The following is a 433,706-nucleotide window of genomic DNA, read 5'->3' on the forward strand; positions in this document are numbered from 1 at the left end:
TCTATGCCCACCCTCCATGTCCTTCCATCTTAGGAAGGGGACAGCTCAGATAGCACCCCTTCCAGGGAGGAGCCTCTGACCCCTGTGGCCCTTGCTGGGCTAAAAGCACTAGCTCTATATTGCACACATCACATTAGGCCCAATGGTACATGATTATCTGTGTGTCCACCCCATTTCTCTTGACCTGATCCCCCACCCTTGAGAGAAGAAACCGTGTCTGTCTTCTGTGTGTGCCCAGCACTTACTTCAGTGCCTGGCACATGGTGGGCACTTAACAAATGGAAGCTGGTGTTCATTGTAGTATTTTACCCCAAACCATTACCACAGGTAGGAGGTGGGGGCAGGCATGGAGTTTAAAATGGGAGTGGGTGGGCATAACCAGACTTCACCCCAAACTGGCCCTGCTGTGAGTCTCCTAATGCCTTGCCCTGCTAAATTTTATCATTCAAACACTCGGTGTTTTGTTTTGTTTTGTTTTGTTACATTTATTTATTTTCGAGAGAGAGTGAGACAAAGTGAGAGCGGGGGAGGGGCAGAGAGAGAGGGAGACACAGGATCGGAAGCAGGCTCCAGGCTCTGAGCTGTCAGCACAGAGCCCGATGTGGGGCTTGAACCCACAGACCGTGAGATCATGACCTGAGCCGAAGTTGGACGCTCAACCGACTGAGCTACCCAGGCACTCCTCAAACAAGTGTTTATTGAGCACCTATTATGTGTTGGCACTTTTCTAAGTACTTGGTCACATTAGTGAACAGAACTAACAGAAACCATGGAGTTCACATTTTGGCGGGCAGAGAGGTGGTGTGCAAGTAGTAAAGAGTACATCCTGATAAATGATATAGGATGCTAGAATGGTACATGTCTATTAAGATGTTAACTTGTGGAAAGAAAGGAGCTGGGGAAAATAGGGCAGGACCACTCAACATTTAAACAGGTACTTTCCGGGTAAGTAGAACTTAGGCAGGATAAAAGGGACAAGGGGACAGATAAGGGCTCCTTTGGTAATAGCAACAACTCAAACTGGCTGAAGCAAAGGGGGATTTGTTATTTCAAGTAACTGGGAAGCCCTGATAGCCTTGGGCACACAGGATCTAGGGGCTCAAACAATGGTGTCAGGGCTCTCAACTGCTTGGTTCTGCTCTCCTCTGTTGACTCCGTTCTCTGAGAAGCCCAGCTCAAGGATCATAAAATCACTAGCACCCCTCCAAACTCATCTCCTACTCTCTGAGCAACATCAGCGGAAAAAAAGAGAGCTCTTTCCTTTCCTTTGCTCTGGCCCAAGTCCGGGCTGAGCTCTGACTGGCACTCCTCAGGTCACATGACCATCTCTGAACCAACTGCTGTGATGAGAGGGACATGCTAGGCTGTGATTGGCAGGTCCTGGATTCTGTGTTCATCTCTGGAACCAGAGTCAGAATCAGCTCCACCTGCATCCTGTGCTTAAGCATGGCAGAGGAATAGTTCCCCGGGGGGAAATCGAGCTGTCATTACCAGCACAGAGGAAATGGGTACCGGGCTAGAGAATATCAATTGTCCGGTCTACAGAGAGATGGCAAGTCAGAGGCTGGGACCCAGAGAGGTCAGCTGATGAGTCCCGGGTCATAAACCTGGTTAGGGCAAGGCTGGCCCTCCAGCTGTTGGCCCATGCTGGTTTCAGAGTGCCTTCGGAAAGAAGCCAGTGGGGGCTCACCTTTCCTAGCCTCCTGCTCAACAAGTGACATTTCTCCACTCCTGCAGATAGTGATTTTATTTTCTCAATGACCCTGGTAATAGCAGCACATAGCCCAGTGATTTTAAAAGTTCTTATTTCAAAAATGCCATTTCTGCTTCAATTCCTGACCTGAATTTTATTATGATTCTACTTGTTCTGAGAAGTCGATATATATGTGTGTGTGTGTGTGTGTGTGTGTGTGTATTTTTTTTTTTCTTTTTTAATGTTCCAGAGGCTCAGCTGTGTGGTCCAAGCAGGATCCCAAACAGACAGCACTTTAAGGGAGGAGGGCATCGCCAGCAAACATCTAGGGGAAAGATGAGAACAGGCCTAGCTCTACTTCTCAGACATTAGTAACTGGTGCTCAGGGTGTGGGCCCCGGGGGCGGGGGGGGGGGGGCGGGGCGTGGCTGTCCACCCCTTCTGCTGATTGTGTAAATTGGGCACACCAAATTTCTCCTGACATATTTCCAAAATGCCCTGGGGGGAAAAAGTCACAGCTGAGTCAGGCACAAACACTGACCTAGAAATACAGACTACTAGGAGAGGGTCTGCTTCATGAGGCGTAATCCCTCCCTTTATAAACTACTATAATACTGGTCACAGACCAAGAGAAGTCTGAAGACTTCTAGATGCTTCCCTTTGCTTGAAGGACACCAGGCACCCTGCCATACCTCGATTTTGGAGTGATAATCCCTGTAATCCAAGGGCTGGGGTTTTGAGAACCCTCAGCAGATGTTGGCAGGTGCGTGGATCAGGGGCCAAGACCACATTAGCGCAAAGAGGAGGTCTCTGCTGTGTCTCATTTTTTTTTCACCCTCATAATGCTCTGCTATTATTATAGTAGAAATTGTGAGGAGAGGTTATTCAGTTCACTCAAAGGCATTGTATGCTATCTAGCACAGTGCTTGGCACATAGTAGGTGCTTGATAAATATTTATTGAATGAATGAGGAGTTTTTCAGGGTCGAGTTGCCATTTAAATGACCTTGGCTGAGGAAATGCTTAATGGAACAACATGCTCTGAGCTCCCCCGTGTTGAGGATCCCTCAGTCCATCTGGAAACCCAAGCAGGGTCACAGAGAAGGCACGCTGGCCTCAGCACACCGCCATCCCACGCCTCTGGTAATGTGCCACACCAGATCGGCTGGGAAGGTAATCCTTTGCAATGGGGAGACTTAAGCTGTTATCTAACTGACCGCTGATGGATTAGCAGGGCTTTCAGATAAAACCCTAAAGGGGTTAGGGTTTCACTTTCCCCTTCACGCTCAGGGAGTGAGTGAGGAGTGGCCACTTCCCTGGGCTGTGGCTTAGGCCAGAAAATCAATGAGAAGAGAGACAGGGATGGGCAGTGGGCAGTGAGGCTCAACCGTAAGGCTGGATTCGGGCCCCGGCTCCGCCATGATGTCCCCAGGAAATTCCGGGCGACACATCAAGTCTCTGAGTTTCTCTTTCCTTGGCCTCAAATGGAAAGTAATGATGGCTACTCGAGAGGGGTGTTGTTCACATGAACTGAGTGCAAGGCATGCAAGCCCTTTGAAGAAGTTAAAAGTACTTCCCTGTGGGAGGCTGCTATCATGCCACAAAAGACAGACTGCAGGCTGAGGGCACTGCCCAAAACCCCAGGATAGTCTGGATGGGACCTTGAGTGAGGTTTTGGCCTAGGTTTGCTCAGCACCAGTGTAGAGGGGACCGTCCTATTCCACATCCTATAGCTACTGTGAGGGAGAATTGTGGTAGCGGTCACATTCTGAGGAGCAGGGGACCCAGGGGCCTGGGAGCCAGAATGGTAATGCCTTCACTGAGAAGGAAGCCACTGTCACTCTAGTGACTCATCCACGTGCTTTTGAAGACTGGGCCAAGCACAAAGTTAAGGCATGCCGTCCTTAGAGTAAGGTTGATGAACACCTTTTGCACATACCTGTCATGTGTGTCCATGAAGCTTTTCACAGAAGAAATCTTCCAGGTCCTCCAACTAGACTTTATTCATTTTTTTAAATGTTTCATTAATTTTTGAGAGAGTGAGAGTGAGAGCGAGAATGAGAGAGCATGAGCAGAGGAGGGACAGAGAGAGAGGGAGACACAGAATCCGAAGTGGGCTCCAGGCTCTGAGCTCTCAGCACAGAGACCGACGTGGGGCTCGAACCCACGAACTATGAGATCGTGACCTGAGCTGAAGTCAGATGCTTAACCGACTGAGCCACCCAGGCGCCCCTAGACTTTAAATTCTAGTTCTAGAGGGAAAAACACAAAGACACAGAAAATAATTTCACAGGAATGAAGTTCAGGAAAACCTTGGATTGGGAGTAACTTGTTCTGCGAGTGTTCTACAAGATGAGCAAACATTTCTAATGAATTTTAACTTGATAAACGAGCGATGTCTTACAAGTAGTATGTGACCCTGAGCTTCACATGATCACAACTGAGCCAATGGTTCTTGAAATCTGCTTTGGTGTACAAGTACTTTGGATTTCAAGCGTGTTTCCAGAACAAATTGCACTTGCAAAGCGAGGTTTTCCTGTATTTAAAAGTGTAGCACAGCCATGAAAGACTGAGAGAAAGGCTAGCCTCGTGGGCTGGAGAGGGCATCATGTGGAGTAGGGGGGTTGCCTGCCTGGGGAACCTTGTGCAGATCATGGACCAGCTGCTTGACCCCTAAGTGTTCTCATCTGTAAAAGGAGAGTCATAAGAGTACTCATCTCATTAGGCAGGACACGAAACCTAGTGAGTACTTAACAAAAAGTACCTGCCAGTTTTATCATGTTGGGGCTTTGAGGACGGGTAGGGTTTAAAAACAGGGAAGGAGAAGGTGTTTTAAATGAGGGTCGGCAGGAGCAAGAGGATAGAAATGAGCAGGATGTACACAGACAAATATTGGGGAGCTGGCCTAAGAGGACAGAGCACGTTGTGGGGAACCACCATTCAAGTGTGCCCCTGGCTTCATGAGGTGATGAGCCCCACTGAGAACAACAAGATCAGCCAGAATATGACTCCCAAACCAGGCTGACTTAAGGCTCAGCGAGATCACACTGAATGGGCCCTGGGTGATTTTATCAATATTATTTATAGGAACAATTAATTTGGGGGGTAATAATAGATATGCTTGTTTTAAATTATACCTAGGGCACCTGGGTGGCTCAGTTGGTTAAGCGTCCAACTTTGGCTAAGGTCATGGTCTTGCAGTTCATGAGTTTGAGCCCCGTGTCAGGATCTGCGCTGACATCTCGGAGCCTGGAGTCGGCTTCGGATCTGTGTCTCCCTCTCTCTGCCCCTCCTCCACTTGCACTGTGTCTCTCTCTCAAAAATAAATAAACAGTAAAAAAAAAATACACCTAAAACTTATGAATCATAGCTCTTACTTACATGCAGTGTTAGGAGTGCGTGTAAATCCTACAGTAGTTCAAGCAAGAGAAGATGAGTGCTTTATGAGCAAAACTTTAGAAAATTTAGAAAGTGCTAAAAAAAAAAAAGCACTGTGTTCTTGCCATCCCCACTCACATACGCACACTCCCTCACACCCCACACACAAACACACACCCCAGCAGAGGAGTTTGCCCTTGATCCTGTAGGCAGTTGTGCGAAGGTGCCTGAGAGGGGTACATCACAATGAAAGTGGTGTTTAAGAGGATTATTTGGGCTGCAGTGTGCAGGAGGCTCAGAGGACAAAGCAGGGACAAGGGAACAAGCATGCCTGTCTTTCTGACCCCTGTTCCCCCAGAAATTGAGGATGCATTGCTGGGTTACCATTGCTGCGTAGCTCAGTCCCTCAGGCTCTCCCTTGCCTGCCTCTACCCCCACCTTGACTCCCTCCACCCATCCTCACCAGCCTGGCCCTCCACTTCTGCAGGCCGGCCACTCCACACCCTGGGGAATGGTCCTCTATCTTCCTCCTTTGGGGAGAGTCACATACCAGCACTTCTGACCCTGATAAGAATCCTCATACTTAACTCTGCAAAAGAGCACTTAGGGATGGCCAGGCCCGGGGTGCCTATGGAAGCAACCGATTCAGTATAAGGGTCACACGGTGGCTACTATTTCCTGTGGGCTTACTGTGTGCCCAGCCCAATGCCGAGAGCCTTCCGGAAATTGTCTCATTGAATCCTTACTTCACAACCACCTGCACCTTCTATGAACAAGGCATTTGAGGGGCTCAGTGACGCACTGGGCCGTGAGCCCAGGCATCTAGACATCCAGACCCCAAATGGGCACTCTGGCCCCTGTGCAGAACTGCTTCCCCACATCTCCTGTGAGACCCTGCCCTTCTCTGCACCCTTGGCTCAGAGGTTCTCATGCGTAGAGGACAACTCAGCCTCCTGGAGTCTTGATTTCCTTATTTGTAAATGATGGACTGTGGATGGACACTTTTGAGCAGTGAATTATATTTAGCTGGTGAAATCAGATGAATTCCAATTAAGCAGACACTGGACTAGATGGTCCCTGAGTTATTCTCAGCTTGAACATTCTGGAAACCTTTGTCCTCATCACCCATTCAGTATTTGTCATGATCTTGAGTGCCTTTGATCCGGCCTAAGTCCCCACTGCATGTGAAGTAACCCATTTGTATGTGGAAGCTCGTGTCTCCGCAGCAGAGGCAGTGTGCGTGTGTGCGTGTGCGTGGTGGACGTGGGGCTCGAGGGGCGGGTGAGGGATCTAAATGAGCAGATGGAGCGGCTGAAGAAGAAAAGCACAAATGGGGAGACAGACGTGTGGCAGAGCCGCGATGCTCTGGCTGAGCTGATCGGGCACATCTGGCAGGCAGCCACCCTCACACGGGTCAGCAGCTCCTCTCAACCCACCAGCGGCCAGAGCCCAGCCCAGAACCAGGCTGACCTGAGGCTGGGGTGGCTGGGAGCAGACGGGCAGTCACTGCGGTTGCTGCTCTGCTGGGACCCAAGGGCTCCTTCATACCCCTGCCAGGGCTGACACAGAACAGCCAGAGAAATCCAATCCTGGCTCAAGGGCAAAATCAGACCGAGGGCAGAATGCGTTCCAGGAGAGCCCTTTCTTCATTTTGCCATTAAAACAAAACAAAACAAAACAAAACCAAAAGCCATATTAAAGTTTATTTATTTTTGAGAAACAGCATGAGCAGGGGAGGGGGAAAGGGAGAGAGGGAGAGAGAGAATCCCAAGTGTTCCCATTTTGCCATTTTAAAAGTGAGATCAAATTAGAAGTCTCATTTATTATTAAATTTTTAAAAAATTTATTATTATTTTTTAATATGAAATTTATTGTCAGATTGGTTTCCAAACAACACCCAGTGCTCATCCCAACAGGTGCCCTCCTCAATGCCCATCACCCACTTTCCCCTACCTCCCACCCTCCATCAACTCTCAGTTTATTCTGTTTTTAAGAGCCTCTTATGGTTTGCCTCCCTCCCTCTCTAACTCTTTTTTTTTCCCCTTCCCCTTCCCCATGGTCTTCTGTTAAGTTTCTCAGGATCCACATAAGAGTGAAAACATATGGTATCTGTCTTTCTCTGTATGGCTTATTTCACTTAGCATAACACTCTCCAGTTCCATCCACGTTGCTACAAAAGGCCAGATTTCATTCTTTCTCATTGCCAAGTAGTATTCTATTGTGTATATAAACCACAATGTCTTTATCCATTCATCAGTTGATGGACATTTAGGCTCTTTCCATAACTTGGCTATTGTTGAAAGTGCTGCTATAAACATTGAGGTACAAGTGCCCCTATGCATCGGCACTTCTGTATCCCTTCGGTAAATTCTTAGCAATGCTATTGCTGGGTCATAGGGTAGATCTATTTTTAATTTTTTGAGGCACCTCCACACTGTTTTCCAGAGCGGCTGCACCAGTTTGCATTCCCACCAACAGTGCAAGAGGGTTCCCATTTCTCCACATCCTCACCAGCATCTATAGTTTCCTGATTTGTTCATTTTAGCCACTCTGACAGGTGTCAGGTTGTATCTGAGTGTGGTTTTGATTTGTATTTACCTGATGAGGAGTGACATTGAGCATCTTTTCAGGTGTCTGTTGGCCATCTGGATGTCTAATCTTTGGAAAAGTGTCTATTCATGTCTTCTGCCCATTTCTTCACTGGATTATTTGTTTTTTGGGTGTGGAGTTTGGTGAGTTCTTTATAGATTTTGGATACTAGCCCTTTGTCTGATATGTCATTTTCTTCTTGAAGCTAGAACAAGCAATCCTAAAATATGTATGGAACCACAAAAGGCCCCAAATAGCCAAAGTAATTTTGAAGAAGACCAAAGCAGGAGGCATCACAATCCCAGACTTTAGCCTCCACTACAAAGCTGTCATCATCAAGACAGCATGGTATTGGCACAAAAACAGATACACAGACCAATGGAATAGAATAGAGACTCCAGAATTGGACCCACAAAAGTATGGCCAACTAATCTTTGACAAAGCAGGAAAAAATATCCAGTGGAAAAAAGACAGTCTCTTTAACAAATGGTGCTGGGAGAACTGGACAGCAACATGCAGAAGGATGAAACTAGACCACTTTCTTACACCATTCACAAAAATAAAATGGATAAAGGACCTGAATATGAGACAGGAAACCATCCAAACCCTATAGGAGAAAGCAGGAAAAAACCTCTCTGATCTCAGCCACAGTAATTTCTTACTTGACACATCTCCAAAGGCAAGGGAATTAAAAGCAAAAATGAACTATTGGGACCTCTAGATAAAAAGTTTCTGCACTGCAAAGGAAACAATCAACAAAACTAAAAGGCAAGGGAAGGAATGGGAAAAGATATTTGTAAATATAAGTCTCATTTAAATAATAATAAAAAAAGTCATCCGGCAGGCTTCAGATCACAGGTGCCAGGCCACAGCAGGACCCCTGGAAGCTCCTTGTTGGAGGCAATTGTCAGCTGTTACTCCCTTTCCTGGGCACTCACTGAAGGTGGCGGGGGTGGGGGGGTCTGTAGTCTCTGGCAGTATCTTGATGAATGAGCACCATCAATTTTTTTTAATCTTTATTTATTTTTGAGGGAGGGAGAGAGACAGAGTGTGAGCAGGGGAGGAGCAGAGAGAGAGACACAGAATCTGAAGGAGGCTCCAGGCCCCGAGCTGTCAGCACAGAACCCATCTCGGGGCTTGAACTCACCAACCGTGAAATCATGACCTGAGCCAAAGTCAGACAACAGACTGAGCCACCCAGGTGCCCCCAGGCTCTCTTGATTCTAAAGTGAGGACAAATACAGGGAGCATCTGTAAGTCATGGGGGCTTTGAAGCCCTTCCCGTTTCAGGGCTCCCAGCCCACTGCTCATGGGGTGCTGCTGGCGTAAATGCAGCCTGTCCCCCCTCACCTCCACAGGCAATAAGCACTGTCACACCACCAGTGAGCCCTGTTCATGGCCCCACCCCACCCAGGCCACCAGACCTTGATGCCTTGGAGGTATTAGAAGGCAGGTCCACAGCTGGGTCTTGGGGACCCTCATGTTTGCCAGTGGGCACAGGAGAGAGGGAAAGGCAAACACACCTTGCCTGCGTTGAGATGGGCTGCCTAGGAGATGAGTGTATTTTGGTGAGGGTGGGAGGAGGCAGGTAATGAGCTCCTGGTAATTTCTAGCCTAAAAATAGTCACCTGAATAGTCACCATTAAGTACAAGCCTTCTATTTTCCAGTCACCTGTGCCAGGCACTTCAAGGTTGTTAAATTCAAACCCAGGAATGCTGTAAGTAGGGACTGCTGCTCCCATTTTACAGAGCGGAAACTGAGGCTCAGAGAAACTAGAAGCCTTTCACCCCAAGCTATGTTCAGTAAGTGGAGGCATGTTTGCATCTGGAAGGAGTGAAGACCCAGGCTGGAGTGAAATTCTGACTCCCCTACTTACCAGCCATGTGGTTCTCGATAAGAAGTACTTACTGTCTTCATGTCTTAGTTTCTCTACCCATCACATGGAGATGATACCTGCCTCACAGCGTCTCTGTGAGGCTTTGATGGGGCAAGATATTTAGGCACCTATTACAGTGCCTCGCATAGAGCAAATGCTCAGTGCATGGGCGTGATTCATTCTCTCTGTAGGCCTGCAGGTCAATGGCCCGTGAGGACCAAGAGTCCCTCCTCTGGCAAGGCACCTGGGTGGCTCAAGTTGGTTAAGCGTCTGACTTTGGCTCAAGTCATGATCAAATGGTTTGTGAGCTCGAGCCCTGCATTGGGCTCTGTGCCGACAGCTCAGAGCCCAGAGCCTGCTTCGGATTCTGTGTCTCCCTCTCTCTCTGCCCCTCCCTCATTTGCACTGTCTCTCTGCCTCTCAAAAAATAAATAAAACAAAATAAAGAGAGAGTCTCTCATATGGGGGAGGAGAGTAAATGTTTTCTTCACCTCCAATGACTCTCTCCTCTTACGGGGCCTTCTGAAGAGCCCCTACTCTAAAGGCATTTAGAAAACAGGCTCTCCAAGCCAGGAAGTTCTTGTTAACAGATCCTCAGGAAAGTGCCTGCAGAGGCATGTCCTGCCCCTTCCCGCTATTTCCTCCCAACATTTAACCTTAGTCCTGCCTTGCTGACCTCTAGGACCATGGCCGTCACATTGTCTAGGACAGCTGTTTGCCATCTGTTACCTGACATCCCTGTTGTGGCCTCAGGGTGGTCATTCTCTTCCATATTGGTCATGGCCACATTCTCTTTAGGATGGATAATCTCAACCCCTTTGCCCATGGAACCAGAGGTTGGCTTTCCCTGAATAAGCCGTGGCCCAGAGAGTGGGAAGGATGGTGGGAGCCGTATTTTCCATGCCTCCTGGGAGCCCGGCATGGTGACGCATGCTGGGGATGACAAGGTTAGGGAGGGCTGGCTTGCACTGGAGATGAACACCGGCATGGAAAACATCTCTCTCCATCCTCAAGAGGGGAGAGCTCTTCGGGGGCAGCCAGACCTTCCTCCAAAGCGGGGAACATTACTGCTCTGGCAGGCACTCTGAGGCAAAGAGAATAATATAATCTGATATTTTCCACTCTTTGGGGAAGAGATTACACATATAGTAGCCATTTTCAAGAGCCACAGAGGAGTGCAGCCAGAGGGGGAGGAGGGGCCTGAACTTGGAATCCAAGGAGAGGAGCCTGCTGGTTGTGCAGGCAGGCAGTCTTTTCCATTTTTAAAGCTCCACTGGATTCCCTCTGAAAACAGCACATTTGGCGGCCTCTGACTTTCTTCTCTGGGCTCTGCTTAGTTAGCATCACACCGACTCCCTTTGCAATCCAGTAGCCTCTTGAAGTGTGTTTGTTTGCCTGATGGGACTGAGTGGACAGGTCCTGGCCTCTCTGCTGCAGCCTGTCCCATGCCCCTGGGGATGGTGCTGTGGCCCCATCACAGTGCTCTAGCGAGCTCACTCCAGCCCCAGGCGGTGCTCCGATCCCAGCTCTAGGGTCTCAGGGCTATTGATTTCCTTTTGGCCCCTCAAAATGCCAATTCTCTATCATGGTTTCAGGAGCAGAGTTCTTAATTCATGCCAAGGGCTACCTCACTTGTGGAGAATCGTTTCTTGGGTGTGTTGAATAAATACTCTGAGGAGGGGGAGGATTTCCTTTCCTATATGGCCTGGAAAATGTCCAGCTCTGATTCCTTAAGGGACATGGGCTTTACCCTGGCTTGGGGCCCTCACATTTAATCTAGCTGATGCCACAGTCAGTCCCCTCAACCTCAAGGTCCACCCTGGTAATCTATTTGTGTAGCACTTTGTAATTCCCAAAGTGCCCTTAGCTCCCAAACTTCATTTAGGCTTGACGGCAACATGGGTGATAGGTTGGACAGCTATTAGTCTGGCTTTTCCAGAAGCTGCAAAGCTCAGACAGGTTAAGCGACTTGTCCAGAGTCATGCACCTGCCAGGAAGCGGGGTAGGACCGTAAGTTTTGGGAACTCCAGTCTGAGACTCTCGGCGTTCACTATATCATGAGGGGCCTGCTCTCTACCCTGAGATGGTCATGTGACTGTGCTGAGATGCCAAAGAGTCGTGTCACTCACTAGACTCTTCACTTAGGGACTTGGGGTCCAGAGGTGGCCGCTGTAAGGATGCAGTGCATTTTGGGGATGGGGCGAGAGTGCAGAGTGGGCTCAGGGAACAAATATGTTGATGTTTATGCAAGTTCAGGGCAGAAACAGATGCCCCTGCTTTGGCACTTGAAGCAGAAAACCATCTGACACAAGGAACAGGGTGCTGAGAACACCCTTAGATGGGCCGGACTAAGACACCAGGCAGCGCCTCCAGGAACGATTCCCTGGATCACAGAGAACTCCCTGCCTCGGGAGCTTACCCCTACTACTCAACCCCCTGAATTCAAGAGTACATGGCACAGTGGCAGGCCAGGCCCAAAGAAGCTGCCACTGCCGCTGCCACTGTCCCTGGGCACTCTGGAGCTGGAGTTCGGACACTGAGATCCCGCTGTCGAAAAACTTGATGTTTCTTGGATGTTACCAGCAGAAACAGCCAAAGGGGCGGGAAGAGTCTGGTTCCTGTCTAGAAACATTGCTTACAAGGGGATCTGGGAAATGTGGCTTTTTGTTTGCTGGCGTCCAGGCCCTGCAGGGCAGGAAGGGACAGGAGGAGGAAAGTGTGATGGATGCTGAGTGGTTTCCAACACCGCGGCCGGCCTGACGCCCACTCTGCCATTACCAGTGAGAACCAGAAGCCAAACGTCTGAAAACAATGCCCAGCTCTGGAGTGGCCATTCAGACAGTCTTTATTAGCACAGGAACCACCCCTAGCACACAGTCCCGTGATGCTGAAAATGTGCACAGACGCCACATATCTTAAGAATCAGCCACGTACTTCATGGTGGAGTTGAGAATCTCTATCCCGTGCAGCTCTCTCAGCTGAGCGACAAATCTGCCATAATCAGAACACCAAGTTCAGGACATCAATGCCATGGTGCCTGGAGCCACCCCCTCTCAGGTAGAAGCTGGCTGGTGAGGCAGAAAGGGGAAGTAGCTGTTGCCCTGGGAGCCCTGGCAATCAAAGCATGTAAGGTGCTCAGGGAGGTACAAAAAGCACAGTAAATACTGTCATGAGTGGCAGATGGACAGGCTGATCCGACGGGGCCTTGCTCTCGGGGACTCCCCAGTAGGTTGCCACTTTGAGCTCAACCTAGCTAACGTGCCTTGCTTTCTGTAGAAGAAAGATTTTATCTGTGCCTTCCGTCTAAAAATCAGACAGAACTTGAAGGGGCCTCAGATGTGATCCCAGTCAACCCTTTCACTCTCTGGGGAGGAATCAGAGGGCTTAGTCTGGAAGAGAAGGAGCCAGCTCTGCTCCCTGTCCATGGAAGGCACCCCCCTCCTATGCCGGGACTCCATCCCTCAGACATGCATGATAACTAGGGGTTTCAGCACATCAGAACCCAGCCAGAGCAAAACATAAGCCTGAGCTAAAAGGGAAGCAATGCACACAGTGAGAGCAGAGATCTCTTGCCCTGGCTTGTCTTAAACATGCTATTCTTGCTTCAGTTTCCTCCAGCACGGGAATGTGGCCCTCACTGGGCATTCTCCCACATGCTCAGGCAACGGGCAAAAAAGTGAAGGAGGAGGGATGCGTGGACAGATGGGCAAGAAGCTAGAAGAGAAGGAGAGAATGGAATGGAGGGAAGATGATGGCAGTGAGTGGACAGGACAGATGTCTGTCAGAGAAGCATCTTCCCCCTCTCTCACTGGAGCCTGAGAGCCCAGGTCTCTCAGGGATGTAGCTACTGGGCCTAACTCCTGTGTGCACAGGAAGCACCAGGACTCCCGGGGCTCTCCACGGAGTTCTGGGTGGCACGGAGGCCCAGTCACCACATGGCCACCGCATGGTACCTCTGCTGGCCCTGCGTCTTCCAGGATGTAACTGACGCGGGCCATCCCGGCTTGGAGCGGGTGCATACCTGGGCTCGGCCGTGCACAGCTTCCCCAGGGCGATCCCTGAGTTCAGCTGCACGGCTGTCTTCTGGGCATCGCCACCTGCGTGCCTTAGCAGCACCTGCACAATGTCCGTCTTCAGCAGGGAAGACGCGGCACGGGGCACCTCCATGCAGTTCCCCAGGCAGAGGGCAGCGTTGGCCACCACAATCTCATCCTCTGAGCTGAGCAGCCTCAGCAGAATGCCAAACTCTAGAGGGAGGGGAGAGAACCAGCATCTGTCCCTCTGAACCTCAAACAGCAAGGGACAGGAGGAGCACCTGGAGTGTCAGTGACACTGAGCCTCCCCAAAGCTCTGACATGTCACTTGGTCACTCGGCAAGTATTTGCTGAGTACTATGGACCTCCTCGGCTCCTGGATGCGTCTCTGATGTTTCTCGGGTGCCCAGGGCAGTGCCCAGCGTGGCATAGTCGTTGTGTGGCTGAATGTTATGTGTCACACAGGTCTGTCTTCCCTAAAGTCCCCGTTCTAAGCCCCTGCACTCCACCTGAGGGCCCCGAGTAGGGGGCCCCGGGCCTGCTCCCTGTGGCTACAGGGCAAGGAGCAGGATGCAAAAGAAGGGCTCCTTCTTCCACGCCAGAGAACGTGTGAAGAACATTCGCAGGCTGCCTTGCTGGGAACACCCGCTGTACATGACCGCAGCCATGTTTAGTTACTAGACTAAGGCTGCCTCCAACTCTGCTACCTTCCCTGCTCACTAAAGGTCCGTGAAGGGAGAGAATTCGCGTTAGATCAGCCGAAGCAGATGCTCTGCATGAGCCCACTCATGCTCTCTCTCTCTTAAAAATAAATAAATGTTAAAAAAATTAATAAAAAAACCCAAAGAAACCATTCCAGTTTACTAGGAGAGAGGCAGTGGCTCCTGGCCTCGACCCTGTCATCTTTGAGTTGCTTCACAGCAGGGTCTCCAGCATGGGTGTGCTACCTGTGTGCAGCTGAAGGCTAATTAAATGCTTCCAGAACAGGGTGAAACAGATAATCTTAGTAAACAGTGCAGAAGTCTAGAGAGAGGTTAACAGGGCTCTGCAATGCCTCTCCCCACGCCTTGCCCCTGCTCCCTGGGCAGCTGTGAGGCAGGATTAACCTCTGGGATGTAGGCTCTTGCCTAGGGAAACTATCACTTACTTTGATCCAGTCTTATCACTTCTTCTCGTGCTTCATGTTGGCTATTAGTGCAGATAGCTAGTATCTTCACGGCATATCGTGATGCGGTCTGGCCTCCCGTCTGGGTTTCAGAATGAAATTGGAAAAATAAAGTCACTCCTCTGATTGTTCGTGGCCACAAACCAGCGAGCAGCTGTGCCTGTGTGAGCGGCTTCCTAAACTTCTAAAACAGAGTTCCCCCGAGAATGGCGGGTGCTTCCCGGTGAGCAGGACTGGGCCCTGCCAGGCTGGTGTCATTCCCGTCCCCAGCAGCACAGCCCACAGCCCGACAGGAATGCGGGCCTGTCATTTGCACCTGGGTAATTGCCTGGAGAAGGTTTTATGAGTGAGTGGCTGAGGAAGGCATGGTGCTGTTGACTGGCAGATGTACCAATGAGGGAGGAAGGCCCCCCCCCCCCGCCGCCGCCTTTCACCGTGTCACCTCACCACTGGAGAATGGGGAATGACTTGCTAAGGCTGTCAGGCTGACAGGCCTGCATGGAGAACATCACAAATCTAGATCATTTTAAGAGGTGACAACTGTCAACTCATAATCCTCAAAATCACCCAATGCAGGATCTTCAAGAGGCACACGTGCATATATACATGCACAGTGCACACGTGTGTGCACGTGATCAGCAGTTTCCGGCGGGGTGCAAGACTTGCATGGGGTGAATGATGGTCATTGTCCATGTGGCAGCTTAATAACGCTGACCCAACCTTCTACCCCTCAATGTTGCCCCTGCCTCAGCAGCAGCCCCCCGACAGAGCATGCCTCCTGGCCCTGCTCAGCCTGGGGTTTTATGAGAAGGCCTCCCGTGGGGTCCTTATTCACCTGGTCCTTCTGGTGGGTCTACTTCAGCTGCTGCGCTGACTCAGATCACGGAAGCACCATTTTGTCCCAGAGCAACGCTGCCCCCTCCCTCCCTCATAAGCGGAGATACAGCCAACATTCTCCAGACAGCCGGAGAAAGCATGGCCAGCAGAACACGAGCCAAACAAGGGGCCCGTGGGACCTTGTGGAAAGCCACACCAACCATCTTTTTTGGGGACAGAGCCTGTATATTTTAAGTGAGGCTCGAGTGGCCACCAATTGTTATGGATGCTTCTAATGAACAATTTACGGATTTGTTCAGCAATCTTACGGTGACGTTCAGAGCACTGTCTTGGGTGACAGGTGGAAGGAATCCTCATTCAAGAAGTTTCACAGAGGGCAGGGGTGAAATGGCAGCCCCTGAATGGAACAAAACCCTCCTTAATTCTTTCCCTCAGATAACCTGTGCCACTCCTGGAAATGCAAGTGGTTGTAACCCAGTAAGTTGCTCTACCTTTAGGAACTTAATCATCTTCTTCACCACTCCTGCTCTGAGGGCCTCCTCAATAATCTTCCGAGAGGAAGACAGGGTGCGGCTGAGGATGCCAGCGGCTCTCTGGGTGAAGCGGAAAGTGAAGATCATTAATCGTTCTGTTCATAAATTCTGATGACCTTTAAAAGTCAGCAAGTAGTTTAGTGAGGCGAAAACAATCATTAGTGTGGGGAGCAAAACATGCACCTCGGTTTTACAAATATGTAGTGGCCAAGGAATAGGCAGGAAGCAGTGTTCATTATACAGGTACAGGACAGGTGACTCAAGGGCTGGAAACAGGGCCCCTGGCATGCAGGGGCCCCGTTCATTTCAGCTCTACATGGAACCGAGCAGGTCAGCTCTGGCACAGAAAGTCCTGCCCCGACACCCTGCAGTGCTCCGGGAGTAGCAGGGTCTTTACTAGACGGCAGACTTCTTGGATTGATCCTCAGGGTCTCTCTCTTAGCTTGTCCTTCATCTTGTCTGAATCTCTGTCTGCCTGTTCTGCTTTCTGGCGGACGCCATTTATGATTTTCTAGTTCCACTTTGCTTTTTATCAAAGAGCTAGCTGTTGTTTTTATAAAAGAGCTAGCTAGGTGTTATAGATATGTTATCTTGAATCTTTCGGAGGACACAAACGATCGTCACTTTTTCTTTTGTTTCCTATATCATCTCTATTTCTTCTGGTTTCATGTTTTTCTGTTTCACTTGGTTTTTCTATTTCTGTGTGTGGCTTCCCTGAAATGTCCCGTGGCCCTTAGCTGCCCATTTATGGGCACACTTATGAAAGAGCAATAAAACTATATTCCGGTGTGCTGTGTTTATTGGGAGTCTGTCGACTGACACGTGCAGAGGTAGCACTCCCAGACACTAGAAAGCAAAACATTTTTCTCTGGTCTGTCAATTCCCTTAGAGAAAAAAAGCTCTGATTTTCCACCAGAGGTATAGACACCTGACTGCCACACGTGGTCCCCCATCTCTTACTCTTACTTACCAGGTAGCACCTGGTGTTCTGGAGTCTCGAGCCTCTCCAGGGTCCTACAAGGCAAATCTGTGTCCTCTGTATCTGTTTTCTGCACTGAGGTTCCTTCAGCCCTGACTCACTAGCTATGACGTTTGTAGGTGCTCTTTATCTTCCAGAAACGGGTTAAAATTATTTAAAAACTGACTGATGATCTCTTGCCTGTTCATTTTGTCAGTGTGGATTTCTAGGTTTTTTTCCTTCCCTAATGTTTTCAGTCTGATTTTAATGAGGTTTCCCTACAGAGAAGGGATAAATATGGGTATTACCATATGATCAGTCTTATTTCCCTCATCTGCTCCCTACAGGTGCCAGAATGTTGCCACAGCTGACACTACAGATCTCTTGTTAGGCCCAAGACAGAGGGGAGAGCCCACTACCAACGGACCAGATGGCCCTGGTGACACTGCTGCTCTGTCCAACAAGCCGGTCGGTCAGCACCTGACTGAGGCACAGGCAGAGAGTCCTAGAAACATCTGGCCAGGAGAGTCCTTAAAAGGTTAGCTCACTAGCTCTGGTCAAAACCATTCTGGAAAACCCAAGCACCTGACAATAGTGATGCTTGCCACTTTTGGGGTGATGGGTCTTTATTTTGAGGATCTGATGAAAGGCATGATGCCTTTGCCATGAAAATGCATGTGCCCCCCAAAACCGTCTATACAATTTCAGGGGGTTCCAGGGACCCTGAAGACCTGCCATGCACTCCAGGAGTCCACATGAAAACCCTCCACCCTGTCCTGTCTGAATTGACTTTGGGGAAGTTGCAGGCACACTAGTCCCACACAGGGTTTGTTGCATCTGTTCAGAACCTTTATTGTGATCCTGGACCCAGTCTCCAGTATGTGCTCCCTTGGAGGACTGGTTTCCCACACCTGCTGGATGTGCCCCAGGTGTTTCTCTGAGCACTAGTGCCCTGACCTAATAGGTGGAGAAGTTGGGGTGATTACTTCTGTGAGTAAACAACACATCCTTGGATGACAGCAAATGGTCTGTGGATCATACTGATGTCCCCCCGATGCTCTGTGTTGACCACAGGTCTTTCTCAGCTTTCTTGTCCAAATGTCAGAAGCACAAATAAGAAAGCCACCCCAGCATGCATGTCCAAGGGGGCTAAAACCATTGTGCATAAACAGCCTCTGGGATCATGGGCTTCAAAATACAGGCCTGGCTTTCTTGACTACGGAAAAAGATTGTAAATGAAATCTCATCACCTGTACAATTTGCACCAGGATATCTTGGAATAGGACAAATCCGATAATTAAACTGTGGAAGTTGTTAAGTTGCAAACCATACAGAAAAGAGATTCCTGACTTGGGTCCATGGACTCTTGGGGGTCCACAGATGGGCACTGGGTTGGAGGGTCACCGACTCCCCTGGAACAACAAAGGAAGCTGTTTCTGGATCTCCCGGGGAGACACTTACTGTCAGGATCCCTCCATCCTGGCTGTTGAGTAGAAACATGCACCTTCTGCTCACCTCCACAGCCCAAACCTGCCACGACAGGAGAGAGGAGGAGGTCTGAATGGCCTGTTAATCTGAATCCTCCAGGGAGCTCCTTCTGAGCCAACAGCACTGGCCTCTCCCTCTTCAGCATGGCCACACTCTGTCTGTATTTCCCTCACGACCCCTTCTTCCATCGCTCTTGCTTCTTCCCACAACTGTCTCATCTCCCTAACTACAGGGCAATGCCTTGAGGGCGGGGAGCACATTTTACTTGACTTTGGAAAGGCAGAACCTAGCACTGTGCTCAGCACATCCTGGACACTCAGTCCACTTTCTGGAGCAGAGTGACACAGCGTCCGTCCTGCTCTCCCCATTCCCGCCACCAGGGTGTGAGTCCCCCGCTTCTACTCTCTCTCTGAAAGCCAGAGCAGTTCTATCAATGCACAGGCTTGGGCTTGGGTTGTGCCGGGGCTCCCCGCAGGGAGGAAAGACTGCCGTACCTCACAGATGAAGGGGGACTGAAGACACAAGTTCATCACAAGTCCCAGGAGCGTGTACAGGACGTCTCTGAACAGGTCCACAGCCTCTTCACACCTGGCCTTGGGAAACAAGGCAAAGGGATCAGTGACCTTTCTGCCCTGCAGCTTTTCACGGCCACCTCATCCCTTTGGCAGTGATCTTAGTTACTCATGCGCCCTGAACTGTCAGTGTTGTGACCCTAGGAGATGGTGGAAGATCAGAGACCAGTTCCGTGAATTAGTGTTAGTGGAGAAGACTTGCAAGGAATCTCTGGTGCCTGAACCATGAGACTGTGGCTTGGCCCGGTCCTATGTTTAAACTGGGGAGTGGGCAGTCAAGCCAACTCCACCGGAAAGTCCTCCAAACTCTCCAGGGTGGATGGAGGGCTCTTTAAGGCCGGCCACCCATAAAATCTATGGTTGTGGAAGGGGTAAGCCACTGGCTCCAGCACCCTCAAAAAGAATTTTTGGAAAAGCCGGCTAATCAAGAAGAAGCCACTGCTCCCAAAGCAGGTAAAGGACTACATTCTGAACGGAAGAGTCACAGTACCATGAGGCCCAGACAGGCATCCCCGAACTCTTCAGAGGCACACATCTGTCTTCGGACGGCAGCCTCAGCACTAAGGTTTCCCACGAGGGCAATACACTGGCAAAGAGCTGACGTGTTGGTTATTGTAGGTTCTCTCCTCTAAGAACGAGCCAAGAGAAGGAAAGTCTGCAGAGAGCAGGCAAACGATGCCAGAGCAATCTGTAGGGGCATCCCTCACTCAGCAAAACGCCTGGGAAGCAGACTGCAGAGTGTCACCCAGGGGCACCAATGGGGCCACCTGGCACCAGCATGGAGGGAGGCACACAGGCAGTGGACCCAAAAGCACCCTAGCCTGGGATGGGGAGGCCTGGGGCTTCATCTCAGTGACTCCACCAACCCGCTGGGAGGGCTTGGGCGAGTCTTGTCCCTTCTCAGAGCTTCCATTTCCATGTGCGTGGAATACGGGCATGTGGGCAAGTTCTCAGGTCCCCTGAGACTTTGATGACTCCCATGGCACAGGGTCCAGTCATAGCATGCTGTCCTAGGAGGACCCCACCTTGCTATGTCCTGCTTCATCAGCTCAAATCACTACTTGCCTTCCCGCTGGGGATGACCACCACTCAAGGACACGGCTGCCCGTGGTACTTATGACGAGCCTTGGGGTCAGAAGGGGACTGACCGACCGGAGCTGACACCCTCTCTCTGCCTCCACCTAAGACACAGTCCACACCCATCCTCTTTTCCCCGGCACTCGAGCCCCATCCATAGGCCCTCCCCACCTGTCCCAACTGCACTTGTTGTAATAACAGAATTGTGTCAATTCCAGCTGTGAAGAAATGATTAATCAACCCGAGAGACAACAGGAGTTCTGGAGCGTAAACTGTGTTTAAACGGCTCTGCTCACGCGTCTGCGAATGTCTGTCACAGGTGCGAAAAATGCGGGCTTGCTCACCAGAACACCTGTGAGTGCCGGGAGCACACCTGGAAGGTTGGCCTGGAACCAGACTTGGAATCTGTGGAGAAAACATCCCCACGATTTAGTTCTACACTGCACAAACTATAACAGAAATACGGTGTCTTGGGTAAGGGAGCAGAGTATCACAGGTTCAGGAACCGTGTGATGTGCAGTGTGCATGGATGATTTATTCTGAACAACAACAAAAAAAATGTCACTGGGTATGTAATGTGGCTTTAATTTTTCTAAGTCTGGAGAATTGCCTTTGACGTTAAACAGCAGACCTCACGTGGTAACTCTTTTAGTGCGGAAGTTGCTGGAATCCCTCGATTTCTGCCAAGCTCACTCACCACCAGCCCGGCCCTCCCCTGGTTCTGTGTGCCATGCAAACAGGAAACACAGAGCAAGCATGTTTATTGCACAGCGGTGAGGAGGGCCCAGATACACACACATCTGCTCCTACTAGAGCGGCTTTGACACATTCCCAGCCCATGCCATGGCCTGTCTGCGGGCACAGACAGCTCTTTCTCATCATAGGACCATGCTAAGCAAGGCACCCTTAAGTTTGTGAGATTTAAAAACAGACCAAAGATGCACTTAAACCCCCAAGAATTATGAAAATTGAAGACCTCTGCTGTCTTCCCCAGCAGCTAAGTGGAGGGAAGGGGGGATTACCCATAATGCCACTGAGAACCCAAGGGCAGGTTGCTTTCTATTCTCAGATTCAGTCAACACACATTTGCTGGGCAGTTCTGAGTGGGCACTGATGAAGGGAAGGAAGCTTCTCCAACTGACAGTAGCTTTGTAAACTGTGAGAGGCACCGTTTTTTAAGTCTGTTACTGCTTCCAGACCCATCAAGGACGGGGGTCCCCCTGCAGGCAGGGGGGACTGGAAGGGCCAGCCACAGCCCCCTGCTTGGAAGGCAGCGGCCCTTCTACTCAGTGAATCTTATGATGCTCAGTTGGCCAAACCTGCCTGCATACTGCATATTTTTAAAGATCAGACAGTTTTACAAATGTTGAAAAGGAAATGTCAGTTTCTGGAAATAAAAATTACCTTTCTTCCAGAGCCAAGTCTGTGAGCAGTCCCATAGCAGAGTTGGCCTTCTTATCTGAGAAATCAAGAAAGGACACCAGGGCTTCCAACAATCTGCAAAAATCCAGAACAACCTCAGAGCGGGCTGTCCTCCAGCTGACAGCATCCCCAACAAGGAGACCTCACAAAAAGGCCAGAAAGGAGTCTGCGTCTGGGTCACATAAGCTGAAAGGTGGCCTCACTACGTCCTCCTGAGCAGCCCAGCTCCCTGCCCACCCCAAAGAGACAGACACTTTCCTATGGGGATGACTCTGCCACTTAAACTCCCAGAGGGTTGAACAGTTTTAACCAAAGTTCACTGACTATCAGATGCCAACTGGGACGGAATCTCTGGCACCTCTGCCAAGTTCAATCACCATAAGTGACATCTAGGTGGCATGCTTCCTAATCTGCTGCCGACTCAAGTGGGAGGGAGGGCCCCCTAACGAGGTGGGGGATGGAGTAAGGTTTCAACAAGATTTTGACGGGCTGCTGAATATGTCGGATGATATTGAATAGGGTTAAATTCAAGGCCCTCCCTTTAGAGCTGCAAATTCTGTATGAGCAATAGACCTGGGAGACCTGGTTCAGACCTGGCTCATATGAAAGATTCAAGGGCATTTAGCCGATCGCAAACCCAGGATGAACAAACAGTGTGCTACAGCTGCCAAAAAAAAGCTAATGCAATCTGTGGCTGTCCTAACGGCCTGGCTGCCACCGCTAGGAGTCATCTGTCCAGCCAACCGGCACTAACCACCTACTGTGTGCTCGGTGCTGGGCTCAGTGCAGGCATACAGTGCTGGGCGCCTGGTCCCCTACAGTGACACACGTGTTAGGTGGTATGTTAGAGACAGATGCATGTAAAGTGGGCACAGTGTCTACCTGGCGTGTGGTGTGGGAGGACGGAGATAAAGGCTTCAGAGAGCAGAGGGCATGTCGGCTGTCCCCCGAAAGTACAGTGTTCACTTGTGTTTGTTCGTTCAAGCGACATCACTTACTGATGACAAAGTGCCAGGCGGTGTGGTGGGTTCTGGGGCCGCAGCAAGGAAATAAGACAACGTCTCAGCTCCGTGTCAGGCACACGGGGGCAGGGGCAGAGCATCACAAGCAGAGCACACGGCATTCACAAGGACGGTGAGGCACAAAACGGCAGGGGCACACGTGGGGACGCCAGCAGTTCCTCATAGCTGCTGCTTACGGCACGAGGACAGGACAGCGAGCGGCAAGGTGGGGTGCTGCGCCTTCTGTGGCCTGCTGGCAATTTGTGCTTCACCCGCGGGCCTAGGTTTTGCCCAGTGTGCTGGTGTATGGTGGGGGAGGCAGCTTCGTGGGCCTCTCGGTCTTTGGCGGAGGCTGCGTCTTAGTGAAGTGTGCAGGGAGTTCCCGAGCACTGTGTTTCGCGGTGTTGGACAATTAATGCTATAGGCCGTAGAGAGTCATTCTGGAGTTTTAAGTAGGCACATAACAGAACAGATGTGCATAGGAGGCAAATCCCTTTGGTGGAACGGCGGAGGCCGGACTGGAGCCCACCGTACAGGAGACAGGGGATCCAACGGGGGAGAACTGGAATGGTCCAGACAGTAAAGATGGGGGGATTCGCTGAGGCAGGGGCAGGGCGAGACACACAGTTGGGAAGAGAGAGGCCCTCGTGAAGGCCTAGAAGGGGTGCTCACAGATGCCAGAAGAGAGCCCTAAGGAAGGATCCCGGGATGCGGAAGAGGGAGAAGTGACAATATACCATCTTCCCACCCAGAGGGGCCCTCAGGAGTCTGGCTTAAGCGACTGGGTGGATGGAAGTGCCACCTATGAAGATAGGAAATTCAGGCAGAGGGTCTGCTTTGAAGAACCACTTGTGATTTAACCTAGTGATGCCTGTGGTGTTGACATGGAAGATGTCCGGCAGCAGAGGAGGGTCTTCTGGCACTCAAGAGAGGGACTTGTATGTGATAATTGAGGCCACGAATGAGAAGAGGGCCAAGAGTAGGATCCCTGATTTGCAAGGGTGACCGCATAAGGGGAGCTTGCCAAGGAAACCAGGAAGGAAGAGCCTGGGGGCAGAAGGAGGGCCACGACGGGTGGCCAGCCACGTGCTGGAGTTTCACGAAGAGTGCAGCAATCCACAGGACCCAGTGCCACGGGGCAGCCAACAATAGAGGCAGAAAAGGGACCATCAGGTTGGGGATTGGGGTTTAGGAGTGGACTCCAGCCACCCACATCTATGCCACTGGATTGTTCAGCAGCTCGTTCCAGGAGGGGTCTGGAAGTCAAATAATCTGAAGAATGGTCAAGGAAACCAGGATGCTTAACCTGGAAAAGATCGGTGTCTTCAGATGCCGCAAACACTGGAAAGTGGGAGAGTTGAAGCGGTCCGGAGGCCTCCAACAGACTGGACCAAGGCCTCCCTGTAAGGAGTGTGGAATGGGGCAGGCAGTTTGTGTCCAGTGCAAGGAGATAGCTTTCCATCAGTCAGAACTAGCCCGGAACAGGATGGGCTGCCCTGGGAGGTGAGATCTGCATCCTCTAATTGGCTGGGGCAAGTTTCCCAGTCTACTAGCTGCTCTAGCGCCCGTCCTAATCACATGGAGAAGAATACAATGACAATGCTGGAGTCTTCCCTGGAGGGCATCACACACAGACCATAGTGGGGTACCGCAAAGGGGACAGCGGCACTGGGTGGGGCTGGACTGGACTGTTTCTGTGGTCCCAGGTAACTCCAAGCTTCTGCAAATCCCCAACTTCCTTAGAACAGTGTTCTAGTGTTCCTGCTGTCAGAAATTATGGATTTTACAGTTAGTTCAGAGTCTTCACTCATCAGTTTAACTCTGTTTTCCTCAGTCTTGAGGGTGGACAAAATGACGCTGAAATGCATAGAAGTGGAGCCGGCAGTCTTGGCTCACCTTGGTGTTTGTCTCGAGAGCCATGAACAACGAGACTTCCTCTCCATGTGACAAGACACACATCCTAACTGGAGTCATTATCCAGTAAGGACATAGCGGTCCTTTCTCCTCCCTCCTGTCTCCTTTTTGGATGGCAGATTTTCTGCTCTGCTGACAGACAGTTGTCCCTATAGTGGACCCCAGGTCAGAAAATGCTCTGGTGAACCAACAAATGCATGTTCACCTCAGTTTAGGACCCTGAGCAAATAGACCCTGAAGAGAGAAAATGAAAATGCTTTTAAAAGTTATTGAGTCCACACCATGTGTCAGGTATGACTCCAGTTCCTTCCTTCCTTCCTTCCTTCCTTCCTTCCTTCCTTCCTTCCTTCCTTCCCTCCCTCTTCCTTCCTTCCTTCCTTCCTTCCTTCCTTCCTTCCTTCCTTCCTTCCCTCCCTCTTTCTTTCTTTCTTTCTTTCTTTCTTTCTTTCTTTCTTTCTTTCTTTCTTTCTTCATGTTTATTTTTGAGACAGAGTTCGAGCAGGGGAGGGGTAGAGAGAGAGAGGGAGACACAGAATCCAAAGCAGGCTCCAGGCTCTGAGCTGTCAGCACAGAGCCTGACCTGGGGCTCAAACCCACGAACCGCAAGATGATGACCTGAGCTGAAGCTGGACGCTTAACCAACTGAGCCACCCAGGCACCCCACCAGTTCCTTTCTTTACTGTGGCAGATGCCGTTTGGTGGCTAATCCCACAGATACGCTGCTCTCCCCTTCTATCCTACCTGAGTCTCCTGGAACCACTTTCCCCACAGGAGTGGCATGGGACACAATCCTGATCCAACAGAAATAAGGAGTAGCTTCTCTTGATAAATGAGACAGATCCTAGCTGCTGTTAACCTGTCTCAACAAGGGATGTGATACTTGGAGCTGCAGCACCCTCGTGGGACCATGAGGGAAAGGTCAAGAGAAGGACAGAGACCTTGACCCGGATATCTTTAAGTCATTGAACTGGTGTTGCCATCTTTAGTCTTTTTTCTTACGTGAGGTAAACGAGACCAGCGTCTCCTGGCCAAGTGCTGTGTAAAATGCTGCAGAGAAAACTGTAACTGGCATACGTGTATCACTTCTGTTGAGCTTCATCGTTAGCCTGTGATACAGATTGAGACACCGGAGTGCGGGAAGGCTAAGCGGCTTTCCTGGGCCACATGAATAGGAGACGAGCAGAGGCTCTGGGGTCATGACTGCTGAACTGAAAACCCCAGTGCTTTCCACAAAGTGATACTAGCCCTCGCTCGGTTCCTGTCAGAGCACATTTGTCGCTCCAACTTCTCATTTGGGGAAAAGCACGTGGAGAGGAATGTGGTATGTGTGCCCAGGAGGGTCATGGGACCTGGGTGCCTCCTTGTCCTGCGCCGAACCATCTCCCTTCATTTCAGAGAACACATTCCATCTCTTTCTGGTTTAATAGTGGGCAGAAGGTAAGAAGCTGAGGTGTCTTCGACAGCCTGGGGACTAGGCCGTACTGTGTGAGATGCTCATAAACGCCACTCTCCAAAACAATGGAAAAATTCAAATTACAATTCAAGCAATTCAGAGACAGCTGGGAGGGGGTGGCTTATGACAACTCAGCTACATTTACTCAGACCAAAACCAAATGAAAAACCATGAGGAAGGTACTGGGGAAATGACTGCAGTCATGTGAAATGTGAAACGTGCTTTTGAGGACTTAACTCGAATGATCCATCTGCTTGTGTGGGCTGAGCTTCAGGGGGGTTGCCTTTGCCTGTGAGCCATGGGGGCTGCCCCTGGGCTGAGACGGGGAGGGGCTCAATAACCACCCGGTCCTGAGCACAGAGGACGTCCTCCCCACACGGGGTGGGGCCCCGGAGGCCTCAGCTTGGTCGGGGATCGGAGAGAGGGCGGGCCTGCAGAGACGTGGCGGGGTGAGATTCCCTGCTTCTCTGAGGCAGCGCCCCTGACCCATTTGTGAAATGGTGTCATAACACTGATCTCGCCAACCTCCCAGGCTGAGAAGAGAGAAGGTGAGGTAATGATAGTGAGAAGAATCGGAAGCCAACTCATTTTTAGACGGTGTGTGAAACACGAATAGAGCAAGCTGTCGTCACGGCTCCTGCTTCTACTGGGTTGAACGACACGAAATTGCCAACGTGCAACTCTTTTCATGGAGAAAATGAGAATTTTGCATGGAAAAACTAATATTTCGACTGAAAAGCACCGGACAGAATCACTGGGGTTCAGTTGTTTCTTTTATCAGGTGTAGTAAGGGAGAGGCACATGCTGTTTCTACAGCCGGACGCCTTGGACAGACCTACGTGCAAGAGTATTCGAGACGTGTCTGATTTCTTTATGCTCTACCTTGCTCCAGAAGGGCTTGAAGAACATGCAAAATCAGTTACCACAAAGAGGAATGGAAGAAGTACAGGCAAAAAGAGGGTAGAAGGAGCACTGAGGCCGAGGGGGCAGGAGCCCACGGCCTGTCCTAGGGCTGGACGCCCAGTCCGGATGGGGGGCCACCATCTCCGCCATCTCTAGAATCTGTGAGACAGAGGCGGGTCAGAGGGGTGCCACTGCCCACGGGTGCTAAGTTCAGACGGGAGGTCGTCCCGTGTCGGATGGCGTGGGAAGGGGGACGGGCAAGCCTTAACGTGGCAGGTGACCGTGTGAGAAGCCGCAGAGAAGACCCTGCCAGCAGAGCCCTACCGGGTCAGGTCAAGGTGGCCGACGACAAGGCTCCGTCCGTGGTCCGTCCTGGCGAGCTGCAGCAGCAGGGCCAGGCTCTGCTTCCGGAGGCTCAGAACCCGGGAGGTCAGCAGGGAGGGCAGCAGGCCGCCCATCTCGGGGCGCAGCAGCAGCAGGTGCTGGTTCTCCTCTGCAAGACAGGGGACGGGCATCTCAGGCACGCGACAGCGGTCAAACCAGTCATTTGCCACCATCCCAACGGGCAAACCAGCTCTTCTGCCCTCATTTGAGAGGCAGAGTAATAAAGTGTTAGAGCCTGAGCTCTAGAGCCAGGCCGCCGGGTCCCGATGGCCAGGGAAACGATTGAGGCTGAGTCATCAACTCCCGCGCTCCTCAGTTTCCTCATCAGAGAGATGGGGAAGACAGCCAACATGGCCGAGGTGTTAGGAGGGTTCAGTGAGTGAGTCCGTGATGGCACTCGGAACAGGGCCTGGCACGCACGTTCGGTCACAGGCTCCTTGGTGTGCGGGATTTGGGATGTGAGGAAAGGGACAAGAATCAGCTTACCTGTGGCTAACTTTAGAGAGTCAATTTTCATATGGTGGCCAGAGGAACCACCGGTTCTTTCTAGAAAACTGGGGTATCATGTGAGGACATTGATTAATAGAGATGTAAGTGACTTCCAGAGTGCTGGCACGGATCTGCCCCCTTTCACCTGGTTCATTTTCTAGCCAGGTGCATGAATTTGAGAGGAAGCAGAGGGACAGGTTGGAGTGGAGACTTCACCAAGAAAGAGAGCAGAGTTTGTGCAGTTTATATATTTTTTCTCATACCGGAAAAGCAGCTCACTGCAAACAATCCAAAAGCTGAAAATGTGGGTTCCCTCATCTTGGGACCCCTCCAGGTGACCTCACTCCTTAAAGGAGCTGTGAATAACATAAGAGAATGACCCATCCTATCCTGTAATTGGCTTCTGTCTCCCACTCAACAGTCTATCACAGACATGTGTCTCTGTCCTTAACTTTGTAAGCACCCCCTTGTCCTTTCTAAAGTCTTCTTTGTATTTACTGAGTTGGGTACACCAAGATTTCACAGCTCTGATAGAGCGTTTATATCACAGGCAGTGTCTGACAATATTTCTTCTGATGTCAAAGAAAAATGTGACCCCCAAGGTTCACAGAAACCCAAGTAGGTGCGTGCTGAGGAAATCAGGGCTGCAGGGAGGGAGGGCTATCTCTGGTTTTCCCTGAGTAAACGCACGGCCACCAAGCCCTGCCTCTCTCACCCTCCTGTGGTGGGGGAATGTGAGATCGCCCCCCACCCCCCAGGCAAGTGCAGGATCCTAAGGAGCGGCAAGGCACCTTGATAATGGTATTAGTCTGAGCATAATTCCCTTCAGGAAAGAGTCCCCCGGATTCTCTAGTCTTCTGCAACTTCCGATGATTCCCTGGCTCTACTAAATCAATGGAAAAAATCCTATTTTCCCATATTCAGCGTGTCATGGTCTGCAAATTGCACCCACAAACTCTTCTGCTGGCTTCCCACAGAAGCCTTGCAAAAAGGAGACCCAGGCATCACTATTCCCATTTTCAGTGTTTTCTGTCCAAGGTTGGACCTTTCCCTATGGAAACACCACTTTTTTAACATGAGGGAAATACTTAAAAAATTTTTTTTACATTCACTACATTACAAAGGGGTAAGAGAGATTGTGCAGAAACTTCATGAACCCCAGAAGATGCTGATATGTAAAAAAGTAAATAAATGTTAATATGGTAAATAAAAGCCCTGCAGCATTTTACTGTCTCATTATCACACGAATCAGTGTCACAAGATGCTAGCAGGGACAACCGAAAATCTCAGGATGCTGAAATGGGTACCATGGTCAGCCAAAAGGAACCGTAGTTTTAGGTGGACAGGAAAGGAACATCTCCGTCCCCACCCGAGGCACAAAGCCCAAGGGGTGCCTGTGGAGCAGGAGCTGAGGTCATGAGTCTGCAAAGAGCAGAGGGGTAAGACCTCTCAGTATGCTGACAGTGACTGTGTCCACCGTCAAGGCAGTAGTAAGGGTGGCAGAGACATGACTCTAACACAGGCCTCGCCTCTGATCGATATGCTCTTTCTGGGGGAAGGTCTGGACATCAGCTCCCTCGGGACCGGCCAGGATCACGCCCGAGCGCGGTGCTCCCGCATCAACAGTACGCTAACAGTGATGAGCAGTGACCACCCTGGCTTACCATTCCCAGCGCACACTGCCTGCCAGAGTCTGAGGACGGACACACAGACCGTCTCTTCCACTGCATCTTTCCCTGCCGTGGAGAAGCACCTAGAACAGACAAAGGATGGCAATATTAAAACTGGAAAGCAGTACTGATCTTCTTTGTAGTTGGTTTTATTTCACCTCCAGACTTCTCCAATGTGGGTTTAAGAAAGTCATGTTATAGCCCAGAGCCACAGGTCACCAGGACTGGAGGGCAGAGAGCTCCAGGACAGTCATGCAGGCCGAGGAGTCGGGGTTGCACAGAGGGAGGCTGGTGAGCCGCGGCCATGGGCAATGGCTGCACGGTGACCGGTGAACTGTAGTGGGCCAGCAGGCCACTGAGGGTCCATGGGCTTCCTCACACATGCAAACGTGTGCCAGTGAGTCCAGCCCATAGCAGTGTCCTCCTTAGCCTGGGGGGCTGCACCCAAACCATCAAAATAGGAAATAAAATAAAAATAAAATAACATTTAGCAATCCACTTCCTTCCATATGGATCTCTTTTCAGATAAAAATTAGAAATGGGATCAGCCAGGACCCAGCTGGTCTCACTTCTTGAGGCAATCAGCAAATTCCAAAAGAGAACAAATAGCAATCTTGCAAACATTGGTGGGAAACCAGGAAAAGATGGTCACTTCTCGGGCTCTGCAGTGCCTGGAGGGACCCGGGAAGTTTTGCGGACCCCTTCTCTCTCTGCGGTCGTTGCTTGTGGTGTAACTCAAACCACCCGAGGCACAAGGCCCAAGGGGTGCCCATGGAGCAGCACCGCTCTCTCCCAGGGGCCCCCAACACTGACTAAATGGTCAGGCCACCCGGTGAAGCCACTGCCTGTGCGGGCAGGGGTTTTGGGGGAAACTGGTTGTCCTTCCTCGCTCTACTGCTGGCTGACTTTACAAACACCCCTACCTTCTTATGACCTCATTCTCGCTGATGACACTGAATCCGTTGTGTGTTCTGAATAAAGTCTGTTCTGGGCCTGGAACAAATTCATAAAAAACCCGGTCAGACTCCTGAACTGTCTGGCTGAGGTCTAGCGGACAGTGAGAAACCCAACATGGAATGTCAAGCTCACCAAATTAACGGTTTGGGCGGAAACAAATACCTTTCCTTTCTGAAACCTATGGCTGTCATCAGCCACTTGTTGCCCCAGTAGAAGGGACATCCTGTTCAGAGAAGGGGAGCCGAGCCTGCGTGGCCTCGTGGGTTATCTGACAACTCGTCATTTTATAATCTTTAGAGAGTCTCCAGGAGCTGCTTAACCTCTGGGACGAACTAGCATATTCACCTCTCTTGAATATTTATTTTGAAGCTCTGTCTAGGCTCTAGAGAACCTAAAACCTCCAAGAAACTACTGCAGGGAGTATTTGAGTGTCTTCCATCATATGCTAAAGGGAGGTCAGAGATCCTGCCTCGTTGTGCAAACGGCATCCTGTCACTGAGTGAAAAAGTGGCGTAAGCCCCGATGGCAAGAACTGGTGAAGGAGAACAGCACGGCTCTCGTTAGCAGGAGAGCTCATGTTTGCTCTGAAACTACGTGTCCCAGGCAGCCATTAAACATAACGGGATGAACCTTAGAGTTTATCCTACAGAATCGGGTCTTCCATTCCTCGACGTTTGGGAGATTTGTGAGGGCAGTATACGGTGTTCGGGGTGTACGTGGGGTACGCGTGGGATATGCAGCAGGTGTGCAGGTATGTGTATGATGTGTGGAGGGGGGAGTATGTGTGGCGTGTGTGTATGTGATGTAAACAGATGCGGTGCGTGTGTGTGTTCTGTGCTTTATTGCGTGGAGGGTGTTTACTGCATATGTGCTGAGCACATGCAGGCTCTGGGGGAGGATGGAGCTGGGGCGGGGGTACATTTCCTGCACCCCCTGTTTAGTCCCCACATCACAGTACGTCTTGAGTATCTGTGGAAGGAAGGGACACAGAGATTCTTTGCCTCATCAGGGCTGACCTCTCAACTGCCCCTTTACACCAACTATAGCCACGAGGCCATATGCGTCTCCGGCTTACAATCCTTTATCATTTCAGTCAGGATTTCAATCCCTCCTGCATAGAACAAGGGGGTCTGATCAGGCTTGCAGAGAGTCTGCAGGACATTCTTGACTGTCACTGCCGTGTTCTTTCCCGAATCCAGCAATTCGTGGGCTTCCTTCTCTTGAAGATCTGCTTTCTCCCGGAGATTTACTTGATTGAGGTATTCTAGCAAAACAAGAAGGAAAACAAAAGGAAAGAAACCAAATAAAACTCTAACCATCAACATCACCACGCAAAGAGCAGCGTTTTTGAGGACGGGAGGTTGAGATGATGAAGCATTAAAATCATTCTTACCTGGTTTCAGGAAGGAAAATTTTAGGAAGGGTGGACAGTCTATACCCAGAATCTTAAACCATCTTGGGGATTCAAGGACAACATTACTGCCTTGTCTAGAAGGTTTCTAAGGGGCAATGGTTGTAGAAAGGAGGAAGGCAAAGGTCTGAGTGGGAGAACAGAGGAAAGAGAAAGGGGTAGCCTGCTAACAGTGAGGGTTTGATGTGGCTTTGAGGCCAAGAGCAGAGAAGGAGTGGAAGGCACCTTAGGGCCAGAGCACAAAGCAAAAGTGGAATTCAAACTAAGGACACCAGCAGGAACATTCTCACCTTTTACTTGGGTCTGCAGCTGGGGGTTTATTTCTAAGATCTTCTGATAACACTCTCTAGACTGGAAAAAAAGAAACACGACCTTGAAGAGTGGTCAGGGGTAAAGGTGATTATTAAGAAAGACACTGGGTACCACAAGGCTTGGCTTCATTATTTCTTCCCAGCCTCCTCTTGCTCCCAGCGTAGGAGGTAGGCATGGGGAACACAGCATGCGTGTGACATTTTGTTTAGGCTTCTCTGGTTCTGTGAGACAAGAGGTATTATTTCAGAGTTTATTTTTAAAAAGTAGTATTGTCAGATACAGCCTGTGATGGAAAAATAGCTAGTCCTAAATTCTCATGGATTATGTCTGGTTGGAATAGGATTAATCATAAGGTAATTGCAAAATTTAGATATGATATTTGCACTGAGAGAGAACGGGAGGCTACTTGTCAGATATGCCCACAAGGAAGGAAATAAATGAAGCTAGACACTGTTGACAGAAACTTTTGGGAATAGGAAAAGAGAAGTACCTATTTATTTATTTATTTATTTATTTATTTAACGTTTATTTATTTTTGAGACAGAGAGAGACAGAGCATGAACGGGGGAGGGGCAGAGAGAGAGGGAGACACAGAATCGGAAGCAGGCTCCAGGCTCTGAGCTGTCAGCCCAGAGCCCGATGCGGGGCTCGAACTCACGGACCGCAAGATTGTGACCCAGGCCGAAGTCGGATGCTTAACCTACTGAGCCACCCAGGAGCCCCGAGAAGTACCTATTCAAATTAACAGGGCTGCAAAGACAGCCAGGAAGGGGTCCACTCACTGGCCATATAAGGGTCGCAAGAAAACTTGAGTGATGGGCTCTCAATGAAGAAATTTCTAGGAAGTTTCTGGAGAAAAGACAGATTGTAGTTCGTGGGGCATGTTACTGGGTTTAGAGCAGTACTGTCCTCAGGGTTATCAAGAACGGCCTAGTCATTGAGAAAAAAGCTAAAAAAAAAATGGTTCTGAGACATCTTGAAAGCTCAAGGCTCATCTAGAAGATTAGGATGAAGAAAGGAACTGAAGAAAAAAACATCACATTAAAACAGAGAATAGTGTTGCAGGACAGAAGTATACACATCAAACATGGTAACTGCTATAGACTGAGTGCTTGTGTCTCCCCAAAATTCATATGTTGAAACTGAACCCCCAATGTGATACACTTGGAGGTGAGGCCTTGGCAGGTGATTAGGTCATCGGGGTGGAGCCCTCATGAATGACATTTGTGCCCTTATCAAAAGACCCCAGAGCACTCTCTTAACCCTTCTGGCTGTCTGTCAACTAGGAAGCAGGCCTCACCAGACACCAAATCTACTGGTATCTTGATTTAGACACTCCAGTCTTCAGAACTGTGAGAAATGAATGCTTGTTGTTTAAGCCTCCTGGTCCCTGGTAGTTTCTATATGGCAGCCCAAAAGGACTAGGACAGTGAACCTGTGTCCAACTTCTTTTTAACCCTAGATCTAGGCTACCAGCAATGGCTCTTGGCTTCACTGTTGGTATATATCCAGATTCCCATCATTTCTTACCACCTCCCTCAACACCAACCTGATACAAGCCATCATTACATCTCACTTGGAAAGTCTGTTGCATTAGCCTTCTAACTAGTTCTCTGTTCTTTTCTGACTGGGCCAAGATCTATTCTCGATGCAGCAGAGCGATCCTTTAAAGCATGAGTCGCATCATTTCACTCCTTCCCTCAAAACCCTCCAATGGCTCCCACCTCACTCACAGTAAAAGCCAAAATCCTTCCAAAAGCCTGGAAGGCATAGGGAATTAGTCCCCTACCATACCCCCCTCACCTGCCTGACCTCATCTCCTATCACTCTTCTCTAGCTATTCTGCTAACTGGACCACTACTCTATTATGTATCCACATGGCTTGCTCACTTCACTCCCTCCCTTCCTTCAGAGAGGCCTTCTCTGACCACTCCATATAAAACCAATCTCACCTTCATTGCTTCCTGATTTTGTTTGCCCAATAACACTTATCACCATCCAATATACTACACATCTATTTATTTGGTTCCTGTCTCCCGGCCCCACCTATCCCAAGAATGTAAGTTCCATTTAGTCAAGGAGTTTGTCTTGTTCACTACTATATTCCTATTGTCTAGGACAGTACCAGAGACACAGAAAGCATGTATACATGTTGGCTAAGTGAATTAATTAACTCAATGAACGAGTGAATAGAATTTGGTGGAGAAGGGAGGATTAACATTTTGTTCTTCCACTTTTTTATTATTTGACCTTACTAGAATAAGCCTGTATTACTTTTAGGATTAAAATCCAACAAAGCAAAGAATTCTTAAAATGTACAATAGAAGTCAATTTCTTTTTTAAAAACATAATATCTTCTAAGTGGAAAGACATCCCACGTTCATGGATCATAAAACTTAATATTGTTAAGATAGCAATACTCCCCAAATTGATCTACAGATTCAATGTAATCTCCATCAAAATTCCATCTGGCTTCTTTGCAGAAATTGATAAGCTGATCCTAAAATTTGTATGGTAATTCAAGGGACCTAGAATAACTAAACAAGCTTGAAAAGGCAGAGCAAAGTTAGAAGACTCAAACTTCCCAATTTCAAATTCTACTAAAGCTATAGGAATTAGGACAATATGGCATAGAGATAAGAACAGACATAGATCAATGAAATAAAATGGAGAGTTCAGAAATAAATCCATTCATTTATGATCAATTGATTTTTGACAAGGGTGCCAAAATCATTCAGTAGGAGACAGAAGAGTCATTTTAACAAATGGGGCTGGGATAACTGGATATCCACATGCAAAAGAATAAAATTAGGTCCCTTCCTCACACCATATCTAAAAATTAACTCAAAATCAGAGCTAAAGTCATAAAACAGAAGAAAACATGGAAGTAAATCTTGGATTAGGCAATGATTTCTTATATATGACACCAAAAGTATAAGCAATCAAAGGAAAAAATAATTTAGACTCCCATCAAAATTAAAAATTTTTTTGTGCTACAAAGGACACAATCAAGAAAGTTAAAGGACAACACAAAGAATGAAAGAAAATATCTGAAAAATCATTTATCTGATAAGGAACTTGTATCCACAATATATAAGGTACTGTTTATTTAATATAAAAATACAAATAACCTAATAAAACATGGGCAAAGAATCTGGAGACATTTCTCCAAAGGAGATATACAAATGGCCAACAAGCATGTGAAAAGAGACGTAACATCATTAGCTGTCAAGGAAATGCAGATCAAAACAACAACGGGTTATGTTTTACACCCACTGGGATGACTATAATCAAAAAGAGATAATGAGAAGTATTGCGCAGGATGTAGAGAAATGGAAACCATGTCCTGCCAGTGGGCATGTAAGACGGTGCAGCCACTTTGGAAAACACTTTGGCAGTTCCTCCAGGGGTTAAACATAGAGTTATGTAACTGAGCAGTTCCACTCCTGGATAGAATGTACTCAACAGGACCATACACACATGCCCACACAAAAGCTTGTACGTGGATGTTCATATAATGGTCCTAAGGGAAAATAACCCAAATGTTCATCAACTGATGAATGGATACATAAAATGTAGCCTATTGATACAATGGAATGTTATTCAGCACTAAAAGGAACGAAGTCCTGATAGGTGCTACAACATGGGTGAACCTTGAAAACATCATGTTAAGTGAAAGAGGCCAGTCACAAAAGACTATCTCTTGCATAATTCTATTTATATGAAAAGCCTAGGCAAACGTATACAGACAGAAGTAGATTAGTGACTGCCGTGGGTTGAGGTTAGGGTGGGGGGAAGGAGAGTGCTACTAATGGCTAGAGTGCTTTTGGGGAGGTGACAAAAATGTTCTAAAGTTGAGTGTGGTGATGGTTGCACATCTCTGTGAATACATGAAAACCCACTGAATTGTATACCGTCCACAGATGAACTGTCTGGTATGTGAATTATATCTCAATAAAGCTGCTATTCACAACATATTATATCTTAGTCTGCCTATATATCCGCATGGTTACTTTTGAGTGAAGAGATTACAAGTGAGTTTTCTTTTCATTTGTTGGCTTATATTTTTCTCTCCAGAGATGCTCCTCCTGGGGCTGACGGAACACTGGTAAAAGATACTGCAGAAGGGATTCCCAGAGAAGGTGGGGATGCCACTCAACGTCCTTCCCAACTCAACATATGGTAAGATGTTCCTTGGAAAATACTGTAAAAGGCAGATTAATATCTAATCGGCTTGGAGGAACGTAGTCCTTCTCTGAGACAATCTGGAGCATTGCTCTGGGATCAAACAAGCCACTTCTACTCCTCTAAGAACTTACCACATTGTAGTTCTTCAGGGCCAGATGGGCCTTTCCCATATGGAAATATGCTTTTGTGCATTTTTCATCGCACTGTATAAAAGAGAATGACTGATCAGATGTTTGAAGTCATTAGCCACTCCCCTCATCGCCTGGCTAATAGAGTTAAGGCAGTACTTCGGTTCTCAGCACAGCTACCACGGTTGACAATTAAAACTTTTCTGTGCATTTGTGACTAAACATGGTGCATGCTGCATGTACAAGTAAGCTCTCCATCAAATTAATTAATGATACTTGCCAGTTTTCATTTCCACGTAATGAGACTCAATCAGGAGACAAACCAGAAACCCTTAGTTTAGGAGAGCTCTCAACCTTGCCTAAACATTAGAATCGCCTGGGATGCTAATCAAAATCTGGAAGGCCAGGCTGATGCCCATACCAATTAAATTATACTCCAGGGTAGGGCTCGGGCATCGACAGTTTTTTTAAGCTCTCTAGGTGCTGTAAACATGCAGCCAAGCTTAAGGACCACTGGTTTAACAGAAGAGAGAGACACCAACCCCGGGTCAACAGCTGAGGTTATGGTTACATCTTAGCGGGTCTGGCAATAAATCACACCACACATCCTGGGAACTTCTATTCTTATCACTTAAGATCAGGAGGGATGCCTCCTTCAAAAGGCACGATCAGGATCGAAACTTACGGGAGACCACGGCATCTGCACAGGGGCCCTACACCTGCCTGCCCCTAATGATTACAACTTCAGAGGGACTGATTGGGCACAAAGACGTCAACTGTAACTTCTAGCATCCAGTTAATCAAACCCTTTTCCATGCGAGGCATTGTGCCAGGGATGCCCTCCAAGGGTCTAGATTTAAAGAGGTGATGCGTGCCAGCTCAGGAGTCTAAAAAGTCCTGGGTGAACGCCTGGCCCGCCTCTCAGCAGAAGCGGGGTGTTGGCCAGGCCACCTAACTTCTGTGATGCTCATTCTCCTCATGTGGAAAGTGCAGACAGTGACAGTGTCTCGCTCGCAGGTTGTCACGGGGAGGAGACGCACGTGGCACTCAGTGCAGCACCAGGTGGTACGGCATCAGCAGCTGTTGCCACAACTGTTACCACAGCAGCTGCTGTCCATTTCAGGGCAGAAGGGACGTTTGAAGAAAAGCTAAGTGGTCATAGAAGAGGTGACACGGTCATACTTGGAGAGGGCTTTATAGCTGATTTTCATGAACATCATTTGCTGACGCGCTGAGTGAATGGCAGCGGTAAGTAATAGTGCATTATTGTTCAGTCCTAACCGTGCGGCTCATAGGACTTGTCTCGTATAATCCTTGTAACAAGTCTACGAAGTTGATGCAGTTACTATCCCCATTTTACAGAGGAGGAAACTAGGGGGTGGAGAGGTTCAAGGTCACATAGATACTAAGTGGATGAGCTGGGATTTAAAATCTGGCCATCTGACTCTGCCCCAAAGGCTTCAAAGGACACCAAATCACCTTGAGAAAAGTGCCCCAGCAGGTGAGGAGAGGGAAACCCACTCCAAAGAGGCCTGGTCTAACAAAGAGTGTGCGAAGGAGGGATCTGAGGTGGGTCTCAAAGGATGTGGAGAGGTGGAGAGAAGGAGGGAGGGAGAATGGGCTGAGCAAGGTCGGGAGGTGGGAGGGGGCAGGGAGCTTCCATCCAGGACAAAGGGCAGGGGCAGGGCAGGGAGGGTGTGGCTGGAAGGGGTGAGTGAGCAGCCGGGGCATACAGGATAGTCTAGAGGTGGCGCACAGAACTGACCAGAGGCGGGAAAGGCAGGGGTCAAGTGAGGAAACCAAGACAGTCATGCAGAATGAGGGGCCGCATCTGCCCTGGTGGAGCAGCAGAGAGAGTGCAGACGCCAGAGCTCTGTCACAGACAGATGACAAAGAAGAGGAGGATGTCAAGTAACGAGTTTGGGGTTCAGATGTCTGGAAGGCAGCACACGCCATTAACAGAAGGGGAAGTCGGGGCTGGTAGTGAGGAAGGCTGGAGGAAGATGATGAGTTTGTTCCTAGACGCATCATCTTTCCAGTGATGCGAAGACAATCACGGAGACCTGTGCCCTGCGGTCCTCGGAGGTGGAGATGCGGAACAAGGTCTCCGGGCCGGGTGGACCCAGGAGAGACAAGAGCTTTGAGGGGGAAGCTGCAGAGGGAGGGCAGGGAGCCCAGGAGTGAAGCCTGGAGAATCCACAAAGGAAGAGGTTGAGGGGGCAGGAAAGGAATGGTGAGGGGGAAAGAAAGTGCCAGTGCTGCAGCCCATGAAAGCCAAATGTTCACTGTCCCTTGGCTGCAGGGTTACAGCAGGGGGCAAAATAAACCCGGAGCCTCAGAGCCCTGTCCTTGCCACCCTGTGTGTCTCTGTGTGTCCCAGAGATGGGGCGTGGTCATGACTCTGCCCGCCCTGGCTGCTAACAGAAGTCCTCTCTGATGGGTCCTTCTCCTCTGATCATGTGTCAACATTCACCAGGGTTTTTTCAGGTGAGTCCCAGATCCCCTTAAAAGGAGTCCTGTTTTGGGACACGTGGGTGGTTCAGCCAGTTAAGCGTCCGACTTGGGCTCACGTCATGATCTCACGGTCCGTGGGTTCGAGCCCCCATATCGGGCTCTGCTGACAGCTCAGAGCCTGGAACGTGCTTTGGATTCTGTGTCTCCCTCTCTCTCTGCCCCTCTCCTGTTCACACACTCCCTCTCTCTGTCAAAAATAAACATTAAAAAAGATTTTTTAAAAAAGGAGTCCAGTTTTCAGAGGATGATGGATTTTATCATGCAGAAAGTATTCCACCAAGAAAGAAATGACTCTGACTGGAACCAGCTTCACTGCCTCATCTTCCCTGATGAGGAACAGGAGTCTTGAAATATCCTCATGTGAGCTTGTCTCTACCAATTCAAAAGTGTCAACAATCTTAAATGAGCATGAAAGTTACTAACACCATTAATAATGGGACGGCAATGACATGCGTTATTGATATACTACTTTTAAAGAGAGAAACTTTTAATTCACCACTTTGACACAGAACTGACACTGTTAGTTTTTAGAGCTCCTCATACATTTCCCCCCAGCCCTCCAAGCGTTTACACAGCCTCTTCAACTGGGAGCCTCGCTGGGCATTTCACAAGACTGGCTGCTGAATGTCAGAGTTTTTTAATGTCAGCTTTGCTGGGCCCGCTTTGCCTTGGTTTCACCATTAATTACACTGTGCTTCATTTAACATTTGGGAACCGGCCAGCATGTTACCCTGAATCAGCATGCTGATGGTGTCACTACCTCTTTGGTCCTTTTCAGATCAGAACAGATACTCCTGGGAGCCCCACGGGGAGATCTTGCTTCTCCCACGGAAGGGAGCAAGATCCACACCCAGGGACTGTAGGGTTTCTCAGGTCCAGTAGAGAAGCTGTACAAAGTACAGGATTCAGACACTGGCTTACAGCGAGACTAACATTAGCTATGCAGTTCGGCACAGGTTACTTCATTCACCTTCAAGGCTTGGTTTCCTGCCAGAAAAATAAGGATGACGGTGGTATTGAACAGAAGAGAAGAGAAGGTTGTGAGGCTCATGGCCAGCACGCCGCAAACGGGGGCTTTAACACTTGATCTTAGCCAAAAGGCCGAGAAGCAATAAACGGGGGCTTTTGCTGTGATTATTGGAATAATTGAGGAAAACATCCTTGCCTCTCTCTTCTCTTATGGAATGGGGGCAGAAAAGAAATTATGGTCACATAAAGTGACAAGACAGGTTGGGGACCTAGGCTGGTCCTAAGCTGTGAAGAACCTGAGGTCATCAGCTCTGGGCAGCTCTTGTAACCTCAAGACCATAACGGTGCAATGGGACAGGATTTGCCAATACGCCGGATCTTCTAAGGGAAAGGGGAATCATGCACCCCACCTGTCAGTTCCGGAGGAGCCCTCGTACTTTATAAACCATCATTCGTCAAGGTGAGTTTCTAACTCTCCCCAGTTTCCCTTGCTTACCTTGTCAATAAAAAATAAGGAAGGAGGTGTGGCCAATATGCTGCTGTCAAAACATGCTCTAGCTTTGGGCCACGCTCACTGCCCTGGGGTTCAGTGGGCTGAACTGGAGGAATCTGGGCCAGAAGATAAACCTGGCATGTTCTCCTGGCACTTCAGTTTTACGTGATTGTAAGTTACCGAAGATACTATGGGGATATTAAGACAAAGAGATAAATTTCATGGAATGCCACGCCAAATTTGCAAGATTTTTATGATAAAACATGTATCTAACAAGAAAAGTCCTGCTCTCCGCCTCTAGACCCTGTGGTGGGGTGGGGGGGGGGGGTGGTGGTGCTCATGTTCCTCTGTCAGCAGCCCCTCCGTGAAGAGAGAAACGCTCATTTTGGTTCTTCAGTTAAAGCCCCTACAACACAGCGACTCAGCTGAACGGGATGAAGACTTATTTAAATATTTAGTCATCTGAAATAATGTCCCTAAGAAGTGATCATGACATTTCTCTTTTAAAAACTCTTGTACTATTTCCACCGACAGTCCTTCCCTCTCCTCACCTTAAATGAGCTATTTTGGCAGATTTGGGAGGAAGTATCCTGCACAGAAGTATGTGATCTGCCTGAGCCCTGACTAGTATCCAGGCTGAACAGCAGGAATTCTATGTGCTGATCATTCCTCTGCAAATATGCCAAATTACTGGAGCTAGAGGAAAAGCACAGACTGATGAGGAAGAACAACACTGCACAAACGAGTTCCCGTGGTTGGTTCTAGAAACAGAAAGAGGCGTTACCACTGCCACATGAAGCAGAGCTGCTGATAATACAGCAGAAAAGAATGAGCCCTTGCAAAATAAACCTTGAAAAGCCAGCTTTAACAGCAGCCTCTCTGGAGTACTTACTACGAGCTGGGTGCTCCATATGCATTACCGTGACCCTTACAACAATTCTGTTTATCCCATTTTATAGATGAGAAAACTGAGGCTCTGACTGCAGAGCTCATGGCCCGCCATGAAACTCTGGCCGCTCCCCTCCATTCCCTTCAGGACCGAGATGCCCTGCCTGGCAGGCCAGGCTCCATCATGTGGAAAAGGACCCATCTTCTTACCTTCAGAGCCCACTCACAATCCACTACTGCTTTCTGGAAGTCCCCGAGTTTTATATAAGCCTGTAATGACACAAACAGCTGCTGTTGATACATAATTCTTCAGCAAGCGGTCTTCAGTTGACACAGAAAGAGCAGTCCAACAACAGAAGGGTGATGACAGGGAACCAGCCCCTCCCCATGTCAGCCAGGGCTCCAGCAGAAAACGGAGGGCACACACACGAGGTGACTTTAACAGAAGGACTACTTACAAGCTGAGGGCAAGGCTCAGGGAAACCAACAGGAACGTTACAGAACCCCAAGTCTAGCAACAATGGACAGCCGTTACCGCTGCTAGGGTGAGGGGGCAGAAGGACGAGCCATGGACAGATGGGAGAGGACAGCTTTGTGGACGGCACTGCCTGGTGGGAGCTGAGGCCTTTAGTAGGGCTACAGGTGGGAGAATAAATACCCCACTCTCATTTCCTCCTTCCTTCTGATCTCACTGGCTGAACCCATGCAAGCTAGAAAGCTGGGAAGTCAGGGGGCCAGTCCACAGAGGTCAGTCCCCCCAGGGTACAGAAGGCAGGGAGGAAGAGGATCTGGAAAGGCAAAAGAAAGTACGTAGCACACTAAACACATCTACGAAGTAAGAGCTGACTTCTAGAGTCTACCCTACTGTGGATGCTCCAGAAGGAAACCAAATGGTAGAGCGAATCAAAGAGGTAATAATAAGTGTTGGTGAGAATGCAGAAAAATCAGAACCCTCACACACTGCTGGTGGGAATGTAAAGTGGGGTAGCCACTTTGGTAGACAGTCAGGCAGTTAGTTCTTCAAAGGGTTAAACACAGAATTACCATATGATCCAGCCACTCCTGGGTGTATGTATACCCAAAGGGACTGTAAACACAGGCACATAAAAACTTGTGCACAGATGTTCACAGCAGCATTGTTGATAATACCCAAAAAGCAGAAACAACTCAAATGTCCATCAACTGATGAATGGATAACTAAAACGTGGTCCATCCATACAGTGGAATATTATTTGGCAATAAAAAGGAATGAAGCATCAGTACATATTACAACATGGATGAGCTTTGAAAACATGTTATAGGAGAGAAGCCAGACACAAAAGGAAAAAATATGCATGACTCTATTAGAATGAAATGTACAGAGGAGGCAGATGTATGGAGACAGAAAGTCGACTCGTGGTTGCCTAGGGCTGTGGGTAGAGGTGCACGGGAGGGCTGGGGCTGGGGGCAGGGGTGCATGGAAGCAGTGAGGGTGCAGGGGAGCACTGAGGTGGGGGTAGGGGTGCATGGGAGCACTGGGGCTGGGGGCAGGGGTGCATGGGAGCGGTGGGGGTGCAGGGGAACACTGGGGCGGGGGGTAAGGGTGCACGGGAGTGCTGGGGCTGGGTGCATGGGAGCACTGAGGCAGGGGTAGGGGTGCACGGGAGCATGGAGGGCTACTTAAAGGGTATGGGGTTTCTTTTTGCGATCATGACAATGTTCTAAGATTGCTTACAGTGATGGTTGCACAACTCTGTGAATACACTAAAAACCACTGATTCGTGTACTTTAAATGGGTGAATTGCATGTTACGCCAATTATATCTCAATAAAGCTGGTACTACAAAAAAGACGAAGAAAAATTTCTCCTTCTTTCCTCATAAGCACAGCAAGAAGGAAGGGATCTAGAAAATGGGCTGACATTTAAGAGTCAGACCATCACTACAATCCACCAGTGCCAAATGCCCTGGGAGCCTCTTCTGGGATTCCCTCCTACCCCCTCCCCCCACCCCAGACTCAGAATTGGGGACAATCTTGAAAATCAAGAATTGACTCAGAATCCTGGGATCCACTCAATCGAAACTGAATTCAGTTCATTTATAGTTTCAGAGAACCAGTGACATATAAACTAACAAAGCGCTGCTCAACAGCAAGTGTGATGGCTACCATACCTTCTGAATTAATTCTGGACACAATAGGTACTCAATAAATTCTTATTAAGTTGAACTAAACAGACTTTAAGCACTCTTCTCTTGGAAAGCTCCCAGGAAGCAGCAATGATCACTCTGGTGTGAAAAAGGAAAACCAGGCACTTGGAGAATAAGGGGTTCCCCAGGGTCCCATAAGTCACCCAAGCTAGAGCCCATACATGTATACTTCTGCCCCTGATCAAAACTGTACTGGGCACCGTGACATTGTTATTGATAACTCTGAGCAGATATTTACATGGTCAAGCCAATTATGGGGCCAGTGTTATAACTCATCCCAAGCAAGGAGGGAGCAGGCAAGAGCTGGCTAATGAAGTTCAGCAGTGCAGCGATTTGCTCCCATAGAAAGGAAGCTGCTGAGCAGTGCTTTCATTAACTCAGGCTCTGGACTAATTGAAGATGATGACTCTTTGAACTGTCTGTTCCACAGAGCACCATTCTTTCCCCCAGGGTTTGGGGTTTCATTTGAAAGTCAGATGATGTGAGGAGGAAACTAGCATCCTTTTAGACAAAGGTAGTCACAAATCCGTGACATTGTTAGTCAGGAGACATACAGACTCTGAAAATGCATACACCGGCTTCAACAATTTCTCTACACAGACTTTTCCTTTTCCTTTTCTTTTTTTTTTTAAGGCTTGGATTCAACACCCTATAAATTCCCTCTTCTCTTTTGCTTTTCCACTTCTTAAAAAGAACTACTTTCCCAAATGGCAATTAAGCTCCTGATTGATCTAAATTATGCCAGCAACCTATTGATCATAACATTAGCTCCAGGAGAAACACAGAGCAATGAAAGGGTATGTTTTCTCTCTAGCAAACATCAACACTCAATTCACAGGGTCTTATTAAGTGTTTCTAACACTGCATGCAAACGGGAGGCATTTTAAAAATAGCCAATGGTGATTTGGTGATTCTTTTTTTTTTTCACAGTTCTTATTTTACTTTTTAATTTACATCCAAGTTAGTTAGCACATGGTGCAACAATGATTTCAGGAGTAGATTCCTTAATGTCCCTTACCAATTTAGCCCAACCCCCGCCCACAGCCCCTCCAGTAACCCTCTGTTTGTTCTCCATAGTTAAGAGTCTCTTATGTTTTGGCCCCCTCCCTGTTTTTATATTATTTTTGCTTCCCTTCCTTTAGGTTCACCTGTTCTGTGTCTAAAAGTCCTCATATGAGTGAAGTCATATGATATTTGTCTTTGGCCAATTTTGCTTAGCATAATACCCTCTGGTTCCATCCATGTAGTTGCAAATGGCAAGATTTCATTCTTTTTGATTGCTGAGTAATACTCCACTGTGTGTGTGTGTGTGTGTGTGTGTGTGTGTGTGTGTGTATGTGTGTGTGTGTGTATATATATATATATATATATATATATATATATATATATAGCATCTTTTTTATCCATTCATCCATTGATGGACATTTGGGCTCTTTCCATACTTTGTCTATTGTTGATAGTGCTGCTATAAACATTGGGGTGCACGTGCCCCTTCAAAACAGCATACCTGTATCCCTTGGATAAATATCTAGTAGTGCAATTGCTGGGTCATAGGGTAGTTCTATTTTCAATTTTTTGAGAAACCTCCATACTGTTTTCGAGAGTGGCTGCACCAGTTTGCATTCCCACCAGCAGTGCCAAAGAAATCCTCTTTCTCTGCATCCTGGCCAACATCTGTTGTTGCCTGAATTGTTAATGTTAGCCATTCTGACAGGTGTGAGGGGGTATCTCCTTGTGGTTTTGATTTATATTTCCCTGATGATGAGTGATGTTGAGCATGTTTTCATGTGTCACTTGGCCATCTGGATGGCTTCCTTGGAGAAGTGTCTATTCATGTCTTTTGCCCATTTCTTCACTGGATTATCTGTTTTTTTGGTGTTGAGTTTTATAAGTTCTTTATAGATTTTGGATACCAACCCTTTATCTGATATGTTGTTTGCAAATATCTTCTCCTATTCCATCGGTTGCCTTTTAGTTTTGCTGATTGTTTCCTTCACTGTACAGAAGCTTTTTATTTTGATGAGACCCCAATAGTTCATTTTTGCTTTTGTTTCCCTTGCCTCTGGAAACATGTTGAGTAAGAAGTTGCTGTGGCCAAGGTCAAAGAGGTTGTTGCCTGCTTTCTCCTCTAGGATTTTGATGGCTTCCTGTCTTACATTTAGGTCTTTCATCCATTTTGAGTTTATTTTTGTGTATGGTGTAAGAAAGTGGTCCATGTTCATTCTTCTGCATGTCGCTGTCCCATTTTCCCAGCACCACGTGCTGAAGAGACTATCTTTATTCCATTGGATATTCTTTCCTGCTTTGTCCAAGATTAGTTGGCCATACGTTTATGGGTCCATTTCTGGTTCTCTATTCTGTTCTATTGATCTGAGTGTCTGTTTTTGTGCCAGTACCATACTATCTTGATGATTACAGCTTTGTAATATAGCTTGAAGTCTGGGATTGTGAGGCCTCCTGCTTTGGTTTTCTTTTTCAAGATTGCTTTGGCTATTTGAGGTCTTTTCTGATTCCATACAAAATTTAGGATTGTTTGTTCTAGCTCTATGAAGAATGCTGGTGTTATTTTGATAGGGTTTGCATTGAATATGTAGATTGCTTTGGATAGTATTGACATTTTAACAATATTTGTTCTTCCTATCCAGGAACTTGGAATATTTTTCCATTTTTTTTGTCTTCCTCAATTTCTTTCATAAGCTTTTCATAGTTTTCAGTGTGTAGATTTTTCACCTCTTTGGTTAGATTTATTCCTAGGTATTTTATGGGTTTTGGTGCAATTGTAAGTGGGATCAATTCCTTGATTTCTCTTTCTGTTGTTTCATTGTTGGTGTATAGGAATGCAACCGATTTCTGTGCATTGATTTTTTATCCTGCCACTTTGCTGAATTCATGGATCAGTTCTAGCAGTTTTTTGGTGGAATATTTTCAGTTTTCCATATAGAGTATCATGTCATCTGCAAAGAGTGAAAATTTCACCTCCTCCTGGCTGATTTGGATGTCTTTTATTTCTTTGTGTTGTCTGATTGCTGAGGCTAAGACTTCCAATACTATGTTAAATGACACTGGTGAGAGTGGACATCCCTATCTTGTTCCTGACCTTAGGGGGAAAGCTCTCAGTTTTTCCCCATTGAGGATGATATTAGTGTTGGGTCTTTCATATACAGCTTTTATGATCTTGAGGTATGATCCTTCTATCCCTACTTTCTTGTGGGTTTTTATCAAGACAGGATGTTGTATTTTGTCAAATGCATTCTCTGCATCTATTGAGAGAATCATGTGGTTCTTGTCCTTTCTTTTATTGATGTGATGAATCACATTGATTGTTTTGTGGTATTGAACCAGCCCTGCATCCCAGGTATAAATCTCACTTGGTCGTGGTGAATAATTTTTTTAATGTACTGTTGGATTCAGTTGGCTAATATCTTGTTGAGGATTTTTGCATCTATGTTCATCAGGGAAAGTAGTCTATAGTTCTCCTGTTTAGTGGGGTCTTTGGTTTTGGAATCAAGGTAATGCTGGCTTCGTAGAAAGAGTTTGGAAGTTTTCTTTCCATTTCTATTTTTTTGGGAACAGCTTCAAGAGAATAGATGTTAACTCTTCCTTAAGTGTTTAGTTGAATTCCCCTGGAAAGCCATCTGGCCCTGGACTCTTGTTTTTGGGGAGATTTTTTTTTTTATTACTAATTCAATTTCTTTACTGGTTATGGATCTGTTCAAAGTTTCTATTTCTTCCTGTTTCAGTTTTGGTAGTGTATATGTTTCTAGGAATCCGTCCCTTTCTTCCAGATTGCTCATTTTATTGACATATAATTGCTCAAAATATTCTCTTATTGTTTTTATTTCTGCTCTGTTGGTTGTGATCTCTCCTCTTTCATTTTTGATTTTATTTGGCTCCTTTCCTTTTTCTTTTTGGTCAAACTGGCTAGTGGTTTATCAATTTTGTTAATTCTTTCAAAGAAACAGCTTCTGGTTTCATTGATCTGTTCTGTTTTTTGTTGTTGTTGTTGTTGTTGTTGTTGTTGTTGTTGTTGTTTTCGATAGCATTAATTTCTGCCCTGATCTTTATTATTTCCTGGCTTCTGGTGGTTTTGTGTTTTAGTTGCTGTTCTTTTTCCAGCTCTTTAAGGTATAAGGTAAGGTTGTGTATGTGAGACCTTTCTTCCTTCTTTAGGAATGCCTGGAATGCTATATACTTTTCTCTTATAAGCGCCTTTGCTTCATCCCACAGGTTTTGGGCTGTGGTGTTATCATTTTCATTGCCTTCCATGTACTCTTAAATTTCCTCTTTAATTTCTTGGTTAGCCCATTCATTCTTTAGTAGGATGCTCTTTAGTCTCCAAGTATTTGTTACCTTTCCAATTTTTTCTTGTGGTTGATTCGAGTTTCATAGCATTGTGGTCTGAAAATATGCACGGTATGATGTCGATCTTTTAGTACTTGTTGAGGGCTGATTTGTGTCCCAGTATGTGGTCTATTCTGGAGACCATTCCATGTGCACTGGAGAAGAATGTATATTCTGTTGCTTTAGGATGAAAGGTTCTGAATACATGTGTTAAGTCCATCTGGTCCAGTGTGTCATTCAAAGCCATTGTTTCCTTGTTGATTTTCCAATTAGATGATCTGTGCATTGTTGTAAGTGGGGTGTTGAAGTCCCCTAATCTTATGGTATTATTATCAATGAGTTTATGTTTGTGATTAATTGATTTTTATATTTGGGTGCTTTCACATTTGGAGCATAAATGTTTACAATTGTTAAGTCTTCTTGGAGGATAGACCCCTTAATTATGATATAATGCCCTTTTTCATCTCTTGTTAAACAGTGTAACGAGTCTTTAAAGTTTAGATTGTCAGATTTAAGTATGGCTACTCCGGCTTTCTTTTGTCAACCATTAGCATGATAGATGGTTCTCCATCCCCTTACTATTATGTGAAGGTGTCTTTATGTCTAAAGTGGGTCTCTTGTAAACAGTATATTAGATGGATCTTGTTTTCTTATCCATTCTGTTACCTTATATCTTTTGATTGGAACATTTAGTGCACTGACGTTTAGAATGAGGACTGAAAGATATGAGTTTATTGCCATTATGTTTCTTGTAGAGTTGGAGTTTCTGGTGGTGTTCTCTGGTCCTTTTGAGAGTTTCTTGCTTTTGATATTTATTCATCTTTTCTCCGCTCAGAGAGTCCCCCTTAAAATTTCTTGCAGGGCTGGTTTAGTGGTCACGAACTCCTTTAATTTTTGTTTGTCTGGGAAACTTTTAATCTCTCCTTCTATTTTGAATCACAGCCTTGCTGGATAACGAATTCATGCTGCACATTTTTCTAATTCAGCACATTGAATATATCCTGCCACTCCTTTCTGGCCTGCCAAGTTTCTGTGCATAGGTCTGCTGTCAACCTGATCTGTCTTCCCTTGTAGCTTAAGGACTCTTCTTCCCTTGCTGCTTTCATGATTCTTTCCTTGCCTGAGTATTTTGGTAATTTGACTACGATATGCCTTGTTGATGGTCAGTGTTTGTTGAATCTTATGGGAGTCCTCTGTGCTTCCTGGATTTTGACGTCTGTGTCTTTCCCCAGGTTAGGAAAGTTTTCTGCTATGATTTGCTCACATAACCCTTCTACTCTTTTTTCTCTCTCTTCATCTTCTGGGACCTCTATGATTCTGATGTTGTTCCTTTTTAATAAATCAATGATTTCTCTAATTCTTAAATTGTGCTCTTTTGCCTTAGTCTCCCTCTTTTTTTCTGCTTCATTATTCTCCATAAGTTTGTCCTCTATATTGCTTTGTCTCTGCTCTGCCTTATTCATCCTTGCTGTTGTGGAATCCATTTGGGATTGCAGCTCAGTTATAGCTTTTTTATTTCATCCTGACTAGGTGTTACTTCTTTTATCCTTGCAGAAAGGGATTCTAATCTATTTTTGACTCAGGGTAGTATTCTTATTATCATGATTCTAAATTCTGGTTGGACATCTTGCTTGTTATCTGTGTTGGTTAAGTCCCTGGCTGTTGTTTCTTCCTGCTCTTTCTTTTGGGGTGAATTTCTTCATTTTGTCATTTTGAAGGGATAAAGGGAATTAATGAGGTAAAAAAATTAAAATTAAAAAAAATATTAAAAGTAAAAAATTAAAAACAATACACACACACACATATCATATAAATGATGCTATATCCGAGGAGTGTTTTGGTCTGGGTGTTGAAAGGCGCTTGATAGATTAGAGCAAAAAAGAAGGAAAAAAAAAGGAAATAGTTTGAAAATTTGAAAAAAATGAATACATTGAAATAGAACACAATGAAATGATGGAAGTTAAACAGAATTTGAAAAAATTTACACAACAGTAAAAAACACAGTTGAAAAAAATTAAGAAAAATATATTTAATAAAAATTGAAACTAAAAATAAATATTTTATCTTTCTGTATTCAAGAAAAAGAAAAGAAATGAAAAAGAGAAAAAAAAAAGAAAACTGAATAGATGGACCAGGGAACAGACTGAAGTACGAATGAAATTACTTCGCTTTCCCCTAGAAGTCAAAGTATGAAGTGTTTTATACTCCATAAACTAAGCAGGTGGAGAGACTTGTGTTCCCAAAGAGCGAGGTTGGCCCAGCTGGGCAGGGTTTAGTGTAATCGCTCCGTTCTCCACTAGATGGCGCTGCTTAGCTTACTGGGGTGGATTGTTATGGAGCTTGTAAGTGTGTACGTGCATGCGCGGGACCGATGAAAATGGAGTCACCCAGCCACCCAGTCCCTAGAATGGGAACTCTGCCCGGTCAGCAATTGCGCACCCGTCCTTTGTTTCCGGCTTCCTTTCACTCCCTGCTTTTACACTGTCCGTGACCGTCAGGTTGCCAGGTGGCACCTCCCTCCTGAGTCTTGTCTCAAAGGCAGCTGTTTTTCCTGACCTCTCACCTCTGAAGGACTGCGGCTTTGACCCGTTCTGCCCCTCTGCTGAAGGGTCTCACCGAGCAATGGCCAGGTGCCGGCCACACCCAGAAACATTCGCAGGACCATGCTGCTGCCAGTGCCCAGAGACTGCTGCCGGGTGCCAGCCCCCCCCCAGAAAAAGTTCCCGAGATCGTGTAGCAGCAGCGTTTCCGGGATTACGGAAAACCACAACACACACCTGGCACCAGGCTTCACCCTTAATGACCTCGTTCCAGCACCAGCGAATGTGGTGGTTCTCCCGGGCCGGCTGGGACCTCTGTCTGTGGGGAGTCCTTCCAGCAGGGGAGCCGCCTCTCCCCATGTGTCCCAAAGACCCCCGGACTTCACTCTGCGCCTGTGGATTCGCCCTTCCCACCAGAGCACCACCAGGTATGGAGCTGCAGAGTTTCAGACTTGAAACTGCGCTCCTTGTTTATAGAGTCTTAACGGAATTTAAACCCTCTCCTTTCTCCTTTCTCCTTTCTCCCTTTTTAGTTCAATCCCTGCGGCTGTTTCCACTTTTCCGCTTTCTCTCCAGCTGCTTTTGGGGAGGGTGCTTTTCCTACACTCTCTCCCCTGTCTCCGTCCTCTCTCCACACACAAAAACAGCTCCCTGCCCTCCGTGGCTTCTGTCTCCCCCAGCTCACCTCTTTGCGCCGCATACCTGCTGAATTGTGTGGTTCAGGTTGTGCAGATTGTCGTGTTAATCCTCAGATCAGTTTTCTAGGTGTGCAGGATGGTTTAGTGTTGGTCTGGCTGTATTTCATGGACGTGATACACAAGAAACCTTCCGTGCTATTCCACCACCTTTGTTCCTCCCCCCCCCCACCGAGATTCAGTGATTCGGTGATTGTTAAAACCAAGCAGCGCACTCTGCATTTCTTCATCTCTGAATAAGTTTTCTCTTTGGGAAAGATGGGAGGAATTACTTCCCCAAAGCTTTTCATTACATTTATTTATTTTTATCCACATTCATTCTTAATGTGATTCTTCAGAACTAATCAATGTGCTGCTTAGACTTGAGTACAGTAAAAACGTAACTAATTTAGGTGGATTGGGGTACAGACCATCTGAATTAAAGTCTGAATTACATAACATTTTAAAAGCAATTCAATTTTACTGCTTTCAAATAACTTCAAAGTAACAAGACTGCAAAAGCATCAGTAGGTAAATGTTTTGGAGACCAAATCTGGTGATAAGTAAAAAGGAATTGTAATTATTACATTAATTGCTTGCATTTGAATCCTTCTTCCAAAGCGTCAACAGAAACGTAATTCCGTTAAATAGACTTATTGTGCTTCCAGTGTTATGTAACTTAGCAAGGGTTTATTAAACATCTATTATAAGAAAAGCACTGGGTGGGGGCGGGGAGGTTGATGGAAAAGTTTATAATCTTGTTAGGGTGGTAGAATGCACACCGGTAAATCAGTCTCTGGCCGTTCTCTTTACCAGTTCACTCCCTTATATCAATTTTTTTCCCAGATGGGGCTAGGTAAGTTACACCTCAACCCTCAAACCGCTGAGCTACTGAGGGGACGGTGTGCCTGGGTGCTTGGATTTATTTCTCAGGAAATCACCATCACTTCCCAGACTTTTTGGCCTCCAAACGTCCTGTTTCTTGCTTTCACTGTTCCTCTCAACCTACCACAGCAGGACACTCCTGATCCTGAGTTACAGAAATTGGAGCTGATGAGGGCTCTGCCGCGTCCTGTTCCTCTTGTCAATGACACGGTGGCTAGTGCACCTCACACCGGTCCTGCTGACATCTCCTGACCAGTGGGTCATCGTGCCCACAAGTCCGCCGCCTTTTCAGGCCTAACACAGAGCTCTGCCTCACACAAGCTCAAGTGCCTTGCAAAGATAGGCCACAGGGGACATTTCTGTTTGAGACCTATCAACCTTGTCCCTTTACTCGGTAGTAGGTAGTAAACGTCTGGGTGATGCCTTTTACCTGGTGTACCACAAAACTGAGCTCATATGATACAAAACTGAGGTTTTAGGGAGTTCAGAAACTCAAAATTTTTGCAAAACTGGGTCTAGGCCCATCAGCTAGCTATGCAGTTGATCCCAGTCATAGAATAATCTTAATCAAACGGGAGCTGACGGAGTAAGGAAGGGAGCCTGAGGAGTTCAGGCTACCAGCCAGAGGGGGCTGGACAAACCCAGTGACGCCAGAATCCAATGCTCATAGGCCGTTTCATTCACCCGTTTTACCATCGGTGATGTGTGCAAAGCTGGGTGTAGCTCTTCCCAAGTCACCCTTCCACCCCTTCAAGACGGCAGCTGGAAGGTGGACCACGGTGAGAGCACAGACACCGGGGAAGGTGGCAAATGCTCCATGCAAAGCGGTTGCCCCCACACCCCAACCAGAGCCAGCTGGTGAGCGCTGACAGTGCACCGCTGGTGACATCTGGTCTCATGTTCGGTTTCACAAACTCGGTGGCCACCGTCCCCTGAGAAGGCACCACTGACACACTGCTGGCTCACTGACCTGGGCTCGGTTGGTATACAGCACCTTCATATCCCTCAGCTTCTGCAAACCCTCACTGTAGCACAGGATGGCCGCTTCATAGTCACCTCTGGCAAACGCTTCGTTCCCCTTCTGTTTTAGGGCTGGAGAATAAAAGTCATACAGGTGAGCTCTCCCACACACGGGATAATTCTCTCAGACTTTATTCCCCTGGCTTTGGAACCCAGCTTTGAAGGTCATAGCTTCCATCAACCCAGAGGACATCTGCTGCCTGTTTCTCTACAGATGTTTTGGGATCGGCCTCTTTAAGGATTTTTTTTCCCCTCCAAACCTATCCCCAAGTCTCCTCAGTAGCTTCTCCGAAAAATAAATGTTTCTGGGGCATGTGGATGGCTCGGTCGGTTAAACGTCCGACTCAATTCCAGCTCATGTCATGATCTCACGGTTTGTGAGTTCGAGCCCTGCGTCAGGATCTACGCTGGCAGCAGAGAGCCAGCTGCTCTCTCCCCCTCTCTCTTTCTCTGCCCCTCCCCTGCTCTCGCTCTCTCTCTCAAGATAAACTGAAAAAAAAAGTGTTTAAGAAAAAAAATGTTTCTGCCTCAAAACTCAGAACCTCTCCAAGTTTGCCACAAAGGCCAAGTCTGACATTCAGTGTCTCACAAAGAGGGCCAAATAAGTCATTTTCCAGCAGACGTGGAGCACAGCACATGCCGCTGGGAGACACAAAAGGGCCAAATGCGTGTGTCCCTCCAACACACGCACAACCCCATCTCTCTCTCCATTTCTCCTCTCCCTTCTCACATCTACATTTTACTGTCTGATTCTTCTTTTTCACTCTCCCTCTGTGCCTCAGGCCAGCCTGCGCACGTCACTTCCACCCTCCCTACTGACTGCTGAGTGCTGGTCTGCCAGGTCCGTCCCTGTGCTTTAGAAAGAGGTCTGGCTGTGGAGCCTGATGGAGGGCTCTGCCCTCTTCCCTGTCTGCTGCAGCAGGCACAGGGAGCAGACAGCGCTGGCTTCTGCCTGGCCAGGCTCCACTGCCTCGAGACCATTATGAACCCCCAGCCGGGAATCTCGCTGAACTCAAGTATCAGCAGACAGACTCATGATCTTTCGGGCACAAATCATCCCAGCTCTTGGGAAGTGAAGATAGACAGTTACCATCTGCTAAGACTTTGTTCTCCCTTCTTCTCCTGGCACGTTCCTTTGCATCCAACTCCACGGATGCCAAGAAGGCTTCTGACAGCAGAGTAATTTCAAATATTAGAGAGAAAAATCCAGATATCATAATCAGTTCTTTAGCTCAAATTCAGAAGAAAGCTTCTTTAAAAGCTTTAGAGACACACACCTCATGCATATATATGTAGGCACACACTCCTGTGCACGCACGCACACGAGCGCACACACACAGATTCTGAGGCAACTAAAATGACATTTTCTTAATTTGACATTAAATGGTAATCTGTGTGGTATATTATTATACATGATGGCTATGTCTGTGCTTCAAATTTGAATTATGCCTTTGAAAAGAGTTTTTCTTTAAAGGTAGACTTTTTGTTCCATTTAGCATAATGAGTTTCTGAGCTGAGCAACAGAGAAGCTACCTGGATCCCTTCAGCAGCTCACAAAAAATTGGCTGATACAGAATAACTGAATTCAGTTTATAAAAGACTGTCCAGGAGAAATTACAGAAAAACCTGTGAGCACTGTTTCCTCTGACCACTAGTAAGAGAAGTGGCTGATCAGTAGGTTTTTGTTCATGGGTTGTTTGTAAGCCCAGAGGCTATAATTTAAGGGTCTGGAAGCTACAGTTGATAAACACTGATCCTAAACAAATAGGAAGAGAGATGCTGTCCTTACCTGAGTTTATTTCATCTGTATTCTGCAGGCACGGGTTATCATAAAAACAAAGAAACAAATTTCAAAAACTACTCTCTGATTTATGTGAATATACACCAAGAATGCAGATCCGTCACAAGTGGGGTGGTAGGGTTATTTCCTTTAACCGCCAATACTGAAGGGCCCCGAATTCTGAAGGCTTGCTTTAAATCAGTTCTGATTATGCATATGGTTGTTACAGGGTGAGCAGGTCAAGGGACCCCGGCTGTGGCTGTGTGAGTTGGAAATATGAGACAGGATATATTACCTTAACAGTACAGGTTAGATATGGTCTCAAGCTCAGGAGGTAGAGAGACCAAATTTTCATTAAAATAAACCCATTATTTTAAAGATAACTCAGAACGACAAAGAAAAAAAAATCAGAGTTTGTATTTCCTTGTGGAAAATAAATCTAGTGAATCTAAAAAGCAAAAGACCACTTTAGCCTCACTAGGCAGTTTGAGATTAAACTACCACTTTTCTGCTTCAGTGCAGACCTCTTCTCTGTATCTGCTTATCTAACTCCAAAATAGAAAAAGAAACCTCAGGAGAAGCTTGTGGAGGACTGATCATGGTCTTGTTCAGCGTGGTCCGGCATCCATCCTCCTCTTGGACTTCCTCTGTAAACAGCAGTCTCTTTTCTGTCTCTAGGACAGCTCTCTGTTGTACAACCGGGTCATCAGAATTCATCTCCTGAATTAAACTGGCTGCAGGAGAAATCAGATGTGAATCATTCAAATGAGGTCTTCAAAAGAAAAGACTCCATTCACTAGGAAGGATGGGGTAGCAGTCATGGGGAAGAACTTTTGTTTCTCCAGCTTTATTGGCATATTATTGACGTACAACACTGTGTAAGTTTAAGGTTCACAGTGTGATGATTTGATCCACGTTGTGAAGTGATCCCACAATAAGGTTAACACAGCCATCTCCTTATGCAATTACAATTTTCACGTGCGCTGGGAACATTTAAGATCAACTCTCTTAGCGACTCTCAAGTATAAAATGCAGTGACTAACTATAGTTACCATGTTGTACATTAGAACCCTGCACCTACTCATTTTATAACTGGAAGTTTGTACCCTTTGACCAACATCTCCCCATTTCTTTGTTTTCCCTCCAGTTTTATTGAGAAGTAATGGACATACATCACTGTATAAGTTTTAGGCGTACTGCATGATGGCTGGATTTATTATATTGTTAAATGATTAGAATTGGTTCCATTAATATCCATCTTTTCTTATAGATGGGATAAAAAAAAAAAAAAAGGAAAAAATTCTCTCCTTGTGATGAGAACTCTTAGGATTTGCTCTCTTGCTAACTTTCCCGTCTATCCTACAGTGGTGTTAGCTATAGTCATTTTGTTGTACATCACACGCCTGACACCTACTGATCTTATATCTGGACGTTTGTGCTTTTGACCCCCTTCCTCCAACTCCCCCTCCCCCACCCTCAATCTCTGGTTAGCCACAAGTCTGATCTCTGTGAGTTTTTTCTTTTCTTCTTGTTCTTTTTTTTTTTTTTTTTTTTTTTTTTTAGATTCCACATATAAGTGAGATCACAGAGTACTTGTCTTCTCTGACTTATTTCACTTAGCACTATGCTTTCAAGGTCCACCCATGTTGTCATGAATGCTAGAATTTCCTCATTTTTTATGGCTGAATATCATTCCCTTGTTTATACATAGCACAACTTCATTATCCATTCATTCACAGATGGACACTTAGGCTGTTTCCATGTAAGTGATGCTGCTTTGAACATGGGGGTGCAGATATCCTTTTCCAGTTAGTGTTTTCATTTCCCTCAGATATATTCCCCAGAGTGGAGTTACTGGATCATATGGTATTTCTGGTTTTAATTTTTTGAGGAACCTCCATACTGTTTTCCACAGTGGCTATGCCAGTTTACATTCCTACCAACTCTGCAAGGGCTCCCTTTTCTCCACAACCTTGCCAGCATCTGTTGTCTCTTGTCTTTTTGATAATGGTGACTCTGAAGGGCATGTGGTGGTATCTCAGTGTGGTTTTAATTTGCATGTCCCTAGTGACTAGTGATGTTGAACATCTTTTCATGTGCCTGTTGGCTTTTCAAATATTTCTTTGGAGAAACGTCTATTTGGGTCCTTTGCCCATTTTTTAATTGGGTAAGCTGGTATGTTTTGGTTTTTGCTATTGACTTGTTTGAGTTCTTTATATATTTTCGATATCAACCCCTTATCAAATACATGGTTTGCAAATAGCTTTTCCCATTCCTTAGATTATCTCTTCCCATTTCTTTTTTAAATTTTTTTTTTAATTTTAAGGTTTATTTATTTTTCAGAGACAGAGAGAGACAGAGCATGAGGAGAGAAGGGGCAGAGAAAAAGGGGGACACAGAATCTGAAGCAGGCTCTAGGCTCTGAACTGTCAACACAAAGCCCAATGCGGGGCTTGAACTGAGACCGTGAGATCATGACCTGAGCTGAAGTCGGACTCCCAACTGAATGAGCCACACAGGCACCCCACTTAAAAAAATTTTTTTTAATGTTTATTTATTTTTGAGAGAGAGACAGAGCATGAGAGGGGGAGGGGCAGAGAGAGAGGGAGACACAGAATCTGAAGCAGGCTCCAGGCTCGGAGCTGTCAGCTCCAACACAGGGCCCAACACAGGGCTCGAACTCACAAGCTGCGAGATCATGACCTGAGCCGAAGTGAGATGCTTAAACTCCTGAGACACCCAGGCGCCTCTCTCTTCCCATTTCTTAAAGAAGGTTCTGAATGGAAAGCAAAAATTAGAGCCATTAGAACCATTGAGAAAAAATTAAGATCAGGATTTGTTTTGCCTGGAAGAAGCTGCAGGAGAATTTTACCGTGGCCTTCAAATTACAGTTTTAAGGTCCTTATTTAATTCAGTGACAATTTATGGAGAGCTTATTATGAGTCAGATATTATGCAGAATGCCCTCGATAATGATGAATAAAAAAGATGTTAACTTTTGAAGTTTCCCATCTTGTGTGGGAGACAAACAGGTAAATTTAGAAAGCACTGAGATGACAAAACAGCCCTTAAAGCCATCCTTCCTGGTCTTCACTTTACCGCCCACTCAGCTTAGAGCCCGTGGTCCATCACTAGGCCACCATCCTGCCCACATGCTGACGTCCCTTGCCCTTCCACCACACCTGCCAGACAAAACTCCCAACTCCAAATCCAGCTCCCCACTTCTCTGGGCCTTTGTTACGGATGCAGAGTATTGACAGAGAAAGCGATGGACACCAGGGAGAACTGGTCCTAACTCAACTGCCCTGTCAGTGGTGCTTGGAAATCCTACTGCTGGCCTAGTAGGATTCTGACCCCAATTCCAACGTGTGCTTTTCCCCACACCACCATGCAATTCTGACACCGGCTGGGTGTCCCTACAATTCAGCTTAATTCTAACATTGCCTACCTGGGATAGTGTCAGATCCCACAGCTTAGGGGTCCGGTCCTATAAGACTGCCCCCTCCCCACCTCCCAGATGGTCACCTGTGCTTCTGCCCGAACATCTATAGATCAGAGGGTCCCACGACCTCTTCTTCCTCTGGTTTGATTAATTGGCTAGAGTGGCTCACAGAACTTAGAGAAACATTTTATTTACTAGATTACCAGTCTGTCATAAAAGGATGTCACTCAGAAGAGCCAGACGGAAGGGATTCATAGGCCATGGTGTGTGGGAAGGGGGTGTAGAAGACTCTCTGAGCGCACCCCTCTCCCAACACGTCCATGTGTTCATCAACCTGGAAGCTCCCTGGAAGCTCAAAAGGTCCTTTTGAGTTTTTATGGAGGCATCATTACATAGGCCTGATCAATTAAAAATCATTGGCCACCGCCAGCCCCTCTCCCCTTCTGAGAGGGTTGAAACTTTAGCACCAGGTTGGTTCCCCTGGCAACCAGCTGCCATCCTTAGGTTCCAAAAGTCACTCATTAACATAAACTCAGGTGTGACTGAAAAGGGTTTGTCATGCATATGAGGATGTCTTTGTCTGTCTTATCACTTAGGAGTGCCAAGGGTTTTAGGAGTCCTGTGCCCAGCACAGGGACAATGAACAAACATGTATTTCTTATTATAAGTCACAGTATCAGGGCGCCTGTGTGGCTCAGTTGGTTAAGAGGCCAACGTTGGCTCCGGATATGATCTCGCAGTTCATGAGTGTGAGCCTTGCATTGGGCTCTGTGCTGACAACTCAGAGCCTGGAGCCTACTTCATATTCTGTGTCTCCCTCTCTCTCTGCCCCTCCCCAACTAATGCTCTGTCTCTCTGTCTCTCTCTCTCTCTCAAAAAATGAATAAACATTAAAAAAATAAATAAAAAAATAAATCACACTATCACATCCAGCCAAGTCATCCTGTCCTCCTCTCATGGACTTTAAAAAACTGCCTCCCATCAAGGGAACCCTTGTGCACTGTTGATGGGAAAGCAAACTCGTGTAGCCATGGTGGAAAACAGTTTGGAGGTTCTTCAAAAAATTAACAGCAGTGGGACACCTGGGTGGCTCAGTCAGTTAAGCCTCCGACTTTGACTCAAGTCATGATTTCACCGTTTGTGGGTTCAAGCCCTGCATCAGGCTCTGTGCTGACAGGAGCCTGCTTGGGATTTTGTGTCTCTCTCTCTCTCTGCCCCTCCCCTGCTCGCACGTGTGCGCGCGCTCTCTCTCTCTCTCTCTCGAAAATAAACATTAAAAAAATTAATAGCAATAATTGCCATATGATCCAGTAATTTCACTACTAGCTACTTACCTAAAGAAAACAGAAACGCTACTTTGAAAAGCTACATGCAGTCCTGTGTTTATTACAGCATTATTTACAACAGCCAGGTATGGAATATCACAGCCATAAAAAAGAATGAAACCTTGCCGTTTACAATGTCACGGGTGGAGCTGGAGAGTGTGATGCCAAATGAAATAAGTCAGTCAAGAGACAGACAAACACCACATGATTTCACTCACGTGGAATTTCAGAAACAAAACGAATGTACAAACAAAGAAAAAACAGAGACAAAAAAACCAGACTCTCAAGTGCAGAGAACAGAATGGTCGTTGCCTTCCTACCTGTTTGGCCATCGCTGTTCAGTCTCCCTTGCTTGCTCCTGCTCTCCCTGTCCTACCTGCCTTGGAAACTGTGATCATCCTCAAGGCTCCGCCTGAGCCTTCTTCTCTTTTTCTCTAGCCTGTCCCGAGGTATTCCTGTTCTCTCCCACGGTTATAAGTAACATTAATGCCAAGTGCCCCCTAAACTGACGTCCCCAGCTCTGTTCTCTCCTAGGCTGACACTCGCACAGCCAACTGCCCTCTGAACATCTTCGCTGTCGTGTCTCACCGATCTTGGGCTGCCCATCCTCATTCCCCTGAGGCTCTTCTTCCTCCAAATGCCCTCTATCTTAGCAGATGGCTGAACCACCCACTGGGCATTCAACCCAAAACTTTCGGGCCCCATTTTTTTTTAATGTATTTTGACAGAGAGAGAGAGAGAGACAGACAGACAGTGAGTGCACGAGGGAGGGGCAGAGACTGAGAGACAGAGAATCCCATGGGAGCGCACAGCCTGATGCAGGGCTTGATGCAACGAATTGTGAGATCGTGGCCTGAGCAGAAATCAGGAGTCGGATGCTCAACTGACTGAGGGCTCACTCTTGAGTCTTCATTCTCCCTCTGCCTCACAGCCATCAAACTCTAAAGGTCATCGAGTAAATCCTAAATCCTAAATACATCTCAAATCCATCTGCTTGTGCCCAGTCCTGCTGCTCCAGCTCTACACCCAACCTGACTCCCTTCCCTGGCGCCGTGACACCCTCCTGATTGGTCTCCCAGCATCCATTCTTCTGTCCCCTCGTGTCCTCATGTCCACATCCAAGCTGTGGCCAGAGCGACTTCTCTACGGTGCAAATCTGATCACGTTCCTGAGTCAGCCCTCCAAAGGATTCCCACTGCTCTCGGGGTAGACGCGAATTCCATATTGTGGCTTCCAAGGTCTTCCCTGATCCGGCCTTTCTTGACTCACATGGGAGCCTTGTCTCCGTGATCTCTCCAGCCACATGCAGCTGTTTATGCCTTTAGTTTCTTAGGAGCACCTTGTTCTTTCTTAACTCCCAGCTTTTCTACTTATGTTCTCCCCATTGAGAATATTCCCTCACCTTCTCCCCAGTGCCCGAGTCCTGAAGTCACACTTCAGATTTCTGCTTAAATCCCATGCTTTAGGGAAGCCTTATAAAACTCCTGTATGGAAGTGTGGCCCCCACCCCATTCCTATGCTGATGCCCTCCCCTCCCCCTCCCCCCCACCATGTGACTGTACTGGCAGAGAGCCTTTAAAGGTGGAATTAAGGTTGAATGAGGGGGCGCTTGGGTGGCTCAGTCGGTTAAACATCCGACTCTTGGTTTCAGCTCAGGTCATGATCTCGTGGCTTCATGGGTTCGAGCCCTGTGGCAGGTGGGCTCTGTGCTGGCAGTGTGGAACCTGCTTGGGATCCTCTCTCTCTGTCTCTCTCTGCCCCTTCCCCACTCGCTCTGTCTCTGTCTCGCTCAAAATAAATAAATAAACTTTTAAAAAAAGGTTAAATGAGGTCATGAGGATGGAGCACTGAACAACAGGACTGGCGCCCTCATAAGAAGAGGAAGAGACATCAGGGACGCACACACACACACACACAGAAAAATGACCATGTGAGGATGTGGCGAGGAGGCCATCTCCAAGCCAGAGAGAGACGCCTCAGGAAAAACCAAAACTGACGACACCTTAGTCTTGGACTTCCAGCCTCCAGAACTGTGGGAAGTAAATTTCTACTGCTTAAGCCATTCAGTCGGTGTTTTGTTACAGCAGCCCAACCAGACTGATACAATTTGTAAACTGAGTTACAGTCTCTTGTACTTTGCAAATCTCAAATCTCCCTTTGTATCACACATCACATTCCAGATGGCTTGTGTAGTATCTGTTCTCCCCACTGGACTCTAGATATCCCGAAGGAAGGGAAGTCTTATTTATTATTACCGGTCTCTCTGGTGCCTAGCAAAGCTCAGTACATAGCAAGAGCCCAGGAAATGAATGCATAGAATCTACACAGGTGGCTCTACAAATGTAAAGTAACTACAAATGAAATAAAATTGGAAATTCAGTTACCGGATAGCACTAACCACATTTCACATGCTCGACAACTGCATGCAGTTACTGGCTACCATAGTGGACAGTGCGGATTAGAGGACATTTCCATCACCACCGAAAGTTCCGTCGGCTAGTACTGGTATAAATGGTACCTGCAAGAACTCTGAGCGTGAATGAAAGCGAGCCGGTAAAGACAGATGGGGAGGGAGGCAGAGGGAATGTCAAAGGCAACATGCAGAGCATGAACCACCAGGGTGTGTGCGGAGGAACTAGAAGTGTGAGGTAAGGAGAGGCAAGCAGTAAGGACAAGGTCACGGGAGGGCTTAAGTCCCCGATGAGAGCTTGAAGTTTATTGTGGCTGCGGAGAGAATCCAAGCAGAGAAGTGTCTGGGTCAGATTTGCATTTTTAGATACATTACTCTGTGGGGAGCGTAAGCCTGGAGGCAGGAACAACAATCAGGGGGTTGTTGAAACAGTCTGGGTCAGAGAACCAGGACAAAGCAGGGGGTGGGGAGGAAGGAGTTGGAGAAGAAAGCTAAACTTGATGGCTGATCGAATGGAGGGTGAGATGGCAGGAGTCCAATGTGACTGGTAAACTTCTGGATGGTTGTGCCAACGGAGACTAGAATGAAGGGGAAGGGAGGAGAAGCGGTATTATTTGGGAGGAGGGTAGAAGGGTAGGGCAACAAGCAACTGCACTTTGGACGCATTAAGTCTGCCGTGTTCGTGGGGTACTGTGGCCGTGACGAGTGGCACAGAGCCCGAGCCTCGGCAAAGAAGGCCGGGTGGCAATGGAGATGTGGGGGTCGTGAGTAAACGGGTTGTTGGGAAAACCCTGTGCTTGGACCAGACCCCCTGAAGAGCAAAGTGAGCAGCAAGTGGGCCGAGGCCAGAAATCAGCAGAACAGCATTTAGGGATGGGCAGAGGAGAGGCCCAGGGATGTTATCTTTTATCAAGTGACCCAGACTATTTTTAAAACTGTTTTAATGGTTTTGGACCCATACAGGCTGCTAGAAGGAGCCTGCTTTGGACCCATACAGGCTGCTAGAAGGAGCAATTTCAACCTATTTCTGTTTGATATGCAAGATTTGTTGGGTTGTTGGTTTGCTTGTTTCCATCATCAAACAAGCTCCCTGAAGCTTGAAGAATAGGAACAAACTACTTTGGAATCTAGTGAATGTGCTTTGTGGGATCAGAGTCTGTCCTTTGAGATCCCACCTATCTGAGCTGGGGAAGGGGTCTTCTGTCTTCTTGCCTAGAGGCAGAGAGATGGGGATAGGACAACCAAAAGCCATTCATGTAATCAGATGGACCCAGGGGGAGAGCCACTTGATTTTGCTTCTGCAGCTCAAAATCAGAAATGGCTCTGCCCTAAAGCAAGAGGAGACTGATCACTGAGGTTCCTGAGCGATCTCGAAGGGAACAGCTAGGGCTCCTTTGACGTGAAGCCTACGTGGAAGGGGACAGAATATGGAGGAGACTTGTCCCCCTCAGTTCCCATCAGAATGTTAATGGCTTCTCTGATACCAATGAACAGCCTCAAAATACTACCCCAGGCTCTAATATTACTTGCTTCTTAATACCTTTTCTGTTTAATTCCAATTATATTTTCTCTTAGAGTCATAAACCTATCAGGCAACCCAGGAACTAACTTCGGGTGGTCACTTCTCTTCAGTCACCCCACCTTGCTAACGCAGAATTTAATTTGTTTATGATTTACTGGTACTTACTGATTTCATCCACATTTTTAAGAAATTTCTGCAAGTCTTTCTCGTGATCGTCCGCCATCGTCAACCAGAATCCCTGAGGGAGGCAGTGGAAGTGACGAGAATTAATAGTAATAAAACGCTAAACAGGATTTTTCAGGCTTATTAGCCTTCTAAAACTAAGAGCCAAGTGGTTATTTTTAAGATGGGTCTGTGTTCATAAATAACGTCATGAATAACGGCAGGTGATCTATTTCACTCTGATTGCTGGGAAGGCCAAGCAAGGGATACTCATTATTTGTGGTGATGCTTCTGGAAAGCTGTCAGCCCTCCCTCCTCTGGGAAAACTGCTCTGCAAAATGTTCCTCCAAGCCCGACATCCACTGCTGTGATTCAGGGACTGGGTATAAAGGAGACCAGGAGGGGAGGGGCTGCCAGGAATGGAGGAAAGTAACACTGGACTTTGGTCGTGACAGGCCCGCCCAGCCAGAAGCTTGGACCCAGCTGTGTGACTGGTAACCAGGAACGGGAGAATGTGCATTTAAATGTCCAAACTTGCTTAAAATATAAGCCTCTAGGGGGAGCCTGGGTGGCTCAGTGGGTTAAGCGGCTGACTTCGGCTCAGCTCAACTCACGGTTCCTGAGTTCGAGCCTGGCATGGGACTCTGTGCTGATAGTTCAGAGCCTGGAGCCTGCTTGGGATTCTTTGTCTCCCTCTCTCTCCGCCCCTCCCCCACTCATACTCTGTCTCTCTCTTCAAAAACAAAACATTAAAAAGAAATTAAAACAGGGGCGCTGGGGTGGCTCAGTCGGTTAAGCGGCTAACTTCGGCTCAGGTCATGATCTCAGGGTTCCTGAGCTCCAGCCTGGTGTGGGGCTCTGTGCTGACAGCTCAGAGCCTGGAGCCTGATTCGGATTCCGTGTCTCCCTCTCTCTCTGCCCCTCCCCAACTCACACTCTGTCTCTCTCTAAAAATAAATAAATAAATAAACATTAAAAAGAAATTAAAACAGGGGTGCCTGGGTGGTTCAGTGGGTTAAGCTTCCGACTTCGGCTCAGGTCATGATCTCATGGTTTGTGAGTTCGAGCCCCGCATAGGGCTCTGTGCTGACAGCTGGGAGTCTGGAGCCTGCCTCGGTTTCTGCGCCTCCCTCTCTCTCTCTGCCCCTCCCCCGCTTGTGCTCTGTCTTTCTCTCTCAAAAATGAATAAATGTAAAAAAAAAAAAAATTAAAAAAGAAAAGAAATTAAAACAATAAAATATAAGCCTCTGTCTTGTTTCCTAGGTGTGAAGAGAAGCTAAAAATTGGCCGAAGGGATGAGAACTCGATGGCACTGTGCATGCACCAGCATCTCTGTTCCTGTCCAGGTACTTTGGATTTATTACTTCTCTCTCAGTCGTTTGTGAGTAAAAAGGCCTCACGGTGTAGCCAGTGGTTCCCAAAGCTCACCCAAAGGCCATAAAAGTCGTCCAAAAAATGTGTTAAGTATACACAGTCCTCAGCCTTGGCGCCAGAGTCAGTAACCTTGCCTGGGCGCCGGGGAATGGATACTTTTAAACACTCGCCGAGAGATTCTGACTTACGATTAGGTTTAGCAGTAGTGCAGACCTGTAACGCTCCAGTTACTGCAAATTTGAACTCTGATACACAAACAAGCTGGGAGTGATTTGACCTCCTGAGACCCCACAGGTTATAAGCTGTGTGACCTCAGCTAAATTCACCAACCTCTCTGAGCCTAACTCATTCTATGGAAACGGTAATAGGAACCGAGAGGGCTACCCTGGGGGTTCACTGAAAGCGCCAGGCACACGATGAGTGGTAAATGCTGGTAAATGCGAGGCGCCCTTATCTATAAAACGGGGGAGGTGGGACATGTGGCTTAACTAGGCGAGCGCTAGGGTTCCTTCCAGTTCCTTCCAGAACTGAGGCCTAGTGAAGCGAGTTAACTTGCCCAGGGTTGCCGGGTTAGAAGGAAGGCTCAGCACTTCTCGGGGCAGGCGCAACCAGGGTCGGACGCGAACTCTCGGGGGCCGGTGGCCGGGGGAGGGCACGCACGCGGGACCCCAGCGACGAGCCGGGGCGGGGCCGGAGGGGCGGGGCCGACGGCACCGTTGCCGGGCAACCGCTCCACAGCGTCCACCGGCCCCAGTTCCCAAAGCCGAAGTCCCAGCCCGCGGGGGGTCACCGTCCCATCTGCTGAGGCCCACACCAGTGTCCTCTGCTCGGCGCTGACGGCCAGATCAGGACCACATCCCAAGAAAGACCCCGAGACACCCCACCGCACTGACCTGACACGCCCAGGGGCCGGACAGGAAATGGCGGCTGTTGGCGGGCGGTGACTGACCAGGGACGGGGGGCGTGGCCAGTGTCGGGGGCGTGCCCAGCGGCCGGGGGCGTGCCTAGAGTCTGGGTGCGGGCGAGGCCTCAGCGCTCTGGTTCCGGAGCCAGCGCGCTGCCAGTTCGTGGCCGGGCTGGGGGCCCTGGGTCCAGGATGTGTACCCGGTCAGGGGCTGGAAGCAGGTCTCTGAATCAGGGCCAGGTGTTCGTCCCTTTTTCTTCTAAGGAAGGGGCATCTCTCTGATCATCTTACTATCCCTGTCCCAAAAAGGGGACAATCTCCAGTGTACTTGGGAGAGGCAAACTTGGGTGAAATCTGGGCTTATTGCTAGATGTGAGACCTTCAGAGAGCTCTGTAATCTTCTGATCTTTTCTCGTCTATAAACTGGAGAAATGGCACGTTCTCCCAAGGTTTATGGTTAAAGTGCCAGGCATCTAGTCAGTAGGAATACGTGTTAGTTATTATCCAGGGAATCCTAGGATTTGGAGCTGAATGAGACACATTCACGTTTTGAATAAATGCACACAGTTTTAAAGAGATTCCAGTCTGTTTTTTGAAACAAAACTTCAGTATTATGGTGCTGGGTTAAAGGGGCAAGGGGAGAAAAGCCAGTTTTGGGGAAAGTTCCATTTTGAGTTTAAGCTCAGAAACCCTTGGGATGCCTTGGCAAATTTGTGGGTGCATTTCAGAAACCTGTTTGCTGGCTGAGGAGCCCCTGGGGATAGAATTTACCAGAAGGGGAGGGGGTCCAGTCATGGCCAGTTAGATCCAACATTGGCTGAGCACAGTCTGCTGAGTCCTGTGTTCTCCATGGGGCTGTTTGACTGAAATCTGCACAAGGTGTTGGTACACATCAGTCCTGCTTGAGAATCCCTTGTAATGGAGTAGAGCACACAGGGGCTGGGGCATTGACCTCTTCGCTGCAGCCTGGGGGCCGCTTTAGCAGAGTCCTTAGTACATCAGCTGCAGCAGGAGGCCGTGGGACCTGGGGGACCCAGCAGTATAGTCACAGCAGCTGTCCCCAGGGACTGAGCTGCCTCATGAGAGGTAGCACAGCAGAGGTGTCTGGGAGAGTGGGGCTGCTGTGAGGCCACACCCTGGACATTCTCAGAAAGACCTGGGTTACTTTACAGTGACCTTGGAGCGTGTGCAAATTTGTGGAGACAGGAACCCGTGACAGGTCATCACTGTTAGCGTTGTCCCATTTTCCCCTCAGGCTTGTGAGTTCTTGAGTACACACAGGCATAGTCTCCAACCTCAGGCTCCTTCTTGTCGCTTTGAGGCTGACAGTTTTAACTCCAAATCGCTTACTTCTCATTCTACTACTGTTCACCAAACTCCTGTCCTGGACTCCAAGAGGGGCCTTCCCACAACCCAGTGTACCACACTACCATTCGTTCACACATTCCTGTGTCGATTGTGGGTGGTCTGCAGTGTGCCAGGTTCTGGGGAGAGAGAGCCCCCCTGGTGCACTTCATAGCTATTTATCATGCGCTGTGTGCTCAGGGGTTCTAGAACCCGTCAGCCCGGGTCCAGATCTCAGCTCTCCACTTTGCAGCATTTATTAAAATATTAAGCCCTTCCTGTGCACCTTTAGTGAGCTAGGTACTGGAAATCTTTTTCTCTTCTTACCGTTACTAGTTGTGTGACCTTGACAAGTTACTTCATCTCTTAGTTTCCTCCTCTGTAAAAACGAGGATGTTAAATAGTATTGATCTTACAGGATTGCTGTGAGAGGTACACGAGTTAATACAGGTAGAGTGTCTAGACAAAACATGGAGCATTATCAAGACTCAGTAAATGTTATTAATTCTTATTACTACTCTTGTGATTAGTATGCATTAGACCAGTGCTTCAGAACCTGGACTATGCCTAAGAATTACCTGGGGATTTTGCCAAGTTGCAGATTCAGATTTGGCAGGACTGGGGCGTGAGATTCTTCAGTGATGCCTCTTTGTGAAGTGTAGGCCACACTGAGTAGTGCATGAATGATGTTTTCTTTATGCTCGAAGTTATTTATAGTTTTTATAGTTACAAGTTATTTTTTTCCCCTTGAAGTCATATTTCCATTTTACACCCCTCCATACACGCATACTCACTCAGAATACTATCCTAATACAGTGTACGTTTTTAAAAAATATAATTTATTGTCAAGTTAGCTAAAATACAGCGTATACAGTGTGCTCTTGGCTTCAGGGTTAGATTCCCGTGATTCACCGCTTACATGCAACACCCAGTGCTCATCCCAGCAAATGCCCCCCTCAATGCTCATCACCCATTTTCCCCTCTCCCCTGCCCCCCCCAATCAACCCTCAGTTTGTTCTCTGCATTCAAGAGTCTCTTAAGGTTTGCCTCCCTCCCTCTCTGTTTGTAACTGTTTTTCCCCTTCCCTTCCCCCCAGTCTTCTGTTAAGTTTCTCAAGATCCACATGAGTGAAAACATATGGTGTCTGTCTTTCTCTGACTTATTTCACCTAGCACAATACCCTCCAGTTCCATCCATGTTGTTGCAAATGGCAGGATTTCATTCTTTCTCATTGCCAAGTAGTATTCCATTGCTAATACAGGATACTTTTATGCTTGAATGTCTTTTACTGATCATCCCATCCTAATTCTCTGCCACAGAAATATCAACAAACATTGCTGGGATGTTTGCTTTAACCAGACACCATACTGTAAGTCAGGGACACAGCCCCTGCCCTCAATGAATTCACAGTCCAGTGAGGAAGATAGATACACAAACAGATTATTACCAGGCAGTGTGGTAGAGGCGGTGAAGGACTAGTGCTTACGGAAGGAGGAAGGAGGAAGGAGAGGAAATGGAGGCAGGGCCCCACAGGAATAGGGGTTTACATAGTTATGTGGAAGCTGAGCATGTGTACAGTGCTCCAGGCAGAGCCGACAGGACGAACAAACATTCAGAGGCAGGAAGCATTGCGCCACGGGTGAGAAAACAGAAAAGTTTAAGGCAAGAGTGGTGAGAAATGAGCCAGAGGAATGCGTTATGGCACAGAGTGTCAAGGAGGGAAGCCGTAGGAAGAATGGGAGGAAAGGAAGAGAGCAGACAAGAGTGGGACAAGATACCTGGGCAGGAGGGACGCCAAGGGGAGGGCAGATGTGTTTGCTCCTAGGTCAGGATAGGTGTAAGGATACTCAGCAGCCACGCACACTTGTGGCATCTTTAGAAGTCATTTCCATCTTGATGGCTCCTACCTGGGTCTCTCTCCAGCCGAGACCTCGCTCTATGCCCTGGCCCTCTGATTCAACAGAGTGACTAGACTGTGAATCTCTTGGGGGTAGGAATTTTGTTTTAGTTTGTCTTAGTATTCCCAGTGCCTGGTCCTTAGATGGAGCTAAATTTAGATCTGCTGAGTGAGTTGATTTCTTGCCCTGCATGGAGGAAGGCTCCAGTCTAAGTCATTCTACATGGGAAAGGAATATGGATGTTTACAGTTTCTCTGCGTCAGGCTTCTCAGGAAGGTCCATCCTGGAGGACAAACGTTGTTATAGTCACAAAATATGTTTTAGGGTAAATCTACTTGACAGATTGATCACTTTAAAATGTTAGAGGTCCTCGGGGGCGGTTGAGCATCCAATCTTGATTTCGGCTCAGGTCATGATCCCAGGGTTGTGGGATCCAGCCCCACATCAGGCTTCGCCTTGAGCTTGGCACCTTCTTAAGATTCCCTCTCTCTCTGGGGCGCCTGGGTGGCTCAGTCGGTTAAACGTCCGACTTCCATCAGGTCATGATCTCACAGTTTGTGAGTTCGAGCCCCACATTGGGTTCTGTGCTGTCGGTTCAGAGCCTGGAGCCTGCTTCTGATTCTGTGTCTCCTTCTCTCTCCACCTGTCCCCTGCTCATGCTCCGTCTCTCTCTGCCTCTCAAAAAATGAATAAACATTAGAAAATAAAAAAAATTTAAAAAGATTCCCTCTCTCTCTGTCTCTGTCTCTCCCTCTGCCCCTTCTCCTCTGTTCATGCTCTCCCTTCCCCCCTAAAATAAAATAAATTAAAAAAAAATAAAATAAAATGTCAGAGGTCCTAGTAAGCCTTGGGTAGTCACTGGACTGTCTGCAAAGATTCCAATATTCCTCCTCCCAGGCATATAGTAGAATCTCACTTCTCTGCGACCAGGTGATTTGCGTGTTCAGTGCCATGTGGGAAGAAGTGAAGAGGGCAGAAGCCTTTAAGAGCCAGTGTGTGACTCACCATACAGAGCCAGCCTGTCCTCTGCCCCAGCAACCAGGTAGTGAAGGCTGTATCTGCTTGAGTCCCTGAGTGAGGGGACATGGACCAGAGATGCCCTTCTACCTTTGATGGACACGTAGCAATAGACCTTCCTTGCTTTAATCCACAAGGATTTTGGACTTGTTTGTTAGGCAACATAACACAGCCTTTCATGTCTAATACGACAACTCAGACTGCTTGCTGTCGGGCATTTGCTACAGTGACAAAATCTAGGGACCATGCCCATGAGTGCACATAGATTATGATCATTGTGACTTACGTTTTAAGTATCAATGTTTGCATGTTCGTACATGTTCAAATACACAGAGGAAAACAGACGTTTAAAACGTGTGTGCCTGGTATCTCAAATTTATTCCTCTTAGGGAAACTTTATGAATCATACAACTGCCACTTCCACTCAACCTAACCCCCCTGTGTGGTATATACAAATTTCACTTTTTCTTTATGTCCTCATAAAAGTTGGAGAACATTTGGCCACCTTCCACTGTGCAGTATATTGGAGACTTGGAGATTATTATAAGCTGTCTCTTCTCTCTGCTTTCCCTTTTGTGTAAATGATTCCAGCTCTTTGCGTTTTCTCACCAATCATACTTTATACACTTAGGAGAGATTTAAAAAAATGGTTTTCACCCGAGGACAGCCGCATGCAGAATACAGGGATCCTGCCTTTTCCTGCTGAAAGTGAAGAGTGCTGACAACATGAGCCAGGAGCCACACTGTGAAGATGTCCCATTGGTCAAAACCCTTCATGTAGATGCCGGGCCCACAATTCTTTTGGAAACTTTCGCTTTAGGATTTCTCAGGGAAGGAAGCTAAAAGAATTCAGCCCTGTGTCTTCCCTCCCTAAGGGAAATTCATGAGTCACATTTGCTATTTCCCCCCAAACATATGTCCTTTCATTAAAAAGAAAAGAGAAGCTAAACCATTGGCGTCTTGGATGCACCCTTTTCTCTTTCAGTTCCTGCCTGGTTATAGATGAAGAAATGATTTCAAGATCTAGTCACAGATTTAGTCTGGATGTCCACAGAGGAAAAGAGTCTTCCTTGGGATGTCCACGTGTAAATAATGACACCACAGTTACTGACAGCAGCAATAACGAAAACCACGGTGATGACAGTAACTGGCCTCGCTGACTCACTTGGGGCCAGGAGTCGCACTCAATCCTTTACAGGCATTAGCGGACTTAAAACTCTCAGCAGCCTTATGAGCTCAGCAGCCTTATTCCTATTCCACAGGTAAAATGCAGTCAGGGAGGTTACAGGACTTGCCAGAGCAGAAGCCAGGATGGGTACCCTGGTCTGAGTGTTCCTCCAGCTCATCCTACCCATGTCGCCACCCTGCCTCCAAAGTGGCGCCCTTCCTGGAGAGCTCTGTCTTCAGCTTCCTCCTGGGAGTCCGGAGCCCTAAGTCTGCCTCCTGGGCATATCCACCTCCCTACAGGGTGCTCTGTCTGCTTTACAGGCTGGTCCAACCCTCTGAAGGTGAGGGGTGCATCTCTCCTACAGCCAGAGGACCATGTCGCCTCCTCCATTAAGGACAGGGTGACTCCAACAGTGTCCTCCCTTAAAGCCTTTCTGTGGGTCTCAGATGCCTCTGCCTGAACGTGGAAGGAGACTCAGGCATTGAGCAGCAGGTGGAAACCGGATCCTCTTGTCTCTGCCTGATGTGGAGCAGCACTGCCACCATGTGGGCAAACTGGCTGTGCGGGGACAACCATGGAGCCCAGGAAAAGTCAGGAAAGCAGCCACAGAAGCCCGCATTCGTTCATTTATTTAAAGTTTGTGGAGCACCTACTACGTGTCATGGGCTTGGCTAGGCTCCTTCTATTGATGCGGCTGCTGCCTAGGTAGTGAATTAAATTATGGCAACGATCTGGGCTCTAGTGAATGTCCAGCATTTCTTCATCATTTACTTGGGGGCACTTTCGTCTAGGGCTGATTTGCAACACCCGGAAATTATAAAGATACATCAGCTTTGTGCACCAGGGTTTCCTTTGCCTCCAAGGTTTTGGGGACAAGCGGACAACAGAGAAATACAGGACTCGAGTTACTTACCGTCCTGATACGGGCTCCATCTCGATGGTTATGAAAGGGCAGGATTATGTATTTCTAGTACATGCCTTTGCTTCTTTTTGTATTAACTTGGAAATACTGAGGCGCCTGAGTGGTTCAGTCAGTTAAGCGTCTGACTTTTGGTTTCAGCTTAGATCATGATCTCATCGTTGGTGAGACTGAGCCCTGCATTGGGCTCTGTGCTGACAGTGCAGAGCCTGCTTGAGATATTCATTCATTCATTCTCTTTCTCTCTCTCTCTCCCTCTCTCTCTCAAAATAAATAAACATAAAAAAACAGGTAAATAGTACATTAAAAGCTCATCCTAGAAACTTAGAAAGTAGAGAAAAACAGAAAATTATACCTGACCTCTTTACCCTGACACTATCACTGTTAACATTTTTTGTAATTTATTTTTTCTAATTTTATTTTTTCAATTTACATCCAAATTAGTTAGCATATAGTGCAACAATGATTTCAGGAGTAGATTCCTTAGTGCCCCTTACCCATTTAGCACATCCCCCCTCCCACAACCCCTCTGGTAACCCTCTGTTTGTTCTCCATATTTAAGAGTCTCTTATGTTTTGTCCCCCTCCCTGTTTTTATATTATTTTTGCTTCCCTTCCCTTGTGTTCATCTGTTCTGTCTTAAAGTCCTCATATGAGTGAAGTCATGATAATTGTCTTTCTCTGACTAATTTCGCTTAGCAGAATACCCTCTCGTTCCATCCACATAGTTGCAAATGGCAAGATTTCATTCTTTTTGATTGCCGAGTAATACTCCATTGTATATATACACCACATCTTCTTTATCCATTCATCCATCGATGGACATTTGGGCTCTTTCCATACTTTGGCTATTGTTGATACTGCTGCTATAAACATTGGGGTGCATGTGCCCCTTTGAAACAGAACATCTATATCCCTTGGATAAATACTTAGTAGTGCAATTGCTGGGTCGTAGGGTAGTTCTATTTTCAATTTTTTACATTTTTTTAAATGTTTATTTTATTTATTTTTGAAGGAGATAGAGACAGAGTATGAGTGGGGTGGGGCAGAGAGAGAGGGAGACACAGAATCCAAAGCAGGCTCCAGGCTCTGACCTGTCAGCACAGAGACTGACGCGGGGCTCGAACTCACAAGCCGCGAGATCGTGACCTGAGCCGAAGTCAGACGCTTGACCGACTGAGCCACCCAGGCACCCCTATTTTTAATTTTTTGAGGAACTTCCATACCGTTCTCCAGAGTGGCTGCACCAGTTTGCATTCCCACCAGCAGTGCCAAAGAGATCCTCTTTCTCCTCATCCTCGCCAACATCTGTTGTTGCCTGAGATGTTAGTGTTAGCCATTCTGACAGGTGTGAGGGGGTATCTCCTTGTGGTTTTGATTTATATTTCTCTGATGATGAGTGATGTTGAGCATGTTTTCATGTGTCACTTGGCCATCTGGATGGCTTCCTTGAAGAAGTGTCTATTCATGTCTTTTGCCCATTTCTTCACTGGATTATTTGGTTTTTGGGTGTTGAGTTTGATAAGTTCTTTATAGATTTTGGATACCAACCCTTTATCTGATATGTTGTTTGCAAATATCTTCTCCTATTCCATCGGTTGCCTTTTAGTTTTGCTGATTGTTTCCTTCACTGTACAGAAGCTTTTTATTTTGATGAGATCCCAATAGTTCATTTTTGCTTTTGTTTCCCTTGCCTCTGGAGACATGTTGAATAAGAAGTTGCTGTGGCCAAGGTCAAAGAGGTTGTTGCCTGCTTTCTCCTCTAGGATTTTGATGGCTTCCTGTCTTACATTTAGGTCTTTCATCCATTTTGAGTTTATTTTTGTGTCTGGTGTAAGAAAGTGGTCCAAGTTCATTCTTCTGCATGTCACTGTCCCGTTTTCCCAGCACCACTTGTTGAAGAGACTATCTTTATTCCATTGGATATTCTTTCTTGCTTTGTCAAAGATGAGTTGGCCATACATTTGTGGGTCCATTTCTGGGTTTCCTATTTTGTTCCATTGATCTGAGTGTCTGTTTTTGTGCCATATCACTGTTAACATTTTGATGTATTTCCTCTCTGCTTTTTTTTCCTGCATTTTTTTTTGCAATGAAGTAACTGTGCTTATATATGATTTTACATTTTACTTTATTGTGTAGCACATTGTCATCATAACGATAATAGATGATACATTCTGAGCAGCCATGATGTCCCAGGCCCTTTGCTAGAGGCTTTAAATGTCATGCCATGAAGCCAAAGAACACTCTTAGGAGATGGTATTATTATCCCTCTTTTTCTTTTTTTTTTTTTTTTTTTTTTTTTTTTTTTTTTTTTGAGAGAGAGAGAGGAAGAGAAAGAGAAAGCGAGAGAGAAGATCCCAAGCAGGCTCTGCACTATCAGCACAGCCCAACGTGGGACTTGAGCCCACAAACCATGAGATCATGACCTGATCTGAAATCAAGAGTTGTATGCTTAACCGACTGAGCACTCAGGTTCTCCAATTATTCCTCTTTTAATAAACAAGACAACTGAGGCTCAGAGAGGATCCAAACATCCACACATCTCTTGCCTCTCATAAGTCTGAGCCATGTCGCTGCACTGTTTCAGTAACGCTCATTTAATATCTGCATTGCTTCCCACGGGTCCCTGCCCTGTGCTGCACTCGCCTGCTTGCCCTATTTTAGACCTTTAGTTGCTGCTAATCTCATTTAGCTGATGTAAATATTGCTGCCAGAAGCCTCTCTAAATGTAACTTTTTACAAATCCAGGATTAATTTCTTAAGGTGGCTTTTCAGAAGTGGGTTTCCCAGTCAAGAGTTTGGACTTTTTATGGCTGTTAGTATTTTTGAATTGCTTCTCAGTGGGTTGCACAAATTTGTACACATTAGCCCTGCAACCAGAGATGCATGGCAATGCCAGTTTCACAGCATCCTCACCAGCACTGAGGGTTGATTTCTTTTTCAGTCTAAATGATGATAGGGGCACCTGGCCGGCTCAGTGGGTAGAGCATGAGACTCTTGATCTCAGGGTCATAAGTTTGAGCCCCATGTTGGGTGTAGAGCTTACTTTAAAAAAAATAGAACATGATAAATGGCCTGATAAGAAAATCTGTGATAAGTGGGTTGTTTTGTGGGTCTCTCATCATTAGAGAGGGTGAAATGTCTTTTACTTCTCACCACTGTGCTGGCACTTTCTGCCTCCTTGGCCTCCCCAGAACATCTCTACTGTCATGGTTCCTTGTCATCCTAGGGTCCAGGGACTCTCCCAGGGGGTCTGTAGATAGAATTCAGGGGGTTTTGGAACTTGTTTAGGAAAAAAAATACCTTTGTTTTTATAAAACTGTCACTGAAGAAGCACCCCTTCCATCCCATCATGAGTGCAGGCAACAAACCACAGTAGAGTTACCAGGAGCTGTGATAGCATTTATGCTCAGCAACACTTGGAAATTACGGTAGTTACTAGTCATGCTGCTAGAACTTGTGTTTGGATGTGTTAATAAACAAACACATTTATTACCACATCACATATTTGTTTATAAAGTATTTCGCTAATTGTATTTTAATATCGTTTTCCTTTGTAATCCTAGGTTTTCTTTAAATAAATACATTAAATTTTATTTTATTTTATTTTTGAAATGATCATGTTTTTTCAGTGTGTTTTTAAATAAATGTTTTTTAATGTTTATCCATTTTTTAGAGAGAGAGAGAGAGCATGCAAGCTGTAGAGGGGCAGAGGGAGAGGGAGACAGAGGATCCAAAGCTGACAGCACAGAGCCAGCTTTGGGGACTTGAACTCACAAAGTTGGATGCTTCACCAACTGAGCCACCCAGGCACCCATATTTTAATTTTTAAGTTTATGTATTTATTTTGAGAAAGACAGAGACAGTACAAGTAGGGGAGAGGCAGGGAGAGAGAGAGGGAGAGAGAGAGAATCCCATCCAGGCTGCCAGCCCATAGCCTGATGTAGGACTCAAAACTCATGAACCTCAAGATCATGACCTGAGCAGAAACCGAGAGTGGGATGCTCAACTGAATGAGCCACCCAGGTGCCCCAAATAAGTAAATTAAATTTTAAAGTGCTATTCTGAGAAGAGATCCATAGGCTTCACTTGACTACTTTCTGGTGGGGTCATAGCAAAAATAAAGTTTAAAACTCCTGTCCTACAAATCTTCATTATAGAATAATTCCAAATAAATTCATGGTACCACTCCAGGGAGAAGTCAATTTCTCTCCCCTTGAGTGTTCATTGGACTTAGTGATTTACTTCTAAGAGCCTCCACGGTTGAGAAATCTGCAGACACCTCCTTAACCCAGTGACCAAGGTCAACCTGACCAGTGAGAAGTCATGTTGATGTCGTGAATCTGTGATAAGAAGGGCTCTCCACCTCTGTGCCATTCTTCCCCGTCAAATCCATACCCCAGATCTAGCCACAAGCAAACATCAGACAACCCAGGTTCAGGGACATTCTCCAAAATATCTGATCAGTCCTCTTCAAGTGTCAAGGTCATGGGAACAATGAAAGACTGAAGAACAGCCACATACTAAAAAGTGTAAGGAGACAGACTAAATGCAACACACCCTTCTCAGCTGCTTCCACTGCTGAGGTGGAGAAGGTACAAGATGTTTCTGGAATGTCTCATGCCAACAAGCAATGAGGTCCTCAGAAACCTTGGGGTCATGTACAAAAGATACAGAACCCAGCTTGGATGGGTTTTCACTGAGTATGGGGACAAGGGACAATTTGAGCGTGAAGATAAATAATGAGAGTAACAATCCACTGGAAAAAAAATAGCAAACCGTTAGTTTACATTGATATAAATAAAGAATGACACAATTGAAAGTTCGTTTCACGTGGGATGTTTACAAATTTAAATACCTCCCCACATACTAAGCCCTCAATTAATGATATTTACTACAACAATGGACAAATGCTGATTAACTACAAAGGGGAAAAGAGGAACTTTACAGTGGAGAGGCTTGGCAGACATCACCTTAATTAAAGGATCAGAGTGGACATTGTCAGATGCGGGGAGTGGGGAGAGGAGGGGGTTGGAAATGAAGTGCTACCTTCCAGGATGCAGTGAGAAAAACCCATTACCACCTCTGTGATATCCCTATCAAAGAGGCATTGTCTGACGTTAATTGTGAGAAAATTTCAAACAAACCAAAATCAGGGGACATCTTACAAAAGAAATGGCCTGTGCCCTTTGAAAATATGAGGGTCGTGATAGACAATAAAGGATAGGTCTTCCGGATTGAAAAAGATCAGGGTCACAAAACTAAATGAGATGTGTACACACAAACATGGTTTTTCTTTTCCTTAAAGATAATCAGTGAAACCACTGGGGAAATTTGAATGAGGGCCTCAGATTAAATAATAGTGTTGTAGGGGCGCCTGGGTGGCTCAGTGGGTTGAGCGTCCAACTTCGGCTCAGGTCACGATCTCGTGGTCCGTGGGTTCAAGCCCCACAACGGGCTCTGTGCTGACAGCTCAGAGCCTGGAGCCTGTTACGGATTCTGTGTCTCCCTCTCTCTGACCCTCCCCCATTCATGCTCTGTCTCTCTCTCTGTCTCAAAAATAAATAAACGTTAAAAAAAAAATTAAAAAAAATAAGTAATAGTGTTGTATCAATGTTAATTTCTTGGTTTTGCCTGCGATTGTGCTTAGGTAGGGGAGGATATGACCTTGATGGTACAAGATGGTAAAATACTTGCAGATATTGGGACATCAGGTCAGAAACCAATATTTCAGTAAAAACAAAGTTCTTTGCACCTGTACTCACAACTTTTATGTAAGTTCATGATCATGACCGGGAGGAGTTGAGGCTACCTTTTTGTGGCCATTTTTTTTTTCAATCCAATAGAGTATTATGGCTGTATTTTTTTTTTTTTTAGTCTACCACAATGTCCAGAATAGAACTCTTGTTTTCCAACCCTAAATATACTTCTTCCTCTCTCCGAAAATGATACCAAACACCCACCTTCTTGCTTAAGGCAAAAGCTCTCTTTATTTCAAACCCTGTATCTCATCCACCAGGACGTCTTACCAAGTCCAGCTCCAAAGCGGGTCTTGAATCTGTTCATTTTCCATTGCTGGTCCTGCCCCCCCTCACTGAGCCACCCCTTCTGGGCAGCCGTGAAGGAGATGTTCATGGGGAGGTCTGTGGGAGCCCATCGCCTCTGCGTATTCCCCAGCCAGGTGGTGGTGGGTCTGAGGCTGGGGTTGGAAGGATGCTAATGGGCAGCTGAACTTGAGTGGAGAAGAGAGAAGATGTACTGGAACTCAGCGAGGCCCTTGGCATCTGGCCATCAGTGCCCATGACAGCACGACGTCCTTCAGAGAGTAATGGCATCACTTCTGCCTTCAAACGTCGCAAGAGCCTCTTCTTTGGGCCAAGTCTAGTTGGAACCATACAAAGAAGGGAGTTCTGGGAAACGCAGTCCCCAGTGTAACCAAGTTGACAGTGCACATTTCCACCATGCAATTCCCGTACTGCTCAGTCTGAAGTGGCCACTGTCGTACTCTATCACATCACAGAGCTGTTTTAATTCTCTGCTTTAGCTATCAGTCTCATCTGTTTCCTGGGGCCTTCCCTGCCACAGAGTTATCTCAGCACAGCTTGGATCTTGTCTGTCCTCAGCACATAGAACAGGGAGTGGCACATGGTGTGGAATAAATGTCCCCTCCCCATCACCTTGACTTTGACAATTCCTATTTTTGGATCCATTATTTATAATACCCTGCTTCCACGTGCTAATTTATTTTATTAAATAAGAATTAAAACATTCTTTTGAGTTTGAGTAAAGAAAAAAAAACCCTCCCCCCACCCCCACCCCCAACAAATAGACTTCAGTAAAGGGAAATGTATCGGGTCATGGAATGGACAAGTCCAAAGACTCTTTCAGGCACAGCTGAATCCAGGAGGCTCCAATACTGCTGAGATTTGTTCTGCTTCTTGTGTGCTGGTTTCGGGCTCAGGCAGTCTTTCCCCTCAGGGTGGCACCTGAAGATTTCCCTTGTCATGGTTCAGTGAGAATAGAACTGCTTTTTTACTGGTAGTTTCAATAACAGTCCTGTCCTGGGAGTAGAAGGGGAATCCCCCTCCCAAAATATTGAGGTGCCATTGAGAGCAGAGAGGAAGATTTGTTTGTTCACTGAAGCATTGTTGTGAGGATTAAGAGTGGAGGTTTTGAAGTTTCTGGCACATAGTAAGCCCTCGATTAATGACAGTTGCTACAACGATAATTAATATTGTCGTATAATTATCATTACTGCATGAAAGCATTTTCTACACTGCAGGGTACCAAACGAACGTTAGATATCATTATCTCTCTCGGAGCCGGGCAGTTCAGACAACCCAATTCAGGAGCGGAGGGGAGGAGGAGCTTTCCTTTCTCAGACCCCACGGAGACCTCAGCTTTCTGTCTGGGGGCAGCTGGGTCGGAGGGAAGGTGTGGTCCTCCTGTGGTTCTCAGGATGGCCACTTGGTGGCAGCTTTAGCCCATTTTGTGCTCTTCTCAGCCAGGTCCTCACTGGGCTAGCCTGCACACGTGGGCTTCCCCAGGAGCCTCAGGGTCCACACTCCTCCTCACACCTTCTGCCTGAGATGCTTCCTTGTGCTGGAGATGATGGTGGGGGGCGAGTCACATGTGGATAGATGCATACAGAGGATTTCAGTGGGGTTTCAGGGCTGTGGGATGGGGGCAGGGAGGCTTGGGTGAGTCTGGAGCGTGTCCACCAGAAGTCTGCAAAACTGGCAAGAGGCTGGGTGTGTATTGGGTGAACAGCCTGGGTGCGGGGCTCCAGGAGACGTGTGTCACGTTCTGGATGCCCATCATCTGTGGACCATCTTTGCTCTGTTGGAGGAAGTTCCAGCCTTCTGAGTCATGTGGAAGCCTGAGAACGGTATTCCCCAGGTTTCTTTGCAGCTACCTACGGGACACAGGTGAGACCCAGGCCCCTCCGACTAGACTCACAGAGGTGAGACTTCACTCTGGAGATGAGAGCAACCTGAGGAGAGAGGTTCTGCCCAGAAGCCCCTCCCTCCCTTTTTCTTTCTGGCAAAGATAATGACAGAGGTATTGGCTTTCTTTTGGAGATGAGGGTGAGGTGGGAAGGTGGTAGCAGTGAGAAGGTCAAGTGTCTGACCCATACATACGTGGGCACTGCTGGGGGAAAGTGGGCAGTGCTGGCTTTCTCCTCAGACCCGTTCACAGGACTGTTACAGGCTTTGCTTTTGGAAGCCTGGTCTAAATCCTTGTTCTCCAGGCGTCCTAAGACTGTGTTAAACCACCCAATATCTTTTTAGTAAAATCTTGTTCTGGTTTAATCCATCAGAATCGTAATCTGTTGCCTGCAGCAAAGAACCTTGACAAACGTAAGGACTAACCCTGTGTTTATCCCATGCCGAGTACGAGACCTCTTTTAAATTTCAAACAATTCCATGAGGTAGGAATTCTCATTTTATAGATGAGGCGAGCATACTTAGAGAGGTTAAGTACTTTGCCCATGGTCACACAGCTTGTATGTACCAGTGCCTCGAGTCCAGTGAAAGATATGTTGCTCTCTGGAGTTCGTGATCTTTCCAGTGTGCCCCAATAGGGACATTATCTGTACCCGCCCCCAACCTAACTCAGTGAAAGAAGCTTATTTGGTGCCCAATAAAGATTCAGCCTTAATAAATACCGAACAAGTGAGTAAATGAAAATGCCACAGTCTTTTGTTCTTGGATGGTGCTTGAGCTTGGATTGTCTCCTGGGGTGTGGGGGGCAGGCTCAGGTAAAATGGCAGGTGAAATTCATCTTATGAAGTCTCACCTCTCCCTTTAGAGCCCTTCCCCTCCTTGTGCCCCACGTCCCTGTTTGCTGCCCCTGCTCCAGCTTCTTGGTTCCATCTGGAACATAGTTAAATGCTTGTCTGTCCCCAGAAGGTGAATTCCAAAGATGACGATGGTCACATTCACAATTTGCTCCCTCTGTGGTCAGTGCTCCAGCCCCCGGTGGGTGCTCAGAGTCGTTGCTATTAAAGCATCTAGAATCTGAACAAAATCACCCATGCATTGATGCATCAGTGTCCCTGTCCCCATGCTGGAGGGGTGGCTGTCCACCTCTACTTAAAGACTCCACTGTCCACTTTTAGTGGCCCTAATGAGACAATAGTCTTCCTCATGTGTGTGTCCAGCCAGTTTCTCTGTAACACTGGGTCTAGTCAGGACCTCTGGAGCAATTCTTGGTAAGCCCACTCCCGTCCTTAGTTGACAACCCCTCAGACATGTGAAGGCAGCCGCTGGAAGTCTCCTGCATTCTGCCCCACGGTGCCCTCCCACTCTGTTCCCAGGGTTTTGTTCCCAAGTGAAGCACATCCCCCCCCCCCCCCCCCCCCCCCCCCCCCCATGCTTCTCTGCAGAAGTGGCTGCCAGTTCCTTCCCCCTCCAGCCCTGGACACGCCCCACTGGCCAGTGTTTCTTCTTGTGTGTGACCAGGGGTCTGAAACCTAAACTAGCCAGGGCAGGGCCGAGTGTCAGCTCACATGTCCCTCGCTGTGGATCCCTTATGACCAGGTTCAAATTCTGGCTCTGTTTTTTAATGGCTGAGTGACTTTGGGCAAGTTATGAAACCTCTCTGTGCTTTAGTCTTTTCATGTGTAAAATAGATGAAAATCTACCTCATAGATTATAAGGATAACAGAGGAAGTATTTGTTAAGTGCTTAGAATGGTGTCTGTCATAGTGCTATAAACTTGTTTTAAAAATAAATACAACTATTAATGTCAACATCAGAAGTATTTTTTAAGTAGAAAAAAGTAGTTTTATTTTATTTTATTTTTAAAATTTACATCCAAGTTAGTTAGCATATAGTACAACAATGATTCCAGGAGTAGATTCCTTAACGCCCCTTACTCATTTAGCCCATCCCCCCTCCTACAACCCTTCCAGTAACCCTCTGTTCTCCATAGTTAAGAGTCTCTTATGCTTTGTCTCCCTCCCTGTTTTATATTATTTTTGCTTCCCTTCCCTTGTGTTCATCTGTTCTGTCTTAAAGTCCTCATATGAGTGAAGTCATATGATAATTGTCTTTCTCTGACTGACAAATTTCGCTTCGCATAATACCCTCTAGTTCCATCCACGTAGTTGCAAACGGCAGGATCTCATTCTTTTTGATTGTCGAGTAATACTCCACTGCATATATATACCACATCTTCTTTTTTTTTTTTAGTCTTTACTCCAGAAACATGGCAAATGTCTGCATTTATTCAGATATTATTTTATTCTTTAATAAACATTTGTTTTTAGCATAGCCCTGTCAGTCTTTGAACATTTTCTTATTTTCTAGAACAGCAAGATATTCCAGCTCACTCTCCTGTTTCCCTGCCAAAGATCTATAATCAAGCATTTCATTAAGGACTCTAGTTCATTTCAGTGGGGAATAGTACTTAGACACAACTATCTGAGCACTAGGTGCCCTCTCATTGGAATTACTGTGGCTTTCCTGGTTGAAGGGAAGAAAGCTAATGGTAGAGGCATAGATCACCCAGGCTACATGTTCCTGGTTAGACCTACTTCCCTCTCAGACTGAATCTGTGCATGTTAATTTAATCCTCCTTAAACTGAATGTTAACTATCATTTCAAGGATTTTCAAAAGTTGCTCAACTTTACCTCCCCCCCCCCAAATCTGGTTATGTATATCAGTCAAAAGTTTTTCCAAAATCCCCAGAGGACTTCATTTTTGTGTTAGTGCTGGAACAGTTACATATTAAACATGTCCTAATAAATCAGTGCTAGTAAATATTTCCAGAGTGCTAATAATTTGAAAGTGGCATCTTTCAAATCTTTTAGGCAAAGATATCACTTTCTTTTAGACTCAAGAGCATTTTTATACCTTTATCAAATAAAGACACCCACTTATCCTCTACTTTTTATGTCCTTATACATCACATGTTTTGGAATTCCTTTTGATGTCCTTAAATTCTTGTTTTGTCTAATTTCTAATATATAAGTGACTTGCCACACTTAAGAATTCAGGTACATTCATTCCTCATGAGTCTTCGTATTATACTGTGATTGCCTCTACTTTGATGTAATATTTTTCCCTGAATATTTTAATATATTTTTTAATATGAAATTTATTGTCAACTTGGTTTCCATACAACACCCAGTGCTCATCCCAACAGGTACCCTCCTCAATGCCCATCACCCACCCCCCATCAACCTTCAGTTTATTCTCAGTTTTTAAGAGTCTCTTATGGTTTGCCTCCCTCGCTCTCTAACTTTTTTTTTCTTTCCTCTCCCCTATGGCCTTCTGTTAAGTTTCTCAGGATCCACATAAGAGTGAAAACATATGGTATCTGTCTTTCTCTGTAGGACTTATTTCACTTAGCATAACACTCTCCACTTCCACCCATGTTGCTACAAAGGGCCATATTTCATTCTTTCTCATTGCCAAGTAGTATTCCATCGTGTATATAAACCAAAATTTCTTTATCTATTCATCAGTTGATGGACATTTAGGGTCTTCCCATAACTTGGCTATTGTTGAAACTGCTGCTATAAACATTGGGGTATAAGTGCCCCTATGCATCGGCACTCCTGTATCCCTTGGGTAAATTCCTAGCAGTGCTACTGCTGGGTCATAGGGGAGATCGATTTTTAATTTTTTGAGGAACCTCCACACTGTTTTCCAGAGCAGCTGCACCAGTTTGCATTCCCACCAACAGTGCAAGAGGGTTCCCGTTTCTCCACATCCTCGCCAGCATCTATAGTCTCCTGATGTGTTCATTGTGGCCACTCTGACTGGCGTGAGGTGATATCTGAGTGTGGTTTTGATTTGCATTTCCCTGATGAGCAGCGATGTTGAGCATCTTTTCATGCGCCTGTTGGCCATCTGGATGTCTTCTTTTTTTTTTTTTTAATTTTTTTTAACGTTTATTTATTTTGAGACAGAGAGAGAGACAGAGCATGAACGGGGGAGGGTCAGAGAGAGGGAGACACAGAATCTGAAACAGGCTCCAGGCTCTGAGCTGTCAGCACAGAGCCCGACGTGGGGCTCGAACTCACGGACCGCGAAATCATGACCTGAGCCGAAGTAGGCCGCTTAACTGACTGAGCCACCCAGGCGCCCCCTGGATGTCTTCTTTAGAGAAGTGTCTATTCATGTCTTCTGCCCATTTCTTCACTGGGTTATTTGTTTTTCGGGTGTGGAGTTTGGTGAGCTCTTTATAGATTTTGGATACTACCCCTTTGTCTGATATGTCATTTGCAAATATCTTTTCCCATTCTGTCGGTTGCCTTTTAGTTTTGTTGATTGTTTCCTTTGCTGTGCAGAAGCTTTTTATCTTCATGAGGTCCCAATAGTTCATTTTTGCTTTTAATTCCCTTGCCTTTGGAGATGTGTCAAGTAACAAACTGCTGAGGCTGAGGTCAGGGAGGGTTTTTTCCTGCTTTCTCCTCCAGTGTTTTGATGGTTTCCTGTCTCACATTGAGGTCCTTCATCCATTTTGAGTTTATTTTTGTGAATGGTGTAAGAAAGCGATCTAGTTTCATTCTTCTGCATGTTGCTGTCCAGTTCTCCCAGCACCATTTGTTAAAGAGACTCTTTTTTCCATTGGATATTCTTCTTGCTTTGTCAAAGATTAGTTGGCCATACTTTTGTGGGTCCAATTCTGGAGCCTCTATTCTATTCCATTGGTCTATGTGTCTGTTTTTGTGCCAATACCATGCTGTCTTGATGATGACAGCTTTGTAGTAGAGGCTAAAGTCTGGGAATGTGATGCCTCCAGCTTTGGTCTTCTTCTTCAAAATTACTCTGGCTATTCGGGGCCTTTTGTGGTTCCATACAAATTTTAGGATTGCTTGTTCTAGCTTCAAGAAGAATGCTAGTGCAATTTTGATTGGGATTGCATTGAATGTGTAGATTGCTTTGGGTAGTATTGACATTTTGACAATATTTATTCTTCCAATCCATGAGCAGGGAATGTCTTTCCATTTCTTTATATCTTCTTCAATTACCTTCATAAGCTTTCTATAGTTTTCAGCATACAGATCTTTTACATCTTTGGTTAGATTTATTCCTAGGTATTTTATGCTTCTTGGTGCAGTTGTGAATGGGATCAGTTTCTTCGTCTTTCTGTTGCTTCGTTATTAGTGTATAAGAATGCAACTGATTTCTGTACATTGATTTTGTATCCTGCAACTTTGTTGAATTCATGTATCAGTTCTAGCAGACTTTTGGTGGAGTCTATTGGGTTTCCATACATGGGAGTCCATGTATATCGTGTTATCTGCCAAAAGTGAAAGCTTGACTTCATCTTTGCCAATTTTGATGCCTTTGATTTTCTTTTGTTGTCTGATTGCTGATGCTAGAACTTCCAATATTATGTTAAACAACAGTGGTGAGAGTGGACATCCCTGTCGTGTTCCTGATCTCAGGGGGAAAGTTCTCAGTTTTTCCCCATTGACTATGATATTAGCTGTGGGCTTTACATAAATGGATTTTATGATGTTTAAGTATGTTCCTTCTATCCCGACTTTCTTGAGGGTTTTTATTAAGAAAGAATGCTGAATTTTGTCAAATGCTTTTTCTGCATCGATTGACAGGATCATATGGTTCTTATCTCTTCTTTTATTAATGTGATGTATCACATTGATTGATTTGCAAATGTTGAACCAGCCCTGCAGCCCAGGAATGAATCCCACTTGATCATGGTGAATAATTCTTTTTATATGCTGTTAAATTCGATTTGCTAGTATCTTATTGAGAATTTTTGCATCCATATTCATTAGGGATTTTGGCCTGTAGTTCTCTTTTTTGCTGGGTCTCTGTCTGGTTTAGGAGTCAAAGTAATGCTGGCTTCATAGAATGAGTCTGGAAGTTTTCCTTCCCTCTCTATTTTTTGGAACAGCTTGAGAAGGATAGGTATTATCTCTCCTTTAAATGTCTGGTAGAATTCCCCAGAGAAGCCATCTGGTCCTGGACTCTTATTTGTTGGGAGGTTTTTGATAACTGATTCAATTTCTTCTCTGGTTATGGGTCTGTTCAAGTTTTCTATTTCTTCCTGTTTGATTTTTGGAAGTGTGCCAGCGCTTAGGAATTTGTCCATTTATTCCAGGTTGTCCAGTTTGTTGGCATATAATTTTTCATAGAATTCTCTGAAAATTGCTTGTATTTCTGAAGGATTGATTGGTTGTAATAATTCCATTTTCATTCATGATTTTATCTATTAGGGTCATCTCCCTTTTCTTTTTGAGAAGCCTGGCTAGAGGTTTATCAATTTTGTTTATGTTTTCAAAAAACCAACTCTTGGTTTCATTGATCTGCTCTACAGTTTTTTTAGGTTCTATATTGTTTATTCCTGCTCTGATCTTTATTATTTCTCTTCTTCTGCTAGGTTTGGGGTGTCTTTGCTGTTTGACTTCTATTTCCTTTAGGTGTGCTGTTAGATTTTATATATGGGATTTTTCTTATTTCTTGAGATAGGCCTGGATTGCAATGTATTTTCCTCTCAGGACTGCCTTCGCTGCATCCCAAAGCGTTTGGATTGTTGTATTTTCATTTTCATTTGTTTCTGTATATTTTTTAATTTCTTCTCTAATTGCCTGGTTGACGCATTCATTCTTTTGTAGGGTGTTCTTTAACCCCATGTGTTTGGAGGTTTTCCAGAGTTTTTCCTGTGGTTGATTTCAAGTTTTATAGCATTATGGTCTGACAGTGTGCATGGTATGATCTCAATTCTTTTATACTTGTGAAGTGCTGTTTTGTGACCCAGTATGTGATCTATCTTGGAGAATGTTCTGTGTGACTCAAGAAGAAATGTTGCTTTGGGATGCAGAGTTCTAAATATATCTGTCAAGTCCATTTGATCCAATGTATCATTCAGGGCCCTTGTTTCTTTATTGATCCTGTGTCTAGATGATCTATTCATTGTTGTAAGTGGAGTGCTAAAGTCCCCTGCAACTACCACATTCTTATCAATAAGGTTGCTTATGTTTGTGATTGTTTTATATATTTGGGGGCTCCCGTATTCAGCGCATAGACATTTATAATTGTTAGCTCTTCCTGATGGATAGACCCTGTAATTATTATATAATGCCCTTCTTCATCTCTTGTTACAGCCTTTAATTTAAAGTCTAGTTTGTCTGATACAAGTATGGCTACTCCAGCTTTCTTTTGACTTCCAGTAGCATGATAGATAGTTCTCCATCCCCTTACTTTCAATATGAAGGTTTCCTCAGGTCTAAAATGAGTCTCTTGTAGACAGCAAATAGGTGGGTCTTTTTTTTAAATCCATTCTGATACCCTATGTCTTTTGGTTGGAGCATTTAGTCCATTTACATTCAGTGTTATTCCTGAAAGATATGGGTTTAGAGTTATTGTGATATCTGTAGGTTTCATGCTTGTAGTGATGTCTCTGGTACTTTGTGGTCCTTGTAACATTTCACTTACAGAATCCCCCTTAGGATCTCTTGTAGGGCTGGTTTAGTGGTGATGAATTCCTTCAGTTTTTGTTTGTTTGGGAAGACCTTGATCTCTCCTTTTATTCTGAATGACAGACTTTTTGGATAAAGGATTCTCAGCTGCATATTTTTTCTGTTCATCACTCTGAAGATTTCCTTCCATTCCTTTCTGGCCTGCCAAGTTTCAGTAGATAGGTCTGCCACTAGTATTATGGGTTTCCCTTTATATGTTAGAGCCTGTTTATCCCTAACTGCTTTCAGAATTTTCCCTTTATCCTTGTATTTTGCCAGTTTCACTCTGATATGTTGTGCAGAAGATCGATTCAAGTTACATCTGAAGGGAGTTCTCTGTGCCTCTTGGATTTCAATGCCTTTTTCCTTCCCCAGATCAGGGGAGTTCTCAGCTATGATTTGTTCAAGTACACTTTCAGCCCCTTTCTCTTTCTTTTCTTCTGGAATTCCTATGATATGGATATTGTTCCATTTGATTGTATCACTTTGTTCTCTAATTCTCCCCTCATACTCCCGGATTTTTTTAATCTCTGTTTTTCTCAGCTTCCTCTTTTTCCATAGTTTTTACTTCTAATTCACCTATTCTCTCCTCTGCCTCTTCAATCCGTGCTATGGCCACCTCCATTTTATTTCGCACCTCATTTATAGCATATTTTAGCTCCTTATGACTGTTTCTTAGTCCCTTGATCTCTGCAGCAATAGATTCTCTGCTGTCCTCTGTGCTATTTTCAAGCCCAAGATTAATTTTATGACTATTATTCTAAATTTTTGTTCTGTTATATTGCTTAAATCATTTTTGATCAGTTCGTTAGCTGTCGCTACTTCCTGGAGTTTCTTTTGAGGAGAATTCTTCCATTTTGTCATTTTGGGTAGTCCCTGTGGTGGCTCCAAACTGCAGGGCACTTCCCCTCTGCTGTCGGGAGTAATTTGTCCTGGTGGGTGGGGTCGTAGTCAGACCTGATGTCTGACTCCAGCCCACCGCTGGGGCCACAGTCAGACTGGTGTGTACCTTATCTTTCCCTCTCCCAGGGGCAGGACTCACTGTGGAGTGGTGTGGCCCCTGTCTGGGCTACTTGCACACTGCCAGACTTGTGGTGTTGCTTGGATGGGATCTGGCATATTAGCTGGGGTGGATCTGCAAGGTGCACAGGGGCGGGAAGGGCAGGCTTAGCTCACTTTGCTGTCGGTGGTCCCCTGTAGGAGGGGCCCTGCAGCACCAGGAGGGAGGCAGACCCGTCAGAGGGATGGATCCACAGAAGCACAGCATTGGGTGTTTGCGCAGTGCAGGCAAGTTTGCTGATGGGAACTGGTTCCCTTTGGAATTTCGGCTGGGGGATGGAAGAGGGAAATGACACTTGCCAGCACCTTTGTTCCCTGGCCGAGCTGAGCTCTGTCTTCCTGGGCTCAACAACTCTGCTTCCCAGTGTCCTCTCTCCCTTCCTGCTCTCCAAGAGCAGAGCTGTTGACTTTTAACATTCCAGATGTTAAGTCCTGCTGGCTGTCAGAACTCATGGAGTTTGGCCCCTCCACTTTTGCAAGCCAGACTTTGGGGGCTCTGCCTTGCCCAGCGGGCTGCCCCTCCACTGCCTGGCTCCCTCCTGCCAGTCCGTGTAGCATGCACTGCCTCTCCACCCTTCCTACCCTCTTGCATAGGCCTCTTGTCTATGCTTGGCTCTGGAGAGTCCATTCTGCTAGTCTTCTGGTGGTTTTCTGGGTTATTTAGGCAGATGTGGTGGAATCTAAGTGATCAGCCGGACAAGGTGAGCCCAGCATCCTCCTACGCCTCCATCTTACCCTCTGAGTCCATACCACATGTTCTTTATCCATTCATCCATTGATGGACATTTGGGCTTTTTCCATACTTTGGCTGTTGTTGATAGTGCTGTTATAAACATTGGGGTGCATGTGCCCCTTCGAAACAGCACATCTATATCCCTTGGATAAACACCTAGTAGTGAAATTGCTGGGTCGTAGGGTAGTTCTATTTTCAATTTTCTGAGGAACCTCCATACTGTTTTCCAGAGTGGCTGCACCAGCTTGCATTGCCACCAGCAGTGCCGAAGAGATCCAGCTGCTGGTGGGAATGCAAGCTGGTGCAGCCACCTTGGGAAACAGTATGGAGGTTCCTCAAGAAGCTAAAAATAGAACTACCCTGCCATCCAGAAATTGCACTACTAGGCATTTATCCAAGGGATACAGGTGTGCTGTTTCAAAGGGACATATACATCCCAATGTTTAGAGCAGCACTATCAATAATAGCCAAAGTATGGAAAGAGCCCAAATGTCCGTTGATGGATGAATGAATAAAGAAAATGTGGTATATATAGATGATGGAGTATTACTTAGCAATTAAAAAGAATGAAACCTTGCCATTTGCAACTACATGGATGGAACTAGAGGGTATTATGCTAAGTGAAATCAGTCACAGAAAGACAAAAATCATATGGCTTCATTCATATGAGGACTTTAAGAGACAAAACAGGTGAACATAAGGGAAGGGAAACAAAAATAATGTAAAAACAGGGAGGGGGACAAAACAGAAGAGACTCATAAATATGGAGAATTAACTGAGGGTTACTGGAGGGGTTGTGGGAGGGGGGATGGGCTAAATGGGTAAGGGGCACTAAGGAATCTACTCCTGAAATCATTGTTGCAATCTACGCTAACTAATTTGGATGTAAATTACAAAAAAAAAAAAAAAAAAGAGAGAGAGATCCTCTTTCTCCACATCCTTGCCAACATCTCTTATTGCCTGAGTTGTTCATGTTAGCCATTCTGACAGGTGTCAGGTGGTATCTCATTGTGGTTTTGATTTGTATTTCCCTGATGATGAGTGATGTTGAGCATTTTTTCATGTGTCACTTGGCCATCTGGATGTCTTCTTTGCAGAAGTGTCTATTCATGTCTTTTGCCCACTTCTTCACTGGATTATTTGGTTTTTGGGTGTTGAGTTGGATAAATTCTTTATAGATTTTGTATACAAACCCTTTATTTGATATGTTGTTTGCAAATATCTTCTCCCATTCCGTTGGTTGCCTTTTAGTTTGGCTGATTGTTTCCTTTGCAGTGTAGAAGATTTTTATTTTGATGAGTTCCCAGTAGTTCATTTTTGCTTTTGTTTTCCTTGCCTCCAGAGACATGCTGAATAGGAAGTTGCTGTGGCCAAGGTCAAAGAGGTTGTAGCCTGCTTTCTCCTCTAGGATTTTGATGGCTTCCTGTCTTACATTTAGGTCTTTCATCCATTTTGAGTTTGTTTTTGTGTATGGTGTAAGAAAGTGGTCCAGGTTCATTCTTCTGCATGTTGCTGTCCCCTTTTCCCAGCACCACTTGCTGAAAAGACTGTCTTTATTCTATTGGATATTCCTTCCTGCTTTGTCAAAGATGAGTTGGCCATACATTTGTGGGCCCATTTCTGGGTTTCCTATTTTGTTCCATTGATCTGAGTGTCTGTTTTTGTGCCAGTACCATACTATCTTGATGATTACAGCTTTGTATTATGTCTCGAAGTCTGGGAGTGTGATGCCTCCAGCTTCAGTTTTCTTTTTCAAGATAGCTTTGGCTATTCAGGGCCTTTTCTGGTTTCATACAAGTTGTAGGATTGTTTGTTCTAGCTCTGTGAAGAATGCTGGTGTTATTTTGATAAGGACTGCATTGAATATGTAGATTTCTTTGGATAGTATTGACATTTTAACAATATTTCTTCTTCCTACCCAGGAGAATGGAATATTTTTCCTTTTTTTGTGTGTCTTCCTCAATTTCTTTCATAAGCTTTCCAAGTGTATAGATTTTTCACCTCTTTGTTAGATTTATTCCTAGGTATTTTATGGTTTTTGGTGCAGTTGTAAATGGGATTGACGTCTTGATATCTTTTTCTGTTGCTTCATTGTTGGTGTATAGGAATGAAACCGATTTCTGTGCATTGATTTTATATCCTGTCACTCTGCTGAATTCATGGATCAGTTCTAGCTGTGTTTTGGTGGAATCTTTTTGGTTCTCCATATAGAGTATCATGTTATCTGCGAAGAGTGAAAGTTTGACCTCCTCCTGGCCAATTTGGATGCCTTTTATTTCTTTGTGTTGTCAGATTGCTGAGACTCAGACTTCCAATACTATGTTGAATAACAGTGGTGGGGGTGGACATCCCTGTCTTATTCCTGACTTTAGAGGGAAGCTCTCAGTTTTTCCCCATTGAGGATGATATTAGTGTTGGGTCTTTCATATATGGCTTTTAATAATCTCAAGGTATGATCCTTCTTTCCCTACTTTATTAAGGGTTTTTATCAAGAAAGGGTGTTGTATTTTGTCAAACGCATTCTCTGCATCTGTTGAGAGAATCATGTGGTTCTTGTCCTTTCTTTAATTGATGTGATGAATCACATTGATTGTTTTGTGGATATTGAACCAGCCCTGCATCCCAGGTATGAATCCCACTTGGTCGTGGTGAATAATTTTTTTAATATATTGTTGGATCCAGTTGGCTAATACCTTGTTGAGGATTTTTGCATCCATGTTCCTCAGGGAAAGTGGGCCTATAGTTCCTTTTTAGTGGGGTCTTTGTCTGGTTTTGGAATCAAGGTAATGCTGGCTTCATTCAAAGAGTTTGGAAGTTTTCCTTTCCCTTTCTAATTTTTGGGACAGCTTCAAGAGAATAGGTGTTAACTCTTTCTTAAATGTTTGGTAGAATTCCGCTGGAAAGCCATCTGGCCCTGGACTCTTGTTTTTTGGGAGATTTTTTATTACTAATTCAATTTCTTTACTGGTTATGGGTCTGTTCAAATTTTCTATTTCTTTCTGTTTCAGTTTGGTAGTGTAGTGTATATGTTTCTAGGAATTCATCCATTTCTTCCAGGTTGCCCATTTTGTTGGCATATAATTGCCCATAATATTCTCTTATTGTTTTTATTTCTTCTGTGTTGGTTGTGATGTCTCCTCTTTCATTCTTCATTTTATTTATTTGGATCCTTTCCTTTTTCTTTTTGATCAAACTGGCTAGTGTTTTATCAATTTTGTTAATTCTTTCAAAGAACCAGCTTCTGGTTTCATTGATGTGTTCTACTGTTTTTGTTTTTTAGTTATGATAACATTTGATTTCTGCTCTAATCTTTATTATTTCCTGTCTAGTGCTGGTTTTGTGTTTTAGTTGCTGTTCTTTATCCAGCTCTCTAAGGTGTAAGGTTAGGTTGTGTATCGGAGACCTCTCTTCCTTCTATAGGAAGGCCTGGATTGCTATGTACTTCCCTCTTGTGACCACCTTTGCTGCGTCCCAGAGGTTTTGGGCTGTCATATTATCAATTTCATTGGCTTCCCTGTACTTTTAAATTTCCTCTTTAATTTCTTGGTTAGCCCATTCATTCTTTAGTAGGATGCTCTTTAGTCTCCAAGTATTTGTTACCTTTCCAAATTTTTTCTTGTGGTTGATTCGAGTTTCATAGCATTGTGGTCTGAAAATATGCATGGTATGATCTCAATCTTTTTGTGCTTGTTGAGGGCTGATTTGTGTCTCAGTATGTGATAAATTCTGGAGAATGTTTCATGTGCACTGGAGAAGAATGTATATTCCGTTGCTTTAGCATGAAAGGTTCTGAATACATGTGTTAAGTCCATCTGGTCCGGTGTGTCATTCAAAGCCATTGTTTCTTTGTTGATTTTATGATTAGATGATCTATGCATTGCTGTGAGTGGAGTGTTGAAGTCCCCTAATCATATGGTATTATTATCAATGAGTTTCTTTATGTTTGTGATTAATTGATTTTTACATTTGGGTGCTTTCACATTTGAAGCATAAAAGTTTATAATTGTTAGGTCTTCTCGGTGGATAGACCCCTTAATTATGATATAATGCCCTTCTTCATCTCATGTTACAGTCTTTATTTTAAAGTCTAGATTGTCTGGGATGCAGGGCTGGTTCAACATTCGCAAATCAATCAACGTGATACATCACATTAATAAAAGAAAAGATAAGAACCATATGATCCTGTCAATCGATGCAGAAAAGGCCTTTGACAAAATTCAGCACCTTTCTTAATAAAAACCCTTGAGAAAGTCGGGATAGAAGGAACATACTTAAACATCATAAAAGCCATTTATGAAAAGCCCACAGCTAACATCATCCTCAATGGGGAAAAACTGAGAGCTTTTTCCCTGAGATCAGGAACACGACAGGGATGCCCACTCTCACCGCTGTTGTTTAACATAGTGTTGGAAGTTCTAGCATCAGCAATCAGACAACAAAAGGAAATCAAAGGCATCAAAATTGGCAAAGATGAAGTCAAGCTTTCGCTTTTTGCAGATGACATGATATTATACATGGAAAATCCTATAGACTCCACCAAAAGTCTGCTAGAACTGATACACGAATTCAGCAAAGTTGCAGGATACAAAATCAATGTACAGAAATCAGTTGCATTCTTATACACTAACAATGAAGCAACAGAAAGACAAATAAAGAAACTGATCCCATTCACAATTGCACCAAGAAGCATAAAATACCTAGAAATAAATCTAACCAAAGAAGTAAAAGATCTGTATGCTGAAAACTATAGAAAGCTTATGAAGGTAATTGAAGAAGATATAAAGAAATGGAAAGACATTCCCTGCTCATGGATTGGAAGAATAAATATTGTCAAAATATCAATACTACCCAAAGCTATCTACACATTCAATGCAATCCCAATCAAAATTGCACCAGCATTCTTCTCGAAACTAGAACAAGCAATCCTAAAATTTGTATGGAACCACAAAAGGCCCTCAATAGCCAAAGTAATTTTGAAGAAGAAGACCAAAGCAGGAGGCATCACATTCCCAGACTTTAGCCTCTACTACAAAGCTGTCATCATCAAGACAGCATGGTATTGGCACAAAAACAGACACATAGACCAATGGAATAGAATAGAGGCTCCAGAATTGGACCCACAAAAGTATGGCCAACTAATCTTTGACAAAGCAGGAAAGAACATCCAATGGAAAAAAGATAGTCTCTTTAACAAATGGTGCTGGGAGAACTGGACAGCAACATGCAGAAGGTTGAAACTAGACCACTTTCTCACACCATTCACAAAATAAACTCAAAATGGATAAAGGACCTCAATGTGAGACAGGAAACCATCAAAACCCTAGAGGAGAAAGCAGGAAAAGACCTCTCTGACCTCAGCCATAGCAATCTCTTACTCGACACATCCCCAAAGGCAAGGGAATTAAAAGCAAAAATGAATTACTGGGACCTTATGAAGATAAAAAGCTTCTGCACAGCAAAGGAAACAACCAACAAAACTAAAAGGCAACCGAACGGAATGGGAAAACATATTTGCAAATGACATATCGGACAAAGGGCTAGTATCCAAAATCTATAAAGAGCTCACCAAACTCCACACCTGAAAAACAAATAACCGAGTGAAGAAATGGGCAGAAGACATGAATAGACACTTCTCTAAAGAAGACATCCGGATGGCCAACAGGCACATGAAAAGATGCTCAATGTCGCTTCTCATCAGGGAAATACAAATCAAAACCACACTCAGATATCACCTCACACCAGTCAGAGTGGCCAAAATGAACAAATCAGGAGACTATAGATGCTGGAGAGGATGTGGAGAAACGGGAACCCTCTTGCACTGTTGGTGGGAATGCAAATTGGTGCAGCCACTCTGGAAAACAGTGTGGAGGTTCCTCAAAAAATTAAAAATAGACCTACCCTATGACCCAGCAATAGCACTGCTAGGAATTTACCCAAGAGATACAGGAGTACTGATGCACAGGGGCACTTTTACCCCAATGTTTATAGCAGCACTCTCAACAATAGCCGAATTATGGAAAGAGCCTAAATGTCCATCAACTGATGAATGCATAAAGAAATTTTGGTTTATATACACAATGGAATACTACGTGGCAATGAGAAAGAATGAAATATGGCCCTTTGTAGCAACATGGATGGAACTGGAGAGTGTTATGCTAAGTGAAATAAGTCCTACAGAGAAAGACAGATACCATATGTTTTCACTCTTAGGTGGATCCTGAGAAACTTAACAGAAACCCATGGGGGAGAGGAAGGAAAAAAAAAAAGAGGTTAGAGTGGAAGGGAGCCAAAGCATAAGAGACTCTTAAAAACTGAGAACAAACAGGGTTGGTGGGGGGTGGGAGGGAGGGGGGGGTGATGGGTATTGAGGAGGGCACCTTTTGGGATGAGCACTGGGTGTTGAATGGAAACCAATTTGACAATAAATTTCATATATTGAAAAAAAAATAAAACGATTTATGTAGTGGAAAATAAAATAAAATAAAATAAAATTGATAACATCAATAAAAAAATAAAGTCTAGATTGTCTGATATAAGTATGGCTCCTCTGGCTTTCTTTTGGTGACCATTAGCATGATAGATGGTTCTCCATCCCCTTTCTTTCAATCTGAAGGTGTCTTTAGGTCTCAAGTGGGTCTCTTGTAAACAACATATTAGATGGATCTTGTTTTCTTACCCATTCTGTTACCCTATGTGTTTTGATTGGAGCATTTAGTCCATTGATGTTTAGAGTGAGTACTGAAAGATAAGAGTTTATTGCTATTATGTTGCTCGTAGAGTTGGAGTTTCTGGTGGTGTTCACTGGTCCTTTCTAGTCTTTGTAGCTTTTATTTATTTTTTATTTTTTTGTCTTATTTCCTCTCAGAGAGTCCTCCTTAAAATTTGTTGCAGGGCTGGTTTAGTGGTCATGAACTCCTTTAATTTTTGTTTTCCTGGGAAACTTTTAATCTCTCCTTCTCTTTTAAATGACAGCCTTGCTGGATAACGAATTCTTGGTTGCAGATTTTTCTGACTCAGGACATTGAATATATCCTGCCACTCCTTTCTGGCCTGCCAAGTTTCTGTGGATAGGTCTGCTGCAAACGTGATCTGTCTTCCCTTGTAGGTTAAGGACTTTTTTTTCCCTTGCTGCTTTCACGATTTTTTCTTTGCCTGAATATTTTGTGAATTTGACTATGATATGCCTTGTTGATGGTCAGTGTTTGTTGAATCTTATGGAAGTCCTCTGTGCTTCCTGGATTTTGATGTCTGTGTCTTTCCCCAGGTTAGGAAAGTTTTCTGCTATGATTTGCTCACATAACTCTTCTACCTCTTTTTCTCTCTCTTCATCTTCTAGGACCCCTATGATTCTGAAGTTCTTCCTTTTTAATGAGTCACTGGTTTCTCTTAAATCATGCCCTTTTGCCTCAGTCTCCCTTTTTTTCTGCTTCATTATTCTCCATAAGTTTGTCCTCTATATTGCTTTGTCTCTGCTCTGCCTCATCCATCCTGGCCACTGTGGCATCCATTTGAGATTGAAGCTCAGTTATAGCTTTTTTAATTTCATCCTGACTAGCTTTTACTTCTTTTATCTCCTCAGAGGAGGACTCTAATCCATTTTTGACCCCAGCTAGTATTCTTATAATTGTGATTCTGAATTCTGGTTCAGACATCTTGTTTGTATCAGTGTTGATTAAGTCTCTGGCTGTCGTTTCTTCCTGCTCTTTGTTTTGGGGTGAATTTCTTTGTTTCATCATTTTGAAGGAAGAAAAGGAATTAGTAATGTAAAAAGAAATTTTTAAGTAAAAAATTAAAAAGAACACACACACACACACACACACACACACACAATCAAATAAATGATGCTAGATCCTAGGTGTGTTTTGGTCTGGTTATTGAAAGGAGCTTGACAGAGTGGAGAAAAAAGGGAAGAAAAAAAAAAGGAAAAAAAATAAAAATGAGGGAAAAAAGGAAAACGTTTGAAAATATGCTAAAATGAATACAATGAAATAGAATAAAATTAAATGATGGAAATAAAATAGAATTTGAAAAATCTAAGATAAAGTATTAGTAGAAAAGTATATATATTAAAATTTTTTTAACGTTTATTCATTTTTGAGAGACACAGAGAGACAGAGCATGAGCGGGGAAGGGGCAGAGAGAGGGAGACACAGAATCTGAAACAGGTTCCAGGCTCTGAGCTGTCAGCACAGAGCCCGACGTGGGGCTCGAACTCACAAACTGCGAGATCCTGACCTGAGCCGAAGTCAGATGCTCAACCAACTGAGCCACCCAGGCGCCCCTAAAGAAAAAATGTTTTTAATAAAAATTGAAAAAAAATACATTTTTTCTTCCTGTATTCAAGAAAAAGAAAAGAAATAAAAAAAATTTTTGAACAGATGGACCGGAGAACAGACTGAAATATAGTTGAAATTATATTGTTTTCCCATAGAAGTCAAACTATGAAGCACTTTATAGTCCGTCAACTAAGCAGGCAGAGAGATTTGTGTTCCTGAAGAGCAAGATTGGCCCAGGAAGCTGGGGCAGGGGGGCGGGCGGTGGGAGTTGGTTGAGCTTAGTGTAATGTCTCTGCCCTCCACTAGATGGCGCTACTTAGTGTACTGGGGTTGATTGGTGTGGCGCTTGGAGATGTGTATGCGCATGCGCGGCGCGGTGAAACTGGTGTCAGCTGCTGCTCAGTCTCTATCCTCCGAACTCCATGCTCTCCTCCAGCAGATATCGCGCACCAGTCCTTTGTCTTCAATCCGTCCACTCCCCGCTTTTACACGGTCTGTGTCCAAGCTGTCAGGTAGCCAGACGGCACCTCCCTCCTGAGTTTTATCTCAGATGCAGCTGTGTTTCCCGACCGCTCACGTGTGCGGGACTGTGGCTTTGACCCGTTCTGCCCCTCTGCTGGAGGGTCTCACGGAGCCATGGTCGGGTGCCGGCCGCACCCAGGAACTTTCGCGGGACCATGCTGCTGCCAGTGCCCAGAGATTGCGGCTGGGTGCCAGCCCACCCCAGAAAAAGTTCCCGAGATCGTGTAGCAGCAGCGTTTCCGGGATTACGGAAAACCACAACACACACCTGGCACCAGGCTTCACCCTTAACGACCTCGTTCCAGCACCAGCGAATGTGGTGTTTCTCCCGGGTCCACTGGGACCTCTGCCTGTGGGGAGTCCTTCCAGCAGGGGAGCCGCCTCTCCCCATGTGTCCCAAAGACCCCCGGACTTCACTCTGCGCCTGTGGATTCGCCCTTCTCACCAGAGCACCACCAGGTATGGAGCTTCCGAGGTTCAGACTCTGTGCTCCTTGTTTATAGCATCTTAATGGAATTTAAATCTTCTCCTTTCTCCCTTTTTGGTTCAGTCCCTGCGGCTGTTTCCACTTTTTCACTTTCTCTCCAGCTGCTTTCGGGGGAAGGTGCTTTTCTCATACTATCTCAGCAAGGAAAAGTGGCTCCCTGCCCTCCGTGGCTTCTGTCTCCCCCAGTTCACCTCTCCGCGCCACGTACCTGCTGGGTTCTGCTGTTTAGGTTGTGCACATTGTTGTGTCAGTCCTCAAGTCAGTTTTCTAGGTGTGCAGGATGGTTTAGTGTTGGTCTGGCCGTATTTTATGGACGCGAGATGCAAAAAAACTTCCATGCTGTTCCACCATCTTCAACATCACAAGTATTTTTTAATGTCTATACTCACACTGAATTTATAGCCAATTTATAACTTGTAGCCTTTTTTTTCTTTTCATTTCCTTTTTTTTTTTAAATGCTCTCCTCTCAGCCTCCCACCTGTCAGTGTGCGCTCCAGTAACTGGTTTTCAGAGAGCATAGTTTACATCTGTCCCTCTTGTGGGGCATGATCTGGCCGCTCATCACCTCCGACGGCAGGGCTCGTTGGGATGCTCATTGGCCTTGGGTGTGTGCGGTGAAGTGTGCTGAGCCTCGGGAAGTGCCTTGTTGACATCCAGACACTCCGTGCGTCTGCAGTGCTTCCTGTCTGTGTGGTCCCGCAGAGCCTCCTGGGGGATCCAGGCTGGCTGGGTCCTGCCTGCGTGTCTCCAGGTGTGGGCTAAGGACCACCTACAGTGGAGCCCCGAGTCCCAGACCTACGGCCTCAGGATCCACAGGCTGGGTTCCAGAAGGTTCCATCCACAGAGTGTCCCTAGAGATGCAGAGGCCTGCAGTCAGGGGGCGACAGAAGAGCTTGGCCAAGCAGGACTGCTGCTCACTTCCCGGCCCAGGGTGCAGGGTGGGCTGGCGGCTGCCCGGAGAGGCCTTCTCCTGGGCTGCAGACCCGCTGTCTTTCTTCCCTCAGCAGGAGTGTGGCAGGACTTGCAGGCTGGGTCCTGGGCTCCAAATACGTGTTCCCTGGCAGAGTTTCATCCTGTCAGAGAGATCTTTGCGCTTTTGTTCCTCATGCTGACCGCCACATTTCCAGCAGGCTGTTGATGGCCATCGCGGTGGAAAGCACCCTAAACGGACAGTCTCTTGTGGGTCATCTTGTTCTGAGCTGGACTTCATAGCCGAGTGCCTGGGCTTGCCTGCTCAGGAAGACACAGCATAGTACTGTCCCCTGGAAAGGCAAACTCCTGCCAGCGAGACCTGGGGACCAGCAGATCCTTTACAGATCACACTGCCCTGTTCTCCTGCCTCTTGTCTGCTCTTCCCTGCCTCCCAACCCATAGATTTGCCCCCTTAGAGAAAACTCCGAGGAAGGAGTTTCCCTGGTTTTGCTGGGTCAGCCTTGTCCATCAGAAAACTGAGAGTTTTGAGTAATAGACACAGGGTAGTATGTCTCTGCCTTTCAGGGTCCCCTAACCCACGTCGTCCCTGCCTGACTCCATCACGCAGGTGCTACTCACTCGCCAGACACAGTCACCAGCCTGGAGGGAGGAGAGGGGCATGGTGACCCATGATTATGGGGTATGGCAGGCAGCAGCTCAGGGTCCCGAGCAGGTAGACCCTCTCCAGCCACATGTAAACCCTGCAACTAAATTGTGTTTGTGAAACTCTGTTCAAGCCACCATAAGCTGTGTGTTCACTTCCAAAGAGTAGGTAAAAAGTGTTGAACAATTTCAGGCACTGCGGGGAAATGAAATATGGTTTGTGTAAGTTCTGGGGCGTAGGGGAGGAGACACATGTCTTTAGTAATAGTGGATTAGGGCTGGAGCAGAGGAGGATTTGGAGGCGTGCTAACAATGAGGCTGGAACAGTAAGCAAGGGGTGGGGCAGTGGCCAAGACGGGTGTTGTTAGGACTTTGTGTTTTATCCTCAGGGTGGTTGGGAGCTCGTAAAGATCTTTTGGGGAAGGTGGGAGAAAGAAGTGGTTGGTATGATGAAATTCGCTGTCCGCACAACTCATTCTGTGCCGAGTGAGGCCAATGGGTTGGAGGCTACCAGGTAAAATCCGACGAGACCTCCTTCATGATCTAGCTGCTGCCACCCAAGCTCAGCCTATGTGATGGGAGTTACTGGGGTGATTTCTGTAAGAGATTTATAAGGCCATGTTGGGAGCGACTCTCATCGCCCAGAGGCAACCTACCCTGCCTGCCCTAAGCACCGGGGCTGAGGCTGGGGCTCTCATTGCACGAGGCAGTCCTCATGGGTGACCTTGCTGTGGAGGGTTTCTGAAAGCCACGTGGGAGGCAGTGGCCATGGAGGACTTTCACCGGAATGGCAGCGAGCATACAAACACCAGGGTGGCAAGGGGTCCTGGTCATCTTTTTGGTAGCTACAAGTCAACATCTATTCTCTAGACTCCTGAGCAGGAACCCTGTGTGCCAGCCAGTGGGACAGGTGGAGGCGAATTCTGTTAGGGGAATAAGAAGACAAGGCTCATGTAGAAAGAACATGGAGTGTCACTGTCTGTCTCCCTCTTTTCCCCTGAGGTGAGGCTGCAAATGGCACAGTGGGATTTTCCCATGATTCTCCTTGACAGGGAGCTGCCTGTGAATTTTCTTTTCGGGTTCCTTGCTTGGTTCTTTCCTCTTCTTAATCCATGTTCATTTCCTTGGTGATTTCCCCAAGTGCCAGAGATTTGAATACGAGTTCCATGCTGACAGCTCCTAAATGTGTCTGCAGACCAGACCCCCCTTGAACTTTGGCCCGCGCATCATCTCCACTAGGGCGTTCACAGGCATTTCAGACTCCAAGTGTTCAGAACCAAACTCTGCATCCTCCAGATCTGCTTCTCCTTCACTCTTTTTGGAAGGTGAATGACAGCTCCATCCTTCTAATTGTTTAGCCCCCAAATCTGGAAGCTGCCTTTGATGCCTTCTTCAAACCCCACCTCTGATCCATTACCCAATCTTGCTAGCTTCACCTTTGGGAGATAACTGGAATTGGGCTATTCACTCTCCACTGGAACCAACTTGGTCCCAAGCACACTGTCTTGTCCCATCTAGATTATTGCCTCCTAATTGGTATCCTCACCTCCTCTCTTGCCCTCCTGTGATGTCTCCACCCAGCAGCCAGAATGATCTTGTCAAAAATCAAGTCACGTCAGGCTTCTGCTCAAAACATCCCTCTGGCTTTCTATGTCGCTTGAAGAAAAAAGCTACAATTCTAACAGTCATCTACAGACCCCTATGTGATCTGTCCAGCTCATGGGTGCCGATGTCCCACCCCATCCCTTGCTCTCTGCTTCAGCCACAATGGCCTTCTTGCTCTTCCCCAAACACACTGAGCAGCCCCCACCCCAGGATCTTTGCACTTGCTACCCCCTCTGCCTGAGGTATCTTTGTTCAGATATTCACGTGGTTTAGTTTCTCACTTCTTCCAGGTCACTGCTCAAATGTCACCTTTTCAGAGAGCACTCTGACCTCCTCCTCACCTGGATTTATTGTTATCTGTGGCACTCACCACTCAGTGTTGAGCCACGATAGCCTAAATCATGCTGTGGTAACAGATCTGAAGGTTAAGTGGCTGACAGCACAAAGAGCTGTCCAGCGGTATGTTGGAGCCAGCCTTTACTGCTTTGAGAGAATCGTTCTATTTTCAGGAAATTTATGAGCCAGTTGTTAGTAAAAGTTAAATTGCATAAACCTACAATCAGCAAAATTATCTTTAAAATGAAGGCAATATATACTCAAAATGTACCGCTTCTCAATTATTTTACTACCTTTTTACTATTATGAATGTATGTTGATAGTTTATTGTTATTACTACGTATTATTATTTTCTCTGTGCTTGTGCTTATTTTTTGGTAGAGATAAGCTGTATGATGCTGTGCTACCGTGCTTTACTACTAACTCCTCGTTCAGTGCTGACATGTTGAAATCAGCCATGTAGGGAATATTTACATACCAGTAGAAACAGTAAATGCTACAAATAGGGTTTGCTTGAGTTTTGGTGTTTGTCTAGACTTGAGAGCGATGGGGCAAATATTTATGATGTGGATTCAACTTACTGTGCTGTGTCTGGGGGCGCCTGGGTGGCTCAGTCAGTTAAGCATCCGACTTCGGCTCAGGTCATCATCTCCAGGTCTGTGAGTTCGAGCCCCGCGCACATGTGCTGACAGCTCAGAGCCTGGAGCCTGCTTCAGATTCTGTGTCTCCCTCTCTCCCTGCCCCTCCCCAGTTCATGCTCTGTCTCTCTCTGTCTCAAAGATAAATAAACATTAAAAAAAATTAAAAACAAAAACAAATGTGCCGTGTCTGCAGCCGTTCCACTGGGGCTGGCATGAAACATGGAGGCCATATCCTGGTATTCAAAACTTCTGCCCAGTTCGGCAGTGGTCCCTCACACCACTGATGAGCAAGCGAAGTTCCCACACACTGATCTTCATTGCTTCGCTTCCATCTTATCTGTTAACACAAGCGAATCAGCCAGTGTTCTTGTTGGAACGACACTCACTCACTCACTAATCGTAATCATAGGTTGATTCTAGAAAAGAGTTCAGCAAAAATGTACCAAAGCATTCCGCACCATATGGATACATGGAATTTCAGTATAGAGTGTGGTATATGATTTGTAAATTGCATTCTTTGTCTCAGTAAAGTGTGTAACAAGCACACACAACATGTGTATACCTCCCTCCTCCTCCCTCTTGGAGGGCTGGTTATTAAACGTGCAGCAGATAACCACTGGGGTTTTCCCTCATGCATGCTCCATGAGTTCACATCCCTCATCTTGGGCCTAGGTGAAGGCACTTGTACCACCTGCAGCGTGGCTGGCCGTGGCGGCCGTAGTAAGATGCACACCCGCTATCAAGGCTCTGCCTAGAAGTCATAGTCCGTTGACCGAAGCAAGTACATGGCCGTGCCCACTTCATGAGACCAGAGGCATACCATCCTGTCCTATCATGGACCTGGAAGGAGGGAGAGGAGAGCTGGAGTATTGGTGACGAGCCCTAATGACCCTACCACGTGTCAGGCACTTTTGTGCTTATTGTCTGACCCACCTCACACGTAAACTAACATTCTGCAAGAATGTTTTGTTCACTGCTGTATCTGGAGTATCTTGGAGACATTCAGTGAATACTGAGTGAATCTGGGAGGAGGCTAGCCTGAAGGAGGGGAGAAGGCGGTGAAAGCAAGCCCTCATGGACCATTAGAGAGAAGGTCATCATTTCATGAGGTCAGTTTTTATCACTCCTTACCTTACCATATGCCGCTGGCAGTTGGTGGCACAGGAAATCACATGAATTACGTGGTTCTGGGTCATTAGAATGAGCTCTAGGGCCAGTGAAGGGACAATGCCTGGGAACGGATGCAGACACCGCCCCAGAGCAAGACACCTCCCCAGGCTAGGGCTAGGGAGGGGCACGTAGGACACAAACGAAGGAGGCGCCTCAGACCCATGCAGGTGCAGGAATGGCCTTGAGAGAGGGCCTCTTTATATCTTGCTCCCTAGAAGACTCACTCACCTGCCTCCCCCTGGGGCCTGCTCCTCTCCAGGAACTTGCAGTTCCACAGTTTAATAGGTAATTCCAACTCTTGGCTCTTCCCAACACCGCTGGACAGCAGCATATACAAGAGAATTCTGAGTCTGGTGAAGTTTGCTTTACTCTGTCTAGCTCAGAGACTTTAATAAATTCCAAGGGCTGAGAGGTATGGCAAAGCGAGGCTCTAAGTGCTGAGAAGTATGGTAAACTAAGAAGGCGAAGCATCGTGTATTCTGGAATAAGCCTCAGGCGCCGACCTCCATGTTGAAACCTTGGAGCTCAGGTATAGATGGTTATTCCAGTTGGGTTTGATGCTATCCCACATCTGGGATGCCACCAGCACTATCCCCATTTGTTGAGTACCTACTATGTGCCAAGACAGTCCTACACTCTGTTTTCATATACACGGCTTCACTCATTAGCCAGGACCTCAGCTCAGTTAGCTTGGTATCTCCTGTTTGTCAAAAGAAGAAACTGAGTCTTGAGGAGATTAAGGAATTATTCCAAGGTCAACAAGGAAGTGGCAGAACCAGGATTTGAATGAAATCTGTCCGAATCTGATGGCTGGCCATTCTCATAACTGGGATTCCTCTATCAAACTGAGAGAAAACATTGTAAACCATCATCCGGGCAACGTGAACTCAAGCCACTGAGTTTAACTGACCTTGAACTCAACTGAATGTGAACTCAAGACACTGAGCTGACTGACCTTGTTCACAAGGTCAAAAGAAATACCCCTGGCATTTCCCCATATGATTCACCTGATAGACTCTCACTGAATCGAAATAAATCCCAGTTTGACCACGAACAGCTTTTTTTTTTTCTTTCAATTTTTATTGAACACAAGTATTCTGACAGAATGCAAAGTCAAAATTCTCAGTTAGTACTCAGTATTTACACCAGTGAGAATGGAAACAAAGGTGGTATTGATGTTTTCACTTGGTAAAAAGTTTATAACAAGAGAGAAGGCCCCCGAAGTAGGGAATGCTGGGTAGGGATGTTAATGGAGGTCTGAAAACCACCATCCAGACAGACAGCCTCGAGTGAAAACCTGGGACTTGGAAGGGCTCCATAGAAAAGTGTGAAAATACAGTCCCACTTCAGAAGCTGCACTATGTACACTACGGCCCTCCAGGATTCAGAGACCCTGTGCGTGGCACGTGGAAACCCCTCCAGAAGAACTTGGCCATGCCGCTATTTATGTGAATACATATGTATGGCACATACACATATAGACACATAGACATTGGAAACTGGTAGAGTTGATCCCGCCTTCAAAAAATTAAAAAAGGAAAACTATAAGCTTTTATCTCTTAACATAAAAGATAGAACATCTTGAAAATAAAGTGACTCCCTCTTTGATTTTAGAGAAAGCATTGCTCTGGGTTTTTTTTTGTTTGTTTGTTTGTCTGTTTTTGCTTTTTTTAAAATTTTTAGAATTTTTTTTTTTTTTAAAGAAAAAGGAAAGCTCATGCATGCAGAGAGAAATCTATGTATAATGAAAGAGAGGCAGACCAAAAGGTGGGCAGTCTTGGGTGCCAGCTGACGGCGGAGCCAGGGTTCTGGGTGGGTGAGGGGTGTCAGCTGCCCCCGGGCCAGGTTACTTGAGGGTCGACTATACCTCTTTCTCTTCCTAACCATCAGAACCAAAGTCAGTGTGCCTGATCACAACCACTTGGCGTGAAATGCACAGTCTCGGTGAGGTATAGCACGGGCTTGGCCTAGGTGGTCAACGCCAGGAACATCAGAAGATGAGCCACTGATTCCATGGACAGCCCGGCGGTGGGATTCCTAGCCTGCTGCTCCTTGCTGGGCCCTCCCCGTCTTGGGCACCCAGGAGCCCCCATTCTGCTATGTGCTCAGAGAACTGTCTGCACGTTACTCATGCCTGAGGGCCCGTGCATTTGAACCACAGACTTGTGCAAGCCCTACAATCAAAGGGGCCGGGGCTGGGTGCATGGGGTCCTCCGTTTCCATCCCCAGGAGCTGAGAAAATGCAAAATAACCCCACATTTAGCAAATGACAAGACCATTATTTTTTCACAGTTTGAAATTATAATCTTCGCATATCGTCACTGATCAGACCGCAGAAGTGTCAGGACACTGGGGAGTGTGGCCCGGAGAACAGACTCAGGAGAGGTCTCGCCACCCTAACCTCTTGCGGTTTTGTACCGTGGGACAGGAGCGCATGCCGGGGCGCCGATTTCCGCGTATTCGCGCCCTCTTCATCATCAAAATCACGCTTACTTCATTTTCTTTGTTTAAAGGCTTCAATTCCTTTTAAGAGTTATTCTTGTTTCCTGAATATTTTTTTCTGAACTATCTGCTATACCTTCCACAACCAAACTATGTTGAAGTTTTATTTCAATACTATGACAAAAACACGTTTCACACTAAAATAGTCACGCATCCACAGTGCACAAGCTTGCAGTTCTAAAGTAGAATGAGGAAAAAAAAAAAAAGCAAAATTTCTATACAAAGGGCTGGCTTTTCCCTTCTCCCCCCTCCCATCCCCCTTAAAGTTTCTGTATTTTTTTTTCCCCACTTGGTTTCCGATCCAGGAAAGTTGTGTTATGACTCCAGACAGCAGTTGGCTTTTTTTTTTTCTTTTGTTTCTATAAATGCTGCCTAAGTGAACAGAAGGCCGATGTTACTTTACTTCAACAGATTTCCAAAAAAAGACACTAATTCCCTGAAGCACACATGCTCTTCCGCTCAAATCTAGATTCTGGGCTCAAAAGGAAATTGTATGTATATATTTTATTTGGCTTTCTACAAAAAGGGGATGTTTGGGGTAAAAATGTGTGTTCACCAAGACCAGCCCCAACTATACAATCTTCTCTGCTTCATTCAACAAAGCCTAAGGAGTCCTTCAAAAGGAAGGGGATGCAGATGCCTAGGGGGGGCAGACTCTTTTTCACAGATACAGGCAGGTGGTGGCTAATCAGAAAGTGGTCTAACCCCCAAGGAAATACAAAAAGAATTGAAGGGCCAAAAAAAAAAAAATAGCAAAACCACTCCAGAACAAGATGGATTTTCACCTGAGTTGCACACAGGCAAAAATTTCAAATCAGAATGGGGGGGGTGGGGGTGGGGGTGGGGGAGGAGAGCCACTGTAAACAATCATAGTTTGTAAAGTTGTCCTGTGCGAAAACAAGCCTGTGATGACTCTACCCGCCTCTAGGCAGTATTTGTAACTTAAAAAAAAAAAAAAAAAAAAAAAAAAAAAAGGCAGCTATTTTACATGGACATTTAAACACAACCAAAGTCAAACAGTTGTCAACTTGTAAACACTGGAAAACAAAGATGGCAGAAAGAAAAAAAAAAGAGAGAGAGAAAAGGAAGGAGAAAGAAATTCGAATATTGCAAACTGAGATCTGCCCCCAGAAGCTGCAATTTGGCCTTCTTCCTACAAAACGAGAGTCTACGTGGGGATTGAATTCAGCTAGAAAGGGTGACACACTTTGCATACTGAACAAATACAAAGTGAACAGAAATTATAACTTATTTATGGGGTTTTACAGAGTTCAAACTCGACTCAAAGTATAAAAATAAACTTGGACTTTGTTCATTCGTTAGTCTTAGTGCCTGGAAGCACTTCTCTGAAACTGGTCTGTGCCAATTGGGCAACACGAAGTGCGGTCTTCCTGAACCTAGATTTTTTTTTTCTTTCTGAGCTTCCTAGATTCTTAATTTGGGGTCCTTTTGTTTGGTTTTTAAATGGTTTCAGGGAACGGAGTGTCCTAGTTTGGCTGTGGGTTTAACCTTTTTGTCTCATTTTCTTACAAGTGAGTGCGCAGCAAAGGAACCCTTTCTATAAACCTACAAAAAGGAGATCCCCTGTTTATCTGTTTACTTTTTTTTTTTTAAAGGCAAAAGACACTAGAGGAATGAGGTGTGTGTGTGTGTGTGTGTGTGCGTGTGTGTGTCTGTGTGTGATATTGGAAATGCTCTGGTGAAACTATGGTGTCACTTTTTACTTTGATCTGCTCATTTCTTGTCACCCATCATGCTTTGCTCTCGTTCTCCTTTGTCTGTGTGGCGTCATTGGGGACCGTCTTGACTTCGGCTGGCGCTGGTTTCGTTTCTGTCTCCTGGCTCTCCGACTTTGCTTCTGCGGGGCCCTTCCTGCAGAGAATTGGGAAAACAGCAGTGAGAACACAATCTACAGTAACTCACCCTTCAGCCAGTCCCTCGGGAGGGGCTCCCGCTTAGAGCAATGGTCTCCATCCTTGGCTGCACGCTGGAATCACCTGGGAGCTCTAAAAATCACTGGTGCCTGGGCTCTACCCCCAGAAATCCTGATTTAATTGGTCTGGGCATGATGACTTTTAAAAGCACCCAAGTGACTCTAAAACGAAGCCAAAGTTGAGAGCCACTGAATCTGAGGAATGAGACCTTTTCTGTTCCAGCCCTAATCCAATGCCAGGGGCCCAGGGTCCTTACCTGGGGTGGTGGAAGGGGGCAGCAGATGTGGCCTTTTCCTCACCCTGATCGGTATAATTGGTATAATTAGTCAGACTGGTATAAGTGGGGCATGCTGGGCTGGTTCCCCAGTACTGACTCCAGGGGCCCCTCTGCAAACTGCCTTGCTCTTGCCTGTCTTTGCTCCCACCACACCCTGTGCTCTGTGTTTCCTGGTGATGCCTCAGTGCCTAACCCTCAGTGCCTAACCCTCAGTGCCTGGCCAGGGTGAGAAAATTTTGTGACCGAGGCAGCTTTTTGTGGCATGAAAGGCTAGACTGGGATGTCACGCTACACATGGGGACAAGGGGAGTAGGGGGGTTAGCGGGTGCTGAGTGGGCGGGATAGAGGAGTCCTACTTCCTGGGGTTCAGGGCTCCTGGGTGCAGTCCTATTTCAGCTCTTGGTGGCAGCATACTGCTCATGTGGGGGCAGCCACAGGAGCCTCTGTAAAAACCTAGGTCTCGCTCTGCCTTATTCAGTCTCAGGAGTGAAAGTCTGATCTAAGGATGCACTGGGGCAAGCAGGCTTAGACCCCAGTTCCAACTGCATTTTGGCATCATATTTAAGAAAGCTGCTAAGTTTAAGGACTTGCCCTTGAACTTGGAGACCCAACAGTCATTCGGTGCTTGTGAGCTCTCACTGTTCCCAGACATTCCAGGTCAGAAGAAGCAAGAGTAGGTGGTGGGGGTAGGAGGTGAGGGGGTGGGGTATCTGGGGCCGGAGTGGGACAGGGCCCTCTGGACCACATCCTCTCCCCGCATGGGCCTTGGGGTCTGCCTCTTTTCTTCCTGCGTAACAGTGCTGTTCTGGTGGGGACTCAGCCTGGACCCTGGATAACACACTGTCTGTGGGCCCCAGGGTGGCCAATAAGGGCACCTTGGCCTCCTTAGCTTGCTTCCCAAGCTACGCTCATCAGGGGCCCGACTGTGAGGCTCCCCCCTGCCCCCCCCCCCCCCAGGGAAAACAGAAGTGGCTGCTAGGATGATAAGGAGAAGACGTAATTAACATGGCCTAATTAGTGAGCAGGCGGCTGCCTGCCCCCCTTCTGTCCCCTCCTCATCCCAGCCCCCTGGTTGACAGTCGCCTCAGAGAAGCCCTGGAACAGGCTGAAGACACATCTAACAAAGAGGACACAGCACAGCACAGACAGACGCACACCACCACGGGACATAACCCGACGACAGCAGACAAAGAGAGGCCGTACTCGGTCTTTGCTGGTGCAGGCGAAACAGAGCTGTCTGCAGTGGAAGGGGCAAGCTCAGGGGCTTGTCCACTGGCCCCAGCGGTGGGAGCAGGAGAGCCCAGGGCTGCAAAAACATCCTTTGCAAGGTCAATATCTGGGGTCTTGAAGTTCCCTTCGTCCATTTTAAAGTCCTCGCCCTGGGCAGGGTTTGTGGCGCTGACGGAGGCAGCCTCGCTCTTCGGGCTAGTGAGGCCCGTGGCTGCTGCCTCGGTCGGGCTCTTCACGGCGCCGGGCTGGGTGGGCTCGGGGTCCGGGCCTTTGGTGCTGGGAGCCTCCTGCTTGGCCTGCGGGGCTGCCGTGGCAGGGGCGGCCGCTGCTGCCGCTAGGGGACTGGTTGCCCCGGCCGCGGTGGGGCTCGGCTTGCTCGCGGGAGGGGCCTTGGAGGCCTCCCCCGCGCTGGCAGGGGCGCTGGGGCTGAGCACAGCCCCCTGGTGAGCCAGGACACTAGAAGACAAACTGCCGGCAGCAGGGGCTGAGGCCGGGGTGTCGCTCAGGTCAACGAGGGGGGCAACCTTGGGGGCCGAAGCTGGGGGAGGGGAGGAGGCAGTGGCGCCGGGCCCCTTGGAAGGGGTGGCCTGGCCAGTGGGCACAGAGTTTGAGTCAGGCGTGGCCGTGGCCGGGGGGGCAATACTGGAGGTCAGGGTGGTGGTCTCACTGGTGGGGCTGTTCTGAGCAGTGGCAAAGGTTTCGGTGATAGTGTCAGAGTTAGCGGTGACGGTGGTGACAGAAGGCAGCATGTCCTCGACAGTGGCTGTGGTGTCGGCCGGCAGCCTGTGGGGAGGACAGGAAGTAGAAGAGAATAGACAATGAAGCTGGGACGAGACAGAGAAGCGGGCGTGGGGAAGGGGGGACGCAGCCAAGGAGGGGGTCGTGGGCAGGGCATGCAGTGACGCACAGGCACGGACACAGGCCCACAGAGAAACGAGGACAGCAAGAGGAAGCACACGCCCAGGCGGGCAGAAGAGGAGACAGGAGACACAGACCTGCTGGCCCTTCCTCCCTGCTGACGCCCCTCCAGCTCTCTACGCTGCGCTGCCTCTCCCTGCAGCCCTGTCTGACCCCTGCCTGCACCCCAACTCCAGGAGAGGCGAGCCTCAGTTCGCCGTCCGCCACTGCTGGCGTCAAGGACCCCGAGGAATGGGCCCTGCTGTCCTAGGGGCTCCACGGGAACTGATGGGGAAGGTCGGGAATATGGCAGACAAAGAGTGCTCCCAAGGCCCCTAGCAGTCGCGGGTTGTCCAGCCAGAGATTTAAATTAAATCCTCGCTAAACTCCACTCCCTTCAAAGCCCCAGCACTCACGACAGCCAGCCTTCATGACCGCCTCGGCCAGACGCGGTTTCTGACTGAGGGTCCCCCAGGCTTCTGAGAACAGAAGGGTCAGGGAGCTCTACGCGCCCCCACCTCCTCTCATCCTTCCAGGAAGAACGCAGAAAACCCTAGAGCTCTTGAAAATCCTACACAGAATCTGCTGAGCCTTTCAAAGCTCAGAGCCTCTCTCAGTGCGGTTGTGTCCCCTTCGGCCACTTCCGGAATGTGCGTGTGACTCGGGCATAGGGTCTAGAGATCCCGCTCACCCCTGGAACCCTCTCAGAGCATCTGCAGGCTCTTCACAGAACCAGGAATGCCTTCTCTCTAGGGAGAGAGTGGGCTCAGGCATTTCTGGCCAAGGGCTCCAGAATCTGGGCTGCATTGTTGGGCTGGGAGTGGTGGGTGGGAGGCATGGGAGGCGAGGCATGGGTGAGGCGATGAGGTGAGTGTGGGGCTCTGCGGCCGAAGTGCCGCCCCTCCCCACCCACGTACTCGGGCTCCGTCAGCGGGGTGGTCTCGTTGGGCTCCGTGTGTTTCCCTCCATCGTGGTTTGGGGTCCGCTCCTCCTCGGTCCGCACTTCCACGATGGGTTCCTTGGACTCATCTTTCCTGTGGAGAGAGTTTTGCTGGTTCGATCCTGGCCTGCTGGGGCAGGAAGGGGGCTCCCGGGGAAGCTGGCTACAGCTCAGGGCTCCTGGGTTTGGGCCAAAGTTGATGTGGGGGCGTGGGCATCTCAAGCCCAAGGGCCCGAGCCTCAGCTCCCACTCGTGCTAGCTGTGTGACCGTGAACATTGGATTCGCTCGCTTTGGCTTCCGTCCCCTCATCTGTAAAATGGGGCAGGCAACAGTCTCGACCTTGCCTGGCTGTTGGAAACATTAACTGAGACAACGGATGTCAAGTGCTTAGCACAGTGCCTGGCACAGAGAAGTGCTCAGATAATCTGTATTTCCATACAGTGCCTGCCCTGTGGTGACACTCACAGCTTACTCCCTGCTCTGCCTCTTCTCACCTCACTCCAGCTCAGGTCCACCCGGTGAGTCTGTGGAGCCTCTTGCTCATTGGCTCAGGACCCGTTTTTCCAGAGATGCTGGAGGGGACAGCATCTGGATGGTCAGCTCCAAAGGGACAGGAAGTTTTACCTGTTCTGTTCGCAGGTGTAACCTAGTGTCTGGGAACAGAGCCTGGCCCTGTTTTAGCTGCTCAGTAAATATCTGTTGAGTGATATATGAATGAATGAATGAAGACATGAACGAATGGCAGCAAGGCAAGTGTGTGTCTCAAATGCTACGGCAGGTCCCCTCCAAGTTTATTTAGCTCTGAAAATTCCCCTCAGTTTGGCCTATGCAGGGATTTTCAACCTTCTCTGAAATTCTAATATGTTAGATGTGGGGTTGGGCCCAAGTGTTAGCTTTTCAAACAGGATTCCCCAAAGACTGTGTTTTAGGAAACGTTTCTCCCGTGCTTTTTTTTCCACCTTTGGGGTTTCCAAATGGGGAAACTGAGATGGTTCTGATGCTAAGCCCCCCGGCCCAGGGCAGAGCCTAGACCCTAGCAGTGGCAGTTAGGTCTGCACTCACGAGAAGGCGGCTTTGCCCTCCTCCATGTCCTTGCCCTTGGCTCCAGGCCCAGCCTTTCCGCACAGGTTGACGGCAATGCACATGAGCAGCCCGCACTTGTTCAGGAAGTAGCAGGTGATGTCCACCACCACCAGTAGCAGGACAAAGATGACGATGAGGATGCCCACAATGGCCCCAGTGCTCAGGCCTGATGTAGGGCTGCCGTTGGCTTGAGTGGGAGGGAGGGAGGGAGAGAGAGAGAGAGAGAGATGGCTGGTGGTTAATACACTGACGTGCAGACTGCTGGACCCTGCAGAGCAACAGCCCCTGGGGGTGGGGTAGCACCTATAGGACAAAGTCGTGGCATTTGTGTCAAGAGTGGCACCTTCCGTGGGGCCTTTCTACACCCCGGTGTGGAGACAACAGAGTCTCTCTGTATCTTCAAGAGGGCGGGATGGCAGCCTTACCTCACAGACCAGGGGGTAGGGGCATGAGGCTCCCACAAGTCGGGAGGAGTGGGCACCAGGAGCTGTATTTCCACCCCTGCGCTCAGTCTCCGAGCCTCCCCCAGCCCCATACTTAGCTGATCTCCTCTTGAGCTCAGGGAAGCAGGCAGGCAGGTGGTGGTCACCGGGTTCAGGCTAGACCATGGCTCTTGGGAGTACTCAGGGACAGGGTCCCAAGTGGGGTGGCACAGGGTTCCCAAGGCTTCCTTTGGGCTTGTGCTGGCACGAGGCACAACAGTATGCCCAGTACACGACCCCACCTCCTCTCCTCCTCTTTAAGGACGGCTCTAGATGATCCTGACCTTGGACAGTGTACATTGGCTTCATGGCTTATCCTTCTTCACTGCACCCAGGGAGACAGACGAAGACCATTTACTCTGGAGACATGGAGGTCTGCCCAGGGTGAAAGGTTTGGGAATACTCACCATCTGGGAGCTCAGGCACACTTGGATCAGACTTCAGGAAAACCAGCAGACTCACCCAGAGATGCACACCCACACGGACAGGCACACTCACACTCAGGGCAAAGGTCCTCTGTGCCCACTACAGACAGACACGTTCTCCCACTTGAGCAGCCCACAGCATGCCCGTTCTGGCTGGGCTCACTTTGAATGACTCAACTTGTGTCGCACTCCCCAGGGCCCCAGGGGTGTTGATGGTATCACAGAAGGACCCCAGCTCCCCAGGCCCCCTTGTGTCAATGTTAGCTGCCTGAGGTGGCCCCCTGTTTGGTTCCCCCCCACCCCACCCCAGTGTCTGGGAGATAAGAGGTCATGCTGTGGGCAGCGAGCTCTGCCCATAAGCCAATGTGGAGACAATGACATCACACTGAAACACGAGCATGTCTGCTTCGTTTTTCTTCTTCTGGAAGGATAGAGTTCAAGAACTGGCTGCTCCACCCCACCACCAGACCTTGTCTGAAGCTTCCTGTGCTGCCAGGACCCACTGGGATCCCCCAGGTCTGCCGACTAGAGGCGGGAACTGTGGCCAACACGGTCTGGGTCTCGCTGTGCCTTTGCTGAGCCCCAGGCCAGGCCCAGTGGCCTGTTAGCCACACAGCACACCAGATAATGGAGGAACGTGTAGTCCAAGGTGACATGTGCTACAGACAGGCCCCAATCTTTTTCTTCCATGCAGTCTGTGTTCCTGGGGGCACTCTTCTGTCTGCCCAGGGGTCCCTGGTCAGGTATCACGGAGCCTCTTCGGCGGTGGTCCCACCCCACTGGCCTCTGTTTCAAAGTTTAATTCAGGGTACAGACCACCAGGCCAGCAGGCCACAGACGACTGCTCATAGCTTCATTTCTCGCACCCAGGGTGCATTTGGGCCTTATAGTTGGAGAAGACTCTCAAATTCTTGAGTATTTTTGGCTTCTCTGGGACCTTGGTCTTGCTTCCCAGTGTTTCCTCCTCAGGCTTGCTGGCTGGTCCCATCCAACCTGCACTGAAAACCTTAGCCTATCCCCCAGGAAGGTCCTAATACTGGCAAAGGCCTCTATGCTCAGAGGACCCAGCTCCAGCCACGCTGTCTCTGGTTCGGCAGCAGGGAACTGATGGCTGGCCCCCGTGATCTGCTAGAGCAGGTCTTTTCCCTAGCAGCTCACAAAAGCAGAAGAGAGCATTCGTTCTTCTCTTCCGGCTCCTCATACGTTCCACCCAAAGAAGCAGAGAGGCACACAAGCCTTCCTGATGTTCAGAATCCCAAAGCTGGTTCCCCGAACAGGGAGGAATTACCAGCCTTGGGCTTTCTATCCCTGACAGTGGCTTCCAGCCACTGCCGCCTCCTGACGTCGGTGCCCAATAGGTGTTGAGTGCCTACTTCCCGAGGAAGGAGCCTAAAGCATGTGGGGGAGGGGAGAATGTTTGTATTTTTGGACTCAGTGGCATAAACTCGACATTCCGAGGTTTACACATAAGCGTGGTTTTAGGGGACCAGTCATATCTCTGAAGAGGACAAATGGTCCACGGAAAGGGGGCTCTGTGCATGTGAGAGGCAGCCACTGTCCACCTTGTGTTCTGGGCTCGTTAGACCTGGCTGGAGGGCTGCCTGGGTTCTGCAGGCACACTCAGGGGAAGGGCCAGAGGATACAAAGACCCCGGTGACGTGAGACAGAAAGAAGGGCAGCGGTCTTCCCTTCTCCTGGCCTAAAGGCCTTACACATGTCGTGCACTCTCCCACACCTCTGCTGTAACTCATGGCACTGCTCCCCGCACCCCCTCCCCCCAACCCATCCCTGTGCTCCAGGCCAGGGCCTTCATCCTACCTGCTGAATACACCCAGCCCATTCCTGCCTTAGGTCCTTGCTGACTCCTTTCTGGGAACCCTCCAGCCCCGTAACCTCCTGGCTGGCTCTTTGCTGTCCTACAGGCCTCAGCTCAAATGTCACCTTGCTGGAGAGCCCTCTCCCTCCGTCCCCTGATCTCTCACTCTGCCCAGTATCTACCACAGAGTAGATAGAGTAGTAGAGTATCTGTTCTCTTCTTACTTCTATCTGCCACTTTCTGTTCACTTGCATGCTTTTTATCTGGCTGTCTTCTCCAGAATGTTCTATAGGGTACTCTTAGTTCTCCCCAGCATCTAGCACAACCCGACTCATAGGAAATGTTCAAAGAATATTTGTCAAAAAGACGAGTGGGTGTTTAGTCTGGAGATGAGAACACCTTCTCCAGATGTTTACAGATGTGTCGTGAAATGGAAGCGGTCTTACTTGGTATCACTGCTGGATGGAAACTGTAGGGGTCGGGGGTAGTTCAGCTTCCCTCGAGAGAGAGCTAACAGTGTGAGCTGCCTCGGCAGGCAAGCACCCTGTGCCTGGACACCCTTGGCAGGGATGCCTAGTGCTCTGGAAGAGGCTCCTGTGTTCGGCAGGGCCTGGGACAGAAGGTGTCTCCACACCCTCTTCAACCATGGGAGCCTGCCGTCCCATGTCGCGGTCTAGCACCCTGCACGCGGTACAGGTCCTCTGCACTGACGACTTTTCCCTTGGAAGACTAGAACACTCAGTGGGTCCCATTTTTATTCACTGGTCCTCGGGATTTTATTTTTATGTGAAAAATAAACACACCTTTTAGCATAATGTTTGTCACCTGCAGCAGAATTTCTAGGGTGCTTTAGACTCTGGGGCTCCCCAGTTCTAGTGAATCAGGATCTCTGTGGGTGATGCTCAGGAATCTGGATGTGGCCGAGCGGCCCTGGTGATCCTTATATATAGCAGAGTTTGAGGAGCGCTGTCTCCAGGCCATCTTGTGCCTGGGTCACAGTGAATAATAGTGGCTTCTATGACTCCTGGCCCACGGATGAGCTGTGGAGTCTCGCCTCGTGGCCCTGACCACTGAGGTGGTCATACTGACGTAACTGACGTACTGAATGTATGGAGAGAGGGAGCAGAGACTGTCCCTGAAGGAAAAAGGACCAGCCAGTTCACCACTGAGAGTACAGACTTCCAGAGGAAGTAAGAGGCTCCTTAAGCTAGAGAAAGGGTGTGTGCAACTTTTACAAAAAGAAGCTGTACGTAAGGGAAACACCGGGAAATAGATGAGAGGGTATGAAAGTCAGCATTCATTACCTCTAGGGGGATGTTACAGAACTGTGTAGCTCAGGAGAGCGAGGAGGACATAGGTTATCTCCTACACCTTACGTAACATTGTATAAAAAAGGAAAAATTAAAACCTTCCAGGGATCTGTCTTTGCATGACCTTATGCTGGCCTCCTGTGACTGACTCACCCCACATCTGCACGCACAGACTTTCTTGGGAGCAGTTCCTCCATAACCTCCAGGGTCACAGCCCCCCGAATGGTGATGCTGCGAAAGTGAGGCTGTCCATCTTCTGTGGTTCCTGGCATGGGAGAGGCTGGCACTGACCGGGGAACTGGCTGCCCCATGACAGGGACCTACATACATCTCTCTTAAATGCCTCAAAATGGGAAGATGGGTCTCACATTTTACAGACGCCAGATGGGTCTGAGTCATTATGTCGCGGGACCTCAGTGCAGCCAGGTGCCCTTCCCACTGAGCGGGAGTTCAGGTTCACTTGCAAACCCCTCACACGTCTGCTTCCTCCCTCCCAGTATCTGCTGTGAAACAGACAGCTGGTCTTAACTTTGGAAAGAGTCCTACTAAGTGTGACTACAAACAGAATAGGATTTGCCAATGAGAACCTTCTCTCGCATTCTGTTGATCACAAGATCACTCTGTGCAGCCTCTGCTATGGGGTTTTAATGGGGACAGTGACATCAGGAGCCCTGGCTACAGAGACTGTATGTCTGATGGCCCACAATGCATTCCTGACCCCAAAGTGACCAGCTCCTGGTTCTGCAAAGGCACTTTCCCCTCATCCCCCTGTCCGCTGGGGACTGGGAAAGTTCAAGGAGGCGATGACCCACAAGAGCTCTCAGGATAGCTGAGCCAAATGCATAGCCCCTCATTGGGAAAGGAAAGCCTCTCCTCTGCTAAAACTCCATGCAGCAGGCTGCAAGTTTGGGGTACAATTTGGGGTAATCAGAGTTATTCAGGTACATGTGAGGTGGAGGAGGGAAAGGACTTGGGACACTTGGTAGGACACACAGCTATTAAATAAAATCAAAGCACGCCGGTAAGTTCACGTGGACTGTTATTTCCTTTAATAATGCAAAGGTGTAAACTTCATAAAGGCCTCGCTGATTATCTACACAACAGTGTTAGCATTCTTATTAGTAACATACATGATCCAAACCTGCCATATAAATATTCCAGAAAGGAGCAGAGAAACCCCGCGGCATGGGGGGCACGGGCAGCACTGAGCAGGGCGCAGCGGCTGGGAGAGCCCGGCGAGGCGGCAAGTGCTTACTCCTGTGGGGGCTCGAAGGGCCGCTGTCTTGGGGATTCCCGGTGGGGCTGGGGGCCACAGCCATCACTGAGGACGGTGTCCAGTGCGAGTGGATGTGCCCTAACACTGTCTCTTGAAAGGCATCCCATTATAAGCCATGGGTCTGCAGTGGCCTCAAAGTGCCTTTGGCTGAGGCACGCCTCGCCCGGGGTTGTGCTGAGGGGACAGGGCTCTGTCAGGCCTCCCTATGCTTGGGACTAGATCTCTGAGGAGTCCCTTCAGAAACACTGACACTGTCCCTTCCCTAGGGGCGGGACTGGGGCCAGGCCGGGGGCCCCCCCTAGGGGAACATGTGACTTCTGCCTAAGATGATATCAAGAGCATGCCAGAGGCCAGGAGGACAGTGACGGGCCACTTGGGTGACGATGGATCTCTCCTTCCTTCGTCCTCCCTGCAGCTCTAACTGACCTGGGGTTTTTACACCAGGCCCAGAGGCCCCGGGTGCCTCTCCTCAATGCTCTGCCTTGAGCCTCAGAACCATGCCTGCTTCTCTTGTGCTGGTGTGAATGCAGGTCAGGGACCCCAGGCAGAGAGGTTCTAGATGGGGCTGGGGGTGCACAGGGCCGGGGCAAGAGGCACTACCTGCCTGAGCTGCTGGAAGAGTGTGTGTGCGTGAGCCTCTAAATTGTGAGCGCTGGGGACGCGGGCCTGTGCCGACCAACACCACCAGCCATGCCCTGCAGACCACGGGGTCCCTTGGATTCCCAAAGGGAAAGACTAGTCTTCAAACATTAGAAAAAACCAAATGGAACTAAAAAATAAACCAAAAAGAACAAAAATCAAACTTCTGTGGGATGTTTAGAGATGAGATGTATAGGATGATACGTGACCACAATGGACGGAGGTTTTCTTTAGCAGAGGGTCCATCCCCAAGCGTGTACAGGATGGTACTGAGCAGGACCCGCCTGGGTCTCCATGTGAGACTTTAGCAAACACACTGCTCTTTCTCTCCTGGGCACGTGGAGAGGACACCCCCTCAAGAGCAGAGAGGACTAGCTGGCTTTCACCAGAATTTTCTAAATGTCACTAGAGTCACTGACCAATATGGGCGGGGGTCAGGGCATTCAGGAAGTACGACAGGCTGAGTGATTCGCAGTGTGGACACTCTGGGAGGGGCCTGTTCCCCACCCATCTGCTCTGGTGAGTATGTGCGGGGTCGCGGAGTGCGTGACCCATGCTGGGCTTGCAGTGGATACTTCTAACCTGGGGGCTGATGTTTATGCGACACGGTGGGTCACTGTGGGACCACAACCCCCAAGACAGGCTCTGTGCTAATCTGCTGGGCAGTCCCATTATCACTCCAACTGGGAGACGTGCATCTTTCAAAGCTGACTGGTATTGGGCATATCACAGGCTGGTCCTGTTCGCAGAGCCAGCATAAGGGGCTGGTTGTAATACCAGGACCACCGTGCCCCCCAGAACATCTGTTCAGCCCCGGAAAATGCCTAACGAATCCATTTTCTTCCACTGTATGGGCAACAGGGTGACTTACTTGGCCCATCATGTCAGCAAAATGCCCGGATGCATCAGAGCGGTTTGGCCCCCTGACCACGGGCACGTCAAGGCAAGCAGTGCCCATTACTCTTGAAGGGCAGAGGGGGAGCACGGGGTTGGAATGGGGTAGGGAAAACATGGTGATGTGGACACTCTGATGCAAGCTTTAGGAGGTACTTAGACACTTTTCTCTGCCACATCATGTTCAGGTAAGAAAAAAAATGCAACAAGTAGCAGAGATGTGCAGAAACTTCTCTGTAAAACTAGCATGATGCTCTTCTAAAAACCGCATTTAAAGAAAAGTGCTCCCACATATTTTTGTACTGCCATTAAAAAAGGGGGCAAACTCCTCGTGAAGCAGCATGGAAGTATCCGCGAATGGTAAAATGTCTGGAGGTCCAGCTTTTTCCAATCACCAAACCTTCCTCTTCCACACAGAGCACTTGGTGGCGTGGCCGTGGCGGTCCTGACAGGTTCTTCCAAAGGGGGCAACTGATCATTCTCATGGGAACTGGGCATTTAAGCAAATTTAATTTGTGTGTGTTTGTGTTCAAATTCCTAACAGAGCAAAAGAAGAGTCACTGCAGAGAGAAGCAATGAGACAAAGGTGTAGGACGCACAGCAGCCTCCCAAGGTCGCTGAAGGTCCCAAGCAATGGGAGCCCAGAGAGAATGTGGTTGTTTAAAAACAAATGTGGCAGTGGGGATGTCCCAGTGACGCACGTCCAACGTGACATGTGTGACGACAGACGCAGGAAGGGGAGGAGGGGGGAGAAGGAAAGAGAAGGTAGAGACAGAAACAGAGGGAAAAAAAAATAGATAAAAAGAAAAAAAAATTAGGTCAAATACAGAAAACGCAAGAATCAAAGGTTAATTCAACTTAGTAAATTAGACTGACAAAGGTTAGGGAAGGGTTCAGTACAGTATTATTCCCATAAGGCCAGTTCCAAAGCTCAGCAAGGCCAGAAGCAGCACAGCAGGGTGAATTCGGGGGTTAGGGGTCAGCGAGCAAATGAAATTACAGTGAGAGAACAGAGCCTCCACAGTAAAGTACAAGAGTTTGATTAGGAGAGTGTTACCTTCGACTAAGGCAAGGCCTCTGAGGGGCAGTCAACGAGCTTACCCACAGCCTCCTGGCCTCTAGAGCTTTCTACGCGTAGCGGGAGAGATGCGCTGTGTGCAGCAAACTGTGCTTTTTCAGCGATAGATGGGACTCGTCTTCCCACTGCGCCATGGCCCCCACCCAGTTGCTCTTCAAGACGATCTCGCCTGCACCCCTCACCTTCTGCTACCGCACCGACCACAGAATCCCACCAAGAGCGCACATCTTGTAGTTCAGAGGTTTTATACGCAGATCCCAACGCCACGGCCAGGAAAGTCCAACTAAGCACAGAGACACCTCCTCCTAATACGCGTGCGGTAGGTGAGCAGTCCCTCCGACCCTCTCCAGGTTAGTGGGGTGCCTTAACGCCTCTGACATCTCCACTGGGCAGGGCCCTGGAGGACAACATCTCCTCCTGTTTCTGTATCTGATTCACAGTGTCCCCACCTGCTGCAACCCCACGAGCTGATGCTGTGGGCACTACCCAACACGTGGACACAGCACGTCCGAGCAACCTGCCTGTGTCACTTAGCCCAGGCAACAAGTGCCACCAGAAGTCTGCCTTGCTGAAAAGGGGTTGCTCGAGCTTCTCCCCACCCTAACCCCCCAGCTCCTAAGTGTCCCATAAAGGCTGGGAAGATCTGGATACATTCCAGACCGTTGATTTCAATGAAAAGCTGACCAAAGAGCACAAAGAAAGAGAGGGCACAGGATGGCAGGGCCACCCCCGAGTGGACATCATATTAAGCAGTCGTGAGAGCGTTTCTTGCAGCCACACCCAAATCCCTTGCCTTTACCACTGACCATCTGCACTAAGGAGCCTCCCTGAGAATGCAGAGGGTAGGTCCAATCGACGTGTCTCATCTGTGGTTTAAGACCCACCTGTCAACTCCCTGGAGGCCCCAACAGGTCTATCGGACACACACACTCACGCACACACAACAGTCGGCCACCACACACTGGTGCCTTTGTTGCTGCGCTGACTCACGCACATGCACGCCTGTGTCCCAGGCAGCCGTACCCTTTCTGTTCTCCCTCCTGCTGGGAGGTGCTGTTGTGATAACTGAATAGAGCACCCAGGCAAGCACTGGAGAGAGGACAGGCATGATGGGGCCAGACCAAGGCCACTGGGAGACCGAAACATCTTCCCCGCCATGCCTGAACACAGCAGAGGGTTTATGGGGCCCTTTTTCAACAGGCTGCAGCTGTATGGTCTATGCCCACCTCTCCTGCCTGAGGCCGGCCTTTGGCTGATCTGGGAAAGCAGAGAGGGGCTGAAGATCTCTCTCTGCTCTGCGGGTTTTGTCAGTGAGGGGACTAACCATCAACAGCAAGGTGGGTGGGCCAGCAAGCAGAACTCCCACGTTATTCCCACACTTGGGTTGGTCCCGGGTCCCTAGAAACAGTTCTACATCTCCTAGGAGAACCACTGGCATCACGGTTTCCAGCAGACTGCCTTTCACAGATGGGGTTTCCAAGCATCTACTTTCCTCATTTGCTCTGTTTCAAGTAATTCAATTTAATCTTTGTTTCAGTTGAGAGGCCCTTGGAAGATAGGCTTTTTAACTAATTGGGCACCGTCTCTTCCTTCTCTTGGGGTCCCCACAGAGAAGAGATCTGGAACATGACTGTGCAGTAAGCAAGCATCAAATAGCGCTTCAACAATTGGGTGGTCCTTGTAGGAAATGGCAGAGGGTAGATAAGGTCTCAAAACAAGATCCTTACTCAACCAGCCTCCAAGGCTTGGCTGGAGGTGGGGCTTTTCCCATCTCAGGGGTCCCGTGGACTGGCTCAGCATCAGTCCTTCAAGGCTGAATGACACAGGACCATTGCCCCAGGAGGCTTGGCCAAGCCTTGCTGGGGGTCCAGTACATCTCAACCCACTGCACAGATAGGTACAAAGCAAAACTAAGCTTTGCATGGGCGACCGATCATGAGGATGGCTGGAAGCAAGCAAGTTGTCAGGGGCTGTTCAGGCGCATTAGGAGGTGCAGCTTTGGTGCATTAATTCAAAGCGGGAGACTCACAGAGAGCAGAGGCGGTCATACCTGGGATGGCCGTGGGCTGGGCCGAGGTCCTGAACACAAAATGAGCCGCCTTGGACTTTCCCTGCTGGTTCTCAGCCACCACGTAGACTTCATATTCAGCATTCCAGTCCAGGGACTTGAGCATGACGTGGTCACTGCCGGATGGGAGCCGGATCTCCGGTTTCCACTCCGAGGAGAGCTTCTGGGAGAAACCGGCAGGAAGGACACAAGACACCAGGAAAGTTGAGATACAAATGTTGGTGAGGCCAGCTAACTGGAAGAACTCAAGGGAGTCACTAACTATTGGTGCAAACTAATAAAAAGAAAAACCACTGATAGGACATGGCGTGCATTCTTTACTAGCCTGAAAAACCCTAAGGATTGCACAGGTCAGGAGGTCACCCTTGCGCGTCTGCAAACACACAGACCTCGGCAGATAGCAGTGTGGCGCAGGGACCATCTGCCAAGCTGTGCTCCGCGTACGCGCACAGATACCCTGGAAGAGTAATGAAATAAAGAAGCTTCTTGTCTGATTCAGGATGTTGCTCATGCTCAGTCAGGTACGTGTGACTCGCCCTTCTGGACACAGAAACACTGCATCGATTTGTTTTATTAAAAAGAAAAAGGATCAGGGGCGCCCGTGTGGCAAGGTTGGTGGAGTGTCTGATCTCTGCTCAGGTCATGATCTCACAGTTTGTGGGTCTGAGCCCCACGTCAGGGTCTGTGCTGACAGCTCAGAGCCTGGAGCCAGCTTCCGATTCTGTGTCTCCCTCTGTCTCTGCCCCTCCCCAGCTGGCACTCTGTCTGTCTGTCTGTCTCTCTTTCTCAAAAATAAACAAAACATTAAGAAAAATAAAAAATAAAAAGTACGATTTATTGAGCACTTGCTATCTGCCTGGCACTGTACTAAAGGTTTTCCACAATTTTCTCACTGGATCCCTACCAAGAGCCTGTGAAGTGTTTTGCCAGGCTGCACATTCACGTGGCCATAGATCGCCATGTGGCCCATGTTTTTGTTTAAAACAAATTCAGCTGTCTGTATTCTCATTCTCTGAAAGGATCCTTTCCTTGGCAAACTCTATAATAAAGAGGCAACCAGAATACAAAGCAAATATTGTGTTATATAAAAATATTAATAACATGTTAATGATATCTAGCAAACACTGAGTGTTTAAAGTGCAAGACAGACGAACACAGGGCAGGTAAGGCTGTCATATCTTGGTGTTCCGTCCCTGCTATATTTTGTGTGTGTGTGTGTGTGGGGGGGGGGGGGGAGAGAACAGATGAGTGGGGCGGGGCAGAGGGTGAGGGCAAGGGAGGATCTTAAGCAGACTCCATGCTCAGTGCTGAGCCCGACTCGGGGCTAGATCTCAGCACCATGAGATCATGACTTGAGCCGAAATCAAGAGTCAGACGCTCAACTGACTGAGCCCCCAGGGGCCACTCCCCATTGTCTTTTTAATACAGACCTGCCTGACACAGCCACAGTGGCTCTTCTGGAAAACTGACATCTCAGGTGGCCTCATACGGGAGGTGTCTCCAGACCCAGCCGGCATCTTCAGGGTAATTATTGTTACCATGTACGGGGGGTTGCCAAGTGTTAGGTACATTTCAGGCTCTTTGTTTATATTATTCCTGATCTGTACAATAATGTAAGAAACTATTTTATCCCCATTTTCCAGATGGAGAAATGGAGGTTTTGGAAGACTGGGCATGCTGGTAAGTGGTAAAGCTGAAACCAGAACCCATCTGTCTGGGCCACATGAGGATAACAAGGGCCAGACACGCACTGTCCACTTCCTGCGGGCTGTGCTGGGCCACCACTCAATCCTGGCATCCTATTCCACAACGAGGTAGCCACAGTGGTCACTCTTACAGGGGTGTCTCGAGGCTGGGCCTTAGAGACGTTAGAGGAGGCTCTTCATCTGATGTCAGGCTCATGCCTGACTTCACAATTAAGTGGGGGAAGGGCTGAGTGGAATGACAGGTCTGCCCAGAAGCTGGCAGGGGGGTGGGCGTGTGCCTGGTAGGGCTCTGTGCTGTAATGACTCTCCATTAGGCCCAACCAGGTAAGAGCTCACACATCATTTCAGTGGGGGCTGATCAAAAGAGAGGGAGTAAGTCAACTTCCTTGAAAAATCCTTTCTTGGGGGCTATTGGAAGAAAGAAAACTGCTCTCTGGTTCGTTATCTCTTACTGGTAAGAAATCCTAGCAAGAGACTCTTCCCAGTGTTCAGATTCTGCCTCTAAATCTCTCAGCAATTGACTCTGGTTGGCAGTGGCCAAGTATCATTCTAAAACCAGAGAAACAGAGTGATTCTCATTTTGGGGGATGGAGATGACAGGCGGCATGACAGAAATCTTAGATGGTGAGCAAACCAGGAAGAAAGGGTTCAGGGCCAAGCTCACTGTTAGCAGGATTAGAACAGCTCAGGTAGCTGTGAGGGGCAGGTGGGAATACCACGGTTTGGGATGGTAGGGCAGCCTAGGGCAGGGGCTAACAGCCCAGGGTCTGCACACAGACCTGAACTCAAACTCTGCCCACCCAGGCATGAGAGATCAGGCCGTCACTGAATGGATATAGTACTTCCTCTGTAAAGGGCAGATGATCATAAGAACAGCTTCATCAGGTTCTCGTGGGGAGAAAATCACAGTGCCTGGCCCATAATACACAGTTTACCAAATGTCCTGATTATGAGATACCAGTATATTATATGCAGAAGCTACCGGGTAATTGCAAAATCGCTTCGTAGAAATGTTCAAGAAGCAGAAAAATCAATCAGGGTATGAGTTTGTCGCCACGTTCATTTCAGAGGTTTTGAAATGATCCCCGTGTAGACACGGCCTGATGGCTGTAGGTCAATCTTGGGATTTAAAACCCTGAGCAGGGCCCCTGAGCCCTGCAAGACACAGAAGGACTCTGTCCTGCCCTACTTCCCCCTTTCCCCCCCGGGATGTGCATGCTGTTGCCCCAACAAGGTGGGTGTGACAGCTGCAGAAGCAGGTGAAAAGGGGGACAGGAGCTACTCACCGCTCGATACTTGACCAGGTAGTGCCTGATGGGGGAGCCGCCGTCATCCTGTTTGATCAGATTCACCTTAATAGAGTTTCCATCCTCTCCCATCTGCCCTTCGAGTTTAGGTGCACTGGGTTCCCCTGAAACAGCCAGTTAATTCATGTGACATATTCGCCCACACGAAGAAAATCCAATCCAGAATGGGATGGAGTGATGGGGTGGGGCTGGGCTCTTTCTTGCTTTCTCAGAAATTCAAATGGTTGAAAAGCAGTAAATATAAAACTTCAGATTCCAGTGAGATACCTCAGACTTAGCCCCAAACTGGGAGTGACTTTTGGGAATGTTCTGGGAAACCCTATTAGCACAGTCCTTTTACTGTTTTAGAAACAGGATTTTTTAAAAACTGTTTCTCACTGGTGCTTGCATTTCCTTTTTGCTGTTCTTACAACTGCAGATTTAACTTTGATGAGCCTGATGCATTCTGAGGAACAGCCTGAAATACAGGCAAATGTGCATAAGCGTTTAAAGGAGAAAACCTACACCCATAAAATAATTCTTCACAGCAGCCAGTTTCTTCCCTGGATACATGATTCATCTCAGGGGGCTAGGGGACCCATCCCTAATGGGGACGGAATGACACTGCATTCTTGTGACCAGCTTTCCATGAATTAAATTGCATCACTTAGACTCATTCATATAAAAACATGACAAGTTTCCAGGTGTGATTAAAGAAAGCACAATTTGCCACGGGCAAGTCTCCTGTAAGCATCCTGCATTTACGGCTCAACTGCCTGAGTGATAATCCTTGGTACCTCGTTTAAAGTAACAATCATGAAAGTCTTTCTGTTTGTGAGCAGAGAAATGTTTCAGCATTTCTCAACAGAAAAAAAAGTCGATGTCTCTACCTGTGGTATACACTCAGCTCGTGAACCCAAGACAGAGGAGGAAGGTGAGCTCGGTACGGACGAATTACCAGAGGTGGGATGCTTCTTCAGTAAATAAGACGCCGACTTTCTTTAAGAGAAACTGTTTCACTAGTGAGTACTGGGAGTAATGAGGTAAGAGAATGTCTGGTATGAAAAGTTAAAATGAAGATTTAACGCATTCGGGAATTCTGCACTTCCTTCAAAGACACACATCTCTGTGTCTATTTCGTGTCCTCAGACAGAAAATTGGGAGAGCCTACAAGAAGTCACCTTCTGGGAGGGTTGTCCTGGCTCGTTCACTGGAAGACAGAATCATAGACATGTGACCAAAGAACCCAGAAAGGTTTGTCGCCAGGCTTTGGACCTCATCACCCCAAGGTATACCTCTGGCCATTTGTGGCAAGGCTGCTGGCAAAGCCGTTCAGCCCCCCTTCCTCATTCAGCTACTCTGGGAACCTCACAGTGGCCTTGTGTCCGGCTCCCGACTTTGAGACAAGGAGGAACCAGACAGGGAAAGCTACTGGCCAGCCCTTGCTGCTCAGCCTGGGCCTGTAGCACGAAGCCCACATGGCAGCTCCTTAGAAATGCAGATTCCGTTTCAACAAGATCCCAAGGTGATCCTTGTGCACCTTTAGGTGATGGGGACACACAGAAGCTGACAGGGAAGGTGCATCCCCTTAATGTCAGGGGTGATTTAGGAAGTCACGCTTGTAATTGGTGTTCCTCCATCAGCAATTAAAAAAAAAAACCAGGAAAAAAAGGACAAGGTTTTAGGCAAGGTTTTAGGCAAAGACTTGTCCTGTTTTCATGTCGCTATCCAGCTGCTGGTCCCAACTATTCTTTGGAAAATTCTTAGCAATTTGGTTTCGATAATGTCAAGGCAGGTATGCTTTTCAGATTCTTTTGAAGTTTTATATTTACTGCTTTTAAGATTCTCCAACCATCTTTCAGATGGTCTTTTGGACCATCCTAAGCCTTAGACAACAGTTGTGTCTTATATCATTGTAAATATCCAGGGCTAGAAAGGAACTCAAACAAAGTGGAGGATATTTCAGAACCGGGCAGGTCTGCACAGTCACAGATGGCAGGAGTAGGCACAGTTGAACTGGATAGCTCTGTTCTCTGAATGCAGGGGACAGACTGGTTCTGGCTGGCCTGGGACTTCCAGGTGTGAACCTCACAAGTCCTGCACTCAGGCTGACCGGGAGAGCTCACGGCCCCAGACTGAATGGGGATGGACATTAACGAGGACTTTTGTATTCAGAATTGCAACACTGACTCTTGTGATGGTCGATTTGCCTTAAGGAGGGAAGGCAGTGGCATCAGTGGCCCTTCCAACACAGTCATGGGGCAAGGACCCGGTCCTTCCCCCAAAGCTTCCTTGGAAGGTAAACGGAGATTAATCTGCTGGGGCTGCTCTGGCTGTACTTTCCTTATGATTTCCTTCCAGATTTGAGCAGCGTGGGTTTCAAGGCTGAATCAAGACCACAAAACACTGGACCCTGCTTTAGGAGTGGGTGGGGGGGTTGTATCTACTTAGAAGAGGTACTCTCTTTCATGTTTGTGGGGATCCCTGTAAAACTGAATGCTTGGACAGGCCACTGCCTCAGTATCCATGTTTGCAGAATCCATGCCCCGAACGAGGTGTTCTCTAGGGCCCCCCTCTGGCTCTGACAGCACTCTGACCCAATGACAGTCACTGTGTTAGGACAAACTATCAAGAACACCTTGGCTATTTTCAAAACACTGTGAAAGACAGACGCAAAATAAGGATGGTCCTACCAATTTCAGGGCAATGTATCCCCAGATCAGCAATTCCACATCTCTAAGGCACGGGGTTGTCCATTTTTCTTTACAGTTTTAAAAGTTATCCTCCCCAAAGTCCTATCTTTGCAAAGAGACCCCAACTGTCTTCAGAGACATGGGAACAAATGTCTTGCCAAGGATTCCCTGCAGAAACTAACAGCCCCGATGAAAGCAGTCAAATCTTATCTTTGGATGTGTTTCAGAAAAAATATGATTGGAACCACAGAGAAACCACTAAAAACTATACCACAGTTAGACCACAGTTCTAACATTTACCAAAGTTGGAACACTATCGTTGCTATTTTATTGGAGCGACTACCATGTTATTCTGATATATGTGTATTTCTTTCTTACAGAATGTAGAGCATGGCATATAATATTTACATGTCTCATTTAAAGAGCTTTAACTATGATTTACTCAACAAACGTTTACAGAGTACCTACCTCCCAGGTACCAGATAATCTCTTAGGCATTGGAGTTTCAAAGGTAAACAAGACCTTTGTAAAGTAAAAAAGTTCGGTTTGTCAAAAGAAAAAAAGAAACCTAGTTATGGTCAACTCTTTTTAAAAATGGCGGGGCCCTTGTATGGAAAGGTAACCCTTCCTGTGACGGTGTTTCTAGAGGAAGATGACCTTCAACTAACATCAGAGGGATTCTGACCAACTCTACACAACGTGTAGTCACATAAAGGTGGAGAAAGCAATATTTAAACAGTTGTCTTCTCCATCTTCAAATGCACACTCTCTGTCCATTTTTCTCAAGATTACGAATAGGCTAAAGGAATTGCTTCCTGAGCTGTTGGCGAAAAGGAGACTCTAGCCATACCTGATGAGGGATGGGCTGACCCTGAAGAAATGGGGCCTTGGCATTTGGGTGGCTCACTGCTTTGCTGAACACATTAGGAGAGGAAATTATTTAGAGGGTCCCAATGTGCACTCTGTTCTGAAATGGCTGCCCTGATTGAAATCATTATGGGTAATTTCAGCAAAACCAATATTGTAATTATTTGTAAATGTTGGTTTGCGATTCAGCAGCAATTGGCAGGTTGCTCCAAGAAAACCCCTGCGGTCAATTACACCTTCTGAATTTAGCTTCAGCCATGAGTCAACTTTTGCCCCCAAATATTTCACGTAAAGACTCAAAACAACATCACCTTAAAAATAAGCCTTGCCGATAGCAAACATAAAATATTAGGCAACTCTGGTATTTTCTAGAAGAGTGTAAATCACGGATGCAAGAAAAGAAGAATGTACCATCGAGACCACATACAGTCAGAAATGTGGTAGGCTCGTCCTATAAATTCCTCCCAGAAATCGTAATTGAAGTGTGTATTTCTGTCCTTGCAGATTGTAGGTTCTTTGTAATTTGTGTGCTATTGTGCCCTAAAATCTGAGTCAGCTTCAATTCCTTCCCCTCGTCAGCACAAGTCTGGAGGTCCGAAAACTACTGCTGGGTACCTGAATTCCACAACAGAAATTATAGCAGGCTTAGGGGGTCTGGACAGCATCTGTGAATTTTAGAAGGAAAACAATCTTCTACTTCTTACTCAAAAACGCCCAGGTACCAAGAAGTATACCTTCTGACTGAAATGCCGAGGTGCCCCATGGCATCCCTGACAGAGGCCTGACCTGCATTCTTTTTTCCTGACCTTTGCTCTCTCTCCCATAGGGACCTGCACAGACTTCGGGGCCTCTGAGTATAAACCAGTGATGGATACAGGGCTTGCATTAGAATCTATCACATTTTCCATCAAATAGGATTGTCTGGCATCAAAAATACCGTTACTTTTGTTTATCTTAACTCCTGTTCCCCTTTGGTCCATTACATCCTGCAAGCAATGTGAAATTTACGTATGCCTTTTCTATTATTTGTTTAGAAGAGTACAAAATGTATGACTTGGCTGTTCAAGTATGAAGCCCATTTGATTTTTCCCAACTCAGGCACATTCGAAATTACATCAAGAGGTTAGACGTTTGATCGGCCTTAGGATCTGTAGTTATAAGGCTGCTGATTGTCCTTCCTAAGACCAGGCTCTTTGCCGAACAAATGAATCTAGTGGGATCTGTGCTTTCATCCTTGGAGCCTCAAACGCTCTGGGACGCCCCCTGTGACAACCCGCCTGGCTGAGGGGGCTTTCTGACAGTCCCGGCCAGCGGCTGTCAGTCCGAACATACCCAACCCTGGACGGGGTTCATTCTGGCCTAAGCATTGCTCCTCCAGATCGGGCCTGGGGAATAAATGCTCCTTTTCTCCTGAGCTCTTTCCTCCTTGTTGTCAAGAATATGCTTGTGCCAGCGCCAGCTGACTCACTGCCACCCTGGTTTCCGGCTCCAAGGAACGCCAAGGGATGCAGGGAGTGGGTATAAGCCATGGCCAATTCCCTGGCTCTCCACAGAAAGGACGCGTAGCCCTGTGGCCACGCTCACGGGGGCATCCGGCCTACACATTCCTCTCAAATCGGGCTCCTCAGGAACTACGAACGTGAGCGTGTGAGCTGGGGGTGGGTGGGGAGGCCAGTGGCAGGAAGGGATATGAACTGAACAGCAAAAGATGAACTCTGACAGACTGAACCACAGAGATACCAATTCCCTTCTCGTGGGTGTCATGAAAACACCACCAGATTAGCTGATCAATTATCTCTGTTTCATCATCATCCTAAAAATGAAAATAGGACCACGAACGTATGGCTTGTGGTTATGGGGCTGATCCAGGCTGAGGAAGTTAGGACCCAAATAACCTCCAACAATTAACTCGGCTCCCGCCTGCGAGGCCGCCAAGGGGAGTCTGTGCACATCTTCAACACGATTTCACGGACATTAGGTTACTTATAAAGAAGTACAAAGCTCCTGGGAAGCCCTAGGGAAACGGGCCCTTTGCAGAGCCCCCGGCCTCTGCCCCCAGGATTCGGGCCGACACGCGTCACTGCCTCCCCTCTGCAGACCCTTCACGCTAGCTCTCTACCCTGTAACCGCCAGTGCGGGGAATCCTTAAGAATAAAGGCAATTAGAGCAGAGCCCTGGTGAAAAGTCTATGTCGACCTGCCAGAGACCGTGGCAATCCAGACACACAGCTGTAAAAAAAATAAATAAATAAATAAAGGAAGGAGTGGAAGGGGTGGTTAGTGATGTTTTCAATCTAAGAAGGAAGAGTGGGTGTTAAGGAGCTTAGTTCACCAGAATCAGCATGTCCTAGTACGAGAGGCAGTGTCAGTAGCTAAAGAAAAGAAGATCATTATGAATGGGGGGGGGGGGGTGGTGATCCATGCTAAAACATGCAGCACACTGACAGAGGGGCGCAGGGGGCTTCTCATCACACACATGCTGGCGGTGGGGAGGGTGGGGAGGCCCGTTTACTTACACAGAGTCCTCATAGGTGACAGAGTCACTGGAGGAAGGAGGCCCGGCCACGACGAGGTGCCATGATATTAAAAATCAACTTGGCACGGGAGCATCTTAGCTCACCACAGCAAGCCCACTCCTGGGATCCTGGGACAGGTGCCTAAGTTTCCCCATCATGAACCCCTATTTGCAAAGCTCTACAGGTTCAGGACTAAGGGAGCCAAGGGCATGGCGTCCAATGCCTGTTTTCACCTCCCTTCTGACCCCGTGCTGCTGAACCCAGTCAACACTGTGGACGGGAACCTGAGATTTACACAACATGCAGCATGTGTCAAGGGCATCCTAGGCAATGTGTGTGTGTGTGTGTGTGTGGGTGCGTGTGTGGAGGGGGCAGTGGTGGAACAGGAACTGGATTTCATCAACTGTCGGGTGTACACCCCTCTGCTGGGAGATGCACCTGCTCACTTACCCATCCTCAGGCCCCACTCACCTGAAAGCCTTGCTAGTGTTCAGAGAAAGGAGGCAAGCACTGTTTTTCACTAAGCTTCATTTCTCTCCCCCGTGAATTTTACTCGCTACCACCCTCTCCAGTCCCTTAAATTGTATTATTAAGGGCCATTTCTGGCTGCTTGCTGCCCATCTGAATAATGAGTCCTCCGCCTGTCCCTTTGCAAATGGTAAGAGAGGGTCTGTCACAGAAGGGAATGTGGTTTGACAAGGGGGTAATCATACTTTCGAATTCTACAGGCACTTTAACTGATTTTTTTTTTTTTTTTTTAGCACTGGCCACATTTTTACTGACACCCAAGACCATTGCTACAGTGCATTTCTGGGGCAACCGCAGGAAACATCTTCAAACATTTCTTGCCTTGCTTAAAATGTCTGGAAGAGACCTCTGTCCAGAGGAGTGGATCTGTTTCAACCTTGCTCATGTGCTCTGCTTCATCCTGAATTCTAGCACTGCACAGAAATAACCAAACTTGTTTTTAAGAAAGAAACGAATGGGTTTCAACCCAACACCTCACCCTTCAGATCTCAGGGAGAAAATCCGGGTTTTCCCTTGGAACAGTCACCTCAAGTCTTTAGAAGAACACAGTCCCCCTCAGAGAAATAATGAAACCACAGGATGTGGAGACTCGGGAGTTTAGAAAATCTTAGGCTCCCAGTATCCCCTACCCTAAGGTTCACAGATTAGGTTGCCTTTTGAAGGTAGGTCAAAGTCATTAGCACGTCAGATGTTCCCCTGCTTTGGGGACACACCCACTTAGTTTCAGACAGCGTAACTACCACACATCTTTTTGGAAGTGACAGACGGCTCCAACCCAAGACCTCGTCCAGGAGTCTGGTTGTAAACGGGACTCAACATGGGCACAGTGACCACACCCAGAAAGCTGACGTCCTCAGAGGTGGTCAGTGTGCAGGATGAGCAAGAGGGAGCATCCACAGGGCTCACACGCACAGGGGCACAAAATGAGAGGACAGACCAGGAACGGAGAACATGCATGCAACAGCTATGGACGGTTTTGTCTGTGTGAATGTCGCCCAGTCAGTTCCTTGGAGACGTGAGGCCAGACGGGGACCCCTTGCATGCACAGGCACACTGGGCGGTTATTCGTGTTAGTCTGGCTTTCGTGATCAGTGCAGCCTATGTGTCTCAGGTTGTGATGTGACGTAACAATTTTCAGTTAGAAGAGAACAGAATGCATGTGACTCCCAGGGCAGGTTTTGAATAGGTGTTTGATTTTACAGTGGGGAAGTTGCAAGCAGAGGCTTCCTTTTCTCTTTATGGTAAACGAGAAATGTTTTCACAAGGTTGTGACAGTCACAATATTAACTAATTATTTTGTCACGGCTATGCGCTTAATTAGGCTATAATTTTATTTCCTTTGCTGCAAGGGTCAATCATGTGCTTCTTGATCACAAAGAGATCTCCAGTCATGGTTAACTGCCAACTTTTGCTTTGATTTCTAACCCCCACTGTCCAGGGGGGAGGGTCACTCTTAAAAAGTGACACATCAACAATGCAAACTGCTTTCATTCCAAATTCTTAAATCTCTCCCTTCAGAAAGTCCTCAATTTGCATGAATTTTATGAAGCACTCTCATTGGTTTTGAGCAAATAGAACCTTTGCAATTGATAACATTTCTCTCTGTAGCATTTCAGTGTCGTAAACAGATACATTTCACATTTTCACAGAAATGACTCATTTTAGAGCAGCTGTGGTTTTCAGAACTACTGGATAAAGTTAAACAACAATGTCATAAAGGTCACTGAAAAAAACCGCTTTCTGGGAAGTAATTTTTATGAACTCTCTGGTAAAAATTCAAGTTTGCAAACTGCGTGGTGGTAAATGTGGTTTTGCTGTGGATGGCAGTTTGTAGGGCCAAGTTTCTTGGAGCGAAATGTTAAACCAAAGCCTGCCACGGTATCAGATTGTCATGTCAAGGCTGCAAAGAATTGATGGATTCTAGAGGTGAACTGAGAACAAGAGGAAATCTCTCAAATGGCTTCGCTTGGGAAATCTGAGACGGGAAGAAATGAGTGGGCCCTAGGTGCCAGGCTGTGGTCCCAGGTTTATTTCCCTAATCAGAACAAAGAGTTTTACCTTCTGTTCACCAGCGTGGACGACATCATCAGCACCATGCAAGCCACATGACAAAGTCACATGATACGCACGCACATGATTGGTTGAAAGGAAAGTGGAGGAGGTCACATGGAAAATACAAAAAAATTAAAAACTGATGTAAACAATGGGCAGGGAGAAAAATCAACAACAAAATCACAGACTAAATAAAAGGAGAAATCAAATTAAATTAGCAGCATATATAGGAAACATTGGGAGGACAGTAAAACTGCCCAGAAATAGAAGGATAATAAATTGTAAAGAGCATTTGGTTAACGACACCAATAAGCATTAGATACAGCTGCAACACTGCATATTAATACCACATCAAGGAGTATGTAAACTTGTTTGGAAATAGGGAGGTGTTTCTGCCGGGACCCAGATGTCAAAGTCAATCCAGAAGACTGCTGAAGGAAAAAAAAAAAAAAAAGCAAGTTATTATTCACAGATTCCAGAAATCTCTCGGCATCCTTGGAAAACGAGGGCAATCAAGGAGAATATGGGTCGTGCAGGAGAAGTCTCCAGACTGTGTGTCCTGTAAGAACAAAATATTACGTTACACTGAGAAAAGCCATTGCCTGTTTCCTTTGGTGCATGAGGAGAGGGGGAGTGGGTGCAGGCCAGAGGAGGCAGCCCTGGGGATTCCCTCCTCGCTCTCCAATTCATCTACCCGCGTTATCCCGGAGCTCCCAGTGACAGCCCCGTTGAGACACCTGTGAAGGCAGAGGCTAGTCAGTGCACAAAGGGACAAGGTTTTCTTCTGGTGGTCAAGACGGTGGCTCCATCAACACTGAGGAGCGAAACTGAACGGACCCCCTGGCCCCACGAGCTAAGACTCTGACCCTGACCAAGTGCTTGGGCATTGGTGGACACAGTTCTCTGTCCAGACTTGTGGCTGCACTTGATAAGATATGGATTTGGTTGTGATCATTAAAAAAAATGTTTGGATTTGTCCACGTTCCTTTTTGTCATCTGTTGTATTTATACTCTAATTTGTTACTGAATGACCTGCCTTGTCCAAAGGCAGTTTGGGTTTCCTGCCTTCACTTGCACAGGCCAGGGGAAGATCAGCGAAATGCCAGTTGAAGCTAAGAGAAGGGCAAAGAGGGGAGGCGGAGAGATCTTTCTGTCCAGAGCACGACCACTGCTTAAAAATAATGCAAGAGAAATATGCTTCAGCCCAGTTACATATTCTTGACGCTCTGAGCGGATGGAGGCTGTGCTTCCTACTGTCTGAAACTGTACAGGCTCTGGCACATTCCAACCAAGGGTATCCTGCGGGGATTACATTCACCTGATCAGTTTCTCTTTTGATTTTATCTAGGACACCTTCGTTCACTCAGAAGTATAAATGGATCACCGCACACACACACACACACACACACACACACACACACACGCACTCCATAGCAAAAACAGGAGACATTATTTATTTTCATCCCTATTGATTGGCTGACGATTGATGGGTTGTTGTACGCATCTAGCTACTCTGCTCTTAGCTCCACTGTATTCACACATGCTACCTTTTGCCTTATTGTTGAGGAATGTGCTCATGCCAAATACAGGCTGCTGCCCAAGTGTGACGGTCTTTCCTTCATCCCAGTATCCACTGGGACTTAAATTTAGGTCAGTAGTCCAATGGTGCGCGCACGCACACACGCACACACACACACACACACACACACACACACACACACATACACACAAGACACTTTCTTCTCTTTTAATGTCACTTTCTAGGCATTTTTTCTGTGGACAGAAACGTCTGATGTTTAAAAAGTAAACATCTGTCAGGGGAGAACACCTAATTCCTCTTTAAGGATAAATCTGGATTCAAGGTTCCAGGAAGGACCAATCTACAGTGAGACACCTTAAGTATGACCGAGCTGTGCAAATGCATTACATAGCCTACAATGCCAGGTCCACACACCACACCAAGCTGGGAAGACCAGGAACACGGCTGTTAGAAGAAGAAAGGGTGCTATTAATTGCATTCTTTTTCCCAAATGCAAAAAACAAACGAACAAAAAACAACCCACCCCCAAAACAACCTATCATCTGAGTGAAGCCCGCACAAGCACAGTTCCATGTCCCCTGCTCTGCTCTGCCGACAAAGTGAAACCTGAAAAGCATCAGGAATTAAAATTCATTGCAGCACACACACACAGAGAACACCAAGAAAGCAGACCCTCAGCTATGTTCTGCAGCAGAGAAAAGAACCATTTCATGCAACACACACAACCAGGAAACTCTTTTCTTCTCTGTTCAATTATGTATCAGAAACCCTGGCCCCGGGAGCGGGAGCGAGTGGGAGCTATATTTTGCATACATGCTTTCTGCCTTCTCTGGCTACTGCTCAATGGATGCATGTCATTTCTTCCTGTGCACTCAGAAATATAGGATCTAAACCCCCACTTGGCCATGGACATTGCTGTAAACACACACACACACACACACACACACACACACACACACACACACACGGGATCCTGTTGACTTGGGACTTAAGGCCTAACACACAAGCTCACCTCATTAGAGCATTATAAAGGCAAGCTTGGAACACGTCACAGTTGTGATGAAGTGTAATGTTTTCCACAAGTCTGGCCCCAACTCTACCCTCAGCAGATGAATTCCAGAGCTCTGATCTGGACTCTGGGTAACAAACTTGAGGGGGCTTGGCTATGCTTTCCGGGGCCACCATTTTCCTAGCTCTGAGGAGGAGGGCTGTGAGGAGGCCTCTGCCCCCCTGTGCCCTGTGCATTCCTCATGACCCCTTGCCTTGCCTCAAGGTGCCACGAAGCAGGGCATGCTGTCAGGAAGGAGCGGCTCCTGCCCTCTCTGCTGCCTCCGCCACCTCCCACCTGTCTATTTTTCTCTATTCCTTCCCTTGTTCTCAGTCTTGGCAACGTGCGTGCGTGCACGCGCGCGCGTGTGTGTGTGTGTGTGTGTGTGTGTGTGTGTGTACGCATGTGTGCCACGCTTCAGAGGGGAGGGACAACTAAAGCGGGGAAGAGATGCTGCTCTTTTGTCTCCTTGGTGTTTCTCTAATCCTATTCTGTTGTTTCACACAAAGGGAAATTTGGAAAACTCTCTTCATGCAGAATGTTCTTCACATAATCACCCCAGCTCTTCCTGGACTCCTGGCCACGCAGACAGCATGCGTAGGAAACCACACCAGGCGGAGAGCCTCCATGCATTCACAACTGTTACTGTTAATACAAGGGACAATGTCAGGCAGCACCGTGACCCAGAAGTCAGCTCGGCAACAAGCAGCAATCTGGCCAAGAGCCGCCATAACTCTATACTCACTAGACGGTTCTGTGGTTGGGAGGGCAGGAAGAGGCCAGGTTGCTATGGAAACACGAAGGGCAGACAGGGCACAGAAAGGTGAAGGAGAGAATGGAGATATAAATTATATTCATAAGTAAACATATGAATGTGTTTATATACATATATAGACATTATTATAAAGAAAAGCAGGGGATATTCTCTCATTTCCTCCTTCCCTGATTTATCAGTGTAAATATAGAGATTTAAAAAAAAATTATCAGAGATCTTGCTGACAAATCACTCTCCTGTGGCAAGAAAAAACATATTTACTCATTTACCCTCATTTACTCTGACCACAAATACCAGCTACTATGGGCTGGGTACTGTTGTCTTGGGTTTTTCATACTTAGCCTTGAATTTTCACAGATACCTATGAGACAGGTAGAATCTATCATTTGAGAGATACGAACTCTGGCGTTCAGGAGGCTGAGTGACTCATTCAGGGTCATGGAGCTGTGCAAAGAGGGAGCAGACATGGGATTTGAACCCAAGGCTGTTTCTGGTTCTCAAGCCCGAATGCCTGCTGTTCCAGCCACTGCCTGGACATCACCACCTGGTGTGGCGGGGCTGTTTCTAAGCCAAACAGGTGCAACAGGCGGCTTCTGAGTGAGGGCCTGAGATGCCTCCTGAGGCTGTGCCCAACGTGCAGCAGCTTCTGATACTCCAGGGAGGATACAGCCAGGTGGGCGGTGCCTGCCCCCTGCCTGCCCGCGACGGCTGCTCTGGGCACCTGCCGGCATGACAACTTGGGCCTCATGCAGCTGCTGTCTCCCTTTGCTCTCCACGCACCAACCCCCAACACACACCAAAAGCTGGGTTCAAAACTCCGAGTCAGAGGCACAGAGCTCTCTCCTGAGCCCCCAAGGGAACAGAAGGACAGGGGAGCCAAATGAAACAAGATCATAAATGAGCGAGGCTCAGTCAGGAATGACGAAGCCTGACGCCAACCAGGTTTGGCATTCCTGCTTCTGGGTGGGCAAACACAGCTTGGTGAGCGCTACAATGTTTTTTTTTGGGGGGGTGGTGCGGGAGGAGGGCCATTTACTCATCCTATTTTATGGAAGAGAAAAACAAGGCTCACTTGTGAAGGGTTAAGTAACTTGCCTGAGCGCCTGCGGCCAGGCACATCTGTGAGCAGACACTGTTTATTTTCCCACAAATATTTACGAGACAAGTATGCATTTATGGAGAAAGCGAAAGCTACAGGCCTCGCTATCTAATTTCAGTGTCTGAATCCAACTGTGCCAATTAAAATGAAGGGTGAAAACACAACACCCCAAAGCATTTCTTATGACCCTGCCGAACAGATATTTTCCTTGGCAAATTCCTTTGGTTTCTCCGAATGTCAGCTTGAGTCCAGCCTGGGAAGAATCCTGAGGACAGGGCCCGGCTGGGCTGCACCGGCCCCGGGGAAGCCTGGCTGCACGATTTTCAGTCCAGAGCAATGCCTGTCACTTGCCTACTCTCCATCTGGGGGTGTGGGCGGGGGCGGGTGAATGTGGCACGCTCTGTGCCTTCCTCTCTTCTCATTTGCTTCTCTAAAACCTAGCGCTGCTTTCTGCCAACAGAGTTGAATTATCACCTGGTGAAGGAGATAACATTACGCAGACCCACCGTGGCGGAAAAGCAGCCTGCGGAGAGATGGATGAAGAAAATGATACTCACTATTGGGATGAGACAATGGAGCGGGGGTGGAGGAGCTAGTAGGAGCCGCTGAGGAAAGAAACATGAAGGTAAAGAAAAAAAAAGAAAAAAGAGAAGAAAAAAAAGCTCATTGAGGCACAGATACTGAATGAAAAAAAAAAAATGGAAGAGGGACCCCAGGGTGTCAGTGGCAGGAGCTGAAGCGGGTTAAAGCAAGGAGCAAAAACACCATGCATGAGGGCAGGTGGCCTGCGGGCCAGCGGAGAGCAGGGCTCTCTGACTTCGGACCGCAAGCCTGTGTCTCTGCCAAGCCCCAGGGTTCAGGTGAGGGACGGGGCCAGGAGCAGCAGCAGAGGCCTGCGGCCCTGCCTGAAACAAACAGCCGGTTCAGCAGGACCAGCCGTCTCCATGCGATCACATGTCAGGAGGAGAGGGAACCTGGAGCCCGGCTTAAGGCGAACGTGGATAAAAGGAGGCTTTGGCTTTTCACGTGCTAGATGTCCATATGCGCTCCTGTACAGGCCGATGTCTCCACTCCAGGCGTGTGCGTGGAGCAAAGCCTGTAAGCCTCATTCTCTAATCTCAATGTCCCAATGACACAGAAATAACCTTCCTACTGAAAGTTTACTACCGGGTGAGGTCCAGGATTGTTTGGCATCTGGATGATACTCCAACCACCACTGTCCTCCAAAACCCTATACGGGTTCTCCAGATGCTGCTGTGAGCGTTACTCTCGCTCTCTCTTGGACAAAGGGGATGCTAAAGAGACTGGAACTAGATAAGTAACGCTCACCCCACTTTCGGCTTGGAGGACCGTCAGCGAGGGCTCATCTGAGGCATCCTGGACACTGAACAGATGTCCAGTTTTCTGCTGGCAAATATTCTGAGGTTGTCCCATCAACAATCACAAAACAAAGTCCCCTCTGGGAGCTAGATGAAAATCTGAAAAAACATCACCGTATCTCCAACACTGCCTGGGCACTCGTGGTTTGGTCTTCCTTTTCCCTCCCAGATGAGGCACCTCATTAAACCACGTGAGTACAAGGTCACCAGAGTCAGAGCAAGAGGGCCTACTAACTCATGGTGACTTGATGGTCTGGTTAATTCATGTGAAAGTGCATCTCTTTTACTTTTTTGGCTTCAAATGTTTGCATACCTGTCCATATTATTCTGGAAAAGGGGTGGAGTTTTATCTGTTTTAAACACAATATATTAGAATACGTTTAATTTATACTTGCAATGTGCCATCTAGGGGGCAAAATTTTGTGAAAACAAACATCTCAGGATGCCTCTTTTACAAAGGAGAGATTCATAATCTGTACACCCTGAAAGAAAGGGTCTATTTTGCTTCACAGTTCAGAAGCAAATTAAGAGGTAACATTCAGGCAATGAAATTCTGAAGGCGTGTGGCTCAGTCACAGAGAACAGGATGCACGCTCAAATGTCACATCATCGGGTTAGGGCCTCGGCAGCTTTGATAGGGAAGCAGCTCCTCCCGAGGCAAACGGAGCTTGTGAGCTTTCCACCATGACAACACGCAGACATCTGGCCTAAAAAGACATGAAGCAGGGACATCTTTCCAGGCTGCAGTCCTATTTGCTTGTTTGGAGTCACAGCTGCCTCGTTACCTTCACACACATGTACGAACGGGACCCAAAGGAATCTTCAAACAGGTGAACCACGCTTTCTAATATGGCAGCTCAGAAGCAGGAGCTCTCTGAGGTTACCTGTGGCTTTGGCATGTTCATGCCCCCGAAGGTGGGTAAGTCTACTGGGGAGCCAGGAGAGCAACCCCATTATTGGCACATCTCAAGGAACTTCAAGAGATAAACTAATGTAAAATGCACTGGCTTTCACCTACTGCCTCCTAACCAGGGGGTGGGGGGTGGGGGGTGGAGGATGGGGTAGGGTGTCTGGCAGCAATGACTCTCTCTGTTCAGCATGACAGCGTGTTGACCCTGGGTACCTTCTCTCCCTTGGGGTGAGCGTGCACCTAGGGCCTAACTCCAGCATCACGGTCTCAGGCTGTCCACGTGCACCCCAACATGACAGGAGGGGAAAGCACTGCCGATAGGCGAGACGAGCCGGTGTCAGGAACCAATCCTGCTGGTTCTTGGGCTTGGTGTAAGCATGCAGCTCAATTTTTGGCTGATGTCACACAAGCTTTGTGCCTTCTGAGGGAGGGAGAACTCGGAGAAGTCCTTCCTGGAACGTGCCCTCACTTGCCAGTAGCAGTCAGTCAGTGGGTTTTGCCATGGGCATGCTAGAGGCTGGAGTCGCCCTTCCAACCGTATTCTTCTTCAGGATGGGTCTGGGTACCCCTGGGGCCAGGCCCTCCCTTCAGCCCCTCTAGGAGGGTCATGAGGGTACAGGAAATACCACAGTAACCAACTGTAGTGAGCGTATGATGTTCTCACACGTACGCGGCCTCTTATCCAGTTCAAGTTCTTGACAAAGGCACTCAACGCTAAGGCTGGGCCACGACTCTTCTTATCTAAGAGGAGTTTGATTTTTTTTGTAATTCTTTAGGCCATAACTTATTAGATAATTGAGAAAACGGACTTTGCATGCCTCTAGCAATGCCTGCTGCCGGATCGTTCATGACCTACTTGGAATGGACAGCTGACCACACCATTTTCCAAAGGGCCTCTTGGAATCTGGGTTAATTACCCACTTTCCTACCAGCAGATAACAAACAATGAGGTCTAGAGGTCTCTCTCTTTTTTTAAATTAAACACCGACTTTTAAAACATAGCATCTGTTTAAGAAATTCTTTACCTTTACAAGGGCTGAGCTGGCAATGAATGAAAATCACTTACAGGCTTTGAACTCTAAGACCCAGTTACTCTGATTCGGTACTCAAACCCCAAGTACTAGTAAGCAACTCAAAAGGAGGCCTCATCCCAGCCTTCCTGTCAATGATGTACCCAAGCCACATTCATTTACTGGTCAAAATTCGGAAGAGTAGAAGCCCAAACTGAGAGTAAAGATCCAGGAGCAAGTGCTCTCACCTTCAGAGCTGCCCCTTCTGAGTTTCCTCGGGGGCTGGGTGCCAACGGGAGCTGACAGCTGTCACTCTTAACCTGACCACTCCAATCCCCAATCCTGACTCTTTCCAGAACCGGTTCATTCAGGAACCAAGTCTGCTGAGATCATGGATTCAGCACTTGCTGAAAATCTCCGAACGCCTACACTGAGCTACTTAGTTTCTGCTGTGGCTGCAATATTTCTGAATAAATTTTAAAAAGATAAGCTTCCCTGAGTGCCTTTCAGGAGCTAGGAGCTTTTTATGAAAAGAGTGTGCAGTTTTCCGAATACCTTTTCTTGTGAGTCTCTCTGGGTAACACTGAACTCAGCCTAGGAAGCAAGGGGCAAGCGTCAGCGGGAGTGAGGCTTCGGGGGCATCTTATAGCCCAAGATCAGACCCCTGCCCCCGCCCTCGCCCCCGCCACCGTGGAGGGGGCGGGCTTCTGTAGCCCTTGCTCCTTATGTTCACTATTTACAGCTTACGTGTCCTTCCCACGGAGAACTCCCCTCCCTATTAGCTTGGCAGTGAAGACACTAAGGAGCTGGTCAGTCTTTTCCAAACGTGGAAATGTGGAAATGCACACTGCAAATAACCTCCCTCTAAAGAACACAACTGACTGCAAGTGGGGATTTAACCCCAGCAGCTGCCTGCAGCACCTACCTGCGACTTGGGGGCCAAAGCTCATGTTACCCTTTACAGCTGCGGCTGCTGCTTGGGCCTCCTAGAGCCCCCCAGCTGCCACAGACAGAAAGGGGAGGCACTACGAGCTCAAGTCTTTTATCTCCTCAAAGCAAAAGCGCAAGTCCTTTCAGCTGCTTTTCCCTGTGAAGGGATTCTGAATCCCTGGTGTGGCTGCGGTCACTTCTCTGGCATCCTGGCAGGAGGTGAGGCGGTGCTCTCGCGTGTTACTCAGAGACCGCCTGCAGACCCACCTTGCTTAGCTTGGTGCGCAGCGGCATTGCCACGGGGAGTCATCACACACAGAAATTAATCAATCAACACAATTTCGAAGGACACAGAAATTGCATGCTCTACAACAGGACGAGTGTTAGCCTCTTGGAGGAACCTACAGACATTAACAGGAGCACAACTAGACCAAGGTCAGTGTGGTTAGGGCCCGGACAGCATCATCTACTTCAGCCTAGGGGACGAAAAAGGGACCAGAACTAAATTAAGAACTAGGACTAGCAGATGTTAACACTATGGGAACAGATAATGAGGTATGAAGAGGCACTTACGTGGAAGAGGGCTGTCTGCATTTCCCATGGATGGAACACAGACGATAAGAAAAGACAAGAGACAGACCCAAGGGGGAAAAAAAAAAGATGTAAAAGAAATGAATAGACTCAGGACAGCACACGGAATTGGAAATTCAAATTATCATGTTATTTCAAATCCAGAAAGAAGCAGTTCCTGCAGAAAGAAGATGAGACAGGCCTGCTTCTGGAAAAGGTAGGGGGACTTCTTGCCGGCCTCTGGCTTCAAAGAGAAGGAAGCAAGGGATTGCCCTGCGTGGCTTTTCATCCCAGGAATGAGAGAGGACCCAGGGATCCCTGTGACCGCTCAAGGAGTCGGGCTGTGCTGCACCTGCTATAGCTGGGAGGATGCACGGTCCTCCCAGAGGTTTGGGGCTATGGAGGGACATCAGCAGAGCCTGGCCTTCTGTGGGACAGCAGGGAAAGCGAGGCAGGCAGAGGTGAGGGAAAAGGGAATGATGGAGGAAAGCGGTGCCATCCTGAATGGATCAGGAAGAAGCGCCTCTCTGGAAAGAGGCCCCAAGGGAGGGAGACCCTGATGCGCGCTCCTGGCGGGAGGGAGGAGGAGCAGAAGAGTCAGGGGCCTCAGCCACCCTTTTCCCTCGTGCACTGCTGGGCTCTTGCTCCTGCACATACATCGCACAGCAGCCCTTGCATTTCCGTAACGTCATCTCTCTGCTGTGGCAAAAATCCCACGCCTAATTACACGAACCATCATTGCCTTTACCCTCTTCCTTCAAGTCACGGGGTGCTTTAGGGCCTTTGTGACCTGTGTCCAAAAGCAGTGTCTCCCAAATCCCTCCACAACATGCCTCTGCGTCTCTGCCCGCTCCCTTTACAACGTGTCAGGGGCTTCCTCCCTGGCTGTTATTCTAACAGGAGGGACCCGCTACTGTGACAGTGTCACCAGGCACTTTGGGGAAGAGAACAGAAGGGGCTGGGCATCAGCCATCACTGAGGGCCAAGGAACTAGGAGGTGGGACCTCCTGGAGCAGAGGAAGCTGAAAGACAAAAGCTGTCATCCAAACCATGGATGGGGCAGCTCAGGGTCCCCTCTGCCCCTGAGGAGAAGAGGGTGGGGATGGGGAAGAGGCAGGGCAGCTGCTTTTACTTACGGACTGGCTGCGTCTTGAACTCAGAGGCTGTGCTGATCTCCCCCAGCCCCTTGCCGTTGAGGGCCGCCAGCCGCACCGCGTACGTCGTCTCCGGCTTCAGGCCCACGATGGTGACAATGCCCTCCATGTTGGCTGTTGCGAGAATATGAGAAGGATCACAAAGGGTGGAAAGCCCATTAGTAAAATGGCGCAGCCGCTGTGGAACGCAGCATGGCAGGTCCTCAAGAAATTAAACATAGCATTTCCATGTGATCTACGTCTGGGTATATCACGAAAGAATTGAAAGCAGGAAGTGGAACAGATACTTGCCCACCCATGTTCAGAGTAGCGCTGTTCACAATTGCCAAAGAGAGGAAACAACCCAAGTGTCCATCAGTGGACGAGTGGACGCACACGGTGTGGTACTGATACAGTGGAGTTTCAGGCAGCTTTAACACGGAATGAAACTCACTCGGACACGTGCTACAATGTAGGTGGACCTTGATGACATCAGGCTAAGTAAGCCGGACACAGAAGGACACGTTCCATTCATCTGTAGTAGTTAGAATAGTCAACTACACAGAGACAGGAAGTAGAATGGTGGTTGCTGGGGCTGGAGGGAGGTGGGAATGGGGAGCTAGTGTTTAACGGGCACTGAGTTTAGGATTATGAAAAAGTTCTGGAGACGGACGGTGGGGATGGTTGCACAATAACGTGATGGTACCTAATGCCACTGAACTTCACACTTAAACATGGCTAATATGGTAAATTTCACATTCCACATATTTCACCACAACAAAAATAGAATCGGAATGTTGATTATATTTGAATTAAATATATATATATATACACGTATATATATATATATATACGCGTATATATATATATATATACGTGTATATATATACGTATATATATATAGCAGGGGAGGGTGGAATCCAGCTTGTAGCAATGACCAAAAAAAGAAAACAAAGCCAGTTGGACTTTCACATGGGGTCGACTTGCCATAGAGCTGGTGTGAGGTTTCAGAGGGAAGTTAGCGAGGTAAAGAGATCGTTTTCTTCTGGCTCCAAATGGACAGCCCAGAAACTCCTCAGGTTCCCCACCCCCCAAAAGCTGAAGGAGTGATGGAGGCTACCTGGTGAAATAAATTCTCAGTAAAAAGGGCCGGGAGGCAGCCACCCTTGTTACCACATACCGGACCGGGGTTAAAACTTTCTATGGAAACAAAAAGTATTTCACTGGCGTAGAAACCCCGCAGGGAGAGTTACACACGGTTGTATACTCGGTCTTCAGGGCAAAATAGTCCAGGCTCAAAATCTTCAAACTGTAGGCATCCAAGGGTCATTTTTAAAATTTTAGTTTGGAAATCTATCACAGGATGAATTGAAGAGCAGACTTGTCTCTCTGGCAATTTGTTGTGTGGTTAATACCATCATTACAGGGCAGCCCCTGAGTACACCAAGCAAGATGGATGGGTGACGGCAGAGAACCCCCAGCCCGGATCACCCACAGGTGCAGGGCAGGGGCGGTCTGGACTCATCCAGTTGTGCTTAGCACCTAAGTAGGGCTTCTGCTTGGAGCGTGCTTGAGATGGCCTCGTCTTAGCGCGTCCTGAGAAGCAGGTTCTGACGTACCAGGGGACAGAAGGCCAACACTTCCAGAGGAGATGTGACCGTGCCCGAATTCCAGAGGGACAGGGATGGTGCTGCAGCAAAGGAACACGGACGGATGGCAGGCTGTGGCATCTGGCTTCCTCAGCAGGTGAGAGCGATGTGCCATTCTACCCGGGTGTGCAGTCAGGGGCCCGGCACCAGGGGTGAGCGTCTGCCCAGCACCGAGAAACCCATCGTTCGAAAGGAAACGCCGACTCTTCCCACTTACCCTCCTTGGCATCGTACCACTTGAAATGCCACACTTCTTCGCCCACTGCTCTCCACTCGGCCTTGTATTTGAGGATGGGCACACCACCTGTGGCCTCTGGTTCATCAAACTGCACCTGTGCTGTGCTAGAGTACGGCTCCACCTGGTCGATGGACGGTGAAGATGGGGTGTCTGTGGGGAGGGCACATATGGAGACCCAGGTGAGCCCAATTAGGTCCAGGACGTGACTCCCGGTCACAAAGCATGTCTCTCGTTTGTACTCATTCTTGGGAATCTTGTCACCCGTCTCCCGTTCCCCAGCCCATCATTCCCTCCCAACATGCGCCGTGCCCACACCCTTGAACCTCCATAGGCTCCTTGCTTCCTGACCCTCTGTCTTTGGCTACCCTGGCCCTCTCTTCTTTTGCTCTCTTAGCGTCACCGAAGGGCATGGACTAGGCCAGCAAAGACAAGGCTGGTACAGCCATCAGGGGTGCTCACCTGCTTGGACAAGGATGAATTCCAAAGACTCCTGTCCAATGCGGTTCACTGCAGTACAGTTGTAATTTCCGAAGTCATTTTCAGAGTCTGGGGTCACCTTTGGAAAGGAGGAACTTGTGGGTTACAAGTGTCCCACAGAATGGTCACTGATTCAGATCTTTGTTTACTGAATTAATTTGTAAGGAACAGAACAAGTAAAGCATGAACCATTAGCTCCAGCCCAGCCTTAAATCAGAGAGAATCGCCAAGGGGCTAGTGAGAGGCACGTTCGGCCTCCCAGGCTGTGACCTAGTCCCAGGGAGAGAGAGGGGAGCAGGGCTGAGACTCAGTTTCTTCTGTAGCCGATGGCTCCCCTGGTCAGGACACGTGGGAGAAGCAAGAGAGAAGATTTTAGCTGCAGAGGGCAGCCTATCTATCCATAGTCAGATTGTGCCTTCTCCACCCTCCCCTGTCCCCGCCCCGACTCACCTCCAGGTAGCTGGCCGAGGGGGTGTTGTAGATCTTGATATTGCTGTAATTGGAGCTTGGCAGCAGCTGGCCATCCCGGAACCATGAAATTGTGGCGCTGGGGTAGGCAAATACCTCGCACGTGATGTTCACCTGGTTCCCCTCCCACGTGTAGACAGCCACAGGGCCCTGCAGCTTCGGGGCATCTGCAAGGAACGGCAACGCCCATCAGGAAGACCACCACCACCAAGGAGCCCCGTGCACCCTGTCTCCGGGCCCTGGCAGGGTGTGTGTGCCCTGAAGCAGACCCAGTGCCAGGACACGGTCAAGCCCAGGCTGGTGTAGCAGTCCTGGGAGCTGCGTGGGAAGACGGAAGCGCCTGTGGGCTTGTAAGAAGCCTGGGGCGGTGGGAGGGACAACGTGGGGACAGAGGTCTGGAAGGGCCCAGGGCAGGGTGCAGCTCAGGTCCTGGCTGCTGTCCTCCCCTTTCACCCTGACCCCACACGGCCCCCTCCCCTCATTTTTCCAGTCACTGCTCACATTGCACTTCGAGGTACATGGACTGGGAGTCCTGGCCGATGGTGTTGCTGGCAGTGCAGATGTATTCTCCGGCGTCTGTGTACTGGATGCTCTTCAGGGTCAGAGACGACACGCGGGCATGGCTGCGCACCACCATGTGCCCATCCAGAGTCTGCCAGGAGGGAAGGGAGAGCGTCAGAATCTGAGGCAGGGCGGGGGGCGGGGCAGGAGACCGGGCCACCCCTCGTCTGGGACCAGTCTCACATCCTCTCCCCAAATCGTGCCAATGCCTAACTTTCACTTTAGGTACCTGGTAGTGTGGGAGGCTCTGGAGAGCACCACGGGAACCTGAGTGTATCCAAAATAGAAAATGGGACTCAAGTTTATGTCAAGCAGTCTGGACTCTGTGCCAAGGTTGATTTGGGGCAAGGACAACCAAGGTTCCCTGCCGCCACCACCCGCCCCCCCCAAGACAACCCTGTGTGGCATGTCTTAAATGGAAGTGAAAGTCCTGGCTAGCAGATACTCCAGCAGCAGCAGCCTTGCTCCATGGGATTCTGGGAAACCTGCACCCCTATGCTTTCCTCCCAGGAGTCTGCCCGTCTGCCAGTTCCACAGTGCAGGCACACATAATGGGAAATCCGAATGTGCCAACTGCAAGAAATTATGCAAGAAACCTATATTTCTACAGATGCCTCACTTTCCTGAATGCTTAAAAGTAAAATAATTTCATTCGAGAGAAAGTCCGACAACTCAATGATCAGGAGCTGGTGAGTGGAAGTGAGGGGTAGCTGGGTCTTCTCTCCAGGGACAGTGGCACAGAGTCTCAGGCAGATCTGGGATCCATGACACCACACTCACCACCATTTTCTAGCCCCTAAGACCACAGTTGGCTTCCTGAGTCTCTGGAATTACAGTGGCTGGTCAAAAAGGGAATAAGCATATGACCCCTAGGCAATGGGTACTGTAATATTTCCAAGGGGCCTTTGCCTTGACACTCTAAAATGGTTGCTGGCCTAGTCTGGGCATGTTGCCCAAGTTCAAATCCTCAAGAAAGTTGGTCATCTGAAGAAGGAGTCTTGCTCTTCATAGGCTGGGCTACACTCTTATCTCCAGCATATGCTATTCTGTGGACATGGACAGGTGAGTGTCCTGCATATGGCATCTGTCATCCATGGGGTTGAGCCTTTAGGGAATCGAACACCTGCTTCAGATCCTTTTGACATGCTGGTTTGGAAGCCTGGGACTCAGAACTGCAATGTCATACAGCAGCCAGTTTAGGCAGCTCAAAAGGAAGGTCCCATTGGCCTTGTGTGTGGGGCAGTCTCCACAGATCTGCCCATCACTAATGGACCTAATCCTTCTCAGGCATTTAAGCCCCACTGAGGTTCTCATATCTGGAAGTTGGAATACCACTGCCGGCAAGGAGGCAGAGTGCTGAACAAAATCATCACCGCCTACCTCTGCGAGGGCCACCCCACTCTCAGAGGAATGCCCAGATGCCCATAGCTCTCAACTCCACCTGAACCATAAGTCTGCCAGGCTAAGTGGTTGAGGAGATGCCACACATTAGTGAAGATGACAACAGACAGACGTGGAGCACTTGGCTAGTAAGCCTTGAGCCATCCGGTTTGCTGAAGATACTGGGTCCTCGGACCCCCCTATCTTGTGGGCTGACAGGGTTGTCCCAATATTCCCGAGTGGTGACTCCCATGAGCCATATAAATTTTAACCCAGCAGATCTAGTGTCATCGAAAGCATGAAGCCACACCAGTAAGTATCTCTAAAGAGCTGACCTGATCTGCTTGTCACTTCTGTCTGTCCCCAACAGAGCAGGACAAAGGCAGAAAGGATTTGAGGTCCACCCCGCCCTGCCCCGCCCCACCCTATTGGTTATATCAGTGAGAACACAGGTTCAGCTGCTAGTGATACCAGCCAGTGGCTGAGCAATGACTGTTTGTCATAGAGGCACAGCTTGTCCTGGGCCCAGCACCCACAAACATGGAAAACTGACCGGATCTTTGGGAAGTCAAGAGAATATTTCCACAATAGAAGAAATATTGCAGCAAAAGATGAAAAGAGAGTCGCGGAACTAAGAGTAGGACAGTAACAAATCACAATGAAACAGGGCATGAGCAGTCTTTACTCAGAATATTCTAGAAAAAGGTTGAAGAGAAGCTTGGGAAGTGGTTTCACTGACAGCTATACTCTTCCCCCCTTCTATGTGTTCTAAATTTCTCTGGAAAAATTTTCTCATTTAGTGTTGTCAACAGACCAGTAGACAGCCCTCTACAGAGAATTCTTATTTTGCAGTGGCTCGCGACAGGATTGATGATGGGAATTTGCCAGATGCCCAGTTCTCCCTCCAAGGGGAAGCAGATAGACTCCAGTGCAATTAGACTTTCCCTCTGAAATGTTTGACTCTCACACAGGGACAAAGTCAGGGACTGCTACCCACAAGCCATCCAGACCAGGAGTCATGCTGATAAAGTCCAGGCTTGCAGAGGAAGCAGATGATCTCTGGGCAAGAAGGGAAAAACACCTGTGACAAGAAAACCCTGTTTTGCAAAAACAGCATGAAGGGCCATCACAACTATTCTTCTCATCAGAACATTTTTGTGTCCCTTCTTCTAGGTAAAAGTGCTAATTCTCAGAGCTTACAGAACGAAACTGGCCATAACCCAGTAACCTTCTTTGGAGCTCATCTGGACTTATGGTCTTCATCTCTGAATGAGACAAACAGGAGGAAATTCTGAGCCCCAGGGATGGCACTCACTTGAAAGCCAATTATGTCCAAAGTGAGATACTCAAGATAAGGATACTTCTGGAAAACGGAAGTGAGTTGTCTGCTTTCCAGGGAGTAAACCTAGGATTTCCACTTATAATAATAATTCTCTTAACCTCCCTTAACGCTCCCTGATAAATCTCACGTCCCCCTCCAGCCAGGTCTAAATCAGGATGACAGGGGAAGATGCAGAAGGTCAAATAGAATGAGATCTGTAGTTACTGAGGAGTGGCTGATAATTAACCCCTCTTCTCTCCTGTCCCCAATCCCAATGGGTCTGTGACTTTGGGGCAATAAAACAGCCAGGCTGGGACAGCACTAAGTGATCCCTGTGCCACAGGAGGGAGGCATTTCAGCGAGACGAGCACCTGACTATGGTCCCCCATGACATGGAAGAAGGTAGGAAACAAAGACAGCTTATTGTACACTGGATTTGATCACGGCAGTGTGTTCATGTGTAGAAACTAGGATCAGTGCCCGGGGATGGGCAGTCAACTCTTCAATACTAAACAGCATTAAATATTTACAGCCACGATCTGAACACATGAGTTATGTGTTCCGAATAATTATCATTTCTGAAAACTAAGAGGAAAGAGTTACCTAATTAAAACACAGTGTACAGGATTGCCATATTCGACATTTGTAGTATTAAAATATCAAAGTTTCCTCTGGAGAAGAGACAAAAGCTATTTTTTAAAAAATATTTATGGATTCGACCCTTGAACCTCATCTAAAGTATACTAGTTTTTATCTTGCTATCTTTCACTTACACGAATCACTGAAAGAAAGACAGGCCTGATTGTAACTAGGGTCTTGAGTGTGTAACATTAAAATCTAAAGATTAATATTTAGCTTTAGTTTTCAAACAAGGTCCCACATTACCCAAGTGGAAGGAAGCAGTCAGAGAAATCTCAAAGGCTAAACGCTAATGACTTCTAAAACCATTTGTGCCAAACCATGCAAACCTCATAAATTTAATTCTCTATGAAAGTAACATAGGTATGCTTAGCAATTTGGGGAAACCAAGGAGAGATGTCATCTGCATTGCTGTGACATGAAATGGGATGTGATCATTTACCAGGACCGATCATTCTAGAATAAAGCGAGCAACAAGATGAGTTGAGCTGGAAAGGGCTGAGTGGGTTTTTAGACACTAACTCTGTGACTTTATGACCCAAAGCCACATCAACCAGGTGAGAGGCAAAAAAAAAAAAAAAAAAAAAAAAAAAAAAATCTCATCATTTCAAAATGCCTGGCCTGGGAATTGGAGCGATTTATTTCTGTAAGTATAATTACCTGGAGGTGATTTTACCAGCACCAGCAAGAGAATAAGATCCAATTTTAAGAAGTAATAAGGATTTGTTCATCCACTCCCAACACAGCTTGCTTGCTCATCCTAAGACACTATTGCCAAGTAACGTCTACCACTATTGACCTATTCTTTAATCTAACTAGATGACTAATTAGTTTAGCATGTCTGGTTATTAAACTGTAATGGCGAGTTAAACTGCGATGCTTTCGAAACTAAAGACTGGCTAGTGGTCAGGTAAGCTATACCTCCTGCTTCTCCGGTCGAGTCCACGAAGCCTGGAGAGAACAAGATATAAAACACAACAAGAAAGCAGTAAAATTTTACAACATGTTGCTTCAGAGAATTGATGTATCACACTGCATTCCGTGCACATGCAGCTTCTTTTCAACTCAGAACTTTTTCCAAGGCTCACTTTCAATGGTGTGTTTATTACCCAACTGAATTTAGGGTTTAGCTTATGGTAAGCTTTCCCCACCCCCTTATGCACATTAAGATGTATAATTCAAAGGAGAAGGCTTTCCTAATCTTTGGTAGACATACACAGGGGTACCAGCAGACACAGCAGACTGCTCCTGTTCCAGAACATCTTGAATATTTCTCGTAGTTATTTCATGTCGCTATTAGTTCTGACTATAAAGTCTAGAGATACTCATAGAGTATGTTTCCTCCTTTGGATTCTATTAGACAGCTTATCACAAAAATACGAATGCCATTTTGTGCTCATGCATTTTATAATTCATTGCATGCATCCTATTAAAAATCACGTTTATATTTTCTAAAAAGGAACTAAAAAAGGAGCAGAGAGGTACATTAGGAGTGGTTAAGTATGAAGTGCTTAAAGTTGTTGATCAGGAAACTTCCAGGACACCAAATTCTGAGTGCTGAGGCAGGCTCCAGTCAGTTCTCAGGGGCAGAGGAACGCCCGGATGGCATGCAGGCTCAAGCGTGCACCATCGACATCAAACAGAGGAGGGAGTCAGCTCAGAAGCATAGAGGTTTGGGTGTCTTCCTACCCACGTCTGCATATTTTATATCTGGCACTCGGGGAACTCCTACACTTAGAGTTTTTCCGTTTTCATACTGGGTTTCAAAAACATCCTACCTGCAGTTGTTCTTTTTATTAAATGGCATGACTGCCTGGTTGTCCCTGATGTTCAGATGGAAAAAGGAGAGAACAGATACCAGAGACAAGGCAATGCAATCCAGGAGATGCAAATGGTTAGCAAACATTTAGTAGGAGTCCACTAAATGCAGAGAGCTTTTGTGAGAAATGAGGATGGAGAGGTTGGATTATGTCACGTGATGCTGGAATGAAGAAAAAAGTGAGGACAGAGGACCATGCACCATGTGTCGGTGTGCCAGCATGTCAAATGTGGCCGCCAATGAGAAGCTTGTCTGTCACATGCCAGGGCTGCATGAATCAAGACTTTTTTAAAGGGCTATCTCATATGGAGTTACTTGTTTTTCAAATCTGATCCTTCTTGTACCTCTCCCAAATCACTAGGGTTTTGTGTCGTTGAGAAGTAGTTGCTAGTAACACAACGCCTCCACTAGCCTGACGACATGCCTGTGTGCCCGATGGGAGTGGTAGGATATGCCTTGGCCCTGATAATTTGGTGATGGTGTGTAGTTCACTTTAAGACAATCTGATGTGCAAATATACACACATAAGACAAATTAGGATGTGATTAGCCATGCTCCAGAAATTTTAAGTTCCAGGTCCTTTTAATATTCACGTTTTATTACCTCACATACGAGTCTGCAGGAATATGTACAGTGAAGCATCCCTACACTTAGCCTAAAGTAGACCCTGCTATACCTCTGCCCACACCCTGAATATGCCAGACTCTAACTGCTTATCATAGGCACCTTTTCCAGTGTTTATACGTGGGCACCTGGTTTGCATTAATGAGGAATTCTCCCCGGTGACAGAAAGATCCAGTTTTCAGTGAATCCAGAATTTCAAAGGTCTCTCTTATTTGTGGGATTTGTGGGATACTCTGTCAGCTAAAGACTCGAGGTTCAGGAAGTTCCATTTTTTTCTACCTGTTCTGAACTCAACTCTTTGCCCCTCTTCTTTTCCTTAAACATTAAGGCTTCGTATACATTTCTTTACCAGTCATTTCAAAGGCATGTTCAAATAAGAGGTTCAAATACGCACACAGAGAACGTGTTCTGATAGTGACCGATTGTGCAAATCATCACCCAGAGGTCTCGCTCAGTATGTAAATGGTACCTGGAAGTTAGCCCCACTCACTCACATACGTGGCAATATTTAAAATGAGTCTTGGTAGTATGAGCAATGAAATGATGTGGATGTGCAAACTTTCTTTGTACCTGCATTATCACAATGTCCTCCAGACACAATGATCAAACTGACCCATTATGATGTTCAAATATGGTTTCAAGGGTTTTTTTTTTTGTTTGTTTGTATTTGTTTGTTTTGGGCCAACATAATGGAGATTAAGAAATGGATTAACTTTCAGACAGGTGATCTACCCTAACGATCTTAATGACCCAAATGTAGCCTACCTGTTATCAGTTGTTGAGCAAAACCAACTCAACTAGCTGAAGCTTAGCAGACTGATAGTAATCGGTCTTGAAGGAGTGATTGGACTGAACCCAGAGATGCGATCAGATAGATTTTGACAATCAGGCTCAGTGTACTGGCTTTTGCTTGTTTCCCCCACCCCTTCTTTCTCTTCTTCTTCTTTTTTTAATGAAGAGGAACATCAGTTTTCCATTAGAAAGTTACTAACTCTGTGCCTATGGTTGAAAGCCTTTTCTCTCCTCTTAAGAAGGGTAATACTCGGGGCGCCTGGGTGGCGCAGTCGGTTAAGCGTCCGACTTCAGCCAGGTCATGATCTCGCGGTCAGTGAGTTCGAGCCCCGCGTCAGGCTCTGGGCTGATGGCTCGGAGCCTGGAGCCTGTTTCCGATTCTGTGTCTCCCTCTCTCTCTGCCCCTCCCCCGTTCATGCTCTGTCTCTCTCTGTCCCAAAAATAAAAAAAATAAAAATAAAAAAAAAAAACGTTGAAAAAAAAAAAAGAAGGGTAATACTAGACAAACACTAGACTTAACTGGCAATGAATCAAAAGACCAAGTTGCTGTAATTAGCTTATATTGTAACCAGTTTTATTAAAGAAATCATTGAGGGGCACCTGGGTGGCTCAGTTGGTTAAGCATCCAACTTCAGCTCAGGTCATGATCTCACAGTTTTTGAGTTCAAGCCCCATTGTGAGTCCCAGCCCCACGTCAGGCTCTGTGCTGACAGCTTGTTCAGAGCCTGGGGCCTGCTTTGGGTTCTATCTCCCTTTCTCTCTGCCCCTGCCCCACTCACACTCTGTCTCTGCCTCTCTCAAAAATAAATAAACATTCAAAAAAATAAAAAAAAAAAAGGAAATCATTGAACCTTCCACAAAAGTCCTCAAAATCATGAGGAGCACCATGATATTGGATGCTCTGCCTTCCAAGCCAGTGACCCAGAGGAAGGCCCTGGTAGCACTCTAAGGACTTTGCACGTGACCTTGTCCGAGTCAACATTTTTATCAGAGACTTAGACCAAGATATTTCAAGTAAGTGTTCAAACAAGGTTGGAGCCAATAGCTAATACAGATATTGGATGACAGCTGCATGGGGAAGGCTACTGAACTGCTTGCCTTTGGGCCTTGTGAAGGAAGTGGGGTCACCACTGAGTGTTAGACCTCATTACTTTAAAAATACGTGAATAGAACAGGGGGGCCCCTGAGGCTCGAAATGCCCTAGACCTACAGACCTTTAAGGACAGTTCTGATAAAAGCCAGACTTGCCTGGTTAGAAGGATGGACTGAAATGGTTCTCAAGCCAGAAAGAGTTTGTATGGGTGGCATTTTAGGTAATCGAGGTGATTAGAGGTGGCTACTGGCATCTAGAAGGAAGGGAGCTATTGGTACTGAGTTTCTGGCCATGCACAGGACCATCCCAGTGAAGGAAGTGCCTTCCCAAAGTGCCACTGATACCACTGAGAAACATGGGGTTGCAATAAACAAAACACAACTTTTAGCAGAAATAAATATAATATTCTGCATTTTAGGTGAAGCAACCAATTGCATAAGAGCAGGATAAGGGGCTATGTGGCTTAAATGCTGTTCAGATAAAAAAGAGCTGAGAATTTTAGTTGACCCCAAGCTCCACATGAGGCAACACAATGAGGAAACCGCTGCAGGGGCCAATGCAACTTTAACTGCATGGTGGTGTCCAGATCAAGGGAGTCAGAGCTGCACGGAAGACTGCATTAGTTACACTAGGCACCATAAAACTTCAGGGGAGTGTCACTGGACTGGGACCATTGGGACTACTAGAAAGCACAAGGCAGGGAACCCATGACCCCAGAAACGGGGAAGACCACTGAATGTGTTTAAGGGAAGAAGAGTGGAGAATCCAAGAGCCCTCACACAGGGCACTGAGTGGCAGAGGTGGGAAGACGGAGCGGAAGGGGCAAGGAAGCAGACCTTCCCGATCACCAGTGCTGGCCAGCTGTCTTGCAGAGAACGGTCGCCATCACCCTTCAGGGAGTGGCCATGGGGCTTTCTGGCAGATATGCTGGCAAGGGAGTGCCAGGTGAGACTAGACAACCTGGAATAGGGCCTCCCTTCCTGCCTTCTATGATTCCAGCATTTTGCACGGTCTAATTCTCAGGAGACTTCCTGGCCTCCGCGGTTAGACACAAGTGGCTATTTTTATCTGCTTAGTGTATCAGCCTGATTGTAAAAAGCCAACTGTTTTCTCTCACTTCTATGCTGCAGTGACTCTAATCATCTTGGTACCTGATTATATACGACGCACCTTCAGGTGGAGGAGAACATGACGGGCTGCTGCCAGGTAAAAGTGAAATTTATTACCTGGAGTCCAACCGGCACCTGTAATAGGCCATCTTCGCTCTATTCATTACAAGCTATCCTCAGTGTAGGACAGAGAGCAAGCCTCTTTGATGTCAATATATAACTGATAGAAATGGCAACTTTTATATGCAGGGGTTCATTTAGGCAAGTGTGTTAATCTGGTGTCATCTCACTGGCTGGTCTGGAGGACTTGTTCTAATATCGATTCACTCATGCTCCAGTAATGTCACGTCAAGTAGACTTGAAGACAGTCTGTATGTAGTAAAAGGAACCACAATGCAATATATGTGGCTGGCCTTCCATAATTATCTCAGGTTGAGACCAGTGATCTACACTGATAACTGAATTATACAGTACCTACTTGGCCTGAGATGGTCTCTGTTGGATACCTTTGGTTTCACTACTTAGTAAGTATGAGTGTGTATTAGTGCCTGGTTATTTGTTCTCTTTCTGTAAAAATGAATTCACAGATAGAAGGCAGAAGTGACCACCTATTAAAGAACTTAGGGTAGGCACAAATCTTAACGGCCCTTCTGGTATAGCTTAGATGTTGAGCTATTCCTAGAAAAGACATTGAATTTAAAAGCATCATTCATCTGGGATAGATCTTACTTCTGTCCTTTACTGTAGGTCAACGATATACACTGGTTCATTCTGGACAAATCTACTCACAAGCCTGATAGAGAAAAATCTGGTGAGCAGCAGCCCTGTGGTTTAAGCCCTGAAATGTACATTCAATCCATGTAACACACACGATGGGAGCTGAAATCTGAGCTTAGGGTTTAATTCCAATGTTGATAAAGAAAGTATCCAAGTAAACACCACATTTCCTAATCCGGTTGGTTTTCACAATATCGAACAGCATATGTGAGTCTCAAAAATACTTAGCAGTTCCTTGAGTTTTTGTTAAGTGGAATTCAACTGTGGAGGTAAAACTTGCAAAAAAAATAATGGGCTTTTTGGAACAGCAATTTCTATTCCTTTTGATTTAGTTTGCTTTCTATTAACAGGGCAGAAATCAGATCCTCAAATGCAAATCCCAAACGTGGCTCTGGCATTTCACACTATCTCTTTTTGACTTTATTTTAGTTTACCCTCTCTAGGGATTTCCTTTAGGCAGGCAGAAGAGTGAAGATCTATCATTTTTGACATTCAGGTCAATAAGCAATCCATTATAAATGTTCTTTAAGGCTAAGGCCATTATTCCTGAATAGGTGACAAAATTTTGGCCAACTAAAATGAAGCCCATTACTAGAGGGTATATGAGAGGAGACTGGAGATGTGCCATAAGAGGCTTTAAGTTGCTCTGAAACCAAGCTGTTTCTTCCTCCTGCTTTTGGCCCACTCAGCAGCAAAGAGCTGCAATGACGTAAGGTTATCTAAATTTTTATATATTGTCAATAATAAAGATAGCTTTCCGGGGGCCTATAAATCTACATGCTTTAAAGCTAAATTTTCCCAGTCATTTCAATTTACCAAGAAGGTCGCTGCCATGTGCTTAAACTCTCAGTGAATGTACTGTAGAACCCAGTGGAATAATCATCATGTAGAAACTGCTAATTATTTTTGCCTTCAGAACAAAATGATATCCAAATGTGACCGAAAATACAGGCAGACACAAAGGCAACCAAGCTTTTGTGCGTATAGTGCATGTACAGCATGAGTCTACAAAACACAAGGAAAAGAATTAATAGGGCTCATTCTGATCCCCGCTATTTCTGGGCGACACTTCCCTGGGTGCCCCCTGTGATGATGGTAGGAACAGCTGGGGCACCAGGATCTTGGCTTTTCCTCGCACCTCATAGCTCCATAATCCAAAATCACTACCCCCTTCCTCCCCAGAACGTCTAACTTGACCATGCCCACTAATATCACAACCCTGCAAATCTTTGCAAGAAACTGTGGTCCTTCCACTGTAAAGGGACACTGGTGAGGCCACAGCCAGGCAGGCTGGAGGACGGAGGCCACAGGACCTGGCATGGCCTCTGGTGTCTGCATCCTATCTTTGGGCTCATCGAAGAGAACGGGGCATGGGCAGACACAATCTGCTTGGAGCCTGCATCCCATGGCCCTGAAACTCTTGGGGGACATCATACCTTTTCTTCGCTGCTGATGTTTCGGGTAGAAGTCCTCCAGGTGATAGAGGGAATGGGGTCTCCTGAGGCTTCACAGGTAAGAGTGACTTGTTCCTCTAGTTCCATGGCAGTCTGGTTCTCTACATAAGTGATTTTGGGTTTTGCTGAAAAGACAAGACTTGTTAATGAGTCTATCTGATCTTTGAGCTTTCTGGGTTTAAGTTACAACATGCACCCATTCAACGAAGGTTATGTGCTTACTAGGTGTTAAGAACCTATTCCAGGTGTTGTAGGAGATAAAGAATGGAATCCTCAAGGAGTGTGCAAATGGGCATACAACAACATTGATGTGATAGCCAGAGAAATAAGATCCCATAGAGTAAGAGTGCTAAGGGCAGTGGGTGGAGAAGGTGCGGGGCAGAGGAAGATCGCTCCTCTGGCTGGAACCTTCATGAGGGGAAAGTGTCCGGCTGGGCCATGAGACTTTCAACACATGGAACTTTGGGATAGAGACAGTCATTCCAAGTGTAGAAACCTGCTTGACTGAAAGCAAAGAAGTGAGAACATGGGAAGAGGGCAGTGTGGCAGGAGCTGGTGTTTGTACATCACGGCAGGGGGAAGCGATGCTGGTCCCAGGCACAGGGATCATGACTGCCTGGCTAAAACACTTGCTTTGAATGATCTTGGGTGGCTGATGGAGGCCCACTGGTGGTGTTTGATCAGAGGAATGAAATGGCCATTTGTACTTCAAGAAGGTTAATCTAGAAAAACTCAAGATGATTTAGAATGGAGGAAACCTTGAGGTGGGAAAACCAATTTGGAAGCTCTGGCCGTGCCCCAGATGTGGCTTAATACAGTCCCGAACTGGGTGGTCTGGGGTGGGGGACAGATGGGGAAGGTCAGCTTTGAGAGAGGTACTTAGAGCAGGTTTCACAGGAAGTGCCAAGGGAACAGAGGGCAAAGGAGGCATGGCAAGACACAAAAGAGGGGATGAGAAGGTGCTGACATGACTCTGAGCGTCTTGCTGGAGGGGGGAGTTGGGTTCGCATTGACTCCAGGAAGGAAATATGGCGAGTGATGGGTTAGGGGCTGTGGGGTGGGCTGGGATGGGAAGGAGATGAGATGGGTTCATTTTCCAAATGTTTTGGGTAATGCAAGAAAACACAAGGATTCGAAAGCTGAGTTAAATGTTAAAACATTAGAGAAAATTGACTTTTCCTGATTTAAAACAATTATACTCTGAAATTGCTAAACCTTCCATGGAAGAGAAAAGATAACACTACACAAACGTAACTTATTTCACTAATGGAGGAGAAAGACCAGGCTATATATACAAACAAAAGAGAAATAAATCAAATTTACGGATAATTTTGGAAAGAACTGCATTTCCTTTACATTCACATTCATACGGTACCCCCAAGTAGGTTAATGAACTACTGCCTATATACATCCTACAAGTTGAGGTGCTCGATTTTGCTTTAATAAAGAGAAAGCATTGGCAAGGCTGTGCATTTTCTGTAGCAAATATCTGCTTCTATATAAAACTACCCCTATAGATCAAATATTCTGCCACAGTTAATCTGTACTAACCAGCCTGCTCGGCAAATCCTTTTTTGATGGCAAGCACATAGGCACATCTCAATCCAATGTGGCCAAATGATCACAAATTGGAATTGATGGAGTCCAGTTGAGTGAGGTTTTCCCCTTGGAAGGTTTTGTGTCTATCTTGATAAATAGGATTTTCCAGGTGGTCACAACTCATATTGAATGGACCAAGTGTTAAGTGTAGCTGGACAGGAGGTTTTACAAAGATAAAAGCTGAATTTCTACCCTGTTAAAATCACAGATTGAAGCGTGTTAAAAAATAAATAAAATTCAGCCTAATGACTGAATTCACTGAACTGGACAGTTGTTTTGAAGTCTGGAGGCAGTATAGGAAGGCTGAATTTTGGCTTCTTGAAAGCTCGATGGATGTTGTGACCGAGACGGTGTTTGCTGGCCTTTTTCTGACCCCCTGAACTTGGTCCTGGCAGCAAAACGTTAACAGAAGACAGACAAGGTATAGTTAACATCTATTAATGTTTGGTTTGGTGGGTTACAAAAGGTCCACTGTACACATCTTTAGAAAAAAGGAAAATGTATTCTTACTAAAAATATTATTAACAATAGCTAATTTCAGATGGTCTACAGAGGGCTGTTGGGAAGGAAGGCAAGCTTTTCACTGATGACTTAACCTCTCTGCACTACAGAAGCAAGGCTCTTGTGAGAAGTAATTGAAGGCTTAGAATATTGCCTTGGAGATAGGATACCAATATAATTTCCTGTCCAAATCAGGACACCCTTGAGTGGGAGAAGGGATTCTCTACATAACTACCTTGGGACAGTGGGCATCATCAGGCCAACAGGGACAGATGCAGGGTCATTTCCCTCTGCAACCCAGGATCTACAGGAATAGCTCCAGGTTTTATCTTCAGATGGTACTTGTACCATTTTAATTAATGTCTGTTGTGGGCCCTTGACTGTGGATCCCCATTTTATATTCCACCTGCTGCTATGGGAGTTAATGCCTCAGACTGTCCCATTGTACATCTCCCCATGGACCTCCCTGTGAGAACACCTGTCCTTGGGAGTTTTCCAAGCACACTGGCTCTCCTCTTCCAGCATGCCCATGGCTCTGCACCCCACCACTAAGGAGTGGTCTTGTCTATTCCCACTCCAATCCAGACTCCTACATCCCCAGCCCAAGGAGGGTTCTGGGGCCCTGCTTGTCTGAACAGAGAGGCTGGGCATGACCAGGCACACCTTCCTTCAGGCTTTATACTGTGTGGTAACTCACAAGGGCTGTTTTGGTCCTAAGGGGTCAGTGAAGCGAACCCACTGGTGAACTGGCCTCAGCCCACGGCAGCATGAGGCCTCAAGAGCATTCATGCGAGCATAATAGGAATATGAGGAGACAAAAATACTTTTTTAGAAGGGCCCATGGGGAGACAAGCAATGGAAATTCACTGCCAAATTTAAAGACAGGTAGGATGTAACTACTTAGTAAAAAGAGCTTCTGGCTGATAACTAGGGCAAGGCATGCTAGAACGTGCCCCTTTCTTAGGAAAAAATGATGTCAGTAAGGTACAATTACGGCAGTGACTAATTTAGATATGCTCCATACATACTAATTGCCTTCCCTTCTGGAATCAGGGGAGTTCTGCGTGCTTCTCTACTGTCTAAGCTGTTGGTTTCTTTGCTCTTCTGCCCCACTGCTGCCGACTCTGCTGCCAATGGGGAGCCTGTTCCCTCATTTCTCTCCTTAGTGCTGGTCCCATGGCAAACCAAGGGGAAGGAGAGGGATGGAGGAAAGAAGGATGGAGCCCTAACTAGCCACCTCCCCACCTTGGCCTTACTACCAATCCCCTAAACCAAGGGAGGCCAAAGGAGGCAGAAGAGGAGGTTAAGAATGTGAAATGGAGAGGGGAAGGGGTGTGTGCACGAGGCACCAGGTTACTCCAAAGAGGCAATGCAAACCCTCCCCTGGATATCATAGAGGAGGACTCCCATTTCGGATGGGGTCCCTAGGAGCCGGTGATTTGCTTACCTGTCTCTGCAGTCTGGCCACTTCTCGTCTATTTACTCTTCTGGACTAACATATGTTCTCCCAGTGCGATCTCGGGGAAGAAACTGTGTGTGTGTGTGTGTGTGTGTGTGTGTGTGTGTGTGTGTGTGGCACAGAACGAGAGATGCGTGGTGGGAGAGGCGGGCAGAATGACAAATGGTGCCTCGCCTCAGTTCCTGCATCCTACATTCCCTGCCTGGTTACCTCCTTCCCCAGACCTCCAGCTCTTTCCTCTACATTGGCCCCACGAGGCTCCTGACTTACTACCCACGCCTCCTTCCCAGGGCAGCTCCCGGCAGCAGAGAGGCCTGGAAGAGAAGCCAAGCTCTGTTCCTGACCAGCCAAGTTAGAAGGGAGTGTACTTCTACAGAGAAACAATGTTGCCCATGGTGAGCAAGGCAGAGCGCCCACTAACTTCAGCATTCCGAGTCATTCCATCTGCAATTCAGAGGCAGTATGTGTTGAGTTGAGTTTCACAGAGTAGTAACTCCCAAAGTAGTAACTTTGAGTAGTAGGGACCTCAAAGCCAACTGCCTGGGTTTGAATCCTGGCTCCTTGGGTAGGTCACTCAATTCTCTGTGCTCAGTTTCCTCATTGGTAAAGTAAGGACAATAATGAGATCTACCTCACAGGGTTGTGCTGAGGAGTAAGAGTCAGTTTATAGACACAACTTCACACAGTGCTTGACATACTACAAGCACTTGCTTCGTGTTGGGTGTTATTACTACCTCCTGGGGCTAATATCTAAGAATTTCCCAAGACAAGTGATGGGTACACATTCCTGGACTCCTCCCCCTGCCATATACAATGTGCTTCATTCACATAAACTGCTATTCCTTCATTTATGCAAATTCTGGCACCTGAGATCTGCTAGGCACTGTCCTGGCAGCTGGGGGTTCACAGTCCCCATCTACAAGGAGCTCACATTCAACGTAACACGAGTCCTTCCTGCCTCTGTGCCTGTGTGTGTGTGGCCTGAGGTCCTTGCCCATGCTCGCTCCCTGCTTCACCCTGGAAGCCCTTGCTTGTGAAATAGCACACCATTTGTGAAAATCTCTCTGACTTCTGTCCCACAGGACCACACATCCTCTTTTTCTATGAAACACCATGCACATCACCATTATGAAGTCCTTACAATGGACTGTCATTAAAAATACCAGTGTTGGGAATATCCAATGGAAAAAAGTCTCTTTAACAAATGGTGCTGGGAGAGCTGGACAGCAACACGCAGAAGAATGAAACTAGACCACTTTCTTACACCATTCACAAAAATAAACTCAAAATGGATAAAGGACCTGAATGTGAGACAGGAAACCATCAAAACACTAGAGGAGAAAGCAGGAAAAAACCTCTCTGACCTCAGCCGCAGCAATTTCTTACTTGACACATCCCCAAAGGCAAGGGAATTAAAAGCAAAAATGAACTATTGGGAACCTCATGAAGATAAAAAGCTTCTGCACTGCAAAGGAAACAATCAACAAAACTAAAAGGCAACCGATGGAATGGGAAAAGATATTTGCAAATGACATATCGGACAAAGGGCTAGTATCCAAAATCTATAAAGAGCTCATCAAACTCCACACCCGAAAAACAAATAATCCAGTGAAATGCGTAGAAGACATGAATGGACACTTCTCTAAAGAAGACACCCAGATGGCCAACAGGCACATGAAAAGATGCTTAACGTCGCTCCTCATCAGGGAAATACAAATCAAAACCACACTCAGGTATCACCTCACGCCAGTCAGAGTGGCCAAAATGAACAAATCAGGAGACTATAGATGCTGGAGAGGATGTGGAGAAACGGGAACCCTCTTGCAATGTTGGTGGGAACGCAAACTGGCGCAGCCGCTCTGGAAAACAGTGTGGAGGTGCCTCAAAAAATTAAAAATAGACCTACCCTATGACCCAGCAATAGCACTGCTAGGAATTTACCCAAGAGATACAGGAGTACTGATGCATAGGGGCACTTGTACCCCAATGTTTATAGCAGCACTCTCAACAATAGCCAAATTGTGGAAAGAGCCTAAATGTCCATCAACTGATGAATGCATAAAGAAATTGTGGTTTATATACACAATGGAGTACTACGTGGCAATGAGAAAGAATGAAATCTGGCCTTTTGTTTTTTTTTTTTTTTTATTTATTTTTGGGACAGAGAGAGACAGAGCATGAACGTGGGAAGGGCAGAGAGAGAGGGAGACACAGAATTGGAAACAGGCTCCAGGCTCCGAGCCATCAGCCCAGAGCCTGACGCGGGGCTCGAACTCACGGACCGCGAGATCGTGACCTGGCTGAAGTCGGACGCTTAACCGACTGCGCCACCCAGGCGCCCCTGAAATCTGGCCTTTTGTAGCAACGTGGATGGAACTGGAGAGTGTGATGCTAAGTGAAATAAGTCATACAGAGAAAGACAGATACCGTATGTTTTCACTCTTAGGTGGATCCTGAGAAACTTAACAGAAACCCATGGGGGAGGGGAAGGAAAAAAAAAAATGAGGTTAGAGTGGGAGAGAGCCAAAGCATAAGAGACTCTTAAAAACTGAGAACAAACTGAGGGTTGATGGGGGGGTGGGAGGGAGGGAAGGGTAGGTGATGGGCATTGAAGAGGGCATCTTTTGGGATGAGCACTGAGTGTTGTATGGAAACCAATTTGACAATAAATTTCATATATTAAAAAAATAAAATAAAATAAAATTCAAAAAAAAAGAAAAAAAAATCAGTGTTGGTCATCAGTGTGAGTCCATGAGCCCATTGATAAAGACACAGAGCACGTTATTCATCCTCATAACCTTGGCAATGGCTAGGCCAATAGCAGACGCTCAAATGTTGTTGGCTGGCACTATTATAGTTTATATGCTTATGTGTTCCTCTCCCTCCTCGTGTCTCTCAGAGGGACATCAGACTTGTCTCTGTTGCCCCTCTATCCAGCAGCACTGACGTTCAGTAAATATTTGTTAAACGAAGGAATACATCAACAAAGGCATCTGTCTTTATACCATGGAAAGACTTGAAATGAGAATAATTGGGGAAGAGAATTAGAGAAAAAAACTATCAAGAATATTTTCCAAGACCATTATTAGCTTTCACTCTCCAGTATATCCGGTTGATATGAACCAAACTGATCACCTATTTCTAAACCCAATTGTCATTAATAGATAGGATTCACCTGTGATTAGCAGGTCTGATTGCAGACAAGCACTTGATGTTTCAAAGCTCTTTGTTTACAAACATGGATTGGTTCTCTCAATCAGGCTAAACAAGTGGGTCTCAGGCAGGTTCCCTGGGCCCACACAGTAGTGACCTGCGAGACGCCATGAACCAGAGCTGCCTATCTGGCATCTAGCAGCACCATCTACGGTGGACCAAAAACATGAGCAGTGTTGACAGCCACTGGGCTAAGCATTTCTCTGCCACAAATTCTTTTTCCAAGGTCAGGTCAAAACACATTTCAGCTCTAAATGAATGGAAGCTAACTGAGTTTATGAAGACAGAGAGAGGAGAGATGTAGGGATGCTTCTCATGACTTTGATGGCACTGTTTCACACAGGCCAGGGAAAGAAACAAGGAGACACAGGCAGTCAGCCTGGGGATCACTGATATCACCAAGGGCCTTCACGAGCCCGGCACTGCTTGCAGTGGCAGAGATAGAGCAGGAGAGGAAAAGAAGAGCTGGCACTCTACCACCTTGGAGGTTACATCCCCAGTGGAGGTACGACTCAGCCTCCAAAGCAAAGACGTAAATGAGACCAGTTCAGGTTTGATAAGTGTGGTGAAGAAGGTACAGTAAGATCAACAGAAGGGCTCGATGGAGGTGGGTGGGGTGTTAGTGGTGTGTCAGCCAAGGCAGTGCAGGAAGGATTCATCGAGAAGGTGGGTTGAGCTGAGATCTGAATGGTGCAGGAGAAGGCGGCTCAGAGTAGATCTGGGGAAAGGACACTCCAAGCGGAAGGAATATTGAGGGCAATGGCCCTAAGACAAGGAACAGGCTTGGTGTGTCTGAGCCGCAGAAGGAGGGCCTGAGGGGTTGGAGAGTGAGGAGCAAAGTGCAGGAAAGGTGAGGCTGCCCCGGAAGGCAGGGGCCGGCTCAGGTTTGGTCTGGATTTCATTCTGGTTGTAACAGGAAGCCATGGGAGAATCTTAAAGGAAGGATTAGCGCTTGAGGCCGTTCTGGCTGCTGTGGGGAGGGGCTGAAAGGGAGCACTGGTGGGGTGTGGGAGACCAGCTGGGAGCCTGTCTCACTGACCAGGGGAGGAGGCGGATGGCATGGAGTCGGGCTCAGGAGGGGCAGCTGGCAGACGCGGTTGCACTTGGAACAGATTCCGAGGCAGAGTGGACAGGGCCTTGCGGGTGGACTGAGCGTGCAGGGTCAGAGGAAGTGTGGCAGGGCAATGACCTTGACCCCAACTGTCCTTACCAAAGACTTTGAGGTGGATGGATGCATCCTGCTCTCCAGCCTTGTTCTCGGCGATGCACACGTACTCGGCCTCGTCGTTCTTATCCACCTTCCTGATGGTCAGCTCAGAACTGTCATCGCTGAAGACGTATTTGTCATCTTCTTCATTCTCTATCTGTTCCCCGTCCCTAATTGGTACAGAAATGCAAAGTACCATGATTTTGACCACAGAGGTATGATGTTTATTTTTAATCAGTTTCCATAAAATGCAGATCGAGCCCATGGGGAAGACTCGGTCTTCACATACAGTCAACACACCAAACTGTACTTCGACATTTGCCTTAGATTCCTCCACCCCAAACCTCTGTTTCTGTCCAAGGGCTTACAAACTGCACCTACAAACATTCCAAAGAGGGCCTCCAAGGCCATGCCCTCTGGTTCTGTCCCACAAACGGAAAATGAAGGGATCTGACACACAAGGCAAGAGAAGCTTGCAGAAAAGGATCCATCCTACACTGGAGCTGATATTCCCAAGCAGCCCATACCCGTTCCACTGAAATGCCAGCACGGAGCAGGCTCTGTGGCATTGCCTTCTCCACTAGTCCCTAATAAAAGGCACGAGCCGGTCTCTTACTTTGTCCAGCTCATGGTGGGCTCTGGGAAGCCTTCAGCATCGCATATCAGGGTGACGGACTGGCCGAGGTTGGCGGTGGCATTCACTATGCTCTGCCTGGCCTGGACGGTGGGTGGCACTGAAGGAAAGAAGAACTGTCAGGGGTGGCTGTGAAAACCCGGAGGGACCCAGTGGCCTAGAGAAGAGGCACATCCGGGGGACCTCAGGTCGGAGGGTCACAGCCTAGAGGTCAAGAGTCCCGGGCAGCTGCAGGGCTAGTGTGAGGGATCTAAATTCAGACGTGTACAAAATAATTACTCTAAACGGAATAAAAAAGGCACCCACAAACATGCGTCAGTGTTTTTCAACAATACATAATGTCATTGTATGTATAGCAACGTATAATACTGTTTTCCAACAATACAGCTTTAGAAGCTACATTAGTATGTTTTATTCATTTAAAAAATAGTATTAGACTTAAGAAATAGTATTCAACTTATACTAGCTATTTATCATTATATATTTTCTTAGTCAATGCGTATTAAACTTACAACTACCATGGTAAGTGGAACTTGATGTCCAAAAGGAGGCTCTTGATACTGGAAAAAGTTGGAAAAGCCTGTTCTCAGTGGCTAAATGGTTAATATACCAATTCAAAATGCATCAGCTTACCGAGTGACATTTCTCTGGGATTGTCATAAACAACCGTGTGCACAAACTGTTTCTACCAAAAGGACTGGGAGGGGGAGAATTTGGCAAAAAATATGTATCAACAGCCAAAACAATTCGACCACGATTTACTTATTTTCTTAGTACTGACATTATAATTTCCTGTAAACATCTTGTAAATGTCAGATCGATTCCACGGGTGTCTTTATGTGACACTGCAAATTAAAATTGATAAGCCCGTGGCCCAGGATTCTGACTATTCTGAGGACTGAATTGATTATAATATTTTCTTTGAACTTTGAGCCAGAGGACTAACCTCATGATTACAGTAGCATCAAGGACAATGAGGGATGAGTAAGAATTTATCGGTAAGCATGGGGAAAGTTTCCAGTTCCGTAAAACAATGAAGGACATTCAAGAGTTGCACTAGAAGTCTTCGGAGTTGAGGGAGACCCAAAAGGCAAGTGTATTAAGGAAAAAACAAAACAAACCAGAGGCTGTGTAAGGAGGAGGGATTCAGCTGAGATGGATATGTGAGTCAGGACAGGATTTATTTAATAGACCAAAGAGGAAATTACAGAGGATGATTTGCAGTAATGGAGAGAGCAGGAAGAACAGATCTCCTCACCATTCACAATGACCTGAATGTCCTTGAAGTTGATCTCCCCCCGTGCCAGGATCCTGCCCTCGCAGCGATAAGTGCCCTCATCTGTTTTCTTGATGCCCCGGATCTGCAGGTAGTTGTTGGACAGGACTATGAATCGGACTAGAAGAGACAAGAGGCGGGTTCATCCAAGGATCAGTCAGAGATCTCAGGTATCTGCAGGCAGGTCACAGAGCCTTTCCTCTTTCCTAGCTGCAATCTTACAGGTGGGGCTTTAAGCTGAAATATAGGAATATGTTCTTGGCTCTGACATACAGCCAAGAGCAAAAGTCTACTGAAAATTTGTCTTTCTCTTTAGAGAGAAAGTCAAGTGCCTGAATGGACAAGCTACAGACATACACCCATTCAGGACCTGGAAAGTGCATGTGGTTGGGGGACACTGGCATCTGAGTCTGGGCTGTAATGCTTCAGAGGCTGGCTGAGGTGGAAACCCTAGGGGACTTGGGGAGCTTGGGGGGAAAGGCAGCTGCCAGGGAATTCAGGCCTCACCGTCTTTTTTCAGGATGACATCCCGGCCTTTGTGTTTCCAGATGATGGTTGGGGGGAGGGAGCTGACCACATCACACACGATCACGGCATCTTCCCCCTCCCTGAACTCCTGTGGGGTTGGTGCATTCTTGAACATGAGCTTCTCTGGAAAATGAGCGAGAGAAGAGTGAGGGGAAACAGCTCGTCCTCCCATGCAGACCGCTTTACGCTAGAGCCATACTGCTTGGGTTGAGCCGTGGGCAACTCTCAATCCATATACCCAGTTGCACAGGACAGGGTCCCACCCCATACGTAGCCAAGACGCCAGGCAAAGCAGCTGGTATAATCAGGGGAATATGGCATCAATGTTTGGCAATCAATGCCTGTTCACTGAGTGCTGAATTTATCATACTTTGTGTAGAAAAGGGTCTGTGGAGGGAAACAAGAGTCTTTCCCAAGTGTTCCTTGCCATGTGGGGTAGTGCCAATGAAACACAAAGCACAGGTGGAATGAACTGGTAAGACACCTAGTCTACAATGATTGGTCATTAGTCCTTTCTCTGTCTCCCACTCTGACACCCCAAACTCAGCCTTCCTAGAGCAGTGAGGATTCTGAAGAACTGAAGAAAGGCAGGCTTAATGGCAGTAAATACTCCGGCAATCAATACTTTCCATTAGCTGTCACCCACCATTATACTGGCCAACGAGTATATGCATGATAACAAGGTAATGAGATGCCACCTCCAGACCTGGTTTCAATGACAATGGGAACTGCCAGCTCCGAGCGGCCCAGAGTGTTCAGATAATGATCCCCCACACCCCACCGAGCCTCCGGACTCCATTAGCAGCAGGGAGAGTGAAATAAGAGGGAAAACCTGAATTGTACAACAGTCAGTCAACACTTGGGGAAGGGATGGGGAACTCTTAACAGCCCTCTGGGAACTGTGTAATTTGAAATTAGAGAACACAGGCCAGAGGGAGGTACCTGGGATCAGCATGAACCGGGGTCGTGAGTTCTGAGTTGGCCAAGGATCATTTAAGAACTCCTCAAATGGAGTCGGAGCTCCTATTAGGTCAGCTCAGAAAAGACTTAAGGAGTGGAAAGGAAGAAGCCCTCAGCCGGCCCTCTGCTGCCATCCCACTCTGCCTGCTGCCCACGTGTCTTTTGGCCAAAGGAGAGGACAGGGAAGATGGAGGGAGACAGAGGAAGCTCTTACGGAAGATCTTCACGTTGACCGTGGCCTCCGACTCGCTGCCATCCTCGCCAGTGACCACGCACTTGTAGATGCCGGCATCGTCAATGTTGGCATTGTAGATGGTGAGTGTGGAGGAAGAGTCGTCATTCCACACCACGGAGATCCGCTGCTGGTTTGGGGTGAGCTTTTCTCCATTGGGGGAGAACCAGGAGATGTCTTTATCTTTGGCATCTCCTGCCACTAGAGACGAAGAGATTATTTTCAAACCACTTAAGTTGGAAAGACAAAGTCCCCTCCAGGGTGACAGCAGGTTCTCAGTAAGAGCTACTGAACAAGAGATCATTGGGCTTGATGATCAGGGAGGGAGACCATGTACATGAGGACACAACACAGCCTAACTCTGGGCTTGATCGTTATGTACACAACACCACTTATAGTAATTGGAAAGAACTCAACCACCACGCGCGCCAGTATTTTTCGGAATACCCCGTGAGGGAAGAGAAGAGGCATTTGTTGAGGACCTACTGTGTGCCGGGCTCTAAATGAGGAGCTACAGCCCCACAAAATAGGGAGCAAAGGGAGTTAGTGTCTAGGATCGGAGCTCAACGGCGTAGCCAGTCTGAACCAACTGAGCAGCTGATTTTTGAGGGCTTAGATTATGGCCTCCAGAGAGGAGGATGAGACACCAGCTAGTCTAGGTGTGTGGATTCCAACCAGTTTTATTCTAGCATCTGCCAGCACACATTGGCCTGTCATTTCAGCACCCCACCTCAGACAGACAAATTATTCTCCTTAAATGCTGCAAAGAAGGCAGCCAGAACCACTCATGCGCCCTTTCCCTGGGCCCCCTGGGAGGGGGAGATGCCACTGCTTAGTGGTCTCCAACTCCGATCCGGAACAAGGGCTCTGGGCACCGCCTCTCTGCGCGGCGCCCTTCCGCAGGCCACACCGCCTGGCTCTGCACAGATGCTTAGTATGGAAATGAGGCAGCCTTCCTTTCAGGGCCCATCATGGTTTCAATAAATATCGCTATTTGCAAGATGTGCAGTGGGTTCCATGGCTGCATCTCCAGATCATTTAAATCGCTGCAATGAAGGCAAAGCCAGAGTGAACACATCCGGCGGCCACGAGGCACCTCAGCCGGCGCAAATTGCGATTGCACTGAAAGGCCCCTCCCTGTCCAAAGCCGCTTGCTAGATGTCAGTCTACGCCTAGCTGAGCTCAACGTCCCCGGTTCTTCCATGATCCGAATCCCGGTCATGTCACAAGCAGAGAACCCAAAGCCTAATCACAAAGCTTTCACTCCACGTTTCCTGATGACTATCTGAGCTGTGGAAACGGGGCATGTTTTCTCAAGAAAAAACAAGGACACCAGCTTCCACAAACCCAGAGCTCTGGGGGGAGCAATGGGACAGGATACAGGTGTTCACGACCGATCTGGAAAACCCAGGACCCACAGCCTCACAGCAAAAGAGACACCGGGGCTCCATTTCCTTTCAGGCAAGTTTCAGACCTTCTTGGATTTTCCTGTTCTGGCAGATTCTAAGAAATAAGCCTTACACTGACCCACTGAAGCATTATTTCTGAGGCAGCACTATTCTCCGTCATCATTTACAGAACTCCGGGTCGATATGGAGCAGGGGATCTGCGGTGATTTGCTATTCTGGGAATTTGTGCCCAGACTTTCCTTGGAAAATCCCTAGACCTCCTCCATCACCCTGTGGAAGTCCAGATGACGCATCTCACTGTGTCGGGGCGGCCCTTTGAGAAGGGAAGGAAAAGGGCCTGAGGGCTTCCCTGGCTCTCCGCTCACACGACTGGACCGGCAGCAAGGTGGTTCCAGGCACGACCAGTTCAGCACACACAGGCCACGGGCTTCTGCTCTGCTGGCCACCTTTCCTCAAACGCAGTGGGGACACAGGGCACTTGCCTTGGCATAAGAAGAATTTGGATTCTCCAACGCTGATCTCCCCTTGGCTGGGGACAATATCCACCTGCAGAGAAACTGACAAAGACAAAGTCCAGTTGAAACACACATTAGGATTTTTGAGAACAATACCCAGAGCTTTCATTCAAAAATAGGGTCTCCCACCTCGCATTAAGAAAGAGTGAAGGCCAGGGCACCTGGGTGGCTTAGTCATTTGAGTGGCGGACTTCGGCTCAGGTCATGATCTCACTGTTCGTGAGTTTGAGTTCCGTGTCGGGCTCTGGGCTGACAGCTCGGAGCCTGGTGCCTGCTTTGAATTCTATGTCTCCCTCTTTCTCTCTGTCCCTCCCCCACTCACACTCTGTCTCTGTCTCTCTCAAAAATAAATAAACATTAACATTTTTTTTAATTAAAAAAAAAAAAGAAAAAAAAAAGAAAGAATGAAGGGAGGATGCTGTCTGGGTGGAGAGCTTGTCACCACCCAAAGAATCCCCAGTTCCTATGCCAAAGCCAGGAGTGGTCATGGTCCGGACCATTTCCTGTGGAATTTCTTTCCACTTAGACGGTATGAGGTCCCTGGGGAATTTGGGCTGACCCTCGCTCTACATGTTTCTGACCTCTTGAGAAGGCTACGCTCCTGCTCCAAAGAGAAGCACTTCTGGGATTCACAGAAATAAAAGATGAGCTCCTTTTGGATGTCAACCTGAAGCATTCCCAAGGCTGTGTGACGAGGGAAGCCTGTCACTCCACACCTCTGCACAGGGGTCTCCTGCCAGCTCCCCTTGTCACCACGCTTGATGACTACGGAAAAGGGTTCATTGTGATGATCCGGATGGATTTTGAAGCACAAGATGCCCAAACGCTCACCCTGCCTCATGACGAGGGGACCCACACCCCTCTTTCTGTAAGAGGAGACAGCACACAACACCATTGCTACAGTCAGTCAGGCACTCCTCTGCAATGCTGCCGTTGCTGCCCTGCGGGACCCCGTCACTCCTAGTGACTCGTACAGAATTCTGATTTGAATATGCACACACTCGGTCATTCTCCTCCACCGATAAGACAAAATACGCTGCCCCTGGATGCCACAGATTGCTCTATCCATTCAGTTCCTCATTCACCTGCTCGGAGCAGATACCTGCTCCTCGTGAAAACAGAGTTTTAGGATAGGGAAAAAATGCTTTTATCCATTTGGATTCAAACTCCTTCTGCCTCCCTTCCAAATCTGAAAGCTAAAAGCTAACGGACATTGGGTTCAATGCATGTAGCTTCTTAGAGCTGATGTGGAGGAGGGGCCTGGACTATACAGGCTGGGTAATAGAGACTCAGGGAGCCCTTCCTTAGAACAGCCATTTTCTCTGCACAGCAGACCGGGAGGGAATGCTGGTTGCCATGGAGACTGACTCCAGGCTGAGCTGCTGTCTGTGCTCCTGTGATGAAAGGACCATGGTGCTCAGCAGAGCCGAGGGATCAAAGGGCCTGCGTGGGGCTGGGAAGGGGAGCCTGGGGACATCCAGCTACTGGGGGAGGGTGGGGCCTTGCTAACCATCCACAACAGACAAAGCAGACCACGGAGAACCAGCAGAGGCTTCAGAAGGAGCCAGGGCACGAGTGAGGAATCAGGCACAGAGTTCAGGCCGGGGGAGGATGCTGAAGGCTCCACCGTGAGGGCAGGAGGGGCTACTCAGACTTCTCTGGTGCTGGTTGGGAAGAAATGGAGCAGTAATCCGGGGGCAGCCAGTCTCTCTCAGGCAACTTCACTGGGTTGACTGGTGATGACTCATCTGGGGCCTAGATGGAATATCACTGGGAGCAATGAAAAGGCTCCCCTACCTTTCCTGAATTGCCACATAGCACACAGAGCTGCAAAGGAACCTAACACTCTGCAAGTGTCACTAGCTGTGGCTGCTACTGTCACTCTGGACAGAGCTAGGTGTGCTCAGTTCTTTTTTTTAATAAAAATTTGTTTTACATGTTTATTTTTGAGAGAGAGAGAGAGCGAGAGAGCGAGCGAGCAGGGGATGGGCAGAGAGAGAGGGAGACAGACTCTGAAGCAGGCTCCAGGCTCTGAGCTGTCAGCACAGAGCTCGACGTGGGGCTCGAACCCATGAACCGTGAGATCATGACCTGGGCCGAAGTTGGATGCTTAACCAACTGAGCCACCCAGGCACCCCCAGGTGCACTCAGTTCTACATGGAGGGAGCCAGAAGGAGTCTCAACCAGCACCAAGTTCCACCTCCTCATTTTCTGGATGAGAGAGAGAGGTAAAGTGACTTCACTAAGGTCACCTCTATTTAGGGCCAGCCAGGGTGGTGGTGGTGGCAGCTGCAGAGCCCAGGCCACTCGGCTCCCAGGTAAATGTCCTTTCCATCATGCAGTGTTTCCTCTGTGAGTAGAGGATAAAACGTTTTCATTCATTCCGTTTAAGGAACAATCTGGAGACCCTGAAGAACAACCCTCAGATTCACCATCCCCTAACAGAACAGAGCAAGCCCAGAGCTGGTAAGGCCTTTAGTATTTGGGGGGCACAGGGCCTGACAGAGGGGGCCACAGGCCAGCGCCCTCCATCGTGAGGCCAGCCAAGACCTTTCCATCCATGTCTATGGCTCACTTTCCACGGAACAACGGGTCCATGAAAGCCCAGGAGCTGCGCCTCTATGATCTGTCACGTAAGTAATGGTCCTTGCTGGAGTTTACTGGGGCATTCTTTAGAGAATCAGAGGCATATTTCTGCCCGAAAGGTTCACTGGCCCATATGCTGAGCATCAGCAGCCAGCTTCAACATATGGATCCCGTTATTCTCACCGAGCCCTTATTGCTTTGAGAAGGATATTCTTATCCCAACTGAAAAAACAGCCTTCATTTTTTCGGTTCTTTTCAAACAGAACATGACTCTCCAGGGGCCAGAGAACATGGCGAGGCTCAAGAGTTTCATACCCAAATGTGGCCAGTATCCTTCTCTGGGCCGTGGAGAGCAATCAGAAACAAGAATTTCAAAGGAATTCCCAGCTTAGCCCGATCCCACGCACACATTTATCATCACAGAGGTTTTTGAAAGAAGACATATCCATTTAGACTCCTGGCACATAGGGAAAAGATAGTATGATTCCTCCTTCAAAACACCAGAATCAAAGCTGGGCCAGAGGAACCCCAGCCTCTCTGAAAGTCAATGCTTGGATGCTTTCCACTGAAGCACAATGGCTGATTCTTCTTCCCCAAATTCTGAACCTTGAATTATTAGGTTTAATAGCGGTACGTGGAAACCCTGCTCTAGTCTCCAAACTCTTTCCATGCACTTCGCGGTGCCCCCCGTCCTTTCTTACTCCATTAGGCCTTTCGTTGTTTGCAATAAAAATTCCTACCTCAACTTTTGCTTTTCTCCAGTTGCACATATAAGTGAAATTTCCTAACCAGGCATAACTCATACCTTTAAAGAGACCTAGGAAAACATTTCTCCCAGAAAAAGTATCTCAATTCTTGCTTTGCAACAAATGCTCTGCCATAACACCATGTGTTATCCTACTTCATCATAGACGCTTCCAAAGATACACGCTTTCACAGATGGGTGTCTGGACCTGAAGGGACCCAGGTGCTTCCAGCACCTTCCAATGAGTATTCGTGCCCCATGGCCCCCTACAGCCAGATCACTAGTTCTGGTTCACAAAACATAGTTTATTACTTCATCTGATGTTCACAATAGTTCCGAGACATAAGAAGGCTGACCTTATGGTCTCCGTTCTACACAAGAGAATATTAACGCTCAGAGAAGTAAAATAACTAGCCCAGGGGAATTCAGCTAATGAGCAGTCAATAATCAAAGTCATCTGATTCTAAGGCTCCAGCTCTTCCTCCTACACTCCACAACTACCACTAATGTTTGTTTGCTTTCCTCGTGGACTCATTATGACCTACTGGTTACCATTTGCTCTCTTTCAAAATCATGGGCTGGAAACAGCAGAGTGTATGAACATCTTATAGTCAAGCTGCTGCCTTCATTTCTACCCTGGTTAATTCTAACTGGCATCTTTGCCCACAGATTATCATAGCATTATAACTCCTATTTCACAGGTGGGAAAGTGGAGGCTCAAAGCCATAGGAAATAATAATGGTGGAGTCCAGATTCCAAGCCAGGATGGTTAAGTCCCAGATATCTCTCCCATATTCTTTCCATCCCTTGTGATCAGACAGAGAAAGGGTTCTCTTCAGAACAGAATGATTACCCCCTCTCCTCATCTCATTTAAAAAGTAAAATAACCCTGGGGGAGATCTGTAGGTTTTCAAATGAATTTTCTGTTTAAATGTTTTTTTTTTAATTGATGCTATGTTAGAAAAGATGCAAACTTGTATAGCAAACAGCTTCAGATGTAGACAGGACTTTTGTAACTCAACTTCTGGCAGAAGTAAGACAATTTCCTTCAGTTGCTAAAGAAAAGTGAATTCAAAATTTCAGTTCATAAAACATGCTAAGGCATTTATCAGAAGAAGTAGAACTCTTACTAAGGCAAAGTAACAGAGAAAAATTATCCTGATTTCCAAAAGGAGATCATGGATTTCACTGGAGTCTACAACTTGTTGATTCTCTTTTTTTTAAAAAAATTGTCAAATGTTTTGATTTTTGAGAGAAAGAGAAAGAGAGAGAGAGAGAGAGAGAGAGAGAGAGACAGACAGACAGACACAGAGAATGAGTGTGAGCAAGGGAGGGGGAGAGAGAGGGAGACACAGAATCCGAAGAAGGCTCCAGGCTCTGAGTTGTCACAGCACAGAGCCCGATGCAGGGCTTGACCTCATGAACCACAAGATCATGACCTAAGCCGAAGTTGGATGCTTAACCGACTGAGCCACCCAGGTACCCCGATGCTCTTTGGTTTTACTGGTTTTCTTTTCAGATTCTAATGTGCTTGAGGAGGTAGGAGCTGAGAAGAATGTAAACCCAGGTCTCTCCCAGGGCTAACTGAAAATATTTTCTTGTTGAATGGTGATAAAAACATTGACTGCTGAGGAAGATGGATTAGAGATGTGCAGTGGGCCCAGAACCAAGGTAAGAATTGGTCACCAATTCAAGAGAAGGGTGAACAACAGAATGTTACTCTGATAAGTGACAATTTACCACATAAGGGATTTTCTAGAACATATTTGATAACAGCTAAGAATTTTTTTAAATTTTTTAAAATGTTCATTTATTTTTGAGAGAGAGAGAGAGAGAGAGAGAGAGAGAGAGAGAGAGACACAGAATGCGAGCAGGGGAGGGGCATAGAGATAGGGAGACACAGAAACCGAAGCAGGCTCCAGGCTCTGAGCTGTCAGCGTAGAGCCTGATGCAGCTCTCGAACTCACAAACCCTGAGATCATGACCTGAGCCAAAGTCAGTCATTTAACTGACTGAGCCAGCCAGGCATCCTGTTAACAGCTAAGAATTTTTGAACAAGGAATCAAAGTGTCAGTATATAGTATTTTGTTAGTTATTGTTCCAGAAATGAACCTTGAACATCACCATACTTAACCACTTCCATGGAGAGTTGCTTTTTATTTTTCAAAATCTAACTGAATGCTAAAATCTCTTTCATGTGACTATACCTATGGGAAATCCAGATATCTGACCCAGGGGCGTAATAACAGAGGCGCCTCCACTCTTCAGTCGCAGTTTGCTCCATTAGCAAAGTACTCGAGGGAAAACATAGGGTAACTTTACTACTAAACCAACCAAACTCGATGAAGGCAAAACCAAAACCAACATGGCAGTATTGGAGCATGCATGACGCCCAGGACTCTGGACCAGACTGTTGAGTATTAATCTCAGATTTGCCACTTACTAACTGTGTAATCTTACCCATGGTATTTAACCTCTCAGTGCCTCTGCTTTCTCATCTGTAAAATGGGAACAAACAGAACCCTCTTCATGGGGCTGTTGGAAAGACAATATGAATTACTACATGTGAAGCACTTAGAATAACAGAATAATGTCTGACACATAATAAATATTTTATGCTTAAATCTATGCTAACAATCCTTCCCAAAGAAATTATTTTGATCACAATTTTTGAGGGAAGCAATGTTTCTCTCCATGGTTTAAGATAAACTTCCTGAACGATCCCATTGGTCAGGTAGCCCAATTCCATTCTACACTAATTTAGATATTTTTTGTTGTTGTTGTTATTGAGAGACAGAGACAGAACATGAGAAGGGGAGGGGCAGAGAGAGAGGGAGACGCAGAATCCGAAGCAGCTCCAGGCTCTGAGTTGTCAGCACAGAGCCCGACGCGGGGCTTGAACTCACAAACCGCGACATCATGACCTGAGCCGAGGTCGGTTGCTTAACTGACTGAGCCACTCAGGCATTCCTTTAGATATTTTTAATTGCCAGTCATGACTTTATTGGTATAAAAGATGAGTGAATTCAATCAGAGGCAAAAAAAACCCCCTAAAACTCAAAACAATAATGGAGGCTCTCTAGACAAGCCACTTCACCTTGGCCTCAGTTTTCTCATCTGTAAAATGGGGATGATGGTAAGACTGAATTCATGTGGCTGGACTGTCGGGATAATTAGATGTCCAGAGAGAGACATTGTTAAGTAGTCAGGGACTGGAGCCAGAAAGACCTGGGCCCAAACCCTAGCTTGGACGCCAAGTAACTCTGAGTTCTCGGGACAATCTCAGAGCCTATTTGCCACATGTATAAATGAAAATAACATCCCTATTGATGTCACAGGGATGTTGACATGATTTAGAAAGGTAACGTATGTAAAGTACCAAACACCAGACTGAGTTGGTTGTTTTTTACATGGCGATACATATGTGATAGTATTTTGAACTCTCTCTCTCTCTCTCTCTCACACACACACACACACACACACACACACAGACACACACACACCCCATACAAACAAAATCTCTAATAATGCTTGTAGTGAGAAAAAGATAATGGAACCTCTTATAGACTACTGGATTCAACCTGCCCCAAATCTCTTAAGGGTTATTTGAGTGTGTGTTTGTATCTATGTGTATATACAGTACATCTGCTGTGAGCCTAGATACATGTGTAAAATAATGCAACATGGCAGATTGCTATTTGTTGCAAATAGCAGCTGGACATAGGTAAGATTATCTCATTTGGGGAGAGAAAAACAAATAAACTATTAGTTGCCCATACTTGACACATGGGCCCTAGAATTCTGGCTTGAGCTACTGTTGATAGCAGCCGGGAAGAGGAAGAAAATGAGATAGACTGTTTCACTTTCAAATATTAACCCAAAAGTTAAATGTCATTTTAAGCGAACTGTAAAGTACGTGTTCTCAGAGATTTGGGCTTCAGGTTCTGTATGCTATGATCATGATGGCAGACCATATTCTAATTGCCAGTGGAAGCATCCTCATTGCTCACAGCTGGCTCACAGCAGTAACGGAAATCATCCCGAAGCCATCCTTAGGGCTGCTTGGTTAGGGCCCCATCTACGTAAGTGCTGAGAGTTCTAATTCCCATCGTAACCTAAACACCCAGAAATGATCTACATTGGGTATCCAGGCCAACTAAGTTTACAACCAAACCCTTGGGAAACCTGTGTGAAACCCCCAAAGGCCTCAAACCCCTGGCTTCCCACAATATGTCAGCCATCCCAGTAAGGTGAAGGAAGCCGTTTGAGAAAGCTGTGGTCTTTCCCAGTTGAGAACACCAGTGCACATCAGATGTGGAAGAGAATTCACCCCTGGAACGGGAAGCAAGGAGGAGTCTTGGGGATGGTGGAGGGTCCATTCTTTATCCATTAGAGTGGAGAAACCAAAGCTCCCCGTGTGAAAATAAAGCCATATGCAAAAGTTGCAGACGTATGCAGGCATTTCTAAACCAAATTTACTTCAGGAGATGCTGGGCACATACAACAGACAGGTTTCCAAAGTCTTCCATTTTAATAAAGCCACCCAAACTGGGCAATGTTTACTTGCAAAAGCCATGTAATAGGTAATCCTGGTGAAAATTCTCTTCAGTGTCCTCAAATCTCATGACTCTTCCAGAGTGATGGGGGGAAGGGTGCAGAAGGTAGATGTGGCTTCAGAATTCTTCAGCTTTCCATGCCATGTGATACTATTATAGATACTGTGATAAGATAGCAAGGAAGAAAAACACCTGGGCATCACTGCACGACCGAAGCCTACATGACTGATCTGATATCCCTGCGCCCAGAACATTCTATCCTATGGGATTCTGGTAGCCAAACAACAGAAAACCCCTTGCCGGAGGCAGGAGGCTCTCTTTCTTAGTGTTATACATTACATGAGCTGCTGGGGATCAGGAATAATTGGGTACCGGCTCTGTTTCACAGGACTGGCTTCAAGTCAGAACACAGAGCCAAGGCATATAACAGCTTCAGTTTTCCTGGCCTCCCCAGTTCCCTGGGTCAAATCACCATTTCATTAGGTCTGATCAAACGGTTTGCTTTTATAGAAAGAAAGAAGTCAGTGGTTTTAAGCCATCATTGTCTCCACAAACTGCCTAAAAGCTAGAAAACTTCACTAAGGTCACAACACAGTGTCCCGTGCTTCCGGTTATAGGGCAAGAAGATCTATACGTTGGTTTAATCTGTTCAGAAGTAATAGGCTGATGCTGGTGGCCAGGCCCTGACTCCCACCTCTAATCCCCATCCCCAGGAAAACACACTCCGGAGCACTCTGGAGCATCTTTAATGGGTAGTTGGAAGAAATGACACAATGGGCTACTAAGGAGGCCAAAATTGACCCAAAGAATTTCCACACGACACCAGCAGATCAGGCACAGGAGAGAAGCCAGCCTGAGTCTGATGAAAAGAAGCTTGTTTACTGTTTGTTTGCTTGTTTTAGTAGCGGGTCATAAAGGAAGGGGATGATTGAAGAATTTAAATGTATTTTTTTTGCCCCAAAGCAGCAAAAAGTCAGAAGTTTACTCAGAGAGTCTCAAAAGGGCCAGATTCCAGACGAGGAGTGAAACCCTTTCCGAGGGGGCCTTAGCCCGGTCTCACTCATACAGTCCACAGGGATGAAGACAGGAATGTTCCACGGCCCCTCGCACTAAGGAGCGCACAGCTAAAGGCATGCGTGTGTGCCAAGAGGTGGCAAATGTGGTCTAGTTGCACTGTGACTTCTCAGTCTTCTACTGCACTGGATTCATGGCTGGGATTGTAGAGCTATTTAGCGACAAGGAAGGGTGAGCCAGAAAGGACCGGATGGGTAATCTGCAGCCCCTTCCTTTCACAGATGGGAAACTCCAGGGGCAGAAGAGGGTCCCCACTGCAAAATCCGGGACCTACAGTGTTGGCTCCATGTGCTGACCTCTGCCCTGAGGCCTCTTCTTACCTTTCTTGCAAGGCCTCTTCTTGCACGGGTTTCTCTCACCTGCTTTACCCTAGTCTCACCTCTGCCCCAGAAAAGCAGGCATCGTCAAGTAAAAGAACCGCTCCAGTAAGCGCTGTTAAGAAAGCTGGACAAACGGCAGGTGCCCTGCTAAGTCCCAGCCCAAGCCAATGACAAGGTCCACTATTTCCAACACTGCCGTCACTTTTTAATGGAAGCTCAGCTTCCCGGCTTCCTTTTCCACCTGCCTTTCCCACTGTGTGCCTTTTCCAGGCCAGTGCTTTGCATGAAGCTGACATACTGAAATGCAGGGCCAGGATACAAATGGACAAATGGAACTCAGCTAAGGTTCTCCAGATAAAAAACATAAAATCTGTCAATCGGCCTCAAGAACCCTGGCCTTCTGAGTAAATTGCTGCATGCTGTCTGAGGGCGTCCAGGATGCCCACGACCATGTTTTCTCAGGTCTGCTCTCGTGAAAACACTGCCTTGACAAAATGACTTGCTTAACTTCTTTTCTTCCAGCTGTAAAAAGGTACTCATAAAAGGCGTATTGTTCCTCTCCCGCCCAGCAGCTTTTGCCAACATGGCAAGAAGTTGGAATTATATCTTCTAATCTTTGTCCAGCTGTTGTTTGCAGATGTTGTATTCTTTACACCCAGAAAATAGAAATACAGAGAATGCTAGCACACAACTTCATCCTGAGAATTTCAGATCCTGCCCGTGTCTTTCAAAAATGTCCTTATGTGTTCGTAGCTTTAAGCACATCTGGGCTATTGAAGACACAAAGGCTTATAATCCCTCAAACAACCAGTGCAAAGAGTTGTTAAATTTGGTTTCTGTCAAGCGAAAAATTCATATTCTCAAACAAAGATATATATAAGTATGTGGTAATTGTTATGTGCCAGTCACCCTACCAAGCACTTTATTGAATTCTTGTAATCCTCGTAACAATCCTACAAGATAGGTGCTTGTTATTATCCAAAGTGGAGAAAGAAGAAACTGAGGAACTGAGATGTTAAGTAACTGGCCCAAGGTCACAGAGCCAGTAAGCAGTAGAGCCATGATCTGAACCCATGTAGATCCGGCTTCATAATCCTTGATCTTATGTAGATATTACTTACAGTCTCCTTTAAAGTCAACTGGCATGAAAAAGGGGTTGGTTCTGTGTTAGATGAGCTAAGCGCCTATGTAGAGAAAACCCCTACCTACTCAAGGATATACTCTGCTCAGACCCCAGGATATAGTGTTTCTGAAGAGGGGCCGGAAACAGGTTCCTTGAATCCTGAGCCCAGCAGGCCACACGCTTCTCCCCAGTGTAGCCCTGCCTTGTCTCCAAACTGAATCCTCTCTGCACTCCCCACCCCACCTGCTCCCATGGGCCTGGCCTTCATGCACACCTGCAGTCCTCCTCCGCTGCCACTAAGTGCTCAGCACTGGTGGCATCCACCAACAGGAATCAGGCCAGAGGCTGTGAGTGGCTTTTCCAATCTACAGGCGATTCCTGACCCCCCAATTTGGTTTCTGGGTAAGCCATATAATCCCTTATTAAAAAGTTAATATTATAATTGTTATTTGGTAATAGTTAAGTCTTGGCTAATTCTTTGTTCCTCTGTATGGTGTGCATTTGAAATGGATGACTCATGGAGCTGGTCACCTGGCACCCTCTCCAAGAGTTTATTCTCCTTAAGGAGCGATCTGTAGAGCATTCGTGGTAAAGGGATTCCTAGTAGAGGTCAGAATCTTTTCTACTGAGTGGAGAGTCCGGTCCCCATTCCCTCAGCCACCATCACCCCCAATCAGAAGGTGCCTGACCTGGTAGATAATACACAGAGCCACATTACACAGTATTTTGAAGGGAACAGAAGAGAAGGAAACTGAGACATTTAAGTAATAACTTAACAAATAAAAGATCCATAACCTGGAAAATAATCATCATGTTTCCCTGAGTTAAGAATGAATAAGAAGGCTGTCACTGGCACCACTCATCAGGGTAAGAACTGAAATGCCGTATCTAGCACTATGGCTTATCAGGGACCCAGAGCTGAGACCAGTCACAGACTGGGTGGGGAGGTGGAGAGGGAAGAGGAGGGGGGGCTGCAGTAGGTGGTGGCTGTGTGACGGTCCCAGCACATCCAAGGTACGTCTTTATTCTGAGACTCTGGTGTTACATCTGCCAACCTTATGATCCATCCATCCACAGAATTGCCCATAACATTACTTTCTGATTCTCAGTTAAAAGTCCTTTGGCTACACTTACACGGCCTTCTTGTTTTTGCACAGGGTGATTTCAGGGACCCAGAAGAGTCTGGGAAGTGTTCCTCCAGCCCCAGGCTGCTTATTGACATTCCTTCATTCTTCTTACTTCTGCCTTATGATTTGTATACTTAATAACAGCAAGGGTCTCTGGCTATACTCTAGGTTGCTATCAGCTGTGTCCAGTTATAATGAATCAAAGATTTGGGTACAGTTTGCTAGGAGGGCCGGGGAGGCTGAGACAAAAACCACTCAATGCTCAATGTCCCCACCTATTTTGATAGCTGGGACCTCCTCCATGTGCTAATTACGGTCTTTTTTTTTTTTTTTGCCCAGAATACTACTGCAACCCCAAAGAACTGCTAACAAGTCATGAAGTTAAACATGGAATGAGACCCTTATGATAGTCTTTATGGTTTTTTGTTTGAGTTCTGTTTTTGTAACAAGTTTTTATTTAAGCAACCACTATGAAGTTGTTTCATTATTCACGGAGACTCCTTCCCTCCCCCACTCCAAACTCAACTGTCCTTGACACACTCACTCTGCTTTATCCAATAGGCAGGAGAACCTTTGAATCCAAGAGTCTGTGAAATCAAAGCCAGAAACATTAAAGACAATCCCCCCATGGCACCATGTCGTAACGGGCTTTGATGTTCAAGAGCCAAAATGAGTGGGATCCCAAGGAGCCAATTGAAAGGTCAGGGGCAGATACGAGGCTCACTCATGAGGAACAAACACAAACCAAACTCATCTGATGGTGGCAGAATCTTCTTTTAGGAAGGATTTCACAGAGGCAATGCTTCTTAACTTCTCCTTCAAGGTGACAAATTCTGGTTATGAGCAACTTTAAAACCAAGTAACTGAACTTTCTTATACCTAGACCCTTATCTCAGAAAGAAGGAAAACCTGCCAAGAGACAAATTCTCTCTTTAGGGGAGATTTGCAGAAACCTTGGTCTCTACTTTAGAAGACCAGACCCCCTTTCTTGGCAACGGGAGTTCACGGTGACCACTGTGATGTTGCCTGATGGTTCTAACACCAAGTCTACATAAGAGACTTGGGTGGGACACAGGGGAGGAAACACACACACACACACACACACACACACACACACACACACTTTCCTTCACCCTTTCTCCCTGGACAGTGAATTCCCCTCTGGGAACTAACTTTTGAACTTTCAAAATGGTGTCTGGTCACAGTGACCGAGCCTTTAGCTCATGGGCCAATGGATGTCCCTTCTTTAAAAACAGAAACCCATAGGAGCACATGTAACCCAATGTTTATAGCAGTGCTTTCAACAATAGCCAAATTATGGAAAGAAAATAAATGTCCAGCAACTGATGAATGGATAAAGAAGATGTGATTTATATATACACTGGAATACTATTTGGCAATGAGAAAGAGTGAAATCCTGCCATTTGCAGTAACGTGGATAGAACTGGAAGGTATTAAGCTGAGTGAAATAAGTCAGAGAAGGTCAGATATCATGTTTTCACTCATACGTGAATCTTGAGAAGCTTAACAGAAAACCATGGGGGAGGGGAAAGGAAAAAAAAAAGTTACAGAGGGAGAGCCAAACCATAAGAGACTCTTAAATATGGAGAAAAAACTGCAGGTGGATGGGGGGGGGGATGGGGGAGAGTGGAAAATGGGTGATAGGCATTGAGGAGGGCACTTGTTGAGATGACCACTGGGTGTTGCATGTAAACGATGAACCATGGAAATCTCCAAAAAACAAGAGCACATTTTACACACTATATGTTAGCCAATTTGACAATAAATTATATTTAAAAAAACAAACAAACAATAACAACAGCAACAAAACAATCAGCCTCAACAGCAGCTAAACTTGGGAGTACATAACTAGTTTCTATTCCAACCCGGACTGCCAGCTACAAAACCGAGAAGTCCTAAGACTACAGGCAACCTGGTCATCTTTAAATGAGTAGAACTCACACGTGGTAAGGTTTTTTTATGTTAACTTTCAGGTCCCTTCTACCCCCATAAGAAACTCCTCCCAAAATCTCCACTGCACGGCCATGACAGCCATCACAATGCAGCCAGCCAGTGCCTCAGGTGCAGTGGTGACTAATGCATCTGTCTGCTATCAGGCTTGCTGTGTTGTCCTGGGGGTACTCAGCAGGACTCTTTGAAGTGTGAATCATGACAGGATGGGCCAGTTGCTTCACTTGGGCTGGGCTGTGATCTCCCCCAAAGACCTATCTGTTACCTAATAGAGACCCTGCCATATTCCCCTTTGGTCACCTCCCTCTCCACCTGACCCACCACAATCTCAGGGTCCGCCTTCTACATACTTCCTCAAGACAGACACAGTCCTACCCTCCCAACAAAAATAGCAACACACTTTGCTCAAGAAGAAAAAGCACAGATACACATGAATATATACCCTCTGGTCAGGCATTAGACCTTATTTTGTAATGAGGCAAGCTGCCTTTATTTCTATAAACAAGTCACAGCTGTCAGCATCACTAGCTGGCCTTTAAAGATGGCAGGATCTTATAGAAAGCTATTAAATAGTGACAGCCTGACAGCCAAGTTTACTAACAGGCTGGAATTGGCTAAGTAAATGCCTAGAGAGGAAAGAGCACATGACCCCAGCAGCGGTCCTTCACTCCCTCAGGGGCAGCGGATCTGTCTCCAAATTCCATCCTGCTCTCTGAGGGTATAAGCGGCGACTCTCTTTTCCACTTTTTTGTTATGGGGTCTACACACAGATTTCCATTTCATGGTGCATTTCTTATGGAGTCCATTCAAGCAAGATGACACCTTGTGAATTGCCTACACAGATATTTCCAACACACACGCACAAAGACCACCCGCACCCCCCTGCCAAGTCTGAAGAATGGCCACCTCAAACATCACTGGACTGTGAGTTATGTGCCTGCTTCCTAGGAAAGGGGAGGTGATGATGAAACCCAAGCTTTCCCCCCAAAACTTCTCTGCAGGTTATAAAGCTGAATGATGATGATGATGATGATGATGATGACGACAACAAACAACCACATCAAAGACTTCTTGACCTCCACGAGCTGTCCTTTTCCCTGACCCCTGGGGCAATGCTATTAAGTGACCAAAAATGAGCTCTAGTCTTAGACTGGTCCTTGTCTTGCACCAAGATCCTTTTGTAATGTCACAAGAGAAGACGACCCTGACACCGACACCTCAGTTTAGAAGTAAAGCACATCAGGATAAAGGAAAGCGATGGTGCTAACTGGATCTCACACTCGTGCAGTGTGATGGCCTCTAACAGGCCTCTGTAAGAAGCTCCCTATATGCTAATTCTGTGGCTTCTCACAGTCTTCAAGAAACAACCAACTGTGACATCAGCTTCACACCCAAACTATGTGTGAACAGCCTCTTCTCTCCCGTTGGGTGCTGTAGACTGAGGCTATTGCTGGAACCTTCCACGAGACCTCGACTATCTGTGCACAAAGTTGGCCCAGACTAGACTGGACTGAGTGCCAGCTTTCAAAAGTGACACTTCTAGATTCTTCTTCCATGGAAAAATCAACCAGGACCACCGGATGACTGATCTGAGGCTATTTCCTGGCTTTCATTCTCAAGGTTTGGCCCCAGGATCCTCTATGGCCTTTATGGCTTCCATGCCATACAGGAAGGGAATTGGAGGTGAAGAGGTAGGAAGGCCAGTCCCTGCTCCATGACTCCACAGCAACTAGCTGTCCTCTTCCATCACAGCACCTGGGTGTTGCAACGTAATGTATGAACACCTGTTTGTTAAATGACTGAACTTTGTAGAGACGACCACGTGCATCCTCGGTGCTCAGCACATAGTAACCCCAAAAAGATCTGTCCCAAATTAGCTGGGAAGATCCTGCTTTGACTCTTCTTTTCTGAGGTTCACAACTGCGTGGGATGCAGGGGTTCAAATTCTGGAACGGCATCGGCCAATCTGCTTCAGAATTACCTGGAGAGCCTAGGAAAACAGACGTCCTTGCTGCATCTCTGGAGACTCTGATTCAGGACCCCTGCAACCGGGGGCCTGTGATTCTAGTTGTGAAATGCTCCTCGGATGGTTCTGATACACAGCCAAGCCAGGGCTCACTGGCCTCGCTGCGTTCACTGATGAACTGCAAACGATATTGAACTCACTGAAACTCTTTGAGTCCTTGCCCGAAGGTTTTTATTTTGATCATCGTTCTTATGTTGCCCTGGTACTTTGCCATTTACCGCATGCAGCAATGTGGCTCAGCTCTACATAATAAACTCCTGTTTCACGCACTGGTGTTCAAGTCCGTCACATGAGTACTGCAGGAAGTCTTACCCAAACACACGTAAACATCATGTTCTTCTGAAAGCAGGTATGCCCCGCATTCAGAATGGATAAATAATAACGGACAGAAAGTTACAGTGAAGGCACCACTGCCCTCAACACACCTTCTGACATCCCTGGTCCACCCAGCCCAGGGTAACTTGTGCCCTGCCAAATGGAAGGTCTCAATAATCGGTCGTCGGTCAGCTCAGCAATCTTTCTCTTGCTTTGCCAAGTGGGTCAGCCTGAGATGTTCCCTGTATAAGCCTCGTTTAAAGCTTCCACAGATAAATGTGCTGGTCACTAAGCGGCTATGGTGTGAGAAATCTATTCTGGATGCTCAGAGCAGATCCTCGTTAACCATAAGAGAAAAGAAAGGGGAGGTGTTGCAGGAGGCATCACACACTCCCTTCCTAACAGGAGACTTTGAGGCTCTGAAAGAAAAAGGCTCCCGAAATACAAAATTAGCTATAAATCATAAAATACGACCAATTACCGCTATACGTAGTATCTTCAAGATGGCAGGTAAAAAGGATACTGAACACCAAATGGTTCTCAGCCCAGAAAGCTTTCTGATACATGGTGCAAGGAACTACCCACCTCTCACCTTTGCTTTGTTATACTGATTAATTTCAAACCTCCGCATTAAGCATGACTCTCAATCCCCTGCTGAACCTGATAAAAAGACTTCCATTTGTTGCAAGTAACTCCTAGTTGAATTCATCTTGCTTTGGAAGCTGCAGAATCCCAAGGACAAACGTTCCTCTCATATGTAAACATTATGATTTATTCTGAATATTTCAGTGCTTGCTCAGTGATTTCCCCCCTCTCTACAACACAAGCCTCACTTTAATTTTTTTAATGTTTATTTATTTTACACACGCACACACGTGCGTGCAGTGTGAATGGAAGAGGGGCATAGAGGGAGGAAGACAGAATCTGAAACAGGCTCCAGGCTCTGAGCTGTCAGCACAGAGCCGGACGCGGGGCTCAAACTCACAGACCATGAGATCATGACCTAAGCCAAAGTTGGACGCCTAACTGACTGAGCCACCCAGGTGCCCTGCCACAAGACTCACTTTAAAGGGAAAAAAAAAAAAAAAAAAAAAAAAAATTTGGTGATTCATTAGCTCTTTCCTGAATGTAGGAATTCATAACCACTACACACACACGGGTGCCTTTCCACCTAAATTATAGATCTTTCTGACCATTCAGTGTGGATCTCTACATCTTACATACGCCCTTCAAATTGCCTACATGTAACAAATAGATAAGAAAGTGTAGAAATACGTTTTCCTATAAACTCTTTGGTGTTCTCTATTTTTTTTTTTTTTTCAACGTTTATTTATTTTTGGAACAGAGAGAGAGCATGAACGGGGGAAGGGCAGAGAGAGGGAGGGTGTTCTCTATTTTAAACTATCAAGATAAATACAACTCACCCTAACGTCTCTGTCGCCACAGCTCACTCTCCTGTGGGCACCATTCCACAGGACCCCAAAGATCACCCTATGCACCGTGTGGGGGCCTCACTTGCTTTTCAAGTAGCCAGTGGACACGAGAACCAAGGCTCACCTTCTGGCCGGTTCAGTAATTTGTAGCTGTAAGCTTCTTGCTCTTACATTTAGAAATTGGTAACACTATTTAAGAGCAGAGTCGCATAATAAACTGGAGGAAAAGATGGAATAGGAGAATCACACCAAGCAGCTAGGCGTAAGCTACCAAGAGCGAGGTCAGGTATCTCCTGTCATTTCAAAGCGTCTCAGACTTGGCTTTATACGCAGCAGGTTCCAATAAATGCTCTCTGCTGCCTGACAGCAACCTTCCTTTCATGTATGTTTTATCTCCCGGTAAACTACTTGGTTAAAAAAATGTATTTTAGAATTGTTTTCAGTGGAAATGCGTGGGTCCATCCCTAAGAGTGGGGTCGTGAGGTGCAGCGGAAAGAGAATCCCGCACCCACATGGCAGGAGACCCGGATTCTGGTGCTAATTGCCTCATTTGCGCTGTGGCACTGGAGCCCCAGCTGTAGAATTAGGATAAAAGGAGAGGCAGAGGGTGGCAAAGTGGGAAAAGCAGATGAAAAGGAACTAGAAAACCGGGGGTTTTGTTCTGGCCTTCCTCCTAGAACACCCACAGGATCTGAGGCGAGTCATTTTACCTTGCCAGGGCTCACACTATTCATTCAGAAAGGAAGGGGTTGGACGAGTTTGAAGGTCCATTCCACCTCTATAGTCACACGATGGGGGTCAGCTTGGCAATTCGTTAAAAGGATTTCCAAACTTCCCATCTTCCTGCCAAGGCTGGCTTGTCCCAGTCTTGCTGGGGGCCGACCTGTAGGCAAAGTCCCACTTAGTTCCAACTGATCCTCGCTGACCCTGGCAGCTCGTCACAAGTCCCAGCCCCACCTGGGCAGGGGTCTAAGGTGTTCCCATAGAAAGCCTGGGGTCCTGGTCCCTAGACTCAGCTAGTGGCTGAAGTTCTGGTCCAAATCAGATGGACTGCCTAATGCACAATGCTGCCACCCAGTGGGTGGGCAAGACGCTCCTGTGGCTGCTGTTCCCCAGCCACTCCTACTCCCTCTCTTTGGTGACACAGAGATGGCAATATTATCTGCACCACAGAGTGGTGTTGAAGAACAAGGGAAGGGCGAGTGAAGTGCCTAATCCATAGTAGGCAGTCTACAAATGATAATCAGCACTGCTACTCATTACCATAATCCAAGGCAGAAAGAAACAAGTGCTTGATAGCTGTTAATTAACCGCATGGGAGCCCAGAAAAGGAGTGTGAGAGCCAGCCTGACAGGTGATGGGTGAAGCGAACCTCTTCCTGCGCCACTTGCCTGGTGGACGTGGGGAGCTCTGGAGACAGGGCCTGGTGCGCTTCTCCAGGGCATCTCCAGTCGTCCCTGGATGTACTGCCATGCGGTAGGAGAGGGAGTGAGAGAAACAGAACAAGACGTACTACTCTATCAAGGCTTTTACTCCCCTTGGGGTGCAGTCAAAAAGCTTGATGTTTCTTCAAGTGCTAAGCAATCCCTACGGACTTAAGAGAAGAGGTATGAATAACTCCGAGGACAGTAAGCTGTGTTTTGCCAAATAACATCATTACAACAGGGCTATAAGGAAACCAGGGAGCTAGAAAGAAAGAAACGGCTGGCTCCATTTGTCTTTGTTTCTTCCTGGGTTTATGCAGTTGCAAGCTACTTAGACATGTGTGTTCCGGATGTACTCCTGGGACCTATTTCAGAGAATATTTTTTGAAGCTAAAGTGGCTAAGTGGTCTCATTCAAAGAACTTTTAAACTCTGGAGGCTCGTTTGTCAAAAATGGAGGGGGCTCCTTCTTCTGATCCCAGGTGGCCACCTGTCACTGCAACAAAGGGAGACAGTCACAGAGGCTGGACCAGCCAAGCACTGCCAGGACCCCTGTTGCCTCTGAGGCCCAGTCCCACTTCTGGCAAACAGAGGGAAGGCCATCTGATTAAAATCACATGGTAAACCCTTTCCTAAGGAAAATCTGGCCTATCACCGTAGGCCTACTCACACCTGGGCCTCTGAACCTGGGCGTGCCACTGCCAACCAGTCTAAATCCCACCAAACAGAGCCTGTGTGGGATGTCACGCGGACGTAGGCAGTGGGTGAGTGGGCGGCTTGGGACCGTGAGGCTCGTGGTGCCCAGGAGGCCGCCCAGGGCTCTCTCACACTACACATACTCACAGCACATCTCACAAAGCCCTCCAAGCTGATTCTCCTGGCCCGGGCAGTAGGCATTCCTCTCTGCCCAGGAATTCATGAAACTGGGAGAATGGCAAAGAAGTCCCAGCAGAAGAATCAGCATGGCTACCCCAGACCTGGGATATTTTTATCCTTGTGTGAAACTACACCAAGTAGTAAAGAGAAAATGCACCATTAAGGAGGCCCCCATTCTAGACAACAGTCACATCGGCATCCAGGTGTTTAACTCCGGGCCGGATGCTTTACAAACTTAGTACCACACCTACATGCTCACTGACTGAGTGACGGACCCTCACAACCACCCTCCATATGAACCTACTGTTCTCCATTTTACAGATGAGGATGCTGAGGTTGAGAGGGGTTAACTGAGCGCCCCAACATTACCAGCTGACAGGTGGGGAGCTCGGATTTGAGAACTCAGGGCGGTTCTGTTCCCAAGTCCATTCTTTTCCACCACGATGCTTCCAATGACCCAGTGGGTCCTCAAATGGGAGACGGGGTTCCTTTACTTTTTCTACTCGAAGTACGGGTCCTTGCTGTTTATTCTTAGGGTAGAGAGATGAAAGCAAACTGAAAAGTCTACAGGAATTCTATCCCTTGGAATGTGCATTCACACATCATGCCCACACTTCCCAAAGATCCAGCGTTTTCCATAACCATCCTCTGCCCAAAGCTAGGCGCCCAGACATTAGGCTCTTTGAAAGATCATTCCGGAGAGCACATTGTGAGTCTTTTGGTACCAGATGTCATGCTAAGAAAAACGCTACCCTATAGTGTTTACCTCTAAAGATTTATTTTCTTCCTTTAGCTAATGTTTCCCAGGAAAGGAATCTTAGGGATGGACAAATGCCTTAGCCGAGTATGCTTTCTCCTGCCTTTCAACCCGAAGTGCTTCGTGCACCCTTTTTATTGGGAGAGTTCTTATCTGCAGGATGAGACTGTAAGCTGCTGCTGCTGCTTATTCTCTCCATCCTCTGAGCGCTCGGTCACGCCTGTGCCCAGGAGATGTTGAGTGCATGTCAGATGAGGTGCAAAGCATGCAGAATGTTCAGCGTGGCCCCTGTCACAGCCAGTGGTCCGCACACAGTGACAGAGCGGAGAGGAGCGGCTGTGGTGGCAGATGTTGTTGCTCTGTGCTGACTGGGAATTTGGGGTCCCGTTCTGCGTGCTGACCTCCAGGAAGTCACGCACCTTCCGGGTCCCCGGTTTCTTCATTTATAAGATCATAGAGATTGAGTGTGAGCATCCTTCCATTCTAGAACATTAAGGACTTGGATTCCTCCCTATCTACCTTCTCCTCTTTTCCAAGACACACGGTCACAAAAGCCATGTGCCTCCATGTTTTAAGAGACACAAATGAAAAGTAAAAGGAATCTTGGCATTTCATGCTTAGAAGGTTTCAGACATCCACACGTTTCTAGAGATTTCCATGTGGTTTGTTGGAAGTTCTTTCCAGAATCTTACTGGTGCCTGTCTATACTCCATATCCTCTGAGGGATGGAAGAGAAGAAATGGCCCCAGCAGTGATAGAAAAGCCACACAGAGACTGGCAGTGTTCTTATTAAGCAAAGTAGACAGAGCAAAAGATGGCTAAATCATAGGCCTGCCTCTCCCTCACCACCATGCTGCCGAGCACCACACAATAGGCCTTTGGAAGCAGCCGGCTTGTCAGCATCATTCCCTTGCACAGTGGGTGAGCCGAGGCAAAGATAATTTTCCAGGCTGTTTGGCTATCAACAGACACCAAATTGCTTAGCTGAGCAGACATGATCTCCTTATACTTGTTGCAAAATTCTTAAACAAACCTTGAAAATGGAAATGTGCTCTCATTTTACTTCCTAGCTAAAGGATGCTGAATTCTTACGAATCGGGTTGAGGGGATACACACATAAACATATGCCCTCATGGAAAACAAGACCAGGCTTTCAGAGCATTAAAAATCTGTAATTATGTATCATCAAAAAATATCTGATCACACGTGCCTCCTGCCCAGGGGCATGCTGGTAAACGTTCACCGGATGGCCCTTGGTGGTAGGACAGTCGTCATTTGGAGCACCTGCTGATTCCTGTGGTGTAAACACTCTCACCACGAACTTTCAAGCTACCATCGCGAGGATGCTTCTGAATCTGAGCTTGGAAGAGATGCACACAGTCACTCTGGAAAGCTGGCGGAACAGCTTCAGCACTCTGCTGTCCTGCCTGACCCTCTAATCCCTATCCCAGGCACGAGAGTGGGTCGCTGATAGCTGCTTCCTCCAACCCCAGCGGCAGCAGGTCAGTGCACTCGGGCTCTTCGGGGTCAGCCATCCTGGAGCGCCGAGAGCTCACTGGCATCTTCCATGCGCTCATCACACGCTGGGCTCTTCCCCCAGCATCTTCCCTCTTCAGAAATCCAAAAAGCACCTTCCATCCTGAGAACAACCAGAGAGCTCCAAATCTATTGCTTAGCAAGGAATGAGCCTTCTTTCGTTTTTTACTGAGCTCTTGCTCCTGATTCCGGTAGGCAGGCTTGCTCTGGTTATCCTGCAGCCTGCCAAGCCCCAGGCCGTTTGTCAGCAACTTGCAGAGAAGCAGATAGATTAACAAGTTTGCTACTTGGCCCCCAGAATGACGGGGCTTCATCAGAGCCCCACGGATGTGAGGCAGGACTGGCCTGGATGTAGGGCTACATATCCAGCCAGCGCATTTACTGCCGCGGTTTCATCGTCCTGATAGTGAAATACACATTGGAGCTCCAAATCCTTTCTAAGGGCAGGAAGTGAGGCCGGGTGCTGGGAGGTAAGCCCTGCAGCCCTATTTAAGTCAATACACTGGTTTACTAGCTATGTGGTGGACCCGAGGGTGGCCCTGTCCTAGTTACTTTACTCCTCTTCTGCCTTTCTGTGCATCTGGCTCCCTTTTTTCTGTTTCCCTGGCTGTGCTGTGTTCCCAGGTTCCTCTCACTCCTCCTTCTCTTCTAAGGCGGAGGCTTGGAGAGAAGAGGACGGAGAAGCAAGAAGAGAATTCATGATGCAAGGACTGTGTTTGCATTTAGTTCATCTGTACTGTCTATCTCATGCTTGTTGCTTGGTTTTTAAATCCCACACAGTCTTTAAGGAACTTCTTTTCAGAGCCCAACTCTCTATTTATATAGTCAGTTTTCTAAAATAGCAGTCCCCTCCCTTCCCCTCCAGTGGGTTCTTCTGTCACTGCTGCTCAAGGCATCTCTTTTGAGGGCATCAGGGGAGGACCCATGGGAGACAGAATATGAAGGTTAACAAGCAAGAGAGATGGAAATAAAAGAGAAAAATTGGAAATGGAGAGATGGGTGGGCAGTCCCACGTCACTGCCCTGAGCTCCTTCTAAATCTGAGCTTGCCCACGGTGGGCCAGCATTTCCCTGGGCAGCCTGGATCCACCTACTGACACTGGCCCTTTCATCCCTCACCCCAGGGTCTGACTTGCCCTCTGCCTGCTCTCCTCAGGCTTGTGTCCCATGACAAACGCTAAGAAAAATGTGAGGCTCTTTCCTCCATATGACTTTTACCTGTGCCTATATGTATCCTGCCTTACTGCCTGGGGCAACTCCAGGCCACATAAAGTGGCTCCAGGTAAGACGGGGGCCTGAAGAGTCGATGCCCTTCCAGCCACCCCACCCATGTGAGCAGAAGCTTCTACCAGGGCCTACTCCACCCGCTAGTGTCATAAACACCAGCGCCACAAACATTCCAACTGGGGGTGTTTAAAGAAACAATCTGTGAATCTGCACCAGCCAGGAACATACATCCTGGGATAAGCTTGAGATAACCTTTTGTGATCTTGCCAATGTCCTCCTACCACATCATCGGATTAGAATGTCTCTCGAGAAGTTTGAAGAAGAGGAAACAGGACCATAAACTACAACCTCCTCAAAGCACGTTTACCATTCCTGGTGAATTCAATGCAGCATATCATTTTCATGCCCTCCTGTACGTCAGTTTTTCTTTCTTTTAAAAAAAAATTTTTTTTTAAACATCTTTATTTGTTTTTGAGAGACAGAGATGGAGTGCGAGTGGAGGAGGAGCAGAGAGAGAGGGAGACACGGAATCCGAAGCAGGTTCCAGGCTCTGAGCTGTCAGCACAGACACTGATGCACAGGGCTCAAACCCATCAACTATGAGATCATGACCTGAGCCCAAGTCAGACGCTTAACTGACTGAGCCACCCAGGCACCCATGTACGTCAGTTTTTCATCAAGGACACGCCCTCATAAGGAGTTGGTGGACAAGCTTTCCTCAACAGGCTGGAAAGTAAATACTGTATTTTTTTAATGGTACGATGGAAACATTTGGAAGGCATTTGTTGTATCTGCCTTCAGGAATTTGTTAACTTAAATCTGGCTCCATCCCAATGACCACAGAGAAAAACCACATAAATTAAACATACAAAAAACAAACAATGGGATGATTTACAGATGTCTCATATCTTAAGATGTAACTCAGAAGGAAAATTAATCCTTGCAAATGCCCATAACACCTCCCTTGCAAACCATGAAGGGTTGTGTGTTTATCTTTCCCGGACCAGTGGGTGTTCTTGGAGGTAGGGTGGGGACTTGACCTCAGGATACACCAGATGGTTTTCCAAGATGTCAGAGAATTGGACGGTGGTCAAATGGGGCTTCGCCCACTCCCCTGTAAAGTTGAACAATTCAGCCCCTTGGGGATGAAATAGCCCTGATGAGTTGTAGGACATCTACCACTCTTTCTGACCTTGGACCACTTCCTTGTACTAACTCTCTAGCACAATCAAAGCAGAATCCAACTTAGAGAAACATTAGCAATGGTCACAACACACCTTTGGTTTTAAAAGGCTACCAAGCACCCTTCCTAAACCTAAGCCTCTCAAGGGATAGTCCTGTCTCGCTTCCCTGTGTTTTAGGATTAGTCCCAGCCCCATTCCTGGCACAGAGCTGGGACGGCACATAGTTGGTGAAGGGACTTGAATGAACCCACCATGATCTCTGGTTCCCCAGCTCTGTGTTTTTGCCATGAGAGTCCCTGATGATCAGATCCTATTCTACTAAGAAGCTGTATTTTATCAAAAACACCAGCATCCGGTGGGTGGTTGACCACCCACCCACGTGCTCATCCTCTTGTCTTTATCCCCCCCGTCATTTCCTCTTCCTACCCACTCCCCGACTACTGCACCGCCTTCAGCTTTCTTCAATAGGATTCTCCATTCCCTTATTCCTGCCTTTTTCTTCCCCTCTCGTGTTTGCATATACACATGTTTATGTGCATGCATAAATGTGTTGGGTTTTAAATACAGGGACATAAATATGTGTACAGATACGTAAAGAGTACGATTTTTTTTTTCCACCATGGTGAATGGCATGGAAAACATAAAAACAAAGATATTCTAGTATTTCTCCACATAAGGACACAGAGAAAAGCTCAAGCATTCATCTCTTTCAGTGTCATAAATGCCTCACTAGCGAGACCCTAGCCCTAGACCCTGGGAGTATTTAGGCTACTTTCTATAGACTTGGGCCTGGCCTAGGTCTAAAACCAAGTTACACACGTGGCATATTGAAATATACATCCATTCTGGAGGAATGGGGCTGATGTGCAAAATTCCTCAATTAAAAGAGCTTTCTACAAGGTGAATAATTGGTAAATAAATGAATGACATACATGTGACCAGTGGGGCAAAGTTTCCCAACTAGGGTGGATGGACACAATTTAAGTGCTTTCCAAATTCTTACAAAATGCACCACGTGTGTTCTCCTCCTTGCCACTTTGGTTCAAACAGCACACACAGCCTCCATCTCTTGGGCCCGGGGCTATTGTGGTGCTGCTATTCACAAACCAGCACAACTGGTCAGCTCTATTAAGCTCCCATCAACTCATCTTGTTGCATTTCAGATCTCCGTCAACCTTTTGACAACAACCGGAAAATGTCTCCAGATGATTAACACAGCACATCAGAGTTAGTATTCAGAGGCTTCAATCTGAGAAACACAGATCTCCCACAAAAGCATGACATCACCCCACAACCTCAGTTGCCAAGGCACCTCTGGAGACTTTTGTTTTATAGGGGCTGCAAGGAGGAAGACTTTGGGCTCCCAACTGATGAGCAAACACACACACAGACACACACAGAGACACACACACGCACAAGCTTCTCCAGCAGATGCGAATTCTACTCCCTGAGGATGGAGACATAGTTGATGGTGGGCTTGGAGGGAGCGTAGATGTGAGCACAGGGCTTGTGCTTCAGGGGAGGCATTCCTCTGGGCTCTCCCCACAGAATTCACCTTCCATGCTGCCCCCTTCTCTTCTCTGCCATTACTTTATTTCTATTTCTTTACCTCAGGGGAAATGTGAGCGGTGCTTGGTTTCTCCATGCCACACGCAAGTGAAAAAAAATACTAAGCTGAAGGACAAATATTTTGCATTCCCAAATTTGCAAGGTCTTTAAAATCTGTGCCAGCCAAAGGTGGTCAGGAACAGCCGGGTGGGGACGACAATTCCATGTCTCTGGGCTCAGCAGGACCACTGGCTGCAGCATGAGCTGGGGACCAAGTATAAGATGGATTTTAAATACAGGGCGCACAAGACCTCCATTCAGGGAGTCAAAGCCCTACCTGTTGACAATATTTTGTAGAACAAATTACCACTGCAGATGTGTTTTTCTCTTCTACTTTCTCTAAATCCCTACACGTTTATTTTCAGATGCAAATCACGTTTCTGCCTGACCTGTGTTCCTCTGCATAAACATTACTAAATGAAATTAAGGTTGCTTAGAAATACCTGGTGTTTGATGGGGGAAATGGGGTCTGAGCCGAGAGAGAGAGAGAGAGAGAGAGAGAGAGAGAGAGAGAGGAAGGGAAGGAGGGAGAGAGATCTCAGTAAGTGGGAAACATAGTAATCAGTCCAGGAGTAGTGGCGGGGGGTGGGGGGTGAGCTTAGAGACCCGCTACAGGGAAACCAAATCCCCGCTAGGGTCTTCTTGGTTTGTTCTCGCTATGTTAAAAAAGGACAGGATTGTCAGGAAGTCTTAAGAAGGGGAGATATGTATGATTTTCCATTTCTCGTGTCCTACATCAAAGCAGATCATACTAAGAACTCCATTGTCTAGTTAAAGGCATTATTCTGCTGCACAGGGCACAGAGCATCTACATTAAACACATACTGACATACTGACAAAGGTAATGTGCCACAGTAATTGTTTTTTTAACATTGAGCACATTCACTGGGGATAAGGAATACTCGGGCAAAGTGGCGTTTGGTACGGAGCTAGCCAGAGGCTCTACTCACGAGCCAAAGAAGCCCACTGCCAAGGGCAATGCCACAGCGCTGCCCCCAGGGCTGGCGGGTTCCTTTCACCAGCCCCGAAGCACACCCTGTCTTCTCCCATGCTAGAGATAAAGGGGCTGAGGTTCAACCCTGGAACACAAGCCTCAAAGTAGAAAAGAATGCATCTAGATGGTGATCTCCTTCAGCGTTTCTGGCGAATCATGCTGCCCCTAGAATTTGTGTTGCAAGTAACGTGCTAATATCAGGCATGCATTTTCCACCCCTGTAACTAAGTGCTCACAAGCCTGACAAATGCATCTGGACGAGCCGCTGTGGAGGCCACGCACGTAACAGCTTCCTCTCGCAGCCACCACGTGAGCAATGTGTACCACCAGGCACTCCCTTCTTATTGTACTGCTAGGGCTGAGGTCCAGAGAGGCAATTCAGACTAGACCTCAGGTTTATGGAGATTCTTAACACAGTTATAAATATTCAAATCAGGGCTGGATCTTGGCAGAATTTTTCTAATTAAAATTTCATTCAAATTACATCGGCCACATTTTGACAGACACAGGAGACAAAAAGCTTTGTGGTTTTGTGACGGCTTCCCTCCCCTCCCCCCCAACTAATCAAAAACATGGCTAATGTAATAAGAGTGGGGAAAGGACTCTGTCCATGCTGGTGGTGGTTTTGCAGGAGCAATGAGGTCGCAACCAGAAGCCACTGTTCTCCCAAGTTAACATCATTTTAGAATTGCCTATTACTTAAAAATCTAAAAGTCAATAGACTCTCCATGGAGGCTGGAGCTGCCACAGGCAGTATTTTTAAAAAGTAAAACCTGATACCATCAAGAGAAAACTATTCGACATCATTTGCATCTGAGTTCGATCCCAGATTAAGCCTTCAAAACACAGCTGCCAGCCTCAAATTTGCAAATACAGATACAAATTTCCTTTTTATAACAGTCAGACTTGTAAAAGGCAAACAAAATAGACAATGCAGCACTTAGACCATTTCCAGCTAAGAAGGAAAAAAAAAAAATCCATTCCAAGATCCAAGGCAAAATACCTACTTTTCATGGTAAAACAGCTTTATTCATTTCCACTTCCTTCACCAAACACAATTTAAACTCCACATAATTTTTGCTATCAACCCCTCTCCTACAGACTGTAACAGCTAAAATGCCAGTCTGTCTCCAACATAATTAAACAAAATGTGCAATCTTCTAAAATCTGTGAATAAACAATATAAGGCAAAATAAAAAGACCCAGACAAAAAAGCATACTGTGATCAGTCCTCAAGCTATAATATCCTGACATCTCTCCACCGAGTACTTACAAAATCCACTGTGGCATGAAAAATAATAATTCCAGAACACAATGAGGAGGAAGTTGTTGGAAACAGCACAGGTGAGGACACTTACTGGGAATGCAGAGGGGATGGGCTTTGTGTGAAACACAAGACAAGACGGCTCCGAAGGCGGCTCCTAGAATCCACCATCAGTCTGTGAAGGCAGCTTAGGGGAAGTTCCCACAGCCCACCCAGCCTGTACCGATGGGGATGGGGCTCAGGACCAAATGGAAGTAAGGGATGAGATGTACTCTAGGAGTTCGCTCATGCTGCCAGAACAAGGTACCACAAAAGGAGTGGCTTAAAGAAACAATTCTTTGTCTCACGGGTCTGGAGGCCAGACGGCCAAGATCATGGTGCTGACAAGGCCACACTTCCTCCACAGGCGCCAGGTCTCTCTGCTACCGTCTCTTACTTCTTTGGCTTCTTGGCAACACCACTCCCGTCTTCACATGGCATTCTTCCCGTGTGTATGTCCATCTCCAAATTTCCCCTTCATGCAAGGACGCCTGTCATGTTGGGTCAGGGGCCCAGCATACTCCACTATGATCTCATTTTAACTCACTACATCTGCAGCAACCCTATTTCCAAGTGAGGTCAATTCAGAGGTATTGGGGATTAGGACTCCAACAAGTGAACTGTGGGAGAGACACAATCCAAACTGTAACACGTGTGAGGGATATGGTTACCTAACTGGACAGTTAGTGATCGGTAATTCCAACTTAACTATCAGCTCCGGGAGGGCAAGGAGTTATCCCTTTTCATGATGCATCCCAAGTCATGTGCCTTTCAGAACTCCCCTTTGGGAAAAGAGTGGTGGTGGTGGCGGGTGGGGGGGGGGGGAGGAGATTTGCATGCACTGAGCATATAGTCTTTGCAGCTAGTGACACCTGGGCTCCAATTCTCATTCTGTCATTTAAGAGCTGTGTGCTTTGGGACACACTGTTTAACCTCTCTGAACATCTGTCTCCTCCTCTGTAAAAGGGAGAATACAACATCAACCTGACAGGTTTGTAGTGGGGATTATAGGAGATAACATAAAGAGAGCAAGCGTCCTATTTTATGGCTCGTGGGGCAACCAACATTCATTAATTCACCTTCCCCATTCCTCTCCTGCTTCTCTCTTGAACCTTGAAAACAAGGCATCTCAAAATCAAGTCACTGTATTTTACTTTTAATTATACTATGCAGCTTTTCTAAGCACAAACACAATACAGCACCACCATCAGCTCAGATTACCTGGCCCTTATTTACAGCATCAATAATTGTTTTAATGCAATTAGCTTTTAGCAGTGCTGGAAGACAAGCTTACTGATTTTTTTCCACCCAAGGGAGCTCTGATTCATGACTTCTAATGTCTATTCAATGTAGTATGAAAGAAAAATGACTTCTTTTTGCCCTTAGCTTTCTTACTCCCTCTTTTTTTATAAGCAAACAGGCCAGGGAGGCATAAAAATAAAACCCAAAGATGCACCCAAAAGATGAAAAGGTAAAACAAAGCAAAATAAAACAAAATAAACAGCAAGAACCAAAAAAAAAAAAAAAAATCACCCGATCCTTCCTGCACAGTGCTGCCCCTCCCCCAACAAAACTAAATCTTCAAAATGATTATTCACATTTATTTTGGTCCTTGGATATTTTTTCAAAAGTGAGAACATAAAGGTTGCGTATTTATACCCTTTTAACATCTGTACAGTGCACTTCTTTTATTTTACCCTTTAAGGTTAAATAAGTACTAAACATTTGGTTCAAAAACACTTGCAGAAATACTTTTGGTGGAACAAACATGCATTACAATTTGTGGTTGAGAAGTATCCTAAATGGGGGTGCCTGGGTGGCTCGGTCAGTTAAGCATCCAACTCTTGGCTTTGGCTCAGGTCATGATCTCGTGGTTCTTGGGTTCAAGCCCTGCATAGGGCTCCACGCTGACAGCTCAGAACCTGCATGAGATTCTCTATCTCCCTCTCTCTGCCCCGCCCCTGCGTGCGTGCGTGCGCGCTCTCTCCTACATGTAAAGTAAGAAGGACATAATCTGTGCTGTCTCCCTACCAATTTTCCTGTAGGTTTTATTTATTTATTTATTGCTCACTCATTGTGACAAATACAGTCACAGAGAGAATGGGCACTACTTTCATAGAGAATGGGCATAGCCAAAGGACAGCAATCCTGTTTTGAGAGTGGGTAGAATTTTAATAGCTTGGAAAAGTTTTTTGGCAAAAACAAACCCAAGAGCAAATTTCTATGAGCTTCAGTGGGAAAAGGCTGGGGTTTGGGGGCTGTGGAACTGGTGTGAGGTCTGGTACCCTCTTTCCCAGTTGGCCATGAAGCACTGAGCACACCTTTCTGACCTCAGCCTCCTCTTCCACAAGGACAGCACTAGCAGATAATGCCCTCCCTAGTTCCAGGCTGCTATTAGTTCCCAGTGAAATGGGAAATGTTCAAATCCTTTGAAAAACACCACAAAAATATAAAAAATCATTTTCTAGAAAAAAACAGCTTTTGATCTACAAAAGAGGTGAAGGAATGAAGACACTTGGACACCAGAGAAAGGTTCTTAGACAATGGTTCTTATTTCATGCCTCTTGGGTAAAAAAAAGAAAAAAACCCTAAAAGTCAATCAAACAAACATGCTAATGAAACAAGTTTGTGAGAAACATTTCCCAACCTACTCTGAAACAGCAGTGTAAAATAAGCAAACCAATGTCTTCATAGAAATGGCAGTCATCTTACTTACACCCAAGAGCCTAAAGAAAGATCAGGGAACTTATGACGAGTTGAAAAATACATATCATCTGTTCTCCTATGGGAGGTAAAACTCGGAACAATTTATTTTTGAGGAGCTGCCTTGAGAGCTGGAGAAGGCAAGTTCCAGCTTTTTCCAAGCTACCAGCTTTTCTGCGTTATTAATGTGGAGCCAATCTGCACTACTGATTTTGCACCAGGGACAGCACAAGCCTAATTATTCTACCAATAAAGGCAAGTTGAAATGATCTGCTACCATCATCACATCGGTAACCAGGTCCATCTCACTGGCCATTAAACCACATAAACAATTGTCCCCAGTTTCTGTTTTGGTATATGATTGGTATCAACTAGGTCAGTCTTGTCCTGGGCTCCCCAAGCTGGTTGTTATTTCTGCAAAGCAATTTGGAGATGAGAAAAAGACAAAAAAAAAAAAAAAGATAGAGGTAATCTTTGCTCTCCTCTTTAATAGGCACACAAGCACATTTACGTTGTTTCCAAGTTCGCACAATAAAGGCCTCTTTAGTATCCTGTAATAATGCCATTAAAAAGCTTATGTTTAATCACACAGTTAACATTTTCACGTGGAACTGGTTCCCTGGCCTCCCCCCCAATCCCTCCCACCACCCTGCATCTGGATTTCCAGCTTCCCACCTCACACAGCTAAACATTTCCCATTGATTAAAAAATGCTGTTAGTGCAACTTTACTATCATCAGTGGTTAAATATAATTAACTCAGCGTTTCAACAAAAGAAACCAGATCAAATTGCTCTGCAATTTTTGGTAAAAAACAGGATTTCTTCCCACTGTGTTCACACTAAACCAGGAGCAGCAGGACAGATCTGAGAAGTTAATAACACATCTCAAACAGAAGTACAAGGAAGTACATTAATTACTAGGTAATGGATATCAACACGCCAACTAACTACAATTACACATGCTTAAGTGACCTGGTGTGTAAACCGATCTTGGAGAACACACGCCATCCCCCCCCCCCTTTTTTTTTATAAGGTATGTTACATGGGTCTGCACTGGACCCAGAGATAATGGGCCAGTCGTGATGGCCGCTGGTGGGGAGGAGGAGACGTCCAGGGTCTCTCTCAGAATAACAGCTGTGAGCAGAAATTCCAAACCTGTGTTTACAAAAGCAACAGAACTGAACTGGGCAAAGGAACAAGAGACCAAATACAAACAGGACCCAGACCACTAAAGATTTGGGTTCTGAAAATGCAGAGTGATGCACAGGGCATACAGCATCTCTGTACAAAGCAACCTTTTCCAGAGAAAGTCCTCCAGGTGAATTTGAATTAACCTGTTTATCCAGCCCAACCTAGGAGAAGCCTTACTTGCCCGATTCAATTTTAAACATAGTTCTGAATTCAATTCCATTTCCTTTTAGATATGGAAAAATGTGTTCTGTGAAACTCTGGCTTCATAGTCCCACCATAATCTAGCATTATCTGTATGGTTTCTAAGGAAGTTATATAACTGGTGCCTAAAGATGTGGTTCGACTTTTCAAAGAGTGAAGAAAAACCCAAGCTGTTGCATAAAAACAACACACACACACACACACACACACACACACACACACACACACACACACACCCTAGCTATCACACTATTATTATGAAACCATAGGAAACTGATCATACCAGATCAGTTCTAGAAAAGCCTTCTCATAAACCTGGTGGAATGTCAAGAATTGAGTCCCACTTGGGGTTGCCTGGGTGGCTAAGTCAGTTAAATGTCCAACTTTGGCTCAGGTCGTGATCTCACAGTTCGTGAGTTTGAGCCCTGAGTTGGACACTGTGCTGACAGCTCAGAGCCTGGAGCCTGCTTCGGATTCTGTGTCTCCCCCTCTCTCTCTGCTCCTCCCCCATTCATGCTCTGTCTCTGTTTCCCAAAAATAAATAAATGTTAAAAAAAAAAAAAGAATGGAGTCCTACTCACAGTTTGAGTTGTGTGAACCCTGGGCAGAGGCTGAGCCCCCACATGGTAAAAATACAGGGAACATTGCTCCAGGCTGGAGAGGGACCCAGCCTTCCTGCTAGGAGCCGCCTGCAGGCTCCTATACCCCACTAGCTTAGCTCCCACACCCCCAGGGGCCTGGTTCCAGTGGCGAAGTTTGGAATTCAGGAACTGCTGAATGTTGACTATTCAAAACATTAAAAAAAACCTTACAAAATCATTTTACCATTTTGAAAAAGTGGGTGATAGCCACCATGGCAAAGTGGCACCCACCCTTGTGAGGAGGCCTGTGGGGAAGGGGCCTGAGCCACTGTCTGACCAAAGGCAACCCCATATCAGGGGACCCTGGAGAGCAGACCCTGGAAGGTGGTTCCCCTCATGGCACCCCAGACTGTGGAACTCTCTAATGCTGCTGCTCATAAACCATTGAGAAACACAGCATTTATTTTTTCTCCAAGAATGGAAGTGAAGATGCTTAGAAAGATGTATGTGCATACAAAAGACTTTTCCAGAAGTGAGGCAAATCTGAGGCTAGTGGTTAACAGGCAGTGTTTAGGGTTCTGGTTTCTGTACCCTGATAGGTGTGTGTTCCTTGATGGCTCCTTTGATTACAGAAGGATCAAGGCTGTGTACTTAGCATGTCCTATACATTCCACGATGTAGTTATCCATACTGCAGCCCTCTTTAAATGCAAGTCAAAATCCAGTACATTAAATTCCTGAGAGCCAGAAATCAAATTTGTGTTGACAGAATGACCAGTAAATGAATGAGTGAATACTATGAGAAGCCATTCTGAAATCTGATCTAATCCAGCAGAATTTAAAGTACTTACTTACTTAAAAAGTACTTAAAATGATTATATATTTGTGGGGCTTTTTTAAAATGCAAGTTCATATAAAGTAAACTGGAATCTACTTTTTTTTTTGTTGGCTGACTTGCTACAGGTAGAGCTCCAGATTCCCTTCTATGAAAGTTATGGGTCATGAATCTGAGGATCTGGAAGTGTCCTTCATTATCTAACAAGGTCACTTTTTGTTACCTTCAGTTGGCAAACTATAGATATAATAACAGGTTCGACCAATGCACTTGCTGTATAGGTGAAGGGAAGTTAAGAAAGGTCAAAATGACCACCCAAGGTCATACAGCCATTCCACGGGATTTACAATTGGACAGCAGCCCTTCATGCTGACTCCGTGACGTGGAGATATTCGGGACCTACTGGTGCACTCTTTATTCTATTCCTGTGTTTCCTTACGGCGTTTCAGGGTCCTGCATCTGCAAATTCCTTTCACATAACTTGCCTTAGCAACTGAGCTGCAAGGCGCTGGAAGCTTAGGACCATGGCTGTGATCCAGGCTCTGTGTTCCGACTCCGTCCTCCTGCTGCTGCCCTTTTTGCAATTTTTCTGATCATTATCACCTCTCCCAGGGAGAAGGTTGGGAATATGAAAAGGCGTGGAAATCCATCAGTCAATTTTGCTACTTAGGAGCAAGAGGAGCAGGGAGCAGGCAAGAAGCCAGTGCAGCTAATGGCGGACTTCTCCACACCGGAGCCGAGTGAGCGCTATGGAAGAATTCAGGGAGCTGGGGCATCTCTCAAGTGGGGCGAAACCAGAGGCTATCTGTGATTCGCTCAGTGGTGGATGACAGGCTCCTCCAGATCTGGGAAAACGTTCCACACAGACAACGGTCCAGGCGGCAAGAGACGAAGGCTACACAGATCCCAGGTCCGACCAGATGCCTCAGAGGTTCAAACTTCATTCTCTAAAAAGCGGTTTCTAAAATTAACTGCGAGTCTCAAAGTGGTGATTCTCAGTATTTCCCAGTCTCCACTGTTTGCGAGACAGGTAGGGAGCCTGTGGCTGAATCAGAACAGAGCAAATGAGTCTGCTCTGAGCCCAGAGACCACAGGTGAGATTCGGATCTCAGCTCTAAAAGGACCCTTAGACATCAACTTTCCAAACCAAGGCTTCTGAGAGCCACTGGCCATATAAGTGGACAGTGGTGGTTTTGTTTAATTTTCCTCTTCTTTCTCTTTTAAACAAGGTGAGAGTATAAATTGCTGTTTATCGTTCTAATTTTAGTATCTAATTCTGGTTATGTTTTTCAGGCTATTGACTCAGGCATTCTCTTCTCTTTCGTAACGTTTGTCCTCATCCCATGATGCTAAAATTTAAAACCAGCTTCTCTGTTTATACTTAGAGGAAATACATAATCAGTTTATTGACACTTGCTTTGTGAAAGACCAGATGTATAAATTTTAGGAATTATAAATCCTAGGTAGAGACTATTTTAATTGCTGTCCAGCTGGCCTTCCTGTCTCAGGTTTCTTCTCACTTCACTCTGTGCTACAAACGCCGGTGGCATTGACCTCTATGGGAAACCATGCTGGTCTTCTCTCCGGCAGTTATCTGTTATGCTCCATGGTCTTCAGGAAATAAACACGCAAACAAATAAATAAAAATACAACAAAGCAGGCACCTGGGTGGCTCAGTCAGTTAAGTCTGACTCTAGGTTTCAGCTGAGATCATCTTGTGGTTTTGTGAGTTCAAGTCCCACATCAGACTATGTGCTGATGGTGCAGAGCCTGCTTGGGATTCTTCTTGTTTTTTTCTTTTCTTTTTTCTCTTCGCCTCTTCTCTTTTCCTCCTCTCCCCTCCCCTCCCTCCCTCTCTCTCCCCCACAACCCCATCCTTCTCCCTCTCTACCCCTCCCTTTGTCATGCTGTCTCTGTCTCTCTCAAAATAAATAAACTTTATAAAATATAAAATAAAACAAAGCAATAGAAGACCTGCAAATTCCCAGACCTTTTCCAATCTGGCTATATTTACTTTTTCTGACTTGGTTTTCCTACATAAATCCTACAAGTCCAAACTCACCAGGCCTCTAAATGTCTCTGCATTCCCAGTGATGAGTTTGTGTGTATGCAATTATTTCCATATATGGCTCTGTCGACCTGACCCTCTTGTTTCTATGTTGAGAAGGAAGGTCCCCGGGGTGCTAAGGTGGGCTGGTAGGGGTTATTTCACAGCTGACTTTCTTGAGCTTCTGTCCTCTCCTCAGACTGACACGCTTGACCTTTGTTGTTCATGAGTAAGCAGGTTCCCTTTACCACCGTTAGTTCAAAAGTAGGTGCTAACTGCAGCCCGCGAACATGACACGCAACGGTCCAATGCAATGGGATCTCCACACGAGGAGTGAGTAGTGCTGCATGTGACCTCAGGAGATCACCACATTCACGCCGCTACCTGGATACTGAGGTCTACTGTAGGTCATGTCAGGCCCATGATGGCGCCAGGGTGCAGTGGGGCACTCTCTGACCCTATCCAGCAGCCACATGGCAACATACCAATGCGGGGGTCCTACAGGGGTTTCCTCCTGAAGCACCTTGCACTTCCCTTTGGAAAAACCTCTCAATTTTTTCCCCTTACTACTAGTCCTCTCTGACTGTACACTCTGGGATGCCACGGTCAGGAAACTCTTGCACACCTCTGTATCCTTAGTAATTGGCACAGTGCCTGTCATCTTAGTGAAACTTTCGACTTTAAGGCCAGTGAACCCTAACATTTTCTTCCTTAAAACTTAGCCAGATCTGAGCAAAACGTTTCCTTACGTCTATTCTACATTTTCACTGCTCATCCAGCCATTGGTCCACAACAGGCAGAATGCTCAAAATATGGCCTTCCTTCCTGGCAAGCAAGGGGCACGCGGCTGACCGACTGGGCTTTCTGGGCCAGGACTAGACACATTGTTCCTTACAGAACCTCTCCTGTGAGATGTACATCATCTCTGACAAGTTACTTTCCATAATGCTCTCAACAGGTGCCGAGCACAGAACCCCAGACCCGTCGCTGAACCTTCTGGCTCTGAGGACCAGTTCAGTAGAGAAACCCACAGAGGTCAAAAGCGCAACATCCTATCTTCCTGGGGGGTGTCAGAAAAAGGTCCTAGAGAAAACAAAAGCAGTACGTCTGCATGGCTGACCAGGCTGCTGAGCCAACACCCATGCAAAAACAGCAGAATGAGGGATTTTTTTTCCAGAGTGTTCCAAGACTTCTGTGGTATTTATTTTACAGAGAGAGAAAGATACATGCCACCACAGACTCAGAAAATTACATCCCTGACTCCGATCCCCCAGAGTCCCCCTTGGCTTGTTTTCTGAAAGGCAAGAAAACTTCTCTCCAGCAGAAGAGTGCGGGCAGCCTTAGGTGAGGCTGCACACAAGTTCTTCCCAAATGGGGGTGCTCTACCCTCGCTGCATATGAAACCACATGGGGAGCGGGACCCCTGGCCACGAGAATCCCAGTGTGCGGGCATGGGGGAGAGGGGCCTTAGAAATTGTTCCTGTTCCAGGTGATTGTCACATGCAGCCTGGCTTGAGAGCGTCTTTCCCAGGGAGCCAAGGCAATGAACCGAATGCCCATTTCAGATCTCCCTGTGGACGGTGTGCTCCAGTGGCCACTAGGGTGTCATGTTGAATCATTAGTAAGATGGTTCCCCTGCTGCCTAGGCCTCGTGTGCTGCCTGCCTGCAGAGAATATGTCCTGTCACTGTAACAACAAACGGAGAACAAACAGGGCAGAATCCAGTAAGATTTCTGGTGGAGACAAACATTTGGACAGCCCCAGATTCATTTTTTTTCTTTCCACGTCACATTATGGCTCTCTCTATGCAGAGACTCATCTCTATTTTCAAAAGCCATTAAAACAATTTTTTTTCTCAGTGTGTTTTGTTCAAGGAAGAGTGACGCCAGGGGCTCCCTTTCTCTGTAACTTAGAAAAGGAAAAAATGGAGTCTTCTGCTTTCAGCCTCAGTAGTGGTTACTCGGCCAGGACGAGGCACCGGGAAAACCATGTCCGCAGAGGCTGGAGAGAGCCTTAGTGTCCCTCCTCCCATGTCAGCAGGTAGCAAGGGCCACTTATACATGCGCCTCTGCTCCTATCTGTGGCTCAGGGGAGTCAAGCCTGAGCTGGGATTTTGTTTTTCAACTAACAAATGACAAAACAAGGGCTATGCTTTGAACGACTGGAAACCAAGCAGACAGAGCGGTTGCTATAATATCATGTTTTGGTATTTTTAGCTCTGTTTGCGAAGGCTAAATTACAGTAGGGATCTGGACCCGTTTCCTTTAGCAATTGCCTCGTAACACGCCACAACCATCAGGCTGCTCCTCTTCCCCAAGGAATGGCCACCCCAAATCACAGATCGCACGGAAATAAAACCCCACAAGTGCCTGTTTGTTTGTTTTACTTAGACGATCCTGACTTCCTCGCATAACAACCTTGATTTCTGAAAATATCTTCAACAGTAGTTCACCAGGCACACGTGCAGACTACACGTCGTTTGCAGGAAGCCACCCAAGCCAAGGTTTCAGGGAAAGGATCAGTTCAGGGGAAGGCTGATGAGAGCAGCTGCTCACTGGCACTAAAAGCTGCAGAAGCCTGGGCTACTATAGGGAGCCCAGCCACGGGCTTGTCTCTCCACCCTCCCCCCCATCGATTCTGCTACAGGCCACCTAAAATCAAGAGACTCCAGTTTCTGCTGAAGGATGGGCAAGAGAGAAGGGGAAAAAGCCAAACAAATAAGGGTTTCTTTTACTACATCCTTATGCTTAGCGGGGAAGCATGGTGACCTCCTTTACTAGTCAGACATACTAACCGCACTTAGTAGGTAGATAGATCTTATGCATGTTTATTGATAAATGCACTTTTTTTAAAAGAGCTTTTAACTGATTACAAGATTGCGCAGCCTCAGAAATGAGCTGTCCAGGGATGATAATGGAGTTACGATAAGGAAGCCCAAATATTTTTGATAACTCAGCAACCACACACTTGGCAGTAGTAATGCACTCCAGCATAGGGTTTAGTAGTCACAGCAAGAAAAACAAGGGATTCTAACTCTAAGGCATGATGTCCCCCAACTTTAAAATGCCAGATAGGGGGGCGCCTGGGTGGCTCGGTCGGTTAAGCGTCCGACTTCGGCTCAGGTCATGATCTCACGGTCTGTGAGTTCGAGCCCCGCGTCAGGCTCTGTGCTGACAGCTCAGAGCCTGGAGCCTGTTTCTGATTCTGTGTCTCCCTCTCTCTCTCTCTGACCCTCCCCCATTCATGCTCTGTCTCTCTCTGTCTCAAAAATAAACGTTAAAAAATAAAATAAAAAATAAAATAAAATAAAATAAAATAAAATAAAATAAAATAAAATAAAATAAAATGCCAGATAGGGATAAGGGGAAGGCATAAAACATTCCAAAGCAAGAAATAAAACATTCTGAATGAAGATTTTAAAAAGTGACAAAGAAAGCCACTAGAGTATGCAATTTTCATTTTATAAGATACAAGTAATTGTGGATTTGGGGGCTATTTTAATTCCTTGCCTCTTTCCTTATTGGTGGTATAGATTTTTATTTCCTAACACAGACTATGTGCGTGGATCAAGGTCACGTGTAATTTAAGCATCTTATTCCTCAGCTGTTTTGTCTGTGGGATGAACGTAAATGCAGAACATACCTGCCAGACTCCCCGTGTGTCCCAGCGATGAAGCTTCCACAGATACATACGTCAGACCTGGGAGTTGGGGATCTCAATGGCTAAGAACGTTTGGTTTAACCCGAACTCTCAAAAAAAAGCCTTTGGAGGAACTGTCTGGGAAGCAGAAAATGCCCAGACAGAATTTATGGCTGATTTAACCTTGTAAAAATTCCCTGGGTCAGCAAAGTCCAGTGTACCTCATGGTACAATCCATAGTGCATTCCTTCCAGAAACCGCACTATATAAGCAGAACCCTCCATGACCCTTTTTGTTTGGAGCTGGTACAGCCATCTGCAACTGCTAAAGCAATAATTTTAAGTGCTCATGATGAACACCTAGGCCAACCTCTGGCACAATAACACAAGCAGTTTCCAACACAAAAAATTCCGAATGCCAAGTGGGGTTGAGGCTTTGCATTGGCTGCTGTTGGCAGAAAATAAAACCAGCTGAGGGGATGAAACGTCTGGAGTTTCTCTTCATCGAAAAACAGTAACACTGGTTGTGGCTGATTCTTTCATAACCCCTGCGACACTCTACAGTTCCCAGCGCACTCTCACCGTGCAAGATTTGGGAATTGGGATACCGTACCAGGGCCAGAAGACAGCCACATAAAAGGGGCCTGAGACTGCATGTCTTGCAATGGGAAGAGTCCCATGGAAACTGAGGCACCTGGTAACCCGAGTGCAAGACAGCTAAAGAGGAGGTACAATCTCATTCTCTGAAACACAGTGTACCTCCGTGATCACATCCACACTGTCAGCTCCAATGTGGTAGGAGATTGTCCAAGGCTGAGCTCCTAAGCTGGGTGTTCCAAGGCTGCCCAAGGGAGCTCAGCAGTGTCTGTCCCCACGAGTGAGCCCCCATGTGGGCTGATCGAAATAACATCAGCTGCAAACCAGAGCCTTCTTGCTGACCACAGTCCCTGCAGGCATTGGGCACTCAGGGCTCTGTCTCCACGGTCTTAGCAGCTACAAGTGGAGGATGTTTCAGGCATGTGCGAAGGAGGAAGCTACACGCAGTAATGACCAGCAACTGACTACTGTTAGGGGGCATTTAAAATATTTTAAAAGTTAGATTGTTAAAAGCTTCAACTGGATTTTCTCTCCAGAATAGACGTGTTGATAGACACAGAAACGTACAGACATGTTTATAGATGCAGAAACTATTAACTGGAAAGGTCACACTGCAGGCTTTTCTGTTTTATTCATGGCATCAGGTACATTTTGCCCAGATGTGTGGTAGATGATCAGGGGTATGGTACTGAAAACAGACTCTACGTTTCCACACTTGGATATTTTCTAATCATTAGGCATTATTTTCCTTCTAATTGATGCCTTACAACCTAAGAAATTAACTCTTACATAAACATTTAAGAAACATATCAAATTTAAATATATGAAACATAGTTTAAAACTTCTAACTATAAACTGCAATATTCCTGACCACAAATTTGAGAAAACAGACTAAAGCAGGTTTTTAAAAGTTGTCTTGTTACATTTTACAAATAAGCTGCAACAAGCCATTGATTATATGAAAGCCTTAATCTCCCACAGGCATCTATACGTAATTTGGAAAGATTAAATAAATCACTGCAATAGAAGCCCATACTCTATCTAAAACATCCCACTGCACATTAGAAGAGATGGGGGCAAGTTTTAGTTTTCAGTTGGTGGCATAGGTCTCCAGAGGCAACTATCGTTAGAAACAGGGTGTTGCTATTTATTACTGAAGAAACACACTCCAGATACAAACTTGCTCTTTTCCATGAATAAAGCCATTAAGACACTTACGATTTCGGGTGACGGTGCTTCTAATAATTCAACCCAGCAGAAATATGCCACGAATGACCATAATTAACCCAATGAACAGGAGAGGCCCTCATCACTTTTCATTCACCCCACGTCCACACAACTACTAAGTCCCGTCCATCTAACACATCTGGTCACAGGATACTAACAAGTACTGAGAAGGAATCAGAAGTCTGACTTATAGCTTTGGAGGACTCCATAATTTGGCCAGTAGAACCATAACTTGAAGAGATCGTTTTAAAAAGCGACCAAGATAGGGGCACTTGGGTGGCGCAGTTGGTTAAGCGTCCAACTTCAGCTCAGGTCATGATCTCGAGGTTTGTGAGTTTGTACCCCGTGCTGGGCTCTGTGCTGACAGCTCAGAGCCTGGAGCCTGCTTCAGATTCTGTGTCTCCCTCTCTCTCTCTTCCCCTCCCCCACTTGCACTCTGTCTCCCTCTCAAAAATAAATAAACACTTAAAAAATTTTTAAAAAGGCAACCAACATAGTGTAATGTACACAAGGACGGTCTTATTACAGTAGGGTAGAGACAGGGGTGAGGGAAAGAAGAACGAAACAGCACTATACATCTGAATATTCTGTGTACAAAATGGGAAGAGGTGTAACATACCCCTGCTGGGTACTGAAGTATGATGAATGGTTACTTGAGGAAGAACTTTACACGACAGACTTGTGAGCTCAACTAGCCCCATTTTCATGGGTCATCATTTTCACTCAAAACTATTACTGACAAACTAAGGTTATTCGGACTTGGGTATTTGGAAGACTTTTCTCAAGAATAAATAAAGTGAGCCTGTCATTTTACGAAAAATACCCAGCAGTCCGTGTGGCCAATGATAAAATTCAAGCTTTTAAGTGAAAATTAGGATTTTAGGGGGCACCCGGGTGGCTCAGTCGGTTAGGTGTCTGTCTTCGGCTCAGGTCACAATCTCGCGGTTCGTGAGTTCAAGCCCAGTGTTGGGCTCTGTGCTGAGAGCTCAGAGCCTGGAGCCTGCTTCCAATTCTGTGTCCCCCTCTCTCTCTGCTCCTGCCCTGCTTTGCACTCTGTCACTCTCTCAAAAATAAACATTAAAAAAGAAAGCATTTTAGAAAACCTGTATCTACCAACAACAGGTGACAACTTTCCAATCCTAGCGCCTCCTTGGATGAAATCCTGGCAATATCATCATATATACTTTAAAATAAAAATATTATATAATAAAATGTGTCAGTATTTGGAAGGTCTTCATAACTCAGTGAACCAGTATCTTCTAAATGCCCAAATATTACAAAATCATGCATGAGCACATGATACACTCAGAGTGCCAGACAAACCAATGGGTTTTAATGAAATAGGGTGCAAAAAACTCATGTCATAGAGTTTTCACATCCCACATGGCAACTAACTAAAAGAAGCTGCCACTTGTCGGGGCACCTGGGTGGCTCAGTCCCACGTCTGACCTTGGCTCAGGTCACGATCTTGCGGTTGATGAACTTAAGCCCGGTGTTGGGCTCTGTGTTGACAGCTCAGAGCCTGGAGCCTGTTTCAGATTCTGTGTCTCCCTCTCTTTCTGCCCCTCCCCTGGTCATGCTCTGTCTCTATCTCAAAAATAAATAGAAACATTAAAAAAAAAAAAAAAAGAAGTTGCCACTTGTCAAGTTTTGAAATATCCACAATAATCCCAGAAGTCAATTAACACACTCCTCTACATATCTGTGTGAGGCTAGATTTTCTTCACACACTTCAACAAGAACAATAGATGACAACAGATGAATGGGGAAGCAGCTAGGAGAATCCAGCTGTCTTTCATTAAGGCAGATCTTAAAGAGAATTGCAAAAATGTAAAACAATGCTGCTTTCCTCAAGTTTAAAAAAAAGTTCAGTTATTTTTCATAAAATAGATGACTTATGGTAACACATAAATACACTACTGCTACTTTTAAATGAGTTAAATAAATAATTTTTTAATCTAAGCTTTATTACCATAAATATTGATTCATATAGCCAATATACATAAAAGAGCTTTGTGGAGTATACTAATTTTCAGAAGTGTCAAGGAGCTGGATCCCCCAAAAATTAAGAGTTGATGATCTAGACAGTGGTTTTTATTTCATTTCTTAAAAAGTTTTTATTTAAATTCCACTTAGTTAACAGACGGTGTCATATTAGTTTCAGGTGTACAATGACAGTGTGTTTTTTTATTTCTTTTTAATTTTTTTAATGTTTTTTTTTAAATTTATTTTTGAGAGAGAGAGAGATAGCATGGGAGGGGCAGAGAGTGATGGAGACACAGAATTTAAAGCAGGTTCCAGGCTCTGAGCTGTCAGCACAGAGCCTGATGCAGGGCTTGAACCCATGAACCGCGAGATCGTGACCTGAGCCGAAGTTGGATACTCAACTGAGCCATCCAGGCACCCCAATTTATTTTTAGTTTTTTAAAGTTTATTTATTTTGAGAGAGACAGAGACAGTGTGAGTGGTGGAGGGGCAGAGAGAGGGAGAGAGAGAGAATCCCAAGCAGAGCCCTATGTGGGGCTTAAACTCATGAAGCCGCGAGATCATGACCTGAACCGAAACCAAGAGTCAGATGCTCACTCAATGGAGCCACCCAAGCACCTCTGTTTGTTTTCTTTTTAAAGGCAGACTTCCAAACAAAGCAATGGCACTACATGTCTGACTAGCAGGAGTATTACGCACCAACAAAGCAGGGATGAAGGGGACGGAAGAATGTGCTGGCGACTGCTCTAAATGAAATCAATATGAACACAGTGTTGCCATTTATTTAGGCTGCTTGATGTGAAACTAAAACTTGGAGCATTTTCAGTTTGGTTGTGGGCATCTGCTCAGCCATCAAGTTTTGGTTAGCAGTGCTTCAGATGCCCGCCCTATTGCTCAATGGGATCCCACAGCACAGATTCCAGGACTGCATGCTTCAGGTTTTTAAGCAGAATGTGCAAGTGGGGCATAGTTGGGTTGTTTTCCTGATTAGGGGATCCTCTTTTGTTTTTAAGTCTTTGCTGCTTTGCTCTGGGTTGATGTTCCAGGGTATCCTCTAACCTGGACTGACTACAAGTGAAAAGGGGTTCAATGAAGATAATTATGCCTGAACACCAGGCACAAATCACAACAGTCCTGGACAAACAAGGACGATGGTCCCACTCTTCTGAGGACGTCACCGCCACAACTGACTGACACCTCTCCCCACTCCCCAGGGCATCTACTCCAAGTCTTCCATCTACTCTCTGGAGAGGTTTCTTCTCTCCTACTGAAGACCACCGCACTGTCATGCTTCTCTACCTCAACATCTCCCCCTTCTCCATGTTTAAGGACACCTTCCCACCCTTAAACACAGGTGTCCTGAGGTTCTCGGCATGGCCCTCCTCTTCTCCTGCTTGCTCCCCGTTGACTTTCATCCCAAGTTCTGAAATACCTTCCACGTCTGTTTCTTCTCCCTTTTCCCACCACTGCATCTCTATTTCAGGCCCGCGTGTCACAAGCACCTGTGAGGGAGGGACTCTGATGGTGAAGGTGGATAGTCCAGGGGAGTCTTGAGAGAACGGGTCGACCAGAAGGCTGGAAGCTGAAGGGGAAAAGCTAGGAGAGGGATGAGGGGGGAAGGAGAGTGAGGAATACACACGCCCAACGCCCACCTCAAACAGAGCACAAGGAAGGTGCTGGTCAGCAGCAAGGAACGCTAAGAGGAGTCAAGGATTTGGAGAATGGAGAAGAGGACATTTAACTTGGCAATAAAGACCACAGTGCCCTTGAAGGAAGAACTTTCAGTTCATTAGTGTTGGTGGAGGGCCAGCCTCCGTGTTCTTGACTTCCTCTGACCATCACCTCCATTCTCCTTCAGCAACTCCTTATCTAGGTCACATGTTAAGCCTGCTTTTCTTTTGAAGATTGTGATTCCAATACATAGCTGTGTAATGGCCATTTCCTATTCTTCTAGTTCCTTTTCACCCTCCACACCTACTGCACTCACCCTTAGACCTTATGGAGCCATCTGGTGTTACCCATCTTGGTTCCAGCAGGCTCCACTTTCCTCTTTGGTCCAACCCTGTTGCCCAACACCTCACTTCCTGTCCTGTTGGCACCTTTAGCTCTCTCACTGCTTTTTGTTACACTACAGCCACACAGCCAACCCCAAAGGTTGATGTAAGCCAAGAAAGAGGTAAACGGGGTTTGCTGGAGGAAATGTCCCAGCTCTAATTGTGTAGAACACATGACCTCCAATGTTCAGTGAACCCTCTCCAGGTCAACCTTTTTCTTCCTTTCATTCCTCTAGTGGCCAGTTTAAACCATTACATTTTTCCTCGTGAGCTACAGTTCTGCCCCATCTCTCAGCAGATACCTCACCTCCTTCTCTGCAAAGAGAAGTGAGGTCACCAGATATGAACATCAGCTTCCCTCCTTCAATCCCCACCATTAAAGCTTTTAACTGCGTGCACGGGGGGATAGGCATATATACATGTGTGCATGTGTACACATCCTCACAGCCACACTCAACACAATGTTTGAAATACCTGCCATGTGCTGACACTGTGCCAAGCATTTTGTAATGCATTATCTCATTTAATCCTGTTACCATGCTTCTCTTGCTGGCTCAGCAAAGGCTCACTTCTTTCCCTCTCTCTTTCTCCTGAGAGACCTCTGTCCATGTGTCCTATAACTTCTTCTCTACCAGGTCCTTCCCCTCAGCATGTCAACATGGTTGTGTTTTCCATGTTGAAAATCCCAAACCTTTCTTCAGCCACTAATTTTCTCTGTACATAGCCTGCTAAATCATAACTTCTCTTAACAAACTTTTGAGATAATAATCTTTGTTCATTATTGCCAATTTCTCACCTCCCTTGTTTCCCTTCCAGACTCATTGGAAACTGGAGTCTATTCACATCATTCTGTGAAAAGTGTAATGTGTATAATTACTCCTGCTGGTACCGTTGAGGACCTGCTCTGTTACACCCTCGTGCCAGACATCTTAAATCCATTACCTCATGCAATTCTTCTCAGCATTTGCCCTAATAATAATTATTCAGGCAAGTGTTCATTTAATGTCTGCACCCCCTATGAAAGAAAGGCTTCTGAAGGTTAACTCGGTGCACACACCATGTGTATATTCTCCACATTTATATCCCCAGGTCAAAGCACATAGGAGGAACTCAATAAATATTTGTTGAATTATTCATTAATGGTTATCCCCATTTAATGTATGAGAAAAGTAAAGCTCACTGTGGCTGGACAACTTTCCCAACGTCACATGCTAGCACAGAGTCAGCACTCAACCCCAGATCTGGTGAAAGACCTGTGTTCTTTGCACTCTCTCCTGTGATCACCACCCTCCTCTATTCTCCCCTGCTACCTGCACACTCAAGACTCACCCCCAAGTTCACATCCCAATCCCAGGCCTTTCTTCTTGGTCCCAGGTTCATACATACCACTGTTCACTTTCAATTTCCACCTGAAAGTCTACCTCTAACCAAACTCAACTCATTATCTTTCTCAAACCTGCTCTTTCACTCATATGCTTAATGGTGCCACCATCTACTCTGATGTCCCAGCCAGAATCCTGAGAGCCCTCTTCTCCATCACACACACACACCAGCAACTATATCCTGTCACTACTCTTTAAACACCTCTTCCATCTATCCTTTCCTCCAAATTGCCATACTGCTGGAGTTCAGGTTCTTGCAGAGCTCACCAGGAAGACGAGTAATGGAATCTATCTGCTTTCCTTGCTTCTGGTGCGACCCTCTACAAATCATTCTCACTCCTATCAGAGTCATCTTTATAAAGCACAAACCTGACAGCATCCCTTCCTTTAACATGTTGCAATGGCTTACTATCCCAGCTAATGCGATAATCAAGCTGAAGCTGCTCATATGGGCTATAAAGACCTTGATGGGTTCATCCCGCCTCTGTCCCCAGTCACTCCTCATGCGTGAGCCCTGCCCTGGGCACACTGCGTTGCTTACAGCTCCCTCCCACCCAATGTGCCGCTTCAGATCACTCTTGCCTCTGCACGCGCTTTCTGCCCTGGAAGGGACACTTTTCTTCATTGTAGTCTTCCTCATGAACTCCCAGATATGCTCCAAAATGCACTCTCCACAACCAATTTCTCCCAGATCCATAAAACCCTCTTTCCAGCTTTTACTGAGCATGATGGTTTCCATATAGGATATGTCACACTATATGTCAATTATTTATTTGCCGGTCTCCTTGCTGTATATGAAGTTCCTTAAGGGCGTGACCAACAGGTTTTATCTTTTATGTTCAGAACCTAGTAGCAATGGGTGTTCAATACAGTTTTTTTGGTGGAATGAATAAACAGCAGTTGCAAATGCTCTTTGCCCCTATAATTGAGCGCTGTGTCATAGAGAACATGCACAAAAGCAAATCAACTTGGCTTCAGATGGGCCCGGTGCATGAAGAGCAAAAACCTGTAAAGGTAGTGCTTGCTGGTCGAGACAAAGTGCTCCGAAGGAGAGTATGTGCAAATATGCATGTCTGAGTGTTACATGCATATTTTTAGAACATATTACGCTGACTTGTTTCATATGTTAGCTTGGAGAGGAGAAGACGCCAAAGGGATGTGTGGCAGTTATAGGTTCCCATTTGTTAAAAACAGAAAGAGAAGGCATCATGCCAAAAGAAAAATGCATAAATACAAGTGTGGTGGCAATGCAGCCGATCCACGGCAAGATTTCTGCAGCCACTGTACTCGGATTCTGTGTGCCAAGGCAGGGCCTGCCTGTCACCCCACACATGAGGTTCGTCAAGGCAGATCTCAGACCCAAGCTCTGACCCCAAAACGCAGAGAGCAACTTTGCTGTTTCCAGTCAGTAGTGAGGGATGCTTTCATACAGCTCATTAAAAAAACTCTGAAAATTTTGGCTGATTCCAACCATGTCTTTCTCTGCAACCCACTCCAAATCTGCATTTAGGCGATCTACTTTTAGTGTGTATACCTCCACCGGAAGGCAGCATGTTGCAGGAGTGTTTTGCCCAGAGCTGGGGGACGACCCAATACCCAATCCCTCTCCTCTGTCCCCCTTATGACCCACTCCTTGAGCCTGTGGCCCTGCTGAGGATCCTTATGCATTATGGCTGCGTTTCAACATCCATTTTCCATCCTTCGCAAGTCAGCTGCTGAGCTAGGTAAGGCTCCGGGCTGGTGGGCTCATGGGATCTAGCTGCACACTCAATGCTCCCTGGGGGGATAAGACTAGATCACAGTGACCAACAAGAATGACAGAGCTAAGTACAAGTGAAGGCCAAGAGCTGCTGGTGTGGGCTTGGGTCTTCCAGTAAAACCTTGGCCCTGCATGAAGAGCTTGCCATGAACAAGTAAAAGACAAGGATATAGGTTCCCTTTTTTTCCATTATTTCAACTTTATTCAAGAGTAGGCTGAGTGTGGGGGTCTCCAAAAGTGTGCCCCAGTCAGGTAATTCTATGACTTTTTCTACCTGATGCCAAGCTGGCTTCAAAGTGAAAAATTCACGGAATTTGCCAAGCAGTGCAATGCCTCCTAACTGTATCCAATTGACAAGTCACTTTAAGCCTCCCCAGCAGAGAGAACATCTTCACTTAGAATCATGAAGATGGTCAATTCAATTTGGCTATGTTTTCTCTCTCTGGAACTCCCACATGCACTGCTTGATGGGGCCATGGCTTTTGCAAATTGACAACAAATCCTCAGCTTTTTCCAACCATGTTTCAATTGGTATTTTCAGGCTAAGTCCATTCCCCCTTGTACACTTAAGATTTGGGTCTTTGACTTAAGAGCCAGCTAGAGGCATGTCAAAGTCATGACTCCTGAGCTGGTCATCTCAGAACGTCCATGTGGTGGACGATGTCTCAACGATAAGCACCAGCACCCCACCTGGCTTTGTTCCTGCTTCTAAAATTCTGTGCTCAGATTGTCGTATGGGTCATATCCTGCTTGTATTATTCATTAGATCAAGACCAGATCCCTTAACCAGGCATGGAAGGCCTTCAAAACCTTCTCCTACCTCAACCAGCTAGGCTTACTCCCCTGTAACGCCTGATGTGGACGCTCCACCTATAGACCTCATTCAACCTCAAGTCTGAATCTTTGATCTTCTTTCCTCCCCCCACAAAACCTCTGTCCCTATATTCCTAGTCTGATGACACCCTATCCTGAATCCATTCACACTCATCCCAGATCTCCCTTTCTTCACAGTCTCCCCACACTGCTTCAGTTCACAGAGATCGCTCTCTTTCCTGGTATCTCCACAGAAAAAAACTGCCTGACAGTTTGGGAACAGAACCCACTCTCTCCCTTATGTTCTCCAACTGACTTACGTGTGTTAGTCTTGTTCCCCAAACTGAATGACAAATTCCTTAATGTCTGTGAAAGAGTCGTATGCTTCTTATCCTTCCCAGAACCTAGAATAGGGCTGGCATATGAAAGATGTTTCAATAAACACCTGTTGAGTTGACTCCGACGTAGCGGCTTGGGTCCTAAATGATACGCTCAACAGGAAATAGCAAGTGAGCAGGTAGGTGTCGTGAGCTCCCCAGTGACTCATTCAGTCTCCATACAGACAGGAGGACACATGCCACCATTCATTTGCTGCAGCCAAATCGATGGATTTTAAATCAATTTAAACGACTATGTGCAACTCAGTCCATTCCCCACCCCCCACCCCCCGCCAAAAGCACATTGACATTGCTTGAGATCTTAATTCATATTTTCACAATGTGAGATATAGTCATTCAGATTGGTCCTTTCTGAAATAGTGATTTGCTTTCACATTTTTTTTCAATTAATTTTTACCATAGCAAAGTTGATTCAGCTTTCCATTTTTTATTTTAAATGAAACAGACTTTGTATTTATTGTCTTTCGGTACTAAACTATCTGACCAAATGGTGTACATGGCTGCCTCGATCCTTCTTCCTGCCTACTTTCAATCACGGCCATCCTTTTAAATTCCAACTTTTATGCAAACGAACCCCAAAGACATACTTCTCAGCCTCACCTTTCTTCTGACAGTCAGCCCCCCATCTACTACCAGAATATCTCCTTTTCAAATAAAAGGCAATAAGAGAAGCCTGCAACTCTGTCTGTATTCCAAAATTCTATTTGCAAGGCTGTTTGAAATTTATAATTCGTTTTCCATAGAAACTGCATTATAAATAGTAATTCAGTTAGTTCTCTGGCTGGGAAACAAAGCTTAGCTAATCCATCTGCAATGAAAAGTAGCAGAAAGCAATATGGTAACAATATGAGTAATTAAATGAAGCACTATAAAGTGAACAAAAAAAATAAGTTTATCTCAGTTGTTAATATTCGAAGTAGAGCACTTTTACTTAGAGTAAGGCGGGGCAGAGGCTGGAGCGATCCAGAGGACTTCTTTGAGTTACAGACACGCAATTCCAAACCCCTGCAGGCTTCACATCTATCTCCTCAGTCTCGTTAGCACTCCTGATTCCTTCTTCAACTCAGCTCTTCCATGGATCCATTTTCCTCCACTCCCTCTGCCCCTGTCCTCAACCAGACATTAGCCTCCCTCACCTTGACTGTTTTAATGGTTTCCTACTTGATTTCTCTGAGTCTGATATCCTTCCTAAAGTCCATTTTGCATACGGCATTCAGATTCATCCTTTCTGAACACTGATATCTCATTATGTCATTTTTCTGCTCACCAGGATACCATGTACCCCCCCTGAGTTAGAAGGGGCATACATGCATGTGGCTAAACTCTCTCTCTCTTGTGGGGATCTGCACCCCTGGTCTTACAGGAGAGCTCCCACGCTGGCAGACCCCATGCAGAGTCGAGTGGAGATACTGTCTCGCCTCCAAAGTAATCCAAACACCCAAAATGACTTCTAGGATTCTTGGTCAGGAGACAGTCCAGGCTCTTTCCTTTAGAATCCAGTCTCTGAGTGGTTGATCTGCTCTTGAGGATCAGAAAGTGAAGCACCAATTTGGTTGTTACATGATTCTTTTATGTATTAAAATTTTTTTAAATGTTTATTTTTGAGAGAGTGGGACGAGGGGCAGAGAGAGAGGGAGACACAGAATCGAAAGCAGGCTCTAGGCTCTGAACTGTCAGCACAGAGTCTGATGCAGGGTTCAAACCCACGAACTGTGAGACAGGACCCTGAGCCAAAGTTGGACGCTCAACTGAATGAGCCACCCAGGTGCCCCTGTATGATTCTTTCAGAAAGGGGCTACAATGCTGAGGCTCTCAGCTCAAAGTGAGATGACGGAGAGGTGAGACAGTCATTCACTGGCTTCTATTTGATCTCGGTTACCACTGATTCCTCTGAACAGAGGGAACAGACCCATTAGTACGACCACACAGAGAGGGAGCACAGCAGGGAAAGAGCACTTTGCACCGGAGCAAAAGCTCCTTTTCAGAGATTCTGCAGCGTCTTCATTTTGTACACAGGCAAAATGGTGCCCTCCACCCACAGCTGCTGTAAGGATTGACGGAGCATGCTCGAAAGGACCTACAACGGTGCCAGATAAATACGGAGAGCCAGATACGCCTTAATTAAATCGGAAATCGGGAGACGCAGATTTGGTCAGAGCCTTCAACTCCTGACCAACCTCTGGGAAATATTTTTATTGTGACAAATGCCCACTTCATTATCTTTAGGCTGGAATTCAAGCTGAATCTTGCTTGGTGTTCTATCCTCTATCCTGTCTCACTAAGAAGAAATATCAGGGGAAAGGGAAACTGCTGGTTTGCAATTCAGATCCAAGAAATATTCAGGAATTAGGACAATGGCAAATCCAAATGAGACATGCAATCAGGTCTGGCTAATTAAAACAAAGCAAAACAAAACGAGAAAACCCCGAAAACAAAAGCCAAACCAAACCAACAAAAAACAAACAGGCCAGTGCTGGCCCAGGCTCTAGATCTGGCCAGGAGCAGAGCGGCTGCCTGTTGTCATGGCAACGCGGACAGAGCGAGCCAGGGCCCCGATGCCACGAAAGCCGTGGAGACGCACACCCAGGGTTCTGTGGTCCCCACCTCAGGCTGCTCCTCTCAGATTCCAGCAATTTCTTGCATTCTCTGTATGGTGGTCACAGAGATAAATATTTAGGACTCATTGTTAGGAGGCATTACACGTGTAGAAGATTTATTCATTTTCAAAGCATTTCCACGGACAAAATTCTCACAGTGGTACAAGTATGAATGGTGTTCTTCCCATTTGGTAGATGTTGGAGCCTAGCGTGGTGGCCACAGGTCACTTCAACCCTCTGAACCGTGGCTCTTCCACTGGCATAGTGTGGATAAGGTGACGCAGTAAGTAAATGACAGAGCTTTAAATGTCTCTATGTAAATTCCTGGCCGGTGCCATTCCCATTCGCCCCCATCTCTGCTCCTGAGAAAAGATAGAGCCCCGAACAGTGAAAGGCACTTAGATGATACTAGATAAAGAACGCATCCTATCTAGCTGCTCTGTAGAGTTGCTGTCCCCATTTCTACCTCCTTGGGCTGTTTGGAAACTAAGGGAGCTATCTGGAAACAAAGACTGTAATTGCAATCCGCGTTTCTGAATCTCCCATTAGCAGAGTCATCCCACCTACTGTGCTGAGAGGTGACCTCATTAGAGAGGAGGGACCATCAGTGGAAAACTCAAAGGCTCTGGAACCCTCTGGCAGTTGGGCCCGTGCTTGGGAGAGGCGTCCTGCAGCTGCTGCTGACAATGGGCTTCTGTACCCCTTTCCGCAAAGGCTTTTCTCTGCAGGCCTTTGCTCCTCCCATGAGCTGGCTGGTTTTGTTTTGTTTTATCCTCAAGCAAGATGGCTGCTGATTGCAATGAGCTCAGAATAGCAGAAAGTAATTAAAAATTCATTTTAAAATCTATTGCACGGTTTAACATCTACATTAAGCACACTGCTGGGGTAAATAAGCTGGCATCATCTTTAGTAAAGCAAGAAAAAAGAAGCCAGGCAGGGTGTTGCACACGGTTTGGGAACAGTAGATAAAAGGAACTGTATTACAGCTGGCCTTTGTACAAGTTTTGTAGGCCTCTTCCTGAAAATACATGTGGTCATAGGAGGAACCGGCATTTTCTAAGAGATACTGGTAGAATGTGTTGGCCCAATGAGGGAAGCTGTTGACGGAGATATGTCTTCAGGAAAACGGATCTCGTGTTTTCAGAGAGCAGTTCTTAATAGGCAGCTGTGATGCGGACCCATCGTTTATCATACTGTATCAGGAGCCCTGCTTCACGGATTACTGGAGATTTAACCAGGCCTTAGCTGCCAAGGTAGGAACAGCAGTGCCTTTGGACCCTGGGCTTTCCTCTGTCCCACCAAGCTCTCACTGCACCACTTCCAGTCCCAGACCTGCCTGTGCCCAGCAAACACTGCCATCAACCCCATCACTGCCCCATCCCCAAACCCCAATATCATTACCAACTAGAAGCAAAGTCTATTGGAAAATGGACAGATAATTCTCTGCAAGGAAGTCCACATTTCAAAGACATTTTTCTGGGAGTTGTTTTTTTAATACTCCAGCAGCAAAAAGTGATACCAACAGCATATTAATGACATTTCCTGTTAACTTTCCTTAAGTGATCTGTATTTTCACCAATGAGCTGTGTTTGCTGGGTCCAGACATCACTTTCTATCAATTTTGAAGGGTATCTAGGTGACAATAGGAATCTGGTGACGAATATAATAAAATGGGTTCATTTAGCAATCGAATTACATTATTATCATGACCACATTACCCATTTTATTCTAAAATTTATGTTCATTTTCAGAACCAACAACCCATTCTGCTCACTGCATTCAAAGGCAGTGCACATATTTTATGTTGAAAGTAACTTGTACTCTAACCCAGGAAATAAATACCAAATCAATTTACTTTCTCCTTCTTCCCCCAACACTGAAAGCAAATGTCAAATGTTATAAAGCTCCCCAATGATGTCAATAACTTTATTAAAAATTGAGATTTAATACCTCTTCTCATATTCTTGATAGAGGCATTGAAGTAGGTAGGGCTATAAAACTAATAACCTATTTTTCACAGCAAATATTTTCATTCACCTGGGGCAGAGTAAACCAAGGCCTTTATGGCATCATTAAACCAGATTATGAGTGATTTTGATTAAAACCAAAGACACTGACATTTTCCAACCAAAAAAGGAATGTCACCAGAATCAGTGTCTTTGCCCATGCTTGTGTCCAAGGGAATCCTAAAGCCGGTGAAGGAGAACCTACCTCCAGAAGGTTGTGGGCCTCTGCGTTTCCTCTTAGGTATGTCTAAATTATCCACAAACCCTTACCATGTCTAGCCCGGATTCCAAGGGGGCAGAGGTGGGTGTGGTGGGGATGGGATGAGGGAGTGGGACTCTATGCTCCTAGAGGGTAACACCCTCTGACCTCACTTAACATATTCATGAAACCCAAGTAGAGACCTTTCTTTGTATGAACCTGAGAAATATTAAAGTCTAACCTTTCCCATCTGTAAAGCAGCAAAGAAGACAATGGCCAGACAGATCTTTAAAAAGAAGGGGAGGGGACCAACAAGACAGAGTAATGATGTCTACACTTCTACCAGTGTCAGTGTTGGAACGGTCTTCAAGAAGATAGTTGAGGATATTTTCAAGAGGAAAAACTGAGTTGAAGATTCCAAGTTTTCTTTTTCTCACAAAATGTTACAGAAACAAATGCTCACTCACTTACCATCTCTTGTAAAAATCATAAGTGATTGTATTGTAATGTTAGTGTTGGGCACGATCCCTGAATTTTATCAGGTTTTTGCCATTTGTAATATTTATAGTTGGGCAAATACACTTTGAGGCGGCCAAAGTTCAAATACAAAGAATAAGCATCACATTTTATAACTTAGGTCTGTTTTGTGGGTTCTTTGTTCATCATAATTGTATGTTAACAACTGAAGCTAAGGCAGGTACTACTGGTATTCCTGGGCCCAATAAAATAAAGAGTTGACAAATGGGTGTCAATCTTAGGCCGAATATTCATGGAGCTTATTCATATTTTTGATAATAAAAGAGATATCTACCTTTCTAGGGTTATGAGTTAGACATTGAAGTGTTGCAAAGTTGATCCGATGTTGTGAAACAAAGATGATGGACATCAAGTCATAAGTCTCGTTCTTCACAAGCACATGGGTCGGAGGACCCTCTACTTGGGAGGAAATTGCTAAGGATTCAGTGATACTACAACGTCTCTGATCACTAACATGTATCAGTACCTGTTATGCACGCACTTTACCCATGTGATTTCTATCTTTAATACTCCTTGATATAAGCACTTTCTATTTTATTTACATTTTATGGAAGAAGAAACATAAAAATCCTAAGAAATTTATTAAAGCCTCTGTAGGACATGTTCTGCTCACCTGGAAAATACAAACACTGAACCAATCTTTAAAATGCAACACAACAGGAGCACTTGGCTAGCTCAATCAGAAGGGGACAGGACTCCTGGTCTGGGAGTCATGAGTTCAAGCCTCATGTTGGGTGTAGAGATTACCTAAATAAATAAATGGAAAAAAATGCAATACAACATCACCTCGGACGATGAATGGGGTCAGTTCTTTTTCTCCAAGGTTGCTGAACTAGTGTGAATTAAGGATTTTGAAGCAGAACTGTAATGTATGAGTGGCTCTACCATTTTTTAACATGTAAACATTTTTCTAATTATAATAAAATTTATCTTATTCTACATGGACCCAGAACGGACTATTCTGATTAATTAAACATTGTAGCTAATTAAGTGTTAGGGGAAGACTACCAATCTTTAAGAAGTGAAACAAAATCATGTGCATTTAATATAAACTAAGGATGCCCTTGGACAATTCAGAAAACATGCAGGAGACTGCAGTGTTCTAGGGCCATCATAACAAAGGCCACTTATAATTACACAAGGGAAGCAGGATGCACTACTTAATAGAGGTCTCTAGCTGTTAGACTCTTAGATGTGAAGAGCTGGAAGGCACCTCAGGGATCTCTGTCCAGGCCTTTTATTTACACATGAGCCATTGGAGACACAGACAAATGGCAGGCTAAGTGAATGGCCTAAGGCCACCCAGGAGTCCAGTGGCAGCCACACAGTGACCAGGACACATGGTAAGCAGTTCTATATGCTAATCTAATTCATCAAAGCCATACTGACCCTACTCATGTCACCATCATTTAGAAGGGCAACAGAAAAGAAGAGCTGCTGTCATCTGCCTTCTGAATCTGTTCATTCCCACACAACCACTGATCTCCTTTTTAATATGTTCTAGGACAGCTATTTCCTGGGTCCTCATTTTCTCACCATGGCTCCCATAGCTCAACGAACACACATAGTGTCATGTTGGAAACAAGACACAGGAAGGGCCATGCCATTTCTCTGGACAGTTTCTGACTTTTCTGTCTTCTTTGATACAAGTTTCATTAGGTTTGAAAGGTGGGAGAGGAGCTTGTACGGTATTCAATTCCAGGCTTGCAGTTTAACCTGCCAGATTTAACTGGGGGATGATTAATCAATTATTTACTTAGCTGGCACCATTTTCCTGTCATGTAAATCATATTTAATTTCAATCTATTATAATCCATTATCAGTGCTGAGCCAAAACCCTTGGTGCACTGTTTGCTTATGAGATGGTTTCACACATAGAGCATCAAAGTACTAAGTGACCCGTGTGCATTTACAGATGACGGACTGCCTGTGTTAAGATGTGGTTCATGTCAACACTTTAGAGATTTCTATATTTTACAACTTTAACATATCCGGTGCCATTTTCTACCAAGTGAAAAACCACAGGAACAACCGAGATCAATAGTCTATTTCATCTGAAAAGTCATCGTTCATGTAAAATGGGACTGAAAATATTAAAAAAAAAAATCATCCAGATCCTTCATTCCCACCTCTTTCACAACAAAATGTCTAAATTCTAATACTATTCGAGAAATAATGGTGATGCATGAAACTTAATTGAATCCTAGTTTGGGGAAAGAAACGTAGAATACATTTTAGAGGGATAATTGCACTAGGTATTACAATGATATGAGAGAATTAGTGTTAATTTTCTTATCTATGAAAATGGCACAGCAGTTATGATAGAGAATGACCTTATTTTAGGGATAAAATCCTGATTTTTTTAGGAGATGCAATAATGAAGTATTTGGGAATAGGGTGTCCAGACAACTCTTTGCAAAAAATTCACAAAAAATATATTGATGGAACAAATATGGCAAAATATTAGTTGGAAATCAAGTGGTTGGTAGCCACTGAACTGTATTTTCTTTTTCTTTTTTTTTGGTTTGTTTGAAAATTTATAATTAAAGTTGAAAACTACTAAAATATCACTTCAGGGACACCTGCAAGTCTCAGTATATTAAGCGCCTGACTTTGGCTCAGGTCATGACCTCATGGTTCATGGGTTCAAGCCCCATATCAGGCTCTGTGCTGACAGCTCTGAGCCTGGAGCCTGCTTTGGATTCTGTGCCTCCCTCTCTCTCTATCCCTCCCCTGCTTGTGCTCTGTCTCTTTATATCTCTTAAAAATAAATAAACATTAAAAAATATTTTTTTAAGTAGAGAAAGGGTAAAGATGAGTTCTTGGAACACTTAAAACCTCTAGGTTGACAATGATCCATTCGTCAATCCTCGTGAGGTACTGTTTTTAAACTAGACGGGAATAAGCCTAATTGTTTACAGCATGCCCCTGAGTTTTCCATTCTGGCTGGAAGATTATCAAGACACTGTCAAGTGCTTTGATTGTAGTTACCCACATGGTACCACTTACTGGGACCCTTCGTGGTGACAGGCTCAGTACCAGGCTCTTTACAAATCTTATTTCATTTGATTCTCATGGGAAACCTATGAAATGGGCTTTTTATTCCTATCTTACAAAGTGGGAAGCTGAGACACAGAAGGGTTAAAGTTGAGGACAGCTCTAAGCAGGCAATGGGTAGGCTTGTCAACATCACTGTCATTTGGAAACTGTACTTGGGTATGTCCCCTACATACGTGTGCAGAGTGAACAACAAGATGGCTTCAAAGCAGCAGAAGCTTGGGTTTAATAACACTATGTTCTCTTGAATATGTGACACTTTACCCCCTTTGGAAAACTGGAACATCGGTGCATCTGCAGTGGCCTAGTGCCTCCCTCTTCCCTTTGCCCAGTGCCCGAGAGCTGGACACCAGCATGTACACAGCTGCACGCTCATGCTCCTGGAACAACCACGTGGAAGGTGCCAGAACCTCATGTAATTTTGTTTTAAATATTTATTTGTTTTTGAGAGATGAAGAGAGAGCACGAGCAGGGGAGGGGCAGAGAGACAGGGAGACACAGAATCTGAAGCAGGCTCTGGGCTCTGAGCTGTCAGCACAGAGCCCGACCCGGGGCTCGAACCCACAAACCACGAGGTCATGACCTGAGCCAGAGTCGGACGCTCAACTGACTGAGCCACCCAGGTACCCCAATGTTTATTTTTGAGAGAAAGAGAGAGACAGAGCATGAGCAGGGGAGGGGCAGAGAGAGAAGGAGACACAGAATCCGAAGCAGGCTCCAGGCTCTGAGTTATCAGCAAACAGCCCGACATGGGGATCGAACCCATGAACCATGAGATCATGACCTGAGCCGAAGTCAGATGCTTAACTGACTGAACCACCTGGGTGGCCCCCTTTATCTACCTCTATGTAAGATGGGGATGACAACTTACAGGCGAGATATCAAAAGTATGCATGATGAAAATTTAAGAGAGACAACTGATAGGCCAGAGAGAAGTTCACTAAAGTAGGGTGAGTATAGCCCAAGAAGCATGTGAGATGGTATACCAGGGTGGGAAGACAGTATCAGGGCTATTTCTGTCTGTTTTTAAACTAAAAAAAAAAAGAGCTAAGCCTCACTAATATTTCAAATGCAATGAATGACAATGATATTGTCATGGCTTGTATTGAGAGGGCAGCTTGTCAGGTCACGTATACGAGAAGTCTGAGGGCTTCTGTAACCAGAGACAACTGAGGAAGGGGTCTTTCTGTCTTTCTCTTTTTCACTGTAGTAACACAGCTGTTTTAGTCGAGCGCTGTTCAGTGGATTTATGGATTACATTCTCTAGCTCTAACTAAACCAATCTTACCAAAATGGACAGCTGGTTTAAGAAAAAAAAAGAAGTTTCCCACAAAGGAATTGTGTACTGAAGACAATAACAACAAAGAAAACACAGGTGAGGGGCACCTGGGTGGCTCAGTTGGTTGAGCGTCTGACTTTGGCTCAGGTCATGACCTCGCGATACGTGGGTTCGCGCCCTGCGTCAGGCTCTGTGCTGATAGCTCGGAGCCTGGAGCCTGCTTCAGATTCTGTGTCTTCCTCTCTCTCTCTGCCCCTCCCTGACTCGCACTCTGTCTCAGAAGATAAATAAACATTAAAAAAAAAAAAAAAAAAAGAAAGCACAGGTGAACAAGAACATTGTAGAACAGATGACTCTACTATTCCTGGGGTGAGCACTATACCGGCCAAAGGAGAGAGAAACAACGATCTAATGAGATCTGCTTAGAATTCAATAAAAAATTTGAAATCATCAAAATGATTTGAAATATGGATGTGCTTTACTAGTCGAACCTTGCTTTAAGTATATATTATGGCTTGAGATATTGGGATAACATTTCTTTCATTTATAAAATAAGAAATAATACATTTATTGAAAGTGAATACTCAAGGGGTACCTGGGTGGCCCAGTCAGTTAAGTGTCTGATTTCAGCTCAGGTGATGATGTCACAGATCGTGAGTTCAAGCTCCGCGTCGGGCTCTGTGCTGACAGCTCACAGCCTGGAGCCTGCTTCAGGTTCTGTGTCTCCCTCCCACCCTGCCCCTCCCTGACTGATGCTCTGTCTCTGTTGCTCAAAAGTAAATAAAAACATTACAAAAAAAAAAAAAAAAAGAAAGTGAATACTCAAAATTCTTTACAGGTAAAGTGATCAATCACAAGTGTTTAGAGAAAATAATCGGGACTCATTTCAAAATAAGCTGCAACATGGCACAATTTTAACTGTAATGAAATACAAAGGGGATGAAGGCAACAAAGTCCTATATTTTGGGCCAAAAAATCTAATATACAAATACAGGATCTGGGAGACTTGGTCCCAAGCAGTTCCTGTTAAAGAAGCCTAAGGTTTGCAGGTGACCATGCCTTCATGCCAGGTAACAATGTGCTGCGGCTAACCAAAGCCAGCACCAAATCTCTGACTGCCTCCCTTGGGGCATAGCAATGGGGAGACAAGAGCGTCCCAGTGCGGAAGACTGTCCAATTTTACCAGAAACATACAGGTTCCACAGAGAGGCTTTAGGTGCTGTTAGCAGGCTGGACTAGAAACCCTTGAGGGTAATCCTAACTCTGAATTGAATCTCGAAAGACACAGAAGCAGGGTGTGGAGAACACGAGGAACAGAATTTAAACAGTTTAGCTTTGCTATACCTGATAGCCCCATAGTCCACTCAAATGTAACTCCACAACAACAGAAACTGTTTCTCTGTCTCCAGCCTGTTCAGCATTTCTTCCCCACACCTGAGATAGTGCCTGGTGTCTACTTTGTGGCCAGTTAATACTTGCTATCATGGTAGGGAACGTCTCATTAATTGAGGTATTCGTGAAGAGGCTGCATGGGTTTTTATCTCCCAAGAACTGTCAACTGTAAGATGCTACAATTTTATATTTGCATACTACAACTGTCTCGCGGATGGATTAAATATCACTAGCATAGATCTCAGAGCCTTTTCACAAGCTTTTAATTGAACACTCCACATTTCTACGGGTGATTCTCTATTCGAATCAACTTGGATTTTTTCCAAATAATTTGGGATTTTGTATTTAATCTTTTTTCTTTCCTTTCTGACCATCTCTTTTTCTACTGAAAATGTACACAGAGATTACTGAAGGCAAATCTTCCAGGAATTTGTAAACAATAATACTTTGTCTCTCTCCACTCAAAAGACTGCAAATAAATATGAAGACAAATGTGGTGTAACAAGCCTCAAAATATTTTAGCTAAGGTTTAAGGAGAAAAAATAATTAGGTGCCATGAAAATATGTGTGCAAAGAGAGACAATAGACCTGGCCATATATCTAACTGCTAACAGAAGAGACTTAATATTTGATGTTTCCCGTAACTTGAAAGGACAATAAAGAATAATATCTTAAACCATTTCAGCTTATTAGGAATTAGATTCTTAAAAAGAAAAAAAAAACTTCAAGTGGAAACAAATGGTAGAGGAAACCATAGGCCAAATTATGAATATAAAAAGATACATGAGCTAGACAGGTCAGTGTTAGCACCCCGAAGTAACAGTGAACATAGTGCCTTGTGCTTTAGCTAACCTTAAAACATCTCTTTCAAAATAAATATCAAACAAAGATCCGATTTCCTGCCTGCCAGCAATAATCAGTCAGTGTTTTCTGTACAACATTTTAAAATGACACCAGGAATTGTGATTTCATTTTGAAAATAAGATCTGTCCAAGCAAGCCCCTAAGAAAGATGGAGGTCTGACTGATCTTTCAAAGAAAGCCTTGGAGAAACAGCAACCCTTTCTATTATCCGAGAACGGCAGGCTAGCGTTTCTGTGCAGCGCCCCAAGTGGACGAGTGCTGTCAGAGGGAGGCACCTGCCGTTTGCTCGGATATCACAGGAAAGCTCATCAACTCCAAGACAGAAGCTGGGTGGTCATGAGTGATGGGGGAGGCAGAGAGTGGGTTCGTTCTACACTATAAGAATCGAGAGGATCACCTCTACAGGTGATGCCTAACTCTGAAACTCAATGATGTTATTAGTAAATGCTGAAAATGTGGGTCTGCTGGATGATTAAATTCTGCGGAGATTTCCAGAGGGTGCCGAAAACACATTGTTCCTTCAAGACTTAATCTAAAGGGCAAGAAAGCAGGTCATTTTTTTATCTCCGGGTATCATCACCAAGATTAAAATACAAAGAAAAGCACACTTGAAGTGTAAGAGTTTTATTATCAAGTAAGGAGGTATTGTAAAGGAGCCCAGATAATATCCAAACTCAAGATGGAGAGGAAGAGAAGCACCAACATGCGTTACGAAAACAATATCCTGCTCACCTCTGTCAGTCCCTGCTAACAGTGACAGGACTGTCGTTCCTGCTCTTTGCTATTCCATCCAGGGCGCTGAGCTGTCAGGAGACACAGGCCACACTGTGGCTCCCCAGGCTTGGGAGGACAGAAGCCCGTGAGTCCTACTCAATGACAGATGCTGGACTGTGATAGCCAGAGAGAATAGGAAATGCATGAAACGGCAGCTGGGCCAGACAAATTCAACTTCCCACCTGCTGTTGATTTACACATTCATCTCTCAAACTCCGGCCCCGTCCATGTAGAAATCTGCCAGCACGTCGAGAAATTAATCAATTTGGGGAAAGGGAGGGAGTTATCCATGGTCGATTTTATATTCTTTCTGTAAACACATTTGTGTGGCACAGAGGCAGCTGAGCTGAACAGCAGTGGCTCTTTCTGCTCTCCTCTGTAATCACCCATACACCTGGGACTCACACCGCTCCCACTGCTGTTTTCTTAGATGAGAATTTTTTTTCCCCTAGGATAAAGCTGGCTTTGGAAACTAATTATATACGTCTGTGTTTTTTGTTGGGCTTCCGAGGACACCGCGGACATCTGATTTGCATTTCTGTCTTGTCTCTCCTTTGTTGCTATCCCTTTTGTCTGTATGGAGAACAAGACCAGTTTCCAAACACGGCTGGTCAAACATGCTACTCTTTACAGTGTGTGTCTATATACGTATGTAAAATTCAAGTACCTCATTTGCTGCAAAACAACCTTTATTCTGAAGAACATTTCAGCTCAAGGAAATGCTCTTTAAAATGTCTAATTCCCTACTGTGATTTCCTTTAAAGTTCTAATTAGTTGTGCACAGTAATGAATTCTGTAAATTGCAGTGTTTCGTTTAAAGCATTTAAGGTACAGAAGGCCCTAATAATGAGTTTTGCCACCATCGGTCTTTGAAGAAAGTAATTTTGAAATTCAGGTTTCATATTTTTGGAGATGTCATACATCTTAGAAACAATCACAATGTTGAGTCTCAAATTAATATTTGCTGCTTAATGCCATCAAAATGTCAGATTAATGAGTAATTAACGATGTGTGTACATAATGTTATTTCCCTCTCTCCGCAGAGGCCAAATGCATAATGGAGAATTCAAGACAGGAAACATCGTTCAACAAATATATTTTCAGAGTTTCCATTTTAAATAACTTAATACCAGGCCTGTAACCGTCTGTCTTTAATGGTCAGCAAACAGCTGGGTTTCTAGATAACACGGCGAACATAAAATATTCATGTTATTTAAGCTGTTTCTACATTTTACTAATATTCTTTCATTCGCTGGTTTCGAAGGGGAAAGGAACCATCGCCACTGCTATGAGCCCCTGACACACACATCCACACAGACTTTTTTTCTTTCTTGTGTGTTTGTGTATTCTTTTTATTTTGAGAGAGAGAGGGTGCAAGTGAACCAAGGGAGAGAGAGAATGCCACGAGGGGCAGAGAGAGAGAGGCAGGGCTCACCCCAAGTAGGGCTTGGGCTTACCCAATGTGGGACTCGAACTCATGAACCGTGAGATCATGACCTGAGCTGAAGTCAGATGCTTAACCGAATGAGCTACCTAGGTGCCAAGATTTTTTTTTTTTTTAAGAAAGATTTATTTGCACCAACAATCTCTTTCAGTTACACTCTGTTTTAGAACAATTAAGCTACTTTTTATCCCGTATCTGCTTTTCAATCTTTCCTTTTCTCCTTGGACTTAATTGAAACTTGACCCTCTCTGAGTACTTTTCCCACTTTCTCAGGCTCCCGGGGACAGGCAGGGAGCTGTCGTCTCCTGCCTGGTCAGTGTCAGCTCTTCTCTTGGCATCCTCTCTCTGTGACCCTCCATGATGGACTCATGTTCCCAGGCAGACCGCTCCTCCTGAGCCCTCTGGCCATTCAACTTCATGGAGTCTGTTACCCCTCTGTCATCTACACTGACCTCTTTCTTTCTTCTGAGACTCAGGGTTGATGATTTGGAAGCCACACTCTCCCATGGCCCAGCCTCCCCCACTGCCCTGACATCTTCCTAAACCCCTTCAGTGAATCCCTAGTCCTGGACCATCCCCACCATGCCTTGTGCCCATTCCTGCACCCGAGTTACAAATCCTTGTACACCTGAGTTAGTACAGATTCAAACAGGGCCAACTTGAGAAGTATGGATGCTGCACGGGACCCCAGGAACGATTCCAGCCTATATCCCCGGCTGCAGAGGCTCTCAGCTTGTCCTGAGTCACCAAGTGGCCTCAGTGGAGACCCTCACTGCCGCCAGGCTGCAGAGAAGGCCAACTCCTCTGGTGGGTGCACCACCCATGTCTCCCCATCCTTCACTAATGCGAGAAGATCCTCTCTCCATGAGTTCCAGTCACACCCAGGACATTGTTAACAATCTCTCTCCCTCCTGAGCAGCTTTGCTGACACTTTACCATCTTTTAAAACAAAACCAAAACCCTTTATTTGACCCTGCTCTTATTCCTCTTAATCTTCAATCAAACCTTCCATTTCCTGCCAAAGCCCGTGACTGTGTGCTCCCCACGTGCGAGCCCTCGGTGTTCATTCACCCCTTGCTTCACCTTCCACAGTCTGGCCTCCTTCAAGCTCCATGATGCTACTGCAAACAACCCTGAAGGTTCACCATACACTTGCCTCTTGACAAATTCATTAGCATTTCTCTTTCCTCCCCTCTTGATCAGTGACTCTCAACACTGCCTGGGCACAAGGATCATGTATGAAGGTTTTAAAAAATATCATGTCCAGACTGGGCCCCACCTTGAGAAATTCCAATGTAATCACCTTGGAGTGGGGCTCAGACACTGGCATATTTTAAAAAGCACCCTGGGTCATTCCAGCATGTACCAGGGCTGAGCCCTATCGCCAACATGACCACAGGGTACACAGGGAAATCTCTGGCTATGCTCCAGGCATGGTGTCTCTTCTCTGCTCGTCCTGACCTCCTTCCATGGTCTCTTCTGCTCCCTGTTCTTTAGCTGAACGCTGTGCATGTTCTCCAAACGATATCCCCCACCCCACCTGCTGCTCCCTCTCTCTCCTCTCACAGGCCATTAATATTTCCTAATATAAATAATGTCCACATCTTGTCTCTCACTAAAACCCAAAACTGTCCCCAGTATGAACCACCGTGCATTTCCACCTGTGTAGTCTGCATAGTACTACTCTGTAGTTTTTATTTCTATTTAAACTGCAGTAAACTAAAAATCCTGAAAAATGTCCACTGTCGAACCTTGCTTACCTCCAAATTAACATGAAAGCAAATGAAACGACAAGGGAGAGTCATTGTATTTTATCAACTATATTAGTTTTTGGATTAAAAAAAAAGTAGTCTCTAAAACCATATAACACGCCAAGAAAACCTGCTTTCAGAGCTCCTCATTACTGATCATGAAGACAGGGTTGGCCCTGGGATTCCTATCAAATGCGCTGATTGTTAAATTCAATTGATGGGAGCGTTGTGTAGCCTTGTCTCCAAGGCATCACCGCGGGCTCCGAGGGACTCTGCATAATCCCACACGCCCTGATTTCCCCCACAGAGCACTGAGAAATACACGCCAAGTGTGGGGTAAGAAAAATAGTTCCTAAACTGCCCTCAAAGGCTCCAAGTGCCGATGACATACAACATCCTGGACCAGGGGCCCCAAGGGGCAGGATCACACCTGCTGGTGCATTTTAAGACACCATGTGGAGCTGCAGGAGTTCAACTCCACAGTTCTCTCACCATCTCTCTGCAGGCCCTGTTGCCCAGGTTTGTTTTCTGTCTCGAGAAATGAGTCTAGAATGCACTCCCAAGACCATTACTACTATTATACCCATTCGCTTATCTTCTCAAGCAACGAAAAGGGTTTCACCAGTCATGAAAATCAGATTAAAAATATCACTTGAAGCATAATCTTGATGTTTTCTTACAGACATAGTATGTTTTTAACAAACCAGAAAATGGTCATTGTTTTCTCAACTTGCCCATCCAAAGGTAGGTCATGACTCTATTGAGGGTACTCATATAGCTGATCTGGATTGTAGTTAGGCCTAAATTCCCCTCCTTAGCCCCCACACTTTCCAATGCCCTTATAACTTAGGAGCACTCAGGCGGAACTTTCAGAAAATAGTCCTTTTTTAGCCAGCAGAAATTTGGGTCCATAAAGGGCCAGGTTTGTGCTCATAGCCCTATAGAAAACGATCTCAGGGGACATTCTCCACAGTCTGATCCAGTGTGCTCCCGTAGGGAAGTGGTAGGAAAAGCAGACCATCTGCGCCTTAAGACCCACTCGGTACCCTCCTCTCTTCCTAAGGGCTATTTCAACAGAGTATCTTCCACATCATGAGGCAATAAGGTCTGATTTCATGATTGATCCTCAGCTCACATCGTATTGTGTACATGAGACGGTATATGTAACCAGGAAGACACCCGCAACTGTACGTTACAAAGGGCACCCATGTCAGTGCAAGGGTCATGGGGTCTGGGGGTGAACATGTGCTTCCACAGCCTTCTACCCTAAATTTGTAGGAAAAGGAAGTTGCGGAGAAAAGTCAGTGCTGAATTACAGGGCAGGAGACAGGTATCAGCCAGGAACTAAGCCTCAAATGAATGTTCAGCCTGTGAAGCCACTAATGCTAGAAGGCTCGGCTATGCTGCAAATGTAATACTATACGAGACAGTAAGAATTCACTTTGGGACTGGGTATTAGCAGAACTCATCCAATCAAAAGACAGGTGTGACACATGCACACCCAGGTTCACAGCAGTGCTATTCACAGAATGAAGACGTGAAAAAAAAAATCCAAGGTCCATCAACAGATGAATGGATAATCAAAATGTGGGATATGGAGACAGATATACTACAGGATATTATTCAGTCTTCAAAAGAGAAGTCCTGCCCCATGCCACGATGTGGCCGAACCTTGAGGACATTAGGCTTAGTGAAACAAGCCAGTCACGAAGAGGCAAAGTACTGTGTGGTTCCACCTAGAGGATGAATCTAAAGTAGTCAGATTCATAGAAACAGAAGGCAGAACGGTATTTACCAGGGGCTAGGGAGGGAGTGGGAAAAGGGAAGTTATTGTTTCATGGGTAAAGAAGTTTTCATTCTGCAAGATGAGAAAGTCCATAGATACATACATACATACATACATACATACATACATGGGGTTTTGCTGCTACAAAACTGTAAGTTTTCTCATTGGCAGAGAACCCAGATGGTCTCTCCCCTACCATTCAAGTTTAATAAAACCCCAAACTGAACTCATTATTGGTTGGATTAATTTTGCTTCGAAGTGTGAAGACATAGCAATATTAACACTCCTCTTACCTCCTTTTCACTTAGTATTTCAGCCTTTATATAGATTAACTATGACTGCCTAAAAATCGCTTCCCTATTTGTGAGCCGCAAACAAAAACTCACGAAGATGCACCTCCCCGACACACGCACCTGTGCCTTGCTCAACACCAGAAAAGATGAACTCAAGCAGCCAAACACGGATTCTAGAAGGGAGAGCCTCACAATCAATCACTTCTTCTTTCAAAATTAAAAAATTCTCAAAATTTCAAAATCCAAATTAAAATTCTGATCAAAATATAGGTTGGTGCTGCTTCAGCAAATTAGTACCATTTGCAATTCCTTACCTTTTCGTGTTGATGTGAAAGAGGCGAAGGAATTTCATCGCAAGGGGACACAGCAGCAGATCACCAGGTTGGAAAGCAAGGCAATAAAGCAAAGAGAAAACCGTTAGTTTACGTCCTTGGAAAGAAGGACAAAGTACACTCGTTCTATTGCATGAAGAACACGGCAATAACAACACAGAGATATTTTGAAACATAGTGACACGCTCTGTAACAGCTACCTCTCCTGCCATCCTAATTAGAAACCCATCGCTTCTGGCACAAAGAACAAAGAGAAGACTCTTCAGCAGCTTCCCAAGGACCTTATCCCTGAGCTTGGCTTTTCTTCGCGGTTGCTTCTGTCACTAAAATCACAAGGGCCATAACCACTCCCTCAATGATGCAGAACCTCAGGGATATCTGGGCACAGACTTCTCTCACTGCAACACTTTCTCTTGCACCCAAGAAAAGAACCCCACTCCCTGAACCTATAGCTAACACACTAGTGCCGACACTTCTGTATTCCCCAAGATTTTTGAGCAGTGACCTGTAGGACACACAGCACACGTGGCCCCTGGATAAGAGGTCTCAGGCGCGGAAAGGCGGACCCTGTTTTCCAGTAGGTGAAGGGTGGCCCTCTAAAGGGTGGGTCAGGCCGATGTCTCCATCGCCCCTCTGACAGCTGTGCGCTGAGCAGAGGAGATGGACAGTGGTGTTCACTCTCTCGCAGGGCCAAAACACACCCCTACACACGTGATGCACATACACATTTCCTAACACACCTGATCCCAAACTCTGCTGCACCCTCCACCTGTGTGGCTAAGCTTAGCAGCAGGCATCACTGCTCCTGGGAGAGCTGTCTGCTATCCTGGGGAGAACACACTGTAGAAACGAAGGAAGGAGAGGCGGTGAAGGTCCCTTCCCCTCTGGGATTAAGAAATACACATTATAGTTCTGAGACAGAACTGAACCAATGTGATTCAGGAAAAATATCTTTTTCTTGTTAAAAAAAAAAAAAAAAGGTAACTTCTCACAGCCTGGCTCAAAATTTAGGTCACAGTCTTCTGGGAACACTGTCTTTTTTTTTTTTTTTAACATATTTTACAGACATTATTTCCATGCCTATTGTTAGCTATCTGAGGTGAGCCCTGCATAGAGTGTGCTTACAACCTGGCTGACCTTTTACCCCGGGCAAAGGGCAAGGGGACAATGACGGGCCTCGCCGAATACGAGCCTGACGCCTGTTCTAGCCAGTTGTCCCAGTGTCCACCCAGCAGATGACTAGACTCGTGAGAGGATGTAAAGGATTTGCATTTCCTGTCTCATAAAAGAAGCACCTTTGGCCCCTTCCTATCAGAGCGATTTCTAACACAGAAGGACACATAGGTCTCTGTCGAAGCCAAGGACATGGTTAACCTGGTTCGGATCTGGAAGTGCTGGTTGTGTCGGGAGATTATTAACTGTCCTCCAAGCCTGCCTCCCTGTCCTCCTGGGCATATGACTGGGCTATGTTTCCCAGTCTCTCTCGAAGGAAGCTGAGGCTATTTGTCTGGGTTCTGGCCAACAGACTGTGGTTGGAAGTGACCTATGCCACCTCCAAGAAGGACCCATCAAACCACCTGCTCAGCCTTCCCCTCTCTCTCCCATCTGCTGGACACCCATGTCCAGAATGATGATGGCAGAGCGTCGTCATCCTGGGGCCCGAATAACTATATGGAGCACAGCTTACCCTGCCCAGCGACCGAAGCTTCTGAGCACAAGAAATCAATTTCTGTGCTAAGCTGCTGGGGTCTGAGGTTTGTCACAGAGGTCTATCCACCCTTAACAAATAGACCAGTTCTAGTCCCTTGTGATGGACTGGACACCAGACCTTAACTTCTGTTAGATGCCTCTGTATGCTTCCGACAAATCCCTCCTTTTCCCCTGAAGTTATTCTGAGGGCAAGTTCCTCACAACCGATGGACCTCTTGGTACAACACAGGCTGGAAGCCCAGCAAGAGCACAGCTGAGCTCTGGGGCGGGGGGAGCAGGTGGCTTTGTGTCCTCCTGTGTGCAGCCCAGGAGGGCTGAGAGCGCCAAAAACAGGGCCACCGACAGGCAATGACAAGGCTCGTCCCCATAACCTCAACTAGGTTATTGGTTTCTACTACAGCCTACCTCAGAAAAGACTAATGGGCTTAAACTAATTTAGAATGTATATGAAAAAGAATTTCCTGCCAGAAAACCTTGGATCAGACCACAAGTTCTGAAGCTCTTCAGAGATGAGTATGAATAGAGGGACAACTGCTCCTAATTGGGTTTAGGTCAAGCTTTTAGTGACTGTCCCTCTTGTGGCTTTTATAGTAAAGAAGCATACTTGTCCAGAGGAGGGAAAAAAGAAAAATACTCTAGAGTGTTCTGCATCATCTGTGCTATGCTGCAAGGAGACAGGGACTAGGAACTGTTCAACAAAGGGGTGAGGCGACACTACCTACCACCTTAGGAAAAGACATGCACGCCCCTCTCCAGAACACACTCCACATGGGCTGAACCAGCCATGCCCAAGGTCACTCCTGTCTCTTGCTGATGGAGATGTATACATTCATTTAATAGATATGGAGTGTCTATAATGTGTATGACACAGGAATCAATGCTGGAGGGGAAGCCAGGACTGATGATTTATATAGTTCCTGTCTTCAAATTGCTTATAAACTACTAATAGAAGCACGGCACAAGCATCGGAGGTTAAACAAAAAAAAAAAAACAACAAAAAACCCAAGATGATGGTATATTGACGTCACAAAGATACCTACAGCTCAAACATCGGGCAGAATTCAGCCCGATTCTGTTTGTATCCAATTGGTTTTTCAAACCCATGTGCTAATTTGCCAACACCACTGTTTTCTGGAACTCCCCATTCTGATTGCCCTGTTTGGTTTATTTCCCTATAACAGATACCACTTTGTAACATGCAATGTAATTGACTTAATGTATTTGCTAAGCTTCATGAAGGCAGGGGTTTCCGGTTTTGCTTACTCTTGTACCCCAGTGCCTCACACAGTAGATGAATAAATATTTGTCAGATGAATGAAAAATACTCCCAGTTTCTAAATAGTAAAACTAACCACGAGCAATCACTGTGTTCTTAAAAACATTCTTCAGCCCCACAGGAACATCTCAGTTTCTTCAGACTCTCTGACGACAGTAACTAGAGCCCCCAAGCCTGCTCACCAATGAAATGTTCCAGAACAAGACTACAAACTGATGGGTTTTAAGTGTCAAATACAAGATGCTGGTATTCAGAAGATGATACGGGCAGAACCTAGGTTTCATGTGGCTATCTTATTGTTTGAATTAGTAATGGCATAACCAGGAAGGTGACCCTTAGTCACCTACATGTCCAGAGGGCTAGCAGACCTATTAGTGCCATTAAACACATGGCAATAACATAAAAAAAGGCAAGAATGTATGCCCTGCAATAAATACATGTACTAATACAACAAAACCAGGAGCTACGAGAGCATTAGGCTAAATCCCTGGCCTGTTTACTTAGCTAGCAAGGGGCTGAAAAGAACCGCAGGGGCAGAATAAACTTCGGCTGTTCACCCCTGCTACTTAACACATCTGCTTTATTCCAGAATCCTACAATATGGTGCAGGCTCATAAGGAATCTTGAAACTCAGATTCTTGTCTCTCTCCAGCAATCTTGGTGCCAGGTATTTATTTTACATTCTGTACTCTTATGGCATGCATGGGGGGAAAGACTGATTTTAAGCAGGCCCTCTGGACTCACGCTGTATTTGGTCACAATGAAATGAACAGGAGTGGCCTTGCTGACTCCTGGGTTCACCTCACAGCTGTGACTGAGCGGGCATTTTCGAGAGCCAATGAGCAATGTTCCCACATCTCACTCACTGTCACTGGCATAAAAAATACAGATCCTTGTCTATAGAGAGCCCAGGAAACAAACCAAAAAAGAATCTCATTATAGTGAAGGCAAAGCCAACAGATATGTGCGGTGCCAGTCCCCACATGCACAAAGAATTACGCAGAAACCAATCTGCCAGGGCAACAGTTTAATTTTCAAACGCAAAACCTTGGCCCTAAGATACTAAGCTAAGAATAGATTTTTATTGAAAATATCTTCGTTGGTCAGACAAAAGGGGTCCTCTTTGGGAAGTGAGAGGCCCTGACATCCAGCAGAACTCGAGGTAGAGTCCTGCTCTGAGATTTAGTCTAATGAGAAGATAAAAGGTCTCCCTCAAATGGCAGGGCTCCCAGACAGAGGATTGGTTTAATGATTCTGCCCTCCTTTTTGCTGTCCATAATCTCCCTGGAGGTTTAATTTTTAATAAATTGTGTGTGTGTGGGGGGGGGTACTGGAGCACACGTGTGAGCATGCACGTACATGCACAGACATATTTAGGGAATGCAGGACCTTATTAACTCTCTAATTGCTGGGTGCATGGAGTCAACAGTCACAGATTACCCCCAATTACAAGCACTGCACTTACAAACCCCACATCTTCCACTCACTCTTTCCTCTTTGGAGCCCAAAACCGTCCCAGTGAGAGAGAGACCATACTTCAGTGCCAGTTGGGTGGCATGCCACAGGGGGTCCACGGGAAAGACGAGGGCTCAGCCATGCCCAGTCACCCCACCAAAATCACCACTGCCCAGCCCTTCTGGATACAGGCACCTGGCACAAAGTTGCAGCTACTTCGAATCTAAGGGCAAAGGTGTTGTAAGTTCTAAACAATCAACAAAGAAGTGACCTGCTGAAGTGCAGCCCGCCATTAAACTGAAAACACCCACATCTTTCTCTCCTCTCATATGATGGGACGCTGCTGATCATCTGCTTGGTTTTTGTGACTCGGAACTCATCACTTTGCTTGTTATTATTATGATTGGTTTTCTTTGGGTGGAGACTAAATTATAACACTTCGATGTCTTGCAACCCTGACTATTGATATTTTTTTCTATCCTCCTGTCCTACTTAACCATTATCAATTTTGCTAAGAGCAATGAGATCTTTAAAACGCTACCTTTGTAAGACAGTTCCTGACTAAAAAGATGTTGCATTTTATGCTTCCATCACAATCGCCAGTCCCTTCTTTTTATGTGAGCAATTAGAACAGCAGCGATACAGGCTTTGTTTCAAATGGCTCCTGGAGGAAAAGAGATGACGCGCTTCTCTGCACACGTGCCTTGCAGCGCCCGATGGCAAACACAGGTGGACACAGAGGTTTTGTTACAGCCCCGGTTACGTCCCATTTTTGCAAATTCTATTTATTATTCTAAGGCAGCAGAGTTAGATTTGGGTAATAACAGAACTACCTGGAGAGCTTTTGTAAAAATGATTCCTAAAACCCATCCCTGGAGATTCTGGGGTGAAGTCCTGGAATGTGTATTTAACGAATACTCAGGCGAGTCTAGGAGGGAATTGGGCTTGGGAATCACAGTTCTAACTAATACGCAAGAGGTAATGGAATAGAAATGATGTGTAGTTCACAAAACCTTCAAAAAATCACCACCTCCTTTGAGTTTAACACTGGTAGAAATGTATTTAGCTGGCATCTAGCATGCATCAGGATGCCACTATGGGAGGCAGCAGGGGAGACACGGGAGGAAGGCTTTCTCCTGTAGAGGAGACTAAGCCTGCCCTTGTCACTTGCACCAAGATCCGTGTGACTGGTACGGAGGAAGCTGCATCTGCGAGGAAATGCGGTGGACATCCCGGGATACGCGATACTACTGCGGGTGTGAGCTGCAGAGCAGATGAGTTTCTCCCCCCTGGGTCTGTTTATTCCCTGTGCTGTGGGGGCGAGTCTGCACTGCGTTTGCAGTGGGGCTTGAGCAGATTCTCAGTGGAAAATAACAATGATGCCTTTTATGAGAGGACTTTCAATCTAAAATGCATTTCAGAACTACGTAAGAATGTCTGAGACACAGGAGAAGCTTGGTAATTGGTCAGTCGCATTGGCTGAGAATACGACCATGAGAAAAATGAACTGCAATGTTACAGTAGATCTTTTTGTGTTACTTAAAAACTAAGCCGTAAGAGAGTAGGGGGATAATTGTAAGGAGAAAATGGCTATCATCGTATCGGAATTAGCTTCGTGACCACGTGAGGGTCCGCTCACCACAACTTCAGCCCCACCTTGGGATGTAGGCAGCAGAAAGGTCTCTGTGCCTTAGAATCAAGATAGACGTGGGTTCAAATCCTGGCCCCACCGCTTGGATGAGCTGTCTGACCTTGACTGAACCTTGAATAAGCTCACCTCACATAAGTTCTCTGGTAAGGGCGGTGGAAAGAGCAGAGTTAATATTGGAGAGCACACAGCACAGGCCCCATCCCATAGTGGGCACTGAATAAATGGAAGCAATTTACTGTGATTATGACTTGCTGTTGGTAACAGTAGTTTATGAAAGGGGAGACTAAGAAAGATCTAGGATCAACCTTTGCATTAGAGGACAAAATGCACCCAGCGTCACAGAGGATGTCGATGCATATTTTAATTTTGAAAGAAGGGTTGGACCACTTGAAGCTCTTCTCCCATGTCCAGCCTCGTGACCTGCTGTCGTGCAATCTCCCAAGTGACTCTGAGCAGGCTGTCCACCTCTGCCTGACTCAGACAGCAGTTTCTAGACCAGAGCGGTGGCAACAATTCTCTCTGCTCAAACCCAGTGGCAAAGGGCCATGACCACCACCCCAAGGTCAAAGTCCCTGGTGCATTTTGATATAATCAGGAAGTAAGGAAAAAGAACACGTACTCCAATTTAATCCTTTCCATTAATAAAGATAATTGAGACTTTTCTCGATTTGTTCACAACAGTTTGTCCACTTTCGTATCAAGGGAATATGATGCCATTTTTCAGCATGAAACAGCAATGGGGATCAGAATTTCTAACATGCTACAGTAATCGTTACTGATGAAATGTGGCCCATTAGATAATAGATGTAAGAGTGAAAACCAACCTTGCCTGGAATCTTCTGTGGACTTAGAGAGAAAGCTTGCTTTACCAGATTTCTCAGTCAACTAAGCACTTAGGGAACAAAGTCATCTATTCGGTAAAACATTACCCAAAAGTTATTACCCAATTAAGTGCTTCAGACATATGAGGGTTGTGTTCTATTTTGCTCTAATCATATTACTTAAAATTTTATAAGTTGTCTGATTAGAAGGCTGATTTAATTAGAGCACTAATAGAAATGACAAACATTACATATGCTTATCTAGAACCTTTTTTTCAATTCTATTTGAGATACCACAAATTTGATGGCTAAGGCTGGGCATCTAGGCCTTTAACAACAGAAGGGCTCGAGCAGTCTGTACATACTTCTACGACACATGGTAATATACATTCAGAGCACTGCTGAGGAATGTCACAGAAGTGTCAAGTCGGGCTCTTTGGCCATATCCCAAGTAATCCAGCTATCAGCAAATGTACCTTATGCCGGACTTTCGTGCTATAGTGAAAGCCAGATGTACCCTCGAAGGAATAATGAGATTTTTAAAAAAATTTCGAAGTATTACAAAACCTTATCACTCTGGTGTCTTCAGGTAAGTTACTCTCCAAGGAAAGTTCTTCAAAAATAAATTAACATCAGAAGCTATGCTGAAGAAATGGAATAAACCACTATTTCTCATATGTAACAAGCTTTAAGAGAGTAAAACTAAAAATGAATAGAGGGTTTTGAAATATCTTGTAATTCTACAGTTTGCAATCTGAAGAACACACGGTAGTTGCTTTATTGCACAGCCAGAGACCTCACCTGGTGTGTGTGTGTGTGTGTGTGTGTGTGCGCGTGGGGGGTGACAGGAGACTCAAAACACAGAGATGGGGGCTATTTACTGAGCAGCAGAATGCTGAGCAGGGTTCATGTGGCTGACCCAACCTGGTAACCAAGGAAGAAAAAACAAGGTCAGAAATGGACCAGTGCTCTCCATTTTAAAGAATACAAATGGCTAGGAAAAGACTCCTCCCTGTGAGGCTTCGGGAGGTGCAGAATTATCCAGCTAATCTCACTCCCCACTTGCCCCATCCTTCTCCTTCTGCAGTCTAGAGAAGACAGAAGGAAAGAAAGAAGGGGGAGTCATCAGTTCTGGGCCTTCTGCCTACCTAGTAAGCAGCTATGGCTTTTCCTTCTCTTCCTGTTGAATCACCATCCTCTCTCTCTCCCTCAAAGACAGGAGAGGTGACAACCCAAGAGAATTCCTTTGGAGTGGCCTGTGTGAAAGGGCACCTGGCCTCTTGGTCCCCAGCAAGGTGACTGCTAGATCAGCAGACTTGCTGAGCTGCTCTGAGCCTCCCTGAGCAGATGAAAAGAGAACTGGAAGGAAACAGCAGAACAAAGAGGGGCGATGGGTACTTGGGGGAGGCAAGGACATGCCAGCTCCCATGGGTCAAGTGGGCCTGAGCCTCCTTGCTGGGACCCTTTCAAGATGGTGGTCTTCAGGGAAAGGGACCTCTGGAAGAAAAGACTGTGGGTTATACCACCAGGTGGCTGGATGGAACAGAGCTGACACTGGATGTCCACACCTGGGAACCATGAGTGGCGAGTCCCCTCGAGGGGTTCTGAAGAACACTCCCTTGGCTAGAACAAGAAGGCCAGAATTTGGACGTCTGCTACCAGGCAGACACCTACCATCAGCCAGGAGTACCAGAACCACATCTATAGAAAGAGGATGGCAGCCATGGCCAGTGATGTGAGGGACACCTGTCTCTCCTCCTCACCCTAAAATAAGGGAAGCGATGGAGGATCAAATAGGGGAGGAAGAGGAAGATGGAGAGAGCAGCCTCGCCCCTCACCCACTCCAGGTCCCTGAAGCCTCCAGCAAGTGCTGGAGGGGACTGGGAAAAGGTGGGATTTACGAAGGATGTGGGACCAGTGCTTTAAACCGGATGATCCTGAGTTTACTCTCATGTAACAGAAACAACTGGAATATTCCACCACGGATGTGCAGTTTAGTAAATCTTGTCTGAGGTTCCACTCTGTGCCAGGCACTACTTTAGGCACTTGGGTGACAATGACACCAAGGAACACATGGGACGAGATCCCTGCCCTTCCTGCTGCTGGTAAGGGAAGGAGATTTAACACGGCACACTTGACCACGGTGAGCGAGGAAAAGTAAAACCGGTGAACCTCTACCAAGTGTGGGCCAGTCAATAAACCAGTTTCTACAGCTTTCAAAGACGAAGCAATTTCTTTCAGAAAGTTTTGCTTTCAGCAAAAGCCCGGCCTTCTGCAAAAGTGTCCAGAGAGTCAAGAGTTCCCGAAAGGCAGGCAAGGAGGTCTGAAGGGAGGAGCGAGGAGTATGCGTGGAGGGAAAGGAAATGCGTTCTGTGTTCTCAGGGAAGGCGACTGTGAGGCCTCATGGGCTGAGGCAGTGGCTGTAATGATGATGGACCTCGGGGGCCATGGCTTCTGTGAAGCCTCCCCCGTGGGATGGGGTCAGACGGCAAGCTGGTGACAGCCAAGAAACTAGGGCTTTACAGAGATGTTTGAGGGCACTCGGGATCAGAAATAGACTAGCAGGACCCAGATGAGAGTGGAAAATCTGCTTTCAATTACACGAAGGCAGGCATGGCCGTGTGTGCCCAAGAGTTCCTCTTAGCACGTCGCTATTTCCGCAGTCAGTCCGCATGTATGAGCAGCTCAATATTCTTTGAAAAGGCACCCGAAGCTTCCTCTTTCCCTTCTCTTCCCTTTCTTTTCTGTTCCTTCCTCGTTTCTGAGTTGATTCTACCTTCCCCGGGGACAGATTCTGCTCCCCCAGAAACCAGAGGGTCGAGTCTGAGAGATCTGGCAGGTGTGAGACTCGTGAAGCCTGATGGAGACAAGGAGCCTCCGAGGGGCTACCGGGGACAACTTAGAATCCCACGCTGAATTCTACTTCCCCTCCTCCTTCCTGAAGCAGGTCAAACACCGCTTTCTGGGGCAGAGTGTCTCTTCATCTTGTAAGATTAGTGTTTACTTCCTTGGCTGATTCCAGCCAGAGGAAGCTCTGACTGGGCCAAGCTTTATGTCCTCAGGATAATAACATCAGCCCAAGAAGCGAGTCGGGACAAAGCCTGACTATAGCAATGTCGCAGGAGGCCTGTGGTGTTTCTAATGAGCATGGGTTATGGTTTTATTTAATGGCAGAATATTACCCCGGAACGAAGCTAAAGGTTTGTCCCTGAAGGCCTCAGTTCTTGGCTGCTTATAAGGTGGGGTGGTGCAGATGACGGTAGTTACTTGTAAATGGTTGAGTACTAAAGAAGATAAGGATGTTTCTACCCTGAAACCTTCCAACTTTCCAAAACGAGTTCACTCTTAACACTGCCTGTGGATAATGTCAGCCCACAGGGTGCTAATGGCCTGGCGAAACTCCTCAGGGCAAACACAGGATTAACACCACGAATTCTTCACCAGGGAAACCAAAGTGCCAGCATAGCTCAAAAGCCTCTAATGTGGTTTCTGTAAAATGCCTTTTCTTAATAAACCAGTAAATTTTCCAACCTGGCACAGTCAAGCCTGGCTAATTCTTTTAAGACAACTCAGAGAACACTCTAGATTGAATTCTTTTAGGAAACTGAGGGGCCTAATTAAGCCCAGCAGCCAGAGTGCTCAATGCAAATCCTGGCCCTCCAGCCATTTAGTTTAGACAGCAAACCTACTTTCCTTCTCCCTGTGTTCTAACTAAGTATTTTGTCATCACGAATTGAGAAGGGTAATAAGATGATCCCGGTAAATGGGACTCCAGACAGGGTACTGGGTTGTGGGCAGATCTATGGTGCTGACATTAATAAAATTCTGTTTATCTCTAATACATTAAAATAGCATTTTATAGGAAATTTTCAATGTGTAGCACAGAGAGGAGACATGCTGAACCCATTGACATTTAGCTAACAGAATTTTTAATAGAATTGAGCTGGCCTAGGAAGGAAGAAAAATAGGAAAGAAATGCCAACCAGATGACTCCCCAGAGAATAATTCATTTTGGTTTTATGTGACATTAAATATCACTTCCTCCACCAAGGTTAGAACCTGTGTTAGTCTTACCAAAGCAAATTTCGCCCATCCCAAAACTGCATCACGACGGCCCCCTGGATCAATCCCAGGGTCTAGGCTGCTGTGACCAGCCATTCTAACAAAAACAAGACCGTTCACTGTGAGTGGTGCCATTTTCCACTTCACTGTGCAGATGATGGGAAAGGACACAAGCACCCGTGGCTTAGAAAACAATGTTTGGAGCTTCTGTCCTTTTGGCCGAGTCCGACTGCTGGCCGGGTTTCACCTGGTACATGGCTATCATCAGCTATTGCTCTGGACAGAGGCTCTCTGCTCGGAAAGCAGGCTCTGTCCTATGGGGCAGGTCTAGAGCCCTGAGCTGTGGTCACTCAGCAGAGGACTATGTCACAGGCCAGGGAGAACTCTCTCCGACCCCACCAGTGACTGGAGTCTTCAGAGTGTCTTTCTTTCCCTTCCACTCTCAGTGGGACTGCATTTCCCTGTTACCATCCTTCCCAACCCCCTCTTTCCCATTTACCTTCCAACTCTGCTTCTTCCTCTCATTTCCCTTCTTTTAAAACTGGCCATAAAGAGATATCTTAGCATTTGTCCAATGTTTTAACATTCTTCTCTTAATTATTAAATTTTTTTTTAAATAAAAAAACATTAATGTTTATTTATTTTTGAAAGAGAGACAGAGTGTGAGGGAGGAGGGGCAGAGAGAGAGGGAGACACAGCATCTGAAGCAGGCTCCAGGCTCTGAGCTGTCAGCACAAGAGCCCCACACAGGGCTCAAACTCACGGACCATGAGATCATGACCTGAGCCAAAGTCAGATGCTTAATCGACTGAGCCCATTTTTCTCTTAATTTTAAGAAGATCTGAATATATTTGTTTCTAAAAGCATTTTAGAGGAACTAAGCTAACTTGATTTTAAGTTGTCTGTACTCTGTAATCATGAGATTTTTTTGATAGGTTTGGCTCACTTTAAATATAAAAATCTTTTTTCTTTTTGTTTATTTCTTTTCTTTTTTTTTTTTTTAACAGCCCATTTACATTCTGTGTGCTTCAAAGAACACTAGGATTCAGTAGGCAAGTCTCCAGATTTTTTTCTTGGCGATTCCTTTTACTTTCATAGATTTGCCAGGTCAGTGCTTCAGTTCTGGACTCAAATTCCCATTCACCAAAACTTTTTTATTGAGCACCTACATAAGCCAGGAATAGGGCCAGGCATTGGGGATTCATTGCTCAACAGGACAGTCAGTTCACATTCCAGAAGGGGAGAAAGACAGCAAGTTAAGAATAAATACATAAAATGATCAGATGATAGGTGTTACAAGGAAAAAGGTTTCCATGCTACGAGAGATTAAGCAGGAGAACTGAGAAAGGTAGTCAGAGAAAGCCTCTCCAAAGAGCTAGTTTTCAAGGGAGCCAGCTGTGCAAAGAGCTGGGAGAAAGGACTTCAGGGAAGGGAACATCAAGCAAAGAAGCCCTGAGGTAGGAAGAAATGTGGGTTTTCTAGGAACTTGGGAAGAAGATATAGTGCGACTAGGGACCGGGAAAAGGGGAGGTGACACAGGACGAGGTTGTAAAGCCAGCAGGGACCACAGATTGTAAGGTGCTTCTGAAGAACTTGGATTATATTATCAAGGGTACTAGGAAGTCAGGGAAAAGTTTTAAGCATGGGAATGGCATGACCTAACTTTTAAGATACTTCTCTTTTTACATCGCTCTAGGAGGATTTGAACTCCTGCCTTTTGACTGTTGGTCCAAAGCAGTTTCCAGCACATTTCCAAGACCAAATTACTAGTTATATCCTCAAAACACACCAACATGCTGAATTTACCCCCAAAGTGAATACCACTCAAAAGAGAACAGGACGCTGTGTGCCTTTACAAACTCAAAGAGTTTTGATGGCACATAATCAACACAATTGTGAAATGACAGATCCCCCTCACTTCTGAAACAGGATTCACAGCTTCCTGCCTGTTTGTTTTTTTATTTTTTCTACGTGGTCTCCTTAGAAATTACTAATGACAATTTTAAACTAATGAAATATGTACAACAGTTTCTGGAAATATTTCACTGACACAATAAAGCAGCTTTAAAAAAAAAGAAACACATCATAAGAATGAGAAGCACGTGCAACACAAGCAGTATCGAATGACCGCATACGTAAGATCAGTGTATCTATTAAATTTCGGCTGATAACTAGGGAGGAAATGAAAAGAAAGCGAATCTGCCTTGGGAGACCATCAGTAAAGTAAACCTCCGCTCCCTTGCCTTTCATCTGATCCAATCAATCACATCTGTAGGACGTGCCTATTCACACGTGTTAGGATTCACGCCACCCACCCCTGACATGGATGTTTCCCACCACTTTTCTGTGTCTTGATGCTATTGCTGCCCCTCTACCTGGCTGTCTGTCTGTCTGTCTGCCTGCCTCATCTCTTTCAAGCCCCACCTTCCCTACAGCCCTTGACTCAGAGCCCAGCATCTATGAGAAAGGCTCTGGAATGGAGCAAGCCCAGTTGTTTTGAAAGCAATGAAGGCTGAAAATGAGGCTCTGTCAGGACACAGAACAGATCTGGCCCAGCAAAATCTTCCTACGCCAAGAAAATGTGTCCCAGCAAATTTCTGCGACATTTAATAGGCGTATTTGTTAATTACATGAGAATCATTTGGGCTCATTTAGGTTTTCCATGTACCCATCAGGGCTAAACTAACAGCTGGACAAAAAGCAGGTCTCCTTTCCAACACAGATACAGCTGAAGAACAAACGCTTGAGAAAGAAGAGAAATGTCCTCTGAGAGCACAAAGAGAGAGAAAAGATTAAGCAACTTATTTTTAGATTCTAAGTACCTAGATACGAATGATAAGAAGAATGCTCAAAGAAAGAAAGACTCAATTGGACAGATATGACAGTCTTATTTGCAGTGTGTTATTTAAAGAATAACACTAAGTATCATTGTAACCTCATGATACCAAAATTGAAAATAACAGATGATAATGCACTTTAAAAAATATCTTCTTACGATCGTTGCTATTAATCACTCTTGGTCTAAATAGCCAGGATCTGTGGATGTGGAACCAGCAATTGTCTGAGATGCCTATTTATAATATTTGTGTATTTAAAGCCCTGTGATCTTTCCCACCCCCACCAAAACAAAAAAATTTTTTAGACAATGTCAAGGAGTTCACTGCAATGATAATAAGAAGCATAATTACTTGACTTTCATAGGTCAGTTTATTCATATTCCATTCTGACTATAAAAGCTAAGAAGTCTCACACATTTATAACTGGTGTGAAACTTACCAGGATTTAGGTTGTTTTTATCAATTTAAATTCTTTTTTTTTTTTTAACATTTATTTATTTTTGAGACAGAGAGAGACAGAGCATGAACAGGGGAGGGGCAGAGAGAGAGGGAGACACAGAATCCGAAACAAGCTCCAGGCTCTGAGCTGTCAGCACAGAGCCCGACACGGGGCTCGAACTCACGGACCATGAGATCATGACCTGAGCCGAAGTCGGACGCCCAACCGACCAAGCCACCCAGGCGCCCCTATCAATTTAAATTCTTATACACAATTTGGTTTTCCCTCAATACAGCTAACAAAATTTCTGAGGAAATCAATACGTTTCATTATCCCTGAAGACGAAAATCCATAGAGGGCAATTTCTAAAGGGTCACCAAAATTCCTGCAGTCATTCTGGTTGGTTCTGAAGCAGAAACACCAGTAAGACCACTGACATGAAAAGCAGATAGTCCAGGCTGGGGGACTGAGGGAGGAGGGGGGCTGGCAGGTTGAAACTATAGGTGCTGTGTGTGCCTTAAGCAGAATGCCAAGGGTAGAAAACGGTTTTGTCATCAGTAATGATGTAACTTATCTGAAGGCAGGACATCACATCTGTAAATCAGGTTCCTAAAACAGTGAAGATCCCTTGTAGGGGAAAGGACTCTGAATTGGTAACTATCTATTCATTTTCTTTATTTTTTAGAGGAGGGGAGGAGGAAGGGCAGAGACAGAGAGAGAAACACACACATAGAATCTGAAGCAGTCCCCAGGCTCCGAGCTGTCAGCACAGAGCCCGATGGGGGGCCTGAACTCATGAACCACAAGATCACGAACACCTGAGCTGAAGCCGGACGCTTAACTGAATGAACCACTCAGGCGCCCTACGAATTGGTTAACAATTTAGATATGAACACTGAATACATCTTGGGTTTTGTCTCAAGCATATCAGCTTACCCCCTCAGTTTTTGCTTGGCCACCAAGTGGCTTATGAGATGACACCAAATACAAGAAACTGTGTTGAGAGAGCATTAGGAAAAAGATACACTATAGTACTGTCCTAATTTTATAACATTTTCTTGGCATATGAAATACTGAAAGGCAATCTGCAAAGAGAAACATGTAATTTATGTATTCTCCACTCGTTCTCATAAGGATTTAGGGCAGAAAATATAAAATTCATTTTACAGGGAGTGCCCACTTGAACTCACTAAATACAGACAATGTAATCTATATTCAGAAAGACACATATTTTTATAAACACTTCTCTACGAAATCTCATATTGTTAAAAAGGTTCCAGTCAAAATATTAGATTTTAATCTACTTTTTGGCCCCTTACCCAAAACACAGTGGTACCTTTTCGAAAAGGCCAGGAAACACATAACAAGACCCTAAATGGAGAATTTCAGCACATGTTGCCCCATGTGTGGAGAACATAAGTGCCACACACTTCGCCAGCCTCATCCGGGGTCAGCCTCCCCAGCATCTTCTGGGATAATATCTTTATCGATTGGTCGGGCTCTTTGAAATGAACAGACTAACATCTGACAGGCTGAACCCTGGAGGGAAAACCTGCCATTCTCTCCCTGAGTCGATAAGTTTAAATAACTCTAAGCTAAAATGATCACAATCATCTGATGCAGACAGAAGCTTTGCTTTGGACTCACTGGAAAATACGTGCCAGCTGCCCTGGCCTGGCTCTGGTTTAAGGTCCATCATATACGCTGGGCTGCCACTTCTGCATTCGTTGGCTTTGCAGGGCTGTGAGAGGTTCCTGGGGGAGGGGCTGCAGCCTGGGGCCTCGCTGCAGTCCGTCACCTACCTGGCTTTACCCCTTCCGTCAGAGAGGCACAAAAGGGCACAGTTCCTGGGAAGTTGCACTGAGTGGACAAAAGATTACTTACAAAAAAAAAAAAAAGTAATGAGCAACCAACACTTTTTAAGCATCTCTGAGTAAGTTGCTATGCTAAGTGCTACACAGGAAGTGACTTCCTGGAGAAAAACTCAACTCCTAGTAGGGGAAGCAGGTGACCAGATATAAACTACATACAAGAAGATATTTCTTACGTCTGTGAATGTTTATAGAAGCTATCGATTTCCAGTGCGTCACTAGGTTTTTGTACCTGCGCCAGAACTCCTGTCTTCCCGGGAATTAGAGAGGTCGGTTTAAAATGAGAAGGGGTGGGGGCGCCTGGATGGCTCAGTCGGTTGGGCGGCCGACTTCAGCTCAGGTCTTGATCTCACTGTCCGTGAGTTCGAGCCCCGCGTCGGGCTCTGTGCTGACTGCGCAGAGCCTGGAGCCTGTTTCGGATTCTGTGTCTCCCTCTCTCTCTGACCCTCCCCAGTTCATGCTCTGTCTCTCTCTCTCTCAAAAATGAATAAACGTTAAAAAAAAAAAAAATTTTAAATGAGAAGGGGTGAAGACACTTTTTATTATCTTAGCAGTATCATAGTATCATTCCTCTTTCAAAGAAATCCCTATGCTAAGCTGTACACTTAAAAATGGTGAAGATGGTCAATTTTGTGATGTGTATTTTATCACAATTAAAAAGAGAGAGACAGATAGATGAGAGGTTCCTCTCCTCGGGGCTAACATCTCCTCAGGCTATTTTCTCACTTCCCAGTTCCCTCCATTCTTACTCATCATCCAAAGGGTAGCCAGGCAGAGCCTCTGAGTCTAAGCTTGGCTGGCCATGCTTTTGTTATTATTTGTTGTTGTCATTATGTATGTATGAAGGTAGGTAGGTAGGTGGGTAGGTAGGTAGGTATTAATTCCTAGCTTTATTGAGGGATGACTGACAAATAGAATTTGTATATATTTAGGTCATATAACGTGATTTGTAAAAGGTGTACAACACAGTGATTTAATAGATGCACGTATGCATTGTGAAACGATTACCACAATCAAGCTAATTTACATATCCATCACCTCACATAGTTCTAGCAAATTAAAATAAGCTTGTGCTCAGCAAAGGACGCCATCAACAAAATGAAAAGGCAAACTACGGAGTAGGAGAAAATACTTGCCAATCACCGGCCTGCTGAGAGGCTAATAACCAACATCTACAAGAGATTCATACAACTCAATAGCACACACATGCACAGACACACACACACATACACATACGCACATATGACTGAGAAACGGGCAAAGGATCTGAATAAATATTTTTCTTTTTTTTTTTTTTCTTTTTTTTAAAATTTTTTTATTTTTTAATATATGAAATTTACTGTCAAATTGGTTTCCATACAACACCCAGTGCTCATTGAATAAATATTTTTCTAAAGAAAATATATAAATGGTCAGTAGGCACATGAAAAGATATGTGACATCACCAATCATCAGGGAAGTGCAAATCAAAACCACCATGAAATATCACCTCAGAATGGTGATTTTTATTTATTTTTATTTTTAATAATATTTTTAGTTTTACTTAGAGAGAGAGCATGAGCAGGGGACGGGCAGAGACAGAGAGAGAGAAAGAGAGAGGGAGACAAAGAATCTGAAGCAGGCTCCAGGCTCTGAGCTCTCAGCACAGAGCCTGCCAGGGGGCTCAAACCCATGAATTGGGAGATCATGACCTGAACAGAAATCAGATACTTAACTGACTGAGCCACCCAGGGACCCCCAGAATGGCTACTTTTAAAAGAACAACAGATAGGTACTGGTGAGGGTCTAGAGAAAAGGAACCATCATGCACTGTTGGTGGGAGTATTGTTTTGTTTTGTTTTATTTTATTTTAGAGAGAGACAGAGAGCAAGCGGGGGAGGGGTACAGAAAGAGGGAGAGACAGAGAATCTCAAGTAGGCTCCATGCTGTGAACGCAGAGCCTGATGTGGGGCTCGATCCTAGGAACCTTGAGTTCAGGACTCCAACAGAAAACAAGAGCTGGATGCTTAACCAACCGAGCCACCCAGGTGCCCCTAGTGGGAGTTTAAACTGGTGCAACCACTACAGAAAACAGTATGAAGTTTCCTTGAAAAATTAAAAATAGAACCACCATAGTTATTTGTGTTAAGTAAAAGCTGTTTCTCAACTAGTATATGCAAAGTATATGTATATGTATATGCAAAGTATAAGTTTCCTTCAGAGCATGTATCCCCAAAAGTGTGTATGTAACAGGGATCTCACTGTTGTAGCTTCTCTGTTCTTCTGCTCTCCTAGAAAAATCTGGAAGCTCATTTTGTTAGCTGACTAGCGAGCTAATGGTAGAATCCATTCGTCCTGACCTTCTAGCCACTGTGTCCCTTACAGAATCTAAGTAAGACCTTCCTGACATCTTAGGAGTGAGGCGAGGGGTTATTTTCTTCCTTGATTTTCTGTGTGATGCTCAGGGACTATAAAACCTAAAGCCTGACAGTAGGCCTTTTGTTAATGTAGACTTGGGAGTAAGCTAACACTTGCTTTCATATTGTGACCCTTTCCCAGGAAAGTGCAGGCAAAACATGTTGGCCCAACTTTTGGCTTTCTGTTGATAATTTAATAATAATAATAAAGCTTTATTTGCAGAGTGCTTATTTCCAAGCTGTTTCATATGTTTTACGATGGACATCTGGATTATAGTAACTTGTGCTTCCACTTGCTCTGAATATATTTCAATCAGGTGGTGGGGGCAACTTGAGAAAATGGCAACTCGGAAACCCAGAAAACACACAGGGTGGACCTCTGGCAGCTCTGTCCCAACCATTTCTCTCCCAGGATGACACTGGCTATGGGTGCTGACCGCACTGGGACCTCCTCTCAATGTATCCATTTATCATGACTCTTGGAAAATGACCCTAAGTGTATAAGCACCTGAATGGTCTGAATATTTGTACCACCTCAAAATTTGTATGATGAAATCCTAAGCCGTGAGGTGATGACACTGGGAGGTGGAGACTTTAGGGGTGATTAGGTCATGAGTGTAGAACTCTCATTATTAGGATTAGTGCCCTTACCAAAAAAAAGATCCCAGAGAGCTCCCTTCTGATGCGTGAGGTTACAGTAAGAAAATGGCTGCTGAGGAGGAAGCAGGCCCTCACTAGACACATACTTATTAGACCTTGGACTTCTCAGCTTTCAGAACTGTCCAGAAATAAATGTTGTTTAGAAGTCACCCAGTGTATGGTATTTGGTTATAACAGCCTGAACGGACTGAGCAGCTTTTTTTTCCCCCTAAATGTCTGATTTCTCTAACACAAAAAGAGAACACTAATAGGTTAGGTCCACCAAATTAAGACTTTTTTTTTTTTTAATATTAATGAGGACAAGGAAGCTTGTCTTTATTTATATGTTTCTTGGTACTTGCTCTACAGATTCAAAATTTTAATGCACTACTAAAATAGGAGCTTTATGAGGCAGGGACTTGGCATAGTTCCCTGTTGATTCTGCAGCCTTGATCAGTCAGGAAATACCTGTTGCTGACTGACTGAATGGTAGGACTTCCAAGTTGAAAGCTGAGTAATCTGAGTACCCTTCCTTCCCAAGATCTTTTGGGCCACAGAAGTGAGTAATCTGAGTACCCTTCCTTCCCAAGATCTTTTGGGCCACAGAAGTGAGGTACTCTCTGAGCACTGTGGACCAGGTCTCCCACCAGAGGGAGCAGGGAGGTGCCATGGTGCAGAAGCCATCTGGTGGGAGACCATGGAGGCACCTAAAGAGGACAATGAGGAAGTCCCCAAGCACAGCAAGAAGGAATTTAAATCCAAGCCAAAGTGAAGAAGAATAAATCTTGGGGTCTGTGTACAGAAATGCAACGACTAGATAAAGCCCAGACAGCCCTTCCTTTTCCTGCTGCTTCACTGTCTGGGGCTTGCTGGTGAGGGAGGCCTCCTCTGCTCTAGCACCTATGTCTTCTACAGCTGCCTGTGTCCCGGTTACGAATGTGGAGCAGGCTTTGGCCCGATGCACCTCATCCTAAAAGCAGAAAAGAGCATGACCACAGCCAAACCGCACTGCAATTCCACCAACTGCAAAGCTCTGAAACTGTTCTATTTGTGGCTCTGACTCTGGGGAAAAGAGCAGTTATATGGCTTGTTGTTGGCCCGGCACACACTGGCTATGATGACTTCATTCCCAACTCTGGGCTGTGATTCGACCTATGAACCAATAATTCTCTGCAAAACCGCCTTTGAATCACATAAACAGCAACAGAAGTTTAATATTCAAGGTCTCCTCTCTCTTCTCCAGACACACTGAAACCTAGAAAGGGCAACAATTTGAAGCACTGGACATCAAAATGCACATCTGAGTTAAAAGCAGACCGCTAGCCCTATCTAAACCCTGCAGCACAGAAGAGAAGGTGACGTGTTAGGGAATTCAAAAGGACCGACATGGGTGACCAATTTAGCTCATGGATCACTGTCCATATTTCTCAGAGACCGTAAGGTCGCCTTCTGAGCCCTCTAACATATGAAAGGAAGGCCAAGCCAAGAGGGGATCTAAGTCCCATTGCGATTTCAAGACAAGAAAAAGACTCCCATCCAACTAAAGCAGTGAGACTTTGTTTCAATTAGTTAATGAAGCTTTGGAGAGTAAACTATTCTTCCATGGCTGCTGAAACAACCACCACAAAAGACACTCTCCACCTCCTGAGTGGTTCTGCCCTATCAAGCCCTAGGCGGAAGCCGCCAGGCCACACATACCCAGGGCAGGATGTTCCTGGGTGCCTTGCTGATGGAAAGTCCCTGCTGTATAATCATAACACAGGACATTCTGGAGAGGGATCGTGATACTGTTTTAGGTTTCTTAAAGGAAAACATATAAAAAGCTTATAGAAAATTATATATAATTCAAGAGAGAAACAAGTCAACAATTTCAAATGAACAATGACAAGTTTCTACAGGGCAAGATACTAGTATATTTCCTGAACTACCCAGTCCTTATCAAGTGGTCAACAGGGCATTTACTGATTATCTACATTTTTTTTCAAAAAAATCTATGGGCTCGGGATGCCTGGGTGGCTCAGTTAGTTAAGCATCCAACTTCAGCTCAGGTCTTGATCTCTCAGTCTGTGGGTTTGAGCCCCACGTCAGGCTCTGTGCTGACAGCTCAGAGCCTGGAGCCTGCTTCGGATTCTCTGTCTCCCTGTCTCTTGGCCCCTCGTCTGTCTCTCTCTCTCTTTCTGTCAAAATAAACAAACATTAAAAAAAATTTTTTTTTAATCTATGGGCTTATCTAAAAAGAAACCAGAAGCCCAGACATCTTCCACAAAGCTCTCCTGAATCAGAGGATGGCAATTTTAGATACGGAAGGATTGCAAACAGCTAATCAAACCCTTTCAAAGTCTAAAATGCCTTCCAAAAGTCAGGGGATCCTGCATATAGAGAAAGTGGCTTCTGTTCTAATTCTACGTCTCTAAGCAGAAAGGCTTTCCTGAAACTAACATGTATTTTAAAACCTCCACCACAAGGGAGGGGAAGAGGAGAGAGTATGCTAACTTTTAGGGGAAACCAAGAAAGCTGGCCACAGCCAGCACGACCCATGAAGCAGCTCCCACAATGTCTGTGGAGAGATCTTTCTCTACATAATGGTAAATAATGAGTCTTGTCAGATTTTTCTTATTTTTCATTATAAGAAACGTTAAGTGTCACAATACTTCAAGCGCGCTGTGTGAATGGAAAACAGGATGGTGCAGTGACTTCACGCCAATGGTAAATCAAGTGTTCTGTCTGGCAGCAAAAGTGTCATTAGCCTGCGAAGTGATCTAGCTGATGTCATTTTTGAAACAGAAGTAATAGGTCTATTTGAATTTATGAGGAAAACAATCGATTTTATTTTCAGCCATTTACTTTTAGAGGTCAGAAGGAAAATATTTATTGTGCCTTTTAAAAGAAATAGCATTCATTATACTCCCAAAAAAGTAAGTTCCACAAAGAGTGAATATTTCCACTGGCAAAACATGGAAAGCGGAATTTCATTCTTTAAAAGTTGGGTTATGAAAGACGAACATCAGCCCCAAATGGAGCATTAAAGTAAAAATAGCTTATCATTTCTGCTCACTCACACAGGTTGGTGCTGTCTTGGCTGTACCTCCAAGGTTAAGAAAAATGTGCTGAAAAGTAGAGTCTTCAACAACCTAATAAGTAGCAGCCTAACTACAGACAGAATGTCCCCAAAGAGGTTATCTATGCAATTTACCTGTCTTGCTACTTTTCAGTCAAATCAATTGTGTTCAGGAAAAAAGAGTATATTTTTTCCATAGTAAACATTAACAGTAAAGTGTAGAAACGGGACCTGCTATAAGGAAATTTGGAAGAAAACCAATTTAAATAATCAAAGGTTTTTTTTTTCAAATAATCATGCTCATTTTAATAAGTTAGTACTGATTATAAAGGATGCTTTTGATGTGCTTTTGAAAAATACGTTCTAAGACATGTAGAGTATAATGTTTTAAAAACATACTTTTATAATGAGGATGCATGGAAATGAGTGCAAGATTACATACAAGGTGTTAGTACTGGCTTGAATGTTCAGTCATGTTTACTAAGGAAAAATTGACATACAGTGAAATTCACTATTTTTGTATTTAGTTCTATGAGTTCTGACAAAGGCAAAAAATCATATAACCATCATCCCAATCAGGATATACAATATTACCATCTTTATGAAGGAGGACACTTGTTATGATGAGCACTGGGCATTGTAGGTAAGGTGATAGATCACTGAATTCTTCTGAAATCAGTAGTGCACTATGTGTTAACCAACTAGAATTTAGATAAAAATTTGAAAAGAGGAAAAAAAAGAAAGAACATTTGCATCTTTCCAGAAAGTTCTTGCATGTCTTTCTGTAGTCCATTCCTCTCCCATCCCAGCCCTGGTCATCAATAATCTGCTTTCTTTCCCTTATCACAATGCTTATTCTAGAACATCATACAAATGGAATCCTATAGTACATAGTCTTTTGAATCGTGTTGGGTTTTTTTTTCCCTAGAATATGAGATTACAGGTGATGATTTATTTTTGTTCTTTTGCTTTTCTTGATCTTCTAATTTTTCATTAAAAGCAGTTATTTTTCTAGTTTATAAAAATGAAAATTAAAGGCAATAAAATGTGATAGGCTTTATGGTAAGTAGATAAAGCCATGGGGGCACATGTGAGGACAAATGTGGCAGATGATGTCAAAACTGTGGAATCCCTTCACCTTCAGAAAGTTAACTTTGAGAGGCAACAGAGAACCAGCCAGCGCATGGCAAAAATCCTACCTACTAGTTGTGTGACTTTGGGCAGGTTACTTATCACTTTTAGCTTCAGTGTCCTCCCTTTTAAAGAAGGGATTCAAACAGTGCCTCCCTCATGAAGGTGTTAGAAAGACTCTAGGAGACTGTGCATGTAGGCCACCGGTACTTGGTAACCTTTAGTACTAAAATTGCATTTATGATTTTTTTTCTTTGTTTCTTCTTTTTTTAAGTTTGTTTGGGAGAGACAGAGACAGTGTGAACGGGGAAGCGGCGAAGAGACAGAGGGAGAGAATCCCAACCAGGCTCTGTGCTGCCAGCACAGAGTCCGACATGGGGCTCAAACTCACTAACCTGTGAGATCATGACCTGAGCCGAAACCAGGAGTTGGACGCTTAACCAAGTGAGCCACCCAGGCAACCTCATTTATGATTTATTTGGCTATTTTTATCACTATTACTACCATTATAGAGACTTTGGGAATGTTCCACTATGAAAGGACATTCTACGCCCAGGAGAAGAGCCACAGGATACAGAATGACAAGGAGGGGCAGGAGGAAGAGGGGCGAGGTCACAGGTTCAACATTTTAAATCTTGAAATCAAATTCTAGACATTTCACTTCAGAAAATTTAAAACTTCTGATTTTTCTATACAAAGCTATTCTCATTTTATTATGACATCTGAATGAATTCATATACCTGTGATCTTCTATTCTTGAAATTTTACAAGTGAAGTCTCATTATTCAAGGTGCCTTGGAAAATATAATATATTCATAGTGAAGACCAGCCACCCTTAGAACTTTAATCCATATTTCCTTACTATGTAGGCCCCAGGGATACTTCGGTGAACACATACACTGTATTTGTCTGATTCTCCTTCTATCCCATAGGAATAGCCCAAACTCTCTGGGCCTCCTCCATCCCCTGCAGGACATCAACTTTGGGGAGATAAACGTGACTAATAAAGTTGGTCTCAACAGGAACATGACATCTCCTATCAGTGCACAATGAGACCAAGCAATTGTATACTTCAGTTCTGTAAGGTTTTTGGTTGTCAGAAGCTCTGGGGTGAGAATGAGTTCATCAAAAACAAGTATGATCCACCTTTAACTTCCCAAGACTGTAACGCATGCCAGGAAGTGAGTAAGTCTGTCTCTATTGGGAAGCTCCCAAATGTTTTGATTGAAATAGAACATCTCATTTAATTCTGATCCTTGGGATGAATTCCTAATTCATGAACTGATCCAAGCTTTTCATAATAGATGGCAATTGAATTAAAAACATGTCTGCTGTCTCTAGCCAAATGTACACATATATTAAAAGCAGAACTATTGGCTTCAAACATTTTGGCCAAAAAGCAATTATAATTGCATTACAGCTAAATTCATAGACATCCGTTCCTCTGTGTATGTCTATATGTATGCATGTATGTGTGTGTCCATATGTAAGATGTTCATGGAACATGCATTATGGAAAAATCTCACAGGACAAGGAATGACCTTCCAAGCTCCAGGCCCATGCTATCAGATGCCTGTTTGAGATGGTTCTTTTGACTAGGAAACTTACCATCCCCACATCCTACCTGTCACTCGAGACACAGCTCAAGTGTCACTTCTCCATCAAGCCCTTCCCAGTTTCCCTACACCAGAAACAATAACTGTCTCCTTTCGACTTTGGATTCGTTATTTATATACGTATCTTCTTGCCACAACAAAACAAGAGGCTCCTTGAGCACAGAGCTCATGGATAATTTGTACTCTCCCCTTCCCACTGGTGCCTAGCATAGCACTTTATACAAAAATAAACGAATAAATGAATAAATGATATTTTATTCCATTTTGACACAATAATCAATGTTTGCTCTCAAAAGTAGTAACAGCTGAACAGTCCAGAAAATATGACTTGTGAATATGGCTTTTGGTAATACTATACTTTCTATTCCCGACAATTCCTGGCTCCTCTTGAAACCTCGTTAATATTTCAGCAGACACATCAGATAGTCCATCCATGGATCTCGGGGCCCAGCCAGTAACACAAAAATAATATGAGTGTCAAGGGTTTAGGAAGAAACTTTTTTGGAGGGCAACAGAGTACTTAGATTGGGATTTATGTGGACATTAAGAAATGATCTGTCTTGGGGCGCCTGGGTGGCTCAGTAGGTTGAGCATCTGACTTTGACTCAGGTCATGAACTCGCGGTCTGTGAGTTTGAGCCCCGTGTCGGGCTCTGCGCTGACAGCTCAGAGCCTGGAGCCTGCTTCGGATTCTGTGTCTCCCTCTCTCTCTGCCCCTTCTCCACTCATGCTCGCATGTGCTCTCTCTCTCTCTGTGATAAATAAACATTAAAAATTTTTTTTAAAAAACAAATGATCTGTCTTCCATATGCATTTAGGTTATCAAAGAAATTTTCATCCAGATACCTATAAACTAATCACAGGTAGCTTCTATGCTTTAATCAATTAAATGACCTGCATGAAAGATGAGCTGAGAAAAAGAGAGAAGGCATGTCTACCCTCTTACCAAATCACATAGGATGCTGGAGGGATAACTTCCTCCCCAAAATCTGATAAAACAATTACCCAGAAAGTCAGAGAGCTTGGAACAATATTTATCCCAATGTGGCATCTATCTATTCTTTTTCAAAGTGTCAAAAATTTTTAAGTGAGGGGAATAAGTGTATGGCATCTTTCATCACCCTGCTCAGAGACAAGTAACATTCACTGACCACCTGATGCATGGTTTTGCCTGCCCAGTCCTCACTACTAGGAAAACTCCCATTCAGTCCATTTTACAGGTGACAATATTGAGGCTTATGTTATTAAAAATTACGTATACACGGGGCGCCTGGGGAGCTCAGTCGGTTAAGCGTCCAACTTTGGCTCAGGTCATGATCTCACTTGTTTGTGAGTCTGAGCCCCACGTCGGACTCCGTGCTGATGCCTCGGAGCCTGGAGCCTGCTTTGGATTCTGTGTCTCCCTCTCTCTCTGTTGCTCCCCTGCTTGCGCTCTGTCTCCCTCTCTTTCAAAAAAACATAAAGATTAAAAAAATTATGCATACAGTAGAGTCCACAGAGCACAAAACATTCAAATCAGAGCTCACTTCCCATTAGGTTAATCTTTACAGTCTGATATTAAAATCTGGAGACTTACAGACCACATTGGTCAATTCATTTTCAGTTGACTCAGATGAACACAACCTGTCTTCTAACCGCTAAAGAGTCTGGGGGAGCTTATCTCCAAAGGATCCTAGAATTTCCAGAAAATTGTGAATTTCACTAGGAGTTAATGGTCTCTGAGCAAAGGACAACAAAGGTTTAAGAGTACAAAAATTGCGGGCGCCTGGATGGCTCAGTCGGTTAAGCGTCTGACTTTGGCTCAGGTGATGATCTCACGGTTTGTGAGTTTGAGCCCCGCAGAGCGATCTGTGCTGACAGTTCAGAGCCTGGAGCCTGCTTCAGATTCTGTCTCCCTCTCTCTCTGCCCCTCCCCCACATGCTCCTGCGCTCTCTTTCTCTCAAAAAATGAATAAACATTGGAAAAAAAAAAAAAAGAACACAAAATTCCAGCTCATTTGTAGACTCCTACTGGGTTATGTTCCCAGGACTGCCCCATAGGCCTCCACTCCCTGGCATCCTAGACATATGCCATGTGAACATAACAGGTACAACAGCTCTAGGAGTGTTCTTTTCTTTCTCAAAGTTAAGCCTCAAAAACATTTATCGAGTGCTTATCAAAGATGTTGGAGCTTTGCATATTTTATTCCAGTTAATTCTCACCACCTGATTAAATTAGTATTTTAAACCCCTTGAGGACCCTCAATGTCCTACAGAGAGGTGAAGTTGCTGGGCTATGAGCACACAGCTCTTGAGAGGTGGGCCGGAAAGGGAACTCAGATATTTCTAACTTTAAAGTATACCATGGAAACCACATTCCCCGCCACTCCCAAGGATTTCTGCCTTCCACACGTCGGAGCTCAAAACCTCACACCCGTCCAGTTGCTTTTCAGAAATCAATCGTTTTTGTAACGTTCATCTTCATCATCAAATAATTCACCAAACGGAACTGAAAGCTGTGAATACTTTAAAAAATCACTGAGTGAGACAGACAGAATTCTGGATCCAACACAGTTACTTAGAGAAGGGGGGGGGAAACCACAAGTGACTGTTGCCTGGGCATCCTAGTCCACACCACACGACTGCCTCTGCTCTGACTCCCATTTTTACATTTTTCTCGAGACTGTTTTAGGAACAGATGGGCTAGTGACTGGAGTATTATCAGCTCCAATCTATGCAGCTGGAGCATCCCAGAATTGCAGAAATAGCAACCTTCTGAATAATTTTTCCTGCCACAAACAAGTGCTGTGTCTGCTATAATAATCCCCTTAGTGGGCCTGGGGGGCCTTCTTCCCAGCCCAGAGCCATGGTTCAGTTTATTTTAAACCACAATGGCCTTTGGCATGTCAGCTAGGAGATACTTCAAACATGTGGACCACCTGATCTTTGTTTTGTCTTCTGTAAGGCAGATATACCAGATAATAAAATTTGGGTTCAAGGGTATTTTATCTTCAGCTGTCATAAAAAAAAAAAAAAAAAAAAAAGAAAAAGAAAGCCAAGATTGGAGGCAACTTAACTGTTTTGTTTTATTTTCCTCTTACTCATCTAGTCCAGAAGCCTTCCTGTGCAGGGTACCATATTGAAACTGCCCAAATTAGGACCCCAATACTTACACTCCCAAGAGGCCAAATCTGTACAAACCATAAACCTTATTGACCACATTTTGACCATGGATGCATATGCACTCAGAAGCCTTCAGTTAGAGGTTTTTTATGAGGTGAAAATCTACACCTCTGACTCAGTATTTTCTTTTTAGATTTGAGGGATTTTCAACCACAAACTATGCATCTGAATGAATGGGACCTGATACTATTTACAAATAATGGAAATCAATATAGAATCACAAACTTGATTAGTCATCCATGGGACAAGATTTGGTTTCTCAGGTAATCGTTCTCCCCCAGTGGCAAAGACAGTGCAAATTGGTCAAATACATACATTAATACATAACTATTACAACTATTAGATGCTTATTAAACTTATACAAACTATAGGACTCTGAAGAATCTCATTAGTTTTCCATGATGACAAAACTACAAAAACACATCATTTCTCTATTTTTGAGTGATTGTTTTTATAGCAGTTTCACTGAGATATAATCACATACGAAATAAGTCAGCCTTTTAAAGTGTAGTGGTTTTCTCAGTATGTTTCTAGAATTGTGCGGCTATCACCACTATCTAATTTAAAAATTTTTTAAATGTTTATTTATTTTTGAGAGAGACAGAGAGGTACACAATGTGAGCAAGGAAGGGGCAGAGCCAGAGAAGACACAGAATCCGAAGCAGGCTCTAGGCTCTGAGCTGACAGCACAGAACCTGACGTGGGGCTCAAACTCACAAACTGCGAGATCATGACTTGAGCCAAAGTTGAACAGTTAACCGACTAAGCCACCCAGGTGTCCCTCCACTAATTTTAGAACATTTTCATCATCCCCAAATGTACCCATCATCAGTCATTCCCCCTTCTGTCTCCCTAGCCCCTACAGTCACTAATCGACTTCCTGCCTGTATGGATTTGCCTACTCTGGGCATTTCATACAAATGGAATCATAGGACATGTGGTCTTTTGTGTTTGGCTTTTAGGACTACACATCATGTTTTCAAGGTTTACCAAGCTGTAGCACATAGGAGTACTTTATTCTTTCTAATAGCCAAATAATATTTCACTATATGAATGGACAACTTTTTATTCATCCATTAATAAGGTGGTGGGTATTTGGCCTGTTTCTACTCTGGCTATTGTGAGGAATGCTGCTCTGAATATTATTACCATGGATATATGTCAAGCATCTCATTTTTAATGAAAACCACCATCTTTGGCAAAGAAAGAAGTATAAGTCATTTTATGCCAATGAATGGAAAGGTTTTCATGGGAAGAAGTGGGAGAGAACAGGGTAAGTCAGAGCAATCTGAGGAAGCCCCATGTGGTAATGCACTGTGAGGCCCATCCCCATGGGTCCTGTCCTGGGTCTCCTGGACTTCCCCAACATGCTACTGAGATCATGGCCCTCCAGCCTCAAATGCACTTAGCTGAGGGTGACAGTGTTGGCCCACCCCACCCACGACCTCCAAATCCATCATCATTTCCCAGATTGGGAAACGGAGAGAAAGGTCTGAGCCACACCCTGACGGCATTCCTCTACCACAGATGCTGAACGGGGCGGCAGTGACCTAAAAAGGTTTTCTCACTAATGACCAAAGAGGTCAATGGGCGAATCATATTTTTATTAACAGTTCCCTTCTGTTGTGATACACTGTCTCATCCAAATGAAAGGAGCTCATTCGAATAGACAGGTAAATTAATAAAAGGATAATTTAACCTGTTTTGTGAACATATTCCCACACAGTTCAAATCTCCTTTGTTTCTATGTTGATTACGTATCAAAGGCATTTTCCCAGTGTCTGAGGTACTAACCAAAGAGTGTGTACATTAACTTCTTCACCCTGAAGTAAAATAATATTACAGGACTCAAGTGCCTAAGACTCAATTTATTCCACAACCAGAGGTTCAAAGGATCAGTAATTACGAAGCTATGTAGGACAAGGAAATTTTTTGCATCCTCCAAATTATCAGGGGTAGTTTGCTAACTAGCGCCTGTGGACAATGAGCGATGACCCCCAATTCAGCTTTGTTCTCATTAGAAAGGACTTCAACCAAGCTGAAAGGCAGCCGAAACTCAATAATACCTCAGTCAGCTCCTGTTGTCTTTTCACAATTGGATCTGCATTTTTTTAAAAGGAATAAAACCAAAAAATCACAAATAGACCAGTCTCAAATGCAGTATAGTCATTCACAGGGTGGTCCTTTCCCTCAACAAAATTATAGCATCTGAATTTCTCGTAAAAAAAAAAAAAAAAAAAAAGCCACAGAAGCAGCAACAAATTCTATGTGCCTAAACTACCAAGCCTAAATTTTAATGAGGCAGTATAAGTCACTGTTGCTGTTCTCCCCACTCCTACAAACAAAAGAGGTTCACCCACCCCTCTTCCCATCCACCACAAGAAACAAAACAAAACAAAAACCTAGTGGGGCCTTTACACAGTCACAGTACCTGAAAGATACTGGAGGCAGCAACTGGGGTTTGCATTTAGAAAGCTGAAAAGAAAAGAGATTTGAAGGGGAAATGGACACACACAGGATAAAAGAAGGGTCCAACCCAAAGGTTAGCAAACTATGGTTCCCTGGCCAAATCTTGCTCACTGCCTCTTTTGGGAAGGCCTCTGAGCTACAGATAAATTATATTATTGTAAAAAGTATGTTTGAATTATTGAAATAAAGTAAAAAAATAGAATAGTATTTTATACATACGAAAATTAAATAATAAAAACTTAGTTTCAGTGTCCATAAATAGTTTTATTGGAACATATCCTGCTCATTCATTTTGTGTAAGGTTATTTTCGGGCCACAACTGCTGAGTTGAGTAGCCATGGCAGAGACTAGATGGCCTACAAAGGCCATAACAAATTATCATCAAGCTCTTTATAGAAAAAATTTGCAGACTCTGTGCGTAACTTAGCCAAAGGGTACATTTCATCCCAAATCTCTAAAACAGATCTCAAGAAACAAAACAGGTTCTAAACCACCCATTGTCACCGGATGGGGAGCGGAGCCGTATATTTGTAGAGGGAGGCAGCTTAGATGGGATTCTTGCTCCAAAGAAGCAAAGAAAATGATCAGACACACCAACTTTACTGGGTTGAGAGTTTGTGCCGACCAACAACTTGTCTCTTTTTATAAATTTGTTTCAAGGAACACAGCTTATCAGTGAACACGAGAACACATTAGCTGCCCACAAATTAGCATCCAGTACAATTATCTACAAAAGGGACAAGGAATCCATTTACATTTCAAATCTTCTTCACTCCATTTAGCCTGAAACTTTTTTCAAGTAACGAACAGTCAGGAACACTAGATAACTACTTCTTATCAATGTGGACGCCATTTTAATCCACCCTTAATAATGCTGCCGTTGTGTGAAGGTGGAGGAGTGAAGCAACTAGGGAAACAGAATAACTAATGAATAGAAATTGGAAGCCTTGCAAGCTCACTGACAATAGCCAGTGTTGTGATGTCAAAGTTTCATTAATTGGATGTGTTAATGAGCCACTCCCTCTGTGCTCCGGTTCCCTTAACTCTGTCCTATGCTTATCAACGAACGCAGGGCTCTGTGTCTTTGGCCTAGTTCAAAAATAACACGCAGAAACATGTCTGGGACCAAATTCCATAATGTGAACACCACCACCCTTCATGTTGTGTCTAATAATCAAGCAGATATGTTTCTGTCCTCGTGTGGGAATAAAGAAATAGCCAAAAGGCAAGATTCTAAATGCTTTCAAGTCCTGGAATGGGAATTCAAAGATTTTTAATGGTTGATCTGGTCTTCAAGATTTTGCTCCAAAAATCTCAGCTGGACTCGTCACCATCCCCCCATGAAACTGCTGATGTGTGTGGTGTTCTTTCGCGGCTCGTTTACGTGCAAGAGTAGCACGGCGGCCTAATTTTTAATCAAAATTTGTTCACGTTGAAACTCTTCGGTTCTTTTAAACATTTTTTAGTCATTCAAAGTAAATAAGTAAATAGCAAGTTGCAGTGTGGCACAGATGGCTGTGAAATCTACGGGAAGCCCAGATGGTGTATCAACAGGCCCACGAGCCAGTCACCCCATTTGTGGCTTCCAATCTGATAGTGGCTGGGATTAATATCACCTCCACAGGCTCCATGCCAGCTGAGGGGCACACAAGACTGGTGTCTGAGCCAGAAAAGATCTGACTGAAGACATCCACGTCTTACCTCACTTGTCTGCAGCAAATCTCAAGTTTCATAGGCACTGAAATGGCCCACCCTCCTTCGTAGCTACTATAGGTCAACCATGCTTCTAACACCACATGCAAGCTTGTGTGTGGGAACATGTGGGCCCAGGCGGTCCTCCCGTGGATTATAACCCCCACCTTTTATTTAAGACAATCCCTATCACATTCATAATGTATGTTTCAGACAAAAAATCCTCTTAAAAAATTAAATACAGAGGGAATAATATTCCCTAAGGAACATTCCCTAAGTCCCTAAGGACCTTTTACACATGAGTAAAAAATTGCCATTATTGTTCCTGACATTATACAAGAGTAGACTTTATTACAGTCTTCTGAACAAATACCGAGTTTGCAGAATTAGGAAATAGCATTTCCCTTCATTTTTATCAGGTGAAAATCTATACTTTGGGGAAAATAAAAACAAACATACCAGTGTTCTTAATCAATTTGTGGAAACGACTAACACAACACCATGTAAATAGCCTAATGTGTGCAAACAAAAGAGAAATGCTCAGTGTTTGAAAATCAGCTTCTTTGTGTTATAAAATAATACAAATTATTTAGGAGGCCTATGCTGGGAAACAGCAAATCCAAATTTATGAAGTTATATAACCCCTGGGCCTCAGTTTCCCAACAAGGAAAATGATGTCCAAGAGTAGATTATGGTAACTAAATGAGTGAATACACTAAAGCGCCTGGCACATGTAAGCACTTGAAGGTGTTAACTATTATTACTTAATTACTGAAATTATTTCTCAATAATTTCTGAAACACATTTTCTTCCAGAGAATCTTATTATTTTTTTGATACACAGGAGATAAAATAAGTGGCCATTCAATGAGCATAATAAATGCAGGCAAAAAAAAAAAATGGGGAAATTCAATAATCAGAAAGAAAGTGGGGAGGAAACAGGAGAAAGTGTAACACTAGGATTTATAATTAAGGGGCCATACACCATGCCACCAGAATTTAGTACAGTTCATAGAGAAGCAAAGTTAAATATGGAAATAAGTTGAATATGAAAGTAACCAAGGAAAATAACGATGCCGTTAAAAACAAGGTCACACCTTTAGTGGTGCTAACAGCCAACGTGGGAATTCGAGCCATTATGGAAGAATCTGCAGGCTCTTTCATATTTCATTTTAAAGCTTTTAATAATTATTCAAACTTTGTGGCACTGCCACGCAGTGGAGACCAGAGGAACTCTGGGAGGGTCACCGAGGGATACCCTAGAAGTAGGTAAGTGCATCAAGGCAGAGCGACAGCAATTATATTAAGCCATTTCCAGGTCAAAGGCAAACCTGGTAAATCTTTCCTTAAATCTCCCAAGACAGTGTAGGTTCACTCCTCCAGGTACAAATAAACTGGATCCTACTAATTTGAATACAATCATGTTCCTTCTTAGGACAAAGGGAGCAAGACCCAAAAAGAGTAAATGATCTCTTTCAACCTGGAAGCAGTGTCAAAGACCAGGATGGGTCAACCAGGAACATTCTAGGAAAGCTGGATTGTGGTTGCCATGGCAACCCTCCAGGATGAGTCTAGAGATTGAAATGTTAGGAGAGGCATTGCTAGGTGGATTCCACCAGGCACAATGGGTGAAATTTAGACTGGCAGGCTCTGATGAGAAGGTGGGATTCTTTCATGGACAGGACTTCAAATAGCTTGTCTGTTCTGTAAAAATTAAAATCACTTCAAGCAAGCATCCTGTAACCACTCATCAACTAGTGCTGTCACTCTCTGCTGATGTGGGTTTGGTGGCCATTTGCTTCTTCCGTTGCTCATCTTTTTCAACTCCTTTTGTCCTTCCTGGTTTGTTTGTTTGCTCTTTCACATTGCTGTTAGTCAGTTGACGAAGTTATTTTAAACAGAATTAATGTATTCTAGCCACTGGTCCAGGAAAGCATATGGTGAATGCGACGGGACAATAGTTATCTGCAACCATGCAATGGACTCAAGATACACCGATCAGATGGGGGTGCCCCACTCACTTCGCAGCAGATGATGAATTTATCACTTTACTCAACACCTTCCCATCTTCAGGATGCTCTCTCATACTCTCCTCCAGATTTCTTCAAGGCCTTCTTTATCCCCTCTTGATGCACAGTCCATGAGGCAGCATAATATCACAGTCAAGATCATGGACTCCAAAACGAAGCTACTCAGGTTTGCCTCTAAGCTTCACTAAGTTAGAGTGATTTGGGGAAAATTAATGTCTCTGGGCTTTGGGTTTCTTCTCTGCAAAATGGAAGGGAAATAATAGTGCCTACCTTCTAAAGTTGTTTTGGGGATTGAATGAGTTTGTGTCCATAATGGGTTTGCAAGTATTCCTCACAGCCATTCATCACTGCCGGGGGATATGTCAGGGAAGGGGTGCAACTTCTATAATGGTGCTTCTAAGCAATGGTACTGATAAGTGGTTTTAATGATCTCCATACCTGAGGACTGTTCAATCTTTATCTCCTATGTTGTCATTCTCTCACGCTCTTGATTCCCAGGCCCAACTGCTTGCCCAACCTACATTCTCGAAATTCTCATGAGCTCTTTGAACGCAACCAACTAACTCAGATGGGAACCCATTATGTTGCCTCTCATGTCAGCCCCTTTGTTCTCCTCTAGTTGTTCAAATGGCTGTCATTACTCTGGTTGGTCTCAGATCCAAAGTCACCTCCTCAAGAAGGGCTTACCTGAGCACCCCATGTATAAGGGTCTTTCTCAACCCTTCCAACTGTTCCTTATCTCAGTATCCTGTTGTAGTTTATTCACAGCCCTGACCACTGTATCTGAGATCTTTCTCATTTGTTTGTTTACTTATTGATGCGCATGCCCTCCACTGCAATAAAGCCCGATGAGACCGGCATCTTGTACTGCTCACTGCTGCATCCCTGGAAGCTAGAACAATAGCTTGCACTTAGTACATGCCCAGTGTTTACTAAATGGAATTTGTTGAATAAATTCCGTATCAGAAATTTCATGACACTACATAAATTTCAGAAATGTTCTCTCTCATGTATTTGCTTAAGAAATACTTTCCTCAATTATGTCTAAGATAAAAAGCCCTGGCACTTCGTAGGATAAGCTTCAGCCATCTGAGATATTTAGATATGTAGAAAGCCCCATTGTCCCTGACGCAGGAAATAAATGCAGTCTCTCTATGGTTTTTGTTCTTGTACACTTAACACAGAAGCTTACATAGCTTCAATTTAAATGCATCTTGGGGTGCCTAGGTGGCTCAGTCGGTTGAGTGTCTGACTCTTGGTTGTGGCTCAGGTCATGGTCTCACGGTTCATGAGTTCGAGCCCCACATTGGTCTCTGCACAGATAGTGCAGAGCCTGCTTGGGATTCCCTCTCTCTCTCTCTCTCTCTCTCTCTCTCTCTCTCTCTCTCTCTGCCCCTCCCCGGCTGGCACTATCTCTGTCTCTTTAAAAAATAAATAAATGCATCTTGATGATAATCATGATCCTACTGTGATTTTAGGTATTTATGTCAAAACAAATGTCCATAAATAACAAGTAAATTTATTTTGACGTAAGTGCCTCCTGTTCTTTAACAAATGACTCAATTGTTTTCACTGACAGCTATTCTAAAATGTGTTCCCAAAAAAAACCCAGCTACTAGCCTTAGGACAAAGAGTGAAAACAAGCCCAATTCATCCCTTAGCCAGTTTCAATAAATTACAAGTCAATATGCTAACAGATCCCAATGAAACTGGCATTCATCTGAGAGGGTACCCAAATCATTCAGTGAACAGGAGAAAGTATTTGTTGACTCTTGATTTGATTATCCCTCTTTATATTAGCCAGGTCACTCTATTCATTTTGTTTGAACTTAACAAACGTTTACTAAATTTCTACCTTGTGTCCCATCTCTCAGTTAAGTCCTGGACAGAATGCAACTGGTAAGACACAGAAACTGCCCTCAGATGAGTTAATATTTGTTCAGGTGCCTCGGACATAGCAGACACTCAATAAAAGTATGCCAAATGCATTAAAGCAGAAAACAACATTAGATAACAGCATTAGAAAGATTTACAACATGCCCCGGGGCTTGCAGTACGGAGGGGGAGAAGGAACCCGAGATGCAGACTCACACACCATGCTGGAATCCCAACCCTGAGGCTTCCTAGCTGTGTGACCTCTAGCAAACTTCTTAATGCATTAGGCTAAATTCGATCCCATGGAAAATGGGAATAAGAAGTCCTACACCTTGCTGGATTTACTCTTGGGGCATTAGATAACGATATTTGGAAAGCACTGGGTTTGGCACAGGGCAGGGGCTCAATAAATGGCAATGGGATTCGGCTTGGAAGGGCAATTGTGGGGAGTGGGCAGTGCTTTGAACCAAACCTGTGGTAGGAGAGACAGGGGCAGGCCTTCCAGGGAGAGGATGTCTTGTCAACAAAGCCTGGAAGAGAACCACGTGGGGCTGATCTATCCAGAGGTAGGCAATCACTCAGTCAGCCACCCTGGAATGGTCCCAGAAACAAGACAGAAGAATGGAAGGTAAAACACAGGTGTGGGCTGAGGGCTTTGAACCCCAAGCCCAGGAGTCTGTAAATCTGTGCGGTCAGTTAAACTGAGATCCACTGAGAATCTGCGGCAGGGAGTATACAAGCTGCTAGAAAAATCAAATGACATGTTTGGAAATGCAGGACAAGCATAGAGCTGCACTGGGCTGATATGGCCGAGGGGCCACGATTCTAGAGATCAGAAAATGTGCTCTGAATCCTAGACAAGCTGGTACCAGTGTCCACACTGGAATCCAAGCCTCCTCACGGTCAACCTAGCACTTTCCCCCCAATGCCACCAAAATATGGGACATATGTACACCAAAATACTGCATTTTATATACGTGTGTGTAACATATCATGCATATGTGAAAACATCCTCCAGTGTAGACACTGCGGTGACAGGGAATGACTTTCTCTGGGATGGAGAACTGGCGGCCACAGAAAGCTCTCCCCAGACATCACCTCTCTCTCCAGAACTGCTACAACCTCTCTCTATCCTGGTTCCCACTCAGACCTACTCAGCCCCACCGCCCCACCAACCCCAGATCTTACAAGCATTAGTCAAAATTAAATAACACTCTAAGAAGTCACGAGACAAATCTAGAAAGTGAGGTTTCCTATAGGACAGGTGTGAAAACCTCAGCCCATCAATGGCATGAAAAATAAAAAGCAGGGCTCTGCTTTTCAGCCAAAGAGAGTATGAGACATACCAACCAAATGCAATTATGTGAGGCTTGCTGGGATCTTGATTTAAAAAAACCAACCAAACAAACAAACAAAACCAAAAAAAATGTAACAGGAGCTATAAAAGATAGTTCCGAGAAAGAGTAAAGAGAACAAGGAGCGAAGAGGAGAGGAGACACAGGAACATGGTTAATGTGTGACATGACAGTGGCATGTTAGCTATGAAGGGAAATAACCAGCCTTTTTTGAGATGCCTACACAGTGACGTAGAGGCGAAAATACAAGTTGTCTGAGATTTGCTTAAAGTATGTCAGGTGAATAATGACGGCAGACAGAGCAGGGCAGAATCCTGATAACTGTTGAATCCGGGTAATGGGTATATGGTGGTTTGTTGTGTTATTCCACTTTGAGTATGTTTTTTCTTGATAAAAAGTGGAGTTTTGTGCCCCCCCCCCCAATCAAACCAACCAAACAAAACTCGCTGAACTACACCCTCCCCTTGGAAAGCTGCCCCAGTGTCCTATTCCACTGCCTGCCATGCTGGTCCCCCCTACTGCACCTGAACATTGGGATCCTTCCTGGGCCCTCCTCACCCTCCGTTTCTCTGGGTCTGCTCACCTGCACCCGTGTCTTCAGTAAGCACCCAAAAGAGTGCCCGGAGCCCTGGCCCCGACTCCTGAGCTGAGCTGCAGCTGGCAATGCTGTTTACCCCACCTGCACATGCACTGTGTACATACTCACCGGACGGAATGCAGAGGCCCTTCTCTCGCACGGGTTCCTGCTGCTCTATTCGGCATCCCAGGTAAGGGCGCTGCAAGCGTTCCCCTGGCCCTGCCCTGTTGTCAGTTCCTCACTGTTTGCACTCCCCACCTCTGACTGGTGACGCGGTTGGTCAGTTCTATTTCGGAAAGGGACCTCACATTTGTCCCTGCCTTGTGCTCCCACTGCCTGAGACTCCGCTTGAGCCCGGAATCCTATGGTGAGTGCTCTCTTCTCTCCCAGCCACCAGCCACCCTAAGGCAGGCCATCTTCTGCTCTGCTACCCCAGTGCCCTTGCTGAACTGCTTCCAGACCTCCTGTAACCTCCCGCTCGTGCAGAGCCCAACCGGTCTGCGTCTAAATTCCTCCAGGTCTAAGAGCAATAATTAATATAATAAAAATATTGAATATTTACCCCATGTCAGGCATTATGCTAGGTACTTCATTACTTATCATTTGATTTAAGCCTTACAACAGGTTTTAAAAAAAACATTACCTATTTTACAGATAAACTGAGGCACAGACAGATTACAGTCATTGGCTCAGAGTCACCCAGTAAGTGTCAAGGCACATACACACTGCGAACCTAGACGGTCTAGTTCTAAAGCATGGGGACCCACCCAGAAAGCTAGCCTAATTGATTCCCCAACGTGAAGTTAACCTCCCTGGGACTCAAGTTTTCTTCATCTGTAAAAGGTGATTAATAACACCTGCCTCGTTAAGACTGTCGTAGGGATTCAGTGAAGTAAGAATTCAAAAAACCACTAGCTGCTGCCATGAACTGGCCTACTTCCAGTTTTCTGAGAAAGTTTTGGAGATTTTCAGCCCAGCGTGGCTCCCCACATAGTTTCCCTGGTGTGTGGCAGGCATTCCCAGAAAGAGCTGGGGACTTTTCATGGAGTCAGCCTGGGTTGATGGGCTCCCTCCCTGGGTTAACAGAACCATGCCCAGACAATTATTTCACTGCACAGCCATTCCTCTGCTCAGTACCGACTGGGTTACCTCCACCATGTAAAGTAGGTAAGATCCCTTACCTTAGATACTCAGTCTGCGGGTAAGATGAACACACCAACAAAAAAATCGTATCATAGCCTGGTAAGTGCTCAATCGGGCCCTAAGAGAAAAGCAGAGGCGTTCGCTTTGCCGGGGGGGTGGGGGGAAGTCAATGACACGGCACAAATCCATCACGAGCACTTAGCAAATACTAATTTATGGTGGATCAGCTATACTGCTCCACAGTCACATTCCCTTTACAAAATGACTGGGTTCAGCTAAATATCAGAGTTAAGTCTCCTTCTGTGCTCAAGGTCATCAGGAAATCTTCACTGCGCAGCCTCAAAGGTCTCATTAACTGCAGGTGACCTCGCAGCTCCAAGAAGAGAATACAAAATGTTATTTCATTTTTTAAAAAAAGGCTTAGGTTATTTAATAATTCAAAACCAGATACTATTTTCCTTTCATATAAAAGCACTCGATAAGAACACAGCTACGGCTTTTTGCATATAAAGATAATTTAATATTAAAAATTTCCCTCCATGTGTCTCTTTATTGTAAAACCACAATAGAGGGTCTTGTCCACACAGGACTTAGAAAAGACTACACCACGGCCAGCTGGGTTGTTTGAGAGCCAACAAAAAATATCTGCTGTCCCTTTATTCCAGTTCAAATGGCCCAGACATCCTTGCTGACCCGCTTGTGACCAGCCCATCGGGCCTGGGCACGGTGGAGTCATTAAGGCTGAAAGGAGCCAGCCGGTGAATCACAGGCCCTAATTGCTCATGAAACACAGGAATGTCACCCAACTGTGGGCCTCCAAGAGCCTGTTGCCATGGAAGGAACGGGATGGGCACAAATGGGGTGCAGGGCAGTGTGAAAGCCCCGTCTGTCCTGTGTGCATTAAGATCACAAAAGCACAGCCAACGAAAACTTCTCCCTGCTATCTATGACAACAAGGAAGACCGAGGGAACTATTTACCCAGGCTCCGAAGATGAAATGGCCCAGTCTCTACAATGATCATAGCAAACCTATCAGTCTGACATCCATCTCTGGTCAAAATGGCACCAAATGGTAGGACTTCTCTCCCTACTCTGACATCCAAGTCCATTTAGCCTTTTGTCCCCCCTCGATGTTATCCTTGTTCAAGTTACCCAAGTGGTCCACCACTAGCTACCAGCCAAATGGTCAGCAGCTGTAGCATTGGTCTCTTCTGTAACTGCTGTTTGAACTGCCTAAGAAGGGCTCTGTTTTCCTCTCTGTGTCTGAAGCAGCATGATAGCACTTATCTGCCATTGATTGCTTTATCTGTTCTTAAGGTAGCAGCAACTGTAGCAGCTTGCAGGTGTGTTTGTGGGGGGGGGGAGAGGAAGGGGTGGTCCCCTGCAGAGCCGCACAGCAGGAGGCAGTGTTTCCCATTGGGCAGGAAGACTGTAGAGCGAGGGGATCATTGGGAGAATGGAAGGATTTCATGGCCCATTGAGGTAGAGAGGCCATTCCCAGAGTCCACCCACCTGCAGGAAGTCCTTTACAATCGTCTATTTGCTCCAATCCATCGGCCTATTTGCTTTTTAAGTAAAAGGATGTGAAACATTCCCTCCCGTCAGAAATGGAATGGCTCTGTGGACCTGTGTTGGGGAGAGGCTGAGCAAGTGTGCCTCACTTCCATAAAAGTCTGCTGCTAGTGTTCCTACCTAGAGAAAAGAGATGGGGCGTTTTTCAACTTTCAAAGGAAGTCTTCCAAAGGCTTAAGAATAAATCTGTCTCCAGCTGTGCTCCACAAGACCATAAATCTTAGGCTGCAGAACCTTCAGCACAGAGCTGCACGCATTCCAGTTATAGGGTGGTGGAGAGGGAGGAAGACCAGGACATAAACTCAGTTGGAGAATAAAACAAGAAATATTTTCTCCCATTCCACTTGGTGCGATCAAACAGCTAAGAAGCGCACTGACCATTTTTCTGTTTTTCCCTGAAGCAAGCTTTCCCTTAGTGGGCCTTTTCTGGGCTAAATTAGACACCAGAAAGAAAAGCCAAGTGGGAAACATGTGATTGGTTTTCCATCCTGCTCCATGCCTGCAGCTCAAACGAAGGGGCCTCTGTTTGGAGGTCAGGGAGCTCCTTGAGGAACACCAAATAATGGTGATCTGTGTTACGAATTCAAGAGAAAAACTGCATTCCTGGAGTCTACAAAAACATAACAGAGGTGGTTCAGGTACTTTCCAAGTATTTTGTGTTTGTTACTATTTATGTTGTCACTTGGTAAGGAGCCAGGCTCCAAAGGCGCAGGAACAATTAAAAAAATATTTTTAATGTTTACTTATTTTAGAGAGAGAGAGAGAGAGAGAGACAGAGCATGGGCAAGGGTGGGGGGAGAGGGAGGGAGAGAGGGAGACACAGAATCCAAAGCAGGCTCCAGGCTCTGAGCTGTCAGCACAGAGCCTGATGCAGGGCTTGAACCCATGAACTGTGAGACTGTGACCTGAGCCAAAGTCAGCCGCTTAACCAACTGAGCCACCCAGGCATCCCAGGAAGAATTTATAATAAAGAAACATTTTTTTTTAAGTTTATTTATTTGGTGGCAGAGAGGCAGAGAGAGAGGGAGAGAGAGAATCCCAAGCAAGGCTCTGTGTTGTTAGCATAGAACCCAATGTGGGGCTCGATCTCATGAACTTTGAGATCATGAGCTGAGCCAACACCAAAAGCAGATGCTTAACTGAATAAGGCACCCCTTATAAAGGTATCTCTATAATTTTTTTATTTTAATTTTTAATTTTGAGAGAGAGAGAGAGAGAGCATAAGTGGGGGAGAGGGGCAGAGAGAGAAAGATCTCAAACAGGCTCTACACTCAATGCAGAGATCATAACCTAAGCTGAAATCAAGTCAGACACTCAACCGAGTGAGTCACCTAGGTGCCCCAATAAAGAAACATTTAATCGAGAAGATACTATCCATATGGCCATTTTCTATAAAGGAAGGTTGCTGTTGTTTGCTTTAAGCATTCAACATTTTAGCACTGGTATTCTGTGGGAGTCCAGTTTGAGAGTCAATGCTGTGAGGTAGAGGTTCCTGCCAGTTTCTGCTGAACAAAGAGGGGGTTCCCTAGTGACGGTCACAAGACCTGTTACATAATCTCCCTCCTTTCTTCCAGGAGCCAAGCCTAATGACTTCTTTGTCTAAGATGAAGAGCATTTTTCCACCTAGACCATACTATTTTCATTTTATGCCTTCCCACCAATAGGCAGACCGGGAGGGAGACAGTCAGACTTTCCTGACCCTTCAAGTCCCTCCAACAGGTAATTTGTTTAGAACTTAAAGGCCATGGACAGACTTTTATATAATTGCCATTTTATTTGAAAACTGAGTCGATTCTGCCTGGATCTGAATCCAGATTCCACTACTTGGTAGCAGTGTGCCATTGGGCATATTAGTATAACCTCCCTGTGCCTCAGTTGCCTCACCTGCAGGGTGAAACCATAATAATAACAATAGTACTCGTCTCACAGGCTGGTTGTGATGACTCGGTGCCTGGAAAAGCACTGGGCACTTCTTTTTTTTTTTTTTTTTATGTCAGTCACTCGTCTTTCATTTGAGAGGGAGTGTAACATTTGGTTAAAAACTTACTTCTCTCCCTGATCAACATAGATGCAAAAATCCTCAACAAGATATTAGCCAACTGGATCCAACAATATGTTAAAACAAATTATTCACCATGACCAAGTGGGATTTATACCTGGGATGCAGGGCTGGTTCAATATCTGCAAATCAATCAATGTGATTCATCACATCAACAAAAGAAAGGACAAGAACCACATGATCCTCTCAAGAGATGCAGAGAAAGCATTTGACAAAATACAGCATCCTTTCTTGATTAAAAACCCTCAAGAAAGTAGGGACAGAAAGATCATACCTCGAGATCATTAAAAGCCATTTATGAAAGACCCAACGCTAATATCATCCTCAATGGGGAAAAACTGAGAGCTTCCCCCTAAGGTCAAGAACAAGACAGGGATGTCCACTCCTGCCACTGTTATTCAGCATAGTATTGGATGTCTGAGCCTCAGCAATCAGACAACACAAAGAAACAAAAGGCATCCAAATCAGCCAGGAGGAGGTCAAACTTTCACTCTTCGCAGATGACATGATACTCTATATGGAAAACCCAAAAGATTCCACCAAAAAACTGCTAGAACTGATTCATGAGTTCAGCAAACTGGCAGGATATAAAATCAATGCACAGAAATCAGTTGCATTCCTATACACCAACAATGAAGCAACAGAAAGAGAAATGAAGAAATAGATCCCACTTACAATTGCACCAAAAACCATAAAATACCTAGGAATAAATCTAACTAAAGAGGTGAAAAATCTATACACTGAAAACTATGGAAAGCTTATGAAAGAAATTGAGGAAGACACAAAAAAATGGAAAAAGATTCCATGCTCCTGGATAGGAAGAACAAATATTGTTAAAATGACGATACTACCCAAAGCAATTTACATATTCAATGCAATCCCTATCAAAATAACACCAGCATTCTTCACAGAGCTAGAACAAACAATCCTAAATTTTGTATGGAACCAGAAAAGACCCTGAATAGCCAAAGCAATCTTGAAAAAGAAAACCAAAGCAGGAGGCCTCACAATCCCAGACTTCAAGCTATATTACAAAGCTGTAATCATCAAGATAGTATGGTACTGGCACAAAAACAGACACTCAGATCAATAGAACAGAATAGAGAACACACAAATGGACCCACAAATGTATGGCCAACTAATCTTTGACAAAGCAGGAAGGAATATCCAATGGAATAAAGACAGTCTCTTCAGCAAGTGGTGCTAGGAAACAGGACAGAGACATGCAGAAAAATGAATGTGGACCACTTTCTTACACTATACACAAAATAAACTAAATGTAAAAAAAAAAAAAAAAAAAGACCGACATGTAAGACAGGACTCCATCAAAATCCCGGAGGAGAAAGCAAGCAAAAACCTCTTTGATCTTGGCTGCAGCAACTTCTTACTCAACACATCTCCAGAGGCAAGGGAAACAAAAGCAAAAATGAACTTCTGGGACCTCATCAAAATAAAAAGCTTCTGCACAATGAAGGAAACAATCAGCAAAACTAAAAGGCAACTGACGGAATGGGACAAGATATGTGCAAACGACATATCAGATAAAGGGTTAGTATCCAAAATCTGTAAAGAACTTATCAAACTCAACACCCAAAAAACAAATAATCCAGTGAAGAAATGGGCAAAAGACATGAATAGACGCTTCTCCAAAGAAGACATCCAGATGGCCAAGTGACACATGAAAATATGCTCCACATCACTCATCATCAGGGAAATACAAATCAAAACCACAATGAGATACCACCTTATACCTGTCTGAATGGCTAACATTGACAACTCAGGCAACAACAGATGTTGGCGAGGATGCAGAGAGAGAAGATCTCTTTTGCACTGCTTGTAGGAATGCAAACTGGTACAGCCACTCTCGAAAACAGGATGGAGGTTCCTCAAAAAATTTAAAATAGCACTACCATGTGACCTAGCAATTGCACTACTAGGTATTTATCCAAGGGATACAGGTGTGCTCTTTCAAAGGGACACATGCACCCCAATGTTTATAGCAGCACTATCAACAATAGCGAAAGTATGGAAAGAGTCCAATGTCCATCAATAGATGAATGGATAAAGAAGATGTGGTACATATATACAATGGAGTATTACTCAGCAGTCAACAAGAATGAAATCTTGCCATTTGCAACTACATGGATGGAACGAGAGGGTATTATGCTAAGATAAATTAGTCAGAGAAAGACAAATATCATAGGGCTTCACTCATATGAGGACTTTAAGACAGAGAACAGATGAACACAAGGGAAGGGAAGCAAAAATAATATTAAAACAGGGAGGAGGACAAAACATATGAGACTCTTAACTATGCAGAACAAACAGAGGGTTACTGGAGGGCTTGTGGGAGGGGGGACGGGCTAAATGGGTAAGGGGCATTAAGGAATCTACCCCTGAAATCACTGTTGCACTATATGCTAACTAATTTGGATGTAAATTAAAATAAAATCGAAAAAACAAAAAACAAAATACTTCTCTTCCACTTAATTGTAATTATCTTGGGAAAGCCCATTTCTCTTTGCCTCCATTTTTTCATCTTTAAAATGTAGAAAATCACAGACCCTACCTCACAGCCGTGCTATTAAATTTACACAAATTAATGTAAGGCATTTAGAACAGCATCTGGCCAATAACACGTGCTTAATAAAAGTTAGCTATTGGTGTCCACAAGCTGCAGCTATAAAAGTACTGTCAAAGACAACCTGAGAATTTCAAGTTCGTTCCCCGCTAGGGGAAGATTGTTCCAGAAGGTTATTAGGGGTAGAAATAAATTGTGCTATATCACTATCAATATTTCTTTAATCAGAACTCAATTTGTATTCAAGCAAGAATCGCTGTGTTGTTTTTTTTTTTTCTTTCTCGCTTCTATTTCTTTCACTTTTACCTTTCTTTTTCCATCAAGTACTGGAAAGGAGGCTCTATAGCCAGACTGCTTGGGTGTGAATCCTTCCTCCACCTTCTGCAATGGTTAGCAAGGCAAGCTGCTTAAAGTTTTAAAATATTAGTTTACTTTTCTGTGAATGTATCCACTTTATCAGACTCGAGGACCTAATGAGTGGGAAAGAACCAGAGGCACTAATTATCCATATTACTTTGTATCTTTGTGATTCATGACTTATTTGCTGTCCTCCGTCCCAGGACTGGACACAATCTTTTTTGCTAAGTGATTATCTCACGCAGTCAGTCCTCAGATACAGCTATGCCTTCTCACCTGCTTGCTTCACCTTAACATTAGCATTTCAGCCTGCTTATCCTCTCAGGCATGTCTAATTTCCAGTTATTGTGAGATGCTCTTCCTGAGGATGTAACCACAGCAATGAACCGTGTTCTGGCACAGGAACCTTGAGTGGCCTAGAGAAAGCATGAGGCCAAGAAAACATCCGCAGCACACCGTCCTGAAACCAGTCGTTTGGGCCAAAGATATGCCTGACAGAAAGCAACCAAAATGGGAGCAGTGAGGCCCCAGAGGTGAGGGGCTGTTGGGTGTGATAGGGTACACGGGTCTACCTCACCAGTTTGATCTGGGGCAACTGCTTCACCTTTATTGAGGAGCAGTTAGCTTCCATGTTAAAACAGAATTATTCTACATGGGGGGCTCCCTTAGATGGACTGGATTTTCGAGGACATCACATTTGTGACAACCACCCCACACTGCTCATCCCCCACACGTTCTCCAAATTGCTCTTACCTGTACTATGCTCTCTCTCCACTGTCTTTACCATTTTCTAATGTGCTGTGTAATTCTGTTGGTTCGTTATGTACTGGCTATTGTCTGCTTCAACCTCCACTAGAACGTGAGCTCAAGAGAAGGGATCTCGGCTGTTCCTTTTGCTGATGTATCCCAGGTGCCCAGAACAATACCTGACACACGGCAGGTGCTCCGTGAACATTCGCCGAGTGAATGGATGAATCGTGGTCTAAATAGAACATCAGACAAAACAGGCCTAGAAGTGTTAACTTTTTGGGAGTCATGTGTTGGGTATAATTTGAGTTTCTATGCAAGTTCTCATTATTTCTTTCAATGCTCTTTCAAAATGATTTTATCACTCCCTTTTCCCCAGTCCGTCTAGTCCAAGGGAGCTGCAGAGTTTAGGCTTTGTGGACAGAACCCCCAAGTCAGATCTGCACACTTGACTTTCCCTGATATTGTCCCAGCTGGGGTAGCTGTGTGACAACACTGTGCATGCAAAGGGGCACGGCACTGGCGTCAGAAGAAGGGGAGCCAAACAGCCGGGCCATCATCCCCTACCCACTGCTTCCTTGGCCTTCGTGTTTGACATGTTCCCTACGAGTTCAAGAGTTCAGTCATTGCATTTCACTACAAATTATGTTGCAGAAAGAGAAGTGATGTGCTGTGTGGTTCTAAATCTTCTTTTCCACAAACTATGCTGTCTTGCTTTATTGTTCAGTGATGCAAAACTTCTCCTTTACGGAAGATGTATTAGTCTCGATCCCATTAATATGGGTCAGTAATACTCTAAGTAATAATCCATGCAAGGCAAAGTCATCATGAACGTTAACTAAAACATGCAAGCAACAATGTTTTTTCCTGTCAGGGTCTTTGAATTTATCAAGTGATAGTCCATAGTGTAATGTAATATAAATGAGCTCGGAGAGAATAGCTAAAAATTACTTTCTCATGACTAGTTATTGAGATTACAAACAAAAACAATTGGAAATAACACAACTAACAGATAGTTAGAAAAGCTCCAATTATTCAAGGCCCACATACATTTCAAAGACGTTCTGTTTCATCAATCTGCATAATATTAAGTTAGATGTACTGAAAAATTCATTTCTTTTTCCAATACGTGATAAGAAAGCCATATAGACAAGAACCCTGTGAGCTACTTTGGGGAGGAAAAATGCACCGGAATCCTTGGTTAGGCTTTTTTGGCTCAATTAATCAAAACAGCAAACATTATCATCTTCCTTTGGAAAAACACATCTTTTTCATGTTATGATTATCACTATTATGTATCTTCATACCCCTCCCTTCAGAAACGCTGCCCCCATTGCTTTTTTGTAAAATAGTATGTTTTCTCTCCCCAACACACAGGTACCTTTACTTTTCTAACTCTACCCACAGGCCGGTTGTGCAGCCTGCTGAATTATATGGCACTCTAAAATCAGGCAGGAGAGGAGAGAGGCATCAATCACTGCCTGTAGTGATAGGTAGGCTTGAACCATGGTTGCTCATTTAGTGAACTTAAACCCAATTAATAGCCTTTATGCACTAAATTAAAAAAAAAAAACTGAATCAACTCTATTTTTTAAATTTTCAAGGGAAGAATGAAAACCTGATGGGTTTTTAAGCCAAATGTGTGGTTTTAACGAAATACATAGATATGGCACATCCTGATTTCTCAAATGCTTTATTAATCATACGTGTGTGATATGCACTAGTCCCAATTACAGCCGCCTCAGTCCAAAGCAAGGCAAGTTAACAATATCCACCAACTTCCCCAAAGATGATAAAATTTGATCAGTTCACTCTCCCTGTCCTTCCAGTGCTCATCTTTTAACCCATGTCCCTGGCAGGAGAAATATCATTCCCTTGAGATTTACCATTTTTCTACTTTTTTTTTAATGTTCATTTATTTATTTTGGGGACACAGAGAGCACAAGCAGGGGAGGGGCAGAGAAAGAAAGACAGAGAGAGGGAGACACAGAATCCGAAGCAGGTTCCAGGCTCCATGACATCAGCACAGAGCCTGACGCGGGACTTGAACTCACAAACTGCGAGATCATGACCTGAGCTGAAGTTGGACGCTCAACCGACTGAGCCACCCAGGCACCCCTGGACTTCATTCTTCTTACTGATTGTGTTTAATGCCTGTGCTGCTTCTCCACTCAGGCCTATGTGTTCACTTCCAATGAAGCAAGTTCCAACAAGCACAGTCAAGACTGATACTAACCCCTGATTCTTCAGCATACAGAGCTCTTCTAGAACCGTTTATTTGGTTAAAACAATTGGTTGCCACATGGGAATGAAGCCACCATTTGTTAAAATGGTGAAAGGTAAGTTTTCTTCTCAAACGGTGTAGAAGGTAGTTGCTATGACACCTGAAAAGCAGGCTGGACGAAGTACCCCCCAGGCTGGCTGTAGTCACGATGAGGATACACCACTATGTCAGCAGCTAAGAAAAGACCTTGAACTTTGACCTCCACGATGCCCATGTCAGTGGCAGGTGCAGAGACTGAGTGCCTTAAAATAGGAGTAAGTCTCCTTTCTGCTGAAAGGTCAAAAGAGCCGTGCACAGACATTTTCATACAAATCCATTTTACAATGATAATAAATCATATATGCCAGGAAGCCCTGTAAGTGATCAACAAGAACACAATGAGAGCTGTTCGCGCCTCATGCGCACTCTACCCTGGCTGCCAAGTTCAATAGCTCCCGTGAACAGGGAGTCTGCACCCTTGAGTTAGCTGCCTCGCCCCTGGCAGGGCATTTCTGGGGTCACGGATATGTGGGCGACATCAGAAAGGGTCAGACAAAATGGGACCGAGTCACACAGCTGCCAAGATCTGTACCAATGCTGACTCAGAGCAGACAGAGCATTGGGGATGTAAAACCTCACTTTAAACTAAAACAGCAGAAAAACCAAAGTCAGCCAAGGTCACCTGTGGAGTGTAATTTAGACTTTCGAACCTTTTGGTCTCTCTGCTGCTAGCTCGGAACATGAGTGCTGGGAACACAGGGAAGGAAAGAGAGAGACCAGGAAACGGGAGATGCGTCCATGACCTGCCCAGCTCCGGCTGCAGAAGATTTTACAAAAAGAAGTCCTCAGGCCTCCAAAAAACGAGTTTCTCAGTGTCTCTTAAGAACAACCATCTCAAGAAAGAATAACTGGAATATAACTGTGTGCTTGCTTTTTTTTTAATGTTCATCTATTTATTTTGAGAGAGAGAGAGAGAGAGAGAAAGCATGGACAGGGGAAGGGCAGAAAGAGAGGGAGAGAGAGAATCCCAAGCAGGCTCCACAACAATGTGGAGCCCTACATGGGGCTTGATCTCACGACCCGAGCCAAAATCAAGAGTCAGATGTTTAACCAACTGGGCCACCCAGGCACCCCCGTGTGCTTTCTTTCTGGTTAAAATTTTACTTGCTCAAGTCTTAGAAAAAGAGATGCTTTCCAAGGTCTCAGTTAAAAAAAATATATGGTTGTGGGCTTGGGCTACTCTGCAAGGTTTTATATATACATATATATGTGTATATATATATATATGTATATATACATATATATACATACACACACACATGTATATATATTTTTTTAATGTTTACTTATATTTGAGAGACACAGAGAGACAGTGTGAGCAGAGGAGGGACAGAGAGAGAGGGAGACACAGAATCCAAAGCAGGCCCCAGGCTCCAAGGCGTCAGCACAAAGCCCAACGCGGGGCTCATACCCACAAACTGTGAGACCATGACCTGAGCCGAAGTCAGACACTCAACTGACTGAGCCACCCACGCATCCCTGCAAGGTTGTTGTTTTAATGACTTATACACCCTGTATTGCTACCAAGTGGACTTAAGTATAGTCCACTTATAATTACCCCTGGGAATTGAAGGGAAGCTATTCATATATTCTAAATTTAAAAACCTTATTTTTCCTCCATCATATTGGGATTATGATTGCTATTCTAAAAATTTAATTCTTCAAACTTTATTGTTTCCAGTTACCTAACAAAGACTGTACTGGAAGCTGGAAGTCTGTCCAGCTCTCCCCATCTACAACTCTGTGTACACCTTTTCACAACTTTCCAAGAGAGAAATAGGCCCTTTCACCCTGAGTTGACGGACGTATCTGTCTGAATGGGTACATAGAGCTCACACTGTCTGATGGGAAAGAGATTAAGAAAAAGTAAAAGGTCTTGGGGACAAAGGAGCTATTAACACTATCTTCCTTAAGGATGTTAATAAGAACTCGGAAGGAGGATACATTCTTGAGAATCTGAACAGTGATATTTTCTCAAAGAGAAATAGGTGTGCAGTCTTAATTACCAGATGACTCCACCCTTCACAACATATGTCAACTGTTCAATGGGATGGAATGTGTATTTAAGGAGCCCCAATGAGTCGCAAACTTAGTAAATGTTACCTGAAGATTCGCGGGAATTCAGAGGTGCCTTTTAGAGCGTTGGTCACAAAATGTTCACCAAAAGTGCTCCCTACTTTGTCAATTCTGAAAAACGAAAAGTCAGGTCATGTGATCTGTTAGACTGGCAAGGGTCAAGGGCTCCTGTAACCCCGCTGCTGATGGAAAAGATTTCCTCATGGTAGTGGGTGTCAGTGCAACGTGAGGTATGTTATGCGGAACCTGGCATCAGAAAACAAATCTGTCTGAATGCCTCTACTATCATTTACCGAGATATACCATCATTCCTGTTACTGCTCTGTAATGTAGCTTACAGGAGTTACATACAATTTCCTAAACTGCGAGAGAAGAGCTTCCCTAGCATTTAGAAGGCTGCCAACTAGGGAGGCTGGCATGACCTCAGATGAGCTATTCTCTATCCACATGGTGTATGTGAACTGCGTGAAAGAAATCTATCCCGTCTCTATTCAGAAAACCCCAGAAGCAGCCACTCAGTACGTTTCTCCTAAGAACTCTAAGTGTGATGCCAGGTGGTGCAGGACGACAAACAAGAGAAAGCCAAGATCCTTTCTCCAAGGGCCCTCATGACCCAACAGGAGACAAAGCAGACACATAAACCAACACACTGCAGCCTGGAGTAAACATTACAGGATGACTACAGAGCGCTCTGGGAGTTGGGTGGAAGAAAGTGTTGCCTGCTGGGTGAGGAGGAGAGGTTTGTGAAAGACCTAACCCACTTGCCCAATTCACAGAGACATGATGAACAGAAGAGGAAAAAGGAAGGAGGGGGCGTCTTAAGAAGAAGTGTGAAGAACAGGGATGTCCACATCCTTTCCATTCAAGATGACTGGGCCGGGCAGTCATGGGACAGAACAAACAGGAGGGCTAAGTGAAGAGCTGGCAGAGCGGGAAGGAAAGAAGGAAAGCACCAGGTAAGCGCACCTCACCGGATCTCCTGACAGACTCGGCCCAGCCACAACCCCCTGGCTGTGCCAGATTAGTACCAACAGACTAATTTCCTGTTAGGGTTTGACCTAACGGGAAATCACAGAACTGTTGCAGATTTCACCTGCACCCACTCTGCAGACAGGCCCACTTCTCAGTCAAGACAAATAAATGTCTGCCAATGTACACTTAAAAAACTTTTTTTTAATGTTTATTTATTTTTGAGAGAGAGTGTGTGAGAGAGGGACAGACCGTGAATGGGGGAGGGGCAGAGAGAGAGGGAGACAGAATCCGAAGCAGGCTCCAGGCTCTGAGCTGTCAGCACAGCGCCTGATGCTGGGCTCACAACTCACATGCTGCAAGATCATGACCTGAGCCGAAGTCAGACGCTTAACCGACTGAGCCACACACGCGCCCTTGTCAATGTACGCTTTTAATAACATTTATGGATGGGAATTCTATGGTTTCCCTTGGTAATGAGCCTAAGTACCGAATCACACTGATACGCAGGAGCCTGTCTGTGGTTCCCGCAGACTCTCGCTACAGTTAAGTTCATGCAGTGTGCTCAGAGGCATACCTGTGCACACATTGCCATGGTTCCAGGGTGACTCAGCGAGACCAACATCAAAAGCCACAGAATGCTTACTGAGCACTTACTGTGTGCCACAACTGTTCCAACTGGTTTGAATGGATTAATTCACTTCATTCTCACAAGGGTGCTCTCAGGCTGTAAACGCTTTCATTGTCCTGTTACAAAGCAGTAAGTTGAATGGACAGAAGTATATATAGTTGGCATATGGTAGAATAGTCTGGTTCTAGAGCCCATGCTCTTAACTACTATGCAAAGCTGCCTCCAAGAGCATCAGGGGCTATGGGGACATCAGGATAGAAAAATCACATAAACATCAGAATGCCCACATCAGAAGGTACTTAACAGAAGATCCCTGAATATATGGAGGCAGGAGACTGGCCTCTGCTACTGTATTTCATGGTATATAAGAACTCATCAATTGTAAGATACACCGTTATTATTTATGATGCCACTAAAAAAGAAAAAAAACTGTCAATCAAACTATGGCACAGGGATCAAAAGTCACCAATTATGTAAGTCAATCCTGATTCCACAGGTATTAAAATGCAGTGGGGAGGAGCGTCTGGGTGGCTCAGTCAGTTAAGCATCTGACTTCGGCTCAGGTCATGATCTCACAGTTCATGGGTTCAAGCCCCATGACAGATTTTGCGCTGACAGCTCAGATCCTGGAGCCTACTTCAGATTCTGTGTCCCCCTCTCTTCTGTCCCTCCGCTGTTCATACTCTCTTTCTCCTTCAAAAATAAATATTAAAAAATGTTTTAACAAATGGGGGGGAAATGTACATTTTAGAATTGATAAAATACTGTCACATTATTTTTTTTTAAAAATATTTTTAACATTTGTTCATTTTTGAGAGAGAAGAGAGAGGGACAGAGAGACAGAGCAGGGCTCTCAGCAAAGATGCAGGCCTTGAACCCACGAATTCTGAGATCCCAACCCGAGCCGAAGTTGGACACTTAACCAACTGAACTACCCAGGTGCCCCAATAAAGTACTATTACACTGTTAATTATGATGAACAAATCATGTAAACTGGGGCTCAGTTTCTGTATCTGTAAAATAGGAGGCTGGTGATTAATAAGGTCCCTTCCAACCTGGCTACTCCAGGTACCACCTATATAGAGAACACAGCTAACATTAGGGTGAGGAGACTGTTAGAGCCCCACATTTAAGGAGGCACTCAACCTCAGGGTGGTGCAAGTCTAGGGTGGGTACCTGAGAGTGAGTGTTCCATTAAATCATGCTCCCTGGCACCCTGGCTTGACTCATTCTAATGGGGCTCCGATGGAGCTAGCCATGGAGATTCAGACACTTTGTCTTCTGGGTTTTCCAATCAAGATCTTTTTATAACGATCTATGCACACTTAAGAGCAACTTTTTCCAATTATGTTCATCTTTCCGATAGAGATGTATTTCCTCATCTTGGGGCATTTCTTTGTGTTTTCATTCCCTCTTCAACTTCTTACCTTTTCTATTAAAATGTCTGATTCTAAGGTCATTCAGCTGGCTCTGCACTGATTTAATGAAACCAAGGACAGATGTGTGAGCTCTTCTGGGCTGGTGACTTGGCTGTATCCCCAATTTACGGGAATACATGGGAAACCCATTGCTGATCTCAAGGAATAGATAGACTAGGCCCTTGTCATTCAGACCACCAGGGCCACATTGCCTGGAAGCGTCTAACACATGCAGAACCTCACATCCCACTTCCGGCTTGCGGAATCAGCATTGTAACAAGATTCCTGGGGTACTCACAGGCAAAGTGTGAGAAGCATGGAACACGGCATCCTCATAACAAACACAAAGAAAAACACCTCAGACGGTAACAACTACTATTTCCGTGTCAAATCCTCTCCAGATAGCATCTCCACTATGTGTAACAAAGGTAGCCTAGTAGATGATGGGTCATCTGAATTCAATAATCCAAGTGCCAAGTTCTTCCAAGTGCAAGTATAGTATACTAATCACTGCAGCCCAACAGAGCAACATTTTATGAACTTTTTTTTCTGCAAGTAAGATCATACTCCCCTGCATTCTCTCCCTAAAACTGGAAAGACCAAAGCCCAGAACTTTTGCTTGTCATAGCCGGATACTGTGTGCACCTACGCCAGATGTGAAATTCTCTGAAATTCCATCTCTTCATCAATAAAATAGGAGAAGACAGAATAGAAGTACATTTAGAGTGTTGCCAGTAGCAAACGTTGGTTTGGCTAAACAAGTACAAATCACTGGCCTAACAATTTGATCTGTGCTTCAACTTCCTCAAAAAAAAAAAAAAAAATACGCTCACTGTGTTTTGGGATCACCCATCTACCTACACAGCTCCTAGGTGATTACAGGAAAAGATATCATTGTCTCTTTGAAAAACCTCTCTACTGAGTAGAGATATCTGATGTAATTTTAATTGTGCCTGAAAAATCCGGCAGCCAAAAATGCCCTCCTCGCATGACTATAGATGTGCATAATCCGATAGCATAAGAGGCACCTTGCCCGTTTGATGAACTCCACAGAGGTAAAGGGCTGCTTTTGACAGAGTTGTTAAGCAAATAAGGATACTCATCATTGCTGAATAAATTAAGCTATTCTTATTTGACCTTGCCAAACTAGGTTTGAGTGACCGACACGATCCAGTATTGTCTCTTGTTCATTTGTATGATGTGTTCAGCATGATCACCGTGTCCAGACCCTTCTTGCCTTTGTTGCTTTTATAAAAGATTTCATTGAATTGCTTATTAACACTGCTGTATATAAAACTACTCCTTTGAAAGATTTCTCTGGCTTGGCTCCAGCTCAATTAGCAGACTACTTCCAGCTGATGAAAAGTAACAGTCAATATCAGATTATAGTTAGCAACTATTCACAAGAGTAATCAAATTAGATTTTGGTATCTATGGTGACACAACAAAAATTTCCACTAAGCCCTGTGGTTTTACAATAAGACTACCATGGCTTTATATTAAATTATTGTTCAAAATTTTTTCTCAAAATCCAATCTGCATCTCAGGAGATACACATTCAAGTCTGTGAGCATATCAAAAAAATGTATAACCAGGGCTTTTCCAATTTAAATACTAAGTAGCCTTAAGAGTATATGGGAACAGAGAACAAACTGAAGGTTGTGGGAGGGGAGATGAGTGGGGAGGGTGGGCTAAATGGGTGATGGGCATTAAGGAGGGCACTTGTTAGGATGGGCACTGGGTATTACATGTAGGGGATGGATCACCGGGTTCTAGTGATTCTGAAACCAATACTACACTATATGTTAACTATATTGAATTTAAATAATTTCTTTTAAAAAGAGTATATGGGGACAATGCACATAGATCTTGCTCTGTCTTCTCTTCCAACGCCTTCTTGATTCTCCATTATGACTGGCCTTTGTGACGGCGAAGTACCAACTGGTCTTTTAATAAAATTTACCAAGCCTCTAGTTGTCCAGGACTGGACCAATTAAGACAATAATAGAAAGGGGCGCCTGGGTGGCTTGGTCGGTTAAGCGTCCGACTTCGGCTCAGGTCATGATCTCACGTTCCGTGAGTTCGAGCCCCGCGTCGGGCTCTGTACTGACCGCTCAGAGCCTGGAGCCTGTTTCGGATTCTGTGTCTCCCTCTCTCTCTGCCCCTCCCCTGTTCATGCTCTGTCTCTCTCTGTCTCAAAAATAAATAAACGTTAAAAAAAAAAAATTAAAAAAAAAAAGACAATAATAGAAAAAAGAAAAAACAATTACAGTTTTTGATGTGCTTGTAATATAAACAGGATACTAAACACACAAATTAAAAGATAATACAGATTTCAATTCACATGTATACAGAGCAAAAAAATATACATATACACATGTATGTGGATGTATATGTATATGACATACAAATTCTGTACACATTTAGTATCACTGCAAGCAGGCAGAGTAAAGCCTCTATGGAGTTCACTGTTTTGAGTCCATTCAAAATAAAACAACAGGGGTTCCTGGGTGGCTCAGATGGTTAGGTGTCTGACTTCGGCTCAGGTCATGATCTCACAGGTCATGAGTTCAAGACGCCCATAGGGCTCTGTGCTGACAGCTCAGAGCCTGGAGCCTGCTTTGGATTCTGTGTCTCCCTCTCTCTCTGCCCCTCACCCACTCATGCTCTGTCTCTCTCTTTCACCTTCAAAAATAAACATTAAAAAAAACTTTAAAAAAACATTAAAAAAACAAAAACACAATACTACCAAAAAATCCTTGGATAAGATTTTCTTTCAGTAAAAGAAAAGAAAAAGAAAAAGAAAAAAAAGAAAGAAAGACAATGCCTTGTGAGATGGGGCGAACCCCTAGCCAGAGACATCACACAGCATTCTTGGGAAGCCTCTTTGCCCACCATCCTACCAACATCCAGCAAGACTGTAGCTCCCATTATCTATGGTTCATGTCCAACTCCTGGGCCTGCAAACATAGGTGGGATCCATTCCCCATATTTCTTGGGAACTGAGACCTCATGATGGAGGCTGGGAAGCTGTCTTAAACCTCTTTCCCCACAAACACTGGACAACCCCCACCATATCTCCACATGTCTCTTTCCTCTGCCCTGGCAATACTAGAGATAGGGGGTACACACTCTGGCTAAGCAGTCATCCAATTGGGTGAAAAAGTGACAGTGTACCCTTTTATAGGCATCCCCAATCTTCCCAGGATATCCTCCAACCCCTGACTGGCTCTGGAGGAGAAAGCACCACCTTTTAGTGTTGGGAGCATTAAATGAAATGGCACATGTGACATGTGAAATAGCCTATTTATAAAATGTAAAAGCTAAATAAGTGTAAGAAATTATTATTGCAAGACAGTAACTGATTTTTTTTTTCTTTTTAAAGCTCGTCTACACTTCACCCAAATGCCAGTCGTGTTGTTCTGGATCCAAGCAATACACAAAACAAAGTGGAAAACAGCACAGCAGAAGCCACTCCACTCTGTTCCCTTAATGACTTACATTCACCTTGGCAACTAAATACACAATGACTCGGCACTTAGGGACCCTCCAAGCACTAAGGAAACAAAGCCAGGGCTAATACAACTCCATTTATGATTCCATCTATACGACCCAATGTTTTGGCAATTTACAGGCACAGCCATGTCTGTTTCCCCCTTGTCACTATAAAAATACCGTTATAGGATCTAGAGCTTTAGAAATTGTATCAGTTATAGCCTCCATTCAAACAATTAACTTAATAATCCATGATTACCAATTAGATGCTCAATTGGACAGATGCTTATCTTATATACAAAAGCGGTCCTGCATATGAATACCACCCCCATCAAACTTGACTGACAGGTCTTCCCCCCCCCCCCAGGTTAAAAAAAAATAGTCTTTCAGAGCAGTTAATTTGTAGGGATTTACGTGTCTGATTTGACAACCTGTATGTGATTGAGATGGAATACGTTGTATTTTTACTTGGCAAACCTACATTTTCATCACAAAACAGTGTTTCTTTAAGGACATTTCAGGCTTTGGGGAAACATACATGCTTACCTGAGAGACCTCTTTTAAATTATCAGGTAAAGCACATTTCTGTAGTGGGCACTTGAAAATCACACCAGATATTACCAACTCAATAGGGCGTATCTGCTTCTGCCAGCCTCTTTTCATTGTTTCATAAACGGATGATACAATGATAGCCTACAATCCCACACACCCTCTTCAACCCCAAATCTCTTCTGTTTCAAAAACACAATCAGAAATCTGAGCCTGTTCTCTGTAGAATTTCATAGTCTGAATCTCTACTGTTATCCTGAAGTCTTGGTACCTAAATTATGATACACTGTGATATTAGGAGGATTTTACACCTTTAAAGATGCCTGTGTGCAGTCTTCCAAAGGATGAAGACCATTCCTTCCAAAGAAAAAAAAGTAAGCTGAAGCAGGAGTTCATTTCTCGAACGTATCAATCTGGAAAGAGCTTTGTCATAATACAAGGGGCCACGTCTTCTGAGGGAAGGAAGATGGCTGGAGAAAGAGTCAAAGCCAGTGTTCTTAGCCCCCGTGAGACGGACTGATGGCCTGGACTGCCGGCCTGGACTGCCTGATTCAGCTGAAGGTGCTAGGGTATCGTGGCCCGACATTCATCGAGCATAGGTTTGTTTAATTTTTTAAAAATAGTCACTGATTTTATTATGAGGCAGATAAACACATACCAAAAATACCACAGAAACTAGGCAGTTCGATGCTTTATCACATACAACCTTAATTTTCACATTAATTAAAGAATAAAGCAAGACGCTTGGCAGAGAAGTTAAAATTTATTCAGCTAACCGATTTGGCATCTGTCTCTGGGACATAAGAAACATATATACGATATACTCCATTCTCTCGGGAAGAATAAAAAGGAGGAAACAGGATGGAGACAGGCACTAAGGGAGAGAGATGGTGGCATCAGTGAGGAGCCCCTGCCTCTGGGCTGGTCTCTGGACTGTGATGCCTTGTTCTACCACGTACCAGGTGACAGACTTCATGCAAGTCACTTAATCTCTGTTGCCTCAGCCTCTGCAGCTATGAAATAAGGAGTGGTCACTACATGTACATGAGTGGTCTTGAACATGTACATGTTACTAGGTATCTTTTTTATGGAATTTCAGGATTAAGAAGCACCAATCACAGCCTCCTGCAAGCCGGAAAGTGTTGGGATCAGAGGGTGGTCTTTCTCAGAGGCCATGGGTCCAGGCTTTGTTACGGCACCTCTGCTTTTCTTGTCACGTGACTGGGTCGGCTCTCCCTGCTGACTGGCCTTCTCCCAGCCCCAGCCGACACATGGGGCAGGGGCCAGCTCAGCTGCGCGGACTTTCCAGATGCATGGTGTGCTGACCCCTAACTCAGTCTCTTGAGTCTCAATACTCATACTGCAGTGAGAGAAATGTTAAGTATAGATGCCTCAACTTGCCTAAACTGGACAGCCTAGGAGCTGGTTACCTTCCAACCCAGCTCAAGTCAGCTGTGGTCAGGAGAGAGCTACTGTGGTCTACGGTACGCTGTATGGGTCCGAGGGGCTGTGGTGGCCTTCACGACTCAGTGAAATGGTCTTGAAAAAGACCCTCCCTCAAAATGCAGTGGATAAGAGGGAATGAAATAGAAGGAGACATCTTTTAAAAATCTCTCACCACTACCCTCCTCTCCCATCCCGACCTTACAGTGAAAATAGTTATCTGACCAAAGCTTTCTATAACTGTGATGCCCTCCTCAGTCCTGGACCCTGGAAAGAACCCTATGGTGGGTGGAACGGTGACTCCCCACAAGATACGTGCATGTTCTAACCCCCAATGCCTGTGAGTAAGGCCTTATTTGGGAAAGGAGTCTTGCAGATGAAATTAAGGATCTTGAGATGAGAATATCCTAAACTTAGGGTGGGCCCTAAATCTAATAACAAGTGTCCCTATAAAATAAGAGAGGACAGGGGCACCTGGGTGGCTTGGTCAGTTAAGCTTCCAACTTCAGCTCAGTTCATCATTTTGTGGTTCGTGGGTTTGAGCCCTGTGTTGGGCTCTGTGCTGACAGCTCAGAGCCTGGAGCCTGCTTTGGATTCTGTGTCTCCCTCTCTCTCTGCCCCTCTCCTGCTAGCGCTCTCGCTCTCTCTCTCGCTCTCTCTCAAAAATAACTAAAACATTAAAAAGAAATTTTTTAAAAAAAGAGAGAGGACAATCTAAGATACAGACAGAGGCCATATGGAGACAGGCAGAGACTGGAGTTATGTGGGCCCTAATCCAAAGAACACCCGGAGCCTCCAGAAGCTGGAAGAGGCAAGGAAGGACTCTCCCCAGAGCCTTCAGAGGGACTGAAGCCCCTGCTGGCAGCTTGATTTCGGACTTTTGGCTTCCAGAACTGTGATCAAATAAATTTCTCTTGTTTCAAGCCACTTAGTTTGTGGTAATTACTATGATGGTCTTAGGAAGCCAATACAGTTTCTCAAATAGGAAGTTCAAAAAGCACTTCCTAAGCACCTACTAACTGCAAACTTCTGCCATAGGCAGGACCCTATGAAGATGTTGGGTAGGATAAAGAAAAGGTGGATTCTGTAAATGAATTCTGTATACAGGCTGGCATGGCATCCAATGTCACGGCAGTGTGTGGTCAGAATACAAGAGAAAACTGGTTCCATAACTGGCTCCAAGAAAACAGCAGGTGGATACTGGGAGGGGGCGATCTCTGGGAGCAGGTGTGTTACATCCAGACAGTAAGTGCACACAGTTAAGTTAAATAATGCTTACAGCATGCCTAGGAGAAGCAAAGTGCTTGCCTAAGCCCTATTTAGAGAAAACCCTTTGGGACTGCTCTTCCTCCCTTCTTGGCTCACCTAAAGTCTTTGCATCAAAATCAAATACCAGTTCCCACATGAAAGTTTTGCAGGCCGAGTCCTAGAAATACCAGCAATTTCTGCCTGTGTACCACCACAACCGTCTCTTCAATCCTTTATTACAGGGCCAATCATGCTGGGTTGTCAATGTTGACTTCTAACTGTGCCTCGTCCACCAAACTGTAGGGTCTCAGAAAGAAGGGACTACATCTGATATATTCTGGGGTCCCTAGTACCTGGCACAAGAGCTCCTCAATGTATTTCTTGAATAAATGAGTCAGAGCTATTTATCAGTGAGTCAGGATCCTGTGTTGAAACATGCATAATAATTAAATGTTAAAATATTTTGAGGTCAGATACTTAAGTGCAATCATATTCACAGCCAGAATGAATCATATTTTTTGTATCAAAATAGAAACCTTTTCTATTCTTTTCTTCTCAAGTGGCCAACCTCTCGGCCTCCTTTGGTACATAATCAAGAGTACAAGCACAAAAATGTAAACAAAGTAGCATGAACACAATGAAGCAAAAGGTAATGAAATCATTTATCAGTTTCAATCCAGCTGAACAGAATTCCTGGAAATGCTAGAAAACAAATCTGCCATCTCCTTCTATGGAAGGAAAACATAGATATAACTGTTTCACTTTACTTTGCACGTGCTTGGAGGGGATATTTTAGATCAGGCAGCAGCGTTAGCAGGAAGAAATGATTTGGGACTGAGGATTCAAAGGAAAGAAAATTTCACTTAACCATTTTGTTCTTAATGTTTACATCCAGGAAACACCCGTTTACCTGCACAGAGAAGGACAGCCCATGCCCTCTGTCCCTGCACATCTTACTTTTTTCCTTCAAAGGGCAAGTAATTGAGTGTGTTACCACAGGCCTACAGGGACCATGGCTATGTTCTTAAGAAAACCGGCCAGAGAATAAATGGGCAATTTTCACAACTTGCAGAATAAAAACTGGAACCCAAGGAACAGGTGGGTAAATGTCTTTTTACATGGCTTGCCACTGCGAGCCAGGAGGGAAGCTAATTCTGAAAACTGCAGACTGCAGATGGCCCCTCCTTCTCCCTCAAGGCCAGGAGTCCCTCATGGTGGCTTTCTGCCGAGAGACACTTAGTTTGGTGACGCTATCCATGCAGGGGCCCCAGTCCTACTAGGTGCAAATCAGTTCAAAAGAGGACTGGGAACCTTTGCCCACTGGACATCAGGGCTTTTTCTTCGAGTCAACACTAAGATCTGAATTATCCTGGATGTGCCCTTTCGTATGTTAGATCTTTTTTTTTTTTTTTTTCATTTTAGCTTCCTTTTTACTTGAAGAAGAGTCAGAGGGGATGGACACACACACACACACACACACACACACACACACACACAAAGTTATAAGTATGTTCTATTGTCCAATAAGGACGATAAGCATTTAAACAGCATTTTGCAATTTCCATCATTTCATTTGTTATTCCTAACAACCACAGGAGCAGACAGACCGGTTATTATTCCTCCCATTTTATGTAGAAGAAACTAGCTTTCTGAAGAGATTAAATGTTTTACCCAAAGTCATCTGGCTAAAGCGTATATTTGACGTCAGATGAAGTTTTTCTTATCAGTACCCCATGACATTTCCTTCAATCCATGCTGACTTGACAGAGACCCACTGAGGACCTTATAAAGTTTCCCCAATTTGGCCCTATTCAATCTCTTGTAGAGATGGCCAAGACTAGCCAAGAACCTTACTCTAAAGACCCCTAGCTAGTGGCTCAAAAACTCCCTCTCTCAACCTCGCCTTCTCCCCTGGACCAAGGAAATCACCACTGAGCTCTGAAGACGGCTCAGGAATGTGACTGTAGAGGAGGGAGCTGAGTGATGAAGCCACAACTTCCAGCATGGAGACAAGGAACTTTCCTCATGCCGACTGTTATCATGTCTAGAAACACGTGAGGGGACACCCTAAGCAAGAGGGCTGCCAGTCACAGATGAAGCAGGACCGGAGCAATAAAGGAGTTAGAAATTCAAGAGGCTGCTTTCTTCTTAGAGGAGTGCGATCCAGTACAGCAGCCATTAGCCACAGTGGCTATGTCATTTCAGTTTGAATTAATTAAATTAAAAGCCCAGTTCCTCAGTCATACTACCCATATTTCCAGTGCTCAGCAGCCACACGTGACAAGTAGTGTCCATACTGGACAGCATATAGAACATTTCCCTTGTTGTACAAAGTTCTACTGGACCAGGCTGTCCTAGACTACTTTCCTTTTCCCAGTGAGACCCGTGATTTTTATTTTAGGCGTAACTCAGAGAGATCGCAATTTACCTTAGGTCGATGCTACTGCGGAGAGCAACCTGAAGAAAGGATTGTGTTCCCAGGGGCACTTGGATACCACACCCAGGACGACCACGTTATACAAATGCAGGGATACTGTTCACATCACAGAGTAGATGAGTCATGTTTCCTAGGGTCCTTCAGGGCTTGTCCAGTATTTGGCAACCCTGATAACCCCAAATCTATGATTTCTTCTTCAAGTGTTTCATGTTCTGCCCTCAGTATTCAGGAAAAATAGGGACCTTATACAGCCAAGCTCAAGAAAAGAAAAAAAAAAGAAAAGAGAAAAACCTGCAGAAAAGGAGCCAGCAGCATCATCAAAAAGGATTTTTAAAATAACTTACCTGAGTCAAGGTGCTTTCTTGCAAAATACTATTATTACTTCTGCACTGGCATGTTTCTCCTTCCAAATCTCATTACAAACGCTTCTCGAACACTTACTATTTACTCAACAGCAGAAATCAACTCCCACTCAGAAAACAGCTAGGCATTGCCACTTAAAGACTCATAAATATCAGATGCAGATACTTTATAAGAACATTTTCAAAATTCAAATTATAGGTGAGCGTTTCAGATTTCCTTCTGTAGCTTCCTTTCCATGGGTATTGCAAATTAAGTGATCAGGAGATTAAAGAGTGACAGGTGCGTTCCTCGCTCCTGACACACCCACACTCCCACCACCACATCCAGCTCAGGGGTTTTGAAATGTGCTGTGTATATTTAAATGTTTTGTTGAAAGGTTCTTTTCTCATTAGCTTAAACTGGAATCAGATGCTTCCATATGGCCCCAGGACATTAAAAAAGCTTGCAAAACTTTTAAAATAACGAAATTAACATAAAAAAAGTTTACAATCAAAACACTGAGGAACACCTTCCAGTACATCTAATGCCATGCTAAAAATATAGTCAAGCACGCCAGGTGGAGTGACTGCCAGAGAGCTGTAAAGAAAGTCACATCTTGACAGAGGCATTCCTGTGATTTGGGAGAAGTGAAAAGGTTTTCTCAGCTAAATTTTTAGAGATAACTTTTCTACACACAGCTCTCTCTTTCTTACCCCTTTTAGTTTGGTGAATACATGTTTTCACTTGGACCCAGTATAAGAGAGATGTGTTTTTTGAAAAAAAAAAAAAAAAAAAAAAAAAAAAGAGGCCCTTTTGCTTTCTACAGAGATGTATTTATACTCAGCTGGAGGAAAAAATAACAGCTTAAAAACAAGGCAAGAAGCAATGTAAAACACACAGAAGTCATGATTATTGGTCTAAAACCTGTGGAAGAAAGTTTACTTCGGCAAGACCATGAAGAAAAGAGGACTCCAGCTACACAGCAACCACTTGGGAACCGTCTAAAGTATGCACACTGCGTCAGCACACTTGTAAATCAAGACACAAATTATATTTAAAGTAGCATGATAAATGTGCAGTAAATGAGACTGGTCTCAAAATGTTATCTCCCTATATTGCATGAGAAATCTATGTGATTAATCAAACATGCTAACTCAACAAAACAAGTCCAGATTAGGCTTTTTTTTCCTTCTTTTTTAGCTTCACTCATCCCAACAACCATTACAAAGTGTCTAAGAGTTACTCTGTCTTCACTGTCCAAGATGTTGACATTGCAAAATGAATGGACAGGCAATGAAAAATACTCGTTGAATTCCACTATAATACACTTACCTAACACTAATATTTCATTGGCTAATTTTGTAATTTTAAATATGGCAATGCCCTTTGCCTTCCCCAAAAGGAATACCCCTAATTCACTCTTCAACATTAGTTGATAAGTTTAATCAAAATGAATGCAACCATTGGTCATCATAACAAAATCCAACAAAGCTACGAGCGACAAGTTCAGGAAAAAGTTAATTGTCAGCTATCAGGGATCATTTGTATTTAAATCATGTTTTTAAGTTTATTTATTTCAAGAGTGTGAGAGAGCATGTGCACAAGCAGGGGAGGGGCAGCAAGAGGGAGAGAGAGAATCCCAAGCAGGCTCTGCACTGTCAGCACAGAGTCTGACGCGGAGCTTGATCTCACAAACCATGAGATCATGACCTGAGCCGAAACCAAGAGTCGGATGCTTAACCAACTAAGCCACCTAGGCGCCCTATCAGTGATCATTTTTAACGACGGTTATCAATTACCATTGAAAACCCACCAACAAAAAAAACCTGGCAAACTTCAATTTTTTTTTTTGTAAATTAATAAGTGTTACCGATAAAAACTGAGTCCTGCAGTTTGCTTACCACCAGCAAGGTACTGTAACTCGATCAGTCACAAGAAGAGCCAGGTTCTCAGTACAGTTCCTACCAGCAGTGACAAATCCCAAAGTCATACTTGGAGAGGCTGCTCAAAGGCAAAGTCCCAGAGAATATCATGTTATTCATTCAACAAACAAAACCATTCCCATGGCTACATGTTGGGTTTTGTTATCAGTGGGAGCTGTTCCACATCTGTGATCTTAAATTCATACACTCTGATGTCCAACCACAACTCATGACTCGTTCCTCTTTTCCTGTTCCAGCCATCCCACTCTTGTCCCCTGTTGAGACTGCATCCCTTTTCCTGTCCGTTTGTTCCAATCAAACAGCCTCTTTGACTTCACTAACCCCCAAGATAGGGGGAATGCTTCTTCAAGGAGGATGCTTCCTCATTCTCCCACTTAATTCATCACGCCCTCCTCCTTGGACCACACGCAGCCTGCACATCCCCAGAACAAGTCGAATCCACCCATTTACTGGTGCTTCTCCAGCTCAGGGTTTGCCAAGTGACTGCCGTGGAAACAAGAATGATGCAGAATGGACCAGGGACTGACTTGCAGTTTCTGGTTTCAGCACACCCCAAAAGTATTCATGTGAGAGAGGCATCTGGTCAGCCACCTTCCCTGGTTAGGTTATCTGAATTTTTACCACTTTCTCAGCTCCTCCCCGTCTGCCCCGTTTCTCAGCAAATGCCCTCATGTCTTCCTTCATGGTAAAAACAGAGGACACTGAGCCATAGATTTTACCGGCATACAGGGCCTCTTCCCAACTACCTCCAAACCTATTTGTCTTCCTCTCACTCCTTCCCACAGTCCCTCTGGATATGAAGAAGAAGGCATAGCCTGTATTTAATGCTTCCTTCTCCCACTTGGGTGCTTAGTCTCCTTCTGGCCCCCTCTGGGGTCTCACAACCCACCATCCTCTCTCCCCTTCTCTGACTTCTCCCTGTCTGCTTCCCTGCTCCCCTCAGCCCACTAAGATGCTCAAGTCTTCTCTAAATGAAATAGCATCTCTCCTGTGACTCCAGGCCCTCCCCCAGCTTACCTGTGCCACTTTCTCCTTCCAGGCATGCTTCTTCAAGGAGGATGCTTCCTCATCTTCCATTTAATCCCAAAGGCACTGCAAAAAGGCCTTTTCCTCTACTACTCAGCTGGTATGGTAAACCTTTCTTCTCTGGGTTCATTTCTCTCCACAAATGCTGACTGTCCTCAGGTTCCATCAAGCACAGCATAGCAGCTGCCATCTAACCCAGGATGCTTGGTGACAGGCGGTACGCCGACACCTTGCTCACCCTGCCTATGACCCTCTCACCTGCTGGCTCACAGCTGCCCATTGCCACCTTCCCTTCTTGCGTGCCTCCCCGCCCCCCAAACAGGCTGAAACACTGGCACCCACTTCTCCAACCCAGAGCCTTTGGGGGTGCCAGGGCTATATTTACACTCTCCTCCTGAATATCTCACAGACACTCCAGGCACAACAGACGCCCACCAAACACACCGTTTTTCTCTCTGGCCACTGTATGCACGGTCTTGGTCAATGGCAACACTGCTCTTCCAAAAAAACCTTACAGTCATTCTGGATGTCCCTTCCTCCTCCTTCCCACGCCAACATAAACTGCCACCACTTTCTGTCAATTCTATGTCTTAAGAATCTCTTAAATGTCTTCTCATATCCCTATCTCCAAGGCCACTGCCTTGTGAATCCTTCTTCACCAGCTCAGGACAATGATCCTTGACATTTGTTAAAGTTACCCATGCCCCTTTTTCTGAAACAGGAACACACCTCATCCTGCACCCAGCCCAGTCCCGAAGGACTCATCTTTAACTGGTCTCCCCAAGTTCACTTTGGTTCCTTCTGGGTCCTTCTCCATTCTGCTCCCAGATTAAAAGAAATCTAAACATCGTGGCGCAACCTCCACTCCTTGCCTGTCACAGACTTCATCGTGGCCTTCTCTGGCATACACTTCCAGGGGCACACCTGCCACTCCGAACTTACCCTTCCCCACTGTCCACGCCCACCTGAATTATACCAAACAACTTTAAGGTCCCAAAGCTCTTCTCCCTTATTATCTGAATGCCAACTTTCTACTCTACCTTGAAGACTTTTCTGCTTGGGTTTGAATGCCACCTTCTCCCTAAAGACCACTCTGTCCTTCCTCAGGACACCTGTTTCCCCTGTACTATTTACACTTAGGAAAGCCTCCACAGTCACAAAGTGACTGTTGGGCTCTCGGGCTCTGGAGATGAGGACCATTCATTACTCATACCCAAAACATAGGAGGCAATTATTAAATATTTGAGAATCAATAAATGAATTAATGAATACAAATGAAGTACCATGTGCCAGGACATCTGCTAAGGCAGTACAAATATTAGTCACATATAAATGAAGTGTAACTGTTAAGTGAAGCTGGATACCCCCTTATGTCCCTTGATGAGCCATAGATTATGCTTTCTTGACAGAACAGGACTGCATAGCACCAGGAGAATTTCCTGGTACTAGAAAATATTTGATAGCCATAACAATACAATTGAATAGCCAAACTACTACTTCTAGGTCCACATCATCAAAACCCCAGAGCTTCTGGCCCTAAGGTCCTGAAAATAGTCACAAGGCCAGGAATACAAATTTGGTAGAATGTCTGTATCACTCACTTACTGTGAGCAAGACGGAAGACCTGGAATTTAACCGAGGGTCAGAAGACCGTATCCTATCAGACCTATTATATTATGGAGAAAACCAGAGGAATTTATTCCTGGCCTCATCTGTAAAACTAGATGAATTGCAAGACCAGTATGATTAGAGATCCTCATTTCCAGAACGGTGTTTTGCAGAACTCTGGATCTCTATTCCTCCAAAAAATATTAACCATATCACCATCAGCCACAATCTACTGATACGGACACCCATGTACCAGGCACGGTGCCAAGTGTTTTATACACAATTATTTCATTTAATTTCCATAATAACCTCCATTATGAGTATATCCATCTCTAGGGAAGTTAAAACTTAAATACAGAACTTCCCAAACTTCCATGCTCCAGAGGACTAGGACTCTACAGCCGGAGCTGTTAACTATTGCCGCCAAGCTAATGAGCCTACATCCAAGCAACTTTTGGATACTGGGTGCACAGATGCCCTTCCTGGAGGTTATAGTCTGTGTTAACATTATAACGTAAGGGCTCTCAGAGGTCTCGCAGTATCAAGCCTTTTAACTTTACTTAACACGCATTCGTTAAGCTTATTTGACTCCAGGAGCCTTTTTTAATGGAACCATTTATAACATATCAGGGGGCACATGTTTTGTAGAATACAATTTGGCTTTAGATGATAACCAAAGGGCTTCTGAACTCACTGAGGCCAAAAGGAGAAAGGAGCTAATTGCAGTATTTGTTACAAGCGATGGAGCGGGTGAGGCATTTGTGTCACAACCTCAAATGCCAGGTGACATAATGACAATGACAATATTCGTGAGTCGAACGAAAACTATTTCTCCATTCATGGAATTAGACACCAGTGCCCTGTGATTTAATCCCAGGAATCACAAAACCAATTCAAGAAGCCAATGTGCCACAGGGCCAGTGGTGGTAAAGGCTGCTCGATGGGCGCCATGGTTTGCAAATTCTGAGGTGACAAAAGTGCCTGTTTGTGCTATTTTCCAGTCCTGCCACACCTCCTTCCTTCTTAGGACACTCACATCCTTAGAGGAAAGCCCGTGCTTCCCATTACATAGATTCTTCGGAAGACCTAACAGTAAGAAGGCTGGAGAACAAGTATGTGCCTTTGTTACAAGGAACTCAACTTGGCCAATACCACTGTCCTGAGCTCCGTTACTTATCCAAGTCCCATCTGCTGGCCACCTACTACATGTCAAACTCTACACGAGACGGCGAGACAAGGAGCTCATGGCCTGGTGGGAAGAAAGCAGCATAGGGAGACAGGGCGGTGGACCACACAAAGTGCTTTTGTCGAACGTGTGCAAGACACTATGTGACTCTCACAGCCTAATTCTTGCTGAAAGGAAAGAGGAGCACGAAGGGCTTTCCCTTCCTCATCTTCACATTAGGACCTACCCTCCAAAATCCTAAAAGAAAACAGGGGTCAGAGCTCACACAGCAAAGCTGATGAAAGGAATGTGCCATTTGAAAGTCAGCCAACAGGTTCAGGGTGTGAAAAGCACAGAAATAAGAATCGAGATGCCTGTGGTCTGGTTTTGATCCTGAGTGACTTTAGCAGAACAGCTGGCCTTTGCCTGTTTTCCTCTGTCCTACATGGACATGATGGAGATAAATTAATACAATGGGATGGGCAAAGCGTCATGCAATTAGTGAAGCAAAAGAGGACGAAAAGCAAATTTCAGATCCATTAGCACAACTATTAGAAGAAAACACATCTATTTCTGTATATAAATAATCTTAATAACTTTATGTGGACTTTTACAAGATTGAAATTAAATTACAGAACCACTTCTTGCCTATAGATTTTTTTTTTCCCCACTGAACTGTTCATCTTCTAAAGTTGGATGGGTTCAGAGGAATCTTTATAGGACCTCCTTTTACGAAAATTCCTCATCTGACAATTCCCAGTCAGGGAAGTTCATACCTACATTCTACACTCAGAGGATACATGAGGTACGTTTTGAAAAGGGGGGCCAAGAACCAACCAAACAATCTTCTCTCGTGAATCACAGTGAAATTCTCATGTGTTCTGTTTATTATTATTGTCAGTAGATGTTATATTTTTAAAATTTTTATTTCGTTGTATTTAATTTTAATTCAAGAGAGAGCGAGCGAGCTCATATGGGAGCAGGAGAGAGGGTCTGAGGGATAGAGAGAGAGAGAATCTTAAGCAGGCTGCACATTCAGCATGGAGCCCGATGTGGGGCTCGATCCCATGAACCATGAGATCATGACCTGAGCCAAAATCAAGAGTCGGACACTCCACTGACGGAGCCGGCAGGGCACCCCAGTAGACGTTATATTGTAAAGCGTTTTAGACTGCGAACATAGATGAGCTCCCATACACGCCATCAACCTGCACAAAGTTTCCTCATTAACATTTACATTAGCATGGGGTACATTTGTTATAATTAATGAACCACGTTAACAAGGCATCATTATGTGAAGTCTGTCTTCTATTCAGATTTCCTTAGTTTTTACCTAATGTCCTTTGTCTGTTCCAGAATCCCTTCTGGGACCCACATTACGCTTAGTTTTCTATCTCCTTAGGCTTGTCATAGCTGACAGCTTTGAGAGGACTGGCCAAGTACATTGTGGGACGCTCCCTCTACTGGAATGTGATGCTTGTCTCATGATTAGACCCAAGGTTGTAGGTTTGGGGGAGGAAGACCATGGAGGTAAAGTGCCGTTTTCATCCATCATCTCAAGACCTGGCTGGGTGGTGTTGATGAGGTTTCTTCCCTGTCTTCCCTTCCGTGCTGTAGGAAGGAAGTCACTACATGTAGCCAAGTCAGGAGGAGAGGGGAGGTGGGCTCTCTGTCCTTCAGGTGAAGTATCTACAGGATTTATTTGGAATACTCCATGTGACATTTGTCTCTTCTCCTGCATATGTTAATCTCCTCAATCATCTACTTGCATCAGTACGGTCTCATGGATGTTTATTTTGTGCTTGGGGCTGTAACTCAACACCACTTCATTTATTTTGTTGTTCGAATCGTTGGCTCCTGGGAGCTCCTGCAGGGTCTTCTATGTGTCTTCCTGTGGCAAACCCCCTTCGATGTGGCTATTTTTTTTCCCCTCTTTCCTTCTTTTTGAGCCCTTCCTTACTTTCCAGCACAAGAGCCTCCAGCCTCATCTTGTATTTCCTGCCCCAGCCCTAGAATCAGCCATTTCTCCGAAGAGCCCTGGTTCCCATCACTGCAGAATGGGATCAGAAACCATGATCTGGGCACTAAGTGTGCTTGTTGCTAAGAGAAGTGTCATTTCTTTTATGCCATCTCAGCTGACAGCAAAGAGAGGTCCCTGTGTTGACTAGCCTGTGCATATATACATATCTACAAATATTTCTATAGGGAACCACCCTCCTATATATTAAGTTAAACATTATGTATTCCTTAATTCTCCAGAAAATTTCAACCCCTTTAAGTTTTCTATTTCAAGTGCCTCGGAAGAAAACTGTCACTTACATTTGTAAGTTTCCCATGGCATCTACCACTGAGTTGTCAGTAAGATCTGCTGATCTGAAATTCAGAGCTCAAGAATGGGTTCAGATATGTCTGCTGTCAGTTGGAGATAGGAGTCACAGCCACTACAAAGGACTACTGGAGAATTAAATAAGATGATGCACGCAAATGTTTAGAACAGAATCTGGCACATGTTAAGCATGTAATAAATGATAAATACATTATTTGTAGTTTATGGGAAAATATTTTCAAGAGCAAAAGATCTAATGGTATAATTTTTTGCTTATATTTCTTTGTGTTTGGTTGTATTTGTTTTTACCAACTGACTGAAAAGTAAGCATCAATTTAGGCATAAACTTTTACTCCAAATATGCTCTTTGGAAAGATTAAGCCAGCCATGTTACCAGTCATGTTACCGCTGCCTGAAGGCACTAAGAAGTGGATTTCCTAATGTGCACTATCACAACCTGTTGCAATGGATTAGAAACAGGGGTCACCCTGAGGAAGAGAGAGCAATGAGACACAGGGTTACAATTTCTACTTTAGAATGTCCGCCATTCAACCCCAGCCATGCCATTAATAGAAGGCAGTCAGGGTTCCCATAGAAAATAGTCTCAACTCCTACCGTCGATAAGAATTGTCTCAACACTTGGAAGACCTGTCCATATAAGTCTACAGTAACATGATCATTAATTCTCTTCAATCTCTTATGAGAACCTCTCTGACTATACGTGGCAAAGAAGCCATGATAATTTCTACCTGAGGCCAAATGACATACTAGTCACAAATAGTACAGACTACATTTTCTGAGGACTGGTTTCAAGTTAATGCTGGTGCTCTGAAAGATCACTTAACTGTTCACTTAAACCAAATCTGATTTTGTATTTCTTCTACAGGGTCAGAATGGACGAAAGAATCATGCTTGCTTAGCACAGACCATATGAGTAGTCTGAAGTTCTAGTAAAGCAAGCTTATGATATGTAAGATGGTAAGTGGGTCCTGGGAACTGGACAGAATGCGTGGACCTGCCATCCAGATCATGTCAATCATGCAGGCCCCCTGGATGCCTGTGCAACACCATCTTATAATGACGCAGTGCTTCTGAAGAGCTCAGCATAACCAGTCGAGATTAGTAACATTGAGTGGTCTCCAGAGGAGGCAGAGCAAGGCCCTGAGGTGGCCAGTGGGCCCAATGAGTATTCAGAATGTCAAGTTCAGACCTCATGCTCCAGATGGAGACTTCAGAGCATAACGCTCGTCAGTGACTGCAGGGCCTGGCTAGCCACAGGCACAGAACAGAATCTAAAACAGAAAATCTGAAAAGCTGCCTCAGAGTTAACAACAGAAAGCCCACAGTTGTGGATACTTCAGGGTAGGGCTGTCTGGCGCCCAGAGCAGCCTCTGCCTGGCTCCACTCGCACTCCACACAGCACCAGGTAAGTGAGCTCAAGGTCCTTCTCTGCTTAAAATGCTTCCCCGGCATCCCAGTACCTCCAGAGTAAAATCCAGAGCCCCATCTACCTCTCTAGTCCCCTCTGGAGTCCTGGCCACATTAACCTTCTTTCAGAGGTTGCAGGATTCTTTGCCATCACTGGGCCTTTGCACGTGCTACTCCTGGTCTCTGAAATTTCCTTCCTCCCATTCTTCAAAGGCCTGGTTCCTTCTAAACTTTTCATTTTCCACTGAGATGTCATCTCCTGGGAGGGGTCTCCCCTGACCTTTCTCTTAAGTAGCAACCCCTTCCCTTCCTCTTTCATCATTCTTTAGCCCAGCACCCTGCTTGTTTTCTGTATGGCACTTAGCATGGCTCAAGGTCATTTTATTTATTTACTTACTTACATGGTTTTTGGTCTGATTCTACCATTCCAGCATGAGATTCCTGAAGGCAGGAACCTGCTGGTTTTGTCTGTCACTGTAGAACCGGTGCCTAGCACATGGCAGGCATTCAGTAAAAATCGCTCATGTTGAAAACACTATGATTAGTGAAAGAAGCCACATGTAACACCACACATCGTATGACTCCACTTCTAGGAAATGTCCAGAACAGACACGCCGTGGAGACAGATCCCAGTTAGGCCCTGGGGAGGAAGGGACAATGAGGGGTGACTGCTTAATGGGTATGGTGCTTTCTTTGGGGTCATAAAATGTTCTGGACCTAGAAAGAGGCGATGCCTGCACAACATTGTCAATGTAATCAATGTCACTAACAGAAAATGTTATTTTATGTGTATTTTACCACAATAAAAAAAAAAACAAAAAACAAAACAGTAATATGAAGAAATGCATACATTGTACCTTCATGGTGTCCCACCTTCCAGCAGGTGACAACTAGGAGGCAGGCAGCTTCTCCTTGGGCTGATGCCAGCCTACATACCTACCTGATACACCTGCAACAGACTAGGTGCAAACTGAACCACCAAGATGGGCTCTCTGCTGTCACCAAGTGAATTCATACAATGAAGACCAAATCCCCATTTGGGCTGCACATATACAGAGTCAAACACAGAGCCCTGGTTTCAGTTTCTGGGTGTAAGTGGTCAGACCAGGGGACAGCACAGCCGGCCCCTTCATTCCAGTCAATGATCAGTACTAACCACCATGGACAAATTAAATTTAAGACGTGCTGCACCGATTGCTTGAAAGTGGAAAATGAATACATTACCCTTCGAGCATTGATTTATTTCATGCATGCAGAGAGCAGGATGTGAGTTCCATGTACTTGTCCCGTAAACAAGTGAACCAAGCTGGCCCAGCGGGGGAATGAGAAGTGGGAAATATCAAAGCAGAAAGATCTCTTCTGTTCCCTTCCCGCTTCTGAGAACATCAGGCCCATTGCCAGCGGTCATAACCAGAGAGGTTTGCCTTCTTAATCTAAGGCTTCCTTTGTATTTGGAATATTTACTTCCATAGTTCGCCTACTTCTGAGACTATAGGTAAAACAGGTGGGAGGGGAGGGCAAGGAAGTGGAAATACAATCCACTCACACTATAAGATTATAAGTACCCTCTGGTGAAGTATGTACGTTCCTGCTAAAATGGTTCTGTCACTTAACCACCATTTCCTTATGTATACCTTCATTTACTTTCAACACCTGGATCAAAACTTTATGAACTCTTCCATAGCTCCAGAAATAAATGGAGTGACTAATGACAACAATTAAAACTACACGTCCAGGGAAAATACTGGGTGACACTGAGGAAATGAAACGCAAAAGATACAGAACCATTATCACTCCAAATATTGAAATTTACATACCGGAATCTTAAAAATAAGATTTGTGGCTCAAAACGTGAGATTCACTTTTTGGACAGGGAGCTAGGGAAGCCTTCTGAATCTCCCATGGTGTGTACTCCACATAAAACACAGTCTTTGTAGTATGATGAATAATTTAAACTATATTTATGAGTTCACAGAAGAGAGAATTTTTCTAAAGCAACTTCTAAAACTAAAATTCTTAATAAGCCGAACCTTACAAAGACATAGAAAATTTAAAGGAAATATACGTTCTTTCATTGAATTAGGTCTTTAACTTGAAAATGGCTGCAGTGTATACAAGTGAATAGGAGTATCTAAATTTAGTACACAATGCTGTAAAAAAATTGCTGATTCTCAATTATCCCCTGGAATCATCACCATGGTTTCATAAAACATGCTGTCGTAACTAGAAAGAGTATGCATCATGATCATATTAAATATCTTATCTAAAAGTATTTCTGAATTGTCAATTTTTAAGTGAAGCAACCAAAATCTACAAAAACTTAGAGACAACTATTTAGAAGTCATGAAAAAACTAGTCTTAAAAATATTAAAGCCTTCTAGTTCAATCAGACTAGTTTGAGAATCTCCAGTTCAGTATTCATCCATCTATAATGTGTCCTTCTTCATCTACTCTAACTCTAAAGTAAAAGACCCCACTCCCCAGAGAAACCTAGTAAGGAAAAGAGGTTCTGGCTACAATCATTTCTGCCTGCCCTGTTTCCACCAGATTAGCAATAACGTATCATTCATTATGCACTTACTGTTAGCCCAAGGGCTTTATATATATTATCCCTCAAACCATACTTTTCCTCCATTTAATGGGAAGGAATCACTGGGTGTGGCAGAGCGTACTTTGCAAGATGGCAGCAACAATATCTCCCAGCCCCTATGCTCTTATGCCATGTGACTTTGTAGTCCAGAGGGGGGCGTTGTGGTGCCCTGACCAACAGAAAATGGCGGAAGTGAATCTGTGCTGGGCACTATAGGTGAGACCTTTAGCTGGCCTGGCAGCTTCCACATTCTGCCTCTTGGAAACCAGCTGCCACATAAGAAGAAAGCACCATGAGATTGCCATGCTGTGACAAGCTCAGGTTGCAAGAAGAGGCCCTGGAGGGTGAGTGGGCATGTATGTAGCAAGAGAATCCAAGGACTACTGACGCACCAGAGGTGCAAGTGAAGAAGCCATCTTGGAAGAAGATCCTCCAGGGCCAGCCACCAAAACCAATGTCCAGCCAAATCCTTCCTCACTTCCTGACCTACAAAATCATGTGCAAAATAAAAAAGGCTGTGGTAAGCCACCTAGACCTTGGCATTGTTTGTTGCACAGCAACAGATAACCGTAACACTGTCCCATGAAACCCTCACCTCTGGAAGGGTCTTAGATCTGAAGAATAAAGATTTCGTAGTTGAGCTCTATCTAAGGTTGCCAGAGTATAAAGACAGAAACTGAGGCCCAGAAATTTTAAGCGGTCGTCTAAGAGAGTGGAGTTTACCAATCATGTTGTCTCGGGCAACTAGAGGAAGAAGCCTACAGCTCTTCTTTTCTCATTGCTGTTTACCCATTCTCCTACTTATTTTTTTCAAGCTGCTGGACCAGAGCATAAATGTAACAAGAAAATAAATGAAGAACAAGGCTCCGCAACTAGAAAAAGTAAATGACCAAAAACAGATATGGCATATTTCAGTTTCTCAAAGCCACAATTCTAATCTATTTGAACTTCTAGAAGTGAATAACTACTTTCCCCAAATTAGGGTGTCTTCATTGGCCAGGAGAATCCACTCTGCTCTCAGCGGTATCCGGGGAAGGGCTGTGGAGCATCCTTGGACTCAGAGGCTACAGAGGCCGCTGCAGTTAAGCTGATGGAGTCAGTGTAAGAGGCATGAAGAAGCAGAAACAGGCAGGTGACCAGACTCTATTCTTTTTTTTTTTTTTTTTTAACTTTTATTTAGTATTTAGAGACAGAGGGAGACAGAGCATGAGCATGGGAGGGGCAGAGAGAGGGGGAGACACGGAATCCGAAGCAGGCTCCAGACTCTGAGCTGTTAGCACAGAGCCCGACGCGGGGCTTGAACCCACAAACCGTGAGATCATGACCTGAGCCAAAGTCAGACGCTTAACTGACTGAGCCACCCAGGTGCCCCAGACCAGACTCTGTTCTTAACAGTTCCTTCAAAGGTCAACAAAAGGCAGGCTGCACAATCTCCTCAGAACAACTACAGAGGTAGTAGTAGCTCACGATTCTGAATTTAAAAGTAGCACATTTTAAATGCTCCCATTCAATAAGCTGGACTTGCACTCCCATAAACACAGGAGCACAGGGAGAGGCCAGTGCCTCATGGAATGAATTCTGCACAGAGGAAGGGTACGTTGCACCTCAGTCAAAAGTCCCTCAATCCCTATGCTCTCAGTGCCCCTTCTAACACAACCTTCTCCACCAGGCTCTCTGGAAATCCTTCTCACTGGAAACATACCACCCTCACCTGCTCCATTTCGTAGGACATGCCATTTCAAGCTTTTAATTGCAACCAGGCTCTTCTCTGAGGACGATGCTTCCCCTACAGTGTCATCCAGGAAAATCCACATGTCCTCCCACATCCTCTGTGTCTTCACCATGGATATCCCACAGGCTCAAATTCAACATGTTCCTAGCTGGATTTATCCAACTCCCCCCTCCCCTCCCCATGCCACACCTGTTATTTTATATCTTTGTTTCAACTGAGTCTCCCCATTCATACTAGAAATGAAGGAGTTGTCTTTGCCTTCTTTCTGCCCCTCACTCCTAATCTATAATCAGTGACAAATTACTAGATTTCCTCTCACATAGATTTTTAAAGGTTTGCTGCTTCTCCATTGTACCACGCTTCCAGTTTAGACATTCAACAGTAGCCTAACTGGCTTGATTCCAGCCCAGTCCCCTCAAAGTCAGACTCTCAGGTAGCCAGAGATCTCCCTCAGAGATACACTGTGTCTTCATCATTCTGTTTAAATTCTTCAATGACCATTCTGCCCGGAGGGTGAAGCCCAAGCTCCCTAACACTGTGAACACGACCCTCTATTATCAAATTCCATTTCTTTAGTACAGGATTCTACCTCTTACTTCCTTACTCTGTTGGTTGTAGCTCCCAGAATGCTCCACGTGGTTTCATGCCTTTGCTAATGCCATCCCCTCCTGTCTGGGGGCTCACCTCCTCTCTATACTCTCACACCCCTCTCTCGCTTACCTCCCAGTCACTGTTCAGAGAGTCCGGCCATCCTTGCTGCTAGAAAGCCATTCTAGAGGTTGCCCTTCATCTTTCACCACCCACAGATTAGATTCTCTGCCTCTGTTCCTGTGAGAGACCTGGAGCACTGCCATCACTGTGTTTCTAGCTCCTTACACAATACTCATTACTAATGTAGTTTAAAGGAACCATGATTTACTCATTCTTTGTCTCTCAAGCACCAAAAATGAAGTCAGGCATCACATTAGATGCTTAAGAAATTTTTAATGAATGGATTGTTAAATTATTATATGGACTTAAGTCTCAGGGGATAAGTCTATACCAAAATGTATCAGTGACCTGTTGTTGTGTAATAACATTTCAACCAATGGCTTAAAACAATATACACATTTGTCATCTCACAGTTTCTTTGGGTCAGGAATTCAAGCACAGCTTGGCTGGGTCCTCTGCCCCAGGGTTTCTCATGGAAGCCATTAAGATGTTGGCCAGGGCTGTGGTCTCATCTGAGGCTTGACTGGAACAGGATCTGCTTTCAAGCTCATGTGGTTGTTGGAAGCATTTATGTCCTTTGTACTGTAGGACCGAGAGCCTCATTAGGCTGACAGCTGGGGATCAGTCTCAGGGTTTTTTTGCCACATGGGCCTTTCCAACATGGCCAGAAAGGGAGAGAGTCTCTCAGGAAGACACACATCACCACCTTCTGTAATGTAATTATAGAAGTCATATCCCATCATCTTTGCTCTGTTACATTGGTTAGAAACAATGCACAGGCCCCACCTGCACAAGGGCATGAAAACCAGAGGTGGGAATCCCAGGGGCCATTTTGGAGTCTGTCTGCCACCCAAATATACAGTTTTGAGAGCACTCACTAGAAAGGCTGTATAGCTAAAACATCCAGGAAAGGACTGGGAACAGCAAGCATAGGTTAAATATATTAAAAAGGGGTATGCTTTATGTGTGAAACCTACTGCGCAATCTTAAATACATTTTTCTTTTTATGAAAATTACTTTTATGTTACTAGAGAATTCTACAATTAATAAAAAAATTCTGCAAAGCATAGCAGAATTTGGGTTTGGGGGCAAATGTGAAATTTAAAACAGTGACCATTTTTTACTTGTACATTACTTTCAGCATCATTATTTTTGTAACTGGCTCTTTAGATCAGCAAGAATCTTCTTAAATCATTTATTTTTCATCCACTTTACAGGGTGTTTGAGGCTCAGGAGGCAGGGCTTTATTTAATACACCTCAATAATTTATAGCCAACAATACACTAAGGGAAATGTCAACCTCGTAAAGACTGAAATCTGATAAGTGAGAAATGTTCAAATTTTCCTCAGAGAAAGAGAAATTTATGAAAATAAGGCAAGTCAAGGAAGTATATTAAAACATTTCAAAACATAAAGAATGTGCCTAATGCATCAGCAATTTTTTGACGTGTCCCTATGGACTACGCCACGTCTGTAACAAACATGGCAGCCTCTGACTAAGTTACGACCGGGCCCGTTTTTCTCCAGATAAATCAGCACTGAATGTGGCCAGTGACACTGCGGTCACTTTAGGGCAGAACTTTGTCCCAAGGCCTTCCTATACTCCCCCTTTAAAGGGCTTCAATCCTTTTTTATAAATGTTCTGTTTCCCCGCAGAGTGGCTCCTACTTGCTCTGACTCAGAGTTAATCACAACAGCTTGGAGAAGGCCCCAAATGCCGCTCAAGCAACATGACAAATGAGGGGAAAAGAAAAAAGCAGCTTCTGACCTTCCACCGAAACATAAAGCTATTAGCCATCATCTGCCAAGACTTGGGGAGTAGGCCAACCTGGCCCCCGAAAAGCCAAAGAGGTCAAGTTCTCCACAGTGAACGGACCTCAGACTTCTGCTTAGTTCCATGTTAAGGGAATAAGGAGAGAATTTTCCAGCAAACTTTTAAGTGTCTATGTAATTTCTGAGATGTAGCCATTTTCTGCAGTTAGATTTTCAGGGTATACCCAATGAAACCCAATAGCAGTCTGAGGATTTAATTGGAAAATTACCCTTCCTCAAGGGCGGGACCAGGTTGGAAAGGGTACAGCTAACGCCTCAGGTAAGGGTTTAAAATGGTGAAGAGGGGACTTTTATATGAAGGCCACAAACCCACCAGCACTGGCACCAGATGGACCGATGCTGAGCTCTAGCTCAGTATCAGGAATTTTAAAAAGAGCATGGGACAAGGATTTTAGGATCAGGACCATCATCACTTCCTAGCAGTGTTTAAAAGTTTGAACATTTTTTTATAAATACAAGTGACACAAAATTTTCTTCGGAGCAAACCAGGAGAAAGGGAAGATATGCCGTCCAGTTACTGTGCAGCAAGAAACTGCTTCTATCACCAGGCCAAACTAAAATGTACTATTTAAAGTTTCTTTTAATGTTTATTTGTTTTTGAGAGACAGAGCGCAAGCAGGGGAGGGGCAGAGAGAGAGGGAGACACCAAATCCAAAGCAGGCTCCAGGCTCTGAGCTGTTAGCACAGAGCCCGACGTGGGGCTCGAATCCACAAACCACGAGATCACAACCTGAGCCAAAGTCAGATGCTTAACCAACTGTGCCGCCAAGGCGCCCCTAAAATGTGCTCTTTAAATTTCCTTTTGGTGACACGTTGTGGTTCTTACTGGCTTATCTATTCAGGGCTTCCTCATTCACCCAGGACCCATGTGAGCCCTGCCTCTCCGGGGGGAGGGCAGTGGACGGCTGCAAGGCTGCTGTTCAGATTAGGCACAAGATGGAAATTCAGGTCACACTTCATAAAAGAGGGCTTCTGAGAAATAGCAAACCTGCTTCCCACAGCTCACGGGTCCTTCAAACTCCATTTTAATTACCAGTGTTTCCAAGGAAAAGCCCTTTGTCTACTTGTCTCTCAAACAGGGAGTTCAGGTTTTCTTCCATTTGAAATTGCTTTATTGACTCGACTTGCAGCAATTCCCTTAGGTAGGGATCACCCGCAGATGCAATTCAGCTAAGGACTGGATTCGATTACTGCCAGGCAAACAACTTACTACCCACACAGATTCCGTCCCGGATGAAATCCCCATGTTATTGAATTGAATACTTCTCTACAAAGGGACACTGAAAAGACCCTCTCACCAAAAGGTGCACCTTGAGGCTGTGCGGTAGGAAGTATGGTTCACTGAGCCGTATGGACCGTGCATCGGAAAGCCGTGAGGCAAACGGCAGCGGGCAAGCTCAGCACTCCTTGGCACTCCATTAGAACTGTCCTCCTGAGGGTTGATGGGGGGTGGGAGGGAGGGCAGGGTGGGTGATGGGTATTGAGGAGGGCACCTTTTGGGATGAGCACTGGGTGTTGTATGGAAACCAATTTGACAGTAAATTTCATATATTAAAAAAAAAAAAAAAAAAAAAAAAAAAAGAACTGTCCTCCTGAAAGGTGGATAATTTGTAATACGTACCGCTATGTAATAGGTCTTAAAAATAGTTGTACCTTCAGACCTATTTCATTTGTAGGAATTTGTACTGAGAACGTATAGTGACTGCAGAAAGCTCACTGATGTTCAAGGCAATATTGGTGACAGGTGGATAAAACAGAAGTAAACCAGTGTCCCATGGTAGGAACTGTTAAATGAATTAGGCAATCAAATAATCCACCGGTATCTTCAGGCATTCACAAAACACGGTAGAAAGTATATAATAACATGGTGGAATGATGTTGTAATGGGCAAAGTAAGTTATAAAATAGTTTGTGCCATAACAGAAAAACTTCAGGGTATAAAACATACGTGTTTGCACACAGAAACAAGATCCAAAGGGTGGATACCGAAGTGTTAATAGTATGTACTTAGGTGATTAAAGGGTAACTTTCATTCTCCTCTTCTGATTTCTGAGTGTGTAAATTTTCAACAATAAACATTAATTACTTTTTCAATGATAAAAAATATCTGGTTAAAGTGAGGGTCGGAAAAGAACAGGAGATAATCTGCCCCCCTCCTTCATGTCATGGACAGGGAGGCTGTGGCTTAGGAAGCTGTCCTGGGAAAAAGGAGACTCTACCATAAAGAAGGGAGAAGAATTTCCTAAACCGCTATTCACATTAATGGTATCTCTAAATTAAATTCGTAATTAAATGAATTACGAACTGATCAAAATCACTTCCGAGTTATTATGAAATGAGAGCCCATCCAGAGGAGTAGTTCTTCAGGGTTTCTGGGTCACTGAGACGACACTGGAAATACCTGACGAAGCCCCCCATGCTGTTCACAGAAAAATGCACCTGAGCTCTAATAAACAGAAACTGTGCACATTGGTGCAGGGATTTGCAGAGACCCAAAAGCTGGTCCATGGATCGCTCACAACAATGTGTTTTACTCTGTGCATTGTGACATGAAATCACATGACATGACAGAAAAAGAGAGAACAGGGGCACCTGGGTAGCTCAGTCGGTTGAGCAACTGACTCTTAGTTTCGGCTCAGGTCATGATCTCATGCTTCGTGAGTTCAAGCCCCACATGAGGCTCTGTGCTGACAGTGCAGAGCCTGCTTGGGATTCTCTCTCTCTCTCTGACCCTCTCCTGTTTGTGAGTGTATGCGCGTGCTCTCTCTGTCTCAAATACTTAAAAAAAAAAAGAAAATGAGAGAATAAAAAAGAATAAAATAAAGAACAAAGAAGAATAATATAAAACAACAACATATATTTTGCATATATATGATGGGTCAGTAATATTTTATGAAATTTTTCTCTTACAAAATTATTGTTAATATCTGTATAAATCTAAAGAATACTTAGTTATATAAATTACTCATGTGGTATCATTCTCGATAGTGATATAAAATACAATTATCACCATGCGTTGGGGCTAAACAGCATGAAAATGATATCCTGGAAGCCTATCACCTATTATCCCAGGACAAAAAAAAAAAAAAAATCCTACTCTAGAAAGGAAAATAGCATCAGGGTGATTTAACCAAGCATCTAACCACATTTTTTGGAAAAAATAAGGGAAAGAGTATAGTTTCTTAGATCTTTTTTTTTTTTTTTAAACATGATCTATTACTGTTTAGGAAAAACAGGAGCTAAAAATTTGGGTCAGGGTCTGAGCAAGCAGTTTTGGACTGTAATGTGGTCTACATTCCATGAATACTTAAATGCTTTGTTTTAAATTAGGATTGATTTACTACATTCACCTCTTTACTACTTTGATTCTGTAAAAGCAAATCATATCCAACCACACATAAACTCCTTTTTTTCCTTTCGGGCATTCATTCATTCTGTCTCATTCATTCTCACCACCACCCCCCCCATTCCCCCACCTCACTCTGCCCCGCGTCTCTCTCAGAACAAAACAATGGACAGAAATGGAAAAATTCCACAGACTTGACTGAATCTGAGACACCCACACCAGCCACAAGGAGACAGATGTCTGCTTCGGACTGTCTCCAGCTCATGTCAAATGCCTGAATCAAATGGATCTTCCATCAGAATGGTGATTTATGTCCCATTAAGACAACTAAGCCAATCAGCTTTTCTTTGACACCTGTTTCAGCGGAGCCAGTGAATGGCCTTTAAATGCCCCTTGCCAATAGGACAGACACATAGCTCTTTAGTTTTATGTTAAGTGATTGTAACTCTTTTAGCTCTGGCTCAGAGGACTACAGAGAAAGGAGGAAATTGGTGCCAGGTGGGGGCCTCTGTTAGATCCCCTGCTTTTTTCCATTCTGTCTTGACTTCGGAGCTTCAGTGCCCGGGCCTCCGCCATCTGTGACGGGACGGCCCACGGAAACCAAAGCTGGGGCCAAGCTCACCTTCGGTGCTTTCAGCCCTTCTGTTCCCTTCCCTGGGAGGCCTCCAAAGAGTATTTGGGAGAGGGAACATCACCCTGAATGATATAAGTAAAGGAGGACTTGAAGCATCACTAGGAGACACAGTTCATTATTATCAGCTCGTCGTGTATAAAAAGCACTCTGCAACGTACCTAAAGTCACATTATGTAGGCTACCATCTGGCTCCAGCCTGGGAGTTTCAAAGCCATTTCCAAACAAAAGAAAGGAATTTTCAGGGAAGAAATTGTCTAAGGTCAGTAAGAATGAGGCCCCAAATCAAATACAACTTGAGGCGATGGACCAAGGAGCTGATCCTGCGATCTTTTGTTTTTTTAATCGAGGCAAAATTCATGTAATACAAAATAAGCCATTTTAAAGCGTATAATTCCATGGCATTTAGTACAATGTTGTGCAATCACTGGCAACATCAAGTTCCAAAGTATCTGCATCTCCCCAAAAGAAAACCCTAGTCACTCCCTGTCACGGGATCAAAAGCAGATCTGACACTGTAAGGTCTGTCCACAAAAGGTCTAACTAAGCTGAGTGCAAAGATGTCAGGGCAGGGACTCCACCATGCTTCCCCATCATCACTGTATCCTCAGCCCCAGGACACCTCACTCCCAGGAGAGTTTCAGAAAATATTTGCTGAAGGAATGTTGAATGACTGGGAACCAAAATGAGTGGCAGATAACATGATTTCCTTTGAAACCAGTGAACCACTCATCCTCTCCTGCCCACCCCTGACACTGAAGCAGGCCATCAGTTCTGGAACCCAGAGATCTGGAGGGGGCTGACCCTCAGGTAAGTGTTAACAAAAACCAGATTTGAGAATGAGGTTAACTGAGCACTTCCTAAGTGACAGAAGCTTTACATTATCCCACTAACCCCTGATGTGGACACCGTGAAGTTTAAGGAGGCAACTTGTATGAGGTCATCAGCTGATAAGTGACAGAATCTCGGCTGGGACCTGAGCAGGACAGCCCAAAGCCATTGTCTTTCTTTTTTTTTTTTAAGTTTATTTATTTACATTGAGAGAAAGAGAGAGAGAGAGAGAGAGAGAGAGAGAGAGAGAGGCAGGCAGATCCTGCAGGAGTGCACAAGCAGGGGAGGGGCAGAGAGAGAGGGTGGAGCCGTCAGTGTGGAGCCCAATGCAGGACTCGAACTCATGAACTGTGAGATGATGACCTGAGCCAAAATCAAAAGTCAGACACTTAACCAACTAAGCCACCCGGGGCCCCCTATTAGCATCTGATTATTTAGTCTTATCAAGCACCTTCTGAAGTAGATGTAGCTACATGAAACACACTTTCAGACACATGAGGATTAGAAGAAAGAGGAAATGGACTTCTAGGGATGCCAAGAACAATCTGGAATCGTTTTCACTACCACAGAGCAAGTGTGACAGGAAATAGCTCTGTGACTACACTTCAAACTGAATTTTCACCTCCAGTCTGGCATGGCCTGGGCAGCAGAGATTCCACGGCATGCTGAGGAAAGGCCAAGGTTATAATACTGGACATCCTCTTCTTGGTTTATAATCTCCAATTATTTGAGAAGATTTTAAGCATCAGTTTGCTTTTTTTTTTTTTAGTTTAAGCATAGTACTACTCTTCATAATGATTTTTAACTACACACAGGATGAGAAATTCCTCAAGTAAAAAAAAAAATCAATTCAATAAATAACAGAATCTAATGGAAAAAATGGGATTTGCTTTGCTTGTCTGTTATGATTCAAGAAAAAAGAAAAAAAAATGTAGCATTGTAAAAAAAAAAAAAAAAAAAAAAAATCTGCTCCTGTACTATGAGCCTTGCAGGAATCCATGTGTTCCAGTGAAAGCACCAGGGAGCATAAAGTCACACATCTCTCAAGTGCCCAGGCTGCTGTCTACCTCAGGTACATGAAATCCTAATGAAGAGAAAAGTTAAAAGATGAACTTTAACAGCCAGTAGCTGTCCAGGTCTATGAACTGTTCTCCGTCCATCTATTTTTCTGTATGTCCATTCATCCAACTATCCATCCATCCATCATCTGCTATGTTGCTAACATAAAACATTCAAGACTGTGGGCCAAACAACTGCCCAGCCAGGTATCTTTGGCCCTCCTGTTGAAGACTGAACTTCTGTCATCTATCGGAATAAAACCAAAGTTGACCGCCATGTGTCAATATGAAGCAGAAGTTATAGGCTCGGTGTGCCCTGGGCCAGCGGTGCTTTGGCCATGCAAGCCTGGGATGAGAAGCCAACACAACAGAACAGTTTAGAGTGTGGGTTCTGGGGTTTGTTCAAAGCCCAGCCTCCTCTCTTACCAGCTTTGTGCTCCTAAGTGAGTTACCTGACCTCTCTGCTCCTCCCATTGTTCTGCTGTGAAACAAGGTGACATTAGTATCAACCCGACCCCAGAACAGGATTAACTAAATCAAATGTGTAAGGTGTTTAAATAGTACCTGGCACCTTCTGAGCACTTAGTAGTGTTACTACTCTGCCTCCTGCAGATCATTTCTAGCTGGTTCTTTAGTAGCAGTTAAATTAGTGTGGACTAATGAGTGCTATTCTAATAAATAATAATCACACGGTGCTATCTCCTCCACATTATTTTCCCCAAGTGCCATTAGAAGGGATGGAGTAAGTCTTTAGAAACATACCACAATTCATCTTTTTTTCATAATTCACCTATAGCTTTGTAGTTCTCTGTTCATCTCACCGCAGGGCTTTAAATGACAGAACTTCTAACGTTCCCCAAACTGATCGGCAGATAATGTGATGCAGTTAAAAAGCCAGTTTAAAAAGAGAAAGTCTTTTATTCAAAGAAAAAATTTCCTTGAGTTGAACCACTTCACTCACCTCAAAGAGAAAAGCATATTTTTATAACATGCCGGCCTATTTTAGCAGACAGGATGAAATAAAATAAAGGAATTTATCCAGTCTGAATCTATCATCAGGGGGAAAAGAAGAAATATTATCTCTCTCATTTAAATTCATTTGTGATATATTTTTGTAGCAAGAGGTATAAATAATGCATGATGGCATTTCGGAATCTCAGATTAATGCTCCAGTGTGCTCTATTACCTTCCACTCTGTAGGCACAATGCGTGTGACCCTGCGGTGAGCACAGTGAGTGTGGCTGGGGTGGGGGGATGGTGGGAGGAGCTGTTTTCCAGGGGGAAAGGGGAAGGGAACGGCCTCCCCCAGGGCCTGCCTGCATCTGAGTGTACTTCCTTCCTCCCTACCTACGACTTTCGCAGGAGGGGCTCCCTCAGTGAGCTGCTGATAACTGGTTGTGATCCCCCTGTGCCTTCCCTGGGAGAGGATGGCTTGGCCCACCCCCTGAAAGTGGCCATCTTGCCCACTGCCCAGGAAAGGGAGAACAGAAGAGGGAGTGGCCCAAGGCTGGCTTGCCTACTGGAAAGGGGAAATGATCTTCCTCCCCAGCTCCTTTTTCCTGGAAAAGACTTACACAGTGCACAAATTGTGATCTTGCTCTCATGTTAACATGTGCTCCCTTATTTCACATATATTTAAAGAAACACGAAAGCTGGAGACATTTTCCCTCAAAATCATACCACCCTGCTAGTCCCTAGAAATAAAAAGAGGAAAACGCTTAGAAATGCGTTTTGTTGCTAAGCACTACCAGTCATGTTTTACAGCCCACGTGTGTGTGTGTGTGTGTGTGTCCGTGTGTGTCTGTGTGGTGAAAACTAGCAAAGTATGGCACAGAGAAACAACTAAAAACAAATTATTTTCTTATCTTCCCTCAAAAGTTAAATAAAGGTTAACAGGTCCATCTTGGTGTATGACCATGACCTAAAGAAGCATCCAGTCCAAAGTTGTTCAGATAATAGTCTCCTATGGAAGAGCGTGAAAAATTGCAGATAGAAAGAAAGGAATCAGAGAAAGTATTCTCCTTGTCTGGGATTTGGAGGAAAAAACAATTCAGACTTGGTGGATCTCTACTTGATCCAGCAAAGCCTTGATTCATTTAGTTAAACAGGTTTTATTGACCTTGGCTAAATAGTGTGATGAAAATATCACTAAAAATAGTGCAGTAAAGTATTAAAACATGACAAATGCTCAAAAATGTCTAGAGAACATTTAAATTTATACAACCGCTTGCTGGTCACCTGCGAGGTGCTGGACACAACACTATATACACTGTGGGGGGGGTTAATACTAGGCACTGTGGTGGGGGGGTAGGGTGGGGGTCGGGTTGCAGGCTGCATCCTGCAAGTGGGGAAGGAGACTTGCCTTGAATGCAAGGCACACACTGTGAGACACAAAGCTGAAAGTGTCCATGTAGATATGTGGACTCGAAATGTTTCTAGCCTGAGAGATCACAAAAGCTTTCTTTAAAAAGGTGGCATTCCAAATCCACCCTCCATTAAAAGTAGGGTTTCAATCGGCCCAGACAGGGGAAGGGATGGCATGAATTACAAGAGTGAATGGTCTTGATTGCCTCTGTTTAAGACCCTGCATGGCACCCAGGGGATGAATTCAAAAGCCTGAGTCAGGCCTCCGTTTTAAACGATCTTCCACCCCTCATCTCCTACTGTTCCCCATTTCCCACCTGGGGAGACAGGACCCACAGTTCCCCAGGTGCCTGCTCTCCATTTCCCTTCCTTAGGCTTCTGTGTACACACCACTCCTCCTCTCGCCCTGGCTGCTCCAGGCCCAGTCGTCCTTTAACGCTGACACTCACTTTCTTCAGGGCTAGCGTGCTCAGATCCCAATAGAGCTGGCTCTACACTCCTGGGGCCACATCTCCTGGTTTACAGAGCAGCCTCGACTTTGTCGAGGCAGAAAATGAAACGGGATTCTGTTTTCCAATCGCTGCCTTCAAATCCCCCTTCCCGTGCCCTAGCCACATGTGCTATAGATTCCAGAACTTTCCAGGCACTTCCAGTAATTAGTCAGTCCATTCACATAAAACTCTATTTTCAAAGCTCTTCACTTTCCCTCCTTCAGGAAAAGATGGAATGGGGGCATTGTCCTAGGACTGTGGTCACTGGGGTGGAGGGTTGGCAGAGGATGGAAAGTGAGAGGACCGCACCAAGGAACCTCTTTTCCTTTCCTCTCTGATGCCAGGGTGAGGAAAGGGAAAACCAAAATACAGAGGGCTTTGGAAAACCAAAACACAGAAGCAGGCATGGTCATAACTGACTATCACTGGTAGTGAGTAGGTAGGTGGTTCTGATCAGGTTCTCTCGGTCTCTACCTGCTGGTGACTTCCAACTACGTGATGATTCCTGGAATGGGGTTTAGCTTCTCCCACAGTCCCTGTAACTGAGAACCCCTTGAAAAAGAGGCAGCCTTATCTCTACAGTCATACCCTCTCTTGACCTACACTCATACCCCTCCAGCATCTTCTCAAGCCACATATCCACACTTCCTGTGCTTGTTCTGCTCCATCTTCCTTTATATAGAGTCCAAGGAGCCAGGAAGACTGCTCCTGCACCCTCCCAAGACTGAGGGAACCAAGGAGGAGATTCCAACCTTCATTTGCTTTCCAGTCACTTAATGGACAACGCTTCCCCGCCCTGCCAGGGCAGGGATCTCTAAAAGCTTCCCACATTCAATAATCTCCAGGAGAGCAGTAGCACTGGTAATGCTGTTCAGGTGGGCTCCCACATTTAGGAGCCACAGGTCACACTGTGCAAAAACCCCTGATGGTCTTCCATTCCACCATGGTCCACTATGCTCCACTGGCCACACCAGGGAGGGCTCACATGTCCAGAAGCTCAGCACACATCTACTCAGGCACAGAACCCCATTCTCCCCTTTTGCAAGCAGAAAACCAATTCTCCCACAGCCCTCACCATGCTGCACTTGGCCTGGGGCAGAGGGGAACAGCACCAGAAACTCTGCATTCCCAAGGTCAACAGCACCAAGAACCCTACATTCCTCCCTGGAGCGTTGCTGACCTATCACAGCGGGGCTGTTAGTAAGCTTTGGGGAAGAGCTCTGGTCCCAACTGTTAGTACCTCCACTTTGGAAGGTGGGGTCCTCACCTTTGTTCCTTAGCCATAATTCCAGGAAAACAGTAAGAACATTAAAAATTAAAAAGGGCCACTCAGCTCCCTGTTACACCCTATTACAGAATCTATCATAGTGTGTCTCACTTTCTTGCTTCCGCATCTGTGGTCCCTCCTGGACTGAATTCCCTGAGGGCAGGACCGTGTAATATCATGTCAGCTCAGTCCTTGCAATCAATAACGTAATCAATACGTGATGAGCTGGAAATCAACAGCTGGAAAATAAAGTAGAAAAGAAGGTTGTCCCAGATCAGAGAAGGCTTTAAATGTCTAAATAACAAATTGAGAATGCAGATGAGGAAGAAGAGGGTGGAAATAACTGGCATTTACTGAGCACTTAACTATGGGTCAAGCATGGTTCTAAGTGCCTTACACATGGTGTAAATCAATGGCGAAGGGTCCAGGAAGATTCTAGAGCAAGAAAGGAGTCCGGTTAGAATTATGTTTAGTGAAGACTGTCGGAAGGCAGACACATGCTTCCCAGACCAGCCGGGAGGCAGGCCTCCCAAGGGCACAGAGCAATCCAGGCAGAGCCTGAGAAGGGACTGCCAGAGTTCAGAGACTGGAGGACATGCCCGGGGAGTCTGGGCGCCATTTTAGCAGAGAGGCCATGGAAGCGGAAGGAGGTGCTGCTGTCCTGAGACGCGTGGGGAAGAAAGGAAGGAGGAGGAACAGAATGGAGGGCAGTCTTCTCTGCTCTCCTCAGGCCTAAGCAAACCTCACGATGTGTAAGGGCTCGAGTAAAAGGTCTGGAGGAAAGCAGATTGAAAGCGCCAGAGGCAGAGGCTTCACTGATGAAACAGGGCCCCGGAGGACGCTACAGGAGGTGGGAACAAGTACAAGTGCAAGATGCTGCTTCTAAGAGATAATTTCTTTTTCCTTGAAATTAGAAAGAAGAGGAAAGTGGATTAAGAGTAAAGGGGACATTTGGGGGTGGCGAGGGAAGAGCTGAGGGTGCATTTCTTTCTCGGTTGTGAGGAAAAGGGACAGAGGTATGAGCCACGCATTATCAGGAGACGGCGGGGCCTCAGTCTGTCACCAGCTGACCGGCTCCAGAGGGGTGACGTTGCTGTTACTGTCATTTTAAGTGGGAGAGAACAAACCTTAAAATGTTTTTTCCCCACAAGACACAACAAAATGGCATTAACAAGAAGAGACTCTAAGATGTTTATACCTGTCTCTTTACTTTTTCCCATTTCATCCTGATGAGCAGGTCTACAACTGGCTCATTTAAAGTAGTCACAAAAGATCTGGAGTGGCTTTGTCCACTACCCAACCCAATGGGAAACTCACTGCACAGCCACTACTCCCACCTTCCCAGAAGGTACCAGCACAGGCCCTGACACTGAGACACAGAGAGAAACATCTCCTTCCACCACTCCTGAGGGGAGAGGAATTTCTGAGAAACTCTTTGCACATAATCACCGTAACACACATAAAGGCACACCCAGGCTAATGACACACTCGCATCGAACTTGGGGATGAAAAAATAAGACAGTATAATCCTGCATCCCTCTCTTTTTTTCGTGACGCATTAAGCCATGTTTTATAAAAGATTTTAAGGGAACATCCCATGGGCGACTGAAATCTATCTCACCGTATATTTTGTACCAGTGTTATTTCCTTGCAGCTGAAAACAGTTTAATTTAAAGCAAATCTATGGAAACTATTTCGTGCCATTTCCTTAAACATTTAAATTAAAGTCACAAGTTTCTATATTGATTTTTGTGACATTAGGCAAAATCATAATTCAAAAAGAAAGAAAAGGGTCTTACCTGTTGCAACACAATAATGCAAGTAGGAATGCCACAGCCAACCGGTCCAGAAATGTTATTCCAGCCAGATGGGAGTGGGGGAGGGGGAGAGAGAAAAGCTGTGATCAATAGCAATATAAACACATTGCATTTTCTAAACAAACAAATCCTAACAAAGTAAGCATCACTAGTTTTGTAAAAAGATGCAGTAAATGGCAGAACCCATCATTTTGCTGTGTTTGTGAGTTTCTCAATACAGATGGGATTACCTATCCAACATAGAAACAATGATTCCAAACAGAAATTATTTTTATTTCCATGGAAGAGCAATTTGTTTTAAACTTTAGAACTGGAACGGACAAACTACAGTCCACAAGCCAAACTGGCCCACCACTTGTTTTTTATACATAAAGTTTTATTGGGACATGGCCACACCCATTTGTTTATGTAGGATCTGTGGATGCTTTGGTGCTACAATGGTAGAGCTGAATAGTTGCTACAGCGTATGTATGACCCTCAAGGCCTAAATGTTCACTATCTGGCCCATTACAGAAAAAGTTTGCTGACTCCTGGTGAAGAGTAACGATAAAATTATTCCTTTACCTTTTTGCTTCTCAGACAATCCCATCCCAATCAATCTAGACATGTACTAATATGGTAGCCACTTGCCATGTGTGACTACCACATACTTCTAACGCAGCTAGTCAGAACTGCTGTGTAAAAATACACACCAGATTTCAAAGGCTCAGTAACAACAACAAAAGCAAAAAATGTCATTAATAATTTTTAGAATACTGATCACGTATTGCAATAATAGTACTTGTGATATACTGGGTTAAATAAAATATATCATTCAAATTACTTTCTGCCATTCTTTTCATCTTTTTAATGTGGCTACTAGAAAAATTTTAAAGAGCATACACTTTATTTCTATTGGGCAATAGTGGCTTAGAGTCTAGGCCCTAAACAAATAATCTTCTGGGAATTAGGTCTTTCTAGGATTTGACCCTAAAAGAACAAATTCAACGTACAGCAGTGGCTAAGCTATACTCTCCTAGGACCTAGTAGCAAATGATAGATAATTTGTCTGCTTTTCGGTTTGCGTAGTAACTGAATTGTACAACTTGCCGGGATAATCTGGTCCTTAAGACAGTGAAGAAATGAGTGAAAATGTTCAATTATTGGCTACATACTGACACAGTGCATGTTGCTGGGATCAAACTGTCTGGGCACAGTATATTTTGGTGAAGGTCAATTACTTGTTTCACCTTCTCTAATTACATAGATAAGAACAATGCAAGCTCTCACTTCCAGCTAATTCACTGCAGCATATAAATAAACAAGTTAAGTGGAGGTGAGAGGGAAGAGCAGAAAAAACTTGGTAAAAAAAAAGTCAAGTTCACATTAGCCCATATGTGCCAAATGCAGAGAAAATTTGAACAATGCAAACTACCTCACAGAATTCATTAACAATCATGGCAACTTCACATGTATTCTGCTCAACAGGTACCTCATTTAACACCCAAAGGCTCATAGATATGGAATATACATATATATTTTTTTAATCAGCGAGTTTGCCCTTTGGTTAGGCATATTATTTCTATGTAAGTCTTTGTAGTATAATTAGACAATCTGATGAACATTTACATAGCCAATTTAGATGCTTGCAGCCCTGGGGATGATTGGTCACCTCCTCACATCTTCAGTATTTGTGAAATGTAACACCACTTCCCAAGACGTACACACCCATTTCTCCCAAGGCCACACAGAGCCCACCACCTAAGGTGTGACTGTGAAGGCAACAGGCTTATTTTCACCCCTTGGGGAAGCAGTACCATAAGGCAAGCACTGAGCAAACACCATGGCACAAGAAAAGGTGGGAAGCAAATCATTTACCACCACCAGCCCCACTGGCACCTCTATGACATTATTAAAAATTGAGCCAACATATAAGAGACTCTTGAAAACTGAGAACAAACTGAGGATTGATGAGGGGTAGGAGGGACGGAGAGTGGGTGATGGGTATTGAGGAGGGCACCTGTTGGGACGAGCACTGGGTGTTGTATGGAAACCAATTTGACAATAAATTTCATACTTAAAAAAAATTAAGCTATTTTTGGGGCCTGTGTGGCTCAGAGGGTTGAGCAGCTGACTTCGGCTCAGGTCATGATCTCAGGATTTCTGAGTTCAAGCCCTACACTGGGCTCACAGCTGTCAGTGCCCAGCCCACTTCTGATCGCCTGTCCCTCTCTCTCTGTTCCTCACCTGCTCGTGCTCTCTCTCTCAAATAAATGAACATAAAAAATAATTAAGCTACTTTCAACTCAATGGAGACCAAATCCCAACGTTCTTCAGAAGACGAACTGATGTCCAGTGCTCCGATACGCTGACCTGACCTTTCCCTGACACTGTCTGTCACCTTTCAACTATCCAATCACCAAACTGCAACCCACCCCATGCCAGGCCCGTCCACTTTGCTGATGGTGAAGGATCCGGGGTGAACAAGACGCAGTTCTCCCTTGCTCTAGAGATGCTTAGAATGAGAAGGGAGATAAGACAAGGACAAAGAGAAGTCCGATGCAGGGTGGAGCAGAGAAGCAAAGTGCTAGCAGCGGTCACAGATGGGAAAGTCCCTGCCTTTTCAACTGGAGAAGAAGCCGGCAACTTTTCATGGAAAGGATGGAGTGAGATAAAAGGTGATCAAAGGATTCCCCGTAGAGGGAATCACCTAAAAAGGCAAGGAGGCGAGACAGCAGTGGGCGTGCTGAAAGAATGGTAAGCAGCACGTGTTGGCTGGAACATCGATTCCGGGGTTAGTGACAGATAATTCAAATAGCATGTTGGAACTGGGTCATGGAGAGTGTGTCAACGCTGCACAGAGAGGCCTGGACTTCATCAGGCAGGCTGAGGAGAATCACTGGAGAGAAGATACAGAATGACAAGAGTCAAGAGCCTGGACTGGGTGGCAGGAAGCCCAGGGATGTGGGGGAGGGGGTGAATCTCGTTTCCTGGGGCCATGTTGTGATTCCTTTTTTTTTCCTTGGAGGCAGGCAGGACCAGACAATGTCTCAAATTCCCACATGCTCTAAGAAGAAGTCTGTGTCCAGGAGGACAGTTATTTTTTAGGAAGACCAATCTGGCATCAGTAGAGCCTCAGGCTGGAGCCTGGGGACCAGGGAGGAGGCTACAGTGACACTACAAGTGGTATGTGCAGTGAGAAAGTCAGTGCATGTGTTTGAGGCTGAAAGACAGGGCCGCACCGAAAGATTTGAAGCACTGAGGAAAGAAAATTCTAGAGGACTTATTTAATGTATTGGTAGAACAGAAGGGAAGGAATCAGAGATGATTTTAAGGTTTGCGGTCTGGGTAATCGAGAGAACAGACACTCGTTAACGAGCCCCTTGTATGTGGGCACTGTGCCAGGCAAGAGTCTCAGGGATGAGTAAGACAGGGTCCCTGTACCAGGACGTCCCGCACCTGTACCGGTGTGAGGCTGCTGCTGCTTTGCATTTTGATTTTGTCGTCATATTACCATTTGTGGGGAGCGCTGGGGGAGACGGTGACGATTTCAGCCCTGGACTGGTACCTCAGAGTCCAGCAGTAAAAGGACAAAGAGATCTGAGCTCACAAACCCAGCTGGCTTGTTTTCTCCACGTGCCATGCCGAGCAACTTCTAGAGCCTTCCTGAGCTTCAACTACCTCATCTGCAAGAGGATAACCTCCCTAAATTAGGAAGAGGGTCAAATAAATTTATATACAGAGTGCTCTGCGAATCTGGAAATGCTTTACAGGTATTATTTGATGGGGTTATTCATTCTGAGGTGCTGATGTGGCTACCAGGTGCCCGATAAACTACAGATATGTAGACTGGAAGAGGCATCCAGATGAATGGAAGTTTGGAAATCAGATCAATTAAGACTGTAGTTAAAGTCGTGAGGACAGATGTAAGGGTTGAGGGGATGGGGTAGGCAAGAAGCTGATGGAATAACCTCCGTGAGTGCCCACATCTGCCAAATGGGGCAAGAAACGAGTCAAGAGCAAACGGGACGTGTGCTAATGTGGGCATTAGAAAAGACATGAGGCTTGGAAACCCAGCTATGAGTCCAGACTCTCTTACTTATAATTACCTGGCTTTGGGCAAATTATGTAAGCCTATAGTTTTTTTAAACTTAGATGCAGGTACCCCAGGGACATGAGAGGCATGCAGAAAGGTACAGAAATCTTAGCCTACCTGTATAGTGTCAAGCCCCTCCAGAGATCTGAGGCAGGGAGTAGGGAAAGGGGGTTAGCAAGGTAAGATGAGAACAAGCATGGTGAGGATTGTAATAAAATGTAGGGCGCCCTCAGGAATGTGGGGCTTCCAGAAGGAAAAGTTGATCAGAAGTTCCAAATCATGTGGGCCATGTAGGACGACAACAGCTGGAGGACTGAGGGATTCAGAAGTCACAGGTGACTTTGGAGAGGTGAGGTCTACAAAGTAGGGGGGCAGAGGCGGGTGGCAACGGACGGAGAGAGCACGGTGGGGAGCGCAGAGGTATCCGAGGAAGGGGTGGAAGACGGCAGAATGAAGCAGAAGAGCTGACATCGCTTCAGGACACAGAATGGGGTGGGGTGGGAGGCGGAAATTCAGGGTTTCTGGAGCCGAGGGATGGGGCCAGAAAAGCAAGAGAGAAGGAAAAGCTGATCAGTTACTGAGGAGTAACTGCAGAGTTTAGTTGCAAAAAGGAAGAGGGTGATTCTTCTGTTGTGACTGGGGGCAGCAGGGTTAAGGACATGAGAAGCGTGAAGTAGGAAAATTAAAATCAAGTAGCAGTTCATGTAAGACGGATTAAAACTTCCTCACGAGTGGTGAGGTCCTTTGCTAAGAACACTGGGGCTGGGGTGCAGGGCTGGGAGCCTGGGTGTGTGCAAATGGTCTGGAAGAGCCCCAGCCAGTGGGGACCCAGACAGGGAGCCAAGGAGGTATGGGTGCCAAGGACTCCCTGAGAACTGGCTTCAAATCGGGGGCTCGGCCCAGGCAGAGAGGTGACTGGGTCACACTGAGAAGCGGATGACAAAGCTGGCTCTGAAAGGCACCTGGACTTTTCAGGTACTGGAGTTGTGTTCTAAAGGACAGGTGATGTATACTCAGGGCTCCCAGGTCACAGCTTGCTCCAGAGGGAGGAGGAGACACTCTTCACTCCTTCTTGCTACTCCTCTGGCTTGGAAATATGATGGGGGAAATAAAACTAAGGACGAGATCACAGTAATCATTAAAAAAAAAAAACAAAAAACAGTGGGATACAAATTATTTAGTATTACTAATTATTTAGACCAAATGTACTTTATAAATGCAAATATAGGGGACAGGAGCAACTGTTAAATCCAGATGAAGAAAATACACCAATGCACTTCTCATCCAGCTCCCATACATGAATTTACCAAGTAATTAGGCTCTTTCCTCTTAGAATATCAGGGCCTTCAAAAAAATTTTTTTAACATCATGTTCTTAAAATAGAGCAATACATTTCCTTACTGGGCTGAGCGTAATTTAATCTCTTCTTGGTGTCTTGGGGTCATCATTAAAGAATCTGTCACTAGCTGGATTGTATAATATGATAATGCCTTTAGGGGTGCTGAGGTATGCAGAGTACTTGTCCATTCAATAAAGACCCTAGACCTTGGTGTTGTTATAGTTAGTGATTCTGCAGTCTCCTTCTCAATGGCCTCTTCTCAGGGTGAGAGATGTCTTACAATGTATTATCTCCCTCAAAGTGAAAGAACAAGGAGTTCTAGGGAAAAACATATAATCAAATTGATTAAGCCAGGAACTGCTGTTTTCACAGAATTACAGCAAAGCAGACTCTCATTGAAAGGTCTAGGGTATTTCCATACATTCCCTACAAAGCAAAGTACATGGCTTTTGTCACCATTGTTTTACTCAGTGTTTAGATATTCCACTGGGTCCATTTTCTTGTCTATACACATTGAGAAAAGGAGGTGTTAAAAGTCTGACCCTCAGGTAAATGTAAGTATTCACTGTAGTGCCTTCTCCATATAAATATTCTGGAGAGTCTTGGTTCAGGCTTATTTAACAGGGTCTTCTTAACATAGACTCAAGAGCATTTTATTATAACACTAGGATATTTCCCATGTGTTCCTAAATGTCTAAGGGCATGGAAACCATTTTTTCAGCCCTGGGTTTCTCATCATAAATGGTACCACAACAACCAACATCTTTAGGCTTCTGGGTTTGGCAAATCACGCTGACACTTTCCAATAATGAATCCCTTATTTAATATTTATGAACGACAAGCTATTTGTGTATCCCTAAAGCTGCTGATGACTAGGGAGGGGTGATATTAAAACAATGTTTCATCTTCATCTTCTGTCCCATCCTACACCATGAAATATTAACAGACTGGAGCTGTCACTCAAACACACATCTTCTGGGTCTACAGAAACCAGGGCCATTAAAAAGAAGAAAAGCAAGAAGAGGAAGAAAAGAAATAACCACAAACCTCACAGCCAATTCATACGTACAAATAAACAGTCTTACTTTTGGAATGGGACTGGATATTTACACATTGATAAGATAAAAAAGTAGCTTCCTTTCTTAATAAAGGAACGAGTCATGGGAAGTATCAAGGCTCACCTCAACTCATCCATTAGTGTGTTTATGTCCTGAACATCTAGGCTACAACCGAGGTCTTTAGAGTTTCCTTTGAAATCTATCACCCATACCCACAGCCCCTCCAAGGGTAGGTGAAAGTGAAGGGGGAAAAAAAATGTCCATTCTGTTTCTAGGAAAAACCCCTGACAGACAGGAGTTCCTCTGCCCAGACACTAATAAACCACCTAAGCGTTACTGGACAGACAGCAAAAGAAAATGACCCCCAGGACATGTGGGTGAATTAAGGTAGAGCCTAATTACCATGACTGGATTTGAGGTTAATTTCCTTTTTCTGTCAATAGCACCATATAAAAGACATCTCATCAATCACATGAATTAGCATAGCCCTGAGGCCCAAGCCTCAAAGAAACTAGGCCAAATCTAAAAGAGATCAGAATTAACTGCAAGTCAGAACTTGAACAAAAGCAAATTATTACGCACGCCAATTTTTTCCTCTCTTATCCATGCTCAGTGGTATCAAGATGAGTATGTTCAGAACAAGAGTCAAACCAGGACCAAAGTGGGAATGTGTTAGGGGCAAGGTAGGCAAGAACAGTCAAATGTCTCAGTCACTTCTTCAGTACCTACCAGGAGCGCTTTATAATGCTGTGAACACAGTGGATATTCAACAGACACGAACTATTAAGGACAAGGAGGGGCAAGAAAGTGCTTTTTATAATGGTGAAACCCCAAATTAACAATAATGAAAATAAGAATCCACAGTGTGTTCCTAATTATATTTTAGGGGCAAGCTGAACACAAGCCCATTTCTCCATCCCCTCCATCAGCGGTCTGAGGATCAGAAGGTGTGGTGGGAGATGTTAAAGAATATAGGTATTCATGGTGGAAGACAGGAAACTATAAATATCAGATAGATAACGTTACTTTAACATCGTGACGCACGTCTGGGTAAGGACATATGGCATCTTACGTAGTTAACATCTTATACATTTAAAAACTAAAATTTCAAAACGTTAATATGCACAAGCCAAAGTGGGGGGGGGGCACTCTCAGAGCGCACACATCCCCAAGATGGGTAAGGGAGCTGGGAAAACACATCTCTCCATAAAGACAGTTCCTGAGGGAAGAAGCCATCCACAGCTGTCTGGCTGTTTGCCTTATAATTCATGGGAGCTTGTGGTTCTTAGAGAATAACCAGTGTTCTCTTTGCGGAGTAGAGGGGGAAAAAATCTGTTTCCCCTTCTGCTGAAGGGAAAATTAAACGAAGCCGGTACCTAAATTAGGAATGAAAGCAAAAGGCAGAAACATCTGAATGTGCATCCGTATTCTCTAGCCTGCCTCATTCTGCCTCCACACTTGCGCATCACCGCAGTGAGGGCCCTCCCGATCTCACCCCCATCTGGACATTTCCTGCTCTATTTCCAAAACAACTACTACTCCTTCTACTACCACTACCACGCAGAGTAAGGTAGGAATCTGCTCGACTCTCCTCCCAAAGCAGGTCTGATAATATTACCGATCACACAGGAAACAGGTTACTTCAGATCGGCATTTCATCCCAAAGCTGCAATTACAGGTCCTCATTCTGAAGCCAGAAGCAGCGATGTGTCTGAATTCCAGGGAGATGATTGAATGGAAATGTTCACATCTGATCACCTCTCACATACAAATTACTGTGTATGCCAATCTGGCAATTACCTCAAAAGTAATAGTAAAAGCCATGCAATCAAATTCGTTATTATGGTTGCCTTCAATTATGGGAGGCAAGAACCTGAGCGCAGAAAATTTACTGAGGGGGAAAAATGAGTCTCTGTATCTATTTTAATTTTAAATCAAGTCATTTCATTTGGAAAACTCTTTTAATTTTGGAAAAGACTGTTGAAATGCCCGGCTGAGTAGAAGAAAATAATCAGCTCATTTTCCCTGGCATTACAAGGAAACTTTTACTGCACAGAAAACAAAACCTCAACTTCCACGCTTCTTCAATTGAATTCCAACAGAGAGAGGCTCTGAGTCCTAATGCCTCTTAGAGGGACACAGAAAAATGGCGTAAAGACTTATAAGAATGGCATAAAAATATGGTTATATCCTCCCATACAATGTATGACAGAGAAAATGCCATCTGCTCACTAAACCCTACTGTTTTCTGCCTGGCATGTAAGAATATGGTTGGCTCTTGAACAACATGGGTTTGAACTGCATAAATCCATTTATATGTGGATTTTTTTGATAAATAGTGCAGAGTACCATAAATACATTTTGTCTTCCTTATGATTTTCTTAACACTTCCTTTTCTCTCGCTTACTCTATTGTGAGAATACAGGATATGATATACACAACATTCAAAATACGTGTTAATGGGGCGCCTCGATGTCTCAGTCGATTGAGCGTCTGACTTTGGCTCAGGTCATGATCTCAATGTTTGTGTGTTTGAGCCCCGCATAAGACTCTGTACTGACAGCTTGGAGCCTGGAGCCTGCCTCGGATTCTGTGCCTCCCTCCTTCTCTCTTTGCCCCTCCCCCATTTGTTCTCTCTTTGTCTCTCTCTCTCTCTCTCTCAAAAGTAAACATTAAAAAAATTAAAAACAAAAAAACCCAAAATGCATGTTAATGGACTGTTTACATTGTCGGTAAGGCTTTCTTCCGGTCAACAGTAGACTATTAGTAACTTAAGTTTTGGAGGAGCCTAAAGTTATACTTGGATTTGTGACTGCATGGGGGGTTGGCGCCCCTCACCCCCGTCTTGTTCAAGGTACAACTGTATTTCCCAGCATCCCCTGTGGTTCAATGGGGCCAGTGTAATGTGGATGAAAGTGAGGCCTTGTCCCCAAAACTTCCCAAATGGTCCTCTACGCTCCCCCTCCGTCCTGTAGGTCATTTGACAGGATGCAAGGGGTTCTGGGAAGAGCCAGAGGACAAAGGAGCTTGAATCCTTGAAGGACTGTAAGGAACAGAGTCCATCCCACCCCTCACCCCCCGCTGACCTGTATTGAGTCCCTATGATCTCCTTGTGTGGAAGAGGTTGTTACCATAGATGGCATATCCCAACTGAGCAAGCGCAAAATACACAGGAATCAGTTCTACCATCTGTCTCTTGGGTGGAAGTCAGGCAATTCACTCAGTGTAAGCTTCGATTGTTAACATATGAAGAAAAGACAGATAAGGTCAGTCCTTATTATTCACACATTCCAAATTCACCAATTTGCCTACTCGGTAAGATTCATCTGTAACTCCAAATCAATGCTTGTGGCACCTTCGCAGTCAATCAAGGACATGTGCAGGGCGTCAAAGGAAACACACGTTCCCAGCTGATGTCAAACAAGGCCATGCTGGGCCTTCTTGTTTCAGCTCTCCCTACTGTAAACAAGTGTCCTTTACATGGTCTGTTTGGTGCTATGGTTTGCTTCATGTTTTTGTTCTTTTTGGTGGTGGTTCTGCTGCCGAAAATGGCCCCCGAGACAGTGCTGTGGTGCTGGCTAGTGTTCCTAAGCATGAGAAGGCCCTAATGGGCCTGAAAGAGAAAATACACGTGTTAGATAAGCGTCCCTCAGTCATGAATTAGTCATGCTGCTGGCTGTGAGTTCAATGTGAATGAATCGACACTATGCATAAAATAATGTCTTTAAACAGAAACACACATAAAACAAGGTTACGTCTTAATCAGTTGGAAAAAATATTGTGACCAGAGGGGCACCGGGGTGGCTCAGTTGGTTAGGCCTCCAACTCTAGATTTTGGCTCAGTTCATTATGATCTCACGATTCATGAGATCAAGCCCCACATCGGGCTCTGCAATGACAGCACAGAGCCTGCTTGGGATTCTCTCTTCCTCTCTCTCTGCCCCTCCCCTGCTCATGCTCTCTCTCTCAAAATAAATAAATAAACATTAAAAAAAATATTGTGACCAGAGGCTCAGAGGAACCAAACCCATTATTTCCTCCTAGGAAGAATGATTCCATGGTTGCTAGTTCAGTGTTCCTGGTGACTTTGTGGAACCTAACCACTGTCAATAAGAAAAACTGACTCTATTAGTGTCCTTGAGAGTTGTTGTGAACATTATACAAGATAATGTATGTTAAGTACTTCATACATAAGGGGGTATAAAAATGTTAGCCATTACTTCTTTTAAAACTTCAGGTGCACTCTAGGCCAATGAAATCACTTTATTTGCTCTCCACCCTACCTCAAATCCCTAGTGGAACAAAATTTTTCTCTTTTGCAATAGCAAGTAGAAAATACATGGCAAGAGTTCAAGTGCTACTTTGTATAACAAAGGATAAGGGGATTTCTCCGATAACAAGATCTGGAAACCAAGTGATATGTTTCATGTACAACTGATTGTAGTACTTTCCTTTCCAAATATCTATAGACCCTTCTTGCTTTCCAAAGAGACTGATAATCCCATCAACGACTAGAATAAAGTAAAAGAATAAAATGTGTCATATTGATTTGGTATTATTCAATATAATTAACTGTCACCGAATGGGAACACCTTAATTCTAGAGGGGACTATGTTTGGGATGGTGTCTACACACGCTGTGTTCTTCCATAATTTTTCTCACAGTGCTGAATCCTACCTCATAGACTTGAGAGAACATGCAGTGCATACTCCTAGAGCATACTCCAGTACTGTACAGATAAGAAGTCTGGAATTGTTTTTATCTTTTAGGGACAAGAGGAACTCAAATACCCAATGCACTGTGTGGCTAAAACCACATGGTTTAATGACAACAGGGAGGACTTGCTGAGTGTCTGTAACGCAGGCAGTGTGCAAGTATCCCTCATTTGCACAACCACCCCACTAGACAGGCTCTGTTCCTACCAGTGTAAGAACATGAGGTGCAGAAAGCTCAAACAACTTGCCTAACGTTACACACCTGCTGAGACTGTGACTCACCAAGTGTCAGGTAAAGACAACACCAACCCCTTAGGTACACAGTAGGTGTACATGTAAGGGCAGCACTGCCATCATCCACAGACACACAGCCACTAAGAGGCAGAAGGTGGACGCAACACCAGACTTTTCAGGTTCCAAGTCTACACTTTTTTACCACACCTCCATTATTCTGAGAAAACAGTGGTGCCCAGGCCAACACCAAACATCCTTAATAAGATTAGCAAAGTTTTCTTCCACCAGCCTCATGATCTCAGTCCACCCAACACTTTAAAAATTGAAGCGTACTTTTTAATGAAATATTATGTTAAATTAATACATGCAATTTCTTTAAAAAAGTCAAATCCTGTATCAAATAGCAGAAAATCCTATATGAAAAAAGCAGTGTGGTGGGTTGCGGGGGAGGGGGGGGGCAGGTGCCTGCGTGGCTCAGTCGGTTAAGCATCCAACTCTTGATCTCAGCTCAGGTCTTGATCTCAGGGTCATGGGTTCAAGCCCCAAGTTGGGCTCCACACTGGGCATGAAGCCTGATTAAAAAAAGAAAAACAAAAAAAGCAGTGGGTCCCTTGTCCCAGTCCCCACCCCCCCAACCCATCACCACTCCTTTGAAGCAAACTCGGAGTCTTCAGAGAACTTTCTTCTAGGATTATCTCCCTATCTCCAAACGGTCTCTCTAAACAGACAGTTATTGATGTATCAATTTCAGGTATCTTTAACTTCTTGCCACAACAGATGAAGATTTGCTTTCTTACACTACACCCATCTCCTCAATATAATTGTATTCGTGGTTTTTTTTTTTTTTTAATGTTTTAGAGAGATCAAGCATGAGCAGGGAGGTGCAGAGAGAGAGAGAGAGAGAGAGAGAGAGAGAGAGAGAGATTGAGGGCTAACTACAGAGAGCCTGATGTGAGGCTCGAACTCATGAACTATGACACCATGACCCGCGCCAAAGTTGGCCACTCAACCAACTGAGCCACCCAGTTGCCCCTGTATTCTTAATTTTGTTTAAAGCGTAAGCAAAGTTCACATTACAACGAGTATATAATAAGACTTGTACTGTTCAGAGTAAAGCAAAGTATTGTGTTAAAATTAATTTCCTTTCTTACGTAGTTTTGTTTGTTTTACATAGCTTCCAGAAGTCTCTAATTGCATTTTTTTCTCCTCCCTTGCTTTACTTGTCTTTATCTTACTTGAATTTTCTTCCAGCTCTTTAAACATATCTGGTATTCTAGACTAGAGATGTCCTCTTCCCAGAGCCCACTTGCTCTGATCTCAACCAGCTTCTCTGAAACTCTGCCGTTACCTGGGACTTCCTGTCACTGCCCTCCAGAGACAGATTTTTCCTGAATTCTCATCTTCTCCTTTCTTGGTTTTCTCCTTCATTCTGCTGAAGCACATCCTCCCAAATTTCTTCCAAAAAACACCTGAAGTTGTTAATTCTCAACCAGTCTTACAATGATTATCACCTGTGATGTCGTCCCCCACTGGCAGCCTCATACCTCAATCATCACCTCATCAGCTTGATGCTGTGCCCAGGAAACACGGACTCTGTGTAGGCACAGAAAAAATTCTGCTCCTAATCTCAATGCAAAAGGAGCAGGACTGGCCAGTTAACTCTCAGCTCTGCTCTGGATACAGCCTGCTAGGATCTTAGATCATCCCCTAACACTGAAGAAATGTGTTTCCAAATTAGATTTAAGAGGTATCACTTTCCAAACTCTAGCTATATTAGTAGATGATAGTTAAAGCAACCACATCACATATTGCTGAGAACAAAAACAAACATAAACCTGGAAGTAAAGTAATCTGAGCAGTTGTTACACTACTTTAGATTATGCTTATATTTACACAGAAAAAAAAATGGCCAGTTGATATAATGGCCAAAAATCTTAGAAGAATTTACACTACCATACAATGATAATTAATTGCTTAAAATGTATGTATACACTAGTTTGATATATTAAGTAACCTTATAATATTATAGTAGAAAGCAATGAAGAAATGCAAACATGATTCAACAAATAAATTCAAGTTATTATATAGATACCTTTTGTCTCCCCAAAGATCACTTTTCAGCAATCATTGGATCATTGATTCAGTCTGGTATGAATCAAATGCACATCTCCAAGCAATTTAGGAATGAACAGCACATTCCTCCTCCATGAAAGAATGCCTTTTACACTGGTGTGATTCTTTTCCTCTGATCCAATACTTGAAGGGCCTTCCCATCCAATTCTATATTGAATGTAAACCCTGACAGGTAATCAGCTTCTATTAAGTTAAGTTAGCACCAAAAACAGGAATGTAGAAATTATGGTTTAATTGACGGTAAGTTGAAACAAACCCTTATTAAAAGAAACTCAAATCATTCATAGGAAAAAATTATCTCCCTCAAGTCCCATGATTCAGGGATTTGGTTGTTGCTCATCTAATGATTTCCTAGACTGGACAAGTTGGGCTAAGACAGTTCTACACACTCAAGTAAAAACTCACTGCAATCATTATTAAATGTCAAAAGAAGTTGCCTGAGATCCATTTTCATGCTAATGGCTTACCTACACCAACAATATCTCATTCAGCAGGTTCTTGCTGGTCAAGATTCTGGGAACTGAAACCCAGGAGACCATCTTTAAAGGTCTAGGTGAAGCACAAAATTAAGAGTGAGCAGCGGCTTTCACACCATATGGAACACAGCATGTCAGACCGCAGCTTCACATCGTTGTGTGATATTGACATCCATTGGTTAAGTGCGAATGCTTTAAATTCTTACTTCTAGGGGCGCCTGGGTGGCGCAGTCGGTTAAGCGTCCGACTTCAGCCAGGTCACGATCTTGCGGTCCGTGAGTCCGTGAGTTCGAGCCCCGCGTCAGGCTCTGGGCTGATGGCTCAGAGCCTGGAGCCTGTTTCCGATTCTGTGTCTCCCTCTCTCTCTGCCCCTCCCCCGCTCATGCTGTGTCTCTGTCCCAAAAATAAATAAAAAACGTTGAAAAAAAAAATGTAAAAAAAAAAAATTCTTACTTCTATTCATTTACCTGTCGTCATTGCCACCTACATGTTGCTCAGTAGGTTTTCGGTCATCTTTAACATCCCAAATTTCTGTTTTTCATGAGGGGAACAAATAAACACACATTTCTACTTTGTTTTTTGAGGTAACATGAAAGAGGCTGTCAGGTGTAAAATTTAGTTGTTCAGAAAATTAGGTTTCGTCATGCTGCATTGTTCCTTTGTTCACGCAGATCTCAAAGCGATGACGGGGTCCTTGGGTGTGGGAGGAAGAACCAGTCACAGGGCACACTTCACCTTTGTGCACCTCCCCCCACCCCACCCCCATGGGATCTTGCTTCCTATAAGAGCCTTCCTGTGCAAAAAAGGCGAGCCCAAGAAATGTTTTCTGTTAGAGCAAAGCTAGAAGGGAGCAAGCTCATGAGGACCATCGCCCACAAGAAAAATAGGAGAACAATACAGTCCAAAATATAAATTGGAGGAAAAAAATCAGTTTTCAGCCAGCGAATGTTAGGAGACATGGCTTGTTGCTCCCAAATAGCTTATATTCTACCTGAAGCTTTTTCTTTCGATATCTTCAGTGATAGCGCAGATTCATAACTTAAAGGTAACATTAACATTTGGGAACAGTCCAAGGCATCTGGAGCTGGGTCTGAGGGGTAAGAGTCTCCTGGGGGTGCGGTCAATAACCTTGAAGGTTGGAGAGTGCCCCGCCGGTGACTGCCACCACCGTCCCTTTGCTCCAGATACTAGGATCCACCCCTTGAAAGTGCAGGTTTGACTCAGGAACCAAGCTTCTCCTGTGTGCCCATCATGCGGTCACACAGCTGGGTGCACACTGACAATAAATCGTGGCCAGTAAATATCTGAAGGGGAGCCTGGGTGGCTCAGTTGGCTGAACATCCAACTCTTGGTTTTGGCTCAGGTCATGATCTTGTAGTTTTTGAGTTCAAGCCCCATGTCGGGCTCCATGCTGTGAGTATAGAATCTACTTGGGATTCTCTCTCTCTCTGCTCCTTCCCCTTTGTGCAAGCACACACATTGTGTCTCATCTCTCAAATGAATACACTTTTAAAAACATGGGGCACCTGGGTGGCTCAGTCAGTTAAGCATCCGACTTGGGCTCAGGTCATGATCTCGCAGTTTGTGACTTCGAGCCCCACACTGGACTCTGTGCTGACAGCTCAGAGCCTGGAAACTGCTTTGGATTCTGTGTCTCCCTCTCTCTCTGCCCCTCCCTCATTCATGTTCTGTCTCTCTCTCTCAAAAATAAATAAAATAAAGAAGCAAGAAAATAAATAAATATCTGCCGAAGCACTGTCCTGGTAAAAATGACTGACAATGGCCCCGCATCTCTCTCCTTTTGCATCTCATGTAACCTCTCTAGAACAGCACGATTTCTGCATGGAAAATCTGCCCGTTTGATCTAATCAAGGCATGGTCACAGTCTGACTACATGCAACGAATGTCTGGCTTTTGCAACAGTTTTATGGGTGTTTTATGGGGTGCTACTAAAAGCTCTCACTCTTGACAACTCACCCTACCTCATCATCATTATTTTCACCAGCAAAGCTCAGCAACGACTGCACCCACCCTTTCTCCAGCCTGCTTAGCAGCATTTTGCATTTACTCTTGATAATCTTCCTAATAAGTCCTCAAGAAAAACTGTGGGAAGGGCAGACAACCACAGAGGCCCAGGGAGCCAGATGTGAGTCCAGCTCCGTCATGGACTAACTATGTGACATGGGATAAGTCGCCCAATGATGCCGAGCCTGGTTTTCCAGCAATAAAATAGAGGTTAAAAACCTCCAACCTGGCATGGCTCTCAGGTATGTCAAATGCTGTGCTTATTGGCAGGACCTTGATAAATAACAGCTATCATCAGTATTCTTATGATCTTTTTTTTTTTAATTTTTTAAATGTTTGTTTATTTTTGAGAGAGAGAGACAAAGACAGAGTGTGAGTGACAGGGAGGGGCAGAGAGAGAGAGGGGGAGACACAGAATCCCAAGCAGGCTCCAGGCCCTGAGCTGTCAGCACAGAGTCCGACGGGGGGCTTGAACTCACCAACCCTGAGATCATGACCCAAGCCGAAGTGGGACGCTTAACCGACTGAGCCACCCAGGTGCCCCATTTTTCTTATGATCTTAAATATGAGTAAACTCAGGCTCCGAGATGTGAAGTCTTTCATGCACTCATCTGTATGGCTGGCTCCAGAGCCCATGCCAAATATTTAACCAGAGACGGACATTCCGGAGCGTCCAGCATCTTCTGTTACCACCTTTTAAACTTTACACGATATCTGTTTGCCTCTAATTTTTCCAAAATAATATACTGATTATTCCCCATCTGCATCCTTAAAGGTGCCACTACCCCAACAGGAAGGCTGCAGTAACATGCCCCTTTCTGTGAAGTCTCCTCTTACATTTCCCTAGGGCACTAGAGAAGATAGGCCCCTTTCCACATATAATAGGTACGTGCCGTTCCCACAAAACCTCCCAAATCCTGGGGAAGCAAATTAGCCAATAAGAATCTTAACTACTAAGTTACTTTCTTTTAGGTCCACTATGATTTCATGTAAATCCTAGACCTGAGTCCCTGCCTATCTCTATGATCTTACTAGTTGGGTAATGAGAAAGAAAATTATCACCCATCTGGTTTAATCTTTTGGCTTTATATGCTAGATCTGGAATGTACAGGGCTTCTCTAAGGTGGCCCTAGAGTTTTTCAAATTAATCTGTAATTCCTTTGAAATATCTCCTTTAAACCACAGAATCCTATCTTTTGAAAATCCTTGTAACTCATAATTCAGTGCTATGCACTTAATAAGTGTTCTTGAGCTCAGCAGGCTCTCCATAAATATTTGCTGACAGTTCAATAAGCATTAGCTGATGATGGTAACCCGCTTTGAAAATATATGCAAACTCTATCGAGATGCATAGTGTGGGCACAGCCACATAATAACTCAAAAAAGGTTTCCCTCAAGCAGCCAACCCAGGCTGATGGCTGATGTTTCTCTTACACTGTGCTTAGATATTTGCAATTCTCCCTCTGTCTCTATTTCTCATAGCTGGCTCCTTTACATCATTCAGGTCTCATTTCCAATGTCAGAAGGAACTTTCTTTGACTCCCTCCTCTCTGTCCACTGACTCTCTTTGGCAATGTTCCATGTTCTGTTCTCCACTGAACTTCTTAGTATCTGAAATATCTTATTCATCCATTCACTCACTCATTTACCCTTTTACCATCTGTCTCCTCCAATCTCATAGCTCTGTGAGAGCAGGCTCTTCAATTACAGGTCACCACTGGCCCCCAGCAACTATAAGGATGCATGGCACATAGTGGGGTGCTGCCCAAACAATATGTGAATGAAGAAAGGGATGAATAAATACAGCTGTTTTTATAACTGTCCTCCAGTTCCATCTCATAACTTAACCAAACTATAACCCAACACATGGGCAAGAGCTTGTCTCCATTTATTTTACGCCCCTTAAAGTCTTTAGAATAATTTATATACACTTTGGGTACTTAACTAATCTCTGATGAAGACTGATTTGGGAAATATCTCAATGTCTCTGTTAGTTAAGAATATTATTTAATGCCAGTGGTTCATATACTAGATGGCCAAACGTTTGAATGACAAAACCATTATTATCTGACTATTCCATGTCCTGAAACCACTGGTGAGACAATCTGCAAGATGAAGGTCATTTGTCTCCAATGCGATTCTCCATTACTTCGACTGTGGTTCATTTTTTCCCTAATTGTTCATATCTGGCAAATGGACACACGTCCAGTATTTGAAGCAGTTACTGTAGGTTTCTGAAAGCACCTGCTGCTTGCAGTTCACTTACTTTTTTTTTAAAGCACTTAGGGGCACCTGGGGGGCTCAGTCTGTTGAGCATCTGACTTCAGCTCAAGTCACGATCTCAGGGTTCGTGGGTTCGAGCTCCATGTTGGGCTCTGTGCTGACAGCTCAGAGCCTGGAGCCTGCTTTGGATTCTGTGTCTCCCCCTCTCTCTGCTCCTTCCCCACTCATGCTCTCTCTCAAAAATAAAAATAAAACATTAAAAAAAATGAAAAAAATAAAACACCTAGTGAAGACACCCAAGACAACCATCATAATGCAGCACACTTTTAGGCTAAAAAAAAACAAAAAACAAAAAACAAAAAAAGGCAGGAAGGATAGTAATTTCAAATTCTCTCTAATAGACAACTAAACACACATTGTAAATTACCTTTGGCCTCTACTGGTTAATTTTTTTCACCCTAAGTCAGAAATTTCATAATTCCCATTTTCCCACTTCCCTGCTGCAAATATAAACTTTATAATGAGGTAAAAAAATATATTCTTTTTATTACTTGTGCAAATGATTTGTTAGCATATTTTGGGATCTAGAAAACCTTCTACCGGCACTTATTAGATGTAAAGGCTTTCAACACAATGGCTGATACTAACCTCTTTTTCTAGATTACCCTAGATTTCTAGAAAAGCAGAGGTAAACAAAAGACCCCAACAATTACAGAATGAGACAATCAAGCAGAAACTACAAAAATGGGTAAAATAGTAACCACAAGGCAAAAAATATTGAAGGCATAAAACTGATTCCATGTAAACTGGACAAAAATGGGAATTTCCCTGTCAGCTCCAAATTTCAGCTAAATATGAGTAGAGGAAAGGTTATTCTCACCTTAAAGAAATACCACCTCAAACTCGATTAAGATGGACCGAAACTGGTTTTTGGACCATCCAGGCCCATCACTTCCCTCCCACCTAACAGACTAGAGGTTACTGGGGAGGACATTCTCCAAGGTAAAGGCCATCCATCCCTTGGGGGGTGCTCACACCTTGTCCTGATTAAGGGATATGCCCTTAGGCAACCCCTTGAAGTGATAAAGTGTACTTTCAGTGAGGGGAAACTGGTCCTGACTCCTTAAACACCTGAGAGCAACTTGAAAACTAGGTCTATCCAAGAGATGTTAGTATTTGCTGTTTACAAAATGTTTTGTTAGTTTTGTTTTTTGGGGTTTTGTTTTTGTTTTTCAGAAGATCAAACCAAAATTTTGCCCAAGCACTCAATTGAGTTTACTGACCCTTGGTTGGGGGAAACATGTAGTTTATTGAATGCTACATCAAATGCCTTTTGATGTTTTGGGCAAGGCTCTTTTATTTTGACATAATTTTTTTATTTTTTTATTTATTTTTGAGAGAGAGCATGAGAGGGGGAGAGACAGAGGGAGGAGGACAGGGAATCTGAAGCAGAGCTCCAATTCAGGAACTGTGAGACCATGACCTGAGCCAAAGTCAGACACTCAACCGACTGAACCACCCAGGTGGCCCTGGGCAAGGCTCTTTAAAAGAATCTCCTCCTTATTTTCTGTTTTCATTCAACATCATTAAAACAAGAAAAGGGACAAAGTCCCTAATTCTCTAAAATTAATAACTTGATCTTGAACAGGTATGTTATATGCTTGTATTGGTTTAGATGCACAAAGGCAAGTGCATGCGTGCACAAACACACACACACACACCCACACCCACACACACACACACACACACCCACACACACACACACACAGGCAACAGAGCCCTAAAATTCCCAAACATAGGTGGTTTTAAGTTATTTCTTTTTTCTTTTCTTTTAAAGGAAAACTCCTCTGTTCATACTCCACAAGCCCTTCAATGGGTTTTCTTCTCACAGAACGTTTTTTTCCTGGAGATGGTCATTGAAATGAATGAAAAATGGACAGGCTCAGCCAAGTGAATTCTTGGCTGTTAACGTCCTTGGGAAGTGCTTTGTGGGTAGGCAGCTGAATGAGCTGCTATAAAAGTCACGGAGTTGGCATCTAATCACTTCCGTTTCTCTGTGCCTGGGCCACATCTCTCCTTTTTGCTTGCATAAGAAAAGTCAGGCTACTAACAGGGAATCAATGTTTGAATGTCCAATTTCCATTAAATACTGAATATGTGTTTTCTAATATGAGTTTCTTTAACAACTTTTCTCCACAGTAGGAAAGATAACTCACATCCACGGTGCCACCTTTTATTTATTAAAGTTCTTCCAGCTCTGATTTTTGCATAAACAGTAGAGTATCTAGCAGTTGTACCAGAGTCTGCTACTCCTCTCACTATTTTCTCTTGTCTCTTCTGTAGTAATAAGAACTGCACATTTAGTGAGGTACACAGCCACTCAGCTATAAGCCTACATTCTCTAGCATCCCCTGCACCGAGTGTGATCCGGTGACCAAGTTTCAGCCAAAGACATACACAAACTCCAGGAAGCCTCCTTGTGGGGATGGAGGATTGCCCTCTTTGTCTCTCCCTCTCTTCAACTGGCTAGAATGCAGACCTGATGTGATGGCTGGAGCTCTAGCAGCCACCTTGGACCATGAGGTAGAAACCTAGTAATCAGAATTGAGAGCAGAGAAATAGAATCTTGGGTCCTGGTAGCATGGTGAAGACATCATACCAACCTTGGACTACCTACCTTTGGATTTCTTTTATCTAAAAAAGAAACAGACTATCTCGTTGAAGCTACTATTTTTTTAGGCTTTTGTTCACATGTGGCCAAACCTCATCCTAACTGATACAAGCACACTCCTTGGGCTTTTTTGCCAATCTTTCTAACAAATTCTATTCTCAAACTCATTTATACTCCGTTCTAAAAACAAAGGGTCTCTAAATTCCATCAGGCAGATTTTTATGAAGTCATAAGCTAAATTCCTTCATTCCACAAATCTAAACAGTAAGCCTAGCATTATCTTAGAGTGATCCTGGTGCAACCCCAGAAGAATTTATCCTGTCCAGAATGGAAACAAGGTGAAGACTCTGATGGTGGTGTTCCAAAATGTTCCATCCACTTCACTAGCCTCATAAACCAGCAAAATACTTTCTTCTGAGAACTACACATGTCAGGGTCGCTAAACTATGAACCAGAGAATTAGACTCACTGTCTGAAGATGGTGTGTTTGCTTCCAAAGCATTATTTTCAGGTAAATAAGTCAGTCAGTGGCTGGTTGGCTTAAACCAGCTCCTTCCAAAATGTGCTTAGTCTCAACGCAGTTTCTAACCTCAGGTTTCAGGTTGGTGGGCAGACAGCAGACTTACATGTTATAAGTTTCTGTTAATTTTGTTGTATTGATTACACAATTCCTACTGCAAAACAAGTTTGCAGATTACTCTCAGCACTTCACACGTAAGCTAATTCTGCTTCAACACATTACCAGGCTACCTATTTCTCCCTATTGCCCAGAAACAACCGGGCACTGCTATAGCTGTGGCTTGGTTCAATTGCCTACCTTTGCTATTTGGGAGATTTAGGACAGTCTAGGAGATGGCATTATTATCCTGCCAGTTAGCCAAGCAGAGCCACACGGTATACAAGCAGGTTTTTAGAAGCCACAAAGATTTCTTGTAATACTAAAACCATGAAAAATGATAATTTGCTAACCTGCGTAAGCCGCCAACTTATTTAGTGACATGACAATTATCAAAGCACCATGACACGATTAGCTGCATTTTGTAGAAAAGAGAATAGTCTTTAGGGATTTAATTGATATAATGTATAAACAGAAGATATTTTCCCTTACATCCTTAGGCATGGAAAAAAACTCCCAGAAATTCCTAAAGTCGACTGTCTCTGAGGTTTAGGAAAGCTGAAAGCATCCTCCAATTGGTCTCTTACGACCACTCTCCTAAGCCAACTACTATAGGACTTAAACCCTAATGAATAGTCAAAGAGTATTAACATAGTTTCTTTCTGTTTTTTATTAGAATAAGGCTTCCAAACATGTCCCCAGACACATTTATGTAATGTCTTCTCTATTCATGGTTAACCTCCTGGAGTCCTGACCAGACATTTCCATATGGCCATCCTAACAACTGATGCCATTCACTGTGTATTCCATCCTAACAGTGCTCTGTGCGTTTGGATGGGCAGGGAAAGGCCCACATCACACTAACTCATGCCCTTTTGGAGCGATGGTGTGACCCGCTCAATCAATTCACACACTCAAACATGAGGCAAACACTCAGCCTAGTGCCTAGCATGTGGGAGGCTCGGCATTACTATTATCGTCACTATTAGCACTGATTTCTTCTTCTGTAAGAGCCATCAACTAAGAAAATAAGAAATAGCAGTATACCATCAACTACCTAATATTAAATAATCAATCTAAGAAAATGATGGATATGAAAATGCTTTTAAAATCCGAAGGGTGGTTTTATCAATAGAGATATGTCCTCCTACCTCCATCTAGGAGCGATCTAAAGTTGCACTTTGCTTTGTGTAACTGTTTCCATAGATCTTCGTGTCCTCTGCTATTAAAAAGTCTTTACAGGGGCACCTGGGTGGCTCAGTTGGTTAAACGTCTGACTCTTGATTTTCACTGAGGTCATGATCTCCTGGTTCGTGAGACTGAGCCCTGTGCTGGGCTCTGTGCTGTTACGACAGAGTCTGCTTGGGACTCTCTCCCTCTCGCTCTCTCACTCTCTCAAAATAAATAAATAAATAAATAAATAAGTAGGTAGGTAGGTAGGTAGGTAGATAGATAAATAAACAAACATAAAAAAATCCTTTACAGTCCCTGAAATAAAACAAAACAATTAAATTAAAAAGTCTAAAGGGCAGTACAAACGTAAGGTGCAAGGGAAAAGGGACCCCTGTCATCTCAACATCCAAGTCCCCACAGTTAGGAGGGTGGGTGGGAGGGCACAGGCAGGCTGAACACCACATTCACGGATGAAGTGAGCAAGGACAGGAGACCCTCCGAATGAAACGCCCTGCCTAGTGCTCGTGTCTCCTCCCAACCTACCAGCTCAGCGTCATAGCCCATCTCTTCCTGACTATCAGATGAAGCGGGGACCCAAAGGTACAGTGCAAATGCGCTGAAAATCATCACAGACCTTCTAAAGCTGCACTATTTAGTAAAGGCCGTGAGAGTCGTGCCGCACACCTGCTTGGATCAAAGCAAAGCTGTTGACGAGGGTGAAGCTCGGTAACAACTGACAGGGTTAAAACTGAGGCAGACGGTGGCAGGAATCTTGCTTCCAGAGAGGATGATCCAACTCTTGAGGGGCCCTTGGGACACTGGTGGCACCCCTGAAGACTGTTGCAGAAACGACCCCCTTTGGAACCAGACAGTTCAGGGGCAGCTGGGTGGTTCAGTCGAGTAAGTGTCTGACTCTTGGTTTTGGCTCAGGTCACAATCTCATGGTTCATGAGTTTGAGCCCCAAGTCAGGCTCCACACTGACAGTAAGGAACCTGCTTGAGATTCTGTCTCCCCCTCTCCCTGCCCCTCCCCTGCTTGCTTAGTGTCTCTCAAAATAAATGAAAATAAACTTAAAAAAAAAAAAAAAAAAACAGAACCAGGCACTGCAAAGTGAAAAGTGAATCAAAGGATGACATATCATGTTATTACCTAATTCCAGAAATATTAGGAGGAACGTCGACACTGTGACTGCTGGGGCCACCAAAGCATAACACCACAGGCTGTGGGGCTCACACAACAGAAGCTTATATGCTCACAGTTCTGTAGACCAGGCATCCAAAGCAAAGTGTTGGCAGCTCTGGGTTCTCCTGAGGCCACCCACCTTTCACTGTATCTTCACATGGTGCTCTCATGTCTCTCTTCTTATAAGGACATCAGTCCTATTGGATTAGGGCACGACCTTATGACTTCACTTAACATTAATACCCCCTAAAGGCCATACATGATCACACTGGGGACTAGGGCTTCAACATATGAATGGGGGTGGGGTGGGTGGGCACAATTCAGTCCATAACAGTCACCAAAACTAGGGAATAAGAGAGTTAAAATCCTGTCCTCACAGAGATCAAGACAATAGACAAGAACTCAGCGTATTACACTTTTGCTCAGAAGGAGGAGAGAAGAAAAGCACAGGAAAGAATTCTGTATTCAATTTATGAAATTGTTACAAATACATAAATTGTATACACACACACACACACATACACACTTATTGTTACACTTAAGAGGTAGTTGAATATATGGGGCCTAGAACCCAGGTAAGGTTATACGCCCAAATGTAGGTAGGTAGATAGATAACTAAACAGACAGACAGACAGACAAGATGGATGTCATGGGTGGGTGGACAGAGAGAGAGAGAGAGACAGACAGACAAGATGGATGGATGGATGGATGGATAGAGAGACAGATAGATAAATTTAGAAGTTATTAGGGATATTTGACACCACGGGAGGGGAAGAGATGGCCCAAGGAGAGTATAAAAGAAGAGGTGGTCAAGATAAACCCACATTCATTCAAGGGACAGAGAGCAATAATCAGGAGAGGAAACCAAGAAATAACAAGAAAAATAGGAACTATTCAGGAGACAGCGTCTGGTTAACAAGGAAAAAAGTGGAAATGGACAAGTCTTCAAAAAGGAGATGACGTCTGCACAGAGTTGATTCCCAGCTACTGGAATCAGGCAAATGTCAGAACTAAGAACTCCTCGGGTGGCTTTTGAAGATAGGGTGAAACCCTGATACATCTGTGTGCTTTATTTACAAAACCGGGCCAGGGTTTGTTTTTGGTAGGTTGGTTGGGGGTTAACAAACCACGGGTGTGCTCACAGCCAGCTCTCAGTTTAATGACACATCAGGAGTCCCCTCTTTCCCGGCATGACTAAGTACCATGCTTCTTTCTGGAGCATTCCAAATGAAGGGTCCCTCTCTCACCTTATGGACACAGCACAGAGAGGTGTAAAATAATCTCCCAATGCTCCCCAAAATCAGAAATGTATTCTCTCACGCTTGTTTATTATATAAATCTGTAGAAGCACTTTCCTCTATTCCTATGAAGAGTTCAATATGGAAAAAGAGTAAGTTTTGTAGTGACAATCCTCTCACAGAAATAACAGTGCAATAAAACCAGACCATTTAACAATTTTATAATGACCCTATTATAATAGGTAATTTGCAGAGAGCAGCTACACTTTGGGTGAGTGTACCATCACATACAGACTTGTGGACCCACTATGTTGTACATCTGACATTAATGTAACACTGTGTGTCAGCTATACTTCAATTAACAACAACAACAACAACAACAACAACAACAACAACAACAGGTCTTTTGGAATAAAATATTTAAAGCTGTGAGTGTTATAAATGACTTTAAGAGAGGTAAAAACTAAGCATAACCAAAACAGTATTTTAGAGGGTTGACTGAATCTGAGCCCACTATCTATATGATCAATCATTAACGAAGCTAACTATTTCAAGTTGATCAATGCAGTGGCTGATATGGGCACATTAAATGGATGTGGATGAGGTCTACATGGCTAAAATTAGGTGAACCATGTGGCCATTCTAAGTCGCCCCATCCAAGACTCCTAGCTTGGGAATCATCAGACGTAGAAGCACTGATGCCCACTATGAGCACAGCACAAGTGGGCAATATACACATCGCGTCCCAAGGGAAGAGTCGCCTAATAGGTTCATCTGCATAGCCCAACTGGTTATACAGTTGAGGAAAAAGCTCTCTTCAACATGTAAGTTCCTTCCAAAAAAAATCCCTCACTTTTTCCTGGCCACACACATGTACACACACAGAAATAACAATGATGATGATGATGATGATGATGATGATGATGATGATGGAAAAGCAAGAGAATGGCATGGCTCTTGCACGATACTGTGAATATACCAGCCACTTAGAATGATTAAAATGGAAAAGTTTATGTTATGTGAACTTTTACTATAATTTTTTTTCTTTTTGAGAGAAAGAGAGCGTGCACATAGGGAAGGGCAGAGAGAGGGGGAGAGGGAGAATCTTAAGCAGGCAATACACCTAATGCTGAACCTGATGCGAGGCTCGATCTCACAACGATGAGATCGTGACCTGAGCCAAAATCAAGACTCAGATGCTTAACTGGCTGAGCCACCCAGGCACCCTATTTTTACTACATTTTTAAAAAGTTTTTAATAAAGTGCAAGAAAAAGGAGACAGGATGAGAAAGCCATGGACTTTTACCCTATCCATAAGCTCAGCTAAATTACAGACTAATGGGAGAGCATAAGAGATTTAAGACCCAAATCTCCAGAATATTTCAATTGATACCTTTATCCAGTGGAAATTAATTATAAACATAATTAGAATGTGCATGTGCAACAGAGGATTTGGGGGGTTTGTCTGACTTCTCTTTTTAGACTTCCATACTATATATTTATTTGATGGAAGGGATCAGAAGAATCCTGTTAATTGGGTTTTTTTTAAGTGTATTGATTTATTCTGAGAGAGACAAAGACAGAATGATGGGGGGGGGGGGCAGAGAGAAAGAATTTCAAGCAGGCAGCACACTGGCAGCACAGAGCCTGATGCAGACCTCGATCTCATGAAACTGTGAGATCATGACTTGAGCTGAAACCAAGAGTCGCACGCTTAACCGACTGAGCCACCCAGATGCCCCCAGAGGAATCTTGTTTAACTTAACTTCATCCTTACCACTTGTATTTGAAATGCCAAGGCCACTGAGGGTGCCTGGGTGGCTCAGTCAGTTGGGCGTCTGGCTTCGGCTCGGGTCATGATCTCACAGCACGTGAGTTTGAGCCCTGCATCGGGCTCTGTGCGGACAGCTCAGAGCCTAGAGCCTGCTTCAGACTCTGTGTCTCCCTCTCTCTCTCTGCCCTTCCCCTGCTCACGCTCTGTCTTTCTCTGTCTTTTAATAATAAATAAACATAACTGAAATGCCAAGGCCACTGTTTCTTCAAATTGTGTGATACGGGGAAATTTTCATTTATTGAGTAAATGGGGATGGTGGCACAATATGGTAAAAAGATCTGACATCCATACAACGTATACAGTATATCATTAATATAAATCCAAAGTAGGGGAAAACCCTTGTATTTGCTTTGTGTATATTCCTTTTCTTCAGGTCTAAACCTCCTGCTTAGAGTTCATTACCATCTCAAGGTGTCTTCAAGTTCTGGACACACACATACACTACTATCTAAAAAAAGGCCAAACAATCATCTTTTATGTTTTAGACACAAGTGAAGGGTGTTTTTGTTTTGGGCATCAGATCCACTGGTGAAGTCACCGCAGCCCTGGGAATTACTCACTAGCTAAATAAGCTTGCTGTGACACCAGGGGAATATTAACCATTGTTTTTTCCAGGGCTTACAGTAAACAGACACTATTTCTACTTGTTCTTACTTAAAGTAAGAGAAGGGGCATCTTGGGAAATAAATTCTACAGATTTAAAAAGCATTGACAACTGTATGTCTACTTAGAAGCACTTTGTACATATTTAAACACGATTAAATTTCTCTTCCAGATCATTACATAGCATGATAACTGCTTCTCTTCCTCAGTCTGCTCATTCACCTCTTCCAGCTCTGAGGCATCTAACAACAAACCTGCTCCCACAAGAGTAAGAGAAGAAGCTCTCTCAAGCCCTCTGAGAGAAGGTGGGGTGACTTCCTCTGCCTCCTCGCCAAGTTGCTTGAGACACAAGAAAGGAAACAAATGGTCCTCCAGACCCAGGATCATTGAAACAGAGCTGGGACATCTTGAGTTAAGAAAAGACCGATGCTCCAAACTGTGATGTCACTGCGTTAGGTCTGCACCTAGCCCTAACTGACCGCTTGAACACACAGGTACTTTGGAAGCATCCTCTCCCCACAAACACGCACCCCTGAAAAATAAGCAACAAGATGCAGAGTCATCAGTTGGGGGCCAAGTGTTTGCCTGGTGGGCACCTAAATAATCTGTCATTTAGAAATGCATGCTTTCACACGTGTCGCGGTCTTCCTTCTGACCTATGGCACATCTTTTATTCTTCCAAGTTTGAGGGTTAGCCTGCCCCTTCTCTCAGGGCACACCAGCATACACCCTGCAGAACAGTTACAAAGAAGATAATGGTCTCATGCCCATCGTCCCCCTGTTCTAGCTGGGTACTGTTGGTTACCTGCAGGGCCCTCGGCAAAGGCTCTCAGGAGATAGTCCTGCAACAAGCAATTAGCACACTGTATACAGCTCTGGCGTCTGCCCCCCCAGTGTCTCTCTCTCCTGCTGGATGCTCTCCCATTTGCATGCCCAAGTCTGTATATTCCTGCTTTAAACCACTGTATAAAACCCTGAGGGCCAGAGGACGAATCATCACCTCACTACTGAATAAAAATTGCTTGGCCTGGGGGGAGATGGCAGTGAGGGCAGCACTAGAAGGTCCCAGGGTCCAGAAACAGAGACCCCATTCCAATTTCCAGCTGGATGAGTACCTTTGTGACCCAGGGAAAGTCACTTAACCCCTCTAAGCCCTAATTTGGTCAGCTGTAAAATAGAGACTCTAAGTACAGCTGTCCCCCAAGGCTGTCCTGAGGATTACAGAGGACAGCATATGAAAGTTCTTGACTCAGTGCCTGACTGATCACGGTAAAGGCCCAATACTTATCATTATTGTTTCCATGAATTCAACCTCCTAAAGAAACCCATGGATGGGCTTCATAAATTGAACCATTTATGGACATTTCCTTGAGTTCCTCAATTAAAGCTGTTATTGGTTTCTCATCAATTTAAATCAAATGGTTAGAACTTGGCACAGCACCATCCCCCTGGCATGGCTCTTCTCCTAGCGAGGCCTTTTGACATCTGATAACCTCAGGCTGCTGAATCAAAGTTCTCACTTATTCCTACCTTCATCTCAAAGAAAGACGTTCTTCTCTACCTCCTCTTTTTTAAAAAAATTTTTTAATGTTTGTTTATTTTTGAGGGAGAGAGACAGAATGTGCGTGGGGGAAGGGCAGAGAGAGAGAAGGAGAGAGAGAGAGAGAGAGAGAGAGAGAGAGAGAGAGAGAGAGAATGAGAATGAAGGAGAATGAATCCGAAGCAGGCTCCAGGTTCTGAGCTGTCAGCACAGAGACCGATATGGGGTTCAAACCCATGAACTTTGAGATCATGATCTGAGCTAAAGTCGGACACTTAACGGACTAAGCCACCCAGGCGCCCCTCTACCTCTTCTTTTAATGATAAACATCCTAAGACACAGGGGGCCAACTCCAACGTCAAGAGTTGAAGTGTAATCCTTGCTCCCGGTTACCTGCCTAGATATATTAAATAGTGACCTACGCCATCTATGTTAAAGTACCCAGCATGCCAAAGGGCCATAAAGAAAATATTTCTTAATTTCTGGAATGGCTTCAGTTGCATCTGTCACCGTGCCTTCCATGCACACAGCTCTTGCGGAAGAAAGCCGCCTTACGTGACCATGTTCTGCTCCACCTGCCGGCTGGCTGTTGCTCCGTGGCGAGGGGTGGGCAGTGCAATGACATGGCCTGGGTCACGGGGCTGTAAGCCAGTCTCTTTCGAATCCGAACAAGAAAACACTGAAAGAGCAGGAAAGGGAAGGGCAAGAATAAGAGCGCTAAAGATCAGAGAGAGGGAGAGACCGAGAGGCAGGGCAGAGGGGCCCCAGTAAACCACAGATGCGTGGAGAACGTGGAGAGGAACGAGAACCAAGGAGGTAGGGAGCATGCGCGGTGGAAGCGGAGAGAAAGGCAGGAAGCCAGCTGGCAGCGCTCACCCAGGCAGAGGGTTGCTGGGTTACATTCCCCCGAAGCCTTCCAGTGAAGATCCAGAAACACCTGCTGCTGCGGGCCCCAGACCAGCAGCTCTGGATTCAGAACAACCCCCGAAGCTCCCAACTTCCCGAGGCCCAGCTCCGAGGCTCCCTCTCTCAGATTTCCAGGGGCTCATGTTTCACTCAACGCCTGGTGTGCGTGCTTACCTGGATGTGTTTCTGTCCCGACAGCCAAGAGTCCCACAGACAGCCTGCGGGTGTTACCAATGCTATGGAGACACAGCCTTTAATTGCTATCACTTGGTCCTCAAAACACCTGATGGTAAGGGAGATATTAGAAAATGTACCCCAAACTACTTCTATTACGTGCTTTTATGACATATAGTTTTGTATTTCATTACAACATTCTTTCTGCACCACATCACACTGCTCGATAAAAGTCCTTCTTTACAACAGCTTTCATTCATCTTACAGAAATGAAGGTGCCGCATGCCTGTTCTGCTCCATGTCAGGGGTGACGCTGGGCAGCCGGGAATGAGCTCCATGGGAATAACTTTACAAGCTGGCTCTCCTGCCATTAGGCGGAGGCTCTGCGTGCAAACAAGTCCCCCGGTCCTCTGCAGGACGTGGTGGAGGCAGAGCCATCTGCTTGGAAAGCATGCTATTTCCACCTAATGGCCTGCCCTGAGCTAGGATGTCTCTGGATCCAAAGGGCTGTGTCATATTATATTTTGCACAGCTCTGTTTTACTTATTTCAGGAAATGTCAAGTACGTTGCATTTTATAGTCTAAAAAGTATTATCAACCAAAAAACAAAACCTACTTTAAATATGCTCCCCAGGCCCATAGAGAATACCATTTATGTGCAATTGTATAAACATACAAAGATTCAAATATTAGAAATGTGCAAAACACACACACACACACACATTCCTGCTGAGTGTTTTCCTTCAGGAACAAAAAGGCATGAGGGAAAATCCAGACTTCTATTTGTCTTCACGAAATGTAGTTTAATCTGGGACATTCAAAGGGACAATTAGGTCAGCTATTATGTACAACAATCTTGGGCAAAATGCCAAGCAAGCATTTAATTTGAAAAACAGCCTGGGAATTCTTACAATTTTTTTAACTTTTATAAATCTTTAGATTTGCAGCGGTATCGATTAAGCAGTTTCAGACGACATTCCAAACGTGACAGGGTCTAAAGGAAAAACGTGTATGGTCTTTTTTGTGTGGCTTTTTCTTTCACTTTTAGGAAATTTTTTGTACTGAAAAATGTCAACGCTGTGTATAATTTCTGATACATGAATTTAGCAAAGTCACAGGATACAAAATCAATGTACAGAAATCAGTTACATTCTTATACACTGATGATGAAGCAACAGAAAAACAAATAAACTGATCCCATTCACAATTGCACAAGCATAAAATACCTAGGAATAAACCTAACCAAAGATGTAAAAGATCTGTATGATGAAAACTATAGAAAGCTTATGAAGGAAATTGAAGAAGATATAAAGAAATGGAAAGACATTCCCTGCTCATGGATTGGAAGAATAAATATTGTCAAAATGTCAATACTACCCAAAGCTATCTACACATTCAATGCAATCCCAATCAAAATTGCACCAGCATTCTTCTCGAAACTAGAACAAGCAATCCTAAAATTCATATGGAACCACAAAAGGCCCCGAATAGCCAAAGTAATTTTGAAGAAGAAGACCAAAGCAGGAGGCATCACAATCCCAGACTTTAGCCTCTACTACAAAGCTGTGATCATCAAGACATCAGGGTATTGGCACAAAAACAGACACATAGACCAATGGAATAGAATAGAGCCTCCAGAATTGGACCCACAAAAGTATGGCCAACTAATCTTTGACAAAGCAGGAAAGAAAATCCAATGGAAAAAAGACAGTCTCTTTAATAAATGGTGCTGGGAGAACTGGACAGCAACATGCAGAAGGATGAAACTAGACCAATTTCTTACACCATTCACAAAAATAAACTCAAAATGGATAAAGGACCTGAATGTGAGACAGGAAACCATCAAAACCCTAGAGGAGAAAGCAGGACAAAACCTCTCTGACCTCAGCCACAGCAATTTCTTACTTGACCCATCCTCAAAGGCAAGGGAATTTAAAGCAGAAATGAACTAAATTAGAAACTCTGAAAAAAAAAAAAAAAGAAATGAACTATTGGGACCTCATCAAGATAAAAAGCTTCTGCAGTGCAAAGGAAACAATCAACAAAACTAAAAGGCAACCAACGGAATGGGAAAAGATATTTGCAAATGGCATATCGGACAAAGGGCTAGTATCCAAAATCTATAAAGAACTCACCAAACTCCACACTCGAAAAACAAATAATCCAGTGAAGAAATGGGCAGAAGACATGAATAGACACTTCTCTAAAGAAGACATCCAGATGGCCAACAGGCACATGAAAAGATGCTCAACGTCGCTCCTCATCAGGGAAATACAAATGAAAACCACACTGAGACACCACCTCACGCCAGTCAGAGTGGCTAACATTAACAACTCAGGCAACAACAGGTGTTGGTGAGGATGCGGAGAAACAGGAACTCTTTTGCACTGCTGGTGGGAATTCAAACTGGTGCAGCCACTCTGGAAAACAGTGTGGAGGTTCCTCAAAAAATTAAAAATAGAACTACCCTACGACCCAGAAATAGCACTGCTAGGAATTAACCCAAGGGATACAGGAGTGCTGATGTGTAGGGGCACTTGTACCCCAATGTTTATAGCAGCACTTTCAACAATAGCCAAATTATAGAAAGAGCCTAAATGTCCATCAACTGATGAATGGATAAAGACATTTTATATACACAATGGAATACTACTTGGCAATGAGAAAGAATGAAATATGGCCTTTTGTAGCAACGTGGATGGAACTGGAGAGTGTGATGCTAAGTGAAATAAGTCATACAGAGAAAGACAGATACCATATGTTTTCACTCTTGTGTGGATCCTGAGAAACTTAACAGAAGACCATGGGGGAGGGGGAGGGAGGAAAAAAAAAGGTTAGACAGGGAGGGAGCCAAAACATAAGAGACTCTTAAAAACTGAGAATAAACTGAGGGTTGATGGGGGGTGGGAAGGTGGGAGGGGTGGTTGATGGGTATTGAGGAGGGCACCTGTTGGGATGAGCACTGGGTGTTGTATGGAAACCAATTTGACAATAAATTTCATATTTAAAAAAAATGACACAGGCCATGTATCCTTTAATTTACCAACTGTTAACATTACTTCTGCATGGCTTTATCTCCCTCTCCATAAATATATCATTATTATTACTGCTGGCCCATTTTGGGTGCACGTTGCCGACGTCACGATCTTTTATGCCTAAATGTTTCACTGCTGATCTCCTAAAAACTGGGATGTTCTTTAATATAATACACACTGGCTTGAATAGTGTCTTCCCCCAAAAATCATGTTCACCTGGAAACTCAGAATGTGACCTTATTTGGAAACAGGATCTCTGCAGATGCAGTTAGTTAAGATGAGGCCATACTGGATTGGGGTGGGGCCCAACCCCAATGACTGGTGTCCTTACAAGGCTGTGTGAAGACACAGACACCCAGGGAAAATGCCATGTGATGGAAGAGACAGAGTGTGTGGCAATGGAACTGAAGGCAAGGAAAGGCAGGGATTGCCAGCAACCCCTAGAAGCTGGAAGAAGCAAGGGAAGGCTCTTCCCTAGAGCCTCCAAGGCGAACATGGCCTCCTGACACCTTGCTTTCAGACTTCTAGCCTCCAGAACTGTGAGAGAGTAGATTTCTGTTGTTTGAAGCTGCCTAGTTGGGGGTACTTTGTTAAAGCGGCCTTAAGGAACTAACACAATCCCAATCCACTGACAAAGTTCAGGAAATTTAACAATGATAGAATGCTAATATCTAATAGATAGCCTGTATTCAAATTTCATAAGTTTTCCCAATAATGTCCTTTATAAAATGTTTTGCCGCAAACAAGGCCTCAAACTAGGATCACACACGCATTTGGTAATGTCAAGCGCCCGTAGACTCCTTCAATCTGAATCAGTTCTTCATTTCACTGTCTTTCAACCTATTGATAGTATGGGTTAAGTACACATCTGCTGTTTGTAAACCAAAGTGCACAGTGTAAGGTCTCGTCATACACAGCATTTTCTTATATTGCCACTTTGCTATGCATGGTACCACTACTAACAACCTGTTTTTCCACGCATCTCTTTACTCCTTTAAAAGTCCTACCCCTAATTGGGGCGGCTGGGAGGCTCAGTGGGTTGAGTGTCCGACTTTGGCTCAGGTCATGACCTCACAGTTCTTAAGTTCCAGCCCCGCATTGGGCTCTGTGCTGACAGCTTAGAGCCTAGAGCCTGCTTCAGGTTCTGTGTCTCCCTGTCTCTCTGCCCCTCCCCTGCTCACACTTTGTCTCTCTCTCTCTCTCTCAAAAATAAATAAACATTAAAAAAAAATTCTACCCCTAAATAAAAACTGGAACTAAGGCCTACTCCCATCATGAATTCTTTACATGCTTCTCGTCATGTCATTGTCCCAGCTTCTGGAAACCTATCATAGTTACTGTCTCAAGAGTTCATTTGACAACTAATGACTTTAGTGTCATACATGTGTCCTTTCTTACCAAAATCCTCCTTACAGCTAGCACTCTGTCCTCAACACATCCATCACTTGAATTTAATTAACATTTTCAGTAACTTACTGAACAATTAAGCACTTGGTTCTATCAGTCACTGAATTTTCCTGCTTGACTTGGATAGAATGTGGAAGAAAGTAATAAAAAGAGGATATTTCCATCTCAGAAAAGTCAGTAATTATAAATCAGTAATTATTTCCATAAGAACAATTATTCTTTCAGGTATACAGCTGACGTTTGCTCATTAGGAAAATGCACTCCAGAGAATAGAATATGACTCATAAATAATAGCTAAGGTGGTTTTATTATCAGCTACTGTATTGAAAAGTGATATGATCCTATGCTTCATCAGAACAAGGAAAATGAAGCAATTAGCATCAAGTCTCAGTAATTCGTATTTACATTACTGAAAACCCATTTGACCAAAATAGAGAAAAATCTGATTTATAGAATGTTTCTGAGGGAATGCAGTTTAATTCTTTCAAGTATAAAGAGTTATTTTTTAAAACCAATTCACAATGAATTGCTCAAATGAGATCCTGCTTTACTAAGTATATAAGAAGGGTCTGTAATTAGCACATCACAGCCAGAGACATGAATCAAACAGAAAACTAATTTAGTGCAGGACCAAATGTATTGATTGTACTGACATCCTACTTTCTTTCCAATTTCATACTTCCAGAAAATATGAAGCCGGTTCGTTAGGTGGTTTTGGTTTTCCTTTTTAAAGTGAATTAACAGTTCAATTTTATTTCAGAATGTGCTTCAATTTCTTAAGTCAAAGAAAGCTTCAGCGTCTTAGCCTGGCCTGGGCATTGACCTCAGCTTGTGCCGGCAACTGCAGAGTCTGCGACTGTCACGTGCTTGAGGGTCAGTCATCTTGCTCCCCTTCTGCTTCTGATCACTTTATTCCTATCTCCGCGCGCCCTTCTTCATCAATACACAAAAGTAAGCATCAATCTGGCCCTTTTTAAATTAGCACAAATAACTCAGTCTTCTGACCTGGATTATGTTTTTCTTCTACGATCCCAAAGCATCTCTAGGACCCTGATCTCACTTTTCAAAACGTGGATACATGGCCTATGAAAGGGTTCTTTCTGATCTGTGAACAGATTTCAGTGATGAGTCCTACTGAGGAATGCACACAAAGTCACATTCAGTTACATAATTATTGAGCCTCTATCCCCTTTGATGTCTAGTTACGCATACCTTCACCTTCAACAACTGTTGTTTACAACCTTCCAATTAAATCAGCCCAATGAGGACTTCCTGTCTCCACAACTTCAAGATCTACTCTGACTGAGCAGGTACAAAGTCTGCCAATGTTTTAATAACGCTATGGGTGTGGTCCTGCACGAGTGTCTCCTATCTTCGAAAGAAAAAGCAAATGGAAAGGACTAACATGTCAAACATAGTGTCTACCAGTTTCCTTCTCTAGAAAGTTCAGGGTGAAGTGTCTCAGTCTAACCCAGGCTGTTCATGAACAGTCAAAGCCTTTTGAGGGGGTTCCTGTACTCTTCCACTATGATATCCCTACATCACCCCAGGAGACACCCATCAGGACAACATAAGACAGTCTGAAACACGTGTTGACCTTTTGTTGGTCTACGGCCCTGTGCACAGGACTCGGCTATGCTCCAGGCTCAGCGGGCCCATAAGGATCCTGGATAGGCTTGTTACGAAGTCTGCAGCCTAACACCATTATCAAAGGAAGATCATCAAGCATGATCTCCCAGAGGATCAGAAAACATTTCAGCGGTTAAAATCAGAATGTGTTCTTACTCTTTCTCTTAACTTTAACTTAACTGATTTAAAATCACTATGGAGAACAGACAGAGAAGTGGTCTCCAGACGGTATGTTTGTAGTTCGCTGCTCACACAGACCATTGGTGTCTCATGGCACCACCATTAGAAAGAATGGCTTCGGTCTGAACTCTAAACTCAGAATCATAATTTGGGGAAGCAGTCCTCCAATATTAACTGGTTTAGAACCAGCAATTCATTAGGGGTACATTTACAACTAATTTATGGGGAGGTTTTTGCAGGAACGAAAATTACACATGTGAACCAATAAAACTTTTTCAATGTTTGAAGTGAGTCATTAATCCTGTTCTGGAACTGTCCTGGCTAAATTCATCACCATGTTTTCATGCCCCAGTGAAATTGCTTTTACTGAGGTGTGTTTCAGAGAAATCCCGTCAGCTTATACTGAGGGAAGCTACAAGAAAGGGCCAGATAAAACTTATTCCGGGATAAGCTTAGTCAGTTAGCGCCTGGACAGCTTAGTCAGTTAAGCATCTGACTTCGGCTCAGGTCATGATCCCACGGTTAGTGAGTTCGAGCCCCGCATCCGGCTCTGTGCTGACAGTTCAGAGCCTGGTGCCTGCTTGAGATTCTGTGTCTCCCTCGCTCTCTGCCCCTCCTCCACTTGCACTTTCTCTCTCTCTCAAAAATAAATAAACATTTAAAAACAAAAAAAGAAAAATGTCATTGTTTACATTCAGAACCCATGATGATAAAAGCATACCGAAATAAGAGTATGAAGGAGACAGACTTTCATAATATTCATGAACTCTAAATCTCCATGATCTCATTTACTAAGAAAGAAGGAAAAGCTGCCAAATTATGACATAATAATGCCTTATCACTTCAGATTTTTATTTTGCACCTATTAAGGGAGTTCTTTTACATACCGATTTTAATTAATCATGTATCACCTATGCCCTTAAGTACACAGGAAAAGACCAGAAAATGAATGAGTTAAGTATGACTGACTCTTCTCCACATTCAGAATCCAACTCTGAATTTACATTTTGATTCCAAGCCATTCAGGTCCCATGTTTTTCCACACAATGCAATCTCCGAGCACTGATGGCTCAACATTCCTTAACAGTGCTGCACTATTGTCTGTGGGGTTTCCTTCCAAGCCATGATACCCATATGTTGTAAATTACGCTGCTGGTGCTTTGACTGATCACGCGTGCGCAGGCAGTCACAGGTACATCACAAATGCTGCCTGGTAAAAGCACTTGCAAAACATCCCGGGCCGTCAGAAGCAATCCTGTTACCAGAACTGGTAAAGCAGAAACGTATGCATCTTAGAATCAATAAAATATTGTAGCTTTGTGACCTTGTGCAAGTCCCTTAGCCCAGATTCCATCAACTAAGTGCAAAAAGTGTCCTAGATAATCAGGAAAGGCTCCTAGGGCTTGAAGATTCTATGACTTTCTTTGCACTGTTTTGGTTAGGCAGATGAATTCCAAACAGTCACACGATGCTTTTAGATTATTTGATAACAATTTGAAAATAAAGAGAGATCTTAGAGGCTCCTGCTCCCTAAACAGACCCACAGATTACTTCTAGATACCTTGACCCAGACCTAGGCTGCACTGCAGAGATTTTTGCTTAAGGGTATCTATTTACCTGGTCTCTAAGAAAGCACTGTACCTGGAGGGGATGGACACAGGCACCAAAAGGATGAGGAATCATCCATCGGCAGGAAAAGTATGTCCTTCGTAACCCAACTGACCTGGGTTCCTGTCACAGATCTGCCACTTACCAGCTCCATGGTTTCAGACAATTATGAAATGTCTCCAGGACCCCCACAAATGGAGATTATAATTGCTGCCTCAGTTTATTTCAGGAAGCACACACAGTACAGAATCTTGCAACCTAGTGTACACTCAATAAACGTTCCCCTCAACGGCATGCGTTCTGTGAGATTCTTCCCTAAATCCCAGGCCCCAACCCGAAGTATAATTATTTGAAAGCTGCCTTGATTGGTGCATTGCTTCCTACTCAACAACTGAAAGGGAGGGGAATTTCTGTAGTCTTAAAAATGTTTGTCGCGCTCATGAAGATAAGCAGAATCCCTTCTTCTACAGCAGCTAATTCATTTGAGATCTTTTTTGTTTTTTTTTTTTTCATGGAAGTCATAAAAGATTGGAAAATTTAGTACCCTCTGAATATCACAGCTGCAGTCCCCTTACAGTGCAAACAGCACACTAGCAAGATTATATTATGCAAGAAATCACCAGAGCCAGGACTGCTCCACCAAGAGGCCCATGGCGAGGACCTGTGAAAGCTCATAGTGGTCCCTCTAGGGCCGATTTTTTGCAAATTATGTTGGTCTTATTGCCTTTGTCTACTTTTGTTTGTTTCACTTTTGATTCTACAACAACCCACTGGTTCAACTTTCTGCCATAATTGCATTTGATCAAAAGCTCTGTTTACAAACATATAACGACTCTCCAATCCAAGATTAACAAAAATCATGGTGTTTGTTCTTTTGTGATAATTATTTATTTGCCTGTTTAAAATACAATGATTTAAAAATTATATTTGCAATTGGGAATGCCAAATGTGGATTTAAAACAGGAAGTGAGAAACAGAGGTTTTAAAACCATGCAAATATGCCAAGATAATGATTAAAATTAATAACTACCTGAAATTATTGAGGATTGAGACAGGCGTGGAATTCATTGTTCCTGAGAGTCACCACAATGGGCTGATAGTGGCAGGATTCCCCTGACCACAATTCATGGCTCCATAGTGAGTAGCAATAGTTAATCAAGAAGGCATAGGCTGCGTCTTTAAAATATGGGTTTTATTACACGGAGATGCAAATGAGGCTCAATTTGATCACTTCCTGTGAAAACACAGGCAAGAAGTCATCTATTGTAGAATGACATTTTATCAACCAATCCTGCAAAGTCAGAAGGAAAATTGCCAGAATTTTTTGAAACCAAAAAAGGGACATGAATTAGCCAGGAACAATACAACATAAATCTCAGTCTAGCAAACAAATAAAAAGATTGCTCAAAGCTGCCTTATTTGAGAAAAAATTTGTTGAAGCTCTAGACTGGAGATGTGCTCAAAAAAGTTTCCAGGACAAAATTAAAAAAAACAAAACAACAACAACAACAACAAAAAGAACAACCAACTTGAAAAAAGGTATCATTATTGAATGACACTGTTAAAGGACACATTGTAATGGGCTAGCAAGACACTTCACTTCCACATTGAAGAGGTGAGTCTGTACCTGAGCAGTTAGACTCCCAGGCCCCCATCCTAACAATTAGTTAAACAACCCCCCCTCCCCAACCCCAAAGAATTCAGGCAAGACTCAGGAGAAACTGAACCACCCAGGGAAAAGATCTACAGACTTTTCTTCCAAGTCAGGTGGCAACTCATAACCCTATGGTAAAGCCCAACATTCACAGCCACCCACATCCCACAGCTTTTTGGTACCTTGCGTGATTATGCATGGATAGTCAAGGATCACCAGAAATGTGGAGAAAGCCTCCAACATGAAAGAGAGAAAGCAAGCCCCACGAAGAGCAGAAAAGATGTCTGATAAATGGAGGCCATGTAGGGAGCAGAACAAAGCAGAAAAGTAACAATAATTAGAACCCCTAGAAATAAGAAAAGATAGTAAATTCATAACAGAATAACCTTAGGGGAGGCAACATTAAGAAGAGCTCTTGGGAATTAAAAAGGACAGTAGCAAGTATTAAGACAAATCAATTAGTGGAGTTTAAAGAAATCTCTTTGAATGCAGAAGAGAGGGACAAAAAGATAATAAGAAAATATAAGAAAATTAAAGGCTCTACTCAAAAGGCCCAAAATCTGATTAACAAGAATAAAAAAATAAAGAAAGAAAGATACAGAAAGGGAGAGAGAGGAGAGAGAAAAAAACAAGAAGAACATTATCCAAGAAATAGTATAAGAAAATTTCACAAAATTGTTCTTGAGCTTCAGACCATAAAGGGCTTCACTAAGAGTTTAACACAGTAAATGCAAAGAACCCATCACAAGCCATAGAACTGTGGAGTTTCAGAATACTGGAAACAGAAACAAGATCTTAAACCCACTTAAATGGAAAACTGGACACACACAAAGAAGCAGAAATGAGAAAACCACTGGACTTGACATCAATACTGAAAGCCTAAGAACAAAGAAATGGTGCCTCTGAAATTGCAAGTGAAAATTCTTAATCCACAATTCTCAAATGATCTTCATTGTAGAAGAATTAGGAGGAGGAGGAGGAGGAGGAGGAGGAGGAGGAGGAGGAGGAGGAGGAGGAGGAGGAGGAGAAAGAAAAAGTATATGAGCACAAGCAAGAAAAAAAAAAAGGAAAACACAGGAATAACAAAAACAACATGAAAAAACAAAAGAGAGAGAGAAAATATTTTTTAAAGTAGTTAGATATTAAAATTTATTTGATTGTTTCTCTCATGACTGGAAGAAAGCATGCTCAATGACTTCTGGTCATCTTATCTCTTTGGTGTATTTATAATGGACATGTCTCAAAGACATTTATCTTTAAAATTCTTAAGGTAAACCATCAGAGGAAGAAATCTTAAATGAGATGTATGAGTTTTTACCAAGGCTGATTACATATCAACATGTAAGCAAATTTGGAAAAATTTATGAAAACAAGAACTTTTTTATAAATACCAGTCACTGAATCGTTCATTGGGAATACTCTTCCTCAATGAATATGACACCCAATTAGCTCAGCAATGTTCAAATGGACAGTTAAAATTATTTGTAATATATATGTACGGTAAATTGAATACTTCGAGAGCAAACCTGAAATGCATAGATAAATGGCTTTTATGTTGGCTTAGAAGGAAGACACTAATCAGAATTTTTGAATGTGGGATCTAATGCTTATTTTTCCTCATATAAAATAAACCTATACTCATAAAAAAGTCTGGATAAGCTGAATGAATTCACTCTTCATCTTAACATACAGTGGTTCACAGAGCTGACTACTGTAACAGACTTACACTCAAGCAACAGCTGAAACATAAAAATGAATAGCAACAAAGCTTTTGCCACCTAAGAGAGGGCAGCAGGAAGGGAAAAAAAAATGAAGCTTGAGGTTGTATGAAAAGTACAAAGCATGGGGACTATGAATTATTTGGGGTCACTTAGTTGATTTACAGGTGATGAAATTTAAAACAATTAGAGGTGAAATTTAAAATATGATCATCAATCATCTCTTGACATTGAGAGTCCTTTGACCATGTCTCCCTAAGACAGAGTTAGAAAATAAGAGAGAGATGGAGAGAGGAAAAAGAGAGAGAGCTGTGACTTGCTCTTTTAACAAGAAGACATGGTCCTCAACACTCATTCAGTAATATTTTAAACTTTTCTCCTATGGGAGTATGAAGCCTCTGTGTACATGGCGCTGGGATCAGAAACCAAAATAAAAGGAAAGCCATGGACTACAACCTCTCCACAATCAACCCAATTTTCCAAAATTGGTAAAATTCAATTCTATAGCATCTTTCTATTTAACTATGACCAGCAGGAAACATTTTCTTGTTTTGTTTTCTTCTCGAGATCATTGAGTTTAAATACTGAGTTTAATTTATTATTTAAAAAATCATGTAGGGCACCTGGGTGGCTCAGTTGGTTAAGCGTCCCACTTTGGCTCAGGTCATGTCTCATGTTTCATTGGTTCAAGCCCCGCGTCGGGCTCTGTGCTGACAGCTCAGAGCCTGGAGCCTGCTTCGGATTCTGTGTCTCCCTCTTTCTCTCTCTGCCCCTCTCCCTCTCGTGCTCTGTCTCTCTCGGTCGGTCTCTCAAAAATAAATAAATGTTTAAAAAAATCATGTAAATATCATAGAGTATAATTCAAAATTAGCACAAACCTTTGAGATAAAACACAAGACTTCAAAAAACATCCCACTTGGTTTTCCTCTCTCTGGGGCCCTCAAGGTATCTAAGTTTACTCCCTCTGCCACAGGGGACTATGCTGGAAGATGGCTTGGAAAATGCATTTCCTTCCTTCTTTACCTTCCTCTTCCTCCATTATCCTAACTCTGAGAGGGCACAACGGAAAGTGAAACAGAAATGACTTGATGGAAGCCCCTTCAAACACTCATGACTTTAAAAAGGGGCACGAACTAAATACATCTAAATCATATCTTCCTTCACAATTATTCCTTCATTCCTATATTTGTTAAACAAACACATACTGCAGGCTTAATATAGTTTCCAATTTGTGACATCTCGTACTCTCTAAAGTTTCCCTAGCTCAGAGCAGGTTAAGTTCATTCCTTCATTCATTCATTTTTTTTCCACAAATATTTACTAAATACATTTAGCAACGAACATAGGTTTTTGCGGCCCACTATCTCTGAGGAACAACCGCTCCCCATCATCAATTCATGGGGTTGGGGAGGTTGACCCTTCAAATCCCAGCCCCAGGGTTAGGAACGCCAACTCCCTAGCCTAGTAACTGTCTCAGAAATGGGCATTTGACCCAAACCAAGCCAATTAGAGTCACCCCTAGGGCTTTTGTTAGGACAGCCAGAGGAGACAACCTCTTATTTCTGAGCGCAGTAGTCTGGAGCTGCTGGCTGCCCTAATTGCCTCCCTATAGAGAGTCTGCCTGGGAATGAAGCCAACACAGAGGGAAGCACAGCCAAAACAGCACAAAGAGAAGGGGTCCACCTGTGTCCAGCCATGTCTGAAGAACCGCACCTCACCACTGGACTTGTATTTATATGAGCCAATAAAAAAGCCAGTGGGTTATGCTTTACAGAGGTTTGAGTTATGTTTCTGTCGCTTGCAACCAAAACAGTACTAATACACCTAAACCAGGGTTGGGCACCCTGCCAGCCTGTGGGGCTGTGATAGCAAATGTGACAAGTAAGTGACTATCTGTGCAGCTTGCACAAGAAAACAAATATCTGGTTAAGAGAGCAGACTTCACACAGACAGACCCAAGTTCAGGGCTTAGCTGTGCTATTTACTAGACTCATCACCTGGATTATTCCCATCTACAAAATGGGTACAACTAGAACTACCTCACAGGCTTGTGTTAAGAATTACACGAGGTTCTGGATGTAACTCACTTTGCTCAGTTACCAGCGCATGCTAGAATGCCCAACAGCGTGGTTATTATTAGTAAGGGGAAAATGACTGAATTCTACACCTGCCATGCCAGGCCATTTGAGCAGATCATTCAGATCTCTTGCATACAATTCTTCCTTGCACTGGGGCGACCATTCCCAAGATAATGTCTGTGCTCCAGGAAACACGGCTATTCATCAGCCAAGAGTCCACATACTTACCATTCACGGTATTTGTGCAGGGCATACCTTATCATAATGAGGTTATCGGTGAGGACCTAGGAGAACATCAAGGGCACTGTTTCCTCCCATCACCCTATCAAATCAAGAATGTGCAGGTGCATGCACATACGTACACACACACACACACACACACACACACACACACACACACACACAGAACGGCTGTTGTAAAAAGGAACCAGAGGACTCACAAATTCTCTCACCTCTACATGGCCTCCTTAGAGAATTTCTATTTTGGGATTTAGGGCAGCCCACTTCCCAACTGCTGGTTACAGGCCTATGAAAATTGTTTCTTTCCTACAATTACAAGCTAAGCATCTAGATCCTATGGAGGAAGGCACAACTATACACATATACAAACACATATACACAGAGACAAACACACAAATAAATGTCTGTGTGTATGTGCATCTGTATATACATGTATACATGTACATGGAATTCTTCTGTAAGGTTGGCACCCAAACAGCTAAGAGCTCAGTTTTTAACCAACTGAGCTACCCAGGCACCCCTGAAATAAAAGCAGTTTTTAAAAGGTAACCACTAGAACACAACCTTCTTGCAGCAACTCTGACTCATCATCCTTCCACGAACAGAGAATTAAACAGGCAACATCCAGGATCCTTCAAGGTAACGCCCACTCTAACACCTTGAAGACGACAAGTCTGGCGTGGGAAGGCTGCATTTTAATTCACGTGGTCACACCTTAAACCTCCCCAACCTGAATCCAGCACATTTCATTACCCCACCATACAACCTGCAACTACTCGTCTGAACTCTCCAACCTGCCCTGCCCCCAGTCGTGTTTCAGTTGTGATGATATGCTAATACCACCAATAACACTTCTAGCAGTCCTATGACCATTCACTGTGCATGTTATGAGAGAGCCTGAGAGAGAAGACAACACTATTCCAATTTTACGATGGAGCTCCATACCCTTTCTGTGGCTAACACTTACCACAAAGGTAGGCTTATCATTTGCGTGATATATGATTAATGCCGAGCTCTCCCACAAAACCGTAAGCTCATGAGGTCAAGAACGGTTTCCTTTTTATTCTCCATTTTATCCCCAGCACCTAGCAAAGTGCCTGGTACATGGTGAATGAATAAACAAAAGAATGTGTAGATAGTGCTATTAAGTTTTTTAAAAAGTAAAGTAAAATAGATGAGGCTACATGTATTTAATTAGTGGCAGAGGGTCAGGACAGATCAGTATCTGTGTAAGAATACTTCCTATTTACCTGAGTCTTCAAGAATTTGAATATGTTTTATAATAGTGTATCAACTGCCATAGTGATAAATGGTGTTTTAATTTAAAAAGAAGCTCTCTTTGTTCATATGTTGGTGATTTAATTTAAATACACCCAGGGGCGCCTGGGTGGCTCAGTCGGTTAAGTGTCCGGCTTTGGCTCAGGTCATGATCTCACGGTTCATGGGTTTGAACCCTGCGCCGGGCTCTGTGCTGACAGCTCAGAACCTGGAGCCTGCTTCAGATTCTGTGTCTCCCTCTCCCCCTCCACCGCTCACACTCTGTCTCTCTCTCTCTTAAAAATAAATATTTTTTAAAAATACTAAATACACTTTCTTTACTCCTTACAGTGAGCAAATAATGGCAAAGGTAAAAAGTACTAAATAAATACCTGATCCATATAGCACACTTCTGAGCCCCCCAAATCCTTCCTACAGCTTCACCGATGACACAGTTGCCTGTAACAGGGACAGTCTCTTGGGGGAAACATTGCCCAGAATGTGATTACCTGGAAATGACATCATGATTTATAACACAATTTCCTTCATTCTAAAGCTGTAATATATAATGAATCAGACAATATCCATATGGGACTTAGTTTCCTCTTAATTGGGGTTATCTCCATTATCTGCTTTCCCCTAAGTTTTGTTTAAAAAAAAAAAAGAACGTCTCCTGCAAAACATGAAATGCAAACCAACTTAAAGGCTCAATAGTTTAAAAATGAATACTCAGAGAGTTAAAAAAGAAAAAAAACAAGGAAGAATAATATTTTCCTTAGTTTTTTTTAAAACATTCTCTAAAATGTATAATGTATGGAACTTATAAAACATTCCAGAAAACACGATGTATTTTTTAAACTTTACTGTTACAATTTTAGTGGCTCTTTTTTCCTTTTGAATATTATGGAATAAAAATTACCATGAAAATGACCATTAGCCTCAAAAGAAGAGAGCCTGGTTTTATTCACAGCAGGGCAGTTTTCACTCAGAGGAGGCAAGGCCTTTGACAGATCTTTTCTAGTACAATTATTAGCACAACCTAATAGGTGTTCCATAAATTAGAGGAAAAGGCCAATTAATCACACTGTGTAACTTTCAATCCCTGCCTCAGTTTTGAATATATTTCATACCAACCTTGTGGTTTAGCCAAAACATACCCTTTGAAGGAAGGACCAGAGAGTGTGGGATCTCATCTATAGTTCAGTTAGGATCTAAAAGGAAGGGAGCTTATTTTTGTTTTAATTTTTGGCTCAGCCCACCAAGAAGGAAATCATGATGTTATGTGTTGTTGAGGAGTTGAGAAACCAATTTAGCGTGGTTCTTCAGACATGGTATTTTATTTGGCAGACTCCAAATTCTCAAAGACATTTTTTAAAAGTTTTTATTTACTTATTTATTTTGAGAGAGAGAGGGAGGGAGAGAGAGAGAGAGAAGGAGGAAGAGAGAGAGGAGGGGGGAGGGAGGGAGGGAGGGAGAGAGAATCCCAAGTAGACTCTGTACCATTAGCACAGAGCCCCATGGAGGGGCTTGAACTCACGAACCATGAGATCATGACCTGAGCTGAAACCAAGAGTCCAGAAGTATAACCGATTGAGCCATCCAGGTGCCCCTCAAAAGCATTTTAACTGATATGGGATCACCCCGTGGAAAGGGGAGTCCTCAATTAAAAGGCAGAGAACAGACTGGGGCATGCCTATTATGAGTGCATGAAAGGCATTCAGAGTCACCTGTAAGAAGAGAGTAGATACTTGTTTTGAGCTTTTGGCTACAATGCGGTAACTTAAAACAGGGAGAAAAGGAAAGCACCTTAGTGTAGAGAAGTGTGTGGAAAGTAGGAAACACCTGTGCTCTAAAATGGCAGTGAGAAGAACAGGGTCCAAGAGCTAGGAGTGCAAAGGGAGGCGAAACAAATATTTGGAGAATTAGAGATCCAGTACTACACCTTTGTATCTGGGATTTTTTTCCCTTTTTCCCTACATGGGATTTGCCACAATTTATTAGAACATTAAGGTTAAATATTTATGTTATTAAATCAATAATGAAAGAAGATAAAAATAAGATGAACTGAGGAAGAATCCCCAGTTCTCTCCTATCCATCCATAAGGAAGTCTACTTGCCCCCAGGGCTCCTCATCAGATACCCTTATGTCAGTTTCTGGTCCTACAAGAATGAGGCAAGGAGATATCACCCTGCAATTTCAACCTCTTTCATGATGGCAACATCACGTGGCTTGGTGAAGAGTCTGGATGTTGAATCAGATGGCAAATTATATATTCAATCAGTTGTGCCACTAATAAACTGTGTACATGGATGCAAACATGTTGCTCCCTAAGCCTCCAGCTCCTCGTTGAGCCCTTTCAAGTTAGCACTGAATGACTCCAGGACCTCAGGAGGAAATCTGAGTCCACATGTGCTCTTTGCTGAGCGCTCAAACTGGCCCTTCCTTCTCTGACATGCAGGCCAAGGTTAGGCAGGCCCACCTACCTCTTAGCAAAACACTGGAAAGGATCTAGAAGGAGCAAAGAGTCTTCACAAGAAAAGAATAATTGTTCAAGTCTTCATAAGAACACAACCGAATATCCACAAAGCTATGCTGTTTAAAACTGAATCCTCAATTAGCTTCAACCAAAATATACTGCTTTAGATGTGAAAATAGTCTTTGATGGGATAACTTCTTTATTACTTAATTTAATTATGGTTCTTATGAGAGACATTCCAGGAATGAGCAGCCCTAAATAATTCCTTTATGTCTTAACTCCCTTTTGACTCATTCATTATTTATCATTTATCTTCTAGCCACAAAGAAAGAGACAGAGACAGAGAGAGAGAGAGAGAGACAAAGGCTTACATGTGTTTACATATATCTTATTGTCTAATAAAATAAATCATATTTTTCAAGGAAAAAAATCAACTTTTTCCTAGCCCCGAACTCTGATTACTTTATCACTTGGATCTTTATAGAAAGACAATTGGAAATAATGGGCAATGTTCCAACAGCAATTTTCCCAAAGAATACAAAATCAGTCTTCATATGACCATTTTGCATGGCCTCATTAACCTCTCTTTTGAAAATCCACCCCCTAAAAACCAAGAAGACATGACAACACCTCTAAATCTATTTTTGTGGTGAATTAACACACTATGCAATTAATTAATGTTTCTTCGTTTTAATTATCACTGGTTTTTATGTTTGAGTTTGGTGGAAATAAAGTAGCCTTTTAATTCTGAAAAGCTATTTTCTCAAAATAATCGTTTCCGCGACCAAGAGATTTTTCTTTACCACCCACAACCCAATACGGTAATTACCCTTTTTCTTCTGATTAACTTCTGTATAAACAGGAATAAGACCAAAGAAAGGTGTGAACATGACTAATTTTCTGCCCCCACCTCTCCTTCTGATATCTGACTCAAGCCTCTGTGCCCACTTACTCCTGGGCAGAACCTGTCCTGTGTCTTTCTCTTGAGAGAGGATGCCCTCAGCTAGCTTATTTAGGATTGGAAATCGGGCTGATAAAATAATCCTGACCATAGGGTTTGCTGCTAAAAACCTGATCTGTGTTACCCTTACCAGTAATGTCTGTAATCTGGTTGGAGGAATCTATTCTAGAAATGCAGTGTGTGATGATCAGAGCTAGAAATGAGGGGGAGTCCTTAAAAGATGCTGTGTAATTGAAATTTGCTAAGGGGGTAGGTTGTTTTTTTTTTTAGTTTATTCATTTTTGAGAGAGGGAGAGATATAGAGAGAGAGTGCACAAGCAGCGGAGGGGCAGAGAGAGAGAGAGAGAGAGAGAGAGAGAGTGAGTGAGTGAGTGTGGGAGGGAAACACAGAATCCGAAGCAGTTTTCAGGCTCTGAGCTGTCAGCACAGTGCCCGATGAGGGGCTCGAACTCATGAGCTGTGAGATCATGACCTGAGCTGAAGTAGGTCGCCTGAAGGACTGAGCCACACAGGCACCCTGCTAAGAGGGTAGGTCTTAAGTGTTCTCACCACAAAACAAAACAAAACAACAAAAAAAGTAACCCTGTGAGGTGATGGACCTGTGAATTAGCTTGATTGTGGTATGTTATTTCATAATCTACCAGTATATCAATATCAAATCATCAAGACACTCATCTTCCACATTCAAACTCTTTCCATACAATTAACAAATTCATCTAAAAGTATAGAACTATGAGCCCTCCCTTCCAAAATAAAGAGAAATAGTAAATCATTATAGAAGAAGACGTCCAGCCTCTCCAGTGAAGAAATGTAGAAGAAAACAACTACATGGCCCTGTCTTTCTAGAGACCAAAATGGCTGCATAAAGATGATGTATAAAGTATAAAACGCGATACTCCTACTTTAAGGATACATTCTAAGACAATAAACCAAAAGCATAATAGTCTTTAGTATGAGGATACCTATGTCAATACTGCTTATGATAATAAACAATTAGAAACACCAATACATAACAATGAGGGAAAGGTTGAGTATATCATGGCATATCAATGCTCCAAATTCTTGATTACTGTAAAAAATATGACCAGTGCCGTTTCAGTTATGCAAGAGTAAATTCCAGAAATCCGCTGTACAACACTGTGCCTGTCGTTAACAATGCATATCATACACTTAAAAATTTGTTGAGAGCAGATCTCATGTTAAGTGTCCTCACTACATTAAAAAAGTACATACGTAAGCACAGAGTTTATATAGAATACAATGTTCGGTAGGAAAAGCAGAACATTATGAGCTCACTTCTTACAACCATGCAAAGTGTACAAACACAGATAAGAATTGGGAATAAACTTATAAACAGAGATTGCAATTAATTATATTCCCTTTTTCTCTACCAAGTTTATTTAGTATATAATGACATTTTTTCTAAATATCGAAAGAGTGGACAGAATTTAGAAGAGGACTGGTAGGTTGTCAAGTGCAAACGCCACCAGGAGTCTTGACTCGCACAAAGAAAGCATGGGTCTCGTGTTCAATGATAACTCAGTGTCTGAGCCCTTCTGGTGGTCAGGCTCCACCACGCTCCCACCCAGTCAGGCAAGGCTGATTGATTACTTCAATAGAACTAGCCAAACAGAACCAGATAGGGGTCAGTAGATTTTTGCCTCTGGGGCCATATTACATTTGTATTTAAGGGATGTCCAAAGACCTTCTCTGCAGCTTCAGTCCTCTGCATTTCCCTAAAGACAGGTCTACACTAGCCAAATAAATCAGAAAATAATCACACACTATACAGATCTGTTCCGTCTCCACCATTGCTACTTAAGGTTCACAACTACAAGTTACAAAATCATCCTTTCTCCATTTAAAGCACAAAAATAGATGTCAGCAGCATGCTAACTAGTGCCTTAATCCCTGCTCAAAATAGCACAGCTTAAAAAATAATTCTGGCAGTTCTCACATTATAATACCAACAAAAACTCAAACGTGTGTGGCACTTTACAGTATATAAAATGCTGTTGTAAACATTAGTTTACGCCACCACAAGATCCTTACGTTAGTTAAAATTCAGCTTAGCTTACATTAAAGTGGAGTGTCAAGTTCTAGCAGCTTTCTAATTGCAAGGAAAAACCAGGCAATTAAAAGAAGTATACTTAGAGGAGCTACTTCTCAGCTATGATATGGAAAATGAAATCACTAAAGCCAGCAATTCTTTTAATCCAAAATTAGGTGGGTGGGTATCAAATTCACCATAAAATCATATTATTTTTCACACATCCTTTTAGTGCTTATGGAGTCTAGGGGTTGGGGGTGGGGGCACAATTTACTATTCATTCTATTAAAGGTCAGACCAAAGTTGAACAAAAAGAGGTTACTTTATCATCCCTGAATAGAACAATTCAACTTTCACACCTGTTATGATTCAGCAGACTTTTACGCAGTGTTGACTATATGCACCAAGCTCCGGGCTGTATACAAACATGAATACAACAAGGTCCCCAACTTTAGAGACTGAGGAAGGGCCACAGGACAGCCCTATGAAGCTTGAGCTCCAACAACACGTCTGATCTCTTCTAACAGAAGACATGAATACAGAACCATGAGCCCTCCCTTCCAAAATAAAGAGAAATGGTAAATCATCATAGGAGAAAATGCCCAGCCTCCCCAGTGAAGGAATGTTGAAGAAGACAATTTCTCCTCCCACTCAGGTCTCCACTACTGCAAAGAGACATTATAATATTCCTTATAATAAAGGAAGAATGCTAAAATAAAAGGATAATGGGAACATGAAAGCACACGAACAGAGTGAGAAGGGAGCCATCAACAAATAAAGATTAGAACAGATCTCTACACAAGTAGGTAGAAAATGGTGCCTCAAGAATCAGGGCAAAGGAAATCCAGCAGAAGATACACTTTTGGGGGACCCATAGTCTAGGAAGGAGTGAACTTGCTTGCAGACACCAAGGTACAGGACCACCAGGCACTCTGGGAGAAGGGAGTCTAAGATGCAGGACTGACATCAGTGGGGACTAATGAGGAATCACAAACCAAACTGCCTTCTCCTCTTCCCCACCATCCTATCTCTGAGGGCTAACTTCAGGTTTCTGGACCTAACACTCCTAATACAAGAGGATTTTCCAAAAATAAAGAATGTGAGTCTTCTCATTGCAATGACCCACCAAGTAATCAAGGAAAATGAATTCCAAATTAGATACATTGTGTCAGAATGGTCAGAACAACAAGGATGAAGAGAAGATCCCAGAAGTTTCCAGAGGAAAAAAAGAAGACATGTACGGAGAATGAAATTTAGACTTGCATGAGACTTCTCATGAGAATCACAGAAGCTAAAAGACAATGAGAAATGCCTTCTGGTTCTTATGGGGGAAATTATCTTCAGTCTATAGAAGTCCTATCTGGTCAACCCTGTAACCCACGGGACAGAAAAAAGACATTATCCGACATGCATGGGCAGAATACAGACACTGTTAGAAACGCATGGGCTGACAATGCAGAAAGTTCACCTTTCATGCACCCTTTCTGAGGAAATTACTTGAAAATTTATCAAATGAAGCTAGATGGTAAACAAAGAAGAACCAAAAAAGGTATAAAGTTCCAAAACCTGGATTCAGCCAAGAAGAGCAATGAAGGGTCATCCTGGGGGGGTACACGTGCACAGCCAATCTGGGGTCTATCAACCCAGAGAAGCAGCAGCAGCAAAGGAAATCACAAACTAAAAAACTACTCAAACTGGGGAGTGAAATTCCAAGTCAAGAGTCCCAGAGTCTACTCTAGCCCCAAGAGCTGTACCAATCTGGCCAAATCACTTATCCTCACTTCTTCATCCATAAAATAAGTTAGATAAACTCAATAATCCCTAAGATCCCTGTCATCTCTGCTTGTTTTGTTGGCTTTACATTTCAGGTCATTCACTAGTGAAAATTTAATAGCAAAGGGTCACCTCATGAATGCAGCCAATTCATAACCATTAACACCCAGGTCTGGTAAGAGTCTAACCAAGTGCAACATTCTGTTGACCGCACTGCATTGTGGACGCTGAGGGAAGTGACTAAGCCTTTTTCAAAGAGCCGCCACTAAGTTCTAGCTTACAAATTCCATCAGTCATTTGATGTGTTCCACTGGTAGCCATCTGAGGAGATACAACAGTCCCTGTCCTCAGACTGCTCACACCGTAGAGGGGGAAACTGACCAGTAAACAAGGTGAAAGTGCTCTGACAGAATTAAGCCTATGCTGCTAATGGAAGAGAGGATAATTAGCTCTGCTAAAGGTTGTAAAAAACGAGTAGGGAAGAAGAGGAAAGAATTTTGAAACACCTTCTGGGATCCAAGTGTGAATAAGTGAATAAGAGATTTCTGTTAAAGTTCATCACCCTACAGTTAGTTCTTTAATTCAGCCCATTGAGCTACTGGACCTTGATCCTATTAGCCATCATTTAACTCTGGGTCACAGTCTGTGCTACCTGTGCAATGCCATGTCAAATGCTGATTAAAAAGATGAATAAGAAAATCCTGCCAATGCAGAATTAAGCAGGACATCCCCTCCAAGCTGCTGACGGGTGTGGTCATTTGACTAATTCCTCACATCCACCTTCCATTCCTCCATATGACTATCCTGACAACCCAATACAAACTCCATCTGCAGTCTAGAAATCCTGCAAAAGAAAGACCTGAGGTCTGACACAATCTGTTCACAGCAAATCTCCAGGAGATGCTGGCCCTCTTCTCTGGGCTCACATATGCACACTTGATTTTTTTTTTAAGTTTATTTGTTTATTTTGAGAGACAGAGACAAAGAGAGCAAGTGGTGGAGGGGCAGAGAGAGAGAGAGAGGGACAGACAGAATCCCAAGCAGGCTTTGCACTGTCAGCATGGAGCCCAACGCAGGGCTCGAACCCACAAACCATGAGACCGTGATCTGAGCCTAAACCAAGAGTCTGACATTTAACCACCTAAGCCACCGAGGCTCCCCTGCATGCTTGATTTTAAAAAACTTTCTTAATTCAGGGCACCTGAGTGGCTCAGTAAGTTAAGCATTGGGCTTCCATTCAGGTCATGATCTAGCAGTTCATGAGTTGGAGCCCCATATCAGGCTCTGTGCTGACAGCTCAGAGCCTGGAGCCTGCTTCAGATTCTGTGTCTTCCCCTTTCCTGCTCACACACTGTCTCTCCTTCAAAAATAAATAAACATTAAAAAATTTAAAAAACTTTATTAATTCTTACAATATTCTTAAAACTTGTCTAAGGTGGACATTAACTCCACCAGTCTGAAGTAGTATATAGATTCTACCTTCTTTCCATTCAGGGAAAAACACCCAGAATTTTTGTTCATTTTCATTATTTCTCAATATCATATCTATAGCTGTCCAAAAATCTTATTTGCAGCCCCCTTTCAGTATCCTGGAAAAAATATCATTAATTCCAGGGCATCTGAGTTCAAGTAAAGCTAAATAATCTCTCATCCATCAGCCATGTTATTCATCACCAGCACTAAAATATAAAAATCCCAACAAGAAATTGGTTTGGACTAGAAACAAATTTCTTCATTAAAATGAAGCCAAAGTGAACGGATTAAAAGGAGAATGAAAATCCAAGGCAGGAGCATGATATTAAAATGACAGCTCTGTGGTTTTACTTTTTTGGAAACATACAAAATACATGAAAAATGTGTACAGGGTTTTACTTTTTTGAAAATATACACAAAACATATGATTTGCTTAAATTACTCAGTAACCATTACATATAAAGCGCGTCCACCAGAATGTGGGTGTGGGGCTAGGCTCTGTCCTTCCTCCTCTACGCTTCTCTCTCTAAGAGCAGGGGGGCGGGGAGGGGCGGCGCTCACCCTCAGAAACTCATCTACTATTTAAGAGACTGCAGATCTTGTCTCCAGCTTCCTAAGAATCCCAGGCCTGTATGTCCATCTGTCTATTCGGCTTTTCTCCCTAGATAGTCCACTTTAACTTCCAGGGCGACTTGCTTCAAGCCAAACTATCACTTTCTGAAAAAATATAGTCCCCCACTTCTGTTGCTAGTGCCATTCGTTTTTCCTGTTACCCTAAATCATCACTGATGTGGTTTAAAGGATTACGATTCACCTAGAGGAGAAAGCAGGAAAAAAACCTCTCTGACCTCACCTGCAGCAATTTCTTACTGGACACATCTCCAAAGTCAAGTGAATTAAAAAAGCAAAAATGAACTATTGGGACCTCATCAAGATAAAAAGCCTTTGCATTGCAAAAGAAACAATCAACAAAACTAAAAGGCAACCAATGGAATGGGAAAAGGTATTTGCAAACAACATATCAGACAAAGAGCTAGTACCCAAAATCTATAAAGAACTCACCAAACTCCACACCTGAAAAACAAATAATCCAGTGAAGAAATGGGCAGAACACATGAATAGACACTTCTCTAAAGAAGACATCCAGATGGCCAACAGGCACATGAAAAGATGCTCAACGTCACTCCTCATCAGGGAAATATAAATCAAAACCACACTGAGATACCACCTCACACTGGTCAGAGTGGCTAAAATGAACAAGGCAGGAAACAACAGATGCTGTCAAGGATGTGGAGAAACGGGAACCCTCTTGTACTGCTGGTGGGAATGCAAACTGGTGCAGCCGCTCTGGAAAACAGTGTGGAGGTTCCTCAAAAAATTAAAAATATATCTACCTTATGACACAGCAATAGCACTGCTAGGAATTTACCCAAGGGATACAGGAGTGCTAATGCATAGGGGCACTTGTACCCCAATGTTTACAGCAGCACTTCCAACAATAGCCAAATTATGGAAAGAGTCTAAATGTCCATCAACTGACAAATGGATAAAGATGTAGTTTATATATATATATAATGGAATACTACTTGGCAATGAGAAAGAATGAAATCTGGCCATTTGCAGCAACGTGGATGGAACTGGAAGGTATTGTGCTAAGTGAAATAAGCCAGGCAGAGAAAGAAAGATATCCACTCATATGTGTATCCTGAGAAACTTAACAGAAGACCATAGGGGAGGGGAAGGGGAAACAAGAAATTACAGAGAGGGAGAAAGGCCAACCATAAGAGACTCTTAAATACTGAGAACAAACTGAGGGTTGATGTGGGGTGGGGAGAGGGAAAAGTGGGTGATGGGCATTGAGGAGGGCACCTATTGGGATGAGCAGTGGGTGTTGTATGGAAACCATTTTGACAATAAATTATATTTTAAAAAAACAAAAAACAAAAAACAAAAAATAAAATAAAGGGTTAGGGTTCAGAGCCGATGACCAAGAATTACTGACACATCTTCAGTGCAAAAAGGTGGTGTTATTAAACCATGGGGACATGACCTTAGAAAGAAAGAGCCGCACTGGGGTTGTGAAGAGTGACTGATTATATACCTTCAGTTTGGGAGGGAGTTAGGGATAGCATAAATCTCTGAAGTATTTTGGAAACAAAGTTTCCAGGACCTTGAGAGGCTAGCTGCTATTAGGAAAAGGTCCTTTATTACTGTTTAACAAAAACTCAGTCATGAAATCCTTTGGCTGTATATGAGGGTGCCATATGATTGGAAGATGACTGCCAACCTGTATCGTGGCATGTGTGTGTGTGTGGGCGGGGGTAAAGATAAAAGAAGTTTCCAAAGGAATTTTTGTATATTAAAGTAGACTTACAGGATCTTGGGCGGGGGGCGGTGGGGGGGAGGTCTGGCTAAGATTGTCTTTTGACCTTAGCAACGTGTCAACATCAAGGCAACTGAGCTCCCAGAGGAAGGTCATCCTGCCTGTTTCAAGGACTTGTCAATGTGCTGTAGGCAGTAAGGAAATTTAATTTTTCATTTGCCTTTGTTCCCCACATCAATCACCACAGAAACCTAAATCATGTCCACTCTTTCCTCTTGTCCATGTCCAAGTCAGTGCCCAAGTTCATCAATCTTCCCACTGCAGTTTCTCTTACACAATCCTTTCCTTTAATTCACACAACCAAAACTCAAATTCAACAACTCAACATCAGAAAAAAACAAATAATCCAATGAAAAACAGACAGGGGACATGAATAGACATTTTTCCAATGTAGACATATAGATGACCAACAAACACATGAAAAGATGTTCAATATCATTAATCATCAGGGAAATGCAAATCAAAACCACAATGAGGTATCGCCTCACATCTGTCAGATGGCTAGAGTCAAAGCAAAGCAAACAAACAAATCAAGAAATAACAAGTGTTGGTGAGGATGTGGAGAAAAAGGAATCCTCTGCTCTGTTGGTAGCAAAACAAGTTGATGCAGCCACTGTGGAAAACAGTATGGGATTTCGTCAAAAAATTAAAAACAGAAATACCTTACCCAAAGAAAACAAAAACACTAAGTTTTAAAGATATATGTACCCCTATATCTTAAGCGTTGCTTACAGTAGCCAAGATAAGGAAGCAACCCAAGTGTCCATCCATAGATGAATGTAAAGAGAATGGATAAAGGTATATATACAATGGAATATTAGCCATAAAAAAATGAAATCTTGCCATTCCTGACATGGATGGACCTAGAGAGTATTATGCTAAGTGAAATAAGTCAGACAAAGAAAGACAAATGTCATATTATTTATATGTGGAATCTAAAAAAACAAAACAAATAAGTAAACAAAAAGCAGAAACAGATCCATAAATACAGAGAACAAACTGATGGCTGTCAGAGGGGTGATGGGTGGGGGGGATGGGAAAAATGGGTGAAGCAGAGAGGGACACACAAGCTTCCAGTTACGAAATGATTTAGGAAGACAAAAGGTACTGGGTAGGGAATACAGTCAATGGTATTATAACAGCGGTGTGTGGTGACAGATGGTAGCTACCCTTGGGGTGAACAGAGCATCAGGTATAAACTTGTCCAGTCACTATGTTGCACACCTGAAACTAATGTAACATCATATGTCAACTATACTTAAATAAATAAATTAATTAAATAAATAAACAAATAAATTTTAAAACTCCTATCAACCTCCTATCACCTCATTCTACCTCTCCCTACTTCAGTGTCATCTCTCCCAACTTCCAGAAGAAGGGCTACAGATCCATCCATCTCTCTGAAACACGCCATTTCACTGCATTCCCAGGCTCTCCCATTTGCAGCGACCTCCCAGTTTCCCCAGTGGATGAACAAGACCACCCACAGTTTAACCTTCAAGACCATCCATTCTTGTTTACTCCCTGCCACCAAACCTTTGCACATGCACTCCCAGCTGGAATGCTTTCTACAATTCAATTCAGTAACATCTATTTAAATCTTTAAATCCTTTGCAGCTTGCCTCTCCGCTGAAGGTATAAATACACACAGTTTGCAGGAATGAATGTGTGCCTCTTACAAGGGAGACTGGAACGAAACGGAGTCGAGTGGGAGCTTACTGGGCACTGTAGAGGATATGAAGGTTTGTATCGTGTCCAAACATTTGAAAAAAAAAATGCATCCTGATTTCCAATGAAAATAAGTTATGCACCTCTTGGGGAGAAATATCCTGTTATAGGCTGAATGCAGCGCATATCATTAAATAAGTATCTCTGAAAAGGCACATAAAACTTCATTGTTTTCTTCATTAAATATTAAGCTCACTCTAAAAAAATAAGGACCACCTAATGGGAGTCAACTAATTTCATGACAATTCAAATAATCTTTGACCTTCGTCTCCATGCCCAAGATGTCTTATTTTTAAAGACAGATTCTTATCTGAAATGTCTGGGGATTTTGCTTTAAAGAAATAACTTAAACAAGACGAACTTCCAAAGATCCTTCCAATTCCTTAATTCCCCAGGGGTTAACTATCCCAAATGGCTAAGTAATTACAGGAAGGATAGGGTCAAATACATCTCTTCACAAAGCATTCTGGAAGAAAATCCACAAGCTCCTTAGACCAGTTCCAGGTAGCTCAAGATCTCCAGTCAAGATTTCTTCTTTTAGTGAAAGAGCTGTCCTACCACATTCTCACCATTGCTCTAGAAAAGCAGCACAATATTTGCCAAGCAGGATACATGTCATCTGAGAATTATTTAACCATCTGCATATTAATCGCCACAGCATTCTGTAATTAACATTTTCTTTAAGATCGATGAGTAAGTATCACATGCCAGGAAATACATCTTAAATTCATCCGAGCCTCGCTTTAAAATGCAACAATATGTACTGCGTACCGCTTTATGAGTAACAGGACTAAAAACAAATGAACACCTTTCTCAGCAACTCGTGAATGAAAGATTATGAAATCCTGGAAAACATACTCGTTCCATTTTTCTCTATTACACAAAGAATGGATAATAAACTTTAAACTGTCAAAACAGTGCATGGGGGAGGGGAAAGAGCCTAAGGTAGTACCATAGTACCATGCTGAAGCTAGCTATTAGGTACAGGGGACGGGTGATTCTCTCTCTTCTGCTGCCCTGAATAACAGTTCACAAAGTGAAAGGAAAATTTACCCTCATCAAGGAAGACGTGAATAGAAGACATGAGTGCATCTCCTTTCCTAGAGGAGAGAGAGCCATTTTCAGGTGCTAGGTATCTTTTATTGTGCTGGGGGTAATCCTGGTATGCTCTTACTCGGCAGTCCTTTCAAGAATATCCAAATATGACTATTTTAACTATATTCATGAGGATGTTCCTAAACGTTAATAGGAAGAAAGGATAAATATTAACAAGTACTAGGATTTATGAGGATTAAAATAAACTTTCATGGTTACAAGCAAACAAATGACTAATGCAATTAAGGCTCCTACAGGACTAAAAAGTAGAGTTTTCACACTGGAGTTATCAATAACCATGATGAACATCTTTATTTTTAGGCCGGTACCTTAAAGACCAGTGAAAAATAACAAAAGAGGAAGAAATAATAAAGAGATGGAAAATGTCTGACTCCTCCATCAGACAGCTCCTTGAGGGCAGAGCCCTCTTCCTCATATTTGCTTCCCATTTCCTGGCATGGTGACTACATTTAGTAGAAGAACAGACAATCTAATTTTCTTCTGAATAAATAAAATAGTAATAAATCTGTGAAATACTATAAAAGTACTAAATGACAAAATCACTAAATCATAAAAGTATTATATATGCTGCATTTTAATGATTATTACATAACAGCACTCTGAAAATTTAAAAACACCATATGAGCCATGCAGATAGTCCAATGTAGTCTTTTAAGACAGTTGAAAACATTCTTAATCTTTCTTCATTTGTGCATTCAAAAAATATTTATTGAGCCCCTACTATGTATGGGGCACTCTGCTACTCTGGGAATACAATGATGACCAAGAATTGTGTGGTATCTACTTTCTCAGAACAGCCTGGTGGTTGAGGCTAACAATCATGCAAACAAACAATTACAGTAGAATTGGTAAGTACTAAAGTAAATATGATAGGAGTCCAGAGAGGTTATGGACGCAGACACAAAGAGGCAGTGCCTAATCCGGACTTAATAGGTCAGAGGATACTTTCCTAGATGAAACTACACTTATAGGGGCGCCTGGGTGGCTCAGTCGGTTAAGCGTCCGACTTCGGCTCGGGTCACGATCTCACAGTCCGTGAGTTCGAGCCCCGCATTGGGCTCTGGGCTGATGGCTCAGAGCCTGGAACCTGCTTCCGATTCTGTGTCTCCCTCTCTCTCTGCCCCTCCCCCGTTCATGCTCTCTCTCTGTCTCAAAAATAAATAAACGTTAAAAAAAAAATTTAAAAAAAAAACAACTACACTTATAAATAGGAAACCAAAGAGATTAATAAGAATTTGCAAGGCAAAGTGAAGATTTCCTGCAGAGGTAACAGCCCAGAGTCCAGGCGTGGAGGTAAGAAGAAGTATGGCTACAGGCTACACAGAGCCCATGGGAGTTGGGGCTGAAAGTGATGGGTAGGGACTGGTAAGGTTGAGAAGAGTAAGATAAGCCTGATTATGTAGGACCTCATAGGGTATGTTAAGGAGTTAGGATTTTAATCTAAGAGCAGTATGCAGCTACTGTTTCTGAGGCCTGGGTAGAAGACATCACTTCATCAGATTACACTTGTTATAATATCCTGACTGCATTACAACAGTGGTTCTCAGATCGTGATGCCCAGATGGGCAGCCTCTAAATATGTTAGAGATGTACCCTGAGAATATGTTAGAAATAGACATTCTTGGGCCCCACTGCAAATCTACAGAATCAGAAACTCTGGGGGCAGAGCCCCGAAATCTGCATTTTAATAAAACTTCCAGGTGATTCTGATGCATAGTACAGAGATGGTAACTGAAGAGTAGATAAGATAACCCAGAGAAGGTATAACAGAAAAGAGGGCCAAGGAGAGTCCTGGGGGGGGAAGGGATAATACCAATGTTTAAGAGATGGCAGGGGAAGTCAGAAGCATATGGAGCTGTGAAAGCCAAAGGCAGGAGCAGGTTGGGTCAAGTCAGTGAAGAAATTGGGTAAGTCAAAGACTGAGAAGCATCTCTCTTGGATCCAGCAATGATAAGGTCATCCGTGACTGGCAAGAACAGTCTTAGTGGGTGGGGCTTAAAGCCTGACTGTGGCGAGGTAAGAGACTGGACATAATAGTTTAAGAGGGCAAGCGGCGAGGGAGGGTATTTCTAAACTGAGGAAGACTTGGCCATGTTCAGATGACAGCAAAAAGGAGCCATTAGAGGGAAGAGTTGGCAGGGCGAACTCTCTAAGGAAGTGGAAGGGGACGTGACCCAGGAACCAGCTACTGGGAATAAGCCTTGGACAGAACCAGAGTCATCTCAGGCACCCTCACAGCATGAGGAAGGCAAAGATGGATGTGGGCACAGGTGTGCTGGGGAGAGAATTCTCCTCTGAGGGCTTCTCTTTCCTCTTTCAAACAAGAGGAAAGGTTATCTGCTGAGATGGCGGGGGGAGGGGAGGGCGGGCAGTGCTCAAAGTCCAGACATGGCTCCTATCACAGGGGACAACACTGAAAGATGGAAAATGAGCTGGGACAGTGAGTCCCTGGTCTACAGGAGACACAATGGGACAGGACCAGTCAGACGGTGGCAGTGGAGACAGAAGGAAATTTACAAACTACAGAGATATTATGGAGGTAGAATTACCAAGAGTTGTTGATGGGTACATTACAGGAAATAGGAGGAGTGTGTCTAGCTGTGGAGGATTGGTCTAGACAGGGTGTAGAAGGTGGGTGGAAGATGCCTATTCACCGAGACAGTGAGCAGGCATCCTTATCTGTGAAAGGGGATAATATTACTTCCTTCGCATACAGCCGCTGGAACAGCTGATGGGAAAATACATGCAAAGAGCGAGTCTGCTACTTAGGGAAGCACAGAGCAAATGGTAGCTGTTGTAATTATTTCACTCTTATAGCAGAACACTTTGAATAGAACAAGCACTCATGTTTGCTGAATGATGACTGAATGAATGGACACATGAATGAAGAGGAGCGTAAACAGAAGGAGACTATATATTTTCACCAATGAGACTATGATAGTTACTTATCAGACAGTGGCTTTCCTACTCTGTGTTGATTTTGTAGAATGGGGGCCTTTTTCCATAAGATAGGTTTCAAGTATTTAAAGAAATGGATGATGGTATCTCTCCTTTACTTAAATCTCAACTCCTTGCCTTGAGGATACAATACATGATCCAATGCCATTCACTCATCGTAACACTCCTGATGCTCATCCGTGGGCATACTGCCCTCACTGCTTCCAGCCCCCTCCCACCCTGATCCATTCCTTCCCTCTCTGCAGGTCCCTACCCACCCTGACTTCTCCTGGCCCTCCCCACCTTCCTTCCAGCTTCCAGGGCCTCCTGCACCATGCACTAGTCACCGACTCTTCTTGGCTTGACTCCTCCAAGGACCTCCCAGGGCAACTTTGACTATCACATGCCCCTTTCTTTTTCTTTTTCTTTTTTTTTGTCCAAACTGAAGTAAATATATAACCTAAAACTTGCTGTTTTCATCATTTTAAGTGTATGATTCAGTGGAATTAATTATATTCAGTGTTGCACAACCAACACTACTATCTATTTCCAAAACTTTTCATCACCCCAAATAGAAGTTCTTTACCCATTTAGGCAGTAGCTCCCTCTACCCCCAGCTTCTTCATTCTGCTGTCTGTCAAGGGCAGGAACTACTGTCTGTCTTAAGAGACTGCCTATTCTAGAAATGTTGCATAAGTGGAATTGTACAATATTTGTCCTTTTGTGTTGGACTTCTCTCACTCGGCATAATGTTTTCAAAGTCCATCCATGTTGTAGCTACTTCATCTCTTTTCGGGGCTAATATTCCACCATACATACATGTCACATTTTGTTTATCCACTCATCTGTTGATGGACACTGGGGTTGTTTCTACCTTTCGGTGACTGTGAATAACAGGACCGTTGGCTGCTAGGAACACAGGTGTACATGTATCTGTTTGAGTTCCTGTTCTCAACTCTTTGGGGTAGATGGGCGTATGCCTAGTTGTGGAATTGGTGGGTCATATCGTAATTCTATGTTTAGACTTCTGAGAAGCCCTTATGCTGTTTGTGATAAATATAAAAATCTCATGCTTACTTTAAGACCCGGATGTGTTGCTTCCCCTCAACCCCTCACCATGGACTCTCTCCCTTGAGAATCACTCAAAGCCTTAGCCCAGCTATTAAGACTGTTCTTGGTCTGGCCCCTCTGTCTCCCATTCCTCCTTTCCCTCCCTCCTCTCCTATGTTCTGACTATGGTGAATCCCTGTGATTTACCGATGGCTTTGCCTCTGCACATGCCAACTCTGCCCTTTCTCTCTCTCCTTTACCTACTCTTGCTGGAAGAGAAGAAACTGTTCAAGCCCTTCTGGACACTCTCGGGTCTCCCACAGCACCTGCTATGCACCAAGAGGGCAAAAATTACCACGATTCTGAATTGTTCAAAAGAATAAAATCCATTCTGGCATCTCTCAGCTCACATACCCCGCCATCAACCAAGCCTATGTTGTATAAAAGCTCAAGCAAGTCTGAAAACAAAACTTCACTGGCATAAAATTTCAAGGCCAGACTACAGTGGGCTCTCCAAAGGAAGTTTCATCTATTTAGTTTAACAAAATTATGGTGCAAATATGTTCTTTTCATCATTAAAACACTACTAAATACCATATTCAACATTTTCTTTGACTCCGAATGTCTCAAGGAAAGGGATCACATCGATTTTAAATCTTTTCATTATGAAATTAGCACATATAGAATAATGCATAACATGATATACATGCCTTAATGAATTAATCTGAGAAACGCCAAGTACCCACCTTCTAATTCAAGAACATATTGTCACAGTCCCCCAGAAGCTTCTCATATGACCCTTCCCCTTCTTCCCTGTCAGGAAGCTAACTTTAACAGGGCCTATTTCTTTGAAAAATAAAGAGTTACATCTAAATAGGCAACTAAACTTTATTAAAGAATAAAGCAAAGTTTTGGCTGTTATACATGGGATCTCATGGTATATCATTGACAAATGTGTTGGGTGATAGTTGGTGTTAATGTCACAGATCTGCATTTTATACCATCTTCTGTTCCATCTTTCAAAATAATTATAATTAATTTTAACAAATTAAATTTTGGCTTTCAGAGATTCCACTGGGAAAAAAATCTATGGTTTGCTTATTTCTTTCCAAATGACAGTATATACTAGCTGGGGGGGGGCTTTATCAAAATATAATTCACATACCATACAAATAACCCATTTAAAGTACACAATTCAATGATTTCTAGTAGATTCTCAGAGTAACACAACCATCACCACAATCTATTTTGATACATTTCATCACCCCAAAAAGAAATCCCTCACTCATTAGCAGTCATTTTCCATCTCCCACCAATCCCCTAGCCTTAGGTAAACACCAATCCATTTTCTGTCTCTATGGATTTTTCTATTCTGCACATTTCATATAAATGGAGTCATACGATATGTGGCCTTTTGTGACTAGCTTCTTTTACTTACAATGTTTTCAAGGTTCATCCATGTTGTGGCACATATTGGTACTCCATCCTTTTTACTTCTGAATAGTATTTCATTGGATGGACACACACCACATTTTGTGTATCCATTCATCAGTCAATGGACACTTGGGTTGGTTCTATTTTCTGACTATTCTTTTTTTTATTTTTTTGATGTTTATCTATTTTTGAGAGAGAGGCACACAGCACAAGCAGGGGAGGGGCAGACAGAGAGGGAGACACAGAATGCAAAGCAGGCTCCAGGCTCTGAGCTCTCAGCACAGAGCCTGATGCGGGACTTGAACTCACGAACCGCAAGATCATGACCCGAGCCAAAGTTGGACACTTAACTGACTGTGCCACCCAGGCGCCCTGTTCTTAATGCTGCTATGAACATTCGTGTACAAGTTTTTATAGAGATATATGCTTTCACACGTGGAGGAATGAAATTGATGGTTCATATGATAATGCTGTTTAAGATCTGCCAGGCTCTTTTCCAGAGAAGCAGAACCATTTCCTTTCCTACCAGCAGTGTATGAGGGTTCCAATATTTTCACACCATTGGCGACACTTGTTATTATCTGTCTCTTTGATTATGGCCATTGTAGTGAGGGTGAAGTGCTATATTACCAACCAATGAGTCACCGATGTTTTGATCTGTATTTCCCCAACAGGTAGTAACGTGGAGCATCTTTTCCTGTGCTTATTGGCCATTGTATATCTTAGCTCTGGGTTTTCATAGATACCCTTTATCAGATTGAAGAAGTCCTCCCTATTCCTAGTTTGTTGAGTGTTTTTATCATGAAAGAACATTGCATTTTATCAAATGCTTTTCCGCCTTTATTGAGATGATCATGCAGTTTTTGATACCAGCTGTTTTTGTTGGTAAATAATTTTTCATACTTATGAAATCTATGCAATCCTATAAATGTGTAATGCATTTCATATTTTATTAAAGAGTTCAAACTTAAATTATTAACTATAAACTCTAAAAATTATGCCTACAACAAAACTTATGGGGAAGCATTTCATTAATGTATTTATTTTGGAAGAAAATTTTCTATGAAATCTATGTAGGGTCTTTTATGAATGGCAGAAACCATGGTGTGTTTTTGTTTTGTTCCCTTCTATTAGTCTAACTTCTGCTGTCCTACTTTTTCAAACTACATCTTGGCTACTTCTATTCTTTATAACTACAACTCAAATACACACTACATCTATGGAATACTCACGTAAGCCCAAGTTAAACACAGTTTTCTACGCATGATTATTTCAGAAACCAATTCAAATAAAATACAAATGGTGATCAATCCAAGGATCTGTGTTTGACCGTCAAACAACCAAATCCACACCTACCTAAGCCAAGTGGTGTTTAGTAAAATCTGTGTACAACCTTTTAAATCAGTAGGCTACATTCTAATATCTAACAAAATCATTTAGAACAATAGGCTTTGTCTCCGTGATTACACACAATCGTTGTGTCAAAACACGTGTACACAGATAATGGCATATTCCCTCCCTTGTAAAATTTGAAGTCTAATTGCAAACACTGTATACTGTGCAGAAATCTGTGAAAGATGCTGAAAACACGGAAGGGTTATTAGAGCAGTACCAAGTAATTTACTTCCCATCCAACTAATGTCCATGTTGGGGGTCTGGAAACTATAATAGCTCGCATGGCTGTGCCAGCTAGAGAAGCGGTTAGGATTACAAGATCAGAAAAAGGCTTCTTGAACATGTGTCCTACATGGTAGAAGACGCACATGTTGAAAGTAGGTCTCTTATCCTGTCAGATCTTAGGAAAAGAAAGCCTCAGTAACATTAAGAACATTTCTACTGTTTATGCTCAATGTTCATATTCAACCAATGAGTCTTAAAATACAATGAAGCAAAAAAAGGGGGAGCTGTTATTATTCAGGTTATTTCAAATATATCATTTAAAATCAATTGGGGGAGGGTGCAAATGCTCCCTGCAAGGCATTAACTAAATAAAATATTTTCTCAAAAAAAAAAGAACTACCACATCATTTACTTAGGTGTGTATCGTGCCTCCCCACTAAGACATAGCCTACTGAAATTCAGATTTTTTTGATTCACGTTGAGGTCTCCTGAGACTTCCAACACTGCATGTATTGCCAGAATTACAACTTAACTCTTTTGGATGCAAAACCAGCAGAGGTCCTACAAAATTAGAGATCTCTATGGGATGCAGAGGCCTCTGAGAGAGACCAGGCACTTTCTTCTTCACCCTAGCTAGTGGTCAGGATCCTGACTCACTGGGATCGCACCACAGGATTACAGTGGCCGAAAGGGACTCTTCTCCCACCAAACACTGCACTAATTCTCCAGCATTCAGCGTTTCCACTTGAATGGAATAAAAACCCTTTTGAGAACAACAATTACAATCCCCCCATTTTTTTTCTCAGGCGCACCATTGGACTTCTCAGTGCCCGCACAATGCAAATAAGGCAGGCTTCCTTTCACAGAGTGATTAGTATGCAAACACAGCCTGCTTTTTTAGTAGGATGTGAAGAACCACCAACAAGCTTTGCTAAACCCAGAGGTTCTACAATTATTTCCACTGTTTATTTTTCAACAGAAGATTACACAATAACACCAAGGCGTTAGCTCTAGTTTGCCAATATTTTGTAAACAATGACAAGTTAGATTTTTAAACCCTTTGTGTCATATTTAAAGCTATGGTCAACTACAGATTCTAATACATTAATTTTTTCCCCAAATCTAGGAAACTCAACTTGTATGAGACAGGATTTAAGCTCTACTTTCTTTTTAAGAAACTGCACTTCATTTTTCAACAGAGAATGATCCGTCTGGCGTGTACCTTTAGAAAGCTCGTCATTTTTAAGATTTACTATCAATTCCAAAATAAGACTAAGAAATTACATTGTTATGGTACTCCATCCAGCTCATATGTACCTTTATAAACCTTGTGGCTTTCCAAATTATTGTTAAATTCAACAAAAACTATGTTTTTGGAGAAAATTAACTGAAATCCATTTAGCAAAATAATGCTACAAAGAAAATGGAATTTTGGGCCCCTGGGTGGCTCAGTCCATTAAGCACTGGACTCTTGATTTTGGCTCAGGTCATGATCTCAGGGTTCCTGAGTGGGAGGCCCTTAGACCTGTGTTGGGAATCTCTCTACTGCTCTCTCTGCCCCTTCCCCACTCTCTCCCAAAAATAAATAAGTAAACATTTAAAAAAAAAAATTTAAAAAAAGGAAATGGAATATTTGCACTACAAATTATGTCCATGTGACCTTAATCTTAAGATAATAACTTAAGAAGCATTTCCAGTTGCATGGTTCCTTGGTGATTTTTTACTGAAATTTCCAAGAAAATGCAAACCTACCGGATAGGTCATTAGAGCTGCCTTAATAAACACCTTGCTTGTCACATTATTTTTGTTTTTGCCTATGTCCACCTACAGAGGGTTATGAAGAGATTCTAATCATACTACAGGACATTTCCATCTATTGTCTTAAACAACAACAACAATCATCAATGACTCAATTGTTTTGCTCTGGATATGAATTTTTTTAATCCATGTTTTAAATGTTAAAATGTAAATTTGGTTTTTATGTTCCTTTAAAAACATCTCCTAGAGCAATCCTTTTTAAAATTTTTATTTATTTATCTTGAGAGAGAGAGAGAGAGAGAGAGAGAGAGAGAGAAAGAAAGAAAGAAAGAAAGAAAACGCACTTGCACACTCAAGCATGGGAGGGGCAGAGCAAGGGAGAGAGAATCCTAAGCAGGTTCCACATTGACAGCAGAGAACCCGATGCGGGGCTCAAACCTACAAAACCGTGAGATCATGACCTGAGCCAAAATCAAGGGTTGGACATTTAACTGACTGAGCCACCCAGGCACCGCCCATATAGAGATACTTTTTAAGGTCTGAAGTCAGATACAGATAAGACGACTTCAAATTTAATTACAGTGAAAATATTTCAAGAAGAGATGTAGGTCAACAGTGATTATGGCATTTAAAAAAAAAGTTTATTTATTTATTTTGAGAGGGGGGAGGGGCAGAGAGAGGGAGAGAGAGAATCACAAGTAGGTCCCACCTTGTTAGTACAGAGCTTGAGGTGGGGCTCAATCTTATGAACCGTGAGATCATGACCTGAGCCAAAATCAAGAGGCAGATGCTTAACTGAATGCACCACCCAGGCATCCCAATATAGTGATTATGGCTTAAATCAAACCCATCTTCTTGCGAACAGCCCCAACCCCCAGGACAAGTGACTCTGTCTGCTAATGAGGAGCTGCCTGTGACATCTGCACACCATCAGTTTCCCCCATCATTTCAGGGACATCAGTAAATCACTCAAGGTGTTTGAGTTTCCTTGTCAAGTTCCAGGGTCCAACCAGTGCAAGTCACTTACACACCTGGATTCTCCAAACAGCATCAGATACATAACCAGCCCCACAGGTATCACCACCACATTCACTGAAGGTTTACATTATTCTCTTTTGTAAAAACTTTTAAATTCTAAATGAATGTGTAACAAAAAAGAAAAAGAACTGATTTATTTGTTCTGGTCTATAAACAAGCAAAACAGATGAAAGTGAAGTCTAAGTTAACAATGGAGTTCATCATTTTAAATCTCTCACACTGAGTTCATTAAAAGAGAATATAATTTTAAACTTACTTATCACAAACAAAAAGCTTACTATTTAGAAACGTATACACAGGCTGTTGAGATAATTACACATGTTTATAAATGTTGTTTCCTTAAAATATCCCCCCACTACACATTTATTGTTATTGTATTTAAATTAAAGTAATTTAACTGTCTGACTTTGTGATAGTTATTCTCTTAATATTGCACAGGGCAGCAGAAATATAACATAGAATAATGTATTGATTTACACCCCAGTGACTTCAAAAGGATCTGTCATGAATATCTCTAGAAGACCAAATAATAAATGATTATACGGGTTTCTGGTTTAGACACAAAATACACGTAGATACCCAAATAAATTAATGTGCAAAATATTTATCTTCTAAAAAATATCCCTGTATCTAACTTAGCTGTGAAGAAGTATTTATAACAATAAAAATGTTCCTTTTATGAGAAGGGAGGAAGGGGAATGAACTGTCTACATGACCAGTTATCTTAATTGAGTCTGACCAATAATTTAAATTCTGATTCCAAAGCCAATTTAGCTCAAAATGACCTCAAATTGTAATCTAGGGCAGTTAACGGACTCATTTTCAATCTCTTATCTTCAAAGAATACCACACGATGTCCCTTTTTTGCTTCATTATGACAGATGGTTTTCTTTAGTGAAAATTTTAAATTTTAAACATGTCATGCATAACTTTAACTTACATACACAAAAGGGGAAAATCGGAGAAAGGAATAAATAATTCTTAGTTATCTTTTTCTGACATTTCAAGGTTGTCTTTGGTGTCATTCCAAAGGAATAAATATTACAAATGTAACCAAAAACAATTTAGAAAGTGGTCTAGAATTTTTTACAAAGCTACCAAATACATTCATCTTGTATCTCCAACTTGCCGCCCAACTACATGGAACACTGGAGTTATTCCATAAATATTGGATTAAATGAATGTTTCTAATAAATGTTCCTGCTACCCAACAAGGCTGGGACACAGCCATTTGCAAATGTGTTCATGAAACTGCTCTTATTCTGGTTCACAGCATCACTGCCAAGCCCTGTCTTTGTATCCAAGAGATGTGGAGTCTCAGGCCACCCTGGAATCTTTGAGGACTTCTTAGTTGAGGAAAGGTTCTTCAAACAGAACAACCTCCTCACAACTGGCCCTAACTCCCTGGATTGTCAATTCCCTCCAACATGCATCTTCTTAGGTCTTTGCTTTTGATGCACCCCTGAACATTAACCTTTTCCTTTAAGAATTCTGTAAGCTTCAGGGTGCCTGGGTGGCTCAGTCAGTTAAGTGTCCAACTTCAGCTCAGATCATGAGCTCATGGATTGTGGGTTCAAGCTCCGTGCTGGGCTCTGTGCTGACAGATCAGAGCCTGGAGCCTGCTTCAGATTCTGTGTCTCCCTCTCTCTGCCTCCTCCCCCACTCATGCTTCGTCTCTATCTCTCAAAAATGAATAAATGTTAAAAAAAATTAAAAAATAAATAAATAAACTTTTAAAAAAAAGTTCTGCTGGCATTCTTAAATCTCAAAAATGCCCTATTAGAACATGTGAGATGAGAGATTTCAAATGTGTGCTCTGGCTTGTAGCAACTGTGATCCTCCAAAGAGGTCATCAGAAGGTTCTCGCATGCTGCTTCAAAATTCAAGCCAACAACCCTTCTCATACCACTAACATCAACCCAACACACATGCACACAACTATAAGCTGCAGGAGGCTGAGGGCCCTGTATCTCTTCTCCCATGCTGAATTCTTCTTCAGTCCAGGAGGACTGAATGTTCATTAGCTGGAGAGGTTAAATCCCAGGGAATTTTCTCTTGGGGAATGCCAGGCATTGTTGACAGCAGAAGTGCCCCCACTAAAAATAGAGGGATTCAATGAAATCTTGACTAGTGGGTAAAATACTCTCAAACCATTCAGCTCAGAGAAAAACAATAGTTAGATCTTTAGCTCATGGGCTGCAAAATACTGGACTCTCTTAAACTGATCAGCCCAAGAGAAAATGCATGTACTAGTGAATGGATGTGGACGTTTCCCACCCATTGTATCAACCTGCAGTGAAGCCCACCCACACAGAGACTTCCCAGAGCTTCTCACTGTCTCACTCCCAATTACTAATAAGTGGCTAAGGACCATTGTAATTTGAGAAATAAAATGAAACAGTATGAAACACAAGAGGAGATACTAAAAGATGATAAAGGGGAATTCAGAGGATAAAGAGATAACACAGGATACAAGAAAATTTTTCTAAGTTTATTTTGAGAGAGGCAGAGATATTGCAAGTGGGAGAGGGGCAGAGAGAAAGGAGACAGAGAATCCCAAGCAGGCTCTATGCTGCCAGGGCAGAGCCCGACATGGGGCTTGAACTTACGAAACTGTGAGATCGTGACCTCAGCCCAAACCAAGAGTTGGTGGTGGCTTAACTGACTGAGCCACCCAGGCATTACAAGAAAATTTTTCTAAAATACTCAGAAATATAAAAGATATTGTACCAAGAAACAAGAAGAGGAAACTACCAAAATGACAGTCAGACAATAAAACAGAATTCTTAGAAATTAAAAACATGTTAGCAAGATAGAAAATCCAATTTGGCAAGAAGCTGACAAAACTTCCCAGAAAGTAAAAGGTGGAGAGTTTCAAGGACAAAGAAATGAATGTAGGAGAGAGAAGACAAAAGGAAAAAAAAATTAGAGGAGCAATCTAACTTCTGAATAAGAGCTCCAGAGAAAAGAGAAAAAACAGAGATATGAAAATACCAAGTAAATAATGCAGGAACATTTCCTAGCACAGAAAAACATGAATTTCCAGACCAAAATGGCCCACTGAGAACCTACCTCCCATAAATAAAAGCAGACCTACAACAAAGTACAGCATTGTGAAATTTCAGAATACTGTAACAAAGGGAAGATCCTAAGATCTTCTAGATGAGAAATAAATAATTTTTGTACAAAACATTACAAATCAGAAAGCATTAGATGTCACAAATGCAACAATGAAAGCTAGAAAACAAAAGTTTTGAAGGAGCAATACCTTCCAAATCCTTGGAGACAGCAATTTCCAACCTGGAGAACTGTATATGAGGCAAATATAAATTAACTGCTGCAAGCATAGATCACCAACAGTCAAAAGTGAAGAATGAGAATAAGGTCTAGGATATATGCCCTCTGAAGATGAAAAAAAATAGCCACATTTGAACATATTGACAGGGAATTTACATGTCAGTCTGAGAGGTGGATAATGAATTAGTGATAGGTATATAGAAAACTAAGCAAAGAAAAACTAAGGCCATCATAAACTTCAGGAAAGACAGTACATTATATAAGAAATGAAATAAAATCATATAATTGCTCAATGCTCAGCTGTGAATAATATTTACATGGTCATAATAATGTAAACATTAAATATTGTTTAAATCAAAAACGGAAAAATTGTTATATTGGGAGGCCAAGGTAAAGGAAGTAAGGGGGCAGAGAGTATTGTACGAATACTAAACCCACAGAGAATAAAGTCAATAAATAATGCCTGAAACTGACAAAGTAAGAAAGTATAAATATGGACATTAAAAAAGGTAGAAACAACTAAATGAATACAAAGTGGATGCTTCAGGGAAGTCAAAATCAGAAACAGGAAGGATAACGGAGGGGTTAAGAAAGGGTAGTAAGGGTTGAGGCAGGGGACTAATGTTTCATGTTTTATAAAATGACTTAACTTCTTAAACAATGTGCACATGTCATTTTGCCAAGAATAAAAATTAAATTTAAGAAAGGGAGGAATTACAACCAATGAATTCTAATTGCTTGAATAGTTAGGATCTTTAATCCCAATACATACGTAGTATAACGTAACGGAGAAGAGAGAGAGACGCTGGCTGACACAACTTCTCTTAATGGTAAGTAAATAGCTGTGGAATTCAAGCAGAGCTGAGAGGCTATATATAACAAGGTCACTCTATAGGAATGAAATATGAAATATCCTTTGTCCTAAATCATTGGGGATTAGAATGTCTCATGACGCTTTTTCCATGTGAGTAACACTAATTATATTACCTTTCATTCCAACTTACCACTGGTGAAGAGAGTGGTACCTACATCTATGTCTGTTTCATGTTTGCAACTATACAGAGACTCCTTGAAATCATACCTCCTTCATTACATAGGACAGAGCTGAATATGAAAGACACATGCTCCAAAAACTAATCCATATAAGTTTTGCCTACTGCTTGAATAGGCCAATAGTTGGCTCTTCCAAATGAGGCTTAATAATGAACACCCATTATTTATGCTGCACTATGTTACAGACATTCCCTTGGAACTTTGTCATGTATAGAACTTTGTGTTCTTGAATCTGTTTTTCATAATTTTTCCATCCATTCAAGTTACTACATCTTCCTACTAGTATACTACCAATATACCTAATAGTCATGTTTCCTTGATTCTAGTTTGAATCTCAGAGCCCTTCTAAATGTGGTAGAAGCTAGGAAATTAACTAAGAATATATGCACTCTTTCTGGGGAAAAAAAAGGCTAAAGGACTTCCCCTATGGGTCAAGTGCATACAATCAAATGCATGGGCTTTGGGATATCTATTTTGGCTATCCAGAGGCATCTTTCTCTTACTTCTTCTTTTTTTCCCTTATTCTTCATGCTTCATGTTCCAAAGATTTAAGGATGCCAGACAAATGACTTCCAGATTAATGACGTGTCACCAATATGATCTTTAGCAGCAACCATTTATTTAAGTACACTAAATTTTATGGCTCTACTATTATGGTGAATTGACAGGTTTAAAATTAACCCTATGCAAATAGAAAGGAGAACCTATATAAGCCAAGTTGTTTTTTTAAATTCTACTTTTTTCAAAACCAAGATCTACCAGACTTTGCTTCCAAAGGAGCTGAAACAAACAGCTAAGCAATCAGCCATGGTGTTTCCAACTCAGTTGCAATTCATGGTGATCCTGAACTCTCAGAGAATGAAAACTAAATGGGAAAAAATGTGATTCTAATTATAATCAATACTTAAATCCAACACTAATTGTACACCCCTTCACTGTGAACTTTAACAGAAAGAAGGAAAATGGGAAAAAATTACTGAGCTTACTCTGTGCCAGACAGTTGCATAAATTACCTCATTTCATCCTCACAATAACCCTATTAGGCGGGTATTATTATTCCTGTTTCACAGAGAAATAAACTGAGCAGTGGAGAGATTAAATAACTGGCTCAAGGTCACAGAAAGCAGAAGACCCAGGGTGCAAAATGCCAAGTTTGATGTCAAAGGCCCCTGAGGCTCCCCCTACAGTATGCGCCGCTCTATAACACTACAAGGAGATACTAAATTAAGAAAGGAAGATAATGTGTAATTATAACTCAGATCAAAGAGCTTGTGCTGGATTTGCATCTCCTCGTGCTCCTGACAGCAGGTCTTTAAGCTTCCATGTTGCACCCTGAATCCAATTCTCATACAGCAACTGCAGCTTCACTAGCAACTGGCAGCATCTCACACCGACGAAACGGACACTCGGAGACGCAGTATGAATAAAAGAACATCAGGAGTCAGTCACGCCCATGTCCCCTCTTTTGCCAATCTCACAAAAACAATGCAGCCAATTTGTGACAAACTGAACATACTTCAAAAGGTTTTGCTATCAACAAACCTTTTTTAAAGGTATAGAATAAAGGTACAGATATCATGGGCAATGGTGCGAGAAAATAAAATGGTGTCTAAAAATTATCACCTACCATGATAGATGAAACCAGTGGGGAGAAAACCCTCTAACATTATCCTCTTCTTCTCAGGTGACCCCATCCCGTTGTCCTGTGAAAGGTTTGTTCATGACCTGGCTTTTTTCCCTGGTGCCCAGATGGCCCCCCAGTCTGAAGCCTTTCCCCACCCCAACACCCCATCCTTCCTTCTTTGTGGTCAAATACCCTGGCTATCCACTCCTCCTCTGTCTTTGGCTCTGAGAATGTGAATTTCACTACCCAACTAAACTTCTCTAAGATCCCCACTCTCCTCTGATTCAAACCCCCAGTTTTCCACTTGTGCCTCATCTTTCTTACACACATATCCACTTTTAACGACTACCGCCCACTTTTTAATACAGTATTTATTTTACAATCTGAATACAAAACAATGTATGCTCACTAGAGAAAACTCAGATGGTAGAAAAAAAAGGTGTCTTCTTACAGTCTTAGTGAATGACAGACATTTTTTTAAAAAACAAAATCAGTATTATATACACCATTTGTTTCCAACTTTTGTCCACTTTATTCTTCTCTACCAGGTGTTCACACCACTAGGCTCTGGTCCCCACCCCCTTTTTTTCAATATCACTTTCCAAATTATGGACAAGATGCCATTCTAAATGCTACATAAAAACTACAACATAAATATTTCCGGGTGTAATGAAGATTGCACAATACACTGATTGTAATCTATGAGGTCTTCTCTCCACTGGAAAGGAATACAAATACAGACTACGATGATCCCTCAGTCTTCTTGGTACCCCCGCTCCCAGCTGGGCTCCTGCATCTTCCTCCCAAACATGCAACACATCACCTACCTCATCTATGCTTCCTAGATGTAAAGCAAAATCCTGACTACAAAGCCTCCAGCTGTCACTATACTGGGAAAAATTCTCCAACCGCCCTAGCGCCCAGGTAATTTTTCCTCTGCCTCTGAAATCTTAGCCACATATCTGCCTTTAGATGCTACCTGGTACTCCCAGTTGCCTTTTCATTCTCCACTAGATAGTAGGCTAACAAAATATTGTACTGTTGAGTTTTTGGAGCTCTGTTGTACACCTGCAGCTAAAAGACTGCATAGATGCCCAGCAAGTATTTCTGCTGTCACTGCTGCTCCCTATGCCCTTAAACCATTAGGTATCTGCCCTATACCCTCTCTGCCCCACAGAATGGCTTAGCCTCTGTCTAATCCTATATTCCTCTATCTATGACATTATTTTTTATCTGAGCCATAATTAGATATGTTTTCCATCACAACTGGGTCAAGAAAAGTTTCACAAAATACTTACCCTTGCTACAAAGATACATACACTCTTTTCCATTCCATTCCATTCTATTCCATTCCATTCCATTCCCTCCCATTCCCTCTTTCCTCTATTTTTCCCTTCCTTCCATCCTTCCTTTCCTGGTTTTTCAATGCTGGTGGAAGTCTATTTGAATAGATTTTACCACTCACAGTTGAAAATACTGATCTAGAAGTTAAGATACCAGGACGCCCAATTTTTTTTTTTTTTCTAAAACCTAATCTATGTAGAACTGAGGTCTATTTTTCATTCAAGGTAACGCCTTTTCTCAATTTCCCCATCCTGCTGACAGCTCCATGATTTTATTCCCTTGGGTTTGCAACTTAAAAAGTTTTCTCTCTCCCAGTCACCTACCATTTTGGATCTATCATCTACCCCAGATGAGTCATTTGTCATCTCTAACCTTTCAGCTGTGTGCCTTTTTTATCCTTATCCCAAACCACTACAAGTGTACTTCCTAAGATTATCTGTTTTACAAACTATATCACGGTTGGATTCCTTTAACAAGCCCCTCTGGAACATAAAAATTTGATTTTTATAAAATTTTATAAAACTTGATTTTTGTGTAGCAAAAATCCTTTTCCTAACACTATTTGGTCCAGCTACAGAAACTAACACCCCCTCCAAGTACTGCAGTGATCCCTACCAGTTTCCTCCTATTTCTCTATTAATTCAAAGCTAGCATCAAACACAGAGCCTAGAACAGCAGATGTTCAAGTGTTATCATGGAATATAACCTTAAATATTTTAGAAAATGATTTCTCCAACATCCCTCTCCTTTGTCTAGCGTTTAAGATTTTAATAAGACCTGGCCCAATCTCCAGTCTGCTTTCAATGATCTTGAAGACCGATTCTCTAGCTAGACCCATGCTGTCCTACAGAGAAATGGGTCCTCTCTCTCCTTATCTGTCCTTATGCCCATGAGGGTCCACATCAAATACCAGCTTGTCCACACCTTCTTCTGGACATTAAAACGAACCGAGATGATGAGACGATTTTTGTCTTTCTTAACAATTCTCACAATTAGTATTTGCCTCCTTCTTTTTGGCAATGATTCATACAGTACCGTTCATGATTTCCTGTCTGAACTAAGTGTTGACTCCCCAACCATCTGAAAGCTTCTGTAGGACTGGTATGGTATTCTTGTTTTCCCCCTCAGCCTCCAGGACAGAACTTTGCACATCATATTCACAGTACACATATTTCCTAAACATTTCAAAGAAAACCTCCGCTCAAGATGAACTTTTGAAAAGCACATATTGAGTGCCTGACTTGTTTTACATATGAGATTTTATTTAAGCTCACCAAAATCCACAACGGAGGTGTCATGATCCCCATTCTACAGACAGAGGGAGGCAGGCCCAGAAGTGCAGCAAGGTACAGAATGTCACTTACAATGAGGGCACTCAAACTAGACTTGTCAGACCCAAAGCTCTTGGTTTGCCCCTCCCCCCAGTCACCACTCCCTCACTTCTGGCAGACGCCAAGCAAATTCACATCCTGATGCTGTGTGTATTCAGATGGTCCTCACTTCAGAACATGAGAAGATGGAGTCAACTATGCACGTATGGTCCCAGCTTCATCCCTGTAAACTACTTAAGATTTTCACGGCCTCAGCTTCTATTTCAAGACCTGACACAATCTGGCCTCACAGAACTTTTCTCCCCCCCTAATATTGGGCCACTTCTCCCCAAGCACCCCCATGCTGTTTCCTCAGCATCACCCTATGCATTCATCTCTCCACCACCTGAGTCACTTCTGCTTCCTGCTCCAGGGACTGGAGGCCCAGGCCCAGCTTAAGGGGGTCTGAAGCAGAGTTAATGGCTTTCTTCCCTGTGCTCCAATGGTGTCTAATTCATGTCTCTATTTATAAGGATGGCATGTCTGTCTCCCACACTACATGGTGAACTCCAGAGGCAGAAGCATAGCTTCCTTGACCTTATAATCTGAAACCCAAAACAATCTGGAAGCAACTTGGCCTTGTCAAGATTTCAGGAAAGTTTGCTGAATTAAATGGAATTTACGAATGTGTGTTGTGATTCACTGTTTGTTGAATTAAGTAGTCAATCAACCAGGTCTCAAATGAGAATACCATCTGTTCTTATTTCACAGAGTTTTGTAAATGTCACCTCTTCACCCCACCCCAACCACACAAAGGTGGGATCCCTGCAATAATCTTTTAGAGTATCCTGTTCCCGTCCTTATTTTTTTTTTTTACCAGAATATGGGATTATAAATATTACATGTATGTTACTGGTTTAATGTCTGTATTCCTCCACACTTCAACTGGAAGTTCCATGAAGACAGAGACAATGTATGTTTACCACGGCATTCCCAGAACACCGCACTCAATAAATCTTCCGTGAACAAATGATATGAAGACTGGATGATAGAATGCAGAGCAAAAGTCTGGGACTGTACGATGATGATTAAGACATAATTACGGGGATTATCGATGCAGTTTCTCTCCTTGTAGATAGCTAACACAAAATCTGAGTCTCTTTTCCAACACGGCATATGTCTTTAGTTGGCAAAAATACTTCCTGCCCTGCCAGTAGGGCATTTATGTCTGACTCATTTGCATAATAATAGCAATTACTTTATTTTATTCCAGATAGTAATTTACAAAAATATAAGCAGGGAGAAATATTAAATCAACTCAAGTCTCACTTAAGATTTTCTGTAAAATAAAGAGGTCAAATGGCTTCTTCTTTCTAAAAACAATTTTGATTTTGATGTATGACTCTGATCTTCAAAGCACTACACAAACAACCTTTAGGAGACACGTGCTTGACAAACCGGAACAGTCAACCTATTTCTGAAGCAAGTGGACTCAAGCAGACCGAGACACAGTTGCTGGCACTAGGGCAGACGTCTGCAGGGCCCCCACATTACATGGGCTCCTTCCAAGGCTGTGTGGCATGGGGACCTGCCGACATGTTTTTGTTTAATTTTTTTTTAATGTTTATTTTTGAGAGAGAGAGAGACAGAGCATGAATGGGGGAGGGTCAAAAGAGAGGGAGACACAGAATCTGAAGCAGGCTCTAGGCTCTGAGCTGTCAGCACAGAGTCCGATGCAGGGTTCGAACTCACAGACCGCGAGATCATGACCTGAGCTGAAGTCGGATGCTCAACCGACTGAGCCACCCAGGCGTCCCAAAGCCAACATGTTCTCATGGTCACTAAATTTTGTGGAAGAGTTTTTTATTTTCCTTAAACGGGGCCTTCAAAATTGCACATCCTTCAGGCACCATGAAACCCACATCAACCTTTGTGCTGATGGCTTTCAGCCTTAGAAGGAGAATCACTTTTCTCTCCAACATATTCACAAGCAACATGACAGTGCAGGCATATTCAAGATTTTTTAAAGTCAAGCTCTAGTCACTGAAGAAGTCATGTTCTCATAATATCCTTCTTTGGGCCATGGAAAGAGCACTATATCTGAATATTATGTTTTTCTAGATCCATATACACCTCTCTTTCTCATCGATAAACATGGCTCACACGCACTGAAGTCCTGTGATCTCTAATATATTCACCACTCTAACATGGGGGCACTGCTAATTTTGCCATTTTGCAGAAGAGAAAGCTGAAACTTAGGGAAGCTATAGGGCTTGCCCCAAATCGGATGGCAAATAAGGGATATGCACAGCTGGGCTTTCAACCTGGGGTTGTGGGCCGCTCCCTCTTAAACTCTATGTGATCCTACCCTCTAGGTTTCTTGCCAGCAGAAAGTATTCCATCTCAGTCCTTTGAAATTCCCCACAGAACTGGAACTCAATTAATATATTTGATCAACGGTTGGAGGGAATACCTAATGTAACACAATCTCAAGTGCTGTGACATTACTATAGATATTCCTAAAGGATGAGGTAATCAGATACCAAGGCCTGTCACATGTTATCTCAAGGATGACACCGACAGAAAACAGGCCAGTGTTGGCAGCTACCAATCAGAAAGTCCTGGGTGAGAATACAGAATGGAATAGAAAGAAGCCTTTCAAGTCCTATCAGCGATGTGGTCTTTGAATTCAAAGGAAAACATATTTACATACATCTGACAGAAAAAGAATGCACAATAGGTACATTAAAACCTTTTCTCCCCCCGCAAAAAAACACACATACACAAAACTGAGCAAAGGGCTTATCTTTTCAGTGTAGTCGCGTTTTGGTCTCCAACTGCTCCAACCGGAAGCTAAATTAATAGTGCAGGAAGGTAGAAGTGTGTCATCCTAGCTGAAAACAGTTAAATCAGTGGCTGCGTGTAGACAAGGCCTAAAAGCGCCTTAACTGTAATGTATGGAAACTGCCAGAAAGGCTGCCATTTGGCACACAGACCAACATCAAAAGGCAATGACCCTAATGAGCATCTTCAGCAGACAGACAGCATTTCAAAAGTGCGAAATGAAAGGGCATAATGACACCACTAGCAACGCCAAATAATTTACATCCCTTTACATCAGTGAATGGTTTTAAGGGTTGGCACCGAGAGTTAGTACTGATAACAAAAAGGGCTAAACGTGACATGACTGCGACCTTCAGATGGACTTCTGGATGTTGTTGCCCTACTGTAGTAAGCACGTCGACCTGTATTATCAATGACTGTTTCACTACGGTTGTTTCCTCGTAGGAAAAAACTCTGGGCCTCGTAGACACCTACTCCGTAGGATTCAGAGGGGTCCCTGGGCATCCCCCTCTTCCTAAGAGGGCGTCTCTTACGCTATTGCTCAGAGACCTATTTCAAGACATGTATGAAACTCTCTTCTGAATTTTACTCATTTCTCCTCTTTTTAACTCAAGGAACCTTAACCTTAGTCTTTTTTATTTCAAAACTCAAGTACTCATTATTACTACATAGCCAGTTGATTCATGGTTCCAATCTTGTCTGATTTGGACCCATTTTTAAGTACTAGTAAAATGCTGTTTGTAATTTGCTGCCCTTTCTTTTAAAGATCCAGATGTTTCTTAGCTTATACATTTGTCAGAACACTACACTGAGGAGTTATCAGTTATGGAAGTGACATTAAAATATTTATCCTGACACCATGAAATATCTGTGGGCTCTAAGACTCAATACTTAAACAGTACCAGAGAGCCTTTTCTGCATGCCTTTGTCTCCTCTCAGGCTGCCTGTTCCCAGAAGACTGGCAGTGGCAGGTGGGACCCCATCTCTCTCCACCCTGCCGACTGCTTCTGCTCTCCATCACCACAAACCCAAGATTGGCAGGGAAAGTCCATACTGTTCTTTAGCAACAGGTAGTCAATCACTCATTTCGCACAAAGACAGGAAGGACTGTCTGTAAAATATCTTTGGAGGTCTGCCAGTAGCATTGAAGTCACTTTCTGTCTGGAGGGCAGCCACGGTGCTTTAACACTGAAGACGTAAATATGGGGAATTCATCAAACTCCTATTAAGTAGAGGCTTTGTCACCTTAAAAAATTAAGTGGTTGGATCAGAAATTCCCAAGTCCATATTTCATATTTCAAGCAGTGTAAAGTTTATAAGATGCCGTCTATAATTTAAGAAACCAAGTTCCATAGCAAACAAAAACATCTGTCATGTGTAAAGATTAGGTTTTGAATGAGAAAATGGTGCGATTTATTTTGAGAGGCAATTAAGACCTTGTTCCCTGTGACAGAAAAATATAGATACAGATTACTTACATTAAACTACATATTACCTATCCGAGGAACTCGATTAATGATGAATGGACTCCAAAGAGAAGCACTATGCAAAACTCTTAGAATTACCGGTTTTCAAGTGACTAACTGCTCCCTCTGATCCGTCGCCTTGAGTAAGCACCCACAGCCCTTGCTAAGACCACACCCATACCATAATTTTTGGGTTTGGTGGGGGGTTTGCAAACAATTACTGCCTTAATTCTTGTACTATCAAGCTCAAGAGACAGTTCACCAGTTAGGTCAACAAATCCTTAGTTTAAACAATTAGCAAAGAGACTCGGATAAACCTCCTTTATTGAACAAGATTATACTCTGCTATTTTCTGCTATTCCAGTATTACTTCTAAAAAAGTAGATCCTGAGGAAACATACCTGGGAAAAAAGTCAACAAATTCAATCTGTTGAGGGAAGAAGGGGGAAGCTTCTTGAAAAAGTGACTTTAAAAAAATGTAAATTTTTGGACTAATGAAAGCAACATGATTGGTAGATCTTTAGAACCTTCACAGCAGGAATAGTAACTCAAAAACTATTAAATAAAGGACAGGCCACACTTCCACACTGTCTGCGTTATATTCTTTTTGTGTCTACCTGTGTTAAATTTTAAACAAATTCGGAGTTATTTCCAGTACTTTAATCTATGCTAATATTTGTCGAAAGAAAAATTAACTTTCTGGTTTTGGGATAGAGTCGTGCAACTTCTTCCACATTCTTCAGTACAACTATATTATATTCAGTTGCATTTTGTTCAGAAACACACCTTTCTGACCTTCAAATAAAAATCAACAAAAATAATATAGCTCGGCATAATTGTACTCACAGCAAACCTGACTGAAACACACCTTGACGATTCATTTAGTGAGGGATGTTGTATGTACTCATATACCTACTAGCTGGCTTCTGTGAGGTAGCAAAGGTGTCCTTTGTTCTTAATCAGTGCTACCTTGTTAGAAAACCAGTCAGTCCTATTCATTCCTCTACTCTAGCAAGTAAAATTGGAAGAGGATTGTAAAATTGCCAGATAAACACGACTCAACCATTCCAAATCATTCAATTTTTCCACAAAACATCCAGAACTGCTGTTAGAATAAACTTAAATTTGCTGTGTGATTCCGCAACCTTTCACCTTATTCGGAAAGAGCAAAAGAGACCAAAATGAGACAGGCTGCAGGACTGATTTCCTTTGGTGTTAAGGGTAGCATACGTTGTATTTAAATTTTCATACGCACTGTGTAGAGCGCGGAGACTGAACTACCACTGTCCCTGAAAATACATTTGAGGAAAAAATAATAATTATGTTACTATTATAATAATTATTACTACGTATACACATTTACATATATGTGCGTACGTATATATAATACTGTTTTTATTTTCACCCTGACCCTTTGATTTGAAGGCTTCGATTTTTTTTTAACTGTGGAATTATCAATATTTTAATGGAAAATGATTTCTCTTTGGAAAACCGTTCAACTTCTTTCTTTTGTTAGGCAAGCTTGTGTGCGTTTAGTGTTCTGCCTTGTCCCCATCCTTACAGTCCTAGGGCGGGACTGAGGCCGCTTTCCCTCCAGGGAACACTGATCAGAATGCCACCCTTGCCTGGTCGGCCACCGCATCCCAATCCGGGACTCCCTTGACGGGTACGAGCCTGCGCCTGCCCGCACATCCCAACACGGAAGGTTACACCCTTCACGGTGGTGGAAAGGTTGGCCAGCGATCCCTCCCAAAGGCCCCCCAAAGAGCCGGTCTTCATGACCACGCCCCCACCTCGAGGGGAGGAGGGCACGCGCGGAGACCAGCCGGCACCACAGAAAAGGGCAAGCCGGGTGCGGCCCCGGCCAGGTGGCGGAGGGACCAGCGACCTGCCGCGGCGCGGGCCGCCCGGCGGCTGAGGGTCCCCTCAACCCCCCTCGGCCCCACCCCCAGCCTCGCCCCCGGCCCGCAGCAGGCCGGTCGGCGCACGCGCGAGTCGGTGCTCCCAGCCACTGCGCCCTCCCAGGCTACAAGCTCGGTCCGGGAAGACACGGTCAGAGTGTGCACGCTGGGGGGCGGAAGGGACGCCCCGGGGCTGCGTGACAGAGGCTCGAGTGGGCGAGCATGGGCGGGCCGGACCTCCTGGGGGCACCTGGGCTCCATCTTCTTCCCTCCGGGCTGCGGGGCGGGGTTTCTCCTGGCGGGGGGGCGAGCAAGACCGTTAGGCTGGAACACCGGGAGACGGTCCTGGCAGCTCTGGGCCGCCACCCGCGCCGCAATAAAAGCCTCTCACGGCTTCCCGCCCAGCCAGCCTCGCTCTGATTGGTCGCCATGGGAAAGGGACCCGAGTTGGCTGGAGGCGGTGGCCGGGGCTACTCCCGTGACGCCCGGGGAGGGCCCGCCCCGAGCGCTCCCCCACCCGGGCTCCGCCGTCTAGGGTAGCAGAGACGGCACCTGGCAGCGGCCGCCGGGACTCACCGTCCCCTCTGCTCTGCTCTCTCCGGGCGCTTCCGGGCACACGCCCCCCTCCCGGAATGTGCGCCCACCCCACCCAGCTCTCTGAGGCCCCTGATCCATTTCTTCCTCCTTCCCGACCATCCATGCCAGAGCGCAAATCCCTGGGTGGGGTGGGGTGTGGAGAGCAGCTGGAGGGGACGTTGGGCGAGCACAGAAGAATCTCCCGGGGAGGCCGGGGTGGAAATACCCTAAATGAAATGAACCTCCCTCCCGGCCGGCCACAGAGGTTTTCTGGGCGGCGGCACAGCCCCCGCCACCCGCGCGGCAGCATCCCTCGATTATCTCCTCCTCAGCTCCCTATTGTTCACACTTTGCTAGATTCAGGAACCTCGCCCAAAGAAAGGAGGCTAGGCGAGGTGCTGCGGGTGGCTACCTGCCATTCTTCTCGCGCACCGTGCAACACGGGGCTCGCGGTGAGTGTGAAGGCACACGCGCGCGCACACACACGCGCACACACACACCAGGCAGCCCGATCACGCCCTCCTCGCCCTCCGCCCCTCCGCACTTCCTCCTGTCAAAACGCGGCGCTCGGCCCTCCCATCCCTCCGTGCTCCCGGCCGAGAGCAGGCTTTGCAAGTAACCAGCGATTTGGCAAATGAAAAACTAACGTCATATCGACGGGGGTGCAAGAACGGCCACACAGCCCTGAGATTCTGCCCATTTTCGCCTCATTTTGCAAACCGTTATTCAGTCCGGGCAGGAGGGGGGGGGGGCCTGGGCGCGACGGCGGCGAGCCCCACTTTATTAGACCCAGGGAAATAACGATGGGGCAGCCGCCCCGGCCTTATTGTTCACTCTTCCCGGGACCGGGGCTCACGAGCCCCTACCCCGCGGAACCTGAGCCCGCGCAGCAGCACCTCCGAGCCGCGGCAACCCCGCCCCGCCGCCCGCTTTGGGAAGGAGCGCTGCCCAGCACCGGTGCGGCCACAGCGTCCCCGGGAGCGTCCCTGTCCCCGGGAGCAGGCGGCTCGGCTCCCGCGTTGCGGGCACACAAAGTGGGAAGGGCGGGCACGCCGGAGGCGCGTCAGGGGCTCGCGGCGCTGGTAGGCAGCCCCGGTCCGGCGCAGCCCCGGAGAGCGCAGGGCTCGGCGGGGCAGCAAGGGCTATGCGCTCCTTCCTCGGCTCAACGACAATGACCACCCTTAGCATTCCACGTAAAGCCACCCCAAATACCAGTGTCCTCGTGGGAGGAGGAGGGGGGAAGGGGCGATCAGTACATCAGACTGAGAATAATCATAATTTCAAAATGTACCTGCAGTTCCCAGGAAAAACAAAGTCCAGATGAGATCCTTAGTTTGCAGCATTGTAATCTGCTGGCTGGGAGGGACGTTCTTGCCGCGGTAAATTCTGTGCCCCCCCCCTTGCAGAGAGTGTGGACGGCGGCAGAGCCACAGACCTAGGGGCAGACAATTGCCAGGCTGAGTATGATTATTTTTGCAGAATTGTTTCCTGCCAGCGGCTTGCCGAGCTGCGTTCACGCGCTGATCGGAGAATGAGTGACAGTCCCAGCCTCAGCACACTCGCAACTCGGAGATCCTTGCGCTGGCCCGGGTTCGCTTTGATGGAACTGGGGATGGGAGCGGGGGGCGGGGGGGCGGGGGTGAGAACCTCACTGTGTCCTTCCACCACGCCGGCCACAAATAGTGCCGAACATCAAGGAGGTAAGAGAGACAGGGGAGGCAGATGCGGCCGCCTGCAAAACACGGCCTGGAGCTGCTGGAGGAGCCGGGCTCTTTCTCACGCAGTCTTCAGGCAGAGCTGGGATTTCTTGTCTTCACACTTCTCCCCCACGCCTCCACGGTCCCTCCTGCCACCCAGCCTTCCTTAGTTGGGAAGGTGGATATTTTAATAACCAGCAAATAATAAATACACAATCTTAGGTTTGGTTAGGTTTTCAAAGTCGTCCAATCTCTCCATTTAGATCCTAAGATCTTTGAAACACAGGATAGCTTAGGACTTTTTTTTTTTAAGTGCAGGAAATTAGAAATTTGGAGAGGGATGGAGATAGACTGCTAGTGCAGGGTTTTGCTTTGGGTTTGTTTGTTTGTTTGTTTGTTTTAAACTGGCTATGAAGTTTACTCTCCCACAGAGTGGCAACAGATCTTAGGGGAAGGAGGTGGGAAGCTACTTAAGTTCGAAGAAAACGCAGATGTTTGGAAGGAATTTCCAGAAATAACCGAAGGAAATGTTTTCTTGTTTATGAATGCTGAAATCTGTGGTCTCTTTAGGAAGATCACTGGGCCTTTTACGTAGATTTTATGGTACAGGCGAGATACTGGATATTAATTTTTTCTTATAATGCAAGAACCTCAATTCTTAAAGCTATTCACGTAGGATATCACTGAGGTACGCACAGAGGGTTTCAGTTAATCTTACAATTGTATTTTATATAGAAGAGGGTGGGGGAGCAGGGGGGAAATAAACATGTCTCAGCACCTGAGCAAGGCTTGAGTGTTTAAGAAACAAAAGCTGAGGAAGAATCAGGAGCACAAATTGCTCTAGATGCTGGACTAGCTTATTAGCCCAGCACAGTGACCCTCCCAGAGGAAGGCTGCCACGTTCAAAGCACCAATGCATCAATATTACCAAGTACTCCCTTTTTCTTTAAAGGTCAGGCTCTCCACAGTTGTACTGCTCTTTAAAATCCCATCCTCCACTAGCCAAACAGCCAATCTCCATTACCAGAGAGGCTGGTATCTCCTTCCTGTCTCCTCCCACGTGTTAGACCACGAGAGCCACACCAGCACGCTATGACTTCTGGGACCCCTAAAAAAGAGTTCCTTTCCCAAATCCATCTTTCCAACGTTATTGCTTAAATACTTATCTCATGCCAATTATAAGTAATTCAAAAATACAGAAAAGTAGAAAGGAGGAGCTAGAAATACCCCCCAAATCCCAGATTCCAGATACCCACAGATTTTTGTCCTTGTATACGCATATGATTTTTATAAGTGACATAGTATAGTAGCAACTGGAATCTTGTTTATTTTACCTAACATTTCATTATAAGCATTTTCCCAGGCCATTAAAAAGGTGTTCTAAATATTTTTATCGCTATGCAATATTTCTATATACCAATGGTTCTTCAATGGTCTCCCCCTTGTTGGATATTTATATGGTTTCCAAAGTTTGATCATATAAATAATGCTTTTTGAACATCTTTCAATAAATATTTATTGAACAACCACTGTTTTTAGTCCTGTGCTGGATATAGTGGACCATATAGATTTTTCTAATGGTGGCTATATTTAAGCATATTTAGCTTCAGATATAAGCTTCCATTAACATGTAAAATTACTACTACTAACATATAACATTAAGTCCCACGTATCAGACTCTTTTCCTAAAAAGAGATTTGATAGCAAAGAAAGAGGAAATAAGCCTGAAGGGTAAAAGGGGAAAAGGGAAGGTTGGAATACCCAAAATAAAATTTTCCTATTTCTAATTTTACCAAGAGTGGGAGACACACCCTTCTCTCAAAACCTCCCTCCTTATAGCCCGTGTCACTAGAATTAAAAGATTTCTATTTTTTTCTCCCCAAATGTCCCTATTTTTAGCTTTCTAACGTAGGCAGGTGTAGAAATCCTATCTGACTTCAGCATGATTGAATTTCTTTTTTTCTCTCTCTCCTGCCCCTCCCTGCCCTGTGTGTCTGTTGATCTGTGTTGTAATGACTCATTCTAGAATTCTGCCCCACAGTGATTCCAATCCACATGGCATGGGTCTCTCCCATGTTCTTTCAACAGGATCCATCACTTGTCTCCAATTCGTCCTTTCTCCACTCATCAATGCCTATCTCTATGAGCTCTGCAAGTCGGTCCCTCCCTGAACCTCACTTTGAAATGGGACAAAACTGTGGTCGTCCCCGATGTCTCTTCCCAGAGGGAGTCCTGGGGCTGTCAGACACACATTAATAAGCATCTATCCTGTGAACATCTGGGCGAGGAGGGAGAGGAAGGAGCCACTGGGCACAGTGCTTTAGAGTAGGAGCTTTCCTGGTAAAGCAGAAAATGGGCTACCGAGGCAGCCCCAGCAAGGGGTAACAGGTCCTAATCTAAGGCGGCGAATGGGGAAGAAAGCCAAAAGGAGCACAGATATGAGAAATATTTCTAAGATGAAAATAGCAGAACTGAAGAACTTCCTGAAGATTGGGGTCCATCTAAGGCAGAGGAAGACATCAAAGTTCCTTTCATTTATTCAACAAATACTTATTAAGTATCTGCTAAGTGCCTGTCACTGGGGATATAGCTGTGGACAAAACAGAATCTTTGCCTCCATGGACTTCCATTTTTATGGGGAAGATAGAAATAAATTGATAAATATCTGGTATGCTTATGGTGATATGTGTTAAGGAGAACTATAGAGAGGGGTATGGGGGATAGGGAGTTCTGGGGTGGGGAGGGATTAACATTTCAGATAGGGGAGCTAGGGAAGATGTCCCCATATCAGAGAGGTCTGAGACACAACACACCAGAGAACATGGATGTTTAAGCGGTGGGCAGAAGGAATTGCCAAACAAGCAGTGAAAATGTGGTCAGAGGGATGGACAGAAAATTGAAACAAGCTGATGATTTAAAAGTTCCCTGGATTTGACTATTGGAAAGTCATTAGCAGAGAGAACCTTATGGAATGGTGGGGGAAGGAAATCATCACTGTCCCAGGAAATGAAAAGGTGGCTTGTCCAGGAAGAAGAAGCAGGGAGTGTAGACCACTTTCTTGAGGAGCAGTATGGTAATGGCACAAGGACAGGAAGGCAAGCTTGAGGGGAAAGGAGGTTTGAATGGAGACCTTTTCTTCTTTTTTAATACGAGGATGTTTGTGTTAGGTTCTTAAGTACATTCCATCCGTTGCTGAACCCCTCTAAGGGTCTAAGGGTCTCAGTTAGATTACTTGAGAAATGAATCAGTCTAGAAAAAAGTGCTCCCACTGGCACTCTTCCCCACTTAGGGTTTCTTTCCTCCTGGTGCTGAAAAGGAGACCCCAGACAGGATTGCAAGACTCACAGATATCCCAGGTACTGCCTTCCTTATATGGCATGGGCAAAATGCATCTTGGGGAAAAAGTTCCAGTCAAAAATCATTTGATTATACATGCAAGAACTTATTTCTGAACTCTCTAGTCTATTCTGTTGGTCTATAGTCTATCTTTACACTGATACCACATTGTATTGATTACCATAGCTTTGCAGTAAGCTTTTAAATCAGGAAATGTGAGACGTCCAACATTGTTCTTCTTTTTCAAGATTAATTCGGCTATTCAGGACCCCATGAGAATCCTTATGAATTTTAGGATGGCTTTTCTATTTCTGCAATAAAAAGGTCATTGATATTTTGGTAAAGATTGAGGTGTGCTGTTTTCTACTCTGCCCAGAGTTGATATCTGGGCTAGTATTAGAGTCTTGTGGACATCTTGGAGATGAATATGCTTTAGGTATCTCACTGCACAGCTATGGGAAACTGAGTCACAAGGGACTACCTGTCACAACATGCCCACTTGGGTGAGCTGTTCTTTTCCATGTAGATATGGAGACATGAAGTGGGATCCAGTCACAAGAATCAGGCTGTGAAATATGTGGCAATGTAGAGAAGTTACAGTGAGCTAACAAAGGAAAGATGGGTTTAAATGGTTTCTTGGTGCTGAACTGAACGCAGACCCCGGGCTGCCTTATTTCCCTGTTTGGTCCTTTTTAAAAAAATCCTCTGAGGGGCACCTCGGTAGTTCAGTCTGTGAAATGCCAGTGTTCAGCTCAGGTCATGATCTCACGGTTCATGGGTTCGAGCCAAGCGTCGGGCTCTGTACTGACAGCTCAGAGCCTAGAGCCTGCTTCGGATTCTGCGTCTTCCTCTCTCTCTGCCCCTCCCCCATATTCATATTCTCTCTCTCTCTCTCTCTCTCTCTCTCTCTCTCTCATACCTCTTTCAAAAATAAATAAACATTAAAAAAATTTTTTTTAATCCTCTGAAACAGGTGATTTAGCAGACTGGAAAAAGGAGCCAAGATTTCCATGTCATGATCTTACAAATCTCAGAGTAGGACTGAGCTAATGTTGGAGACATAATAACTTCCTTTTTCCTCTTATACAACCTCCTACACACCCCAGTGGGAAAAAGTGAAGTGGGTAAGTGCTCACGTCCTGCAACATGACATTCCAAGTTCAAATCCTAGCTTCTCCACCTGTAAGCTCTGTGGATCCGGGCAAATTATTTCATACCTGCAAACCTTGTTTTTCTTGCTCATAAAATGGGATTAGAACAGCATCTGTCTTTCAGACTTCTTATGAATGTTAATTACAAGAATGTACACAGAGGGCTTAGCGCAGGCCTGACACTCTTTCATTCAACGGGTATATATTGAACACCTATGACATACACTGTGTTAGTAGTCAGGGATAAAAAGAAGATGAACAGAGCACACATGTTTACAAGGCTTATCAAGAAGACCAACAACCAAACAAAGAGAGGATAAACCATTATAAACGGTCATTAGGATCCTGAAGGAAATAACCAGGATTCTCTGAATAAAAAATGACAGCAGAGATATATGTGACATCAAGGCAGGCTCCCCTGGGGACAGGCAACAGGTAAGTTGCCACCTAAAGACTGAGAAGTGCCCAGGCATGGAAGGAACAAGAGGAGGTGCATTAGAAGAATGTGCCAAGACCTTGAGGTCAGAAAAACCGCTGGTTCTAGAAACTAATAGCATGTGAGTGGCTGGGATGGAAAGAGCGAGGGGAGGAGGGACAGGAGATAAGCAGCACATAGGAGCCACCGTGAAGGCTCAAGTAAGGAGTTTGTATTTTATTCAAAGTTCAAAGAAAGCCCCTGGAGGACTTTCAGCAGCAGAGTGACATGAGTTGTTTTACATGATTTAATAACCACTCTGAATGCTATGTGGAGAATGGTTTATAGGGAGACAGGAGAGGGTGCGGGGAGCCCAGTTAGAAACCATTGCAGAAATCCCAGGAAGAGAGGGTGGAGGTCGGGGAGGGGTGGCAGGAGATGGAGATGAGCAGAGATTGCTGAAGGATGTGAGGAGGAGAGAGAAGTCAGGATGCCGAGCACGCTCGGAGAACATGTTTGGAGAGGAGGGGATTCTGGACAAGTTACAACCACCTGTGGACCCCCATGTGGAGATATCAAGTCTTAGCAGAAGATCTTAGCAGGAGATCCGAATTTTGGGGCCATGAGCACTCGTGTCATCTAAAGCCACGTGGAAGGATGAGATCGCCGAGCCAGAAAGGTGGAGAGAGAAGGGGACGGTACAGACCCAATCCTGAGAAATGCCAGTTTTAGGGGGTGTAGGTGCAGAAAGCAGAACCAGTAAAAAGACCAAGAGGAGGCCATCTGGGAGAGATCTGAGTCTCAGGACCAAGACAGGAAAGACCTGTCAAAAGGAAGGATGTGTCCCTGATGAGTGGTGCTGAGAAGCTAAGTAAAATGAGGACAGAGAAGAGTGTCCACCAGATCTGGAGATTAAGAGGGTCATTAGCAACACTTCCCAGAACAGATTCACATGCTGGGCTCCAAGTGAGGGCCTAATGAATGTTAGCGCTAACAATAATAAGAGACTCTCTGGTCATCCCTTGGAGCTTCTGTGATAATAGAAAGACACTGGGGGACTGATCAGGGCACAGAAGTGCAGCACTCAATGATTAGCTATTCACAAGTAGAAACTGGTCTTATTTTAAGGTGTGAGCTAGGACATCGCTGCCCTTCCTGAATAATTGCCAAAGTAGTTATGGACAACTAACGCTCCAGAAGATTTGGTGGCATCAATACTTGGGTATGAGGAGAGAAATATTTTCCTTTTCCTCCTACTGTCTGCACTTCTCAGGATTAATTCTGTCCATTCTCCTCCCCTTTAGACCTCTGTGTATTCTCTGGTTGTACTGCTTCCCTTGGTCACACCCCAAAAGGCCATGAGGCATCAATCCCAGAACCACAGAAAGGAGCCTAGGGGGCAGAGCCAACACTAAATTTAGGTCCCTCCAGGCTCATGTGTGTCATTAGAGCCAGAGAGGGGCTCTGTCCATGGACCTGTGCCCACTGGTGGCACTTTCTCACCTGGGCACAAGCACCTTGGAGAGTGAGAGAGGAGTGAAGGGGAGGAACAGATGGCCAGCATTCACTATGGAAGGCAAAGGCAATCACCCTGTTACTACCACCACTACTGCCACACCACCTCTTTGCAAGAGGAGCCAAAGTGTTCCTGTCCTTGGCAGTGTGACTGCATTGCACCTGTCTTGAGAATCCTCTAGGTCCATCCTGAAGAGAGTCCCCAAAAGGGTGGTGTTGCTGGATTTACACTAGTTAGGGTATCTCAAAGAACTCTGAGTTTGAAGTCAGTATGGGTCTAAATGACCCATAAGCTCACCTTCAGAAGACCGGCTGCCATGTTTCTCCTTGCTCCTCTACCCCTTGGGTGCATGAGGGCCTGGGAGCTCCTGGGAGCTTCAAGGAGACACAACATGCATTCTACCCACTGTCTTTGAAAGAGACACTTCCTGTTGCATCAGCAAGAACCATGGAATGAGCCAGGCATGTTCCAGGACGTGGTGCTCCCCCCAATCACTACCTATCCTTGCATCAGTAAAGAAGCAATCACAAAGGAAGATTCCACTCAGGGCCTCTCTGAGCAGGGGAGAGAAATGTGACAAACACCAGACCTCTGATCAGAGTTGCCCCGCCCTGCCCTCCCCACCTCACCATAAATGTCACTCCAGATGTTTGCCCGAAAGAATGCATCAATAAACAAACCAAGAAAGGGCTCGAGGCTCGCTTCATCCTGAGATTTTGGTCCAGGGCTCTTCCCAGCTCCATGGCTGCAGTCTGGCTACCATCTATCTTATCTCCTGGGGGCTACAGCCCCAGCTTCCGGCCCATGTTCCTGCCTCCACCCACCCCCTTCAGATCCACCTTCCCCAACCTCCAGAGCCTAAAACGGATATTTGTGAAAAGCTGCAAGGGTCACTTCCCCACAGAAAAGCCTTGAATGGCTCCCCGTTTTCCTCAGCTGAAGTCCAAGAGCCACTGGGCCCCTTCCCATTCTCCCCTCCTGTCTCTTCCTCTGCCCCTTGCAGACCTGTGTCCCCACACACACCATCCCGCCTGGGCGCCCGCTGGTTGCTGGCTGACTTCTGCTCGTCCTCTAAGTCTTTATCATAAGGTCGTCTCTTGCCTGAGCTTCCCACCTCTCACTTCTCATTTCCCCTGGGCTAGTGCTCTTCCCAGATGCTTCCAGGAATTCCTCGGGCCCACCTCCATCCTTGCTACTGACCTACTACGTTACAGTCTCATCACCTATTTCTGAACCCATCTCCGCCACTAGCCTGTGACTTCCTTCAGGACAAAGACTTCCATTTTAATTTCTGTATCACCAGCACCCAGCTTGTCACCTGGCACATAACAGGTGTTCAATGCTTATGGTGGGATTGACGAATAAATGTCATTAGTAACTTCTTTCTGGACCACTTGTCTTGAATGTGGCAAAAGCTAATGTTTCCACCATGTGAGTGTTACTCAGAGAACAAAGTATACAGTGGAGACAATTATAGGCCTAACGAGTCAAGTCACATTTCATCTTAAGCTGTCTTTCACAGAGACTTTGGTCTCGATATCCCAAGCCAGGCTGTGAAACCAATCTTTCTTGTTCTGACACTTCTGTCCTTAATTAACTGAAAAGATTCTCCTTTCTCATCGGTTCCATCCTGTTTACTGGCAGCAAGCCCATGTCCAGAGTAGCTTCCTCTGGTATCTCAGTGCCTCTCCAGGCTCTGGCATAGCAGATGTCTGTAGTGTCCTGGTCCCTGGCTCCATGGCTCATAACTCCCTCCTCTCTTCCCCTGTAGTCTTCTGTTCCTCCTTCTAAAGCTTGTTTCCTTCTGGCTTTGCCTATGATGAAAAGGGGGGACAAAATTCCATACCCCTGATTTTGCATCTTTCTGTTTGCTAGATAATTCCAGGTTGCTTTTCCCTCTATGATTTCTAAGCAAGTGAATGAGGATATTACTGCTCTTATGAAAAATGCCATGGGCTATGTCCCTGGGTCATAGTACAGTCTCTGGTTTAGCAGATGGCAACATGTGTACTTACTTTGTCCACTAAAGTATCAAGAGCAAAATAGTTTCTATGTTCAGTTTACCTTACAACAGCACCAGGACTTGAGAGCAGGAAACAGTCACTTCCTGACTTGTCCGAATTTTGATCTGTCCTAATTCTTGCCCCCATCACCTACCACTTGTGCTCATTCCAGTCCATTAATGTTTCTCTCTCCAAAATGATGTTCAGAACAGAGCTCAGGACTCCAGAAGAGGTCTGGATGATGCAGAGGTCAATGGGGCCACTGTCACCTCCACACTCAGGATGCTACAAATTGTCCCATTCAGTCCAGGGTCACTTGGGCTAGCAACTGGCTGAGCCACAGTCAAAATCCCAGAACTGTGTCCTCCCTTCCTCATCCAACCTGCCTCCTTGTCTGTGCCTTGGAAAGCATGCTGTGAGGAAGCATGCAGAATAAAAGAATGTTCACATTGCAAAGTCATTGCTAAAAGGTTTTTTAAATAAGTCACTCTACAAATACATCTAACTGTTTCTTATACATTTATTCAAGCACCACCCCCCCACATTCCATTCTATATTCCTATTCATGGCACAATCAGGTGATAAAGTGCTAGCTCTCTCCTCAGAGGTAAAGGAAGATGCGGAAAGACCAAGGAGGTAAACATTGTTACACGCATTCTCTGAGCCAACTACTTTGCTCACATACTTTTGTTTTATTCTTACGTGACCCTCTGAGGTGGTGTAACTTCTATAATTTGTCCAAGAGCCTGAGCCGGGGCCTGCCCACCCCAATACCTGTCAGGATAACGAACAGATTTCTGAAGGAGATTACAGTCAACTCCCAAGTCTCAGTGGCTAAAAAATAACAAAGGTCATGTTATGTGAGTTACGGATTCTCTTCTATGCTGTCTTCACCAGGGACACTGAGGACACTGTGTTGTCCTCCCTGGAGACCACATTTGAAGGTGGCTCCATCTTCCATAATCACAGAAGGAGGAGGGAAGGGAAAGAGGACTGAAACAAATCATATTCAGGCTGCAGACTTTTCCATCCAAAAAGGGCCACTTCTGTTCATTTCCTTGAACAAAACTAGTCGTACGGACATCCCTACCCTCAGGGGGGCAGAGAGGCGAAAATCTCCTCCACCTCACATGAGAATCAAGTACTTAATGAGCATCCTGATGGACATCCACAGGCTCCACAGCCTGAGTTCTTTTTCACTATATTCCACTCGAAACTAGCCCAGAAGATTAACTACTTTTGAAGGGGCTAAAGGGCAAGGAAACATAAATCCAGACAGGTAGAAGCCACTACCAATGGGAGATCAAAATCAGGAATGAAGATAAGTTATCCTTGAAATATACATGAACATCAGTGAGGAATGGGATCATTTTGACACAATTCAGATACACCTACCAAATTTACAAGCACTTATAGAACACGGCACTGCTATCATGAGGTCTTTTAGAATTTTAAAAACTAGGACTTGGTCCAAAGTCCTGTTGTGTAATACCCAATAGCTGGCTAAAATTTATATTAAGACAAGGTTGCTATACACATTGCTATAGATGAGAACACGGGAAACTGGAGTTGATTCCCATTTATTTCTGAAATAATATCCTAGCAATTAGCTATAAATTTAAAAGTGATAAATATACATAAGAAAACCAAACTTTGGAGGACTGTGTAGCCACCCCTCCCCGCCGCAGAGAGAGATAAGCCATCAGCCGAGCTGTACAATTACGGAAACCCTTATAAAAATCTAGGACTCCAGATAAAACCTGAACCTTTCCTAGGCATAAATGTTGATTCATAGGTGGTCTAAATGAGATCATTATGCACGACATTAGTCAACATCACATATTGTTTATCTAATAGCATCATGCTTAGTCACTGAGGAAATCAGATCCCAAATGTCACAGAAAAGCCTTCAGGAGCCCTCATCATTTTGAAACACACACACATGCACGCACACACGCACGCATGCGCACACGCACACCTTTCTGCTCTTAAGTTAGGGAGACATTTTTGCATTCTGAAATTGCTTGGGAGCTTAAATCCCAAGATTGCAAAAATGATGCAACTATGTGGTAATATGGCCTACCACCTGGGTAAACATGGCTAGCCCTCCATCACCAAAAGGCTTGAACTGACTGCACTGTTTTCCAGGGCCAGCTTCTCTAAGTTGCAGCAGAATAAAGGGGTTTGTTTGGCTTTTAAAGAAACGTCACCCATTCATTTGCTTGTACCGGGTGTAGGTTGTCTGGCTGGTGATGAATGCATTTCTGAGCTACCACCTACTGTAGGCATTTCACATGGGCCCTCTCCTATGTACTCCTTTTAATATAATTTTACATCTCAGAGAATTAAAAAGATAAACATGTTGATATAAATATATATATATGTTCTATATTCCAAACACAAGCCCTAAAGGTCTTTTAATCTTTAATTATTTTTTCAATCTTTTAATCTTCTAAAATAATCACGGTATTTAGATCTGGGGACTTGCTGTTATCTTCTGCTTGTGAGCATACCCAGAATGAATGCAACTACCGTGCAATATCAACTTGACACTCAGTGAATATTAATTGACCACTTAATATGTGCTAGGAGCTGAGCTAGGTGCTACATATGCTATGAACAACAGTTTAGACTTACACACACGTGGTTTATTCTAGGTAAGATGTTTGTTTACTGCATTAGTAATTTGTTAAAAATTTATTTGCTTAGGGGTGCCTGGGTGGCTCAGTCGGTTAAGCGGCCGACTTCAACTCAGGTCACGATCTCGCGGTCCGTAAGTTCGAGCCCCGCATCGGGCTCTGGGCTGATGGCTCAGAGCCTGGAGCCTGCTTCCGATTCTGTGTCTCCCTCTCTCTCTGCCCCTCCCCTGTTTATGCTCTGTCTCTGTCTCAAAAATAAATAAAACGTTAAAAAAAAATTTAAAAATAAATAAATAAAAATTTATTTGCTTAAAATAAAAGGGACACCTGTAAATGAGACTATTCTTTGTGAACATAAATGTCAGATAGAATAAAGGAGATAGGAATTTCTTTAGAGCATGCTAAGGAAGACAGTACGTTCATTACCTTTACTCATTTTTTAAACGAGAAACCGTGTCTATACTAATCTCCCTAATAGAAGTCTTCTTTTCACTATCACTTCCCTAGCTCCCTCTACACATGGCCTGCTAATTCATTCAGCCACTCAAAAAACATTTATTGAAGGCTTGCCTTACGTGCCAGGTTTTGTGATGGGGCCTGGAGATGAATGGGAGGTAGTTTTTGTTTTTAAGAAGCTCACGGTCTAAGGAGTAAGGATGGAGAGACAGACTCACAATCAAATAATAACAAATTATGCACAGTGTACTTGGGGGCCTTGAGGAGGGAATAACCGTGTGTCCTTAGGGGCCGGGGGTGTTGAGGGAGAAGTCAAGGAGAGTTTCACAGGGGACAGACTGGTTGGGCTGACCACTGGACATTTGCTAAGCAAGCAAGTGGGTAAGGGATATTTTGGGCAGAGGGAACATTCTATTCAAAAGAACGTTGCACTTGGGGTGCCTAGGTTGCTCAGTCGGTTAAGCATCTGACTTTGGCTCAGGTCATGATCTCATGGTTCGTGAGTTCAATCCCTGCATCGGGCTCCGTGCGCCTGTTTCAGATTCTGCATGCCCCTCTCTGCTCACATTCTTTTGATACCTCTCTCAAAAATAAATAGACATTAAAAAAAGTTAAAAAAAAAAAAAAAGAATGTTGCACTAACTGAGGCTGCTCATCACATCACACTCCTCCTTCCTTCCTGTGCTACTAAACCCCACTTCATCCACATTCCTGGATCAGCAGCATGCGATCCCAAGACGGGAGGAAGCCTGGGGATTATAGAGCCCAATTCCCTAGCTTACCAGAGGTGAAGTTGGAGGAGAAGGTGTTAAGCTGTGGATCATGTTCTGACGCATGGTCCACTGTCACCAAAAGTTTGTATTTATTCAACACATACTTATTGAGTATTGATTGTGCATAAGGCACTGTGAGATACATGAAGACATGTAGACAAATGGTAGACAAATTGAACTGTGGGTGTCTTTTCCTCTACAACAATTTATTTCTCATTAGAAATATATGGGCTGGAGGTTGAGAACACTATGGTGTCAGACAGCCCTGAGTTTGAAGCCTGACACTGTGGGTATTCCTGCTGGTGACCTTGAACAAGTTACTCACCCTCACCGAAACTAAATTTCCTCTGGTATGAATGAGGATAATAATCCAGCCTTCTTCACAGGTTTGTTATGAGAATTCGGTGATAACATTTGCAGGGCACTCAGTCCTTAATAAATCTTAGTGATTAGTAGTATGGCCTAAATATAATAAAATTAAGTGATAGTACAGAGTAGATGCTCAATCAAAAAAAGACCTGTATGATTAATTAATTAAGGTTTCAATTTGAAGGTCTTTACCTGATCAAAAATTAACATATACTTCCTTGAGAATCTGGGTCCCTCAAAGCTTTGTGTCAGACCAAATCAAAATGGAGATTTTTCCCACTAAGTTCCAGTAACCTCTTGTGAGATAATGAACCCTATTACTCCTTTAGTATCATGCAACCTTTAAAATTGGTAGGTCTGAACATCATCCTAAAAATCAGTTATTCTGTAAGAGAAGAGCTACTTTTGGGTTTATGGGTTACACCTATTTAGCCATTTATTCTCTGCTTTATGCCATTTGGACTCCATGGGCAATTGTGAGGCCATTTCCTGCTATCTGAAACACTGTAGGGAAGAGGAGAGAGTTACTCTAGGAGGAAGGACAAGAATTAAGAAGGGAAAATCCAAGGAGATAAATCATGGTTCTATGGAAGATAAAAATTCAGAACATAATGGACTGTCTTCTAAGTAGTGGGGGTCTCCTGGCTGCACGGGTTCCAGAAGATAGAAGGCCGACAGTCACCATTTGTGGGAGAGACACTTGAAATGGCTGGAAAACACAATCAGCAGTGCTTAGCTCCCTTCCAATAATGGGCTTCTACAATTCTATCAAGCCATTTGATCAAATATTTATTGAGCATCTACTATGCATTCAGTCCCATTGAGAGTACAAGATAGACAACAGTAAACAAAACAGTGTCTCTGTCCTCATGGAGATTACATTCTAGTGAATTGCTACGAATCCCTCAGTGAGGTGATGGTGAGGAATCAGGGCAACCAAGCTGAACCTCTCCTTTGGGTGCACTGATAGAGTTTCCACGTAACAAGATTGATCTCCTCCCTATGGAAATGAGGGAAGAGGGGTGCCAGGGTGGCTCAGTTGGTTAAGCATCCGACTTCGCTCAGGTCATGATCTCACAGTTTGTGAGTTCGAGCCCCACATCAGGCTCTGTGCTGACAGCTTGGAGCCTGGAGCCTGCTTCAGATTCTGTGTCTCCTTCTCTCTCTGCCCCTCACCCGCTCACACTCTCTCTCTCTGTCTCTCAAATATAAATAAACATAAAAAAAAAAAAAGAAAATCAGGGAAAAGAAGCAATGCAGAGTGCCATGCATAAGTAATAATAAATAAGGAACAACTATAACACTGGGGCTAAAACCTTCCCTAACCGTAGCAGTGATGCTCAAATCATCAAAATCCTCCAAGATAAAGTAACAGGCCATGACTTACATATTTGTCTGGTTTTTATTTTATGTGCTGCACAGTCTAACTCCAACCTTTGACTCTGTAACCAGCCCTGGTTTGAGTTTGGGTTTGAACAGCTGCCCAGCCCATCAGTGCATCAGTGCATTTGAGCAATAACTCAGGCAAAGACACTGAAGAGCTCACAAGTCCTCAATAGACTAAAAACAGAGAGAAATAAGATTCCATAGCAACAGTGTGTCACTCTAGATCATCATTGCTGTTTCATGAACAAAGTGAGGATTGAAATAGAACATATAGCAAGGAGTGGGACAGTTCGGCAGATATGATCAACTATTTTCTGGAAATCAGATCACTTTGGCTAGAGACACAACAATATGCTCATTTTTATTAGCTAAGCTGTTGAATTCTAAAGCTAGAAAAACTTGTCATTATTTATAACTTTCTCTTTCACCAAAAAAAAAAGGTGGGGGGGGGATTTTATTCCCTTCCCTTGTTCTTTGCATCCAGATACCAGTGCTGATGGAGACAGCCAGAATGAATTCAGAATGAGGGAAACTGAATACCGCCATTGAAAACCTTTGCTGATTTGATTAAGGTTTTCCTTATTATGACACGTATTCCAGCAGCCAAAAAGTAGCTAGTAAACATTTGGGGGACTGAGCTGGGGACATAGCTCATTGTGGGATTTGCTAATCATCCATTTTTGTTTACAAAATGAAAACGTACCTCAAGTGAGCTCTTGTCTACTTGAAAGCTTGCAGTAAGGAAGGACTACGTTGTTTCGGTAAGGATTCTGGCCAAAAACACTGCTTCAAGTAAATGTAATCCGAGGTCTCAGAAACAACTTTCCAACATAAACAGCAAAGGGAAGCCTCTTGGAAAGTACTTGATAAACTGTTTAATAACTGCTTATCTTAGAGTTGGCTCAAGATTGCTAATGTTGGAAATGATACAGCCTAAGATCAGAGCAAACATTTCCTGCAGTGTAGCTGGACATGAAGGTGGTTTCTTTCAGTCGTTCGTTCAGGAAGGACAAGGGGCAGCGGGAATCACGTCTCACGCAAAAAGAGGAGGAGGAGTCATGTGTGCTCATATATTCAAGAGCTGTCAAAACGAAGACTCTAATTTTAAAATTCAGACTATCTCCCTCTTTTTTTTCCCCGTCTTGACAATAGACAGCTGTGTCCTTAAATGTGTTTCTTTCAGAGGAGTTTTGTTCTAGAGACACCTAAGACATGACAGAAAAACACTGTTTCTGCTAATGTTTTCACCATAGGTGGCTCCAAGAAGGCAGC

The 433,706-nt window shown here is 44.7% G+C and overlaps 2 protein-coding genes across 20 annotated transcripts; both read right to left on the reverse strand.

Annotated features, from left to right (window-relative positions):
• Positions 1-12,362: 12,362 nt before the first annotated feature.
• On the reverse strand, positions 12,363-65,912 carry TTC12 (tetratricopeptide repeat domain 12). Of its 2 annotated transcripts, none has more exons than XM_019469129.2 (22): positions 65,848-65,912; positions 63,584-63,656; positions 55,291-55,454; positions 54,730-54,751; positions 54,031-54,108; positions 52,891-53,012; positions 41,506-41,565; positions 36,435-36,506; positions 32,094-32,154; positions 31,468-31,656; positions 30,359-30,428; positions 29,430-29,518; positions 27,217-27,385; positions 21,604-21,696; positions 20,544-20,604; positions 19,613-19,750; positions 19,045-19,143; positions 18,524-18,592; positions 16,063-16,164; positions 14,717-14,816; positions 13,557-13,782; positions 12,363-12,526 (listed from the first exon to the last, which is right to left on the reverse strand). In XM_019469129.2, the coding sequence occupies exons 2-22, from the start codon at positions 63,639-63,641 to the stop codon at positions 12,451-12,453; spliced, it is 2,118 nt and encodes a 705-aa protein (XP_019324674.1). In that variant the 5' UTR covers positions 63,642-63,656; positions 65,848-65,912; the 3' UTR covers positions 12,363-12,450. The 2 variants fall into 2 exon arrangements, with proteins under 2 accessions (XP_019324674.1, XP_019324676.1); XM_019469131.2 differs by lacking the exon at positions 65,848-65,912 and adding an exon at positions 65,143-65,334.
• A 39,796-nt stretch (positions 65,913-105,708) lies between these two features.
• On the reverse strand, positions 105,709-418,312 carry NCAM1 (neural cell adhesion molecule 1). Of its 18 annotated transcripts, none has more exons than XM_053900493.1 (21): positions 417,985-418,312; positions 172,845-172,919; positions 170,936-171,154; positions 169,741-169,884; positions 169,216-169,353; positions 167,940-168,057; positions 167,327-167,493; positions 159,327-159,469; positions 152,598-152,627; positions 148,277-148,427; positions 147,758-147,942; positions 147,290-147,386; positions 146,810-146,980; positions 144,947-145,078; positions 143,814-143,828; positions 125,895-126,019; positions 122,885-123,062; positions 112,894-113,101; positions 111,808-111,924; positions 109,967-110,776; positions 105,709-108,424 (listed from the first exon to the last, which is right to left on the reverse strand). In XM_053900493.1, exons 1-21 carry the CDS (start codon positions 418,034-418,036, stop codon positions 108,304-108,306), a joined length of 3,396 nt encoding a protein of 1,131 aa, XP_053756468.1. In that variant the 5' UTR covers positions 418,037-418,312; the 3' UTR covers positions 105,709-108,303. The 18 variants fall into 18 exon arrangements, with proteins under 18 accessions (XP_053756468.1, XP_053756467.1, XP_053756472.1 ...); XM_053900492.1 differs by having other exon boundaries at positions 122,885-123,065; XM_053900497.1 differs by lacking the exon at positions 152,598-152,627.
• Positions 418,313-433,706: the final 15,394 nt, after the last annotated feature.

This window comes from Panthera pardus, unplaced genomic scaffold (assembly GCF_024362965.1).
Source record: "Panthera pardus isolate Hobbes unplaced genomic scaffold, ASM2436296v1 HiC_scaffold_12, whole genome shotgun sequence".
Taxonomy (NCBI): Eukaryota; Metazoa; Chordata; class Mammalia; order Carnivora; family Felidae; genus Panthera; species Panthera pardus.

Coding starts and splice junctions, on each gene's coding strand:
- TTC12 (XM_019469129.2), bottom strand. CDS start 63,641: ATGGCGGACGATCACGAGAAAGACTTGCAGAAATTTCTTAAAAATGTG. Junction 54,109..54,729: donor TACAGATGAAATAAACTCAG/GTAAGGACAGCA, acceptor CTCTGCTGTCAG/AAGCCTTCTTGGCATCCGTG. Junction 27,386..29,429: donor GGCAGTGTGCGCTGGGAATG/GTAAGCCAGGGT, acceptor CCTGTCTTGCAG/AGGAGAACCAGCACCTGCTG.
- NCAM1 (XM_053900492.1), bottom strand. CDS start 418,036: ATGCTGCAAACTAAGGATCTCATCTGGACTTTGTTTTTCCTGGGAACT. Junction 159,470..167,326: donor CATCCACCTCAAAGTCTTTG/GTAAGGACAGTT, acceptor TTGTCTTTTCAG/CAAAACCCAAAATCACTTAT. Junction 147,943..148,276: donor CATGTACCTCGAAGTGCAAT/GTGAGCAGTGAC, acceptor CGTTCCTTGCAG/ATGCCCCGAAGCTGCAGGGC.